General features: G+C 41.2%; 2 protein-coding genes across 15 annotated transcripts; one reads left to right on the top strand and one right to left on the bottom strand.

The window, feature by feature from the left end:
- The first annotated feature begins 103,052 nt into the window (after window positions 1-103,052).
- On the top strand, window positions 103,053-449,508 carry atxn1a (ataxin 1a). Of its 13 annotated transcripts, none has more exons than XM_059653487.1 (11): window positions 103,053-103,489; window positions 121,380-121,537; window positions 190,484-190,624; window positions 198,860-198,897; window positions 200,889-201,004; window positions 210,157-210,297; window positions 263,649-263,722; window positions 289,136-289,228; window positions 385,986-386,102; window positions 418,174-420,128; window positions 444,731-449,508. In XM_059653487.1, exons 10-11 carry the CDS (start codon window positions 418,320-418,322, stop codon window positions 445,259-445,261), a joined length of 2,340 nt encoding a protein of 779 aa, XP_059509470.1. In that variant the 5' UTR covers window positions 103,053-103,489; window positions 121,380-121,537; window positions 190,484-190,624; window positions 198,860-198,897; window positions 200,889-201,004; window positions 210,157-210,297; window positions 263,649-263,722; window positions 289,136-289,228; window positions 385,986-386,102; window positions 418,174-418,319; the 3' UTR covers window positions 445,262-449,508. The 13 variants fall into 13 exon arrangements, with proteins under 13 accessions (XP_059509470.1, XP_059509473.1, XP_059509486.1 ...); XM_059653490.1 differs by lacking the exon at window positions 385,986-386,102 and adding an exon at window positions 304,885-304,975; XM_059653503.1 differs by lacking the exon at window positions 385,986-386,102 and adding an exon at window positions 217,557-217,605.
- A 1,371-nt stretch (window positions 449,509-450,879) lies between these two features.
- On the bottom strand, window positions 450,880-564,373 carry LOC125448356 (GMP reductase 1). Of its 2 annotated transcripts, none has more exons than XM_048523637.2 (9): window positions 563,587-564,373; window positions 534,238-534,357; window positions 514,555-514,638; window positions 513,265-513,438; window positions 508,753-508,834; window positions 504,739-504,845; window positions 493,386-493,428; window positions 483,387-483,546; window positions 450,880-453,610 (listed from the first exon to the last, which is right to left on the bottom strand). In XM_048523637.2, the coding sequence occupies exons 1-9, from the start codon at window positions 563,671-563,673 to the stop codon at window positions 453,430-453,432; spliced, it is 1,038 nt and encodes a 345-aa protein (XP_048379594.1). In that variant the 5' UTR covers window positions 563,674-564,373; the 3' UTR covers window positions 450,880-453,429. The 2 variants fall into 2 exon arrangements, with proteins under 2 accessions (XP_048379594.1, XP_059509456.1); XM_059653473.1 differs by lacking the exon at window positions 563,587-564,373 and adding an exon at window positions 562,124-562,308.
- Between the last annotated feature and the right edge of the window lie 12,343 nt (window positions 564,374-576,716).

Genomic DNA, 576,716 nt, shown 5'->3' with positions numbered 1-576,716 from the left:
CCATTTCCAATTGTTCGGGGAAAAACCCATCCGGTTCACTAATGCCTTTCAGGGAAGGAAACTGCCATCCTTACCTGATCTGGGCTATATGTGACTCCAGACCCACAGCGATGTGTTGCTTCTTAGCTGCCCTCTGGACAATTAGGCATGCACAGTCAATGCTGCATAGCCAGCAAAGCCCAAACTCTGTGAATGAATAAAGGGAATAAAAACAAATCATTGGCCTCATTTCCTCTTGAGATCTTTCCAGAACAGTTTCCCAATTTTTCACCATTTGCTTCTACCTCATTGCCAAACAGTACTATCTTAGCAGACACATCATTTTAGCTTGTTATGGTCCACTAAATGGCTTTTGATTGCTTTTCTCTCCCCAGACCTAGTCTCATCCCACACACACAAGAAACTCTTCTGATTACCTCTGCCAATTTAACAACTTCCAGTTGCCTGGTCTCATTAGTCCTATTTTTATTGTGGGCATCAACTTCTTCTGTACCACCTTCCATACTATGCCTCATAGGAAGGCTGTCAACTTCTTACATGAACAAAAGCCCATTGAGACCACAACCATCCCCACTCTCTTCAACTGACTTGTTCTTGAATTGAATCCCTCCATTATTTCACACGTAGGTGGTGCCTTGGGCACCTGTAAGTTACATCTGCCTTTTTTGTTTTATATGTAACATTTTGTATTCCAGTCATACAACAATACAGGATTCAAAAACCATGAAATGGTTTGGATCAGTAGATGTGAAACAATGAAACTGGAACAACTGCAACAGAACTGTCGTTGGGAGAAGCTAATCATGGACATCTCAGTTGGCAGAGCTATACAAAGGCTTCTGAGTTAACCTTTCAGGCCAACTGTCTCATGCAACATTTTCTCCCCCGTACCACCAAATTTCTTTCCAATGTTTAGCCCTTTTTTATGATTACTTCCAAAGGTATATCAAGTTTACCATTGTGCAGACTTGGCTGAGTGGGTGTTCTGCTCATAGGAAGATGCTGAACGTTGACATCCGGAAAGAACTAGTACTCCGTGAGGAGCTAGTGAAGTGATTGCTGGGCTCCTTGCTGAGATATTTATATCAACGATAGCCACAGGTGATGCAACAGAAAACTGGAGGTTGGTTAATGTGGTGCCACAATTTAAGAAAGGCATTTGGAAAGGCAAGGACTGATTAGGGCTAGTCAACATGGCTTTGTGCATGGGAAGTCATGTCTCATAGTTTGATTGAGTTTTTTGAAGAGGTAATGAAGAGGATTGATGAGGGCAGAATGGTGAACGTGATGTATATGGGCTTCAGTAAGGCATTTGGTAAGGTTCCACATGGAAGATTGGTTAGCAAGGTTAGATCACATGGAATACATAGAGCACTAGCCATTTGGATACAGAACTGGCCTGAAGGTAGAACACAGAGAGTGGTTTGAAGGGTTGTTTTTCAGACTGGAGACCTGTGACCAATGGTGCTGGGTCCACCGCTTTTCGTCATTTATGTAAATGATTTGGATGTGAACATAGGAGGTATGGTTAGTAAGCTTGCAGATGACACCAAAATTGGAGGTGTAGTGCACAGCAAAGAAGGTTACTTTGGAGTACAACAGGGTCATGATCAGGTGGGCCAATGGGCTGAGAAATGGCAGATGAATTTTAAATTAGATAAATGTGAGGTGCCCAACTAGTTCTACAATATCTTCAGAAACTATTTTTAAAGTAGTCTGGAAATAAGACCTGAACACTTCACAGTTATAAAAAAGAGCAACTGTAAGTGGAACAGATATTGTCCAAACTCCATGGTGTAACACCAACATTGGAGGTGAAGTGGACAGCAAAGACTGTTACCTCAGAGTATAACGGGATTGTGATCAGATGGGCCAATGGGCTGAGGAATGGCAGATGGAGTTTAATTTAGATAAATGTGAGATGCTGCATTTCGGTAGGGCAAATCAGGGCAGGACTTATACACTTAATGATAAAGTCCTGGGGAGACTTGCTGATCAAAGAGACCTTGGACTACAGGTTCATTGTTCCTTGAAAGTGGAGTCACAGGTGGATAGAATAGTGAATATGGTATGCTTGCCTTTATTGGCCACTTTTGTAATACTGTGTGCAATTCTGATCACCCTGCTCCAGCAAGGATGTTATGAAACTTGAAAGGGTTCAGAAAAGACTTACAAGTTTGTTGCCAGGATTGGAAGAGTTAAGCTTTAGGGAGAAGCTGAGTAGGCGGGGCTATTTTCCCTGAAGCATTGGAGGCTGAGGGGTGACCTTATAGAGGTTTATAAAATCATGAGTGGCATGGGTAGGGTAAATAGACAAGGTCTTTTCCCTGGGCTGGGGAAGTTAAAAATTAGAGGGTATAGGCTTATGGTGAGGGGATAGATTTGAAAGGAACCTAAGGTGCAACTTCTTCACACAGAGGGTGGTGCATGTATGAAAGAGCTGCCAGAGAAAGTGGTGGATGCTGGTAAATTACAAGATTTAAAAAGCTTCTGGATTAGTATATGAATAGGAAGGGATTAGATGAATTTGGGCCAAATGTTGGCAAATGGGACTATATTTACCTAGGATATTTGGCTGGCATGGATAAGCTGGACTGAACAAACTGTTTCTGTGCTGTACATCTCTATGAATCTATGTTGCAAGATAGATCTTGGTGTGAATCTCCAAGCCTGTAATGTTGTCATTTGGTTGATGGGTTTTCCTAGTTTTTGACAGTTTCAGGAGCTAACGATTCTCTTACAATGGAAGTAAAGAGTCCTTTCAACCCTGTCAAGTCAATTATGCCTTCTTTATTGTGCATTGTAAAGAGAAGGCAAAAACAAACAGTGTTCATTTCAGCTGGTGTACACTTGTGCTTGGGTTCAGCAAACATTCTTGCAAGGCCTAATAAGCCTGTTTCTGGCTGTCATGTCGGTCAAACATTGAATTGTTTATGGATATAACCAGCATTGTTTCTGTTCTTGAAGCATTATTTCAGATTTTTGCACATGTTTTAAATATCTTCCACTTTTCTTGCACAAGTGACGTTGTAATAGAGCTGAACATTGCTTTTGTAATGTATACTTTTTCTCCACATATCTGAAAGAGATTCCTAGCATCGAAATATTTGCAAACTTTTAGTGATAATGGGAACTGCATTTGCTGGAGAATTCGAGGTAACAAAGTGTGGAGCTGGATGAACTTAGCAGGCCAAGCAGCATCTTAGGAGCACAAAGCTGACATCACAAAAGCTAAGATGCTGCTTCATCTGCTGTGTTCATCCAGCTCCACACTTTGTTATCTTGCAAACTTTTAGTGTGGTTTATCATGAGATTATTTGGAGTGTTTGTACCCATGAAGTTGATAAGTTCTGATGGTTTTCTGGCGCATATATTTGTCCTTCAGTGTCCCAGATTTTTCTGTGGCTTTTTCTCAGCTTCTAACACAATCGGCCTTTCCAGTGTGAAATCTTCAATTGCAAAGGATCTGAAAGAGTTGTACCAGAAATTTCAATGATAATTCTGTCTTTAATTAGTTCTGGTTGTAAGGCTCCATATTCACAAGGTTCCAACAACAGTTAAAATTCATTGTTGATACAGTTAATATGTTCTCCTGGAAACTGGGCTTTTACTATACAATAGGTTCTTAAACTAAAATAGTTGTAAAATAATTAGGATATAAAAGGCATCAGTATCTTCTTGAATGTTTTCTCTGTTGATAACAGTCTGCTAATCATGCCACAGAAGAAAGAAGTGAGTTATAATGTGTTCTGCTTGTGAATTGGTGTGTTGACATCAGTCAATTCTGTATCTCATTAATTTTTTTTGCAGGCTGACAATTTAATTCTCAATCTGAAACATCAGTAACCTTGAACCTGCCTGGAGATGTAATAACTTTCCCCATTTCTTTGTTTAAGTTGATTACTTTAAATTTTGAAAGCTCTTAAAGTTAATTAAATTTGACTGCATCATCAACTTTTCATCTTCTAAGTTTGAATTATGGTTTCAATTCAATTGCTATAAAGCTGCTCAGACAACACCCAGTTACAATAATTTTTTTGGAATTGTAATTACATTTTAATTATTGGAAGAGCAAGATAACGTGTTCTCAAAAAGATTTATACTGTAAAAATTTGTTTTTATAAAGATAAAGTCAACACACCACACGCCTTCTTTACACCCCTATCAACTTGGGTAGCAACTTTGAGGCATCTATGGACATAGGCCCTAAGATCTCTCTGTTCCTCCAAGAATCCTGTCATTAACCCTGTGTTGTGCATTCAAATTCGACCTTCCAAAATGAATCACTTCACACTTTTCTGCTTTGAATTCTATCTGCCACTTCTTCGCCCAGCTCTGCATCTTGTCAATGTCCCATTGCAACCGACAACACCCCTCCACGCTGTCCACAACTCCACGAAACTTCGTGTTATTGGCAAACTTAATAACCCATCCTTCCACTTCCTCATCCAAGTCATTTATAAAAAATCGCAAAGAACAGAGGTCCCAGAATAGATCCCTGCAGCACACCACTGATCACCGAGCTCCAGATTGAGTACTTTCCATCTACTCTCACCCTCTGTCTTCTATTAGACAGCCAGTTTTGTGTCCAGACTGCCAAATTTTCCTGAGTCCCATGCGTCCTTACTTTATGAATGAGTCTACCATGGGGAACTTTACCAAATGTCTTGCTAACATCCATATACACCATATCTACTGCTCCACCTTCATCAATGTTTGTTATCACATCCTCAAAGAATTCAATAAGGCTTGTGAGCATGCCCTGCCCCTCACAAGGCCATGCTGACTATTTCTAATCAAACTGTGCTTTTTCAAATAATCATAAAATACTATCTCTGAAAATCCTCTCCAATAATTTGATCACCACAGAAGTAAGACTGACATGTCTGTACTTCCCAGGATTATCTCTATTCCCTTTCTTGAACAAGGGAATGACATTTGCCACCCTCCAATCATCTGGTACTACTCCAGTGGACAGTGAGGATGCAAAGATCATCGCTAAAGGGGCAGCAATCTCTTTCCTCGCTTCCTGTATCAACCTTGGGTATATCCCATCTGGCCCAGGGGACTTACCTGTCCTCATGTTTTTCAAAATTTCTAGCACATCCTCCTTCCTAACATCAACCTGTTCGAGTATATCTGCCTGTTTCATGCTGTCCTCATAAACGTCAAGGTCCCTTACACTGGTGAAAACTGAAGCAAAGTATTCATTAAGGACCTCCCCTACCTCCTTTGACTGTGTGCACAAATTCCTGCAACTATCCCTGATTTACCTGAAGTTACCTGCAGTTTTTCTAAGCATGTAGTAATAAACTCCTTAAATCAGTCGTAAAAACTGAGAGAACTGCAGATGCTGTAAATCAGGAACAAAAACAGAAGTTGCTGGAAAAGCTCAGCAGGTCTGGCAGCATCTGTGAAGAAAAAATCAGAGTTAATGTTTCGGGTCCAGTGACCCTTCCTCAGAGGAGCCTAAGAAAGAGTCACTGGATCCGAAAAGTCAACTCTGATTTTTTTCTTCACAGATGCTGCCAGACCTGCTGAGCTTTTCCAGCAACTTTTGCTTTTGTTCCTTACATCAGTCTTCTTAGCAATATTTTTAAGCTCTTCGGATGAAGCCCATCAGGTCTGGAGACTCGCGTTCCTCTAGTTCCATCTGTTTGCTCGGTACTGCTGCTCTATTATAATTTCATCAAGTACCATTCTTCCTTCAAACTCCAAACGTACCCGAATTCCTGAAAATTTTTGTATCTTGTATACCCAAGACAGAAGCAAAATATTTATTCATGCTATTCTATTTCCCCTGTGTCTGTGTCTTCATTTAATCTAATCTGACTATGTGATTTGCAAAATCTGTGCTTATGATTCACGACCCTTTCTCTTCAACCAAGGATTCCTAGTAAACAAAGTTTGAAGCTGGATGAACACAGCAGGCCAAGCAGCATCTCAGAAGCACAAAAGCTGATGTTTCAGGCCTAGATCCTTCATCAGAGAGGTTTATCTCTGATCAAGGATTCCTAGTAGTCTGGTTAATAGACTGCTTAGAGGTATCTGTTTCATTCTCTCTTTTATACCGTCACTCCTACTTCTTCCCATACAAACTGAGATAGACCTCTCCTGTCTTTGCTGTTTACCCATCAATATTCAAATTCAAATAGTCATCCTTCACTAGTTCCAGCAACAACAAATTATTTTTCCCTTTCACTCCCATTTCAGAACTCCATTCTGAAGGAAACAATTCCTCCTGATACCCTGCTCAATTTTACAAATAATTTTAAATAATTCCTCCCTTTCTTTTGGCATCATCTGAAGCAATGAATGAATTATGTGCCCTTTAACCTTTTCCCTGCTCATCAAGCAGTTGAGACAGCCACATTGTGGTGACCAAATGCAAGCTGGAGAAATTGTTTTGCAAATGCCTGCATTCTATTTCCAGGACCCTGAGGTTCTGATCATCTATCACTTTAATTTTGTGCTCCACTCCCACCTGACCCTTTCCCTGCCCTGTGCTTTCCACATTGATTTAATAAAGCTCAATGGAAGCTTGAGGAACAGCACCTTATCTCTCAATAAGGTCAGAAATCACATGTCACCAGGTTATAGTCCAACAGGTTTATCTTTCAATAAGGCACATTACAGTCTTTCATATTCATTAGAGTCCAACATTTTCCAAATAACTACTACTTTAATTGTTTTCTCCATACAGTAGCTGTTTGTAATGTATTTACTATTCTCATTTACACCACCTCCAGGCATTTTTTAAACTTGTTCCATTGCAAGTTCTTTTGTGGCGTGTAATCATTCTTTTTGCCATTTAATCTCTCCTACCTTCCACCATATTGCCGAATTTTCCTTTTATTCTTTCCTTCCCCACACCCTCTTACCTGTCTCTTTGCCTGGTAAGAACTTATTACATTGCTAACTTTTTACATTCTAGTGACATGCCACTGATAGTCAGAATACAGTGGGACTCCAACAGGTAGCATTAAGTGTATTCTAGATCCTAATCAACATATGAACAATGCCACAGGGATGCCAGTAAGCCCTTACTTAAAGTTTTAGTTTCATTCATGAAAACCACAACTTTAACTGCAACTATTTTAAGTGATTATAAAGTGCTGGAGAAACTCAACAGGTTTGGTATCATCTGTGTAATGAGAAAGTTATTGTTTCCAGAATGACTGTTTACTGGCTAAAGAAGAAAAGTTCTTCAGCACTTTTTCTTTTTATTTCAGATGTCTAGCATCTCTAGTTTTTACTTTAAAATGAATTATTTGTCTCCATAGGAATAAAGTGTAATAACTGGAGTTCTTTTTAGTCATTTCTCTCTCCCAAACATCAAGCTGAAAAACTGAATCATACATGTGCAGCGTCATAAAATCCTAGCCAAAAGATCTTGCAAATTAAAATAAATCAAATGTATAAGAGCTAAAGGACAGCTTCTGTGGCACAGTAGTAATGTCCCCATCACTGAGTCAGTAGGCCTGGTCTCTAGTCCCACCTGCTCCAGATGTGTCTAATAATATCTCTGACGAAGTCACTTAGGAAAATAACTAATACAGAAACAATGACATAACATGCCCCAATTGGTCAATCAAAATAACTAGATAAGGAATCCAAAGGCCCTCATGTACAGTAATAGAGACCCTACTCCTGAGCCAGGAGGTCTGGATGCAAGTCCCACCTGCTCCAGAGGTGAGTAATAACCTCTTTGTACAGGGTCAGTAAAAATCTCAGAGATATTGTTGTTACCACTTTGTCTTTTCTCAGCTGATTGAAAACTTAAAATATTATAAGTTGAAATTCTGTTAATTGTTAAATGTCTACATTACTTTATAGTATTAAAATATGACATACAGTAGAAATACAAATAAATTACATGGCCCATCTTTCTGCTTTTGGATTGACCACAGTGGTAGAATTTGGTTGGTGCATGGAGCAGTTGGTGAATGCCTGGAAATTTGGGTGTTGGTTGTGAGTGGGAAGGGGAGCAACAAGAAGTCCTTGTAGTAACGGCACCAGACATTGTGGACTTCAAGATAAGAACTGAGACAGGAACTGGAGGTTGTAGCAAGAGGGGGCTTAAGGCTTGGAGGTGTGTACATCAGCAGGAATATGAGGCAGGACTTGGAAGAAGAGGAGCCAATTGAAGACATCCTTGGTAATGGCAACAAAGCCTTAAAGGTAAGAACAGAGGTTGGTGGGAACTGTTCCAGTGATGAAAACTTTACGCTGATGTATGAATCCTTCTTTATGAACAACATTAAAGTGAAACAGGGACTAGTGTGATTAACTTTGATATCATTTGTAATTGAAAGCAATGGTGTAAATTTCTGTAACCTGTGTTATAATAATTTTATTAGAGCACTTTCATTTGACAAAAAAAATTTAGCACTAAATTGTATAGCAAGACACATCCCCAGCTTTATTTTATGAATACAATTAGTAAGGGAAAACCAATTATTGTAAATCTTAAAACTTAAATAGATGTGGGGAAATCTCCGGTGTCATTGCTTTCAGTGAGTCAGAATAGACAGTTTTTAAACAGCAGCAATTGTAAATGATTTCATAGATTATGATCATTTTCAAAGGCACTTAGCATTTTCTCAGTGGTACTTCTTAATCACTTGCCTAGCTCCTGATTTGCATGATCTACAACCCTTTCACTTCAAGCAAATAGGCAGTATATGATAACTTAAGTGAAGATGATGGAATGTGATATGATAGTCCTGGTGTAACAAACCACATCTTTTGTTCAAAAAAAAGCTGTTTGCAGAGGAATAACTTATGGACTTGAGAGGCTTTATAAATTCAGATGTCAGTGTAACCATGTTTGAAGGAACAAGGTTCCGAACCAAAAAAAAAAGCTGGTTCCAATACAGAAGAGCAGGTGGTAAAGAGTTGATACAACCTTGTGCATCTCAATTAAGCAGATTAATTCTCAGATGATCATTTCTTTCAGTGCTTTCACCAACTCTTAATTCTAATGTTAAGGTAAATACGAATGTGGCAAACTATTTGTCCTTCTGAATCCATTATACAAATCCCATAGGGACTGTTCCAAAGACTATAGAGTTTTGAAAGAAGACCATCAATGTGCCCACTATTACTGTGCCATTTCCTCAAATACTCTGGAATGTAAATATTTGGGCCCTTTTAATGGGCAATTAATCCCATCAATTTTCTTATCATCATTTCCCCACTAATACTGATTTTCTTCTATTCTCCCTTTTCACTACACTGTGTTCCCCAACATTTTTGGCAGGTTATTAGTGCCCTTCCTTGTGAATACAAGCCAAAATATATATTTAATTGGTCTGCAATCTCTTTGTTCCCCATATAACATACCCTGTTTCTGACTGAAGTGAACTGACATTTGTACTCTCTAAATCTGCTGAAGTAAGTAAAACATTAATTGCCATTAAGAAACTTATTTATTGTGGCTTTAACTTGCTATGAGTCTCCCAGACAGCAAGATCATATGACATTGCAATTATCATCATTGGAAGTGATACAATGACTACTTGCATATCACACAGATTTAACCACTCATGCTGCAATTCTAATGAGCTGTGTAAAGTGGATCAGGATAAGGGCTAATACATGCAATTTTCTATACTGCAAATTTCCAGTTTTCATTTGGCAGCCTTGGAGATGATTTTTTAGCTTATTCAAGAGGGTTACTTCATAGTATATTCAATAAATATTTTAAGATGATTCATTTACCATCTTGATTTGTGCAGCTGGTTTAAATCTTTTCAGTTAAATTGGAACATGTTACTGCAATTAAAAATTGATTCCTCTGGTATTGGTTCACTGCTGCAGCTTCACATGTTACAAATGAAGTTTGTTAGACTGCAATATTTTGGACTGTCTTTCTAATTTAGATTGAAATGGAGGAATGAAGGGCTCACACAAAATGTTGTTAATTTCTGCCTGACAATAAGCTTGGGTGATTCAGTTGTTGTTAAAGGGGGGGCCCAAATTTTCTTAATAAAAGTTAATCATCTAAACTGAGATACTGACAGTAATTGTTTGCTTCCAAATCCTAAGGAAGTTATTAGAATAAAGTTTGTGTAGTGTAGAGGTAACTAATTAACAATTCTGTCAGGATACAAAGGCCTGTGTGGTTCATCTTGTCATGCAGATAGGCTGAGTTGAAGAGCTTTAGGAACCAATTAAAAGATTAGGTTCCAGAATCTCCTAGAACTTGATGAGCTCACAGATACTCTCAGTCTTTGAGAATCAGAGAGAATAGAGGCAGTAGGCTTTTATTGTTCACCCAGCAAGAGGTAGGTGAGAGCTCATAGTTGGTTTAGACAGAGATTGACCATTTTATTTTTAATTGTTAACAGTATGAGGGCATTGCTGGCTAGGCAGCATTTATTACCATCCTTGGTTGTACAGCGGGCAGTTCAGAGTCAATCACATTGTTGTGGCTCTGTCGTTCTGTGTCAGCCAGACCAGGTAAGGATGGCAGTTTCTTTCCTTTTAGTATGTTAGTGAACCAAATGGGTTTTTCCTTCACAACCAATTCATGGTCACCACTAGATTTTTGGTTTCCAAGCAGTTTAGTGAATTCAGTCTGCTGTGATGGAATTTGAGTCTGGGTCCCCAGAAAGTTATCTGGGTTTCTAGATTATAAGTCCAGTGATAGTACCACTAGGCCACTGCCTCCCCTTTACCTATCTTTTGATTAGAGTGAGGGATCTCCAATTTGTCCCAAAGTCAGTTTGAGGAGTAGAAATTATTAGACGGAAAAGGAAAGGAGCTGAGGATAGTTTTTGGATTTGATCCTGGCAAATGATTTACTTGACAGATGAGTAAAATATAAACCATAGTAGGATTTCAAATCTTAAATACAAGCTACAGAAAAGATCACCCAGTTATAGAGCAAAAGTTGCTGACTGAAATAATATTTATTCAGTGTTGTGTGTAGTTTTTATTACAATAAAAATATTAAAACCTGAAATCTTGTGTGGTCAACCTGTCAGTCATTCATTGGAAAGTCATATTGCTTCGCACAAGTTAATGATCTCCATGGGGATCGTGACATGCTGTAATTTGAGAAAGAAAGTTGTATTTACATGGAACTTATTACAATCACAGGATTTTCCAAACTGCTTTACGGTTAATTTAGTATGATTTGAAGTATAGTGACAGTTACAATGTAGGAAACTTTTGCATGACAAGCTCTTGTAATTGCAATATGATAATAACCATAATGACCATATAGCCTCATTATTTTCTAATTGATATTGGTTGAGGGCTAAACATTGGCAAGGTCACTGCACAGTACTCCAGTGCCCCTTGTCTAAGTGTCACGATCTGTTACTCCCACCATTGAGAACTGACAGTGTCAGTTTAACTTTCCATTTGAAAAGTGATGTGTTTCCTCAGTACAGCATTGACATGGCAGGTTGGATCACGTGCTTAGGTCTCTGGAATGTAACTTGAACATACCACCTTCACTTTCTGAACAAGAGCTATATCAAACTTAAAACACTAACTCTGTTGTTTCTTCCCTACTTAGGCTACGAGACGGATTGTGTTTCTTGAGCATTTGTTTCAGATTTTCAGCATCTGCAGTATTTTACTTTCATTGAGCTTACAATCTACTAGTTGGGAGGTGAAAGTGCTGGCAACTGAGCTACCATTAACACCATTGCATTAATTAAACTGTGCCCCTCACTCTGAGGACCACAGGGATATAACAAACCACTCCAGCCCAATTTTATTTCCACCCCATTAAAGTTTAACTTCTGTAAATCACATCACTAATGCAGTTTGTGTAAAGGAAGGCTGGACTATAACTTAACATTCTGGAGTTGAGCCTTGAAATTGTCAGCTGTGATACAACTTAGGTTTTTCACCTCACTCCTTTTGATATTTAAGCCTCTAATTGCTCCAACATAGGAGGGAGATATTGACTGGCCAAGGCAATGCTTGAGGCCTGCTACATTAGAATGCTTTACAATCCAGGAGTGTCTCCTCAGGCCTTGTGTAGAAACCTTCAACCTCAGTCACTCTCCAAAACAAATCTCTGCTAATAAAAGATAACAAAGTGTGAAGCTGGGTGAAGACAGCAGGCCAAGCAGCTGCTGTGTTCACCCAGCTTCACACTTTGTTATCTTGGATTCTCCAGCATCTGCAGTTCCCAATTTCTCTTCTAATAAAATACCTCTCCCACTCCACCACTGTCTCAAAACACTAATCTTCCCAACCACCCCATTTATTATTGATGCTCTCTTCTGAGTACTAGGGACCACTCAACAATTAGTTAACTGTGCCATCCAATTGTTATTCATTTTTAAAAAATGAAAATAAAGTCACTGATTCAACACTTTTAAGTTAGAAAAAGGAAAAAGATGATCAGAGGCTTGGTCTATTAGGAAGTTTTGAAAACAAAATAGAGCAGGAACATTGCAAACATGTGCCAGTCATTCAGTCTCTTGGGTATTAAACTGGGTTGTAGTTAATCCTCACTTCAGTTCTATTTAACCTCTTTCTATCACCAGTCTCCTCCCTTCCCCCTGCAAGCTCCATGTTTCTCGATACTCTGAATCATTAGATTTTGATCAGCAATTCTTCAAATTTAGGGAGGTAGAGGACATTCTGGAGTTCAACAGATGTGACAATATCACTGTAGTTGATGTAATTATGTTGATAGTTACTAAATAAGTTTGGACACAGGAATGAATAAAAAAGCCAATTAAATTATTGATCAGCAAAATTTGGAGCTGGATGAACACAGCAGGCCAAGCAGCATCTTAGGAGCACAAAAGCTGACGTTTCAGGCCTAGACCCTTCATCAGAAAAGGGGAGTTCCCATTATCTCTTAAACCATTGATCAATTTCTTTCTAAAGCCATCCTTAAGTAGAAATACAAATTTAAATGTCATATGCAAAACTAAAAATTAAATATTTCTGTACAATATTGACTTTTGCTCAAAGTTTCAAGAATATGGAAATTGGCACTGCCTGGGGTAGAGGAGGAAAAATTGCATAGATACATTTAGAAGGTAGACTGAGAAGTACATGGGAAAGGAAGAATCAAAGAATATTTTTTAAAAACTAAGATGAGGTATATGTATGAAGCATAAACACCAGTATGAAATCACTTGAGCAAAATGTCCAGTTTCTGTGCTGTAAATTCCATGGAATATTCTGAGAATCATTCTCCAAAGCACCACCAGCAGGAATGTTGTGGTACAGCTGCTACTTGTGCTTTCTATTTATATAAGGAGAAAAGTGAGCGGTTTACCTGTCTCTGAGGCTAAGTGTGTCCCAGGACTTGGTGATCAAAGAAGGTTTGTTCATGATGCAGCAAATCTTTCTAATGTGCACCAAGAGCAAGTGAGAAAATCAATGTCAGCCATGTGATGGGAATAAAATTGGTGCCTCTACCATCTCCATTGATAGCTCAGACTACATACAGAGATGCAGGCTGCCCGAGACTCCTGAGGGAGCTGGCTGGCAAGATGGCCAGTGTGGATCTGATTTGGTTCCAACAGGGCAAATACTGAGATTAATGCTTTAGAGGTCCTGCATTTCAGTCGCATACGTGGCTCCCTGAAATCTGCTTTAAGGGCTCTTCTCTCTCTCTCTCTCTCTCTCTCTCTGGAAGAGACCATTTCACATAGAGTTCACACTGTTTCCTAGAACCCCATACTCTCCTATAACTTTGCATTTTCACCTTTTCAATTGTTTCTTCCCTTCTAAGTTAAATTTAAGTTTTAGCCTTGTTGTGAATGATTTTACAATCTTATAGTCTATCATAAGATATCAGAGCAGAAGTATGCCATTCAGTCCACTGAGTCTGTTCCTCCGTTCAGTGAGATCATGTCTGATCTGATTGTCCTAAACTCTAATTTCATGCCTTTTCCAAATAACCTTTAATTCTCTTGCTGATTAAAAATCTGCCTGTTTTCAGCCTTTGAATATATTTGCTCTTTGTCTCTACAGGTGTGCTGAAAATAATTCTATATCACTGTCTTTAAAATTGGTGATCACTTACTTGATTATGCCATCTAGTTTTTGATTTTTTCCATACAGGAAAATAACCTTTCTGGATATGAACCATGTCAAGCTCCAGGAATTTTGTGTGTTTCAATAAGGTCACCTCATACTTTTTACAAACAGAGTACTGGCCCAGCCTCCTCAATCTCTCCCCATAACACAGGCCTGGGATGTAGGCTTTTATACCCACTTTCCCTACTCTACCAGGTTTATTCTGAATATCAAAAACCCAAGGCAGTCCTAACAATGGGATATGCAGAGTGGGTACTTATTAAAGCAAAGTACTGCAAAATAGTAATACATCACAACTTGACCCTTTATAATGGCTACCGTTGCAAATGAACTGGTTTGTGTGGACTTGTCTGAGAATCACCCCAAAATAGGCATTCAGCCTGCTCCATCTCAACCTCCTGTCTTTGATCAGATGACTCCTCCTGAGCTAATTAACAAATGTTCTGAGACGAGCTTTCTTATACCCTTTTTTATCAACCAGACAAGCTACATAGTCAAATTTTGACACTGTTCAGTGTCCAGCAATTTAATCAGTTTGACTGCTGGTAAACATCACAAGTATGTCATGTTTTTTCACAAATGGTTTAATCAATCACTCATTAAGATTTGCTTGTTTTTCCTAGGATTGGAACCAGTCAGCCTTAAGATATTTACACAGCACAATTCTGTGATCTAGCACTCTTCATTTAGCCAAGGGGAGGTAATGGTCCAGTGGTATTATTGCTGGACTATTAACCCAGAACACCAGAAAATGTTCTGGGGACCTGGGTTCAAATCCCACCATGGCAGATGGTGGAATTTGAATTCCGTTTTACAAAAGAAAATCTGGAATTAAGAGTCTAATGATGACCATGAATCCTTTGCTGATTGTTGGAGGAACCCATCTGGTTCACTAATGTCCTTTAGGGAAGGAAACTGTCATCTTTACCTGGTCTAGCCTAAATGTGACTCCAGACCCACAGTAACGTGGTTGACTTTTAACTTCCCTCTGCGCAATTAGAGATAGGTAATAAAATGCTGCCTAGTCAGTAATGTCCTTATCCTGTTAATGAATAAAAACAAAATAGTGAGAATACATATCTGATGTTCTGGTCTATTTTGAGTAGAACTTCACTCAGATACTCTGTAATAGATGAATTTGCAGCACTTAATTAAAAACATGGATAATCCATCAGACACAGAAATATTAAAACTAAGATCAAAAAAGATCCTTTCTAGCCATTGTTATCACCTAACTATTGACTTTTCAATAGAGCAGACTTCATGTATTTTTTTTCCTCATTTTATTTCATGTTGATTAATGCAGCAAATCTGCCTTCTGAAGAAGGGTCTAGGCCCAAAACGTCAAGCTTTCCTGTTTCTGTGATGCTGCTTAGCCTGCTGTGTTCACACCTGTTATCTCCTATGCCAGCACGTTGTTCCTTAGATAAAGAGACCAAACTGTTCAGTGTTCTAGGTATGGTCCAAGTCATGTTTTGTAGGGTTTTATTAAGTCTTCCTTCCTTTATCCTTTAGTGTAGGTTAGATGGGCTTGAGATCGGTATGACAGGTCGGCACAACATCAAGGGCCAAAGGGCCTGTACTGTGCTGTAATGTTCTTTCTTTCCCTTTGAAACAACATTCCATTTGCCTTCTCTCTCATTTGCTGACAACTTGTGTGCAATGTGTTTGTGATTTTATGTTTAAGTACTCTCAAATTGCTTTGTGCTGTAGCTTTCTACCATCTTTCTCCATTTAAATATTATTCAGGTCCTCTATTCTTCATGCCCAAGTTCATGACCTCACATTTTTCCACATTATAATCAATTTGCCAACTTGTTTTGCTCATGTGCTTAACCCCTCCATATCTTTTAACAGACTCTGTCATCTGCATGACTTGCCATTCCACCTATTTTTGTGTCATCTGCAAACTTGACTATCATACATTGAAGTTCCTCATCCAGGTTATTAATATATATTGTAAATAATTGTGGTCCCAGCACTGATCCCTGTGGCACACCAGTAGGTAGAAGTTGCCACCCTAAAAAATCCCCATTATCACCAACTCTTTGTCTTCAATTAGTTAGTCAATTTTCTATCCATGATCATATGTACTACCTCCAACATCACATTAATTAGTTTAATTTGTGGTATCCTTTCAAATGCCTTTTGGAAATCTAAATATATTACATCAACTGTTTCTCCCTTAACTGTCCTGCTTGGTGCCTCCTCTAAAGAATTCTAATGGCATTTTCAGGCATGATTCCTTCTTTGAAGCTATGCTGACAAGGTTTGATCACATTATATATTTCTAAATGCTTTGCTATTAAATCCTTAGATTCTAACAGTTTCCCAACAATTTTAAACAATTTGGTTTTAGCTACCAGTTTCTTTTGTCTCCTACCTTGTTTTAAATAAATATATTACACTGATGGGTTTTCTAGTCCTCTGCAACTTCTTTCAGAATCTAAGAATTCCTAGAAGATTACTACCAGTGCCTCCACTATATATTTGTAGACACTTCCTAGGATACATCTCAAGGTTGGGGGGATTTATCAGTTTTTAGCCCCATTAGTTTCCCTGGTACTTTATCCCTAGTGATAGTTATTGCAATTATTTCCTTTTTTGCCCCTTTTGATTATTTAGTAATTTTAGAATTCTTTCAAGGATCTTTTCTATTGTCCTTGCTTCCTCCTGTGATTGTTCTTAGTTTCCATTCTATAGTTCTGTATAGGCCAATTTGTGAAAATGTTCCTCCACTATTTATACAAAATAAGGTCCTCAGGGGTCCCCATTATTGACAGCTCCTCTACTGGTATTGAACCCATTCACTGCATTGCCCTTGTTGCTCCCAGCTCTGCAGAATTTTCTGCAATCTTCTTATTTCTGCCCTACCTACTTGAGGTCCAATCTTCCAAGCACACTCTTCCTCAATCCCACATCTCCTGACTGCACATTCAATCTTTTAATGACTTGCTGTACCCCCATTTCTCAACCTTCATTTCTCCTCTCATCCTCCAGCACTCTTTGCGGTCCCATTCTCTGCTTTTCCAAAATTTCAGTCTCTTCTTCAGCTCTAATTCTCATTCTTGATTTCCTCTCAAAATTTCTAAAGTTAAACCCATAGATTCCTAAATTCTCCCTCCCCTAACTGTGATTAAATTATAGTTGTGGTACATAGTGAGATGGTATTGTACTAGATTACAAATCACTTGGTGAGTTTAAGATGCTATAGGAGTCTTACACATTGTGGTCTGGAGCTATGAATAGTGGTAGAGGCTGCAATTTCCTTTCCATCACAGGGTTGATCAGGATTCTGTCTCAGTCTTGCCATTTGGTATTAGAATGATGCAATGGCTTGTCAGTTGATAATCTACCTATTCGACCATTTAATGAATGCAGCGCCTTGGTTACCAAGTCTTGTTTGATTCAAACACAGACATTTTGGCTGACAGGTATGGTAATTACCTAATATGCTACAAGACTACCTCAGAGGGTGATATAAAGGCCTTGGAATAATTTCAAAGGGAAGCTAGAAGAATGATTCTCAGCTTAAACTCAGTTACTCAAAGATCTTGATTTATTTGTGCTAGAGCAGCATAGATATAAAGCTGAGTTGATAGAAATCTATAGAATAATTCAAGAGCTGGATAGTGTTTCCATTGATTAATTGATTATTCCAGTTTTATAGACTAGAGAGGACCGTGGAATGAGAATTTAAATTGAGAGGAGAAATAGACTGGATGTTAACTGCTTAACCCTCGACAGCTGTAACACTCTGGGATGTAATGCCAGCTGATGTGATGGGAACAGACTCGGCAAACTTCAAGGGGGAACTCGGTTAAAATAGATACTGTTATACTGAAGTTTGTTGGATAAACAAATAACAATTGATCCATGTGATCTGCACTGATGTTGATTATCTCGGGGATGGGGAGGAATTTTACAGCATACGTTTTTCTCTTTTTTTTTCCTTTTGTTTTTTAGGAAAGGAGAGACAATGAAATGTTCAAGTGTATTGCTTTGGCTATCATGCGTTTGGGCCAAGTTACTTGGGTTAAATGATAATTTCCTGTTTTACAATTCTGTCAGCTCCTCTTTGGGAGAGCCCCAGATGATGCTGGCATTGGTCCTGTTACGAGATGGGAGAATCTGAGTCATTGTATGATGCAAATGTAAGAAACTACTGCCCAACAGTAGAATTAGAATTAGATTTAACTGTCACATGTACTCCAGAACAGTGAAAAGTGTACAAGGTCACTATTCTACAGCTACATCTTAAATTCTGGTTTTGTATTTTGCAATTTTAAAAAGAACGAGAAGTAATAAAAGAAATAGAACTAAAAGAAAAACATCCAGATATAAAGTCCTTGCACAAAAGAAAAGGGAAAAAGTCCAGATTTTAAAGTCTCTTCTCCTGGCCTAGCCCTGGTCTGGGATTTTGGTCTGATTCATCTTGGGACATGCTTCACTGATTTGCCGGAACAAGTTGCCTCTGTTGCTGCTGCCTCCAATCACCTGCTTATCTTGCAGTGATTCATAATTACAATATTGAACACTTCCTAGATGTAACTTAAACAGATAACAGACAGCTCTTGCAATCTGTGTGCACAGTGCAGTTTGAAAAAAATTCTCATGCACAGTTTCCACTGGTCCTGGGATGGTTAAATTTGTGATCAGTGAGTCACTTGTGGAATTCTTTCCAACATATGGTCTGCAGTGTGGCTATGGAGCAGTCGAAAGAGGTCAATAGAAAAATTTTCCAAACATTCAGGAGACTGCAGAAGAGAAGTTGGCATTCATAAATCAGGCTTGGGACAGCAGAGGGTGAGGGCCACCCATTTTGAAGGAGTCTGTGCCAGCTAAGGAGTGAATGTTTGGATTCTTTTTAATCGTTTTCTTTGAAGCTTTGGATGGAATGTTGCATAACATGGTAAAGGAAATGGTCTAGAATCAATGACCTGGACTGTTACTGTGGCTGTACATTCTGTTTGGCTCAGTGGATCCAACCATATTTATGCTTCTAAATAGCCTTCTCTCATCCTCTCTTATATCACTTAACAGCATGATTCTTCTATTCCTTTCTTTCCTGGTTTCCTCATTGATTGCATATAAACCTCACACTTTGCATGGAAACTTTTTCAGGTCCATCTGGAGCTTTTAGGACGCCAGGCAGTGGGGCTTAATTGGATGGGAGGGAAAAATCCAGTTTCCTGATGTCAGGTTTAAGTTTCTGGAACTTTTTCAGGTGTGTCAGCTTTCCTGGCCTTGGTGTTTGGAATCATCTTTTGCATTTGTCAGTATTGCAAGAATACTCATTAATACTTCATCCAACTGGAATTATGATCAGAAGCACAATCGTGGAAGACAGAAATTGGAAACACTAACTTTAGTATCTTAACACTTATATTTTCTCCAATCTCCTTTGGCTGCTTTGCAACCAAGCTATTTCTTTGTTATCATTTAAAGTGTAAGGGTGAAGCCCTGCCGAAGACAGCATCACCAGCCAGCAGCACCAGCCTAACTGCGAAAGATAATTGGGGAGTAACTTGAAGGAGGCTTGCCTCAAAGTTTAAAAAAAAAAGTAGGGTTATGAAGAAATGAATTTAGGGAATGAAACTTAAAGGGTGTGGTAGGATCCTGTGGATTGGAGGAAGGGAACTGGGATGCAGTGGTGTTGACCATGTTAATAGGAACAAAGCATTCAAGGAAGGGTGGGAACTGCTTGTTAGAGGTTGGAAATGTAATAAGTATGTGCTGTGAAGGAGAAAGAGCAGATAAATGTTTGGCTTTTTAGGACAAAAGAAATTTCATTACCCAGGGAGTGGTTAACCTGTGGAATTCTCTACCAGAGGAAACTGCTGAGGCCAAAACATTTAAGACTTTCAAGAAAGATATACATTTTAGTTATTAGAACTGAAGGGATCCGAGGAAATGGGAACAAAGTAGAACAGGATACTGAGTTGTAGAATCAGCCATGATCATATTAAATGTTGGGGCAGGCTCGAAGGGTCAAATGATCTAGACCTGTTGTTCTATATTTCAAATGAGGAAAGATAGATACGTCTTCTAAACCAATTTGCTACCAGAAGGTGTGATAATGGGAACTGCAGATGCTGGAGAATACAAGATAACAAAATGTGGAGCTGGATGAACACAGCAGGCCAAGCAGCATCTCAGGAGCACAAAAGCTGACGTTTCGGGCCTAGATCCTTCATCAGAGAGGGGGGATGGGGAGAGGGAACTGGAATAAATAGGGAGAGATGGGGAGGTAGACCGAAGATGGAGAGAAAACAAGATAGGTAGGGAGGAGATGGACAGGTCAAGGAGGCAGGATGATGTGGTAGGTAGGAAATGGAAGTGCGGCTTGAGGTGGGAGGAAGGGATGGGTGAGAGGAAGAACAGGTTAGGGAAGCAGAGATAGGCTGGGCTGGTTTTGGGATCCAGTGGGGGAAGGGGAGATTTTGAAGCTTGTGAAGTCCACATTGATACCATTGGGCTGCAGGGTTCCCAAGCGGAATATGAGTTGCTGTTCCTGCAACCTTCGGGTGGCATCATTGTGGTACTGCAGGAGGCCCAAGATGGACATGTCATCTGAGGAATGGGAGGGGGCGTTGAAATGGTTTGCGACTGGGAGGTGCAGTTGTTTGTTGCAAACCGAGCAGAGGTGTTCTGCAAAGCGGTCCCCAAGCCTCCGCTTGGTTTCCCCAATGTAGAGGAGCCACACCAGGTGCAATGGATACAATATACAACATTGGCAGATGTACAGGTGAACATCTGCTTGATATGGAAGGTCATCTTAGGGCCTGGGATGGGGGTGAAGGCGGAGGTGTGGGGGCAAGTGTAGCACTTCCTGCAGTGGCACGGGAAGGTGCCGGGTGTGGTGGGGTTGGAGGGGAGTGTGGAGCGAACAAGGAAGTCGTGGAGAGAGTGGTCTCTCTGGAAGGCAGACAAGGGTGGGGATGGAAAAATAGCTTGGGTGGTGGGGTCGGATTGTAGATGGCGGAAGTGCCGGAGGATGATGCGTTGTATCCGGAGGTTGGTGGGGTAGTATGTAAGAACGAGGGGGATCCTCTGGGGGGAGGTTGTGGTGGGGGCAGGGTGTGAGGGATGTGTTGCGGGAAATGCGGGAGACGCGGTCAAGGGCGTTCTCAACCACTGCGGGGGGAAGTTGCGGTCCTTGAAGAACATGGACATCTAGGATGTGCAGGAGTGGAATGCCTCATCGTGGGAGCAGATGCGGCAGAGGTGGAGGAATTGGGAATAGGGGATGGAATTTTTGCAGGAGGGTGGGTGGGAGGAGGTGTATTCTAGGTAGCTGTGGGAGTCAGTGGGCTTGAAATGGACATCAGTTTCTAGCTGGTTACCTGAGATGGAGACTGAGAGGTCCAGGAAAGGTGAGGGATGTGTTGGACATGGCCCAGGTGAACTTGAGGTTGGGGTGGAAGGTGTTGGTAAAGTGGATGAACTGTTCGAGCTCCTCTGGGGAGCAAGAGGTGGCGCCGATACAGTCATCAATGTAACGGAGGAAGAGGTAGGGTTTGGGGCCTGTGTAGGTGCGGAAGAGGGACTGTTCCACGTAACCTACAAAGAGACAGGCATAGCTTGGACCCATGCGGGTACCCATGGCCTCCCCCTTTGTCTGTAGGAAGTGGGAGGAAAAGGGCGTGGCCATGGGTACCCGTATGGGTCCAAGCTATGCCTGTCTCTTTGTAGGTTACGTGGAACAGTCCCTCTTCCGCATCTACACAGGCCCCAAACCCTACCTCTTCCTCCGTTACATTCATGACTGTATCGGCGCCACCTCTTGCTCCCCAGAGGAGCTCGAACAGTTCATCCACTTTACCAACACCTTCCACCCCAACCTCAAGTTCACCTGGGCCATGTCCAACACATCCCTCACCTTTCCTCGATCTCTCAGGTAACCAGCTAGAAACTGATGTCCATTTCAAGCCCACTGACTCCCACAGCTACCTAGAATACACCTCCTCCCACCCACCCTCCTGCAAAAATTCCATCCCCTATTCCCAATTCCTCCGCATCTGCTCCCACGATGAGGCATTCCACTCCTGCACATCCCAGATGTCCATGTTCTTCAAGGACCGCAACTTCCCCCCGCAGTGGTTGAGAACACACTTGACCGCATCTCCTGCATTTCCCGCAACAATCCCTCACACCCCGCCACCCCCACAACCATCCCCAGAGGATCCCCATCATTCTCACATACCACCCCACCAACTTCTGGATACAACGCATCATCCTCCGGCACTTCCGCCGTCTACAATCCGACCCCACCGCCCAAGCTCTTTTTCCATCCCCACCCTTCTCTGCCTTCCGGAGAGACCACTCTCTCTCCGCGACTCCCTTGTCTGCTCCACACTCCCCTCCAACCCCTCCAACCCCACCACACCCGGCACCTTCCCCTGCATCCGCAGGAAGTGCTACACTTGCCCCCACACCTCCTCCCTCACCCCCATCCCAGGCCCCAAGATGACCTTCCAAATCAAGCAGATGTTCACCCGCACATCTGCGAATGTGATATATTGTATCCATTGCACCCGGTGTGGCTTCCACTACATTGGGGAAACCAAGCGGAGGCTTGGGGACGGCTTTGCCGAATACCACCGCTCGGTTTGCAACAAACAACAACACCTCCCAGTCGCGAACCATTTCAACTCCCCCACCCATTCCTCAGATGACATGTCCATCATGGGCCTCCTGCAGTGCCACTGATGCCGCCTGAAGGTTGCAGGAACAGCAACTCATATTCCGCTTGGGAACCCTGCAGCCCAATGGTATCAATGTGGACTTCACAAGCTTCAAAATCTCCCCTTCCCCCACTGCATCCCAAAACCAGCCCAGCCTATCTCTGCTTCCCTAACCTGTTCTTCCTCTCACCCATCCCTTCCTCCCACCTCCAAGCTGCACGTTCATTTCCTACCTACCACTTCATCCTGCCTCCTTGACCTGTCCATCTTTCCTGGACTGACCTATCTCCTCCCTACCTCCTCACCTATACTCTCCTCTCTACCTATCTTCTTTTCTCTCCATCTTCAGTCCTCCTCCCCTTCTCTCCCTATTTATTCCAGTTCCCTCTCCCCATCCCCCTCTCTGTTGAAGGGTCTAGGCCTGAAACGTTAGCTTTTGTGCTCCTAAGATGCTGCTTGGCCTGCTGTGTTCATCCAGCTCCACACTTTGTTATCTTGCTAACAGAAGGATTCTGGCAGAATGTGCAGCATAAGTGAGATGGGCCATGATATCTATTTGCACATGTTACTGCACAGTACAAACACACACAAATGAGGGAGTCAAAACAGAAACTGAAACGTGCACACTGAAGTTAAGGGTTTGGCAACAAAGAAAAGAACTCCCTGCATAATAACAGCGTTAACTCCTAACAGCAGCATCCTAGTCATGTCACATGATTTATTTAACTTTGAAACTTAGGTTTCCTTTTTCTCCACAAAGTAACGATGGTGTTGTTGGGGTGTTATTCTACATGCAGCCGTGCAGGAGCATTCACAGCTCCTATGAATGATGAAACTATTATATGGGCTGTGGTTTCCATGGTTTCTAAGATGTTCAAGATTGGATATGCAGCAATCGCTGATTTGCTCAGATACAAGGAAAAAGACATGTGAGACTCAGTTCTATATCATCATCCACACAGATTCCTGAAGAGGTTTTCATTCTGTCAATGTCAAGGTGGTTTGAGACCAAGGAAAAATAACAACTTCTGCAGGTGTGCACTCATTATTCAGGGAGCTGTCAAGAAATTTATATTCTGCACAACTTCCAACTTTCTCAAATGTTTACTCCTCTACTGATTGTCCACAATCAGAACTCTGAGCCAATCGTGGGGCGGAGGATTTCCTGTCCTTGAGGGAATGCTTGTTTTGTAGCTTTTTAAAATGTCATTAAATTGTCATTTAATAGTAAGTTGAATTGTTCTGTTTAGCCAATAACCTATTATTCAGTTTCCTGCTCACTGCATCTGTTCGGAGCCATAGCCGGTTACATGAGGACTGTGCTTATGTGGCTTAAGCTTCAATTTGTAAAGGACATTGCTCTATTATAGAGATGCAGAGATGTCAATTATGTCAATTGATTCTTGAAACCCATACACCTAACTTAGGTTCCTTCTTTTTTCTTTTTTCGGTGGTTATGTTCCTCCTGGAAGGCAACAAAAAAAAAGGCAGCCTTGGTACTGTTTGCACTGCTCCACGTGATCGGCCTGTGATCAGTGACCCTCAAGATAGTCTATAAGGGAAATATAAATAGAAATCTGAACAAATTGGCAAATTGAAAGAGACTATAGGACTGAGGTTCACATGGCTATAATTACATCATGTTGTACAGAAGGTTGGTAGCAATATAACCACAGTGACTTGAATATTCTTAATCTGTCTTTTCTTACCACTATATCTTGGTGCTAGCTTGGATGCCACAGCTGAGCTTGAAGAATCCTGTTGATGTCTTTGCCATCTTGCCTCAGTTGGCTTTGGTGGATGTCTTCTGTTGGACCTGGGCCTAGACAGCTCTACCTTGCTAGGGGTGTCTGGCACAGGTGCAGGTGCAAACTCCTCAGTCTGACCTGATTGACTTTGACTTTGTAGGGGAGAAATGGTGTGGCAATGCACTTCTGGAGTGTTCTGAGATGACAATCCTGGGATATCCGTCAATCACTTTTTTTCACCGTTCACATGCAATGGCACCTTTTTCACCTTTGAGTCACCTGCTGGGGGTAGGTAAGTGACATGGGGGTAGAGCATCAAGATCCTTCAGCCCCCTTTCACCCTCTCTCCAGGTGATGTGGCTGTGCTGGTGTTAGACCGGGGTGGACAAAGTCAGAAGTCACATGTCACCAGGTTATAGTCCAAGTTTATTTGAAATCACACGCTTTTTGGAATGCTGCTTCATTAGGTGAAGCGACTCTTTTTCCAAGCGAATGAAAGCATCCATGGATCAAATACTGGAGTAAAGGTCCCTGCACAGTACAATGGTTACGTTTCAGTTATACAGGACACTGGTAAAAACATAAGGCTGGACATGGCTAGGGTTGTATTGTTGGTGTTTAGAAGATTAAAAGCTGACTTGATTGAAACTTTTACAATCCTGAGAACTGCTAGGAATCTAGAACTAGGAGTCATCTCTTCAAAATAATTCGCTGCCCATTTAAGACAGGTCATGGAACATAAGAATATAAGAACATAAGCACTAGGAGCAGGAGTAGGCCATCCGGTCCCTCAAGCTTGCCCCACCATTCAATATGATTATGGCTGATCTTTTTGAGACTCAGATCCACTTACCCACCCACTCGCCGTAACCCTTAATTCCTTTAACGTTCAAAAATTTATCTAGCCTTGCCTTAAAAACATTCAGCGAGGTAGCTTCAACAACGTCACTGGGCAGGGAATTCCACAGATTCACAACCCTTTGGGTGAAGAAGTTCCTCCTGACCTCAGTCCTCCATCTGCTTCCCTTTATTTTGAGGCTATGCCCCCGAGTCCTAGTTTCAACTGCTCGTGGAAACAACTTCCCTGCCTCCACCTTATCTGTTCCCTTCATAATCTTATTTCTATAAGATCTCCCCTCATTCTTCTGAATTCCAATGAGTATAATCCCAGGCTACTCAGTCTTTCCTCATAATCCAACTGTCTCAACTCTGGAATCAACTGAGAGAATCTCCTCTGCACCCCCTCCAGTGCTAGTATATCCTTTCTCAAGTAAGGAGACCAAAACTGCATACAGTACTCCAGCTGTGGCCTCACCATGAATGTCAGCTCATGAATGGCTGAGTCTAGAGGTTCATTATCCGGTCTGGGGTCAGGAAAGGTCTGTTCTCTAACAGTCCTCGGACAGTCAGAGGCTCTTCCTCCTTCCTTCTCTAGCTGTAGGTGAGTGTCAGTGCTGCACTCACCAGGATGTTATCCTGAGCCTATTCTAGTTTTTTTGCTCACTGAGGTGAATGCCTGCCTGTGCTGGTGTAGAGTGAGGAAGAAGGTCCTTTAATGGTGCAAACTGTGAGGGTCCTGACTGTTTCTCCTCAGAAACGTAATTGAAGGGCGGATAGACATGACCCTGAGGCATCGGAGCTCTTTCTTTTCTGTTCTGGGCTGCTAGTGGGATTCAGAAGGTGCAGGGGAAAAACAGTTGTTTGTGTTGCAAGCCAACATCCTTGCCTAAGGTTTCATTAAAATAGAATTCTACAACATGGAAATAAATCCTTCAGTCCAACTCATCCATGCCAACCAACTGTCCTAAACTAAACTAGTCCCCCTTGTTTGCGTTTGGCCCATATCCCTCTAAACCTTTCCTAATGATGTACCTGCCCAATATCTTTTAAATGTCAAGGTCTATGAACTTACTAAATTTACAGGGAAAAGAAAAAAGGTGTCTCTATAAATGACTGACATTTCAGGCACAGTCAGAAAATGATTGGAAGTGATACTGATAATTTTATCAGTACCCTTGAGAGAACAATCTTAAATTGGATCAGAGATAATAGGAACTGGAGAATCCGAGATAACAAGGTGTGGACTGGATGAACGTAGTAGGCCAAGCAGCATCTTAGGATCGTGAAAGCTGATGTTTCGGGGGTTCTAGGCCTGAAATGTTGGCTTTCCTGCTCCTAAGATGCTGCTTGGCCTGCTGTGTTCATCCAGCATCACACCTTGTAATCTTAAATTGGACCCAGGTAGCCAATCTGAGATGGATCATGTGCTGTCCATGCATTAGCAAGTCAATTGGACACCAATTTTGGGATGAGTGATTTGCCTCCTCACTCCCCAATGCTGTCCACCATCTGCAGGGCATAAGTCAAGGATGTGATGGAATATTTTCCACTTGCCTGGATAATTGCAGCTCGAACAACACCAAGAATCTTGACACCATCTGCCCTGTTTTGTCCTAAAGCCACTCATATGATTGGCATCACACCTACAAATATCCACTCCCTGCACCTGCTGACCCTCAGTAATAGCAATATGTACTGTTTACAAGATGCACTGCAAAAATTCATGGAGGCTATATGCTGGAGGTTGATGCACTAGAGGAGTAGCAGATTGGTGGCTTTCTCGCTTGATGGAATGGATAACTAATCTCCCATTCAGCACACAAATGTTACTTTTGCTATCCTGCCAACTAGGTGGCTTTCTCCTTTTAAAGGGAGTCAGGAGATATCCGTAAGGCATTCCCTCATCCTAATCTGGGCATGTTCCTACTTATTATGCTCATTTATTGTGTTCCTGCAGCAGTGTTAAGAGACACCAGCATGTGTGTGTTTGAAGTACTTATGGGATGTTAACTTCAAAGCTATCTTTTGTGATTTGACCACATTGCATGCAAGCCTTTCATAAAAAGATATCAATGTGCAGTTTTCCAAGTTGTTGTGAAGAAAAGTTAGTGAGTTGCTGATATGTGAACTGTTAAGTACTATAGATAACAAAGTGTGGAGCTGGATGGGCACAGCAGGCCCAGCAGCATCTTAGGAGCACAAAAGCTGACATTTTGGGCCTAGACCCTCATCAGAGGGTCTAGGCCCAAAACGTCAGCCTTTGTGCTCCTGAGATGCTGCTGGGCCTGCTGTGTTCATCCAGCCTCACAGTTTATTATCTTGGATTCTCCAGCATCTGCAGTTCCCATTATGACTAAAACTATGACACCTCGTGTTAGCCATTTCTGCCCTGGGAAATAGTCTCTGGCTATCCACTCTATCTATGCCTCTCATTATCTTGTATACCTCAATTAGGTCCCCTCCTCCTCCTTTTCTCCAATGAAAAAAGTCCGAGCTCAGTCAACCTCCCTTCATAAGATAAGCCCTCCAGTCCAGGCAGCAGCCTAGTAAACCTCCTCTCCAAAGCATCCACATCTTTCCTATAATAGGGCGACCAGAACTGGATGCAGTATTCCAAGTGCGGTCTAACTAAAGTTTTTTTTTATAGAGCTGCAACAAGATCTCACGACTCTTAAACTCAATCCCCCTGCTAATGAAAGCCAAAACACCATATGCTTTCTTAACAACCCTGTCCACTTGGGTGGCCATTTTAAGGGATCTATGTATCTGCACACCAAGATCCCTCTGTTCCTCCACACTGCCAAGAATCCTATCCTTAATCTTGTACTCAGCTGTCAAATTCGACCTTCCAAAATGCATCACCTCGCATTTATCCAGGTTGAACTCCATCTGCCACCTCTCAGCTCATCTCTGCATCCTGTCAATGTCCCGCTGCAGCCTACAACAGCCCTCTATACTGTCAACGACACCTCCAACCTTCGTGTCGTCTGCAAACTTGCTGACCCATCCTTCAATCCCCTCATCCAAGTCATTAATAAAAATTACAAACAGTAGACGCCCAAGGACAAAGCCCCGTGGAACACCACTCACCACTGACCACTGACTTCCAGGCAGAATATTTTCATTCTACTACCACTCGCTGTCTTCTGTTGGCCAGCCAATTCTGTATCCAGACAGCTAAGTTCCCCTGTATCCCATTCCTCCTGACCTCCTGAATGAGCCTACCATGGCGAACCTTATCAAATGCCTTGCTGAAGTCCATATACGCCACATCCACAGCTCGACCCTCATCAACTTTTCTAGTCACATCCTCAAAGAAATCTAAAGTTTGTGAGGCATGACCTGCCCCTCTCAAAGCTGTGTTGATTGCATTTAATCAAGCCATGCTCTTCCAGATGGTCATAAATCCTATCCCTCAGAATCCTTTCTAACACCTTGCAGACGACAGACGTGAGACTTACTGGTCTGTAATTGCTGGGGATTTCCCTATTTCCTTTCTTGAAGAGAGGAATTACATTTGCCTCTCTCTAGTCCTCAGGTACGACTCCAATGGAGAGCGAGGATGCAAAGATCTTCGCAAGTGGCGAAGCAATTGCATTTCTCGCTTCCCAAAGCAGCCGAGGACAAATCTGGTCCGGGCCTGGCGACTTGTCAATCTTAATGTTTGACAAAATTTTCAGCACATCAGCTTCCTCTATCTCTATCCATTCCAGCATGCACACCTGCTCTTCAAAGGTTTCATTCACTACAAAGTTTGTTTCTTTCGTAAAGACAAGAGCAAAAAACTCATTTAGGGCTTCCCCTACCTCCTCAGACTCCACACACAAGTTCCCTATGCTATCCCTGATCGGCCCTACTCTTTCTTTGACCATTCTCTTATTCCTCACATAAGTATAAAATGCCTTTGTGTTCTCCCTAATCCTTTCTGCCAAGCCTTTCTCGTGCCTCCTCCTGGCTCTCCTCAGACCATTTTTGAGCTCTTTCCTCGCCTGCCTGTAATTCTCTAGAGCTGAGCTTGACCCTAGCTTCCTCCACCTTTTATGTAAGCTACCTTCTTCCTTTTGACGAGAAGCTCCACCGCTCTCGTCATCCAAGGTTCCTTTATCTGTCTTTGTTGACTTCTGTCTTTGTTGCCTTTGTTGTCACGATGGCCTCATGTTACTGTCTCCAGGAAAAAGAAGTTACTTCTCTCCAGGACAGATTTCAAGAGAGACTCTAGGGTGACTTCTCTAAAGTGTGGCATCTTTTTTAATTTGCCTAGTATTGAACATCTCCAGGGGTGGTGGAAATGATGAGTAGTGATTTCAAGGTACTTTTTAAATATGACAACTAGAACTTGAAGACTAAAAGATATCAGAAGAGGGGCAGAATTTCATGCTTCACAACAGCTTGTTCAAAACTAATCCTGATTGGGGTTTATGGTACGTCCTGTCTACATTCGTCACTAACTAGAAAGTTAGTTCTGGTCCCTGTGAGCCAAATTCCATTTTAACTGTTCCTTCAAATAATCTGGGCACAGTGAACAATTTAAATTTAGATGTTATGTTTGGCCTTGAGTATATGAAGTTAAAATAATACAAAAATACGTGGCTATAATAGAATTGAAGTCTTTTTTTATTCATCTTGGGCCATTGCAGTTAGGAAGTGGGCCTACTTGGCAACAATCTGTGCTATCACTGATATTTTACATTTTACCACCTGGAAAAATTCTGATCCCTTCTTGCCACAAGGAGAGTGATAAACATGTTAGCTCACTCTGTAATCAGCTGTCACTGGCATGATGGATTTATGAAGAAACAGACTAAGTAGTTTGAAAAATCTTTCCAATAGTGGTTTGGGAAGACTTGCTGACAAACGTTTAATGCTGGAAATTATGTTGTCTGTAGTTCCATCTCCAGAGAATGGCATAGATCTATGTCTGCCTCAAGCAGAAATGGCAAAGTCAGGTCTCTTCTGATCTGTGCAGGAAGAACTTATGGTGTCAATAAGAGTCTGTGGTGGGCTTCTCAGCATTTTACTTAGTCCCTGACATGCAATCAAGTTTGGCACTACCACATCAACTTCAAGTAGGCTAGAATCATTAAACTATTTTTATAAAAACTTAAAGACTGCAGATGCTGTAAATCGGGAACAAAAACAAAATTGCTGGAAAAGCTCAGGCAGCATCTGTGAAGGAATAAGCAGACTTAACATTTTGGGTCCAGTGACCATTCCTCAGAATTGTTTTCTAGTCTCATTTTAGAATCTCCATTTCCTTGAAAGCTTTGAACATTATCAGCTTTGTATCTTTATAAAGAAAACCCTCATCAAAACTCCTTACCAGAAAGTTCTCAAAAGATGTGGCTATTCACTCAAAGCTAGGCACTTTTTGCAATGTGTTGATTTTAGTGGACCCAATCAAGGATGTTTTCGGCACGCTATTTTACATCTCTTTATTGCAAAAAGACTTTCTTATTGGCACCTTGTGAGCACACGTGGGCAAGAGAAGTATTAACCTTCCATGACCTGTTGCAGGGAATTCATGTTGACTTGTTAATTTTTATTTTCACAAGTCTGGTTTCTGGTCAAGCTGCTACAAGGAATGAATACTATCTCAGCTTTGTGCTGCCAATTTAAACATGGCAAGATCCAATAAACGTAAATTCATGGTGCTGGTGAAGGTGGCATGTTGGCTAGGAGACCACAAATTCTCTACCTGTTTTCAAATAATGGCACACAACCTGTAATTTATGAAGTGCAGTTTTAACGTTTTGTCCTCTGGACAGAACCCCCAAAAAAAACAACATTCCTGTGGTTCTAAGAAGAGTCATTTGGACTCGACATGTTGACTCTCTTTTTCTCTCTCCTCAAATATTGCCAGACCTGCTGTGTTTCTTCCGTATTTTCTCTTTTCATTCCTGTAATACCATTTTGAAATATCAGTACATTCAATCTCTGGAGGGAATCTTTGAATCCACAACTTCTGATACAGTTGTAGAAAATTCTAGCAATTGAGCTATGTACACAGTATGTGTCTAACCTTCTGGCTATGAAGTTGTTGCATGTCTCATGAGCTGTTTACTGACGTTTGGAATTTCCATTTTAAGATAAGAATTTGGCTAATGAAAGAATAGTTTGCTTTCAAAGAATGAATTGCATGTAGCAGCCATAATGGAGATTATTGTTTTGCTGTAGCATGCATAGGGATCGATTGTTATGATTGACAATATTTCACTTCATTTTGTAGCTAATGTGATACCTTTACAAAATTGTTTCAGAGATAGTAGGAACTGCAGATGCTGGGGAATCTGAGATAACAAGGTGTAGAACTGGATGAACAGCAGGACAAGCAGCATTAGAGGAGAAAATTTTCTGCAGAAGGGTCTAGGCCCAAAATGTCAGCCTTCCTGCTCCCCTGATGCTGCTTGGCCTGCTGTGTTCATCCAGCTTTAAACCTTGTTATCTCTACCTTTACAAAATGGTGTTCTTATGTAAATTCAAATTTGCATTTATCTAGCGCCACGCATGGCCTCGGGAATACCAGAAGCAGTTTCTAGCTACTGAAATACTGTTGTATTGTGGTCACCTTTGTAATGCAGTAACCACCAATTTGCAGGCAACAATCTCCCAGGAAGACACAAATGAACAGATATTTTGCTCTTTTTTGGGATAAAGGTGCTTCCGATTAATGTTAGCATTTGTTTCCCCAACCTTAATTGCTGTTGAAATGAGTGGATTGCCATGCTAGTTGAGAGCACAGTTGGGTCAGAAGGCAAGTGGTGAGAATGACACCGTCTGCTTAGAGATATGGGCAGACTGAATGTGCAAAAACTTGACAGATGGAATATAATGTGGAGAAATGTAACATTTATGCACTTTGGCAAGAAAAATAGGGTAAATGAATATTTGTTAAATGGAAAACGGCTGCAGGAAACTAGGGAACCAGGGGGATTTTGGAGTCTTCATGCATGATAGAACATAGAACATAGAACATAGAACAGTACAGCACAGAACAGGCCCTTCAGCCCACAATGTTGTGCCGACCATTGATCCTCATGGATGCACCCTCAAATTTCTGTGACCATATGCATGTCCAGCAGTCTCTTAAATGACCCCAATGACCTTGCTTCCACAACTGCTGCTGGCAACGCATTCCATGCTCTCACAACTCTCTGCGTAAAGAACCTGCCTCTGACATCCCCTCTATACTTTCCACCAACCAGCTTAAAACTATGACCCCTCGTGCTAGCCATTTCTGCCCTGGGAAATAGTCTCTGGCTATCAACTCTATCTATGCCTCTCATTATCTTGTATACCTCAATTAGGTCCCCTCTCCTCCTCCTTTTCTCCAATGAAAAGAGACCGAGCTCAGTCAACCTCTCTTCATAAGATAAGCCCTCCAGTCCAGGCAGCATCCTGGTAAACCTCCTCTGAACCCTCTCCAAAGCATCCACATCTTTCCTATAATAGGGCGCCCAGAACTGGACGCAGTATTCCAAGTGCGATGTACAAAAAAAACCTAGCATCCCAGTTCAGCAGGTAATAGGAAGGCAAATGGACTGTTGACCTTTAGTTTTTTTAAAGACCTGACAGACAGATGGAATATTGCACAGAAAATTGAGACATTTATCCACCTCCAGTAGGAGAAAAAGATTTGTGGACTATTTTTGAATTGGTAAGAGATTGGATACTGTAGATGTACAAAGGGGCCTTGGGATCCTTATTGATAAATCACAGAAGGTTAACACGCAGATGCAGTAAGTTGGGCAATTTGAGAATATTCCATCACAATCTTGCCTTGTGCCTTGTAGATGGTGAAAGCACATTGGGTTGTTAGGAGGTGAGTTATTTACTGCAGAATTCCAAGTCTGTGATTTTCTCTTGCAGTCAAAACACGTACATGGTTAGTCCAAAGCAATGTCTAATCGATAGTGACTCCTCAGAATGTTAATGATGGGGTATTCAGCAGTGGTAATGCCATTGAACATTAAGGGATGATCATTAGATTCTCTTTGCTTAGAGGTGGTTATTATCTGGCACTTGTATGGTGTGCATATTACTTGCTACTTGTCAGGCCAAGCCTGGAAGTATCTGAGGACTCATGACAGATGCTGGAATATGCAATCATCAGTGGATATCACCAATTCTAACATTATAATGGAAGAAAAGGCAATAATGAAACAACTGAAGATAATTGGTCTGAGGACAATACCCTGAGGTACCTAGGCAGTGAGGTTCTGAAACTGACTGGTCAGTGTATTGAGTATAGAAGTTGAGAGGTCATGTTGTGGCTGTTCGGGACATTGGTTAGGCCACTTTTGGAATATTGTGTGCAGTTCTGGTCTCACTGCTGTAGGAGTGATGTTGTAAAACTTGAATGGGTTCAGAAAAGACTTCCAATCCTGGCAATATTCTTGTAAGAGTCAAGCTATAGGAAGAGGCTGAATTGGCTGGGGCTATTTTCTCTGGGACATCTGAGACTGAGGGGTAACCTTGTAGAAGTTCATGAGGGGCATGGATAGGGGGAATATCCCAGGATAGGGGAGTGCAAACCTAGAGGGCATAGGCTTAAAGTGAGAGGAGAAAGATTTAAAAAGGATGACTTTTTCATGCAGAGAGTGGTGTGTGTTTTGAATGAGCTGCCAGAGGAAGTGGTGGACGCTGGTACGATTACAATGCGTGAAAGCCATCTGGGTGGGTACGTGACTAGGAAGGGTTTAGAGGGATATGGGCCAAATACTGGCGAATGGGGCTAGAGTAATTTATGATAGTTCGGCATGGATAGGTCGGACCAAAGGGTCTGTTCCCATGCAGTACAACTCTGTCTCTATTTCCAGCACAAACACACAAATTGCTGGGAAAACTCAGCAGGTGTGGCAATATCTGTGGAGAAAATGCAGTTTTGTGTCCACTAACCCTTCACAGCTATAGCTAGAAAAGTGTTGGTATATATTCTGAAGATGGAGTTAGGGGCTGGAGTAAATAATAGGTGGAGATGAAGCCCAGAAAGAGCGCGAGAACAACGGTTGGACAAAAAAAGGAACAGGTAAAGGTCAACTTGGGAGAACGTCAACTAGTAATGTTTCCATTAGCAGCTACTGAATGGGATTGTTGTAGTAGCAGCTAATGTGATGACAAGGTCTGGTGTGTGGGGGTTAGGGTAAGGACATTTGAAGAAAGTGCTCAGACTCTAAACATATTGAACTTAATATTGAGACTGGAAGGCTGCAGGGCCATCAAGCAAAAACTAATAGCATGTTCAATAAAATTAAGGAGGTTTTTCTCAAACTGTACAAGACTATAGTCAGACCGTAGCTGAAATACTGTGAACAGTTACAGGCTCCTTATCTGAAAAATTATATTGACGTTTGATGTAGTCGAAAGCAGGTTCACTAGGCTCATACCAGGTATGGAGGCACTGTCTTACAAGAAGCAGTCGAGCAGTTTGGACCTATTCCCATTGGAATATAGAAGAATAAGGGGCAATGTTTTTGAACCATACAAAATTCTTCAGGTATTTGATAAGGTAGATGCAGAAGGGTCGTTTCCCCTTGTGGGAGAGTCTGGGACCAGACAGCATAATGTCAGAAGAAGGGGTAATCTTTTTTCTTTCAGAGACTAGTGAATCTATGGAATTCTTTACTGTGGATCGCTCTTGAGGCTGGGCCATCAACTATGTCCATGGTTAAGATACAGATTTTTAATCAGTAAGTGATTCAAAGGTTATGGGCAAAAGACATGAAATTTGAGTTGAGTTACCAGATCAGCTATGAGTTCAATGAAAAGTGAAGCAGACTTTATGGGCTGAATTGCCTACTTGTACATCTAATGATCTTAACAGTTAACCATATTGAGGTCATTCTGAAGTCACATGGGCCAGAGTTGTTAAGGATGGCAAATTTTGGTTCAAAGATAAATATTTGTTCGGATATTGGTATGGCAGAGGGCCTGTGTTTAAAGCTTTTTGTCTAAAAGAAAGAATCTCAGAGTGCAGCACTTAAGGCTGAAGTGTCCATCTAGATTAGGTCCCTGGAATGGACTTTCAATATACAACATTCTAACGCAAGGTGCATTCTAACGGAACCAAAGCTGTGCATGATCCAGAATAATTTGTCTGGACCACATGGTAGGTATATTGGTCATATTCTGGCGGGGAAGCTGTCGGAAGAGCACACTCAAATTCTGATGATTTTGTCCTGGGTTGCCTGACTGTTTTGTTTCCGCTCTCGCTCTCTCGCTTTCGCTCTCGCACTCTCTCTCTCTCCACAGGTATGGGGGGGTGGGGGGGATCTCGATCTTCTGCAATGTTCTGCTAGCTGTAACAATGGTTGAAGTTTGAACATTAATGGTAGCTGCAAGGTAATATTTACTCAAACTGCCTGCTCACAAGTTTGTATATCAAGAGTATGACTCTCTTACATTTATATTTTATTACGTGTGAACAAACAGAAGGTTAGACCTAACACAGCTAAGCTAACCAAAAACGAACAAAATGTTGGAGAAGATCATTGGTCTGGCAGCATCTGTGAAGACAGAAAGAATGAATGTTTCCAGTCTGATATGACTTTTCTTCACAACTGAAGGGTCTTGGAACACTTTTTTTTATATACTTTTGAAAAGGTGGAGGAGGAGCAAGGAGGCAAATTTGTATAGTGGTCCAAAGCAGAAGTTAAGCTGTTGTTAATGGTGGTAAAAGAGATGTAAAATGGGAGAATGGGTTGCCTCAACTGAGAGGAAAGGAAACAAAACACAAACAAAACAAGAGATAGTAAGAACTGCCATGCTGGAGTCAGAGATAACAGTGTGGAGCTGTATGAACACAGGCAAGAAGGGTCCCGACCCGAAATGTAAACTTTCTTACACATCTGCTGCCTGTCCTGCTGTGTTCCTGCAGCTCCACACTATTATCACAAAAAAACCAAGACTGTGAGAAGGGAATGCAAGAAAAATGAAGAACAGACATTGTGCAGTTAGTTTCTGAAGTTATGGTATTCAATGTAGAACACTCAAGACTGTAATGTGACTAAGCAGAAAATGAGGCACTGATCTTCAAGCTCGTGTTGTGCTGCTTTGGATCATCATACCAAGCCTAGTACAGAAATCTGAGCACAACAGCAAGACGGTTTTGCTGCCAACCCAGGTGTAGTCTAATGAAAACTAAATCTGGATGCTGGAAATCAGAAACAAAACAGAAATTGCTGGAAAAGCTCAGCAGGTCTGGTAGCATCCATGGAGGGAAATCAGAGTTACCGTTTTGGGTCCAGTGACCCTTCTTCAGAACTGAAAACCCAGTTCAGAACAACCCAGGTTTGAGAATGGTCACTGGACCCAAAACATTATCTCTGATTTTCTCTCCACGGATGCTGCTAGGCCTGCTGAGCCTTCTCAGCAATTTCTAAGCCTAATATACTTTTGCTGTACAGCCTCCAAGTATATTCCTCCAGTTTGGGGATGAAACCGTACACAATATTCCAGGTGTGATCTTACCAAAGTCCTGCAATTATAGCAAGGCTAGATCCAACCCCCATATTCAAATCCCACCATTATGGAGTCCAATTTACATTCGCCTCTGTGCACCTACATGTCAATGTTCTGTGTACTTTTGTATGAACACAATTCAGCCCCACTGTACATTACCATTTACAGATTACCCAGTTTCTAAGAAAAAACCCCTTTTCTAGACTTGCAACTTGTGGGGCCCTCTAATTACATAAATTTTCTAGTTAATAAGATTAATGCAAATTTGTAAAAGTAAAGAATTAGGAACGCATATCTAGATCATCAGTAAGAGAGGTATTCTGTTCTAAAATGTCTGAAGCTAACTAATTTTAAAATAAAGTTAGGGTCGTCATGATCTTGTTCATTCATCTGTTGAATAGTCATTGATTTGTATAGCCTGGAAACGGGCCCTTCAGTCCACCTTGTCCATGCTGACCAGATATCCTAAATAAATCTAGTCCCATTTCGCCCATATCCCTCTAAACCCTTCCTATTCATATGCCTACCCTGATGCTTTTTAAAATGCTATAATTGCACCAGCCTCCATCACTTCCTCTGGCAACTCATTCCATATACCTAGCAGCTGTTCATGAAAAAGTTTACCCTTTTTTGTCACTTTTTTAAATATTTCCCTTCTCGTCTTAACCTATGCCCTCTAGAAATGGACTCCCTTACCCTGAGGAAAAGACCTTGGCTATTCACCCTATCCATCTCCCTCATGATTTTATAAAGCTCTGTAAGGTCACGCCTCTTCCTCAGATGCTCCAGAGAAGATGGCCTCAGCCTATTCAGTCACTCCCTATAGCTCAAATCTTCCAATCATGGCAACATCCTTGTCAATCTTTTTTGAAACAAGTTTTGCAACACCTTCACTAGGGCAAGGAGAATAGATTTGCACGCTGTATTCCAAAAGCAGCCTAACCAATGTCCTGAGATAACAAGTTGTAGAGCTGGATGAACACAGCAGGCCAAATAGCATCAGAGGAGAAGGAAGGCTGACATTTTGGGTCTGGACCCTTCAGAAATGGGGGAGGGGAAGGGGATTCTGAAATAAATAGAGAGATGGGGAGGCCGATGGAAGATGGATAAAGGATCAGATGGGTGGAGAGGAGATAGATAGGTCAAAGAGGCAGGGATGGAGCCAGTAAATGTGTGAGTAGGTGGGGAGTTAGGGTTGGAGTTGGTCAGCCCAGAGAAGATGGACAAGTCAAGGAGGAGCAGATAGTTGGGAGAAAGGATGAACAGGTTAGGGACATGGGGACGAGTTGGGCTAGTTTGGGGGATGTGGTGGGGGAAGGGGAGTTCTTGAAGCTTGTGAAGTCCACGTTGACGCCATTGGGCTGCAGGGTTCCAAACCAATGTCCTGTAAGGCCGCAATATGACCTCCTATACTCAATGCACTGACCAATAAAGGCAAACATACCAAATGCCGCTTTCACTATCCTATCTTCCTGCGACTCTGCTTTCAAGGAACTGTGAACCTGTACTCCAAGGTCTCGTTGTTCAGCAACACTGTTCAGAATCTTACCATCATATATATATCCTGCACTAATTTACCTTTCCAAAACGCAGCACCTCACATTTATCTAAGTCAAACTTCTTCTTCCATTCCTCGGTCCACTGGCCATCTGATCAAGATCCCATTGTACTCCAACGTAGCTTTCTTTGCTGTCCACTACACCTCCAATGTTGGTGTTGCACCATGGAGTTTGGACAATAGCTGTTCCACTTAACGGTTGCTCTTTTTTATAACTGTGAAGTGTTCAGGTTTTATTTCCAGACTACTTTAAAAATAGTTTCTGAAAATATTGTAGATCTAGTTGGGCAAGGGGTCACAGGCAGGACAATAGTAAGAGACTAATTTAACAAGTGTTCCTACTTTTCAAAGAGATTTCTCAGATTACTTTCAAAAAGTTGAAGGCACGCAAGAAAGGGTATGTACAAAAGATGAAATGCTGTATGTCAAGGGAGATTATATTGCTAAAGCCTGATGTGATAGTGGTAAAACATGGAATCTGTATCAACCCCAGTATGCATGGACTGTAGAATTTGCTTGTTTGGGAATCTAACAACTCTGAATTCAAGAAAACCCATCATTTACAATGGTATTTCAAACTACTTGAAGTGACAAGCTGTGGCTTTAGAGCTGCACTACTTTGTGAGAAAGCCAAGTTACAGCAATGCAATTTTCTTGTGCAGTAATCTTCTGTTATAATACCAAGAAAGTGATGATTTGATGTTAACCATGGCTTAGTTGGTAGTACAGTCACCTCCAAGTAACAAGGCTTCAGGCTGATTCAACACTGCCATTCCAGTGAACAGCAAGGGAATGCTGTGCTGTCAGGGGTGCTGTCTTCCAGATGGTTGGTGTCATTCATATTTTTGCAGTTTATTAGCTGAAAATGGAATGGTTCTGGTAGCAGCCCATTTGCTGGTAAGGCCTGGTGTGTGGAGTGGAGTAAGGATGTAGGAGAAGATGCTCAGGCCATATAATTATTGAACACCCTATTATTTTCTGATTGGGGGCTCTGCAGCCTTTGAGACTCAAATTTGAGTTCAATAATTTGAGGGCCTGCATATCATCTTCTCTGACCTACTCCAACCCCTACATACCAAATCTGTCATCCCATTATCAGCTCCTAATGGTTCCTAATTAGCAGCTATTCATTCTCCTAGCCTGGACTTTAACCAATCCTGTCTCTGTCTCTGTCTCTGTCTGCTTCATCTCCACCAATCCTACCCTCCTACAGCACCATCTTCAGTGTATATATTCCACCTTTTTCCTAGCTACAAGAAGGGTCACTCGACTTAACATTAACTCTGCTTTCTCTCCACAGATGCTACCAGACCTGAGTGTTTCCAAGAATTTCTGTTTGTGTTGGAGATGTTCATGTGTCAAATATTTTAAAAATTAAAATCATGTAAGGGTTAAGTGTAAGCATTTGGAAATCAAATGATCAAAGATCCAGGATCGCCTGTAATTCTTTGAGAATAAGACGTAGTAGGGGAAATGGCCTTAGTAGGAGTTAGGATACATGCAGCTGAGGTTTTGATTACATCATATTTACAAACTGTCTAATGCAGAAGATTAGTGAGATTGAAGTGGGAGTCAGATTGGAACAGAGAATTCTAGAGGTAATGAAGGAATGGATGAAAGTTTCAGCAGCAGTTGATCTGAGAACAAGCTAAAATTAGGTGATGTTACAGAGATGGAAATAGATGATTGTCATGCAAATATGAGGTCAGAAACTTGTGAATGAAATGTGACAGCATGGTTGCGAAAAGCCTGGTTTAATCTCCAGACTGTTGCCATGGACAAGGATGGAATTTTTTAGAATAGAATCCCTAGTGTGGAAGCAGGCCATTCAGCCCAATAAGTCCACACTGCCCCTCCAAACAGCATCCCTCTCAGACCCACTCCCCTGTCTAACCCACCCAACCCAAACATCCCCAGGCATTATGGGCAATTTAGCATGGCTAATCCACCTACCCTGCACGTCTTTGGACTGTGGGAGGAAACCTTTGCACACACGGGGAGAACGTGCAAACTCCACACAGACAGTTGCTTGAGGCTGGAATTGAACCCAGGTCCCCGGTGCTGTGAGGCAGCAGCGCTAACCACTGAGCCACCATGCCGCCCATCCATTCCTGGGCAATTGATTTATGGAGTGGGGACTGAAATCATTGGTTTCAATCTTCCTAGTATTTAGTTGATGACATTTCTGTTCATCTGGCTATCAGTCTAATTTAGTATCGCTGGGGGAGTTAAGGTAGAGCTGGGAGTCAATACACATATGCAAACTAATACTGTGCTTTCAGATGTTGTCACTGAGGGGCCAGCATGTAGGTGAGAAGTAGGAAGGAGCCAAATTTAACCCTTGTGTTGCCCAAAGGCAACAATGTAGGAGCAGGAAGAGAAATCATTTGAAGTGCAATTCTGCTACAATTAAATAGGTGAGTGTTGTCCTGCAGCTGGACAATAGTGGAGTGGCATTGGAGGAGAATGGCGTGGTCAACTTTGTCAATGGCTGCAGGCTGGTTTAGAAGTACGAGAAGTGAAAGCTTGGGTAGAATTTTCCCAGCCCTCAGCAATGTGGACAATAGCAAGAAATTTGGAGAATGCAGTGAGAAGGAAAATATTGGACTATAAATATTGAGGGAAAGAAAAGTCTAATTTTTCAAACACTGCAGAGGGTGATGGTTAAAGGTATTTTTCTAACTGGATGCCCACAGGGATCAGTGTTGGGGCCCTTAGTGTTTGTGATTTTATATAAATGATTTAGATTTGATCAATAAATTCACAGGCAATGTAAAGATTGATGACATTGGTAACACTGTGGATGTTAGCCTTAAACTGCAAGAGAATATAGATGGGTTGATCAGTGACAATGGAATTCAACCCAGTTAAATGTGGGATGATGCACATGGGAAGGACAAACAATACAATGGAATATATGATGAACAGTAGGACCCTGGAAAGCACTGAGGATCAAAGTGACCTTGATGTGCATGCACACCGGTTCCTTAAGGTGTCAGGACAGAGGAATAAGATGGTCAAGAAAGCAATGTAGTTTACCTGCCTTTATTAGGTGAGGCGAAGAGTTTAACAGCTGGGACGTCATACTGGAACTGTATGAAACATTGGTTAGGCTACAGCTAGAGTATTGTAAGCAGTTCTGGAATCCGCATTATAGGAGGATGCATAATAACACCAGAGGGTGTAGAGGAGATTTACCAGGATATTGCCTGGGCTGGAGAGTTTCAGTAATGAAGATAGATTGGGCAGACTGCAGTTGATTTCCTTAGAGCAGAGGAGACTAAGAGGGTCATGGTTTGAGATGTATAAAATTTGTCAGGGAAATAGAAAGGGCAGGCAAGAAAACCTTTTCCTCTGAGGAAGGGTCACTGGAACCAAAACGTTAACTCTGCTTCTTTTTCCTTCACAGATGCTGCCAGACCTGCTGAGCTTTTTCAACAATTTCTGTTTTGTTTCCTCGCTTACAGCTTCCGCAGTTCTTTTGTTTGTTTTTTTATTTAAACCTTTTACTCTGGAGTGCTCAATGGCCAGGAGCATAGACCAAAGGGCAGAAGGTTTATAAGGAGGTGTGAGGAAAATCATTGTCACCCAGAGGATGCTGGGAATCTGGAAGTCCCTGCCCATAATGGTGGTAGAGTCAGAAACACTTTTTTTAGTTGGCATTTAAGAAGTATTTACACAGGCACACGTGATGCCAAGGATTGCAAAACTTTGGGCCAAGTGCTAGAAGATGGAATTAGAATAGTTAACTAGATAGTTTTTGACTGGTACGGGCGTAATAGGCCAAAGGGCTTCTTACTGTGTTGTAGATCTCTATGTCTATAATACAGTTGAGCACCACGCTTTGAAGGGCAGTTTCTGGTTTGCAGCATTTGAACTGGCTTTAGGCTGGGACTTGATTTTGGTGCCCACTGAGTGAACACTGGAAGAGGCCAACAGCAGCAAACACTTCATTGTTACTGCCAAGCAATTTGAATGAGGAAAGACATTGTAGTGCCCAGATGCATTATTAATGAAACAAAAACAGGAAGTGCTGGAGAAACTCAGCAGGTGTGGCAGCATCTGTGGAGAGAGAAACAGAGTTAATGCTTCAAGTGCAGTGACCTTCTACTGAAGACGGGGCACTGGACTTGAAAAGTTTACTTAGTTAATTCCCTCCCATAGATTTGCCAGAGGAACTAGGTTTTTTATTAGCATTTTGTATTTTTTTTGTTTCAGATTGCCTGCATCCCTGGTTCTTTGTTTTATTTTAATGCATAATCACTGAAGCGAGCAGTGTGAGAGTACGTGGCAAAAGTTGTCACGGGCCGTTGGAAAACCAACACGAAAGTAGCTGAAAGCATCATTCAGACAATAAATGGGGAAAGCTCCAACTTTTGTTATGGTCACATGGGGTATAATTTCTGACTTTTATACAAGATGTTTTGCTACTGTGGCAGGGGCAAATACCTGAGTGGAGAGAATCAGATGTGAAGTCTGGGAAAGACTGGAATGAGTTTGGGAGGTGACAAAGACTTTTTTCAGAGGAAAATAGCTTTGGAGGTGGGATGGTAGTTTGCAAAAGATGTTGAAGTCAATTGATTTTTCTTTGAGGAGGCTGTGATTTAGGGCAGAGAGGAACAACACCTGAAGAGGAACCATTAACAGTACCGGTTAAGATTGGGGGATAGGAAGGCAAGTTGAATAGTCAGTAGTTGAGTGCAAGTATGCCTGAGAGAACAAAAGTAAATCTAATGGGATGAGGTGAAATCAGATGGCGTGAAGGGAATTAGAAGAGAAATTAGGGAAAGTCGTTGGCAAATACTTTTGTCCTGTGGTAAGTAGTTTCCAGGAGATTTGGTAACTCTGTTACTGGTAGTGAGTGTTTTTTTAGTTTTACCACATAGATCCAGTACAAATCTATTCCATTTATTCTGTAATCATTCTCTGTAAAAGCAGTGCAAGATTTTTTTAAGCAATGTTACCAATAGCAACTATACACCACTCCACTGTCAGGAGTTGAGCGCATCAAATTTGCAGAGGAAATATTATAATTCCACAGAACACTTGGTTTCCATTACCAGAAAGTCCTGAGTATATGTAAAGGACATGTCAAAATATTCCTTGGCATCAATATGAGTGTTATGAGTAACCAATCCAACTTTATCTTCAATTAAGTCTTCACTTAGAATTAAATCTTAGATGGAAGCACATATTGGAAAATCAGCTGCCATGGTTCCCAGTTTGCATTACTAATTATTAAAATTAATTACTGCAAGTAATTAATTTACCAGATGTTTTAACATGTTGGTTATGTTACTGGATGAGTACAGAGATGAGTTCAAATCCCACCAGAGCACTGGGGGTATTTGAATTATGTTAATTAAATAAATCTGGAATTAGAAATGGTGACCATTAAAACTCCTGGATTGCTGTAAAAAGAAATATGGTTTGCTAATGACATTCTTGGAATGTCCTGACTCAGTCTGGCATATATGCAGCAAATGTTTTTTGGCAAAGATCTGTAGCTCAGATTGTGTGTGAGGTCGTTGACTTGCTCACCGAGCTGGCTTGCTCTCATTCAGATGTTTCGACATCATGCTCGGTGACATCATCAGGGATTCCTCTGATGAGGCAATTCTCTTCTACTCAGCTTGAAATTTTATATTGTCTGGTCCGTTATAGTGAATGGCATAACGGTACTCACCATAACAGACCAGACAGGAGAAATTCCAAATGGAGTAGAATAAAATTGCTTCATTGGAGAGTCCACTGAAGATGTCACCTAGCATGGTGATGAAATGTCTGAACGAAAACAAGCCAGCTCGGTGAGCCAGTCAACAGCCATACATGGAGCAATATAGTTGACTGTTGACTGCCCTCCAAAGTTGCTTAGCAAGTTAGGAAGCTGTTCAGTTATATCAGACTGCAACCAAAAAACCTAGGTAGACTGAAGGAACAGCCTGACAGTAACACAACACTGAGCCTAACAAAGGCACAAAAGCAAAATACCGAAGATGTTGGAAATTTGAATAGCAGAAAATATTGAAGATGCTGAACAAATCTGTCAGCATCCATAGAGAATGACAGTAAACACACAGACAGCTAATATGAAATATCTCAGCTCCAATCAACTTAGCTGACCCCACAAATTCTCCCCTCTAGTATCTGGGAATGCGACCTAAGTTTAAGGCAAAAGGTAATAAGTTTAAAGGGAGTATCAAAGGCAGGTTTTTCGTACAAAGTGCCTGGAATGCAGTGCCAGAGGAGTTGGTAGAAGTGGGCACAATAACAAAATTTAAGAGATATCTTGACAGATATGAGTAGGCAGGGTATAGAGGAATATGGACAGTGTAGAGGCAAAAGGTTTTTCTTTTAGAAAGGCATCATGTATTGTGCAGTCTTGATGGACCAAAAGGCCTGTTCCTGAGCTGTACTATTCTTTATGCTTGTGTCAAAATTGAGAGAGATTTCCCACAATCTAGTCAAACATCAGTCTGACAGTCATACTCTCAGATGTAAACTTTTAGCCAATGCTTTAGATTTCTCTATCAGCATTTTTGGGTGTATCCTCTCTAATCCACAGGACAGGACCTCCACAGAAGATGGTACAGTGGTAATCAGTTGAGAGGGAGTGAGAGTCTGGGAGCCTTCAATTGATCTGGACTCGGGAGTCAAAATCTTGTGGCCTCTGAACCAATGTGGGGAAAGGACACTTCCTGCTGGTTATTGTCAACCACCATCCCTCTGCTTATGAAACATGTTGAACACCACTTGGAAGAAACACAGGTTAGCTAAGGAACAGCAGATACTTTGGGGAATTTCAATATCTGTGACCAAAAAGTGATTTTATACCCCCACTACTGACCCAACCTTGGGCAAATGGTGGGAGAATCAACATGAAAGACAAATGTATTTGACATTTATTCTCAACTGCATCCCCAATCTCATTGATGATGGACCTCAGCATATGAATGCAAAATACAAGACTCTCTGGAGTATTTGCAGCCATTTTCAAATAGTAATGTTCAGTGGATACTCTTTTTGATCTCCACCATCACAGATTCACTTCATAAATATCAAACAGCTGACTGTACAAGATATGGCAAAGGATGTAGGCTTGTCAACAACTCAATTGTAGTACAGAAGACAATGCTACAGAACTATCTGCATGTCTAACTAAACTGTACTAGTTCAGCTGCCACAATGGCTTTTATCTAAAAAGTATGTCCTGTCCATAAATAGCTGAATAAATCCAATCTCCAGTAAGATACTGTCAAGCTACTTTTAATCATAGCACTGTCAACAGCATCTATCAACAATAACCTGCTCATCAACATTCAGTTTGAGTTCAGTCAGAAGTCACATGACACCAGGTTATTGTCCAACAGGTTTATTTGAAATCACAAGCTTTGTGAGTGTAGCTCCTTTGTCAGGTGAAGTGAGAGAGAAGCACACAGAACACAATTTATGGACAGAGATCAAGGGCAGAGAGATCAAAAGATCATAAAAATGGTGTGAATGGGATGTCAAATAAGAAGTCTCGGCGAGCAATCAAAAGTATTAGACAGTGTGAGCAAAGTGTCAACAGCTGAATAATAAGCAAAGGGATGAATTATGACCAAAGGGATGATTAAATGATGCAGAGATAATTACAGAAAAATTAAAAATAAGATGGCGCTGGAAACGAACCAAATGACTGGAGTAATATGATAGGTATAAGAGTTGCCTGCCGAGAGTCTAACCAAAATAAAACGTTTATCCAAAACTGTACAAACTAATTAAGGTAGAGAGATCGTAACAATTATTCAAGGTGACGATGTCAAAACAGGACATTAAGGAAGATTTTACACATACAGAGCAGTGTGGAGGGGTCACATGTAGCACGACTTGAACACAAGATTACAGTTGAAACCACCTTTGTGGGTACGGAACTTGGATTCCGTAGACCTTTGTTACAGATTTGGTTCCAATATGGCCAAAAGATGAATTCCAGAGGTGAAGTGAGAATGGCTACATTTGTTGTCCAGGCAAAATTTGATCAAGTGTGACATCGGGGAACTGTAGCAAAACTGAAGTCATTGGACATTGGGGAGAAATTTTTCATTGGCTGGAGTCAAAGTAGCACAAACGAAGATGATTGTGGTTGCTGGAGACTAATCATTGCAGGTTCAGGACATCACCATAGGAGATTCTCAGGTAATGACTGTTTTCTCAACAACATTTGTTAAAAATTGTTACTGGGCACAAGGAGGCCATTCAACCCATTCTCTCTGAACTGGCTGTCTTAAATGAGCACTGATGTTGTGTCATTCTTCTGAATTTTCCTCCTAACTCTGAATATTGTGACTGTTTAAATAACCTCTTTATGCTCTTTTGAATGTCTTAGTTGAATCTGCCAGTATGTAGGAAGATGGAAAACCAAATAGCTACAACTGATCCTTACTCCTCACCATTCCTTAAAACTGCCATGAGGAGCAAGAAAGAATCTTCAATTCCTGAGGATTTAATTGACGCTGGACAGAAAGAAAAAACAAGTAAAGCAATAAATAACTATATAGGGATCCCTGAGAGGGGGTGTAAGTAGGAGGCGCCATGCAGCAGTAGGTGACTGTTTACTGTTGAAGCAGAGTCTTCCTTTATTTACTGAGCTCAGGAATTAACCGCAAAAAAGCCTGTTCTGAGTACCAATGCTTCAGCCGTTGATTAAGTTATGTTGGCAATAGGCAAGTTCTCGGTGTCTGCGGAGTCATCCATCCCCACAGAATCATTTTATAGAACTGCAGTTCATGACTGATTGCATGACAAATGCATGCTGTAGCTATCCTCTGTAGACCACCCAGGTTTTGGCCACCCTAAATTCAATTTTAGGTTCTCAAAACGTATGATTTCTCATGCTTTACTAATGCTGTAGGATCTTGCCTGAATTAAGTGTGTGGGGATATTGGATTGAAGACTCCTTGGGGTCGGCTTCATCACCCTTTTATTGTTGTACAGCAGTCTGCTCTCACTTTGATCACTGGATAGTCGAGTGGTAAGGGTGGGAATTGACCTGGATGAAAATGAAGTATCTCCCACCAGCAATGCTACGTGCTGCCACCCAAACACCTTCCTTGCATAAATCCAGAAGTACCTGCAAAGGTACAGGGCCAGAAAATCTCAAAGTTACATAGTGATTGTAACAGGTTCAGCCAGATGGACATTGTAGAATGAGATTCCTTATCAGATCAGGTTAACATCCCCAATTATGGAGCCGTGGCTGACGGATGTAAACAAGAGTGTTGGAGGCTCTGTTCACTGACAGCTGGCCCTGAGGCATTTGTGTCAATGTCAAGGATGGTCCACATGTGTATAAAAGGTGATTTGGTAATCAGATACCAGCCTCAGTGGAGTTATTTCAGTTACCAATAACATTTGCAGAGCCATCTTGTGATCCAGTACAAAGAGATGCAAAGCCATCAATGACCCAGGAAGCACCAATAACTAGCCACTGTGCTCGCTTTGCCCACTATGAAAGGATAGTAAAAGTTATAATGCTGAAAATATTCAGTAGATTATGACATTGTGGAGAGAATTGGAGGTAACAGTTTTGGGTCTGTGACCTATCATCTGAACTGAGAAAATTTAAAGATGAATTAGACATTAAGGAAGGAATGGGTGGGACAAGGACATAAGGAAGGTCTGTGATAAAATGGATGATAGGAGAGATTGAAACTAGAGTTAGTCTTCCAGTGCCAAGGAAAATGGCCTGATTTGTTTTCCTTTCTTTGCTTGTTTTTTGTTTTCAAGCCTGTTCAATGCCCCTCTTTTGTTTCTTGCTCCATCTCTCTTGCAAGTCTTCAGGCATTCAGTCTGCCTTGTCTTTCACCCATTCTAAGGTTTTACTCTCTTCCTTGGTCCATCTACTGCATGCTCAAAGCCTAACACAACTTTAACTTCCGCCTCTAGTAAGTCTGCAGACATAGTAAGGTAGTGTTTGAGTTCCTAGCCTGTCCGCTCCCTTTCGGCTGACTGACTGCATCCCTTTTTTTTAATCACTTCTTAATTTTGTCTTTTGTATCAAATTCATCTTTCTGCGGCCAAATGAGATTCAGGACTTGAAGCAAGTTGGTAAGAATAAAGGACTAAGAAGGAAAATTTTGTTTGTGTAGAATCAGTTCTATGAACATGACCCTGGGGCAGGAAGTAGCTGAAGGCATTGCCTATGTGTCCTACATGTGCTGCTTCTTCAAACAGGAAACACAAGCTGCTTGTACAAGTAGTGGCTAGTGGCATTTCCTGCCCAAAAGGAATTGAATTGAGTTTATATAGAACTACATCAAATGAACAGGTCTTTTTTTACCCTGAAGGTGGATTGGACAAAAAGAAATAGCAAACCCTATTTTAACTTTGCAATGCAATGAAGCCAGGTGTCAGGGAGAAGCTGAGGTATTCAAGTCAAATACAAACATCTGGCACTTTAACATAATAATTTAATTAATTGCATATCTATTAGAGCTCAAATTATGAAACCTGTATTTTAATATGCAAACAGAATTCCACCAATTTAAGGTGGGTAAGTGCTTTATTATATCATTGCTGACACCTGAGATAGCAGACATAAGTTTGTTGGTAGCTATAACTGTTCTTTTTAAGGCTGTAAAGGTCTGAAAGGGTTAATGCTGAAGAGTGTATTAAGTACTGCCCAAAATGGTGTGTCACATTGACTTGAGCCGGGAGCAGCTTTTGTTCCCAAAAGACCACAGACTTGGATCAAGACCTCACTTGTAATTTCAGTAACACTGGGCTGAATTTTGTCTGCCCTTGAATGATGAGCAATGGGAACAGACGGCTAAAGAGGAAACAATAGATTCTTGATGTCAAAGACCTTTACCCAGATTTTGAACAGCGAGATGAAAATCCTAACAGTGAACAGCAAAAGAGCTATTTGCATCAATTTATATCTCATTAGTAGCTAATCTAACAGAACGACTCCTTACATCATAATGTTGCTGTTAGGACAGGCACCATCTTACACATTGGAGTGGGGGACAACTTGTGGCTCTTTGCTTTCTCTCAGCACTCATTCACTTTGTCTATTTGGAGACTCACAGCATCTCTTTTGGGCGGCACGCTGGCTCAGTGGTTAGTACTGCAGCCTGACAGCTGCAGGGACCCGGGTTCGATTCCAGCCTTGGGCGATGTTCTGAATGGAGTTTGCATGTTCTCCCTATGTCTGTGTGGGTTTCCTCTGGATGCTCTGGTTTCCTCCCACAGTCCAAAGATGTGCAGGCTAGGTGGATTGGCCTTGCTAAATTGCCCATAGTGTTCAGGGGTGTGTGGGTTATAGGGGGACGGGTCTGAGTGGGATTCTTCAAGGGGCAGTGTGGACCTGTTGGGCCAAATGGCCTGTTTCCACACTGTAGGGAATCTAATCTAATCTATCATGCCTTGCCTTTTAGCACAAACAAAGAGCCAGCCAGCTTGTCATGACTATCAACAGTGATCAGTCTAGGGGTGGATATATTGCTGTACAGCTCTGTTCTATGTCAATTTCACACCTGCAGCTTGTAAAGCAGCTTATGCAGCAAATGCCCGGCATATGCTTCAACTAAATGGTCATGTCTCAAAATCAAAGGAAGGAATCTTTCCTCAAGTCAGGGAGGGGCAGTCATCAGCCAGAGGGTGTTACTATAGTCAGTCGAGGACAGTTTCTAACCTCAGTCCAGCGACTTGGGCATGATCAGTTGGCCACTTCAAGCAGTCTCAATCAGGGTTCTTATTCCCTGCAGTAGTCCACAGTCAGTCCTGCTGATCTGGTACAATCAGTCCAGGGATTCAGGTTATCTTAGTTGGAGAGGCACACATGTCAGTGAGGACTCCAGTCGCTCATCAGTCAGGTCTGTCCTTTCAAGTTGGCTACGGCGAGGGGGTGGGCCATGATCAGTCCTGGGAGTCTGCTCATTGAAAGTCAAGAGGTATTATCAGGGACCACTGCTAATAGCAGAATTCATCTGAAGTATGGAGTGGCTGTCTTACAAGGAGATTTTGAGTAGGTTGCCCCTGTACTCATTGGAATTTAGAAGAATGAGAGAAAACCTCATTGAAACATACCACATTCTTATTGAATTTGACATGGAGGATTGAAGACTTTTTTTTCCCCTTGTGGGACAGTCTAAGACCAGAAGATATAGTATCAGAATAAGGTATTGCCCATTTAAGACAGTGAGGAGGAGGGATTTCTCCCTTTAGAGGGAAGTGAATATGTAGAGTGCTATAATACAGAGGTTGGATTATTGAGTATATTCAAGGCAAATTTTTTATCAGTAGGGGAATTGAGGCTTATAGAGAAAAGATTATTGGATCAACCATGATCTCATTAAATGGTGGAGCAAATTTAGTGTGATTGAATGGCCCACTTCTGCTCCTAGTCTTATGGTCTTAAGTCCCAGCTGAAAAACACTTTAGGCTTTGGAATGATGTGTAGGAGGCCTGGGGACTATTACAACAAAGGCCCCTATTGCCAGTATGCTGGTCTGACATCTGCCAGATGCCATCTGGGGTTGTTTGCAATGATTGCCATTATCTTTTAAGCCATCTGTGTTGATCCTATCCAAAGGTGAAATAGCAAGAGATGCTTAAAGTATTGTCTGTCCTCTCTCTTGATGTGTAGCTGACAAAGACAGTTTGTTTATGAAGATTTGAGCATGAAGTTATGAGTTGTTGAGTTGCAGACTACCTGACTCAAGTAAGTACAGACAAGACTTTCAACACCCTCTTTGTCTTCCTATTTAAATAAGCAGGGAAAAAGGAATATCCAGAGGAATTTCTAGCAACTAAAATTACAGGTCTCCAAAAAATCACAGTTGGAAAATTCAGAGGTGAATGTTTTGCATTATTTTTCACAGTAGAAGCACAGGTGAAATGAAATTTGATTCTGGTGAGCTGTTGAGATGTTGCTTCTTGCTGTGCCACATAACCCACAGGAAAAAATATATTTGGACAGTATTAGCCACTGCACCATGGCTCTTGTATGTTACATTTTAAAATTCTTAGTCGAGTTGTCAACAAATAACCATCAAAAGAACAATCATGCAGATTTCCAATGCTAAGTCACAATATCAGAAACGGTTTTGTGGAATGTTAAGGTGATGATGGAATCTATAGCTTAGTTGTTTTCAAGCAAACCAAATTGACGTTGCCAACATATAAACGTAAAGCAGATGCATTTATGTGTGACAGCAATGTAATAAGAAAAGATATAAATCAAATGGATGAAAATCAAAGCAGTTGTGAAAAAAAATGGGATCCACTCTGTCAGCATACCACCCCCGGGTAAAGTTGTGAATTGCACTGCCAGCAACTGCACTCCTGCTTGTCCTTCAACTCTGTCACAGCCTACGGTTCCAGTTAATGCCAATCAGCTGTGACTTGTTTATTCATGGCTTAGGTGAGATACACGTTTAGATGCTTAGATGAAATTTTGAAGGGCTACGTACAATTATAGAACCTGACAGAAGGAGGCCATTCAGCCCATCAAGCTGCATTGTTGCCTGAGAAAAACTATCCTGTTAGATTACCTAGATAACAAAGTGTGAAGCTGGATGAACACAGCAGGCCAAGCAGCATCTCAGGAGCACCTGTGCTCCTGAGATGCTGCTTGGCCTGCTGTGTTCATCCAGCTTCACACTTTGTTATCTTGGATTCTCCAGCATCTGCAGTTCCCATTATCTCTGTTAGATTATCTAGCCTGAGTTCTGAGGAAGGGTCACCAGGAAGTGAAATGTTAACTCCGTTTTTTTCCTTCACAGGTGCTGCCAGAGCTGCTGAGCTTTACCAGCAACTTTGTTTATGTTACTTAGATTACCTAGCCTGTTCCTTCCAAAGTTCGTCTCTCCAGATGAAATCCATTTTGAATGTAATGATTGAATTTGCCAGTAACACCCTTATCAGGCGCTGCACTCCTGATCAGAACAACTTGCTGCATGAATTGTTTGTTTCTAAGCAGCTCCTTTGAAGCTCTGCAATGGGAGTTTGCATCCATAAAGTTTCCCTTCTTAGAATAGATCAGAAGAGAAGGGGAAAAAATTGGAGAAAAAAAAATTTCTAATGAAAGAAACAATGCAAAATCAATAAAGATGCCAAGTCTTCATTTCAGATGCTACTTGTTTGATGTACGCAGCTAGTGCTTCAATAAGCACAGATATTTGCAAGTACAGCAGGGTATGTAATAATGAGCCTTACACCTCATGTCGCATATTGTGAAATCCTATGTCTCCTGTTTTATTTGCTTGTAACCGGGATTTACATAAAGTCTGTTGCAAAAAATGAAATCAATAATTATAGCAAAAACATAAGGCTGGAAATGTTTTCCTGTTTTTGTTTTCTTTCTGGATGTAAGTGGAACAAGCAAGTCAGGCATTTTTCTCATCCTCAATTGGTATGAAGAAACAGTAGGAGCCTGTTACTTCAACTGGAGAAGTCCAATACTACTTTAGAGACAAATCCAGAATCAAGTGTGTTGGTGTGGCATTGGAGTCACCTATTTGCTCGGAAGCATCCTTTTATGTGCATATGAGTAGCTGTTCTTAAGTGTATAGTTAACCCTTCACTCCACAATCACCCCACCTCTTCCAGCTGATTTTGTTTTTCCCACAAAGGGTTAAACTGATGCACTGTTTAAAATTTTCATCCACCTCCTACACGTTTCACTTCCAAGTCACTTATCACTTGAACCATTAATCTCCAACAGTGTTTTGCAGTTCTGGGCCCACCCTTCTCACCCTCTACCTGCATGTAAAATTCAATCACATTATATTTGCTGCTATCTAAGGCTGCCTTTGCTATGGGATCATTAATCAATTTTACCTACATGCACTGTAACAAGTTTAGTATAGCTGTTCAATGAGCTCCTCATCTAGGCTACTTTTACAAGTCTATATGAAAATTAAAATTTCCTGATTATCACTATGCCTTTCTGATTAGCCTGTATTATTTCTTCCTGTATGATCCATCCTACTATGTGGTCACTCTTGGGTCTGAATAGTACTCTTGCAAGTGACATTTTGCCTTTTATCATTTTTCACTTCTACTCATTACCATTTCTGCATCCTGTTTTCCTGAGCTTATGTCACCTCTTTCTGTTGTACAAATACCTAACACAGCCAATTCTCCACCTTTTTTCCTAGCCCCCTGATGTTGCTAAATAGTCCTAAACCTTCACTATTCAGGTACCAGTTCATGTCATCCTGCATTCTGTAATTCTGTGTAAATGATTTTGGGAAAAGGCTATTTTGTATACCTTTATAAAGCAGCTGTCAGAAATGTACAGCTAGTGGATTTTTAAAGGCTGCAAGAGAGTCAGCAGGTACAAAACCAGCACAGGATAATTGAATATATGATATAAAAAAGTTGTAAAAGACATTCATGATTGGGTGAGTCTTGTGGTTTTGAATAATCCAGTACCTGTTCTAATGTAAGTGAAGGGAGATCTGAGAGGGATTTGGTTAAGACTTAAGTCTCAATAGCAGAATTATGAGGCTGCTGCAAAAAAATCTTGGACAAATAAAAGTGGGAACTCTGATATCAGTGAAGGAGTGCTACAAACCTGTTTGGGAGTGGAGAATAGAAAAGGGCTTTTGACGTTGGATAGAGAAGTATGAGTGGCACTGAATTGACATGGAAAGTATGAGGGGTCATTGGGAAAGGATGAGGGTGAGGGGTCAGTGTCTTCAGAATTTCAAAAGTTGTAGACCAAGGTCAAGACAGCAAAGTGGGTTTACAGTAAATTTTAAGTTTCCCCAAAGTGAGGAGGCATTTTGGACTTGTGAAATATGTCTCTCTTACTACTAACAGTAATGAAAAAGCTGTGCAGAATTGATCAGCAATAATCAGTTCAGAATATTATCATAACAGAGTCAATTCAATGGTATGATATATTTAGCAATCCTGGAAGAAGGCGTTACTGACACTATGACAATGTCCGTATTGGTTAACATGGCATTGCATGACAAACTAGATTACTGGTATTTTGTCCCCATTTTGATTTATGCAGCTCAATTGTCTTCTGTCAGTAGCTGAACAGGCAATGTGTTGAAGAAATGTATGCTTTTAGCAGTACAGACTCAAAGGATTGTCAATGTTAGACAATATGTGAGTGATCCATTGTAGGTAGCATAATTATCTTTTTCTTGATGTCAGGGAATGCAATGAAACCAGAACTACTTAGAAGACATTTACTATCCCTGTGAATATTTGGCTTCTCTCACACCCCCACACGTTCAAAAGTGGCCAGATGGCAGTGAAGAAAGGGGGGAAAAGATTAGAAAAATGGAGCAAAGGAATAGAAGATTTAAAGATGCATACATAATCCCCTAGCTATTCAACGTGGATCTGTTTTGCAAATCAGAATTTCATATCTGTTTGATTTTGGTGCAAAGTAGGTTTCAGGTAACTGAATATAATTGCAAATCTAACCGTAGTAACTTACCCAACATTGATAACGCTTTGAGTCTCTAAACAATATGAGGTAAATTTATTGTATATTTATTGTATAACTATCAGTCTGCCAGTCACCTGGCAAGCAGAGAGCAAAATATCTGATGAAATTTCAGTATCTTGAGTCTGAAGTATGAATACTTCTAACATAGAGGAACTAGATGATGCAACATGGTGGCACTAGGATTCTGTAAGTAAAGAAAGCCCACATGGTTTAAATAAATTTAATATTGAATTAGATTTGCAATAAACCTGAATTAGCAATAGGAAGAAAGAGAAACTGAGTGAAACATATAAAAATTAAATGGCCACTAAAGCAAATGCACAGCTTGAAACCATAATAAATTGACAGGCTGGTGATTTCTGCAGGTATTTGAATAATAGTGTAGACTGATATTTAGAAGTTATCTGGAAGACTAGTGAAGAGGGCTGTTCCTTTTATGGGCTGATTGAAAATGACAGCCAACACCCGGACAAATGTTTTGAAAATATATAGGGGCAGTCAAAACACCAGTGCTACCAAATGAATTCAAGGCCTGAAGCAGAAGTCAGGTAAGCCTGTTGACAATTTTATAACAAGATAGAAAAACTGCTGACAGAAAATGTAAATTTAAAAATACAGATGAAAGACTGCCAGATCAGCACATTTGGGGTTCTGCACAACCCTGTTGTAAAGATTTAATAAGGAAGGATATGCTTATGTTACAGGCTGTTGACACTGCCAGAATACGTGAAGGTACTGACTACTCAAGCCTCTAACTTTCTGTTAAGACGAGAGACAGCAGAGTTGATTTAAGTGAACTAGCCTCAAAATAATACACATCAGACAGGAGAAGGTGAGTGGGAGCTGTTGATGATCACATGAAGTCACAGATAGAAATGTCCCACTCTGTGCAGGGAAGCAACAAGGTTTCGCAGTCTAAAATCAACAGTGCTATCATGCATCCCTTGGACAAACTGTTTTAGTGAACCTGTACCCAGGTTGACTGGACTTTAGGAACAGAAATGTAAACTTTAACACACAGCGCTTGACACTTGACACTTGCCAGGCAAACACAACTATCTATTAGTGATAATGGGAACTGCAGATGCTGGAGAATCCAAGATAACAAAGTGTGGAGCTGGATGAACACAGCAGGCCAAGCAGCATCTCAGGAGCACAAAAGCTGATGTTTCGGGCCTAGACCCTTCATCAGAGAGGGGAATGGGGAGAGGGAACTGGAATAAATAGGGAGCGAGGGGGAGGCGGACTGAAGATGGAGAGAAAAGAAGACAGGTAGAGAGGAGAATATAGGTAGGGAGGGGATAGGTCAGCCCAGGGAAGATGGACAGGTCAAGGAGGCGGGATGAGGTGGTAGGTAGGAAATGGAGGTGCGGCTTGAGGTGGGAGGAAGGGATTGGTGAGAGGAAGAACAGGTTAGGAAAGCAGAGACAGACTGGGCTGGTTTTGGGATGCAGTGGGGGGAGGGGACGAGCTGGGCTGGTTTTTATGATGTAGTGGGGGGAGGGGAGATTTTGAAGCTTCTGAAGTCCACATTGATAACATTAGGCTCCAGGGTTCCCAAGCAGAATATGAGTTGTTGTTCTTGCACCCTTCGGGTGGCATCATTGTGGCACTGCAGGAGGCCCATGATGGACATGTCATCTGAGGAATGGGAGGGGGAATTGAAATGGTTCGTGACTGGGAGGTGCAGTTGTTTGACGCGAACCGAGCGGAGGTATTCTAAAAAGCAGTCCCCAAGCCTCTGCTTGGTTTCCCCAATGTACAATGTACAGGTGGAACAGTTCCTCTTCCGCACCTACAGAGGCCCCAAACCCCACCTCTTCCTCTGTTACATTGATGACTATATCGGTGCCCCCTCTTGCTCCCCAGAGGAGCTCGAACAGTTCATCCACTTTACCAACACCTTCCACCCCAACCTCAAGTTCACCTGGGCCATGTCCAACACATCCCTCACCTTTCCTGGATCTCTCAGTCTCCATCTCAGGTAACCAGCTAGAAACTGATGTCCATTTCAAGCCCACTGACTCCCACAGCTACCTAGAATACACCTCCTCCCACCCACCCTCCTGCAAAAATTCCATCCCCTATTCCCAATTCCTCCGCCTCTGCCGCATCTGCTCCCAGGATGCGGCATTCCACTCCCACACATCTCAGATGTCCACGTTCTTCAAGGACCGCAAGTTTCCCCCCGCAGTAGTCGAACGCCCTTGACCGCGTCTCCTGCATTTCCTGCAACACATCCCTCACACCCTGTCCCCGCCACAACTGCCCCAAGAGGATCCCCTTCATTCTCACATACCACCCCACCAACCTCCCCGGATACAACGTATGATCCTCCGACACCTACATTCCGACCCCACCACCCAAGCTATTTTTCCATCCCCACCCTTGTCTGCCTTCCGGAGAGACCACTCTCTCCACGACTCGCTTGTCCACTCCACACTCCCCTCCAACCCCACCATATCCGGCACCTTCCCCTGCAACCGCAGGAAGTGCTACACTTGCCCCCACACCTCCTCCCTCACCCCCATCCCAGGCCCCAAGATGACCTTCCATATCAAGCAGATGTTCACCTGCACATCTGCCAATGTGGTATATTGTATCCATTGTACCCAGTGTGGCTTCCTCTACATTGGGGAAACCAAGCGGAGGCTTGGGGACCGCTTTGCAGAACACCTCCGCTCAGTTCGCAACAAACAACTGCATCTCCCAGTCGCGAACCATTTCAACTCCCCCTCCCATTCCTCAGACGACATGTTCATCATGGGCCTCCTGCAGTGCCACAATGATGCCACCCGAAGGGTAAAAGAACAGCAACTCATATTCCGCTTGGGAACCCTGGAGCCCAATGGTATCAATGTGGACTTCACAAGCTTCAAAATCTCCCCTTCCCCCACTGCATCCCAAAACCAGCCCAGCCTGTCTCTGCTTCCCTCTGCTTCTCCTCTGTTCTTCCTCTCACCCATCCCTTCCTCCCACCTCAAGCCACACCTCCATTTCCTACCTACCACCTCATCCCGCCTCCTTGACCTGTCTGTCTTCCCTGGACTGACCTATCCCCTCCCTACCTCCTCACCTATACACTCCTCTCTACCTATCTTCTTTTCTCTCCATCTTCAGTCCACCTCCCCCTCGCTCCCTATTTATTCCAGTTCCCTCTCCCCATCCCCCTCTCTGAAGGGTCTAGGCCCGAAACGTCAGCTTTTGTGCTCCTGAGATGCTGCTTGGCCTGCTGTGTTCATCCAGCTCCACACTTTGTTATCACAACTATCTATTAGTTTCTTTTAAAAGGTAGCTTGCTTTTGAGGTGACAGGTCAACCCACCTATGCTGGCTCCCTAACACAGCTTTTCTGATGAAGGGTCCAGGCCCGAAACATCAGCTTTCCTGCTCCTAAGATGCTGCTTGGTCTGCTGTGTTCATCCAGCTCCACACCTTGTTATCTCCGGATTTTCTAGCATCTGCAGTTCCTATTATCTCTGATACACTTAGTTCTGCTCTGGTGAATTAAAATATTAAGTATCTTAGACTTCTTTGGCCCTACTTCGCCTTAACTTTCTTTAATGTGTATGAATTTATATGCATAAGATAAGTGACCCTTTCTTCTACGTTGATATTCCATAAATACATGAAATAAATGTACCATCTCACTTATTACAGTGTAGTGTCATTTCAAAAAAAAAAATTCCTGTGTGTAACCTATGGGAAAGTCTCATGAGAATCGATTGCTGGCTCTTGAGGAAAAGGCTCATTAAATTGAAGTGATCATCCTTTCGTGGTTTGGAAAGAACTAACTGAGCTGCATCTCTTGAGTGAGCAGCTTAGTCTGGTCTATACACTTAACTGCAACAGATACAAAAGCCAACAGTCCAGTATGTGCTGCTTAGGATGATCAGGTAGCTTCTTCTTTTCACTTGCCCAACCTGCATCTAACATCATCACAGTGCAGTGTCTTTCCAGCTAAATGGAGTGTCAGTGTTTCATTGCCCATAGGATGAATCTTGACTTTGGAAGACAAATCACCCAATACTTTCATAAAGAACCAATGGCTGTGTTGAAAGAAAATAAAAATATTATTAATGCTTCTTGTTTGCAGCAATGTTCCAGAGATTAATCATGAAATCTGGAAACTACAGGACAATCCTTGGATGTTGGTTTTACTCATGGTGACATTTTGAGGAACTGTGCATTTATTCAGGCTACCTTCATTCCGTGTCATCTAGATATGTTTTACGCTGGTCAAGGATATTGCTGGACTAATGATCTTGGACAATTCTGAGTGGGATCCTCGCCCCAAAAGCCTAAAAACCAGTATGTGGCGTTATCTCTAATCTATCCCCACTGCCACCAAGGATCAAATCTGCACTGTCAGGGATGAGGAAACTTTTGGAGCAGGAAACTACTGTTGATTCCAACGAAGCTCTTTCATGTTGTAGGTCTGTCAACACCAAGAAGAAACCGTACAGCATGCTCACACAGATGAGGGGTACACCTTTCTGGTTTAAACTTGTCAGTTGTTGGGAGACTAGAGGGTCTGCAGATCAGTGAGATTTTTCTCAAAGGTCTTTTTTTCACTCTGAAGCAAATTGCAGTCTTGACCTATGCCTCCTCATGTAAGTACATCCTGACCGAAATCCCCCCCATCTCTAGCTCTGTTGTGCTCTGTGCATCACATAATGCTATGTGTACACTAACAGTATATTTTCTTGTTCTGCACATCACTGTCCTCTGCCACAACCCTGGTGCCTGACAATGAGAAAGCTAGTAATGTAGGGGATATTTCTTGTTCTCTTCTTCATTTTGTTCTCACCAAGATTGTTGTAGATCACCAGAGAAATTTTTCTTCTCTGTGCCTTTTTCTCCTGCACCAATTTCTTACTTTTCCTAACCATTACACCCTTTGCTCAGATGTATTTTTATAAATTAAGGACAGTTGAATGTAGCATTTTGAGGTGAGGGAAATACTGAATGGTAAGTAGTTTTCGGTTCTACTTTTGGATCCTCTTTGGATTTCTCTCTTAGTAATTGTGACCTGACCTCTACTTCAGACTATAACCTGACTCTGGTAGGTTTCAGCAAAACTTCCTTTATTCACACTGTAGTACCTGCTAGACCAAGGTAGTACAACCTTTTTTCTGCCATTGACTGATCCTTCTGTCTTTCCAAAATGTAGCACTTAACTGCTGATATCACTATTGCATCATCATGTGTCATTACTCCACAGAATGGAACTCTTATTGAATGCACTATAGTCTTCCTGTGAAGCAATTGTGAAGTCTAGGTTTTCATTCATGAACCTGTTGCTTGCACTGATTCATTAATTTTTCCATTTCTACAGCTAAAGCAGAGTACTTTCCATTAGCTTCATGACCTGTTACTCAGAGTAGTCAGCTTTATATCACACTCTTACGCATCCTTGACTGTGAATCACTTATTTCTGCAAAATTGAGTGAATTATATTAAAGCAGGCATTGGATGAAATAAAAACAAAAATTGCTGGAAATACTCAACAGTCAGCATTAGCTATAAAGAAATGATAAAATTAATGCTTCAGGTTTGTGACCTCACATTAGAACTCCTTTTCTTTATTTAGGCAATGTATTCATTAGAAGCTTGCTGAGCTCTTGTAAGTGTATCTTCAAGTTTTCATGACCATGTTCTCCATGTGTGTATTACACAGGGGGATCTTAAGGTTAGGGTTATGAACATCCAACATACAAAAACTTCTAATTATGAATGAGAGGCCACAGTATTATTGATTTTAAGTATATGACATGCAAACATTCACTCATAACCTAAGAACAAATATTTTATGTTATACTATTTTGTGTTCCAATTTGCATACAAATTAATTTATAAGTGTACTCAGGAATGGAACCTGTTCATTACCCAGAGATTTCCTTTTTGAATGTTCTAACTACACCCAAATCGTGGTATTTATGCCCAATGATATACAATCCCTTGATATCACCACAAGGTTGTTCTAGGGTCCTAATTCACTACACAACAAGAATCATTATTAAACAATGTTCTGATATGATAAAAGTCTGGAAACTTGGACTCTGGACTCAATATCGAGTTCAATAATTTTAAGGCCTAAACTCTCCCATGAAAGGTTGCAACAGAGGCTTTGCACCCAAGGACAGGCACCCAGCTCAAGGATTGGACCATGCTGCATCTCAGGGCTGCTAGCACGTGTGCACTTAGTGCCTATCTGCATGCTCACAGCATCCTTGCTTTGTCTTGCAATGCTATGCCATTGGCACATTGGTGCTTCAACCAGAGTCAAAAGCTATTGGTACTACTGTATTGATGTTCTTCTATATGCAGATACACAGGCAGGCTGCTTGTCATGATTGTCAGTGTGGATCTGTTCTGGATGACGGGAGACATCTTGATGTACAGTATTCTGAGACATTGATCTAACAACTACAGTATGTGCCTGCTGTCTGCATTCCAAACTATTGGTCATATTGGACACTGTTGGGGACTAATCCTCAGTCCAGTGAGGGGTGGGGATGAAGGCAATGTCTGTTCTCTTTCTCAGGAGGTCCCAGTACTGTCAGTCATGGGTAAAGGTCCTGGGACACTAATAGTCAGAAGATTTGTCTTTCTACAGCTGTGCCATGTCAGTCTTGTGGGGGAACCACGTATTGTCAGCTGGGAGCTATAATCACAGTGGTCAGTAGACTGAACAGCCATGTCTAGGGGCTGCACAGCCAGAGGTTCACTTGAACATAAGAAATAGGAGTAGGCTATTCAGACCCTTGAGCCTATCCTGCTATTCTATAAGTTCATAGTTGATCCACCTCAGGCTTCAACTCCTTTTTCATGCCAACATTTCATAGCGTTAAACTCCCCCAATATTTCAAAAGTCTATCTAACTCCTTTTAAAATACTTTCAATGATCTAGCTTCCTCAACACTTTTAGGGAAGAGAATTTCAGTGATTGCCTACCCTGTGGGAGAAGAAATACCTTCTCATCTCAGTTTTAAATTATGTGTTCCCTTATTCTGGAACTGTGTGCCATAGTTCAAGATTTCCCTATAAATTGAAACCTCATATCATATTAGTACCACAAGTTAGTAAACCCCTTCACCCCTGAACCACAGTGCATTGGGATAGCTGCCTGTGCAGCTATGTTTAGATGAGAACAGTGACCTGGTACTGATTGTGCTAAATAAGAATGACTTTTCTTTTAACCATGCCTAACATTGTCAGTAATTGATTTTTCCCCCCCTCTAACTCTCATCTGTGGTTCTAGAAATAGTGGGAACTGCTGATGCTGAAGAATCTGAGATAACAAGGTGTAGAGCTGGATGAACACAGCAGGCCAAGCAGCATCAGAGGAGCAGGAAAGCCAATGTTTCTGAAGAAGAGTCCAGACTTGAAACATGGTTCTAGGAATGTTTTTACTAGAAAGGGAAAATTTGAACTGTGGGAAAGTATTAGATTGGCTGGGGTTGTTTTCTTTGAAGCACACAAAACAGAATAGTGATTTAATTGAGGTGTATGAAGTGGGGTTTCATTAGCAGAGAGGTCAATAATGTCCACAATGACTCTTACCAATCATTATGACGCACCACAAAGCATCCTATTTGGATGCATCACAGCATGGTCTGGCAACTACTTTTCCCAAGACCGCAAGAAACTGCACGCACAGTGAACGCAGCCCAGACCCTCACACAAATCAGCCTTCCATCCATTGACTTTATCTCTTCTTTCTGTTGCCTTGGGAAAGCAATGAACATATTCAAAGATGCCTCCCATTCTAGTTGTATTGTCTTCCACCCTCTTCTGTGGGGTAGAAGATATAAGAGTTTGAATGCATGCACGAGTAGATTCAAAAACAGCTTCTACCCTGCTGTTAAAAAGCTTGTTAATGTTAATTCTAATCTTTCTCTCTCTGCACCTACTTTGCCTCTGCAACACTATATTTTGCACTGTTCTGCTATCTGATTTACTTTGTGTGGTATGATCTGCCTGTGCAGCATGCAAAACAACACTTTTCACCATATCTCAGTACATAGATCCCTTAAAATGGCCACCCAAGTGGACAGGGTTGTTAAGAAAGCATATGGTGTTTTGGCTTTCATTAACAGGGGGATTGAGTTTAAGAGTCGTGAGATCTTGTTGCAGCTCTATAAAACTTTGGTTAGACCGCACTTGGAATACTGCGTCCAGTTCTGGGCGCCCTATTATAGGAAAGATGTGGATGCTTTGGAGAGGGTTCAGAGGAGGTTTACCAGGATGCTGCCTGGACTGGAGGGCTTATCTTATGAAGAGAGGTTGACTGAGCTCGGTCTCTTTTCATTGGAGAAAAGGAGGAGGAGAGGGGACCTAATTGAGGTATACAAGATAATGAGAGGCATAGATAGAGTCGATAGCCAGAGACTATTTCCCAGGGCAGAAATGGCTAGCACGAGGGGTCATAGTTTTAAGCTGGTTGGTGGAAAGTATAGAGGGGATGTCAGAGGCAGGTTCTTTACGCAGAGAGTTGTGAGAGCATGGAATGCGTTGCCAGCAGCAGTTGTGGAAGCAAGGTCATTGGGGTCATTTAAGAGACTGCTGGACATGCATATGGTCACAGAAATTTGAGGGTGCATCCATGAGGATCAATGGTCGGCACAACATTGTGGGCTGAAGGGCCTGTTCTGTGCTGTACTGTTCTATGTTCTATAAGACAACAATAAATCAATCAATCAATAGCCAATCAAATGCCAATCAATATCCATAGCATGGATTTACAGCAATTGATAGAATGATTAGAGGGGAGTTGTGGAGTAACATTTTTAACCTCTCATTGCATTTAATAACACATAGTTATGCAATTGAGGACTACGAACTGGGAGCTGGAATTAGACTGGATAAATGATTTTCAGTTTGCATAAATATGAAGGACTGAATGGCCTTTTTCAAAATGGGAAGTGTTTCTATATTTCTGTGTCACTTGGATACCAAAGGCTTCCTGCTTTTGCCTTTTGAATCAATAGGCTGCAAGTTATGGGCCCATTGGAAGCAAGAGGACTAGATGTATGATGAAGGTTGGTGTCAGGAGCACTCCTGATGTCATGGTACCTTGGCAGCACAAATGGGGGAGGGGGGTGGTGGTTTCTGACTCCATGAGCATTTTGCCTACACCAGGAGGGCCTGCCGTCATATGGGGAATCTGCCTGATAAACTGTGATGGCCTCCTTAATGGGCGCTCAATGGGCAGCTAGTGTTCCACAATTATCTATTTCCCCAAACTATTTTTACTTATATTCTGTCACTGATAAATTATGTTTGTTATATAACAATCTGACTAGTGTTATTAAAAATAATCCTTTGAATATATCATGGATTACTACATAATAGCATTGCGTAATATTAGGTGATCTTAATATGTTGTTTTTCTTACCACTTTCAATTTTAAAAAAATAGTCTTCAAAAGACCATGAGCACAGGTTTTACATAAAGCAGGATCACATTTTCCATATAGTTTAATGTTTAAGCAGTGCTAGCAACACATCTGTTAGTGCATTCAGTGCTTGCACTGCTATAAATGGTTGGGTAAAGGTTTGATTATGTCCAAACTGGTGTCTCAGCTGTTTGAACAAAGCAGGAACTACACTGCAACTTGTTTGTAGAATGCAGTTTCATGACACTGTACTCTCAATTTCCCTTGGCCTTGTGATTGGTTACTCCTGCAATCCTCATTGCAGCTTTTGGTGACTGTTGCTGATGGTGTATTCCTGACTAAGCTGTGTGTGACCTACTTAAAACACTATGAACTGTGGTTTAAAAATTATTCCTGGAATGAAGCCACAGTGTATTGTAAAAGCATGCTTAGCCTTGGTGGCTTATATTGCGTTGAATAAAATGTCTTTGTCTACATTTAATCACTAGGACTTTGCCCTTTCTTGTTCCTGTTGTCAATTATACAATGTATCTTTTGTGCAGTGATGTACATATATTGATTTGCAATGCTAGTTTGTTAAGTCAATTAAGTCCCTGACCAATCAGAGTCCTTGCCAATACGTCCTTGCATTGGCAAAACAGCTGAAGTTGTAATAATGAGGAATCTGTGGTTAAAAGCTGAGCTGACAGCTGCAGCCTATAGTAGAACTGATATCACAGGTCAAAGTCAATGCTAAGTATTTGATGATAGAATTGATATTTATACAGTGATAATTGGTCACAAACACTTGTAGCTTTGGGAGGAAAAAGGCTGATGATCATTAAAGTATATGATATTTTTACATAATGACAGCTTTTGAGTTTGACTAAGTTCAACAACTATTTTAACAATTATGTTGTAATACAATGTAATAAAGAAAGCATTAATCTACATGACCTCAGGACATCCCCAGGCAGTTTAGAACCTGTGAAGTATTTTGAAATGTATTTGTCATAACGTGTGAAACAGGCAGCCAGTTTGAGCATGGTAAGGTCCCACAAACAGCAATGTGACAATGACTAACTAATCTATTTTAGTGATATTGGCTGAGAGATGAATATTGACCAGGACACAAGGGAGTATTCTCTGAGTCTTCATCAAATACTGACACGAGGTCATTCATATTCATCTAAGGAAACGGGTCTCAGTTTAACACTGCAACCAAAAGATGGCACCTCAGGCTGTGCAGAACTTGTTCAGTACTACACTGGAGTGTGCAGTATGCACTTTATAGAACATAGAACATTACAGCACAGTACAGGCCCTTCGGCCCTCGATGTTGCGCCGACCTGTCATACCAATCTCAAGCCCGTCTAACCTACACTATTCCATGTACGTCCATATGCTTATCCAATGATGACTTAAATCTACCTAAAGTTGGCGAATCTACGACCGTTGCAGGCAAAGCGTTCCATTCCCTGACTACTCTCTGAGTAAAGAAACTACCTCTGACATCTGTCCTATATCTTTCACTCCTCAATTTAAAGCTCGTGCTCGCCGTCACCATACTAGGAAAACGGCTCTCCCTATCCACCCTATCTAACCCTCTGATTATTTTATATGTTTCAATTAAGTCACCTCTCAACCTTCTTCTCTCCAATGAAAACAGCCTCAAGTCCCTCAGTCTTTCCTCGTAAGACCTTCCCTCCATACCAGACAACATCCTAGTAAATCTTCTCTGCACCCTTTCCAAAGCTTCCACATCCTTCTTATAATGCGGTGACCAGAACTGTACACAATACTCCAAGTGCGGCTGCACCAGAGTTTTGTACAGCTTCACCATGACCTCTTGGTTCCGGAACTCGATCCCTCTATTAATAAAAGCTAAAACCCTATGCCTTCTTAACAGCCCTGTGGACCTGGGTGGCAACTTTCAAGGATCTGTGTACATGGACACCGAGATCTCTCTGCTCATCTACACTACTAAGAATCTTACCATTAGCCCAGTACTTTGCCTTCCAGTTATTCCTACCAAAATGCATCTCCTCACACTTGTCCGCATTAAACTCCATTTGCCACCTCTCAGCCCAGCTCTGCAGCTTATCTATGTCTCTCTGCAACCCACAGCATCCTTCATCACTATCCACAACTCCACCGACCTTAGTGTCGTCTGCAAATTTACTAACACATCCTTCTACGCCCTCATCCAGGTCATTTATAAAAATGACAAACAGCAGTGGACCCAACACCGACCCTTGCGGCACACCACTAGTAACTGGTCTCCGGGATGAATATTTCCCATCAACTACCACCCTCTGTCTTCTTTCAGTAAGCCAATTTCCGATCCAAGCTGCTATATCTCCCCACAATTCCATTCCTCCGCATTTTGTACAATAGCCTACTGTGGGGAACCTTAGCGAACTCCTTGCTGAAATCCATATACACCACATCAACCGGTTTACTCTCATCTACCTGTTTGGTCACCTTCTCAAAGAACTCAATGAGGTTTGTGAGGCACGACCGTCCCTTCACAAAACCGTGCTGACTATCACTAATCAATTTATTCTTTTCTAGATGATTATAAATCCTATCCCTTATAACTTTTCCCAACACTTTACCAACAACTGAGGTAAGGCTCACTGGTCTATAATTACCAGGGTTGTCTCTACTCCCCTTCTTGAACAGGGGAACCACATTTGCTATCCTCCCGTCATCTGGCACTATTCCTGTAGACAATGTCAAGTTAAAGATCAATGCCAAAGGCTCAGCAATCTCCTCCCTGGCTTCCCAGAGGATCCGAGGATAAATCCCATCCGGCCCAGGGGACTTAATATCTTCACCCTCTGTAGGATTTCTAATACCTCTTCCTTGTGAACCTCAATCCCACCTAGTCTCGTGGCCTGTATCTCAGTATTCTCCACGACAATGTTGTCATTTTCTAGAGTGAATACTGTTGAAAAATATTCATTTAGCGCTTGCCCTATCTCATCTGACTCCACACACAACTTACCACTACTATCCTTAATTGGGCCTAATCTTACTTTCATCATTCTTTTATTCCTTAAATACCTGTAGAAAGCCTTAGGGTTTACCCTGATCCTATCCACCAACAACTTCTCATGTCTCCTCCTGGCTCTTCTGAGCTCTCTCTTTAGGTCTTTCCTGGCTACCTTGTAGCCCTCAAGCGCCCTAACTGAGCCTTCACATCTCATCCTAACATAAGCCTTTTTCTTCCTCTTGACCAGAGATTCCACCTCCTTCGTAAACCACGGCTCCCGCGCTCTACAGCTTCCTCCCTGCCTGACAGGTACATACTTATCTAGGACACACAGGAGCTTTTCCTTGAATAAGCTCCACATTTCTAATGTGCCATCCCCTGCAGTTTCCTTCCCCATCCTATGCTCCCTAAATCTTGCCTAATCTCATCATAATTGCCTTTCCCCCAGCTATAACTCTTGCCCAGTGGTATACACCTATCCCTTTCCATCACTAAAGTAAACATAACAGAATTGTGATCGCTATCACCAAAGTGCTCACCTACTTCCAAATCTAACACCTGGCCGGGCTCATTACCCAGTACCAAATCTAAAGTGGCTTCGCACCTTGTTGGCCTATCTACATACTGTGTCAGGAAGCCCTCTTGCACACACTGATCAAAAACTGACCCATCTATAGTACTCAAACTATAGTGTTCCCAGTCAATATTTGGAAAGTTGAAGTCCCCCATGACAACTACCCTGTCTCTCTCACTCCTATTGAGAATCATCTTTGCTATCCTTTCCTCTACATGTCTGGACCTATTCGGAGGCCTATAGAAAACTCCAAACAGGGTGACCTCTCCTTTCCTGTTTCTAACCTCAGCCCATACTACCTCAGTTGACGAGTCCCCAAACATCCTTTCTGCAACTGTAATACTGTCCTTGACCAACAATGCCACACCTCCCCACCTTTTACCAACTTCTCTATTCTTACTGAAACATCTAAATCCCAGAACCTGCAACAACCATTCCTGTCCCTGTTCTATCCAAGTCTCCGAAATGGCCACAACATCGAAGTCCCAGGTACCAACCCATGCTGCAAGATCACCCACCTTATTCTGGACGCTCCTGGCATTGAAGTAGACACACTTCAAACCAACTTCTTGCTTGCCGGTGCCATCTTGCGTCCCTGAAACTTTATTTTGGACCACCTTACTCTCAACCTTTTCTATACTCAAACGACAATTTTGGTTCCCATTCCCCTGCTGAATTAGTTTAAACCCACCCGAATAGCCTTGGCAAATTTCCCCCCCAGGATATTGGTACCCCTCTGGTTCAGGTGAAGACCATCTTGCTTGTAGAGGTCCCACCTACCCCAGAAAGAGCCCCAATTATCCAAGAATCCAAAACCCTCCCTCCTGCACCATCCCTGTAGCCACGTGTTCAACTCCTCTCTCTCCCTATTCTTCGCCTCACTAGCACGTGGCATGGGCAACAAACCGGAGACAACAACTCTGTTCGTCCTAGCTCTCAGCTTCCATCCTAGCTCCCTGAATTTCTGCCTTAAATCCCCATCTCTCTTCCTACCTATGTCATTGGTGCCAATGTGGACCACGACTTGGGACTGCTCCCCCTTCTCCTTAAGGATCCAAAAAACACGATCAGAGACATCACGCACCTGGCACCTGGGAGGCAACACACCAACCGTGAGTCTCTCTCGTTCCCACAGAACCTCCTATCTGTCCCCCTAACTATGGAGTCCCCAATGACTAATGCTCTGCTCCTCTTCCCCCTTCCCTTCTGAGCAGCAGGGACAGACTCTGTGCCAGAGACCTGTGCCCCACTGCTTTCCCCTGGTAAGTCGTCCCCCCCAACAGTATCCAAAATGGTATACTTATTGTTGAGGGGAATGGCCACAGGCGATCCCTGCACTGCCTGCCGGTTCCCTTTCCATCCCCTGACCGTAACCCTTCTGCCTTTTTCTTGTAGCTGAGGAGTGACTACCTCCCTGTAACTCCTCTCAATAACCCCCTCTGCCTCCCAAATGATCCGAAGTCCATCCAGCTCCAGTTCCCTAGCGCGGTTTTCAAGGAGCTGGAGTTGGGTGCACTTCCCGCAGATGTAGTCAGCAGGGACACTAGTGGTGACCCTTACCTCCCACATTCTGCAGGAGGAACATTCAACTGCCCTGACCTCCGTTCCCATTATTTTAAATTCCCAAGACTGTTAAAAAATAAAGAATAAAAAATAAACTAGTTACCTTACCAATCAGGCACACAGAACCTTTTTATTTGGTTAGAGGAGGAGGATGGGTGGGAGACACTACCCGGGTAGTGTTTCGGGTAATGCAACCCCACAAATATATTACCTCACTTACTCAGCAGTCCCGTGTCCGCTCCTGCTCAGCATACCTCCGCCTATTCACGAGGTAAGCTTTTTGTAGATTCAAAAACAGTGACTCACCGGCTTCCCGACAGGCCCCTGCTCCAAGCTCCCGCTCGCGCTGCTGCTCAAGTGCTTATAGCACAACTTACCTTATGACTCAGAGCCGAGCATGCTTTCAGCTGAACAACAACTAATACCTGAGAAGTTCTTGGGATCTACAACTTCAGGCATATTTGAACAGGGCACCCATCTTTTAATTCTTAATCAATGAATAAAAAATGTGAGTCCAGAAGGGTGAATTGTTGGGGGTATTTTCTAGGTTGGTAAAGCGAGTACTGTAGGCTGGTGGCTCAGAACGATATGTTGGATATATAGACTGCAAAAGAGTTCAAAAGCAGAAAGTTACTTCTTTTGAGTAGGTTGGGAATCCAGAGTTCTGATCAAATGGCACACTTCGTATTTGCCAGGACTCTGTGAAGACAACTTTGCACCGTTTCCTGAAATTGGTCTTTTGTAATCACAGCAGATTCCTAGCCAGATGTAACCGTGCTGGCAGGAACTCAAGATAATAAAATGTGAGGCTGGATGAACACAGCAGGCCAAGCAGCATCTCGGGAGCACAAAAGCTGACGTTTCGGGCCTAGACCCTTCATCAGAGAGGGGGATGGGGGGAGGGAACTGGAATAAATAGGGAGAGAGGGGGAGGCGGACCGAAGATGGAGAGTAAAGAAGATAGGTGGAGAGAGTGTAGGTGGGGAGGTAGGGAGGGGATAGGTCAGTCCAGGGAAGACGGACAGGTCAAGGAGGTGGGATGAGGTTAGTAGGTGGTGGGGGGTGCAGCTTGGGGTGGGAGGAAGGGATGGGTGAGAGGAAGAACCGGTTAGGGAGGCAGAGACAGGTTGGACTGGTTTTGGGATGCAGTGGGTGGGGGGGAAGAGCTGGGCTGGTTTTGTGGTGCAGTGGGGGGAGGGGACGAACTGGGCTGGTTGAGGGATGCAGTAGGGGAAGGGGAGATTTTGAAACTGGTGAAGTCCACATTGATACCATATGGCTGCAGGGTTCCCAGGCGGAATATGAGTTGCTGTTCCTGCAACCTTCGGGTGGCATCCCAGGCGGAATATGAGTTGCTGTTCCTGCAACCTTCGGGTGGCAAATGTGGTATACTGCATCCACTGTACCCGGTGCGGCTTCCTCTACATTGGGGAAACCAAGCGGAGGCTTGGGGACCGCTTTGCAGAACACCTCCGCTCAGTTCGCAAAAAACAACTGCACCTCCCAGTCGCAAACCATTTCCACTCCCCCTCCCATTCTCTTGATGACATGTCCATCATGGGCCTCCTGCACTGCCACAATCCCACACAACCAGCCCAGCTCTTCCCCTCCACCCACTGCATCCCAAAACCAGTCCAACCTGTCTCTGCCTCCCTAACCGGTTCTTCCTCTCACCCATCCCTTCCTCCCACCCCAAGCTGCACCCCCCGCCACCTACTAACCTCATCCCACCTCCTTGACCTGTCCGTCTTCCCTGGACTGACCTATCCCCTCCCTACCTCCCCACCTACACTCTCTCCACCTATCTTCTTTACTCTCCATCTTCGGTCCGCCTCCCCCTCTCTCCCTATTTATTCCAGTTCCCTCCCCCCATCCCCCTCTCTGATGAAGGGTCTAGGCCCGAAACGTCAGCTTTTGTGCTCCTGAGATGCTGCTTGGCCTGCTGTGTTCATCCAGCCTCACATTTTATTATCTTGGAATCTCCAGCATCTGCAGTTCCCATTATCTCTGGCAGGAACTCAATGTCAGTTGGAAATTACCACAAGTGGAAGCCTATCTGAAAGCACACTTTACAGAGATGATGGAATCTGCATGTTGGGCATAATGGTGGCTTGAATGATACATTAAATGATACACAATGAAAGTTGAAGTTAAGGGAATGAAACTGTTCTTTGATCTTTCTTCCCTCTGTAGGAGCAGAATTTCCTCAGTCATTTTGCTAGATTCCTGCCAGAATCTTGGCAGGCATCCACCCAAACAACATGGGAAAAGGCTGACACCTAAATTTGGAGATAGTAAGAACTGCCGATGCTGGAGTCAGAGGATAACACAGTGTGGAGCTGGAGGAACAGAAGGCAGGCAGCATCAGAGGAGCAGGAAAATTGACTTTGCGAGTTGGGACCCTTTTTCAGAAAAAAGGTCCCAACCGGAAATGTGAACTTTCCTGCTCCTCTAATGCTGCCTATTTTACATCCTCCATTGGTAATGGGATAGGAATACTGCCCATGAACCTTCCTGCCCTAGATTTATTGGACTGAGGCAAGAAGGTAGTGAGTCTCCACCTAACAACCTCCCTTCCAGTTTCATGCTCTTGCCTCCAAATGCACCTCAGGAGCAGACTGTAAATTCCATCAGTTTTAATGCTTCCAGCCATGATAAATTTTATTGCAATGCATTCGCTGTGGTAGTTCTGTAGTAAAATTCAAAGGATTAAGATAAGTTCTGGCTTGGCACACCATAGTCACAAAGACAGCCACCTGCACTTTATATATCCAACACATCATTCTGTGTCACCAGCCTGCAGTACTTGCTTTACCAACCTCCAAGAGTCATTTTGCCATTCATGCTATATTTGAAACTTCAACCACATCATGAGCAGGTTAGCTGTTAGTTTAGCCATGATGTACAAAATTAATTGAATCATAAAGTAATACAACACAGAAGGCAGCCATTCAGCAATTGTGCCTGTACTGATCTCTATAAATTTGTGTAGGGGTTAGTGACCCATTCTGCCCTCATACATGCTCTACCAGCTGCACCCTGTGGAATTTACTTTGAGGATGAAGGGTCACAGGATGAATCGCAGACTATGACTGAGCGCATAGTGGAAGCAAAAAGGAAGCAAAGCCAGATTAGATTATGCTCGCTGTTTCTCAGACAGCATGATATTGATTCACCCTGCTCAAAATACATCTGATACACCAGCACTACTCAGATTGAAACCAGTAAAACTGGTAAATGAAACTTGGAGGAACACAACAGGCCAGCCAGCATCAGAGGAGCAGGAAAGCTGACATTTCTTCTGAAACATCAGCTTTCCTGCTGCTCTGATGCTGCCTGGCCTGCCGTGTTCCTCCAGACCCACACCTTGTTATCTCAGACTCCAGCATTGGCAGTTCCTACTATCTCTGGTAAATGAGACCTACTGATCTGATTTGTCTTGTATGCCACCAATAGGTACATGTCCAATTATTGTTTAAACCGGTTTTCTTTCTGGGCAGGCAGCCACCACAGCAGCAGATTTGTGGAAATTACTTCCTGTGCCATATCTTGGCATAGCACAAAAATGTAGAAAGCCACCTCAGAGTTTTCCCACTGGTGCACAGTATTCAATTACTTTAATTAGGCCACGGGAGCACCAATAAGGACCATGCCAGCATAGAATCATAGAACCCCTACAGTGTGAAAGCAGGTTATTTGGTCCATTGAGTTCACACCGATGCCCCTCCTCCCCGAAGACCATCCCACACAGATCCATTCCATACCCCTCCTCCCCCCAAATGCTGCATTTCCCATGGCTAATCCACCTAACCTACTCCTCATCCCTAGACACGGAGGGCAATTTAGCATGGCCAATCCAACGAACTTTCACTTCTTTGGACTGTGGGAGTAAACCTGTATCATCAAAGTGAAGGAGAGATAATGGGACCTGCAGATGCTGGAGAATTCCAAGATAATAAAATGTGAGGCTGGATGAACACAGCAGGCCAAGCAGCATCTCAGGAGCACAAAAGCTGACGTTTCGGGCCTAGACCCCGAAGGTCTAGGCCCGAAACGTCAGCTTTTGTGCTCCTGAGATGCTGCTTGGCCTGCTGTGTTCATCCAGCCTCACATTTTATTATCATCAAAGTGAAGTTTTGGGATAAGCAATGCTAAGAAATGCATAAAAATTACTTAGTATGCCCAGAGGTAATGGTAAATCAGAGAAATGAAACCCATGGTGGATTGTTTTTGGTCAATGAAGTATGCAATTATGGAAAAAGGACATGATGCATTGAGTGGATCATGAATTTGTGTGATCGGCTTATATTGACATCCTAATGAATTGCTCTTTGTCCTTTGTTCAACTTATTTTAATGGATTTAAGGTGACAGGATAGGGCTGGAATTTACTGCCCTGAGAAGGTGATCATGGAATATTTTCATGAACTGTTACAACCTTTATGAGGATGGTGACCCCCAGGTTGGTGGTATATGGGCAATTCCAAGATTTTGACAAGGGAATAATGAGGGTACAGTAACATATGTCCAAGTCAGAAGGCGACATTGTATAGGGAAACCTGGGAGTGATGGTGTTCCTATAATACTGCTAAGCTTTTCTTGGCTAACAGGTGTGGAAAATTCTGTAAAAGTTTGTTGGGGCCTTCAGGTGATGGGTGGATATTACAAACTTCAGCCACTGGAAAATTTTCTGAGACCAGTGGCAGAATTGCTGATCACAAACTGCTTTGTCTTAAATGGAGCTGAGCTTCTCACATGTTGCTTCCAACTAAAGTCATAAGCTAGTACTATGTATTCAACTGAATGGATCCTTTTAGATAAAGCTGCAGCATTGAGGAATCAAGATATGAGGCACTCTTCATCTTTCTCTAGTTTTGGGTGCGCGTGGTTGTTTTCCTCAACCTTTGCAATTCTTACGTATTTTGGTCTTTGAAAGTTGCAAATTATGCACAAACTACAACAATTTTTGGAAACAGAGAAATAAGAACGGGAGGAGGCCTTCGAGCCGACCCCACTATTCATTATAATCATGGCTGATCCTTTCCCTGCTTTCTCCCCCAACCCTTTGATAACTTTAGTCCTAAAAACTATATTAACTCCTGAGGACAAAACATTTACTGGTTTGGCCACAACCGCGTTCTGTGGCAGAGAACTGCACAGGCTCAGTACTCTGGATATGAAGAAATTTCCCCTCATCTCAGTTCTGAACTGCCTAGCCCATTTCGTTTGACTGTAGTCCCTGCTCTGGGCTCCAATTATCAAAGCTTTCTACATTTAGCCCTTAACAACCAGAACATCCTTCCTTAGATAAGGAGACCAAAACAGCACACTGTATTTCAGGTCTGGTCTCACCAATGCACTATGCAATTGCGGCAAGATATATGTGCACCTATACTTGAATCCTGTTATGAAGGCCAATGACATCATTAGCCTTCGTCACCACTAACTGCACCTGCATGCTCATTTTCAGTGACTGGCATGCAAGGACACCCAGGTTTTGTTGCATCTCTCCCTTCCCAATCTAGCACCATTCAAATAATAATTTACTTTCTTATTTTTGTTACTGAAGTGGATAAACTCACATTTATCCACATTATCCTTCATCTGTCATGCATGTGCCCTCTCACTCATTTTGTTTAAATAACACTTGAGCAACTCTATGATCTCCTCATATTTCACTCTCCCACCCAGCTTTGTATCATCTGTGAACTTGGAGATACATATTTAGTTCACTTATCTAAATCATTGCTATATATCGTAATTAGCTGGGGCACAAGGACTGACCTCTGCAGTACCCCACTAGTTACTGCCTGCCACTCAGAAAAACGCTTGTTTATTCCTACTGTTTGTTTTCTGTCTGCCAGTTTGTCAGTACACTACCCTCATTCCCACATGCCTTAATTTTACATGCCAACCTTGTCGAAAGCCTTCTGAAAATCCAAGTAAACCACATCAACTGCCTCCACCTTATCAACTTTAATTGTTACATGCTTCAAAAATAGATTTGCCAACAATGATTTCCCTCCTAAATGTATGCTGACTTTGTCCAATCTTCTCATTGTTTTCTAAGCATTCTGCTATTAAATACTTTATAGGGGATTCTGTCATTTCTCCCACTACTGGTGTCATGCTAACTGGGCTATAGGTCCCTGTTTTCTTGCAACGTCCTTTAAGATAATAGGGTTAGATTAATTATTCTTTATAGGAACCATTCCAGAGTCTATATAATTTTGAAATACGACCACCAATACATTGCTATTTCAAGGGCCACTTCCTTAAGTACTTAGGAATGCAGAGTATAGGGCCCTGAGGGTTTATCAGTCTTTAGTACCTTTAGTTACCCCAACACCATTTCCCTACAGATAAATAATTCCTTTAGTTCTCACCACTCTTACGTTCCCCAACATTTTTTGGGATATTATTAATGTCCTTTGTAAAAACAGAACAAAAATATGTATTTAATTGATCTTTGTTCTCCATTATAACTTCCCTGGTTACAGTCTGTTAGGGACCTAATTTACCTTAACTAATATATTTTCTCTTCACATACCTATAGAAGCTGTTATAATCTGTTTGCATGTTCCCTGCAAATGTACCCTCTTTCTCCACTTTACCCTCTTAATTAACCCCTTTCTCCTCCCTTGAAATCTAAACTGCTCCCAATTCTCAGGTTTGCTGCTGTGTTTTTGTCAATTTATATGTCCCTTCCTTGGAGGTAACACTATCTAATTTCCCTGGGGAGGGGTGGTTATAATCTGAAATATTAATTTGACTAACTCATCAATTGTAATAATTGATAAGGTGTAAAACTAGCATTCCATTCAATTGCATGTGTTTTCTGTCCAGCAACTTATTACAAGTATACCAGTAAGAACCTGATGGCAAGTCCCTGCTTTTTTTATTCAAACTGGTGTTCCTAGCTATCTCAATGATGCCTTGATTCAATGCAGAAGAGAAGGGCAACGGTTTCCAAGAAACTGGCTTTGCACTTTGCATTTTCTTTCAATTTATCCTGACATCGCCTTAAAATAAATCAGCGATATTGGTGTTTATAATCTTATTTTAATAGTTGCAGATATGCTGCACCTTTACTGATTGCAAGCTGTTAGGATTCATGAAGGGAAAGAAATTCCGTTGCAGTCCTTACAGTGACAACAATGGTATCCTGACGGAACTTACCTTCAAAAACTGTTTGTTGAACCTTTCAGTTTGCTCCAGACTATCCATGTGAAGAGTTATGGAATTATTTTCTTAATCAACATTTGTCTGCTTGATACATTTGTAAATTATGAATTAATTTATTTCACTGGAATCCCTGAGAACAAATTTGAGATGAGTGAAAATAAATGTAGGGCCCTGCTAATATTGACTTCCATGACAAGTTTCATTCCTCTGTGGAAATTGACCAAAAAAATCAGAATCTAGGGATGAGCTTTGCTTTGTCTCTATTTACCAAGTGAACCAGATATTGCAAACTGAAACAACCACAACAATAATTTGAATTCATATCACACCTTTATTACAGTAAAATCTGAGTCTTGATAGTAGCGTCATCAGACAAAATTTGAGATGAAGTGATATTAGGACAGCACACAAAACATTTAGTCAATATTAAAGGTTATGGTGAGTGGGCAAGTAAGTGGAGCTAAGTCCATGAAAAGATCAGTCATGATCTTATTGAATGGCAATAGAGGCTTGATAGGGCAGATGGCCTACTCCAGCTCCTATTTCTTGTGCTCTTACATTCTTTAGAGGAAGAAAAGGGAGGTAGACAGGTTTAAGGAATGAGTTCAAGACCTTAGGGCTGCGGGAAGGTGAAGGTATGATCATTAGTTCTGAAGCGAAGGAAATCTGGAAGGCGTCGCAAGTTTTCTTCCATTCTTCCAAGGTTTATTTTATTCCTTTGAGGTATCTATGAAACTGATACACATCTAGCCCAGATCTAATGCAACATGATTATCTTTGCATTGCTTTTCATCCATTTCATGCTATAAATAGAAAACAGAAAAAAAAACTTCAAAAAGAAATTCTCAGCAATAGTAAGTATATAAAGATATGATGTACTTGCAATTATTTTTATTCAACATAACCAGGACCTTCCCCTTTTAAATACTGATTTCATGTCTGTACCCATGGTCTGCTTTGCAAAGCAAATTCAAGGCATAGTGCAGTCCCAATAACAGTCTCAAAAATTATGCATATAAATCTTCTGGCAGAATTGCATTGAAGTAACACACTTCCCAATTCTCAGTGATAGCTTTAAGGCCTGCCTAAAAGTTTTGGCATGGTGCAGCATCAGACTTTTAGGACAGAATTGTTTGCTCTTCCTAGTGAAGAGCTTATAAGTGGAAAGAGTGTGTAATTAGGTGGGATTGTGCCATACCCAAATCTGCCTCCACTGGAATTAAGTTCTGTGTGAGAATGCACACCTTCTCACCCTGCCATCGATTTATGGCCCTCAAGTGGCCAATTACTGAGCAGAAGGACTTTATCCTGCAACTGCTGTATTAATCCAGCAACAGATGGGCCTGTCAGCATACGGTATACACAACTCCTAAAACTTTACAACTGGCTTGTCACCTCTGGGGAAGGGTTCCTTAATCAAAAGGCATAGTGCCTGATTAGTGTACGTGGCATTAGAAATGCACCCCCTACCCTTGCCACTCACAACACTGTGCCCCTTTTGACATGACTACCACCTCATGAAATGTCTCCTCCTGCAGTTTTACTTACCTGTGGCCTGGATAGCAGAATGGGGTCTTGGGACACCTGTAGGATCCGTTGTCCCAGAATCTCAAGCAAAGCAGAGACAGGTACGGTAGTTCCTAGAAGGGAGATAATGGGAACTGCAGATGCTGGAGAATCCAAAATAACAAAGTGTGTAGCTGGATGAACACAGCAGGCCAAGCAGCATCTCAGGAGCATAAAAGCTGATGTTTCGGGCCTAGACCCTTCATCAGTCTAGGCCCGAAACATCAGCTTTTGTACTCCTGAGATGCTGCTTGGCCTGCTGTGTTCATCCAGCTACACACTTGGTTATCTGGGAGTTCCTAGAAGCCTGGTACTCCATGAAGAAAGTCATCAACAAACACATAGAACTCTACCTCATAAACGCTTCAGTGAAGGAAAACCAGAAGTGAGGTAATTCAGCTCAACAGACTTCAGAGTTTAAAAACCAGGCGGGAAAACATAACGGCACTTCATCGGAGGCTACATTGATGATGTTACCTTGCAGAGTAATGAAACGCCTGTGGAACAACAATGAACTAGCTCGGCGAGCCAACAAACCACAACACCCACAACCCAAGCTACAAATCTACTCCAAAACCTTATAAATGCTCATTTTAGTCTTGGGATGAGAGGATTGTTCTCTGATCAGAGGCTGTGAAAAGTGGGCCTATAATTTGTGGAGGTTTGGAAAAATGAGTATGGATTGCATTGAAACGTACAAAATTCTGATGGGGGTTAACTGGATAGATGTTGTTACTGCTGGATGGGGAAACTAGAACAAGGGGCACAGCAAACGATAAGGTGTCAATCATTTAGGATTGAGATGAGAGAAATTCCTTCACTGGGACAGTTGTGAATCTTTAGATTTCTATCTTAGATGGTTATGGGCGCTCCATTATTTTATCTGTCTAGAGCTAGGCTTTGATCCCTCAGGATTATGGGCAGTGGGTGGGAAAGAGGAAACAAGAAGCAATCACGATCACTTTGAACAAGCAGATTAACATACATTGAGAGCAGAAATAGACGCTGACCTCTTAAGCATGCTCTCCCATTTAATGAGATCATGGTTGATCTGATTACTCCAACTTTTTGCCTACATCTCACCTCTTTGCTTATCAAGAATCTATCTATCTCGGTCATAAAAGTAATCAAAATTCTCTTCTGCAAAGATGGTGTAAGCAGAGGTTCAGAGACTCACCACCCATTGAATGGTAGAACATATTCAACACCTACTCTTGGGTGGCTTCTGCTACTTGTTGTCATGTTCTTAAATCAGCTATTGTTGATTAGAAGTATTTATTATCTACAAGATAGCATATACTTTCACAAGCTGGATGTTCATCTCCTCTCAAATTTGAAATGCTAGTGACCAATTATCACTGTAGAGGCATTAGTACCTGTTCTGTTGCACTTTTTCTGTGTAATTTGGTCAAGATTGGGGTAACTACACAAAAGATTGCTAGATTTAAGAGTACAAATTGTGGGCAGGGTGATGCAAATTTATGCTACTTTCAGTAAAATCACTGTGTCCGATGTTCACCCCAAAAAACTTAGGAGCATTTAATCACTGTGACTTTCTGCCAATTGGTCTTGTTTACGGATGTTTATAGAAGTTCTAAACACTAAGCTGGTACTTTTGAACACAATAAAAAAACTTAAATGAGGCTTTGGATTTTATTTTTAAATCATTTACTCTATGTTAGTATAAATAAGAAATGATTCTGTATAGTTTCTAAGTGATTTTCAGCCATTAAAATTGGGTTACCCACAGATGGTGGATTAAAACATTCAAAATGCTTACTTCTTTCAGTTAAGTGCACTGTTAGCTGCATTTAATCAAGCTGTACCACGATGCCACTCTTAAGTATATTAGCAAATATTTTTCATGTAAAATTTTTGTAACACAATTAGTATAAAATGCTGTTCAATGTGTTGGTTCATGGCAGAATTCATATGAGATAAGTTTGAATATGAAAGAAAACAGTCCTCAAAGCTTCCACAAATTTGAGCGTAATTTGTATAATTTTGCTGATTGCACCTATAGTGGAAACACAATTCCTTAATGCTTAGACTTGACTTTGACCTATAATATCAACTCAGCTGCAGGTTGCTGCTGTGAACTCAGCTTTAAACCATAGATTCATCATCATTACAATTTTAATTGCTTTGTCAATGTAAAAAGAATGATTAAATAACTAATCAAGCATTAAAGGACAAATTCTGGCTCCAAACGTTATATCATCAACACTCCAAATAATGTCTCAAACAATAACCTTTCTGTAATAAAAACCAAAAGAACTGTGGATGCTGTGAATCAGAAACAAAAACAAAGTTGCTGGAAAAGCTTAGCAGGCCTGGCAGCAATCGGTGAAGGAAAATATAACGTTTCGAGTCCGGTGACCCTTCCTCAGAACTAATCCTCATCCAAAAAAGCCATCTATTATATTCTAAATCCCCAATAGCAATGTCGGATGTTGCCATCCAATTTACTTCACTCTCAAGTATGACAATAATACAACTGTGAACAAGAAATGATAACAGTCCAAGCATTGATTTCTGGGAAATTTGGCTCAATGCCAGCCTCACCTGTATGATAAACTGTAAGTTACCAGCATCTCTTTCTTGACTTTTGACCTGCGAGTCAGACATCAGTTGTGGGTAAATTGTTGGAGGTGATTATAAAAGAGAGGATTTATGGGCATTTAGAGATGCACAAATTGATTAGGGATAGTCAGCTTGGATTTGTGTGAGGAAAATAACATCTCACAAACTTGTTTGAGTTTTTTGCAGAAGCTACCAAAAACATTAATGAAGGCAGAACAGACAATGTTTACCTTGACTTTAGTAAAGCCTTTGACAAGGTTCTGCTTGGTAGAATAATTAATCAAGTTAGGCCACATGGGATTCAGGGTGAGTTTATCTACTGGATACATAATTGGCTTAATGGCAGGAGACAGAGAGTGGTGGTGGTGGTTGCAGTTGCTTTTCACACTGGAGGCCTGTGACGGCGGTGTTCTGCAGAGATCAGTTCTGGGTCCTCTTTTGTTTGTCATTTATATAAATGATTTGGAATGAGAATAGAGAAGGCATGGTTAGTAAGTTTGCAGATGACACCAAAAATTGGTGGCATAGTAGACAGGACAGAAGATTACACCAGGATCTTGACCAGATGGGTCAATGGGCTGAAAAATGGCAGATGGAGTTCAATCTGGATAAATGTGAAGGTATTGCATTTTGGCACAACAATCAAGGGTAGGGCTTACACAGTTAATGTTCGGGCCTTGAATAGTGTTATAGAACAAAGGGACCTAGGCGTGCAGGTACATAATTCTTTGAATTTTGAGTCATATGTAGGCAGGATGGTTAAAAAGTGTTTGGCACACTTGCCTTCACTGATCAGCCCTTTGAGTATAGGAGTTGAGAAGTCATGTTAGGGTTGTGCAGGATATTAGTGAGCCTCTTCTGTAAAACTATGTCCAGTTCTGGTTACCCAGTTATGAAAGGATATTATTAAGCTGAAGAGGGCTCAGATGAGATTTACCAGGATGTTGCCAGGTAGAGAAGGTTTGAGCTATAAAGAAAGGCTGGATAGGCTGGGACTTTTTTCACTGGAGTGTGGAAGGTCAAGCAGCGACCTTTATAGAAGATTTTAAAATAATGAGGGGTAAAGATAGCATTAATGGTAGTTGTCTTTTCCCTAGGATGGGGGATTTCAAGACTAAGCAACACATTTTAAGTTGAGAAGAGAAAGATTTAAGAAGAGACATGAGGACACATTTTACACAGAGGTGGTTCATGTGTGGAATGAACTTCCTGAGCAAGTGGTGGATGTGGGTATAATTACAACATTTAAAAGGCATTTGAACAAATACATGAATAGGAAACGTTTGGAGGGATATGGGCCTGGACAGGCCAGTGGGACTAGTTTATATTGGGATTATGTTTGGCACGGGCTGGTTGGACCATAGGCTTTGTTTCCATGCTGTATGACTCTATAACTCTATGACTCTATGTCCAGTCCCCTGTGTTATTCCAGATTCCCACAGTTTTCACTTTAATTTGGAGTTTTTCATGCACAACTAAGCTTAATTAACTTGTACATCTAGTGAATCTTTCAAGCAAAAGTATGATTACAACTTGGTAATAATTTCAATTTTCCTGTCTCTTCTATATTTTTGTGTTTTTCTTTTTGAATAGCTTGGGTGAGTGGACCCTTATCATGCTAATTGATTAATACATAGAACAAGAACATAGAACAGTACAGCACGGTACAGGCCCTTCAGCCCACCATGTTGTGCTGACCTATTATCTTACTACCCTGTATCAAACTACCTTGCATACCCTACATTTTACTATCCTCCATGTACATATCCAAGAGTTGCTTAAAAGTCTCTAAATATCTGACTGCACTACCACTGCCATCAAGGCATTCCACATGCCCATCACTCTGTGTAAAGAACCGACTTGTGACATCTCCCCTTTACCTTCCTCCATTCACCTTAAAATTATGTTCCCTTATAATAATTATTTCTGCCCTCGGAAAAAGGCTCTGGCTATCCACTCTATCTATGCCTCTCATCATCTTGTACACCTCTATCAAGTCAGCTCTTATCCTTCTTCACTCCAATGAAAAAAGCCCTAGCTCCCTCAACTTTTCCTCATGTGACCTGCCCTCCAGCCCAGGCAGCATCCTGGTAAATCTCCTCAGCACCATCTCTAAGGCTTCCACATCCTTCTTATAATAAGGCAACCAGAACAGAAAACAATATTCCAGGGTTTTACAGAGCTGCAGCATAACCTCGTGGCTCTTAATTCCCATGCCAATGAAAGCCAACACACCATACATCTTCTTTACAATGCTATCAACTTGGGCAGCAACTTTTAGGGATCTATGGACATAGATCCCAAGATTCCTCTGTTCCTCCACACTGCCAAGAATCTTGCCATTAAACCTGTATTCTGCATTCATGTTTGACCTTCCAAAATGAATGACTTCACACTTTTCTGGGTTGATTTCCTTCTACCACTTCTTTGCCCAGCTCTGCATCCTATCAATGTCTCGTTGCAACCTACAGTAGCCCTTCATGCTGTCTACAACTCCACCATACCTGCAGTGTGGAAATCTGTTTACAAATAGAAAATGCTGCAGACACACAGGAAATGCACAAAGGGAAAAGATGGTCAACATTTCAGGCCAACCCCTTTTGTCAGACCAGGAGCAAGAGCCCTTTCATAGAACTAAATATATGAAGCTATGTGCCTGAAATACATTAACAATTTTTACAAAAATGTAGCTGATGGGTTAGATAGACTGGCACAAGATAGTAAATCAGACAGACATTTTAGAAGATGATGTCATGTTCCCAGGTGGGGAGTGTTAACCACATGAAAGGTATGTTAGGAAATGGTGGATAGGCAGCCCAGCACTTTTCCGTTAATTAAATAAGCAGTGTGGTCATGGTTTCCCATCTGTGCTCCCTGAGTGCTGCTCCGCAGTGGGAGCACCAGAACATTGGAATACCTCCATTAAGTGCTGAAGGCTATAGCAATGTTATATCAGATAGACATATGAAAAATCTTTGAAAAGACAGGAGGTGAGTTAACAACAAAATGAATGGGAAAGAGGAGAACATGATGGAGGGAATTGAGAAGTATTAACTGGCTACTATAGCTAATGGAAGTTAGCTTCATGCTGACTGAGGTAAGTTTGGGAATTTGGTCATCTCAGGGCATATTTGTTTCAGGCTAGAGGCATATTCTGGGTGACTACTGTCCAATGGTTCAGCATTTTTTGGAATGTCTAGGACTGCCTTCAGCATTCAAGGAAATAACTTGGGACATGATCTCCTGCTGAAATAACAGGAATTACTGGCGTTCACCATTATTTATCTACAAATGGCACAGTAACTGTGTATTTAAAAATCACTGGCTAAGTTTCACTGTTCAATAGATATCTTTGTGAAATTATATCACTGTCTGGCTCACTATTAAAATGCATTAAATTACAGGAAACTGGGGTCTTTGTGTGATAGATACAAGCCAAACAACATTCAGTCTGGTCCATTTTTGCTTAAATACTCAATGAAAATACAACATATTAATTACTGTCATTCAACTTCTATTACACTGTAAAGAAACTATTACAAGTTTAATTTCTTCAGTTTTAATTACTGAAAATTATAAAAGATTTAAAATGTATTTTAAGAATTATTTTTCTTTCTCTTAATCCAATCAATCTTTCACACCTTTTATTTCTGTACTTGAATTGACATTTAATCCATCAGCTTTCTAGTATAATTCCTTCTCTCTCCTTAATATTTATTTCACAATTCTTAATCTGATTGGTTAAGGAAATACACAGTGTGCCCAGTTTCACTCACTGTGATCTTACTGGTTCACACTTTCAGCAACTTGCAACACAAAGTATTTTAAATCTTAAACACACTTAGATTCCCTACCATAGCAAATTATAACACATTAAGCCTAATAGCTTTTGTTTACTTACTTGTACAATTATTTGAATGGTTGCAATAACCTTCCTTCTATATGGGCCGTCAACAATCATTGTAAATGTCTGAAAAATATACCTACTGAATGAGACTCACAACTTGTCACTGTGTTTGGAGGAAAACAAAATTGATGCAGCCATAAATCAGTGCCAACAGTGAGAATCACGTCAAGCCAGTCAAAGAAGCATTTACATGTCAATACTGACATAGGAATGGAAACTGGTCATGGCTCGTAGGTTAAAGAGACTTATAATGGAAGATTCTAGAAGAGGACACAGGGGAAAATATATAAAATATGGAAGTCTTTTTAATCACAAAAGTTTACATGAGCTAATGCTGTATTTTCTATAAAGATTGCAGCATTACTTCTAATCTTAATTTGCTGAAAACATAAACATCCACTCCAGATCAGTGTTCATATTAATTCCTCATCCCAATGATCATAGAGGTGGCATGTACTAAGCAGACTGAGTATTTTTAACAAGCACCTAACAGCAAGCTTCTGTGCTGAAGGCTAGGAAAACAAATGTCTGATGAGAATTAGTAAATAACTGACCTAGAATACGTGGACTCACATTTCTTGCTGGAGCTCATTAGTCAGTCTCTGTGAGCCAATCATAACCTAATGCCATCTCTATTTTGTAAGCAAATTGTTAGAAATCGATTGTATATAAAAACTATTCTTCAGATATAAAAAATGTCTCTGTTAACTGCTTGCAGTACAGTAATTGTGTGACGATGCAAATAATGTTACTGGGGTGTGACTGAAACCTGAATGAATTATCCTACATTAATCCAGCGGCCAAATAGCCATTCGGCTTTGAGTTTAATGCCTCCAGATCAGTGACTACAGCTCAGAAACTCTCAGTCATTAAAATGGGCTCTGTCAGGATCCCACAGGAGCCAGTCTGATTTAAGTGTTTAAGAGCAGCCCCACGCTATTAGGGTGGTAAACTATTAATGGTATTTAATTATCCAGCGTGATCTCATTTGCATAATTCACAGTTTCAAGTGTAGAATTGAATAGTTCTAGCGTTCACATAAAGTGATGGAAGTGGATTTTGCACAAAAATTGCATTTAAACTGATAAGGCCAATTTGAAGGAAAAAATCACAACTGAAGGGTCAAAAATTCTGATGACCTCTGTAGAGGGTGAAAAGCCATCATAACCATTAAAAATATTTTACCAGACATTAAGACTAAGCAACATCACAGAAATGAAGGAAAAGGGAATACTTCGTGTGAACATTGTTTACAGATTAATGGAGTAAACTCTCATTGGTTACTGAAATCAAAGCGATGCTGAGTGAGTTGGCTGAGAGGACAGTGGTTGTCTTCTTACTCTGTAATTGTATCTGTTTAGTTGCCTAAAACTGTAATTTTGATCTAATAATAATTACAGTCATTGCATGTGTTAAGATCACATTACATGTTAACTGCAGGTGTCTGTCTATTACTGGTTCCAGTCTGCTGGATGACTCGAGGACTGCTACAGTTGTGTTCTCATCCAATAGGGATGAGGGGATAACCTGACTAATTAAAGGCAGATAGCACAAACTTGGTGGTGATAAAATTTATTTTTAAAACTTCTCACTGTATTAATCATCATTTAGTATAAATTTGTTCAGCAAGGCAATGTCAATTCTGAGTGTACAAGGATCTTTACTAAATTTGTGAAATGCATCTTTTAGATACTATACACTGCTGCTACAGAGTAGCTGTGGTAGAGTAACTGAATGTTTGTCTGTGGATATAGTGCTAATTGTGTGACCTGCTTTGTTTTAGATAGTGTCAAGCCTTTTGAGTGTTGTTGGTGCTGCTCTTAATCAGTGAAGTGGGGAACATTCCATCATACTCTTGTAGATGGTGAGCAGGCTTGGGGAGTTAAGAAGTGGTTTACTCATTGTAGTACTCCCAGCCTTTGAACTGCTTCTGTAGCCACTGTATTTATATTGGCAAGTCCAGTTCAGTTTCTCATCAATGGTAACCCCAAAAATGTTGATGGTGGGGACTGAGTGATGGTTATGCTATTGAAATATCAAGGGCCGGTGGTTAGATCGTCTCTTATAGGAGATTGTCTAGTATTTGTGTGGCATGAATGTTACTTGCTGCTTTTAAGCCCAAGCCTGGATATTGTCTAGGTTTTATTGTATTTGGACAGGGGCTGCTTTAGTATCTGAGGCATTGAGGATGGTGCTCAACATTGTGCAATCATCAACAAACATGTGGAATTAGACCCCATACACAAACCCACGCAAAACAGAACTGGAAATTACACTACCCAACTTAATGTACTAGATTATATAAATACCAAGCAGAGTAGAACAACATCGCTTCATTGGAGGCCACTCTGATGATGTTGCCTAGCATGGTAATGAAACATCTGTATGACAACCAGCTCAGCGAGCAAGCCAACAGCCTTTGCTAGAATGTTTGGATGCCACATTTGGTCAATAATGTGGCCTTGATGTCAAGGGCTGTCACTCTCACCTCACTGCTACAAATCAGCTCTTTTGTCCCTATTTGAACCAAGGCTATGATGAGGTCAGGAGCTGAGTGGCCCAGGTAGAACCCAAACTGGGCATAACTGAGCAGGTTATTGCTGAGCAGGTGCTGCTTGATTGCACTATTGATGACACCTTCCATCACTTTACTAATGATCGAGAGTGAACTGATGAGGTGGTAATTTGCTGGGTTGGATTTGCATTGCCTTTTTGTGTACAAGACATACCTGGACAATTTTCAACATTGGCAGATAGATGCCACTGTTGTAACTGCACTGGAACAGCAGGGTTAGGCAAATTAAGGAGCCCAGGTTTTATTACTGGAATGTTGTCAGGGGCCACAGCCTTTGCAATATCTGGAACTTCCAACCATTTTTTGATATTGCATGGAATTGATCGAATTGGCTGAAGACTGATATTTGTGATGCTGGGCACCTCGGGACGAGGCTGAGCTGGATGATCCATTTGGCAATTTTAAGTGAAGAATGAAGAATAGCCTTTATTGTTGCTCTTTCTACTCACTGCTCTGGGCTGCAGCCTACGACTTGCTTCCAGGACTCAGCCCATGCTCGCTCTGCTCCTCACCCCAGCACTGACCCCACGCTCACTCTGCTCCTTGCTCCGGGACTTGGCCTGCGCTCGCTTTGCTCCTCATTCCGGGCTGTGGCTGCAATTTGGTTTCCAGCTCCACCACACAGCCCACACTTGCTCTACTCCCTGCTCCAGGACTCAGTCCATGCTCATTCTGTTGCCTGTTCTGGGCTCCGGCCACGACTTGCCTCCCTTCGCATTGTCTCCGTTCACCAGGTAGGGTCATTTAAGAAGTTAAAATTTGGCGCTGGAGGGGAAGAGAAACTGCTGCATAGAGTGAAAAAAAAAGAAAGAGGCAAAGGAAGTTTGAAGACTGTTACGAATGCTTCAGCCATATCTGGTTCCTGAAGAATAAAATGTTCACTCGAGGGACATCATAAAATATGCCCATGCTTGGAGATTTTTGGCAACACTTCTGTGTAGTTTAGAATATTAATTGCCTCCAAGAATACTGTTCAATATTGCTTTAGTTTCTCTTTACAATAAGGTCTTAAAATATGAAATTTTGACCCTTTCAGTTATTCACTGAAATTAAAATGTCTTTTAAAAGGTATTTGGCCTTCTGAATGTAGTAGTTTTAACAATTCATTTGTTGCTTATGGTACAAGATATGCAGCTTTCTTCTAAGCATCTTTCTTCATAGCCCTGCTCTCACTGTTTTGGAGACTGTTACTAACAGCAGTTCTGCTCTTGTAGGCATCTTCTTTCTGAATGAGTGATAATGGGAACTGCAGATGCTGGAGAATCCAAGATAATAAAATGTGAGGCTGGGTGAACACAGCAGGCCCAGCAGCATCTCAGGAGCACAAAAGCTGACGTTTCGGGCCTGGATCCTTCATCAGAGAAGGGGATGGGGTGAGGGTTCTGGAATAAATAGGGAGAGGGGGGAGGCGGGCTGAAGATGGAGAGAAAAGAAGATAGGTGGAGAGGAGAGTATAGGTGGGGAGGTAGGGAGGGGATAGGTCAGTCCAGGGAGGACGGACAGGTCAAGGAGGTGGGATGAGGTTAGTAGGTAGGAGATGGAGGTGCGGCTTGGGGTGGGAGGAAGGGATGGGTGAGAGGAAGAACAGGTTAAGGAGGCAGAGACAGGTTGGACTGGTTTTGGGATGCAGTGGGTGGAGGGGAAGAGCTGGGCTGGTTGTGTGGTGCAGTGGGGGGAAGGGACGAACTGGGCTGGTTTTGGGATGCGGTGGGGGAAGGGGAGATTTTGAAGCTGGTGAAGTCCGCATTGATACCATTAGGCTGCAGGGTTCCCAAGCGGAATAGGAGTTGCTGTTCCTGCAACCTTCGGGTGGAATCATTGTGGCACTGCAGGAGGCCCATGATGGACATGTCATCTAAAGAATGGGAGGGGGAATGGAAATGGTTTGCGACTGGGAGGTGTAGTTGTTTATTGCGAACCGAGCAGAGGTGTTCTGCAAAGCGGTCCCCAATGTAGAGGTAGCCACACTGGGTACAATGGATGCAGTATACCACATTGGCAGATGTGCAGGTGAACCTCTGCTTAATATGGAAAGTCATCTTGGGGCCTGGGATGGGGGTGAGGGAGGAGTTGTGGGGGCAAGTGTAGCATTTCCTGCGGTTGCAGGGCAAGGTGCCAGGTGTGGTGGGGTTGGAGGGCAGTGTGGAGCGAACAAGGGAGTCACGGAGAGAGTGGTCTCTCTGGAAAGCAGACAAGGGTGGGGATGGAAAAATGTCTTGGATGGTGGGGTCGGATTGTAGATGGTGGAAGTGTCGGAGGATGATGCGTTGTATCCAGAGGTTGGTGGGGTGGTGTGTGAGAACGAGGGGGATCCTCTTAGGGCGGTTGTGGCGGGGGCGGGGTGTGAGGGATGTGTTGCGGGAAATGCGGGAGACGCGGTCAAGGGCGTTCTCGACCACAGTGGGGGGGAAGTTGTGGTCTTTAAAGTACTTGGACATCTGGGATGTGCGGGAGTGGAATGCCTCATCGTGGGAGCAGATGCAGCAGAGGCGGAGGAATTGGGAATAGTGGATGGAATTTTTGCAGGAGGGTGGGTGGGAGGAGGTGTATTCTAGGTAGCTGTGGGAGTCAGTGGTCTTGAAATGGACATCAGTTACAAGCTGGTTGCCTGAGATGGAGACTGAGAGGTCCAGGAAGGTGAGAGATGTGCTGGAGATGGCCCAGGTGAACTGAAGGTTGGGGTGGAAGGTGTTGGTGAAGTGGATAAACTGTTCGAGCTCCTCTGTGGAGCAAGAGGTGGCACCAATACAGTCATCAATGTAAAGGAGGAAGAGGTGGGGTTTGGGGCCTGTGTAGGTGTGGAAGAGGGACTGTTCCACGTAACCTACAAAGAGGCAGGCATAGCTGGGGCCCATGCGGGTGCCCATGGCCACCCCCTTTGTCTGTAGGAAGTGGGAGGAATCGAAAGAGAAGTTGTTGAGGGTGAGGACGAGTTCGGCTAGGCGGATGAGGGTGTTGGTGGAGGGGGACTGGTCGGGCCTGCGGGACAAGAAGAAGCGGAGGGCCTTGAGGCCATCTGCATGCGGAATACAGGTGTATAGGGACTGGAAGTCCATGGTGAAAATGAGGTGTTGGGGGCCAGGGAATTGGAAGTCCTGGAGGAGGTGGAGGACGTGGGTGGTGTCACGGATGTAGGTAGGGAGTTCCTGGACCAAAGGGGAGAAAATGGAGTCCAGATAGGTGGAGATGAGTTCAGTGGGGCAGGAACAGGCTGAGACAATGGGTCGACCAGGGCAGGCAGGTTTGTGGATTTTGGGAAGGAGATAGAAACAGGCCGTGCGGGGTTGGGGAACAATGAGGTTGGAGGCGGTGGGTGGGAGGTCCCCTGAGGTGATGAAGTCTTTCTGAATGAACTGGTTCCTGTCCCCCTCTCTCCCACTCTCCATTTCTCTCTCTCTCTCTCTCTCTTTCTGGGCTGTAAAAAACATAGTTTGGAAAACATCTTAGTACAAGTTTTCTTGGAAATGTTGTCTTTAGCTCACTGCTAAACATTACTTTAACTTTTTAGAAAAGAAGACAGATCTTCACAGAACTGATAATTAAAAGGCTGCAAATGGTTAAAAGCCACTACTTGGTGATACAAAGAATGTGTATGTGCAAAAAGGTAGCCAATGACATTTGGAAGCTATGGAAAACAGCAGTCAGGTTTAAAGATGGTGCTGCAGCAAATGTCTATGTAGCCAGGAAGACAAAGCAACAGAACACCATTTAGCACCTAAGTCCTTTCTCTGTCTGCTGGACAAGATGCAGAGTGAAGTTTAGATGCTTTCTTGTAAAGACGCACGCGCAAACCAATTAACTTCTCATTCCTAAATTGCCCTCATGCCAGTGAAAGTAATTTGGATAACACAGCTATTTGGAAGAGAAGTGTTAAGTGATTAATTTTAGTGGATTAATGATACAAAATAAGTGGCAGAATGCTAAAGGTGGGTCAGCAACAAACAGACTGAGGGTGTACAAGTTCCCGAGGGAGGAAGGACAAATAAAAGGTGGCTGTTAAACGGTGGCATTATGTAATATGCTATTCAAGTTCAACACTATTTTGCCCTTACTGAACTACTGCACCAGGCTGGATCTGTTACCCTCCACTAGTAATTGTAACTAGCGATTCATTCTATATTTTTTAGTCTATGATACTATATGTGAAAGACAACTATTTGATATCTGTCATACTGGTGGATTGTATATATTGATATCACAATGCATGCATTTATGTATTCTAAAGCCAGTCTTGGTAGGCTGACGTCACTGCCTCCGTCTATGAATAGAGAAGGCCCAGCAACTATTTTATCAACCTTTTTATTGTTTGGAGTAATTACTCAAATTAAAATCAACTTTCTCCACTTCTAGAAGTTTCCAAATAATAATAAATTTTATGCAAATATATTGTGATAATATATAATATATTCAAAATATAATCCTCAGAATATAGAAAACTCTGTTGTAATTAAGGATAAGTAGTTAGAGTTCAAGACTTTAGGGAACAGGAAGCCAGTCATTGTCAACAGGAAGAAGCATGAGGAATAATTACTTCTAATACAGATAAATATTTCACAATTTGAAATTGCAGGAATTTGGAAAAAGAGCAAGTAGAGCAATAAGTTGGATTGTTCTTCAAAAGAACCACACAGAGCTAATACACTGAGTGCCTCCTTCTGAACTGTATTATTCAATGGGTCTAAGTGAGACAGGAAACAGGCAACAGAGTTTTGTACACTTGGAATTTGTCCAGGGTGGAGCAAGGAATGCCAGGGAAAATTTATTGCATTACAAATTATGTTACGGCTGAACTATTATAAAAGCCATCTCCTGAAATGGTCAACAGTCTGTTTCATTCCTTTCCTTGTTATTCAAGACCTTAACAGCACTATAACCTAATAAAAGAAGTCAATGCATTGTCTAAATTTTATAACATTTAGAAGTGAAAAATAAGGACATTCCCAAAGAGATACTTCACCTCTACCTCCATATTTAGGCATTTTAACCGTCTTCCATACTATAGTAATGTTTCCCTGATTTAAAATTTATTCCAAACCTCCACCCAAGTCTTCATAATGCCAAGCTCCCAACTGACCCATTTGACACCATGCTTCCAAATTCCTACAGGCCCACACATGTATATCAACCATTATGCTGTTTAACATTTTCCCTATCACAGAAAAACGTACAACTGCAGCCAAAAGGGGATATGTGGCCATATATTAGCATGGTGACAACAGAAATTCAATTTTGCTGCAATTCTAATGATGTAGGTCCATTCTATGCTCAATAATGTGGGATCAGGTTCAATGATAACCGAGATTGTTGAGTGGTGAAAATAGCCTCTTTATTGAGCATCCACACGGTTCGAGGTGGTGATGGAATCCAAAGTACAGTTTTACAGTAGCACCTTTTATACATAGTTTTTACAAACATTAAACTTTTTGTACAATAGTGTCACATAGTTGTATCTATTGTGCACAGGTTTGCATAGGGAAGCATGAAATAATTTAATAACTTGCTAAATGCTGGCTATTTCTCCTGATGACATTAGAATATCTGTACAGTCTGAGCTTGCATAATTAAGAGGTATTAGTGCTTTTGTCTTTAAAGTTTGTAATATTAATAGAAATACTAGACCTTTGTGATCTCAGTAAGTGAGAAATTATATGTATACTAAATAAGAGCGTAGAGGATATTAAACTGATCTCCCACATCTGGGTTGTGAAATTTCATCTACTATTGCTAGTTTTTGATAATCCCTACACGTTCATTCATGCAATTTCATGGAAGTACTGTTTTGATAGTAAGTTTCTTAAAGGGGGTAGGGGCCCTATTTAATATGTATTTAAAGAGTAGAAATCCCTATGTTAGTACAAGATGGTCGTCCTAAATTAAAGTTAAAAATAGGTAGTACAACATTACGGAAATAGGTAGTGTATAAGGAAATTTCAAGAGATAGAACACGGCAGACCTGTAGGGACATACTGGTGGAGGACACTGTTTGTTGTCCTGCAGCCTATTCAGGTACCAAGAGTCAGTTAAGGGCTAATTAATATCATATTCTTTCCATAGTTTCAAGTGAGTTATGGAGACATGATGGTGGGATGGCATTATTCTGAGTAGGTTACAGTATTATCACTTATTCAGGGGTAGCCTTTGATACAGAAACAGGTGTAAACACTAAAACAGTAATGGATTGTCAGCCTAGGAAAGGATGCTTAATTTATTTTATCTTGTAAGAGTAAAATATACTTCAAAAACACGGTTTACCAATGAACAAATGGAAATGCGGTATAGTAAACATAGAGAGCTTGTCAGTGAGTTAGCAAAGTGAATCATAATAAAATATCTCACAATGATAGATTGTTGTTGCTTCTCAACAATGCATTGTAGGTGTGATTGTAAGTTTAAAGTTGAATATATGTTGTTAATTTTCTCATTATAAAATACATTTCAAAATATTATTCGATATTGTTAACATTATATGAAATATGAAAAGAGACTTTCTGATGTCCTGATGATCAGGCTTTAAAAATATTACAGACCTCTTTAACACCAGATGCTGCTACTATCTCACTTGTTTCAAATATGTGTTTGAAGTGCAGTTGGCAGGACAATTCAATGAAAAGTTGATTTATGGCAGGGAATTGTGGGAGTCTGTGAATTTGTTTTGGCATCATGCCACAGGGAGAGCCCTTATCTCAAAACAAAATACAGCAAAATTATGAATATACCTGATTCTACTGTATTAAAATCAGCTTGCGAGGCAGTCTTTGCTTCATTTTGGGGGAACAAAAGACTACAAAACAGGATCATAAAAACTAGTCAACCTTCTGTGTTCAAATACTTTGTTGAGGCTGGTTTTTGTGAACCAGGGTTTCTGGTGTTGCATGGCTGTACTTCTGAACACGTCAAGGCAAGCTATTGATTAACCCTTAACATGCATCATCTCTCCTTGTAGCATTGTCCAAGGCACAATGATTATAGAACATAGAAAAATACAGCGCAGAGCAGGCCCTTCAGCCCTCGATGTTGCGCCAACCTGTGCACTAATCTAAGCCCCTCCCCCTACACTATCTAATCATTATCCATATGCTTGTCCAAGAACTGTTTAAATGCCCCTGATGTAGCTGAGTTAACTACATTCACAGGCAGGGCGTTCCAAGCCCTTACCACTCTTTGAGTAAAGAACCTGCCTCTGACATCTGTCTTAAATCTATCATCCCTCAATTTGTAGCTATGCCCACTTGTACAAGCTGAAGTCATCATCCTTAGGGTGGACAGTGAGAGTCTTTTTCTATCTAATCCTCTGATCATTCACACACTGACAACAGGGAACAGGGGAGGCGATGGCCCAATGGCATTATTGCTGGACTGTTAATCCGGAGGCCCAGATAATATTCTGGGGATCTGGGTTTGAATCCCACTACGGAAGATGGTGGAATTTGAGTTTAATAAAACATCTGGAATTAAGAATCGAATGATAACCACGAGTTGATTGTCAGGAAAAACCCATCTGGTTCACTAATGTCCTCAGAGGAAGGAAACTGCCATCCTTACCTGGTCTGGCCTACATGTGACTCCAGATTGACAGCAATGTGGTTGACACTAAACTCCCTCTGGGCAATAAATGCTGTCTAGCCAGTGACACCCTCATCCCATTAATGAATTTTAGAAAAAAAACACAGTAACTCCATTTCAGAGTACAAATTGTGAGAGCGTGAGCCAGGGGTAAGTTTGTGATTATGAATCATAATTGTTAAGATCTAGTAATAAGGGAATTATAACATATACATTATAGGTGACATATTAGGTGCATGTAAAAATGTATACGCAAGTGTAAATGCAGTATATTGTCATGGAGAAAAGGTAAGTGCAATGATCTGTATCCTAAGGCCAGCCACTTGTATGGGGTCTGATCAAAGCACAGGCTTAGTGATCACAGGGGTCAAGGATTAAAGGTGGTGTGTGTGGAAGAGGTAGCAAATGGTGACATCTCAGGGGAAACCTAACAAGTTCAAACCCCCTCCCAGCCCCATATCCCAAACTATCCAAGTCCCCTGTGAAAACAATCATGAGAAAAATGGGATTAGAGAGGGGCAAGGTGCTATAATATCCAGTTCTAGCAAGCTAACAAATCTCAATACCTAATCCAGAGCACCCCAAAGACAAAATATGTGGAAGAGGGACCAGCAGCATAACTAAAGAGTGGCAGGTAATTTGAAGGAAAATTGGCAAGAGAAACATTTGAGATGTCGCCTGTACTGAAACGAATAGCAAAAAGACATTTTGTCTCAGGTAGATGGTGTATTTTTTAAGAAAAGCCACCCTCATCTCCAAAATAAACAGCAACATACCAAAGACGAAACAGGACAGAAAGTCAAATGTGCATGTGCACACACACACCGGACTACCAGAAGATGATCAACATACCTGAGTTGGGGAAGACCAGGCGAACTGAGATGCGTAGAACACCTGAGCTCTAGAGCAGTGATACAGAGAGTATCAACTCCAGGAAACTAGGAGCAGCATGATCACAGATGAGAAATGGAAAGAACTAGCACTGGCTAGGGACCACCTTTCAGAGATACGAACAAGGAACTCATTGGCTTAGTGAACAAGCACCACTGAAGAAAGCCACATAGGCAATGCTGGGCCTTGCACTACCTTTCTCCTGGTATTAGAGTTATGCTCAGCAATACAATGGGAACAAATAGGTTTTGTGACTTATTGAGTCCTGAAGAAGGGTATTCCCTACGGTGTGGAAACAGGCCCTTCGGTCCAACAAGTCCACGCTGCCCCTGAGGCATCCCACCCAGACCCATCCCCCTATAACCCACACACCCCTGAACACTACGGGCAATTTAGCATGGCCAATCCACCTAACCTGCACATCTTTGGACTGCGGGAGGAAACCGGAGCACCCAGAGGAAACCCACGCAGACACGGGGAGAACGGGCGACTGTCTGAGTGGAGTTTGCACAAAGTGGGAATCGAACCCGGGTCTCTGGCACTGTGAGGCTGCAGTGCTAACCACTGAGCCACCGTGCTGCCCCAACCACTGAGCTACCGTGCCACCCAAAGTAGTACTCGAAACGTTGACTGCTCCTTTCCTCCTGATGCTGCCTGGCCTGCTGTTTGTCTCCTTTGGATTCCAGCATCTGCAGTTTTTTTGTCTCTAACTAGGTTTTGACTTCAGCCTGGCATTTGCTTAGCAAATCTCTCAGACCCCAGGTTAAAGGTACAGACTCACAGACTAGAACCAGCATGAATAAAAAGACTGGTGTGTTTTTGTTGGACTACACTTCTTTCAAAAAATAGGTTTTCAGATGACATTCATTAATGTGCATGGCATTACAACGACTACGCAATTTGTTTTGACTTTAGAGTAGCTCACGAAGATCATTCTTGGAGGAATGCAGACTACCACATTGTAGCACTTACTAACAATTTTTGCTCTGGTGCCTCCAACAGCCATCAATATATTTGGGGTAACCAAAATCTCTGCCTGGGTTGGTTGGTTTGCCTGCTGTGGGAAGGCAAATTCACTACCATCAAAGAACTGGTGAATAGCTGCCTCCTTGTAGCAGATGTAATGGACAAAAAATGCTTTGCTCATGCCAATTAATATAAATAATTGGTCAACTTTCAGCCATTCATTTCATCCATTTCTGACTCTCTGTACAGGGACTTCAAAATCACAATCTATGCAGCCTTGCAATCTAAGAGAATGATCAGCAAAGCATCCAGAATTTTGACAGAAGCATGAAAAGACACCAGGCTGTGTGTTGCATTCAACACCCCTGCAGATACAGCACCACCAAGGTATACCTAATCAAGACCAGGTGTCCCCAACTGTTCCAGGGTAGATTTCCTTAAGTGTCCAAAACATTCAATCTAATATCCACTAATACTGTGCCAGTGTTCTTATTTGACACTGCCTCATACTGGCTGACTGTTAGTCACAGGAATATCAGAGAATTGATGGTGGGCTATGGATCTGAACAGGAAATTGCTAACCCTAGAAAACAGAAAGGCTGATAAAAATGATTATAAGGGTTGAGAAATGTGAAATCCCTTTTTGATTTCTTGATGCGTTGGTGGAAATTGTAAAGATAAGGATCAAGAGGTTCTTTATTCTGAAAGATGTTCATAATACAAAATAATAAGAATGAAAGACAGGATGTTGCAATATTCCAGTAAAGCAAGGAGATTCTGCTGCTATTAGAGTTGATGGCATGCATTTGAGAATGTCTGAGATGAAGAGGAGCAGGGCTCACTCTTTGCCTCAGTTCTCCAAGATCATCCGGTATTCAATCCATGGAGCACGATGGGCCACATTTGTGGTTTTTCTAAGAGTTGCACAGGCAGCATTGTGATCAGCAGCCTAAACAAAGAAAAGAACATTGAGGATCAGAAAATTCTTTCACGCTGAGTTGTGTGAAATGTAACTTCCAGACTGCGCAACATGTCTTCATTAGAAATTTTATGTAGCAACTAGTGGGAGATTCTGATCAAACCACAAAAAAATTGGATGAGCTAATCTTCCATATTTGATATGACTAAAACCCCTAGAAACAACAGTTTCCTAGCGAAGCTGTACTCAACTCTGTGAAATTAAACTGATCTAAATTTATTGGAAGTATATGAGAGCATGCTTCTGGCTGGCAGCATGTCAAAGTCCAGTAGAAAATGCATCATCACTGTCACTTACAAAGAGAAGGGAAGCATAGAAGAAATAAGAATTTGGCTGTCCATTTCACTGCTTGGTACTAGCTACAATCTTGAACAGAGTATGTCAATGATTTCAAGCATGGTCTGGAGCTGGCGTTCCACCCAGTTCAGATCTAGGTCATTACCGACAGGAAGATATTTGACGATCTCACACTATACAATGTTATAATTGCCATGTACAAGAGACTAGGCTGAATGCCCTATCAATGACTTGGGATCATGAAAAAGAATATCTGATGGAAAATCAAACTTGTACATAATGGATACACTTTACAGCATGGGGCTTGAGGAAAGAAATCTGCAATTGGAGCTAGCTACTCTATGCAAACAACAGTGCCACAGTTTACTCAATGAGTAAGTTGGGTGTGGAGACATTTTTCCAGTCTCTAGAGTTGCTCAAGACTGTTGGCTTTCTTTTGTCTAGTACACGTCATATATCCAGTCTTCTGATGAATCAGCTGGGAAGGATGCAGGCACAAGACCAGTGATGAGCCCAGGTAATTGAGGTATTTGGGCAATCTTGTTGACTTCTGTTCAGAAACAATGTTGGACTGCAGGCTGATGAACAGCTGCAAACAGTTCAAACCAACCACGGAAACCTAGTTAAATCACGATGAAAGTTAGGCCACAATATTTGAAAATTGAACAGACTGATTCTTTATCCTCTTCACCTTTAGGTCATATTATGTGAGGATCTGGGGTTATGGAGGACTTGGGGCATACCCAAAGAACTGGAAAAATTATAAAGAAAGCAAGAAATTTAGAAGCTTCCTGATGTTTGTGGTTAAGAGCCTGGTCATCGGGTGTGAGATTGTCTTGCTGTTTATGGATGTGGCACAGGTCTGACTCACATTCAGGTCCTGCACCATCACACTCATTTGAACCATTTTTGTTTTATCTGGAGATCAAACCTGGACCATGTCCACATGACCACAATTTACAAATCTCCGGTAAAGGGAAAAATGCTTTCAACATCCCCCTCATCCTAATGGCCATCTTTATGTATGGCTCCAAAAAGCTATACTTGGACCCTGTGCAGAAAGACCGAAATGTCAATCTATGCTCCAGTTCTATCTGTCCTCATTTAGTCACATTGGTTCAGAATGCTCATCAGTTAGCTTGTGCTGCACCAGCTGGCCATGCAGAAATGTTTCTGCAGAAAAACAACTTTGACCACAAGTTAATCATGCACCGAACTGGAAATCAACCTACTTGAGATCCTGCTGGAAAGGAGATAGTGGATCTATTAGATGATTCCTGCACCAACATTTTCAAACAAGTGCCAGGACTTGGCTTGGCTGCTGAAGAAAAGGGCACTCTGTGTCAGATCCTGAACACATACCTAATAACTCCATGCCAGTATACACTGTCCCTGTGACAGCTGAGCTGGGGAAGAGACTATCACCCCTATACTTCCAGAATGTGCATTGCATCTGGAAAGTAATGTAAGATTTTTGTTTAAGTTTACCTTGAACAATTCCTTATCACAGGACTCTGCTCCACGGATAGTTCTCAACAGTGCACACCAAGTAAATATTAACTGCTGCTTGATCCATAAACTTGCTGAATGACAAAGAGCTGAATACGACTGATTGTTGCAGACTGCCAAATTCCAAGGTGCAGGATGACATATAGTGGGATGCTGTTAACCTGAATGCAGCCACTTGAAAGGATTATTGGTAAGGCTACAGTACAGAGCTTTGCTACCCTTGAACACAGAAGGGCTAGAGCCAATATAAGACCCCTCAAGATTTATATGTGTATCTGAAATTAAGCGCAGAAAATATACAATTGTTGTAACACAAAATGAGGTTATTGAGCCTTTGCTAGCACTGTGCAAGACCAAATTAGCTAGTTCCACACAAACAGAAACAGAAACAGAAGTGGCTGGAGAAACTCAGCAGGTCTGGCAGCATCTGTGGAGATAAAACAGAATTAACATTTTGAGTCCAGTGACCTTTCTTCAGATCTCCAGCATCTGTGATTCTTGAATTTATTTTAGCTAATCCCATGATCTAACCTTTCTCCATAGTCCTGCAATTTATTCTGTTCAGATGCTAATCAATTCCCTTTTTAAATCCATGATTAAAACTACTTTCACCACTCTCCTCATAGTATATTCCAGAATCTAACCACTCACAACATTGTATATTGTCCTTATATTGCATTTAGTTCTTCTTGTCTTTCATCACAATCAGTATCTTCTGTTTCTCAACCCTTCTGCCAAAGGGAACTTTCTCTTCGTCCAGTCTGCAATAACACCATTAATGCTTTTATCACCTTTATCAAATCCCCTTTCAATCTTCTCTCTTCTAAGAATAATCCCAGTTTGTCTAATCTTACCATGTAACTGAAGTTCCTCATTCACAGAATCACTGTTGCAAATCCTTTCTGCATCCTGTCTAAAGCTTCACATATTATAAATAGATTATATCCAACAACTCAGAGTAGTAAGGGTATGGAACGCTTTGCCTGCAACGGTAGTGGATTTGCCAACTTTAGTACATTTAAATCATCATTGGACAAGCATATGGATGTACATGGAATAGTGTAGGTTAGATGGGCTGCAGATTGGTACGGCAGGTCGGCACAACATCGAGGGCTGAAGGGCCTGTACTGTGCTGTAATGTTCTATGTTCTATATAGTACTTTTAATAGAATAAAATGATACAGAGCACTGCATAGGAGCATTATAAAACCAAATTTGGCATGAAGTCAAGTAAGGAGATACCCACAGGTGACCAAAATTGTGTTTAAAGAGAGATGTTTTAAGCAAATTTCAAAGGACAAAGGAAAGGTTTTAAAGGAGGAAGTTTCTGGCAGTTGAAGACACCAGTACTGCAGCAATTAACAACAAGATGCTTAAGAGACTAGAATTGGATATCTGTAGATGACTTAGAGGGTTGGCGGGCTGGAGATGAATTCAAAAATAGGGAGGATTGAACCATGGGTGAGATTTCAAAACAGGTATGGGAATTTTAAAATCAAGGCATTGCTTAACTGGAAGCCGTTATAGGCAAGCAAAGCAGAAAGATGAAATGAGCAGGACTTGGGGCAAATAAAGGCAGAGGTAGCAGAATTTTGGATGGCATCAAGTTTACAGAACAGAAGAATGGGAAATAAGAAGATATGAAAATGGGAATTGATGGTCATAGTGATGTGCAGACTGCGGGCAGAATCTCCATTCTGGCTGGAAGTTTTGTACCGTCTGGCTCAGATTTAAACAGGCAGAAGATGCAGTCAATGGCAAAGAAAATGAATGTATAACGTGGGTTAAAGAAGATTGGTTCAATTTTCCCAAAGCTTAATTGGAGAAAAATAATGTTATGTAAGTGCAATATTATTTTTGTGCAGTCTGTATGTTCCATGGAGTAAGGGATCCTTGAGTGCATGAATTATATTTATTTAAATTGATCTGTATTCAATGTATACTGAATTATACTGTAATTTTATAATTTATCAATATATAATTCTGGGACAAACAGGCTCTTCTAGATCTAAGAACCAAAGTTTAAGACTTTCCAACATGTGTTTGATTTACTGAAGAGCCAGGGTCCAATCTATCCTGTTGGTATTCCCCATCCCGATCATCACCCCTTAACTATCTTAGGGTGGGATAATGCCAGGTGCATGCAGGCAAAACTAAGGAATGACCTTCACATTACAGAGGTCAAGGTGATTTGCAGGGCACCTTTTACTGATTCCTATTCCCCATTTAAGATTGTGTTTTTAAATATGTTAAATATGCTAGTTAATGCTATGAGAGTTAGCCTAAAGCTAAATACCATATGTTGCCATTGTAGAGTGCTGTACAGTCCCAGTAAACCATGACTAAGCTAATTCATCGCTCTGTATCAGTTCATAAACCAGCTGGCATTTTAGAATTACGTCAGAAATGAACAGTACAGTCAGTAATCTTATGAGTTTCCATATGTTAGTGCTTTAAGTGTGCATTTAATGGGAGCAGTTGATTACAGGGAACTACCACAGTCAATTCTATTTGTGTTTTATGTTGCATGTACATTTATTAAAAATATTGTGCAGCATCCTATGTATAAAACATTTTCTTTAAAAAATGATAAAACCCAGAACTACATAAATAGGTATATATCTCAACTGCCACTTAGTTTTTTCAAATGCATTTATCAGGACTTGACGGCTCTTTGAATCCTTAAGTTTTACAACTCTGAGTACATTCAGTTTCCAAAAATACATGTATTACGTTGAAAATTATTATACTATAATTGGAACACTGAACGTCAGACAATTCCAAGCAATTGCAGCTTAGAGTACTAAATTGACGCATTGTAATTTCTGGGAAACAAAAAGCTTTAATTTCATCCATGTAAATAAGGTGTTGGAACAGGATCCACTGACATTTCCACTAGGAAAACAACAGTAAGACTGTGTCCAGCACTTGGTGTTGTAAAGGACAAACACACTGCAGCAACCCTAGTGTGTGAAGTCTGCACTGCATTGAAACATTACATCATCCCTGACCAATCAGAAGTGAATGAGTGACTGGGAGCGATTCCAGCTGTTTATGTTGCTCTCAGGAAAGAGTGAGCGCGGCCCTTCAGCTGGATGGGATATTCCTGCAGCGTGTTTCTGTTTAAAGGAACCTTTCCAAAACTGCTCCACTAACGCCCTTTTTAAAGGGATATTCCGCAGTTCACTTCAGCAGACAGCGCATTTCGAAATCAAGGATCACATCGATGACGAAGGCAAAGTTTTAACTGCAGACGTTGGAAAGATGAGTGGGAAAGGCAATCTCATACTCGAAATCAAACCTTGAAGGGTTCGGCTTTGAAGTATAAATTGGGTTCAAGTGAAAATGCATGGGTGTCATTGGAGTAGAGCGAGTGGAATCCAAAACGCACATGCATCACACACTTACACCAGTCGTTTGCACTTGGGACAGTTTGAATTTGAGCATTTCCTCCATTCAATAAAATCCATACTTCAGAATGACAAAAGCTTGTTAAAAGCTGAAAAAAGTTCTACTTACATAAATTGGTTCATACATATGTTGATATATTTATCGTCTATTCAGATTCATTTTACCTTTCTATTCGGCCCCATTTCTTCCACTTCAGCACAGTAAGTTCCTGCATCGGACGAGTTAAATTAGTTGGCAGCTTGCAATCTGCACTGTTGCAACAAACACGTTCTATTGTACTGCCCTAGGCAAGTTACTCGACTGGCTTTTAAAGGACTTCTTGGTTGTACTGTACACGTGACTTTTACAAGTTTAACTTTACTTTCAAAATTTATCGCACTCCTGCGCTGACGCGTAGATGTATATACCATGCCCGTACATAACACACTGCAATATGTTGACTGTGTTCTGTTGCAATTAGGACTTCTTTACGTAGTTTTCTTCTAGCCCTCTCAACGCGCTCACATTAATCTCTGGATCTGTTGGCAGCCGGCCAGTATGTGTGTTGTCTTGCATCCTTTGCATATAGTAGAATCCTTAAGCTATCAGCAGACGCAGCCAAGTGCTCCATATTTGGCTTATGTTACACACACGCAGTGAGAGCGAGCGCTGGAGGAGAGAAGCAGAGCAGGAGTGGTGTCTGCAAGACAGACATTACTACAGAGCTACAAGCTCGGCTTCCTTCATCGCGGAGCGCCACGTCTTGGGCATCACCGCCTTTTTGATGTTGTAAGTGTTTTATATAAAGAAATATATATTTTACGGTTCTTCTCCAGCGACATTGGCTATTTGCTTTCATTTCCTTGCTCTGTGTATGTGTAGGTTGTTATGAAATGGCTAGGCTCCCTCTTATAGTACAAACACAGCCTTGCTCAGAAATCTGATTGAGAAAACTGTGTGTGTATTTTGTGTGGTCTGTGTGTGATTATGAAGTGCTGCCCTGAGTATGTGCTGTGATGTTTTCGTCCGGGTTGTGTGTGAGTGGGGAGCGTTAGGATTGGGGTTGGGGGGACGGCAGGTAATGCTTGGGGGATGATGTTTTGCTGGGGAGGAGGCGGATGGGGGTGGGGGGTTGGGTGCTGGTAGGGGTGGAGACTGAGGGGATGCCGCGGCAGGGCTCGGGAAACGGCGGCTCGTCAGGGAGCTGACCGCTTGTTTAATCGGGTCATGTAGGAGACGGGCTCGCCAGAGCGTTGCGTAATCGGGTAGATAGGGCTGGTCTGCAGAAGGGAACATTTTTATCTTGTTTACAACGCTGCCGATACATTGTAGTGCGATATCTATGCGGTCAGACCATCCAAGCAGACAGTGGCACCACGCAAGTCTCTTTATTGTTACTACCTCGGTGACTCATCGGCAAATCTTATTCCTCCATCTGCTTTTTTCTACAACATTATTGCAGGCTGTTGGTTTTGAGTGTGTGTTGAACTAGGTCGTTATCGATGGCCAATAAGCATATAAAAATTGTTGGACTTGATAAATCTCAGCACATTTGTCCAAAGGACCTATTGGCTCCAGAATTTATCTGTAGCCCTTATCCCACAAACACGTCAAGAATTTTGTGTTTAAAATGAGTACAGTTTGTGTCAAATGAAAGAGCAACAAAGGGCGGCGAGATCAGTTTTTGTCCACTAGCATTATGCGTCTGACACTTTGACTATCCACCCTCCCGTCATTCAAATGCAGAAATTCAAGGCAACACCACATTAAACAAACACTTAAAACAAAACGTGGACATTGTTTTCTGGTGAGTCAGTAACTCCTCTTTCTGAGGCAGAGCTGCTGCGTAAAAAGATCATGAATGAGACTGGGAATACTATAATTATTTCCAAGCCATTGCATCAGTGTTGACAATAAGCAGTTAAAAATACATTAACTGTGTGTTAACATGTTCAATGCATTGGATAATGAAAGTCTCAGAAATGATTTCCATGTGTGGAAGTTCTTGGAGAAGCTGTCGTGTGCACTACACGTACAAAGATGTTGGTGTAGGATTTCATTGCGCTACCCCTGGACCTGATCAATCATGTAATTAGATCAGGTTGCCCTGGTAACTGACGTTATTTATCTCTTCAATGAGGTGCGCATGCTTATCTTGTAAAAGAGCTTGTGTCCTTCGGCATATTTCATACTGTAAGTGCCGGGTGGTCACATATTTATCCATTATTTTAAAATGGATTGAATCCGGTATTTATTTCAGCAGTAAATAAACATATTTGTTCGAAGTATTTCAAGATAAAAGGCCTTGTAACGTGTATACATAAAATACTAGCTGATAGCCAATCAAGGCCGTGTGATGGCAAGATGCTGCTGTGAACACCGCTTGAAGGCTTGCTGTTAAAGACCTAACTTGGAGGTGGAGTGTGGGTTATGTGAATCTGGCTCATTGTAACTGTTTAGAAACTGTTGAGGTCAGTCAAAGGGCAGTTGTAACTAAGTTTTAGGTGCCAGATCAGCGACTGCATTTACTGTCCGTTTAAAAAAATGTATCCAGTAGCATGGTGTGACGTAGTGTCTGGAATGTAATACATGCACCACACTGGATGCAAGTTTTTTTTTATACTTTTGTGTTTTCGGATGTAATAGTTATGCATGTTAGAATAAGCCACCTAGGTGTCTAAAAAATTATGTTGTATCTGTGGAACACTTGAGAATGTAGTATTTATTGTGCTGGAGATTTTCAAATATGATCTAATTTCTATTAAGTGGTAGAGATGTACATAGAAGGATATGATAGCCACATTTTCAATTTTGCTTTCTTAACAGAATCAATATAGATACACAATATATGGTGTTGTACAAAGTATCCACATTAAGTCTTCATGGAGATATTTAACATAATCTAGTGTCAATATCATAATTTGTGTTGAGTACGTTTTGGCTGAGGACCATTGGTGATCAGCAGTGAATTTTGAAAAATAGCTGTGTTTTGGCATGCATCAAAATCAGTACATCTTTTAGTATGAGCTGAAAGTAGGTGAGGCTAAAATAGTATCAGAGATAATGGGAACTGCAGATGCTGGAGATTCCAAGATAATAAAATGTGAGGCTGGATGAACACAGCAGGCCAAGCAGCATCTCAGGAGCACAAAAGCCGACGTTTCGGGCCTAGAGGTGAGGCTTGTTGTTGCTGGCACATACTTGAATGATTAATCTTTGTATTCATTTGAGTGATTAAAAAGAATCAATTACCTATACCTACGGGTATCAATCTCAGTATTCTATAATCAGGGAGATCATTCGGATACAAAGGAGACAGCTGAGTTGAGTCACAGTAGGTATTCATGTTTTTTATGTTGCCCTTACATTTCTGGAAATAAAATGCCAATAAGATAGGAGTGTCTTCAGTTGGCTGGATATATATTGGCCAGGTGTCCGTGTAGAGGAACATCGAAAGACATTGGTTGTACTTTAGTACCACGTAGTTCCCAAGCCACAACATTTCAGCCAGCAGCCAGAATATGGTGGCCAATCCTGGTGACTGGGTTTTTCACTTCTGATTTTGGAGGCAGGCCGTAGCTAAGGGTTGAACCCAGAATTGGAGAACATCAGGGCTATCTCTGAAGAAAATTCAGGTCATGTCAGATGTTCATTCGTTCGGTGCATTCCCAGCTGGCGGAGTGGTGGGAGGAATTTCAGGCCTTGTTTTTCCTTTTGATGTTAACTTGGACGAAGATTTGTGTGGTGAGAGTATGGTACAAGGTTAGTTGGAAACCACATTGGTCGCTTATTGCTACTTCGCTGACTGAGTCTTACTCAGTGCCTGAAACTTTGAGGAAATGAAAACAGCATTGGTTAAAAGCTTTGTTAAATTCTTAGCTTAAGGAAAAGGGAAGTAATGAAGGAAGGCTGCTAATCTTTCATTCAGATCAGGGATTCACACTACACAGGAAATTCTAGGTTTTAAAAATATCTGAATATGGCAGATGAATGTTTCATTTGTATTACCATGGAAATGTAGCTGAGGCTTTGATGCAACTCTGACAGAATAGTGCAAACACTCTCAGAAGCTAGTACACATTTACATGGAGATAATTTGTTTTGAGCTATTGACTCCATGTAGCCAACTACATACTAGCCCTCTCACATTTCCCTCTCCAAGGCTTTCTAATTTAGTTTCCATATTTTCCATAAGCCTGAGTCAAAGTTATTAATGGCATATGTTATCACCATAACTGGACTCATTAATCTTATTTCTTCCTACTTCTACCTACAGTATAACTAGTGAATCCATTCTGTCACTCCATTTCATATGTGTTTAACAGTGATGGGTCTTCTGGCCATTGAGTCATGGTCGTTTGGAACACTCTCAAAATCTGTTTGCCTTTCACAAATCTTCAAGAATACAAAAACAATCTGTTACTTGATAGGGCTGCCACTTCATCACCTTACCTCCACCTTGAACCATCTTGGTGTTTGGCACCCTTTCCTATCTCCTGAAGTGTGATGGAACATCTTGTTTTGCAAGGAGTGTTGTAGAAGTGGAGACACATGTGGCGGCTGATGTTACAATTTTCAGCTACTGCAGTTGGATTGTTAAAACTAAGAAACAAGGATTCGAAGTATCAGCACAGCATTGTTTGAAGTGAACACTGCAGAACAGTGCTGCTGATATTGCCTGCTATCTCATAATGCAGTGGGAGCAGGAGAGTGGCTGAGGACAGCAGAGGGCATAGGAGGTGCAACTCACCATAAACATTGTGATCATTGCAATGGACTGAGTGGTTGTTCATTTGACTTTGAGACATTTGATGTTGTATTTAAAGAATAACAGACTTCAAGTTTTTTCAAGATAAACAGCTTCATTGCCTTTTGGTACATGTATTGTCTATATGTACATGCTGCTGTTGCTTTTTTTTCAGGTATATTTGCATTTTGAGCTGTGAAGTTTTTTTATTGTTTTTTAAACCCACTGCTTCCTAAACATTTTCCTGCAGTCCCTATTTTCCCCTATTTTGAGGCCTATTGTGACCCAAGTGAAAGGCGATAGGAAGTGGTGAGAAACACTCAAGAGAGCAAGTGTAAGACCTGTGAGAGTAGGATAAATGGCAGAGGTACATAGTGTCCATTGTTGTTTCTGAGCTTGTCACCCCAAAATTTCAGTTAGCAACCCATTTTGGTGCCCTGTCCCCACATTAGAAGGCTCTGATCAGAAGTGTTCCTTAGCTGAGAGACATGTGGTGATTAGGGCTGTTAATACAATTAGCAAGTTGTGTGGGACGTATTGTCCCACTACAGTCTACAGATAATTCAAAGTTACTTTTTCATCAAAAATTGGAATCACCTGATAATTTGAATGAAGAAATATTAATGACCAAATTGTGAGCTTAGCACTAAATATTTTTATAAGTAACTCTAATTTAAGAAGAACAACTTGTTCTTATGTCTTCAGCTTTCTGACTGCATCCATGCTGCAAGGGTTCCTTGCTTACATCATTGTGACTTGGATGCTTTCCCTGAAGGCACTTCCTTAGGTCTATGATATTGTACGGGCCTGGGGCCGATGTGGGTGTCAAATGGCTGCCTGTGTTCTGCAGCCATATCAGTAATGATTGACACTGCCCTGTGATGTCCCTGATTTTTTGAAATGTTGAACTCTTTGGTTATTGTCTCCTTGAACGTCACTGTGCACATCAAACTATAACTGCCTAACTAAAATAAAAACAGAAAGCACTGGAGGAACTCAGCAGGTCTGGCAGCATCTGTGGAGCGAGAAACATTGTTAATGTTTCAAATTTAGAGGCTTAAAGATCCGTACTGTTTTGCTTTTCATTAAACTGCTGAACTAACTTTTTTGTACTAACCTCCCCAGGGAAACACATTGAGGAAATAAAAGACTTACAGCTATATGGCATGCTTTGTTAATTGTGATAAACTAATTTAAAATGAAGTTATTATATATAGATGAATGCAGCAGCCATTTTGTCTGCAGTAAATAGCAACAACGTGAAATGTTTCAGAGATAGTAGGAACTGCAGATGCTGTAGAATCTGAGATAACAAGATGCAGAACTGGATGAACACAGCAGGCCAAGCGGCATCAGAGGAACAGGAAGAATTTCTGAAGGTTCTAGGCCCAGAATGTCAGCCTTCCTGCTCTTCTGATGCTGCTTGGCCTGCTGTGTTCATCCAGTTCTGCATCTTGTTATAACAAAGTGAATGGTTAGTCTTTTTCTTAAAGGAACCAACACTTTAACTTTTCACTGTGATATCCAGCACTACCTCCAAAGTAAGCATCTACATTTTAATAATAGTCTGATTAAATATATTTGCGTTCTTCAGAAAACTCCACCTTTTTAATTACCCATTGTGTAGTTAAGTTTGTTTTCTAGTTTAAATTTTAAATGTGTAGTTCACATTTTAAGCTTCCTTAGGAAATATATAATGAAAGGAAAAGGTATCACACATGCATTTGTTAATTTCTTTCATTTCACGTATTACATCCTTGTTGTCTTTACTAATATGGTGTGTGGATGTTGAACCAGATTATTTCTAGGAGTCTTGTTTTATGCCTGGCAAACAGATGCACATTGTTCAACTTCCCTTCTTGCTACATTTACTTTTCTCCACTTCTACAAAATACATGATGGGAAATTTTGGGTGTACAATCCTGATTTTAAGTTTAAAAATGTGTTTCCAGCAGGTGTGAAATTGTGCTCAATATTCAAATGTCTAACCAGCACTCATTAAAGGTAGTGGCATGTTTTTCAAATTCCAGAAGTTTTGAAGATGAAGCTCTGTATCTTATTAAACTTTTTGATTTATTATTTACATGAAGAACTAGCTTTATTTGGTTTACAGGCTCTTAAAATTATTTTCATCCATTTCTCTGGTGCTTCTAAAATATTTCTATAAACTAGAAGTTTTTAACATTTTTTATTTAAACTATTTTTGTAATAAACCTATTCAGAGATGTTACTATGTACCTCTGGAGCAGTGGGTCTTGAACCAGGGATAGAGTCACTACCAACGAATGTTCTCAGGAAGGGTCACCGGACTTGAAATGCTAACTGTATTTTCTCCATCACAGATGCTGCCAGACCTGCTGAGCTTTTCCAGAAACTTTGCTTCTGTCCCTGATTTATAGCATCCATAGTTCTTTCGGGTTTTTTTTATACAGTTGCTACCACTGTGCCACAAGTGGGCCCCTATTTCTGTCAACAATTGCTATTACTTGTGGTAACCTTTGACCCAGAAGAAGTAAAGTAAGGACAGTTCATAATTTCTATAAAAGGTCTGTGCAATCTTTATTGTTTCTAAGAATGTTTGAAAAGAACTTTTAAAAGTTTGCTTCTATTGTAAATGGATCAAATGCATTTTCTAAGATCTTAACAAATGTTAATCCATGGGGCTTGATGACCCTTGACTTGGAAGTGGTACCAGTAGAAAGAAAGGTTAAAAAATAAGCCATGTGGTTGGCAGACACAAAGGAGAGCTGCAGAAAAAATGAGCTTCAGTGAGAGGAGCCAAAGGCTGAAGTGCACAGATGCAGGCACAAAGAGAAAGTAGATAGAGATAGAAAGAGGAATACACTGAATTCTTGTTAGAAGATGAAGCGGATCACTCTCAAGAGGCAATCAGGTTTTCTTTTAGCAGAATGATAAGATTTCTTGGAACTGCTCATTGAACTGACGAAAGATGTCCAAAAACTGGGAAGCTATATGAATAGCTCAAAGTGCTAAAGAGCTGGTAGTTTTCCCAGAAATGGACAGATCATAATCTAGGAAAAGATTTGTACAAAGTGCTATGCTGATGATAAAGTACCCACGAAACCCAAAGTTAAGAGCTGTTGTCAAATAAGACTTATGGTCTATCCTTTGTAAATGAAGAACAACATATTGTGGAATTGTGTAGCAATGTAGTGTCACATCCGTGCAGGAGTGATGAAAATTTGCGTGCTTGTGTAGGAGGGATCATTGCTGTAATGACTATTTAAAATGATTTTTAAAAATTTGAAACATCATTTGTTAATTTACATGTAATTTGATTTAATTCTGATTTATGTTAAAGGAAAAGCTACAAAGGTTGGAATCTTGTTGGTAATTTCTTTATTTTGAAGTCATTGAGTAATTTTGATTATTTTGGTTTATGTTTCATCTATGGGGATCATAACAATTTAAAGTGTATTGATCATCACTTGTTACATAAAATTGTGCCTGTACCCTGTTTATCTAGCTCACCATTTTTTTTGCTTTGTCATATTTCACTGTACTTAGCAATCTTGCATCAGACACAAACCTAAATATGCTTCGAGATAATGGGAACTGCAGATGCTGGAGATTCCAAGATAATAAAATGTGAGGCTGGATGAACACAGCAGGCCAAGCAGCATCTCAGGAGCACAAAAGCTGACGTTTCGGGCCTAGACCCTTCATCAGAGAGGGGGATGGGGGGAGGGAACTGGAATAAATAGGGAGAGAGGGGGAGGCGGACCGAAGATGGAGAGTAAAGAAGATAGGTGGAGAGGGTGTAGGTGGGGAGGTAGGGAGGGGATAGGTCAGTCCAGGGAAGACGGACAGGTCAAGGAGGTGGGATGAGGTTAGTAGGTAGCTGGGGGTGCGGCTTGGGGTGGGAGGAAGGGATGGGTGAGAGGAAGAACCGGTTAGGGAGGCAGAGACAGGTTGGACTGGTTTTGGGATGCAGTGGGTGGGGGGGAAGAGCTGGGCTGGTTGTGTGGTGCAGTGGGGGGAGGGGATGAACTGGGCTGGTTTAGGGATGCAGTGGGGGAAGGGGAGATTTTGAAACTGGTGAAGTCCACATTGATACCATATGGCTGCAGGGTTCCCAGGCGGAATATGAGTTGCTGTACCTGCAACCTTCGGGTGGCATCATTGTGGCAGTGCAGGAGGCCCATGATGGACATGTCATCAAGAGAATGGGAGGGGGAGTGGAAATGGTTTGCGACTGGGAGGTGCAGTTGTTTGTTACGAACTGAGCGGAGGTGTTCTGCAAAGCGGTCCCCAAGCCTCCGCTTGGTTTCCCCAATGTAGAGGAAGCCGCACCGGGTACAGTGGATGCAGTATACCACATTGGCAGATGTGCAGGTGAACCTCTGCTTAATGTGGAATGTCATCTTGGGGCCTGGGATGGGGGTGAGGGAGGAGGTGTGGGGACAAGTGTAGCATTTCCTGCGGTTGCAGGGGAAGGTGCCGGGTATGGTGGGGTTGGAGGGCAGTGTGGAGCGAACAAGGGAGTCACGGAGAGAGTGGTCTCTCCGGAAAGCAGACAGGGGAGGGGATGGAAAAATGTCTTGGGTGGTGGGGTCGGATTGTAAATGGCGGAAGTGTCGGAGGATGATGCGTTGTATCCGGAGGTTGGTAGGGTGGTGTGTGAGAACGAGGGGGATCCTCTTTGGGCGGTTGTGGCGGGGGCGGGGTGTGAGGGATGTGTCGCGGGAGATGCGGGAGACTCGGTCAAGGGCGTTCTCAATCACCGTGGGGGGGAAGTTGCGGTCCTGAAAGAACTTGGATATCTGGGATGTGCGGGAGTGGAATGTCTTATCGTGGGAGCAGATGCGGCGGAGGCGGAGGAATTGGGAATAGGGGATGGAATTTTTGCAGGAGGGTGGGTGGGAGGAGGTGTATTCTAGGTAGCTGTGGGAGTCGGTGGGCTTGAAATGGACATCAGTTACAAGCTGGTTGCCTGAGATGGAGACTGAGAGGTCCATGAAGGTGAGGGATGTGCTGGAGATGGCCCAGGTGAACTGAAGGTTGGGGTGGAAGGTGTTGGTGAAGTGGATGAACTGTTCGAGCTCCTCTGGGGAGCAAGAGGCGGCGCCGATACAGTCATCAATGTACCGGAGGAAGAGGTGGGGTTTGGGGCCTGTGGGGAGTGGATGAACTGGGCTGGTTTAGGGATGCAGTGGGGGAAGGGGAGATTGTCCCCTTGTCCCCACACCTCCTCCCTCACCCCCATCCCAGGCCCCAAGATGACATTCCACATTAAGCAGAGGTTCACCTGCACATCTGCCAATGTGGTATACTGCATCCACTGTACCCGGTGCGGCTTCCTCTACATTGGGGAAACCAAGCGGAGGCTTGGGGACCGCTTTGCAGAACACCTCCGCTCAGTTCGTAACAAACAACTGCACCTCCCAGTCGCAAACCATTTCCACTCCCCCTCCCATTCTCTTGATGACATGTCCATCATGGGCCTCCTGCACTGCCACAATGATGCCACCCGAAGGTTGCAGGAACAGCAACTCATATTCCGCCTGGGAACCCTGCAGCCATATGGTATCAATGTGGACTTCACCAGTTTCAAAATCTCCCCTTCCCCCACTGCATCCCTAAACCAGCCCAGTTCATCCCCTCCCCCCACTGCACCACACAACCAGCCCAGCTCTTCCCCCCCACCCACTGCATCCCAAAACCAGTCCAACCTGTCTCTGCCTCCCTAACCGGTTCTTCCTCTCACCCATCCCTTCCTCCCACCCCAAGCCGCACCCCCAGCTACCTACTAACCTCATCCCACCTCCTTGACCTGTCCGTCTTCCCTGGACTGACCTATCCCCTCCCTACCTCCCCACCTACACCCTCTCCACCTATCTTCTTTACTCTCCATCTTCGGTCCGCCTCCCCCTCTCTCCCTATTTATTCCAGTTCCCTCCCCCCATCCCCCTCTCTGATGAAGGGTCTAGGCCCGAAACGTCAGCTTTTGTGCTCCTGAGATGCTGCTTGGCCTGCTGTGTTCATCCAGCCTCACATTTTATTATCCTAAATATGCTTCGCTCTATTTTGTTATGATAACATAGAAAAAGGCTATCACTTTTCATTGCCCAGCGATATACTTTTTTTTGTTTTTATTTTACTTTTTCCTTATTTTCTGCTTTGCAAATAATTTTCCATCCATGCCACTAAGTCTCCTCAATTTAAATTGGCTATTAATGTTCTAAGTGTCCATACTTTTGGCATTTACTGATCATCCTGCACCACATCAGTAAATCGGTCTAAGAGTTCTATTACGTTATTTAGGCATGACCTCCTTTCACTGTATTGTACAGATTTCTCCAATTAGCTTATATTTTTGTATCTGTTCATTTTCTCTGTCCTGATAATGAATTCTAGCCATTTCTGCATAATGCCTTTAACTTCATTGGTCTGCAGTTCTCCAGTATTTCCCTTCATTGTATCAGTGCACGTATTTTTAAAGGATTTAGTATTTTAATGATGCACATAGATAAGCTATTTACAAGGGGATGTAAGATGGTGTGTAACAGAATATGATATCGAAGTTATTGTTTAAGTAGAGAGTACAAGATAGCCTATTTTACATGTGTATGAGTTATAAGGCAAATGATATGGTATGTGGTATATGCAGAATCTTAAATTGTATACAAATGTTATGTATATATTATGTGCTGGATCACGGTATAAGAAAGTTTACTTAGTATCTGGAAGAGAATGCTTGGGAGCTCCTGTTAACTGCATTATGTTTGCAGAGTATAAAATGGCATTAGTTGTCAACATCATGATCTAGAGTAAATTTTTGAACTTCAGAAACCGAAGTTAAGGGCCCTGGAAAAAAATGCCATCATTAAAATGACGGATAGTTAGGGAAGATCTGTAAAATTGTGCCTTATGTATTTATGTTTTGGAGAGTAGGCAGAGTGATAGATCAGAGTGTACATCAAATGTTTATTTTTGGTTAGGAACTTCATCCACTGGCAGAGGTATCCGGACATCTGGCTTGGTTCCTGATATATTGACCTGGCCAATACTAACATCCAGTATTTTCCTACAAAGACAGTAGCAGTGTCCTTGTCCAAGTATCTTCAGCTGCTGTTTAATCTTTCCCCCATCATAATACCAAAATAAAATTGTTAATTGAGAGCGTATCTAGACAACATCAATTCCTCAGACAGTGAAACAATGCTTGAGTGTGCGAAGCAAAAGGGGGACCACATGTATTATCAATTCGAGAGAAAGTCTGATCACCTCCCCATGACAATCAATTGTATTGACATTGCTAAATCCCCTGCCATCAACATCCCAGGAGTTATCATTGATCAGAAACCTAACTGGACTAGTCAGATAAGTGCATTGGTTCGAGAGAAGTGGGAAGCTGAATATGTCAATTAAGATTTCCAACATTTCTGCATCACCTACTAATTTTTGATAGCCGCCATCTGGAAAATACAAGGGTAGTAAGATCATCTCCAGGTAACACAGTATTCTGATGTGGGCAGATATCACCATTCCCTCATCACAGCTGGGTCAAAATCAGGGAACTTTTTACCTAACTGCACTGTGGGAGAACCTAGCACCTTCACCATATGGAGTTCAATAAAAAGGCTCATGGGCAACTCTGAACAACATTGAATACTGACTTTGTTAGGAATGCCTACACCTTCATAATAAAGGGTGGATAGCATGCTACTTCTGTTACTGCATAGTGATCAGAATGCTTGGTGCAGTGTTAGCTGATAAGTAAGTGTTTTAAAGAAATTAGCATAGTTGTCTCTAAGAATGTAAAACTATTTGTACAAGCCAAAACATAGGAAAATGTAGAATTTATAGCCTTGCGGTTATCATTACGAATTGCTTTTAATAAAGTATATTTGCATAATTTTGAGTAAATGATCTCTTTTTGCTAGATCACAAGAGGAAAACTTTATGGGAGCTTTGTGACCAGAGAGTGAGAGGAAGGATGTCAGGACTAGGAACAGTAGAAATCAGCATTTCCCCATGGATTTTTTATTTTGTTTATGTATTTTAGCACCAACTTACCAAATAAATTCCTGATTTGTAAAGATCTGAGCAGAAGCAGAGATTAATGTCTTATGCCTTGGTTTTTAAAGCACAAAATAGCATGACCTTAGTTTTTAAAGCACAAAATAGCTTCTAATTATCCAATTGATTTGCTAGCCATATTGGATCAAGTAGCATCATAAACATCTGAGTGTACACTAGAACTTTAAACTTGCTGATGTATAATATTTAAAGTAGTATCCTTGAGTTATCATTCAGGCTCAGCATCTGGCTTATCAAATCTGACAAATTTGTCCAGCAACCTGTAGCACTAATCAGGAAGGACCCACAACAGCATCATTTTATTTATTTATTTATTTATTATCATAAGTATTCTGTTACAAAATGCAGTGAAAAGTGTTGTGTAATGTCGCCACTCTCCAGCGCCATCTTAAAACACAGAAAATAAACCAAACGTCGAAATTGAAGGCACAAAAATCTAAAAAAAGTGTTCAATTTTACAGACCTTATTGTTACGTGCTCTGCCATGGCCCTGGTGGCCAGGCATGAGTTCACTTTGCTGTGTTGCTACCACTGGAATCAAAGTTGCCACCCGTTGGCGCCATCTTGCCTCCATTAATGCCCTAGCCACTATGTATCCTCCTGGATCTTATCAGTACAGAAGCCACCAATGTTGCCAGGCACTGCACTGGCCCAAACTCTATTCCATCACTGCCATATGCCTGCTTCAGGCCCACTTTGCTAATGCAGCCACTGCCAATGTTGCCAAGTGTCGTACTGGACCTAAACTCTTGTCCACCCCCATGAATCTACATGGGACACAGATGCTCCCAGGAACACAAACCTCAACCCTACTGTAGTAGCCATGAGTCAACACTAGGACTGCCTTGTTGATGCCGAAGCTACTGGAAACCCAAACTCGCCTCTGCTGCTGTGTTGAGTCTGGGCTAGGCTCGTTCATTGTTGCCGCGATCGAGCTGTTCAACAAGAGGTAAGTAAAATAAAAAGGGGAAAAAATAGAGAGAAAAAGAAGAAAAGAAACAAAAGGAAAAGCTCAGAAGCCCTACTCCATCACCATCTTACTGTAAAAGCCTAATATGTGCCCATTTATCATTAGTGCTTAATGGGCACATATTGGCGGTCTTAATGCGTTTTGAAAAGGTACCTCAGTTGTGTGAATAGTGGGTATGCTTTGTGTTAGAAGTGATGTGTTGAAGGTTGTGAAAATGATTTGTGAGTAACTCTGAGTGGTATGGTGTGAAGTGGGAAAATGGAATATCGAAATACTACTGGAGATTTCAGTAGAAAGGAAATAACAGTTTTGCTGATGGCACTGAATCTATTCTGGCGTTGCAGCCACATTCCAGGAGATTAGTTCCTGACATTAGCCCCCACTGTTACCACTTCCTGCTTCCAGTGGAGGTGTTACCTGGAAGACTTTTAGCTGATGGGCCTGAAGCATAAGGTGCAGTGGGAATCTGCTCCATCCTGTTTCACAACAAAGGTCAACAAAGCAGCATTGGAGAATCCAAGGGGCAGATATGCAGATCCTGTAACAATTTCTGCCTTTGTGAGTGTACTCTGTAGAAGAATTGACTTTCCCCTTTTAAGAGGTGCTTATTGCTTTGATGCACTATTTCTGTGTGCTTCCCCCTACCCCAATCCTCAATAGTGAGTGACCAGTGTGGGGGTAGCATAGTGCTGTCTACACAACTGAGTCACTAAGCACCATTGGTGTAACACAGTCTGTGAGTCTGCAGTGTGCCCCCCAACCTCTGGCCATTTTCCAACTGCAGTCAGGTTGCTAGACCACAGAATTAGCTCGCTCTGGTTGCTTGAATCTTAATAATGAGTAAAAATTAAATAAGTTAAATAGATCAAAACCCAATCCAGTCTGAAACATTATTCCATTTGAATTTGAGAGTAAGATTTACAACTTATCATGGAATTTGAGATTATGCAATGTGTGCATGAGTTAGGCTACTTGTAAAATGAAAGTAGTGATATCACAAGGCTGAGGGTATACAGGTTGGCACTTCTTAAAGGGGAATCATCTTTGGGACTGCTTACAAGTGTGAACTTGTCTAAAGTAGGGCTCAACTGATCCCAAGCAATCTGTTTATTAAAAGCAAACTGGAAAAGTTGTGACTTATTGTTAATATTGTAGCTCATCTTGATGTTTCTGGGTCTTCTGCTGTGTCAGTTTTGTTTTTGCAGCAAGAAGAAACTGCTGGATGAGTCTGATTGCCTACTGAGTGTATTTAATAAAGACGGAATTTTATTTGAGTTTGCTTTCCTTGCCACCATCTTCTTGCTGCATTTAAAATCGTGAGGTTACTACAGATCTAAGGAAACTTGTAAAAATCATGGAGTGCAGCATAGGAAACCATTCAGCTTATGCACGCTCTTTGAAATTGTTATCTGGTTAATCCCATCCTTTCCTTGCAGTCATGCAATTTTTTGCCCTTCAAATAATTTGTTCAATTCCCTTTTGAAAGTAATTTTGGGACTTGTATCCTAAAAAGAAAATGAGGCAAAAAATAGGTAATTGCAGGCCAGTTGGCTTAACATTGTTATTGTGAAAATGTTAGCATCAACTATAAAGTATGTAATGGCAGAGCGTTTAGAAATTCATAATATGGCCAAGCAAGGTTTTGTGATGGGAAAATCATGCCTGACAAATTTACGATAATTTTTTTGAGGAGGATACAAGCAGCACAGATAAAGGGGAAGCAGTAGATGTAATGTATTTGGGTTCTCTGAAGACATTTGATAAGGTATAACATATTAAAATCCTTACTAAGATGAGTCCCTGGTGTTGAAGGTAGTATACTAGATACTACTATGGATAAATAATTGGCTAACCAATGGAAGACAGAGAGTTGGCAGAAGGGGGTATTTTCAGATGACAACCTGTAATTAGCGGACTGCCACATGGATTGGTGTTGGGGCCAAAATTATTTGCGAGATATATTAATGACTTTGAGAAAAGTGAATGTGTACCATAGTCAATTTTACATGTTACACAAGGAACTGACTTTTATGCCTTCCGCATAACTATAAGAGCTCTTGATTAAAGTAAGTAAAAATAAGTTGTTTCCAAGGCAAGGCTGACATAGAATCACCAGAGGGATATAGACAGGTTAAGTGAGTGGGTAAAAACTTGGCAGATGGAATATACTGTGGAAAAATGTGAGGTTATGCACTGTGGCAGAAGAAGAGAGGAGCTGAATAAAATTTAAATGAATAAAGACTCCAGAAAGCTACAGATTGTGAGATTTAGGAGCCCTTGTTCATTAATCACAATAGGCTGATAGCCTAGTTCAGCATGCAGTAAGAAAGGCAAATGAAATATTGGCCAATATTTCATACGGAATGGAATATAAAAGCAGAGACATTTTGCTCAAACCACATTAAGGCACTGGTCAGACTACAGCTGGAATATTATGAACAGTTTTGGTCCCCTTATCTTAGGAAGATATACTGGCATTGGAGGCAGTTCTGAGAATGTTCTCTAGGCTATTACCAGGTAGGGAGATCTATCTTATGGGGAAAGGTTGAATAGGATGGGGTTGGACTCTTTGGAATTTAGAAGAAATTTGGGGGACATAGCAGGGTAGATGGAGATAGATAGATTGTTTTCCTTTGTGGGAAAGCCTAAGGTCAGAGAACATAGAATCATAGAATCCCTTCATTGTGGGAGCAGACCATTTGGCTCATTGAATCTACACCAATCCTTCGATGAGCATCCCACCCACACCCACCCCCTAGCTTATCTCTGTAACCACGGCAAATCCACCTAACCTACACATCCCTAGACACTATGGCAATTTGGCATGGCCAGTCTGCCAAACCTCCACACAGACAGTTGCCTGAGGGTGAATCAAATCCAGACCCTTGGTGCGTGAGACAGCGGTGCTAGCCACTGAGCCATTGTGCCACTCCGTTGACATAATTTAAGAATAAGGAAGTCTTCTTTTAAGTCAGAGGTGAAGAGGAATTGCTTCCTTCATGGTAGTGAATCTGCTGAAATCTTAACGCAGACAGTTGTCAAGATTGGGTGGCTAAGTATATTCAAGGCTGAGAGACAGATTTTTAATCATTAAGGGGACCAAGGATTCTAGGGAAAAGGCAGAAAAGGAGAGTTGAGGGTAATCAGATCAGCAATGATCTCAATGACAGGTGAAGCAGACTCGATGGGCTGATTGGCCGACTGCTGCCCCAATTATTATGGTATTATGGTTTCCATTGCTATTTTTCTGGCAGTGTCTTCCAGAAGACAACTCTCTGTGCTAGAAAGATGGATTCCCCTCTTCTGCTCTTTGTTCCTTTGCTAATTACTAAAACTGTGCCCTCTAGGTACTGGCCTTTTTGCCAACGGAAACAACTTATTTTTATTTACTTTAGTCAAGAGCTCTTATAGTTATGTGGAAGGCAGAAAGGTCAGTTCCTTGTGTATAGTCTATGACAAATTCATAGCCTGAATGTGGAAGTGGACTACACAGAATTTTTCCAGGTTTAAATAACTGTAGATGTTGCTAATCCTGAAGCCTTGAATTCCCTCTATGTTCTCCTGAGGAAAGGCAGGGGAGTTTCAATGTTATGTGTGAAAATGAGTAAAATTACCCCCATTAAACGTCATTGGGGATTTGTTACTTTTTTGTTATCCATATGCCTGCAATGTCACTAATTATAATTGGCCAATTGTTCATAATGAAGGTCAGGTGTACAAACACTCCAGTTTCTTTGTCAGCTTTTACAAGTTATTGACTGTAGTAACTATCCATTAGCGTCATCATCACTTCATGTAGCAGAATGTGGGTGCTGTGATGGCTCAGTGGTTAGCACTGCTACCTCACAGTGCCAGGGACCTAGATCCAATTCCACTGTTGGGTGACTATGTGGAATTTGCACGTTCTCCCCATATCTGCCTGGGTTTTGCTGGGTACTCCAGTTTCCTACCACAGTCCAAAGATTTGCAGGTTAGGTGGATTGGCCATGCTAAATTGCCCAGAGTAAGCAGAGATGTGCACTTTAGGTGGGTTATCCATGATGAATGCAGGGATATAGGGATGCAGTAGGGGGCTGGGTCTGGGTTGGATACTCTTTTGGAGGGTCGGTGCATACTCACTGATCCAAATGGCCTGCTCTGCACTGTAGGTATTCTATGATCCTATGAACATCTGTAGAATTATTGTTCTCACTGGATAACCAGGGATGGTATTAAAGAATGTTGTGAAGAAATAGTGTAATCACAAAAGGCAGTTAACTTTGATTTTGAATGATTACGATAAAATGTATATTGATTCAGTTGCCTGTTATACTTAAGAAGAAATTAAAGTTTGGAAAGTTATAGCTCACCCACAAAGAGTTTTGACTCTTTGCTCAGCTAAGCTTTTTCAGCTCCATATTTTGGTGGACTTGATTTGTTGGGTTACATCAGTCACAGATATTATCAGATAAATAAAAGCAACTGTTAAGTGTGTGAAAACAGCGAAGAGCTGTCCCCCCCGCCAATAACTGAAATTGAGAGTAGGTGGAACAGTTGGTGCCCTTTACTTTGCCAGTCCTATATATCCCTTGTTCCTTATGAATTCCTCATTTAGTTCACTTGATTCTGCAATTAGTGGCTTTTCTTTCAGTTGTCATAACTATATTATCCTGGACTTCTGTCTGCTGTCTCCGTGCACTCCATCTTTTTTTCCATTCTCAAAGGCTTTTCTTAGTTTTCTCAACTTAATCCTCTACTCCACACTTCCCCTTCACCTATTGTCCATTTTTTCTTCTGTACCTTGTGAAGCATTGACATGTCTTTGCAACATGAAGAACATTTACAAATGCAAGTTGTGGTTTATATTGAGCTCTAAAACTCTGCTTACTAACTGTTAAGGTGACTGTCTTTGGTTGCAGGTTTATGGACAACAAAACATCTTGATGTGAAGCCTATCTGTGATTGGAAAATTGAACAGAGTCCAGAAGTTAAAGCACTCCATCATACAGACCTGATGTAAGACCAGAGAACTGCGCAAATAAAGAAGAATTTTCATTAATATCCAGCAAGAGAAAAGGTGTGTTATTGTTTCAGGCCAGCATACATGCCTGGCTTTGTAAATTTATGTTGCTGGCAGCCACCACTCTCATATTGAGAAATTGATGGTATGCTCCGCAAGAATTGATTGTCACGTGAACTAGTGGGCAGAGGCCCTGTGGTACCTGATGCACAATGTTGATGGATGTAGTATGTGTTGGCAACACTTACAGAATCTACCAAGATATATTAATTTGGGTGCTACTTTGCATAGGCACAAGTGTTTTTAATTTATTGCATCATTGATATTGGATATGAAAGCTGAAGTATACTCAGGCATTTAAAGGCAAATTCTCTGATGACTCACCTGTGTCAAGGTACTTTTCCTGTGATCCACGTGAATTTCTGATCTGCACTGGCATGGGTGGGGCATCTTATCATGGGTTCGGACTCTGAACAGAGGGTTAGAGGGTTGTTTTGGTTATTCTTTTTATTGGTAGCTGTGTTACTTTTGCAGGTGATAAAAATGTAACAGTTTATGAACTGTGATAATGTGGCTAGTAGGAAATTATGCCCAGCTAGTTCAAAGCTCAATTTAATTCTGTTTTTCTCCAGTGGGAATAATAACATGAAGGGAATTGATAATGTGGATGTGAATCTGTGTGATGTGAGAAATTGATTGCAAAATCAAAATATTACATTAACAATTATGAGAGAAAGCCTCCAAGTACAACAAATGCAGACATGGTAAAAGCATTTGAGAAAGTACTGAATAGATTCCATATAAAACTGAGTAGAGGCATAAGAACTGTGTATGAGTGTGAGAGAGAGAGATGAAGATGGCCATTGCAGGCTCAGTACATGATACAAAAGATGCGTTAACTGGAGGGCAAGAATGCTTTTCCTCTGCTTCAGCTTTCTATGGTTGATCCTCAATCACCAGAAAATTTCTTCTACCTTTTACAAGAAATGAAACTTAGATGACAGATCCTGAGGAGAGAAACTTGATTCTCCCACTTATGAACATTATTTAAAAATAATACAAAACAGGTAGACTAGAGAAACGACTCATTGATCTATCAATGTTTCATCTGTTTAGTGTTTGTCAAAGGTCATCCATGAATGATGGCTCTGGAAATATGGTTCAGTAAAAGGAATATAAATTTCAATAATAACTTTCTTGTTTAATTACATGGATCAGAGTTACAAAAGAACATAGATGGTGCATTTACAAGACCTTCTTGGGATCAACTGGATGTTGCAAATCCTGGTGGAGTTTGAGCAAGTTAAAGAGGTGTAAACTATGGCATTCTCATCTTTGATGGTTCAGCTCCCACGCAAGAGACTTAGGTGCATAGACTAGATTTCACTTAAGCATAGCAACATGGAAAATGGGAACAGGAGTAGGCCATTCTGTTCCCACTTTCTCCCAAAACCCTTTGATCCCTTTAGCCCGAGGAATTATATCTAACTTTTTCTTGAAAACTTTCAATATTCCGGATTCAGTAGCTTTCTGTGGCAAATAATTCCATAGGCTTCCATCCACTTTCTGGATGAAGAGATTCTCCTTATCTCAATCCTAAGTGGTCTAACCCCTGTCCTTAAACTGTGACTTCTGTCTTGTCTTTTACAATTTTATACAATTTTATGAGATCACCCCTCATTCTTCTAAACCCAAGTAAATATGATGCTAGTTGATGCAGCCTGTCATCATACATCAGTCCTGCCATCTCAGGTATCAGTCTAGTAAACCTTCATAGCCAGAATATCTTTCCTCAAGTAAGGAAATAAAAGTTGCACTGCGATCTCACCAAGGTTCTATGCAATTTCAGTAAGTTATTCCTGATTATGTACTTGAATCCTCTCGCATGAAGGTCGACACATCATTTGTCTTCTTCACTGCCTGCTGCACCTGTATGTTTACTTTCAGTGATTGGTGTACAAGAACAACCAGATCTCATTGTACCTCCCCCTTTCCCAATCTGTCACATTTCAGATAATAATCTGTCTTCTTGCTTTTATTACCAAAGTGAATAGTCTTACATTTATCCACATTATATTTCATCTGCCATGCACTTGCCAATTCATTCAACTTATGAAAATCACACTGAAACATCTCTGCATCCTCCTCATAGCTCATCCTCCCATCCAGATTTGTATCTCCAAGACTTGGCAATATTATGTTTACTCCATTATCTAAATCATTAATATATAATGCGAATAGCTGCAGTAACCCACTACTCACTGTTTTCCACTTGAAAAATATACCTTTCTGTTCCTACTTATTTTTTCCTGTTCTGTATTCACATCTGCACAGAATTCCTGATCCTATGTGCTTTAATTTTACATGCTAATTCATTATGCGGCACTTTGTCTAAAGCCTTCTGAAAGTCTAAGTAAACCACATCTACTGGTTCCCCTTTAACAATTCTGTGAGTTAAGTCCTCAAAAAATTCAAGTACATTTCCCTTTTGTAAATCATGCTGATTCTAATCCCGTCACTCTTTTCCAAGTTCTCTGTTATTAAATCTTTGATCATGGACTCTAGTGTTTTCACACAATTGATGCCAGACTAACTAGTATATAATTCCTTGTTTACTCTCTACCTCCTTTTAAAATTGTAAGGTTACGTTAGCAATGCTCCAATCCATAGGAACTGTGCCAGAGACCATAGAATTTTGAAAGGCAATAATTACTCTGGGATGTAGATTATTGGACCCTGGGATTTGTCTGCCTTTAATTCCATCAATACCCTTAACACCATTTCCAAACAACATTGATTTCCTTCAGTTCCTCTGCTCACTAGACCTTGGAATGTTTCATACTCTACTGTGGTACTGAAGAGTTGCCTGTTTTGGATAGGATGTTAAACTAGTCTCCTATAAACACATCTGATGAATGTAAGCATTCCAAATGCACTATTGCATTGCAACAGCAGGGAAATTCTCTTTGGTGTCTTAACTATTGTCAATTCCTCAACTAACTCTGCCAGATTATTTGGTCATTATCACATTACTGTTTATGGGGGTACTGGCCCTTATTTTATTTCCAGCAATAACTATACTTCATTGACTTTAAAATGCTTTTGAACATCATGTGGTCTTGGTGCTTCAGTATATAAGTACAAATTTTGTTTTAATTGACTGAGTTTGTGCTTGGTTGAGGTATTGTTGAGCAATTTCAAAATGACAAACACAATTTTACATTATTTTTAATGACAGTGTGCCTTTACATCATAGTTTAGCACTGGAAATAATAAAAAGGCCAATTTTATGACTTAATTTACACCTGCCTTTTAAGATCTTGGAGAAACAACTGTCTGGTCTTATGACATTCCCTTTGCTATTACTACTTTGTAATAGTTCTATTTTTTCTGGCTGGAGGTGAAATGCTTATTCTGTTCCATGCTCTCCCTGGGCTTTGTATTCACTGTGACTACTCTGGGTTGACCACAATGAGGTATGCAAGAGAAGCTCGAGGATGGCTGATAATTTAATGTTCAATTTCACATAAGGAGATACCTGACTTCCACATTAGAAGGAAAATCTTGACTCATACAAGCGGATTCTGGTGTGATTTTATTGATATGTTCAATACAACACATTTTTAATGAACTTCCATCACGAATTGCAGAAGGAGGTCTTAAATTGTTATTATGTTTTGTGTTAATTTAAAACAGAAATGAAAGAAAAATACAATTAAAACTGCCACAGTAGCCAGACAGGTAGTCACTATGCTACTGTATGTATCACTCAACAAAAGCTTTAATTTTATAATAATTTCAGTGTTTGTGCTCCTATATGCTGTATGTAGTAATTGGTTGGAAAAGTTGCAGCATTGAAATTGGGGGTTGAATCCACTGCCGTGTGGTGGTTGAAAATCGCTACAATGATTGGGGTTTTTAATTGAAGTGGATCTACCACAATCACTTACACTATAAGACCAAATTCCCTGCTGTTTATTCTTTGACCTCCATTCACCGTAACACTTCTGCATCACCAGCTCTTCTTCACAAGTACTTGCTTATTTGTAATCGCCATGCATACTTTGAGAAATAGAAAATAATTGAGGCTGCACCCAGATTCCTCATTGTTGCCTTTGTCAGGTTGTAAACCATTGCTCTCTCTTAATCTGCTGTTTTTCCAAGTACGGTACTCCTCTCCACTTTCATAAGTCCAAAGAATACAGATGCGTAAGTTTATGGAAGATCACAGGTTTAACAATTCCTACTTCTGGTTCACTGTTGGATCCTGATCTCACTTGCTAAAACTGCATGTATTTCAGGATGATGCAACTATGTAAAGAGAATGCCAATTGCTGTTCAATGCAAGACTTATTTTTTAATAAGTCTTTCCTTGCCCCTTCCACACTCACATCAAACAACAATTGTTATGAGCTCATGGACATCAATGTGACAAATAATTTGTATTAGATTTTTATTGAGGGATAAAAGTTGGTCAGAAAGAGTTTACCTGCTCAGTTTGAAAACATTTCCTTGGGATCTTTTACCTCCGCTAAGAATTGGGGTATTGGTTTACCATCTCATAGGAGAAGTAGCACCTTTGACAGTGTAGCACTCCTCCCTATCAGATTGGAGTGTCAGCCCAGTTTTTGTACTCCAGTTTCTGGAGTGAAACTGGACGTTTTTCGGAATCAATCGTGAGAGTAATACCCACCGAACCCAACTAAAGCTGGCCTTTGTTAATTTTCAAATATTAAATTTACCAATTGTTTTCTTACCACTGGTAAATTTTTCTTGTCAGTGAGAAAAAGTCGATTTTTAATTCCGTTGCTATGAACACCCAAATTTCAAATTGCATGTAATTTGTAGGATTAATGGAGAGAATGACGCCAGCTCAGTGATTCTTTTTTTAATCGCACTGCAGGTGTCTGTGGAGCAGTGATGGTAATGCTAGAAATTAAATTACAGTGGGCTGTTGGAGGAATGATGTTTCACACAGTGAAAGGTATAAAATTAGATAAGTTTTCCATAGAAACAGTACAGTTGAAGCCCCACTGTTACTTCAGTTTTTATTTATTGAGAGAATATATACATGAATAAAATTATGTGCCAAAATAAAATAAATTTAACGTGCATAAATGTATTTAAAAATTTAAGACGTGTGGGCAGTGTGTTATAAAAAAAATTAAACCTTTCTGCATACATTGTCAGTGAAACCTACAAGGACCACAATGTGCCTTAGAAGACAGAACTTCTATTTATTTCAGTTATTGTCCTTGCTGGATGTTCGACTTTGAACCTACATTCTAAAAAAAAAACCAGGACCTAGTGGCTCTAGGAGAGCGCAGATTGGGTTTGGAAGTCTCAGTTTAGTTCCTAATAAGGAATGGCTTGTAGTCCAAAATCACATTTGATTTGGAACATGAATTGTGTTGTTTTAAGGGAGATTTTGGTTCAGAAAATCAAAATATCATTGAAAGACAGTCAGGAGTGTTTTATTTTTAGGTTCTGCCAAGGTGGAGGAAGTTGTACCTTGGCTCTGGCCCTTAATAATGTGATATCTGACCTTTGAATACTTAATATGGATATTAGGGACAAAGAAGGAATTAAATAATTTACATTGATCAATGCGTACAGAAGTCTTAACTCCAAAAGTGAAACAATGTTATTCTGTCTAAACATTTAGGGCTTGTGGTTGCTCTTGTTATGAGAAGGCTGATGCGATTTGTCGGTCCTAAGATGCACAAACCCTTAGTATGTAGACGTGCATGTTACCCACTTGTAAAGCAATTCACAGTTCCAAAATACTGAGAGAATGTGGCATGCTACTTTACTGAAGATGTGCATTAAACTCATTAAGCTAATTATTGTGGGCATATACAATGTAGTGGGTAGTGTACCTTAGGGTTTGAACACCATTGCTGTTAATGGTTGCAGTGTAGTCATTCTGTTTGCATTATTTTATATGTAGTTAGTTTTAACGTGAATGTAGGGGTTTAACATATTAGAAGTTTCATTCTCTTGTTGTGAGTTTTGCTAGCAAAACCAGGATTTATTACCCTCATTGGAGGTTTGAAAGGAGTTCCTTGTTGGACTATATCAGAGGCCATTGAAGTGTTAACTGTGTGGAGTCTGAAATTTCAACAATGCTTATCAGACCAGATAGAATGGCCAGTTTCCTTCCCTAAAGGATAGTAGTGAGTCAGTTGATTTTACCTTAATATTAGAGCATTACAGTCACTTTTGCTGATTTTTTTTGTTTTTAAAGTTTTGCCGTGGAATTCATATTCTTAAAATGCCATGGTAGGATTTGAAGTCAGCACGCCAAATCTTCCAGTGTCTGGATTACAGGAAGATTCACTCCAGGACCCTGTGGATGTCCTGGTGTGGGCCATACATCTATTTCTTTATTTGTTGAAAATGCCAACGATTTATAAAGACAGGATGCTGGAGAAATTGACCAAGCTGTAAAAGCCCAGTCCTTTTTATTGGGTCTCAGTTGCAGTAAGTCTGTGTGCCTCTCCAAACGACATTGATAATTGAAATACATAACAAGGTGTAGCACTCTATGAACACAGCAGGCCAGGCAGCATCAGAGGAGCAGGATGCTGCCTAGCCTGCTGTGTTCATCCACTGCTAAAACCTTGTTATCTCAGACTCCAGCATCAGCAGTTTCTACTATCTCTCATTGATAATGGAAATCCTGCTTATAAGTGGGGTGTGGGGGCTCCAAAGTTATGCAAGTGTTTACATTTTTCTCCTTCTCTTCCAGTGGTTGTGTGAATGGTATTAATGTGATTTGTAATGCAGTTGTACTTTTGATATCAGAATGTTCTCTAGAGGTCAGAAAGTTAGGTAATATTTGGTTACATTTACAGATAACAAAATGTGCAGTAACTGTACAGCACTTATTAACCAGACAGCGTGTCAACTCTTATCACAGACAATGTTTCTTACAAATGAATACCATGCTATGTGGAAAAGACCAGGTCGATTAGCATGTACGGCCATTTTGACTTTAAACTCTGCTACCCCATTTTGTGTGTGTGTGTGTGTGTGTGTGTGTGTGTGTGTGTCTTCCTTTGAATTCTTACTGGTTTGGTATTTATACAACTTTTCTTTATGGCTGTGGATGTTTGTACCAGGTGTGGGAGGAATAGATTTGTGATTAGATTCCTCGGAGGAGAAGACATGCCCAACACTTTGTCAAGAATGTGTAACTTAATCTTTCCAGTCTGGTGTAGAGTAATTGAAGTCCTTTGTAATGTGTAACTTGATCCGGTCACTGTTATACCAGTGGGCTACAGGGTAAATGCAAAATATTGCCATGCTGGAACTGTCTGTTTTTATTCTAGGCAGGTTAGAGTTCAAACGTGGCATGATGCTAACACTACTGTGTTCAAAGAACAAAAACCACTTGCATTCCTGCCTTAAGAACACAATTTTGTTCATATTGTCACGACGTTAGAATGCATGGCACTCACACTGTTGACTTCAGATGGTGAGGATAAGGTCAGTGAGGGATTTTAGTGTAGGATGAAAATGGTGAGTTAAGATACATACAACATATCCACTCTGGAATCAGATAAATAATATGTCATTATATTGCCATAAGAGATAACAACGTGTAGAGCTGGATGAACGCAGCAGGCCAAGCAGCGTCAGAGGAGCAGGAAAGCTGATGTTTTGGGTCTGGACCCTTCTTCAGAAAATTTTATATGTCATGTGTGTGGGCAAAACAACATAAAATATACTTTCACCTTTAAAAACGTATTTATCCATTCATAGAGAAAGTAGTAGTGAGTTGCCACCGCTGAAGTTTGATGAAGATAACTTTCACAACACAGGCAATAGGGAGTTCCAGAATTTTTCAGTGATGGAGGAATTGCAATATAGTGTGTGACTTGCAACAAATTTTGAGGGAACAGTGATAATGGGAACTGCATATGCTGGAGAATTCCAAGATAGTAAAATGTGAGGCTGGATGAACACAGCAGGCCAAGCGGCATCTCGGGAGCACAAAAGCTGACGTTTCGGGCCTAGACCCTTCATCAGAGGGGGGGATGGGGAGAGGGAACTGGAATAAATAGGGAGAGAGGGGGAGGCGGACCGAAGATGGAGAGTAAAGAAGATAGGTGGAGAGAGTATAGGTGGGGAGGTAGGGAGGGGATAGGTCAGTCCAGGGAAGACGGACAGGTCAAGGAGGTGGGATGAGGTTAGTAGGTAGATGGGGGTGCGGCTTGGGGTGGGAGGAAGGGATGGGTGAGAGGAAGAACCGGTTAGGGAGGCAGAGACAGGTTGGACTGGTTTTGGGATGCAGTGGGTGGAGGGGGAAGAGCTGGGCTGGTTGTGTGGTGCAGTGGGGGGAGGGGACGAACTGGGCTGGTTTAGGGATGCAGTAGGGGAAGGGGAGATTTTGAAACTGGTGAAGTCCACATTGATACCATTAGACTGCAGGGTTCCCAGGCGGAATATGAGTTGCTGTACCTGCAACCTTCGGGTGGCATGATTGTGGCACTGCAGGAGGCCCATGATGGACATGTCATCTAGAGAATGGGAGGGGGAGTGGAAATGGTTTGCGACTGGGAGGTGCAGTTGTTTGTTGCGAACTGAGCGGAGGTGTTCTGCAAAGCGGTCCCCAAGCCTCCGCTTGGTTTCCCCAATGTAGAGGAAGCCACACCGGGTACAGTGGATGCAGTATGCCACATTGGCAGACGTGCAGGTGAACCTCTGCTTAATGTGGAATGTCATCTTGGGGCCTGGGATAGGGGTGAGGGAGGAGGTGTGGGGACAAGTGTAGCATTTCCTGCGGTTGCAGGGGAAGGTGCCGGATGTGGTGGGGTTGGAGGGCAGTGTGGGGCGAACAGGGGAGTCACGGAGAGAGTGGTCTCCGGAAAGCAGACAGGGGTGGGGATGGAAAAATGTCTTGGGTGGTGGGGTCGGATTGTAGATGGCGGAAGTGTCGGAGGATGATGCGTTGTATCCGGAGGTTGGTAGGGTGGTGTGTGAGAACGAGGGGGATCCTCTTAGGGCGGTTGTGGCGGGGGCGGGGTGTGAGGGATGTGTTGCGGGAAATACGGGAGACGTGGTCAAGGGCGTTCTCGATCACTGTGGGGGGAAAAGTTGCGGTCCTTAAAGAACTTGGACATCTGGGATGTGCGGGAGTGGAATGTCTTATCGTGGGAGCAGATGCGGCAGAGGCGGAGGAATTGGGAATAGGGGATGGAATTTTTGCAGGAGGGTGGGTGAGAGGAGGTGTATTCTAGGTAGCTGTGGGAGTCGGTGGGCTTGAAATGGACATCAGTTACAAGCTGGTTGCCTGAGATGGAGACTGAGAGGTCCAGGAAGGTGAGGGATCTGCTGGAGATGCCAGGACCACCTCCTACCGCCTCCTCGATCATGACCCCACACCCGAGCACCAAACCATCATCTCCAACACCATTCACGACTTCATCACCTCAGGGGACCTCCCACCCACAGCCTCCAACCTCATTGTTCCCCAACCCCGCACGGCCCGTTTCTGTCTCCTTCCCAAAATCCACAAACCTGCCTGCTCTGGTCGACCCATCGTCTCAGCCTGCTCCTGCCCCACTGAACTCATCTCCACCTATCTGGACTCCATTTTCTCCCCTTTGGTCCAGGAACTCCCCACCTACGTCCGTGACACCACCCACGCCCTTCACCTCCTCCAGGACTTCCAATTCCCTGGCCCCCAACACCTCATATTCACCATGGACGTCCAGCCCCTGTACACCTGCATTCCGCATGGAGATGGCCTCAAGGCCTTCCGCTTCTTCCTGTCCCGCAGGCCCGACCAGTCCCCCTCCACCGACACTCTCATCCGCCTAGCTGAACTCGTCCTCACACTCAACAACTTCTCTTTTGACTCCTCCCACTTCCCACAGACTAAGGGGGTGGCCATGGGAACCCGCATGGGCCCCAGCTATGCCTGCCTCTTTGTAGGTTACGTGGAACAGTCCCTCTTCCGCACCTACACAGGCCCCAAACCCCACCTCTTCCTCCGGTACATTGATGACTGTATCGGCGCTGCCTCTTGCTCCCCAGAGGAGCTCGAACAGTTCATCCACTTAACCAACACCTTCCACCCCAACCTTCAGTTCACCTGGGCCATCTCCAGCAGATCCCTTATCTTCCTGGACCTCTCAGTCTCCATCTCAGGCAACCAGCTTGTAACTGATGTCCATTTCAAGCCCACCGACTCGCACAGCTACCTAGAATACACCTCCTCCCACCCACCCTCCTGCAAAAATTCCATCCCCTATTCCCAATTCCTCCGCCTCTGCCACATCTGCTCCCACGATAAGACAGTCCACTCCCGCACATCCCAGATGTCCAAGTTCTTTAAGGACCGCAACTTTTCCCCCCACAGTGATCGAGAACGCCCTTGACCGCGTCTCCCGTATTTCCCGCAACACATCCCTCACACCCCGCCCCCGCCACAACCGCCCTAAGAGGATCCCCCTCGTTCTCACACACCAGCCTACCAACCTCCGGATACAACGCATCATCCTCCGACACTTCCGCCATTTACAATCCGACCCCACCACCCAAGACATTTTTCCATCCCCACCCCTGTCTGCTTTCCGGAGAGACCACTCTCTCCGTGACTCCCTTGTTCGCTCCACACTGCCCTCCAACCCCACCACACCCGGCACATTCCCCTGCAACCGCAGGAAATGCTACACTTGTCCCCACACCTCCTCCCTCACCCCTATCCCAGGCCCCAAGATGACATTCCACATTAAGCAGAGGTTCACCTGCACATCTGCCAATGTGGTATCCTGCATCCACTGTACCCGGTGTGGCTTCCTCTACATTGGGGAAACCAAGCGGAGGCTTGGGGACCGCTTTGCAGAACACCTCCGCTCAGTTCGCAACAAACAACTGCACCTCCCAGTCGCAAACCATTTCCACTCCCCCTCCCATTCTCTAGATGACATGTCCATCATGGGCCTCCTGCAGTGCCACAATGATGCCACCCGAAGGTTGCAGGTACAGCAACTCATATTCCGCCTGGGAACCCTGCAGCCATATGGTATCAATGTGGACTTCACCAGTTTCAAAATCTCCCCTTCCCCTACTGCATCCCTAAACCAGCCCAGTTCGTCCCCTCCCCCCACTGCACCACACAACCAGCCCAGCTCTTCCCCCCCACCCACTGCATCCCAAAACCAGTCCAACCTGTCTCTGCCTCCCTAACCGGTTCTTCCTCTCACCCATCCCTTCCTCCCACCCCAAGCCGCACCCCCATCTACCTACTAACCTCATCCCACCTCCTTGACCTGTCCGTCTTCCCTGGACTGACCTATCCCCTCCCTACCTCCCCACCTATACTCTCTCCACCTATCTTCTTTACTCTCCATCTTCGGTCCGCCTCCCCCTCTCTCCCTATTTATTCCAGTTCCCTCTCCCCATCCCCCTCTCTGATGAAGGGTCTAGGCCTGAAACGTCAGCTTTTGTGCTCCTGAGATGCTGCTTGGCTTGCTGTGTTCATCCAGCCTCACATTTTATTATCTTTGAGGGAACAGTGTTCTTTCATGCCTGCCTCCTTTATTCTTCTGGATGGCAAGGATCACGTGATCAGGAGGTGCTGTTGATGCAATCTTAATGAGTTGCTGAAGTGCATCTTGTAGTTGGTACAATATCTCAATGCCTTAGAGGTGAAATGCTGATGATGGAATGCAGTATGCTCTATCTTTCATTTCCCACATAGCAGAAAGGCCAAAGAAGGGCTCATGCAGCTGTATCCCTTGTGTACAACTGAACACAACATGGAAAGATTTGGCAATTTCCACAATTACACTGCAACCTTTAAGATCAAATTACACTTGGACAAAAATTTCCTACAATTAATTATTGGGAAGACTGAAGCCATCGCCTTCAGTCCCTGTCACAAATTCCATCCTTTTCATTATCAATTCCATCCTCTTCCTCACAACTGAGGCTGTACCAGGATATTCACAGTCTTGATGCGACATCTGATCCTGATTGAAGTTCAGACCATATCCACACCATCACTAAGACTATTTTTGTTTCTACCTCCTTAATGATCTCAATGTGGCATCTGCCTTGGCTCTTCAGGTATTCATGCCTTCGTTAACTCTGGACTCAACTATTCCTGTCAACCTCTGTTAGCCTCCCATATTCTACCTTCAGTAAACTTCATTGTATCTAAAGCTCTGCTGGCCTCTAAGCTCACCAAATCCTTTTCAAGCAGCACTGTTCTGCTAATTTACATTAGCTCCTGTTAAGCAGCATTCCCTCTAATTTTCTTCCTGGCTGAACAGGCCTTTGAGGCACATGTGCAGCAGCAACTTCTGGAATGAGAAGTCAGTGCCAGGATCAGTGAGCTTATGGTGATCACTGTACATGGAACCTTGGAGAGCAGCCGCATACTTTAGAGAGAATTCTGCTCTCTTTGCAGTTCTAATTTAAATTTTAAAAATGGGCTTCCCAATGGGTTTTCTTTTTTTCTAGCTTGTTTTTGCCAACGAAGAATGGAATATAATGAAGCACAAGACAGAGGAATATTTACAGCTGAGGCAGACTGCCTGAAACTAACCAGAGTGTTTATAGTCTATATCATGCCGATTAGAACTGTCTAATGAGATATGACTTCACTGCCTAATCACTGGAAAGGCAGATGGCGGGAGGTTCCAGTTGGAACTACCGACGTTTAGAGTCAGGTTGTGACCAGGAACTGCATGGCAGGGGCTGAATGTGCAGGCCATGTCCTACAGCGACAGCAGATTGAGTGTGGGCCGGAGCAACAGCTGCAGTTGAAGAGTCTGCTGGTTTGACAGTGAGAGTGGGCTGGTGAGGTAACGGTGGTAAAAGCGGCCTGGTGAGGCAGCAGCAGCGAGAGTTGGCTTTTGGCATGATTGTGGTGACAGCGGTTTCCTGGTGTCCTAAAGATTGAAGTGGTGCCTGCACCATTCTGGATATGGGACTTGAGATCCTGAGGTCTGGACTTTTTTTTAATCTTGCTTACATCTGGCTCTGTTAAAATCTTTTAATTCTGGTTTTTTTTAACCAAGTGTGCGCCAGTGAATGGCAACTTTGTGCACTTTTCATTGCACTTATGTATTCCTATACTAAGCACATGTGACAAATAAATAAATAAATCTAAATCAGATAAATCTATGAGTCTCATACGTATGAGCATATTAGGAATATCGAGTTTTGAGAATAGGAATATGTACCCAACCTTTCACTTAAGAGTGGATTGAGAAACTCCACTTTGACTACAAACAGCATCGCTTGTTAAAGCAGGATATGCTGTTCTTGTTTGTCTGAAAAACGTTTTCCTCTGAAAATCTGCTACCTTTCTCATTTAACAGGTGATGATCTATTAGAGATTCATAAAATCCTTTAGAGAATGGTGAAAATAAATTTGGGTCTTTAAATAATGAAAAATTGCAAGAATCACACAAGGAGATACAAGTTCAAATTAGTTAAAGGTCTGTTTATTTTGATATTGGGAAGGTTTTGCACAATACACAGTGATTCGGAAATGGAATAGACTTCCAGACAGAATAATGAAGACAAACTTCTGGAGACAAATGATGTTTGCATTTGAGAGAAGAGCTTTAGAAGTTTTATTGAGGGTCTACTGGCCTTTCTTATCAATAAGTTTCTTGTTAACATGCAAGTGTTTCTAAATGGGACATTCTTACAGCAGAATCTTGCGTAAGGCTTATTTCACAAGTGGGTCTCTAACACAATGTACAAAACCACACTGAGTCTAAAGCAGAATAAGTTCTTATGCTGTTTTTGTTGAAACGTTCCAACACTATGTTGGATGTATTTGTTGTTTTTTTTCCAAAGATGTGCTTTATTCATAGAATAGCTATAAGTAAATACAAATTTGTTTGTAGCCCACATTGTAGAAAATACAATAAAATAATACATTGCTCAGTTGAGTATTTTTCACTCTTTGCTGTCTCATTCTAAATGCAGACTTGGGACATTAACTAAATGTGACAAGAATCATCCACATTCCAATACAAACGATAGGAGGTTCTATAATTTAAAGCCGTTTAGTAGATAATGGCATTAGAAGGGGCCCTTGCCCCATTGCTGTTGGTTCTGGCTACCCTAACATTCTCCAGCACATAGTTCTAGACCTTGGAATGTGCTGGGAAAGGAAAATCCTTTGCACTGGAAGACTAACATGTTTTGGGCAGACCAAAGAGCGCCTTTCACCAAGTTGGTAGCCCTCTGGCACAGTTGATATTTGCCCCGCCAGTCCTGCCTGACTTCAGAATGGATTGGGAAGATTTCTGATTTCCACACATTGTTAGAGACTGATGTTTGTGTCTATCTGTGTCTAGTTGTGTCTATTTACACAGTTCCTCATCACATTCTGTCAAAGGCCTTCTAATCCAAGCAGATGAGGAATTAGGGGCGGCATGGTGGCTCAGTGGTTAGCACTGCAGCCTCACAGCGCCAGGGACCCGGGTTCAGTTCCAGCCTCGGGCAACTGTCTGTGTGGAGTTTGCACATTCTCTCCATGTCTGCGTGGGTTTCCTTCGGGTGCTCCGGTTTCCTCCCACAGTCCAAAGATGTGCAGGCTAGGTGGATTGGCTGTGCTAAATCGCCCATAGTGTTCAGGTTTGTATGGGTTTTGGGGGATGGGTCTGGGTGGGATACTCCAAGGGGCGGTGTGGACTTGTTGGGCCGAAGGGCCTGTTTCCACACTGTAGGGAATCTAATCTAATCTATTCACCTCCCTGTCCTGCGCGTCCCTGTATAATGTGAGACTTGAAGATCTTCTTACCTGATGCAGTGCGGGTCTGGTTAGAGTGAATCACTGACCCCAAACAGACCTGATCTGTTTGATGATCTTGGATTAGATTATGTAGTTTACACTTTGCAGCGAGAGCGGTTGAGAATTCTTTATTTCCTCCCTCTCCTGATACCTTCCCCCATGGATTCACATGTGCTACCAGCCAGAAATATTCTCTTGTACACCATCAGCAAGACCTGGCCAATTGAGCACAACAGAGTTTTGAATATTACCTGGCTGGTAAACCGTTACTACCAGGAGTTTAATTGTTTTCAAAGGACTTGAAGCCCTTAGTCAGCTTGTCCAGAGGTAGTGTACTGTCATCTGAGAACTCCATGGTGGAGGACAGGAATGAGTAGGTAGCTGAGCTGTCTGTGGGCTTCAAATCGTACAGTCTCACATAAAGGATTTTCAGATCTCCCAGAAGTCCCATTTAGATGGTGCTACTGTTCCATCATTATCCTTTGGGCTGCTCATCACAGAGCTCTGCCTGTTTACTTTCTGGAAGAAGAAATGTGAGCACATCTTACCCTGCTCCACGGAATGGATGATGAGAGTGAGACTTGCTGGTCCCTCACGTCTTGGAGATTCTTTATGTCAGTCCCTATCTGCGTGCTTTTCTGGAACTGGGTCAGTTCCACCTTTTACTTTCTGTCCTCCTGAACACCTTTTAAGGATGAAGATGTTTGCCTTGACTGCTTTCCACCAGTCCATTGGAACTACTGGATTTACAAAGTCTGCCTGTGGTATGAAGGGTCTCTTCAAAGCATTGAGAATGTCTTGTATCTCAACTCTAATAAAGGGTGGGAGAAAGTGAACTGAATATAGGTGCAAACAAATGGCTCACAGAATGCACTGTTGTGAAACACAGGCTGATTGACAGTGTAAAAAGGTGATAACAACAACAATAGTGCGTACAAGGCATTAAAGGCGTGCCTGTCGGTACAGATTATGTGTGAGAAGATTTTACATTTATTCTGGGCTATGAAGTTGATGAAAACTGCATACTTCTACAACTGTTTATATTTAAATGACATCACAGATTGTAATTTTTAATGCCAGATATGATACTTTTTTGTTACTACAAATGAAGGTGAGGGGATATTACTGTCAAAGACTTAAAATTTTTTCATCTTGGTCTCTTGGATAGAAATGTTCTCAAGAACCCATGCCTTCATTGCCACATGAAAGATCAAGCACACTTATTGTAAAAACGCAAGTAACTTTGTCTGCATTCTCTGATTCCTCCAGGCCAACAAATATTCCCACAAGCTGTCTGCTGCAGTGAGGCCATGTCTATGAGATGGAGTACTGGGAAATTTTGCTCCCAAAATGAACATCAGACACATAGTGTGTCCAGCCAAGAATTGTTGTACAGATTATAAGGGTACCTTGCCAAACTGTGACCCTGCTCTCAGTCTCAATAATTTTTCCAGAAGAGCAGTTTCCATTTCCCACACTTGCATTATTTGAAAAGAGATGCCAATTTATTGTCAGTTGAAGAGAAATTATATGTTATTGGGCCCACATTATTTGGAACTTGGGATTTAAATGCCAATAGTGGGAGAAGATGTCTAACCCATCGCAACTTGCGGGCACCAGCCTGATGAAACACCAATGAAGAGGTAAATTTATTCCTTTGTATAACTCAGTTCCTGGTTAAACCAATGCATTGTCTTCTGCAGGTTGGAAAATTCAAGAAATCTGGGAAGTCCGAAACAGTTGGTATCTTGGATCAGTTAGAAGCAGGGACAAGTATGGAGACCATAGCGCAGCGGTAATAGCAAGCGGGAGACAGAGAACTAGAACTTTCAAGACTCCAATACAGTTTATGCAATTTAAAGTCAGTTAATAAAGTCTGGAATTTTTTTTTAAAGCTAGTCTTGGTAATGGTGACCATGGGAACCCTAATAAATTATTACAAAAAATCTTATCTATTTGAATTTGGTCTGAATGGTCTAGCAGTCCAGTCAGATCAAGGGCAGTTAAGGTTTGGTGACAGATACAGTGACAGTGACACTATTATTGCATCATAATATCAATTAAAGTAATAGTAACACTCCAGTGTTTGTCTACTTTGATCAGCTTAAGAGGTTGGTGATGTCTGGTATGTGTGGAGAATGAGAGGACATGTTGTATGTATGGTTGTCAATGGTTGGTGGCACCGGAGAGGTGTGAGGTGGTGAGGTTGGGGGATTTTGTGGAGAACAAAATCAAAGAGAAGAAAGGAGACCCCAACATAAACTTAACCTGTCTGGAGAGAGTGTTTCCAGGAGTGCTGGATGTAGTGGGATTGGGGTTGGTATGGAAAGGGTGGATGAGATGATAGAGTTGGTTAAGTGTAGCAAAATGGTAGGGATGTCTATACGGTACAACTAATTAGTGGAAAGCTATTCTTTGTACGCACACTTAACCTTCTTTAGTTTTGATTAAAGAATTAAAGAAATTCTTCACGTGAATTAAAACATGACATTTGATGCTGATTCTATAGGTAAAGAAGATGATAACAGTCTGTAGCATCCAGGATTTCTACGTGGTCTAACTTGATTGGGCATGCATGACTCAAATCTAGTCTCAGGAATAGAGCAGTTATAATGAAATGCAAATACTAAACAAGGACTTTGTCATGGAAAAAATTGGCAGTTAGGAAGCTGTTTTCTTTTGATGATAGATGCTGAATTTGAACAGGCTGTTTTAATGAAATAGAGCATAGTGTTTAATGTCATAAATACATTATATTTGAAATAATGTTGATCTCAGCAGATGTAAATCTGTCTTTTCAATTTGGGAGAAAATGTTTCCCAGTTAGACTTCCATATTCCATGACTAAAAACAAATCACAAAGCAAGACTGTGGACAAGATTTGTACTTATAGTCATAGGCCTGTGTTTACACAGAGACATGAGCATTCCCTCCAAGCTATCTGGCTGCACAGCTGGACCGAGGATCTGCACACAACCGATTGCCTTTTGCAGCATTGACTTCCATTTCCAGAAGTCGCTGCTCTGCATGGACCTTGGATGTCTGCACAGACAAAAACAAAATTAGTGGGAACTCTGGATGGCTTTACATCTTTTTTCAGCTCCATGACGTCTCTGCAGGAGGTTCCTCAGGGAACTTGGCTGTTGGCCCAAGCATCTTTAGCTGCCTCATCAATGATCTTCATCTAATGATGGAGGGAAAAATCATTGTTTGTTGATGATCATACAATTTTCAGCAGCGTTTATGACTTCTTAGACTCCAAAGTAGACCATGCCAAAATTCAGTGAGACCTCGGCAATATCCATGTTTGGGCTAACAAGTGGCCAGTAACATTTGCACCATACAAGGGCCAGGCAATGACCAACTTCAATAAGGCAGAATCTAACTATCACCCCTTCATATTCAATGGCATTACCTTCAATAAATTCCCCCACTATCAAAATTCTGGGGATACAATTGACCAAAAACTGAAAAGATCAGCCAAATAAATATCGTCACCACAAAAGCAGGTTAGAGGTTAGGAATCCTGCAGTGAGTAACTCATACCTCCTGACTCCCCAGAGCCTGTTTATCATCTACAAGGTACGAGTCAGAAGTGTGATGGAATACTCACCACTTGTCTGGATGGCTATACTTCCAACCACACTCAAGAAGCTTGACACCATCCAGGACAAAGCAGCCCACTTGATTGACAGCACATCCAAAAACATTCACTCCTTCCAGCACTGTGCAGTGGCAGCAATGAGTACCATCTACAAGATGCACTGCAACAATTCACCAAGACTCTTCTTTTTAAAATTTATTCAAGGATTGAGGTATTGCTGGCCATGCCATCATTTATTGCACAGAGTTGCTCAGAGGGCAGTTAAGAGTCAACCACATTGCTGTGGGTTTGGAGTCACATGCAAGCCAGACCAGGTAAGGATGGCAGTTTCCTTCCCTAAAGGACCGATGGGGTTTTTCCTGACAATCAACAGTGAGTGGTTTCACAGTCATCATTAGACTCTTAATTCCAGATATACATTGAATACAAATTTTGCCATCTGCAGTGGCAGGATTTGAACCGGGTTCCCCAGAACAGTACATGGGTATTTGAATTAATAGTCCAGCAATAATACTACTAGGCCATTGCCTCCTCCTTATACAGCACCTTCAAACCCACAACCACTTCCATCTAGAAGAACAAGGGCAGCAGGCATGTGGGAATGCCACACGTATCTCTTTTAAACCGTCCTAACCACCCGTGCCTTGAACCTGTGTCCCTAGTAATTGTCCCCTCCACCTTGGGAAAAACACTCATACTTTCCACTCTTCCGATGCCAATCACAATCTTGTTAGCTTCCGTCATGTTACCCCTCAACCTCTTGCATTCCAGTGAAAATAAATCCAGTCTATCCAACCTTTCTTCATAGCTAAAATCCACCATACCAGGTAACATCCTGGTAAACCTTTTCTGTATTCTCTTGAGAGCATCCACATCCTCTGGTAGTGTGGTGACCAGAGCAGTATGTAATATTCCAAGTGTGGCCTAACTAAAGTTCTATAAAGCTGCAGCATAGCTTGCCTATCCTTATACTCAATGCCCCTTCCAATGAAGGCAAGCATGTCATAGGCCTTTTTTACTACCTTATCCACCTTCATATCAATATTCCTAAGAGTTCTGCCATGCATCGTTTAATTTATACCTGTACTTGATTGTCCAAAATGCATCACATCACATTTGCCTGGATTAAACTCCATCTGCCATTTTGCTGCCCGTGCCTCTACTGATCTATTCATTGCTGTACCCTCTGCCAATCCTCCTCACTATCCGCAACTTCACCAATCTTTGTATTGTCTGCAGACTTACTAAATTGATCAGCTACTTTTTTTTTCAAATCATTTACGTAGGCCACGAACAGCAGAGGTCCCAGCACTGATCAATAGTCACAACCCTCTATTCTGAAAAACATCCTTCCACCACTATCCTTTATCTTCCAGACTAAGCCATTTTACCAGCTCATCCCTGATACGATGTACCAGTCTGCCATGAGGGACCTCGTCAAAGGCTTTACAGAATTCCACGTAGACAACTATTTTAGGTTGAAATCCTACAGAGGATTTGAACTGGCCTTCAAAAGAGAGCAAGGTACTTAAGGATTGACCCCAGTTGGACACCAGGGCTGAAGCAGCACTGGAAACAGAGCTGGAATGGTGAGACCTTTGATTGGTTAAGAATCTTGATAAAGGAGGGAAGAGGCACCAGAGATAGGGAATAGACTCACTAGACTGAGGAAAGGGTAGGAAGGAGATATGACATCAACCTTGACCAGGGATTTTGATTAACTGAGGACCGTAGCTAGACCTGCGATTGCACTGACATTGAAACTTTGATCTTACATGCTGTCCTGATGGCAGAAATGCCACAGACAAGGCAGTTGTCAGTAATATTCCAGTTCAGGATAGCCAGTAAATATCAGAGGAAAGAAAAAAAGCTGTGTAATACTCAAGCCATATTGTAAGTAGGCATGCTGTTGAGTTTTGTCTTTTATTATGATTAAAGGGAGATATAAATGCATGTTTTGGTTGATGAAATACTGCAGTGATCACAACAGAATCAGCTTAATAAAAACAGAAAGGTATTGTACAGTGAAGTATTCAAGCATGTTGTTGAACTTACACTGTTATCTTTTGGCTGAAAGGAAGATAAAAGATTTTCATGTCACCAGGCACATCCATTCACAATATATAAGACGACCCTGACGATCTTTTTAAACAGGCCATCAATGAATTATTGAAAAAAATGAAAGAACTGTGGATACTGTAAATCAGAAACAAAAACAAAATTGCTGAAAAAGCTCAGCGGGTCTGGCAGCATCTGTGAAGGATAAAACAGAGTTCTGAGGAAGAGTCACCGGACTCTCAACATTAACTCTGTTTTCTTCGTTCGCAGATGCTGCCAGACCTGCTAAGCTTTTCCAGCAACATTGTTTTTGTATGAATGAATTATATATTTGCAAATATCCGTGAAAAAAGTATTTAATAGTATTATAAACTTTGATGGATAAAGGAATGGATCCATGGTTACTAAAGCATTCAAAAAGCAGTTCTTGAAGTTTGAGAACCACTGACTTATTTGGTAGAATGTTTCTGGTCCGTGGGGGTGGGTTAGAATATGGTTGGGATTGGAAAGACCTGAAAATTGATGTTGATTAAGATTGTGGCATGATCATGCCCTCTTCAAGTTTCCCCCTTGGTAGCATTACATCTTTAATTACGTAATTGTTGAGAATGCTTAGATTCATGCTAGGGTATCAGTGAAGAGGGAGCTTCTGGTGTTCATTGCCACAACAGAGACCTTTAGAGACTGGTGGGCATCTCAGGGGGTGGAGTGCATTATCATGCAGAGAAACTTTGCTTTATTAAGCTTCTGTTCCCTTCTCTAAGTTTCTTCTAATTATTAGTCTGCAGTTTTGTTACAGTGCCCCTCAGGTTAGTTTAGTCTAATTTTTGTCATTTTAAACGAGTGTAAATCATTTATGAAGTACTTCACCCTTGAATCAGTTATGGAACCTCTTTTTAGAACTATCAGCAACTTGCTAGTGTCACCAGGCAAATGCATGGTGGCAAACACTTCTCTGTGATACTAGAGTCTCTGACTCCCACCAGGTTGTATGCTCCCTTCTGCAAGGAGGGAAAGTGGGGAATTGTGGATGGGCGGGAAGGCCTTAATTTGTGCAAGATGACAGGGCGGCATGAATCCAGGGTCGGGGCAATAGACTGAGGGGGAGTGTGCATTTTGGCTGCTTAGACTGCTAAGTAGGGAAGATTGAGTGAAAGTCAGTTTTTTTCTGAGTATACTGTGTTGGGGAATGCTGGAAACATGAGTGCATGGAGATTGGCACCGAAAAGTGCTGTGCTACTCACCTGTCCTGACCTCCTGAGATCCTGGATCGTCTTGGAGTATGGTCATCAGGTCAGAGAGTGTATATTTCTGGTACTAACTTCATTGACCAGTTCCATTACTTTGTTCGCTGCTTGATTGGAGATGCTTGGTGGGGTCCCTTCCTTTAACAGAATGGACACATAATTCAGTCTCCTCTCTCTGGTTGTTTGAAAGCCCAGAGGCAAGAGTGCAATTGCTTTCTTGTGCAAAAGAGTAAATGCAGATGAAGTGTGCAGAAAGTCATGTTCCAAACCCCAAAATGGTCTGGTGGTAATTGGCATTAATTGAAATACAAAGCTATGCAGCCCTTTAATTGATAATTCTGTTGTTTTTATTTATGATTTTGTTAATCAGATGGTGAGAGCAACAAGTTTTAAGCAATAACGGCATTTCATTATCAGGATGTGAACATGTCGGGACTATAATTAATTAATTGGCAATTTCTACATACTATCACAAGGTAGTGATGTTATATTCCTTGAATTACTACTGTATTTGTGTGGTGATGGTGCTCTCACAAGTGTAAGGTAGGGAATTCCATTAAATTGGCTGAGTGACACTTAAAAAAAATCATAATTTAATGTCTGAACCGGCAGTGTGTGTCACTTGAAGCAAAATTTGATCGTTTTTGCATTTCCATGACATTGCAGGCTTCATGAGCTAACATTGACTGCTTCATCAAAGGAGTTATGAATGAAATTGAAAACTGAATAAGCAGCAAAGATCTCTGCTTCTGACTTTATGGCAGCAGGAAGGACATTGAGATCATGGAGATTTGACATTGAACAAAAACGTTGTAGGGGGAAGTATTGGAGAGCATGTCATCTGTTTCTCAGACCTAAGTTGGATGAACAATTACAAATTCTGCATTGTGACATTGCATGATGAGTGTCACAGGCACATTTAATGCTAATTTTGATTAGGCTTTAATATCACCCAAACAACAAGAAAGCAGAACACCAAGGAAGGCAGCCTCAAACTGCAGAGCCCATTAGAAGATGGCAGAGGAGGGGAGAACCCAGGAGGACATTCAGCATCTTTATATTCAAAAATGGAATATCTGAGCTGAAAACAGAGGAGCGGTATGTGTAATGGGTACGCTTCATCAGGAGGACTGTGACTGGGCTCTGTAGGTTTTGAACTGAGAATTGGATCCCAGCCCAGATGATGGCTATCAAAGTCACAGCAGCTAAATATCATTCTGGGTGACATAAATGATGGATCTAATCTGGTAGATCTCAAAGCATACACCCATTAGTTGCACCCCCTAGTTCAAAAGTATTTATGGTGTACCTTGCTTGATGAACACATTAATAATGGAATACTAACAGCAGTGAGGCATCCAGGACTTCAGTGAGTGATTGGACCAACTGCAGATCTCTGTAGTAAATGGATTTAAAGATGCAGGAATAAATCCAATGGAAAATTAACTTGTGAATGAAGACTTTAAAGAAATGGACTGAGGTATGTTGCTAACTCCAGGTTGATCACTTGCACTTGTTAGACATAGGCCATCATGCCACAGAGCTGTGATGGAGCCTTCTGGCCAGCCATGGTCACTGTCCCAATGCTTGCAGTTGGACACAACATTGCTGCACACTTTACTCTCTTGGCAGCGAGGCCCCTTTCCGAACATGCCGGTGGATCAAAGGTTTTGTAGTAATTTCAGTGGCATGTTTTGCATGGATGCTTTGACATTGCAGTCCTGGAAGTTTAATGAAACCACACGCTGATAAGTCATTTATGTGACATCCATTGATTTTAGTGAGCCGACACTCAGAGTTCAACTGCAAAGCTGTTCTTGCGCATGCGCAGTCACTGTATCACTTGTGATATTGGCAATAAATGCAGCGTTCAAGATAGAGAGGCTGAGGATGGGATGCCATTTATATAAAATAACCAATAGCTTCTGGAGTTTCACACACTTTGTTAGCTAGTTTGGACATTAACAATTGTGTTTGTTGTAGTAAATCGTCTGATTGGGCCTAATATTCCTTGATGCACATTTGCAATGGGCAGGCGACAGTTGCAGTCTTCAAAGCTCCAGAAATTTATCTCTTTACCCAATGATTTGCCATAACCCATTTGCCAAAAAAATGAAACGTTGAGGGATTTGATGTAATTGCTGGATTTTATGAATGGACAGGGCATTGTAAATTGACCCCACATTGCCCACTGTACTCCCCATTCAAAACCAGCAATGCTTAACAACAGGAAAAGTTGCTGTTATTTCAGTGGACAGTTTATTGAAAATATTCTTTTGTTTGAGGGTGATACTGGCAAGGTCACTATTTGTCTCACATCCCGAATTGCCTTGTAACTGAGGTTTGCTACGTGTTTCAGAGGGCAGGTAACAGTCAACAACGATGCTTTGGGTTGAGAGTCACATGTGGACAGACTGGTTAAGGATAAAAACTGAAAGAACAGTGGATGCTGTAAAGCAGGAACAAAAGCAAATTTGCTGGAAAAGCTCAGCAGGTCTGGCAGCATCTGTGCAGAAAAAGACAGAGTTAACATTTTGGGTCAAGTGATCCTGCCTCAGAACTGGGTAAGGATGGTAATTTTTTGGGCCCTAAAGGACATTAATGAACCAGGTGGCATTTACAATAATCCCTTGTAGTTTTGAGTCCCTGTTACCAAGGTTGCTTTCAATTCCAGATTTTACTAATTGAACTTAAATTTCGTAAGACCCAACTTCCAAAAGCATTAGCTTGGGCCTCTGCATTACTTGTCAATGATATTGCCACTACCTCCCCTAAAATGTCTGAAACATTCTACTTAGTGAATCATTTGGTGAACTGGCAGTCATTATTGAGACTGCAAAGAAAGTCCACCTATTTAATCCCAATGAGGCACATAGACCCAGTTTGTGTTGCAACAACACCCCAGATAATTAGAGTGTGTGCCTTGTGCACCAATTATTTTAAGACAGGAAACTGGGTGACCACCTGGAGAAGGTGAAGCGTTTAGAGCCTAGAGTGGCATGATATGAGAAAGCACAAAGTTTTCTTTCTTGAATAGATGGAAAGATGCTGGCAATGTGCTTGTTTTCTGAGTGGCAGTCATGATGTTTCATCCATTGCCAATTTTTAATAGCCCTCTCTCTTCCACTCAGACTGCTGGAATGCAGGCTGGCTGCTTGATGGCCATTTACCTTCTGATTGAAGTCTAATGATGGAAAGCTAGACACATATTAATATCACATGTACCACTCAAGAAGTAGACCTCTCCGGAACAGGTGGTTGATAATTTAAAGTAAAAGTTCCATCATTTGGTGTATTTTGCAGGATTTGTTTAGGTCAGAGCAAGTTTCAAGGATTGTGATCAATTGCAGCATGATATGTAGCATAGCACTCAAAAGAGTGGAAACATTATAACTGCCAGAAGAAGAAAAGCGAATGATGGAACTGGAGAAGGGAAATGGTTGTGACTTCAGGGACTATAGGTCCTGCAGGGCTTAATAGGGGGGAATGTAAGAGATAAGTTAGGAATCTTGCTTTTGCATGTCATGTGAACCAATAAAAATGTTTCTGCATTGTAACCTTTTCCTTAGTGCAGTGCTTCTGGTGTTTGCCCACTCTACCCACATACCTGACAGCTTAGCTGGAGATCTTCCACCTTCTAGATGGTAAAAGGGCATTGATCCTTGCTGATTTTCCCATGAATACAAAGATTAAACTGACCCTGAACATACCACCATTAAAATTAATCTACACAATAGCTCCAGGACAATGTTTTTAAAATAGATGGGTGTTGCAGATTTTCCTTTCACCAGCCAATTTCAGAAATCTTGAATTCTAGTTGCCTGCAACCAAAGTGCACATTCCCATTAAGAGGTTCAGGGATGCCTAATGTTTCTTCCCTTTGTGAGATGAGCTGGCAGTCATTGTTGAGACTAGCAATGGCAGTGCACCGTTTTAATTCAGGTGAGGCACATAAACCATTTTGTGCCTCAGCAATACTCCAGATGACTAGAGTGTGTGCATCATACACCAGTAATTTTAACACAGAAAACTGGTTGATCACCCAGAGAAGAAGGTGGTGTTTGAAGCCTTGAGCTGCATGATATGAGAAAGCACAAAGGTAAGACAACAGTATTAATATATTACCACAATATTTAATCAAACATGAAAAACGATAGGTATTACAGTGATAGGGATAAAAGAGCAATGGAGCAAGACAAATAGAAGGGAAATTACAGATATTTCCCAAATGGATTTATGGCAAAGTGAATGTTGCAAGAATGGACTTGCAAAGAAATTGTGCTGGCAAGAGGTAGTATAGTTTCTCAAGGGATGTAGCAGGATTGAAGGGAGATGGACTGGCCCTTCGATGTGCTTGCCAGGATTCAACACAGAGATAGTGGCCCTATTACATCAGCTAGAAAATTGGAGATGTAGGATCTCTGCAGGTCCTGGAAGCCACATTGCTATTTTAAGTTGTTCAGGGAATTGTGCAGGTTCCACTTGTTGCTGGTGGTGGGTGGGCATCAGGAATCAGGAATATTGTCTGGGCTGACCCCAGACTTGCAGGGAGACTATCAGATTTTACGAGATAGCTTCCTTACCACACCCTGCTCCTGTAAACCTTCCTCCCCAAGTACTTCACCATAGGAACCACTAAACAGGTCTCAACTGACCACCAAATGCTTGGGCACTAACTGAAACAGCTAATATTTAGCTAAGCAAAACTTAATGCTGAAAATATTTTTGCCCCTCTCTTATCGAGAGACCTAGACACTGAAATGTGCAACTCACATGAGGTGTTTACGTGGGACTCATCAAGGTTTAGTAGATCTAGATCCTGGCCTCGATCCTCCATCAAAATACCCAATATATGACTGTTTTTGGTTCCTTTTTTTATAAAGTTATTAAATATGCAAGAACGTCAATCTGTGTGGCTTTCCTTGCTTTCAACTCTTTTCCTGCGTGACCTCCTTTGACTTGGTGCCCAACACACTTGCATATTAAGGTAACCACAAGCAATTCCACTCACAGAGCACAAAGAGGATTTTCAGCTCTCTCCCTTTCTTACTGCACAAGGCTTTTATAGTTTAGTTAAAGTTAAAACTAATCTGAGGACGTGTTGATGAAAGAGTTATGACAAAACAGAGAAAGTTATTAGTTTATTTAGGAGAGTTTCAAAGGCATGAAATTAGTAGGTTGGAGTGTGGACTAAAAGTAGATTTTGTTCATGTAATTCGGTGATTTCTCCAGTTTGTTATTTACTGTCTCCATGTGCAAGTATGTCATTCTGCAACTTATAACAATTTAGTACCAGAACTGATAAATGTGCAATGTGTTCAACATATCCCACTAGCTCTATTCACAGAACAATGAGAAACAAGTGAACGTTAAATGCATCCGAACAGAAAGAGTTGCCAAAAGAACAACAACTTATTAAATTTGTATTTTGCCTTCCATGTATAATAAACATTACCAAATATTTTATAAGAGATTAGTGTTGGTATTTGGGTTTGTTCCAGCTTATGGTTATTTTTAAAGTCAGCCCCCATAGGCAACCTGACAAACGTAAACTTGAGTGACAATTTTTATTATCTGATTTCTGCAAAGAGAAAAGGAGAACAATTAAAAGGGAATGGCTCTAGTTTTTATTCCTGCCAGGAATCCCATCATGGCAGGTGATGAAATTTAAATCAACAGAAACTTGGAGTTTAAATGAAAACGTAACAAGGCTAACAGTGACCATGTAAGCACCATTAACTGTTGTAAAACCTCATCTGGTTTACTGACATTCCTTAAGGAAGGAAATCTGCCACCCTTAACTGGTCTGGCCTATATCCCAGAGTCCTGAAGGAAGTGGCCCCAGAAATAATGGATGCATTGATGGCTACCTTTCAAGATTGTTTCAACTCTGGAACAGCTCCTATTGATTGTAGGGTAGCCAATATAACTCCACGATGAAACACCAGAGTTAGTATGACGGGGTACCGCAGGGATCAGTGCTTGGACACCAGCTATTTACAATGTGCATTAATGATTTAGATGAAGCGACGAAATATATTCAGCTGGGTACCTTTAGGAAATTCTAACCCTTTGGTCCCTAGGCTTCCTGTTCTCCATCAATGAGACCTTTGCAGCCTGCAACACTCCCTCCCCACTGGCCATGTACACATGCACACTGCACCATCTGGCAACTTGACTTGATATCAGCATTCTTTCAGTCACCTGACTGCACTTTGCTCACAATCAATGAGAAACTGACCAGCAAAATTCAAATGAGGCCAATATGAATATTTAAGTGAGTAATAAGTGATGCATGGTATCAGCACTACCATCTTGGTAGCAGTCTTGTTCCTGGAATGATTATTTTGTTTTCAAGCCCTGCTCTATATCTTGAGCTCTAAAATCTAGCCTGATACTCCAGTCTAATACTGAGGTCATCCTACACTTTTGCAAGTGTTACTTTAATTGAGATGTTGAACCTCTTTGCGATCTTAAGTGGAAATAAAATATTAAGATATAACTTCAACGAAGATCTTGTGAGTTAACTGTGATGCCCTGGCCAATGTTTATCCTGCAATGCACATTATAAGCCAGATTTTCTGTTTGTTACCAGGTTATTATTTGAGTGAGAGAGAGATAATGGGAACTGCAGATTCTGGAGAATCCAAGATAACAAAGTGTGAAGCTGAATGAACACAGCAGGCCAAGCAGCATCTCAGGAGCACAAAAGCTGACGTTTCGGGCCTGGACCCTTCATCAGAGAGGGGACTGGGGAGAGGATTCTGAAAAAAATAGGAGGAGAGGGGGAGGCGGACCGAAGACGGATAGAGGAGAAGATAGGTGGAGAGGAGAGTATAGTTGGGGAGGTGGGGAGGGGATAGGTCAGTCCGGGGAGGACGGACAGGTCAAGGAGGCAGGATGAGGTTAGTTGGTGGGAAATGGAGATGCGGCTTGAGGTGGGAAGAGGGGATAGGTGAGAGGAAGAACAGGTTAGGGAGGCAGGGACGAGCTGGGCTGGTTTTGGGATGCAGTGGGGGTAGGGGACGAGCTGGGCTGGTTTTGGGATGCAGTGGGGGGAGGGGACGAGCTGGGCTGATTTTGGGATGCAGTGGGGGAAGGGGAGATTTTTTGAAGCTTGTGAAGCCCACATTGATACCATTGGGCTGCAGGATTCCCAAGCAGAATATGAGTTGCTGTTCCTGCAACCTTCAGTTGGCATCATTGTGGCACTGCAGGAGGCCCAGGATGGACATGTCATCTAAGGAATGGGAGGGGGAGTTAAAATGGTTCGCGACTGGGAGGTGCAGTTGTTTATTGCGAATTGAGCGGATGTGTTCTGCAAAGCGGTCCCCAAGCCTCCGCTTGGTTTCCCCAATGTAGAGGAAGCCACACCAGGTACATTGGATACAGTATACTACATTGGCAGATGTGCAGGTGAACATCTGCTTAATATGGAAAGTCATCTTGGGGCCTGGGATGGGGGTGAGGGAGGAGGTGTGGGGACAAGTGTAGCACTTCCTGCGGTGGTGGGGTGGAGGGGAATGTGGAGCGGACAAGGGAGTCATGGAGAGAGTGGTCTCTCCGGAAGGCAGACAAGGGTGGGGATGGAAAAATGTCTTGGGTGGTGGGGTCGGATTGTAGATGGCGGAAGTGTCGGAGGATGTTGCGAGGTATCCGGAGCTTGGTGGGGTGGTATGTGAGGATGAGGGGGATCCTCTGGGGGCAGTTATTGCAGGGGTGGGGTGTGAGGGATGTGTTGCGGGAAATGCGGGAGACACGGTCAAGGGCGTTCTCGACCACCGGTGGGGGGGAAGTTGCGGTCCTTGAAGAACGCGACCACCTGGGATGTGCGGGAGTGGAATGCCTCATCATGGGAGCAGATGCGGCGGAGGCGAAGGAATTGGTAATAGGGGATGGAATTTTTGCAGGGTGGTGGGTGGGAGGAGGTATATTCTAGGTAGGTGTGGGAACAATGATGCCAACCGAAGGTTGCAGGAACAGCAACTCATATTCCGCTTGGGAATCCTGCAGACCAATGGTATCAATGTGGGCTTCACAAGCCCTACTGGTTTGCCACTAAGTTAAAATCAGCACTTGACTTTATGTGGAAAGTATTTGTAATACATTCACCCAGCGGCAACACTTTCTTGCATAGGGGTTTGCACTAAGGAGATTCTGTTTCCAAACATATAAGCAAAAGGAGGAGTAACATTTTATTCCAACTTCACTGTTGGACCTTTTTTTGTACTCTGACAACAGATAGTGAACAGAAAGCTTTTGTAGAAAGCAGTCATCCTGAAAGCAATATTATACTATGCCACAGGTTACGACTGCAAATGCCTGAAAAAAACGTGTAGATTCTATGATTGTCGGTAGATCTTAGTGTCTGTTACAGCCCTAGACTAATAAGCAGGATAAAAAGGTATTGTTAATTCAAGTATTTAAAGAATTGATCCAAGAGCAAATGATTGAACATAGAATAAAAGCAAAATATTGTGGATGCTGGAAACTTGAAATAACAGAAAATGCTGGAGAAACCGAGCAGATCCAGCAGCATCTGAAGATAGAGAAACAGTTAAACATTTGAGTCCAAAAACTCTTCTTTGGAACTGGCAGAACTCTAAACCTGTTGGTTCTAACTAGGTAGCATGTGCTAGTATGTGCTAGATAGTACATACTATCATTTTACCTAGATTGACTTTTGAGGTTTCAAGCTAATCCTGTGACCAAAAGTAAAGTCACTATAGTCCCAGTGGTCTGGTTTCCCTAGAGAGGTGATGATTTTAATCTGACAGTCTCCATCACTCGGGGGAGCAACAAGGTTGAAAAGACGGGACCTTTATGGTAACCTCAACCAGTGCAGTAATTGAACCCACACTGTTGGCCTCATTCTGCATCATAAACCAGCTGTCCAAGCTAACCTATGCACTGATTGGGGCAACATTTTGTACTTTCCTAAGCTCACGTGAAGTGAGCAGCTGAAGTGGGGGTGGAATAGGCATCTGAGAGATTCAGTTCTTTTGTGGGACCCAAGCAGCATGGATTCGGTTTTATTACTGTTAAGGACGTTTTGGCTTTTCCTGATCTCGATGTCTGACAGGCAGTGACATGCCTCCAGAGTGGTGTGTGTGAGAAACTGCAGGAATGGCTAAATGCCATTTGTGTCAGTCGTGGTTCTATAATATTAAATAATTCTACACAAGTGCCTGTACAATCCATCTTGAAAAGTTCACAATGACTCTGAACTGATGCTGATGTACCAGTTGTGTAGTTGGTAGTGATGGTAATAGCATTTGTTGGGTATGATCAGCATACATTGTGAAGTTCTTTACACTGCTAAACAACAGTTTTTGGGTACAAAATGAGGGGCTCAGAGTGTGAATCTGAGGTGACTGTGCAGAAGGAGAAACCTGTACCTTGTGTGAGGTTATGTTATCACAAAAGTTGGATAAGTGTCAGCTCACAAAACTAATAAAATAACAATGAAATAGAGGGTAATGGTAACAATGAAACACAGGAAATGGTAATGAATGGGGTGCCAGTAGCAAAAGACTAAGAGGAACAGTGCAAACATCAGCCATACTCCAGAATTGTCTGCAGAGTGAAAAAGGTATATTTTCTCATGAAAGAGGTTCAAAAATATGGGCCAGAAATTTCCTAGTCAATTAGAGGTGCCTTTTAGTGCTTCTGTAGGGGATAAGTCCTGGGAAATGACATTGACTGAGTATCCGTGACATCTCTCTGGCTCTCACTGTGGTGAGTTCAAGTCCTATATGGAGCCCGTGTGGGTTTGATGAGCAAGTAATTGAGATGAGCTGAAAAGGCAGTGAAAGGTTTTTTTTATCATTAACTCCTTCACAATCGCGCAGGGGTTCCACAAAGGGCCACTGAGACAAGTACATGGCGAGTAAAGGTTCTTGAATAGAACTCTCAAACTTGGCAAGGTTTCGCCAGTTACTCTAAAGAGGTCCACTCATGATCTTGAGGAACTACTGTCCGACACACTTCTTCTGTGAGAGTGCTTTTACTGTTTGACAGCTGATTGCTAACTTGTTCAAAAGTTTTTTTTACCTGTTCTCGCACTCCTATTCACCTCTGCTTGTCTTTGCCAGCAGCTTATACAGTGCTACCTGCCTCCTCTGCTGAGGGGAATCACAATGGTCAGCTCCGGCTGCAGCGACAGCAACAGTAGCACCATTGCCATGCCCCTGCACAGAATAGGGGTGGACAGTGACAACATCAACGTCCTTTGGCCATGTCCTCCTTTCACCAGATCAAAGATGTGCACATTAGTTAGACTGGACTCATTAAATCACCCATATTGTCCAGGGATATTCAGGCTAGGCAGATTAGCCATGGGGAATGCAGGTTTATGGGGATAGGGTAGGGATGGGTATGAGTGGAATGCTGTTTGGACAGTTGGTGTGGGCTTGATGGGCTGAGTGGCCTTCTTCCACACTGTAGGATTGTATGATTTTTTACTGTGTGGTAGGTAGATAAATATCATCACTGGCCTTTCAAAGAGGGCCACCATTCTGCAGCCCCATCCCCCACTGCCTCCCACCTTTTCTAGATACGTGCCTATTACAAGTTCTGTGGTCTCTTCTGCAAGGAGAGAAAGCAGAGAAATACATGGCTTGTTTGTAGAGGAAAAGGCACCATTTGAAAAGAATCACTGTGAGCTAAGGGTGCAAAAACGTGAGAGAAAAACGGTGAGGGAACTTGTAGCTATTCAGATGAGGATGCAATGCCTTTCAAGATGGAAATGAGTGGAACAGTAAGGAGTTGTCTGGAGGAGCAGTGTGGAGGAAAATGTTGGAAAAGCCACAGTGTGAAGATTTGCAGTTAGAGTTTTGCCACTCAGTTGATCTACCTTCCTGATTCCTGGATGAAGGGGACATGATTGAACGAAGATATTATTAAGCTTTGGGAAGGGATTGATGTGCTTGAGGATTTAAAGATTGAATCCATTTGGCTACAGTTTAAAAAAAAACAGAGGCTAGGTATATATACTATATCGACCACCAAATAGTAAGAAGGAAGTGGAGAATCATATCTAAAAAGCAGTTTTTTGAACAATTTAGAGCAATCGAATCACAACGGTGAGGTTTTCAATTGCCCTCATCTAGATTGGGATAAACACAGTCAGGGCAAGATAGGAGGAATTCCTTGATTGAGTATGAATTCCTTGACACAGCAATCTGGTTCTGAGGAAAGAAGGAGGCCAAGTGGAGCTTGCGTCAGTGGAGGAGCAAGCATTAGAAAACAGTAATCGTAACATCATGAAATTTAGAGTAGTTTTGGAACGGGAAACTTAATAGCGTAGGGTGGATGAGGAATCACATGAATGGAGATGTAATAGGCATAGAGAAAGGACGAAGCAATAAAGCAGGGTAGAGGTCTGGGTAATGACAACCAGAGTATGGTAGGACAGGTTAAGACAAATATTTAACAATATCGGACATTTGGTTGGGCAGGAAGCTTCAGAAAAGAAGGTGGAATAGCTTTCTAAATTAAGGATGATATTTGTATACTAGTGAGACAAGATCTTAGTTCAGAAGATCAAGATGTAGAATCAGTTTGGATAGAGAAGAGACATGGTAAAGGTAAGACGCTACTTTGTGTAAGTTTATACATCTCTAAATGGTCTCCTCAAGTAGTTGTGTAATTGAACCAAAAAGGTCAGAGGGAAATAATGAGCTTGTGAGAAAGGGATTGCATTACTTATGAGTGATTATAATCTTCATATCAATTGGATGAATTAAATTGGCAAAGGTAACCTCGAACGCCCTTGACCGCGTCTCCCGTATTTCCCGCAAACGCCCTTGACCGCGTCTCCCGTATTTCCCGCATACGCCCTTGACCGCGTCTCCCGTATTTCCCGCAACGCCGTTGACCGCGTCTCCCGTATTTCCCGCAAACGCCCTTGACCGCGTCTCCTGTATTTCCCACAACACATCCCTCACACCCCGCCCCCGCCACAACCGCCCAAAGAGGATCCCCCTCGTTCTCACACACCACCCTACCAACCTCCGGATACAACGCATCATCCTCCGACACTTCCGCCATTTACAATCCGACCCCACCACCCAAGACATTTTTCCATCCCCACCCCTGTCTGCTTTCTGGAGAGACCACTCTCTCCGTGACTCCCTTGCTCGCCCCACACTGCCCTCCAACCCCACCACACCCGGCACCTTCCCCTGCAACCGCAGGAAATGCTACACTTGCCCCCACACCACCTCCCTCACCCCTATCCCAGGCCCCAAGATGACATTCCACATTAAGCAGAGGTTCACCTGCACATCTGCCAATGTGGTATACTGCATCCACTGTACCCGGTGTGGCTTCCTCTACATTGGGGAAACCAAGCGGAGGCTCGGAGACCGCTTTGCAGAACACCTCCGCTCAGTTCGCAACAAAAAACTGCACCTCCCAGTCGCAAACCATTTCCACTCCCCCTCCCATTCTTTAGATGACATATCCATCATGGGCCTCCTGCACTGCCACAATGATGCCACCCGAAGGTTGCAGGTACAGCAACTCATATTCCGCCTGGGAACCCTGCAGTCTAATGGTATCAATGTGGACTTCACCAGTTTCAAAATCTCCCCTTCCCCCACTGCATCCCTAAACCAGCCCAGTTCATCCCCTCCCTCCACTGCACCACACAACCAGCCCAGCTCTTCCCCCTCCACCCACTGCATCCCAAAACCAGTCCAACCTGTCTCTGCCTCCCTAACCTGTTCTTCCTCTCACCCATCCCTTCCTCCCACCCCAAGCTACACCCCCATCTACCTACTAACCTCATCCCACCTCCTTGACCTGTCCGTCTTCCCTGGACTGACCTATCCCCTCCCTACCTCCCCACCTATACTCTCTCCACCTATCTTCTTTACTCTCCATCTTCGGTCCGCCTCCCCCTCTCTCCCTATTTATTCCAGTTCCCTCTCCCCATCCCCCTCTCTGATGAAGGGTCTAGGCCCGAAACGTCAGCTTTTGTGCTCCTGAGATGCTGCTTGGCCTGCTGTGTTCATCCAGCCTCACATTTTATTATCAAGGTAACCTCGAAGATGAGTTCATAAGAGTATGTTCGGGTTAGTTTGTATGTTCATGTGCCAACAATGGAGCAAGCTATTTTAGACCTGGAAATGTGCAATGAGAAGGGATTATTTACTGTTGTCATATTAAAGGGGCTTCTAGATAACAGTGACACTAACATAGTAGAATTTCAGATTTTGTTTGAGGATGAGCATTGTGGGTCTAAGACTAGTGTCTAAAAATTAAATAAAGGCAAATACAAGTCTATGAGGACAGAGTTGGCTAAAGTGAATTGTGAAAGTAAGTTAAAGGTAGGACAACAGAGAAGAAATGAGGACATTTAGGGGATGTTAGGGGATATAACTCCCAGCAGTGTTTAGGGAAGGCAGAGGCATAGTAGAATTGTCATTAGGTTAGTAATCCAGAACCCTAGGCTGATATTCTGTGGTTACAAGTTTGAGTCCTCCCATCATAGATATTGCAATTTGATATCAACAAAAATCTGGACCAAAAAAGCTAACTCACTGGTGACAATATATTCAATGTATATTGTAATAAAATCCCATCTGGTTCACTAATGCCCTTGAGCATCTGCCATCCTTACTGGGTCTGGCCTACTGTGATTCCAGATCCACAGCAATGTGGTTCAGTCTCAGCTGCTGTCTGGGTCATTAAGGATGGGCAATAAATACCAAGTCAGTGACGTTTAAATCCCATGAACAAATGAAAAATGGAGATATGTTCCATTGAGAAAGAAATACTCAATGTAAAGAACATTTGATTCATTGCTAACTGAACAAATTAAGGATTCTATGAAAATGAAATAAAATGTATACATTACTGAGAAGATCAGTGCTGGTTGGAAGATTGGACAAATTTGGTAACCCAGCAAGAAGTAAATAATAAAGGAGGAGGAATTATAGCATAATAGAAAGCTAGTATGACCACCATCTACAAGGCACAGATCAGGAGTGTGGTGGATAATTCTTCTCTTGCCTGGATGAGCGTAGCTCCAACAACATTCAAGCTCAATACCATTCTGGACAAAGTAGCCCACTTAATTGACTCATTATCCACCACTTGAAGCATTCATTTCCCCCACCATTGGCATAGAATGGCAACAGTGCGAACCACTTAGAAGATGCATTGCAGCAGCTTGCCAAGCTTTCTTTGATCTGTGACCTCTACCACCTAGAAGGAAGAGAGCAATAGATAGAAGAGAGCACTACAGTTTGCAAATTCTCCTCCAAGCCACACAGCGTCCTGATTTGAAAGTACACCACTGCTCCTTCACTGTCACAGGGCATAGGGTCAAAATTCTGGAACTCTGTTCCCAATGATGTTGTACATACACCTGTAAAAAGTGGACTACAGCAATTCAAGAGGCTACTGACCACTGCCTTCTCGAGTTATTAGAGTTGGACATTGAATGTCTGTCTTATCACCAATACCCACATCTCATGAGAGAATTAAAGAAAATCTCTGTCAGTGAAATCCATCAAGAGGGGAAGGTAGAAGGGAAGTGCATACACAGTATTGTTAGTTATGCAGTTTAAATGGAAAGACACTCTGCTATTGAAACAATTTTGCAACAATAATTAATTGTTAGATAACAAGGTGTAGAAATGGATGAACACAGCAGGCCAAGCAGCATCAGAGGAGCAGGAAAGCTGACGTTTTGGGTCTGGACCCAATTTTATGAAGAAGGGTCCAGACACGAAACGTCAGCTTTCCTGCTCCTCTGATGCTACTTGGCCCGCTGTGTTCACCCAGCTCTACACTTTGCTATCTCAGATTCTTCAGCATTGGCAATTCCTACTATCTCTGAAACAATTAATTATGCGTTTTTTAAACACTTCTCATCTCTCATTAGATTCTGTTGCAGTGATTAGCAGTCTGCAATGACAGTAATGTTTCCTGTGACTGTTAGCAGGTACATGAGATTCTGGTGTTTAACATCTTTGAGGGATCTCAGCAGTACCCTTGTTCCAGTGTGCTGAAGAACATGTGAAATTTCAAATCTCCAACAGAATTAGAAAGTGTAACTTGGCATCTGGCTGACAAGCTGACAGGAGTGTGGTGTGCTCCACAGCGTCCCCTTCACATGTCCAAATATAACCAGCACTCCTCTGCTTGTAATGCAAGACATTGACCATCTGGAAGTGCTTTTGATACTGCATTTCAGAAATACATTTGGAAAAAAAATGCTGGAGAGAAGATATTAAGCAAACAGAAATAGGTGAGCATTCCCTGAAAGCTTTGTAAAAGTTGTGCAAGACAGTGGTCGGGGTTCCACTTTCAACCACTTAGGATGACAGTTTAGTATTATACCAGTTGGGTAGCTGATCCACTCTGTCACGTGACCACCTGTAGAGTTAAGAGATGAAATGATCCCATTGTTCTTTGTTTGAGCTTAGTGAATCCTTTTGGCAGAATATATGAAATGCTTATTGACACTTACGCTGCAAGGATTTGAGTCATCATAAAGTGTTTAGCAAAATCAGCAAAAATAGAGATATTTCTTGTGATTTAGATGGGTACATCATAAAATTAACTTTGGGGAACTGCAAGTTTAATTTGCATCTTGTACGATTTTGTTGTTGAAGGACAAAATGTAGTGCTGCTGTGTGTTGGGTACAGTGACTTCTGCTCCTGAATTTGTTGCCCCAAATCCCTTTCTATTGTCTGACTGTTGTAGGCAAAAATGCTAAATCATTACAATTTCCCCTAAAGCAAATATATTACAATTAAAACTGCCCCTAGCATCATTTTGTGAGAAAGGAATTGTGTTGTCCCTTAAAATCGTATATCATTGCCTACTTTGCTCATGTTGTGCACCTTCCACTAAGTTCAATATAGCCAAACACAATAGAAAAAGTCTTACTTGATGACATAATTGGCAGTGAGATAAAGGAAAAGATTAGCATTTATGTATTATCTTAATATGGCCTCAGGATGTTCCAAAGTGTTTGTAATCAATGAGATTGAAGTGCAACCACTGTTGCTTTATGGGCAAATGCAAAGACACTACAAATTTCTACAAAAGGCAGAGGCAATCTTCTGATGAAGAAGGGTCTTTTCTGAAGAAGGGTCTAGGCCCAATACATCAGCTTTCCTGCTCCTCTGATGCTGCTTGGCTGCTGTGTTCATCAAACTCTACACCTTGTTATCTCAGGATCTCAGATGAACATTTCTTCAGTGACACTAGAAGTGTTCCCTTGTGGCCCGGAATGAAGTGTCACATGGGATTAGCAAATCAAATTCTGCAGTGGGGTCTTCAACTTGCATTGTTTAACTCAGAGATAACCCTCCTACTGCTGAGCAACGCTGTCATGTCTAAGGCTGAATTTCTATCTTGGTGTTCTCTAAACATTTCTAAATTACTCAAGCTTTATTTGTGCAGCTTGATCTTTTCAGCACAGTGTGAAATCCTGTCCATTATAACCCATTAGCACCCATGTTTAATCACATGGAGCTCTCACAGCCTCACCACTATTGAGGAAATAAACTTTCTCCTGATTTTTTTAGTAGGATTTATTAGTGACGATTTTACATTTATGATGCCCAGTTTTGAACTCCTTGCAATCAAAAGCAGTTTTGCTTTGTCTGCCCTTCATAAATTTAAAAGCATCTATCACCTCACCTCTTCAATCGTCCCTTTTCTGGAGATAAAAACACCACGATTGTGTCTTCTGGATAATTGTACTCATTCAGGTGATACTCTTGTCGTTATTTTTTGGCATTTTCTCCAGTGCTTCTGTATCATTTTCTAAAATGGAGATCGGCTAAAAATATAGTCATAACAATCTGAGAGAATAATACAACACGAGTCACATCTAACTACTGCGCAACCAATTTACATTCCTTTGTTATAAGTTTGTTAACAACATCTTCTTGTATTCATTTGTAGCTGTGGCACCCAGTTGTGAATGTAATTTCAGTTCCTAAATTCATATCATTTACTTTTTATTCTTGCATGGGGATTTTGAAGTGGCTGGCAAGATCTCTTGCCCATCCCTAATTTTGGTTCACTTCTTAGAAAGGATACATTGGTTTTGTAAGGAGGATTACAAAGGTTTACAAGAATGATTCCTCATCTTCAGGGGTTGTTATGAAGAGAGATTATACAAATTAGGCCTGTTTACTCTCGAATTTTGAAGTTTAAGGGAAGATCTGGTCAAAGTCTTCAAGATATTAACAGGAAAAGACAGTTTAGATAAAGATAAACTATTTCCACTGATTGGGAATTTTAGAAGCAAGGTCTAGCCTGAGATTTAGAGCCACACAGTTCAAGATAGATTTTAAGAAGCATTTCTATATAGAAAAGGTGATAACGATTTGGAACTCTATTCCACAAACAGCACCTACACCCACAGTACTGTTAGGAAGGTAGTTTCAGGATTTTGACCCCATGTCAATGATGGATGAGAATATAGTTGCAAGTCAGAATGGCGCGTGGTGTGGAGATATACTTGCAGGTGATGGTCTCAAGAGCCTGTTACCCTTACCCCTTTTAGTGGTTCAGATTGCAGCTTTGAAAGATGCTGTCAAAGGAACCTGGGTGAATTTCTCCAATGCACATTTGTAGATTACTCACATTTGACATTACGTATTGATGGGGAAAGACAGAAGTCTTTAAGGTTGTGGATGGGGTAGTAATTTAGTGAGCTGCTTTAATCTGCCTGGTGTTGAATTTCTTGAGGGTTTTTGGAACTGCAGTCATCAAGGAAAATGGGGAGTATTCAGTCACACTCTTGGCTTGTACCAGGATTATGACTCTGATTGAGGACGTTTGACTAACATCTGTTGGGGAGTGGGGACATGCAGAGAGAGGAATAGGGAGAGAGGGTGCACTGGAGGACAGAAGCCAGAATAGGGGATACCTTTCAGCAGCCTGTCTTTGTCTGCCTCATTAACAGCCTGCCCATGCTAGTTTATTGGCAAAGTGAACTAACCCTTACATCCCACAAGGAGCTGAAATAGTCATAGACCAGTTGGGAATAGGTGCTGGGAAGGGTTTAACAGCTTCTATTGTCAGGGTTTTATGGTGGACCCTGGGCCTTCCCATTCTTCTCTTGATTCAGGTGGGGTTCTGCTGTGATACCCTCACCTTATTAAGTTTCCTTTCCACCTCCTTATATGGCCTACCAGGCTAACTGGCAAGTGCTGGAAAATGAGATTAGAATAGCTGGGTCAGTTCATCCCAAAGAAAAGAAAGATTATCCGGCGTGGGATTAGACAGCCATTGCTGACAAAGGAAGTCAGGAAATGTATCAAAGAAAAAGAGACAGCCTATAAAGTGGCCAAGAGCATTGGGAAATCAGAAGATTGGGAAGGCTACAAAAACAAACAGAGTATAACAAAGTGAGAAATAAGGAAGGAGAGGATCAAATATGAAGGTAGGCTAGCTAGTAATATTAGAAATGATAGTAAAAGTTTCTTTCAATACATAAGAAACAAACGAGAGGCAAAAGTAGACATTGGGCCACTCCAAATTGATGCTGGAAGGCTAGTGATGGGAGATAAGGAAATAGCTGAAGAATTTAATAAGTACTTTGCGTCGGTCTTCACAGTGGAAGACATGAGTAGTATGCCAACAATTAGGGAGAGCCAGGGGCCAGAGTTGAATGTAGTAGGCATTACAAAAGAAAAAGTGCTAGAAAAGCCAAAAGGTCTAAAAATTGATAAATCTCCTCGCCCTGATGGGCTACATCCTAGAGTTCTGAGGAAGGTGGCTGAGGAAATAGCGGAGGCTTTGGTTGTGATCTTTCAAAAGTCACTGGAGTCTGGGGAAAGTCCCAGATGATTGGAAAATGGTATTGTTTAAGAAAGGATCAAGGCAAAAGATGGAACATTCTAGGCTGATTAGCCTAACCTCGGTTGTTGGTAAAATTCTAGAATCCATTGTTAGGGATGAGATTTCTAAATTCCTGGAAGTGCAGGGTCAGATTAGAACAAGTCAGCATGGATTTAGTAAGGGGAGGTCGTGCCTGACAAACCTGTTAGAATTCTTTGAAGAGCTAACAAGCAGGTTAGACCAGGGAAACCCAGTGGATGTTATCTATTTAGACTTCCAAAAGGCCTTTGATAAGGTGCCTCACGGGAGGCTGCTGAGTAAGGTGAGGGCCCATGGTGTTCAAGGTGAGCTTCTGGCTTGGATTGAGGATTGGCTGTCTGACAGAAGGCAGACAGTTGGGATAAAAGGCTCTTTTTCGGAATGGCAACTGGTGACAAGTGGTGTCCCGCAGGGCTCAGTGTTGGGGCTGCAGCTGTTCAATTTATAGATAATGATCTGGATGAAGGGACTGGGGACATTCTGGTGAAGTTTGCCGATGATACAAAAATAGGTGGACAGGCAGGTAGTACTGGGGAGGTGGGGAGGCTGCAGAAAGATTTAGATAGTTTAGGAGAATGGTCCAGGAAATGGCTGATGAAATTCAATGTGAGTAAATGTGAGTTTTTGCACTTTGGAAAAAAGAATACAAGCATGGATATTTTCTAAATGTGAGAAAATTCGTAATGCAGAAGTATAAAGGGATCTGGGAGTTTTGGTCCAGGATTATAGAACATAGAACAATACAGCGCAGAACAGGCCCTTTGGCCCTCGATGTTGCGCCGACCTGTGAACTAATCTAAGCCCCTTCCCCTACAGATTTTCTGAAGGTTAACTTGCAGGTAGAGTCTGTGATTAAGAAAGTGAATGTAGTGTTGTCGTTTATCTCAAGAGGGTTGGAATATAAAAGCAGCGATGTGCTTCTGAGACTTTATAAAGCTCTAGTTAGGCCCCATTTAGAATACTGTGTCCAATTTTGGGGCCCACACCTCAGGAAGGACATACTGGCCCTGGAGCGTGTCCAGCGGAGATTCACACGGATGATCCCTGGAATGGTAGATTTAACATACGATGAACGGCTAAGGATCCTGGGATTGTATTCATTGGAGTTTAGAAGGTTGAGGGGAGATCTAATAGAAACTTACAAGATAATGCATGGCTTAGAAAGGGTGGATGCTGGGAAGTTGTTTCCGTTAGGCGGGGAGACTAGGACCCGTGGGCACAGCCTTAGAATTAGAGTGGGTAAATTTAAAACAGAAATGAAGAGACATTTTTTCAGCCAGAGAGTGGTTGGCTTGTGGAATTCATTGCCACGGAGTGCAGTGGAGGCCAGGACGTTAGACGCCTTCAAGGCAGAGATCGATAAATTCTTGATCTCTCACGGAATCAAGGGCTATGGGGAGAGTGCAGGGAAGTGGAGTTGAGATGCCCATCAGCCATGATTTAAATGGCGGAGTGGACTCGATGGGTTGAATGGCCTTACTTCCACTCCTGTGTCTAATGGTCTTATAGTAGGAACTGCCGATTCTGGAGAATCTGACATAACAAGGTGAAGAACTGGATGAACACAGCAGGCCAAGCAGCATCAGAGGAGCAAGAAAGCTGACACTTCAGGTCTAGACCCTTCTTCAAAAATTTGGGAAGGGAAGGCGTTTCTGAAATAAATAGGGAGAGAGGGGGATAGAAGATGGATAAAGGAGAAGATAGGTGGAGTGTAAAGGTGAGTATAGGTGAGGCGTTAGGTGGGGCGTTACCTATCCCCTGCCTAACTCCCCACCTACACCTGTCTTTATTGGCTCCATCCCTGCCTCTTTGACCTGTCTATCCCCTCTTCACCTATCTTTTCCTTTATCCATCTTCCATCCGCCTCCTCCTCTTTCCCTATTTATTTCAGAATCCCCTTCCCTTCTCCCATTTCTGAAGAAGGATCTAGACCCGAAATGTCAGCTTTCCTGCTCCTCCGATGCTACTTGGCCAACTGTGTTCATCCAGCTCGACACCTTGTTATCTTACAATAGCTGTTTGTTTGTTTTTGTCTGGCTCAGGTCTCCTGGGCTAAAATGGCCTTTTTCTGTGTTATAGATCTCTATGACTACAGGTCCACCATCTCTGGCCATGAAGATTTTATCCGTAGTGAGGAACATTCTGTGCTGTGAGATAATAACTCTTTCTGCCCTTGACCCACAGTACCTCTTTATACCCAATTTTGAGTTGGCTGATTTGTTCTGAATGCTTTTAATTTGGTATGGTGGTGTGCCACATACATGATGCAGGGCATTCTGGGTCTGAATGTTGTCTCAACAAAAACAATGTAGATGGTCTCCTACCAATATAGTCATGAACACATGCTAATGACTGGTAAATTGACAAAGACTTGGTCAAATAGGTTTTTCCTCTTGTTGCTTCTCTCATCACTTGTTACAGGCCAGTTTTGTAGATGTAGTCTTCAGGACTCAGCAAGCTTAGTCAGTAGCGGTGCTGTCAAATTACTTTTGGTGATGGACATTGAAATTCCCCAAAAAGAGCACCTCATGTGCTATTGTTATTAGCAACACCAGGGACCCATGTTTGATTCCAACCTTGGGAATGTGTGGAGTTTGCACATTCTCCCTATGTTTACGTGGGTTTCCTCCAGGTGCTGTGGTTTCCTCCCACAGTCCAAAGATGTGAAGGTTATGTGGATTGGCCATGCTAAATTGCCCATAGCATCCAGGGTTGTACAGGTTAAATGGATTGGCTATGGGAAATGCAGGGTGACAGGGTGTGGATCTGGGAGGGCTGCTCTTCGGAGGGCTGATGTGGACTCGGTAGGCTGAATGGCCGTCTTCCACACTGTAGGGATTCAATGATTCTAATTTAAATTTCCCCAGCTGTCGTGGGAGGATATTAACATGCGTCCTCAGAGCATTAGATTGTACCTCTATTTCCATGATATATTCATGGCTTCTTTACCAGTATCTCTGCCAGTAAATTGTAAACAACAGTAGCCATTGTATCAACTCCTGAATACAGGTCTGTTTGCTTAGCTACCTGTTAACTCCTCATTTTATTATGTTGTTCATATGGAGTTTGTAAATTGGCAACGGCAAATGGAATTTTCAAATTTTTCACAGAAAAACAGCAATTCTTATCTGCTAAACATATTTTTATTTCTGGAATAAAGGTAATAAAATATTACTTTCTAAACGTACAAACAAAAAACAAATAAGTTAATACAATGTTGTGTCTTTGTGCCTATATTGCCATTTCTTCACTGTTGGTGCATAAAAATCATGTAACTCCCTTCCACCAGTACTGTGGGTGTACCTACACCACTTGGACAACAGCATTGGAGGGAGGCAGCTCACTACCACCCTCTCAAGAGCAATCAATACAGGCAATAAACACTGGTTTAGCCAACAACACCCACATCCTGTGAATGAATAAACTAAAAAAAAAGATGCGGGCAAGTCCAAAGAGTTTTAAAATGCAATATTTTCCAAAGACCGCCAAAATACAACCACAAACTTTAAAGGGTAACTATCAGCTATTGGATAAATTCTTTCACCTCAAGGGAGTTCATTCTGTTTTCTTCTTATCTCCATTCTCTATCTACCACTGCTGACTCATGTGGGTGCAATCCGCAAGTGTCAGCAAATGTCATGCTAGTCTCATTTCTGTACTAATCACCTTCAGCAGGGTTCTCAATCTAGGACCGATGGCATAATGCAGCATGAAAGAGACTGGGTTTTGCATATCGTTTTGGAATGACTGTGTTTCCAATATAATTTCTTTCTTCACGTTCTCGTGACCTGGTGCTTCATCAAAAAAACCTTAATTATCCTTTTGGCTGCATGAATACCCAAAAGTATGTTGTTTTTGTTTGCATTGCAAGATATATTCAGAGATGTAGGAAGATGAGTTTAGCATGATAAGGCCTTGAAATTGTATTGCTTTGACATTATGGATTTTCTCATTTCTTAAAGTGCCAAATGTAACCTGGATTTTATCTGATGGCCTGGGAGGTGGGAGGCCTGGGAAAATCATTGTGGAAGGTATCCAGGCAGGGAGCCTGATGTGTTCTTGTCACCACAGTATACAACAAATGGCAGGGACCTCAGCAACACATAAAGACCAGTCAAATAAGTGCCCAGGTTAAATCTACTTCCTACCACCCACCAGTGTGTTAGGACATGCCCGGTGGGATGGCCACTAGGTAAACCCTGTTGACCTCCCGAGAGGGTGCTTCTTTATGACGGTTGCATGGCCCAACGACCATTGAATTTTGCCTCTTTCTCCCACATTTTGTAATGGATAAACAGTGGCATAATAGTAATGTCATTGGATTAATAATCCAGAACATCAGACTAAAGTGTGGGGACATAAACTTGAATCTCATCATGGCAAATGGTGAAATTTGAATTCAGTAAAAATCTGGAATAACAAGCCAACCTAATGGTGACAAGTAAATACTGTTGATTGCTATAAAGACACATCTGGTTCACTAATGTTCTTTAGGGAAGGAAATCTGCCAGCTTTACCTGGTTTGACCTATATGTGACTCTGGATGCCCAGCAATGTGATTGACTCTTAACTGCCCTCTGGGCAACCACAGATGGGTAGTAAATGCTGGCTTAGCCTGTGATACCCACATTCCATGAACAAATATGAAGAACCTCCTTAATCATTTTAGTCTGCATTAAAAAAACTTCTCACCTTCAAAGGAGCCTCATCAAAGCTCTTTTGTTCCTCCTGCAGCCTCGGCTCCAGCCAACTCTAACAGTGGTGCTGCTGAGATTGTTGAGCTGCCAACCTCACAGCTACTCTGGGGGGTAGGCTACTGTCCTCTGTTTCATGAGAAATCCAGTGTCCTCCACAGAATTGTGGGTTTGCCCCAGAAATTGACCACGTGAGAGTTTCTAAATTGCTGGTTCATTAACATCTCTCAGGAAAGGCAGTCTGACACTTTAGCCACATAAAAATATGGAAAATGAGAGCAGTAGGCAATTCAGGCTTTCAGGCCTGCCCTGGAATTCAGTATGATCATGGTCGATCAATAAACTTTCAAATTCACCCAGAGTCCTGCCATTCACCCATTTTTGGTCTTGCTTTTGAACCCGCCACAAGGAAATTTGTCTGATAAAGAAAATTTAGCTTGTCTGATGTTGTCTGATTTTCAAAGTTATAGCAAGGGAAAAAAAAGAGAAGAGTTATGAGAAGTATAGATGCCAAGATGTGCATTGAACTAGTACCAGTCGTTTATCTGGTGCCAAATGTACTCTATTTCTGAAAACAATGCACTGATAATAAGGTTTTGTTCTTAGAAGGAATATAAACTAACTTTTGAATGGAAGTGGGCAAATGGTCACTTGACATCATGCATCATTGTCCCATGGCCATTGGCAAAAAGGGTTCAGATGATTGGTTGACACAGAGACAAGAACCAGTTCTTAGAAATACGATATAACATTAAAAATTTGGGACAGGAGCAGTTCTTTTTGGGGATATCTCATCAAGTAGACCTCATTAGGTTGTCCCCAGAGAGTAGTCCTTATTAAGTTCTCCTCATCAGGCAGATGAAAGATGAATCGGAAGAAGTGGAGAAAGACCCAGGGAGGAGTTCCTTAGCACCTTGTCTAGAGAACAGGATGCTGTCGTTACCTCCTTAAAGAAACCAACATATTCCATGCACATAACCTGTTTGACCCGTGATAGTAGTGAACCTTCCTGAAATGTTGCAGTCGTAAACTTCTATTTTTCAATTAGCTAATTAATTTTTAAAAATTAACTAATGTTTCATATCTAAGCTACTGCTTCATTACAAACTGTTAATGGCCTATATTAAGTTCCTGTGATCACAAACCCCCTAAAATCAACAAAATGACTGGAAAATCCTGGGCTTTCAACCATGAAGTGGATAATCCAAGTGGGAGTAAGAGATTTGGTTGGGTAAATTAGGTAAGATTATTTCAAATTAAATGGCAAAAGCAAAGCAAAATACCACCAATTCAAATTAGTAAAAGGCAAACCTTTGACTCATATTAGGAAGTTCTAGGTAATTATGACACTAATAATAAAGAAAAGTTCAAATTTGCATTCATAAAACCTAGTAATTTCTGGGCTTGCCCCAGAAATTGACCATGTGAGTTTCTAAATTGCTGGTTCATTAACATCTCTAAGGGAAGGCAGCTGATGCTTTAGCCACATAAAAACGTGGAAAATAAGAGCAGAAGTAGGCAATTCAGGCCTGCTTTGCCATTCAGTATGGTCATAATTGATCAACAAACTCAATCCTTTGTTCCCACTTTCTCCCTATACACTTTGATTACTTTCACTGTAAGAACTATATCTAACCCCTTGAAAAATTTCAGTGTTGTGGTTTTAACTACTTTCTATTGCAGAGAATTCTCCAGGCTCTCCACTCTGTAGGTGAAGAAATTTCTCCTCATATCCTGTATCCTTAAACTCTGACCCCTGGTTCTGGACTCCCTGGCCATAGGGAATATATTTCTTACATTTATATTGTCCAGTCCTGTTAGAACTTTATAGGTTTCACAAGATCCCCCCCCCGCAAACCTTCTAAACTCCAATGAATACAGTCCTAACTGATTCAGTATCTTTTCGTATGTTAGTCCTGCCATTCCAAGAATCATTCTGGTTTTGATTCCATAACATTTACTTGATGCGATATGTCAGACAGCGAGGGGATGGCAATACATACAGCCTTGTGAGTAGCGCCCACGCCCAAACTGAATAAAAATAAACATGCAAACGAAGTAATCTAAACAGAATTAAAGCCATTAAAGAAGATGTAATAACCAGTTGGGATCTGCAGTGAGAAGGAAAAATGGGCAGATGAATGAAATTTGATTGAATGGCCTTCATCTCTGGTGTGGTGATATAAATACAGGCCCAGGTCTTCTGGTCTCCAGATAGGCGGGACAGGACACACAGCCAGAGATGTGTGCTGAAACCCCTCAGAAGTTCTTGATGCATGGAATTCATGGGAATTACCTCAGAAGTGTAAACTTCCAACAGTAAATTCCTCTAATCCCTGGATCTTTAAAAAGAGTCACTGACTCAGTTAATATTGGAGCTTTCAGACAGTTTTGACTTCCTTACCCAGCTACCCAGGAAATGTTAGTCAGAAAAATGCTAGTCTAACTCTTGGACATACAATTATATATATTATACAACTATGCAATTGACCTCACAACCTTCCCAACCTGACAACTTCTTCCATCTGACCAGCCAAGTCACACAGCTGTCACCTGACCCCACCTGCACCTGCGCACTTATCTCACCCAACCAATCCTCTCACAGACCTAAACACTCACCCCCATGCATTTGCTGTAACAAGGAAGCATGGCTTGTCTTCCCCCAACCAATTTGCAATATGAAGAAAGACTTTGCAATTCTAAAAAATACTAGGATCTGATGTCCCAGCCAGTAATGCTAAGCTCTGATGGTGTGCTGGGTGAGGACAAGCAATGTAAGAACAAAGCAGAAATCCAACAGTTCCGAAAATTCGGGCATGTAATTATCTTCTGTACATCTAGATAATGGATACCTAGAATTATAACCAAGTAATGTTTTTATAAAGCCAAATCACAGGGCTTATTTTTTTAAAAGTGAAGTCAGGAACATGCCTACTTATTCCTTGTGCTCTATTTCACAGCAAATGTGATAGGGACTGACATCCAAATTAGATAATGAAAGTTGGAGATGCCTTTAGCTTGTCCCGTTTTTCACTCAGCAATAATAATCCTCAGATGCAGGTCTGTTCTTGTTTTTGGATTCCGTTTTGACTACTTTCCGGACACAGACTTAACTGACATTACTGACAGGATAATTGATTGTAAATTTAATTGTAGTGTGAAGATTACAAGAACTTCATACGTTCATAATGAAAGACTTCAATTACAATATTGCAACTAACATCATTTGAAGTCATTCAGAAACATAAATTCAGATGAGGGGTTTTTTTAAACAAAAACACATCAAAATTACAATTAACTTGTAAAAATAATGTTAAAATGGACTTTTCAAGGGTTAATGATATAATCAAATAATTGCAGAACTATCCAACCGCATTTGTTCTGTATGTTTTTCGGCCAGAATAATAAGATCATAATGAATAGGAGCGGGGTGAGGCCGTTTGGCCCATCAAGAATACAGCTGATCTGATTGTGGCTCAGAATCCATAAAAAAACTTACATGTACATGTTGCTCATATATCCTAAGGGATTTAACTGGAGGAGCGTCAAATTGATTGTAAGCCATGTTAGGGAGTTATGATGACACGACTAAAAACATGTTCAAACAAGTAGGCTTTAAGGAATACCGTGAAGGAATAAAGACAAATAGAGAACAGGAATGTTTAGGATGAAATTTCCACAGTTTAGGGCTTAGACTCCTTCATGGTGGGGCAATTTAAAGTCAGAGTTGCATAGAAATCTCAGGCAATTAAAATGACGGTAAAGAAATAGGAAGGTATGTGGCCATAAAGACCACTGAAAACAAGAATGAAAAGTTCTGAACTTTAGACATTGCCAGAGCTGACACATGAATGTCCTGGCCTATTTAAAACTACTCTGAGTTCTAAATCCAGCTTTAAAAATTCAACTATAATTTACTAATGTATAGGAATTTGACAGTTTTACAAACTGTGTGAATATTCCATTTTGTTGCTCTATGCACATCCTTTACTTACAGTGTAATTTATACTTTTGGAAAGTACACCTTGTCAACACTGATTGGAAATAAAAATACAATGTTATATCATTAGTTCTCTGAACCCCACTCCCTTCCAATACAGATTTGCTGCTTTCTTTCTTGCTTTACCATGAGTTTGAAACTGGCAAATATTTGCTTTGAAGGTCTGCCTTATTTATCTTGCAGTTTGAAGTTAGAACTCGAGATAAATGGATTTAACTGCTTTGGAGCATGCATACTTTCTTCAATATCAAAAAGAAAACCTTTTCTCTTATAGAAGGGATTATCTTGCAAAATAATCTGTAAATATCTAATGATTCATTGAATTTGAAATAGCTAGGCCTATCTACGACATGCACTGAAATCCGCAGAGATTACAGCATGGTAGAATGCTGTTCAGTTGACTATGCCTATAACTCATGCTGGGAGGTCTTGCGGTGCACTGAATGGTGTTCCCACGTCTCAACTAGAAACTGCAGTTCAACTCCTGACTTACAACTCGATGTTCATGGCAAGTGTGTCAGAGTACATTCAGACAACTAACCTGTGTGTACTTCAAATACACCTATAACAAGTTGTAAGAGTGGGAAAGTTTCCTGGTCAGCTCAAAGTATATGATAATTACAATGTGAAACTCCTTCCAAAAAGACTCAAAGCAGGCTGTTGCCATGCGCAAGTCTCATCCTAGTTCTGAGTGACTACTGCACACGATGAACGCACGTACAATCTTGAATTGGTTGTTGTGTAATTCTTAGTGTATTCAGAATGACTTAACAAATGTTTTCCAATCATGAATCACAGCTACTGTGCACTAAATTTAGAATTTTGCAAGCATAGTTGGTTGGGTATGGTCAAAACCTTGCCTGTTGCAAACAGCTGATGGGCATGTTGTTTGATACTTTCTGTCAGTGCTTGGGAGGTATGGCCTACACACCTAGTATCACATCATCATTGAAATTTGTATACCACATTACTCATTTGCATGATAAGCAGAACATTTTTATGCTGACAACCAATTTAAAATTGTCAGTTAGGCTTGTATTATGACTCATCTCTCCATGCTGGATGCTTCATATATTCATAAACAGAGCCTGTTCTTTGACAGAAAGAATATGTACATAAATTGTGCTTAATTAAATTGAAGACAATAGATGAGAGCCATTTCCTAGTTCATTCTTCAAGTTAATAGCTAGATAACGGAGAGTCAAGTTGCATGATTTGAATTTAAAGAAAGCTTGGCCGTTAACTGCCATGTAAGCCATCACCTAACTAGTGCATTCTCAATGACAATACTCCATCAATTGGAGTCCACTTGCCAGGCAATCAGCACTGTCGTCTCAGACAGGATAAGAGGTTGTTTCCACCTTACATTGGTATTCTTGCATAAGTGCAAGATGAAAAACATTTGAAAAATATGTCTTTTTTCAGCAGTACTGAAGTAATGTTATTTGAATCTGCTTTTTCTCTCAGATAAAGTTGACTTCATCAACAATTTAAAAAGTATTGTCCGTTGACATAAATGAGGTGGCAAGTTGATGAAAATTACCGCACAAGTACTTTAGCTCCCTCCCTTGGTTTGTCGCCACATTAATACCAGTTGGACTTCGCATGCCAAGTATGCTCGCCACTGCTGGCAGACAGGAAACATTGTCCCCTTTACCCATGTCTGCCTCTGCAAATATGGCCTGAGGCTAGGCTGAAACTGGTGAATCAGTATGGCAGCCTTCACCAGCATTTTTCTCCCTCAGATTCTGTTTCCAGCCTTGGCAAGACAGAAAAATCATGCCCATCACCTCCATCATAACATCATGGCAGCTGCTAATGTGCAAATTAACGACAAAGAAATCTGAAGAATTCAAGACCCCATGAAACTACGATATAAATGATACCACTAAAGGAAAACCGCAATATCATGGTCCAGAAGAAGCAATCCAATGTAGGGTCATTTGTTGCTGACAGTTTCTTGTTTGGGGCCTTCTGTAAATTCCACTGAAGCAGCAAAGGTCCTGTAATGTTTCTGAAAATTCAAGATTCCACATTAACCTCAAAATCTCACATAGTAATGGCATTGGAAGTAAAAGGTAGTGGCTGAACCAATATGATTCATATTATACTAACATCCTATGTCAAATGACCACCTTCACTGTAAAGCCCAATGGACTGTGTAAGTTCATTACTCCATTGTAGTACTTATTCTGCATTGATTTTGTGAAATGACAGAAATACTCGTGCGATGCAAGCAGCTAGATGTGTATCAGGGAGCTGTGTGCTGTTCTGAAAACAGATTGCAACAGGTTACAAAACCCAGAATGAAACATGGAGAATCACTTACATAAGTTACTAGACATTGAGCTAGACATAGCAAAATTCAAAAGTCAATACTACAGAATGTGCCATTTTCTCCCACTCTACTATAAACAATTTAGGTTTGCTAACAGGCAAAAATTTACTGGGCTAGTTCTGACATGGTCATACAGCGTGGAAACAGGCCCTTTGGCCCACTGTGTCTATTCCAATAACAAACGCCAAGCCATGCTAATCCCATTTACTTGCACTCGGTCCGTAGCTGACAATGCACTGACATTATAAGTGCTCGTCCAAGTGCTTCTTAAATGTTGGGAGAGTACTTGCCTCCACCACCCTCTTAGGTAGTGTGTTTCACATTTTAACCACACCTTTTCTCAGATATCCTCTAAATCACCCATTCCTCACCGTGCGCTTATTTTGTCTGGTTCGGCAGACACATCTGCCACGGTAAAAAGATTTTCGCAATCTACCCTGCCGATGGTTCGTATAATTTTGTATGCCTCAATCAGATCTCCCCTCAGCCTCTTTTGCTTCAGGGAAAACAAACCCAGTCTACCCTGATAACTGAGACTTTCCATCCCAGGAAACATCCAAATGAATTTCTTCTGTGCCCTGTCCAGTGCACTCACGTCCCTCTGAAATTATGATGACCAGAACTGTGCGCACAGTATGCCATCAGTGGCCTAACCAATGTTTTATAAAGTTGTTAAAAGACTTTCTTGCTCCTATAAAAAATAAACGAAAGAACTGCGGATGCTGTAAATCAGGAACCAAAACAAAGTTGTTAGAAACGCTCAGCAGGTCTGACAGCATCTGTGAAAGAAAACACAGAGTTAACGTTTCGGGTCCGGTTACCCTACCTCAGTTCCAAACTGTTATCCTTGTTTTTTCTTCCACAGATGCTGCTAGACCTGCTGAACTTTTCCAGCAACTTTGTTTTTGTTTCTTGCTCCTACATTCTATTTCCTGGCTAATGTAAGCAAGCATCCTGTATTGCCTTCTTAATCACCATATCTATTTGTGCTGATACTTTCAGGGACCTATAGACTTGTACACTGAGGTCCCTTTGTTCCTCAGTACTCCCCAGGAACCAAACATTCATTGTGTATATCCTTCTCTTATTAGATTTCCCAAAATGTATCATCTCACACTTATTAGAGTTAAATTCCATCGGCCATTGCCCAAACCTGTTTGCCAGCTGATCAATGTCAGCCTAAGAATATCATCCTCACCATCATTAACACCACCAATTTTCATGCCATGTGGAAACTTACTATACTTTCTACATTCACATCCAAGTCATTAATGTACATAACAAACAGCAAAGATCCCAGTACTGATGTCTGTGGTACACTACTGGTCACAGGCTTCCAATCACAAATATAACTTCTATTATCACACTTTGCCGCATATTTGCAAGCCAACTTTGAATCCAGTTCACCAACTTTCATTGGATCCCATGGCCCCTTACCTCTTGAACCAGCTTTCCACGTGTGATGTTGTCAAAGGCTTGACTGAAGGCCATGCAATCCATATCAACTGCACTAGCCTCATCAATATATTTAGTTACCTTTATAAAAAAAATTAACTTAATCAGACAGGAACTCTGTGAAACAAATCAGTGCCGATTATCCTTGCCTTTCCAAGTGTTGGTTGATCCTGCCCGGCAGAATTTTTTCTCGTACTTCCTCACTTCCTTATGTACTTCCTTATGTACTTCCTAAATAAAAACCAAAAGAACTGTGGATGCTGTAAATCAGGAACAAAAACAAAGTTGCTGGAAAATCTCAGCAGTTCTGAGGAAGAGACACGAGACCCGAAACGTTAACTCTGTTTTTTCCTTCACAGGTGGTGCCAGACCTGCTGAGGTCTTCCAGCAACTTTGTTTTTATAACAGTTGTTTAGTTCCTGGCCTATTGCTGCTGCCCTCCTTGAACAAAGGAAACACATTAGCTACCTTCCAGTCATCTGGTACTTCACCTGCAGCCAGTGAAGTATTAACTTTATCTGCCAGGGCCCTAGCTAATTTGTCCCTTGCCTTCCACAGCAGCCTGGAAGACATCTCATCGGGCCCTGGGATTTATGCACTTTTATGCCCTCCAGACCGTCCAGTACCTCCTCCTTATTAACCTTAACGTGCTCTTGAACTTCACCATCTCAACTAAAATTTCCAGTGGTGATGTTTTTCTCCTTTGTGAACGTAGATGAGAAATATTAATTTAAGATCATGGCCTCTTGCTCCATGCACAGATAACCCTTTCGGTATCTAATAGGTTCTGTTGTTTCCCAGGTAATTCTCTTGCTCTTAATGTACTTACAGAATGCCTTGGGGTTTTCCTTAATCCTATCTGCCGAAGATATTTTGTGACCCCCTCATAATTTCTTTTTTAATCAGCCCCTTACACTCTCCGTACTTTGAAGGGCCTCCCCTGTTTGTAATGCTCTGTACCTAACATGTGCTTCCTTCTTTTTCTTTATCAAGATCTTGATATCTCTTGACATCCAGGATTTCCTGGACTTGCCATCATTGCCCTTCACTCTGAGAGGAATGCACTGACCCTGTAATTTTACCATACTATTTTGAAAATACTCCTGCTTTCTAAATGTAGATACGCCTGTAAATAACTGCTCCAAGTCTACATTTGCTAGATCCAGACCCGAAACATCAGCCTTCCTGCTCCTCTGATACTGCTTGGCCTGCTTTGTTCATCCAGCTATACACCTTGTTATCTATAATGATATTGTAATTGGCTTTCCACCAGTTTAGACACTTAACTTGTGCACTTTCCTTATCCCCTTTCATAATGACTTTGAAACTTAGAGTTATGGTTACTATCCCCAAAATATTCACTCACTGACACTTTAACGACTTGACTGGCTTTATTCCCTATGATTAGGTCTAACACTACCCCACCTCTAGTTGAACTATCTACTTGCTGATTCAACAAGCTCCACGCCATTTAATTCTTTCATAGTAAGACTGATCCCAGTTAATGTTAGCAAAATTGGAATCCCCTATTACGAGAATCGTACTCCTTAGAATCCTGACAGTGTGGAAACAGGCTGTTTGGCCCAACAAGCCACACTGACCCTCAGAGCATCCCACCCAGACCCATCCGCCTAAATCTACACGTCCATGAACACTATGGGCAATTTAGCATGGCCAGTTCACCTAGCCTGCACATTTTTGGACTGTGGGTGGAAATCACAGCACCCAGAGGAAATCTTTGCAGACAAGGAGAGAATGTCCAAACTCCACACAGATGGTTGCCCAAGGGTGAAATTGAACCTGGGTTCCTGGCGCTGTGAGGCAGCAGTGCTAACCACTGAGCCACCATATTGCCCTCTCAAAACTTTTTGTGATTTGCCTACAAATTTGCTCCTGTATCTCCCTCCGACTGTTATGTGGCCTGTAGTATAATCTCAAAAAAGTGATCACCCCTTTTTATTTCAAAACTTTACCCAGGTTGCCTCATTTGAAGAGCCTTTAAGACATCCTCCTTCATTTCTCTAGTGATAGTTTCCTATAACAATGATGCAAGGTCCATCTCTCTTACATTCCCACTCACATCATGTCTGAAGCTTCTATACCCTGGAATGGTCAGCTACCATTCCTGCGCTTCCTTCATCCATGTCTCCGTGATTGCAACAATATCATATTTCCACGTGCTGGCAAATGCTCCACCTTATCCAGCTTACCAGACAGGCTCCTTGCATTAAAATAGATACAGTTTAACTTTCTGATCTTCTCAAGTCCCTGGTCATGACGTTGTCTTCTCCACCTTCCTCATCAAGTCATTAATGTACATTGTGAGTAGGTTGTGACCCCAGCCATAGTCTCTGTGTGGTCCTGTGGTTATATATTGCCCCCCTTAAAAAGCCCCCTTTCTCCAACTCTAAATTTTCCATTAGTGAGCCAATCCTGTACCCTTGCTAAACTCTTCCAGTGCCATGGGTTCATCGTATTAAGTAGCCTAACCTGTGACACCTTACCAACACCTTCTGAAAATCAAAGAATACAATATCTACTGCTTCCCCTTTATCTGTAATGCTTTTATCCTTCTCAGAGATTTGTAATAAACTTGTCAGACTTGATTTTTCCTTAGTGGAGCCATTTTGACTCAGCTTGATCATATTATGCATGTCTGACTGCTCTGCAATTACGTCCTTTAAAATGCAAATGTAAAGCCACCATAGTTCTACCCTCGCTTTAGAAAGGGGTGACAAGTAGTGTTTTAACCTCAGGAACAAGATCAAGGTGTTGGGGCCTTTGTGGTAATCTCAGCTGATTCGGGAATTGAACTGACTCTGCAGGCATGACTCTGCATTACAAACCAGCCATCTAGCCAACTAAGCTAACTGACTCTATCTTTTATAATAGACTCATAACATATTGTCAGTCACATATTTTAGGCTAACTGGCCCATAGCTTTTTTTGTCTCCTCTTTATTTATGAAGGTGTTTCATTTAGATTTTTTCCAATACACTTGGACTTATCTGGAATCTAAGGATTCCTGAAAGGCAACTCTATCTCTGTAGCTACTTTTAATATCCAGGATGAATCTTGTTAGGTACAGAGGAGTTATTGATCTTCAGCCCCATTAGTTTTTCTGGCATTTTTTGTCTGGTGATAATCATTGTATTCATTTCTTCATCATTTTTGTTCTGTGACAATTTAGTAATTTTTGAATGCTATTAGTGCCTTCTACTGTGAAGTTTGATGCAAAGAATTGTTATAAGGTGGAGGTTGAAACCCCCTCTGATAACTAAAACCGAAATATCCAAAAAGGAGCACCTCACCCTATTCAGCAACTTCTAGTGATTAAATAAAATAAACCCCTTTCTAATTACCCTTATTTAAGCGCAGCACATATGCTTCCGACCCGATTTTCTCTGTCTCAGACTGAATGCTAAAATCTAACATTTTATGGTCATTGTTTCCTGGAGTATATTTTACTCCACCATCATTTAATAAACCTACTTCATTACACATCACTAGATTCAAAATGCTTGATCCCTGGTTATACCCACAATTGTGCAAGGAAATTGTTCTGAAACACGTTCCATGAATTCCTTCTTGTGGCTACTTTTGCCACTGTAACTATCCAAATCTATGTTAAGATTGAAGTCACCCATGATTAATGTACTGCCTTTTTCACATACCCTCATTGTCTCCTAATTTAATTTCTGTCCCACTGTTAGGGGCCTATATACTATTCCTACTAGTGCCTTCTTCCCTGTCTGTTTCTTGCCTCCATCCATATTGATTTTCTATCTTCCAATACAAGATCATTTCTTGCTATTGGACTTATTCCATCCCAAAATAATAATGTGATTTGACATCATCTGATATCAGTGATGAAATACTCCAGCTATTAGCAGCAAACACTTTGTGCAATGCGGTCCAAATTTGATTGGAAAATTGTGGAACTGAGAGCAGGATTGGAAGACTTTTGCCTGTACCAAAATTGTAAATGGATTGATTTCAAATGAATCAATCATTTTCTTGAATGTGTAATACATGTATTTGAATAAATCTCACATTTATATTGGGACCAAAAGACTTAACTTCTCCCTAAAGTGGACTGTTTGGCAGTAACTAATCAGTGAAACATTGTATAAAGTTAAGCCGGGACATGAATTCTGTGACTGTAGTTTGTCTGTAAGTACCATGACAAAATTAAAGAATCAAAGTCATGCCAAATCTTTGATGAAACGACTTAATTTTTGATGCTTGTTTAAACAGTGAGCTACTGCAGGATAAAGCTTTTGCTCATTTCACCATCTTGCATGTTCCTCTTAGTTGCTGGTAAGAATACTAATTTGCAGTTTCAGTCAGCCATATTAATAAGGGAAAAGAATACTCAAAATGTTTTCCCATTAGCTTTCTTCTGTGTGTTTAAAGAAAACATAAATCTGCTTCCTGAGAGATCCTCAGCGTTCTAATTCTTCCACCATTAGCAGTTGCTTATAATGGGACCTTTACCTGGACCTTGGGTAATTAGTGAAAGGGCAAAGATGGCCACTGCCCTCAGGTCTCAAATGCCTCTGCCACCCTATTTTGTCATTCAGAGATCTAATATTTATTATCAAAACTGAATTTCAAATTCATTTACAACCTATTTCCATGTTACAAAATTGAAGCTTAGTGATGATAAGGTAAAAATGTTGGATTATTGATTTTAATGTTGTTAAGCAAATGAATGTATGCATGTGTGTCCTTCAAACACTCTAGTATTTTAAGATAAAATTTACACTGTCTTGTGTTTTTACAGATGTTAGGGAAACCATTTTCAGATAACATTTACAATAAACACAGGAAATGTGAATAAAGCTATGGGATATGTTCTAGGTTGCAATATGCATTTGGGCGACCCTGCACACCTTTTTTTGTTCTTGCGTTTTGACATTATTTAAATTTAAAGTCTTCTTTAACCTTGTAGAGAACAGATAATGAGCAATAATAACTGAACAATCATCACTGGCAACACTATATGTCCAATATATATCATGTCTGGTTTTATATCAAATAATTGTGATTTAACACCGACCATTCTTCAAGAATATATTTAATGAAACTGTTCACCATTGTTTACTCACAAAATGTTAATTCTGAGGAGCTTTTTATATGGCTGTCCATTATTTCTGACATAAATGTGTCTGCGTATTCCAGCCATTGGTATACATCGTTATGCACCACTAACTGAGGGTTACTTTATCCCTTAGTAATATTTTTTGATACTGATTTATTGGATGTGGGCACCGCTGGTGGGCTAATATTTATTGCCCATTCCAAGTAGCCCTTGAGATGTTGGTGTCGAGCTGCCTTCTTGAACTGCCACAGTCCATTTGGTGTGGACATACCCACAATGCTGTAAATGAAAGAGTTACAAATGTTTCAACAATTTAATTGAAAAAGTAATCAAATGAAGTTATTGCACAAATTCTAACATGAAGGAAGCCCACTCTAGAACACAAATTTGGGGACACTTTCTCCCATGTCAATTTGCAGAGCCAATATATAATTTCCCACAATTACACTGACAACATCTAACTCAATCTCATCACAAAATCCTGTATCTATTCTGTGGACTACAGCCAATGAAAATACAGTTTGACTTTATTTTGAAAAGCCTACTAATTCTATCAGGCCCACTAACCCAGATGATACGATTATGCTTAAGAATTATGTAGAATTTGGGGTAAATTCTAATGTTCATTTTTGATAAGGGATTAAAGGAAGTTAAATGTCATGAATGATTCATTTATAAATGAGATTTTTAAACATAAATTCTTGAACAAGCACTTAAGAATATTACTTTATCCCATCTAGTATGGGCTCTGAAGTCTGCATGTGATGGATACTTGGTGAATTAGTATGGTAGATGTAAGGGCAGAAGGTGGTAAGTGAGGGGAATGTATTGGCACAGACTTGGCATAGGGGCATTGAAATCATGCTGGATGTCATAGCTTTGCATGGAGATTATGGAGATCAATTTGAGTGGGTGCAGGATCATGTGGCATCAGCTGGCACAGATGGAGCACTGGAATGTTTGGGGATTTGAGGTTGTATGAAGGTTTGAGGTCATTTAAAAGAACTTTGTTGAAGTGCCGTTGCACTGGTAGGCCTTCTGTTCAGCCCACCACTGTACTTGACTGTTGACACCCTTTTTCCAGATTCACCTGCCATTATTCCTGTAAAGCCAGCTATTGTTTCTGTATTCCAGAAGTATTCATTTCCTTAGACAAACTATTCCAGTACAGTATTGCCATCTATCCGGACAATGGAAAATTGCCTGGGTAGGTTTTGACCACAAAGAGGAGGGCAATTCCAAGCTGGCCAATTACTGCCTTATCAGTTTACTCTTGATCATCAGTGGAGCATACGAAAAAGTTGTCAACAGGACGATGAAGCAGACATTGCAAAGGGTAACCTGTTCACTTGCCCTCATTTCAGATTCTGCTGGTGCCACTTGGCTCCTGATCTTATTACAGACATAAGCAAAGAACTGAACTGCAAAGGTGTGAGTGTCTGGTGTTGAATCAAGGTAGCATTCGACTAAATATGGCATAAAGGAAGCCAGACAAAATCCAAATCAGTGGAAATCAGAAAAAAAGTTCTCCTTTGCTTGGATTATCCGAACACAAAGGATAGAGACTGTGGTTATTTGAAGTCAATCAAGTCAGTCCCAGGAAATCACTACAGGAGTTCTTCAGGATAGTAGTGTTCGAAGCAAAACAATCTTCAATGCTTCATGAGTGATCTTCCCTCCACCACAAGGTCAGAAGTGGAAGTGATGATTGCATGATGTTCTGATGTGTTAATGATGTTCATGACTCCTCATATGCCAAAATAGCCCATGCCCATATTCACCAAGACCTGGGCCAGACCATTGACCAGAAACTGAACTAGAGAAGCCATACAAATGTTAGACCAAATTCTATCACATGTAACTCACCTAAGTCCTCAATGTGTAACTACAATAAACAGGTAGGGTAAGAATACTGTTCATTTTCCTGGATGGGTACAGCTTCAACAACATTCAAGAAGCTTGACACCAATCAGGATGAAGCAACTGCTGGATTGGCACCCATCCACAAACACCAGTGGTCAGTTGCAGCAGTGTGTACTGTCTACAAGATGCACTGCAGAAGTTCATCAAAGATCCTTAGCACCCTCCAAACCCAAGACCACTTTCATCAGGAAGAATATGGGCAGCAGATACATGGGAACGCCTCCATCTGCAATTTCTCCTCCAAGCCACCTACCATCTGACTTGGAAAAATATCACTGTTCTAACACCCTTACTGGGTTAAAATTCTAGAATTTCCTAATAGCATAGTGGGCCTATCTGCATACATGGACTGCAGCTGTGCAAGAAGGCAGCTCATCACCACTGTGTCAAGTTTAACTAGAGATAGGCAATAAAAAATGTTGGTCCTGCCAGCGATGCCACCCTTGCATGAGTGAATAAAAAAGGGAAATCTTGAACATCATTCCCTTCATCAGCCATGCAGACTGGCAGCAATGTGTACCATCTATGAGATTCACTGCAGTAACATATCATGATTCCTTTGACAGCACCTTCCAAATTGCAGTCTCTAAAACCTAGAAGGAAAAAGGCAGCAGAAACATGGGAACACCGCCACCTTCGATTCCAAATTCATACCACACACCACCTCGACTTGGATTTTACCCTTCCCTCACTGTCACTGGGTCAAAATCCTAGAACTTCCTTCCAAACAACATTTGAAAGCCCCTACACCCTGGGGGCTGCAGCAGTTCAAGAAGGCATCAACATGTTGTTCTCCAGGACAATTAGTGATAGAGAAATCCCACACCCTATGAATGCAAAAAGCTATAGAGTTCATACTCTAATCTTCTGTAACACTCCGTCTTCCTTAAAGACATTTCTTGAAATGCATTTCTTTGACCACTTCTTTGTTTGACAATATTCTAGTAAAGGACTTTGGAATGTTTTACAACATTAAAGATTATATAAAAACAAGTTATAGTTGTTGTTATAGCCTGAACTTGGTTCCACCTAGAAATGAAAATAATTTAGATCTGAAATTGACAACTAAAGCATTTGGAAAGGACACATTCAGATTTAAAGATTAGCTTTTTGGATATCAGATCAAAGATTTGATCAAAGGTTCATCTGTTAATAAGAAAGCTTTGCTTATACTCTGACAGTTAAGTGGTTGTTGAATGGTTCTGAAGCTTTAATAATTGCAAAGGAGCACTCAGTCATAAACTGTGATAAGTTATGCTTAGTTCTGCTTTGTACAATTCTACACATTTCAAGAAGAAAGTCTATCACTTTGATTTTAATTTTGTTGTGAGCACATGAGGCTATTTATTTATTTCAGCATTTTCATTTGATGGCAAGATTTTGCACAATGAGTCTCACCAGTTCAGACAGTAAAAATTAAACTATTAGTCATTATAATTAATTCCTTTCTACTGCATTGATAGTACTCAAGGATTAAGTTCACATTTTCCCCATACACTATATGTGTCAAGGAGAGGGAGGATTGGTCATGGGATGAGGCCGGGGGTGGGGAGATTTTGAAACGGTAAAGTCCATATTGATACCATTGGGTTGTAGGCTCCCAAGGCAGACTTTACCAGTTTCATATCTCCCCACCCCGGCCTCATCCCATGACCAACCCTCCCTCTCATCCCCGCCTTCTTGACCTGACACAACCTGTCCATCGTCTCTCCCACTTATCTGCTCCTCCCACCCCACTGACCAATCCCCACCTCTGCCTACCTGCACTCAGCTATCACCATCCCACCTACCTTCCCCAGCCCCACCCCTCCTCTCTATTTGTTTTGGAGCTCCCTTCCCCCTCCCTCATTTCTGAAGAAGTGTTCCAACCCAAAACGTAAACATTCCTGCTCCTCTGATACAGCCTGGCCTGCTGTGTTCCTTCAGCTCCATATTGTATTCTCTGACTCCACATCGGCTGTTCTCACTACCTTGAAATCCACTCAGAGATAATGTTTTTAGGACTGAAGCTTTAAAAGGCCCCTTGAAATTTAAAGAATGCCCTGTGGCTACATCACTTGGGCCATGGGTCCAGGCGTCCTGGCCACATGAAGTTGGGGTGTGGAATTTCAGCCTCCAATGGCCACCCTGGAGCCCATATTTATGGTGGCCACTTCATGCAGGAAAGATTGCTCCAGCAGTGGTAAAATATCAGCGAGGCTGCAGAACCAGACCAGTTGGACTCATAAATGGCTAACTTAGCCAACTGCCTCTGTGATGCACACAGCCAATTCAAGTCATTTCCCACCTTAAGAAACTTCTCTGGTAAAAGGAATAAATCAAGAAGAGGTCTAATGGTACAGTATTAGTGTCTCTACTTTGGAGCCAAATCTATGGGTTTATGTACCACCTCAGGACTCCATGGCCATGCAAGCTGATTATCAATTTGTAATTTTTTCTGATACACCAATGGCAACAGTTGGAGAATTTCTGGTCAGCCAGAACCATGAGGTAGCTGCAGCTCTACTCCTCAGGTTAAAAGATCTACATGCATGATCTTACCACGGGCAAGCCTCATCCTTGTTGTGAAGGACTGCCATGCACAGATTAAAGTGCCTATTTCAAATAAGTGAACACGAGTTTCCAAAAGACATAACCAGCATACTGCCATTCACAATTTCGAACCATTAACCTTTTTAAGACTCAGAAACTATTTAATTGGTGACAGGGGTGATAATGTCTCTGGTAGGAGCCCTGTCTAGTCTTCTTTACTTCTGATGCAGGGAAACTGAAGCCAGTTTCAGCATTTCAAAACCATCTTGGATGACAACATAGACCAATAACTGAACCATAAGCCTTCTGATTACTAAAAAATTTAACAGCTGACTTAGTCTAAATCTTGAAATGAACATTCACTGCTTCCACTGGATTAGAAGCAAGTCAATTATTTGATTTACAGGCTACCAATTTATTATGAACTTCAGCTACTGGTTCAAATTAAAATGTTAAAGCGATCTGAAAGTCTGAGAAATACTACACATAGATCAATATTTTCAGATTACATTTTTCTTTGCATTTTAGCAGCAGCAGTCGAAAGGTGTTATTACACATAGTTTGAACAAGTTTGTGTGTGAATGAGTGGTGCACATCATGCTTGCTACAAGTTACTACTTGCAAACGTGCTTGCCTGTCACACAAACCACAAATTCAAAATGTCAGGAACTAAGAATATTGACTACTTAAACTATGCTGAGGCCACAGAGTAACTTAAAAGGTTGCAAAATTTGTGCATTAATTTCCCCTCATACTCAGTGTTTGCAATGAAATACTTCACTCGAGATCATCTGCAGCCGATGATGAGATGCAAATTTATTAAGAAAAATTAAGAAAACATCACCAGCACTTAGCAAAATTGGAGGATTGATATAAAACCCCAACAGTCATTAAAATAAGGACAAAACGCAGTAAGGAGTCCATACAGTTGGATTTCTGACCTGGTTTGGACACTAGGAGCACTGTGTAAAAAGATACTATCACTTTAAAAGAACAGACTTACCCATTGGTACAATATTCTGTGTTGTTCTTATCAGGAAAATACATCTTTCAAAGGAAGATAATTGTCAGTGTTCTGTCTGAGTAATACAATGCACCCGTGTAACATGTTAACCAAAAAATATGCTTGCACATAACATATATTTGAATTTGTCCTGTTCCTTGGTACCGTTTCTCTTAGCTTACTTGTTTGTCAGTAAATTCAGATTTCAGATTGGCTGCTGAGAAGTGGTTTCAACTACGCTCAACTTGTGGGTCCCAATTTTCAGGCTATTCACTTACTTGTTCCAGGCATAATTTTGAGATGCTGTACCCTATGATTTTCGCAGTTGAGGTGCAGAGATAAAGTTGGTCCTCGTGATGATTGCTCGCCTTCAGTCTTGACAATGTCAGAGGCGGAAGCCTGCAGATTAGCCCTGACAATGAATGGCAGGAAAAATCAATCTAGCAATGGCTTATGTTTTCGTGGAACCAAGAACAATAAGGGTTGAGCAGATCCAGGACAAACAGCACCAGAAGAGACTAGATCCAGGAGTAACTGGCATCCTCAGTGCCAACAAACTGAAGTATTACATCTGAGGGCAGAAAATTGTTCTATTGCAGGTGAGTATACAGGACTGCTTGGATGCAAGACAATGATACAAAGCAGGCAGGGCAAGGATCTGGAGATAAAATATCTGTCATAATAATCTCAGAGATAGTTGGAACTGCAGATGCTGGAGAATCTGAGATAACAAGGTGTAGATCTGGATGAACACAGCAGGCCAAGCAGCATCAGAGGAGGAATGCTGACGTCTTAGGCCTAGACCCTTCTTCAGATATGGGGAAGGGGAAGGGGGTTCTGAAATAAACAGGGAGAGAGGGGGAGGCAGATAGAAGATGGATAGAGGAGAAGATAGGTGGAGAGGGGACAGACAGGTCAAAGAGGTGGGGATGGAGCCAGTGAAGGTGAGTGTAGGTAGGGAGTTAGGGAGGAGATATGTCAATCCAGGGAGGACAGACAGGTCAAAGGGGTGGGATGAGGTTAGTAGGTAAGAGATGGGGTTGGGGCTTGAAATGGGAGAAGGGGATAGGTGGGAGGAAGGACAAGGTAGGGTGGCGGGGACGAGCTGGGCTGGTTTTGGGATACATTAGTGGGGCGGGGAGATTTTGAAGCTTTTGAAGTCCACATTGATACTATTGTGTTGCAAGGTTCCCAAGCGGAATATGAGGCGCTGTTCTTATAACCTTCGTGTCATCGTTGTGGCACTGCAGGAGGCTGAGGATGGACATGCCATCTGAGGAATGATAGGGGAGTTGAAATAGTTTGTGACTGGGAGGTGCAGTTGTTTAGTGTGAACTGAGCGTAGGTGTTCTGCAAAGCGGTCCCCAATCCTCCGCTTGGTTTCCCCGATGTAGAGGAGGCCACATTGGGAACAGCAGATGCAGTATACCACATTAGCAGATGTGCAGGTGAACATCTGCTTGATGTGGAAAGCCTTCTTGATGGCTGGGATGGGGATGGGGGTGAAGGGGGAGGTGTAGCACTTCTTCCAGCCCCACCACCCCTGCACTTTTCCCTGCAACCGCAGGAAGAGCTATGCCTGCTCCTACACCTCCCTCCTCACCCCCATCCCAGGCCCCAAGAAAACCTTCCACATCAAGCAGATGTTCACCTGCACATCTGCTAATGTGGAATACTGTATCCGCTATTCCAGATGTGGCCTCCTCTACATCGAGGAAACCAAATGGAGACTTGGGGACTGCTTTGCAGAACACCTATGCTCGGCTCGCACTAACTAACTGCACCTTCCAGTAGCGAACCATTTCAACTCCCCCTACCATTCCTCAGATGACATGTCCATCCTGGGCCTCCTGCAGTGCCACAACGATGCCACCCAAAGATTGTAGGAACAGCACGTCATTTTCCTCTTGGGAACCCTGAAGCCCAATGGTATCAATGTGGACTTCACAAGTTGGTGTAAAGTGTAGTTGAAGGATGAAGTTTAATCCCCTGCACTCAAAAGAGTTCTGAGCCATTATGTCACTGGACAGGATGGACAAATTCTTATTAGGCTGAAAGAACAAATTGAAGTGTATATAATGCTTTTGCACACTTCCTTTATTAGAGATAAAAGGGAAGCTGTTGTTTCATGTGACACTGTGAAAGAAGTCCAGGGGTGCTGACAAGTTGGTAACTCTGTTTTACATCATCCTACATTTTAATTCCATTTGAAACTGCAGTTTAGTGTAAGTTGTCTTTGGTAGGATCTAAATTTGGTTCAGAAAAACTAAGAAACTTTGGGAATTAAATTAGATTTCATATTCTAATGAAGTGATCTTGTGTAATGATGACCATCATTACAAAACTTTATCAAAAATTTTAAAGAATTCAGACCCTAGTTGTCTTTTATTTTGCTTTGAATATCTCTGCTCCACCTTTGTCTCACCAGATTAAACTCTGAGGGACCTAAAATTCTAACATACAGTCTGCCCTCTGTCAGGCTTTGAGGATATTGTGAAGCTTAAAATGCACAACTCTTCAAATATATTTTTACAGCAGTTTTGTAGCATTCTATAGATAAACAACTACGTATTCTTTAATATTGACAATATTACAGTATAACCTGCCCAGTCAGTCGAAACTGATGGAAAAGTCACAGTGCCTTCCTCACAATAAGCTTCGGGACCCGTGCCAGCTACTTGCAACTAAACTTAAATAACTTGAGAAATGGCAGCAAGCTGGTTAGGAGTGCTGTGGCCTTACTTGGTTATCTGAGAGAGGATGACTAACTTTATGAGAGGCCCTTATGACATTTATTGATTGAATAAATGATGAACATTTTATTAAAAAAAAATTAATGAACAAGAAAGTTAATAACTTCAGCATTTTTCTAGTTTGTAAGATAGTTCTGGAGTTTGTCCTTTTGTGTCGGCTGTAACAATTGTTTTCTTAAGCAAATGAAGGGAGGAAGTGAGACTCAGGCATGTAACTGAGGCATAGTTCTGTGGGCATCATATTACTACTGCTGTTTTGGTTCACATCCTGCTAAAAACATCTCTGGTTTAAAAACAGGCGTTTTAGCTAGATCAGGGATTTCCCCAAGACCAATCCCCAACCACTTAGTTTAGCCTGACATTCTGTGTTTTGATTGTATCTCTTCTGAGTAAGTTCAATAGTGAAAATGACTCTTTGAGTGCTGCCTAGCAGGTATTGACATAGCAACACTACTCTGGCTAAGTGATATTCATATAAGGTTTACTGAAGCCGGATGAACCTACCAATGTGCTATTAAATGAATAGGTTTGACATTGTATATGAAGTGTCTGCCAGTGAATCCTATAATTAGTAAATATTCTTAGTAAGTACATTTTTGTGTAGTTGTAGTGATATTGAAGACATATTTGAAATGAATGCAAGTGGGTCATATGGTATACTGTGCTTACCACACGTTCTGCTTACAAAGATGCATGGATCTTCCTGTTGTAACCAATACATTCATAACGGTTCAGAAAAGATTTACCAGGATGTTGCTGGGAATGGAGATTTTTGAGTTGTAAAACTAAACTGGATACAATGGGACATTTTTCATTGGAGCGTAGGAGGTTGAAGATTGATGTTATAGAGATTTATGAAATCACGAGAGCACAGATAAGGGGAGTAGCCAAGGTTTTTTCCCCTGGGGAGATTGAGTTCACAAGTAGGTGGCATATGTTTTAAGTTGAGAGGAGAAAGTTTTAAAAAGCACATGAGGGGCAACATTTTTACACAAAGTGTTTCATATGTGTAATGAACTGCTGGAGGAATTGATGGATAAAGGTCCAGTTACAACATTTAAAACACAGTTGGATAATGCAGTGATTGGAACCAGGTGGATCTTGTTGACTATGAGATTCTTGATTGGAGATAATGGGAACTGCAGATGCTGGAGATTCCAAGATGATAAAATGTGAGGCTGGATGAACACAGCAGGCCAAGCAGCATCTCAGGAGCACAAAAGCTGACATTTCGGGCCTAGACCCTTCATCAGAGAGGGTCTGATTGGGTTTGTTTGCCTGGGCCAATGGGGAAAGCCCTGGATGACCAATAGAAACAGGAGATTTTAGAATTCCCTCAGCTCAGAGGACTGACTCTGAGCTAGCTGTCTACAGCCACTGTAAGTAAAGGGTGACCTGGTGATGGGATACTGGTGTCTGTTTAGTTATTTTAGATAAGTACATAAACAGGAAAGGTTTTGAGGAGAATGGGCCAAACATTGGCAAGTGAGTCTAATTTAGTTTGGGAGCATGGTTGGTGTGGACTAATTAGGCTGAATGTTCTGTTTCCATACTGTATAACTCTACATACAAATGTGGGTAATTCTGTGTCCCTGTCCAAATCTGTTTATGAGACAGTCTTATAACTTATCCCTGTTAAGTATGAAATGGCTATAAAGTATTTTCAGTTTTTGCTTGGAAAATTTTAAGCCCATTTGCCTGGCTAGAAGAGTTTGGATGCTTAATTTCTACCTTGTATAGAGTATCCATGTGGAGAATAAAATTGGACAGAGTGTAAGCAAGCGTATGACATAAATCTGCAATGTTCCCACTGGCCTGACTAAGTTAATTTTAGGACTTTGGAGTACAATCAGGGAGAGCAAATGTCCAGTATTCATTAACTCCTTACTAAGTAAGCATGCTTTTTAAGCTGTGATTTAATTCAGCTGTTTAGTAATGTTGTTTGCATTGTAATTGTAGCTGGACATGACAGATATATACAAATTTAAAAGTTGAATTGATAAGTGACTTTTATTTTTTCACAGGATAAGTGCATCTCTTACTAGGCCAGCAGTTATTACCCATCCCTAATTTCCCAGAGGGCAGTTAAGAGTAACCCACGTTACTGTGGGTCTGGAGTCACGTGTGGGCCAGACCACATAAGGATGACCGTTTCCCTCGCTAATGGGCATTAGTGAACCAAATGGGATTCTCTCACAATCAACAATGGTTACTTGGTCATCATTGGGCCCTTAATTCTAGATTCCCTTTTCTTTGAATTCAAATTCCATTGTATCCAATTTGAATATCAGATACTGAAGCCCAGATTTTCTTACTGGCGTAAGGTGAACATAAATGGTATTCTATTTTACTTGGGCATCAAAGTAATAGTGATAGTGAAATAGTGGTAATGGTAATGTCACTGACGTAACAATCAGAGGTCTAGGTTGAATTTACCTGAAAGTTTTATCTAAAGTTAGATTACACTGATCTTTGCATGTTCCTTGGTTCTAGTTCCAGAACTTGCCTTTTTAAAAAAATTGTTGACTTAGGTTCTGCCTCAATCTCTTTCTAGCCCCTACCACTCTTGCTAGTGGATTTCTGACATAAAGAGGGAAGCATCTGCAATGTTGCTTCACCAGAAATTGAGATTCTGGATTTTAATCACAATGTTTCAACTGCAGACTTAACAGGAACATCTTTCCACTGACTTTACATGCAGCCACAACTGAAACTACTCTTGAGAAGAATCTGTATTCTGCTGCATCAACCATCGTGACGGAGCTTCCCAAAGTCAGTGGTATGCTAAAAGAAGGGCACAATCAGTAAGTATGAAAATGAGGAAAATGTTACAAAGTAGACAATGACTTGCCCTGTCTGTCAATTTCTGTTGTTTGAGATTTTAAAAACTCAGTTAATTCAATCACCAAATTGGTTTATGGTAACTAATTTACTTGCAGTACCTGTGATTGTAGAGAGAATAAAATAGCCCTATTCGGAGGCTTATTTTCAATGAATAAGTGACTGATCTAATGTGTGCCTATTCCCCAGAGTAATTAGACAATGGTTCTTCCCCATGATTTGTTTAGCTATTGTCCCTAGCTCCTTTGGTTTGAGGTGCCTGGACACTGGGAACAACTTCCCTCATCATCTTTGAAATAGCATCATGGGATCTTTTACATCCATCATTGAGTAAACTGAGCCATAGTTTAACTGTTTGTCTGATGTATTAGACCACTTACTTATTACGTGTCCTCGGTTTTGAATCCATGCACAAACAATTTAAAAACTCCAACTTCAAAACACGTTTGTGTACTTTGAAGACCTAAGTTGTGATAAATAAATAATTGCCAGTGCTTCAAAACAGTTAAACAATTAAAATACTTTGTTTGGCTCAGGCATCTGGCATTTAAGGCCTGGGCTGGGAATTTCAAAGAGCCGTATGGTCAGGAACTGGTTCAGGTGGAGTTTGAAAGTGGTGTTTATAGAAATTGTGTTGGCATTCTGATGTCTCCAGGGTGACTTCAAATTTTCAAAGGGAATTCTCAGTGCCAAGAAGGCCCATTGGCAAATTAGACCATTTGAATTTGAAAATTGAGTCATGATCACCTTGTAGCTTTGGAGCAAGTTCAGGACGCCACATTGAAAATCTAGCCCCTGGACTTAAATCAGGCCAAGACTGAGGGGATGAAAGCCACTGCTGTCTAGTAGAGTAGAGTACTATGTTTTGAAAGCAGTGCTAAAAATTATTTCAGAGTACAGTTATATAGAATCAAGGGACTGACTTCAGCAATAAATGGCCTAAAAATTATTTAGACAATGACTGGAAAAATCAGTATTTCTTAACTCAAATTGTTCCTAGAGTTATAGTGTCATAGAGATGTACAGCACAGAAACTCATCCGTGTCAACAAGATATCCTAAAATAAATCTAGTCCATTTGTCAGCATTTGGCCCGTATCCCTATGACACCCTTCCTATTGATGTACCCATCCACATGTCCTCTAAAAGTCATTGTACCAGCCTCCACCACCTCTGCTGGCAGCTCATTTCATACACGTACCATCCTCTGCATGAAAGTGTTGTTCCTTAGGATCTTTTTCAATCATTCCATTCTCACCTTAAACCTATGCCCTCTAGTTTTGACCCTGCTACTCTGGGGAAAAGACCTTATCCATGCCCTCTTGATTTTATAAACTTATATAAGATCGCCCCTCAACCTCCAATGCTTGGGAAAATAGCCCGAGCCTACTCAGTCTCCGTCTACAACTCAACCCCTCCAACCCTGGCAACATCCTTATCTTTTCTGAACCCTCTAAAGTTCACAACTTCCTTCCTATAGGAAGGAGACCAGCGCTGAATGCAGTATTGCACAAGTGGCCTAACCAATGCCCTGTATACCCACAACATGACCTCCCAACTCCTATTCTTGGTGCACTGACCAATAAAAGTTAACATACCAAACACCTTCCTCGCTACCCTGTCTACCTGCAACTTTGCTTTCAAGGAACTTTGAACCTGCACTTCAAAGTCTGTTTGTTTGGCTACACACCCCAGGACTTTATCAGTAAGTGGATAAGTCCTGCACTGATTTGCCTTTCCAAAATGTAGCACCTCATATTTATCTAAATTAAACTTCATCTGCTACTCTTCAGTCCAGTGGCCCATCTGATCAAGGTCCCATTGTACTCTTGAGATAACCTTTTTGGCTGTCCATTTTGGTGTCATTTGTAAACTTACTAACCAATCCTCCTATATTTATATAAAATAACAAAAAGCAGTGGACCCAGTAGGGATCCCCGCAGCGCACAGCATTGTTTGTAAAGCCTATGCATTTTTAAGATTAGCATAAAACTGAGTCCTCCATTACTAAGTAGAATCGTGCAACATAGATGGACACTACTGAGCACAAAGTCAATATGAAAGCTATTTGTAAGAACTGTCTAGATGCTGGGTAGACCACATTCCCCTGCTTTGTTGTGAGCTGTATGCTGTTGGCATTCTTTAATTTATTTGCCAGATACTCTTCTAACAACAAAATTAGAACAAATTTCAACAAGTATGCTAAAGATATCTTGACTGAATAATTCGCCAGAAATAAATTTTGCATTGTAACTGACGAATATGCATCAGGGCTTGCCAAAATGGCTTCTGTTTTCTCAGATAGCCAGGATAGAATCATAAAATCACTACAGTGTGGAAACAGGCCATTCAGCCTAAAAGTCCATACTGCCCCTCTGAAGAGCATCCCTCCCAGAACCACTCTTTCCCTGTAGCCGGGCAGCTCCCATGTTTACTCCAATCTAATTTACACAACACTGCACACATGGGCAATTTAGCATGGTCAATCCACCTAGCCTGCACATCTTTGGACTGTGGGAAGAAACCGGAGCACGTGGAGGAAACCCACACAGGCACAGGTAGAATGTGCAAACTCGACACAGACAGTCACCCGTGAATGGAATTGAACCCAGGCCCCTGCCACTGTGAGGCAGCAGTACTAATCATTATGTGACCGTGCCACATAGACAAGACCAGGTGAAGATGGTAGATTTTTCTTTCCTAAAGGTCCTCAGTGAATCAGTTGTGTTTATAATAATCACCACTGATTGATGGGATTAAAGAGATGATTAAATTTATCAAAATAAATTGATTGATTGAATTTTTGAAAAAAAAATCACAAGTGTGATTTGAATTGATGTCTCAGAATACTAATCTGGGCTGGATTACAGGCCTTATGACGCTATCACTACATCACCATTTCCCTTTAATAGGAGCAAAACCAGTGCCATTTGTTAAGTTGATATGACATTGGGTACCCTTGGCTTAAACCATCTATCAGGACTTAACTTCCCTAGTGCAAAGCTCAGTATTCTAACAGTTCCACAGTTTTCCTAAGGGAATTGGATTCTATACAACCCAAACACAGTTGTTTGATCCATCTAACCAGACTGTACATTTGCTGATGTACTCAGGAGAGAGTCTAACAGTAGGCCTACAAAAACCTAAAACTGCATTTATAATGCATGAAATGGGCTTGAGCTGTTCCATTTTGTGGCTTGGAGAACCAATTTAGATTGGATTTCCCAAAATTTCATGGCCTTCAGTTGTTGTGGAGACTTCACATTATTGTTCATATGAGCATGTGAATTTGGAGTGGGAATGGATCAAGTGACCCCTTGAGTCAGCTCACCAATCAATAGGATCATGTCTGATCTGATTACCCTATGTTCCCATCTATCTCTGATAACCATTCACCCTTTTTTTTAAAATCAATAATCTATTTCTGTTTTAAAAATATTCAGAGACTCTGCTTCCACTGCATCTTTAGTGAGTGAGTTTAAAAATTCACGTTGATCTATGAGAAAAAGGATTCTCTCATATCGCTGTCTTTAATAGGCAGCCCATTATTACTGCATAGTGACCAGCCCTAGTTCCAGATTTTTCCACAAGATGAAGCGTTATCTCTCCGCTCTGTGAAGACTTCTCAAATCTTATATGTTTAATTTTACCAAGATGTTGATGCAATGTTCGTACAATATATGCTCATGCGATAACAATAGGTTTGTGAGAGTATCTTACGTTTTTCTGGTTATAACACTTAACCTCAGTAAATTTCCAGTAATGCAAATTACTCCATCTTGGAGCTTGGAACCTCAGAGACATAAATCTTGAAAATAACAGAAAATAAAACTGAAAGTTGGAAATACTCCACATCAGGCAGCATTTGTGGAGAGAAAAACTGCCTTAATGCTTCAAGTCTTTCATCAGAACTGCGCAAAGTTAAATGAGGTTTTGTGCAACAGGTGGATGGGGCTGTTATATGGTGGAAAATGAGAGGTTGTATGAAAGGAAAGTTAATCCTACAGGGCTGAACTAAATGAAGATGGGATCAAAAAGAAACAAAAGGTGGAATCTTAAAAGGGTGTAAGCAATGTAGGCTATGGTGAGATATGTAGCAGAATCAGGTAAAAAGTATTGTAAGGTACATCTCTACATTGAGATCATATATCTCAATGTTTTGTGCTGTTCACAAGCAATATGGCTAGACGGTGGTAAGATGCCAATTGACAGAAATAAATGCTTATTAAACATGCCTTGTTAACACTACAGTTTGCCTTTTATTATTCATACTCCTTATCTTCCTAAACTCTCCGAACAAGCTCTACATTAGGACAACTCAACAAGAAAATCAGATTGTGTACCTGGTGGATTTGTCTCACCACTTTTTCTGATCTACCTCCGTCAGCTGTAACCAAACCACAGCTCAGATTAAGAGACACTGGTACCAGCCACATTAAATCTTAATCCTTTTGGACATTGGCATCCAACAGCTATTGGCCCACCTTGACTATCTTGAACATTGGCTGTGTGATCTGTAAGCACATACTTGCAATGCAGGGTACATCAGCAACTGCATTTTGAAGCGGACATCATGGGGAGGCTTGCAGAAGTTACAAGTCAAAAGAGAGGAGGAGAGCACCGCCACCAGTGGTTTGACATGCCATTCAATGAATGATAGTGATCCTGGCATTAACGGGAGTGTGGCACTGCCATTAAGAGTGATCCTGAAGCATTTGGCAAGACATGGATGTTTCACCCTCTCTGCAGAAGCAATCCTGATTTTGCTTGTGAGGGCCAGCAGTCTCTTGTAAGGGCTGAGGAGCCTGATGTACAACACCCCTCCGCCCGTCCAACCTCTCCCTTCTTTGTTATGCTCTGTAGAAAAAGTGGGAGTGAAAGCGTGAGAAGGCATTGTGTGACATGGCTGCCGGTTCTGATGCATGAGGGAGAAAGATAAAAAGGATATACCAATAGACTGAGAAGGGAGCATGGAGAGCATGCAGCTTTAGTGTTATGGGCAACTGAGGAATGAGAGCAGGTGAGCAAAGATTTTGCAGGCCACAAAGACAGTGCATGAGCTTTGGTGGCAGGAAAGTGATAGTGAGTATGCAGTGGCTGAGACATGAGTGTGGCATTTACCTTGGAGTTGCTGAGCAGGCCATTCACCTTCTTGCAACACTGCTAGATGTTCCTCTGTGCCCTGGAGATGGCACTGACCTAAGCAGTGACCACAGGTCAGGCTGGCAGGGTCTAGTGTCATGGTCTCCTCTGCCAATTCTACAGGAGACGACAGTCTTATTTTACAACACCCCGTTAACCAGGATCTCCAGATCCTTGTTGAAGAATCATGGTGCCATCTTCCGCTTCTCTGACATCTTGTGGACACATCTTTCAATTAGCAATGCAGATTCCACATGCCAGTACTTATATGTATGTTGTGCAGTATTTTAAAAATAACAGAGGAGTGGGCACGGGAAATTAATTTGTCAAGTTTCGTAAGATAGGCCAAAAAGACTCAGTAGACCTTCTGGTGACAAATCATCAAATGCAATTTGGACTTACCCAAAAAATGTAAGATTTCAGCCCAAATGAACAAAAATGTGTATGCTGCAAAGTGTGAGAGAAAAAAAGAAAAAATCCAAAATAGACAAACGGAAACAAATGGAGCAGAGATTTTTTAGGTCATGGAATGTGGGTATTAGTTGCTAGCCCAACATTTGTTATCCATACCTATCTTGGCCTTTGTGAGCATCTTAAAGTCAACCACGTGCAAGGCCAGGTTAAGTAAGGATGGTAGATTTCCTTCCTTATAGGATAGAACAGCTAGTTTCATTGCTGAAATTAATCATACTAAGACTGACTTCTGTTTTCAAATTTTTAAATGTTGAATTTAAATTCCAACACCTGTTATGATTGAGATTTGAACCCATGTCCTCAGAGCATTACAGATGCTTCGGGATTACTAGTTGCTTGATGTTTTCACAATGCCACCCTCTCCTCCTGAATGGTCTGTAGATGCTGACCTCAATCTCTAAGTGACTGCAATATGCTAGCGAAATTCAGCACTACTTCAGTGCTGCTCCTTGAACCTATGCAGTATGTCACTAGCACATTGCAGTCATTTGAGGATAGAAGTGTTAGCATGAGAGCAAAGGGGAGGATTAAAAGAAAGTCCGCTGGAAGCTCAAAGACATACTCATGAATTGAGTGGACATGTCCTGCCAAGCAGTCACCACATTGTGAGCAGCAAATGCAGTAAGCCACATTGAAAGATGTGCACATAAATTGTTGTATCAGTTGAATGGATTGTTTGTGGCTGTAGATTGTGAAAAGAGAGGAAGTGAAAGGTCAGGTGTTACATCTCCTTTAGTCATATGTAAAGATGGTTTGGGAAGGAGATGTGGTATTGGTGGTGAGAAGCAGGTGACTAAGGAGTAGACCAGTATATATGTCATGCAGGAAAAAAGACTGGTGGACAAGTTCACAGTGACATTTCAAGTGTGTTTCCCCTCTGACCCAGGTCTCCGTTATACACTGAATCACGGTATAAAACCTGTAATACTGAAGCTGGTGTGTAGCCTATATAAAAACAATCTCCAGACATCAGGACATTTGAGGTCCATCCTTGAACTTTTTGCTGTAATCCCCTCCGAATTTATGAGAATCCTTGTGTTACTTCAACTCCGTCCACTTTTGCATTCTGATATAATTTGCTTAGCCATTGGCAGTGAATCTTCAGCTATTTTATGTCCTAAGCTCTGGAGTTTCCTACCTAAATGTCTCTTTAACACATTTCATAAAATTTTATCTCTTTTGTGATGCCTTTTGCTGCTGGTCCTAGTGACATCTTTGGTTCACTTTCTGCTTTGTCTGATCATACTCCTGTGATGTGCATTTAGACATTTTACTACATTAAAGGTGGTATATGACGCAAATTTTGGCCAATCCTTGCAAAGGAAAAAAATGTTTAGATTAGATTTCCTACAGAGTGGAGACAGGCCCTTTGGCCCAACAAGTCCACACCACCCCTTGAAGCACCATCCATCCCCCTATAACCCACACACCCCTAAACACTGCGGGCAATTTAGCATGGCCAATCCACCTAGCCTGCACATCTTTGGACTGTGGGAGGAAACTGGAACGCATGGGGAGAACGTGCAAACTCCACACACAGTCGCCCGAGGCGGGAATTGAACCTGGGTCCCTGGTGCTGTGAGGCTGCAGTGCTAACCACTGAGCCATCGTGCCAGCCACGTTTATGGTAAAGGTTAAGTTAGAAGGAAGAAAAGTTAAGGAAAAAGGTTTAATATTATGAATTTAATTATATTTGTTATTTATTTAAAAGCAAATTGAACATTTCACTGTTATATTGATGCACTTATGAAAGTATGGCTCACTGCAAACTCAGAATCCAAGGATAGATTACACATCAGTTCCTTTCCATGCCTATCAGGCATTTTTAAATAATGCACAATGGAGAGAACTCTGCTATTAAGTAGGAACTGACTCGAACAATGTAGCAAGACATTATTGGTGGCATGCTTCAATTTCCATCATCAGGTACTGTATAATTGAAAGAACTAGACATAGGATGAAAGAGAGAAAGCTGAACATTGATTGACTAACAGGCTCTGGTTTTGTTTCATAAATTGACACTCTACTAACCAGCATGCCTACGCATTCAGAATCCTTAGGGAGAAAGATCCATTCACCTTCAGCAAGACAGAGTAATAAATGTTTAGATGGCTTGTGGAAGAAAAATAATTGGATTAAACTCAGGGAGGCATCAAAACAGAGCTGAACATTTAGGTAGCTGATATACAGAAATTCCATAGGGGAGATTCTACAATCCACTGTTCCCAGTGGGTCACAGTTTCCACAGGTAATACATCTTGGGAAACCATTAATATGCAAGCCCATGATTTTTCCATCCATTATAATTAGTCATCGCGTCATTATGGCACGGGCACAAGCCACTTGGCCCATTAAGTCCATATAGGCTCTCTATAGAGTGTCAGTTCTACAGTCAGTTCCATTCCCCTGCTCTATTACCATAGTCCTGCAAATCTATTTCATTCAAGTACCTATCCAGTTTCCTTTAAACTGTTGATTGTCTTTGCTATTACCAAGGTATGTGGTGAGTTCAGGAAATTACAGCTGCTGACATAGCTGAGTCACTCCTTGTAAGACTCATTAAAACTCTTTTCTTCTTTGCAGGCTGCCAGTTGCAATTATCACTGTGTATTTCACAAGAGGTAAATTTCTTTGTAGTGTAAATGTTAATAACTAATTTAGTGATCTTGTGACTTGAATTAATAATCCAGAGATTGTGTGTTCAAATCTCACCGGGTCAATTGGAGAATTTGAGTTTTGATTTTTTTAAAAAATGTTTTGAAATAAAATGGTGGTCTCAGTAAGAATGACCATTAATCTGCCTCATTGTCCTAAGAGCCCAACTGGTTTATTGTTGCAGATCAGGGAAAGAAGCCTATCATCCTTCACCAGTCTGGCCTAACTGTGACTATAATCGCACACCAGCTGCCCTCTGAAATAGTCTTACATACCATTCATTGGGAAATACAATAAATTATGCCCTTACCAGTGATACCCGCATCTTAAGAATGAGAAATATGGAAACTTGGTCACTTTTTTTGCATGCATCTACTTCCACCTGATAGAGCTATTAGCTAACTGTATCAAAACTGTCAAGGTTGGAAAGTATACTGGTTCTGGAAGGACACAGATTCTGCAGTTATATTTTATAATATTTCTACCTGAAATTCTGCATTCAAGATTCACAGTCTGATTTTCTGGAATCAGTTTCACTTATACCAGACTGAAATGTGCTCGAGTTGAGTGCCCCTTTAGCATGCCTCATTGGTTAGTTTTTTACTCTTAATCTTCAGCTCAAGTTCTTTGTCCTACAAATTACTGAATGCGAAGTTCATAGGGGCCTGAATTTTCACTTCTCCAATTCTGGACCCGGCACATTTGACCAGGGAAGATGTGGCCCCAGATGTTGAGGTTTTTGTTTGAGTGAGGACAAGTGTTGTGAGTGCTGTACCTGGAAGGGTACAGAGGTAGTCACAGGGACTTAGGATGTGTGGAAGCACATTGGTACTTTGTCACAGATGTGAAAAGAAAGCAAAAACATCCACATCCCTTACCTTCCACACTCAACATACTCCCCATGCTAATCCACACCATTCCATGATAACTGTCCCTTCCTTGGTTCCTTCATTTACTCCATGCTAACCCCCTCCACCAGCAAACTCCCAAAACCCCTCATTCCATGCCAATCTATACCCTTATATCCACCCCATGGCCTTTATAGCCATGTGTCAATTTTTGCTCCTTTACTTATCACCCATGACCCTTCATAGCCTCGAAGAATACTTATGCCTCTCTAACCACCCCATAGCCCCTATGCCAGCTTTGTGTCAGCTCATGCTCACACCCAACATCATTTGTATACCTTCATGCCAACAGTATCCACTATTGGCAGACCTCAGAACCCATAGCAAGTGGCTATTGATAAACTTCTTGTTTAAACCAGATCATCTAAACATCCCACTCACTATATTTAACATTCCTTAATTCCGTATATGAAGAAGCATTTGTAATTGGATTTCCATTTCAAAGGCTTCATAATCTCTTGGAGCTGTCATTCATACTTCCAAGTGACTAACACCCTGCTGTGGTCGTGATTGGTTGTAAAATCTCTAAATCAGCAGTATTCCTATGATGACAATCCTCAGGTTTATGTTAACAAGCAGGGTAAGAGAGAGAGCATATTTTTTTAAACACAGTTTTAAAAAATATTTAAAGGGAAAGTGATTTAAATGTTTTAGTACCTTTGTTGGCTCTCTTAATGTTTGTAATGTACTTAAGTTCCTTTTCACACACAATCATGGCATTCTTAACACTCTTAAAGGACACTGGCCCTCTCCCAAGGATATTTTATAACCATATCCAAAAGGTTAACATATCTGTTTTAAAAAAATAAGAGTTTTTAGAACTTCTCCTAGTATGAATAAGTAGCTTTTCCCACTCATTGGGAAAATCAGCAGTGTGAAGGCGAAGGCCAAAGCCAGCAGTTTTACCCAAAGCCTGCTCCATCTGTGCTGCTCTCCATACCTCTCCTGCAGAAATGATGGAGACAGTTTTGGGGGAAGTATTACAGTTTAGATCCTTCATAGCCATTTCGGATAAATCAGTGACTCTCTCTGTCTGTGTAAAAATTCAGGTCACAAGTGAAAAAAGGAGAATGGAGAAACTGATATCTTGGTGATCAACAAGAGATTTAAGGATGAAGAAAAACAGAAGGAGGATAGGAATGGAGGTAGAAAGAGAAACAAAAAGGTAGTAAAATAAGAAAAAAAAATACATCTTAAAAATGATATTTTATAATAAAACCATGTAACAATTTACAAGAATGAGACCACAGTTTTATTTGTTCCTTTCTGGGTTTCAATGTTTCAGTGGCATTGTAGGAATGTAAATCTTTTAATTAAAATGATCTTTTCACCCTTAACTGTTGTGGCAAGTTTCATTCATGTTGACAGTGCAAATGCAGCAATTTTGTGAAACTCATAGGGAGGAAATGGTGGATTGATGCAAATTGTCCTACAATTTGAGGAGACTCCAGTCATAACTTCCTTGCCACAGATGCTGTTTATTGTTACCCTAATAAGAGTGCACACATTGAACGGGGTGTCATTTCTCGAGCAGATTCTGGATCATTGTGCAGTGGGTATCAGGGTACTGTTGACAGCAAAAAGTGCTTGTACACTGATCTTTGAAAGGTAGGATAGTGACACTCATTTTCAGGCTGCAGACCCTTCCTTATATTTGAGAAAGTCCATTCAGGCCAACGATTCAGAAACCAAATTCAAGAGCTTGACTGTGGCTAGAGCAAAACAGTGCCCAGTAGTTCTTCTACTCTTTTATAGAAAGAGCTGCTGTGCTGCTATAACGAGAGGAACTAGCACGTTCCTCTTTGCATTGCAAGGCTGTGGTTTGGGCCTACATCTAGCAGATGCACTATAAATATAAATTCAGCATGTAGTGACTTCCTCTTATTAATCATGGGTATGAGTGGACATGCTAGAAACCAAATACCCATCTACACTGACAAAGAACCTCAATGGTTTTAAGGACATTAAACTAGTACTAAGAGCTTACTGCATCTCAAGGGCTAACTTCTTAACTGGACAAGTTGGAAATTCCTCTGTGTACATACATAGATATACTACTAAATTCTGGTAGCAGAATTCATCTTAGCATTTGATGAATTTTTTTTTACACATAGGTTCATTTGGGTGTTGAAATAATCTTTCATAATTAGTTTACAATGTTGGTTATTCAACTGGCCCATTAAATGTTCATACTTCTATTAGTCAAAAAGTCAGCAAAATTTGAGGTGATGAATTAGTTATGAGTCCACTGTTTCCTCCCCATGAGTACAATAAAGTACATAAGAACTAGGAGCAGGAGTGGGCCATCTGGCCTTCGAGCCTGGCCTGCCATTGAATAAGATCATGGCTGATCTTTTTGAGACTCAGTTCCACTTACCCGCCCGCTCACCATAACCCTTAATTCCTTTACTGGTCAAAAATTTATCTAGCCTTGCCTTAAAAACATACAGCGAGGTAGCTTCAACCACTTCATTGGGCAGGGAATTCCATAGATTCACAACCCTTTGGGTGAAGAAGTTCCTCCTGACCTCAGTCCTACATCTGCTTCCCTTTATTTTGAGGCTATGCCCCCTAGTCGTAGTTTTACCTGCTAGTGGAAACAACCTCCCTGCCACCACCTTATCTATTCCCTTCACAATCTTATATGTTTCTATAAGATCTCCCCTCATTCTTCTGAATTCCAACGAATATAATCCCAGCCTACTGAGTCTCCCCTCATAATCCAACGTTCTCAACTCTAGAATCAACCGAGTCAATCTCCCCTGCATCCCCTCTAGATGCTAGTATATCCCTTCTCAAGTAAGGAGACCAAAACTGCACACAATACTCTAACCAGAAGAACACCATTTACCCCTACTCTTGGTTTTCTGCCAGACAACCAATCCTCTATCCATGCCGATACATTACCTGTAATACTGTGCAACTTTATCTTTTGTAGCAGCCTCTGGTGTGGCACCTTGTCAAATGCCTTCTGGAAATCCAGATACACCACATCCACAGGTTCCCTGTTGTCCACCATGCAAGTAATGTCCTCAAAGAATTCTACCAAATTAGTTAAACATGACCTACCCTTCATGAACCCATGCTAGGTGTTCCCAATGGGACAATTTATATCCAGATGTCTTGATATTTCTTCTGTAACGATAGATTCAAGCATTTTCCCCACTACCAAAGATAAGCTAACTGGCCTAAAGTTACTTGCTTTTGTCTACTTCCTTTTTTAAACAGCAGTGTTACATTGGCTGTTTCCAATCTGTGGGAACCACCCCAGAGTTCAATGAATTTTGGTATATAATTACTAGTGCATTTGCTACTTCCCCATCACCTCTTTTAGTACCCTGGGATACATTTCTTCAGGGCCAGGAGATTTGTCTACCTTCAGCCCCATTACCTTGCCCAGCACTGCCAGCACTGCCTTCTTAGTAATAATGTTAGTTTCTTGGTCCTCACCTGCTATAACCTCTTGCCATCAGTTTTCGGCATGTTATTTATGTCTTCCTCTGTGAAGACCGACACAAAATAAATGTTAAATGCCACAGCTATTTCCTCACTCCCATCCCAGTTATTAAATCGGCCTTCTCATCCTCTAAAGGACCGATGTTTACCTTGACCACTCTTTTACGATTTACATATTTATAGAAAATTTTGCTACCTGTTTTTATATTCTGAGCTAGTTTACTCTCATAAGCTATCTTACTTTTCTTTATAACTTTTTTCTGGCTTTCTGTTGGCCTTTAAAGATTTCCCAGTCTGCTCGTTTCCCACTACTCTGTGCTTTACTGTCTGTGGTTTTTTTTCAGTCTGATAGTTTCCTTTATTTCCTTAGACATCCATAGCTGACTATCTCTTTTCCTACAGTTCTTCCTTATCACTGGAATATACTTCTGCTGAACACTGTGAAAAATCATTTTGAAAGTCCTCCATTGTTCCTCAATTGACTCACCACAAAGTTTCTGCTCCCATTCTACCTTAACTAACTCCTGTGAGATTATTAATTATTCCTGTTTCATTACATAGGACTAGATCTAGGATAGCTTGCTCCCTCGTAGGTTCCATTACATATTGTTCAAGGAAATTATCGCGGATGCATTCTGAGTCCCTCCTCAAGGCTGCCATAACTGCCCTGGTTTGAACAATTGATACGTAGATTAAGATCCCCCACGATAATTGCTGTACCGTTTTCACATGTATTAGCTATTTCTATGTTTATTGCCCGCCCCACCACGATGTCATTATTTGGTGGCGTATAGACCACACCTATCAGTGACTTCTTCTCCCTCCTATTCCTAATTTCCACCCAAATGGATTCAACCTTTTTGTTCAGTAGAACCTATATCATCTCTCACTACCGCCCTGATATCATTCTTAAAAATCAGAGGGACACTACCTCTCTTACCTTCCTATCTGTTCTTCCGAACAGTTTGATATCCCTGGATATTTAACTCCCAGTCATGAACATCCTGCAACCATGTCTCTGTAATGGCCACTAAATCAAACCCATTTGCCATGATTTTTGCCGTCAACTCATCCACCTTGTTGCGAATGCTTCGAACATTCAGATAAAGCGCCCTTATGCCAGTTTTAGCACTTTCTTTTTGAGTCCTATCACCACCATTACTAACAGCTCTTGAGTTCTTCCCTTTAACCTTTTTCTTAATTTTCAATGGAGTTGAAGCTTCCTTGTTACCTGCTAACCTGCTGCTTTGCCTTCTATTAATTGTTATTCTCCCTGTATGCTCACTCCTCCCTTCCACCCTACTTACTAGTTTAAAGTCCTATTGACCATCCTATTTACCCTTTTCACCAGAACACTGGACCTGGCCCTGTTCAGGTGGAGTGTAGCCCAATGGTATGGATCCTTCCCTGTCCCAGAACTGATGTCAGTGCCCTATGGAAAGGAAACCCTCTTTCCCACACCACTCTTTTAGCCACGTGTTTACTTCTCTGATCCTCGCCTCCCTATGCCAATTTGCACATGGCTCGGGCAGCAATCTAGAGATTATAACCCTTGAAGACCTGTTTATAATTTTGTTCCTAGCTTTTCATAATCTCGAAACAAGTCTTTTTTTCCTAGCCCTGCCAATGTTGTTTGTACCTAAGTGGACGACAGTAACTGGATCCCTCCCCTCCCTCTCTAGCATCCTCTCAAGCTGATCAGAAATGTTGTGTGCCCTGGCACCGGACAGGTAACACACCATGTGGGACTCTCTGTCTTGCTTGCAAAGGATACTGTCTATCCCACTGATGATGGAATCCCCTACAACTACAATCTGTCCTTTAGTTCCCCCCTCTTGAATGGCTTCCTGAACCATGATGCCGTGGTCAGTTGACTCATCTTTCCTGCAACCCTGTTCCTTATCCACGCAGGGAGCAAGTGCCTCATACCTGTGGGAGAATGTCAAGGGCCGCGACGCCTGTGTTCCTGTCTGCAGGGTCCCTCTACCTGTCTCACTTGCAATCACATGCTGCTGTCCCTGGCCGCTGATTGAATTAACTTTAGTTAATCTACTAGATCTGACTGCCTCCTGGAACACAGCATCCAGGAATCTCTGTCCTTCCCAGATGTGCCGCAGTGTTTGGAGTTCGGATTCCAGCTCATCAATTTTGAGCTGGTGTCAACATGTCAGTGACAAATTGTAAAAATGCCAATAAAGCAGCACAGACTGGTCAGAACTAAAAGGTTGGCAATGTGGAATCTCAAAATTCTTACAATTGACACCAAAATGCAGAAAATATTTTAATATTACAGTGATTCCTGATTAATGGAGTACACAGACAAGCGACTCCCTGAATTTGTAAGTATCTGCAATCAACCATGAGATCGTGTGCAGAACAGTCACATCTAGTTTCCCTACCCATTCTTCCCACTTGCATTTTCACAGCTTCTAGAGAGAAAAAAATCAGCTGACACAACAATAACTACTTGCATGTCATGTGGTAAAATGTCCTAAGATATTCCACAAGAATGTAATCAGATAAAAATTGAGACAACTAGAGAATCATCTGTTGGGACAGATATCTAAATAATTAGTCAAAGAGATAGGTTTTAAGGAATTTCTCAAAGGAAGATGGAAAAGCAGAGACATTTAACAAAGCAATTCCAGAGCTTGAGGCCTAAATCGCTTGAGATTTGGGTGGTAATAATGGAGCAATAAAAAAGATAATTTGCGAGAACCCACAATTGAAGAAGCACTGTACTCATGGAGGTTAAAGGAAAGGTTAAAGGTTAAAGTATAGGGAGGGCCGAGGCCCTGGAGGGATTTGAAAGTAAGAATGAACATGTTAAGATTGAGAGAGTCAATGTAAATCAACGAGCACAAGGGCACTGTGTCAATGAAACATGAATACAAATTAGAATGTGGGCAACAGAGTTTGGATGAACCCAAGTTTGCAAAGGATACAAGGTGAGAAACCAGCCGGAAGTGTTTGAACAGTTAAATCTAGAGAGAATAAAAACGTGGGTGAGGTTTTCCACGTTAGATGAACTGAAGCAGGTCTGTGTACAGGTGACATGATGGAGAGGGCTGTAACTGTTCTTGGTGACACACAAACTATGGGATTGGAAGGTCAGTTCAGGGTCAGACAGGACAGGCAAGCAGTAATTGGTCTGATTCAGCCAGAAATGGTTGACAGAAAGCTGAACTCAAGTCAGAAGTGGAGTTTGTGATGGAAACTGATGTGACGGCCTTGGCTTCAGTGTCTCCTGTGCTTAATCGGAGATTTTGCACATCCAAAACTGGCAGTGAACAAGCAAACTGACAAAACAGAGGTAGAGAAGGGATCAAGAGAGATAATATTGAGGCAGTGCATTAACGTTGATGTGAAATTGGCCATCTATCGGAGTGATGTTGCTGCTTAGCAGCATGTAGTTGAAAAATAGGAAGTTAGTGGTGGAGCGGTGAGTGGATAATCTTGTGCAAGTCAATCTCTGGCTATGAATTGATAGGTAGAAACTAAATCTAGTGAGTGCAAGTCAACTCAGACAGACAATGAGGTATGTTCTTGGCAAGAGAATGCACACAGGTCGACAATGATGAGAAGGAATAGTTATTTATGGTTATTGCAACACTAGTGTCAGTTGTGACTGACAAAGCCTGTCTTGGTGAGGTGGCAGAACTGGGACCCTGGTGTCAGAGTTTCAAACATGAAATTATATGAAAGTAGAGCACAGCTGTGAGTAGCAACAGCACATTCAAGGACTTTTAAAGATGACAAGACGAATAGAAATGGGAAATTAGTTTGCAGGACAGAAGAGTCTATTGTGTTGTTTGTTGCAATGAATTGTGGTGCTGTGGTTTGAAATGGAAGGGTGCACTTCCTGAGAAGGTAGAACCTTTATTATATCAGTTATGATAGGGGTACAAGCTAGGTACTCAGCAGTTTAATGAACAAAGCGTTCAGCAGTTGGTAGTGCTTTTCATGGACAAAGTGAGCTTGGGAAGGCCATGAGGTGGGATAAAACAGAGTATGAAACAGAAAAAAAGTTCAGAGCTATAACAGGGAAATATTTTCCTTGTACTGTCCAGCCTATCCTGGAAATTCACAATGTTGTATTTGAAATCTGGAGTTAGCACTGTAACATGGTATTTCAGAATGTTATACCTACTGTCCACAAATTAACAATAATTCTTAAAATACATTAATTAATTATAAATATATTGCCTATTTCCTCCTTCCACTAAGCTAAGTGACATCTAGTTTCTACCTGTCAGATGACCACAGCTTGAATACAAGTTGCTATTGTATGTTTACTGAAGAAAATTATGAATTGTTTTAATAAAGGTATTATGAATAGTGAATTAAGACATGACACGTATCAGAATGAATCTGAGTGTACTGAAGAGTCAGTAAAACATATCAGTCCATGATATTATATTTCAGTAGCCCCTTTCTACAATTAGCTTTTTATTAGGCAACCTATAAACAAGCAGTCACACCTGGTGGGTGTGGTCCCAGAGAAGAGCAACTCAATTTATGCCTCACTAGGACTTGCAGAAATAATTTGACACCAACCTTTTATGGGCCTTTTTGGTTCCATTACTCCTTCTGACCTAACATGGTTAATTGGACCTCAACCTCCATATTCCAAGATACTGATAGCACAACAGATCTTTTGGACAGATTGATGCTGGTGCTTTTACTTCATATGAATCTCCTCCCACTGCACCTTTTGTCCAACACTATCGTTTGTTTATCCAGCTTCCCCTTAGAAGCATTTAAGTTAGTGACAGATCCTTATAGGATCCCAATTTCCATGTTTACTGCAGGGATATGAATATCTGGTGGCAGGCTCCTTCCATAATTGAGACTGCCATACCACTGGAGTTAATGAAGTAGTAAGGTTGCTGATGCCATTATTGAGGGCAACCAGAAATGTTTGCAGTGGTTTGGAAGCACCAAATTTAAAAAATTGGTTGTAAAATACAGAAAAAGAAAATCTTTTAGGCGCAAAAATCATAGGGTGAAACATAAAGATTAACCTTGAACCTTTCTGTGTTTACATATAGTTAATGATTAGTTGATCTCCAGTGACTCTGATTACAAGTAGTCTTGGACCATCAGTGTATTTTCCAATATTTACCAGGATCCAGCAACAGCATAAATGCAGGTGCAACTTGCCTATGACTATCATCAGCAAATATTAGTAAAGAAATATTTTTGAATTGAGATTTTATAATGTGCCTCATTCATATTGTATTGAACGGTACATGCTTCAGAATATTTGCGATGTTTTTATCTACTACTTTATAAAATTTTCATAAAATAAAATAAGACCTTATTCTTCTTTTCTCTTAATAGTGCTTTAGGTGATTATCAGCTCCCTTCCCCTTTCCTTACCATGGTTGATTTGTGGCTCCAGCTACTTTCTAGTATAACATCATAGACTTCCCATCCTTCATTCTCTTCATCCATAGATGCCAACTCTCCAGCATTGTTCTGGATTTCCCTGGAATTAAAATTAATCTTGTGCAAACATTTGCAAGCCCCAGGAGAAAATCATACAAATATTTAAGGAAAAGCTACCTTATCTTCCATTTTAAAAAAAATATTTGTTTAGCTATAGAAGCTCAAGAACATAAGAAACAGGAGCAGGAGTATCAGAGATAATGGGAACTGCAGATGCTGGAGAATTCCAAGATAATAAAATGTGAGGCTGGATGAACACAGCAGGCCAAGCAGCATCTCAGGAGCACAAAAGCTTAGGAGCAGGAGTAGGCTGTTCAGCTCATCAAGCTGCCCTGTCATTCTATAAGACCATGGCAGATCTGCTCAGGCCTTAACTCCCCTACTGTGCCAACTTCTCATAGCTCTCAACTTGTCTATATTTCAAAAATCTATCTACCTCCTCTTTAAATACCTGCAGTGACCTAGCCTCAATAACTCTCTAGGGTAGAGGATTCCAGACATTTACTACTCTCTGAGGGAAGAAATTGTTTCACATCTCAATTTTAGGAGTAGCCCTTTATTCTGTAATTATTGTAAACTTTGTTTTAACCAGCACCTTATGAACCATCACTCTTGATAAACTGGCAGAAATTGTAAACCTCAAATAACACGATTTACTGTGAAATCTGAATATTTATGCTATAAGTAAGGAATTACAGTGATGTGTATATCCCTGCATAACATTTCTATTACTTACTGTATGTTTTTGCATTGATTTTGGAAGGTATATTATTTTTACAGACATTGTTTGAAGGATGTTGATGTTTTGAAGCTTTGCTTGGTCAGGGTTTACTGCAGTTATGTGCACCTCTTGATTATCTAAAATATTTGACTAACCAGCATACTCCCTGAGGTGTTGGTTAATAAAATGTTTGCTGTAAGTCTCCTAGTTTGAGATTGTTCCACTAATGAAAACATATCCTCAACATCTACCTCAGAATATTGTATGTTTCAATTAGATCACCCTAATTCTTTGAAATACAGATGAATAAAGTTCTGATCAGAGATAATGGGGTGCTTGGCCTGCTGTGTTCATCCAGCTTCACACTTTGTTATCTTGAATAAAGTTCTAACCTGTTTAGCTATTGTCGAAAAGTCAATCCCTTCAGCCTAGTGAATCTCAAAATATTGGGATTCTGATTCTAATGTGACACAAACTAACATTGAAGAACTCTTCACTGTTGTAGATCCACAATGTGAAAGTAGAAACTCCTCTGCCACACCCCTGTATTTTCTCATCAGGATTGTCCACATAATCAGACTGTGAAGAATCACTTCCTGCCTGGATGTCAAATCTCATTTGTACACATAAGGACACTGTAGATGCATAAGTTAATGTCTCTTTTTTCTCTCTACATCTCTCTTTTTCAGAACCTGACCAGAAGAGCTGAAAACTTCCAAACTAAAAGTTATAACTTTGGGACTGAAGCAAAACCTGAATTCCAGGCCACAAAAGGAAGGTCAAGAATTTTCTTTGCAAGCGTTTCTAACATGAAATGATTACTTTTATGGGTGAGTTTATTAATAACGCATCAATTTTTTTTGTTTTTCGTAAAGCCAAACGTAAAACCCACATTGACAGCAGAAACCAATTAGTAGAGAATATGAATTGAACAAAAATTAATAAATCATGACCTTTGTTCTTTTTGCTATTAGTTTTAATCTACTAATTTAATGCACAATCTCCTGTAATTGGAGCTTTATATTATGTAGGCTCACAGTAGTTGAGCAAACATCTTTAAACTTGCAGACAATAAAGAGGGTACATAGGAACAAAGCAAGCAAAATTTTTAAATAAAGCTGGATTATTATTGTTAACAAAGTGTGAAGCTGGATGAACACAGCAGGCCAAGCAGCATCTTAGGAGCACAAAAGCTGACGTTTCTGGATTATTGTATTAGTTTTCTTTGAAATACCTTAGGTTATTTTTCTATGTTAGGCTTGTTATCTGAAGGTAAGTTATTGTTTGTTAATTGAGTCAATGAATTGCAGTTGCAGTTCAATCAAAATAAATAGAACATGAAAAGTAAGGAACAAGGAATAAAGAGAGAATATAGTTTAAATGAAATAGAGTGATGATGACAAAGAGATGAAGGTTTTGAAACTCATGGTAGGCATAAGAAGTGATATTCCTTTGCCTAAGTGCCACACTGAATTTTTCATTTGTATTCGTCAATGCAGGAATGTCACCAACGAAAGGTATAATGATTAAGTCTTTTTCTTGTGAATACAATGCTGAGCTTGTTCTCACTTTATTTCATTCTTGACTCTCCATTCTGAGGAACTGATTTTTCCTTGCCCTGTGCGTTTACATTCAAACTTATATTTTGCAATTGCGCAGTAATATCATGTTTCCTCTGAATCAGTAGCTTCTGCGTTAAGATCCACCCTGGAGACTTTACATCACCTAGGCATGCATTTCAATGCTGTGCTGATGGAGTACAGCACTGTTAGCAGTGCCTTTTTGAATGATATGACAGATGAAACCAAGGTGGCCTCTCTAGATGTAAAACAAAATTCCGTTGGGACTATTCCCAAAAGTAGGAGAATTCTTCATTTCTTGGACAACAACTATCCCTCAACCAACTTCAGAAAAACAAATGATTTGGTTATTATCACAGTGCTATTTGTGAGATGTTACTCAATGTAAATTTGTCCTTCAGAAGGTATGGAAATGAGCAAGATTTTAAGTTACAAGGAAGGGTTAAAACTTGATATATTCTCTTTGGAAAGGAGGAGACCTGACCTGACAGCACACATTATAGTTTACATTTTATTTTTGAAGTTATAAAAACTTAATTCAATATAGTAAATAATTTCTATGAATCGATTATGAGTGTTTTTAATATTGGGCAACAGTTTGGGCTGCACGAGGGCCACTCAGCTCCTGACTTCATGACAGCCTTGGATTAGATATGGACAAAAGAGCTAAACTCCAAATGTGAGGTGAGAGTGGTTACTAATGGCATCAAATCAGCATTTTGTGGCATTAATTGTGGCATCAAGGAAGTGAAGTCAATGGGACTCAGGAGGAAACCTCTCTACTGGTTGCAGTCATTCCAAGCACAAAGGAGGATGATTGCTGGGGGTCAATCATCCCAGTTACAGGGTATCACCACAAGGATTCCTCAGGGTCGAGTCCTAGGCCAAATCATCTTCAGCTGTTTCATCATTGACCTTTTCATCATGAAGTCAAAAACAGGGTGTTTGCTGATGATTGCATAATCTTAAGTGCTACTCAGAATTCCTCAGTTACTGAAATAGTCCATATTCATATGTGGCATAAACTAGACAACATCAATGCTGGGTTGATAGGTAGTTAATGGCATTTATACTACGCAAGTGCAAGTTGGTGAATTGACCATTTCCAACAAGAGAAAATCTAACCATCACCTCTTGATGTTCAATGGCATTATCACCGCTGGATTCCCTCATTATCTGTGTGTGTGTATGAGTGTGAGATGGGAAGGTGGTGATAGTGGGGGTACCATTCTCCAGAATGTGAGCCATGATAAATGTGATGGTGACAAAAGCATGTGAAAGAGTAGGAATCCTGCAGCAACTGACTTACCTCATGACTTCCCAAAGTATGTCCATATGTTAGATACTTTTCAAAAGCTTTGCAGAATAAGTGACTAAAACAGTTTTTTTTAAAAAATGCTTTAAGTATTCATCCTTTCTGATTGTGCATCGGCTCTGCGTCCTCTTTAAGGATGAGTAATTCCTTAAGGATCACTCCTTTAAGCATGAGTTTGGAGAGCGGTTGATGTGAGATGGAACAGGAGGAGGCTGAGGCCCTGCAGACTCCCAGGCAATTATGTCCATGAAGTCTTGCATCTTTCACCTCTGAACCTGCAAGTTCTGGCAACAATCATTTTACGAGGATGTTACCTGGTATGGAGGGAAGATCTTATGGGGAAAGGCTGAGGCTGTTTTCGTTAGAGAGAAGAAGGTTAAGAGGTGACTTAATAGAGACATACAAGATGATCAGAGGATAAGAAGGGTGGACAGTGAGAGCCTTTTTCCTCAGATGGTGATGGCTAGCACGAGGGGTCATAGCTTTAAATTGAGGGGTGATAGATGTAAGACAGATGTTAGAGGTAGGTTCTTTACTCAGAGGTAGTAAGGGCGTGGAATGTGCTGCCTGCAACAGTAGTAGACTCGCCAACTTTAAGGGCATTTAAATCTTCATTGGATAAACATATGGATGATAATGGAATAGTGTCGGTTAGATGGACAGTTCGGTGCAACATCGAGGGCTGAAGGGCGTGTACTGCACTGTAATGTTCTATGTTCTATTATCTACAAGGCCCAAGTCAGAAATGTGATAGAATACTCCCCACTCCAAAAATTCTTAAGAAGCTTGACACCATTCAGGCCAAAGTAGGCTACTTTATTGATACTGCATCCAAAATCATTTACTTCCTCTACCACCAATGCACATTGCTGGTGCTGTGTAACATCAAAAGATACACTGCAGCACCTCATCAAGACTCTTTCAACAGTACCTTCCATGGAGGACATTGGTAGAAACTACACAGGAGGACTGCCACCTGTGACTTGCCCTGCAAGCCACACACCATCCTGACTTGAAGCACGTCGCCACTTTTTTATTGTTGCTGAGTTGAAATTCTGGAACTTACTTCAGACAGCACTCTAAGTGTATCTATCCCCATATACAGCACTGTTTCAAGAAAGCAGCTTGCACTACCTTCTCATTATAAGTTAGGAATGACCAATAAATGCTTGCCAGCAATGCCTGCATGCCACGAATGAAAAAAATAAGTTGTTAAAATGTTGGGAACTGAGACGTGTGACATACATCGTTCTCACCCAAATATTAATAGAGGTAGTAATAAGTTTAGGGAAGACCATTAAAGCATAAGGTACGAATGGATGTCTTTTTCTGATAAAATTATGTAGAATATGGTAAGAGGGTTTATACAATTTGTGTCTAAATCCTTTAACTGATCCAAAGAAATTATGATGTTCATATCAATAAGTATAAATTGTTGTTTATGTAATTTCTATCATTGGATATTTTTGCCAATTTTGTAGGATTAATTGTTTTGTGATTCCAAATATCTGTTTTGGAGCTTCTTGATAGTTCATTGAATAGATTCATTTCCTGATATGCACTGATCATACAGTTTGGGAGATAATCAGATATGAATCCTCAGCTACATTATATTAATTGGTCCTAACTGGAGTGACAATACAGTTACAAAATCAGAAATTGCTGGAAAACTTCAGCAGGTCTGGTGGTATCTGTGGAAAGAAAGCAGAGTGAACATTTTGGTTTAGTGACCTTCCCCAGTGACAATAAAAATGCTTGCTTGGATTGCATGCCCTAAGGTTATTAAGTAGAATGTCAACTTAGCTTTGAATGTTCAACATCATCAGATGGTTTGCTGTTGGACGTGCAAGTACCAATGGCTGAATAATCAACTGACAATGAAATGTGGAGAATGTTCACCAGAGTGTGTGAGTTTGAGTGCCAGTGCTGGTATATTAATCAACCAGGTAATACTTCCAATGCATTAAACAAAATAATTGGTTTTTCCTTCAAGTAAAAATAATGCAATCCAGCCATTCATACAAATTTCTTAGACATATTCTACTGTCCTAATGCATCAGTCCTTGTTTCTGGGGAGACATACCATCATCCTTATGACATGCACAGTTAATCGAGTAAACAAATACTTTTTATAAAGCTTGAGGAACACAATACAGCATATGCTGCCATTGACCTCTCCTGAAATTAATTTGTGTGCTGGAAATAATGTGGGCAACTGTTTTATTGTACAATGTTCCAGGTCAAAATGAATTACACAGCTGCATATCGACATCACCGTTGATAAACACATACACCTGAATTTCAAGCAGCTTCCTTTTCAAACCTGGCTTTGAGCCTCAATAACTGCTTTTGCTTTACAATGCAGAATCATGGAAAATTTGATGTCTGTGACAAACCATAGCAGAACAGAACAATCCAACAAAAAATAGGTGTTTGATCATTTGCATTGACTGAACACCAATTGCTCACATTATGAGCATTGCAATGACTTTTAATAACAAAGTTTGATGTGAGGTTTAGCTACATAAACTCAAAGCAACAAAATAATAGTTCATTGCAAGACTAATAGCCTGCTAGGTTCATTTCAGTTATTAAACCATATGGTGCAAAAATTATACCCAAACAACTTACAAGTAGAATTATTTCAGACCTCCAGCATCCACAGTACTTTGTTTTTGCTCCTAATGAATATATTGATGACTGTTTTACTTTGTTTGATAATATTCGCAAGCCAGTTTCCTACTAAGAAAAAGTTGAACTTTTGGGGTTATCCTGCTGTGAAGGAAATTATTGCCTCAGAATGAACAACTCTAAGATATAAAGGGCTGTTTGGCATGAAAACTTTCTGAGAAAAATGGTACTGTTCATTGTCTTGAACTATGTGTTCATGTTACTGGATGAAACAGAACTCTATCCAACTTCTGGTGCCTAATAGTTAAATTGTTTCTGAAGAAGGACGCTTTGGAACTGATATTATGGAACTAGAAAGCTTCACGCATTGGACCTGAGTGTTTTTATTGTCAGGTATTGGGATCTACACTCTTTCTCTTTGGCACAATGCGTATATTATGGGTTCCAACATTAGAATCATACATGCAAGTTAGACACAGGTCTCAGTAGAATTTGGAATTTTATTTAGATTTGGGAAAAGTTCCAATATAACTAGAAAGCCTTGGTAGTGCTTGGCATCCATAATAGGTCCGTACACTGCAGACATGTAATGAAATTCCACTGCATAGCAAGTATGGGCTGCCTATGGAAGCTGCCTTCTGTGGTAAGCACAGGTAAAAGTTGTTGAGAAAAGGTCCACGTGACAATAGAAGGCTGTAGACTTCAGACATGCCATTTAAATATTTTCATTGTCTCGCAGTTTGTGATTTATATTTATTTTTAGAATCAATTGGATTGTGACTGACAAGATCTCAACAGTGTTTTTAAGGAAAAATAAACAATTATTTCGAAAAAGAAATTGAGGACTGCATGTTCTCATCAAATACAAAATTCTTAATGAATGAAGATTGTGTAGGAAATAACATACAAACGAGAAAATTCAATATTCACACTCCCAAAACATGATTTTCAGGGAGGAAAGTGGCAAGAAGAGCAGAAAATTGGATGGGTTAGTCCAGACTGAGAGTTGCCACCTTTCTACCATCTCACTAATGAAATGCTAGGCAAGAATGTCTGTTCTTGACTCATCACTAATTGAGGCCCTTAAATGTTAAATTAACAGCCACTTAATTGTGACAAGTTGTCACCAGCCCAATTACTTATTGTCCCAGCAGGCAATGACTATCCTCATGCCATATTCCCAACCTTGCAAGATCCAAAAGATCTGACTAATTGACAGTTTCTGGAAGAACAGGACTCTAGTATGGAGGCTTATGATTTACTGCGAAGCTTGCTGGTCAACTCTGTTGTGGCTGATAAAATCTTGGTGAGCTTTTTTGCTGAAAGGGGCAGGAAGTCAGTTTCACCTGATAACGCTGCCACCAAATGAGCAGGAAGAAAACATATGACCTGTTAAGTTTTCTGTACCGTTTAACATTTTAACTTGGTTGCACTTTGGCTTCTTCTCCATTTTCCAACCTGCTCCCCATATTCCTTGATTTCCTAAGTGATCAAAAACATGTTTATCCCAGCCTCAAATATATTCAACAGTGAAGTATCCGCACTGTCTGGTGTAGAAAATTCCATAGATTTACAACACTCTTATTGAAGTAATTTCTCCTTATCATAGTTCTAAATAATTACCCCATTCTCACAAGACTGTGTTCCTGTCAAGATTTTCTGAAGGAGGGTCCAGACCCAAAATGTTAGCTTTCCTGCTGCTCTGATGCTGCTTGGCCTGCTGTGTCCATCCAGCTCTACACCTTGTTATCCCTGTGCTCCTGTTGGTTAGTGTAATACAGCAGCAGAGATCCAAGAACCACTCTTCTTTGACAGTTTCCAAGGATATCCATCATTTGCAGGCATGTTCTAATTTGTGTGCATCTATCCAATCTTGTTCCTACAAAATCCCTGTAAAGATACTATATAGTCAATGTGCAGACAGACAATGTGACACATGAATTTGTGCATCTTTTCTATTAATGCCACTATCCCTAGATTACAATGGTTAATACATTCAGCAGCAGTTCATTGGTTTATGTTCCATGTCATTAGTTGATTCTGTAGATTCAGACTTACTTCTTTGACATGACTGATGACATCAGTTGGTATGGCAACAAGGCCCATGCCAAATCATTGACCTATTTAGAGTTAGAATTAGAATACCCTTTATTGTCACTCTATTTACAATCTATTTATGAAGTTTTGGAACAATTAATTCACTGCCTGGACCACTTAAGGATTCTAAAGAATAGACTTGAAGGAAACAGCAAGTCATCATGTGCTATATTTTCCATAATATCTCAATAAAGAGAGTCATCAGTGTACTAAACATAGCCAAGCGGCAGCCTTCAGACAATCATGAGATTGAAAGGGACCTTCAGGATGAGTGCTGAGGATAAAATGCTCGGCACTGGCACCATTAACAAGTCTCTGTTTTTTCTTTCAACTGAGTTGCAACACTGCCACTGTGGAATTATCCTGAAGGTAATGATAATTGATTTTTTTTCTCATCCTCCTTCTCCACCTCCTTGTCCTCCTCTTCCTCCTCCTTCTTCTTCTTCATCTTTTTCTTCTTCTTCAGGAATGGTTGCCAGCTCCTTATGAGGAAAGGAAGATACCTTGCTGGTGTGGTGAGTCTATTCTCACTGGAGGTGAAAGTCAACAATAACAGATTGGGCATTTAGTAGACAGTTTGCCCACTTTCCTTTCTACTGACTTAAAAATAATTTTTTTCAATAAAGTATAGCTTCCATTTAACTCGCATACCTACGATGATTATTTTGACTATCTTTGAGACATAGCACTGACAAGTTCTATCAACTACATCCAAAATCAAAGTCTATCCAGCTTGACTGATAACCAAGATTCAAAAATATACTTGATGCATAAACAAAAATCATTGAAGTCAATAAAACATACTTTTTATCAATTGTGGTTGCATATTCCTCTTTTTTTAAATCAACCTTTTCAGAAATGTTATTACACACCAACAAATGGAACTTGAACTGGGCCCTATAGGTCCGAAGATAGGGACTGTATCACTGCAACATGGGTGTCCTTCTAAAATGGCATTTTTACTGTACTTTTTATCCAACTTGTGCCTTTATCATCATGTAATTGTTGTAGATATTTTCATTATTAACCTATTCAGAGGTCTTATGACCTCTGGAGCAAGTGGAGCTTGAACCTGGGCTGCCTGGCTTAGAGCTAGGGACACAGCCATTGCACCATAAGAGCATCCAGTATTCCTCTGCTTGATATTTTATAATCAGTTTTGCTGAAAATTGACGTGCCTGTGGAGTTGGTAGTACCCAGGCCCCCTAGCTTACAAGCAGGGGTATCACCATTGTACCGTAGGAGCGCCCCCCACCCCCATTTCTCTGCTATCTGTTATTAGTCAAAATCACTTGCATCGATCTGTTCAGAGATGCTATTGCACACCTCTGCAGCAGGTGGGCCTTGAACCTGGGCTTCTTGGTCCAAGGGTTGGGGAAACTACCACTGTAGCAGAAGGGTGCTCTATCATCAAACACCTAAAAGGTTGGGAGGGTGCAGTGGAGAGCTAACAACCAATCTGCCAATGAGTTTACTTTTTAAGTACAGGAAAGTAATTGGACTGTAGTGAAAGCTACTAATTATTTGCCTTATGAATGGAATAGCACAACAATTGTAGACAGATCTGCATTATGGAAAGGTTAATATCTAGAATTGAGATTTCTATCAAATATTGCCTTGTTGAGAGGCAATCACTTGACATGCTCATGTAGTATGATTACAAATAAATTAGCATGAATAAATGTACTGAACAACTGAATGGTTCAGTTTTATTTGGAAAATGTACATCAGAATTTCTGTAGAAATTTGGATTACAGTGAACTCAAAAGTGTTTATTCAAAATGAACAAAATCCAGTCAGGTTCAAAACTGGCAAAAACCAAATAGTTCTGCTTTTGAATGTGACTCCAGACCCACACCAATGTGGTTGACTCTTAACTGCCCTCTGAGCAATTAGGGATAGGCAAATGCTGCCTGACCAGCAGCACCCTCATCCCATGAATGAAAAAATAACTGAGCTACCTTAATTTACACACTTAACCACCTTCTCAAAAAAATACTGTCAAACTCTTTAGATATTAAATCTCCCTGACAAAGCCATGCTAACGATCCTTGATTAACCCTTGCCTGTCCAGCACAAATGGCAACCTTATTGCCCATACACCCTCTCCCCTCCCAACTCAATCAAGCCACAGAACAAGTCGTGGTTCAGTGGATTGTGCAGGAGGGCCAAGTGCAGCACCAGGCATAGCTAAAAATGATGTGTCAAAAAGTTTTTGAGAAGATTTGTGGCTCAGGCTGTGGATGAGGTTGTTGGCGAGCAAGTCTACAACTTGAATGAGGTGTCAACATTGTGAAGCTACCAAACAGGACTACTTACATGCCAAACAGTATAAGCAGCAAGTGATAGGGCTAAGTAATGCCGCAACCAATGGATCAGATCGAAGCTCTGCAGTCCTGCCACATCCAATTGTGTATGGTCGTGAGCATTTAAACATCTCACTGGAGGAGGAGGCACCACAAATGTCCCAATCCTCAATGATGGAAGAGTCCAATGCATCAGTGCAAAAGGTAAGGCTGAAGCATTCGCAATAATGTTCAGCCAGGAGTTAATGGATGATCCATCTTAGCCTGCACCAGCATCACAGAAACCAGCCTTCAACCAATTTGATTCATTCAATGTGATATCAAGAAATGGTTGGAGGCATTGGATTCTACAAAAGCAATGGGCCCTGACAACATTCCGGCAATAGTACTGAAGACTTGTGCCCTGGAACTTGCTGCTCCCTTGGTTGCCCTGGTATGTTCTGAATACAAAAAGCAGAACAAATTCAACAAAGCCAATTACCACTCCATCAATCTTGACCATCACTGGAAAGTGTCACATCAACAGTGCTATTAAACAACACTTGTTTTGCAATACCCTGCTCGCTGATGCCCAGTTTGGGTTCATTCATTGAGCCATTCAGTGCCTGACCTCATTACAGTCTTGGTTCAAACATAGGCAAATGGTAGACAGAAGAGCTGAATTCCAAAGGTGGGTGAGGGTGCCTGCCCTTGACATAAAGGACACATTAGATTAAATATGGCATCAAGGAGCCCTAAAAAACTAGTCAGTGGGAATCTGGGAAATCTCTCCATTGGTTGGAGTGATACCTGGCACAAAGGAAGATGATTAAGGGTGTTGGAAGCAGTTATTTCAGTTCAAGGATATCTCTGCAGGAGTTCCTCAGGGTAATGTCCAAGGCCTAACCATTTTCAATTGCTTCAACATTGATAGTCCCTCTATCATAAGTTCACAAGTGGGAATGATGGCTGATTATCGCACAACGTTCAGCACCATTTGTGATTCCTCTGAAACTGAAGCAATCCCGTGTATAAATACAACAAGACCTAGAGAATAACAAGGTGTAGAGCTGGATGAACACAGCAGGCCAAGCAGCATCAGAGGAGCAGGAAGGCTGATGTTTCAGGCCTAGACCCTTCTTCAGAAATGGAGATATTGCTGGCTCGAATCTTCATTTCTGAAGAAGGGTCTTGGGCAGAAATGTCAGCCTTCCAGCTCCTCTGATGCTGCTTGGCCTACTGTGTTCATCCAGCTCTGCACCTTATTATTTCAGATTATTATTTCAGATTCTCCAGCATCTGCAGTTCCTACTATCTCTAAGACCTGGAGAATATCCTGGTTTGTGCTGAAAAGTGGCAACTAACATTTGTGCTATACCAATGCTAATCAATGACCATTTCCAACAAGAGGGAATCTAACTAGTGTCTCTTGGATCCTCCATTAACAAGATCCTGGTTGTTACCATTGACCAGAATCTGAACTGGACTCACCATATAATTACATTACCTAGTAGAGTAGGTCAGAGGCTAGGAATCTTGCAGTAAGTCACTTCCTTACTCCCCCAAAGCCTGTCCACCATCCAAAAGATGTAGGTCACTTTCCTAAATCACTTGCCTATATGAGTGCAGCTCCAACATTACTCACAAAGATTGATATTATCAACGAGCTTGATTTGTATCATTTTCGTAAACATTCAGTCACTGTCATTGATGCTCAATAGTAACAGTGTTTACCATATACAATATACTGTGCAAAAATTCACCAAGGCTCCTGAGACAGTACCTTCAAGACCCACAACCAGTCCCATCTAGAAGGGCAACAGCAGCAGATACATGGGAAATCCACCACTCGCAAGTTCCTCTCCAAGTCACTTCCCATCCTGACTTGGAAATACACATGCCTGCCTTGATGTCTACCTCCCTGGTGGCATTGAGCATCTACAGTCAACATGAACTACAGGAGTTCGAGAAGGCACTTCATCACTACCTTCTCCAGGGTAACAAGGGATGGACAATAAATGTTGGCCTTGCCAGCAATATCTTCATGCCACGAATGAAGTTTTTAAAAAAAAATTCCTGAGTTTCATCATCGCATTCCAGAATCTTTGTCAGACAGATGTGAATGTTCACTGCTTTAATATAGCCATTCTATCACCGAACAGGCTAATTGTGTGAGGTTACATGTCACATTTTATCTGATGTAGATGGTCACCTAACCAGCACTTTCTAAGCATTTAATTGATGCCAGTGATGCATTTTGCTACAAAAACTGACTTGTTTTGTCCAGTTTGTAATATGTGAGCCGTCAGCATGGCTTCATGGCCACATTTATTCTGTGAGTCATGTGAAATATGTAGTGGTACGCTACACTTTAGAAGAAGAGTGTACATTGTTAGCATGAACAATTGTGATATGGCAATGAGATCTAATCTGGTTAACTATGAAGTGCATATTTAGGGATGACCTCATTAACAGTTAATGGGATATATTACAATGTCTAGCAGGAGAGTGTGATCAGGGCAACAAATGCTACTTGCATTATTTCAACATGAATTCAGGTTAATTCAGTTCAGTTCTCCAGAAACCTGATATCATTCAACTGAGCACTGTATTGTTAGCTTTGGTTACACATTGTGATATTTTAAGAGGCATGCTGCTGCCATATCACTGCGTCATTCCAAGATATAGCTAACAAATCAGGTCTTCCTGATGTTTGGTCTTTGCAAATTCAGGAAGGTTACATTGGTGTTGTTATCTGTTGTGCAAGATTATGAGCCAGACACCAGCAAAATGCATGCCCTTCGAAGACTGGTGTACAAACCTTTTTTTTAATATATATTTTTGGCAGGTATGATGAGGGAAACAGAGATTCCAAGTGATTAATTTCATACAAGTTGGAGTATTGCCCTATTGAAAACAACGATATTCAGGTAGAAAACATTGAAAAGTGTAATCACATCTGACATTGTCTTTAGGTAATAGCATTGTGAAGAAACTGATAACGTATATAAATGTTATCAGAGATAATGGGAACTGCAGATGCTGGAGATTCCAAGATAATAAAATGTGAGGCTGGATGAACACAGCAGGCCAAGCAGCATCTCAGGAGCACAAAAGCTGACGTTTCGGGCCTAGACCCTTCATCAGAGAGGGGGATGGGGGGAGGGAACTGGAATAAATAGGGAGAGAGGGGGAGGCGGACCGAAGCTGGAGAGTAAAGAAGATAGGTGGAGAGAGTGTAGGTGGGGAGGTAGGGAGGGGATAGGTCAGTCCAGGGAAGACGGACAGGTCAAGGAGGTGGGATGAGGTTAGTAGGTAGCTGGGGGTGCGGCTTGGGGTGGGAGGAAGGGATGGGTGAAAGGAAGAACCGGTTAGGGAGGCAGAGACAGGTTGGACTGGTTTTGGGATGCAGTGGGTGGGGGGGAAGAGCTGGGCTGGTTGTGTGGTGCAGTGGGGGGAGGGGATGAACTGGGCTGGTTTAGGGATGCAGTAGGGGAAGGGGAGATTTTGAAACTGGTGAAGTCCACATTGATACCATATGGCTGCAGGGTTCCCAGGCGGAATATGAGTTGCTGTTCCTGCAACCTTCGGGTGGCATCATTGTGGCAGTGCAGGAGGCCCATGATGGACATGTCATCAAGAGAATGGGAGGGGGAGTGGAAATGGTTTGCGACTGGGAGGTGCAGTTGTTTGTTGCGAACTGAGCGGAGGTGTTCTGCAAAGCGGTCCCCAAGCCCAACGTATATAAATGTTATTTTATTTTCTATCGCTTTTCACAAGCTCAGTACTTCCCAAAGCACTTAAAATCATTTCAGTACTGTTGAAGTGAAAAAACTGAAAATTATTCAGTAATTTTGGCAACATTTTTGGTGAGAGAAAGGAACTGAGTGGTGTTAAAGGAGAAATTGTTCAATGTGAGAACGTATCTACTCAAATGAAGGAGACTGGTGGTAGTTGAGAACTAGTTGTCTTCTGTTAAAGGAAGAAGTGGAAAACCCTCAGATTGTCCAGATGAGGAATGAAAGTGTGAAGAAATTCAATGTCCATTGTGGAAAGGAAATGGTGAAGTTTAGGAAACTGCAAAAGTGGTGTATGAGTTGGAAGTGTCATTGACATGACAGGCCTGGTGGTCTGAGGTGTATTTGCTTTGATACGAGAAGTGTGACATATAAGGCAGATGAACTTATGAATTAATACTTATAACTATGGTGTTGTACCTATTACAGAGACCAGCTTGAGACGGCCATAAGATTGGCAACTTAACATTCCAGAATTTATTTGTTTCAGGTATGATAGAGAAGGATATAAAAGAGGTAGGGAGTTGTGTTACTGATACGGAAAAATATCACGGCTACACTGAAGGAGGGCACCTCAAAGGTCTCATCCACGAGGCCATGTAGATAGAGCTCTGGAATAAGAAGGATGCAATCACTTTGATGAGATTGTACTCCAGACTTCCCAACGGCCATTTGGATTATAAAGGAACAGATATGTGGACAGATTATGAAAAAACCTGAAAAAAGCATTGTGCTGGATGATTTCAACTTTCCCTTCATTCACTGGGACTTGCTTAGCACCAGTGCTTGGATGTCAGGTATGTCCAGGACAGTTTTTTGAAACAATATGTAAATAGTTCAATGAGAGAAGGGGCCATCTTAGAACTGGCATTGAAGAATGAACTCATCCAAGTGATTGAAGTTTCAGTGGGGGACCGTTTCAGGAACAAGACTATATATTTTATGTTAAATATGGATAAGGACAAGAGTAATCCTCGGGTGAAAGTATTAAGTTGGGCAAAGGCTAGATATCACAATATTAGGGAGGATTTAGGGAAGGTAAATTGGGGTCAGCTGTATGAAGGTGATCTACATCTGGCATATTGAATTCTTTTAAAGACAAGGTCAGAAATCAGACAACACCAGGTTATAATCCAACAGATTTATTTGAAATCACAAGCTTTCGAAGTATAGCCCCTTTGTCAGACAAAGTGAGAGAAAAGCACGCAGAACACAGAATTTATGAGCAGAGAGATCAAGGGCAAAGAGATTAAAAAATCATACAAATAATGTGACTGGACTGTAGAATCATAAGCCTCTGCAGGTGATCAAAAGTGTCAGATAGTGTGAGTAAAGTGTCAACAGCTGAATAACAAGTGAAGGAATGACCTATAACCCAATTAAGTGAAGCAGAGAGATAATTACAAAAATTAAAAATAAGGTGGTGCTAGAGACAAACCAAATGACTGGAATAATTTGATAAGCATATGAATCACATGCTGAGGGTCCAACTAAAGTAATAAGTAATCCAAAACTGTACAAACTAATTAAGGTAGAGAGATAACAATTTATCAAGGTGATGGTGTCAAAACAGGACAGCAAGGAAGATTTTACAGATACAAAACATTGTGGTAGGGTCACATGTCATGCGACATGAACCCAAGATCATGTTCAAGAGATTCATTAATGTCAGATTAATCAACCATGCTCACAAGATAGTGTAGAATATCATCCATGCACAATGCAATGCCATCCATGCTCTCAAGACCAATTGCAACATTGTCATTAAACCACCAGACAAAGTTGGAGTCATTGTCATACAGAATAGAATGGACTATTGCAAAGAAACGTACTGACAACTGAACAACCAGGAACATTATTGACAATGACCTGCCAATCTGACCAAAGGACACACCCGTCAACTCAATTGACTGATCAGACCTTTGATCCAGACCTTCAGAGTATTCTATGCACTTTTTTCCCATGTACTTCTCAGATAAGAGGCCTCTACTGACTTGTGAAGATACATAAAGCCAACACATCTGGATGTCCCATCGTATCAGGCAATGGGACCCTGTGTGAGAATCTCTCTGGCTATGTTGAGGGTATCTTGAAACCCATTGTAAAAGGAACCACCAGTTTCTGTCATGACACTACAGATTTCTCAGAGAAACTCAACACCCAAAGACCAGTCAAACCAGAAACATTCTTCATCACAATGGACGTTTTAGCCCTCTACACCAACATACCCCACATCACTCCAACTGCCTCAGTACTCAGTATCAACAACTGCCGATTTCTAGATGCATTCTACAACACATCCTCTTCATCCTCAACTATAATGTTTGACAACCGGTTCTTCATCTAGACTCATCAAACAGTCATAGGGACCAGATTTGCACCCCAATATGCCAGCATTTTCATGCACAAGTTTGAGCAAGACTTCTTTTGTGCAGGACCTTTGACCAACATTATATACCAGATACATCGACAACATTTTCTTCCTTTGGACTCATGGCAAGGAATCACTGAAGCAACTGCACTGCAATATCAACAAGTTTCATCCCACCATCATGGACTACTCTTAAGAATCAATCTCAATCTTGGACACACGCATCTCCATCAAGGACAGACACTTCAAAATCTCATTCTCCCGCAAGCCCATGGATGACCTCATGATGCTGCACTTCTCTGGCTTTTACCTTAAACATATTAAAGAAGCCATCGCATATGGACAAGCCCTGTGCATACAAAGGATCTGCTTAGATGAGGAGAAACACCCAAAGATTTTGAAGGATGCCCCCATTTGAGCGGGATACGATGCTCAATACATTGATCGCCAGTTCTACTGTGCCACAGTGAAAAACGCAACAAACTCCTCAGAAGACAGACATAGGATGCCACTGATTGTTGTCCAATACTTCACCGGAGCAGAGAGACTATGTCATGTTCTTTGCAGCCTTCAACATATCATTGATGATGACAAGCATCTCGCCAAGATCATCCCTAAGCCTCCACTTCTTGCCTTCAAACAATCACCAAGCCTTAAACAGACCATTGTTCACAAACTGCCCAGCCTTCAGGACAACATCAATCACAACACCACACAACCTTGCCATGGCAACCTCAGCAAGTTAGATCATTGGCATGGATACTACTATCACATGTGGGAACACAACCCACCACATACATGACAGATACTAATGGGACTCAGCCAATGTTGTCTGTCTCATATGCTGCAGGCAATAATGACCCGAGGCATGATATATTGACAAGACCATGCAGATGTTACGACGTGGATGAATGGACACTACCATAAATGGACATCAACAATCACCAAACAGGAATGTTCCCTCCCAGTCAGGAATACTTAAACGTGTTTGAAGTACACAAGAATGAAGAATTGACAAGCAGAAACTGGTAGCCAAGTTCTGTACCAATGAAGAAGGCTTCAGTCATGATCTTGGGGATCATGTCGTGCTACATGTGACCCCATCACACTGTTCTGTGTCTGTAAAATCTTCCTTACTGTCCTGTTTTCGCACCATCACCTTGATAAATTGTCATGATCTCTCTGCCTTAATTAGTTTGTATAGTTTTGGATTACTTATTACTTCGGTTATACCCTCAACATGTGACTCATACCTATCAAGTTATTCTAGTCATTTGGTTTGTCTCCAGCACCACCTTATCTTTATTTTTTTCCAGTTATCTCTCTGTCTCATTTAATTGGATTATAGGTCATTCCTTCGCTTGTTATTCAGTTGTTGACATTTTTTGCACACCATCTTAACACTTTTGATCACCTGCGGAGACTTATTATTTGATGCTCCACTCACAGCATTTGTATGATCTTTTGGTCTCTCTGCCTATAAATTCTGTCTCTGTGTGCTACTCTAATTTCTCCTGACAAAGGGGCTATACTTCAAAAGTTTGTGATTTCAAATAAACCTGGTGGATTATAACCTGGCGTTATCTCACTTCTGATATTGTCCATCCCAGCCCAACACTAGCACCTTCATATAATACAGGAAACCTAGCAGTCCAAAACACATGGCCAATGATCACAAACAGTATTGAGACTAGTTAACCTGTTCTAACACTGATGGTTCAGGGATAAATGCTTGTTAATACAAATGGGAGGATCCCCTGTCCTACTTCAAAATATTGCCATTGGATCTTTAACATGCATTGAATGGACCGATAAGGGTTTCATTTAATGTCATATCCAAAAGATGTTCCACGAGTTTTCATCTCTTTCTAGTGAATTGAAAACGTTTGTGTTGGCTGAGGAATCTAGTAAACTATCTCCTTTTAATCGGAAGTAGCATACAGGATTCTTGACATTTACACTTGTCCTCTTTGACCACTTCACAATGTTGTTTTATTTAATTTCTTGGAAGAGGTTGAGAGATTGCTTACCTTTCTGGATTCCAGCCCTGATGAGGATATGTTCATGATCAACATCTTTCCCCTTTTACAAAGAGATATTTCAGTTACATTCTCAGTTTTGAGTTAGAAGTTGTCCATTCAAATCTCCTAGAGACATAAAACTCAAAGGCTAGCTTGAGAACGCTGTATAAAACTCTGGGAGGTTTTCCAGTGTCAAGATGTGTCATCTTTCAGATGTTAAACTGAGGTTCCCATAGGTGAGCTTGTACAATCCATGGCAAAAAAAATTGGGAGTGAAAGGGAGGTAATTAGGCGAAAGCCAAGTGGAGGTAAACAATATTCTTTGGGGTATTACAACTCAGTAAGAAGTGGAAATTTTCTCCCATCTTTTTGACTCCTTTTCATTCAGTCACAGTACTTTTTTTTAACATGTAGGTATCACACTTCAATTAAAACTTAACTGACTAGATCACAATGAAGGAGCCAAATTACAAGGTTTTCTTGAGGAATTTTATTGCCTGCTAATCCTACAAAATAATAAAGATACTACATCAAACAGAAGGGTGAAGATGTCTCGTATAGATAGAAAAACAAAGGCAATTGTCATTTGCCTTTAGTTCTTAGTTCTTAGAATCTTTGAGTATGTGAATGACGTGTGTTCTGATTGTTTAACTGTTATTTTGTTTCTTCAGCAGTGACAATTTTTGAAAATATTCTTGAGCTCTTAGTAAATGGTATTTCTGAGGCTGAGAGACATAAAGTGAGAGCAGTTTCCAGCTTCTTGTTATCAATTCATATTTATTTTTCTCTCTTGTCTTGCTGCTCAAAAACTGTTGCCTGAAAAATAGTTCATTTATGCATTCCCGTATCTAGCATTTTGTCTTCAAGCTGGATGATCTTCAGGCAACTTTCATTCCAGTGACAAACTTCCAGAAAGGTTTGAATCAGTTAGGGGACACAGACCTAATTTTTATTGCTATTGTATATTTGAGTACAAGTTTGAGATCTGAGTGCTTAGATAGAGCCAAGTTGACACTGAGAAAATGAAGATCCAAGTTTGAAAATTCTGTTGAGGCAAGGGGAGGAATGTGACTTGAGAGAGGAACCAGAAAATATTCTGGAGGGAAAAAAATAGCTTCAGTAGCTTAAATTTGGTTTTGGAGCATTGAGTAAGTTTTCAACTGCTCTTGCTACTCACTTGGCCAAACTTTGTCAGGGTTAAAATCAGGACCGTAATGGAATTGATAACATTAATTACTCACCACACTACAAAAATGTTTCAGATTTACATGCTGCTTTGTTCTTTGCTTCCCAGATCCTCACATTCTCAGTATGTAAAGCATAGTTTTTGTCTAATTTTCATTGTGGTTTCAAAACGTATTTTAAGGTCCAAGTACTGAGTGTTATTTAATATTTTCTCAGCTCTTAATTGTGTGGTAAATCTTCTGTAAGCAACTTGTTATTCACTTTGAATCAATGGATTGAACATTACATTTCATGAGAAATTATTCTAACTGATTGTTTTATAGTGCTTTTTGTTTCATCTATTTTGTGAAATCATGAATTAACCGCATACCTAACACGTTAAAATACAGTGGAGCTGGTGGGAGGGGTTGGCGATACAGGCAGGTGCAGATTTTCTTTTTTACCCTTTAGTGATAGCTATTACCCAAAATCAGCCACAAGATTCTTACACTTCTTCATCCATTTATTTTTGATACAGCAGTCACTTTGTACCTAGCCCCAGAAATAATACGAGACAACAAAGGCTAGATGACCCTTTCTTGTGGTTTGGTCTCAAGGAAGAATATTGGCCAGAACACAAGGAGAAGTCCCTTTTCTTGTCTGAATAGGATTTTTTCATGTCCAGTTTGACAGAGGAATAAGTAGATAGGGCCTTGTTTAGGGCCACCTCACCAGATGGATAGCACTTCTGACAAAGTAGCATTTCTTCAACATTGCAATGGGTTATGAACCGAGTTTCAGGTGTTCAAGACATGGACGTGTGCATTAACCACTAAACCTTGTAACTCAAAAGAATGAATTGCAAACATCGAGCCCTGATTGAAATGAGAGAGCAAAAGACTCATTTTCTTTTGAAGTAACATTTGGAAATGGCCATATTTTTTCTGTATTAAAGAACAAAAAACAAAGAAAATTACAGCACCCTGTAACAGGAACAGGCCCTTCGTGCCTCCAAGCCTGCGCCGATCGAGATCCTCTATCTAACCTGTCATCTATTTTGGGTCTGTGTCCATTTGCTCCCTGGCCATCCATGTACCTGTCCAAATATATCTTAAAAGACGCTAACGTTTCTGCGTCTACCACCTCCGCTGGCAACGTGTTCCAGGCACCCACCGCCCTCTGTGTAAAGAACTTTGCACGCATATCTCCCTTAAATTTGCCTCCACTCACTTTGAACTGATGACCCCTAGTAATTGAGTCCCCAACTCTGGGAAAAAGCTTCTTGCTATCTGCCCTGTCTGTAACCCTCATGATTTTGTAGACCTCAATCAGGTCCCCCCTCAATCTCCATCTTTCTAATGAAAATAATCCTAATCTACTCAACCTCTCTTCATAGCTAGCACCCTCCATACCAGGCAACATCCTGGTGAACCTCCTCTGCACCCTCTCCAAAGCATCCACATCCTTTTGGTAATGTGGCAACCAGAACTGTACACAGTACTCCAAATGTGGCCGAACCAAAGTCCTATACAACTGCAACATGACCTGCCAGCTCTTGTACTCAATACCCCGTCCAATGAAGGAAAGCATGCCATATGCCTTCTTGACCACCCTATTGACCTGCGTTGTCACCTTCAGGGAACAATGGACCGGAACGCCCAGATCTCTCTGTTCATCAAAGCGGCCTGTGATCTGAAAATTCAGTGTGTGTGTCTACTCCCTTGATAGCTGTGTAAATGAAGATGACTGCAGGAGATCAACTACAAATGTCCAAAAATATTTAACAGTTGGATGAAACTCCTTTGAGAAAAGGGAGGGTTGGTTTTACTTCACATCAAATGCTCTGAGTGGCTTCTGGCAGTGAGTAGCTCAATTACTGGTGTTCCTGTAACCAGTTAATTTTATTGTGAACAGTTGCTAAATTACTTGTATTTTCCCTAATCTCGTGCTTCCAAAAGCAATCTCTAGTTTTTTTTTAGCAGACATGTTAATTTAAATGGTCAGAAATCTAGAAAATAAACAGTGACGTAGACTAAAATAAAATCAGCTATTATACATTGAATGGTGTGGAATTGGTGGGTCAATGGAGGGGAAATGGGAAGAGTTCTAGTTTTGAAAAGTATTAGAACAGGCATGTAACTCAGAAGGCATCGCTACTGTATATGCTGCTGTTCTACATTGTGAACCTCCGTACTGTTTGGTAAATATCTAAAATCCATGATTAATAGCTGCAGATCTAGTGAACTTATTGTGTTAATATAGCAAGACGTTAATCAGATAATTGGGATTAATTGACTGCGTAGATATAAAAAGGGAACAATAAAAATAAACACTACTGCTGAACAGCGGTATTGTGGAGAGATAAAAAATAAAGAGACAGACAAAAAAAAACAGGAGATTCAGAAGGTCTTCTCAGTCTACGGACTGGCTTAGAGCTCAAAAAATAAATAGGAGATTTAGAGAGTCTCCTAAAAAGGGAACAGGTAGGACTGGTGGATGGAAGGAGCTGTTAAACTGAGTAGGTTCCCTTCCAACTCCATTTTGATTTAGCCCTCTTTCCATCACCCTCTCTCCCTTCCTCTTCCTGCCTCCCTCCCCTGCCCTCCCCTCCTGCTTCCTCTCCCTTCCCCGCACACCCCTCCTTCTCCCTTCACCCCATACTCTCCCCCCTGCAAAAGTGTCTTGGTTTCTGACTCACCAGGTGGCTTGGACCCAGATTGACACTGGTAGCAGAGAATTATTGCCTAAAGGTAAGTATTGGAAGGCAGGGGTAATTTTCATACAGGTGATTGTACAGATTTACTTTGAAGAGGATGTTTGAAACTAAGTGCAAAGTATTAAGAAGGTGAAGTCCCACTGAAGTTTTGTGAAGCTGAACCTTACAATCAATGGGAAAAAGAAGTGGATATGTCGTCACAGGTTATGTTTTTATCAAAAGGGAAAAAAGCAAGGTATTGTCTTGGTACTGTTGCTTCCTTGTAGAAAAAACATCAGGTGTAAAGCATTCTCAGAGCAAGAAACTCAACAATTGGACACTGAGGAAGATTTGGAAATTCTATTCAAATATATAGGTAAAATTTATAAGAAAGATGACCTATAAAATTATTGTGAGGCTTGATCAGACATTGATAAAGTTAGAAAGGATAACCAATGTTGTATGGAAGTACATATGAAAACATTTAACAACACTAATGCAAGGTGGCTAACATTCTACTTGGAGATTCCTAATTCAGTGCTTATTTTTAAATTATTTAAATTATATTAAATTATGTGCTACAGTGCCAAACATGGATATACGTTATTAAGTGGAGTTAAATTTTCAGAAAGAAATACATGTTAGAAATAGATGTGACAAGCATTTATTAATACATTCCTGGAATGGCTTAATGGCGACTTTCAGCAGCTACACAAAGAATAGGGAATTCAATGTAGTGGCATTGATACATACAAGGCTAAAGCTAGACTAGTAACTCTGAGTTTCAAAGAAGACCTTGGTGGTCAGAATGTTAGGATGGATCCCCTTACTGCAGGAAAATTGATCTTAAAGATTTTCTCAGCTCTTTTAACAATATGCCCCCGGAAATATAAACCAATCGACAGAAACATCGAACTTTTACAAAGTGAAAAGCTTCATTAGCCAGCATTTTTGAAGCTATTGTAACAGTGTGTCCTACATCAATTGTATGGTAATATATGGTAAAAAATTGTGAGGAACAGAAATAACCTGCACTTGGGAGAAGCAAGGGTAATTAACACTAATCAGTTTAGTTTTGTCAGGGGGGATGACCATGTCTGACACTCTCACATGTGAGACTGATCAAGAAGGTAAGAACTCATGGGATCCAGGGTAGTTTGGCAAATGGGATCTAAAATTGTTTTAGTGGCAGAAAGCAGAGGGTGATGGTCAAAGGTTGATTTTAGGACTGGAAGTCTGTTTCAATGACATACTGCAGAATTTGATATTTGATCCCTTACCATTTGTAATGTAAATTAGTGATCTGCACACAAATGTGATAAGTCCGGTCAGTAAGTTTGCAGATGAATGGAGTTTGATGGTGTGATAAATAGCAAGGAAGAAAGTCTTAGACTGGTGGATGGACTAGTCAGATGGGCAGTATGGTGGCAGCCCAGACCATCACGGAAACCCATGGACTCTGTGTTTATATGGCTTGCTCCTGCAGAAAGGCAGCCATCATCAATAAAGATCCATCACACCCTGGTAATGATCTCCTACAACCTCTTCCGTCAGAGAGAAGATACAGAAGCCTGAATACATGCACAAGCAAATTCAGGAACAGCTTCTTTCTGGCCGTTAGCAGACTTTTGAATAGACTCTAGCCTCAAATAATGTAACTTGCAATATAATCGGTGTGCCTTGAAGTCTTTTTGATCTGTACGTCCTTTGCTTATTGTGGTCTGCCGGTACCGCTCATAAACAAAACTTTTCACTGTATTTCAGTACATGTGGCAATCAATCAATAACCAATCTTGTCAATGAATACAAAAATAAAAATATAAGTACCTTAGTGTCTGAAACAATGGTATTTTTAGGAGCACAAGTCACAATATTTACTTATAGGAAATTGTTTAGAAGAGGCGATTTGAGAAAAGTTTCCTCATTAAATATTATATAGATAACTGTTCTTGTTGTGATAATGCACATTCAACCAAGGGTGTTGCTGGAAATTGGAATCCAGACAAAATATTAGAAAGAAAAGACATTTCCAAAATAAAGCGGGTTGTTGAATCGTTAGTTAAGTCATTAGTTGTCAGATTTTTACAAATTGACATATTGTGGAACATGAAAAAAAAATTTTTTAGCTTTGTTCAAGGATTGTTTGCATATCTTCAAAAGATTTATTTAAAGAGACAAGGGGATTTTTTTATGATAAGCAAGTGAATGGGGATAACGGATTAATTAATTGACTTTGTAAATAAAGGGGAAATAGATGGGATTATTCTATCAAAGGAACCATACGATTGAGAAATGAATAAACTCTAACCACGAAGAAAGATGTCTTGATTTCAGTCTCACTGATAGACTGGGATCCAAATCAGCAGTCTTGTTGACAACAGATTGTATAACCTTGCAGTACGTGTGCCTGGATAATGTAGCATATATGCTTGGCTACATGTTAATTACAAACTTAATTCTGGGTCTTTTTATTTCAAAATGTAACTGCAAGGATTACAGTTGAATATATGGCAGTGCATAAATCCAAAGGGTGAAATTGTTAACTAATAGCACCTGGTGTCTTCTAAAAGCTCATTGACAATATACTACAATATCAAGCAAATAATAACTGCAGTATTCTATCACAATTTCATACTTGCTATTAACTACATATTGACAGCTTAGGTAATTCTGTTCTCAGCAAGAAATCAAAAATCCCTACCTTGTGCCAATGATGCATCTGCATCTGTGAGTCAGCAATTAACAACAAAAAAACTGTCATGCAATAGAATTTCATCCAATTATATTCAAGGTGATAGTTCAAGGATATACAATTATACATTACTGGTAATTTCAATGATCAGAGAGGAAATCTGAGTGTAAGTTCCTCAGATCTCAGTAACAGTTGCTGAGTACAGACAAATATACTGTATTTTGTTCTGAAGAAAGGCCACTGGACCCAAAATGTTAACTGTGATATCCCTCCATGCTGCCGGACCTCCTGAATTTTTTAAGCAATTTCTGTTTTTGTTTGTGATTTCCAGCATGTGCAGTTCTTTTGGTTTTTCACACTGTATTCAACCCAGATGAGAAAAATACCTCTTTTAAAATCAGAATCAATTTATTATGATAGCTAAAATTACAATCCTTTCAATAAGCATATTTCAATCCATTTTTGGTATTAGAGTGCATGCTTTAAAAGTGACTTCTTTAATTTAATTCACAAACGTTAAAGTTAAATATGAACCCTTATATGTGATTTTCACAGGTCAAAATGAACAGTCACACATTTTAAATGGGATTATTTAAGACGTAGAGATCTTTTATCCAGCTTTATCTGCGTTGTGATTTATGCTCCACTCAAATCTACTTCCATCTTCCCTCAGCTAAATCTACCATTGTAAACATCCATTATCTTCTCCTACATAAAATTGTCTAGCCTCTTCTCAAATGCATCTGTGCAACATGCTTCTGTCAATTCCTGTGATAGTAAGGCCCCTTCTCTCAACAGAACATTCTTCTGAATTCACTACTAAATGTCTAAACGTTGAATCTTGCATCTTTTTTGTCTAAATGCCAGCTGCATTGAGTTTTATAAAGGGTTTTATAGGCAACACCTAGTAAGATTTTTCACTGTATCTTACCAAACTTATCCCATTAACCACCTTGGTCCTATGGCATCCCTCTCACTCAATTCTAGCCGTGTCTTACCACATGTCATTCCCAGAACAACTTGCCACATTCCAGATATCAGCCAAAAGCAACATCCCTTGCATTCTCGCTATCTTTAAAAGGCTGCTGTGCACCAGGACAAGTGTTGGCTATCCAGCATTGCCCATTACTGGCAATGTAATGGAACAGCATGCTAATACACATGCACAGCTGACACTGCCCCACACATACAACCCCATTCTCTCACCGTAGCTACCGTTAACTATTAGACGACCATGTAAATAACCTACCTAAGTCATTGCTATTCTTTTTTGAATGCCCAGTGAGAAACCTACAGACTGTCATTGTTCAGTATCATATACAGGCAAGCAGTTGGACAATTCCATACATAAGCTTTTATTGACAGTCAGCAAAAGTGAGCACAAAATGAATCGAGGCTGCAGTTCGCCTCCAATATGCAAACTAAATGTTGGCATCCTGACCAGTGACTATTCTGCAGTCCATGATGGTCTGCTACACCTGCCTCTCATCTACTGGAACCAGGTGTCAATCAGGTCCTGTCTGGCTTGCAGCACCAAACGCAACTGAGGTTTGCCATGCATGAGGAGAGCTTCCTCCTCTGTGATGTCCTTGTCCCTTCCTTGGAAAACTGCTCCTATTCCAGTTCCTTAGCATCTATCATACTGCCTTGATTCCTCGTCCAATTGTGTAGAGCACAGCAAGTCAGAGTGATGCAACATAGTCTGCCAGTCTGTACTGAAGCATCCCCTCCTCTGACTGGTCAATGCAACAGAATCATAACCTTTGGCAATCCTATCATCTGCTCCATCATGGACTGGTCACAGCACATGCAGCAACTTGTTGAAAGTGAGTGATCATGCCTATTTCCACTCTTCCTGCCCATGAGGAGACCCACCACATTGAACTTTGCCTACAAATGTCCTCTCTGCCACCTGAGCCCTGACATTGTACCTTAATGATGCTGATCTTCGTCCTATTTGCTTCCTTTGCAGAGGCCACAGCAGTGGCCAATGTTAATAATTCTTTTACCTAGGGGTGGTAGAAATTTAGAATGTACTGCCAAAGAGAGTGATGGAGGTGAGTGCACTTGCAACATTTAGGAAACATCTGAATAAGTAGTCAAAATGCCAGGGCACAGTATGTTATGGACCAAATGTAGGTAAATGCGACTAGTGTAGTTCAGTATTTGTTAGTCGGCATAAACATGGTGGGTTGAAGGCCTCTTTCTATGCTGTATGACTCTATGACATGCTCCGCTTCTCCAACAAGCTAAACTGTCCAATTTCTTTTGATAATCTCCTTGCTGCTGCTACAACATCTCTTGCACCCTCCTCAATGATCAACATGTGGATGCCCAGGGATGTATTCGCCCCACACCGCTGCATGACTTTGATGAATAGGGAACAAAAACAATGTTGCTGGGAAAGCTCAGCAGGGTCCGGCAGCATCTGCGAAGGGAAAAACAGAGTTAACGTTTTGGGTCCAGTGACCCTTCCTCAGAACAGTTTTGATTTACAGCATCCACAGTTCTTTCAGTTTTTATTTGATGAATAGCCCATAGAAATGACTGACCAGACCGTTAATTGTGGTGTTTGCAGCTCCCTGACTGATGACATTCCATTCTCTTGACTGCTTGTGATGGCCCTGAAGGACTGACCTTTGTTACTCCCTGGACTATAGTCAGACATATCCCCTGACCATGCACAGCTGAGCAGATGAATGACTTTAGCCAAGCTGCTGGACTTTGTTTAGGTTGTGCCCATGACTGACAGAACTGGGACCACCTGGCTGACAGCAACAACCCCTCCCCCTTGTCTGGAGCACGGAATTGCTGCCACTCACTTTCTGACATTGCCATTTGGCTGAATACACATATAGTGTGCTTGCATGCAGGCAGCTGGGCACATGCTTTTGGTGTTAGATTGACACCTTGATCTGCTGTGCAGCAAGATTCCCCCTATACACATTGTTACTGACAAACACCTGTATGTTTGCACGAAAGAGCACATCACCAAGGCTGTACTGATACTTAATATGCATACAGGCAAAGTACAGCCTGGCAAGGCGACTTGGCTGCTCTGATAACCAGGTTGGTGCTAAGTCAGTGAGTGCTAAGAAAGCATGCGAACATCCCAGAGATGCAGCCTGGCCCAATCCATGATGTGGGTGCCTGCCCAACCCTCAGCAACCTTTTGATGCTACTTGCTGGTGTACCCAGAAATGCAGGTCTGTGCTTCCTAAACATCCTGCAGGTGGAACAGAGAGATGCCAAGAACATTGGCACACATCAGATCTAATATCTATGGATATGGGGTGTGTGTGACTTTTGCTCATAGATTGTGTCGGGTGACGGTGTTTGGTATTGAGCAATGCAGAGACTTTTCAAAGCAAATGAAGAGCTGAAGTCACCAGGTACTCACTCTGACTTCTGTGTTAAGAAATTTCAGCATCTTGGTTGTTTGGCCTGTTTGATAAGATAGAAAGCTGAAAATTAATATGGTGAATACTGCCATGAATAAGGCATTTAATGTTTGATAAGATAAGCTGAATATTAATATTAATCCCAGCGGTACCTATGTGTTATGTTGAAGGTGTCTTGTCAAAACTTCACAAAACTAGGCTTAGTTTGCTAATATTAGTGGATTGTTATTCCACTGCTCCCAATCTAGTTGCCTGTGCTTGACCCATCTGGCCATGCTGCATGAAGGGGCGACATGGTGACTCAGTGGTTAATACTGATGCCTCATAGCGCCAGGGACCCGGGTTCGATTCCCCTTCGGGCAACTGTGTGCAGTTTGCACATTCTCCCCGTGTCTGCGTGGGTTTCCTCCAGGTGTTCGTTTCCTCCCACAGTCCAAAGACGTGCAGGGTAGGTGGATTGGCCGTGCTAAATTGTCCATAGTTTTTAGGGATGTGTAGATTAGGTGGGTTATGGAGGATGGGTCTCAGTGGGATCCTGTCAGGGTCGATGTGGACTTGTTGGGCTGAATGGCCTGTTACCACACTGTAGGGAGTGTATGGTCTATGATCTAATGTGGTGAGATAGTAAGAACTGCAGATGCTGGAGTCAGAAATGACAAAACGTGGAGCTGGAGGAACAACTCGTGGAGGACTGTGCTTAGCTCCAGAGGTGAATTGCCTAGCCATAGACTTGTCTCATGTCCCAGCAGATGCTTGAAAGGTGCAGTGGTTGCTCCCTTAGGGCCTTGCCAACTTCTCCTGCAATTCTGTTGTAAATCTTGTCATGACTCATGCCATTGAAGTCCCACTAATATTCCACCCTTCATGACTATCTTGTATTGATGGCCTCTAGTTACGATTTTATACACAAAATGATTCTCTCAGTATCCACTCTATCAAGATCTTTCATAATTTGAAGGACATCCATGGGTCACAACGTAAGCTCTTTTGCAGGGAAAAGATGCCCAGACTGTCAATTCTTTCCTGTTTTGCGTATGTCTGCTGGTGTCATCCTTGTAAATCTTTTCTCCGCACTTGCTCCAATATCATTAGGTCCTTTATGTATTAGAACATTTAGAGCTAAATACTAACCTCCCGGTGTTAGTATGGCTATGTGAGGAGTGATAGCATGGCCTTCTCTCTGCCTGCCTCTCTTCTGATTGCAACAGGTACTTTTAAAAAAGGATTTGCTTACCAATTCACTTATTGTTTAAAATCTAAAAAACTGCGACTGCAAGACTGTAGATTTTCTTGTAAGCTTTAAAAGAATAGGGAATGGTTTTATGATATGTAAAAGTAATTAAAAAGCACTTCATTCATAATGCATTCAAGAGGTGTATAAATAAATTCACACATATGCATGCATTATCAATGACGCAGGTAGATTAAATAATTGCAAAAGAAAGTCAATCATAGACTGATCTGCAAATTGATAACTTGGAAGGTTTCTTACTAGGTTTGGTGATCTTCCCAGGTTCTGCATTGAGATGATTTAAAATCTTAACATAATATCTCTGCCTTTTCCTCTGGAGCCCATAGCTGTATGATTTAAGTTGAAGGCACTGCCTGGATTGTTTGGTTGGACACAGGCATGGTGGAATCTTGTGGAACAGCTGGGGAGAGAGAGAGAGAGACAAAGAGAGATTACGCATCTTTTTCTTGTTCCCGCCAAAGATCATTCTGGTCTCTCTTTCGCCCCTGGTAAAGCATTTTCTTAAAACGTAAAAAGCTAGTTTGCTGCCACATAACTTCCTTACACAAACTAGCCAGTTATCAAACCTGGTCAAATTGTACTCAGTTCGTGCTCATTGCTTAAAGTGACTAGATAAACATAGTTTCTGGTCCTCTTCTCAGTCTGGATTTATTGCCCAAAGTGATTGAGTTTAGCAGCTTAGTCCTAAGCCACCTGAATACTTAGATTATGTCTGAATGTCTGATTATTTTAGAAGATGGCAATTGATGCCTATTTTAGCATTTCTTTTGTGAGCTACATCCAGATAGCAAAACTCTGTTCTGATAGCTTTATAAATTGTCGGGTAAAGTTACACAAACAATCTGTTGTTTTGAGACTTGCTGTTTCGATCACTTGAGTCATTTTAAACCTTATTTTGTGGCTTGAGTTATTTCTTGACATACAAACATGGTTTTGTAACAGTTTGGTCAAACCAAAGTTTGGTACAGATTTATGATAACTTACATACTTTTCAATTTCATCCCTCCAGAAATAGAGCCTAGAGATTGGCTTGTGTTTTTTATGGCCATACCAACACAAGGAGCAAGGAGTAGTAATTGTACATTTATGTCTGAGATTCCAATTTAGACTTTGCAAGTAATGCAACCTCCTTATTCTTCCTACCAAAATATACCACATCACGTTTATCTTGTGTTGGTCATCATGATGATTGTTTGCCGGTACTCCAAATTTATTAATGTCCTCCTGTAATTTCTGACAATTCTCTGATTTGACTGTTTCCCCCATTTTGGTAATTTTCTTGTGTTGAAGAAGGTCTGAAATTGGGTCTGCAATCTAAATTTGACCAAACAATCCTGTTATCTCACATTGTTGGTGATGTGCTCAGCTTTCTTTTAAAGCAGTGCTCTAAATTTTGTCTCTCTGCGGGGTTTCTATTTCCAGATCACTTTCTTAGACTTGCAATGTGATGATGCAGATATCCACCAATCCTATTACAGGAAGAGAGAAGACAAGTGCACCCTAAACTCATTAATCTTTTAATATCAAAAAAGCCTAGTGGGGTGGGGGGTTGACTTGCTTTAAAAGAGCTAAACTGAGATAGCATGGTTACATGAGTGAAGAAGGGTGTTAAAGATATTGTGCTATTAGCTGTAGGCTTACACATTGACAAAAGGATAAATGCTTGTTAGCCTTTCATTATGGAAAAAAGTTGCCATAACCAGGGTTATCATTTGTATTGTCAGTTTGAGGTAGTGTATGGTTGTTTATGATAGTTGGATCCATTTTGGGATTTCAATTTCCCAGAAGTTGAATCAACACACGTTATGTGCCAAAGCAGTAATTAATTCAGAATGTATACATCTACTCCTGATTTCTTTCATTTCTTCAGTTGAAAGCTGACAGAGCAGATCTAGAATTGTTTTGGTGAACTGTGCAACATTAGTATTGCTTGAATTCTGTCTGCACTTGATAAGGTGGAATGGGAGGAAAAGAGGCAGTCACAGCAGGAGATAAAGGCCTGAGAGCCAGACTTTCAAAATTACAAAATTCAATATGAGTGCTGCAAACAAGTCCCCTACTAGGGTCTTGTTAAGGCACCATATTAGAAATGATTGCAGGCAAATAGGAGTGTCACTACTGACCTGTGTTAGCTTCTGCAAGTGGGCCTACAGCTGCGATGGAAGATCTAAATGGTGCTGTCATTGTTAGTGAGAGTGACCAACCCTTACCCACCTGAGACTTCTGTACACACTGCACTGCTGTCATTGAAGTAATAGATTACTCCTGATGCTTCGTTATGATAAACTTCGCATTCAACAACAGAATTAGTTGCGGAAGTGAAAGAAACATCACCTGTTGTGTGGCATTTCCAAAGTATGATATGGCATCAGAGTCAGAATCACAATGGCACCGAAGGTGATATTCAATTCATCATATCTATGACAGTTCACTATGGAGAAATCCAGGCAGTTAAACTCACATGCTCTAAACTGGTAGCCCTGAGGTTTATTTCACTTGTATAATTCCCCCGATCAAGAAAGAAGGGAGACAGAAAACTAGAGATAACAAAGCGTGGAGCTGGAAGAACACAGCAGTACAGGCAGCATCAGAGGCACAGGAAAGTTGATGTTTTGGGTTGGAACCCTTCTTTAGAAAACAATAGGGCCAGTTAGCCTAGTATCAGTCACAGGAAAAATACTTGAATTACCAAGAACCTTAAAGCAGGATACTTAGAAAATCATAATACAATGGCCCTGCCTACAGACATCTTGGATTAAAACTTCAGAAAAGATAATTTATTCAGTATCTTTGATGCATAGCCAGGATTCAGTAGATTTCTAGAAAATACATAGTGATTCCATGGAAAATCATATCATGAATTTTAACAGATTGTATAAAGGAAAATAGTATTAAATTTAGGGATCCTTGTTTCATGTGGACAGCCAACTGGTTCAAACTGGTTTTGGTGACATTGGATGTAGTGGGTCCTATTGTACCTTTCCCCATTACACTGAGCACAGTCTCCTCCAGAGGAGTCAGCTATGCTATTTGCCTGCTGTCCTGCACTGCTGCTTCTGGTTTCCTGCATGAGAAAAAGGAATGTAAATGATTGTGACAACACAGTGTGGAGCTGGAGGAACTCAGCAGGCCAGGCAGGAAAGTTGACGTTCTGGGTCAGTACCCTTCTTCAGAAATGGAGAGGGGATAGAAAGCTGGGCAATAAATAGAGAGGAGGGATGGGGCTGGGGAAAGTATGCGGGATGGTGATAGGTGAGTGCAGGTAGTGGGGTGGGGATTGGTAGATGGGATGGTTGGGGCAGCTGGGTGGGAGAGAAGATGGGCAGGTTATGTCAGGTCAAGGAGGTGTGGTTGAGAGGGAAGGTTGAACATGAGATGAGACTGGGGGGTGGGGACATTTTAAAGCTGGTAAATTCCATTTTTAGATCATCGGGCTGTCGGCTCATGAGGCACAATATGAGGTGATTCTCCTCCAGTTTGTGCATGATGTCATTGTGACACTGGAGGAGGCCCAGGATGGGAGTAGGAGGGGGAGTTAAAATGGTTGGAGATAGGAACAACAATGTTTAAATGAGGAGACAGTACAAAATTTATCAGCTGCCTCAATGAGACTGTACTGGGGTGATTGTGACTTGGGACTCTCCTGCCTGAAGGCAGGAGCAGTCAAAAATATGCCCCTTAGTTTCTGTTTCGTTGCCATGAAGATTCTTTTGAGTGGTGTCAGAATCAGCATCAGATAGCTCCTTTTCACCTCGTTTCCTTTCCAACCAATAATCATTGACTAACCCTGTGAAACCTGTTTTATATAGGATGGACTGAAGGGCTAAAGTTTTTGATGATATTTGACAGCTGCATGACTTTGAGTGAGTCCTGTGAACATTCTTGTACATGCAGAAGCTGGCACAATCAACGTGGTTTTGCATACTTGATTTCTCTGTACCTGGCTGCTTGTTACACCAGATAAGAGAGAGAGTTTAATTCCAAATCACTGGACTTCACCTCCGTCCAGGATTGCGAACGGTGCCAGGAACACCATCAGCCTCTGGACCAGCCGTTGATCGAGGAGACCCTGATGGGGAGAAGGGTATGAGGCTTTATTGGCTTTTTTTCATCTCTTTTTCATTCTTTTTGTTTACTTAATTAATATTCCTTCTTTTTGCCTTTTATTATTACTCAATAAACATTTGTAATTAAGCAAATTGCTGTTGTCGAACCTTCTCTTAACTATACTTAACCAAATCTGAAAAGAACTGCTTGGATGTGCTCTGTGATCCCAAACATGTGTGTATTTGACCTAGCATTTTTAAGATATGCAAGGGCGCAGGGTGCCATGTGTGCGTGACTGTCCTCGACACTTCCTTCGCTTAAGCATGCAGTGATTTTTTAAACGTAATTTGCAGGCTGAACACATGTCTTGTTCTACATTTAGCAGCAGCAGAGACTATATTTTTGAATACAAACATTGATTTGGATTTTCTGAAAGTGAAAATTGACATTCCAAAGAAAGTGAAAATCGTTGCATAACCCACAATCAGTGTAAGGCTTACAAACCTTGGTGCTGCCGACCTTAAGTTACCCGATCCCACATGTTCCATGAGGGCAGTTTGCTGATGTGAGAAATTTTGTGTGGCGTGCTGACATCAGTTCCTATGCAGCTGCACCTTTTGAAGCTATATCTGCAGAAGAACAATCAACAAGACTTGATTATGAACAGCAGCAAAGGCTCCACTCACAACAGAAATAATGAAACTTCTCTTCCCATCTGAAATGGAAATAGATTCAAAACTTCAACTTAGTCAACATGAAGGTAACTAGTGAAAACCTAACTTATCTTTGTGCTCTGCTTGCATCAAGGTGCTGCCAAATTTGGGTTAATGATAGTCTGAGAAATTATTTCAAGGAACCATGTCTCAGTGCTGCACCTTTCCTGGAATAACTGTTTCGATGATAATTATTTCTGTAAGCACACACAGAAGTGTTTATCATTGGCCAGTTAACCCGTATACAGTAGTGTCACTTAATCAACAGTGCTCTTCATTACTCATCGTCAGAAATCACATGACACCAGGTTATAGTCCAACAGGTTTCAAGCTTTTGGAGTCTCAGTCCTTCTCCAGGTTTATTCCTCATTTTTACTTATCACAGCATTTTTCTTTAAATTGAACAATTTTTGAACAATTGGAGCATCCTCCAATCACAGTTTGTTTTTTGCTTGCATGAATGCATAGCGTGAAGGTTCATTTGGCAGTTAGGAAGGCAAACGGAATGTTAGCACTCATTTCAAGACAGCTGGAATACAAGAGCAGTGGTGTACTGCTGAGGCTGTGGTCAGTCTTCATTTGAAATATTGTGAGCAGTCTTAGGCTCTGTATCTAAGAAAGGATGTGTTGATGTTGGAGGTGTTCTAGATGGGGTTTACAAGGATGATCCTGTGGATGAAGTGCCTGTTTCATGAAGTGTTGGTGAGGAGCCTGGATCTGGACCCGATGGAATTTATAAAAATGAGGGGTGATCTCATGTAAGCTTACAGAATACTAAGAGGCCAGAATAGGGTGGACATGGAGAGGATGTTTCCATTAGTTGAAGAGACTATGACCGAGGACAGAGCCTCAGAGTGAAGGGATGACACTTTTGAACTGAAGTGAGGAGGACTTTCTTCAGCCAAAGGATGGTTAATCTGTGGAACTCATTACGCAGAAGGCTATGGAGGCCAAGTCATTGATTGTATTAAAGATAGTGATAGATTCTCGATTAGTAGGGAAATCAAGCATTATGGGCAGAAGGTAAGAGAATGGCATTGAGAAACAGAGATAATGGGAACTGCAGATGCTAGGAAATTCCAAGATAACAAAGTGTGGAGCTGGATGAACACAGCAGGCCAAGCAGCATCTTAGGAGCACAAAGGCTGACGTTTTGGGCCTAGACCCTTCATCAGAAAAGGGGGAGGGGGAGAGGGTTCTGAAATAAATAGGGAGAGAGGGGGAAGCAGATTGAAGATGAATAGAGGAGAAGATAGGTGGCGAGGAGACAGACAATTTAAAGGGGCGGGGATGGATCCTGTAGAGGTGAGTGTAGGTGGGGAGGTTGGAAGGTGATAGGTCATTCCGGGGAGGATGGATAGGTCAAAGGGGTAGGATGAGGTTAGTAGGTAGGAAATGGAGGTGTGGCTTGAGGTGGGAGGAGGGGATAGGTGAGAGGAAGAACAGGTTTGGAAGGTGGGAACGAGCTGGGCTGGTTTTGGGATGCAGTAGGGGGAGGGGAGATTTTGAAGCTTGTGAAATCCACATTGATACCATTTTGCTGCAGGGTTCCCAAGCAGAATATGAGTTGCTGCAGGAGACCCAGGATGGACATGTCATCTGAGGAATGGGAGGGGGAGTTGACATGGTTCACGACTGGGAGGTGCAGTTGTTTATTGCGAACCAAGTGTAGGTGTTCTGCAAAGCAGTCCCCAAGCCTCCGCTTGGTTTCCTCGATATAGAGGAGGCCACAACGGGTACTGCGGATGCAGTATACCACATTGGCAGATGTGTAGGAGAACATCTGCTTGATGTGGAAAGTCATCTTGGGGCCTGGGATAGGGATGAGGGAGGAGGTATGGGGGCAGGTGTAGCAATTCCTGCGGTTGCAAGGGAAAGTGCTAGGTGTGGTGGGGTTGGAGGGGAGTATGGAGCGGACAAGGGAGTTATGGAGAGAGTGGTCCCTCCAGAAAGCCGACAAGGGTGGGGCTGGAAAAATATCTTTGGTGGTGGGATCGGATTGCAGATGGCAGAAGTGTTGGAGGATGATGCATTGGATCCGGAGGTTGGTGGGGTGGTATGTGAGGACGAGGGAGATTCTTTTTTGGTTGTTATTGCGGGGACAGGATGTGAGGGATGAGATGTGGGAAATGCGGGAGACATGGCCGAGGGCATTCTCGACCACTGCGGTGGGGGGGGCGATGTTGCGGTCCTTGAAGAACGAGGACATTTGTGATGTACAGGTGTGGAATGCCTCATCCTGGGAGCAGATGTGGCGGAGGCGAAGGAATTGGAAATAGGGGATGGAATTTTTGCAGGAAGGTGGGTGGAAGGAGGTATATTCCAGGTAGCTGTGGGAGTCGGTGGGCTTGAAATGGATATTGGTTTCTAGGTGGTTGCCTGAGATGGAGACAGAGAGGTCCAGGAGGGTGAGGGATATGTTGGGGATGGTCCAGGTGAGCTTGAGGTTGAGGTGGAAGGTGTTGGTGAAGTTGGATGAACTGTTCGAGCCTCTTGGGAGCGGGAGATGGCACCGATACAGTCATCAATGTAATGGAGGAGGAGGTGGGGTTTAGGGCCAGTGTAGGTGCGGAAGAGGGACTGCCCCACGTAACCTACAAAGAGGCAGGCATAGCTTGGGCCCATGCTGTTACCCAAAGCCACCCCCTTTGTCTGTAGGAAGTGGGAGGAATTGAAAGAGAAATTGTTGAGGTTGAGGACGAGTTCGGCTAGGCAGATGAGGGTGTCGGTCGAGGGGGACTGGTTGGGCCTACAGGATAGGAAGAAGTGGAGCGCCTTTAAGCTATCTGTGTGGGGAATGCAGGTGTATAGGGACTGGACGCCCATGGTGAAAATGAGGATTTGGGGACCAGGGAATTGGAAGTTCTGGAGGAATTTCACTCCAAGTAAAGTTAAAAATGCACTGCTCATCATCAAGTCAGAATGCAAATGCTGCAGGCACGAGGCGCAACTCTTTTGCTTCGCTTGAAACGACAGGAAGTAGACAAAATATTCACTTACATCTGGCCTAGGCTGTTAACTGTGGGACGGACATGGTCTTTAACAATTTTCAGCATGTTATTAGGTAAGGAAACGGCTTACTTTGGGTCTTACTAGGAACCAAACTTCAAATAATGTCAAAGAAAACTTTCCTTTTGAGAGAGAATTTGGTCATTAAATAGCATCTAACATGTTCGAAATTAACAACAAAATCAAGATGAATTCTATATCACTGCTTTTGAAAGCCAGCACTATCTTTGTAGTTTTGAATCTTGTCATCTGTGAAACTTTTGATAGTTCCATTTATTGGCACTATTTTCACATTTTCATTGTGTTTGGTTTTAATGGTTATTAAATATCAATACTTAATCAGCATGAAGAACACAACGACTTTAAAAGACTGCCTAACTATGAAGTGCTTTCTTTGCAGAATATTATTTCTCCTTCATATTTGAAACCACCATGTTCAAGTGTTCTTAGTGTGTATATGTAATTTTAAAACTGAATATTATTTTGCAGCAACAACATTTGTTTCTGTTGTATTATGCAATTTTGCAAACTAGATTTTTATTTGTCATTTTAATCATGCCCATAAAGCATCCTGTAAAATAATGTAGAATTTTAATTCAAATTAACTAGTGCAGTTTCTCTTTTGATTCAATGTGAAGACATTTACTGCATGCAATAATGTGTAAACAATTAAGTACCATAGCAAAAATAACAAGATTTATATGTGCAAAGGAAAATGAAATGTACCATTAAGCGTAGCATTGTTCAAACCTGCCATTTCAAACATGATGAGCTTCTGAGGTCAATTGAAAGGAGTGGAGAGGACATGACTATGATTCCAGTTCCTTAGAGGAAAGGAGAAATCAGGTGGACCAACCTGTATCATTTTTGTACCCAGCACTGAAAAGTCTTTGCAACTAATTGACTGACCATTCTTCTGTTTTGGGAAGTCAAAGTCTGCAAAGAAGAAGAAATCGAGAAGGTTTGATGAACTAAAAATATTCACTGCTATTCAACTGATCTGGTGATGAGGAGAGAAACACTATTAACATAGAATATTAGTAAAGAAAGGAATTTAATTCATACCTTAGAATATCCCAATCGATTCACAAATGATAAATTACTTTTGAAGTAATTTGCAATTGTGCATACGTCAGGTTTCCATAAACTAGTTAATCTGCTCTTGGTAGTGTTGGGTAAGAAATACATACCCTGTAGGGAGAAATCCATGTTCTCCAATCAACTGATATTTTACATTCAACTAAACAGACAGACAAGGCTTTGATTTAACATCTCAGACAAAATAATGGCTAACCTGACAATGTAGCACTTCCGTAGTACTAAAATAGACTCTGCTTTGATTTAAATGCTGGACTAGACCTTGAACCCATGATTTACTGACTTGAGATGAGAGCACTAATCAATTCAGATATACAAATCCATTGGGAATATATGTTGTGACATGAATTTAGTTTGATTTTTAGTATTCATCAGGCCCTGATTACATTTGGATCTTTAAAACAATTATGAACAAAATAATTTTTCCTTATGTTTGGCTCTTTGCTATATTTTTACAATTGATACGCTCCACTTTGAATAATCAGTCTCCAAGATCAAACCTTCATTCAAACTTACGAAGTTGACTGTCAGAATATTAGTATGCAAAACTTGATATACCTTCCAGCTCAACAGCATTGTAATTTTCATTCACAGTGAGTACAATGAGATCTTAAGGCATGTATGACCTATAATAATACAATGGTTGTTACAGTGCAAGTAATCCAGAGATCTGAATTTTTTGCTCTAGAGATATTATTTTAAATACCTGGACTAATGAGAGTGAGTGCAGGATCGGTGTCATGGGGTAAATAAGGGTATGGAGGCAAGGACAAGAATGTTGCTGGCAGTCCCTGCTCACATGCCGATGTTGTGTCCTTTATTTGGGGACTGAGTGCCTGATAAAGAGGGCAATTCCATGGTGAATCATTAGCAAATGTGATAGATTTGCTAGGTGGCCTTCCAATTAATCAATTAATCACTAAATTACCAGTAAATTCCAGTAGGCTCAGGGATGATCAATATCAAATAATCATTAATGACTCAAATTGAGATCCCACTATGAAGAGTCGAGTTTCTCTATTGACTGACCCCTGTCTGCCTCCGATTCAACTGTAGGAGGTTTTCCTATTGCTCGTGGACTGATGCCTGAGTCTCCAGCAAGAGGATTCTGTCCAATTAAGCTATCCCTGGCTGTGTGCAGCAAGGCCTGGATAGCATTCAGGTTTGAGTTAATTAGTAGCACGCAAGATTTGTGCCACAAAGTGCTGGGAAATAACAATCTCTGATAAGGTAAAACCTTACCTTCACATTTGACAGCATTACCTTTGCTGAATCCCCCAATAAGCTGGGGACCACCTTAGACAAAATCTTATTTGGACAAACAATGTAAATACCGAGGCTTCACATAGAGATAGACAACAAATCCTGGCATGCCATCAGCAAAAATAATCGGCTAATTTTTTTAAAAGTCAAATGTTTGGCTGTTAAACGATCTTCTGAAGACAACCAGCAATTGTCAGGTAATATCACTGGAGTTACTTATAATTATTTGCAGGAACTGTTATTAGCTGTTGCCTTTTTTTTATGATGATGCTCATTTGAACAGTCATTATTTAGTGGAGGATTATAATTTGCATAGAGAACAATAGACACCTAGGAGTCTTAAAATGGTAATCTCAATCCTGGATATAAATCACATCATAAATTGTGCAAATGAATCTTAAGTAGCTTCTTAACTCACCTCAAACAATCTCAAATCATTTCACGGTATTAGCTTGGTTTCTAATAGATATTATTTGACTGCTGTTTTCCAACATGCTTTTGTTTTTGGGACAGAGTTTTGCTGTTTAGTGGTCATTACTATTTTCAACTGTTCACATCATCAGATTTGCAGTTATAATGCGGTAGTTACAGATAATTATTTGTATCAGATTCCTGAGAATTTCTACGGCAAATCCAAATTATGAAGAACATTCAAAGTAGGATCCAATGGAATTGTTAAGATGATGAAAAGGGCACGTGTTTTGAACAATTGATAATGTCGGTTTCAGATTTAAACTTAACTCTTCTGAGAAGTTGGTACTTTCTGTCAGTGAGCATGCCATTACAATTCAGAAGAATATCTACAGTGTGGAAGCAGGCCGTTTGGCACATTGAATCCACACCAACCCTCTGAACCCAGACCCATCCCCTCTCCCTACTCTATCCCTCTAACCCTGCATTTCCCATTCACTGAACTACCGCATCCCTGGACACCATGGGCAACTTAGCATGGCAAATCTACCAAAACTGCGCATCTGTGGGAGGAAACCTCATGCAGATTGTTATTAGTTGTCACATTATTTTATATTGGGATGTGCAAACTCAGCACAGACAGTAACCCGAGGGTGGATCGAAGACAGGTCCATGGCACTGTGAGGTAGCAGTGCTAACCATTGAACTACCACGTTGCCCATTCTTTTGATGAGATTGTTATTAGTTGTCACGTTATAGTGGAAAGTTATACCATTTCTTTAATTATTGTGTTATGAGACTTTTCTGTAAGGCTACAAATGCTTCATTACGCTTTTGTTATATTTTCTGTTTAATTTATCACAATTATCCTAGTATAACCATTAGGTTCCTATTTACATTCTTAACTTTTGCTCCATTTAAAATCAAAATCTGAAGATGCCCTTTAGCACAGTAAACAGATCCAATTTAGGGAAATAGGTTATTGCATTACAGATCTCATGACATATATCCTATACCATCATGCTGGAATTAAATGTTTTAGAACATTTAAACTTCTTCAAATGCTGATAGGATAAAGGCGCCACCTAGTGTAACACTAAGCCAGATCAACCATTGTGCCTCAGATGCAATCTCTAAATTTGCACTAAGCTTCCTGATCCCTTTGGTGGAGGTACATTTGCTCCTCATGCTTCTGGATCATTGAAATGAAAAAGTAAACAATCTGCATTCTAAGTTATGATTACGTAAAGGTTACCTCTACCGAGAGTAGGGCCAATGAAGTATCTATTGCGGAACAATCAGAAACACAAACAGAAATTGCTGGAAAAAATCAATAGGTCTTGCAGCATCTGTGGAGAGTAAACAGAGTCAACATTTTGGGTCCAGTACCCTTCTGCAGAATTGATTGTAACAGGAAAAGGTTGGTATATGTGCTGAACATGGGTGGAGGAGGTGGCAGAAGGAATAAATGATGGGTGGAGATGGAATCCAGAAAGAGAGAACACGTTGAGCAGACAAAGGAATGGGTTAAGGTCAGCCTAGGAGAATTAATAGGTGTATATGTGTTCTGCAGAGCAGTTGTCCAGTCTGTGTTTCATCTTCCCAGTGTAGAGCTGACCTCATTGTGATTAGTGAATACAGTAGACGAGATTGACTAAAGTACAGGTAAATCACTGTTTCACCTGGAACTTGTGTCTGAGGCCTTGCATATTGAGGACGGAGGATGTAAACAAACAGATGTTACACCTTCTGTGATTGGCATGGGAAGGTGCCATAGGATTATGGGGAGATGTTCGGAGTGGAGCAAGGTGTCCCAGAGGGAACAGTCCCTGCAGAAGGCTGACGAGGGAGGTAAAGGAAACGCAGGCATCCCACTGCATTTGATGGGAATGGCAGCTAATGATCCTTTGGATGTGGATGCTGGTGGGGTGATAAGGGAGAACTAGGGAGACCCTGTTGTTGTTGTAGGAGGGAAGAGATGGGGTAAGGGCCGAAGTTTGGGAGATGGGTTGGACATGATTGAGGGTCCTGTGAACCACGGTGGTAGGAAAACTTTAGTTGAGGAAAAAGATGGACATTTTGAAAGCCCCTTGTAGAAGTTGGCATTATTGGAACAGATACAATGGAAACTTTGAAACTGGGAGAATGGAATAGAATCTTTACAGGAAGTAATTGTGAGGATGTATAATAAAGGTAATCTTAGGAATTGGTGAGTTTGTAGTGCATCTTGGTGGGCAGCCATCCCAAGAAATGGAAACAGAGATGTCAAGGAAGTGAAGAGAGAAATGAGAGATATAGAACATAGAACATAGAACATTACAGGCCCTTCGGCCCTCGATGTCGTGCCGACCTGTCATACTGATCTGAAGCCCATCTAACCTACACTATTCTATGTACGTTCATATGCTTGTCCAATGAATCAGGTGAAGGTGAGAGCAGGGTGGAAATTGGAAGTGAAATTGATAAATTTTTCCAATTCTGGAAAGAGGGAAGCAGCACTGATGATGTCATTGATGTACCAGAGAAAGAGTTGTAGATGGGTGATAAGTAGATTCGAGGTCTGAGCCACTACTCTTTCTCTGGTATATCGATGATATCATTGGTGCTGTTTACCTCTCTGTTCTAGATTTTGGAAAGTTTACCAATTACAAATAAATTGGGTGACTCATATGTGGTTGTGATGGCAAAAGCTATCCCCTGGTCTCAGTGACTCCTGTTGCTGAATCAAATTCTTGTGAAGTCTCGCTCAACAGTAGGATTTCATTGCCTGCTCTGCCATTGTATCAGATCATGGGTGATCTGTTTGTGTTCCAAATTTCACACTCTCATCTGCCCCCCAATAGCACTTGTTTCCCCTGCCTAACAGAATCAATCCACCTCTGCTTAAAAATATTTAATAACCTCCATCTCCACTGTCTTCTAAAGCAATAATTTCCAAAATTGAACAACGCTGTTAGGAGAAAAAGTTCTCCTCCTCTCTATCATGAAAGGGTTGAAGCTAATTTTGAAATGGTGCCGCCTACTTCTGGATTGATCACGAGAGGAAACATCCTTTCCGTGTCAATCTTGTCAAGACCATAAAGGATGTAATAAACATCAACGAAGTCACTTCTTACTCTGCTAAACTCCAATGGAAACAAGCCTGGTCAGTACAACCTGTTCTCTTGAGACAGCCTACTCATTCAATATATCAGTCCAGTAAACCTCCTTTGAACTATCTGTGATCCATTCTTACGATGAGGGACAACAACTTGGATTTCTACTTTTAATATAGCAAGTGCACCAAGCATAAGGGAGGAAAAAGAAAACCATATTCATGTGGAATTTAGAATATTTGATCGCTTGAAATCACTGCATGGCTGGACCATTGATGCTCAGCATCACAAGGTAAGGCAAGATGGCGCGAAGGATCTTGAACTCACTGTGGGTACCCTACCTCTCAGGGAGATGGTATCAGGACAGAAGGACTAAGGGGAAGAGGCGCCACACAAAGGACTGCCCAAACCTTGTCTCAGGATGCTCCACATCGCTAGTTCTCCCCTGTTTGTGAAGCTAAAGCCTGCTGAATTTCTAACTGAGGATATGAGCCTGCAACTGGGCTGGACATTCTCAACAATCTTGGGCCGTCTTGGTGCAAAGCCCCAAGGGATGACCAGCCATGTCTTTCAGGCCACTAAAGAGCAGGGTCCCAATACCCTCAGTTGCGAATTTTGGGACTGTATGTAGTAATTGTAGGAGGAAAAGGAAGAAAAAAGCCTTTTGAGGGCTGAGAGCTCATGCAAGTAACACATCGTTGAAAGGTTTCTTGCAGTATTCTGAAAATATTTCCCCTTGCACTCATAAAAAGCCTGTGATAGTATCTGCATTGCTGTTGGATTTGGTGAAATTGGAGAGATCAATGGCCTCTTCAGGCATTTCAGGAATGAAAGCAACTGTAATGGCCAAGCATTGCACATCCTTCATAATCGTATGAACTGCTTGACTCAAATGCCAACAGACATCATGGATCCTGGAACTATGATGTTGATGACTAGAACTAAGGTTTCCATTTTAGCACAGGCAACACTGAGACTAAACACAATGTGCAATAACCGTGGTAGGGATTGGCCTGTAAACATCATTCCACACTTGCATCATTGTAACTTGACGGTATTGAATCAGCAGAGATACATGCAATCACTAGAGGTGAAAGTTCATTCTGCCAAGCGAGCTTACTGCCATTCAAGGCTGGAAGATGTACAATGGGCAGTTCACATATCCAGTCTTCCTCATAGGACAGTGGTCTGTCAAGAAAAACTGTACAAAGTGCTGTTCTTTCAAATGAAACACTATCTTCAACATGCTCAAGCATTGCAGGGTAATTTAATGATTTTTGTAAACTCTGAAATATTGAAGATTAATTGACCGTGCAATGGTCAAAGGAGATGATCAGAAACAGCTGGCTATGATGAGAAACTTCATTGCACAACACCTGGATATCTCACACTAACTGAAGCCTTTAAAAACTACCTGGCCATGCAATGTTAGCGTCATGCATCCCTGACTGTTGATTTCTCCCGAACAAGTAGGACCTGTGTAGATATTTGAAAGTGGGATCAACTGATGACACCAAGCATGCAGTCAGATGGATAATTAAACATCTGTCCAGAAAGTGTGTTTTTGTTTGGTTTTTGCGTGAATTATATTTTGTTGTTTTCTCATTGAAATAAAATGTCTTAATCACAAAACACACCTTTGGCTCACAGTTCTCTTTTTAAAATCAGAAGCTGTACCCTGTGTCACAGTTACTTTCTTGTGATCTTGGCAGCAGTAGCAGATTCTTCATTGACGATGCTGAGGACAGTGATCTCTGTCTCCTCACTGCCGTTGTAACATTTGCAGAAAAAGCTAGATCCATATGTACTTTGCCTTAACTAGGGCCTGCTTGTCATATAACCGTCAGAAAGCTGTACAATTAAAGGAAGTCCAAACTGTGCTCGTCATAGAGAAAAGATACTGTCGATGTGAATCAGAATCTGAAGAGTCAAGAACCAAGCGATCAAATATTCTAAATTCCACCTGAATAGGGTTTTCTTTTTCCTCCCTTATGCTTGGTGCACTTGCTATGTTAAAAGTAGAAATCCAAGTTGTTGTCCCTCATCTGAAGAGCCATGGGGTTTGAAATCTCAACATTTTGCCTCACTGCACATATACTACCAGATCCGCTTAGTTTAACTAGTACTTTTTGTTCTCTTTCATTCATCCTGGAAGCACGTTTTAATTAGGTTTTCTCTGACTTCTCGTTCTCAGTGATGTATTGCTTTGTATTTCCTGTTTTGGATTCTCTCTCAAGGGCACAATATGTCACAATGATGTGGAAACCCTTTTCTAGCTATACTACAGGACTCTGCTGGACAAGTCCAGGCAACAAAACTTCTTCTTAAGGAAACCTATGGCCCTGATGGAAGCATGTGCAGTGTTATATCTGTTTCGGACCAAGAATTTCAAATAGGTGTTATCAGCTATATTTGGAGAGGTAGCCCTTGTCTCCCAGCGGCCATCCCTATATGGCCTGAGGACCTTTAGGGAAATGGGAATCAGTGAGTTCTCAGGTACATACATATCATTGAAGCTACCTGGATAGCTGGTACAAAATCTAGCCTTGATAGTAACAAATCGTTTGAAAATTGATGAAGTAGAAATACTTTTTGTTGGTAAACTCAGAGGGTTGGTGTGAACTTGTTGGGCCAAATGGCCTGTTTCCACATTGTAGGGATTTTGTGATTCTGTGACACTCTCAAAGCAATTTAGGTATAACCTGCACCTAGAGGAAGCCAGCGATGGTGGAGAATTCCTGTACCCATTTGCTTTGAAGCTCAGTAGCTAACACAATTCTGTACTGATGGTGCTGGACGTCCTCAGTGTACACCTGTATTATGTTTGCAAGAACTGTAGAAAAATGACAGCCAGTCCTTAGATGTTGGAAACACATTATGTTTGTTGACCTTCATGGGGGCTCTGCACCTACTACTTTTTCCAGAAGCTATGTGGCAAGTACTTAAGATTACTGTTGTTGCTGGGTTTGCTAACCATGTTTGCGATTGCTTCGTGTTAGCCTGAGAAGCAATGCCACCAGGACTCCAACAGCTATGGTGTCCATATCAGGCTTGCAAGTTTACTAGTGGAATTTTGAAAAGAGAACACAATATCCGTACCAGTACTTCTAAGCTCTCACAGTAATCATAATGCAGTTTCATGTTATGTGTGGAAATGATGTTCAATGGCCTCCTTGCCAAAGCCTCTAATTACATGTCTCAGTAAGACATGCAGAATGAAAATGCTCATGCTACATTGGAAGGAGTGAATTTCTGGTGTAAATCTACCTTGATAACACTGGCTCCCAAAAGAAACCAGTCTTGACCATCACAGACCATGTCCTTACCTGCTTACAGTACAGTGAGTAAGTGTGACAGCACTGAAGGGTTGTCTTCAAGTGTCAGGTATGAAATGTGGTTTATAAACGGCAACCCAGGTGAAACTTTTATGTTAACCTCTGATTATATTTGCTTATCTGACATGACCAACTGGCAATTTGTGCAAACAGTGTAATTGTCATGATTGCTGAGGCAATAAAATTTAATGTTCATTCTTAGAAAACAAAACAACCTACCAATGATTTGCAGTTTGATGCCAAATGACTATTCAGTATTACTGAATCAGTGATAAATGATTAATGCAATTCCTCCCAGCCAGGCTTTAAATTCAAAGAGCAAAATTTTTTAAGGGTCTGAGTGATGTGGGCTGTGGCAAGATGCATGGCATCTGAATCTGACTAGAAGTACAGTAAGGTTAATCTTGATGCAACATCATCTTGCTCGATCTTTTACATTTACTCATGCAACATAGCAAGATTCCTGCCAGGCAGCAGCAAGTTGCCAGTTGATGGGGCCGAATGCATGATTCCCTCCTTGTTGACAATCCAACTCACCTCATTAATATACAAGGTCCAATCTTATCAAACTTCTCCAACAAATTACAAAACATGAAACCTCAGCATGGAAATCAGACCAAGTACTTATCAGATTCAGCTCACCGCTTGCTCTAATGATCTCCATGTTGAAAACCAGGCATCAACCTTTTGGAGCAAGTTGGATGAACATTGGCCACTCACACCCCACATCCACAGACATTGATATCCAATATATGCCAGCCTTTAACAACAATCATGGCACACCTCCAATCCACTTAAAGGATGCTTCAGTACTTCACTGATACACCTTGGGCTACACCAGGAATTATCATTTTCACGCTGTCACAAAGGCAATTAATACTTAGGGTCGTGCATCCAGCTCAAGACTGGACCAGTCTGTATCTCTGGCCTGTTTGTTCAGTCTCAAAACAGACACTCACTTTGAACATCTTGGACACTCATAGCCTCCTTGTCTGGTATTGCATTCCCCTGCCTTTTTGCACTTTGCCCCCTCAGGCACAGAGATCAGGCTCAGACTACTTCTATCTTGCTGTGCCATTTCGCACAAACACAAAGATAGGAAGCTTATTATTGTTGTTAGTAGGCATCAGTCATCAAGGGGAATATCCTTTTGCTCTGGTGTCCCTGGCACAGTAAAGAAAGGGCAGTCTCCTTTACCAGTCCAGATCCTGCTTGGGCTGCTCAGAGTCAGGATGCTTGCATCATAAAAGGTACGGAGCTGAATGATAGCACACAACTTTCTTGCATTTTTGCCCTATTATGGGTAGTTTTCCTCCTTGAATAAGAGAGAGTCACATATTTCAGGAGATGAAAGCAGGTGGCACTGCTATTTGTGTAGGTGCAGAAATGTCCTGAGTGAGTATAGAGCACAGAGGACATGCAGGTGTCAGGAGGTGGGTTGACTGAGAACGAGTGGGGCAGATGTTGCAGGCAATAGTGAGGTGTAGAGTGTGAGCCTTGATGGGAGATGGACACAGCAGCACAGAGAATGAGTGGGAGTTATCAGAGAGATATTGGAATTTACCTGGCAGAACACAGAGGACATTAACCTTCTTCTTACAGTGGTAGGCATTCCTTCACACAGCTAAGAATGTTTTAACCTGGATGGCAATCTTGGAACGGGCTGATCTGATCTGGCTGTGGTCTCCATTGCTGGTCTTGTAGAAGGAGGAAGTTGCAAGTCATCACCATCCTATTCAGCAGGACCTCCAGGACTCTGCCCACTAAGTGGTGTGCCAGTGTATTCCTGTCTGCCATGTCCAAGGCACATGTCAGGAACCATGCAGTCTAGCTCTGTATTGACAGTGCTTATTAGTATACTTAACAGCTGTTTATGAGGGGGTCAATGCAAAGGATGCCAGTCTGTTCCAGAATATACAACAATGTTTTGCGTGACAAAATAGGCCAGACATCGGATGTTAGACATGTCAATGGAGCATGGTAGGTAAATGTACTTGAAATTTTGAGGGGCTAAAGTGCAGTAAAAGTTGGTCCAAAGTCAACCTTGACACTGTGATTTGATTTGCTTTGATTTATTATTGTTACGTGTTTTGTGTCCTGGTGAGACAAATTATACCTTACATAAGTACATCATGGAAATAGAACAGAAAGCAGAATATAGTGCTGCAGCAATAGAGAAGGTGCAAAGATCAACTCTCATATGAGAAGTTTTTCCATAAGTATGATAACAGCAGGGAAGAAAGTATTCTTGAATCTGTTGAAACATGTTTCAAACTTTTGCATCTTCTGACTAATGGAAGGTGGAAGAGAGTGTGACCAGAGTGGGAGGAGTCTTTGATTATGTTGGTTGCTTTCTCGAAGCAGCGGGAAGTGTAGATGGAGTCAGTGGAAGGAAGGCTGGTTTGCATGATGTACTGGGCCGCGTTCACCACTCTAATTTCTTGAGATCTTGGGCAGAGTAGTTGCTATACCAAGTTGTGATGCATTGAGATAGAATGCTTTCTATGGTGCACCTATAAAAATTTGTAAGTTATTGTGGACATGCCAAATTTCCTGAGACTTCTGAGGAAGTAGAGGTGTTGGTGTGCTTTCTTGACTGTAGCATTGGGGTGTTGAGGCTGATGGCTCTGCATAGGTGAAAATTGAAAGAGGGCGATGTCCACACGTGCAAAGAAATCATTGTGATGATGGAATTGGATGAAAATCTGGAGAAGCAAGCTGTGAATTGCTGTTGCCAAATAACTGCTCTGACTTTCATGTTGGCACCATTTAGTTTCTTGGGAAAGGAGAATTAGGAGCTGCATAGAAATGAAGTTGACTAGTAATAAGATGCAAATGCATGGAAACAAGATTACTGCTGCTTAATAGCTAGATTGTGAACTTGCTGTTTAAACCTTAAGGGGAAAATTGGAAATTTTTTTTGACTTGGAGATTCCAATTTTTAAAATTCTCACTGTTCTTTTCCATCTTTTCATTGCCTAAGTGCATAAGTGAGGGAAAACTCTGCCAATCGTTACAATGTGATCATGTTTAGGAAGAAATATTTCAAGGTTCTTAACATTTTAAAAAGACAAAATGGAGAAGGAGGAGAATTAACCTTCATGGCAAAGGATGACATAAGGACCATATTCAGAAAGAATCTTAGTTCAGAAATCAGGAAATAGAATCGATATGGAGAGAGGTTAAGAATAAGTCATAGAGTCACACAGCATGGAAACAGGTCCCGGTGCAACTTACCATGCCAACCAGGTTTCCTAAACAGAACGGTCAAAAAATGACATGACAGTCATTTATAGACTCTATATCAGTAGATATACAGTTGGACAGATCATTAGCAAGGAATACTGTAGTTGAAGCTTATAACAAAGACAGTATAAGAATTGATATAGTTTAATTTTCATTCACACTGGTCAAATCAAATTGGTGAAGATTGATGGGAAAGTAATTTGTAGAATGTTTCTGTGAGCTTCATGGAATATTTCAATCTTTTAGAGAACAACTAGAGATAAAACTATTTAAATATAATATTGTGCAATGAGACAGATTTAATTAGAAATCCCATAGTAAAAGATACACTGTGATAAAGTTTGAATGTGACAATAGCCTTGCAATTAAGCAAAGCCAATTAGAAAGTTTAAAGTGGGAGAACTGGCTACTGTCGATTGGGTAAAGAAAGTGAGAAACATTTAAAAAATATATAAAGTGCTCAACAAAAACACATGCCATTAAAAAAATTCATTTTACTTGGAAATATAGTAAAAGACTAAAAGAAAAGCCTTATAATGTTGCAAACATTAGACATCAGCATGGGAACTCTCAACCAATGGAAATAGAGTAGATAATGATAAACTATCTTTTCCTATTATCTTGAAGAGTTTGATCAAATTATGGCTTAACCTTGTAAATTCTAGAGGAAACAAGTCTAATTTGTATAATTTCTCCTGAAACTCTTAAAATCCAAGTATAATTCTTGTAGACCTATGTTCTACTCCCTCCAAGGCCAATACGTCCTTCCCATTTTATGGTGTCCAGATGTGCTCATAGTTCTCCAAGTGGGGTCTAATCTGGGCTTTGTGTAGCTGCAGCATAACTCCTGTGTCTGAATACTGCAGTCCTCTAGATATAAAGACCAGAATTTCATTAGCCTTTTGACTACTTTCTGTACCTGTCTGTGGCATTTGAAAGGTCATTATACCTTAACCCCTTAGTCGCTTTAGAAATCCATTGTATCTAATTTCATACTATCTAGAAAGTACCCTTACCTATGCTGAATTGGTCCAAAATGGATGACTGCAAACTTGTTTACATTTGAATTCAATTGCCACAATTTTCCTCATTCACTTAGTCTTTCAATATCTCATTTTAATTTTATGCAGTTGTTCACAGTTTACAATGCCACCTAACTGTATCATCAAAAAATTGGAGATATGACTTTTAATGCCATTATCCAAGTTGTTAATAAATGTGCATAATTGAGGCCCTAACACAAAAATTTGTGGGACCCCACTGATCACATTGTGCTAAATTGAGTACCTAGCCATTATCCTTACTTTCCGTCACCCGCCATTCAACCAGTTTCCCAGCCATGTCAATAATTTGCCCTCAATGTCCATGGACTTGAAAGTTAGTTAACAGTCTCTTATGTAGGACTTTATCAAATGCCTTCTGGATAACAACATTCATAGACATTTCCCTGCCAACTATTTTAGTCACCTCTTCAAAAAAATTCAATGCATTTTGTTAAGTGTGACCTACTTGTCATGAATCATAACTGCATTGAGGTAGCCAAGACAAAAACTTCAATTTTATTGCCATTTTCTGTTATTTTCCAAGTGAAAAGGTTTTGTACTATTTAGATGTACACTTGTGATGTCAAGGCATACATGGCTATGGGAAGAAGTGCGGGAAAATAGGATTAGAATAATTAGGTGAGATAAGAAGGTGTAGAGCTAGATAATCACAGCAGGCCAAGCAGCATCAGAGGAGCAGGAAAGCTGACGTTTCAGGTCTTGACCCTTCTTCAGAAGGTTGTTTTTGACTGATGCACGTTCCACAGGCTGAAGGACCTTTTTCGGTGTTGTAGACCTTTTTGATCCTATAATGTACTTTTACACAAACATTAATAAAGAATATTTTTGAAAAAAGAATTTGTAGGAAAATTGCTGGAATCCATTATGAAGGAAACCTTAATCATACACTTCAAAAATCATAGTTCAGTCACACAATTTATGAAAGGGAAATGGTGATTGGCAAATTTAAGACATCTTCAGGAAGTAATTAGTAATACAGATAAAGAAGCATCAATACATGCAATATTTTACAGTTTCCAGAATTCAAAGTGCACAGGCATTGAGTTGAGGTCATATATTAGCTGTAATAGATGCTTGGTTAGTGAGAGGAAATAGAGAATTGTATAAGGATATTTTAAGTTGACAGGCTGTGACTAGTGATGTTCAGGGATATCAGCTTCTTGCAGTCTACATTAAATACTTCGACAAGGACACTGAGAGTAATATCTTTAAGCTATTGACAGTATAAAACTAAGTGGAAATAGAAGTATGGAGGAGGACATAAAGAGGCTGCAAAGATTAAACGTATAGGTAATAATGTAGCAGTTGGAGTATGACGTAGAGATGTGTGAGCTATTCACTTTGGTAATAAGTTCTGTAAGTATTTTTTAAAATACGTAAAATTTCAAATTTTGATTTTGTAACACTTGGGTACAAGACTATATGAAATAGGAACAGGAATAGGTCTTTCATCCCTCATACCTACTGTACCATTCAATAGGATCATAGCTGATTTGATATTCCCCACATCGACTTCCTTACTCTTTCCCCATAACCTTTGATTCCCTTACTGATCAGGATCCTATCTATCTCAGCCTAAATACACTCAAGAACTCTGCTCCTCCAGCTCTCTGTGGCTAAGAGTTCCAAAGACTGGCAACCCTTTGAGAGAAGAGATTCCTTCTCATTTCAGCCTTAAATTGGCAACTCTTTATTTTGAGACAATGCACTCTGCTCCTAGACATTGCCGTAAGGGGAAACATTCTTTCTGCATTTCCCTTGTCAAGCCCTGAGGAATGGTATATGTTTCAATGAGATCACCTCTCACTCTTCTAAACTCCAGTGAGTAGACTCCTTACCTGTTTATCTTTTACTCATATGACAATCCCTCCACACCAGGGATCATCCTAGTGAACCTTCTCTAAACTGCTAACAATTAGATGTTATCATTCCTTAAATGAGGGGACCAAAACTACTGACAGTACTCTAAATGTAGTCTCACCAATATCTCGTCCAGTTGCAGTAAGATCTCCCTACTCTTATACTCCAGCCCCCTTAAAATAAGGGCTAACATTCTATGAGCCTTTCTAATTACCTGTTGCATCTGTGTAATTCTTTACTACAGGTGGTTGTTGAGGAACAGTCACTAAGGCGAGGATAGACACATTTGTAATTCGTAAGGGAATCAAGGTTTATGGGGAAAAAGCAAAAGTTGAGGGCATCAGATAAGCCATGATCTCATTGATGGGTTGAATGGCCTTATCTTTTATTACATTTAGATTGGGTTCCTATATTTAAGGATAAACTTTCATTGGAGACAGTAAAGCAGATTCACTAGATTGATTTTTGTGATGAGAGAGTCCTGTGGAAAAGCTGACTAAATTGAGTAATATTCTCTGGAGTTCAGCAAAATGATGCGTGATGGTGCAAGATTTTTTTTAGGGGATTGACAGTGTAGACACTGAAAATGATGTTTTAGCTGATTGGGAATCCAGAACATTAGGTGGATAATCCACAACTCAGACGGAATTGTGAGTCTTTTGAACTCTGAACTCCGTACTCCAAAGGGCAGATGTTATAGTCAAAGTTTTGGCCTCTGGTGGTATCAAGGGATATGGCAACCGGACAGGAAAGCAGACTTGAGGCAGTAGATCAGCCATAATTTATATTTAATGGCAGAGCAGACTCATGAAACATTCTCCTGCTCCATATCGTACATTCGATCGGAGCCCGTTTTGTTATCAATTGGGCATCAGTTGAACATTTTGATTTTTGTTCTGTTATTCTACTTCTTGCCTTCAACCAGGCTATATTTTGCACTGAGATGTTTGCTGTCTTCTCCAGTCAGATTCCTTGCTTATTCTATCACGTTAATTCCCTGCATGATGCCGTTCTGATTCTTCTCTCTTGCTCCATGCCGTGGTTCCTTATATTCTGGTCAACTTCTTTTTTGTCGGGTTTGCTGCTCCATTCGGTCGGGGTTTGTTCTCTGCCGATATTCTGCTGCTTTTGTCCGAGTCCTCGGGCAGTGTGAACGGAGCAGGGCAGCCCGGGCCGCCATCTTCCCGCTCCCCAGATTCCGGCCGGACGGGATTGACCGGCGCACACAGGAAGATGGTGGCCCTCAGGGAAGTAGGAAGCAGAGGCCAAGGGACGAGGGAAAGATATACCAGGTTTCTAACTTTACAATTCCTCTCTCCCTCCTTACTGTTATCAGCTTTTTATCCTCCGCTCCCTGTCCCTTCCAGGGACTAAAGCTAGGTCATTGTCTCAGAAATGTAAATAAATTTCACGGTTTAAATCACTATCTACCCAGTGTGTCTGTCTAACGGATTTAGATTGAACCGCGTCAGATGCCCGTTTAGTGAAGGAAATCTGAGGGAGAAAGGAGCTCCCCGAGCAGCCTGAGGGACCGGCGTTGCTGCTGCTGTCCGACTGTCGTATCCATGGCTCCTGACTCCCCGTTATCCCGAGCCTGCCTGGCCCTCTCCATCCTTCACTCTTGCCCCCGGCCCCGGGAGGGGAGTTACTCTCTACAGCTGGAACATGGGAAGCTTTAGCGGAAGACGTAGATTTTTTTTGTTGTTGTTTTCTTCATTTGACTGCTTTTGTATTTGTAGGTTCCCGGTGATCGGCTGCTTCTTTCAAGAATTGAAGTGCTCAGATGACCGACAAGTGCGGAGAGTTCCGATTGGTAAGGGATATATCCAGACTGTCGATATTTATATTCTCTGAGCGCTTGTGTATTGGGGTTTACACGATATAACGGTTGTGAGGGGGTGAGTTATGGTCCTACGTTAGAATGTTAATGCGTCTTATAAATGTGTAAGCGTTGTGTAAAAATGAACATAACACCTTATTTTAGCTCCGTGACGTGTAGAGTAATTACTTTTTTGGGAAAAGTTAACTTTCTTTTGAGCTTGCATTGATTCGTGTGACTTAAATGGTATTTTTACAGCATACAAAATATTTGCACTTCTATTGTGCGGCTGTGTATCAATTTTTATTTACTCGACCATTACTTACTACTGTATTCTGTCACATACAATGACATTTATATTGTGATACTATTGCATTAAATCTTACTGCTTACTGCTATTTTGAATTGTGAAAACTTAATCTATTTTTAAGATTGACACTTGCATCTCAACGTAAATACACTGTTACTATTGAAATAGGTACAAACTGGTTTAAATTTAAATTTGGGAGATATAATTGTTTAAAGAAATGAAATATTTCCTCATTCCAGTGCAGTGTGTCATTGTAAAATGTTTGCAAGTTCTTTTATGCTAGTACTTTTTGACTCTAGCATACTTCCTACTTGTTCTGAACTAAATATCACCTAGAAAATAGGTCACACTGCAGGTGATCTGAAACATGAATTACAGTATTTTTGGTTTGCCTGAGCTTGATCATTTATACATTAACGATCTACATTAAAAGAGTGCCTCAGCATCATGACAATCTTTCTCTTCCGCCAATAACGCTAGAGTAGCCAGTAAATAATCCTCCCACCAGATTGTAGAGCTCCCATGATCTAAAGTGCCACAGTTATTTTTCCAGCTTCTTAAGCATATTAGATGGTAATGAAAATAGCTAAACAACTAGACTAACAGTCACTCTGAGCAGCATGGCAGAACAGAGATGTTTAGCTTGTCCTGTCTCCTCAATCAGCATGTACTGTCATTTAGATCTTTAATAAGACAAAATATGTAAAATGACATGTGCTGATGTTTTTCAGTATCTTGTACAGATTTTTTTGTTAATGCATAACTGATTGAAAGTGTGCCAACATGTCATCAAGGATCTGATGTTTACTGATCAAAACAATTTTTGTTTTCAAATACCATTGAATCTCCACAAGGTTAGTTTGTGCAATTTCTGCAGACAAAGTGTTCATGTATGGATGTTCCTTTCAAATTTCTGATTCTGGTTAGTTTAAGTAATTATAGATAAGGAAACTTGTCCAGATGTCTGCCTAAATTTTTAAGTACAATTTCCAGAGGTTTTTGTAATTTATAAACAAAGTTTGTTTTAAATGTCGCATGTGGACACTATTTCAGAAAGCATCATTACTGCAAGCTGAAGTGATGAACTCTATCAAGATACATTCATGCTTTGAGAGTTATATATTTCTTCAATGAAGCACTCAACAATAACCTGATTTGAGAAAAGCTGTATATTCTTTCTGCCATAAGAATTTGATCAAATTTTTATAAGGATTATTGTTCGTGCTTGCCTGTGCAAATAAGTAAAATTATGTGGTCCAATAAATTTAAAGGAAGGCTTGAATTTGTAAAGCAACTTTCACAACCTCTGAATTACCCAGATGGTGAAGTGCATTTGAACTACAATTACCATTGCACTGTAAGAAACAGGGTAGTTAATTTACACTGTGTAGGCAAGATCTTGTTCAATGTGTTTTAATGATGTTGGTTGGGAGACAAATATTAACAGCCACATTAGGGAGAACCCCCTTGTTTCTTTTTAAAATAATGCCATGTAAATGTGTGCACTGTAATTAAGGTGATCATTGAGGTGGTGAATGAGTGGAGTTCTTGTCCCAATTGGTAAAGAACAGTGCTGTACAAAACAGTCAATTACTTTTAACAGTAAAGCACCTTGTACAAATGGAACAAATTTGAATAACTTTGGCATTGCACATTACGATGTGTTTTTGTCATTTCCATTTTCAACCCACCTATTGGTTTTATGCTTCTTCATCTTTCAGTGCTTCATCAACTTTTAGTTAATTGATGTTGTGAATTTGCCTGCTCTCTGGTCTGCTTTCAGTTTGAATTTGGTTCAATAGGTGTCTCTCCCTGTGATTGTACACTTGCTTTAACCACAAAGTCAAGCCATATGAAAAATACTACGAAATGTGGAAAAGTTCTGTCAAACATGTTTCATCTGGCGAAGTTTATTTTTGTGGAGTTATTCCTGAATGGCAGCCTTGTGTCACTCCTGCCTATAATATTGTCAAAGTCTAATATATAACAATAAACTTAATTGGCTAAATTGAGAATAGATTAGAACTTTTTTTAGCTTTTCTGTAATTGTATTGCATTAATTGCATAATTGTTGAGAATGCACAGAGCCATTGCTATCCCAGTATTTAAGAAAGTTTCAATTTTCTAGTTCAAATTTCTTCATAGCAGGAAGGTAGCTTCTAAAACTTAAGTTTCAAGTTGTTGTGTTTTGGAGGAGGAGAAAAACTATTCACTGTGGTAAGTGGCTGTTGCTGCTTGTTACTACTCCTGCCAGGAGATCTACTGTCATGACCATCTTATGCCATCCTTGTGCATCCATTATTTGCTTCTCTGGGACCACTTTGATATGTCATTCCATCAATGAAAGATCATATATTTGATGTTAATTATTGTAAATTTAAAGGGCTGATGAGAGATTTTCATTGAGTTGACAGGACTTGGAGTGCCCCAGTGTAGTGGATCCTGACGTTATTAAACGTTTTAAAAGAAAGCCAGATGGACACTTGAAAGACTAAGAACTTGAAGGGTGACATATAAAAATAAGTGGTAGAAACAAGCACAGCTGGTCCTTCATAGAGTTTGCATAGGCTGAATGGACTGAATGACATTCTTCTATGTTGTAAGCTCCTTTGATTCTTATACCTATTAGTCTAATGTTTGTTGTAGGGGAACGTAGTACGGGCAGTGTGACTAAGCACTTGGACATCTGAACTGGATCTGAGGAGCCAGCATGGATGTGTAGATGATACGTCAAATGTAATGGACCAAATTGAATGTTTTTGAAGCAATCATTAACTGTTAGATAAGGGGCAGTTGATGGATGTTACCTCTTTAAAACAGCAATAAGATTCTAGATAAGGGCTTGCTCAGAAAAAAAAGGTAGGATGTATAATTGGAGGCAGCTAATTGGCATGTGTAAGAAAGTGGTTAGTGGTAGAAGACAGAGCAGGATTAATGTGTATATTTTCCAATTAACCACAATCAGTGGTGTTCTCTCAGGAATCTCTACTGGGGCATTGGCTGTTTAAATGACTTGGATGAAGGAATACAGTCATAAATCCAAGTTTGCCGATGACATTAAATTAGTTAATACAGTACAAAGTATAGGTGGAAACAGATAGTTGTAAAGCAGTTATCATGGCTGAAATTGAGGCAATTGCAGCCTCGTGCTTGGCACTAAGTGATCATCCTTTTTGATCCAAGATGGGTCAAACAAGTTTCTAAATGACAATTAGCCAGGAATTGAGACTAGTGGTTCGGGATCCAAATAAGAATCACTCAAGTTAATGTATAGCTTTGCGAAATAATTTAAAATGCTAGTGGAATCTGATCAGTACTGATGGAAATTGGCATAGTAAGTTTTTCTTTGATTAATTAAATTTCTGCCTGAACACCATTCAGTTTGGGCATCACCTCAGGAAAGAAATATTATTGGTGGAAGTGAGGTGCAGGTTCAACCGAATAATGTCAGGGGTAAAAGGGTTAAATCATGAGGATATGTTGCACAGACTTCTTTTTAATGCCCTTGGATATAGAGTATTAAGGAGTGATCTAATTAGGGTATTTAAGACAGTTATTTTTCTCTATCAAATCCTTTAACTATGTACTCTGGTGAGAGAATCCAAGATGAAGTGGCATACCTTAAAGTTAGAGCTAGGCCATTCAGGGTTTATATTATAAAGCATGTCTTGCATGCCAACCGTGGCTCAGTTGTACACTCACTTTGAAATCAGAATGTTGATAGTTCATATCTCACCTCGGAGACTTTGGAACAAAAATCTAGGCTTGTTCTCTAGTGTTCTGTTGGAGGTGGTATTTTGTGTATGCTGCACTAAGCGACATCCCATTCCCCCCCTGTCAGGTGCAGATCAGCAGACACTTTCACAGAAGAGCAGGGGATTATTCCAGGTGTACTGGCTAATATATTAATATTTCAACAAACATTACAAAAACATTGGTGATAATGGGAACTGCAGATGCTGGAGAATCCAAGATAATAAAATGTGAGGCTGGATGAACACAGCAGGCCAAGCAGCATCTCAGGAGCACAAAAGCTGACGTTTCGGGCCTAGACCCTTCAGCAGAGAGGGGGATGGTGTGAGGGTTCTGGAATAAATAGGGAGAGAGGGGGAGGCAGACCGAAGATGGAGAGAAAAGAAGATAGGTGGAGAGGAGAGTATAAGTGGGGAGGTAGGGAGGGGATAGGTCAGTCCAGGGAAGACGGACAGGTCAAGGAGGTGGGATGAGGTTAGTAGGTAGGAGATGGAGGTGCGGCTTGGGGTGGGAGGAAGGGATAGGTGAGAGGAAGAACAGGTTAGGGAAGCAGAGACAGGCTGGACTGGTTTTGGGATGCAGTGGGTGGAGGGGAAGAGCTGGGCTGGTTGTGTGGTACAGTGGGGGGAGGGGACGAACTGGGCTGGTTTTGGGATGCGGTGGGGGAAGGGGAGATTTTGAAGCTGGTGAAGTCCGCATTGAAACCGTTGGGCTGCAGGGTTCCCAAGCGGAATATGAGTTGCTGTTCCTGCAACCTTCGGGTGGCATCATTGTGGCACTGCAGGAGGCCCATGATGGACATGTCATCTAAAGAATGGGAGGAGGAGTGGAAATGGTTCGTGTGTGTCTGTGTGTGTGTCAGAGTCTGTGTGTGTGTGTGTGTCTCTTACCCACTAACCTCATCCCACCTTCTTGACCCGTCTGTCTTCCCTGGACTGACCTATCCGCTCCCTACCTCCCCACCTATACTCTCCTCTCCACCTATCTTCTTTTCTCTCCATCTTCGGTCCGCCTCCCCCTCTCTCCCTATTTATTCCAGAACCCTCACCCCATCCCCCTCTCTGATGAAGGGTCTAGGCCCGAAACGTCGGGCCTGCTGTGTTCATCCAGCCTCACAGTTTATTATCACAAAAACATTGTCTGGATTTATGCATTACAGTTTGTGGAAACTTGTTGAAAATTGCCTGTTTCATACACTATATCGGAGATTTCACATTGCAAGAACTTTGAGACATTCCTCGTTGCTGAAAGATGCTACTGTAAATGTAGCCTGCCTTCACACAGTTGGCAGTGGAAATCTGAAACTCCCATCCCCAAATACTATTGAGGTAAAATGATTGAAAATTACAAAGCTGGTTTACTCCAACTGAAAAGCAGATTTAGTTTGAGAAGTTGCGTGGATATTTCTGTTCATATGTTTACTGTGCTGTGTTATATCAGTGCAATTGATAGAAATATATTAGTAATCCACTTGTGTCAATTCAGCATTAAGTCAATGTCACCTGAATATATACTCCATTTTAAGTATTTTGTCATTTGTTCTTGATATTTCATGGTCACCATTTCTCCCACATTTTACAATAAGCACTTTTATGTTTAAATTTTGTGAAGTTTCAGATGTCATGATCATTCACCGTTCACCTCCACTGGAAAGCTTTTGTAATATCCTTCACTATCTGAAACATGGTTTTAATCAAGTTGTTTACCCACTTCAGTATTAACCTCCACATTTTCCAGATTTGTTAATGATATTTACCTAGCAACAATAAAAATGTTAGTTTCAACTTAAGTTTCTTGCATTTGCCCACATCATGTCATGAGATCTTCTGGAACTTGACAAGAGCTTTACATCATAAGAACAAAAAGCTCCACTTCTGATGGAGCTGTATCTTAGGAAAATATACAGTTTGTAGCATGGAAGCAGGCTATTTGACCGAAATGATACATGCTCACACAAGTCCTCTTCCTTTTTTTATTTCATCCAACTCTTTTAACATTGCCGTTTTGTTTCTTTCTCCTTCAGTTAAGGCTGAGAAGCATGCCGGTGCAGTTGAGGGAGCATTGCACTTTTGGAAGGGCCACTATTTAGTTAAGATATAAACTAGGTGCTACCTCCTTGCTCAAGTGCCTCCAATGCACACCAGGCATGACTTCAGTTAGAGTCATGGAAATATTTCCCACAGAAACAGGCCTTTTGTTCTTACTTTACTATGCTGACCAGATCTCCAATATAGATCTAGTCCCATTTGCCAACATTTGTCCCGTATCCCTCTAAACCCTTCCTATTCGTATAACCATCCAGATGCCTTTTAAATGTTGTAATCGCACCAACCTCCTCCACTTCTTCCTCCAGCAGCTCATTCCATACATGCTTCACTCTTTGTGTGAAAATAGGTCCCTTTTATACCTTTCTCCTCTCCTTTTAAATGTATGCTTTAAATCTCTAGTTTTGGACTGTCCTGCTCCGGGGAAAATTGTCCAAATTTGTCAAAAAGCAGCCCTCCACCATCACCCCATGTTTTCTACTTTTGAGCCAGTTCTCTATCCATAATGCTAGTTCTGTCTGTTTTCCGTTTGATGTAACCTTGTTACCCAGTCTACCACGAGAAACCTTTCGAATGCCTTACTGAAGTCCCTATAGGTCACGTCCATTGCTCTACCCTCATCGATCCTATTTGTTACTTTTTCAAAAAACCCCATGAAGTTAGTGCAACATGATTTCGCCCACAGAAAGCCATGTAAACTATCCCTAATCAGCCCTTATCTTTCCAAATACATGTAAATCCTGTCCATCAGGATTCCCTCTATCAACTTGCCCACTACCAATGTAAGGCTTACCAGTCTACAGTTCCCTGGCTTTTCCTCACCAACTTTCTCAAACGCGGGAACAATGTTAGCCAATCTTTAGTTTTCTGGCACCTCATCTGTGGCTGTTGATGATACAATTGTCTCAGCAAGGGACCCAGTAATCTCTTTCCCTAGCTTCCCACAGAGTTCTAGGGTACACCTGATCAGGTCCTGGGGATTTAACAGTTGTTTGTGGATTACAGGTTTGTGGCTCATTTAGGCAATTTGTACGTTTTGCAGATTTTATTATAAATAACACAGAAGAAGTTGTAAATGCACAAGAATAAATGAGGTTTTTAAACAGTAAAGGTGACATCAGTTTGCAACTCATTACAAGCGTGTAAGTTGATTGAAAAATTCTCTTTCTGAAATAAAGGTGTTGAAAGCTTGGAAGTCAGAATGCATCAGCTATGATAGTTTCTGTAGTAAAATACTTGGTTGTTGCCTGTACACATGGACTCAACAGGTCAGTAGGATTTGGAGAGGACAGATGGAAGGTTTCTTCTTCCTCACAAACTCTATGGTCATGGAACTTACAGATTGCCTGGACTAGTTCATCAGAATGGTGGTTGATTCCTGACTGTTCCCTGTGACTGCGAATCCACTCCATTGTCTTTCACATCTGCCCAGTGGTAATGTCACTTGACTCGTAATCCTGAAACTCAGGGTCTAATATGCTGAGAACATGGATTGACATCCTATCATGGCAGGTGGTTAAAGTTGATTTCAGCAAAAATCTGGAATTGAGAAAGCTAGCCTAAAGGCAAAATGTAATCACTGATTGTCGTAAAAATTCAACTGATAGTCTAATGCCCTTTTAGGAAAATCTATCTCTGTTGCTTAGCCTGGCCTACATGTGACTCCATACCATCATTAATGTGGTTGACTCTCAACTGCTTTCTAAAATGGTCAAGCATGTTACTCAGCTTCAGGGTAATTAGGGACCCCGGCTGTGTTCATATCTTAGAAGCAAACAAAAAAAGTTGCTTGTAGCCTGTTTTTGGAAATCAAAATTGCAATTCCAAAGCTGTTGAATTGTTTTACTAATTGGGTATTTAGGTGCTGAGGGCAGGGGTACAGACCCAATCTGCTGCCTTTTAGTTAAGGTATTATTAACTTAGCCATTAGTCATGGCATGTTGTGGTGAACTAGGAAGTGCTATTCAAGGCCCCAGAGAATGCATTGTCAAAGAGTTTTCTGTTTTTGTGGTGACAGTAATAGAATTTAAAAGATTTCTAGTGATTTCTTCCTGAGCTAAGTAGCGTTTGTTTCCAATACAAGCTGATAAACTTGAAGAGTAGTCATGTGATATCTGGGAACCATTTTTGTATGAATTCGTATCTGTTTTGAAGATATGTATTTTATGAGGAAAGATAATCTAACAATTTGACAGATGATGACGGATGTAAAAGATTCATTGGCACTATTTTAAAGAAGAACAGGGAGGTCTCCCTGGTGTCCTGGCTCATATTTATCTTTCGGTGCTACAAAAATTGATTATCTGGTCGTTATCGCATTTTGTATTCATAATATCATGTTCCCTGCACTTCAGAAAGTATCTCATTGAGCCTTAAAGCTCTTTAAGATGCTCAGTATTTGTGAAATGCGTGTGTAAATTTGCATTTTTTTCAAACTTTGTGTACTTATTTAGCCTAGCCTTAATTTTACCTTTGCAATTAGCTTTCCCTATCATCCACATTCACACCATTTAACAAAGTCATTTCTCCTCATTTGTTTGGATTTATTAGTGACTGTCAGTTTTTAAACTCTAAAATATGTGCAGTTCACATTGACAACTTCAGGAGATACTTTCTTCTATAAGGCCAAAAGTTTTAAAGTAAAAAAAGAACTTGCTTGTATCTTCTTGACATCCCAGAGTTCTTCACCGTCAGCTTAATGTTTTTGAACTGCAAGTCATTACTGTTGCCTGGAGAAATAGGCAGGAAGTCTGCACATAGCAAGGCTCCAAAAAAAGTGACCAAGTAATCATTTTATTAATCTATTTTTCTAATCAGCCTTTTTGGAGATTTATCATAGGTCTTTGAAGTATAGAGTCATAAAGCCATAGAGCTGTAGAACATATATATGGTCCACCTCATCCATGCCGACTAGATATCCTAAATAAATCAAGTTCCATTTGCCAGCATTTGACCATATCCTTCCAGATCCTGTTCATATATCCATCCAGGTGCCTTTTAAATGTTCCAATTGTACCAGCCTCCTCCACTTCCTCTGGCAGCTCATTCCATGTGCACACCATCCTGTGCATGGAAATCTTGCCCCCTAGGTTCCTTTTAAATCTTCCCCCTTCACTTTAAACCTTCGCTGTCTAGTTTTGGACTCCCCTACCTGGGAAGAAAAAAACGTGGCTATTCACCTTATCCATTCCCCTTCTGATTTTATACATGTCTGTAAGATCACTCCTCAGCCTCTGGCGCTCCAGGGAAAATAGCACCAGCCTATTCATCAGACTGTCCGTATAGGCCAAACGCTCCGATCCCAGCAACAACCTTGTAAGTCTTTTCTGAATCCTTTCAAGTTTCACCCCATCCTTCCAAAGCAAGGAAACCAGAATTGCAAGATAATAAAATGTGAGGCTGGATGAACACAGCAGGCCAAGCAGCATCTCAGGAGCACAAAAGCTGACGTTTCAGGCCTAGACCCTTCATCAGAGAGGGGGATGGGGAGAGGGAACTGGAATAAATAGGGAGAGAGGGGGAGGCGGACCGAAGATGGAGAGTAAAGAAGATAGGTGGAGGGAGTATAGGTGGGGAGGTAGGGAGGAGATAGGTCAGTCCAGGGAAGACGGACAGGTCAGTCCAGGGAAGACGGACAGGTCAGGGAGGTGGGATGAGGCTAGTAGGTAGCTGGGGGTGCGGCTTGGGGTGAGAGGAAGGGATGGGTGAGAGGAAGAACCGGTTAGGGAGGCAGAGACAGATTGGACTGGTTTTGGGATGCAGTGGGTGGGGTGGGGGGGGGGGGGGGGAAGAGCTGGGCTGGTTGTGTGGTGCAGTGGAGGGAGGGGATGAACTGGGCTGGTTTAGGGATGCAGTAGGGGAAGGGGAGATTTTGAAACTGGTGAAGTCCACATTGATACCATATGGCTGCAGGGTTCCCAGGCGGAATATGAGTTGCTGTTCCTGCAACCTTCGGGTGGCATCATTGTGGCAGTGCAGGAGGCCCATGATGGACATGTCATCTAGAGAATGGGAGGGGGAGTGGAAATGGTTTGCGACTGGAAGGTGCAGTTGTTTGTTGCGAACTGAGCGGAGGTGTTCTGCAAAGCGGTCCCCAAGCCTCCGCTTGGTTTCCCCAATGTAGAGGAAGCCGCACCGGGTACAGTGGATGCAGTATACCACATTGGCAGATGTGCAGGTGAACCTCTGCTTAATGTGGAATGTCATCTCGGGGCCTGGGATAGGGGTGAGGGAGGAGGTGTGGGGGCAAGTGTAGCATTTCCTGCGGTTGCAGGGGAAGGTGCCGGGTGTGGTGGGGTTGGAGGGCAGTGTGGAGCGAACAAGGGAGTCACAGAGAAAGCGGTCTCTCCGGAAATCTCTCCAGCATCTGCAGTTCCCATTATCTCTGAAACCAGAATTGCATGCAGCATTCCAAAAGTGGCTTAACCAATGGCCTGTACAGCTGCAACATGACCTTCCAACTCCAATGTTTGATGCACTGCCCAATAAAAGCAAACAGACTAAATGCCTTTTTCACTATCTTTCTACCTGTGACTCCACTTTTCAAAGAACCGTGAACATGCACTCCAAGGTTTCTTTGTTCAGCAACACTCTCCATGACATTACCGTTAAGTGTACAAGTCCTGCCCTGATTTGCCTTTCCAAAATGCAGCAGCTCACATTTATTTCAATTAAACTCCATTTGTCAATGCTAGGCCCATTGGTTTGTCTAATCAAGGTCCCATTGTACTTTGAGGTAGCCTTCTTTGCTGTCCAGTTCACCAATGGGACTTGAACCTAGGCTCTTGGTCCAGGGGCAGGGACACTACCATTGCATCTGAAGATGGTCCCAAATAGTCTGTTTTCTTTTAATTTAACTTTTTTCTAATCATCCTGTTGAGAGATATTATGATACACCTCTGGAGCAGGTGGGACTTGAACCTAGGTCGCTCGGTTCAGAGGCAGGGACACTACCGTTGCACCTCAAAATGGCTTCAAGTAGTTTATTGAGTGACAAGTTTCAGTCAGAACACCTGAACAACACATTTATAAACTCCAAATAATGATGTGGATCATTTGCTCCTTGAATAAATGGACTTGGATTGATATCTCATTTGAAAGACAGCAACTCTGACAGGTCAGCATACACTTAGTATGACCAGAACTGTGCAGTTAGATTAAATGCAGAAGTGAGTGGAATGAGACTTGATCCCACTACCTTCTAACTCTCAAGTAAAGTTGGTAACAGTGAGCCAAGGCTGTGCCAAAACATAATGCACTGATTTTAGATCAGACTTTTTTGCCAACATTTTTCAATGTAATGGCAAAGTCAATTCCTCAATCAGTTTTGTTGTCCCATTTTGCATTTGTAGACTTTGGCGCTGCAAGGTTCTGTGGAGTGTGCTTGTGCCTCTGTCTGCCAAATCTGTTGCCATTTTGTTTTCAAATAATTTATTCACTCTCTGGCAGAGGACAGTATCACAGTTGAATTTTGTATTGTTACATCTACTGAAGGGTATTGCAAAGCTATCAAAGTTCTGGGGTGGGCATTCAATGCAAGTTGCTTATTTTTCTCTTGCTTTCCCTTGATGTTTTGTTCTGCAGCAGTTATAGATCAGATTAACTTTTCCTTAAGCGTAGGTGTAAGCCATCTCCTATAGCAAAAATGATTCTGTCATCTCCTGCTCCACAAATTGAATGCAACGGTCAAATATACTTAATTTTGGAGAAGAGGGATGTAATTTAACTGTAAACTCCTTCATGTTTGATTTGTCAACCCATGGAGAGCGCAGACCATTCAGACAATCTTTTGAATCTTGCTGCCACCCTTAAAGCTTTGTTCCTGTCCATACACACCTCTGTTAAGCTTTTCAAAATGTGAAGAATAATGTCGTGTTGCACTGATGGATGTGAACATTTTGCATTAGATTCCAGTACAATAGTGTCATTTAATTTTAAAAAGCTTAACAGTTAGTAATCAAATAAGGAAATATTCTTGAATATCATGAACTTTACGTGCACTTGATAACAGAATCTAAGTACCCAGGGACTTTTTTTTAAACACTTGGATATTCCCCTTCTACCCTGCAGTAACTACTGAAATGAGGGTTAAACTGGTGAAGGGCAGAATCCATAAAATTGCTGGATAAGAAATAGACACCTGTCTTTCATTGCATGAAATAAAATCATAACAGTTATAAGCAGCAAAAAAGATCTGTGCACAAGCTCAAAGTATTCAAGAGCATGAAGTTTGTCTTTCTGAAGACAGAGGAGTAAGATGATGGAGCAAGTGGTATGAATGTTCTTTGTAGAATCGCAGAATTGTTATAGCATGGGAAAAGACCATTCAATTCTCAAGTCTGCATGAGTTAAATTTGACCAGCTAGTGAGGTCTGAACCCATGCTCCCGTAGCATTAGCCTTCTGGATTACTAGTCCACTGTTCTTATCATAATATAATTATCTCTCTTTGCTTATTTATTGTCACATTTTCAGGATAAAGTTAATATTTCTATTTAGTCGAGATCTAGGGTATAATATGCTTCATAACATAATTATGATCATTATGATACAATACAAATGGAATGTATGCTCCTCTGCTGAGGGAAACCAGGGTGGAAGTTGACTAAACTGTAAGACATTCTTTTGCAACTCTCATCGACAAAGACACAGAATCATCAGTAACTTTTCTAGTTAGACAATGATAGCTGCCTTGTTTTGGACCTGCAACCTGATGATCTATAGCACTTACTAATCAAATCAGCTAAAGTGGGATATCTAAATTTGTGTATGATACTGAAAAGTGAACAATCCCAAGCATGAGGAGATGGTTGAATTTGCTGAAGTCTGAGATAACAAGGTATAGAGCTAGATGAACACAGCAGGCCAGGAGGGATCAGAGGAGCAGTAAAGCTGACGTTTCGGGTCTGGACCTTTCTTCAGAAATTTTCTGAGCATAAACCTATCATATAAATGCAATGAATGTGGTTGAACATTACACTCTCAATGAGAGAAAAATTATAATGTACACTTATGCTATATATTGCTTCTTATTTTAGTTATTTTGTATGAATCAGTTAAGAGCAAGCAGCTAAGACTGAAGTTTTCACACAGTTGTTTACAGTGTAATCTCCTGTTTGTCACTGATTATGAAAAGATTAAGCTGGTGCCCTTAGTTCAGAGGGCAGTGAGGTGAGAAATACGATGGCAGGCAGAAAATGGAGTTAGAGGAAGTAAGCAAAATGATGAAAGAAGAAAGAACTCAAAGTCATGAAGTACCTTTTAATCTAATATATCATTTAGCCGACACGTCTTGATGCTGTTGCTCAGAGATAGCATTATGACACATTGTGGGGGAAGGAACTGTTTCAACAAAGTGAAGTGGCAGTTTAGAGACTAAAAAGACAAGTATAGGTAGCTGGGGAAGCATTCTTATTAAACATCAATATCAGTTTTATATGCACCTGAAAGAAAATGTGCTTTGAAAAACTTCAGATGTACTATTGTTTCTAGACTTTGAATTATACCTCCAAATGTCTGTGTACACAGGAAAGATGTGATCATGATCTGGTAAAAATGAATACAATGGAACCATTTTGCACAATCTGATAAAAGGAAGAGTAATGTTTTTTATGCATCATTATTTTGCAGTTGCTTGTACTACAGCAACAACTATTGCTTCAAAAATTTGCATTAAAATTTGTTACTTTTGCTGTTGCACTGGCATGAGAAGGTAAAGATTTTGTACTTAAATTGGGCCCATTTACAAGTTGATTTGTAGTCAAAAGCGGCCATCCTAAGCACAAGAAATGTTTGGATGTTGTGTCTTTAAAATTATACCCCTGCATGGGAATGCATTCATAAGTCAGATGTTTGTAAATCAGGACACACTGTAGTATGGGTGTTTGATAATGTTTTTTGAAATCAGCTTTGTAACTTCTGTAAAGTGATTGCCAAGCGATATCATGTTGTTGATCTGTCATGGAGCAACAAAGTGGCAAAATGTTTATATTTACATTGTCCTGAGAAATTCTAAATCACTTTTATTTTGAATAAATTGTGCCTAAAAGACATGGAGGGTGTGTTTAGGTTGTAGACCATGTTGTTACTATGTCTTAGAGTTCTAGTTGGTTGGAGGTCATTCTTTGGAAGGGAGCAGTATATTCATAATTAGTATTTTAAACCACTAATCATATGGTCCACCCAATTTCATTTCCAAAAATGTTGTAAATCTATTTCAGTAGATTGCAAGGTACATTTTGACAAGAATTGTGAGAAGAGACAAGAAAGAAGTAATGAAAGGGAAAAAGTAAACTTTGAGGGTAAACTTTCAAAAAGTAGTATCAAGACAGACAACAAGAACTTCTTTAAATTTACAAGAAAAAGAGAAATGCAGGTGAATATCAGACCTTCAGAAATTGAGATGGGGAAATAATAAGAATGAACTGGGAAATGACAGAGGAGTTGGATAAATACTTTGCATCAGTCTTCACCGTAGAAATAACTGAATATTTTGGGATGAAATTAAAGGGCAAAAGAGGGTGAAGGAAATAAATACAATAGCTATCAATAAAGTGCTAGGGAAGCTAATGGGGATAAAGACCAATCAGCCCCCATTGCAGGATATGAAAGGAAGTAGTTAGAGATGGTGGATGCTTTGGTAGTAATCTTTGTGGAAGCTTTTGATATTGGAATTGGAAAGTCCCAGAGGATGGGAAAACTGTTAGTGTAATATCTTTATTTAAACAGACAAAATGAAAAAATGGATAGCTGTAGTCTGGTTAGGCTAATGTCTGTTATTGGGAAAATGGTGGTGTCTATTTGGTTGCAATAACAGAGCTTTTAAGAATACATGATACGAACTATTTGACAGCCTAGTCAAGCGACACCCTGAATGGTCATTGTTATGAAATCAAAACTTCCAGATGATGTACTAGACACCACCATTAGAATTCCTGGATATGTCTGGTACAACAGGCAGGATAAGGCCAGTAGAGGTGGCGGCACTGTGACATACAGTCAGGAGTCCTTACAAGTCCTTAATATTGATTCTGGACATCAGATAATCTTACGGCGTCAGGTCACTTGTGGACAGCGAAACATCCTGCTGATTACCATGTGACATCCTGTATCAGCTGATGAATTAGTATTCCTCCATGTAGTACAACACTTGGAGGAAGCACTTCGGGTGGCAAGATCGCAGAATTACTCTGGGTGAGGGATTTCAATATTCACCACCAAGAATTGGTTGGCATTAGCAATGCTGGTCAGGTCCTAAAGGATGTGGCTATGGTCTGTGGGGAAAATATACTTGTCCTCATCTTCACCAGTCAACCTGAAGTAAGTGCCATGAGAGTACTGGGAAGAGACTGTCGCAGTTGGCGTGGACGTGAAGTCCCACCTTCGTATTGACAACACGTCACATGTTGTGAGGCACTAAACAATACTAAATGGGACAGACGTCAAACAGATTTGCAGCTCATATTTGGCATCGATTAGGCACTGTGGGCCATTACAGGCAACATAATCATGGTCCAATGCAATCTGCAACTTCATGGCCCTGTGTACCCTGCAGTACCACTATCATCAATCCAGTTGTTCAACTCTGCTTCAATGCAGAGTATGGGAGGGTGTGCCAGGAGCAGCACCAAACATACCTAAAAACAAGGTGTCAACCTTGTAAGCTGCCAAATAGCATAAGCAGAAGTGACAGAGTTAACAGTCTCACAGCCAAGAGATCAGATCTAATCTCTGCAGTCCTGGAACATCCAGTTGTGAATGGTGGTGGATCATTAAACATCTCACTGGAAGTGGAGGCTCCACATATGATCCCAATCCTCAATAACGGAACAACTCACAAAACTTAAGATTGATGCATTCACAACAATCCTGATCTGTAGGAGTTCAGTTCTGCTATCCTGACAGTAGCCTACATCTCAACCAATGTGGAAATAAGAGTGCACTTGATGAAAGCTGCACTGCCACTAATAGCCTTGAGATGATATCCTGTGACCTTGCTTATGGTGGCCAGTGGTTTCAACCAGGCCAACTTCAAAAGTGTGCTACCAAGATACCATCAACACGTCTCCTGTCCCACCAGAGGCCCAACACTCTTGACCATTGCTGTGCAGTCATCAAAGTTGCGTACTGCTCTATCCCCTGCCTGCATTTTGACGAATCAGACCATAAGGCTGTGCTCCTTCTCCTGGCTTACAGAAACTGAAGCTTGAGCTTTCAGTGCAGAAAGTTGTACAAAGTTGGTCTGAGGTGACAGGTGACCTCCTATGTGACTGCTTGGAATCAATGGACTAGGCCATATTCAAGAGTTCAGCAGCCAACCTAAATGAGTATGCCACTGCTGTTACAAATTTGACCAGTAAGTTTGTTGAGGACTGCATGTCCATGAAGTAAGCAGATGCTGTTTCTGCCACCTCCAGACACGTGTTCTCTTCCCCTCCGAGATAGTAGGAACTCCTGATGCTGGAGAATCTGAGATAACAAGGTGTAGAGCTTTCTAGCAGGCCAGGCAGCATCACAGAAACAGGAAAGCTGATATTTCGGGTCTGCACCCTTCTTCTGAACAAGGGTCCAGACCCGAAACTTCAGCTCCCCATCCCCTCCCCTATCCGCCTTCCCCAGGGACCGTTCCCTGCGGGGCACCCTAGTCCACACCACCTTCACCCCCAACACCACCCCACAACCCTACGGCACCTTCCCCTGTCACCGGCGAAGATGCAAAACCTGCCCACTTACCTATTCCCTCCCCAGTAACCAAGGGCCCAAATGTACCTTCCAGGTGAAGCAACACTTCAGCTGCATTTCCCAGAATCTAGTCTCTTGAATTCACTGCCCACAATGTGGTCTCCTTTACAATGGGGAAACAAAGCATAGACTTGGCGACGGCTTCGCAGAGCACCTACAATCTGCCTGCAAGAAAGACCCTGAACGACCTGACGCCTGCCACTTTAATGCACCACTCAGCTCCCTGGCCAACACCTCTGCCCCTGGCTTGCAGCAGTGTTCCAGCGAAGCCCAATGCAAGCTGGAGGAACAAGACTTCATTTTCTGCTTGGGAACCCTACAGCCCTCTGGACTCAATGTTGAGTTCAGTAATCTTAGGGCCTAAACTTTCCCATGTCCCATCCCCCTACCTCCACACAGGCCTTGTTACCACATAGCTGCCATTAAACATCCACTGTTGTTCATCACTAATAGTCCCCATTAACAACTATTCACCCTCCCAGCCTGATCGTTAGCAGCTCCTTTGTCTGTCCAACTGTGTTACTCTGTCTTTGGGCTCTATCCTATCGTTGACTCCCCACCCCACCCACCACCCTAGTTTCTGCATATAAACTGACATTTTCCCAGCCACCATCAGTTCTGAGGAAGGGTTACTGGACCCGAGATGTTAACTCTATTTTTACCTCACAGATGCTGCCAGACCTGCAGAGCCTTTCCAGCAACTTTGTTTTTGCTCCTGAAGTTAATCCCCAACAGGAAACTGGGAGGTCTACTCCCTACTGAGGGCCAGCTCTGAGGTGTTCAATCCAGGTGACCTTAACCTATACAGGATATCTAGGTACAACTTTCACAAAGCTATCAGGGACACCAAGGAACAGTATCAGACTAAACGAGAGACCCAATCTAACCATGCTAACAGATATAGATTGTGGCAAGGTTTACGTGATATAATGGGCTACAAAGTAAAGGCGAGTAGAATCGCTGGCAGTGATGCATCTCTCCCCGATGAGCTCAATGCATTCTATGCTCGTTTTGAACTGAAGGTCAGTGAAATTACGTCAACAGCTCAGACCGCCTTGGGTGCATCTGTACTCATACTCAACCCACGGATGTCAGGTCGGCCTTCTTGAGAGGGAACCCATGGAAAGTGACTGGCCTGGACGGAATCCGGCATGGATCTTGCATGGACCAGTTGGCAGGAGTATCCTTAGTCATTCTTAACCTTTCCTTTCTCCGATTTGAGCCTCTCACTTGCTTCAAGAAGACCACCATCATCCCACTGTGAATGAAAAATCCGGCAGCATGCCTTAATGACCACCGCTTAGTGGTTCTGACTTCCATCGCTACAGAAGTGCTTCAGGAAGTTAGTAATGGCACACATCAACTCCAGCCTCCCAGATTGCAGTGATCTATTGCAATTTGCCTACTGTTGCAACAGGTCCAGAGCAGATGCTATCTCCCTGCCCTTCCATGTATCCTTGGAGCATCTGGATCGCAAAGATACCTACATCAGACTCCTATTTTATTGACTTTAGATCCACCTTCAACACCATAATTCTGTCTCCAGTCTCCGAGACCTAGGACTCTGCTTGCCATCTGCAGCTGTATTCTCAACTTTCTGAACCGCAGACTGCAATCAGTACAGTTAGGCAAAAATATAATCAAAGACCCTTCCTACCCCAGTCATACTCTTCCATCAGGCAGAGGATACAAAAGTTTGAAGACGTACCATCATGTTCAAGAATAGCTTTTTCCCTGCTGTTATCAGACTTTTGAACGGACCTTTCATATCTTAAAGTCAGTCCTTCTCTACTCTTCCTCTGTAGCTGCAACATGACATTCTGATATACTTTATTTGCCTTGACAGCACACAAAACAATAGTTTTCACTGTATCTTGGTGCATGTGACAAAAACAAAACAAATCAATTCAAAGGAGGCAACAGAACAGAGGGATTTGGCAGTCCTTGTGCAAGAATTACAAAAAGCCAGCATCAGTGAGTAGTTGGGAAGGCAGTTGGAATATTGGTGTTTGCTTCAAAGGGAATGGCATGCAAAAATATGGAACTTCTGCTAAAACTATTCCAGGTACTATTCAGAGCACATCTGGAATATTGTGAACAGTTTTGGGCATCTTATCTAAGGAAAGAACTATTGACAGTGGAGGCAGTTCTGTGAAGGTTTGCTGGAGTAATGTCAGGCATATAGGGGCTGTCTTGTGAGGAAGTGTCAAGTATATCGGGAACAAACAAGAATGGTTGCTGGAGAATCTCACCGGATCTGGCAGCATCTGTGGAGAGAAAACAGAGTTAACATTTTGAGTCGAATAACTCTTCCTCAAAATGTGTTTTTATTTGGGCCTGAGGGGGAAAAAGTATGCTGCTACGTTTGTCATATTAATGGTTTTCTGACATGATACCTTTCTCTGTGAATGGACACACATAATGGAATAATTTGCATCTAATGTGCTTTGGGACTGTTCATGGCTCATGTTAAGTGAAATCTTGAATTAAACACTGAGACTTGTTTCACATGATATTTATTCTGACACACTTATGTTGATTTTAAAAAGAAGTGTTCTTGAATCAGATTGAAATCGTAAATAGCATGTTCAGCAAATCTAGGATCTGCTTTACAATTATCAACTCAAGGAATGCTTGCTGACGTGAAACCAGCTGGTTAAGTACAAGTTGTTTGCAAACCTCATTTAATTTTACATGCAAAGCATTTTATGTTTAGTATACAGCAAAGCTTGGAGATTCATGACATAGGAAAAGTAAATTTGAGCTCCATATTTTGTCAGTGAATAATTTATTTTAAACAATTTAGTTGCGTTTAGATCAAGTTCATAGTTTAAAACTATATTTCACTTGTGACATAAGCATCTTTGTCTTAATGCTATGTCATTTATAGACTTTGATTACTTCCAGCATTGCTTGCATTAAAGATCATCCTGAATGCACATGTTCACTAGTAATGCTTGTTCTCTCCACCCCCCGCCACCCCACCTCAAATCAATGCAACCTAACAGAGATGGAATGCATGTTGATCCCAGCCTCAGTGAAGTTTTAAAGTATGAGTGAGACCATGAAAGTATTGCTGCTTAGGGGGAGGGTGTTGTATTTATGTTCGGATGTGACGATTTTCAGGAAGGCTTATTTCCTGTATTAACATACACTGATCACTGGCTGCGGGTGAAGAAAAACTGCATACATTGGCAAATATTTTCCAGCATCTTCCATTTCCTTTTTTGGCAAAGTACAGCTAATTCAGTTTTTGCACAAATCTTTAAGTTTCTCTTAATCTACTTAAAATATGTTATAAAGTTTGTTTTAATTTAGTTGTAAGACTTGGGTCAATTGCAATGCAGGCTCGTTTGGGAGAGTAGATCTAAAGGGAAATTTCAGCTCAGACTACCTCCAAAACTACATGAGTATGGCAATATTTTCATAAGCATCACATACTTCATTACGTTTTCTTGACTATGCGCAAGATCATGATTCTTAGAAAAGGGCAGTGGTCAGCTGTCATGTTCAAAACAGAATGGTCATCCTCAGCCTTCATTTTTCCAGGCATCTTGTCTTTTAATCGAAGTTTCCTCTGTTACCTTGTTGATGATGTTTAGCATCTTCCAAATCTTTATTTATTTATTTATTTCCCAGCATGGCTCTGTGCTGTATTAGGTAAAACCCTGTTTCAGTCCACCTGATCGGTTACCTTGTGACCCTTCCATGAGGGTACCTTATTTTAGGCCTTTCATGTTTAGGGAGGGGCTGCAGATTTATGTTTCCTTGCTGTTCATTCATCATCAGTGAACACTTAGTAAGATTAATATATGCTTGCAATAAAAACAGCAAGTGCCTGGGTAATTTAGCAGGCCTGGCAGCAATTATAGAGAGAAAAAGAGTTAATGTTTCAAATGTCACCAGACTCAACTCTGTTTTTCTCTCTACAGATACTGTCAGAGCGCAAAGTTTCACCAGCACTTTCTGTTTTTAATTCACATCTCCAATATCTGCAGTTCTTTGTCTTATGTTAACATGCACTTGTCTTGTTTCACAACTATTTAGCTGAACATGTTTACAGTCCTTACTGTTTAAAAGCTGACAACTTCCCTGGAGTTATCCATATTCTAACAAAGGATCTGCACATGGTTTGAATTTATGCTCTTTATCGCTTCGCAGCAAGTTGTTCTTGGCTTACTTACCATGTTTTGTATTCTGTTTAAAATGGTGGCAATTTTGACCAATATGTGACAAAATATGACAACCAAGTTCTACCAGTGCTATACTATAATAAAGTCAAGTCATGCAAGACGATATCTTAAGTATGGTATCAGTGCATTTTAACTCCATGTCTTTATGTTTGGAACATGTTGCAGTTTGTTTTCATTCTAATATTTGCTGAGGCCCTATTATTAAATGGCTGAGTTTAGCATGGAGTTCTCCAGTTAGCACATTGCCTTATCGTTCTAAGAAAGAAACACCCATCCTGGGTTTTACAAGGTCCAATAAAGAATTGCCAGTGCCAATTTAAACTATTGGGATCAAAGTTGGGTCTAAGCATCTGGATAAACAATTCAGTTTGTAGTGGGCAAACCTACAACATAAATAGCAACCGGGGATAATTTTATTAGCAATGTCATTGAGGGTCTTCAGCCACAGAAGCATATGTGAAGACTGGATGTGAAGATTTCACTACTGCCCAAGATTATCCTGCAGCAGGTCAGATGGCTTCATTCAGTGTTGTTAAACCATGATTCAAAGGATGAGATCTAACAGCAGAGCATACATGAATAACTGTATTGACTTTAGGTGTATAATCAGGAAGATTTTTTTTCATATTTATAATATAAATTGATAATCAAGGTATATACAAAATAAAATCTGAATAATGTAGAAATACAATGCAAGAAGAGTCATTGCCATTATTTTTTTTGTTTGGAATTCTAAACTTAGATCAAATATACAATTATCCAGTCAACTGTTGACTTGTAAGAAATAGCTGAAATTGAGAAAAAAAACTTCACTATAAAATCACTGCAATATTTTGGCAAGATTCCAAAAACAACTTGTATCATAATTAGAAGCAGATTTCTATGTGATCCTCTTCTTCAGATGACTTAGTATTTCTTCAAGTGAACAATGCAGACTCCCCACTTTCCCCAACTACCAGCACCCGCTCAAATCCTACTAACTTTGGCCAATATTTTAGATATGGTCAAAAAAAATCCTGCCTCCATTTTCAATGCTCTTTCTCATCCAGCCAATGATAATACAACTCTTGGAAGTTTTGGATCCTAACACGATTTAACTTCAACATGTCAAGCATGGAATCAATCTATTACAGTACGAAAGGAGGATATTCAGTTTCTTGGAGTCTGGTCTGGCTCCTTGTGAAGCAATCCACGCAATCCCATTCACCACTCTATTCTCATAGCCCTTCAAGCTTTTAAAATTATTCTTTGCCCCTGATTCCAGCACGCTTGTAGGCAGTGAGTTGTAAGTCACTGCCACTAAAAATAGTTCTCTATTGCATTCCTCTGGCATCTCTTGCCCAAAATCTTCAATCTATGTGCCTTCGTCATTGTACTATCAGCCAGATTTTCTTGTCTGTCCTATCTAAATCTGTTCTAATTTTGTACACTTCTATCAAATCACCACTTAGTTTGCTTGACCCCAAGGACGACAAACTCTAGCTGCTTCAACTGAACCTTGTGGCTACGATCCCCTATCCCTAGAAAGTTTATGGTAAATCTCCTGTGCAGTCTGTCCAGGACATACTCATCCTTTCTAAATTGTAAAATTTTCTGGCGATCAGAACTGTACATACTACTTTCATTAGGTCATGCCTGACCAGAGCTTTATAAAGCTTCAGAATAACCTCCCTGCTTTTGAACTCAATGTCTCTGTTTATGAAGCCCAAGATCCCATGTGCTTTGCTCAGCATTCTCTCAATATCTTGCCAATTTCAAAGATCCATGTGCATACAACCACATACCCCAGTTCCCCTGTACCTGTGCATTCTTTAAAGCTGTGTCCATGATGTATATACTGACTTCCATTTCCCTCTGTTAAAATACGTCTCCTCTCTCTTTGTATTAAGTAGATATGTATATTTCCACCACACTGAAGGTAGTCTGTGCTATTGACAAGTTTGATGTACATCCGGTGTGGAAAGTCTTTGCCCACTCTGCCCGTAGATGTATTGGCTTCTGCCCTGATCAGCACTGTATCACCATCCTGCTGGCCAACTTGTTCAGCAATGTAGTTGCCTCTGTGAATAAAGTAGATGCATTTACCATTCACTTATTCTCTAATACCTCTCTCTCTGTCGAGGGATGATTTCTAAGATAATGGCCAGCCCTTCCGCTGTCACCAGACCAATATCTTTCAGCAAGCTGAGTTGAAAATTGCTCACTTTAAGCATAGTTAATTTCTCCAGTATCGTCTGCCTTTCAATTTTCACCCCATCCAGGGGTGACATGGTGGCTCAGTGGTTATCACTCTTGCCTCTCAGCGCCAGGGAGCTGGGTTTGATTCCAGTTCTGGCGACTTTCTGTATGGAGTCTGCACATTCTCCCTGTGTCCGCATGGGATTCCTCTGGGCGCTCCGGTTTCCTCCCACAGTCCAAAGATGTACAGGGTAGGTGGATTGTCCATGCTAAATTATCCATAGTGCCCAGGACGTTTAAGTTAGCTGAATTAGACATGGGAAATCAGGTAGGATAATGGGTCTAGGTGGGATGCTCTTCGTATGGGTGGTGTGGACTTATTGGGCCAAATGGCCTGTTACCACACTAGCGATTCTATGATTTCAACTGTGATCTGTTCTTACTGATGTTGTCGGATTCCTTTTCTTTAATAAAACACCATTGTAAAAGTAGTCATGAAATACTTGACTATAGGTGCAAGACAAACCTCAAATATCATCCTCTTCATCACTAAGAAGACTTATTCCACTTCATTCTATCCACTAACTATTTATATGCTGATAGCAAATTTTTCGGTTCTCTTTTACATTAAGGGCAGTTCTGTTCTCATAGTTTTTGTTTGTTAGTCTTATTTTCCTCTGCAGTACTCAGTCTACTGGGTTTGACCTGGTTCCGTCTTGAATGTTTCACCTGACGTGCATCAAGCACCCTTTTTTTGGAAACATCATCCATCTGTACCACTATCACACCCCCAGTTTTATGCATTTGTCAACTTGAAGCTTGATTTTTCTAGTATTGTCTTTGCCAGCTCCATTAATTCTGCATGCTGCCACAAATTGAGAATTCTCATTGTGCACAAAGAATTCTTTTCTTAATCCCTTTCTGACTTGCTACTTTGCTCCCTTCTGTCAAAAACCTTTTCAAAACATGTCTCTTCAATCATCCTCCCTAACTCTCTTCTAAATTCCTGTTTAGTCTTAGATCCTATTCTCCTAAAAACAGCTCTGTGATAATTTGTGGAAGATATCAAACCAGTTGAGGGTCCTGTACTCTGTATTGGCCACTCTAGTTGATGTTGGCATCTACCCCACATTTTACTATTTGGTGTTCCCACAGTCACAGAGCCAAGAAATAGCCTTGTCAGTGGCGAGATTAGATTCCCTACAGTGTGGAAACAGGCCCTTCGGCCCAACAAGTCCACACCGCCCCTTGCAGCATCCCACCCAGACCCATCCCCCTATAACCCACACACCCCTGAACGCTATGGGCAATTTAGCATGTCAAATCCACCTAGCCTGCACATCTTTGGACTGTGGGAGGAAACCGGAGCACCTGGAAGAAACCCATGCAGACCTGGGGCGAACGTGCAAACTCTACACAGACAGTCACCAGAGGCTGGAATCGAACACAGGTCCCTGGCGCTGTGAGGCTGCAGTGCTAACCACTGAGCCACCCTGCCGCCAAGATGTAGTTATTTAAGCCTGCCTTCCAGTTTTGTCAGCAGATACTAGTTGATGTTGTGAGTCATTGTTCGGACCGCGCCATAGCTATATCAATGTTACGGTGTTGGGTTGCTTCGGAGGTCCCGACCTGTCTAAAGATGGCTTAAAAGGGCCCACTGTCAGAGTCTATGATGCAAAAGTTGTTTCTGTTTAATGTTTGGACTGCATCATAGGCCCCCAGCTGTTGCTCTTGATGTGGTGAACTTAAATCATATAAGGTAGTCAGAGGGAAGGGTACAGCTGGGTGTTTTCAAGTTATTGAGTATTGGCAAGCTTAGATTGTAGTTGATCTTCTCCAGTATCTTGCCTGTGGTAGTTACTCTGCTGCTTTGGGGACGTGGGGATGTGTGCATCAATATTGCTTAGAACTGGAGCCAGGGAAAGTGAATAGTTCAAATACTACCTAGTTATGTTTTGTTTTGTCGAGTTGAGTGTTGTAAATAAATTTGGTGTAGGCAGTTTGGTACCATACTTCAGAGCATTGTTCTGCATTTGTATATATGATGGCCAGAGAGCGATCTATCAGGTAATCAAGTAACCTGTAATCACTGTATTTCCCTCATGTACAGACGATCACATCCTCAAAGTGCAATAAAAACATTGCGATTGCAATATAATGATTGATGTTTTGTCTGTCTTGGGTTCCAGACGTTTAATGATTAAGACACGCAGAAGATCTGTGATCTAATGGACACACCTGAAAGCTCTGACTTTGATGATTGAAGAGCTACATTTCATATGGTATGTTATAATTTTCTGCTGACTGGAATTGTGTTCCTGCGGCAATTATTCACTAGTGTACCATTGTTCAATTGTTAGAATTTGCCTTGGTATTAGTAAAACTGTTTGAAACAATAGAAGGTCAGTGAGTTATGCTAAAACTGCAGCATTGTTGACTGTCTGGTTAACATCATAACAGTCTTGGGATACGGAGCAAAGATACATATGTGGAGCCTTCATTTGTAACCTGGAAACAATAAGTATTACTAATCTCATAGAATGTGAATTGATATTAAACTAAACCATGCACCATTTATTTGTTACTTTTTCATAAATGGAAATAGATTTTGCCATGAATGGAAAGCAAAATGCAAAATACTGCAGATGCTGTAACTCTGTTTTCTGTATTTTCAGTTTGTATTTCAGTTAGCAGAAAAGCCAGCAATTGTGAGAAAAATTAAAGTGGTTGGGTTAAGGTTTCAGGCCTATGACCCATCATCAAAACTGGAAAATGTTACAGACCTGAAAGATTGACCTAATCTTTCCCTTTGCTGACAGATGTGCTGAGTTTTTGTTTCCAACATGTGTGCATTGAGTAAGTTAGGTTAGAACCCACGACAGTCTCAAAATCATTTAAATGTTTTTTTTTCAGTTTTATTTTTACCCTCTTCTGGGTTGTCCAATAATTTTGACTGAGATTGGGAATCTAGGAATAAAGTCCCCTCTGATAGGTTTGCAATACGAATCATTATGTAACTATTTTAATATTTTGTTTTTGATGGTTACACTAATTAGAGTATTATTGACTGGGTATGGTCTGATGACTTGAGTTGCCTGAACTTAGATTTCCATCATGTGTAACTCATAGCATTGTTAATAGAATAATGTTATATTCTTTTTGCTCATTAAGCTCAGCACCACCTGAGAAGTGATGTAAGGTTAAGATAACCATGCAAAGGAAATGCTATATTGTTCTTTAATGTAGCAAATTCAAGAAGAGGTTTGGTCTGTTTAGGTAGTGGAAGCAGTTAAACCTGATCCCAGGCTGGAGGCGAAGCTAAGGATTTGGGTTTGATAAGTCTGAGGTATGAATCTCTTGAAGCAAGCAACTTTTTGTTCAGAATCATTCATGTGATGAACAGCTTTCTTAGTGGAAAGATTTTATTAGTGTTGTCTTAGTGTTTGTATCCAAAGGAGAATAAAAATTGATTGGGTTCCTGTTAACTTTTATGGAAAGACACAATACTGTAGAGTCTGCAAGAGCTTACTTAATTCAGTGGTCGGGTGGCTTGCTGATTCTTCTTGCCAAGGTGCATTGAAATTATCTATTTGATTGAGATATTTGATATCTGCTGGTGGCCATTTAATATTTTGACATTCGTTGGTCATTTTTTGGATAAAAAAATGGAGAAAATTATTACAAGGAATTGATTCCAGTCAGAAATCTTGTCTTGAATTGAAGGAACTTGTACTAAGGGAACAAAATCATTTTGTTCGTCAGTTCACGTCCTCATGATTTGCCACTTCTATCGTCATGCATAGTGGTTGATGTTCTGTGTAACTGTGTGGTAAACACTTCAAGTACACGAGTAAGATCTGTTTGGTCTTGCTTGAATATTCCACATGACCAAACTTGCACAGTTCTTTATCCAAAAAGCTAGGTCTCCCTGTATTCCATGTAATCTAGCCTTCCTAGCCAGTCTATGATAAGGAACCTTGTTTAACGCCTTATTGAAATCCATATAGATCACATCCACTGTTTTGCCATCAGCAATTCTCTGCTACTTCTAAACACTCAGTTGGTGAGGCATGATTCCTACACACAAAGCTATGTCGACTATCCGTAATCAGTCCCTGCTTTTGCAAGTACCAATAAATCCTGTGCCTCAGGATTCCCTCCATCAAATTGCTTACCACTGATGTCAGGCTCATCGATTTATATTTCCCTGGATTTTCCTTACCACCTTTTTTAAGTAGTGGCACAACATTAGCCAACCTCCAGATTTTTGATATCTCACCTGTGGCTATCGATGATACAAATGTCTCAGCAGGAACCCAGCAATCGTTTCCCTAGCTTCCCAAGGAGTTCTAGGGTACACCTGATCAGGTCCCAGGGATTTATCCGCGTTTATGCTTTTCAAGGTGTCTGGCACCACCACCTCTGTAGTATGGAAATTTTTCAAGATGTCACTATTTATTTCCCCCAGTTCGCTATCTTCCATATCCTTCTCCACAGTAAAAACTGATGCAAAATACTCATTTAGTATCTCCTCCATCTCCTCTGGTTCTAAGCATAGATGACCTTGCTGATCTTTCAGGGGTCCTGTTCTCTCCTGAATTAGTCTTTTTGTCCTTAACATATTTGTAGAATCCCTTTGGATTCTCCTTAACCTTGTTTACCAAAACTATTCCCTTTTTTGCATATTCCTTTTCTTCCCTCCTGATTTTCCTTTTAAGTATACGCCTACTGCCTTTTATATTCTTCTCTGGACAAATTAAAAAGGCCCATGAATGGAGAGTGAGTATCAGAAGGAATCTTAATTTAAAATGGTTTGTTTAGTATGGAGTTGGAGTTGATCCATTTTTTTAGAAGTACTGTCTGTGAAGTTAAAAGAATTTGTAGGAAAACAGTTAAAATCTGGACCTAAGAGTGTGAAAAATTCAGGATGCTCTTCAGAAGGTCAGTGTAGACGCTGGGCCAAATGGCCGGCTTCTACATTGTAGGGATTCAATGTTGTGCCCACTCCTCTGAAGGTGCTCTGCAATCCATGTCTTGGTTGGCCTCTATGGTTAGACCATCCTGTTGTGCAGGAAGCAGCATGCTGTCACACTCTCAAGAGCATAGACTGAACGGTATCTCCTGATTAATTCTGACAACGGAAAAACATCTTTCATGTGGTGATTGATAGATCGTTTGGATTTGGCTGTCAGAAGGGAACGGATGGATGGATGGGAGTACCTTGGAAGTGGGAAGACTGTAAGGGATGCAGAAAGAAATGGGAGAAGAGGATGAACACTCAGTCAGTTCCAAATCTGGTCATAGACGGAACATTTGAAATTCCTCAATTTCTGGACAGTTACAAAGGGAAAGCAGCAGAAAACTTCAGTCTGAAAGACACTTTAAGCCAAATTTGACCATAAAGAAGTATATAAGATATCTAATTTTTCCTATCAGCTTTCCCACTTTCTTTTTAGGAATTTGTCATTCCTGGTAACAACCTTTCATAATGATGAAAAGACCTGGAATATGGTCCTTGTAGGTACAAGCCCATCCCACACTGTTGTGACATTCCTGATAGCAACAACAATAACTTTGTAATTGTATGGCAGACCACTATCTATAAAGTGCTTGTTATCTCAAAAAAATTATATCACGTTTTGAGGAGGGATCAGTGGACCTGAAATGTTAACTCTGATTTCTCTTCACAGATGCTGCTGGGCTTGTTGAATTTTTCCAGCAACTTCTGTTTTTGTTTCTTTTGGTTTTTAAAATTTATATCCAGTTTTGTGACATTATAGACAGGTTATCATAAACTTGGCCAAATATATAGGTTTGAAAGGAGTCACGAGAGTTAGAAGTGGAAATGTTTATGAAGGAAATCAAGAATTTGAGACTTAAACAGCTGAAAGCGTAACTGTCAATTTGGAGCAAAGAAAATTAGAAATGAGTAAAAGGCCAGAATTAGAGGAGTATGGAAATCCAAAGGTTGTTGGGTTGGGGAAGTTATAGAGAATGGGAGGAAGCACTCTAGCATTATTGGAAATAGCTGTACACTTGCCTGTTTTGGCAGGGTAAGAAGTATTCACTTTGTCACTTCCCCTCACCCCGTCTCCTCTGCCGCGACTCCATTCCATCGTACCACCCTTTTGCTGCCATGTCCCCTTGCAAATCCACGCATCCCTTTGCCACTGCAACCCATCGTACCACCTAAATCATCCTTGCCACCCCACAGCTACCAATCCCTCTCACCAGCTCCACCCCCTTTGCCGCCCTTACCAGCTGCCAACTCATGAACCCCACACGTCTTGCCAGCCCCCATGATGCTTCCACACACCTTTGCCACTGCTACCCCTGTGTAGAATTTAAGTACATAGAAACATGCTCATTGTAGGAAAGACTCCATGCAGAGAGGGGAATTCTTTCCCACTTGCAATTCAAAAGCAGTTTTGACAAAGAATTGTTTTCCCTTTTGGTTGCTTTTGGTACATGAGGTCACAAAAACAATGCTGTGAGTGAAGGGAAAGGAAAGGGTGTTGTAGATGTAAAAAGAAGTGATTTCATAATTTAACTCTGTCACATACCAAGACTGGTGGAGAGTGAAATTGAAATATGTTTAGAAATTAGTACCAATTAATGTAGTCAGATGGCACGTTGTATAAGATACATAAGGGCACCATCATTAATTTGAGCTGTGCATGCAAAAATAAATGCAAAGCTTTGAACGTGCAGGAATTGTGCAGAACTGATGTTTCACATCAAACTTGCATCGCTTTTGATAAAATCCTGTCAATGTAAAGCTGATGTAGATGACTAGAAACGTATGCCATTGAAGAAAGGTGGCCAAGTTACTGATATCTATTATTGATAAATATTTGCAGTAGTTCCTTCCATTTTATTCCCCATCTCTTCTGATGGTGCTGATACTTGCAGTTGCTACGGTACTGTTTCACAGCCACAGTCTGAGTGTATTACCTCAATATGTGCTCCTGAGGGTGAGAATTAGAAAATAATTCATTCCATTGAGTGTATTACATCCAAACTTTTCCTGTCCTCACCTGATATACATGCATCCATTCTAGTCACTAACACTATCTAATGACCAACAGAACTCTGGATGATTTCTCCAGATCGTTGATGCCCACAGTTAATTGTTTTCCCAAACCAAAGTCCAGTATCACTGCATGAACTATTAATCGGACCTGAAAATTTCTGGCCTGCATTGTCAACTCCAGAGCCACAAAAGCTCTGAAAACTTAACCCAATTTTATTACAGGTGTATTCAGTAACAGACTTGTCAAGGATTTGTTGTACTCTATGCACAGCATTTTGTCTCGAAAAAAAAGTGCATTTTCATTTTCAGATAGTTTTAAGGTCTCAGATTTCAACCTACCTGCAATACTGAGCAAGTGTTAGCGTTGTTACAGTGCTTGCAATATTTGCAACAGTAGCTCAGCTGTACGAGAGAAGCTGGACTTAGTTTCTGACAGTTTCAAGACAGTTAAAAAACTGAGATCAACAATTTTATTTATCCACATAATGTAAAATGCAGCCAGATTAACAAAATAATTGGGATTAGGGATTTGACACAATTTGAATTCAACATGTGATATTCCTGTGCTAGACATTGGTTGCAGCACTATTTGCAATAAGTCAAAATAGAACAGATTTGAGATCTGATGAACAATAAAGTATGATGAGACCTGACAGCACCTATTAATATCATATATGAATGTAAAACTTAATTGTCATTTAATTCTGTAGTTTCTTTCTAGAGGTTTCTTGAATTATCATTGGTGAGTTGCAATGCTAACTCCAGCAGTTGGATTGCGTTCTTTTGCAGATACCAACATCAGTTGATATTCAATTCAATCAGTTCAATTTGCTAATAATAGCTGATTGACTTTGGAGGTGGGCTATAATTTCACCAGCGAAACATAAGCATTTCAGGAAAAGAATTCATTAAAAATGGTGTATGATTATTAGTTTTAAAATTGGACTCATTTTAAAAGACAAGGCACTTGATCTTGTTATGAAGCATTTTGCTTTCGATGTGGTAGTGGTGGATGCTATAATCAGTTGAATTGGTAATGGATCCATTCTGAAATTCATGTGTTTCTGTAGTAAACTGGTAGCCTCTGAGCAGCAGCAATAGCAGCAAATCATTTTTCATTCTTCTAGAACTTGCTTATATGGATTGCAGTGCCTGAGATTATTACTTTAACAATGAGTGTCTTCTGCACCTAATGTATTTTGATCCTTTTTCTTGCCACTCCCTTAATTTGCATAACTTTTCTTTGTTGAGTTTAGTCATCATCCAGCCACCATTCCTTGGCTCTGAAATCTGATCTTGCGTAACTGATTGCATGACAATATTTCAAATTGGCATGCCATCTTATTTTTCATCCCTCCCTGTAGGTAATGTTTAATTCCTTGGTTTAGAATCAGAATTTGCAGTGTAGTGAATTATGGACAGGAAGAGCATAATGTAGAAGCAAATTACTGTAGATGCTGAAATCTGTACAGAAAACAACAAATGCTGGAGATCACCGTGGATCAGACAGCATCTACAGAGAGAGAGCAAACTAACATTAGAAGTCTAGATGACCCATCATCAGAAATGAAGTATGGAGAGGCAATAATTATGCTGTAATTTAAGATGGGGGCCTGGCAGGTGTGGGAACATTATGGCGGTGTTGGAGGTGTAGAGTGCTGGTGGAGAAAAAATGTTGATAGTTCACGTTAAGTTCTCAGAATGTGAGACTGGCAGAACAGTTGTGTCTCTAACTGCCAGACTTGAAAGAGAATTCAGGCCCACAGGATGGGGGAAAAGGAGAATGGACACGGTGACAAAGAATGTAACAAGTAAGATAAAAGAAAGGGAATAAATGGGGAGTTGGTCCACAGTTTGAAGGTGTTGAACTTAATATTTAGTCCAGAAAGCTGTAAAGTGCCTTGTGTGAAGATGAAACGTTGTTCCTCCAATTTGTGCTGTCATTCATTGAAGCATTGCAGCATGCCAAGGACAGGCATGTGAGCAGGACGCTGTGTTGAAATGACTGGCTGCAAAAAGGTCAAGTTATGGTTACACACAGACAAGAGATGCTCTGTAAAGCGGTCACCCAGTCTGCGTTTGTTTTTTTCAATGTAGAGGAGACCACATTGGGTGCAATGAATATAATACACAAAATTGGAGGAGGTACATGTGAAATACTGCTTCACCTGGAAGACTGTTTGGGCCCTTGGATGGTGAGCAGAGAGGAGGTTAAGCAGCAGGTGTTGCACCTTCTGCGGTTACGTTAGAAGGTACCGTGAGAATGGGAGATGGTATTGGTGGTCATGGAATGGACTAGGGTGTCCTGGAGGGAACAATCTCTGAGAAATGCAGACATGGGGAAAGAAGCAAAGATGTATCTGTTGGTGCCGTCTGCTGGAGTTTGAAATGGTGGAGAATGACTCTGACCTTCCTGTAGCTGGTCATTTCAATTCAACGTCCTGCTAACATGCCCATTTACCTGGCCTTGGGATGCTGCAATGCTCCAGTGAATCACAGTATAAACTGGAGGAACAGCATCTCATCTCCGTAGGCATGATGTGGAGGTGCTGGTGTTGGACTGGGGTGGACAAAGTCAGAAGTTACATGACACCAGGTTATAGTCCAGCAGGTTTAATGGAAATCACAAGCTTTCAGAGTGCAGCCCCTTTGTCGGATGCAGTGAGATAGAAAAGCAAACAGACAGAGCTCGAGGACTGTGAGACTAAATGATCATATAGCTAGTGTGAGTGGAGCACCAGATAATAAGTCTCTGCGGGTAACCAAGAGTGCTGGACAGCAAGTGAATTCCAATGACGGATTAACTAACGAAGGGATGACCTATAATCCGATCATTGAGGCAGTGATAATTACAAAAAATTTAAAAATAAGGTGGTGCTGGAGACCAAATAAATGACTGGAAAACCTGGTGACATGTGACTTCACACTAGACACTTCAAATTGTGAACTAACTCCCATTTCTTACTGTCTTTAAACTTTAATTGTTTACAATCTCTCATTTCCTCCCTTTATCTTTGCTTCTTACATTCTTTGTCATGATGGCCCCTCTCCCCTCCCCTCACCCCAGTGGCCTGTCTTCTCTTTGAAGTCTGGCAGTTAGAGTCACCATTGTTCTGCTGTTCACAAATTCTGAAAGTTTAGTCTGAACTATCAACATCTTTTCTCCACCCGCCCTCTATACCTCCACTGCCACCAAAATGCTTCCACCCACTGCTCCCTGCTGCCTCAGCCCCCACTGTAGCATAAATGCGGGCCCCTTCATACTTCAGCTCTGAAGAGTCATCTAGACTCGAAATGTTAGCATGCTGTCTCTTCATGGATGCTGTCTGACCCACTATGATCTCCAGAAACTTCAGGTTTCTGCATGCTGATTGTAGTGCTGAAGTTGCCTCATGCATTAATGTCCATTCAACATTGCATGTCCAGATCTGAATTGGCATCTGGTGCACAGTTATCAGCAAACAGGAAACTGGTTAGTAAGTTGGCAAATGACACCAAAATTGATGGTATAGTGGACGGTAAAGAAGACTGCCTAAGAGTATGAAAAAATCTTGATCAGATGGGCCTATGGGCTGAGTAGTGACAGATGGAGTTTACTTTAGAGTCAGGCGGTGTTGCATTTTTGTAAGGCAAACTAGGCAGGATTTACAGTTAATGTTAGGGCCCTGGAGAGTATTTTGAACAGAGAGACTTAGGGCTGCAGGTTCATAGCTCCTGGACAGTGGCATTGCATGTTGACAGAGTGGTGAAGAAGGCATTTGGCATCCTTGCCTTCATTGGTCAGAGCATTGAGTATAGAATTGGTGAATGGCATGTTGCTGCTGTACAGGACATTGGTGAGACCACTTTTGAATACTGCATATAATTCTGGCCATCCTTTTATTGGAAGCATGTTAAACTTCAAAAGGTGCAGAAAAAATTTACAAGGATGTTGCAAGTACTGGACAGTTTGAATTATAAGGAGAGGGAGGATAGGCTGAGTCTTTTTCCCTGGAACTTCGGGGCTGAGGGGCGACCTTAGCGGTTTATAAAGTCATGAGGGGTGTAGATAAAATGAACAGTCAAGATTATTTCTGTAGGATTGAGGAGTTGAAAACTAGAGGGAGTAATTTTAAGGTGAAATGGGAAAGATTTAAAAGGGACCTGAAACCAACCTTTTTAAACAGAGAGTAGTTTGTATGTGGAACGAACTGCCAGAGGAAGTGGTAGATGCAGCTGCACTTAGAACATTTAAAAGACATTTGGTCAGGTACATGAATATGAAAGGTTTAGAGAGATATGGACAAAACACAGGCAAATGGGAATAGTTAAGTTTGGGATACCTGGTTGGCATGTATGAGTTGGACTGAAGGGTCTGTTTCCATGCTACGTGACTCCATAACTCTATTACTTGGTTGCCTGAATGAGAGAAACTTATTGTATGAATCATATCTAATTTCAATGCTCGGATCACCAACATGAAAGGTATGGTGAAGAGAATTGGTGTTAATACAAAGCCCTGTTAAACTTCATTAGTGATTTGATAATTGGTCAGAAGACCCAGGACATGTACTAGCATTCCATTATGGCATTATCAAACTGTTGTAGTTTTCTAATGATAGCTAAACATTTCCATTCCTAAATAAATGCCCTCATGATTACCTGTGTCAGAGGTTTACTCAGGTCAGCACTTGGAGTAGAGGCCCACTTTCTTCTCTGGCATCTTTTCTGGAACTATCTAACTACAAATTACAAACACCAATATTGTTGGTCCCTCTACATTTTCCAAAATTGCACTGACTCTTGTGTCAATATATTATACTAAGCAGTTCAGAAGGGTTCTGAGAAAAATTTTCCCTGTAATAGTGAGGAGTGAAACCCAGAGTTGATCAGCTCCTTTCAGCTTGTACAAGTGGACAATTGAATGTCTTTGTATTCTTGTAATGATGATTCCTTACTCTGACACTCTGCTTTTTGACCAGACTTCCAACCTTGTAGAGCTCAGCCGGGATAGCATCAGCTCCTGGAGCTTTGCTACTAGATAAACATTCAGTAGTTTTCTCCTTGTTTCTAATAGTGTAAAGGACCGTCACCTGTTGATGGCAACCTGTGGCAATTGACACTCTCTTCATTATGGATAAAGGCCGATTGGGGGTATAGTTGAAGTGGTGTGCCCATTTTTCATAAAACAGCTGGCTATTGAAGTACTAAGCTAACTCCTTGGAATTCCTCCCAAAATGATCTATACTGATTATTGCAAAATGAGCAATTTTGGCATGCATTTGGATGAAAACAGTTTTTTTTTAAGTGAAATACTTTGAACATGATTGTCCAGGCAGAGCCAAAAATTGAAATTGGTTTAATGTGGAACTGGTTCTGATTATGGAATTATTGGTTTTGGTTATTACATATGACTCCTTTTGAAGTTGCTAAATATGGTCCTGAAACAGGGTACTGACATAGTTTAGTTTGTAATTCATGGTACACAGTGCACATTGCAAAGGTGGGTGGTGAATCAGGCATTCTTTAGTAGGTGTAATCAATGGTGCTTGCTTCCTGTAACCACCTCCCAGTGAGTAGTGGTTACTTTTTGATTTGCTGTTATTAGTGCAGATTTGGACATAAGCCAGCCATGTTTTGGCCTCTGGTGGGTTTTGTTAGTTTCTCATGCTTTAAAACAATTGGATTCATGAGAGTGTTGATGCAATTAAAGAAAGAGATTAAAAATTCTAGCCCTCCCTCCTCTTGTACCACCACCCTCACTAGTGTAAAAATAACAGAATATTTTAAGTTGTGAGCCATTACTGGTTTGCCTTAAAATTGATTTAACTGTGAAGAAATCGCAGAGGACGTTTGAGTCCCTTCAGAACTTTGGAATTTGTATTCGGTATTTGGAAAGAAAAACAAAGTTGTTGAAGCAAAGAAAGGCTTGCATTTATGTGGTACCTTTAATGGATAATGGACATCTTAATACGCTTTACAATCAATGAAATACTTTTAAGATGTACTTATTCTATAAATGTAGGAAACACAGCAGCCAATCCAAACATACAACTGCCGCAAGTGTGAAAATGACCAGTTAAACTGTTGTGCATTGATAATTGAGGTGTTGTTAAGTATAAGCCTGGCCATCAGGGAGAATGTTTATGCATGTCTTTATAATGTATTCATTCAAAGATACCACCTCCTGACAGTGCTGCACACCCTCATTACTGAAACTAGTTCGTCAGCCTTGATATTTATGGTCAAACCTTGCAGTGGGGCTTGAATCTGGCAGAACCCTGTGATTCAGAGAGTGAGAGTGCTACCAACTAAACTACAGCTGATTAGAAAATGCTCCACTGAGGTGGTAATACTTGCAATTTTGATGAGAGACTCTTAACGTTAGAATTCTGTTGTCTTTGTGCTAAATATCTGCCCTCTGGCTATTGTTACACACAGGTTAGGAGGGGTAGGCCTTCATTCTCATTGTTCATTTGACTGTAACAGTTTGTTTAAAAAGATGTGTGCACCAATTTGGTGCCTAACTGTTTATGTGCTTTGACTACAAAAATCCCAGAGATAGGTTTCCTTGAGTGTTCCAGAAGAAACGAGAATAGTGTTTATTCTACATAACGTGGTTGAAGAAAAGAAATGAAAATGCTCAACTTACGCACCCACACACTTGAAGTTCTCGCATGTACTCACAAATAGATCACAGAGCCGGAGCTAGAGTAGGAAATTTAAAATCCAGTAAAATTTAAAGGGTATGCAGCTCGAGGATTAGTGACTTCGCAGGCTTCAAGCCAAGTTTATGATTCATCTGGATTTGATGTTGAGATGGTTTAAACATGTAAATGTACAATTTATCTGTTCTTCTGGAGACAACAGCCACTAGATTGAGTTTTTATAAAGTTTTCTGCTCATGAATTGTCAAAATCAGCAAACAGAGGTCAATATTTGCAAATTGGATACAGAGAGAGAGAGAGAGAGAGAGAGAGAGAGATTCACACAGCATTCTTGCTGCTTCACCATCTTAGTTACATGTGCAGGCCCACAGTGAAAACACATGCTTAAGCATACAAAAGATTAGCTGGCTTGTCACACCCTTTATTCCTTTATTTGTTCACAGAATTAGGGCATCGCTGGCTAGGTAGCATTTATTGCTCATCCCTAATTGCCTAGAGGGCGGTTCAGAGTCAACCACATTGCTGTGTGTCTGGAGGCACATGTAGGCCAGACCAAGTAAAGATGGCAGTTTCCTTCCCTAAAGGACATTAGTGAATGGATGTGTTTTTTTTTCGACAATCGGCAGTGGATTCATAGTCATTAGCATCTTAATTCCAGGTATTTTACTGAATTCAAATTCCACCATCTGCTGTGGCAGAATTTGAACTCTGGTCCCTAGAATGTTATAGGAGTCTCTAGATTAACAGTCCAGTGATAATACCACTAGGCCTTCACCTCCCCCGTCTCTCCAACTGACCAGTAACCTCTATAACTGACATGATTGGCTTTGAAAAAAGTTTGTCCTTGCAACATCTCAAGTCCCATTCTTCAATTATATCTAATGGTTTGCCTCCACTCATTTGAGTACCCAGGTAATTGGATGCTTTGCTAATGAGAGAAAAGAAAGTCACACTCCTTTAAGCTCTATGAGGTTTAGCAACAGCTAAGCTCCATTCCAGTGGCTTTGGGCATAGACAGTACAGTAATGCCAATGTTCAGCCATCTTTGACTGATTTCACATCACTGGAATGTGCCTTTAGTTTTTTTTTACAGCTTCAATTAGTTGCATCCAACCAGTAAGAGTACAGTCATTTTCCATAAAGTATAGCTTCGTGAAACCAAGCATTGTCCTCTACCTAGGCTATCGGTAAATTAAAGGAATTTGTGCTCTTTACTTATAGATCGAGCAGTCCAGGTGTGTAGCATTTTTGCATTGAAAATACCTTTTTCTTAAATGCCATCAACCTCAGAGCTGTTTGCAATACTATAAGGACCCAGTCTTGTAGTTATCTCCGAAATGCCCTTGATGTATGGTAGGGTGATTAGTGAGTCTGGTTGTGTTGTGTCTTCCTGTTGTGGTCTGTCTTGGAGGTAATGGCAGATTCTAAGTAACAAGTGGGACAGAACACCAGTGCTTCACTGGAGGCGCACTGACGATTTTACCTAGCAGGGTGACAAAACATTTGCAACTAAATCCACCAGCTCGGCATGTCCACAAAGTGCCACAGCTATTTTTGGGCAAACACAAGAAATAGCAATGAGGTTGAGGACTTCTTGTTTTTCATGGTGTTAGTTGAGGCACCCCTAATTTTCATTGCTGCAGTATTGTCAACCATGACTTCAGTTATTTAGGTCTTTAAATTCTGTAATTTCTTCACTAAACCTCTCTGTCTCTATACCTGCTTTTAAGATTTTTCCTAAGTTGTATCACCTTGATTAAGCTTTTGGTCATCTGTTCAAATGTTTGTCTGTGTCACCCAATGTCAGTGCTTGTTAATGTTAGACTGAACTGCCTTGTGTGATGCTAAAAGCTCTGTATAAACACAAAGGTGTTGTTGCCCAGGACAGTGCCAGGGTCTCCTTATTCTTTAAGTAGTGCCACAAAATCTTAAATGCACCTGAATAGTTGATGGGTGCATGGCTTAATTTCTCATCGAAAAAGGGGCATCTATAAGAATGCAGCAGTGAGCTGGGCTTGCCTGATTTCCTAGATTGACTGTTCAAATTTGCTTCGTATAATAGCAGTTGCCTCTGGAATCTGAGATGCAATTTCTAATGGTTACTGGAGTTTTGTTCCATCTAAACATTTGCCATTGAACCTGGCTGATTGAATCAAGACAATGAAACAGCATACCATGTGAGAGGCATGAAAATGAGTAAACTGTTACCAATGCAGAAATGTTTTTAGTTATGATTGCATTTGCTTCCATTTACAAAACTTGATCAAAGTGGAACACTTGATTTTAAACTCCAAGGATGGAAAATATAGTACTTCTTGATCTGATGTGATAGTGGGCAAACACAAACGCTTATCAACATAAGTTGGGACTGGGCAAATGGAGAAGAAGAAAAAAAATACAATAAACGTCACTAGAGACAAAGTACTGAGGAAGCTAAAAGGTCTGAAGACTGGTAAGTCATCAAGACCTGATGCGATACTTCCAAGGACATTAAGGGAAGTAGCTATAGAGATAATGAATGTACTGCTAGTAACGGGGAAGTGATGGCCTGATGGTATTATTGCTGGATTGTGAATCCAGAAACTCAAGATAATGTGCTAGAGACCTGGGATCAAATCCTGACATCGCAAATGAGGGAATTTGAATTTTTAAGAAATCTAGAATTAAGACAGTATTTTTGATTATTGGAAAAACTCACCCGGTTCACGAACCCCTTTCCAGGAAGGAAACTGCTATCCTTATCTGGTGTGGCCGACATGGGATTCCAGACGCGCAGCAATGTGGTTGATTCTTAACTGCCCTCTGGGCAATTAGAGATGAGCAATCAATGCTGCCTAGCCAGTGACTCCCTCTTTCCAAGAGAAAATAGAAAAAAAATCAGGAATCTTTAGACTCTGGAAAATTGCCAATGTGACACCTTTATTTAGAAAGGCAAGAAGACAAAAAACAATAACTGGTTCAGGATGCTTAGTATCTGTTTTTGGGGATATGTTAGAGTCTCTCATAAAGTATGTAATACAACATTTAGAAATATTTAATATGATGGAGCAGTCACTATGGCTTCATAAAGGGTGCAAGCCATACCTGACAAACTTACTAGAATTCTTTGAAGAAGTAACAAGCAGATTAGATAAAGGGGGAGCAGAGGATGAATATAAGATAATGAAGTGTGCAGCTCGATGATCACAGCACGCCAAGCAGCATCTCAGGACCACAAAAGCCGACGTTTCGGGCCTAGACCCTTCTTCGTCTAGGCCCGAAACGTCAGCTTTTGTGCTCCTGAGATGCTGCTTGGCCTGCTGTGTTCATCCAGCTTCACACTTTATTATCTTGGATTCTCCAGCATCTGCAGTTCCCATTATCACAGAGGATGAATATATTTGGCTTTTCAGGTGTTTGGTAAGGAACTGCAAATGAAGCCACTTAGTAAGGGCTTGTTGTGATGAAGACAGTATATTAGCAAGGATAGAGGACTGGCTAACTAAGAGAAAGTGGACACCTTGGGTAAGGGGGCATTTTCAGTGTGGCAGTATATGTTAATGACTTGGGTGAAGAAAATTAATGTACTGTGGATAAGATAGAAGTTTCTGCTCCTACATCTTATGGTTGTACCCTCTGTATTTGCTTTGTCCTTGTTTGTAATTGTTTCACCCTTTCTGCATCATCTTCCATGCTGTCATAATAATGGACTGCAAGTTTATCGGTCAGTTACCGGAATAACTGTCTTTATGTCTGATACAAATTGCGAGCACAAACTCCAAAACTTAGGCACTGGCTTCAATATGGACTACCATATTCTCACGGTGTTTCTTAAGCCTTCACTATAAATTTTATTGCACACTCAGCTGAATTTGGGAATTTCCACAAAACTTGCAAATCTCTCTGCTTTTAATCTTATCATTTGACTGACAAATTTGTGAAAAAAAAAGTAAACTACATGTGCCTATACAACTTACCCAGTTGCTTGTTGATTCTAACAACTAACTTGTCTTTGTCCAGACGTTGTTGAATTGGTTTGCTCAGGAAAAGGTGCTGCTGTATGTTTACTAATGCTTTATTAGTGATTGACACCATGTCAGCTTGAAAATTTGTAACTGGTAAATTAGCTGATGAAAGAATTGGAAATTGTAGATCATTTTAAGAGATGTGCCCCAATTTTGCTATAAGTGGAGGAAATTGATCACCTCATTCTGGGCTGTGCTTGAATGCCATGCACATACATGTCGTTAAGATGTTCTGTGATATTTCTCATTTGTAGATGTGCTTAGACATTTTTAATCAACCTGGTCGGAAATGTTATTACACACTGCTGGAGGAAGTGGGAATTGGACCCAGGACTTCTAGATCAGGTGGGGTCACTACTGCTGCATCACAAGAGCACCTGTACATGTCCTTACTGTCATACTTGAAGTGTTGAAAGATAAATGTGATTATGACAGGAAATAACCAATCCATTTAAGGGTTTGTAATAAATCATTAATCTTTACCTGAGGGCATGTATTGTGGAATTTATCCTGAGTTGACTTGAATACGTTGATTTCTCCACCACCAGCTGTTTAGTTTTTTTAAAAATCTGTTTTTTTGTAACATATCTGTTCTTGCCCTTTACTTGTATTTGGAAATCTGTTTGCATGTATTTGAATATGTTGTGCCAGAACATTTAGAGGAGTAAATTTGATGCTGCAGTGCTGTGGACACCAACTGAATAGCTCATATTGCATTCTTCATTGATATTGGAGAAGAACTTATGAATCATTGTGACCTCTGGCATTCCCTGCCGCACTCAATTGGTGGAAATCTGCGTAGTGCAACTGGAAACAATGCCATGTGTATATAAATGGGTCCCTTAAATGTTCTTTTGGATTCCTCAGTATCTCGCTCTCTCTCAGGACTCATAAGGAACTTCGTGAAGTCCCACAATTATGTTTTGGGTTTTAGTTTTTCTTGTGTAATTTGCAGTTCGTAATGATGCAGGTGACAAATTCAGTTGACTTTGTAAAATATGAAAGGAGTGTGTACCACTACCTTGCTGTTGCTTTAAGTAGTCTCAGAAGATTAAGTCTTTAAAAAAACAATTTCACCCCAAGTACTGTTCAGATTGTATGACGACTGGGAACTTGAAGTCCAAAGAAGTTTGATATTTATGAACGCAGCCAAAAAAAATCACTGGCCGGGTCCAAACCAACTATCACGCCAAAAGAAACTGGTTTCGTTCTCTATGAAAGTTTAGCAGCTGACATTTCTGGTTGATTCTCTGCATGAGTGAAAACTAGGTCAGCAAATTTTGTCATTTTAGGATTATGTAGAAGTAACCTGCTGTGATTATAATTGCAGGTACCTTTTTAATGGCATTATAATAGGTACTATTCCAAAGATGTATTTAACTATTTTCCTAACACATGCATATAAACTGAAAACTGCACACCTATTTAATAATCTTCTGAACATAGCACAGCATAAACTACAGAGGGTTAGTATATTAATGAAATGTCTGAGAAGATTCAGTTTTCATTTGAATTTAACCTGTGCGAAAAATAGGAGTTTTATCAATTGCTTGTTCTAGAGTCAAGATTTTTCTCTTGGAAACTGGGATTATGTCAGATGTTGGTGGCGTCACAAATATTTATGGTGAACTTCAAATCTTTAGTGCAAGCATCCTTCACCACATATGTGTCTCACTCCATGACCCTCCATGTTTATGCCATCCTTGTCATTGCCAACCCCATTCCACTGTTGTCCATCCCTTACCATCTCATCAATTCCACTCCACCCTCACAGAAACAGTCTTTCCAGCGAAGGTTACTGTAAACTGGAACTCAAGATGGCTATAAAAATTATACCAACATTTTTCTAGGATGCAAACATAGACTCCAATGGGTACATAAAAGTTTCACTACTTGTGTAGTGAAATTTCACTGACTGTACAACTAGAAGTAATAACTTAAGGTGTAATTGAAACACAGTATGTAAATACATTGGGTTCTGTGCACTTTCGACAAGATTACTTTGATCTCCGTATGTTAAATTGGTCTACAGACAATAGCATCCCACATCATATCCTTAACCTTAACTTTTTAATTTTTCCTGCTGCCTCCACTAAATGTTGGCAATCACATATGCTTCTCACACTCACATATTGACATGCATCTCTATGTGCCAAGCTTGGCCCACAAAATGAACCTATTGACCATTCAGATATGGTAGGAACTGCCGATGGTGGAGAATCTGAGATAACATGGTGTGAAGCTGGATGAACACAGCAGGCCAAGCAGCATCAGAGGAGCAGGAAAGCTTGACATTTCGGGTCGGGACCCTTCTTTAGAAATCAGACCAGTCCCCACAGATAAAACCTAAGTTTTATCGTTGGTTATACAAGGCAATTTTCTCACCATTGCTTCAGCAGAAAAAGTGCAAAGCGATTAAATGCTTTTAAAGTGTAGTCACCATTGTAGTGTAGGGAAAAGACATGAAATTGTTCAAAATGTACGACAGATCAGCTGCCAAAAAGTCTAAGGACCTGAAACAGTTACACTGTGTTCTACATGTTTATTTTGAATTGAATTTCCATGAATGCTTGAGACATTATGCTGGTGTAAACTTCAAACAAACCCAGCAAATCTCCCTAACTCTGTTCATCACAATATGATTGCAGTGTACTTTTTCTCCCCTCCATCATTCAGCTGATGTTAGGGATAGATTTCTGTGGCAAGTCCATTTGTGACAGCAGCTGGCTTGACAGTACCTAAGTACCTTCATAGAGGGTCCATTTTACCTAAGGCAGGATTTTTTCCATCCAATCGGAGGAAAAAATATAATTTTCAACCTCAGTAGCAGTGAAAGATGGAGTTTCTGAAGTGACAGTGCGGATAACTGTTGAATTTTTATTTGTCGTCTACCCAGAGTTGTTCACAACAAATTTAATGTAATATGATTGCAGAAACTTGATTTATATTATTTTATTTTAAATAAAAATTTCCACTCTAGCAGTTTCCCAATAAACATTTTTGATATGTTAGTCTGAGAATGGTCTCACTTATTTTTAATTCCTCCACAAGATGTGAGCGTTGCTGACTAGGCCAGCATTTTGTTTCCAGCTGTAATTTTTGTTAAGGTGGTGGTAAGTTGCTGTCTTGAACCACTGACACTAGGTGTTTCATAGTGCCTACAGTATAATTAGGAAGACGGCTCCAGGATTTTGAACCAGTGACTGAAGGAATGGCAATATAGTTTAAAATCAGAATGATAATAGGCATGGAAGCTAACTTGCAGATGGTAGTGCAACCATTGCTCTTGGAGTATGCTAATGAAAATTTGATTCAAAATGGCAATTTGGTGCAAAGATGGGACAGAGATGCTTGAACTCGGGTTTATTGCAAAATGTAAACTCTGCACAGTGAATGCTGATTGGAGGAGGATAGATGTCATGAATCAAGAGGCTGATTTGCAGTGAGACTAACGGCAGAATGACATCACAAACCATAGCATGACATGAGTGCCAGTGAAGAAGTTAGTGAATAGGATTGTTGAATATTCCTAAGCTTTGAAGTGAAAGTAATGTCTTCAGTTTGTGTTTCGGTCTCCAGTGCTTTCTTCTCTCTTTAATACCTAAGCAGTTTTTTTCAGATTAACAGTGGTGATTTTTGATTTTTTTTTTGGTTTTATTAAAACAAAATGTCATTATATTGAAGACTAAAGTGGTTCCAGTACAGCTACAACACTGGCATCCACCCAACAATGTGACAAGTTGCCTAGGTATGTCCTATACACACAATGCAGGTCGAATCCAACCTGGCCAATTATTGGCTGATCATTCTGCTCTGGATCATCTGTAAAGTGATGTAAGGTGTCAACAGTGCTATCAAGCATCATCTGCTCGATAATAGCCTGCTAAACTGACACCCCATTTGGTGTCACCAAGGACGCTCAACTCCTGACGTCATAATAACCTTAGTTCAAACATGGGCAAAAGAGCTAAATTCTAGAGGTGATGTGAGAGAAACCGCCCTTGACATCAAGGTTGCATTCAACTGAGTTTGTCATCAAGACCCCTAGTAAAAGTAAAATTAATGGCTATCAGGGGTAAACTCTCATTCGGTTGGAGTCGTACCTGGCACATAGGAAGATGGCTATGGTTGTTGGAGGTCTGTGATCATAGCTCCAGGACAAACCTTTAGGAGTTCCTCAGACTAGTGTCCTTTGGCCCAACTATCTTCAGCTGCTTTATCAATGACCTCCCTTCAATCATAAGGTTAGGAGTGGGAATGTTCACCAATAATTCCAAAATGTTCATACCATTTGTGACTCCTCATACTGATGCAGTACATGTTCAAATGCAATAAGATTTGGACATTCATGCTTGGGCTGATAAGTGTCGGGTAACATTTTGTGCCACACAAATACCAGGCAAAAAACATCTCTAATAAGAAACGGTCTAATCACCACCCCTTAACATTCAGTGGTGGAACCATCACAAAATCCCCCACTGTCAATATCCTGGGGTTACCATTGATTGGAAACTCAACTGCACTCACCATTTAAACACAGTAACTATAGGAACAGGTCAGGGGCTAGGAATACTGCAGCAAGTAACTCAACACCTGACTCGCCAAAGCGCGTTCACTATCTATAGGGCACAAATCAGGAGTTTGATAGAATACTCCCTGCTTGCCTGGATGGGTACAGTGTTCCATGAACACTGAAGAAGCTTGACACCATCCAGGACAAAGCAGCCTGCTCGATTGGCACAATGTTCACAAGCATGCACTCCCTCCACCACTGACAGTACATTCTGCAGCTACTATCTACAAGTAACACTGCAGAAATTCACTAAACATCTTTAAACAGTATCTTCCAAACCCATGGTCAGTTCCGTCTTGGAGAACAAGGGTAGAAGACACGTGGCAGCACCACCACCTGCAAGTTTGTCTCCAAGCCGCGCATCTTCCTAACTTGCAAATATATTGCCATGCCTTCACTGACACTGTTTCACAAACCTGGAATGTGCTTCCTGAGGGCATTGTAGGTCATCCTACAATGAAGCAATTTAAGCATGAACTGCAGCAGTTCAAGAAGGCAGCTCACCATTACCTTCTGAAGGGTAACTAGGGACAGGCAGCAAATGCTGGCCAGCCAGTGATGCCCAAGTCCCAGGAGTGAAACAAAAAGAAAGGGAATCATGAATAATTAATTAACAAATTAAACAAAAACAATAATGACGACAGGATGGATCTGGAGTTGCTTCTGCAACATGTAGAAGCTGCTAGACCCAGCATGATCCACAGAGAGTACATCTGTGGTATTTGTAGATTGAGAAACTTCAGGACAAAGTTGAGGAACTCAAGTTTGAACTGCAGTCATTGAGCCACGTCAGGGAAAGGTACTTGTACACTGCTGCAGAACATGGCCTCACAATTCAAAATTGGTTTGTGATCAGTGACAAGAAAGTGTGACTGGTGAGTTAGTTATGAAACAAAGAAACAAACAAAGAAACCTACAGCACAGGAACAGGCCCTTCGGCCCTTCAAGCCTGCGCCGATCAAGATCCTCTGTCTAACCTGTCATCTATTTTCTAACGGTCTGTGTCCATTTGCTCCCTGCCCATCCATGTACCTGTCCAAATATATCTTAAAAGACGCTAACGTGTCTGTGTCTACCACCTCTGCTGGCAATGCGTTCCAGGCGCCCACCACCCTCTGTGTAAAGAACTTTCCATGCATATCTCCCTTAAACTTTTCTCCTCTCACTTTGAACTCATGACCCCTAGTAATTGAGTCCCCCACTCTGGGGGGGAAAAAGCTATTTGTTATCCACCCTGTCTATACCCCTCATGATTTTGTAGACCTCAATCAGGTTCCCCCCTCAATCTCCGTCTTTCTAATGAAAATAATCCTAATCTATTCAAACTCTCTTCATAGCTAGCACCCTCCATACCAGGCAACATCCTGGTGAGAGATAATGGGAACTGCAGATGCTGGAGATTCCAAGATAATAAAATGTGAGGCTGGATGAACACAGCAGGCCAAGCAGCATCTCAGGAGCACAAAAGCTGACGTTTCGGGCCTAGACCCTTCATCAGAGATGAAGGGTCTAGGCCCGAAACGTCAGCTTTTGTGCTCCTGAGATGCTGCTTGGCCTGCTGTGTTCATCCAGCCTCACATTTTATTATCTTAACATCCTGGTGAACCTCCTCTGCACCCTCTCCAAAGCATCCACATCCTTTTGGTCATGTGGTGACCAGAATTGCACACAGTACTCCAAATGTGGCCGAACCAAAGTCCTGTACAACTGCAACATGACCTGCCAACTCGTGTACTCAATACGCCGCTCAATGAAGGAAAGCATACTATTTGCCTTCTTGACTACCCTATTGACCTGCGTTGTCACGTTCAGGGAACAATGGACCTGAACACCCAGATCTTTCTGTTCATCAATTTTCCCTAGGACTTTTCCATTTACTGTATAGTTCGCCCTTGAATTTGATCTTCCAAAATGCATCACCTCGCATTTGCCCGGATTGAACTCCATCTGCCATTTATCTGTCCAACTCTCCAGTCTATCTATTATTCTGCTGTAATTTCTGACAGCCCCCTTCACTATCAGCTACTCCACCAATCTTAGTGTCATCAGCAAACTTGCTGATCAGACCACCTACACCTTCTCAGATTCTCCAGCATCTGCAGTTCCTACTATCTCTGCTGCCATATCCTCTTGCTTTGTAAGCCTACATTTTCCTTATGGCAAACCCTCCCCATCACCTCATTTGTTTAAAGCCCACTGCACAGTCCTAGTTATTCAATTCACCAGGAGACTGGGGGTTACAGTTGAGCTTCCTCCGCCCCTACAACTGTCCAACTGTTGGAGGTGGCAGGAACTGCAGATGCTGGAAGCCAAAGCCAGTGTGGAGCTGGAGGAATGCAACAGGTCAGGCAGCATCAGAAGAGCAGGAAAGTCGACATTTCACGTCAGGATCCTTCATCAGGACTGTTAGTGAGGTTTTTGCTTATGTAAGGACAAGTGCACGGAGGATGGGTAAACTGACCATGGCACTTGAGTGATAACAAGGTGTAGAGCTGGATGAACACAGCAGGCCAAGCAGCATCAGAGGAATAGGAAAGCAGACGTTTCGGGCCTAGACCCTCCTTCAGAATTTCGGGAAAAAAGTTCTAGGCTCAAAATGCCAGCTTTCCTGCTCATCTGATGCTGCTTGGCCTGCTGAGTTCATCCAGCTCTACACCTTGTTATCTCAGATTCTCTAGCATCTGCACTTCCTACTATCTATGACATTTCAGTATAGGGAGCCATTTCAAGTGGATGAAGAAATACTAATGTTGGTAGTAGGAGGCAGTATAATTAGGGACTGTTCTTTGTAGCCACGAGGGTCAGTCTTGAAGGCTGTATTGCTTGCTTAGGGTCATGGTTAAGGCCATGACCTAGGGACTGATGAGGAAGGGTGAGACCTAGTAGCTGCTGTTCGTGTGGTGCCAGCAACATTGGTGAGATGAGAATGGAGGTTCTGCTGAAAGGTATTGAACAGCTGCAACTTAAATGAAAAAGCAGAGCTCCATGGTAATAACATTTGGATTACTAACTGAGCCACAGACAGTGACATGGAGTAAATGACAGTCACATGCATGGCTTAAAGATTGCGTAGGTGGAATGGGTTTCAGTTTGACACCAATACCAGTGCAAAGGAAATTTTCTAATGGGGTAAGCTTCACTTGAACTGTGCTGAGATCAGTCTCCTGGTGAATTGAATAACTAGGATTGTACAGTGGGCTTTAAACAAATGAGGTGATGGGGAGGGTTTGCCATAAGGAAAATGTAGGCTTACAAAGCAAGAAGATATGGGAGCAGAGATAGTAGGAACTGCAGATGCTGGAGAATCTGAGATAACAAGGTGTAGAGCTGGATGAATACAGCAGGCCGAGCAGCATCAGAGGAACAGGAAGGCAGATGTTTCAGGCCTAGACCCTTCTTCAGAAATAGGTGAGGGGAAGGGGATTCTGAAATAAATAGGGAGAGAGGGGGAGGCAGATAGAAGATAGGTGGAGAGGAGACAGACAGGCCAAAGAGGCGTGGATGGAGCTAGTAAAGGTGAGTGTAGGTAGGGAGGATGGACAGGTCAAGGGGACGGGATGAGGTTAGTACATAGGAGATGGGGGTGGGGCTTGAGGTGGGAGGAAGGACAGGTTAGGGAGGCGGGGACGAGCGGGGCTAGTTTTGGGATGCGGTAGTGGGAGGGGAGATTTTGAAGTTTGTGAAGTCCACGTTGATACCATTGGGCTGCAGGGTTCCCAAGCAGAATATGAGCTGCTGTTCCTGCAACCTTCAGGTAGCATCGTTGTGGCACTGCAGGAGGCCCAGGATGGACATGTCATCTGAGGAATGGGAGAGGGAGTTGAAATGGTTTGTGACTGGGAGGTGCAGTTGTTTAGTGCGAACTGAGCGTAGGTGTTCTGCAAAGTGGTCCCCAAGCCTCCAGGGACCACTGCGGGTCAGCTATTTGGATAATGATACCCAGGTTGGACCGAGAAGGGACAGAGTGTACAAATGTAGTAAGTAGGAGAAAATTGGTAAAATGGCAAACTTAATGGCTCTTTATTGGAATCCATGTAATTGTCGGTACAAAATAAATGAATTAACAGCATGAAGACAGATTAATGAATATGATTTTATAGCCATTACAGATACATAGTTACAAGACGATCAGAACTGGGAACCATATATTTGCGGAACATTTGGACCAAAGGATCTGTTTCCATCTGTATGACTGTATGGCAGGCAGGAAGGAAAGATGGTCAAGTAGCATTGTTGTTACAGGATGGAATTGGTATGAAAGCAGGAAATGATCTTCGTTTGGAAGATTTAGAATATATATGGATTGGAGGAAAGAAATAAAAAGAGTAATACTGCACCAATAAGTGTAGTCTGTATGCCTAGCAGCAGCTGTGTAATGGGACATTGAATACATCAGGAGATAATGGGAGCGTATGATAGAGACAGTACATGTTTACACTCGGGTGTCTTTAATCTTCTTGTGAATTGACGTAGTAAAATTAGTTGAGGTAGCCATGAGGAAGCATTCATAGCCTGTATTTGGGACAGTTTCCTAGTCCAATATCTTGTGGACCCAACTGAGGATCAGGCAGTTTTGGATCTGGTGATCTGTAATGAGGCAGGCTTGATAAATTATGTCAGCATAAGAGAATCTCTAGGAAACAATGATCATACCATGTTAGAATTTTTAGCATTGTTTGAAAGGGAGGAATTTGGATGAGAAGCAATTATGCTAAGCTTAAGTAAGGATAATCGCAAAGCGAAATGAAGACAGTGCAAGTGGGAGTGGACTTGGAAAAGAATTTAGCAGCAAAGACAGTTGAGGAACAGTGGCAGGTGTTTAAGAAAATAGTTCATCGCTCACAGCAAAGGTATAACCCAGTGAGAAAGAGGATTCCAGGAAGAGGATAAGCCAACCACAGTGAATGAAGAAATGTAAGAAGGCAGATTAAATATTGACCTTTATTGCTGGAGGGATGGAGTTTAAAACTAGGGAGATCATCCTGCAGCTGGAAAGGATGCTAGTAAAGCCACACGTAGAACACTGTGTACAATTTTGGTCTCCCTTCTTGAGAAAGGCTGTATTGGCACTGGAGGGGGTGCAGAGGAAGTTCACTCATTTGATTCCGGAATTGAGAGGGTTGAAGGGGTAATTATGTCTGACAGTTTTGAGAATTTTTAAAAGAAGTGACAAGCAGTATGGATAATGGGAAAGCAGTGGTTGGACTTTATTTTGATTATTAGAAATCTGTTGATAAAGTACCACACATTAGGCTACTTAACAAGATAAGAGCTTAGAGGTATTGTATTAGCGTTGGTGGTGGATTGCGAACTAGTAGAAGATAGACAGTTGGAATAAGGGGAGCAGCGTGTTGAGGATGGCAACCTGTAATTACAGGTGTCGGTGCTAGGGCCGCAATTATTTATATATCTAGTAATGTCTGAGATCAGGAAAGTGTACATACTATGGCCAGGTTTGGGAAGGCAGGTGGTGAGAATGATGCAAGGAGTCAGCAGAGGGATATAGATAGGTTAAGTGAGCGTACTAAACTTGGTAGATGGAATATAATGTGAGAAATTGTAAAATTCTGCAGGAACAGCAAGAAAAATAGAGGATTTGAATTTTATTTAAATGGAGAAAGACTTGGAAAAAGCTAGAGAACAGACGGATTTGGAAGTCAAGACAACACAGTATGGAGCTGGAGGAACACAGCAAGCCAGGCAGCATCAGACAAGCAGGAAAGTGGACGTTTTTGGTTGGGAGCCTGAAGAAGGGTCCCAACCCGCAACATCAACACTCCTGCCCCTCTAAAGCTGCCTGGCCTGCTGTGCTCCTCCAGCTCCATACTGTGTTGTCTGTGACTCCAGCACCTGCCATTCTTGCTATCTCCTGGGCTTTGGAAGTCCTTGTGCATGAATCACAAAAAGCTAGCATTCAAGTTCAGCAGGTAATAGGGAAGACTAATAGAATATTTGTCTTTATTTCAATGGGAATGAAATATAAAAGTAAAGAGGTACTCAGCAGGTCTGGCAGCATCTGCGGAGCGAAAACAAAGTTAATGTTTCAAGTCCAATGACCCTTCTTCTGAACAGTTCTCATAGAAGTAGGGATGTCTTGCTAAAACTCTACAAGAGACCAGTCAGGCTATAGCTGAAACAGTACAAACAGTTTTCTTATTTAAAGAAAGATACACTGGCATCAGAGGCAATCCAGAGAAGGTGCACTAGGTTTGTACTGGGAATGGAGGGACTCCCTTATGAGGAAAGGTTGAAAAGGTTGGGCCTGTACTCACTGAAATTTAGTAAAATGAGGGGTGACCTTATTGGATCATACAAGATTCTGAGGGAACTTGGAAGAGTAGATGTGAAGAAGTTGTTTCCCCATGTGGGACCACGGTCAAGAGTCTCAAGAGTAAGTGGTCACATATTTAACACAGTGAGTGCAGTATCTGTGTAATTCTTTACACCAAAGAACTACCAAGGTTGAATCATAAAGTATATTCAGGGCTGAGATAGACTGATTTAAAATCAATAAGGGAATCAAGGGTTATGTGGAAAACGCGAGCAAGTAGAGTTGAGGATCATCACTTTGGCTGTGATCTTATTGAATGCTGGAGCAGACTCGATGAGCTGAATAGCCTATTCCTTCACCTGTCTTCTGGTAGAGGTTGTGGGCTCGGAAGATGCTACTGGAGAAGTTTGAGTGAATTGCTGCATTGCTTCTTAAATATGTGTACAGTGTGCCAATGTACAACCCTGGTGAAGGGAACAAATGTCAAAGATAGTGGGAAGGGTACTAAGTGTGTCAAGCTTCTTTAGTATTGTTGGAGCTGCTTCCATTCAAGTAAATAGAGAGTTTTCCATCGCACCATTGGCCATAAAAGCTGCATGGAATGTTTGTAAGCTGGTGCATGATACTTCTGCCTGCAAATTGGTGGCAGTGTTATATTGACATACCATACAATCTGTTTATCACATTTGCAGAATTAGCAACACTGAGGCAGGGTTGCATGTTACTTCCTGGCAGGCCGCATTTTCTAGGGTTCTGTTGGGTGGGATATCTGTTTTAAAATTTCAAATGCTGTATTTAGGCAACAATTTATAATCTGTATTGTCAAAAGCAGCTGGAAAGCTATCATAAAATTTCAGAAGTGTTTGCCGTCTTTAGGGACCGAGGGCACGCTGAAATGACAGTGTACCAGCGTAAAATTGGCATTACTCCAGCAATGGTAAATGGCTCGGTTTAGCTGGAAATTGCCCCCAAAATATTCAAGTGAATCTGTAATTTGTGCTTCAGCCAGGTAGGCTGACATTGAGTGGACTTAACTTAACTTAATCTAGTCCTTGTACTCTACCAGTCAGCCACCCAAGGCCTCCCAGCAGTCGTAGAGTCAGGTATATTGAATCCTCACCTTTGCAGAGAGTGCATGGGTTTCTAGTTAACAGTTGAAAGTTGTTCCCAGCAAGTTGAAACAGCTTGTGGCCTACTCTGTTAGATCCTGACATATAAATAGAAAAGCTGTTAGTGTTATCATTCATTGTAAGGGGAATTGAACACAAAAATAAGGAGGTTACGCTTCATTTGTACGGGACAATGGTGAGATACTTCTGGAGTACTGGGCACGGTATTGGTCATCATATTTCAGTAAGGATGTAAATATATTGGGAGCAGCTGAGAGAAGGCTTACCAGATTAGTTCCTGAAATGAGTAGGTTTTCTTTAAGGAAAGTTTGGACAGACTAGGCTTGCATTTAGAAGAGTAAAAGTTGACTTGATTGGAACATACACAATCCTGAGGTTCTTGATCAGGTAGACGTGGAGAGATTGTTTCCTCTTTTGGGAGAATCTAGAACTAAGGGTCACTGTTTATAGGTCAGGGTTCAACCAAATTTAAAACCAGAATTAGGCACAATCTTTTTTCAGTTTTTAGATCTTCCTGAAATAGTGGTGGAAATATAGTTTTTAAATACTTTAGGAGCAAGTTAGATTCTTGTTAAATGAATGGTTGAAAGGTTATTGGTGGTAGAAATGTAGATTTGAAGTTACAGTCAAATCAGCAATGATCTTATTGATTAGTGGAGTAAGCCTGAGGAGCTGAATTGTTTTCCTGATCGTACGGTGAAGTTTATCCTTGTCCCTTGTCATTTGTTCCATACTCGGGTGATCGTGACAAAGAATGATCAGAAGTTCAACATAGAACAGAGATTAGCCTGTTTGAAAAAAAATGTTTTGGATTTTGTTTTGTTTTTTGGCTTGCTGCAGCTTTCCCTGAACAGCACCTGATGAGTTTGAAACTGGTGTTTGTAGTCTGAATTATTTTTGAATTTTTGTGTACATGAGAAAGAGAAGGCTCTGCCATGCACCCTTGCCGTTTTAGTCCAATACTTTGTGCAGGGAATTATGCAAACTTTTTTCGACTGATATTAGCTCTGAAGTCAAAAGCAAGCATGTAAATTGCATGTTCCTGAGGCGACAGTGTCTCTGGCTTGTGTAGAATGCTGCAATGAATGAATGGATGAACACAACTACAAACTCTACGCCTTTTGAATATTTTAGCTTTGGTGTTTGTTCATTACTTTTTATTCAAACCAAACAATTTTGTCCTAGAGCAGTTGACTACCAAATTGAGAATTTCTGAATAACTAACAGAAATCACCCAAAATATTGCACTTGGTAATTCCCTCATCATTCCCCTCTCCCACAACCCTCTGGGGGATGAATGAAAAGAAAGGTGCTTCATGTTCTGGTTGTGTGAAAACTAGTTTGTGATCTGAACCTGAAATGTTTTGCTAGGTTTTATCCTAACTTCATGGTGGCTCAGTGGTTAGCACTGTAGCCTCACTGCACCAGGGACCCAGGTTCGATTCTAGCCTTGGGTGACTGTCTGTGTGGAACATAGAACATAGAACTTAGAACAATACAGCGCAGAACAGGCCCTTCGGCCCTCGATGTTGTGCTGACCTGTGAACTAATCCAAGCCCCTCCCCCTATACTATACAATCATCATCCATATGCTTATCCAAGGACTTTTTAAATGCCCCTAATGTGGCGGATCTTTATCAAATACCTTCTTAAGTCCTTATAAAGAATATCCACAGACATGTCCCTGTTCACTACCTTATACTCGAGGTGATAGCAAAACATTTGGAAAGCATTAACATGGTTGGACATACCAGCATAGATTTATGAAATGCAAATCATGTTTAATAAATCTGCTGGAGTTTTTTGAGGATGTAACTGGAGGAACAGATAAGGGATAACTAGTGGATGTGGTATGCTTGGATTTTCAGAAGGCTTTTAATGAAGTCCTACATAAGAGGTTAATGGACAAAATGAAGGCACACGGGAAAAGGGTAAGATATTGGCATGGATTGAGAATTGATTGACATATAGAAAACAAAGAGTGGGAATAAATGTATCAGAGATAATGGGAACTGCAGATGCTGGAGATTCCAAGATAATAAAATGTGAGGCTGGATGAACACAGCAGGCCAAGCAGCATCTCAGGAGCACAAAAGCTGACGTTTCGGGCCTAGACCGATGATCTGATGAAGGGTCTAGGCCCGAAACGTCAGCTTTTGTGCTCCTGAGATGCTGCTTGGCCTGCTGTGTTCATCCAGCCTCACATTTTATTATAGTGGGAATAAATGGGTCCTTTTCTGGGTGGCAGGCAGTGACTAATCATGTACCACAAGGATCGGCGCTTGGGCCCCAGCTATTCACGATATTTAGAAGTGACGGAAACCAAATGCAACATTTCCAATTTTGCTGCCATCACAAAACTCGGTGGGATTGTGAGTCATGAGAAGACTGCAAGGGGGCTTCAAGGTGACTCAGACAAGTTCAGTGAGTGCAGATGCAGTTCAATGTGGCTAAATATGAGGTTATACACTTCAGTGTGACAAACAGAAAGATAGAGTTCCATTTAAATTACTGTGTATTGGGAAATGTGGATGTATAAAGGAATCTGGGTGTTCCTGGACACCAATGAAAGTAGACATGCAGACACAGCAAGCAATCAGAAAGGTAAACGGTATTCATTGCAAGAGGATCAGAGTTCAGAAGTGGGAGGAGTCTGACTGCAGTTATACAGGGCCTTGAAGAGAACACACCTGGAATTATTGCATGCAGTCTTGGTCTCTCCATGTAAGAAAGGATATACTTGTCACAGAAGGAGTGCAGCTAAGGTTCACTCAGCTGATACCAGGAATGGCAGAACTGGCATATGGGGAGAGATTGGTTTGACTAGACCTGTGTTCAATACAGTTTAGGACAATGAGAGAGGACCTGATTGAAACATATAAAATTATAACAGGGCTGGACAGACCAGATGCGGGGAGGATTTTATTCACGAGGTGTGGGCATTGCTGACAGGGCCAGCAATTATTGTCCATTCCTAGCAGAAGGTGCTGATGAGCTGCCTTCTCAACACAGTTGGCAGTTTATTTCATGTAGGTACAGCCACCATTAGGGATGGAGGTTCAAGATTTTGACCCATTGACAGTGAACAAATGATGGTATATTTCTAAGTCAGATGGTGAGTGGCTTGGAGAACTTGCAGGTGGAGGTGTTCCCATCAATCTGTGTTCCCAGGTTGAGGAGTCTAGGCCAGGGTGCGCAGGCTCAGGATGTAGGGTGAATGTTCATAGTGGCCTGTCTTGCTTGCCTTGCCCTTCCCCCTCAGCCAGACAGATCAGCTTCATATTACAAGTTATTGTCATGTCATTTAGCACAGATACAGAGCCAGGAAGCACATTTATCAACAAGACTCAGTCAAGGGAATAGTCTTCACTCGAGGCAGAGTCAGGATTCTTTGTCATGACGAGCTGAAAGAGGGACAGCCCACCACTTGCCTGGACTCCTTCTACCTGACTGTCAGAAACTTTCCTGCTGGAATGAGACAGCGGCTGGTATTCAGGGAGATCAAAGTGGGTGGCATAGCTGTTGTGGAGTTTGCACATTCTCCCTGTGCCTGCGTGGGTTTCCTCCCACAGTCCAAAAATGTGCAGGTTAGGTGGATTTACCATGCTAAATTGCCCATAGTGTTCAGGGGTTTGTGGGTTATAGGGGAATGGGCCTGGGTGGGATGCTTCAAAGGGCTTTGTGGACTTGTTGGGCCAAAGGGCCTGTTTCCACACTGTAGAGAATCTAATCTAATCTAATGTTCTGCAGTCCATCCCAGGAATGTCTGTATATTGCACAATTTCAATCAAAGACAGAGGGTTAAGCCCTGACTTGGAAGCCATGATATGCTGTAGATGTGCACCTCAAAACCTGTTTTGAAATTTCAATCAATTAAACTAAATCTACAAAGTGAATGAATGCACTTGAATGTATGTTAGACAGGACTTCCCTCCTCCTCTTCCAAGATTTGCCTTGGGTGCTTTATATCCATGTGACATAGCAGGTAAGAGCTAGTTTAATGCCTTATTCCTATGATAGCAGAATGGAGAACTCCCTCAGTTCTGTGCTGGAGTGTTAGTCAGGATTTCCTTTTTCATCAGTCTCTGAAATGGAATTTGGAATGTTCAAAGATGGGAGTGCCAAGCTCATAGCTGCAGTTTAGGGCAATGAAGAATATGTTTCTATTTTATCTTCTATGTTATAGAAAAATTGTTTTTCAACTGTGAAATGAATTTGGAGCAAGCTTGTATTATTTTTGTGTGTCTTAATATTCCCATAGATATGGAAACTTACAATAAAATCCTTCACCTCGCCCAAGAAAACTTAGATAAAGCTTGCCAAAATTTACTTCTGATCTGAAAACATACTCACTTCAGTTTTGATGTTGAAAAGTAATTAACTAAGATTTTAGAGTAATTGACTAAACAGCTGGAACACTTTGTAGAATCTGTAGTGAGTAGGAGAAATGGTGGTTTGGCATTTACATTATCACCTGTGTTATGAGTTGGATCTCTCACTTCCTGTTGAATGCATAGGTTCTAGACTTCATTCAGTGGGGTAGGTGTCAATAGTGTTACACATTAGTCATACAATAAAAATATTTCACAGCCCAGTTTTGCTGAGAATATTTGTTCCAAATTCAAGTCTGTAGGAGAAATGTTGCTTTTATATACAATTCAATTTCTCAAGTATTGTTGCATAATTTATTTCTCTAACATGTTTACTTAAAAATTTTATTTTCTGCCGTTCTGGAAGAAAGGAATGGGGAAGGTTTATACAAGAGCACAAAGTGAATGAAAGTCTTTATTAAGAAGCTATTGCACAAAACAGTTATTCCATAGAGAGGGGAAATGCCCTCTGATATCACAGGCTCTGAACAATTTGATGGCAAAGATACTAGTGCTAATTTTGACAACTTACTTCTGGCTGTGAACAGGTCTTCGAACTGCCAGTGCTGAGCTTTGATTAATCATTGGGTCCACCTCTCAATTTGGATTGGTTGCTATTCCAGAGGAGCAGAGGTATTGAAATGATCTGCAGTGTGAGCCCAAGGTTCATCGGCGATTAAGACCTTAAATGAAAAATTTCTAAGCCGCATGTTGGCAAGTGGATGCTGGTTTATATCATATTGTACCATTTGATAGGCTGAGAATCGTTGCAGTAAAAGTGATTCCACCTTTTTATCAATTTTTTCTCTTTAGATTATATTTTGAAAGAAAAGGTGTTTTGGTCCATCACTCTTCAAAACGAACATGGGCAGCAGTTCATTACTGAGCCATTTAAGACTGAGAATGTAGGCAAAAAAGAAATAGAACATTGGAAATGTAAATTTCACCCCTTTGAACTGGCTGTGTCATTCTTGATCATGGCGTATTTCCACACCATTGCCAAACCTGTTGATGCCATTCATATCTATATTGTATCAAAGTCTGTCTTACACTTAATGACTCAGCTTCCACAGTTCTCTGGAACAGAAAATTTAAAACATTTGCAACCTCTGAGTGAAGAAGTCTTCCACTTCTTAGTTCTGAATGACTTGTCTTTTTACTCTGAGAATTTTATTCTGTTTCTTGATCCCACAGCCAGGAAAAAAAATCCTTTTTGTATCTACTCTGTCTACCCCTTTAAAAATCCTATCAATTTCTATGAAATTGCCTTATTCTTCTAAACTCCAGAGAATACGGAATGATCCATGTTGACTCTGCCTGATCTGCTATTTTTGAAATATACAGTAAGAAATTTCTGTATAATGAATTCTAGTATTTCCCTTTACTGTTATAAGGCTAATAAATCTGTAGTTTTGTTTTCTCTCTCCCTCCTTCCTCAAACAGTTGCCACCTTCCAATCTGCTGGCACCTTTTCAGGATAAATAGAATTTTGAAAGATGATGACCAAAACATCCACTATTTCTGTAGCCATCCTTTTCGGCATTTGAGCGGAAAGTTGCTCGGGATTTGTCAACTTTCAGTTCCATGAATTTTTGTAATGTTGCCATTTTATTTGCTAATACAATTTCTGTCAGCTCCACATCCTCATTAGATCCTTGGATCTTAATTTTTTCAGGGATACTTCTTATGCCTTCTTTTGTGAAGACAGACACAAAGTGCTTTTTGAGCTTCTCTACCATTTCTCCATCTCCCAGTATAAATTCACCTGTCTCAACCTGTAATGGGCCCCCCTTGTCTTTGCTAATCTTTTCCTTTCCACACATCCCTTATAATTCATGTTTATTCCTTGATATTTCATGTTCATATTCTATTGTCATGATGCAAAGGTTCTTTTACAATATATTTATTAATTACCCCTTTCTCGTTACTTAATACTAGATCCAAAATAGCCAGTGCCATCGTTCGTTCTTCAAAATATTATTCCAGACAACTATCTCGAACACATTGCAAGATTTTTTCCTCTACAGCTTTGGTACTCAATTGGATTTATCTAGATTATATGTAAATATAAGTCACCCATGATTACTGCATTCCCTATGTGACATGCACCTCTAATGTCCTGATTTATACTGTGCCCTTCATTACCACTACTGGTTATTGGCCTACAAACCACTCCTATCAATGTTTCCTGTCCTGACTCTTTCTTAGCTGCACCCAAATAGATTCTACATACTGTTTTAATGATTGGAGAACCTCCCTTCCTAATGTATTGGCCCCGTCCCTTATCAGCACTTCTACCATTTCCTTTTTGTCTATCCCTCCTAAATGTTGAATATGCTTTAATATTCCATTCTCAGTCTTGACTTTCATGCAACTGGTACTGTATGATGGCAGTGAAGTGTACCCCCAAGAGAGGAGATGGAAAGTTTAAAAACAACTCTGAGAGCAGGGAATGGTCTCATTCTGAGTACAGCATTGCAAGGAGGAGACAATTTTTAAAAAAAACACAGCAAGTGGTGAGTAGCTTCATTCTGAGCACAGTGCTAAGAGTAAGCAATAAGTTTAAAAAGAGTGCAGAGAGTGAGGAATGATTTAATTCTGAACGTAGCACCGAGAAGCTGAATGTGAAAAAATCCAAGAGTGATGTCACAAGAAATCTAAAAGATTTTTGTTTTCTCAGAAGCTGTTAGGTTAAGAGTCAGAATGGCTTAAATCTAAGAAAAAGTGTAATTTACAAAGAAAAGCACCTAGTTTGATTTCCAGAAGAGGTATGAGCAAAAGTAAGGTATAGTAACATTAAAACATCAAAGTATAATGATAAAATAAAACTGAAGGAAAATGAAGTTTTTATTACTGATTTTTTTTGACCACAAGGTTATATTTATTCTGAGGGTAACTTACAGCATCTGCAGTTCATTAGGTTTTTTGTGGTAGTTTTTTGAGTTAGAAGATGGCAATTCAGGGGGGAACAACTGGACTGAACGTCGTGCAGCATATGTGAAGTCAAGATGTACAGCATGTCACAGACGAACATGTCTGCAACAAGAGTCGCCAGCAACAGGTTGAGCTCCTTGAAACTTAAGCAGTGGCTGGAGTTACAGTCGTGTATCCACAAGCAGCAGACTACATAGGTGACATAAATGGGGAGTTAGTGGGCACGACAGATTAGAATTGTACAGACGGAGAGGAATGGGTGACTACCCGGCAGTCAAAAAATACCAGGCAGGTAGTGCAGGGGTTGCCCTGAATACATCATGCCAAACAAAATTCCATTTCGGGAACTAATGAAGGCAATAGCTCCTCAGAGAAGTAGGGCCAGAGACGGTTCTGTGGCACCAAAGTGTCTCAGCTGTACGGTGGGGCCAGAAGGGAGAAAAGGAAGGACAGTAATGGTAGGGGATTGCACATAGTCACAGAAGCATGCAGACGTTTCTGCGCCAAGGAGCGTATCTCTGGGATGTGGTGTTGCCTCCCTGGTGCCAGGGCCAAGGATATCATGGAGCACCTGCAGGTCATCCTTCTAGGGGAAGGAGAATTAGGTCAAAATTATGGTCCAAATTGATACCAACTGCTTAGGTCGGAAGAGGGATAAGGTCCTGAAAGCATAATTCAGGGAGTTAGGAAGAAATCTAAAAAGCAGAACCCCAAGAGCAGTAATCTCAGGATTACTCCCAGTGCCATGTGCTAGTGTGTTTAAGAACAGGAGGATTGATTAATTGAGCATGCGGCTGAAGAACTGAGGTACAAGGAAAGGCGTCAGACTTATTTGTTGGGACCAGTTCTAGGGCAGGGGATACCTGTCCAAGCTAGATGGGTTACGTCTTAACAGGACTGTTTACCTTACAGGGAGATTTGGTATAGCTTTTGTGGTTGGTTTCAAATTGTCTTGTTAGGGGGATGGGAACATGAGGGTTAATCCAGATTGGCAGGGCATTAGGCTGGTAACGGGAAGTAAAAGAAAAGATGCAAAGGAACTAGAAGACAGGACAAATAAAGTTGGGCATCGCATATGCCTCATACGTAGAAAGACAAAATTAAGAGCACTGTCTGAATGTATGCAACATTTGGAACAAGATAGATGATCTAAAGGCACAAATAGAGTAAATGGTCATGGTACAACTACTATTACAGAAACATGGCTGCATGTTGACCAGGAATGGGAACTGAATATTCAAGAATATTTGATGTTTAGGAAAGACAGAAAATAAGGAAAAGAAATTGAGTTGTGCTAATAATGAGATTGGATCCGTTAATCAGTAAGGGAGGATCGCAGATCAAAAGAAGCTGCCAAGGGCAGCAGACATTGATTGGAGTTATGTTGCGGTTGTATGGAGCATGGCATAAATCGGGAGATGAGAGATGTTTGTAGCATGTGGAACATAATCACCACGAATGACTTATGTATATAGACTGGATGAACCAATTAAGCACTAAAGCTATGAAGGACAAGTTTCTGCAGTGTCATATGGATGATTTTCTAGAGTAGCATGCTGAAGGGCTGACTAGAGAATACGTTCATCATAAATCATAAAATCCCTACAATGTGGAAACAGGCCCTTTGGCCCAACAAGTCCACACCAACTCTTTAAGCATCCCACCCAGACCCATCCCCCTATAACCCACCTAAACTACACATCCCTGAACACTACAGGCAATCCACCTAGCCTGCACATCTTTGGACTGTGAAAGGAAACCCAAAGCACCCGGAGAAATCCCTCGCAGGCACAGGTAGAACATGCACACTCCACTCAGACAGTTGCTTGAGGGTGGAATCAAACCTGGGTCCCTGCGCTGTGAGGCAGCAGTGCTAACCACTGAACCATTGATATACAACAGGGGTGGCATGGTGGCACAACACGTTATTTTAGATTAGATTCCCTACAGTGTGGAAACAGGCCCTTCAGCCCAACAACCCACACCGACCCTGGCAGCATCCCACTGAGACCCATCCCCCTATAACCCACACACCCCTGAACACTACGGGAAATTTAGCATGGCCGATCCACCTAGCCTTCCCTCCTTTGGTCTGTGGGAGGAAACCAGAGCACCCGCGGGAAACCGACGTACACACGGGGAGAACATGCAAACTCCGCACAGACAGTTACCCGAGGCTGGAGTCAAACCTGGGTCCCTGGCGCTGTGAGGCTGCAGTGCTAACCACTGAGCTACCATGCCGCCCAAGTCTAGTATTTTGTAATGAAAAAGGGCTAATTAATCTTGTTGTGAAATAACCTGTCAGGATGAGTGATATGGCAGAATTCTACATCAAATTTAAAAGTGAGGATGTTAATTCTGAAGCAGAGCTGTTAAGTTTGAATAAAAGAAACTGTGAAATCATGAAGCACAAGTTGCCTGAGCTGGATTAGCAAAACATGTTAAAATGCACGACTACACCAATAGCAGGCCTATGCCGTTATTTGTTGTGGACCTCACAATGGATCGCTAGATAGTGTTTTATCTTTCTTAGTTCATAGACACATTCATAGAATCCCTACAGTGTGGAAACAGGCCCTTTGGCTCAACAAATCCACACCAACCCTCAGAGCATTCCACCCAGACCCATCCCTTGAGAAACCACCTAATCTACACTTCCCGAAACACTGTGGGCAATTTAGCGTGGCTAGTCCACTTAGCCTGCACATCTTTGGACTGTGGGAGGAAACCGGAGCACCCAGAGGAAACCCACGCAGACATGCGAACTCCACACAGACAGTGGCCCAAGGGTGAATTTGAACCAGGTTTACTGGCACTGTGAGACAGCAGTGCTAGCCACCGTGCCACTCGCCCCACTTCTTTGCCGTCAAACATTAGCTGCTACTGGTGCTTTCTAATATTGTTATTCAATTACCTATTAAGTGCTGAAGACCAGGATTCTTGTGCCTCGGAGGGCCATTAATAGCTTTAAGTGTACTCCCCCAAACTCCTTAGAATTCGCTACTAGCCACCACACAACAACTGCCTTAAAACAACAGTATAAGGAATTTCAGTACTACATCTTGTGTTTGAGTAAATAATTTGGCTTTTGTAATCATATTACTATAATTGCATGTTTTAAATTCCAAACGCCATTTTTAAATTTCATATAGTTATCAAAAACCAAAACAAAAGTTGCCTAGATAAATTAGTCAAAAGAGTTGAAACAGATTGTATTTTAATCTATACCCATTGAAGCACTGTGATAAGCAGTGAGTTACAATTTCCATTTATATTGCCAGAAAATACGCATTTTTGTTTAATCGTTCAATATCTTCTGAGCTGTAAGTGTTTAGATAACTGCAATTGCAAAACCTTTTATTTTCTGTCCTATTTAATGTCTGGCAAGATTATTTTAGATGCTAAAAGCTTTTAAGTTAATTGTTATACATTAATTCATGCAGGGTTAAAAAGCCTCTAACTGACTATTTGCAAAAATAACAAACAAGATCTTATGTTGGTCATGAAGCATCTTATGACGGGAGAAATTTCAACCCTGTGGTATGTGGAGTTACCAGGTGTTCAGAATCTATGAAGTATTATTTTAATCTGATTTCATTTTACTGTTCAGGTGGGGCCAGCAGGTTTCTGATATTCATTCCAGTTTTTTAATTTTTGTTTTTTTTTCACCCCCCCCCCCCCACTTTCTCAGACCCCCCACCTGACTAAGTCAGTATTCCCTATTATTATCAACATTTTCACATTAATTTGTTGCATTCTTTCACTCCGAATGTGGAACAGGAGGCTGCAGATTTATTTATATCTGTTTAGTTAATGAACAGTGGAAGGGCAAACAGAAGATAGTTGGATGGTTGTATTCTTTCCTTTTTCCAATTTTACTACTTCTTTTACTACCACAATCCCTCACCAATGGAGCCAATGGCCTTGTGGATTGAAGTATTAACTTCTATTTGATTCAATCACAATGTCCACTTTTTCAGTCATGTTTTGACTTCAGCTGTTTCACAGCTTGTTGAAACAAGAAGCAGATATGACCATCTGAAAGAAGAAAATTCAAGATTCTGTATAAACATTTTATGTACATAGGCAATGGAAGACCTTTAACTATCCCATGATTTAACAGCAACAATACATTGTGTAAAGGTGTGAAAGCTCTCAAGACTAGTCAATTGCAGCTGACAAAGGAAGTGAGAGATGGTATAATATTAAAAGAAAGGTTTGATGAGGTGGCCAGAAATAGTAAAGGGAGGTTTTTGGAAAATAGCAAAGGCGAATGAAGGAACTGATAAAGTAGAATTGATTACTAATGTAATCCAGCACAAAAGTATGAATAGATTGTAAATGCTTCAGCATATATAGAACAAGGAAACATTTGGGTGAGACCATAAGATATAGGAGCAGAATTAGGGCATTCGGCCTGTCGAGCCTGTTCCACTATTTGATCATGGCTGATGTTTTACAACCCCATTCTCCTGACTTCTTCACTTAGCCCTTGATCCTGTTTCTCATTAGGAACCTATCTTTCTCTGCCTTAAAGCATATGGAATAGGAAGTGATGTACTGGTCTTATAGTTTTATGGCATTGATTAATGGTTGGCTAACATGCAAACAACAGAGTAGGAATAAATGGGTCATTCTCCCGTTGGCAGATTGTAACCCATGGGAACTGTAAAGATCAGCACTTAGCTCCCAGATGTTCAGAATATATCTCAATAATTTGGACATGGGGACCAAATGTAATATTTCCAAAGTTGCAGATGATACAAAGCTAAGCAGAAATATGTCTGTAAGAAGATGTAAACTGTGTTCAGGTAGATTTAGACATGCCTATGGCGTGGTCAAGAACATTGCAGATGAAATATAATGTGGAAAAACATGTGCTTATCCACTTTGGTGAGAAGAACAAATGTATAGAGTATTTCTTATCTGGTAAGTGTTTGGAAAATGTAGATATGTAAAAGGACTTGGATGACCATGTCATTTAGTCACTGAAGACTACTGTGCAAATGGAGCAAGCTGTTGGGAAGGTGAACGGAATGTTGACCTTTATTGCAAGAGGATAAGTACAGGAGTAATGTAGTTGTGCTTCAATTGTCTAAGAACTTGTTTAGATTGCACCTGCAATATTGTGTGTTGTTTTGATCTCCTCTTGGAAATGATGATATTGCCACAGAGGGAATGCAATAACATTTCATCAGACTTGTCCTCAGGATGACGTGACTGTCCTTTGAAGACAGTGAGGAAACTGGGCCTGTGTTCTTTAGATGGATAAGAGGTGATCATATTAAAATGTACAAAACACCTGGGTATAAGCAGGGTAGATGAAGGGTAAGATAGTTTCCCCTGGATGTGGAGTCGAGGGCCGGGGTGCAGCTTAAAAATAAAAGAAATGCCGTTTAGCACCAAGAACGGTAGAAATATTTTTCCTTGGAGCATGGTGAAACTTTGGAATTCTCTAGCCTGAGCGCTATGGAAGCTCAGCCTTTGAATAGATTTATAGTAAAAGTGACGATGAAAGGCATTGATCAGCCATAATTGTGTTAAATGGCAGAGCAGGCTTGACAGATTGGCCTCCTCCTGTTTCTGTGCTTCTAATGCTATCTTTTGAACATACTTTTGTAGTTTGACCCTAGTTGCTTATAAGATTTGCCTCTAATGATTTTAACTTTCAAAAGGTAAGGCTGAAGCATTCGCATCAACCTTCACCCAGAAAGTGGATCATTCAATTCTGCCTCCAAGGGTCCTTAACATCATAGATGCCAGATCACTGCAAATTTCATTCAGTCCTTGTGATATCAATAAATGGATAAGGTCAGTGAGTGAATGCCGCAGTCTGTTGACCCTGACAACATTGTTGCAATTGTGTTGAAGACCTGTGTTCCATATTGTGCTGCATCCCTAACTAAGCTTTATCAAGGACAGCTACAATACTGGCAATTTAACCAACAATGGGGAGTCTCAGGTATGTTCCATATTATGACCCACTGGGGAGGGCTAAATTGAACTCGCTATCCCTGGAGTCAGAATAAACATTTAAAAACCTTTGTTTAAGGTGAGCACAGTACCCATTTTAACTGATTTTCAGACCAGGATTGATGGAAATCTAGGCTAGGTTTCTGTACTAAACAAGAATTAGTATTTATGATAAGTAGTTAGATTGTTGTAATGAGTAAGTCAATCTGAACTGTTGGCATGTAACATTAGTGTAATCCCATTTTTTAAACACCTCTTATACCATTAGCCCGCCCATCACCCTGTTCAGTCCTCTCTCTTGTTTGTGCTTTCTCTGGAATCATCACTGGTGTGTATAAAGTACAATGTGGCTGACTTCCCTGGAACATCTGCTTGATTTATCAATTCAAAAGTCACAATTTCAAAGCAATTACTGCAAGAAAGATAACTGACTTGCTTCACGGTTTTACTATACAAAGCAAACAGTTTTGCTGGGGACAGCAACAGGCCATGCCTGTCATAGACATGGAATCCCTACAGTGTAGAAATAGGCCATTCAACCCAACAAATGCTCACTGACTCTCCAAAGAACATCTCACCCAGACCCACCCCCGACTCTATCCCTGTAACCCAGCATACCCCATAGCTAATCCACCTAACCTACACGCCCTGGACACTCAAGGCAATTTAGCATGGCCAGTCCACCTAACCTGCGCATCTTTGGACAGTGTGAGGAAATCCACAGAGACACAAAGAGATTGTGCAGACTCCACACAGACAGTTGCCTAAGGCTGGAATTGAACCAGTGCCACTGTAATGTGAAATACCTGAAAGTCGCGAGTTAGAATTGAACGTCGTATCGTGTGGTTTACAGCGACAGTACTCAAACCGCTGATCTGTCCATCCTTCTGTGTCTATGTTTTGACATGTATTTCCAGTTGCAACCTGCCCAATCAGCTGAGAACCAAACAGCTTCATTTGTAAACAACTCCTTGGCTCCTGATTGCCTGCAACTGCAGGAAGTTATAGCCACAAAACAGAGTTCACAATAGGTATCAAATTGCTTGCTATGTGACCATTCCAGTAAATTCCTAGTTTTAAAGCAGTTCTTTTCCTCATTGCAATCCACAGTATTTAAATTCAAAGAAATAAAGTCACAGTTCTTATACCTGTCCAACCCAGCTAATTACCATGCTATCAATCTACTCTTTGTCATTGGTAAACTGATGGAAGGCATCAACAATAGTGCTTTCAGCAGCACTCGCTAGCAATAACCTGCTACGCAGGCTCATTTTGCGTTCTGCCATGGCCACTAACCTCTGAATTCACTACAGCATTAGTTCAAACATGGATAAAAAATATTCAGTTCCAGAACTGAGGTGAGAGTGACTGCCTTTGCCATCATCACTGCATTTGGCTGAGCTTAGCTTCAAGGAACCATAGCAAAACTGGAGTCAATGGGAATCGGGGGCAAACCTGGACAGTATTCTAGTTGGGGCTGGCAAGTGACACTTGCACTTGCACTTGCACTACACAAGTGCCAGACAATGATCTAACAAGTGAGAACCTAACTATTGCCTCCGCCTCCTGACATTCAATGATGTTACCATTGCTGAATCTCGTGCTGTCATCGTTCTTGGGTTACTGTTGATCAGAAACTGAACTGGAGTGATCTATATCGTGTGACTGCAAGAGCAAATCAGACACTAGGAATCCTACAGTGAGTATCTCACACCAGCTGACTTTCCAAAGCCTATCCACCTTATACAGTGCACAAGGCAGAGGTGTGATGGAATATTCCCTACTTGCCTGGACGAGTGCAGCTCCAACATGATTGGTACCACATCCACAACCATTCATTTCATCCACCACCAGGGCTCCTTAGGCTGCACTTTCAAAACCGCTGACTACTATCAACTAGAAGGTCAAGGGCAACAGATGTATGGGGATACGACTGCCTGCCTGTTCCTTCTTCAGAACTAATTGTAACTAGTTAAGATTGACATATATTCTGAAGATGTGATTGGGGGAAAAAGGGAGAATACTAAATTATAGGTGGAGTTGGAGCCCAGAGAGACAACGGCTTTTGAACAGGCAAAAGAAAGCATAATTCCCAGCCTGAACGGTCATTGCTGACAATAGGTTCATTGTGATCATAGCCCATTTGATGACAGGGGCTGGTGTATGTGAGTTGGAGTAATGACATGGAAGAAGATGCTCAGGCAGTAAAATTGTTGAACTCAATATTGGGTCTTGAAGGCTGCAGGGACCCGAAGCAGAAAGAGATGCTGTTCTTCTAGCTCATGCTGAGCTCCTCCCTAATGGCATCTGGCTTTATCCAAACCAAACAGATTTTAATGCCTCAAGAAAACAGATCATTACCTTCTCAAGGGCATTTGGGGATGCCCCATTCAGCAACAACCTCTTTCGATGAATTAATAAAATACAAAAGCCACAAGAAAACTTGTTCTAAAAAATTTCCGAGATTTCCAGGATTCTCCAGTTTATCAATCTCCAAGTCTCCCAGACAGCATGTCTATGGTGAACTCTCCTTGATGTCTTTTGAAACAAAGCATTCGAGGATTTCCACAAAACTTGCATTACATCAATTTTCCACAATCCTCCCAAACAATATTAAATACAAAGTGTCTTTGTGACAACACTCCTAATCAATATACAGCAATGACCATCCAGAGTAGGATTGGCAACTGTACTTAAATGAATTCCTTGAGGTTCCATCACGCATTTACTCTTGTGCTCCCGCTGTTAATTGACCAATACATCCGTCTTACACTAAAATGGAAAGCCAAAAGTCCAACTGGATCAGTCTTAACTGTCAGCCAATTTGCCCTTTTCTCCTATTTTAAATATTTTTACATTCTTAAAGAGGAACATTCAAAGAAAACTTTTTTTAAAATGTCCCAATGATTCTTCAATTCTTAGAGAATCTAGACCAATCCTGCAGGGCTCTACCACCTTGAAGAATAAGGGTGATAAATTCAAGGAGGCACCATCTGAAAGTTCCTCACCAAACCATTCACCATTGTGACAGGGAACTGTATCACTTTTACCTCACTCTCACTCGTCCAAAATCTGGAACCTTTCTCTAACAGTATTGTGGGTGTCCCTACACCCGAAGGACTGCAACTGTTTATGAAGTAGCTCACTACGACCACTTCCAGGGAAATTAAGGATCGGCAATAAGTACTGATGTTGTTAGCAAAGCCTTCATTCTGTGAACGAACAAAAGAAAAAGATACGGCAAACAATGTTAGCCTTTATGCCAAGAGTATTTTAGTACAAGCAAATAAGCCATTCTGTAGTTATATAGAACACTGGTGAGATCAGATGTGGAATATTGAAATTCTGGTACCTTTTCTCAAGGAATGATATATTTACCATAGAGGGAATATAGTGGACGGTCACCAAACTGATTCTTGAGATGGTGGGTCTGACCTATGAGGAGAAATTGAGGTGATTTGGTCTATATTCTCTGGAACTTGGAAGAATAAGGGGTGTTCTCATTGAAATTGACAAAATTTTTACAGGGATGAATGGAACAGGTGCAGGAATGATGATTATCCTGTCTCTGAGGCCTAGAATAGGGGTGCACACACTCAACAAAATGCAATCCTTTTGAGATGTGGAGGGACTGCTTCATTCAGAGGGTATGTTGTTTTGGAATTCTACCCAAAGGGGCTGTGGAAGCTAAGTTGTAAAGGAAGTTCAAGACAGAGATCTAGAGTTTCTATTTACAAATGATATCGGGGGATGTGGGGAGAGTTTTGGGAACATGGTGTTTGAGGTAGATCATCAGCCATGATCCAGAATGGTAGAACAGGATCAAGGGGCTGAGTGGCCTACGTCTTCTGTGTTCCCAAGTAACACATGCTACAATGTCTATTAGTAGTCATTTTTGCTTAGTAGAGTAAGACATTATTGAGAATAAGCTGAATATCCAAGTGATATACATTATGATCTAATTACCTTGGTTCCTCTTCTCTGCCTACTACATTATCTCAAATATTTTAACAATGACAGAGGTCAGTAGAAGGGCAGAAGTCTGTGTGAGCTGAGATGTGCAATGTTGTGCTTGGGCCTAGGAGCGGGAGAAGAGTCTGAGTTGGGCATCTTGGCAAAATCTGCCCCGTTTTGCATAGATGACAGTGTTAAATTGAGTGGAGGTTAGAGGATTACCAATTTTTCCGAACATCTTGTCTGCATCTTCTGTCATTGGGTTGCCTTAATTGCTTTAAGCCTGCTCTTCTGGCATCCCTATTCTCTGAAATTTCCAGGATTCTCAACTTTGCCCATCTCCAAGTCTCCTGAACAACAGAACAGCTCAGGCTTCTTGTGGTCTTTGGGTAATGCAGATCTGAATTGTCCACCCTTGGTAATGCAGATCTGAATTGCCCACCCTTGGTAACAGAAAAGAGAAGTGAGATCTGGCTGTACAGCGAGGTGCATTTTAATTTGGTTTAATTGTAGTGGAATGCTCTTTCAGATGTATTGTGTTAGCGCCTGGCACAACAGTCACAAAAGTACTGTGTGCAGATATCATTCTGGCACTTCGTTGTTGTACCAGGAGTTTCTTTTGGTGTTTGTATACTGTAACATGCCCTGTGCATCAGGGAGCCTGTATTAATTCATTTATATGCAGAAGATATTATCTTACAGAGAACAAAACTTTACCAGCGTATGAATGTAAGCAAACCCAAGGGGTTTCAATACTGCAGTAACATTCAGAATTTTGTTTTTGTTATATGAAGCAGTTTTTTTTATTTTCACCTGTCATTGTACGCTGGAAGGCGAAAGTAGTACAGCCAATTTAATCTAATGATAGTTTTGACAAAAAATTAAGTGAAACAATGCAGGATTGAAAATGAACTGTAAGTTTGTTTTTCTAAACAGCATATAATTGGGAAATGGCCTGGATTTGCTCATCTTGCTGTTATGTTCTGCAGGCAGCTACTGGAATATAGTAATTCAAATGCTAGTGGCATTTTACCGCTTTGACGAGTGTCGAGACATTGGTTATTTTTGTTTCTTTTTAAAATCATTTTTGGTTTGAAGCTGAGAACTGAAGGTGACCTTTGGACTGTGAGCAGGAGCTTGTTTTTGGGGGAGTTCAAAACTGATTTTTGCTAGAGGTCAGGCCTAGAAATTAATTACAGATTGATTCTTGCTCAGGAAACATTCTAGACATTTTGGTTCTGGAGATGCATTATGCTGAAATAGATAGCAGGTGTTGAATGTTAACTGGAGCAGTGGTAGTGTCCCTGTCCCTGGATGGGGAGGCCTGGGTTCAAGTTCATAAAGTACTAACATCTCTGAACAGGTTGATTAGGAAAAAAAGTGAGACTCTAACCAAGACAAATCAAGGTTTGAACTTGTTTTGAGCATTATTTAAGTCAGAATGATTGTGGCTATGAAAGCTAAGGATTGAGGTTAGATTGCTGCCTTGTTATCCTCTCATCAATTTATTGAATGCTTGGAGAATAGAATCTGTTGTAAAAATTAAGTAAGTATACTTTAGAGCCTACATGATGCCATTGCACACAGTGATGATGGATTCTGGAATCTGCTGAAGTGTATGAGCCAGTTACTTTGCATTTTTTCTTTTGATTTATCCCTTAATTGTATCTGTTTGTCTTCATGTGATGGCGTATAGAATCGTATAAAACTGTGTTTAAATCAGACATTAATGAAATTACCTTGTTGCTTCACCTCACTCTACTAAAGTTATTGTACTATTAGTTATTTAGCTAAGCCATAAACTTAGTGTCTGGCACTGATGTTCAGAATGTTTGATTAGGAATTATTGGAATCATTTTGAGGGTCATTGAATGTTTTAGTGCTACTGTGTTGCAAATACAGGGATAGGGTGACTGATTTGATTTGGTTGTCTGTCTCCACGTCATAACAGTGTTGTAATTCTTCGTGTACAAGTCCGAACAATGAGTGTAGGCAAAATAATCTTTCATGAGAAGCATCACAGCCCAGCTGAGTCTGGCTGTTGTCTATTGTGGACACATCAACCTTTCTGTCAGGGGTTACAATCAATTAATTCAAGTTCTTATTGCCCCTGCCACCCCTTCCTCTTTTTTTTCCTTAGCCCAATGATATTCTGAACAGAATGAAAGACTGGAAGTTCATCCAAATAGGCATAAGTATTTTTACAATATCTTACGCTTGAGCATCTTAAAGTACATTGAGAACCAAGTTTAATAATTTTGTTAGGTATATCGACGCTGGAGTCAGTTTACAAGATTGCAAGCAAAGGAAATGAATTAGAAATCCTTAGGATAATAAAGTGCAGACTGGGGAGTCACATTTCTGCCTTGATCTGATACTGAAGTTTCTGCACTCCCCTGAACTGTTACAATGAACTCAATGCAAGCTGAAGAACAACACTTCATGTTTTGACTGGGCACTTTTGTAGTCTTTTGGGTATTGAATTCAGCTGTTCCAAGTCATTACCTCTGACCCCTTTTGTTCTTGGATATTATCTATTGGTGATGGTTCTGTTGTTCAAATTTATAGTACCTCTAGGAACATAGGAATATGACCAGACCATTCACTGCGTTGAATCTGCCCCATCATTCTAGACAATAGCTGATCAACTCCTGAATGCCACTTTGGCACCGTTTATTTATATCCCTTGAAGTCATTAGTCTCTAGAAATCTTCTGATTTCTGAATTTAATCCGCTCAGTGTTTAAGCTTTCATAGCTCTCTGTGCAAAGAATTTCAAGCATTCTACCTGATTTCCATCTTTGATGGAACGTCTTTGGTTTATAATTCCCAATTGAAACTTACTTGATAGATATATTTTGTTTTGTTTTGTCAGGTAATATGGTTAGGCAGAGGCATGTTCACATGAAACCGCAGACTTCATTTAACAACAGAAATTTATTACACCAAAAAAGAAATTATTAAAAGCCATAAAGACATAGTTGATGATTGGAAAGATCCCAAAACGAAGCAAAATAAATTTTCAACTGGTTTCCCAACACTATCCATTGCAGAGATTCAAATTCTGAAAAATTACATCTTTATTTCAACTCTTTATAGTTCCATTTACCTCAGTCCTTACAGTTTCTTTGCTGTGGCTATAGACATAATTTGAAGAGATCTTTTCAAATTAATTGTCATGAACATTTTCACAAATCTGAGTCCCTAAGCTGTCACAGCTCTAATAATGTGCAGATTTCTAACCAAACTCACTTGGATTGCAAGTTTTGTGAACTAAACTTTTTTGCTGTGGTGACTTGTACCCTGAACTTCTGGGACAAAAACTGAAATTGTTTCCAAACTCTGTTCCAAATGCTGGTGTCTTCTGGAATGACACACAGACTTGCACAACAATGGATTCTTATGAACTGGATGCAAAATCAATGGACTTGCATGTTTACCCTGCCTGTAGAAAACCCAACAGTATCAGCATCTTACTTTAAAACCTCAGGAATCTGGAGTCATCTGCTTTCTGACATATGCTGGATTTAACACTGTTCCAAATGGCATTCTGACCTCAAAAAGGTGCAGATTCTTCACAGAAGTAACTAAAAGCCATCTGCCTCCCTATTTGAAATCCAAATTTATAAAGTGACATCGATTTTAGAGTCATCTCCCCCTCACGCAGCGACAACGCCCTATCCATATTCATCATGTCATGCCCTGTAAGAATTTTATTAGTTTCAATTAGATCATTTCTAATTCTTTGAAACTCTGTACAATATAGATCCAATTTCCTGGATTTCTTCGCAATAGGTAGTCCCTTTTCCAGTGAATAATCTGGTGAACTTCAGATATGCTCACTCTGTGGCAGTATATTCTTCCTTGGATAAAGACTAAAACTGAGCACAGTACTCCAGTTGAGGTCTCACTAAGCCTGAATACAGGTGGCATAGTTCAGTGGTTAGCACTGCTGCCTCGCAGCACCAGGCACTTGCTTTCGATTCCACCCTCAGGTGACTCTGTGGAGTTTCCACATTCTCCCTGTGTCTGTATGGGTTTCCTCCAGATGCACTGGCTTTGTCCCACACTGTATAGATATGCAGGTTAGGTGGATTGGCCATGGGAAATGCAGGGTTACAGGGATGGGATGGGTCTTGGTGGTTTGCTCTTGAGGGCTGTTGTGACTCAATGGGTCAGATGGTCTGCTTCCACACTGTAGGGATTTTATTCTACTCTGTTCCAAAACTACCGCAAGATACCTTTACTCCTGTGCTCAAATCTCCTTGAATGTCAACATTTCCCCACCCAGAGTATATTCTGTGTCCTTGCCACCCTCAGTGCATCCTCCAAGTACTATTAACAAGGAGGAGTACTGATTCATGAAAGGGGGTGTACGTGATTATTAATGTGAAACTTCATGGGGTTGAGTGTCAACGTTGTGGATGCTTAGGACAAATTCGTCTGGACTGTTGGACTGCTGCATCTACTGCTGGTGCGATTGTGGGAGTGAGCCCTGGTATAGTGTGATGGCTGAGAGCCCTGGAACAGCACATGGGGAAACAGGAAGTCCTGGGTGGAGACTGGTGCAGGGAAGGCAGTCCTGGAACTTAGCTTCCAGCAGCTGAGTGCCAGTGTGGAATGGGGATGGCTTTTGGACTGGGGTCTGGCATGGCCAATCAGACCATGAGCAGAGGCTCGCTGCTGAACTGCTGCAGAGTAATGTCTATTTGAAATTACCTACCTTACTTTAATGTTAACCCTCTAACAATGCCCTATTTTAACTTATTTTTAAACTCTGTAAAATTATGCAATTACTTTTATTTCACTGTTGTATCCTAGAATTGCAATTTGGTACTTGTACCTATGATGTCACCATAAGAAGGCAAACATTGTAGAAGCTTTTGACTGTATCCCTATAATGGAGAATGTGTGAAAGTAAAAGGATATTCTATCCTATGTTGTCTGGAATATTGTCTGTAAAGTGTGATTCTGTGAGCAAGGCTGTTGTTAACTGTTTGCTGTAGACCCCTGTTAGGGCTGTTTCAAACAGTCAGTAAATTGAAGAGATTCCTGTTTTAATGAGATCATCCCACGTTTTATGAAAATCTTGGGAATACAGACCCCTTCTCTTTGATCTCTCCCCATAAAACAATCTTTACATCTGAGGAATTGATCCTGTATCAGATGCTCATCGGATATCTAGGGAAATAAATTGGTTCTGAGGAAATCAGGCCAGTACTCTCTGCATAATTCCCCGGGCCTGTCTCACCAAGGTTCTGTGCAGCTACAGAAAGACGTTTTACTCCTTTAGTTAAATCCATTTCCAATGAACAACGACATATAATTTGTCTTCTTGACTGCTTAATTGCCCTTGCATGCTAACTTTTAGTGACTCATGAACAAGAACAGTCAGCAAGGCCCTCCGCTTCTTCCTGTCCCGCAGGCCCGACCAGGCCCCCTCCACCAACACTCTCATCCGCCTAGCTGAACTCGTCCTCACACTCAACAACTTCTCTTTTGACTCCTCCCACTTCCTACAGACTAAAGGGGTGGCCATGGGAACCCGCATGGGCCCCAGCTATGCCTGCCTCTTTGTAGGTTACGTGGAACAGTCCCTCTTCCGCACCTACACAGGTCCCAAACCCCACCTCTTCCTCCGGTACATTGATGACTGTATCGGCGCCGCCTCTTGCTCCCCAGAGGAGCTCGAACAGTTCATCCACTTCACCAACACCTTCCACCCCAACCTTCAGTTCACCTGGGCCATCTCCAGCACATCCCTCACCTTCCTGGACCTCTTAGTCTCCATCTCAGGCAACCAGCTTGTAACTGATGTCCATTTCAAGCCCACCGACTCCCACAGCTACCTAGAATACACCTCCTCCCACCCACCCTCCTGCAAAAATTCCATCCCCTATTCCCAATTCCTCCGCTTCCGCCGCATCTGCTCCCACGATAAGACATTCCACTCCCGCACATCCCAGATGTCCAAGTTCTTTAAGGACCGCAACTTTCCCCCCACGGTGATCGAAGACGCCCTTGACCGCGTCTCCCGCATTTCCCGCGACACATCCCTCACACCCCGCCCCCGCCACAACCGCCCCAAGAGGATCCCCCTCGTTCTCACACACCACCCTACCAACCTCCGGGTACAACGCATTATCCTCCGACACTTCCGCCATTTACAATCCGACCCCACCACCCATGACATTTTTCCATCCCCTCCCCTGTCTGCTTTCCGGAGAGACCACTCTCTCCGTGACTCCCTTGTTCGCTCCACACTGCCCTCCAACCCCACCACACCCGGCACCTTCCCCTGCAACCGCAGGAAATGCTACACTTGTCCCCACACCTCCTCCCTCACCCCCATCCCAGGCCCCAAGATGACATTCCACATTAAGCAGAGGTTCACCTGCACATCTGCCAATGCGGTATACTGCATCCACTGTACCCGGTGCGGCTCCCTCTACATTGGAGAAACCAAGCGGAGGCTTGGGGACCGCTTTGCAGAACACCTCCGCTCAGTTCGCAACAAACAACTGCACCTCCCAGCCGCAAACCATTTCCACTCCCCCTCCCATTCTCTTGATGACATGTCCATCATGGGCCTCCTGCACTGCCACAATGATGCCACCTGAAGGTTGCAGGAACAGCAACTCATATTCCGCCTGGGAACCCTGCAGCCATATGGTATCAATGTGGATTTCACCAGTTTCAAAATCTCCCCTTCCCCCACTGCACCACACAACCAGCCCAGCTCTTCCCCCCCACCCACTGCATCCCAAAACCAGTCCAACCTGTCTCTGCCTCCCTAACCGGTTCTTCCTCTCACCCATCCCTTCCTCCCACCCCAAGCCGCACCCCCAGCTACCTACTAACCTCATCCCACCTCCTTGACCTGTCCGTCTTCCCTGGACTGACCTATCCCCTCCCTACCTCCCCACCTACACTCTCTCCACCTATCTTCTTTACTCTCCATCTTCAGTCCGCCTCCCCCTCTCTCCCTATTTATTCCAGTTCCCTCCCCCCATCCCCCTCTCTGATGAAGGGTCTAGGCCCGAAACGTCAGCTTTTGTGCTCCTGAGATGCTGCTTGGCCTGCTGTGTTCATCCAGCCTCACATCTTATTATCTTGGAATCTCCAGCATCTGCAGTTCCCATTATCTCAGGTCCCTTTGGACAATTGCATTTCTCATGCTTTCACCATTTAGCTAATAGTCTGCCCTTCTGTTTTGGTTATACATTAAATTCTATATACCATGTTTTAGCCCATTCACAAATCTTTCTTGCACCATTCTGTCAACTTAGGTGTTCATCTAGTTTAATGTCATCAGCAAATTTGGAAATGTTACAGTTGGTCTCCACATCCAAATTATTTGTTGAGTTTGTGAACTGCTGTAGATCTAGCACTGACCCTTGTGGTACCCTGCTAATAATTACCTAATATTCTGAGAATGATCCATTCATTCATATCTTTAAAGTTCTCAGTCTCCTAAATGTTCAGCGAAAACATCTTTTGACACTCCATTGAAATTTACAGAGTATTGAGAGGCCTGGATAGAGTGGAGGTGGAAAAGCGCTTCCACGAGTTAGAGAGACTAGGACGCGAGGGCACAGCCTCAAAGTAAAGACACAGCCCTTTAGAACTAAGATGAAGAGAAATTTCTTCAGCCAGAGAATGGTGAATATGTGGGCTCATTTCCACCAAAGGCTGTGGAGGTCAAGTCACTGAACATATTCAAGACAGAAAGAGGTTCTTGATTTTCAGTAGGTTCAAAGGTTACAGGGAGAACACAGGATTGAATAGTGGAGCAGACTCAGTGGGCTGAATGGCCTAATTGTGCTCCTATATCTTATGGTCTTATGATAGATTCTAGCATTTTCTCTGCTACAGAGTCATGTTAACAGATCTGTAATTCTCTGCTGTTCCCCTTCCTCTCTGCTTAAGTACAGCAGAACACGAGAACTAAGAGCAGGAGTAGGCCATCTGGCCCCTTGGAGCCGACTCCATCATTTAATAAGATCGGGGCTGATCTTTTTGTAGCCTCAGCTCCACTTACCCACTCTCTCAACATAACCCTTAATTCCTTTACTGTTCAAAAAATTTACTTATCATAGCTTTAAAAACATTCAGTGAGGAAGCCTCAACTACTTCACTGGGCAGGGAATTCCACAGATTCATAGCCTTTTGGGTGAAGGCATTCCTCCTCAATTCACGCCAAAATCTGCTTCAACTGCTTTTGAGGCTGTGCCCTCTTGTATTTTCACCTGTCAGTGAAAACATCCTCCTTGCTTTTATCTTATCTATTCCCTTCATTATTTAATACACCAAATCCTTGTTAATATGGGGGGTGTAGGGCAACAGATCTCACATGGACAACACAAAAAAGCTGATTATTTTAGAAGTAAAATCCCTTGTCTACTGCAAAGGACCATATGATCTGTCAGGACTTGTAATTAGGGGAAAAGGATTGGACCTGGGGCTGACCCCTTGAGTATACAGGTAGCAAATCACTGTATAACAAGAAGGGACTCTAATGGGGTTACATCTATTGCTTTACAATCAACACAACATTTTGAAATCTGTAGAGTTAAGAAATATTGCCATCAATGAAACCACTATCACGATTGCTACTTCCTTCTGCACACTTGGGGTGAAGCTTATCTAGTCCAGGACATTTGTCAATTCCAAATTCAACTAATTTTTGAAGTCCTACCTCTTCCCTAAAACTAGTTTCTTTTAGCTTCAGATTCCCAAGTTCTTTTGAGTGCAAGGTATTTCTGAGAGATTTTCTATATTTTTTTCTGCTGTGGAATCAAACACAAAGTAACTGCTTACTTTCTCCACCATTTCCCTGTTATCCACTATAAATTCTCTTGTCTCTCGCTGTAATGAACATGTTTCTTTACTTGTGTTCTTTGCCTTGTACCACTATCCATTTTTCCATTAATCTTTTTTGCCTTTACACCCTCTCATAGATCCTTGACGCCATCCGAGACCTTGCCTTTTGTTTTCTTTAATTTGACCTTGCTTAAAAACTGTTGTATATTTAACTTCCCTGTTCTGAAAAGAGTTATGAGCTTAAAATGCCATCTCTGGTTTATCCCGATACAGAAGCTACCAGATCTGCAGAATTTTTTGTTCTTATTAAATAATTGAATGTTAATCTGCTTTTAGTGGTGCTAGATTGAGCGAGAATATTAGCAAGTTTTAATACAACTGATACTGCAATTGGATTCAGAAATCATAGGTTCAACCTTCGATACAAGTTGATTTGATTCACTAGGCAGTACTTTTATATTCTGATAAAATGGTTGCAATACAGAAAGAAGCCATTCTTTCCATTGTATCGGTACCAGAGCTCTGTCAGTGGGACTTACTTAGCTAATCCTACCCTGCTACCTTTTCCACAAAACCCTTCAGTTGATTATGCAGCCAAGGAAAGTAGGAAGGCAAGCTGAGAGAGAGCATAAGGAGACTGCCAAAAGACATGTGATAATGGAAACTGCAGATGCTGGAGAATCCAAGACAACAAAGTGTGAAGCTGGATGAACACAACAGGCCAAGCAGCATCTCAGCAGCACAAAAGCTGACATTTTGGGCCTAGATCCTTCATCAGAGAAAGGGTCTGATGAAGGGTCTAGGCCCGAAACGTCAGGTTTTGTGCTCCTGAGATGCTGCTTGGCCTGCTGTGTTTATCCAGCCTCACACTTTGTTGTCTTGCCAAAAGACATGGATGGGTTAATTGAGTGGGCAACGATCGAGCAAATGGTAATGTGGGAATTTGTGAAATTATCCTGTTTGGAAGAAAGAATAAAATAGAAACATTATCCAAATTGCGGGGATTTTCATAGCTCTGAAATCCAAAGGAATTTGCGTGTCTCTAAGTGTTTTAATGATAAAAGGTTTGTACACAAGTTGAGTAAGTAATTAGGAAAGCAAATAGAATATTTTTGTTTCCAGGGGAATTGAATATAAAAGTAGGGAGGCTATGCCTCAGTTTTATGGGGCAACAGTGAAATTGCATAATGTGTATAACATCAGTATTGTTTTTAACGAAAGATTGTCAAATGCATTGGAAGCAGTTTGAGGAAGTTTACCCCCACCTCCCCCAGTGTCTGCAATGGGCAGGTTATCTTATGGGGAAAAGTTGGAGAAGCTCTGCTTGGAGTTTAGAAGAAGAAGCTTTTACTTATTTCTCTCAGGGCCTATTTCTTTCCTCAGAACTTGCAACTAGTCAATAACTGGAGAATAACTAGAAGGAGAGAGAAGCCAAAAATGACTATCCATTTCCGCAGTTTCTAAAATAAAACTGCCTTTTCTCCAATGCCAGTTCACCTTTTGCCTTGTTTCATTTTCGGCTTTTTAAGTAGTTGGAGGCCAGCATCGGTCCTCCCTTGATTTACCAATTCAAATCCAATGGCTCTTAGTCCCTGAGCATAACAACATCTTGGTGCCAAATTGTCTAGTGTTCTTGGAGTAGGCATATTCTGCATTATTTTTTTAGGCCAGTTTTCAAAAGCAGACCTCAGTCTTTTGTTCTTACCTTGTTTTTAGAAACAAGTTGTGGTTCATTGTTTGTGTTCTCAACTGCAACTGTCCATTCCAAGCCAAAAATAAGAAAAAAAGAAGAAAAATAGTGATGATCGCAATGACAGGTTAATCAAGTGGGCAAAACTTGGAATAAGATGCGGGAAAATGTGAAGTTATGTACTTTAGCAGGAAAAGTAGAGGAGGTGAATATTATTTAAAAGGAAAAACGACTGCAGAAAACTATGGAACATGGATTTGATAGTCCTCATCCATGAGTCACAAAAAGCTAGCATCTAAGATTAATGTGTCATATGAAAGCAAAAGGAATGTTGATCATTATTTCAAAGGGAATTGAATATAAAAATAGGGAAGTTTTGCTAAAACTGTACAAGGCTGTAGGCAGATCACAGCGTAGAGAGAACAATTTGGGCCCCTTATCTAGGGAAAGTCAGTACAGGAAAGGTTCACTAGGTGATGCCAGGAATGGAGACCCTGCCTTATGAGGAGAAGTTGAATAGTAGATCTTGTACTCGTTGGAATTGAAAAGAATGAGAGACAATCTTATTCGAACACGTAAGATGGTTAGGTGACTAGACAGAGTAGATGTGAAAAGATTGTATCCAGTGTGGAGAAGTCTGACCGGAGGGAATAATCTCAGAATAAGAGATGGTACATTTAAGACAAAGATAAAGAGAAATTTCTTCTGTCAGAGTAGTGAGCCTGTGGCATTTTTTTACTTCAGAGGACTATCGAGGCTGAGATAGACAGATTTCTAATCCATAAAGGAGTTGAGGCTTATGGGGGAAAAAGACAGAAAAGTTGAGCTGAATCAACTCTCACATCAACTATGCTGTCAATGAATGATAGTGCAGATTCAATGGGCTGAATGTCATATATTTGTTCATCTGTCTTATGGTTGTAAAATGTGGTTGTGAAAAAGAATGTTTCCTTGAGTGGAAGAATGTGAAACTACAGGTCACTGTGTTTAAAACTAAAGGGCTGCTTGTTTAAGTCAGATAAGAAAAATGTTTTTCTCAAATAGTTGTGAGTTTCCTTGGCACATAGATGCTTAATCAGCATGCAGGTGAAAGGTTATCAAATATAGGTGCCACTGTGGAGTAATCAGGTCAGCCGTGAACTTATTGAATCATGGATCAGGCATGAGGGACTCTCCTAATTTGTATGCTCATATAATGAGGTTTTCCTTCACCACACTCTCAGGCAGTGCATTACAGTTCTGAGGAAGGGTCACCGGACCCGAAACGTTAATTCTGTTTCCTCCTCCACAGTTGCTGCCAGACCTCCTGAGCTTTTCCAGCAACTTTGTTTTGATTACAGCTTCCAGTCAGTGTTGCATAAGAATTTTTTCTTGTGTCATTTTTAATTCTTTTGCTGTGCACGTTAAGTTGCGATGTTCTAATATGATCATTTTGGCAATGGGGATGGTTTCTCCTAGACCTTACGTAAGATGTAGGAGCAATATTAGGCCATTTGGCTCGTTGAGTCTGCTCCATCATTTGAATATTACTGATGTGTTTCTGAACCACATTTTCCTACCTTCTTCCATAACCTTTCATCCCTTTGCTAATCAAGAACCTAGCTATCTCTGTTTTACATGTACTCTGTGACTTGCCTTCAGCAGCAATGAGTTCCACAGATTAACCATAACTCTGGCTGAGGAAATTTGTCCTCACCTCAGATCCAAAGGGTCACCCCTTCACTCTGCAGTTGTGCCCTCAGTTCCTAGTCTCTCCTACTAGTGGAAACATCTTCACCATGTCCACTGTATCCAGACCTCGGTATTCTATAAGTTTCAATCATATCTGCCTGTACTCTAAGTACTGACCCAGAGTCCTCAACCACTATTCACAAAACAAGCCCTTCAATCCTGGGATCATTCTCGTAAACATGCTGTGAGCCCCCTCTAAGGCAAGCACACCCTTCCTTACATACAGGGACCAAAACTGCTCTGAACATTCAAAATACAGTCTGACCAGAGCTTTATTTAGCCTCTGCTGTTATGTTCTAGTGCTCTTGAAATGAATGCTTACATTGCATTTGTTTTCCTAACTGCCAACTGAACCTGCATGTTAACCTTAACCAAATCTGAGCGAGAACTTCTAAGCCCCTTTGTGCTTTTGATTTCCAAAGCCTTTCCCCATTTGGAAATAGTCTACACCTCTATTCTTCCTACCAAAGTGCATAGCCTCACACTTTCCCACATTGTATTCTATTCACCACTTCTCTGGCCACTCTCCTAGCCTGTCCAAATCCTTATGCAGCCTCCTCACTTCCTCAACACTACCTGTCGCTCCACCATCTGCAAACTTGACAACATTGCCGTCGGTTCCTTTGTCTAGATCATTAATTTATAATGTGCGTAGTCGTTCCAAACAGACCCCTTTGGAACTCCACTAGATCGCCATCCTGATAAAGACCCGTTATCGACGCGCTCTGCCCTCTGCCAGTTATGCCAAATTTTATCCATTCCAATATCTTGTGCCTGATACCATGTGCTGTTATCTTATTTAGCAGCCTCTTCTCCATCACTTTGTCATATGCCTTCTGGAAATCCAAATAAATCATGTCCACCAGCTCTCCTTTTATATAACTTGCTCTTTGCTTCAAAGAATTCTGACAGATTTGTCAGGCATGACCTCCCCTTGTTGAAACCATGCTCACTTAGTCCTATTTTACCATGAACTTCCAAGTGCTCTGCAATCTTATCCTTAATGGTGGACTCTAAAATCTTACCAACAACCAAGGTTAGATAAAATGGCCTATAATTTCCTGTATTCTACCTCCACCACTTCATGCACGGGTGCTTACGTTAGCCATTTTCCAGTGTTCTGAGAACCTCTCTGACTCCAATGAGTTCTGAAGTGTCACCAGCAATGCTTTCACAGTCTCCTCAGCTATATCCTTCAGAACTCTGGGTGTAGTCTGTCTGGTCGAGGTGATTTATCTACCTTCAGATGCTTTAGCTTCCCCAGCACCGTCTCCTTATTATTGGTCGTGACATTATAAACCTAACTCTCTTGAAGTTCTGGAATTCCACTGGTATCTTCCAATATGAAAGCTGATGCAAAGTACCTCTTTAGTTCCTTCACCACTTCCTTTGTTCCCCATTGCTGCTACTTCACCTTCATTCTCCAGCGGCCTAATGTCCACTGTTGTCTCATTTGCTGCTCTTTTATACATCCAAACAAAACAGTTGTAATCTTTTCTTGCATTCATGATTCTGAATACCTCTGTAACATCTCCTGTCACTGTTTACTAAGGAGAGTAACACAGCTTTTCTAACCTGTTCTTCCAATTGATGTCACTCATTCCTGGAGCTATTCTCCTAAATCCTTTCTGTGCCATCTCCAGTGTCTTCATGTTCTTCCCAGAATGAGATTCCCACAAATGAATGCAGCACTTCACTTGAGATGGACACATTTTGTAAAAGGTTTGTCATAACTTCCTTGCTTTTATACCCGTCTTTATTTTTATATCTAGGTGCCACTTGCTGCATTAACTGCATTTTCATCTAACCTGTCATCTTCATTGATTTGTGTGCATAAATCCCAAGATTATTTTTGTCCTTGCAAGTGCTTTAATATTCTGTCTTTTTATTGCCCTTCCTGATTATTCCTACCAAAGTGAATAACATCACATATCTTTGCATCAAGTCTAATCATTCATGTATATGCCCATTTCATCAGCCTGCCAGTGCCCTCTTGAGTTCTGTGTCTATTTTCTTGTACTGTTCTCAATGCTTCCGATTTTTTTGTTAACCTCTGCAAGTGCTGAAATTGTATCCTGAACACCAAAACATAGGTATTAATCGTTCAAAAGCAGCAGGAGTCCTAATAATGATGTCTAGAGAACCCCACTATGTACTGTACACCAATCTGAAAAACAACCATTCCCCCCTACAAGATAGCAAGAACTGCAGATGCTGGAGTCAGAGACAACACAGTGTGGAACTGAAGGAATACAGCAGGCCAGGCGCATCAGAGGAACAGGAAAAGTGATGTTTCGGATCAGGACCCTTCTTCAGAAAACTCCCCCCTATATTCTCATAGGTTCATAGAATCCCTACAGTGTGGAAACAGGCCCTTAGGCCCAATAAAAACAGAAAATGCTGGAAAAATTCAGCATGCCTGGCAGTGCCTGTGGGGAGAAAAGCAGAAATAATGTTGCAGATTGTTGACCTTGCATAAGAACCAGCTCTCATTTGGCCATTGAACGTTCTGATTGATACAAAATGAGAAAAAAAATGAAATTTGTGATTATAACTCTATTACATGAGCAGAATATAACTTTTCTTCAAAACAATGTTGGATGTATTAGATTTCCTTAAATGGTCATTTCAATTCTACATTTTGAGCTATGAACAAGAAAATAGTTTAGTTCTGCGCAGTGCTTTTCAAGGTTTTCGATCTTTGATTTGGAGTCTGTTATGTCTGTGCTGAAGCATAGAATGCACAGTACATACTGCAGATTGTTAATTCTACTTACTTACAGACTTCATAGAATCCCTAGTGTGGAAGCAAGCCATTCGGCCCAACAAGTCCACACCTACTCGAGGAGCATCCCACCCTGACCAATCCCCCTATAACCTATGTAAGCTACACATCCCTGAGCACTATGGACAATTTTAGCATGGCCAATCCACCTCGCTTTGGAAGAGGGCATGCTCCAAAGCTACACTGGCCCTATCCCCCACCTCTTCCTCCGTTACATTGGTGACTGTTTTGGCGCCGCCTCCTGTTCCCACAAGGAGCTCGAACAGCTCATCCACTTTACTATCACATTCCACCCCCAACTTAAGTTTACCTGGACCATCTCTGACACCTCTCTCTCCTTCCTAGGCCCCTCTGTCTCCATTGCTGGCATCCACCTAGAAACCGATATCCATTTTAAGCCTACTGACTCCCATGACTACCTAGCATATTCCTCCTCTTACCCAGCTTCCTGTAGAAAGAACATCCCCTATTCCCAATTCCTTCGCCTGCGCAGCATCTGGTCCCAAGATGAGGCATTCCACTCCCGAACATCCCAGATGTCCTCTTTTTTTCAAGAACCGCAACTTCCCCTCCACAGTGATTGAAAATGCCCTCGACTGTGTCTCCCGCATTTCCCGCAACTCATCCCTCACATTCCCTCCCTGCCATAACAAGCAAAACAGAATCTCCTTCGTCCTCACGTACCACCCCACCAATCTCCAAATCCAACGCACCATCCTCCAACATTTTCTGTGATCTGCAATCTGACCCCACCACCAAAGACATTTTTCCCTCCCTACCCATATGTGCTTTCCGGAGGGATCACTCTCTCCGTAACTCCCTTGTCTGCTCCACACTCCCCTCCAGCCCCACCATCCCCAGCAATTTTCCCTGCAACCGAAGCAAGTGTTACATCTGCCCCTATACCTCACCCCCATCCCAGGCCCTAAGAAGACTTTTCACATTAACAGATGTTCACCTGCACATCTGTTAATGTGATACACTGTATCCGCTGTTCCTGTTGTGGCCTCCTCTACATCGGGGAAACCAAGCGGAGGCTTGGGGACCGCTTTGCGGAACACCTATGCTCAGTTTGCACTAAACAACTGCACCTCTCAGTCGCGAACCATTTCAAATCCCCCTCCCATTCCTTAGACGACATGTCCATCCTGGGCCTCCCGCATAGCCACAATGACGCCACCCAAAAGATGCAGGAACAGCATCTCATATTTCGCTTGGGAACCCTGCAGCCCAAGGGTATTAATGTGGACTTCACAAGCTTCAAAATCTCCCCTCCCCCGATCACATCCCAAAACCAGCCCAACTAGTCTCCGCCTCCCTAACCATTCCTCCCACCTCTAGCCCCACCTCCATCTCCTACCCACTAACCTCATCCTGCCTCCTCAACCTGTCCGTCCTCCCTGAACTGACCTATCCCTACCCTAACTCTCCACCTACATTCACCTTCACTGGCTCTAACCCCGCGTCTTTGACCTGTCTGTCTCCTCTCACCCTATCTTCTCCTTTATCCATCTTCTATCTGCCTCTCCCTGACTCCCTATTTATTTCAGAATCCCCTTCCCCTCCCCCATTTCTGAAGAAGGATCTCAACCCGAAACGTCAAACTTTCCTGCTCTTCTGCTGCTTGGCCTGCTTTGTTCATCCAGCTTTTCACCGTGTTATCTCAGATTCTCCAGCATCGGCAGTTCCTGCTATCTCTGGCATATCTTTATGTTGCCTGAAAGCCACGAGCAGCAGAGAGAATACACATGTATCAGTGTTTAGCCTGAAAATGGAGCTAAGACATGACCCTGATGAGGAGGCTAGTCATCAAATGGTATTTTCTAAACTTGCAAGTTTGATTTCATGCAGGCATTTATTTTAATATATGCTGAAGAGTGTGGTGTTGTAATGTTTGGTCCTTTAATGCGCTGAATCTTGATCTGTACGTAAGCTATTTTGTTAATTATCCATTTAATATAGTCTTTTCATTTGTTGAGTTTTCTTGATTGGTGACATCCACATATTTTAGAAGGACTGTTGATTTTGCACAAAACAGTGATGTTTAAGTTTTTTTTGTTCCAGTTGAACTGCTGAATTAATGGCTTTTGGTCCAAAGATCTGCTTGGTAGCTATTATTAGCTGCTAGTTTTGAAAAATCTTCATCTAACTATAATCCTGACTCAATTATAGTTATTCTTGGCAATCTAGGACCAGAATTCAACTGCATTCTGCTACAGACTGATGATTTGAGATGGCTCTGTGGCCAATTAATTCTCTACTGTAAGAATTTTCATGATGCAGGCCAGTTTTTTTTTGTTGATCCTGTTGTGTTGGTACTGTTACTAGTCAGGCAGTTTTAATAACATACTGGTAAATTGTCCATGATGTTACTGAAAGATTAGTTGACACATGAGTGGCTTTCTTTTAAAATGCAAAATATGTTGACTGTAATTGGGAACACATTTCAGAAACTTAATTCTGAGTAGTCATAGCCTGCAGATATTTTGTGATAGTTGCTAAGTTGAACAGGCTTATTTACATAAAAACTTATGTAAGTTTTTATGGTGGCAAATGTTGACTGAAAAGATGCAGCCAAAAAATTGTAATATCAGCAAGTAATGTTTATGGAAATGCCAAATGAGAGATTTTAATAAAGTATAAAAAATGCCCCAGGAGTAATATATGATATAATTTAGTCAATTGAATTTCCTGTTACTCTGCCACTAACTTTGAAAAATGGTGTCTTTGTTTTTCAGTTGTGGTTTAGTGAGTAGCACTCTTGCGTCTGAGTAAGTCAGAAACTTGTGGAATCAAGTTCCAATCTAGATTTGAGAGTGAAAGTGTCATTCCAATGCAGTAGTGGTGGAATGCTGACTTGTCCAATGTTGTCACAGATGAGTTATTAAACTGAGGCCTCATCTGCCGCCTTGAATGAACATAAAAGATTCCACGACACTATTTCGAAGTAGAGCACAGAAATTTTCCCTGGTCTACTGACCGATATTTATTCCCTGAACAGTATCACTTACACAAATTACCAGGTTATTTTTACATTGCTGTTTGTGAAACCTTGCTGTGTACAAATTAGCTGCTATATTTCTTACATTACACCAGTTCAGGTACTTAATCAACAGAAAAGTGCTTTGAGATGTCCTGAGGTTATGCAAGCTGCCAAATAAATGCCGTATCTTTTTCTTCTACAGTAAATCGTTTTGACGGTGTACTTAATCTGAATTTTACCTCTGTATTGACCCTATGATGATAACTGAAGAAGTAGGCGATAAATGTCAACTTCATGACTTACGTGTCAGTGGTCATTCCCTTGGACTCGTAATCTATTACCCCAGGTTAGTGTCCTGGAGGTGTTAGTCCAAATCTGACCATGGGATGATGGAATTTGAATTCAGTAAAGATTTGGAATAAAATGCTGGACTAGTGGTGACCGTGTACCCACTGTTAATTGTTGTAAAAACCCATCTAGTTCACTAAGTCTTTTAGGGAAGGAGATCTGCCACTTTTACATGGTCTGGCCCACATGTGACTCCAGACCAAATGTAGGCTATTGGCTGCCTTCTGGACAGTTGGGGATTGGCAAAACCAGTGATGCCCACAAAGCATGAACAAGTAAAAACTGATTTTATCTGAAATTTTCTGAAGACTATCAACAAGATGTTCAGAAGCTTGATTTGTAGAAATTTTACTTTTATGTGGTTCAACAACAACTTGCATTGATATAGAACTTCTGGCAGAGATCTTGAGAAATTACCAAAACACTGATTTTTTTTAAAAAATAGACTCTTAAAAGCAGGAAGAAAAACCTTTTAAAAAATAGACTCTTAAAAGCAGGAAGAAAAACCTTCAAAGAGAAATTAAACTTTTTGCAGCTTGATCCTAAGTGTATTTATCAAGTTACCTTCTATATACGTGAAAGCCTTCATTGATACTTTCATGTGATGTCTCAGCCTTTCGAAAAAACCTAGATTAGAAATTGATATTTACAACTTGGCCTTTGATTATGTTTGTATTTCAGACAACCTAGAGTCCTTAAACTGAATTTGGAATGTGCCGCCCAATCATATACATATTTTTTCCCAGGGTGCATGCCTAGGAACATCAGCCAACCCTTAAAAATGTGATAATTTTCTTCCAACTGTAGCTCCTTAAATTATTTTTAGATAAAAAATGAATTAATTTCACAAATTTAAAAGAAATTTTGTATTTGGGAAAAATGGCATGTGTAGTTTCTCTTCCACGATATGTGGGCACTAATGGCACAATCAGTGTTTATTGCTCATTAGAAGGTTAGCCGCCGCCTTTCACTGCTGCAGTCCATGTAATTACAAACGCATAATGTGGTAAGGTAGGGAGTTCCAGGATATTTGACCTAGCGGCTATTGAAGAACATTAGGATAGTTCCAACTCTGGATGATGCAAAACTAGGGTTTTTTTTATGTATTCATAGGATGAAGGTGTAGCTGGCCAGGCCAGTATTTATTGCCGACACCTAAAGGCCCAGAGGGCTGATAAGAGTCAACCACATTGCTGTGCGTCTGGAGTCATGTGTAGGCCAGACCGGGAAAGGATGGCCATTTCATTCCCCGAAGGACATAAGTGAACCAGATGGGCTTTTCTGACAATCAACAATGGACCCTTAAAGTCCAGATTTTTATTGAATACAAATTCCACCTTCTGCCATGGTGGGATTTGAACCCAGGTCCCCAGAGCATTAGTGGATTATTAGTCCAGTGGTAATACCAATAGGCCATTGCCTGCCCAGTGGTGGTGTTTCTTTGCATCTGTGACCATTGCCTTTTTAGAGATCCTGGTGAAGGTTATGGGTTTTGCAGGTGTTGTTGAAGAAATTTTGGTGAGTTGCTGCAATACATCTAAAGACATTTTACACTGCATCTAATTTGCACTGGCATTGGAGATTTCTCGAGTAGAGGTTTGTTCAACCAGGCAAACTGAGAATAATGCATCAGACTCTTGATTTGTGCATTGTAGTAGTTTAAGGGAGTGACTTAGTTACTGTAGAATAGTGTTTCTTTCTTGTTCTTTTGCTTAGACTATTCATGTGACCAGAGTATTTACTTTTATAGTGACCCTTGAACTATTGATGAGATATTCAGTGATGACAGTTCTTTCAAATTTAGTAGCAAGTAACATGTGCAGCATATAATAGTCCAAGCCTGGATATTAGCCAGGCTTCTGAACACTACATGATCGTCAACAAAAACTTTCTCTTCTCACTTTATGATGGAAGAAAAGTCATTGATTAAGTAGCTAAAGATGTTTTGGCCTGGAGTAATGCCCTACAGAACTATAGCAGCAATCGCCTCTGGCTGAAATGATTGGCTTCAAAAAAACAAGTATTTTTAATCAGAGATAACACGGTGTAGAGCTGGATGAACACAGCAGGCCAAGCAGCATCAGAGGAACAGGAAGGCAGATGTTTCGGGCCAAGGGCTGAAACATCAGCCTTCATGCTCCTTTGATGCTGCTTGGCCTGCTGTGTTTATCCAGCTCTAGACCTTGTTATCTCAGTTTCTCTAGCATCTGCAGTTCCTGCTATCTCTGAAAGTATTTTTAATCAACCTGAGTTGCTGTCTCACATGCCTGGTGGAGGTGGGACTTGAACGGAGACGTCTCGTTTCAGGGCAGGGATGCTACCACTCCGTTACAAGAGGGCCCCAAAGAGAAGAATCAAGGAAGATATGAAATGCAGCTGGTAGGTTTTCAACCAAAGCAGGCAAACCCCAGTGGATTTCAGATGCCATTGCCTTAACAAGTCAGCTGCAACTCTTCCTTTTTGCTCTAAATGACTTCAGATTTTCTTTTGTTCCATTGTCTTTAACTTTACTGGGGCTTGTTGCTGCTACATTGAGACAAAAGCTTGCCAAGGGCTGTTACAATCACCTTACCTTCAGAACCCAAAATATTTCAATATTTTCTGACACTGGCAGATAAGTGACCTACTTATTAGCTGACATAGGTTAGTATTGACATGGGTGATTTTAAAAAACACGTTTAAATTGAAACAGGAGAATTAGTATTCTATATTGTACTTCTACCAGAATTGTTTGGCTTTAAACAATCTTGATTAATTCTCAACGTCAAAATATTGCTGTCTCTAAAAAATCAGACTCCCTGTAAATTTAATAAATCACTGTGGTATGAGTAATTGGGAGCTTGATTGCAGCTGCGAGATTGAGATGGTGGATTTACAATCTTTTGGGATGACCTTTCTTGGGAGCTTTTGTGATGCACTAATACTGAGTCCAGCTATTCCAGAGGCATGTCATCGCACGTCTGAACAGCTTGATTAAAAATCTGCGTAATTGTTGCATGCATATCACATATGCAAGAAAGTGCACTGATTGAAGTTGTTTGTATAAAAGGAGCTTTCAGCAATATTTCTTTAAATTTTCACAACAGAATATTAACATTGCTTAATCAGATCTTCCTGATTGATTAAGTCTCCTTATTTACTAGCTTCAGTTTTTCGCTAATCTACACTGTATAAAAGATTCCTTATTTTTAAAGGAGGTTCTTGCTCCTGAAAATGAATTAGTCACATCTCTACACCTGGACAGAGTTGGCATGAACTAGAGTAAGTGACACAGATATTGCCACAAGTTTATTCAGAATCGTTGAGAAAAGATGTGTGGAGTGAAATAATTCTTTTTTGGATGTATCTTTGGGTTTTTACTCTGGTTAAATTTGGCATCAACGGCCAACCTCGCATGTAAACCGTTGCTCGGAATCTTTGTATGTCTAATGCTAGGTAATCACAGTCAGCCCATGGATTGAATGGAAAACCTTTGTCATTGTATTTGTCCCACTGTATGTATCAACATGTTTCTGTGTGGTTTCCTTGACTTTGGACACAGAAGAATAAATAACCTATCAAACTGTGGCCTAGGCTGCAAACTCTTACCCTGAATTATTCAACCATGAACAGATAAATGAGCAAGGCAAGCAATAGAATTAATTACAGACTTTGCTGTTCTTGCTCAGGATATAAAAATAGCAGTCATTTTTCCTGTGCCTACACTGAATGTAAGCTGGGCTTGTAATAGAATTCTGATTGATCTTGTATGGTGATTTGAGTGCTGTTGTACCATGGAGGCTGAGGTTTCCTCTTGTTCTGATGTCTTCACTGAATGCCAGTTTGGAGCAAGCGAGTCTGCAGTTCTTTTGTGTAGACAGGAATGAAGAAGACTTTAAGTCTCTTTCTGGCTTGTAGAACAGCTAATTGAATAATTAGTATCAAAATGTGCATTGGATACAGATGAATGGACCCCCTAAATTAATCTGTCCCATCTGATTGTGTTGGAATAATCCAATTGTTGAAACAATGAGTTGGGCAACAAAGTACACTGTTACAATTGACATTTCTGCATGCCCCACTTATGCCGAAGTAGGCCACTCGACCCATCAAGCCTGTCCCGCCATTCACTAACATTATGACCAATTGGTTTGTGCTTTGGATTTCACATTAGCATCTATTCCTGGTTACCTTCAATTTTATTGAATAATATAAAATCTATCTTCCTGTGCCTTGAAAATATTAACGGATCCTGCTTTTCTTATATTCTGAGACAAGGTTCTCAAGTTACTCTGCTCGAAAAGGGGAAACTTCTCAACGCTGTTCGAAAAGGATAATTCCTAATTTTTAAACCATGTTCCCGGTTATGGACTCATCCATAGCAACAACATCTTTTCTGCATCCACCTTGTCAAGACTGTTTAGGATCTTGCATCCATAAATGATGTCACCAGGTTCTTCTAAACTCAAGTCTAACCACTCCAACCTCTCATAAAATAACTTGCTCATTCCAGATATCAATCTAGTAAACCTCTGAAATTTCAATTTCAAGATTATCAGCAAGATAGCTAGGGGTGAGATGAGAATTGCTTTATTCAGAGTGTTGTTAGAATTTGGAATGCACTACCTGGTGGGAGAGTGGTGGAGGCAGATTCCGTAGGAGGTTTTAAAAGAGAGATGACTATATATTTGAAAGTGATGAATTTAGAGGGTTAAAGCGATAGGCTGGAGAATGAACTAGCTTGTTAGCTCTTTAGGGAGCAGGTACAGACTTGATAGGCTGAATGGCCTCACTCTGTACTGTAAAACTCTATAATCTATCCTCCCTTAAATAAGGAGACCAAAACTGCATGCAGTGATTGAGATGTGATCTCACTAATGTTCTATATAAATTGAGCATATTATTGTTACTTTCATGGTTAATAACTTTCCTAATAAAGCGTAACATTCCTTTCACTTTCAAAATTACATATATATCTGTCCATTGTAAACCTGGTTTGCATGTGTTCTAAAAGTCTGGCTTTCTTTTTGTTAATCTGAATCTAATATTAACCTATATGTAATGGGGGCTACAAGAGTGTGATGTGATTCATTTTGGAAGGTCGAATTTGAATGCAGAATACAGGGTTAATGGCAGGATTCCCAGCAGTGTGGAGGAACCGAGGGATCTTGGGATCCGTGTCCATAGAGCCCTCAAAATTGCTACCCAAGTTGGTAGGGTTGTTAAGATGGTGCATGGTGTGTTGGCTTTCATTGGCAGGGGAATTGAGTTTAAGAGCTATGAGGTAATGCTGCAGCTCTATAAAACCCTGGTTAGACCACATTTGGAATATTGAGTTCAGTCGTGGTCACCTCATTATAAGAAGGATGTGGAAGCTTTGGAGAGGATGTAGAGGAGATTTATCCGGATGCTGCCAGGACAGAAGGGTACAGGTCTTATGAGGAAAAGTTGAGGGAGCTAGGGCTTTTTTCATTGGAACGAAGAGGGATGAGAGGTGACGATAGAAGTGTACAAGATGATGAGAGCCATAGATAGAGTGGATAGCCTGAGACTTTTTTCCCCAGGGCGGAAATGACTATTACGAGGGGGCATAATTTTAAGGTGATTGGAGAAAGGTATAGGGGAGATGTCAGAAATAGGTTCATTATGCAGAGCGTGGTGGGTGTGTGGAATGTGCTGCTGGCAGTGGTAGTGGACTTGGATACATTAGGGACATTTAAGCGACTCTTGGATAGGCACATGGTTGATAGTGAAATGTAGGGTATGCAGGGTAGTTTGACCCTAGAGTGGGATAATAGGTTAGCACAACATCATGGGCTGAAGGGCCTGTACTGTGTACTGTTCTATGTTCTAAGAAAAAGCCAGTGTCATTTATTACAGATGAAAAGGTTTAATTTTTCTTTCAGCAGTCCTATAACCTAACTATGTTAAACTTTTTGGTTTAGTTTGAAAGATCCTTACAAAGATAATTGCTTTTTACAGCTGCAGAAGTGTTGACCACACTTGCAAACATAGACCTTCAGAGTAGAATTAGAGGCCTGCATTGTATCACAATTATCATGACTGCTATAAAAAGTGATCAAAACTTAATTGTTGCAATTTAACAGTACAGTGTTCTGCGGAAATGAGATGAAGTAGGCCACCTGCTATTTGAGCAAGGGTGTCCCATACCCTTTGTAACCTATTACTAAGTCAGTTTCTGATCCATCACACCAAGTTTCCTTCAATTCTATGTGCTTTTAGAGTTTGCTGAGTTTTTCAAGTTGCCAGTCAGGTGTGAAACATTTTGGAGTTCTGAAATATTCTGAAATATTTCTCAGGCCTCAGTCTAGGTGCTTTATTTTTATAGAAATTAATTTACTGGTTGCATTGTATCTTCTACAGTACTATAAGCCAAGATCATGATGATTGAATCCCTAAATGATCTGGACATTCATGCTTTTGGAATGATTTTTTCCCCCTCTGCTTCTTTAGAAGCAGATTAAACCATACATCTCTCACATCAGAGACTAGCTTGCTCTGGATTTGAAACAAAGTTCCCTCTCCCTTCTAACCTCCACATAGCTTCATCTGACATTCTCCTGCACAGCTTTGCTTCAAAGATCTGCATGCCTTCAGATAATATGATTCAAAAATCTTCCCTGACTGTATGTCTTTGTGTTATCTATATTTGTAACTAGAAGGAGGGGCAGACTCCTAACAACGGATCTGGGGTGTACTTTAATTGCAGAGACATGCTAACAGATTGTTTACTATTGATGAAACAGTGCTGCTCTCATAAATAAAAATAGAAAGTGTTGGAGAAACTCAGCAGATCTGGCAGGATCTATGGAACGAGAAATAGAGTTAACATGATGAAATCAGTGTTGCCTCTGTATATTGTAAGAAAAACCTTGACAGTGCCTTCAAAAATACCCAGAAAAACACAGCTTTAACCTCAGCTATCCCTGGATATTTATCTCATTTCCGTGGCTATATTATGTGACTTATCCGTAATATTACGAAGTAATCCATGTTGCTTTTAGAACAGTGTTGTGGGGACAATGAAAAGTTACTACTACGTTTTTACATCTTGTGAAAAAATCTACATGAATATAGCATGTCAGTAATTCAATGAGTTAATTTAGTTTCAAACCAAAATAGTGATGACCACATGGGCATGTGCATGCACTGAACCTTGGCACCAAAACCAATGACAATAGCATTCTGTGCATCTTCAGCATGATCTCCTTAAGATGGGAACAAATTTAGTCAACTGCGATTGTGAAGAAAAATAACAAAACCTAACGTTGCGATTTGTTCCAAGTTAAACAAAAAATATATGTATGAGGGTTATGTGAGGGAAAACCTAGATTTTAGTAGGAAAATCTAGAAACATAGGGCCAAAAAAAAATTTTTTAAAAGTAGATCCAGGTGGAAAAACATAAGACTAACAACATTGTTTGAAACCAAATGACTGTACTTGCGGAACTGCAGATCCTTGATTGAAGACATTTCGGAAGTGCCATCAGGGAAGGTTGCATCATTAGAACAAATACAAACTTGTTCACATTTTGACCTTTCTCCTGTTCTGAAGAAGGGCCATTTTGCACTTGAAGCACTTAACCCTGTTTCTCTCTCCACAGATGTTGTATAGCTTGATGAGTTTCTCCAGCACTTTGTTTTATTTTCCGATTTCCAGGATCATGAAAGTTCCAGCTCCCTAACATGTCAGATCCCTTTTTGACAAATAGGAAGATTCCAAAATACAACCATAGTGTCAGACCTGAAATATACCTAACAGTTATTGATCCATACTATTAGTAGAGAATGCACATCTGGATGATATCGAAAACAAATTGCAGGAGTGCATCAGGGTTTTTTTTAAAGAGCAGTATGTTGCAAACCTACTGAGAACAAGCAGTTTTAGTACTTGTAATATGTAATAATGTAGGATAAATAAGAGGAAGGATCCTCTGGGGATAGAGATCATACCTTAATATAACTCCCAATTCTGTGTTAGGGAGAACAACTTGGCTCTCAAATCAGTCTTCAACATAAAATTATGGAAATTTCAGAGATGTGACGAAAGTATGGTCTAAAACGGGCTGAGATAATAAATGAAGTGGAAAGTCATTGAATGATGAGTGGCAGTCATTGAAGCATATATTTCACAAGGCTCAGTAAAAGAATGTTTTGGTCAAAAAGGAGGACTGGATGAAAAAGATTAATCCCTGTGGTTAGTAGAGGCAGTTGTGGAGAGTATTCAATCAGAAAATAAAGCACTGAAAGCACCAAAAACAGTTAATGGCCAAGGGATTGGGAATTTTTCAGGAACCATAATCAAATGAGGGAGAACATGGATTATGAAAGTAAATTTGATAAGAAATATAAAAACCTACCAGAAAAGCATCTACAGGTATATTAAGAGAGTTACCAAAGTAGTCACGGGACCCTTGGAGGATTGATAATGGGAAGCAGAGAAATGGCAGATGATTTAAACTAATATATTGCATCTGTTTTCACAGTGGAGGACTGTATAAACATTTGAAAGGTAACAGATGAGCTTCGTGCTAATGGGAAGAAAGAGCTTGTAACAGTCATGAGAGATATAGCATTTGACAAACTAATGGGATCAAAGACAGACAAGTTGCCAGGATGGCCAACATCCAAGGGTTTTAAAGGAAGTGGCTGAGGAGATAGTAGAAGTATTGGTGGAAATGTTCCAGAATCCACTGGGCTCCAGGAGATCTAACAGATTGGAAAACTGCTAATGTGACACCCTTCAAGAAGGAAGAGATGCAGAAAGCAGAAAAGTATAGGCCAGTTAGCCTAATATTTGTCATTTTGAAAATGCTAGAGTTTATTATTAAGAAAAAATAACAGGGCATTTAGAAAATCTTAATGCAATCAAATACAGCTGACATGGACTTGTGAAAGGGCAGTTGGGGTCAGTATTTATTACCTGCCCCTAAATGCCCTTGAGAAGATGGTGGTGATCTGCTGCCTTGAACTACTGTAGTCCACATCCTGTAGTAAACCCAGAATGCAGTTAGTGGGCTAATTCCAGGACTTTGACCCTACAATGCTGAAGGAGTAGTGACATATTTTTAAGTCAGGATAATGAATGGTTTTGAGGTGACCTTGAAGCTAGTGGTGTTGCCATATATCTGCTGCCTATGTCATTCTAGATAGAAATGGATGTGAGTTTGGAACGTGCTGTTTAAGAAGCTTTGGTGACTTTCTGCCGTGTATCTTCTAGATAATACGTATTGCTGCGACTGGGCCTGATGGTGGAGGGAATAGATGTTTGTGCAGTGATGCCAATCAAGCTGGCTGCTTTGTCCGAAATGATGTCAAGTTTTTTTTTATTATTGTTGGAGCTTCCCTCATCTCGTCAGGTGGGGAGTATTCCTTCACAATCCTGACTTGTGCCTTGTAGATAGTGGACAACCTTTGGGGTGTCCAGAGATTTGTTACTCACTGCAGTATTCATAGCCTTGGACCTACTCTTTTAGCCATCATATTTATGTGGTTTGTAGAGTTAAGTTTCTGGTCAATGGCAACTCCCAGATTGTTGGTAATCAATGGTAGCTAGTCTCTTTTCGGAGATTGTCATTCCCTGGCATTTTGTATGACATGAATGCTTCATGTCAACTCAAACCTGGATATTGTCCTGGTCTTTCTGCATTGGAAATGGACTACTTCAGTATGTGAGGAGTTGTGAATATTCTGCAGTTACTGGCCACCTTAAGACATAGGGAAGATCATTGAAGCAGCTGAAGATGGTGCCGCCTAGGAACCTACTTTGATGAATTCCTGCAGAGATATCCTGGAGCTGGGATGACTGGCCTCCAATAACCACAGACCTTTTCCTTTGTGCTAGATATGACTCCAACTGCGGGGAGTTTTTCCTGATTCCCATTGACTCCAGTTTTGCTATGGCTCCTTGATGTCACGTTTCAGTCTCATCTCACTTCTTTTTTGGAATTTAGCTCTTTTCTCTATGTTTGAATGAAGGCTGTAATGAGGTCAGGAAGTGAGTAGCCCTGGCAGAACCCAAACTGAGCATCTGTGAACAGGTTATTGCACAGCAGGTGCTACTTGATAACACTATTGATACTTCCCATCACTTTACTGATACGAGGATATAAATGAGGATATGAAGCGGAGTTTGTGAAGGAAAACTGGTAAATGTAGTGTATTAGGATTTTCAGCAGGCATTCAATAAGGTGTCATATAAAATGGGGCAGCACGGTGGCACACTGGTTAGCACTGCTGCCTCGCAGCACTAGGGACCCAGTTTCGATTCTGGCCTTGGGTGTCTGTCTGTGTGGAGTTTGCACATCTCCCCGTGTCTGCGTGGGTTTTCTCCAGGTGTTTCGTTTTCCTCCCACATTCCAAAGATGTACAGGTTAGGTAGATTGGCCATGCTAAAATGCCTGTAGTGTTCAGGACGTGAGCTTAGGTGGGTTATAGGGGAATGGGTCTGAGTGGGATGCACTGAGGTTCAGTGTGGACTTGTTGGGCCGAAGGGCCTGTTTCCACACTGTAGAGATTCTGTGATACCTTCTGTGATTCTATGCTCAAGATAGGAGCTCATAGTATTGGAGTAATCTATTACTGTGGGATGAAGATTGCCTGACATCCAGAAGATAGAGTTGGGATTAATGGATCTTTGTGGCAAGTTTTAACTAGTGGCGTGCCAGAAGTGCCTAGATCCTTATCTGAGTTAATGACTTGGAAGTGATGGTAGTGTGTAATGTATCCAGATTTATTGATAACATAAAAATAGATGCGAGAGCACATTGTTACAGAATCACAAAGAATCTGCAAGGAGATACAGATAGGTAGTAGACAAAAAGGTGGCAGATGGAGTTTGCTGGAGGAAAATGCAGGGTCACGCACTTTGGTGTGAAAAATTTGAAGACAGGCTATATTTGAATGAAGAGAGACTCCAAAAATGTGCAGCACAGAAGAGCCTTGAAAGTCAAAATGTTAGCATGCAGGTGAGGCAAAAAGTTAAGGAGACAAAAGGAAATTTGGCTCTTAATGCCAGGGTATTGGAATATAAAAGTAGGGAGGTTTTGCTGCAACTGTATAAGTTTTTGATGAAGATCATCTGAAGTAAAGTGTACTGTTCTGGTCCCTGAATCTTTTTAAAAATGAAGGATTTACTGGAATTGGCAACTGTTCAAAGGAGATTCACTATGCTGGTTCCTGGGATGAAGATATTGATTTACCATTAGAGTTTAGAAGTGGTGATCTTATTAAAACATACAAGATTCTGAGGGTGAAGCTGGATGAACACAGCAGGCCAAGCAGCATCTCAGGAGCACAAAAGCTGATGTTTCGGGCCTAGACCCTTCATCACAGAGGGGAATGAAGAGAGGATTCTGAAATAAATAGGGAACGGGGGGAGGCGGACTGAAGATGGACAGAGGAGAAGATGGGTGGAGAGGAGAGTATAGGTGGGGAGGGGATAGGTCTGTCCGGGGAGGACGGACAGGTCAAGGAGGCTAGATGAGGTTAGTAGATGGGAAATGGAGGTGCAGCTTGAGGTGGGAGGAGGGGATAGGTGAGAGGAAGAACAGGTTAGGGAGGCGGGGACAAGCTGGGCTGGTTTTGGGATGCAGTGTAGGGAGGGGACGAGCTGGGCTGGTTTTGGGATGCAGGGGGAGAAGGGGAGATTTTGAAGTTTGTAAGGTCCACATTGATACCATTGGGCTGCAGGGTTCGCAAGTGGAATATGAGTTGCTGCTCCTGCATCCTTCGGGCGGCATCATTGTGGCACTGCAGGAGGCCCAGAATGGACATGTCGTCTAAGGAATGAGAGGGGGAGTTAAAATGTTTCGCGACTGGGAGGTGCAGTAGCTTATAGTGAACTGAGCGGAGGTGTTCTGCAAAGCGGTCCCCAAGCCTCTGCTTGGTTTCCCCAATGTAGAGGAAGCCACAATGGGTACAGTGGATACAGTATACCACATTGGCAGATGTGCAGGAGAACATCTGCTTAATATGGAAAGTCGTCTTGGGGCCTGGGATGGGGGTGAGGGAGGAGGTGAAGGGGCAAGTGTAGCACTTCCTGCGGTTGCAGGTTCGCGAACGCCCTTGACCGTGTCTCCCACATTTCCGCAGCACATCCCTCACACCCTGCCCCCGCAATATCCGCCCTCAGAGGATCCCCCTCGTCCTCACATACCACCCCACCAACCTCCGGATACAACGCATCATCCTCCGACACTTCCGCCATCTACAATCCAACCCCACCACCCAAGACATTTTTCCATCCCCACCCTTGTCTGCCTTCCGGGGAGACCACTCTCTCCGCAACTCCCTTGTCCGCTCCACATTCCCCTCTAACCCCACCACACCCGGCACCTTCCCCTGCAACCGCACGAAGTGCTACACTTGCCCCCTGGGTGACCACTTTGTAGAACATCTACGTTCTACTTGCAAAAATGACTCTGAGCCTCCAATTGCTTATCACTTTAACACACCACCCTGTTCCCTGGCCAACACCTCTATGGCTGGCTGCAATGTTCCAGCGAAGCTCAACACAAGCTGGAAGAACAACACCTGGGACTCTGCAGCCCTCCGGACTCAATATCAAGTTCAATAATTTTAGGGCCTAAACTGTCCCATGTCCAAGCCCCCTACCCTACACATAGCCTGCCATTGCACACTACCTATTGTTAGTCACTAATAGCTCCCATTAACAGCTGTTCACCCTCATAGCCAGGTCGTTATCAACTCCTTTGTCTATCCAACTGCTCTTCTCTCTCTTCGAGCTCTATCCTTTATCCTATCTTTTACTCCGTACCCCATCCCACTCCATATTTGCTGCATATAAATCGACGATTTCCCAGTTACCATAAGTTCTGAGGAACGTCTCCAGGCTCGAAATGTTAATTCTGAATTTTTTTTTCTTCAGAAATACTGCCAAACCTGCTGATATTTTCCATTAATTTCTGTTTTTGTAGAGCTATGGGGACCTGGCATGAAAGGGAATTTGAGGCCTGGATTGAAGAACCAAAATATTTATGTTCTTAATTGTTCTATGACTGACCAGGATCCTTTTGGAACTATCTAAGTACCATATTTTATTGCAGTGCTGAACTGGCTGAAAGAGGAATTGAGGCCTTTGGCAGATGAGACATGATCTTGTTGAATGCCAGGGCAGGCTTGAAGGGCTGGATTGCCTACTCCTGCTTTTTATGCTGTTATGAAAGCGTTATGTTCCATCTAATAGTCGAGACAGTCAGCATTTGGAGACCATTGTCCACTTGTTTATTTTTGCAGATGAAAATCAGTGCCGCTTGCAAATTCTACTATGGTTCCATGGAATGTTATGGGTAGAATTTTCGAGATAGTTTTGTGAGATCAGGAATTCCTGACTACAGTGCAGCTCCAACCCTCCAGAACACAATCAAATCAAAACCAGAAGTAGCAGTAATTTAATAGACAGAGAGCTCTTTATTGTAGCATTTCCCCCAGAGAAATAGATGTATGAATTAATGAAGGAGGCGAGAAATCAGTAAGCAAATCAACATACATCAATCTGCTGTACCGAAGGAATGAGAATAGCATCAGTGTGAATTTTGAGGTAGGTGGAAGACGGGCCCTGAGGCATGAGCATATGCAAAGGCTTGTTAACGGTGGGTCAAAGGGTAGGAAGGAGCAGCACTGGGGCTAGTGATTTCTCCTCTTTTCTTTGGGTGGAGGATAGGAGGATAGTGTTAAATGGTAAATTAAGATGGGGGGAAAGAAGAGAAGAAAGGTGTTAGTGTGAACTAATGAAAATGATTGATAAAGAGGATACAAACATGAACCAAGACGGTAAATAGTTATGAAGTTGGAAACGGAAAGGCCAGTAAAAATGCTAGAGAGAGCCAAGAAAGGAAGAACATTTTAGTTTCAACTGAGAAGATAAAAGATGTTTCTGAGCACCTGGGACTAGGGTTAAGAGAAGTGTACTTCTGTCTCATTGCTGCCCATTTATCTCATCCAGATTTCACTGCAAAGAGTGCTGGTACACACCCACAACACTCTAGAATTCCTCAGTAAGGATAAGGGAAAATTTCTGGACTGGTTACAGTAGATAGCGAATGTTTGGTACATCTAGAACTTGGATTTTGACAAACTAGCAGCTCACTGCACTTTCAGTTCAACTACATAATCAAACTTTAATTAATGAGCTTTTTAAATTGTTTCTTAGCTCTTGTAAACTTTCTAACTTGGCATGCATGTATGAGATGTAAGAAATTTATTGCATGGTTCCTACTCATGCGCCATCATGCACATGGAACAGTGGTGGTGTTAGTGAAGTGGGAGCTGAACTTCAGACTCCAGTGTCGCCAGCGGTAAGAGGAAGTTGGGCAGTGGAGTTGAGATATGATCATATCACCCATCTGCAAGCTGTGTCTTATTTACAAGACGTCTGTAATTCATTTTGTCTGTAGGCAACAAACAGACTGGATAAAGCTAGTTGCCCCTTTGGGAAGCCTGCTATCATTCCTTTACCTCGCTGCCGTTACCTAGCTTGATACTAGGATGGATGCAAACAAGCTACCCATCCCCCTCTCTGATGAAGGGTCTAGGCCCGAAACGTCAGCTTTTGTGCTCCTGAGATGCTGCTGGGCCTGCTCTGTTCATCCAGCCTCACATTTTATTATATTAAAAAAAAACCTTTGGTTTATAGAATAATTGAATTATTTTAATCACAGGCTGTGAAAAAATTCAGACTTGAAGCTGTTGCCTTCAAGAACCAAAATGCATGGATCAAAGAACTGTTGATTATACCTTAATGCTTGGACCAAACTGGTTGTCTGAGAGTTGATACATCGCTTTTTTGGATATGATTTCAGTCAGTCCTCATGCATAAAAATTCTCCTATCAATTGACTGCCAAGTAAAATGTATTATAATAATTCAAGTGAAGGCAGTTTGGCAATGGCCCCGTTTTATAGGTAAATAATCCAACTAGACTACAGTTGTGGATTTTCTCCTCCCAACAAGGCACATAATGATTAAAGTGATAATGAATCAAACACAGACACATCATTTTGGCTCACTTGGTAAGACAATTGTCTCTAAGTTAGAAGATCTTTGTTGGAGCCATTCAAGTAGACTTGGTCATCTAAAGTCGGCTGGTATTTCAGTTTAGGACTGAAACTGGTTTCAGTGATGAATTACTGAAGCCCAGTCTGCTTTCTTGAGTGATATAAAAGAAATAGTGACACTGTACAAAGAACAGGATGACGCCTGACTAGTATTCTATCACAGCTAACACAATTTTTAAAAATGCTGTTTGAGAGATCTTGCTGAGCTGTTCCAGTTTTTCCATGTATAATATTCTGACCTATGAAGGCACTGGCATGTTGGGAGACAGTTCACAAATGTTGGCTGCTTGTTGGTAACAACCTAAAAGGGTGTTTCATTAGTTAATATTTGTAGGTCATTTGGAGGACGTTATGACTGAAATAATACAAAGAGAAAGATTAAAAATAGAACATACAACACGAGTACTTTACGTTTACTATCAAGAAGAACTTTGCTATTCGTTCTAATTGCTGCTGTAGCAAGACATGTGAACAGATTGATTTTCTTTTTTTTGAGCAAACTTTAATGGTGTAACTGTTGCTATGATTTGTGTGTTTGTAACACAAAGCCAATGTATAACAAATAGGAGAGATATATTTGCTGTGTGCTTTTTTTCCAAATATTGATGTAGGCTTTGGAAAAAGCACTGTAATTGTGGACAGCAATGGTGTTTAAACTGTGTGGCTTGCGGCCCTGGCAGTCCATTCCACTACACTTTAGCCAACTCCATCCTGTTTATGATTACATTTTTATTTGCTTGGTTTGTTGTGTTTTTTAAGGATTGAAAAAGTGCTGTTACGACACTGTTTGATAAATCCTGAATCAGAGCACAAGGTATGTTAACGGCAGCATTTTGAGCTGTGTGCAACCTATGGGGCAGTAGATTTCAACCATCCGTGACTCCTCACGCTGATGTTACACACCTTTATGACATATGGGCATAAAAAATTGGACTCCCTTGCTTGTATGATACTAGGCAAGGCATAGTAGCTTGTGCAAACTAATGAGTTACTCAACTTGTTTGGATAACTTTAAGTAACTTCAAAGAATCAAATTTTGGAAAATACACGCATTTTTTTGGACATGTATACAAGTGGATAAATATTGGTTTGCTGCATATTTATTCCATATATTCCAAACTGTGAGAGTTGTCTAAGAGTAGGTTTGTTGGCCTTGATTTTTGTAATATTTGCCAAACTTTTCCCCTTTGTATAAACAGAGAAGAGCAGATCTTGCGATCCAGTTGTTTTACTCTTGTTATGGTTTAATGATCCCATATACCTTTCAGTCTGAGAACAAAAATTCCTATACTCTGCCTGCATATTTCCAGTAAGATGTGTCTGTCCAGTCACAGTTGGAGACTTTTATGGACCAATGCTGCTGTCAAATTAAGGTCAATTTGGCAAATTTTTCACTGTGCAGAGCTTGACTGGGCAGGGTTTATGTATATTGTAAAACTAAAATGAAATTTGGATATTGTCTGTCTTGACCACAAACTTTTAAATAACTCAGTACATTTGATAGTTATCAATGCTCTATTAATTTTGCATTTTTGTTTCTAATCAGTTACTTGGATTTAGGAATCAAATTATGAATGTGTTTCCTAGCCTTAATGACAGCAAAGTGTATTGAAATAGTGTTGAAAGGCTATGCTGTTTTCCATTGCAGGTAGTAGCAGAGGTCCCACAATAGGTACCCAAGAAAGGTGTGGTGCAGTTTTTAGTAGATAAATTAATTGGGCCAACCTTCAGAAGAAAATTTGATCTCATGGTTGTATATTGTATGTTTTTAATTAGATTATTTACATTTTGCTTTTTAAAAATATTTTAGAAAATGTATAAGCTCAGCAGCTCCTTTTCTCAATCTGATGGGATAGAACACCTACAATTAGTTGTAGTTATTGCAAGGAAGTCAGTCCAATTGAATGTCATAAAATATGAGCTCCCTAATGAGGGCTGTGAATCTGGCCCAATCAGTGAGCCCTGGTTGATAGATAAAAACAGGACTGTCAGCTGGCTTTATCATTGTAAAACGTGTCAAGTGGACCATGTGAGTTACAGGGTATTCAATGGAAGTAGATAACCTTACCATTCTGACTGAGCTTGGGGAACAGCACTTGAGTAAAGGCAATTGTATAGCCTCACTCAGGGTATATCTCAAAACGAAGGACTCTGGGTCTGTCCACAGCAGAACCTCAAAACAAGACCAAGCTTTGGCCAAATGGTTCTTCACACCCTGAAAAGTCCACCCACATCTGGTTTGGAACAGTTAAATTGCTTAGTAACATCCCAATCGAAACCAGTCAAGTAAACGTCTGGTTAAATGGGCACCCAGTTCTAATGGAGGTCAACACCACTACAGCCATTTCAGTGATTGCAGAACCAGCCTTTAACAAAATTTGCTCTGGACTGCAACCCTTAAGTTTGCATAAGACCTCAGCTTGACTGAGAACCTATACCAGGGAGCCTTTACAGATTAAGAGTACAACTTCAGTTCCGGTCTCTTGTGAGGAACAGCTGGTTCAGTTACCATTGATTGCAGTAAAAGGCTCAGGCCCAAGCTTGATGGAGCAAAATTGGTTGAGCAAGATTCGCCTAGACTAGCCCAACATGTTTTTGATTAGAAAGTGGCTGTCTGAGTGAAGCCCTAATTTAGTACCCAGAAGTTTTTCAGGAAGGTTTAGGGGTTGTCAACAGAACCAAGGCCACCTTGCATGTTGACCAGGAAGCAATTCCACGATTCTGCAAGGTCCACCCAGTGCCATTTGTTTTACAGCTAAGAGTCGAGGTGGAAGTCAGAAGGCTAGAAAGCGAAGGAATTGTCAAACCAGTCCAGTTTGGGTGGAATGGGTGGCACCAGTTATACCGATTGTGAAACTCGGTGCCTTTGTAGGGATTCTAAACAAATAGTAAACCACTTTTTGCGGCTGGATTAAAGACCCAATCATTTGCATGGAAGATTTACATGTAATGCTGGACATGATCCATATGTACTTACCAATGTAGTTGGATGAGGATTCCCAGAGATGTGCTACAATTAATACCCATAAGGGTTTGTACCAATATACAAGGCTGCAGTTTGGGATATCATCAACCTGTGCAATTTTTCAGCAGATGATGGAGAACATTTTACAAGATCTCCCTCAGGTTCCCATTTACCTCGATGGCATGCTAGTAACAGGGAAGACCAACTGGAAGAGTCCATAATGGTTTTAAGTTTTCTGGACACATGCTTCTGGTTGCAACTGACAATATCAGACTTCGGACTCAGAGAAATCCAGTGCTGGCAAAACTGAAACAGCTAGTGATGATAGGGAGGAACCAAAGGGCCAACAACCAGAATTGAAGTCTTTTTGGACCCAGAGAGACTAGATCACAGTAAAAGACGGCACATTATTATAGGGAGCAAGAATAATTGCCCTGAGCAAAGGCCACTGTCAGATACTGGCTGAACTCCTCCAGGGTCATCCTGGGGTACCAAAATGAAGATGTTGGCGAGAAGTTATGTCTAGTGGCTAGGATTGAACACAGACATAACTGAGTTGGTGGGACAATGCCAGAATACCAACAAGGATAACAATTACCACCTTCAGCTCCCCCATGTTTGTGAAAATGGCCAGTTAAACCCTGGACTTGGTTATACGTTGACTATGCATTCATGGGCTCGCTGTCCTTAGTCATTGAGGACACCCACTGAAAGTGGCTAGATGTGCATAGACATAGTAGGAACTGCAGATGCTGAAGAATCTGAGATAGCAGGGTGTAGAGCTGGATGAACACAGCAGGCCAAGCAGCATCAGAGGAGCAGGAAGGCTGAAGTTTCGGGCCTAGACCCTTCTTCAGAAGGACCAAAACGTCAGCCTTCCTGCTCCTCTGATGCTGCTTGGCAAGATGTGAAGAGTTCATTTGTCAAAACACAGGGATGACAATAGAAAATCTGTGCATATCTTTTGCAATATATGGATTCCCGGAAGTGTTGGTCTCAGATAACAGAACATTGTTTACCAGCAGAGAATTTGAGAATTTCCTAAAGTTGAATGGCATTTGAAATACAAGAACAGCTTCATATCGTCCATCATCCAATGGTTTGGCAGAAAATGCAAAACTTGCTTAAAGAAACAGCCTACAGCTTCACAACATAACAAACTCTCCTGGATCCTGTTTGATTATATGATCATGCCTTGTGCAGCCACAGGGATTGGTGTAGCAGAGTTGTCAATGGGGAGAAGATTCTGCACCAAGTTAAATCAGATCATCCAGGACCAGGTAGGGGTTGAAACAACATCAGGAACGCCAAAACAGGGTCTTGCATCTGGCAAAGCAAGAGAGGCCATTTACTTTAGGGGACGATGCTTGGTGTAGGAACCACAGGAATGGCCCTGCTTAAGTAAGAGGCATGGCCAACACAAGGTCAGGTCTAGTGATGTATGAGATTCAGGTAGGATGCTGGTCTTTACCTAGTCATGTGAGCCATATGAAACCTGAAAATTCGCAAATGGTGTGGGAGCAAAAAGTATCTGGATCCTTGACAGCCATTCTGACTGTTTTGGAACCCATGGGTTCTCTTTTTCTGTCAAGCATTGAAGATACCTCGGAATCTGAGATAGACATGGTAGTTGTCGCTGCCTTGATAAATTTGCTGCCTGAAGAGGAGAATGAATTTCTTTTGAGATGCTCTGCACATGAGGTGAGCTACCGTGCATCAGACGCAACCCATTTCAGAGGCAGAGCTGGACCAATGTCAAGGACTGTCCACATGCAGATAAAGGGTGACTTAGTGATGGAATACCGGCCTCTCTGGAGTTATTTCATTAGCCCTTTTTTCGTTGAATGTCCAGTTGCTGTGATCCTTATCATTCGACAAAGGCATCCATGATAGTATAGAAATCATTGGGACTAGGATATTATCACAGTGCCAAGCCACTACAACTTCCCAAATTCAGAGCATAGTGAATCTCCTGGAATTGTTTTATTGTTTGCATAAAGCTCTGTGGGATATGCTTGAGGCCTTGTATAATAGGAAGTCTGCGCATGAAGACATATATTTTCTGGAAGATTTCTGAGGGAAAGCAGAGTTTGTTTGGGTGTAGAGTTCATTCCAAATGTTATTTGGAACTTGGGGATATGGTATATGATGTTTGCAAGAAATGATTAGTGTGGTTTTATAACCCAGCAGAAACAGGTTTCATCCCAATTCTCACATCCTTTAAGAATGCCTGTTTCCATCTCAAGCAACAGATCCTCAAAGCTCCACAATGTTTTTAGAACTCTTTGCTGTATATTGTTTGAGAGGAGGGTACTGATCAAAAAAGAACGAATTGTAACTCCGCTAATTGATATCTGGTCTCTACTTATTTTTCCATCATTCATTCTTGTTTAGTGCACTGTGAATTGTTGGACATCTGTGTAACTGAACTTGGCAAAGAATTTTGGTAAAAAGCAAAAACTATGTCAGATTTACCTCTGAATTTAAAATTCTGACGGAAATTTTAGTTTCATAGAATCCTTGTAGTAAGGAAAGAGGCCATTCGGCCTATCAAGTCCACATTACCTAACCCCTATACCTGTAAGCCCACATTTACCATAGCTAATCCACTTAGCCTGTGCAACCCTGGACAATTTAGCAAGGCCAGTTCACCTGACCTGCACATCTTTGAACTGTGGGAGAACACCGGACCATCCATTAGAAACCAATCCAGACATGTAGAGAATGTCCAAACTCCAGTCAGACAACCAGCCAAGGCTGGAATTGAACCTGAGCCCCTGGCATTGAGGCAATAGTGCTGACAACTGGTTCAATAAGTGGTGTAATAAAAACTGCAGAGCATGTGATTTGAGAGACGCTTAAGTGTCGTGGGTGGGATGGAAATCTGGCTGGAGGATTCAAGCATGGAAAAATGGGCATTTGCAAAGTGACTGCACATCCAAGTACTTTGAAGAGGAGAGGGTAGCTGAAGATGGTGTGTTAGTTTAGAAGGATGGAAAAGTTACAGGTTGGTTTGATTTGTGAACAGCGAAGAATATCAGTTATCATGGAACAAAAACAGAATGTTGGATGCACAGTTTAGTGGGAATAAGATTGAGAGAAAGCAGGAGATAGGAGTTGCAATTGGAACATGTTTGGTGGCCAAATTATTTCTGGTTTAAAAATCACCTGTAACTACAGCCTATTTAATATCCTGGAACTAGCAAATCAGCTTGGTTTGTTTAAAAAGCTGATCATGTGAGTACGATAAATTAAAATTAGAATTTTGATTGAACTTATCAATCTCCTGTGAATTTGCATGCACGAAAGCCATAAAGAATCCACTAACAAAGTACTGACCAGTGAGGGCAGAGAACAGAAGGGAGATTGAAGGCCCATTCTAAGAAAAGATCTAAAGTGAGTTAACATTGTGTTGACACAAAAAAATGCAAAGTATGGGGAAGTCACAACTGCATAGATCATTCCTGCACAGAGCCTCAGACTGAAAAAATGCTGGGTATAGATAACAGTAGACTGAAAGCAGGGTGGTATTTTAATTGACGGGAAATGCCATGGGATTGTTTGCATGGGCTCCAGAAAGACTAATTTATCTGGCATTGCCTCCAGATTTATTGTGGACTCAGCACACAAGCAAGAGAGACCTGGTTTAATTCCTTACTGTATCCAGGGTATTTTTTTTGCAGGGTAGCTTTACTTCCAAGGCAGATTCACTTCAGGCTAACTCTACCCTTAATACCTGGAATTTTGAAGCAGAATGTCAGCACCTACATGTAGTAATATTGCTGAAACTAAATCTTTAGCCCAAGTGATCCATAAACTGGGGGAAAAATAGTGGATATATATATACACTTGTCAGTCTCTTGCTGGCAAGTTCTAATCCTGTAAATTGATGCTCATTACAGCTGAAAACCTGTGTAGAGTACCATAGAACTTTGAAAAAGGAGAAAATAAATATACATTCTCAAGGGAATACCATCTGAATCCCCTAAATCTGTATAATATCAAGCAGACCATAGTGTGTGACTGCCCCTTGTAATTAGCGCAAAGAGGTTATGTTGTATCCCAGAACTCCTTTTAAATGTTAAAACAAAAATGGGTGTGTGCCCATTTTAAAAATGTTTTTTTTCCGATACACTGTGCAAATTGGAACAGTTTCTTCCAGAGAAGGAATAACCACAGAAATGTACAACAGATTATCAAATATTTACCCTGTGAGCTGCTCAGAAAAGAATGCAGTGTATCACTGCATAGAAATCGTATCTGTCCAGTTAATTCCAAACGAAAAAGCACATTCTGTGGTGGAGGTGTCAATGCCGTCCTTCCCAGCCATTCCTGTATGGAGAGATTTGCATATCACATGTAAAATTGAACACTAACTTTGGCCTTTATCATCTGATTTTGAAGATTTGTTCCTCAAAACAGAATGCCCAGACCCACAGAATTCATGCAGAAGAGTACAAAATAGAAGCTCTGGTAGAACTTAATTGCTGGATTTTAAGACTTGGATTGTCACGTTTTTGTGGGCCAGGTTCTGATGGTTGGGGTTGATTGTTTTGTTTGGAAGTCTGTGATCTGCATCTTATATTTAAAAGAAAGTCATAAAGGCTATAATTTTAAAATATGTCAGACAAAGTAATAACCTGACTTACAACAAAAAGTATTTCAGAGGCTGTCTTGCTAATTAGTCTTAATTTGTCAAAATACTAGATCTTAATTTAGCTTCTGTTCTTTTTAGCTGTATGACAGAATCCGTTAAAAGCAAATATGTAAACCACCACTAAATGTAATATTTGATTTATCTAAACTCTAATAGAATTCCCCAATTACTTTGAATCTGAATTTTATTGTATTTCCACTGGGAAAGTGCATGATTAGCCAGCATTCTTAACATTTTTCCCAGGCTCTTTGACTTGGAACTTATATATTGTTTTAAATCTATTCCTACAGCCATAGTTTGGTGCTTATTTAATGATTCTTCATAAACCTCTGTGAAGTTCTATTTCAACTTTAGACTCATAACATCTCTTTATAAAAGGAATTATAAAGAAAGGAATCTGTATTAAGATATTTTTTGCATCAGATTTACAAGTAGTTGTTCTAGGGCAGGGTCACCAGACAGAAACATTTATCTGTTTTTTCCTTCACAGATGCTGCCAGACTTGCTGAGCTTTTCCAGCAACTTTGTTTTTGTTCCTGATTTACAGCATCCACAATTCTTTCGGTTTTTACAAATAGTTTTTATTTTAAAAGATTCATTGGAGTTGCAAACAACTCTGACAATGGGACATTTTAAAATATATCTGAATAAGTTCCCTAGCCACATTAGGGGGCATTGTTGACCAATAACATTTGTGAGAGCCTGAGTTACATACAGGTTAAACTGGAAAAGAGTAGTTGGTTCTGCATTCTGAAAGACAGAGCAAGTTCCTTTCTCATCCATCCTGCCACCCCCATCTAATTGCAAGTCCAGAGGTAACAGTCATATTCAATTTCACATCTACTTACTCAGGCATTGATTTGTTAATCTAGTACGTGTCCGATATTCCGCCATAATTTAATGCTTGTATATCAGGCGTAATTATGTACTCTTCCCTATCGTTGCTTGGTAATTAAATTATGGTTATCAAATCATATACTCTAAAATTTGTTGTCTCATGAAATTGTGAATTAAACTGGAAAATGTTAACGAGGGAGGAGAGGAATGGGCTGTTGGTTGCATTCAGTTACCACAGCTGGCCTCTGTTTTCTTGGCTTGGGGAAGAGAAGACTTACTCCACTCTTGTGCAGAAAATGTTCCATTTGAAATGTGAAAGTTAAGACCAGATTGGTGCTTAAATCATTCATGGTTTCAAAAAGTAAATAAAAAACTGTTTCCATCTCAAACAGACCAGTAATTGGTAGATGCAGATTTAACTTGATTGCCTTTGGCTCTGTAGCCAATATGAGGAATTCCTTTTGTGCGTCATGTTGTGAACTAGAATGCACTAACTTGAAAGTGGAACCCCAGGTAGACAGGATAGTGAAGAAGGCCTTTGGGATGCTTCCCTTCTTTGGTCAGTGCATTGAGTATAGGAGTTGAGAGGTCTTGTGACTGCAGAAGATATTGGTGAGGCCCCTTTTTGGAATACTGCGTTCACATCTGGTCTCCTTGCTATTATAGGAAGGATGTTGTGAAACTTGAAAGGGTTCAAAAAAAATTTCAAGGATGTTGCCAGGATTGGAGGATTTAAGCTATGTGGAGAGACTGAATAGGGTGGGGCTATTTTCCCTGGAGCATTGGAGACTGAGGAGTGACCTTATTGAAGTTTGTAAAATTGTGAGGAGCATGATCTAAGGGCAAGGCATGGTCTTTTCCCTTAGAAAATATAGGTTTAAGGTGAGAGGGGAAAGATTTAAAATGGACCTGAGGGGCAACATTTTCTTGCAGAGAGATGGTGCATGTATAGAATGAGCTACCAGAAGAAGTGGTGAAGGCTGGTACAATTACAACATGTAAAAGGCATCTGGATGGGAATATGAATAGAAAGGATTTAGAGGGATATGGGCTAAATGCTTGCAAACGGGACTAGATTTATTTAGGATATCTGATTGGCATGGATGAGTTGGGCCAAAGGGTTTGTTTCCATGCTGTACAGGTTTATGATCTGAAAGAGAGGTGCAAGGAGATTCAATAGCAACATTCAAAACAAGAATTGAATAAACATTAAAATACAACAAGAATTATAATGCAATGGGGAGAGATATTAATTGAATAGCTCTACCATTAGAACTGGTACTGGCAGCTATAATTGTGTTATTTAAGTTGACTTCCAGAAAACAAGATTACACAACAATTTGCTAACAAATTGTTAGCGCTTGGAATTTTAGGCAAGCTATTTGCTGGAGAGAGGGTGAGGGATAGGGGTTACAAGACAAAGAGTATGAAATGGCCAAATGAGACTTAGTGATGTTCTCTCAGAATTTATAATGGGGCTTCAGTCTTTTTATATTAATAAATATCTTGGATGAAGGATGAAAGTACTATGTCTCTGCTTAAGCTGATGGGGGAGACAGTGCAGAGAGCAGAAAAGACATTGTGATTGGGGAAAAAACTGACAAATGGACTTCAATGTGGGATAGTTTGAACCTAAGCAAAATAGATTGGACAATTCTGTAAACGGTGAGAAGCCGCAAAGTTTGTGCATCCCAGTATAGAAATCATAAAAGCTCATGAACTGGCACAAAAAAATCTTTTAAGAATCTAATGGAATGTGAACATTTATTCTGAGACTAGAATATGCAGGATGTAAGTTACTTCATTTGTACAGAACTCTTGGCGTGGGATCTCATCTGGAGTAACATGGCCGCCACATTTTAGGACCATTATTGGTCTTGCAGTTCCCAGTGCTGATTCATCAGAGTAATATGGTCAAGGAAATGATCAATTTGATGAAGAAATTAAGGTGTTAATTAAATTTAAGGGAATTAATGGAAATAAAATGCACTATGCAGCATTTGAATAAGGGCGAAAAGCTAGTGAGAAAGCACTGTGCGGTAGTGTGGGGCTTCTATAAACCTTGAAGAGCTTACTGTTGAAAGATAACCACCAATTACAAAAAACAGATAAGAGATCAACGTACCTCAAGCATCAATAAAAAGACTATTGTTTACAAAAAAAGTCTTTTTTAAAAAAATTGCTCTCTATGGATGTATAATAAACTGTGAAAACCAGATTAATGTGAACAGAGAGCAACTTTACATCTTAAAAAGCCAGCATGCATACATGTGAAGGTATAGGTCAGCTATTTGTGGATATAAAAGGGTCGAGTACCACCAACTCTCCTTGAAGGTTGAGGTAAAGATACCCTAAAGAAATTACCCTGGATTATACCATCATTTTCTTCAAATCCTATTTGTTTGAATATCCAGAAGTGTTTTTAAGGTGAATTTAAATAATGTGTATAAATTTAGTATGATGGTGTATAACAGTCATTCATAACTATCTGACTATGTTGTTAAGATTCATTATAAAGTGAATGCAGCCATCCACTTTTACTTTCCCTAGAGTCATCACTATATGTATAAGTGATTAACTTCAAGCATTATATATTCTACGATACTACCATCGTTGTTGATTCTTTCAATAATTCATCAACAATTATAAAAAATTGTAACTATAATACTTAATCTCAGAACCTCAAATTGAGATACTATCCTAGAATTCTGAGTGCTGGTATTGGCAAATGTAAAAAAAAGTTGTGTCTAATGTAATATACCTGTAGATATATTCTAGCCTTAAGAAATTTTGTTTGTTTGCAAACATCTGCAAATGAAAACATTTCATATTGCATCAAAGTTGACTAAGTTCCATGATGATCTGAAATTCCTGTTAATTGAAGATTAAGCTGACAGTAAGCTTGACTGAGTAGATTTACCTTACTGCAGGTGGGGACTTTTCACGATATCACCAATAGAAAAGTTAACTTCTGAAGATAGATTGTGTAGATTCCCTTTAAGGGCTAATTTGAGGTGTTTGAGGATTACAGAATTTAACTTTCTTCTGCAAGGCTATCCAGAACAGAAGGGTATACCTTTAAAGTTAGAACTAGGCTTTTTGGGCTTAGTGATTAGCACCACTGCCTCACAGCGTCAGGAACCTGGGTTTGATTCCACCCTTTGTGCTGAGATTCTCCTTGTGTCTGTGTGGGGCCTCCTCTGGGTGCTCTGGTCTCTTCCCACAGTGCGAAGATGTGCAGGCTAGGTGGATTGGCTATGCTTAGTTGTCCATAGTGTTCAGGGATATGTAGATTAGATGGGTTATGGGGGATGGGTCTGGGTGGGATGCTGTTGGGGTTGATGTGGACTTGTTGGGTCAAACGACCTGTTTCCACACAATAGCGATTTTATGATTCTGTGATTTTCAATGTTGACTTCAGGAAGCACTCCTTCATTAAAAAGGTCATGGAAATCTGGAAACATTTTGCCAAAGAGTTAATGAAAAGCTTCAAAATTGAAATGGCTTAACAAATATGTTACTGATATTAAGGATTACAGGTGCAAGGCAGCTTGATAGAGTTAAGATACATATCAACTATGATCTGATCGAATGGTGGGCCTGGCTTACGAGGCTGAATGCCTATGTTCCTACCCTCTTTAACTATACTGCTCAGAATAACCAGTTGAATTTGAGATACGTAAAGTTGGTTTCACTGTTAATAATTACACGACAAATGTTACATAATTATGGGCATTTATATAAATGTTGTTGGAAAACAAAACTGGCTACAGTTTTGCTACCAAATATAAGGGCCAAACTAATTATTTAAACACTTGGAACCAATTTGAGTAAATTGATCTCCAAGAATCTTACGATACAGCAGCAATAAAAGAAAAGCACAATTGGGATTTTGACTAGATTGTAACAAGAAAGGAAACAACCTTGGACCTTAATTTTAACCCTATGTATCGATTGAAAATGGCATAGAAGTGAGCCACCTAAACAAAATCTGTTTTTTGTCAAAAAACCTAGCTGAATTCTGTTTTCCTGACCCCTCCCTCACACCAACTCATAATCATTTGATATTCCTCTCGTATCATCAAAGGAAATTATGATCTTTGCTTCAGCAGTGGCCTTGTCAAAGGCATTCTAATTGTACAACTTTGAACATATAAAAGTTATTTTTAAAGACATCCCCTTTTAAACATTGCAGGGTTAATTAATTTCCAAGAAGTTTGTTTTGGTACGTCTATTGGCCATTGCTGAATTTACTCTATGTACTTAATTTAAACTAGAATCAGGATCAAAATTGAATTTCAAATCATTGCTGATTTTACATTACTGTGTATTTCAGGCTGTGATGTGAGCTTTTGTTGATATGTGATCTAAAGGGTTTGTGGTCATTGCTTTTCCTGTCAATCTCAGATCTGTGGAATACTCTGCAGTCACTATGTGTTACAGTCGAGCTTCTGTTGCCTTGGTTTTGTAGACCAAATAAAATGAGTAATACTGGGCACAAGTTTTATCCTGATATCTGAGGGAGAACTGCAAACTGAGTAGGCGTGGGAGAAAGCAAGCTGTCGGCCACTGATTTTAAAACAGGAAGGGGAATGGTAAAAGCTGAAGATGGAGTTCATTTCTGATTCTTAAGACGTAAGTCATCAGACCAGTAGATTTCTTTTGCAGTACCATGCAAAAATATTTTTTCAGTTTGTAGATGACTTTTCCTTATCTCCGTAAATGTTTCCTTTCAGCCTTGTATTGTGTTCCGAACTCTGCTTGAAGAGTAAGCCTTCAGAGAATTTCCATGAGTAGCGTTCACAAAGTAGTTGTTTCATGTAAATAATATAAAAATAATAAAACAGAAAAAGAAACAGGCGCACACATCCTTAGTTTGCCATGTCTGCTTGGAAATATTAAACACCAGCTAACTTGCAGTGCTATCATGCACCATTAAGGAAAAGCTATCAACCAAGTCACTATTCCTAACTCTGGAGACATCCAAAAAAAACAGCCACTTTGCCACCCTGCCAACATTCTTTGGATCGTCTATAAATTTTTGTTTTATTTTGGGAATACTATTTCAATGACTTGTATTATGAATGATTGGATCTGTCATGTGGGTTCAGAGAGGTAGAACTTTGGTCTGTTGCAAAACTCAGAATGTTGGACTGAGGGTGTTGGGGAGCGGAGTCCCGTGTCTATCTAATTTTTAATTTTGTAAACTTCTATATTCATATATTTCTTTCCTGGAGTGCTGCACTCCCTAGTGAGTTTTGGGTGAGTGAAATTGAAGTACCGTGTATCCAGGAGTAAATGTGGTTAACATTAACCTACTGCTCTAATAGCTTTTCTAAGCTACATAAAATCAGCAGGAAAGTGTGCAATTTGTAGCTGCTTTCAGTGATCATGATAGCAGATGGTCATTAACGATGCATGCACCAAGTCATAGGATAAAACCTTTTACTCTTACATAATTATGCACTGACATAAGAAGCTCATGCCATGACAGCTTTAAATTTTCCTGAAGGGAGCTCTTCCTGATAATTCTTGATTTATCTATTTGTTCTTTGATAGTATTTTCACAAGGGAAAAACAAAATAGTTGACGATATTAAAATGGGACAGAAAATGTGAATAGAGAACAGATATACGCAGAAGGCAGCCCTCGGCCCATCATGTCTATGTTGGCTGTCTGCGAGGGCAACTCATTTAGCCCTACTTCTCTCCTGCCCCTGTTCAAAGTACTGCGTCATTTTTCCTTTCAGATGTTCATCCAATTCCCTTTTGAAAAGCATATTTGAATCAGCCATCAGCATATTACCACTTGCTGTATTTTTTTCATGAAAAATCTTTGCTGCCGTTCATTCTTCTGCCACTTACCTTAAAACTGTAATCTCTTCTTTTTGGTGAAAGGATCAAGACCCAGTTTCCCATTATCTACAACACCAGACCCTTCTTTTTCGTAGCTCTAATAAATCTCCTTAAGTGAGCCCAGCACAGATCTCATGGCAGCGGCAAGTGAGCCCTTACTTTCCTGGGGCAAGCGCAGGACCTGGCATCGAAATCAGTGGCTGCTACGTTGATGGAAATGTCATCGGCAAGGTGGCACCTAAGATTGGTGACTTTGTCATTGGGTGGGTCTGGCCCTGGCAGCAGTGAATAACATCACAGCAGTGTTGAAGTGGACCCAGTTGCGAGAGATGCAGCTCTGACAGTCTTTCTAGCATAGGTGGCAGAGAGGCAGTGCAGAAGGAGAATTGGCCTAGTCGTGAAAGATGGTATCTGAAGAGTGGCCACTTCAACGTTGAATGGGTCTGGCGTAGACAGTGGCAAAGGTATCATTGATGATGTGCTGGCTCAGAACTAATGGACTCTCTTTAAGCTATATCTTCCTTTTTTTTTTCTTAACCAATCAAAATAGCACCAGATCCATAGAACCTGTATCATGTGGAAAGTCCACACTGTCCCTCTGAAGAGCATCCCACCCAGACCCAAACCCCCCACCCCCATTTCCCATGGCTAACCTGCCTAACCTACACATCCCTGAACACTGGGTAATTCACCTAACTTGCACATTGTTGGACTGTGGGAGGAAACCAGAGTAACCGGCGAAACTAATGCAGACACATGGAGAATGCCAGGTGACAGTTGAAAAGGCTTTCAGTGTATTTTACTGTTTTTCTCACTGTAAAATACATAAGACAGTGGAATCATTCAGTCATTAATAGAGAAGGTTATAGAGTCATATGGCACAGAAGCAGCCTATTGAGTCAGCATGGACCTAGCTACGCTAATCCCACTTGGCAGCACTTTACCTATAGCCTCGAATGTAGTGACATTTCAAGTGCACAGATGTGTACTTTTTAAACGCTGAAGTTCCTCACTACTACTACCATCCCAGGGAATGGATTCCAGATTCCCACCACTTTTTGGGCAAAAAGGATTTCCCTCCAGTCCCTTCTGAACCTTCAGGAGCAGTTGCTTCCTATTTACCCTTTCCATGCCCTTCACAATCCTATGGCAGTGCATGTACATGGCTGCAGACCTTCTCTGTAAATACAACATATGCAAAGTCCATACTGCCCATGCTCATAGAGTAGTTTCTGATTGAAGCAGGAATCAGACGTGTTTGTGGTGGGGAAGGTGAAGAGGAAAGATAGGGGGAGAACAGAAGTGTTTGAAAGCTAAACCTGTGCGCTTTTACCCTCCTGATGAACTCCTTTTGGAATTGTATCCTACTTCATATTGCCTGTCCTTGTTCTTCCTATGAAAATGTATCACTTCACATTTATCTGCCATGTGTCTCCTGATTCCACTATTGGTTTATGTTTTGTTGAAAGCTTCCACTATTCTCACAACCTCCAACTTGTATGTCATCTCCAAATCATTAAATACAGCACTGCAAGTCTAGCTTATTAATGTGTATAAAGAAAAATAGTGGTCCTAGGAACAATTCTTGGGTAACCCTACAGTATGCCTGAGAAACTGTTCACTAATACACTCTGCTTCGTATCACTTGGCCAATTGTATTCATGCTGCTATGTCTCATTTATTCCATAAGCTTTGACTTTGCTAGCAGATATGTTATGTGGTGTTGTAATATTTCCATTTTAGAAGTCCACGTACGCCATAGCAACATCCTTGTGAACTGCCTGTCTTGCCCTATCAAAAAAAGCTCAAAATCAAGTTATTTAGAAATATGTTGCCATTAACAAATCTCTGCTAGTTTCCCTCAATTAAGACACACTTTTCCAATTAGCTTGATCTGATTCCAGATAATGTCTAAATGTTCCCAATCAGTAGAGTTAAACTGGCAGGCTGGCACTAATTGGTTTAATTATTAATCTTATTGTGCAGAATTGATGGGGGAAGAATAGCCATAGTTATTTATTAATATAAAGAGTGAGAAGTTGAGTCTGAAACTAGGGTCCAGAATCTAAATAAAGGGAACAATTGAGGATATATGGTGTGAATTGGCAAGGATAGATTGGAGAACCTTCCTAAAAAGGTTGACTGTGAGTAGGCAATAGCTGATATTTAAAGAATGTGTGTATAATTTACAGCCTTTATTCATTTTTTCTGACAGAAAAATAAGAGGAAAGCTGGCTCAATCATGGCTTATAAAAGAAATTGGAATTAATATTAAATCAATTAGAAGCTATATAATAGTGCTAGAAAAAACAGCAAGCCTGAGAGCTGGGAGCATTTTAGAATTCAGCAAGAAGGGACAACGAGTTTGATCAGGAGTGGAGTTTACAGAGTGGGAGTAAATTTGCAGTGAACGTAGGAATTGACGATATATGGCAGAGGAAGCCAAGTGCAACATTTCCAAGTTAGCTGATGACACAAAACAGGGTGTGGTTATTAGGAGGATGTAAGTAGGTTTCAAGGTGATTTAGACAAGTTGAGCGAGTAGGCAAACGCATGTTAGATGTAGTACAATTTGGCTAAATGTGAAGTTAGACACTGGTGCGTAAAGTAGAAAGGAAGAATATGTTTTAAATGGTGATATCTTGGGAAACGTGGATGAACAAAGGGATCTGGGTATCCTTTTTACCGGTCAATGAAAATAAATAGACATGTGCAGGAAGTAATTTGGATGACAGATGGTATTTTAATCTTATTGGAAGAAGATTGGAGTTCAGAAGTAGGCATATCTTACCGCAGTGTGACCACCCTGAAGCATTGGGTGCAGTTTTGGTCTAAGAAAAGGATATACTTGCCATAGAAGTAGTGCAGTATAGGGTTCTTTAGCTCATAGGGGATGGCAGGACTATTGTATGAGTGCTGGTTGGTTTGACTGGGCTTGTATTCACAAAAATACAGAAAAATGAAAGTGGATCTGATTGAAACGAATAACGTTCTAATGAGGCTGAACAGAATAGATCTCCGTTCTGAGGAATGGTCACCGGACCCGAAACGTTAGCTCTGTTTTCTCCTCCGCAGATGCTGCCAGACCTGCTGAGCTTTTTTACCAGCTTTGTTTTTGTTCCTGATTTACAGCATCCGCAGTTCTTTTGGTTTTTATTTAAACAGATTACATGCTGGGAAGATGTTTTTTTCCTGGTTGAAGAGTCAAGATCCAGGGGTCTCAGGATATGGGACAGGCTATTTATGACTAAAATGAGGAAACATTTCTCAAATGGTAGTGAGCCTGTGGATTTTTTACCGCAGAATAGAAGCTAGAAAGAGGTCATTTTTAGGTGCTAAAGGCATCAAAGTTCGGGGGAGAAATCGGAAGTATAATATTGACGTAAAGGATCAGTTATCATCATAGCAAATGACAGGTCAGCCTCAAAAGGCCAAATGGCCAACTCCTGCTCCTAGTTTCTATGCTTCTATCGCTGCTATGTATGTTCAAATGAGGATGTACCACTTGTAGTACTCTGGCATTTCCCCACATATCAGTGGAGAATTGAACATTGAACAGCAAATTGAGGAAGCAAATACAATGAAGGAAACATTAAATGCTGTGTACAGCAACCCGAAACAGCGTTAAGGATAAACAATGAAAGGCATTAAATAATTTCATTGACGAAATGCAAGGATTTGATTTTTTGCTTAGTTTGAATAAAATTAGCTGCCACTCTTTGTTTCTGCTTATTTCTCAACTAAATTGGTCAGCAGTATATGTTATTGATGTTATGGAAAGCTTCTTCATCATTGCTTGCTGGTGAAATGCCAGAAAAGAATTTGCATAGTAGAAATAAACCATGCAGACTTGTAAATCTGCTCCCCTATTCAATTAGATTATGGCTTAAGTTCCACCTTCACTCCGTTTCCCTCCCTGTTTCCCTAAGAGAGATCAAAAATCTGTTGATTTAAACATTGAAAGTACTCCGGCTATGCATCCAAAACCCCCTAAGGTAGAGAATTACAAAATTTCAAAGCTTCTGTGTAAAGAACTTGCCCCTCATTTAAGTCTTAAATACCATCTGCTTATCCTGAGACTGTGCTCACCAATTTAATCTCCAAACCCTCTCAAACATTTTAATGAGATTGTCTTTGGCATCCACCAACTAGGTAAGATGGTCATGCATAAATCTGTTGGAGATGAGGTAATTTTATGTATACTCCTGATAGCTGAAGAGACTAATCCATTAAAGACAGTTTCTGCCGCAAGTGTCACTTACAAAATCATTATCTGAGGTGTTATTGTCGATTGTTGTATTCTGTGTTACTCCTGTTACCAAGTCAATATATCCACTAACCATCTTTGTGGCACATGCTGGGTCTCAGGTCATATCACCAATTTTCTCTGATGTCTTTCAGGGCTAAAAGTCAATGCTTGAGGCATTCATGTCATTCTTTCAAGAATTCTTGAAATGCACTTTGGGTGGCCTACTGATCTTCTGGCTTTAACAACCTTGCCATTTGGAAACTCTTTGGGTATGTTTTCTTCTTCCAGGCTTTTAATGTGCCTGAACTAGTTAAGTTGTCTTCTCTTAATTCCAACATGTTTGAGAAATTTTCCTCTGAGAGGATTGTCACATTTGTAAATTAGTCTTCAATGAAATGAGCTGCAAACAGTGCAATCAAAAGTTCTTGACCTTCCTTTCTTGATAGCAGTGTGTCAACAACTTTCACAGTCATACAGCAAGTTGATGAGTACACATGCCTTGTAAGCCAGCATCTTGGTTCTGAGAAGCAGGTTGATGTCATTCCATGAATGTAATGTCAACCAACATTGGTTATTCATGAATCTTTTATCACTGAGTTTCTATGTGAATGACTAATATTATATTGTCAGTGTAGAAGAGTGCCAGCATTGTAGTGAATATTCTTTTTATGTATTTTAGTTTGGGCTCAGTGAATCCATTCTGATTACTCCAATGCTACAGTTCCTTTGCACTCTGCGTTTAATCCAGACCTAGTTCAGTCTCTTCACCGATACCCATAGACAACTACGTTTGCAGATTGTGGGCATTTTTCCTCTCTGAAGTGTTTTCAGTTAATGTGACATCTGATGGCCAGGATTAGGAGTTAGCTGCTATGCTCTATATATCCTCTGACTAGAGAGAGGTAGTAGTGAGCTTCTTGCTCCTCATCCCTCACCATTCCGCTTGTCAGGAGATTCAGGATTGGTTCTGAAATTTTCCAGAATGAGTAATAGGACAGAGAGTATGGAAAGAGTCAAATCTAAGTTAAGGCTTAGCAGACAGGGGGACAACTATGAGAAGGTCAAGGATATTGTACTTAAATGTGCGTAGCATGCAAAACAAAGTAAATGAGCTTGTGCAGAGGGGCAGGGATTGCCTTGTGAGTAAGAAATGAAAGTAAATGGATATCTGGGGTGGGTTGAGGATCTGCAAAGACCTTGTGTCGGGAGTTGTGTACTGGTCACCTAGAAGCAGCCAGGATGTGGGGCAGCCAATAAATCAGGATATAGAATATACATGTAAGACAGGCACTATTACAATGATTATGGGGGATTTCAAGATGCAGGTGGACTGCGTTGGTAGTAGATCCTAAGAAAAGGAATTTGTGGAATGTTGATGAGACTTTTTTGGAGCAGCTTGTGCTAGAGCTCACTATGGAACAGGCAATTCTGAATTTTGAGGTATGTAATCAGAAAGACTTGATTATGGAGCTGAAGGTAAAGAAACCCGTAGGAGGGCAGTGACTGCAATATGATAGAATTCACCCTACAGTTTAAGTCACGCTACAGTTTGATTTGGTAATTTATAATCAGATTTAATGGAATTGCAATTTGAGTAAAGGTAACAATCTAACAAAGACATGAGGCAAGAGCTGGCCGTAGTTGATTAGAAGGAAAGCCTAGCAGAAAGCATGGCAGGGGTTTCTGGGGGTAATTCAGGAGGCCCAGCAGAAGGAAGAAGAAACATACTAAAGGATGAGGCAAACATAGCTCACACAAAGTCAGGGACAGCATAAAAGTAAAACAAAACATACAATGTGGTGAAGATTAGTAGGAAGGCTTTAAAAGCCAGCAAAGGACGACTGATAAAAAGCAATAAGGGAAAAAGAAGATGAAATATAAGACTAAGCTAGCTAGTAATATAGAAGAAAATTGCAGGGGATTTAAAGAGCTAAAAAAGTAAGAGAGACACATTGGACTGCTGGGAAAGTGGTAATAGGGAACAAAGAAATGGTGCACGAACTAAATCAGTAATTTGCATCAGTATTCCCAGTGGAAATTGCCAGTAGTATATCTGAACTTCAAGTGAGTCAGGGCAGAGGAGTATAGTGACCACCTACCACTACAGAAGAAGTTGCTGGCGAAGTTGGCACATCTGAAGGTGGATAAATCACCAAGACCAGGTGGACTACACCCCAGGGTTCTGAAGGAGATAGCAGAAGCACTTGTGATCTTTCAGGAATCACTGGAGTCAAGGAGAGTTCTAGAGGACTGGAAAATAGCTAATCTAACACCCCTATTTTAAGAAGGGAAGGAAGCAGAAGACAGGAAATTGTAGGCCAGTTAGTCTGACCTTGGTTGTTGGTAACATTTTAAAGCTCACTATTAACGGCAAAATTGCAGAGTGCTTGTGGTGGATGGCAAAATGGGGCAGAGTAAACACAGCTTCGTCAAGGAGAGGTCATTTGCCAGACAAATCTGTTAGAATTAATTGAGGAAGTAACAAGCAAGTTTGACAAAGGAACGCTGGTGGAGGGCTCAAAAATTGAAGAGCAAGCTACTGGCATAGATAGAGGATTGGCTGACTGCAAAAAAAAACTAAGAGTGTGGATTAAGGAGACTCTTTTAGATTGGCAGCTGGTGATTTCTGAGTTCCACAGGAGCCGAGTGTTGGGACCACAACTATTCACATTTTACATTAATGCTGTGGACAAAGGAACTGAGGGCAATGTTGCTAAGTCTGTAGATAACACAAAGATAGTTGGAGAGATGGATATCGTTGAGGAAGCAGAGAAACTGCAGAAGGACTTGGACGATTAGGAGAGTGGGCAAAGAAATGTCGGATGGAATACAGTGTAGGACAGTGTGAGGTTTTTGGGTGGAAGGGTAGAGGCACAGATTATTTTCTAAATGGGGAGAGGCTTCGGAAAATCTGAAGCTTAAGGAGACTTAGGAAAATCCTAAACTAAGACTCCTCAGGGTAACATGTTGACACTTGGAAAGGTAAGCGCAATGTTAGCAATCATTGTGAGACCCTTAGGAAATGAGAGCAGGGATGTACTGCTGAAGCTGTATAAGGCAGGGATGTACTGCTGAAGCTGTATAACTGCATTTGGGATATTATGAGCAGATTTGTGACCCGTATCTAAGGAAGGATGTGCTCGTGTTGGAGGGGGTCCAAAGAAGGTTCACGAGAATGATCCCAGGGATGAACGACTTGTCATATGAGGAGTTTTTGAGGACTCTTGGTCTGTATTCAGAGTTTTGAATGATGTGTGAGGGGATCTCATTGAAACTTACAGAATATGGAGAAGGCTGGAAAGTGTGGACATGGAGATTTTTCAAGTAGTAATCGAGACTAGGTAGATGTATGGGTAGAGGCTCAGAATGACGGGTGATGCTGTAGAATTAAGTTGAGGAGGAATCTCTTCAGCCAGAGGTGATGTTTCAGTGGAACGCACTGCTGGGTATTTGTAATGTTTTTCACAGAATTGTTTTACTCTGATTTGCTGCAAAAGTCTGGTTAAAATATAGTTAATTTGTCCCAGGCCTGAAACGTGCATCTCAAACAACTCTGTACTTCCTGTGCTTGTTTAGTGTCCTACTTTACTATCAGTGTATTACTCTGATGAGATTCATTGCTTGTGGGCAAAGTAGCATCTGCTGTGTTACTACTATACTATGCTCTACAAATAAAAGGGTGCTTACTTGCTTGTGAAGTCTCTGTATCAGGAATATTTTGATTTAATAAAAATATATTTACAATACCAGAAGGAGGTAATTTGATCAGTTCTGTCTGTGCTGCCCCTTTAAAGGACTTTTTGATTAGCCATGCTGTTTCCTCACAGTTGTTTTTTCCTTTCTTGTAAATGATCAATTTCCTTTGTAAAGTTTTTAGTTCTTCGTCCATTACCATTTCAAGCAGTGCTTTCCTGATTATTACAACCAACTGTTTTGTTTTTGAAATTGGTTTCATAGCGAGAGCTTAAATAACCCAGACCCAGTTGTTTTTAATTGATGCTTCCATCTGCCAATATTCCTACTATAATGAAGTTTAATTTGCTGATGCACTTTTGACCGGAATATTCTCCAAGGATCCAAAACCAAATTCTCATCGGGAATACTCAGTAACTTTTTACCCACATGGTTTCTAGCTTCAACTAAAAGGCAGAGTAGCAACAGTGACTGTTGTCTTCGTTTTACATGAACGTCCTGCTATTTACTTGCAGGAGGTAAATATAAATCTAAGCACTCGTCAGGACTTAAGTTTGGGATTAAGGTCTGTTTTCGAGGTTTATTTCCAAAGCTGTGGGAACACCCATAATTGTCTATTCATATAAAGCTGTTAGTTCTAATACCTGATGTTTGCCATTGCTTGTAATTATCAATGATTATCAATATATTTTTTAGAGAAGTAGCTCCCTTGACATGCCCTGAAACGTGTTGGTTGATAGAATTTACTGACTGCTAGAGCGTTTGGGCTCGAACACTAGTTTCCATGCAAACAGTATGTATATGTGCGCATATGCATGTTTGTGTGTGATTGAATGTCCTATAATTATTAATGACATACAAAGAAATTAACAGCCTCATTAGCTTTTGGATGTTGAATGCCATTGTCCAAAATTGCTCTTTCAAATCATAGAGTATAGAAAGAGGAATTATAAAGGTTACATGAAAGCTTTATCAGTTTATTCTGCTGTTTACGAACATACGTGTCAATGCTGAACTTGTCGCAGTTGTGTGAATGTTATATTGTGCAATTCATGGTTGTTCAGTGCTTATGGCAGCCAGCACAGACGCAGTTTAGTGATATGTTGCCTTCTGGCGCTGTAAATGTTATTTCTATTTTAATATAGATTTTTGGGAGTGCACTTATATATCTAAATCTGGCTCCTTAATCCAGTAATAAACTCAGTTCTTAATGGGTCTGTGATTCTGCCAAAATAAAAGATCCCAAATTTAGCATTGTATGCACTGAGTGCCAATGAATGGACACCAGTCTCCTAGAATCTCAATGAAAGGAAGTCTTTTAAACTTGCAGCAGTGCTTGCCAACTGTGCTTTGACACTGGATTCTTATTTATAATGTTACAACTCTGCATCGAGAATCCTGCTGTGTGTTTCTTGAGGCATAGGATGCCATCTCATGAGTTAGTTTTGATCCCTACTTGCCCTAGAGGCAAATAAACAATTCCTGCAAGTGCAGTTGGCTACAAAAAGCTATGTTTTTTGTCTTGGGTCAATTTACAAAAGCATTGTGTTCTCTTATTGCTCACTGTGAGAACCTTATCCAAAGTGGGTCACTCTAAGCAGCATGGTGTGGGCTAGGAAGCCCGGTGTGGGCTAGGAAGCCCAGAGTGGGGCAGTCATGATGGCATGGCATGGGCTGAAAAGCCTGGAATGGGACACTGGTGGCAGCATGCTGTAGTAGTGGAGAAGAAAATGTTGGACTGTTTTTAAGTCATCTTTTCTAACTTTATTCCACGTTAATGTGAATGGCAGCTATGTACGAGCGACGGTATGTACTTTTTACTGTATTTTACGTTGAACAACCATGACGATAAAGGATAAAGATGTCAGCTCAAAAGTTACACACAGATTTTGGTTTTGGGCATGTGCAAATTTGACGCATATATAGGATTGTTCTGAATCCACCGATATTGTAAATCCTAATTGTCGAGCATTGACAAAACTTTCATAAATCTCTGGAATTCATGACATCTGAATGCACCTGTTAGGTTCATCTCTGATAAAACGGTAATGAAACTTATTGGTCTTCATAGGCAAAATACATAATCCAAGAAAATTCTGAATAAGACCAAAGCAACATCTTTTTCAGACACGTTATGGCACGTCTCCAAAGCATGTGGGATTTGAAACCAGACCTTCTGGCCCTGTCTACTATCACCGCACCGCAAGAGTTCTTTAGACAGCAAGATATACTTTTTAAGATACAACACAGTAATATTAATTACATGGTTCCAGATGGATGTTTGTGTACACATATTCCTTATCAAATCACCAATTTCAACTCAACGCAGTTGAATGTGCTAGCTACTTTCCTGTGTTGACCCTTATAGACAATTTCTTCAGTAATTGTTTGATTCCCATATTGCCCCTGTCCTTAAATCATTTTTTTGTCCCCTCTACCTTTCAAATTTTTTGTTTCCTCCTTTTTGTTTGTATATTTCTTACACATTTTGTCAGCTCTGCATCTCACTGGTTCTTTTACAGCTTTGTCATCGGCAAAGTGGCCTGTTACTTTAACTTACTTTCTCCTTGCTGCCTTTTTCTGTCACCTAGAACTGGGCTTGGCATGCTAAACCTCATCTTCCTCCAAACAATATGGTACTGGACCATATTAAGTTACATTTACTTGCACAATAGACTGCAAAACACCTAACTATGCCCAGTAGCTCAGCTAGACCGCCTGTTTCTTATTGGAAGAATGCTATGGAGAGAAAAACCTGTCTGCAATTACATAAACAGCCATTACAAAGTTCCACTATTCAATCAGTTTGGAGGAAGAGTGGGTAGAGCTTCGAGAGGTGCGATGTGTTTTTTCTCTGAGACAGAAGGGAGCCAAGTAGAGTAGATAATGTGTTCAGAAACCACAGCAGCAGCTATGAGTTTGTTGGTTTATAGCTCTCATTTGTGTAAAACTTTTCCAGAAGTGCTATAACAGCTCATTTTAACAGTGGCTGAGTCTCTCTTTAAATATTATGCCAAGTAACTGCCTCCAAATTTGTACCAGGCATGGCTAATGGTAGCTAGGCAATAATTGACAAAGATGGCACTGGGTTTTAAATGACATGAGATTTCCACCTGTTTCCAACTGGAGCTTTGGCTGCCAAGATTCATGTCTGCCTGAAAATTGAAACAGACGTCAAAGCATCAGGAAGACATTAATAAATTTGCAGTGCAAGTGTCTAATTGCCGAATTAACTTCAGTATAGTTTAAGTGGTGCATTTTGATAATGGAAATAAGTAGGTCTCATATTGCTTGAATAATAAAGTCTAAATTGTGTAGAGGAGAAAAAAGTATAGATGAAAAGGTACACAAATCACTGAAAGTAGTGATGCAAGTTAATAAAATCAAAAGAAAAATTTCTGAATCACAATGTTACGTTGCAGTTCAGCCCATCATGTCTGCACTGGCTGTTTGTGCATTTAATTTGATGCAAATTTCATGCTTTCCCCCCGTAGCCGTACACCTTGTTTCTATTTTTAAAACTTATGCAGTCCCCTTCATAGCTGAATATGAGTTAGCGTTATATTTTTTTTAAGAGTGAAATAATTCTAAAGCACAGAAGTTTAATTAAAGCTTGCATTGAACCTTCATTAGACCACATTCAGGGTATGTGCATGGTTTTACTGACCATGTCATGGAAGCACCGGAGAAGATGCAACAAAGATTTGCAAAGGTGATACCAGAATCTATACATGTCAGGAAATGTTGAGTAGGTTGGATTTCTTTTCTGGAGAAGCAAGGGATCTCAAGTGGAACCAGACTGAAAAGGATTAATAAGTTTAATATAAACAAAATGCGGGAGAAACTCAACAGGCCGGAGAAGCAGTCAGTGTTTCAAGTCCATATGCCACTTTTTTGAAACTTTTTGAGTTGGTCAGGCTAGTGGGGTTTAAGTAGAGAGTGTGTTTCAACATGCATGTGCAGGCACATTTGTGTATCTGGGACCTCCAGAAGTAGATGTCATAAGTGCAGTGATTGCTAATTAATCCAACAGGAATTTGGCGCAAATTTTATCCAGAATGGTAAGAATATGGTACTCATGACCACAAGGACTAATTAAGGCAAATAACATAGGGAAGCTGGATGAACATAAGGTGGAGAAAGGAGTTGGATATACTGTTAGGTTTGAATGAAGTGACGCAGTAGGAGTTTCATATAGAGCAAAACCTTTGGCAGAAATAAGTTGAACCAAATGACCTGTTCTTTGCTTTTGACTCTTGTCACTTTGTAGGCAGGCAGGATCCTTGAATCAGCTTATGTTTGTATTTTTTTCCCTACAACACTTGAAATCAGCAGAGCAAATCTTGTCTTCATACTGGTGCTTTGCATGTAACTTTCAAAAGCTTTTTTAAGCACTTTTTCTTATTCATTCATGTGAGGTGGGCATTTCCGGTATTTATTGTCCATCCCTGGTTGCCCTTGAGAAAGTGGTGGTGAGCTGCCACTTTAAGCTGCTGCAGTCTGTTTGGTATAAGTACACCCAAAATGCTGTTCGAGAGGAAGTTCCGGGGTTTTGACAAATGGCACAAAGGGATGACAGTGTATTTCCAGGTCAGAACAGTGAGTGGCTTGGACAGGAACTTGCATGTGGTAGTGTTCCCACTTAACATGATACTTTTTAAAACAGGATCAGATTACAGCTCCCTGCTATTCAATAACTTCTGGTTTACTGACAGATTTGATGTGGCATTGTTAAGCTTGCATATTTACAAAAGAAATTCTCCCAGTGTGGAAATTCCAATAAATTGTCATGCTACAAACTGGGGCTTTTCATTCAGAGAGAGATCATCCACTGAATTTCATTCTCCAGATCAGTGCCTCCTAGCTTTCCCACATCTGGAAAATGCCTTAACAATAGTAACCTGAATGAGGAGTCAAGGTACATGCAGGTAAATTAGTTTCTAAAAGAGATGTGCAGTAATAATAGTTTGTATGCTGAAGAGGGGAGAATTCCAGAATCAACTAGTGGAAGAATTTTATTAGTTTACAGATCTGTTGTATTTTGAGGTAAGGGATAAAATGTGTTTTAATCTTAATTCGGTATACCTTTAATGATTGTTATGCCATTTATTCCCTTTCACTTGTTTTTATTTTACTGAATTGAAAATTTCTTTTAATCTCTAAATCTTTTTGTTATGGCAAATACAGAAGGAATTTTCGGTGTTAATAGCACTGAATAGGTTGAATCAAGCATGTTTTGAGGATTTGATGCTGTCTCTGGTTGATCCCTGGTTAAAAGTAAAGCTTCCTTTTAGCATGTCACAGGTTAAAAACCTTTGCAGCACAGTAAGATGACAATTTTTTTTTCTGTAGTAGAGCAACAGTTGAAAACAAAAGAAACAATGGAAATTATTAGCACAAAAGAACCTACACTAAAAAGTGTTGTTTTAGCAGATACAGCTGTATTAATAGAAACTGACAATGTAATAAATACAAAGTTCAGAAATTAATGAAATTTTCAGTATGCCCAATAAATGAGATTATTTCTTTTATTTGTACTTAAATCCATCATTGGTTTGCGGGCTTGTCGAAGTTATTTTGTTTTGCTCGCTGGATAAACAAGTCAAGCAGTCATCATCAGCAATCACTTGCTAACAAGTATGATTATCCATCTAAGAAATTCAGTGTAATAGGTCATGCGTTCCGTGGGTCCTTGCATGGCTGATGAACCCGGTCCTAAAGCTGCACCTCTGACCACAGATTTGGCAGGTGTTTCTTGGATCTTGATCACTGACATTCCTTTCTCTCGTTCCTTTTCCACACTTCCTCTTGCTGACAGATATTCTCCAAGAATTGCGTCCTTTCACAGAGGTGGTTCTTCCAGTTTCCTCTGAGTGAGTGTCTCCCAGGAAAGCCTGTTTTTGTTTTGAGGAGAGCCTTAAGGGAGTCTTTGAAAAGCTTCCTTTGACCTCCTCTCATTTGTGTACTTTCCTTGAACTGGGTGAAGAAGATTTGCTTCGGCAGTCAGAACTCAGGCTTCCTACACCCATTTTCAGCTCAGCGGAATCAGTTCTGGATGATCATGGTCTTGATGCCCGAGCTATTAGCTTTTTCAAGGATACTGATGTTAGTACGCGTGTCCTCATTGTTGATTTTTAAGGGATCCTGTTCTCTCCCTGGTTGCTCCATTGCTCTTAATGTACTTGTAGAATCTCTTTGGATTGTCCTAAACTTTATCTGCTAAGGCTAACTCATATCCCCTTTCTGCCCTCTTGATTTCCCTCTTAAGAAAGCCCTGTACTCCTTATACTCTTAGAGATTTGCTTGATCCCAGTTGTCTATACCTTATATGACTCCCCCTTATTCATGACCAGAGCCTCAATATCTTTATCCATTTATCCATTGTTTCCTGTTTTTATCAGCCCTACCCTTCACTCTAACAGGAACATATTGCCTATGAGCTCTCATTTTCTCCTGAAAGTCCTCCACTTGTTAGTAATATCCATTCTACTCCAGACAGTCTACTCCATTCAACTTTTGAAAGTTCCTGTCTCATACCATCAAAATTTGACTTACTTCAATTAAGAAATTTAAGTTCTTTGCAAGGTTTGTCCCTTTCCACAACTGCATAAAACTAGTAGAATTATGATTAGCGGTCCCAAAGTGTTCCCCCACCATCAATACTTCAGTCACTTGCCCTGCCTATTTCCCAGGGGAAGGTCAAATTTTGCTCCTTCTCCAGTAGGGACATGTACAAATTGATAAAGAAAATTTTGTTGAAAACATTTAACAAAAAGCCCTTAACACTATGACAGTGCCAGTCTTGTGCTTGGAAAGTTAAAATCCCCTAATATTACAAACCTATTATTCTTATATATATCCGAGATCTCTCTTCATATTTACACCTCAGTTTTCCTCAGATTATTGTGGGACCTATAGGTATAAAATTTTCACTTCAACCTGTGTAGACATAATTGTGCCCTGGACTTGGGGGAGGCCAACAATGTTGACAAAGCTTACTGGCTGGGTACAAGCATTGATCGCATTGCAGGAAAAGAGATAAAATGGTGTGATGTAGCAGGAATTTCATCGGTAATAGTTTTGATGTTTGTTGGTTGAAAGTTTTGAGATCCCACATATGTCCCTGGGAATACATTGAAATCGGCCAGTTCCACAAAAGTTCAGTGCATCTGTCACCTTGATGGCCATTGGGATAGGATGGCTAGCCATTCCTTCAGATCGCAGGCCCCACTGCTACAGTCGGCATAGCTCTCTGGTGGTGTCCCAGGTCATCCTCAGTCTGTGATGACACTAGTCCTTGTTCACTTGTTTCATTGAGATGAAAAATATTTTGATGTTGATGTTGCTGCAACATTTTCTGGTCCACTGCTGCATCTCTTTCTAATGCTGTCAGCTTAAATCAACCTGAGGGCTCTTGGCTCTTGTATGACTATGGTTAACTAAAAATGTTAAGTGCACTGAAACTCCAAAGACATGTGACTGCTGTGATACAAATGTTGTGACAGATATCTGTTTGAGAATAAGAAACTATGTCTGAATTTAAAATAGTGGGAACGTACCAAATCTGATGGTCCCGAAACCACATTTTGATTGATTTCCGTAAAAAAAACAAAAGTGCTGGAGAAATTCAGGTCTGGCAGCAAGTGAAGAGAGAAAGAGTTACCCTTTTGAGCCCAACATGGCTTAAACCATACTGGATTCAAAACCTTAATTGCTTTCTTTCTCCACAGATGCTGCCAGACCTGTTGAGTTTCTCCAGCACTTTTTGTTTTATTTCAAATTTCTCGGTCTGCAGTATTTTGTTTTTGTTTAACTGGGGCCTGGTATTTTTATGTCTTACTAGCAATCAGCTGGAAATAGACTGTTCGAAGCTGTGGTCACATTAGTGTGGATCTTGTTCTCTGTAAAACTAAATTGTCTGCTGTACTATTCGCTGTCTTTCTTTCTTATTATATTAACATGTAATTCAGCTCCTCTAAATCCATTTTGTTGCCCAGTTATGTACATTGTTCTATTGTGATGCAAGTGTAATAATCATTTTTCTAGTTGAGGTCACAAGGTTAACATTTAAAAAGCGCCAAAGTGTTTCACAGATATATTGGGGAAAGATCGTCACCAAACCAAAGGGAAGATGTTAATAGATGTGACCAAACAATTCTGACCCAATTCCGACCCCTCCTCCCTCCGGACCAACCTCAGGGAATCTCTACTCTCCATCTTCGGTCCGCCTCCCCCTCTCTCCCTATTTGTTCCAGTTCCCTCTCCCCATCCCCCTCTCTGATGAAGGGTCTAGGCCCGAAACGTCAGCTTTTGTGCTCCTGAGATGCTGCTTGGCCTGCTGTGTTCATCCAGCCTCACATTTTATTATCTTGGAATTCTGACCCAATCACATTTTGCTTGTGATGAACCATTAGCTATAATAGTTTTAGATGGCCCCTGGACAAGATAATTTCTTCAATGCATCTTTGAACAATTGTATGTCTTCCATTAAAGTACCCTAAAATTCTGACTAATAATTGACAATAAGCAGTGCTGCATTAAGAAGTACTTAATTAAGAAATACAGTGAATTATATAGGAAAATTGCATATTGCAGTTTCTTTCCATGCCAAAATGAAAGATCTAACGGTCACCAATGACTGCAGCTCTTCAGCAACTCTTTTGTTTGACAAAAAAAAGCCGAAAGAACCACGGATGCTGTAAATCAGGGACAAAAACAAAGTTGCTGGAAAGGCTCAGCAGGTTTGGCAGCATCTGTGGAGGAGAAAACAGAGCTAATGTTTGTTTGACATACTGATTGAAACCCCATATTTGGCAAGTTGCAAGATGAACATTAGTTGAGTTATTAATACTTTGTGGTAGTCTCCAGCACTCACGTGGTCAGAGAAAATTTTTAGTGAAGGGGCTGTAAGGACTTTGGTGCAAAATGGTAACTCAATTGCCCATGTTTGCATTGCAGAAATTGAGCTTGTTTTTCTGTTCAAGTAATAAAAACAAGCCACGTAGCAAAAGTGCCTAATTCTACTTTTACTTGTCATCTCATTTCCTGAATTGGTGCACTAATGACATTTTTGCTAAGATAAATTTCTGAATGGCTTTTTAAATTTAGTTTTTAGAAAAAATTCTCTCAGGCAGGGAGAGAGACTGATGAGTTTCACTGTAGATGAAGTTGTACTGTGTCTATACATTTTCAAATGAATCATTACCAGCAGTTATGGTGGTTTCCAAGGAGCAGGATGGAGATAGTTGTGAGGGAGGGGTGTTAAGTCGGTTGCAATTCACCGAGAGCATTCAAATAAACTAAATGAATACTTTCAAATTAAACAAAAAACTTGTATTCATGATGCATGAAGACGAAAAGATTACATCCAAAGAAGGAGATACTGTGAAGGTTAACCAAAGTATTTTAACCCAGTGTGATTTAATTTGTGAAGACTTTTTTCTTATAACAAGGTGGAAATACGCAGGCAGGTTTAGGATCTCACAAACTGAGGATGGGGATTCCAGTTGACATTTTGAGTGAAACTTTTGAAGTTGTAAACTCAGTGACTGTATTGACCGTCATGTATCTGCATCTCCTTCCCTTCCTTTCACAGATTCCCTCTCCATTGCCTCTGCTGTCATAAGTTCCCTTCTGCTTCCCTTACGGAAGTATCATAACAATTTTCATAATTTGAAGTGGTGTAGCAGTAGAAAATGTTTGGGAGACATTGGGATAGCACAAATAGATATTTTTAATCAACCTGTCCAGACATTTCTGGAGCAAGTGGGCCTTGAATGCAGGCCTCCTGAGCCTGAGCAAGGATGCTACCATTGCATCACATGAGCCCCCAAAATACCATTCGCCAGTATTTGGCGATAGTAGGAACTGCAGATGCTGGAGAATCTGAGATAACAAGATGCAGAGCTGGATGAACACAGCAGGCCAAGCAGCATCAGAGGAGCAGAAAGGCTGACACTTCGGGCCTAGACCCTTCTTCAGAAATGGGGGAGGGGAAGGGGTGATCTGAAATAAGTAGGGAGAGGTGGTTAGAAGATGGATTGAGGAGAAGATAGGTGGAGAGGAGAAAGACCAGTCAAGGAGGTGGGGTTGGAGCCAGTAAAGGTGAGTGTAGGTGGAGAGTTAGGAAGGAGATAGGTCAGTCCAGGGAGGATGGACAGGTCAAGGAGGCAGGATGAGGTTAATAGGTAGGAGATGGGGGTGGGGCTTGAGGGGGAGGAGGGAATAGGTGGGAGGAAGTATAGGTTCGGGAGGTGGGGACGAGCTGGGCTGGTTTTGGGATGCGGTAGGGAGAGGTGAGATTTTGAAGCTTGTGAAGTCCACATTGATACCATTGGGCTGCAGGGTTCCCATGCGGAATATAAGTTGCTGTTCCTGCAACCTTTGGGTAGCATCATTATGGCACTGCAGGAGGCCCAGGATGGACTCTCCATCCTTCCTGCTTCTCTGCTGTTTGGCCTGCTGTGTTCGTCCAGCTGTACACCTTATTCACCAGTATTTGTCTCCTGTCACTTCACTAATATTATAAACATTTCCTAATCAGCCTGTTCAGAAATGTTATTGCACATTTCGGGACCTGGTAGGACTTGAACCCAAGCTTCCTGGTTCAGAGGTGAAAACTACCATTGCCCCACCAGAGCCATCAGGATAATGCTTATAGCCCAATGTGACCTTACACTGAAATAAATTCGAGACTTTTTAAAAAAAAATGAGTTATTGAGTATTCTCTGTCTGAAAGTTGTGTACTTTTAATATACCATTTACTTGGCATCGCACTGTGTCTATCAGAAACACATTCCATAGAAATTGTGCCAGATTCATATTGAAAGCAAGCGTCATAGTGAGTAAAGACCAATCTACTATATTTTGTGAAGACTTGTGTGGCTATGAGTATTATTCAAACCATTGAAGCTCATTGAAATAACATCAGCTTAGTCACAGAGTGTAGGCAAGCAAAGGATAATTATTTGTTCACTTGCATAAATCAACTGCTAAATTAGTATCTTGCTTTACTCGCAGCTGGTTTGGACTTCAAGCACAACTAGATCCAAATCCAAAATAAGATGTAATTTGTCAAACACGTATGAGTTGATTATGTTTGAAGGGCAGTATTAAGAGAAATGAGAAAACATTTTTTGAAGGCTCCACACATTAAATTTAAGAACAGTGAAATGTGTTGTGATTAGCATAACTCTAGATTACTCAGGTTAGCATAATTATGCACTTAAGCACATCGAAATTTACAACCTAACCTTCAGTAAACTTAAAGTTCTCAGGACATTCTCTGACTATTTCTAGGTGAATCTTCAGAGTGTCCATTTTTAATATGTTTCATGTTCATACTAAAACTGTCTACGTGAGTACTGATTTTCAGGAAATTATGCCTAGTAATAACATAATGTAAAAGAACTACTTTGGCAGTGGATAATAACGTGTTTCTACAATAAAACGACGCTCTTTCTTTCTTCACTTGCTGATATATGCATACATCTGCAAGATTTTGACTTTTACTATTCAAAACCTGTTTGTTCTTGCAGCCCTTTTTGAAAGAGCTCCATGACTGCCCAGCTTGCCCTTGCTTGCCAGTGGATGGCGCAATTGGCCTGAGTGTGAAAACCATCCACCCTTCTGAACTCTGCAGTGCATTATGCATAGACTGTTGTAACTGTTTGACAGTTAAGGCAGTTAAGTTAATGAGGTCTTGAGCCACTGCTGCTGCTGTCAACAGAATAGTGCATCTATTGTTTACAAGCAGATTGATAGTAAGAAAGGTCTGTTTTAGAAAGAGAGAGGGAGCAGCATCTCAAAACAACAGCAGCAGATTTGGCTTTCAGTCTCTGCCAGTTGTGTGGGTCACAGTATCATTTCTAATGAAGGCTCACTCCACCTGAAACATTGACTCTGACTTTGCCTTTCCCCAAGGTGCTGCCAGACCTGCAGAGTTTCTTCAGCATTCTTTGTCCTTTTCTTGTAAAGGATTATTAATTTACTTATATGCGACTTAAGCTGCACCCTTTTAATACCTCAAATTCGTACAAATTCACAAGTAAGACGGATGAGCAGGAAATTTAACAGAAATATTCTTGTTGGAGGATATACATTAGGAAAACACATTCTCTAGATCAAAGTCAAAAGAGTTACTTCTCTCAGTTCTTTTGATTCCGGCAATAATTCAATTCGATAGCTAATTGAGTAGGTCTTTGAGTTCTCACTTTTCACACTCTTCAAGTTTTGACTATTTTCCCTCACAAAGAGAAATGATGAGAGATGCTTCTTGTTCGCAGGCTTCTGGATATCTCTAAGTGCACAGTCTGCTCTGTTGCAAAACCGGATTAAACCAAGAATCTTTAGATCTTCAAACTAACTCCTGCCCAACTGAACTAATTTGGCTGATCTTTCACTAGCCAATTAACTGATCACTCCCCCGGTTCAGATTACTGGTGGGATTTGAACCCAGGTCTCCAGAACGTTGTCTGGCAATAGTACCACTAGGCCTTCACCTCCCATCTGAATGTACTGCACTGACAAGTTTGTAACAAACAGCAGTTAAATCAAACTGAAGACTGTTGTTAGGCAAAGACTCCTACTGCCACTCTGCTGTATACAGGATTCACTGTATTTCTGAGTAGTTCTGAGGAAGGGTCACCGGACCTGAAACGTTAACTCTGTTTTCTCCTCCATAGATGCTGCCAGACCTGCTGAGCTTTTCCAGCAAGTTTGTTTTTGTTCCTTGATTTTGTTCCAGTATTCACGTAACTTCTCCAAAAAGAAGCATAATCCTATTTCGCCAATGTGTTCTCCACATTCCCACTTAATCTTTCACTTGCAAAAGTCTACTCCCTTTAGCTAATAATTTCCATTTTCCAGTTTATAGTCCAGAAGGAAAAGTACATGCTTCTTTACAAAGTCAGTCAATTTGTAGAATCCCTAAAGCTTAGAAACAGGACATTCGCCCTGTCAAATCCACAGCAAACATCCCATACAGATCCATCGCCCTAACCTATCCCTGAAACTCTGTATTTTCCATCTCTAACCAATCTACCCTGCACATGCCTGGACAATTTGGACAATTTAGCATGGCCAATCCACCTAACCTGCACATCTTTGGACTATGGGAGGAAATCAGCGCACCCAGAGGAAACCCATGCAGACAATTGCCCAAGGATGCAATTGAACCCAGGTCCCTGGTGCAGTGAGGCACCCCTGTCAACCACTGAGCCACTGCTGCCAAATGATTGATGCTGCTGGGCAAAATAGGGAACCACCAGCAGAGAGATTTGCTTATCATCCTGTTGAGAAATGTTATTACACACCTATCTCTGAGCTCTCGACCAAATATGGGGCAGTTAGTTGTGGTGCCCTCTACACCCACTACATCTGAGAATAGGTAAGTCAACCCAGTAATGTAAAATTTGACTGGTTTAAGAGGGGCTTGTTGGGTGAACTTAATGCATTTTGAATTGAATGTTTCTACCAAAAAGGATATAGTGCTTCTTTGTAATATATTGAAGATGTTTTACCTTAGGAAGTTTCTTCCCAGTTCAAATCTCCCAACTGTTCAGTCACTGAAAATGATTTGGGTAACATGTTGGTGAGTTTAAAAATAATTTGAAATTTAGTACAAGATCATCAGAGTCAACTGAAACGTTAAGATTTTTCTATCCTTTATAAATTTTGAACCTCTGTATAAGAATCACATACGCACCTTGTTATTGGTTCTTTAAAATGAATTTACTAAGATCTTGAAATCATGTTACCATCTCCTGAACATTTATGTACATCTACCAGCTTGTGATATCCCATGGTATTGTTTGTAGAAAAGTGAAATACTCTTTTTACTGTTGACAGTAATGCTGTCAAGCCCCAGTGTGACTGTATCATATCTGCTGGAAACGTGGTCATTTTGTTTTTGAATGCAGACCTGTCAGCACTCTCCTGTACTCACCCCGAATTGGCTGAAGCCCAGCTCTTGGCATCGACAATAAGAACAACCTAATATTCTGAGAAAGCGTTTACTTAGAGCCCCCATCCATACAGCTTTGTTCACCAAATTACAGACAGCATGATTCAGCTCCCAGACCTGGTTGCCTACAGTATAGTGACACAGCTTTTCTAGTGTCAGATATATACTCATTCACAGCCTGCAGTCATATCCTGCACATCATGCGTTTTAGGAAAGCCCATGCATTAAATTTCAAATCCAACCATTCTATGTTTGATCACTTGTTTTCCTATTCTTCCTTTTACTTATAGTCCTTCCGTATTGGAAAGGACTTGATGAAGAATCTCAGTATCAAAAGTGCTGGCGATGTCTAGACAGACCAAAGATTGTTTGATGTTCTTGCTGAAGCTGAAGTAGGAGTAAGGTGCAAGTCTGTTACATTTTGAGTATCTGCTAATGAAATGAACTGATTTTGTTGATATCATTTCATAAAGTATGTGATCCAGAAAGTGTAATTTAATCTCCACATAGGCTGGATATGTCTAGATTATAGATGTTATTGTGTATAAATACTGTTTTCAGATATTCTGCCTTATAAGCTGGCAGTCAGATACATTTCAAAGTACATCCCATACACTGACGTGAATTTGCTCCAACTATTATTATGGAATCAATTTTTTTTGCCAAGGTTTAGATTTAACATCAAATTGGAGTTGTTAGCACCCAGTAAAATTTATAATTCGTAGAATTTACTTCACAAAAATGATCAATTTGCATTGATTTTAGAATTCAAAATATTGATGTAACTTGCAATTGGAAGTTATCCAACCTTGTTCCTTGGGTCCAGTTTTCACTTCATACCAAATCTCAGCTTGGATTTATTCACTAACTTTCAACGTTAATTATTTCTATTTATATAACACCTTAACAAAGTAAACATCTCAAGGCACTTTATAAGATCAGATTTGTTTTTATTTTGTCAGTGTTATACTGAGCAACGTAAGGATAAATTAGAGGAAGTGACTGAAAACCATAAAATCTCAGCAAATTTCTCATCATTCTTAAGGTCCTCTGGCTTGCCATAGTTTTGAGCTTGATTTATGCCCTGTGCTGTAGAACTCTGTCTACTGGAGTAAACTAGGGTAGCTGGCCTCTGTCGTCATCTTTGGTTGGTGGGTTCTATACTATGGATATACAAAGCACAATGGGAAAGCCACTAAGAAATAAAATATGAACATGGTGTTCTAAAAATAAACTTGCGTGTTTTAAAGGAAGCATAATATTGAAGTATTTTTTCAAGAATTATTCCACTCATGCATGATCAGTTGAAATAGCAGTCTGAGTGGGGAAATGTACAAACTAGCAGTTGAGCTATCTTAATTAGTGCTTTTTGCTCTATTCAAAAAGCATGTGGTCAGACAGGTATATTTAAGTTGTCCATTAATTGTGATATAAACTATTAAAAATTTCCAGTACAATCAAGGAAAGTAACACGATAAAAGTTTCTTAGTCAAGAAATGTCTGTTATAAATTTGCCCATTCAAAAATAACCCAGAAACAAGCAATATAAATTAAGCTTTTTATGTTAGTGTTATATGCAAGACTCAGTCAATTGCAATGATAGATCCACATTTGTCCACATTACACTTCATCTGCAATGCATTTGCCCACTCACTTAACCTGTCCAAATAACACTGAAGCACCTGTGCATCCCCCTCACAGGTCATCCACCCACCTGGCACTGTGTCAACTGCAAATTTGGAGATATTATATGTAGTTGCTTCATTTAAATCATTAGTATGTGTTGTGAAAGGCTAGGGTCCAAGCAGTGATCCCTGTAGTACCCCACTAGCCACTGGCTGCCATTCAGAAATTGATTCCTTGACAAAAACGTTTAAGCATTTATATGAGCACGCCAAGTGCCTTTGCATAAAAAGCAATGGGCCAAATGCTGGGAAATGGCATTAAACTAGCTAGGTGCTTGATGACCAGCATGGATATAACGAGTTGAAAGATCTCTTTTTCCGTACTGAAATACTCTATGACTCAGTTGACAGAGACAATTTAACAGTTTGCTAGTCCTGATTAGTTGCAGAACCCATTCCAGGTACGAGTACGTTACACAAACTTTACAAAAATTGAGTTGATCATGGCAAATGTAGAAGAAATTGTAGTAAATGAAAGCAGTAGTTTTCATTTGGTCAACAAGTTTGCAGACGACACAAAGGTCGGAGGTGTCATTGACAGTGTAGAGGGCTGTTGTAGGCTGCAGCGGGACATTGACAGGATGCAGAGATGGGCTGAGAGGTGGCAGATCGAGTTCAACCTGGATAAATGCGAGGTGATGCATTTTGGAAGGTCGAATTTGAAAGCTGAGTACAGGATTAAGGATAGGATTCTTGGCAGCGTGGAGGAACAGAGGGATCTTGGTGTGCAGATACATAGATCCCTTAAAATGGCCACCCAAGTGGACAGGGTTGTTAAGAAAGCATATGGTGTTTTGGCTTTCATTAACAGGGTTTAAGAGTTGTGAGATCTTGTTGCAGCTCTATAAAACTTTGGTTAGACCGCACTTGGAATACTGCGTCCAGTTCTGGGCGCCCTATTATAGGAAAGATGTGGATGCTTTGGAGAGGGTTCAGAGGAGGTTTACCAGGATGCTGCCTGGACTGGAGGGCTTATCTTATGAAGAGAGGTTGACTGAGCTCGGTCTCTTTTCATTGGAGAAAAGGAGGAGGAGAGGGGACCTAATTGAGGTATACAAGATAATGAGAGGCATAGATAGAGTTGATAGCCAGAGACTATTTCCCAGGGCAGAAATGGCTAGCACGAGGGGTCATAGTTTTAAGCTGGTTGGAGGAAAGTATAGAGGGGATGTCAGAGGCAGGTTCTTTACGCAGAGAGTTGTGAGAGCATGGAATGCGTTGCCAGCAGCAGTTGTGGAAGCAAGGTCATTGGGGTCATTTAAGAGACTGCTGGACATGTATATGGTCACAGAAATTTGAGGGTGCATACATGAGGATCAATGGTCGGCACAACATTGTGGGCTGAAGGGCCTGTTCTGTGCTGTACTGTTCTATGTTCTGTGTTCTAACTTTGGGGCACCAGCTCCTATTTCTGGCTTCACCGGCAGATGTCTTTTGTTCTGTTGACTAAGGTTGTTCTTCTGTCTTTGGTCTTCTGACACACTAAGAATTAAGGTACATTAACGTTTGCCAGTGACAACTACCGTACATTATTAGACGCACCTGAACTTCTTGCAAATTTGTGAACAACACGTGATCAATCTCGGATTGGCTAAACAGGTCATGTCCAATTTCTAATAGGTTTCTTAAAAATTGATGATCTACAGATCACATTTACTACTATCCTCTGATTTGTTCCATAAAATGTCAGCCACATTTTTTTTATTTGTTGTGCCTCTAACTTACTTCATAATCTCTACAAAGATAATATGGCACTGGTTTGGCAGTTTGTGCATTGGCTTGAGTATGTAGCATCAAGTGATTAACTGTCATTGCAAATGTCCCGATTGACACATCCAAGTACTCTCCAAAGCCTGTTAATATACTTTGATAGCAGAACCATGTGTGATTCTACAACAACTGTTGATGACTAAAACAAGTTAAAACTCATCGTGGCCATGCAAACTACTATACATAGGTCTGTTCCATACTTTAAATTACGTATTTTGTCATTTGTTAGCCTAGTCTATAAAACCAACCAAAAGACCATTAACCCAGAACCTTATTTCTGACTTGGGACATATTCTTCCTGACAGAAAATGCTTTATAAACAACCAAAATCCAACAATGTAATTAATTTTTCATTTGCTTGATAACGTCAATATTATTGAAAACTAATTCAATCCTGATAAATTCATTCAGACAAAAAAGAGGCTTTTCATTTTTTCCCTCTCCCAATAACCACCTTATAAATAATGTTGACAATTGACCAATCGACCTATTATTATCTCAAAAATATGTTCCTGTTAACTGTTGTACACTGGTTTAAGGTTTTTTTTGTTTAAATTTGACTTCACAAGTTAAAATTATCTTATGTTGTCAGTTGATTGTTTCTAACAGAGTCTTATTAGGTTGCTTTTTAATCTCCATTTAGACAAATTAATGTTTATGGCGCTCTTCCTCAAGCATCTCAATGTAACAGTAGTTTTTAAGTTGAATACATAATCTTTTTACTGTAGACAGTGTCAAAACTCTAATTGAATTTTAAGGGTGGAATTCAGCTGAGAGTTTAGCCTGTTAGCTTTAAAATTACATTTATTGGCATTTAAAATGTTTCAGTGCAACAATTAAACAAGCATACATCTGGGTAGAGAGTGCATGAAACTTAATTTCCGTAAGTTGAATCAGTAAGAGCTACTCATAAGCATCATTGCAGTCATGGTGAGTGCTGCAGTTTGACAATGTGTCTGCTCAGAGATATTAGAAGTGAAGGTGGCCTTTGCTAGTAGTGGACACTGGATTAGCGACCTCTTTTCCACTGCACATAATTTTCTGATCCATTGAAAATGAAGTAAAGGTAATTGAGCAGTGTGCAAAACTGGCTACTGAGTTGCTATGAGCTTGTTCTTCGCTACTAGTGAAGACCAGTTTCACCTGTTACCAATTAAATTTTGACTTGCTTTTTTTTAAACATTAGTTCATTACTTGTCTTTGTTTCTACTTGAGAGTGAAGGGACAGACAGTATTTGCTGATGATAGTGATAAGGAGGTGATTGTAAGGAGTGTACAAAAGTTTGCAAAAAGAATCATTAGATTATGAGTCAGCAAAAATTTGATAGGAGGAGTATAATGTGGGAAAACGCAAGATTGTCCACTTCTGCAGGAAGCATAGAAAACATAATGTTATCTCACTAGTGGGAGAGTTCAGAATGCTGCAACACAAAGGGATCTTGGGTGTCCTCATCCATGAATCACAGGAAAGCTGCATGCTGTCCCAGCATGAAATTAGGAAAGTAAGTGGACTGTTAGCACATGTTGCAGTGAGGTTGGTGTGTTAATGGTAGGAGTGAATGTTTAAGATGGTGCATGGAGTGATAGTGTTGTTGGAGTCACGTTTATCCAGGTAACTGAAGAGTATTTTATCAACATCCGACATGTGCTTTGTTGATGGTGGGCAGCCTTTGGGGATTCCAGAACTTAGTTTCTGCAGAATTCTCAGTCTCTGACTTGCTCTTTTGTTATATGGACAGTTGTGGACGTGGACAGTTGTTTCTGGTCAATGGTAATTCTTAGGGTTTTGATAGTGAGGGTTTCTGCAGTGGTAATGCTATTGAATGTCATGGGGAAATACTTGGGATGTTAATTGCCTGATACGTGTGTGATGCGTATGTCATTTGCCCGTTCTCAATCCGTTACTAAATTTTGTCAAGATTTACTGCAATCATGGAGGAGGTGCCAGAGAACAGGAGATTGGCTAATGTGGTGCCATTATTTAAGAAAGGTGGTAAGGAATAGCCAGGGAACTATAGAATAGAGAGCCTGATGTCAGTAGCAGGTAAGTTGTTGAGACGGATTCTGAGGGACAGGAATTTCATGTATTTGGAAAGAGGCAAGGACTGATCGGGATAGTCAACATGGCTTTGTGCATAAGAAATTGTATCTCACTAACTTTATTGAGTTTTTTGAAGAAGTAACAAAGAGTATTGAGGAGTGGGCGTTGTTTATATGGACTTGAGCAAGATGTTCAGTAAGGTTCCTCATGGTGGACTGGTTAGAAGGATTCGATCATATGAAATCCAGGGAGAAAGTCGTGTACGTAGGGAATGATCTGCATGTAGAAGAGGTTGAGGCTGATGCAATTACAACATTTAAAACACATCTGAATGGATATATGAATAGCAAGGATTTAGAGGGATATGAGCCAAATGTTGGCAAATAGGACTAGATTAATTCAGGATATCTAGTCGGCATGAACGAGTTGGACCAAAGGGTCGGTTTCTAAGCTGTACAACTCTATAACTGTATATGAGTGCTCCAGTATCTGAGGAGAGCTGAATGTAGTGCAGTTATGAGTGGACATATCCACTCCTGACTTCATGATGGCGGTAAAATTGTTGATGAAATAACAGAAAATGGTTGGTGCTAGAACTATCTCCAGTGATGTCCTGATACTGAGAAGATTGGCCTTCATTAATCACAAACATTTTATCTAATCTAATCTTGCTTGATGCTAGGTATGATTCCAGCCAGTGGAGAGTTTTCTTCCTGATTCCTATTGACTTACACTGCAAGAATTCCTTGATGCCAAATTTCAGATGCTACCTTAAGGTCAAGGGCTGTCACTCTCCTGTCTGATCTTGAGTTCAGCTATTTCCATATTTGGACCAAGGACATAATCAGATCTAGAGCTGAGCAACCGTGGTGGAACCAAAATTGTACATCTGCAAGCAGTTCGTTGTGCAAATAGTGTTTGATAGTATTGTTGAAGTCCCATTGCATCACTGATGATTGACAGTAACTGTTAGACTAGTAATTGGCTCGGTTGGATTTGCCTTTTTTGTTGTGAGCACTTGTCCTGGTTTTGCTATGTAACATTCAAGTAGTCTTGAGTTCTTTCTTCTTCAGGTTGACAGTTCAATTTTTGGCAATTCTAGTTCTCTTCTGAAATTCTTCATTGAACTTGGATTGATCCCCCAGCTTGATGGTAATGGTAGACTGGGGATATCCAGGATTTTGGTTGAAATCAATTTTGCTCTGATGGAAAGCAACACTGTAGATTCCTAGTTTTATATGAAACAAAATTATTGAAATCTATCACATTTAATACAAAACCAGTGCCACACAGTACAAAAGCAGGACTTTAACTCCAATGGGTCTACAATAGTCACTTTTATATTTTCACAAACAATGAATCTCTGACAGGTAGATCGGTAAGGATAGGGTTAAGAAGGTTTTGTCCTCTTGTCTGTTCCATCACTATCTATTGCAGATGCAGTCTATCAACTACGTCTTTTAGAACCCAGCTCTGTTAGTATTAGTTACTGAGTCACTATTGGGGATGGTTGGTCTGGTTAAATTCTGCTCAATGGTGATTCGCAAGATGTTAATGGTGGGACGTTCAGCAATGGTAGTGCCATCTGATGTCAAGGGGTGATGGTTCAATGCTCTGTTTTGTTGGAGCTGGCCTTTGCCTGGCACTTGTATGGTGCAAATGTAAAAACTTATGATTTGTCAGCCTAAACCTGGATGTTGTCCAGGTCTTGCTGCATTTGGACATGGGTTGCTGAGATCACTTATTAGCTAATGAATGCTGAGATTTCTTATAGTACAGAGAACTAATTGTGCATAATCTTCTCTTTATGACTGTGATCAATAATGAGTTTGAGTGTTATTGGTGCTTCATTCCTTCCCAAACCATGCCAACTTTAATCCCTTTCCACTTTCCTCAGAGTAACATAATATGGTTTTCAGATGTAATGGTGCGTTTTACGACTCTGGTCTTGTGTTTATTGTTAGGTTAGCTGATCTCAATTGGGAAAGCTGTGAAATGAATCTCAGTTATCCTCGGTACACTTGGAGGAATATAAGAGAAAATTCCTGAGAGAGCTTGAGATGCTTCTCTTAATTGTGATTCCATGTCCCTCACTGAAGAACACAGATAGAATCCATTTTGGCTCTGATAGCTGCTTCGTATGTAAAGTTTGTCAACAGTTATTTGCACATGAAACAAGTTAGTAGAGGACTGCAAATTTTCAAGAGATCTATGTACTAATATATGGTGCCATTTTCAGGAGATGAGTGGAGAAGGTAGGTTTGTAATTGCTGACTTTAACGTCTATTTTTGTTTGTTGCTTTTATTGTAACAGTTACACAAGCTCACCTTCATTGTTACCATATGCCATGTTTCAAATCTCACAAGTACTGTACCAGCAAATATGTACTTCCATTGGTTTCTATTGACTATGCAGTGTTGTTAAAAGTTTCCAGTAGTACATAGTAATGAATTTCACTCTGAATTATCCGTGGTGTCAGTCACACGATAGAATTTCTGCTTTGGTGAATGAGTCATGAGTTCTACTGCTGTAATTATTGAATGCCCATCCGTTGTGTGACCTTCGTGAAATGATGACATATCCTCACAATAAATGTTCTCTTATGTTTCACAGCAGCTGGCTTGGCATGCATTACAACAAACTAAACAATTAGGAATTGTCAGTGATATCCTATATCATGCAAGCAAAGTCTTGACAGTTTATGTAGTCACCAGAGCCCTCAAGATTGTGGTACAAACAATGACACACACCACAATCTATGATATAAAGCATCAGCTTGTATTTGTGGTAACAATTGAATGACTTGCCAATTCCCTTTGAATTCTCTACCAACAGCTTTTTTCATTGACATTTCTAAATTCTTTGAATTAAGATTATGGTTTCCCTCATATTTGTAATTTTGACAGGGCTTTACAACACATTTTCAGTATTTGTTCTAACACAAGTTTGGCCATAATGAGAATAAGGAAGCAGTTGCAGGCTGCAGTGCGCTATGCATATTAACTGTCCACAGATTGAACAGAAAAATGATCCGTCTTTATTATCAGAACCATCCGCACCACTCACTTGATTGATATTGAAACAAAACTTTATAATAAATACATTATATGTAAGAAAAATTACAACACAACAAGAGGCCACATGATCTATCACATCTGTGATAGGCAACAAAGAGTTTTCCAGCATAATTCTACAATCCAGCTCTTAGAATCCCTGCAGTGTGGAAACAGGCCCTTTGGCCCAACGAGTCCACACCGAACCTCGGAGCATCCCACCCAGACCCCTATAACCCACCTAATCTACACATCCCTAAACACAATGGGCAATTAAGCAAGGCCAATCCACCTAACCTGCACATCTTTGGACTGTAGGAGGAAACCGGAGTACCCGGAGGAAACCCACGCAGACACGGGGAGAATGTGCAAACTCCACGCAGACAGTTGCCCGAAGCTGGAATCAAACCCGGGTCCCTGGCGCTGTGTGGCAGCACTGCTAACCACTGTGCCACCGTGCCACCTCTTGATCATCAGTCTATGGGTTTCTGCTGTTCACATATTTATTTTTTTTAATAATGCTAAGGATTTCGGTTTCTATAGCCTTTCTTTTAATGAGTCCCAGACCCCATCACCTTCTGCATAAAAAGAACATCTCTGACTTCTCTTTAATCCTTCTGCCAATTATTTTAAAGCTGTGGCCACAGTTAGCAACATTTGTACAAATGGACATAGGCTGTTCATATCTGGCATATCTAGGCCCTTTATAATTTAGTCCACCTCAAATAATTCTTCTTCTAAACTTCTAACATTTAGTCTTATAGCTAAAATTCACTTCCTAAAAAAAAATTCTCATGTCTGTCTTCTGTACGGTAATGTGTTTACCAGATCTAGTCAATCTAGTATTTTATACATTTCTAGTTTAATCTCCTCATCTTAGAATCTGTGTAATGAAATTGTTTTCACTACTAAGTGTGTATGACTGACTTCACAATGTTTAGTGGGCATCATCAGCTGCATTCTCAGTACCTCTTGATCTGAGAAGCTTCTTTTGTCTATCAGTGTGTGATGCAGGGGACAATATGGGTGACTTTCCAACATTATGCTGCAGGCAACAATAATGTAATTTGTATTTAATTTTGGATTTTTTTCTAAGACACCAGTAGGCAGCTTGAATTCTGAAAAATTACTCTATATGTTAATCGTGCTCATGGGTGCACCAAGATGAAGGATGACTTGCATGAAACAGGAACCTGGGTGCACCATAAGTGCAGTTGGCCAATGTTTTCATTTCCAGTGATTCTCTTGGATTATCCAGGTTGAAGACTTTTGGGTTTAATTCTTAAACTCAAATATCACAACAGAACACAGTTTTTCTAACAGCATTTTCAAGCTGCAGCAGATTACACTTGAGTTTAGAAGGATGAGAGGGGATCTGATTGAGGCATATAAGATTATTAAGGGATTGGACACTGTGGAGGCAGGAAGCATGTTTCCACTGATGGGTGAGTCCAGAACCAGAGGACACAGTTTAAAAATAAGGGGTAGGCCATTTAGAACAGAGTTGAGGAAAAACTTCTTCACCCAGAAAGTGGTGGATATATGGAATGCTCTGCCCCAGAAGGCAGTGGAGGCCAACTCTCTGGATACTTTCAAGAAAGAGATGGATAGAGCTCTTAAAGATAGTAGAATCAAGGGTTATGGGGATAAGGCAGGAACAGGATACTGATTGTGGATGATCAGCCATGATCATAATGAATGGTGGTGCTGGCTCGAAGGGCCGAATGGCCTACTCCAGCACCTATTTTCTATTGTCTATTTGTCATGCTTTTATTTAAATTTTTGTTTATGCATATATTAGTGTAACTTTGACTTAGAGGGCTTTTAGTTCCTCTCAGTATAGCTTGAACTAAACTTATTGTACAAAGAAACAAAGAAACCTACAGCACAGGAACAGGCCCTTCGGCCCTCCAAGCCTGCGCTGATCAAGATCCACTGTCTAACCTGTCATCTATTTTCTAACGGTCTGTGTCCATTTGCTCCCTGCCCATCCATGTACCTGTCCAGATATATCTTAAAAGACGCTTACGTGTCTGCGTCTACCACCTCCACTGGCAACGCGTTTCAGGCGCCCACCACCCTTTGTGTAAAGAACTTTCCACGCATATCTTCCTTAAACTTTCCTCCTCACACTTTGAACTCATGACCCCCAGTAGTTGAGTCCCCCACTCTGGGAAAAAGCTTTTTGCTATCCACCCTGTCTATACCCCTCATGATTTTGTAGACCTCAATCAGGTCCCCCCTCAATCTCTGCCTTTCTAATGAAAATAATCCTAATCTATTCAACCTCTGTTCATAGCTAGCACCCTCTATACCAGGCAACATCCTGGTGAACCTCCTCTGCACCCTCTCCAAAGCATCCACATCCTTTTGGTCATGTGGCGACCAGAACTATGCACAGTACTCCAAATGTGGCCGAACCAAAGTCCTATACAACTGCAACATGACCTGCCAACTCTTGTACTCAGTACCCCGCCCAATGAAGGAAAGCTTGCCATATGCCTTCTTAACCACCCTATTGACCTGCATTGTCACCTTCAGGGAACAATGGACCTGAACACCCAGATCTCTCTGTTCATCATTTTTCCCTAGGACTTTTCCATTTACTGTATAGTTCGCCTTTGAACTTGATTTTCCAAAATGCATCACCTTGCATTTGCCCGGATTGAACTCCATCTGCCATTTATCTGCCCAACTTTCCAGTCTATCTATATTCTGCTGTAATCTCTGACAGGCCCCTTCACTATCAGCTACTCCACCAATCTTAGTGTCACCAGCAAACTTGCTGATCAGACCACCTACACCTTCCTCCAGATCATTTACATATATCACAAACAACAGTGGTCCCAGCACAGATCCCTGTGGAACACCACTGGTTACAGGTCTCCTATTTGAGAAACTCCCTTCTACTACTACCCTCTGTCTCCTGCTGCCCAGCCAGTTTTTTATCCATCTAGCTAGCACACCCAGTTTCCCATGTGACTTCACTTACCCCATGGCAGGCTGATGGAGAATGTTACGCCTGTATCTAATTCATTTTTGTAAAACATAAATCCTGTTTGTGAGCACACAGTGTCATTTTGATGTAAATATTCAGGAAGGAAAACATTTCGGTTACTTGAAATGATAAGTTTAGACTGGGCTTTGTAAATATTATTGACAAATATTTACAGCCTCTATTTTTGTGTTATCACTGGCCTCAGCATGAAAGGACTTTATCTGGTGCTAAATTTAGCTAAGTATCAGTTTGTAATAATTACAGAAGTTCTATTAATTTTACAGCACCAGTTAAAACCATCTGTATTTTGTTAGAATTGTTTTATTTAGTCCATATTGGTGCAATTCATGTCTTCCTCTTATTCATCATTCGTATTGAGCAAATGGACATTAGTGAGTTTGGAAAATATCAAGTCTCTGATTTTCCTGAGTGCTGAAACTCTGCTTTAAATTTAATTGAAATAAGCTGAAAATGTCAGTGCTTTATTGAAGTGACAATTTGTATACTGCTTCATTATCGCGCAAACAATTCCAAACTGCAATTTGGAAATGATTATGATGTTGGGATTTAAAATGCGAGAATGGGCACATTAGAAATGTGGAGCTTATTCAAGGAAAAGCTCCTGTGTGTCCTAGATAAGTATGCACCTGTCAGGCAGGGAAGAAGGTGTAGAGAGCAGGAGCCGTAGTTTACGAAGGCGGTGGAATCTCTGGTCAAGGGGAAGAAGAAGGCTTATGTTAGGATGAGATGTGAAGGCTCAGTTAGGGCGCTTGAGGGCTACGAGGTAGCCAGGAAAGACCTAAAGAGAGAGCTCAGAAGAGCCAGGAGGAGACATGAGAAGTTGTTGGCGGATAGGATCAGGGTAAACCCTAAGGCTTTATATAGGTATTTAAGGAATAAAAGAATGACGAAAGTAAGATTAGGCCCAGTCAAGGATAGTAGTGGTAAATTGTGTGTGGAGTCAGATGAGATAGGGGAAGTGCTAAATGAATATTTTTCAACAGTATTCACTCTAGAAAACGACAATGTTGTTGAAGAGAATACTGAGATACAGGCTACTAGACTAGGTGGGATTGAGGTTCACAAGGAAGAGGTATTAGAAATCCTACAGAGGGTGAAGATAGATAAGTCCCCTGGGCCGGATGGGATTTATCCTCGGATCCTCTGGGAAGCCAGGGAGGAGATTGCCGAGTCTTTGGCATTGATCTTTAACTCGTCATTGTCTACAGGAATAGTGCCAGATGACTGGAGGATAGCAAATGTGGTTCCCCTGTTCAAGAAGGGGAGTAGAGACAACCCTGGTAATTATAGACCAGTGAGCCTTACCTCAGTTGTTGATAAAGTGTTGGAAAAGGTTATAAGGGATAGGATTTATAATCGTCTAGAAAAGAATAAATTGATTAGGGGTAGTCAGCACGGTTTTGTGAAGGGAAGGTCGTGCCTCACAAACCTTATTGAGTTCTTTGAGAAGGTGACCAAACAGGTAGATGAGAGTAAACCGGTTGATGTGGTGTATATGGGTTTCAGCAAGGCATTCGATAAGGTTCCCCACAGTAGGCTTTTGTACAAAATGTGGAGGAATGGAATTGTGGGAGATGTAGCAGTTTTGATCGGAAATTGGCTTGCTGAAAGAAGACAGAGGGTGGTCGTTGATGGCAAATGTTCATCCTGGAGACCAGTTACTAGTGGAGTACTACAAGGGTTGGTGTTGGGTCCATTGCTGTTTGTCATTTTTATAAATGACCTGGATGAGGGCATAGAAGGACGGGTTAGTAAATTTGCAGACGACACTAAGGTCGGTGGAGTTGTGGATAGTGATGAAGAATGCTGTAGGTTGCAAAGAGACATAGATAAGCTGCAGAGCTGAGCTGAGAGGTGGCAAGTGGAGTTTAATGCAGACAAGTGTAAGGTGATGCACTTTGGTAGGAGTAACCGGAAGGCAAAGTACTGGGCTAATGGTAAGATTCTTAGCAGTGTAGATGAGCAGAGAGATCTCAGTGTCCATGTACACAGATCCTTGAAAGTTGCCACCCAGGTTGACAGGGCTGTTAAGAAGGCATACTGTGTTTTAACTTTTATTAATAGAGGGATCGAGTTCCAGAACCAAGAGGTTATGGTGAAGCTGTACAAAACTCTGGTGCGGCCGCACTTGGAGTATTGTGTATTGTTCTGGTCACTGCATTATAAGAAGGATGTGGAAGCTTTGGAAAGGGTGCAGAGGAGATTTACTAGGATGTTGCCTGGTATGGAGGGAAGGTCTTACGAGGAAAGGCTGAGGGACTTAAGGCTGTTTTCATTAGAGAGAAGAAGGTTGAGAGGTGACTTAATTGAGACATATAAAATAATCAGAGGGTTAGATAGGGTGGATAGGGAGAGCCTTTTTCCTAGGATGGTGACGGCGAGCACGAGGGGGCATAGCTTTAAATTGAGGGGTGAAAGATATAGGACAGATGTCAGAGGTAGTTTCTTTACTCAGAGAGTAGTAAGGGAATGGAACGCTTTGCCTGCAACGGTAGTAGATTTACCAACTTTAGGTGCATTTAAGTCGTCATTGGATAAGCATATGGACGTACATGGAATAGTGTAGGTTAGATGGGCTTGAGATCAGTATGACAGGTCGGCACAACATCGAGGGCCGAAGGGCCTGTACTGTGCTGTTACGTTCTATGTTCAATATTGATGCATGTTCAGTCTCTGTTTTAGGCAGGCTGTAAATGATTTTATACAGTTCTGCACAATCATGTCTGTATCTTCAAACAACCTAATATTTAATAGACAACATTTGATTTTTGTGAATAAGTGGTATGAAATATTCCAGAGAGGAGTAAACATAATGTACTGTGACACTTTAACTGTGGGTCTGTTGTATTTATCTGCCTCAAATATTGCCGGTAGCATTTTGGGGGAGGGAGAGGAAATTGAAGGAAGAGGGAAGAGATGGAAGTGGAAATAGTGGTTTAATTTTAGCTGAGCTGGCTTAAACTTTAAAATACTTCTGATTAGGGTGCAAAGTGTAATCAGGATATTTGTGCTATTCATGTCACAAGGATTTTAATTTGTATATTTTCTAGTAAGTTAGGATTGTTTTGTTTGGTAAATGTGATGTTTTGAACCTTTCTTTACATTTCTGTTCCAGAGTGGTTGAGAAGAATTCGAGCTGGAGGAAATGGTGCCTCATGCCGTTCTTGGATCATTTTGGGATGTACTGTCAGAAAATAAATGTGACATCCAAGTTATCAAATTAGAATCAAAGCCTAAAAGACGCTAAACAAGTCTTTAGAAATGAAATCAAACCAGGAACGCAACAATGAATGCTTACCACCCAAAAAGCGGGAGTTTCCTGTTAACCACCTGCCCTTGCCAGAGAAGGCAGGTGCAGCAGCTACCGTGAGTGAGAGCAGTCGCGGTGAAAACTTGGCATGGCTTGCCAATGTGACTAGCAGCCAAAGCAGTGTCGGAATGAGGTATGGACAAGGCAAAGTTGCAGCAGAAACCCCAGTGGAAACTGGCTTACCGCTCTATAAACCACTAGCAGCTGCAGTGGACTATTCATCACCTGGAAGTGTTAGATCAGCTCCAGGGGTGACACATCTTCGTGCTGTTTGTTCATCTTCAGCACTGGCTCAGCCAGGACCTTCTGCATCGCCAGTAGAATACGCCCCACTACAGCATGCTGCTTTCCAATTTGTTGGGCCACCTTATAGTGGACCATATGCTGGCCCTGCTGCATTCGTCCCTTCCCCATTAATCTCCCCAACAGCTTCAAATGCTTCTGCCACTCCACCTCAGTATTCCCATCTAGAACCCTACTCTACAATCTTTGGCAGTATGGGGAGCCCATCCCAGCATAAGGTTGAACAGCAGGTAGTTCGGCCTCACAGAATGATAACTCCTCCTCAACCTACCGTTCAAAACCAGTATGTGCAAATTTCAAGTTCATCTCCAAATGTGACGAGACCCCTGTCCCCTTCAACAGTTCCCCTACATTTGCACGCTCACTCTTCTCTGATTCCACATACACTTTCAGTCAGTACCCCATCACAGGTCGTTCTTCAGTACGCAGATACTGGATACCATGTTGCATCAAGGGAATCCATCAGAAAAGCTGAAGACATCAGGCCACATTTAATCCCGAGAAGAGAAGTATCAAATGGTGAAGTTGAGAAAAGCAGGAAATACGACCTCTCGCCCAGCGCAGAAATGAACATGGAGAAAGCAGCAAACAAACCGGTTTCTCACCATTATGAAATAAGGCATGGGACCCATAGGGTTGTTCACCCAAGTCCTGCTGACTATAATGCACAAGAATCTTTAGGTCCTAGAGCCTCAGTAATGATTATATCCAACAGCCACACGTCTACGACGGATCTGGAGGTTCAACAGGCCATTGACAGGGACAGCTCTCCTATGGCACTGTATGATAAGTCTAACTTAAATCATGGGAAAGCTGCCTTTTCTCCACATTCTGTAATTCAAACTACCCACAATCCCACTGAGCACCTCTCCATTGGACTACCTGCTAGTGCTGTGTTTCCCAACTCTCAACAGCCACTTATTGGTTACATAAGCAGTCAGCAGCAAGCACTTAGTTACCATGGGAACTTGCAACAACATCTTGTAATCCCAGGCACTCAGCCCCTTCTAATTCCTGTGTGCAGTACAGCAGTTGAAGCATCAGGGATAACATCTACAATAGCAACAACTACTTCTCAGTTTGCTGCATTGCCTCATTCATTTGTCAGTACAGCCAGTCCCAAAAGTGAGAATTATCATCCTGACTCACTTGTTACTCAGCCAGCATATCACCCGACAGTTGTACAGGCACAAGTACACCTACCATTAGTGCAGTCAGTGAACTCTCCTGTTGCAGCTTCTAATCAACTGCCTCCATACTTCATGAAAGGTTCAATCATACAGCTAGCTAATGGAGAACTTAAAAGAGTTGAAGACTTGAAAACAGAGGACTTCATACAAAGTGCTGAAATCAGCAGTGACCTGAAGATTGACTCCAGTACTGTGGAGCGTGTTGAAGGCAGTCACAACTCCAGCTTCGCTCTCCTGCAGTTTGCAGTTGGAGAACACAGAACACAGGTAGGAATGACCAGATCAACTGAAGCATTTGTATGTTTCTTTGCAGAGAGTAAAGGTGAACAGCAGTTCACCTTTGTGAGTGTCCATCCACTGTTTCTTGGTGATGAGTCAGCAAAACTAAATACCATCTAGATTTGAGAAAAGAAAGCTTTGAAATTTCTCCATTAATTCAATTGGACATCAAGTCCAGAGATGCATGTACACATTAACAAGGATGTCACTGCGCAAGTTGTGCAATGGCTGCCTGGTCGCACTGATGTGATCACTCAGAAATTGGTTTTGCAGAAGGAAAATTTGTGTGGTTTAAATTTTAAGGGCCATTGATCATTAGGTATTACTATCCTGTGAATACAATGTCTTTCCTTTTTAGTTAGGTACAAAGTGGAAGCAAATGTTCACAGATGCAGTTACCACACTAGTGATTCCAAGAAGACTGAGATTTTGATCCAAAGGCTACCACAGATTACGTACCACAGCACTTGACGTCTTAAGGCAAGATCAAAAATATTCCCCATTGACATAATTGACACCTGTTTTGTGGTCCTGTATTTGGGACGGCAGTAAAGCAATAATGTAGGTTCTATTATTATGTAGTTGAAGAAAACATGGGGTTAAATAGTGAGCTCCTTGACATGGTACCTGTGTACTGTGTAAATAACTACAGGCTCTCATTTGGCCTCACTAGCTAATTGCTTGTCTTTTCTGTAGCAAGGGCTTGAGATGTTCAAAATGAATTATTTTTGGACTGATTTTGCACTCAATTTATGTAGATATTTTGAGCTAGTGCTCCCTACCCTTTCCCTATTTTTGAAACAAATCATAAAACTCCAGATTGGCAACAAAAGTTGAGTTGAACGATTCCTGAGCATAGTAAATACAATGACTGATACTGTAAAAATTAGTTGGCACAGAAGTCGCTCCTTCTGTAGGAGTTGATAATTGGGCTTTCATTTGTCGCACATAAGTTCCAATTCCAACTTTGACTCATTGGGCTTCACTAGCTATTTACTGAACCTTTACATGGAACAATTGTAGGAACTAAAGGGCATTATAGTAAATATAGTTGAAAATAAATAAGGTTGGTTAGCATCATAATTGAAAGTTCAGGTGAAGAGTCATTATTACACTCAATATTAACTCTGTTCCTGTCTCCACAAATGTGCCAGACGTGTGTTTCTTCAGCACTTTGTTTTTATTTCGGAGCCGCTGCATTTGCAGTGCTTGTTTAAAATTATATAGTATAATGTTTGACAGATTTTGAAACTGTTTAACACAGAAGTTCTGGTGCTGAGTAAACAGAGATGAAATTTTGACAACTTATTTTAGGTATGAATGTAGTCTTGGCATAAAATGCAACTTTAACAAGGTTTTCAACAGCATTTACCCTCATAACACCATTTGCCCTTCAATAAAAGGGAAACGGCCAGAATGTCATTTTGCGTACTTCATCAGTGAGCTCTTTGATGACTAAAACCTGATTTTACTCAGAATTAATCGCTGCAGATCGAATACCGAATTCCAAATACCCCAGGATTTTTTTAAAATGCTAGATCTGCTGTATTTCTCAGGTTGTTCTCAATACTTTTTTGTCTTTTCTGCTTGCACTTGTGGCTCCAAACAGCTGCTTGTGGCAGGCTACAACAACTGTCCAGGAATGAGGATTGTAGATTATGTGAAGAGTTGTGAACCTAAAGGTCAGCAGAAAGCACAGGCTTACCATGTCAATTAAGCGCAGTATATTTTACGATGCAATATTATTACAACCAGTTTAATTCATTTAAGATTACAGACAGCTACAAACTTAGGAGGATTGCAAAATGTCTGTGATTGGGTAAATCATAAGCCAGTTGGGGAAGAGGTGGTAGTGGGGTTGGGAGTTCAGAGCATGATTGCAGATCTGTGCAGTCATTCACATCAATCTACTTCATCCATCAAACCTCAAACTAGTTTTCATATCTAAAAATATGATAGTATGTTAGTTGAGGGTTCTTCATGAAAAATGTTATAACATTGGAAATGCTACAGATTTGTGGACAAATACATGCGAAACCTTTTTGCATGTGTCTTTATACAGATAGGAGAATGATATGGACTGGAGAGCTTGAATTTGTCTAGTAATTTGTGCTTCTCAGTAGGCTGATACTATTATAATTCATCTAGAATTTGGATGCGCTGATGCCTTTACAGTAGACACAATTGATTTGCTAAGATGTGCTGATATTCAGACAATTGTTATTGTTCAACTTAGTGTATTTTCATTACATTGAAAAGTTTCAAACACATGCTCACTTTCACTTTGCCTGCATTATTTCCCAATAAAATTATTAATCTCTCATTCGCTGACTAATACCCTGGTGAAGCTTTCATCTTTGCTTCTTTAAGTTCAAAGAACTCAGCCTTGAATATTATAATAGTCTGGCAATTGCCACATTTGGCTGGACCACATAAAGCATTGTTTCCTGCTGCTTGTGTCTTACACCAATTAAGATAATACTTCAACAATCTTGTCAGAGGTAGACTTGTGTCCCTTACTATTTTCCACTCTCAGTTATCCAAAGAGAGAGATGATGCCTGAACTCCAGTGGCTAAATTACAAAGAGAGATTATACAAACTTGAGTTATATTCCCTGAAGTTTAAAACTCCAATCCTAAAAACAACCCTCCACCACCACCCTCCATCTTCTACCTTCTAGCCAATTTTGCATCCAAATGGCTAGCTCTCCCTGGATTCCATGTGATCTAACCTTGGTTATCATTCTCTCCAAGTCTGCTCTGCCATTCAGTGAGATAATGGTTGACCCGTTAATTCTCAACACTAATTTCCTGTCCTATCCCCATAATTTTCAATTCCATTATTGATTAAAAATCATTGTCTCAGCTTTGATATAGAACATAGAACATTACAGCACAGTGCAGGCCTTTCGGCCCTCGATGTTGTGCCGACCTGTCATACCGATCTCAAGCCCATCTAACCTACACTATTCCATGTACGTCCATATGCTTGTCCAATGACGACTTAAATGTACTTAAAGTTGGCGAATCTACTACTGTTGCAGGCAAAGCATTCCATTCCCTTACTACTCTCTGAGTAAAGGAACTACCTCTGACATCTGTCCTATATCTTTCACCCCTCAATTTAAAGCTATGCCCCCTCGTGCTCGCCATCACCATCCTAGGAAAAAGGCTCTCCCTATCCACCCTATCTAACCCTCTGATTATCTTATATGTCTCAATTAAGTCACCTCTCAGCCTTCTTCTCTCAAATGAAAACAGCCTCAAGTCCCTCAGCCATTCCTCATAAGACCTTCCTTCCATACCAGGCAACATCCTAGTAAAGTGTGAGGCTGGATGAACACAGCAGGCCCAGCAGCATCTCATTTTATTATCTTGGATTCTCCAGCGTCTGCAGTTCCCATTATCACTCACCAACATCCTAGTAAATCTTCTCTGCACCCTTTCCAAAGCTTCCACATCCTTCTTATAATGCGGTGACCAGAACTGTATGCAATACTCCAAGTGCGGCCACACCAGAGTTTTGTACAGCTGCAGCGTAACCTCATGGTTCCGGAACTTGATCCCTCTAATAATAAAAGCTAAAACACTGTATGCCTTCATAACAGCCCTGTCAACCTGGGTGGCAACTTTCAAGGATCTGTGCACATGGACACCGAGATCTCTCTGCTCATCTACACTACCAAGAATCTTACCATGAGCCCCGTACTTTGCCTTCCGGTTACTCCTACCAAAGTGCATCACCTCACACTTGTCCGCATTAAACTCCATTTGCCACCTCTCAGCCCAGCTCTGCAGCTTATCTATGTCTCTCTGTAACCTACAACATCCTTCTTCACTATCCACAACTCCACTGACCTTGGTGTCATCTGCAAATTTACTAACCCATCCTTCTACGCCCTCATCCAGGTCATTTATAAAAATGACAAACAGCAGTGGACCCAACACCGACCCTTGCGGTACTCCACTAGTAACTGGTCTCCAGGATGAACATTTCCCATCAACCACCACTTTCTTTCAGAAAGCCAATTTCTGATCCAAACTGCTATATCTCCCACAATCTCATTCCTCCACATTTTGTACAATAGCCTACTGTGGGGAACCTTATCGAACGCCTTGCTGAAATCCATATACACCACATCAACCGGTTTACTCTCATCTACCTGTTTGGTCACCTTCTCAAAGAACTCAATAAGATTTGTGAGGCACGACCGTCCCTTCACAATACCGTGCTGACTATCCCTAATCAATTTATTCTTTTCTAGATGATTATAAATCCTATCCCTTATAACCTTTTCCAACACTTTATCAACAACTGAGGTAAGGCTCACTGGCCTATAATTACCAGGGTTGTCTCTACTCCCCTTCTTGAACAGGGGAACCACATTTGCTATCCTCCAGTCATCTGGCACTATTCCTGTAGACAATGACGAGTTAAAGATCAATGCCAAAGGCTCGGCAATCTCCTCCGTGGCTTCTCAGAGGATCCGAGGATAAATCCCATCCGGCCCAGGGGACTTATCTATCTTCACCCTCTGTAGGATTTCTAATACCTCTTCCTTGTGAACCTCAATCCCACCTAGTCTAGTAGCCTGTATCTCAGTACTCTCCTCGACAACATTGTCGTTTTTTAGAGTGAATACTGTTGAAAAATATCCATTTAGCGCTTCCCCTATCTCATCTGACTGCACATACAACTTACCACTTTTATCCTTGATTGGGCCTAATCTTACTTTCGTCATTCTTTTATTCCTTAAATACCTAAAGCCTTAGGGTTTACCCTGATCCTATCCGCCAACAAATTCTCATGTCTCCCCCTGGCTCCTCTGAGTTCTTTCTTTAGGTCTTTCCTGGCTACCTCGTAGCCCTCAAGCGCCCTAACTGAGCCTTCACATCTCATCCTAACATAAGCCGCCTTCTTCACCTTGACTAGAGATTCCACCTCCTTCGTAAACCACGGCTCCCACACTCTACAGCTTCTTCCCTGCCTGACAGGTGCATACTTATCTAGGACACACAGGAGCTTTTCCTTGAATAAGCTCCACATTTCTACTGTGCCCATCTCCTGCAGTTTCCTTCCCCATCCTATGCTCCCTAAATCTTGCCTAATCGCATCGTAATTGCCTTTCCCCCAGCTATAACTCTTGCCCAGTGGTATACACCTATGCCTTTACATCACTAAAGTAAACATAACAGAATTGTGATCGCTATCACCAAAGTACTCACCTACTTCCAAATCTAACACCTGGCCAGACTCGTTACCCAGTACCAAATCTAATGTGGCTTCGCCCCTTGTTGGCCTATCTACATACTGTGTCAGGAAGCCCTCCTGCACACACTGGACAAAAACTGACCCATCTATAGTACTCGAACTATAGTGTTCCCAGTCAATATTTGGAAAGTTGAAGTCCCCCATGACAACTACCCTGTCTCTCTCACTCCTTTCGAGAATCATCTTTGCTATCCTTTCCTCTACATCTCTGGAACTATTCAGAGGCCTATAGAAAACTGCCAACAGGGTGACCTCTCCTTTCCTGTTTCTAACTTCAGCCCATACTACCTCAGTTGACGAGTCTCCAAACCTCCTTTCTGCAAATGACTATAAAGACAATTGAATGATACCCACATTTGAAAGCCCAACTTAGTTAATTGTATGATGGCAAGGCCCATGAAATACTGCAGCTGCAGCATGTAGAGCTGGTCGACTGTCACTGTGGTCCAAAAGAACCACATCCATAATTAATACCTGCAACTCAAGGAACTTTGTTTCAGAAATCATGTCTCACTAACTTGATTGAGTTTTTTGAAGAAGAAGATTGATGAAGGCCGAGTGGTGAACGTGTCCATATGGACTTCAGCAAGGCATTCGACAAGCTTCCAAATGGATAGACTGATTACCAAGGTTAGATCACATGGAATCCAGGGAGAGCTAGCCATTTAGATGCAAAGTTGGCTAGAAGGTTGGAGGAGAGGGTGGTGGTGGAGGGTTGTTTTTGGGACTGGAGGCCTGTGACTGGCGGGGTACCACAAGGATTGATGCTTGGTTCACTGCTTTTTGTCATTGATATAAATCATTTGGATGTGAATATAATAAATTTGTGGATGACACCAAAATTGGTGGTTTAGTGGACAGTGAAAAAGGTTATGTCAGAGTGCAATGGGACATTGATCAGATGGCCCAATGAGCCAAGGTATGGCAGATGGAGTTTAATTTAGATAAATGTGAGGTGTTTTATTTTAATAAGGCAAATCAGGGCAAGGCTTAGACACGTAATGATAACAAGATGTGAAGCTCGATGAACACAGCAGGCCAGGCAGCATCAAAGGAGCAGGAAAGTTGAAGTTTCAGATCTGGACCCTCCTTCAGAAATGGGGGAGGGGAAGCGGTCTCTGAAATAGAGACAGGGGTAGGCAGTGATAGAAGGTGGATAGTGGAGCAAATAGGTAGAGAGAGGATGGACAGGTTAGGGAGGTGGGGATGAATCTAGTAAAGGTAAGTGTAAGTAGGGAGTTGGGATAGGGATTGGTCAGTGAGAAGAGAGGGTCGGGTAGGTGGGAGTGAAGACAGACAGGTCAAGGAGGCCGGGATGAAGCGAGTAGATGAATGTAAGTAGGAAGTGGGGGTTGGTCAGTGAGTTGGGAGGACCAGGTAGATGGGAGCGAAGACGGATAGGTAAAGGAGGCAAGGGTCTCTCAACCTGCCTTGCAACCATCCTGCAGGCTATAAGAGAATATGACATTGAGAAAGGAGATCAGCTGTGATCTGGTTGAATGGCAGAGCAGGCTGGAGGGCTGAAATGACTGGCTTCTGCTCCTATTTCTGATGTGCTTGATCATTCATCGCTATTCTTTATTTGCTGTAAATTAGAAAATTTTGTGTTTATACTGCTACTGTCCCAATTTTTCCATGAGCTTCAACTTTGTGCATATACCTGTTGTGACATTTCAGCACATGCTTTGTAGAAGTCCTTGTTCACCACATCAGCTGCATAACCTCCATTCATTTTCTGTACCTCATCAAAAAGCTTAAATACATTAGAAAAGTACTAAATCCATACATCACTTAATTAATCTGCACTTGCCTATGTCTATTCACTATTAATTCTGTTCTAAATTATACTTCCTGAAAGCTTTCCCAGCTGCGAGGATCTATAGTTACTGTGGTTATTTTGCTGCAAGAAGACTGTAAACGTTTGCAATTCTTCAGTCTTCTGGCACCAATGCTGATTCTAAGGAAGACTAGGAAATGATATCCAGTGCCTCCACAATTTCCTACCTCAGTATTCTTGGAAACATCTCATCCAATCCTGGTGACTGATCACCTTTAAGTGAAGCCAACTTATTGAATATCTCAGTTTTATCCAATTTTAGTCCATGATGTATCTCAATAATTTCCTCTTTTGCTATCACTTGAGCAGCATATTCTTTCTTGGTAAAACCAGAGCAGAGAAGTCATTTAGAACTTCAGCTATGCCTCCTGTTTCTTTGGGTAATTCCCTTTTGGATCCAAAATCAACCCCACTCCTATTTTACCATGCTTTTTCTATTTAAATATATATATGCCTATAGCTGCTTCTACATTCCACTTTCTAGCTGCCAGTTTCTTCATACCCTTGCTCCTCTTATTTGTTTTTTCACTGCCCGCTCTGAACCTTGCATCTTGAATCTGGATCTGAATTGTATTATCCCTTGGCATCATCTATGCATTCTTTTTCTGATTCAGCTTGTCTTATATCTCATCTGTCACCCAGAAATGTGTGCAGTCTTAGCAGAACACTTTAACTTTGAAATTTTTTGTAACAGTGAAAATAAATAATTTGAATGGTATTTAATTATTTTGCAGCCATGAAAATAGCTCATTAAATTATAGGCTATTTAGTTGATAGCTTATATTAACTAAATATAGTTAAACTGAGCTCTGAACCTCTGGATTTGTTTCCTCAACCTATTCCTTTCATGGTAATGTACCTTGACTCTACACAAGCCAATATATTATTCTTGCAGTATAATTGTTTCTGCAATTTTACTCAAATTATCTAAACATTGTAATGTGTAATTCTATAATTACTGTCCCTAAATCTTCACTACTAACGCTTAATCCACTTAATTACCTAGGCCTAGCAATTCTTTCCTCGTGACTGACGTTTGATAATATGCTACTTAAAAGCTTACTATGAAAGGTAAGGACTCATGGTTGGGCATAATATTTTAGCATGGATTGGCTACCTAACACAAAACAGAGTTGAAATAAAGGGTATTTTTGAGGTTCAGAAAGTGTAGCTAATAGAGTGCCACAGGTACCATTGTTTGAGCCTCAACTATTTGCAATCTTGGAATAAGGGACTCCGTGAATGCTGGCCACATTTACTGATGATACAAAGATAGTTTGGAAAGTAAGTTGTGAGGCATCTATAAAGCAATATAAATAGGTTATATGAAGTACAAGGTATTCTAGACCGTCTAGTAATAGTGCATGAACAGTTCAATGCCTGTAGAAATGTGAAAAGATATACATATAGGCATTGCCCTCAATTTAGGAATTCAGTGAATAGTCGAATTTGGTGTGTAAGCTGGTGCTACACTGGACCTGATTTTGTCTGAGTGATACATTGATGTGGATGTGAAAAGCAGTCAGCAATTTATGACAAGGGGGTTATATGCAGTGACTATGGAAATATAAGAATTAAGTGGATTAAAGTAGTCCGATGTGTTCCTAACAATGTAAATCAATCATCAAAGGCAGTGTTAACACAGCTACTTTTCATAGCATTCCCTTTGAAAACATCTGCTGTATATGAACTTCGTGCTAATTCATTGTAAACTGATTGAAGGTGAATTTATTTTTGATTCATGATATTTGGTCATTGCTGGCAAAGTGAGTTTTTAATGCCGATCTCCAATTGCTCTTGAGAATCTGGTAGTGAGCTGCTTTTTTGAATTACTGATTGAATTTGTTGGAGCTGCACTCACACTACAGTTAATGGGGAGCTTCAGGATTCTGACTTAGCAACAGTAAAGGAATGACAATATAATTGCAAGTCAGAATGTGTGTGGCTTGAAATGTATGTTAGAGATGGTAGTGTCCGCATGTGACCTCTTGTGATTCAAAATTGGAAAAGTTGTAGGTTTGAAAGATGCTGCAATTCAAAAGAAAATGCTTACTTGTCATCCTGTGATACTATTGAGACTCTGGAAGACGTTGCCCTTTATTTTAAAAGAAAAAGTGCAATCACTGTGGCAATTTCTGCTTTCATAGTTTCTGCGCTCTTTAAGGCATCCCTCGCAATCTCAAATTTTGGGATTGACATCAAGTCCAAAATGTCTTTTTAGTTTCCTCATCTGTTAAGTCTGAATGAAATTCCTGCAGGATATAAATTTATGTTTCAAAATTTCCGCAAATTTTTACAAATTGAAGATGGTCATTGATTAGCTCTTAAAGGTGAGTAGCATTCACACCACACATCATCCTGAGCTTGAACGTTGTCCAGGTTTTGCTACAGATAGGTACGGACTACTTCTGTATCTAGGAAGTTGTCATTGATGAACGTTGTACAGTTATCAGCTGATCTTATGATGAAGAGAATTGATGAATTAGTTAGGATATTAAGTTGAAGAACCCTGCAATGATACTCTTGCTTGGAATGAGATGAATGAAGAACTCTCTGGTAAAATTCCACGCACGATTATTGATCTGTAGTCTTACAATACTTCAAGTGGATATCCAAATTTTGTTTAAATGCAGTGAGGATTCATACCTCTATTTTTTTTTACTTTGTTACCTGCAGACCCCTTTTCTGGGTAGAAAATTTTCTTTTTAATTCCCTGCTAGTCCCTATGCCATTTATGTTAAAATATGCCCCCAGTTATTGACCATTGCTAAGAGAAATGGGATGCTCAATGTTGTATTACTCAATAAAATTTTCCCTCATCCTTTTCCTGTTCCAAAGCAAACAACCTCAGCCTATCCAATTGTTACTAATTGTTAAAATTACCATTTCTGATAACATCCTGACAGATCTCCTCTTTATCTTCTGCAGTCCACTCCAATACTTCTTACAATGTTGCGACCAAACCTGACTTCAGTACTTTAGCTGTGGCCTAACTAGTAGTTTAAACATTTCTAGGATTACCTTCACAATTTTATATTTTGCCTAAGCTAATAAAAGAAAGTATCCTGCATGCTGTTTACCTATTCTGTTGGATCTATGGACTGACATGCTTAGCTGGCTCTGTTCTCTTTATTTCTCAGTATCTTACCGTATATTGTGCATTCTTTTGCATTGTTATCAGCACCATTCACTAAATCTCAAAATACTAAAGCAGTCCATGCCCATTTGCAGTGCTGCAAAGAGGGAAGTAACATTTGCACCACACAAGTGCCAGGGAGTGACCATTACCTCTTGACATTCAGTGGCATTTACCAACGCTGATTCCCCCACTATCAACATCAACCTGGAGGTTATCATCCAGAACCAGAACTGGACTAGCCACATAATCCTGTAGCTACAAAAGCAGATCAGAAGCTGGGAATTCTCCACCTCCCTCCTGTCTCCCCAGTGTAGTTGTACGCTATCTACAAGGCTCAAGAGTGTAATGGAATACTCCTCACTTGCCTGGATGGATGCAGTTCCAACAAAACTAAAGAAAACTGACATTATTCAGGACAAAGGAGCCCATTTCATTGGCACTCCAGACTCCACCTTTGCCACAGATACATAGTGGGTACAGTTTGTACAGGCTAGGTGCAGCACTGCAGCAACTCATTCAGGCTCCTTCAAAAGCACCTTACAAACCACAACTTTACCACATGAAGGACAAGTGCAGCCACCTGCAGGTTCCCTTCAAAGTTCATACTTTTTAACTTCTGACATTTTCCCTAGTCTTTCATTGTTGCTGGGTCAAAATCCTGGAATACTCTGCCTTGAGGACTGTAGTAGTCCAAGAGGGCATCTCGTCACCATCTTCTGCAGGGCAGTTAGGGCTGGATGATCTAATGCTGGCCTAATCAGTAAAACCCTCACCCCATGATCAAATAAATCAAAAGCCATTTTGTATTGTCTGTATACTTCTTGAAGATGACTCCTACATTGAAGCTTAAAACATGAATAAATATGATTTATACGTTTCACTTAATTTGAAGAATTGTTTTCTTTAAAGTGATGCATCCCACAGGACATGGTATCTAGTCTGAAAGGATGATGAATTATCCTTCATGCTATCAAAATAGTGATTTCCCCAAGTTATACTGCTTCACTATTAGTTATTTTGGCAATATAGTTGTTTAAAACTGAAGAATCTTCTCAATATCATCATGGCAAGTTCTACAGTGTAGAGTTTGAGATTGCAAAGTGAAATTAAGTAACTAAAGGATAGCCATGGATTGGTAACAATGAAACAGATTCATCTTTGTGATTTTTAACATTGCTTGAAATCCATTTGGACAGATGCGGTTAGTTAAATCCAAGCTCTCATTATAATCTTTACCCACACCATAGATAAAAATTATAGAGAACAAAAACCATACAAATAAAGTGAAAAAGATGAAAAAAATGTCAGTAACTGGCTGGGCTCAGAAGATATTGTTATCAATAACAAATCCCTGTTAATCACTATAATTCTGATATAATATTGAATTAGGGTCTGCAGTTTCCTTACAGCACAAGCTGTAAATTGTCTCTGTTTTATTGACATAAAGTTTTGTCCGCGTTTTGTATTCTATCTCAATGCGTAAAAGGTCATTAATGCAATCAATTGATGTTATTGATTGTAGTTGACTGTTAACAATGGATGACCAGTATTTCAGGAATTAATTCATGATTGCAAAATTTAATTTAGAGATTTGTTAAAATGCTTGGCTGTTTCTTTAGCTGTAATAATTGTGGTTTAAGGTGACTGTTATCATGGGTCTTGTTCTCCAAGGTCAAATCAATTGACTGAATTTTGAACTTATTGAATTTAAAGTAATTGTAACATCAGTATGAGAAACATACCAGAGACTTCAGTGGACAGCTAGTTACTTCAGCTGCAAGTTATTAATAATAAATTAATCTGACCATAGTTGCTATATGCCTGAAATTCTGAACGTAATTTAGTAATAAACCCACTTGAAGGAACAGAGGCAATGGAAACTTGACATATTGACCTGGAAGCATGACCAGCTTCGTGGGCATAGACTGTGTCAAAAGAGTTGAACTTTAAAGCAACTATTGCTATTTCTTGTAAATACTTTTATTGTAATTAAACATCCCGGCACATCTCATAAAAGTGTTATCAAACAAAATATGATAGTAAGCCTCAAGGCCGATATTAAAGCAGATGACTAAGAAGTTACCAAAATAGGCTTCAGGGAGTATCTGAAAGAGGAAAGAGGGGTGGAGGGAAAGGTGTTTAGGGAGGGAATTCCAGAGTTTGGAACTTCAGTATTGATGGTGTGTTTAAAATTAGTGAAGGGTCAAGATGTCAAAGTTAGAAATCTCTCTGTGGGTTTTTTGAACTAGAGGATAACAGTGATAGTGAGGAATGAAGCCTGGGTGGAAATTGAAACCGATTATGTGAATTTTAAGACTAGAGCCAATGCTTGACTGGGAGCTAATCAAGGTCATCATGCAGAGGGGAGTGATTGGTGAACCGTACTTGATGCAAGTTAGGATAGAAGGATGGCCATAAGTGTACAATAATATTAAAGTCTGTAGATAATAAAGGCATGGATGAGGGCTTCAGCAGGTAGGGTAAGGTGGAGAAATGTTATGCTTTGTTACAGTGGTGAAAATGAGCAACCTTAATGATGGCAAAGATATGTAGTAAGAAGCTCAATCCTGGATTGAATGTGGCATCCACGATTGCAAAACAGTTCAACCTAAGATAGTTGCCAGGGAGAGCGATGGAGTCTGAGCTAGGACAAGGCTTTAATTTTCTCAGTATTCGGTTGAAGTATTCTCGTCCAGTACATGATGTTTGACAAGTAGCAATACAGTTTGGAGACATTGGAGTGGTCAAGAGAGGTGGTGGGGCCACGGAGTTCAGTATAAAGATTCATAGAAATTATAGAAACCTTACAGTGTGGAAACAGGCCATTAAGTCACAGCCCAACAAGTCCACACTGCCGCCGCCCCCCCCCCCCCCCCCCCCAAAAAAAGACCCCACACCCATTCCCCTACTCCTGCATTTCCCTTGTCTGACCCACCTAACCTAAGCATCCCTGGGCACTGTGGGCAATATAGCATAGCCAATATACCTGCTCTGCGCATCTTCAAACTGTGGGAGGAAACCGGACTACCCCAGAGGAAATCCATACAGGTACAGTGAGAACGTGCAAACTCCACGCAGGCAGTCACCTGAGGCTGGAAACAAACCCGGGTCCCTGGTGCTTTGAGGCAGCAGGGCTAACCACTGTGCTACCGTGCCACCCTATGGAACTCTAATGTAAATCTTCATGGACATAATTCACATTTAAATGTCTTATGCTATTTTTGTCACTTCCACTCCAAATGTACCTCTAGGTAGGCAGCAGCATTGAGAAAATTCTAAACCGATCTGTGTTGCAAGTTGCAACAAAATGGAATGGTCACTTAAACCAAGAAACACACTAATCTGCTGATTCTTGTTAGAAGAATAGAATTTTCTCCTCCCAAAGACACACAAAGCACTATTAATATTCAGGTCTGGATTTTGCATTTACGTACTGTTTCTATTGTGTCATTAGTAATATCTTTACTGTTCATGATATACTACTTAGTTTTATTTTCAGCTAATAGTTTGAAGCTCTAAGTAGAATGTATTTAAAAGCTTTTCTGTAGTTTTGTACTCAGAAGTAAAGAAGGTATGGTTCAAGAAATGTGAATTGTACTAAAGGTTTGGTGCAACCATATGTCTGTTCACCTCTGGGTTCAGGGTGTTGCATACATAAGCACAGCTAAAAATGCAGGGTGATGCAGATGGTGGGAATTAAGTGTTCTTGATGTGGTGAAGCGTGCTACATGTTATTGTATCTTTGTGTTTCTTCATCCTCTCTGTCTGTAATTTTCTTACTTCAGTTCCTAAAGGCCTTGACTCCTAGCTAGGACATAGTTCCACTGTTGACAGTTAGCATTTTATTCCTCATCCAAGTACCCATTGTGTCACCAAACCAAAAGCTGCTTCCACTTAACATGTAAGTATATAATTCCAGCAAAAAATTGCGGGAAACATTACAGGTGCTGAGTGGCTGGTTCTTACTTCCACTCAACATACGCTGAAGATAGATGAGGAGATTTTTCTTGAGTACTGGATGAGTTGCTGAATCCATGCAAGTATCTTTAGAACATTGCTGTATTAATCATAATTGCACTAAAAGTATGTTCATTACTGTTTTATTTATCTCACTACTCTTGCCACAAAGATTGACCCTGCGGTTGGTAGCCAGCTATTCGTGAGGGCAATATATCATTGACCCAACCTTTATCAATCATTCTCTACAAGCATCTGTTCAGACGTATACAAGTATGTAGTCCAGACTTAATTTTACAGCTGGAGTCTGATCTTTTGAAATCCCTGTGCTTGATTTGAAAGGAGTAAGACTATTACTTTATAAGCTAACCTGGTCCATAAAATGCTGCTTACAACACTACCTTTTTTTATTTATTCATTGGATGGGGATATCATTTATTGACCATCATTAGTTACCCTTGAGAAGGTGGTGGTAAACTGCTGTCTTGAGCCACTGTAGACCAACCTACAGTATTGGTGGAGAGGGACATTCTGCATTCGAACCTAGTGATACTGGAAAGAATGGCTATATATTTCCAAGTCTGAATGATGAGAGGTTTGGAGGCGAATTTGTATTTGATGGAGTTCTTATATCCCCGTTGCATTTATCCTTCCTTGTGGTACTGGTTGTGGGTTTGAAAGGTGGTGGCTAAGGGGCTTTGGTGATTTTCTGCATTGCATCTTGAAGACGTTACATACAGCTGCTACTGAGCATCGGTGGTGGAGGGACTGAACATTTGCAAACATATTGCCAAGCAAGTGGGTTGCTTTGACTGTATGGTGTAAAGCATCTTGAGTGTTGTTGAAGCTGTACTCATCCAGTCAAGTGAGGAGTATTCCATCACATTTCTGATTTATATTTTGTGGATGGTTGACATGCTTTGGGGAATCAGGAGCTGAGATACTTGGTGCAGTAGTCCTCACCCCTCTGACCTGTTCTTTTAGCCTCAGTACTTATATGGCTAGTCCAGTTCAGTTTCTGGTCAGTGGTAACCACTAAGATGTTGATAGTGGTGGATTCATTAATGGTCATGCATTGATTAGCAAAGTGAAATGTTGGATTCACTGTTTTTGGAGATGGCCATTGTCTGACACTTGTGCAGCACAAATATTACTTGCCACTTTTCAGCTCAAATCTCTATTGTTTAAGTCTTAATGCATTTGGACATGGACTGCTTCAGTATTCTGGGACTGAGATGAATGACCTCGAAAGACCACAGCCTTTTGTGCCAGGTTTGACTCCAACCAGTGGATAGTTTTCCCTGATTCCCATGGCTCCAGTTTTGCTAGAGTGCCTTGACGCCACACTCTATCACATGCGGCCTTGATGTCACTTGATACATCACTTCTGGAATTCAGCTGTCTTGTCCATGTTTGAATGAAGACTGTAATGAGGACATGAGCTACAGGATCCTGGCAGAACCTGAACGGGCATCACAGAGCAGGTTATTGCTGATGACACCTTCCATCACTTTACTGATGGCCGGGAGTAGACTGATGGGTCTGTTAATTGGTCAAGTTGGATTTCTCCTGCATTTTGTGTACAGGACATGCCTTGGAAATTTTCTACATTTTTTGAATAGATGGTAGTGTTGTAGCTGTGCTGGAACAGCTTGGCTGAGGATGCAGCAGGTCCTGGGGTACAAATCTTTAGTACTGTTGCTGGAATGTTGTCAGGGCCCATAGCCTTTTGCATTGTGCAGTGTCTCCAGCTTTTTCTTGATATCACATGAAGTGAATCAAATTGACTGAAGTTTGGTGGAGGCCAAGATAGACTTTCCACTTAGTCCTTCTGGCTGAACATTGTTGTGAATGCTTCAGCTTTGTTTTTACGCTAATGTGCTGGGCTCCCTTTTATAGTGATTGGGGATGTTTGTGGATCCTTCTCTTCCAGTGAATTGTTTAGCAGTCCACCCCCATTCACAACTAGGTGTAGTAGATTGTAGAATTACTTAACCCTGTCTGTCACTTGCTGCTTATGATATTTGGCATGTAAATAGGTTGGCACCTCCTTTTTGCATATGTTTGGTACTACTCCTTTAATCTTCATTCAGCCAGGATGGTCTCAACACATCAGCTGGTGGAATTTGAATTCAATTAATAAATCTCCAATATAAATCCAGTCTCAGTAATGGTGTTCATTCAGCTGTCATTAATTATTATAAAAGCCCGTCTGGTGCATGAATGCCCATTACGAAAGTAAATCTGCAATCCTTACTTGTCTGGTTTACATATGAACACTGTACTATGAACCAGCAGAAGTTTTTGGGTGGTTGCACAATCGTTAGGGCATGACCTTGGTCACGATAAATTAAACTTTGGCTGGCAGTAGGATCGATGTGGAGGAGCTCTGCCTTCCCATCAGGACCACTATCAGAAGGAAGGTGGAGAAGTGCTCAATCATTATGTTGAAAACCCAGGATAAGTGGTAAAATGGGCAAAGAAACCAACAGACAGGAAACAATTAGCAAAAAAGACATCAGTTAAAAAATAAGTAGTTGGAAATGCAAAAGCTGAAGCCAAAAGCATTTTTTAGGGCCACCATATCTCTCTGATCTGAGCTGAACCTACAGTAAAAATTATTTTCCTTCCTGTAGGCAGGCTCACTCTCAATGGAGATCGTTTCAGTTTAATATAGTAGCAGTACAGTATTTTAGACACTGAATTTTATTTGAATGTAACATTCGTTAAATTCCAGTTTTCTATCATGCTAAAAACGACGAGTAAGCATTTCACTTGACCACTTTGCGCCACCTGGAGGTGATGTTTATTCAACTCTCAGTAATGAGAGATTGCAGAATTGGACAGTACCCTGGTGGTTATGGTACTGTACTACCAAACCACCGCTCATGATTTCAATTTTGAAATTGAAATAGTTCAATACTTTCTTGTCTAGTGTCATAAAACTAACTATGAAAATGCACAGATTGTTACAAAATTCCGTTTTGTTTGGACTGACAGTCTTCAGAAAAGGAATGTGTTACTGTTACTTGCTTTGGTCTATAGATGATTACAGCCTCTCACTATTTGGTGGCTGCTTCGACATTTTTATTTTTTTTTAAATTTAACCTATTTTTCGAATCAACCTGTTCAGTGATATCATTGCACACGTCTGGAGCAGGTAGAATTTGAACTCTGATTTGCTGGTCCAGGGGTAGGAGCACTAACACTACAAAACAACTGTTGTTTTGTATTACAAGTGGCCCAACTAACTAGCAATTGCTTAAATTTAACAAGAAGTCGAATGTGTTATGTAAACTAACACATGGAAATCATTCCAGTATTTTAAAAGCAGATATGCTGGTTAGCTTTATCTTGAAGCATACAAACTAATTTATCATATCTTCATAGTTCTTTCTTACAATGCAACAAATAAATTCTAGAGTTCATCCAAAAAATACAAAATATACAACTAATCTTTAATTGAAAGTATTTTTATGGCTGCGTTTTCTTTTTTGAATTATGAAGTCATTAGGAAGAATGATCAACGCTGTCCAACAGTTATAATCCCAGCTGATAGTACTACTGACTAAGTCGGAAAGGGGGAACTTTAAAGAAGATGTGCAAGACCAGTTTTTTCTTTAAACAGAGGGTGATAGATGTTTAGAACATGCTGCCAGGGGAGGTAACAGAAGTGATATGACTGCTGTTTAAGAGGCACGTAGACAGCCACATAAACAGGCAGGGATTTGAGGATTATAGACCATGTGCAGTTATATGTGATTAATTTAGAGTTAGATTAGATCATGGTCAGCGCAAACATGGTGGGCTAAAGGGCCTGCTCCTGTGCATTATAGTTCTGTGTTCATCCACTCTTTGTAAACTACCACAGTCAAACCAATTTTTGGTTAACATTCAGGGAGGGGCTGGGGTTCTCTGCTCTCTGGAATGTACTGAATTAGGCGACTGTTTTGTGTAGCCTAGTTATTATTTCAAAACCACTGCACAGAAGTAACCACTACCCATATGGCACCATTTTAAAATCCAAATTCTAAAAATGATATGTAGAATCATAAAATCTTACGGGGCAGGAGGAGGCAATTGTGTCTGAACTGGCTTCCAATAGAGCTATCCAGGTAGTACCATTCTGCAACCCTATCTCCGTAGCCCTCTAAATTTATCACTTTCAAATACATATCCAGTCTATTTTTGACACAACCTATGGAATCCACCTCCAGTGCTGTCCCAAGCAGTGCAATCCAATTCCTAACACTGTGTCAAGAAATTTCTCCTCATCTCATTCTCAGCTCTCTTGTTGACAGTCTTGAAGTTATGACCCCTAGTTACTGACTTGCCTACTAATGGAAATAGATTATCTTCGATTACCCTGTCAAAGTTGTTTATATTTTTGAGGCCTTCAATACAGTCACCTCTTAATCTTCTGTGCTGCAAAGAGATAAAGCCTGATTTGTCTAATCTTGCCATGTATTTAAAATCCCTCATTCCTGATATCACTAGTAAATTTCCATTGCACTCTCTCCAAAGCTTCAGCAACCTGCCTTAAATGAGGTATCCAGAACTGAACACAATACTCCAAATTAGGTCTGACCAATGATTCGTACAGATGTCACATCACGCCCTTCCTTTTGTATTCAGTGCCATTCTTTATAAACCCAAAGATCCTATGAACCTTCTTAGTAACTGTTACAACTTGCCTGGCCACCTTCAGAGGACTCATGCACATGAGCCTTGGGATCCCTCTGCTCTTGTACTCCCCTCAATTCTATACCATTGTGCCCATGTTGTCTCCTAATGTTTCTTCTACCAAAATGTATTACCTCACATTCCTCTACATTGAATTTTATCTGCCAGATACAAAAACTCAGCATCTGGGGAAAGAAAGCAAGGTTAACGTTTTGAGTCCAGTGACCCTTCAGAACTTGTTCATCTACCAGCTGTCTGCCATTGGCCAACTTGTCCCCCTGAAGTCGCTCAGCTTCATCCTCACAATTCATTATTCTCCCTAGCTTAGTATCGTCTGCAAATACCTCCATCTCCAAATCAGAAAGACCAAGAATCCCAACACTGTACCCTGGAGAATACCACTTCCAACTCATCTCCAATCTATGAAAAGCCCATCTGTATCTTTTAATCAACTTCTAATCTAAGGAGCCAGCAATCCCAAACATTTCTAGTTTGTTAACCATGTGGTACTATATCAAAGGCTTCCTGAAAGTCCAAATATACAACATCCACACACCACCCTCATTCCATTGCCTGTTTCACCTTGTCAAATAACACAATCAAACTTATCAGACATGATCTGCCCTTGATAAAGTCACATTGGCTGTGTACTATTAACTTATTTTTCTCAAAGTGTGCATTTACCTTATCCTGTATTATGCCCGCCATCAATCTTCCCAATATTGACATTAAGCTGCCAGTCAGTTATTTCCTGGGTTATCCCTTGCCTTTTCTTAAACAATAGTGTCACATTTGCAATCCGCCAACCCCCTGGGACAAATCCTGCGTTCATAGGGAGCCTGGAAAATTCCTGTGAATGGCTCTACAGTATGCTTCCTTACCTCTTGGAGCAGTCTAGGATGCATTCCATCACGCCTGGTAATTTCTCTACCTGGATTGTTGTGACCCTTTTTAGCACCTGTTCTATTTCAATCACTGTGCTGCTCAGATGCTCAGCATGCACATTTTCGACTGGGCCATTGTCATCCTTTTCTAATTTTGTTAAGACGGACTGAAAGTATTAAATTAGTACTTCTGCCATACCCCTTGTTTTAGTGAGCAATTTACTCTGCTTGCTCCTAATGGGCCCCACTCTACCTTTCACTCATGCTATTAATATGTTTGAAGAACAGTTTACTATTTGTTTTAGCACAGCCTGTCAATTTTTCCTCCTGTTTCCTCTTAACTTTGCTTACTCATTTGTCTCAGCCTTCCTCTGGCATTTAAGCCACTCTTCCTGACTTCTAATCCTGTTATTATTCCAGTATGCACCATATGCTTCCTTTCCTCTTCCTTATTTTCTCATCAATATCCTTAGGCATCCAGAGTACTTTACGTTTGGAATTTCTGTATTTATTTCTCATGGATATGTACTTGCATCCTATTCCTTTTTCTTTTGAAATTCTCCCATTTTTCACCCGCTATTTTATCCACCAAAAAGTGATTTCAATCAACCTGCTCCAGTTCAACTTTTAAAACCGTAAAATCTGCCCTTTTCCAGTCTGAGACCTTGATCAATGACTGATTTATATCCTTTCCACATATATGTGCAATGTATATATGGTGAAAGGTGTGAGTTTTTATATATTGTATTGTAGGAGTGACCTTTTGAAAGCAATAAATTTCAGGAGACAAGCAGAGTCCAGGCACATGGTAATTTATTCAAGCATTCACCAGTACAGTGCAGGGAGAGGTCAAAGACCACCTCGAATCTGGCCTCGATATGAGGCTCAATTTCTGTGTTAATCTTTGACTGTTCTTCTGATCTGAGTTGATGACGCTGTAATCCGAAATACCAGCAAACTTCCTTTTATACATTCTCTTGTTATACCATGGCGGCACATACTCCCTCCCCCTGTATACTATTGGTTAATTAGTGCTGGGTTGTCTAACTATAGTCGAGTTTTTAGTACATCACTCTGTATTAGTGTATAGCTTGTTGTTGTGATCTGATTGGGTAATTTTAGTATGTGAGAAGTTGAACTCTCCACCGTCACTTGTGACCTGTATCTCTGAATTATGATGTCTGTGTCTGCTTATCTTGCACAAGGCTGTAACAGAGGCTTCTTTGAGATTTCCCACCATTCCAACTCTCTTAGCCACCGTCCTCAATAAGAGATAGGGAGGCCCCTCTTCCATAATTTGTAATTAGTTTTTAAAATTTTCTTTCTAATGCTTTGTTTAGTGATTTTTTTATGCACATATAATGTGTGTGTTAAATCTGTGACTTTTTTGGAAACCATATCTATGATTATCTTGAAGAATCTTAATTAAAACTTACTTGTAGTATAAGTGATTAGGAAAAAATTTAAGAGAAATAACTAATTAGCATGAAATGTTCTTATCTAGGAAGGCAGCATATACAATCTTTCTTAAACAGTCAGCGATTGTTTTAAGTGCTGAGAACACAAGTCTTTCTCTCACACACACTAATTTCTGTTAAGTATGTACTGCAAAGTTTGTTGGGGTTTTCATAGGCCCTTTTATGCTGTTCTGTTTTGGGCAGCCCGAACACACACACGTATAAAAACTCATGCCTTTCACCATACTGATTATAGCATCAAATTTCTTTCACTTTTATTGTTTAACAGTGTGACTTCTCATGCTCTCTGTGGCGGACCTCACTCATACTGATTTGAAAAAGAGTGCAAGAAATTTAGAGAATAAAAACAAAGAACTGCGGATGCTGGAAATCTGAAATACAAACAGAGTGCTGGAGAAACTCAGCAGTTTTGGCAGCATCTGTGAGAGAGACCCAGAGTTAATGTTTCAAGTCTAGTGATCCTTTGTGGCGAAAATGTGTATCAAGAAGGAGTGTACACAATAAATGCCAAGGAGGCTGCAAAGATGAGAGTAGGAGGCTGAGGGGTGATCTTGTAAGGATTTTTAAACTCATGAGGGATATGGATATGGTGAATAGCCAAGGTCTTTTTCCCAGGGTAGGGAAGTCCAAAACTAGAGGGCACAAGTTTAAGGTGAGAGGAAAAACATTTAAAGCACTTGAGGAGCAACTTTTTCGCACAGGTCGTGATGCATATATGGAACAAGCTGCCAGAGGAAATGGTAAAGTTACAACATTTAAAAGACATTTGGACAAGTACATGGATAGGAAAGGTTTAGATGAATATGGACTAAATGCAAGCACATGGGACTAACTCAGTTTTGGAAACCTGGTTAGCATGGACAAGTTGGGCTGACGGGTCTGTTTCTGTGCTGTACGTCTCTATGACTCCATGGACATCACCCACTAAGCATTCGCTGAAAACACCAATGATTCATGGTGCTTGCTGATTCCACCTGTGCATTTAAACAGGAAGCTGTTTGTTGCGATCCCCGGAGCACATCCTTAGCTGTGATAAATTAAGCTTTGAGTGGCAGCAGGGTCTATGTGGAGAAGACCTGGTCCCAGATCATATTCAGTATCAGCAGAAAAATTCAAAATAAAAGGCACAAAATCATTCAGTTGGAAACTCAGGGTCAGTGGTGAAGCAGGTACAAGCAGCCAAGAAATAAACACTTAATAGGTCAAAAGTTCTTTTACAACCACCATATTTCTGTGATCTGAGCTAACCATACAATAAAATAATTCCAAAGGGTCTCTGGACCAGAAGCACCAGAAGCTTCTTTCTACAGATACTACCAGACATGCTGAATTTCTGCAGTACTTACTGTTTGTATTCAAGTCAGAAGACAGACAACTTTTCCAAAGAAGTGATTTTATGACCATGTCTTTTCTCTGTTAGGAGTGGTCATTTAACAATGATAAAACATAATTTTGATTACTAAGTTGCTTCATTCGTTTTTTTCCTACCCCTAACATGAATTATTTCTGCAGTAAGGGTCTCAAAGTTTAAGTTTAGAACTTTAGTGTTGCATCACTAAGGGAATCTATTCAGCCTATCTGAACATGTGGAATGAAATGAGACAGAAGCTATCTTTTTCCCATTCCATATATTATTGCAAGACTTGTATTGCCATTTAATACTGAGTTTACTCTTTTGTCACTCATCCGTTTTTTTTGGGCATTACATGATTAGTCACTCATTTTTCCATTTGTTAATATATTTTGCTGATATGTTTTTGAATAGCTTGGTGCCCAGTTCTTCACTCCCACTAGTTGTGTCCCCTTGCTTATATTATCCCTGCTCCCTCTGTTGTTTATTCTATAGAATCATCTGACTCTGAGGAATGTAAATGATGAATGAATACAAGATACAATTTCAACACCAGATTGTTGAAACTTCTGCATCTGTTTATTCAACTCACTTCTGTCTTTTGATATTGCATAAATGTGAATATATGTAGTTATATACAACTTATAATTTGTTACTTATGTATATGATGTAATTTTCACTGAATTTGTGTTCATTGATATCTGAATGTGTTTGACGTCTGAATGTTTTCTTGCACCTTTCAGCTGTCTTTTGTTTGTCCTTTATTTTGCAACTTTTTGACACAAAATATCATGACTGAAAGAAGTAATTCTCTGCACTAAGCCTAGTTTTTGCTGTGACCAAAGTGTTTGTGACAGAGTCCAGAAATTCATTTGAATTTGAGAGACACCCCCTTCCATCCTTTACCCCACCACTGGATAAACCTCCCTGCTCTATCTCCCTCCCTCTTCATTTTCTGCTTTACTTCTAAATTCTTTAGCAAAACTCATCTCTTCAGTTGATTTTATAGACTATCCTATCTTAGCTTTATACCTTTGAGCCTGTTCCTATTCTTCTATTTTAGCACGCAATTTCATGTTTCAGTTAAGTGCCTCAGGATGTTTTCCATTTTGAAGGTGGTAAATAAAAGTTGCTGTAATTATTATTTGATTACATGTAATTATGATTACATGCTAGCATCCTAAATACCTTAGAATTTGTAGCATAGTTGAGATCGTGTGAAACATATTTATTGCTAACTCTCCTCATGAACCATATGAGGGACTTACAAACTGGACTAAACCATGATTGGTGATTTTGATTTTGGCAGAGCAGCAGTAAATTTGCAGTTGTAACAATCAAACTTGCATTTGAACAATGCTTAACAGTAATAACGATGAGAAGTTTTGAACATTATACCATTGCCAGGAGAGAGCGGCAATATGTTTCAAGCATATTTTTAATCTAGTATTGCCTTATTTTACCTTCAACTGCATTGTGACCTGAATGATATTACAAGTAGGTAAAAGGTTCTAATGGGTCTGTTTGTTTTCAGATTAAATAGTTTTGATGTAGCTGTGTGCTGATATATTTAAAGTGTTCCTTCACCTGGTCTGGGTTTTTTGTTTTGGTCTTATTGCTATGATTTCAATGAATGCTTCAGCTTTCAGAGCAATGGATGATTTTACTTTTTAAAAATCTCATTATTCGCTTTACAGTCATGAAGCCTTCAAAGGCATTTGAGATGGGGCTGTGTCATTAAGAAAGCAATCTTCATTAGCACTCCAACCCTGTGTGCAGGTTTCATTTACTTATGAGAGAGATGGGTAATTTTATTCCAGCTGGCCACTTGCATTTATATCTAAATCTATAACAAGTGATTGTCATTTTTGCTCTTGTATTTTTTTCTGTCAACTGCTAATAGTGACTAAGTTTGTGTAATTAATAAAGCTAATGTTTTGTATGCATTGAAACAGCTGAAAGACTTACTGTGTTGAATTTAATTTCCAGGTCAGTGTTGAAGTTCTGATGGAACACCCGTTTTTTGTTTTCGGAAAAGGCTGGTCATCATGTTGTCCGGACAGAACATCTCAACTGTTTGGTTTGCCATGTTCCAAACTTTCTGTTGGCGATGTTTGCATATCTCTTACACTGAAAAATCTAAAAAATGGCTCTATAAAGAAAGGACAGGCTGGTGACTCAACTGGTGTTTTGTTGAAGCACCCAAAAAATTATAGTATATCTGAGAACAGGCCCCAGCACTTGGAGCGAGAAAACGGGGTTGTGCAGGGAAGTGTACCTGTTATCTCAGAAAATTGCAAACTGAAGTTTTCTGAAACCATTACGATACAGTCTGCACGGTCTTGGCTCAATAAGACAGAGGTCGGGCGACCTCCAACAAGGAAAAGGAGGTGGTCTGCTCCTGAAACGCGAAAAGTAGAGAAAACAGATGAAGAGCAGCCATTGAATCTTCCCAAGCCTTCCTTCATTCCTCAGGAGGTTAAGATTTGCATTGAAGGACGGTCCAATGTAGGCAAGTGAAGGCACTTTGGGGAGCAGTGGGAGTTCAGAAATTAAAAATCTATAATACTGTACTGTAGACTTAAAGCTAGAAAAAAACCCAGTATTTACATGTTATCTGCTTGTTATTTTAGTTTTTTTGTTAATAACATGTTGTAATATCTTCAAATGATGTTAAGGAGGAGACTGGTAACTGTTCTTTCCACAAAGCTCTGACTGTTCACTGTTTAGTGAATGCTCTTAATGAAAATTCTCACCAGGATTATTCCTATCATGATTTTAGAATCCATTTATGTCTTCTCTGGTACTGTTTTTAAGTTTTTAAAATTCAATTCGTATTTAGTAATGATTGGTGCCACTTTTTTTTTCCCTAGGTTCACTTGAATGTTGTGCAACACAACAGAGTGGCAGGATGGTCTTTAAGCACTTGCAATTCAGTAATATTTATTTACTGGGTGTCTTGGTCTGAATGCTCAAAGTCATACCAAAATGACAAGTTTAGTATTATCTGTAAACACTGTTATCCATGTAGAGCTAGATACTGAACTTTAAAGGAAAAGGGAACTGAAAAATGATGTTGTCTAGAATGAATTGTAGATTCAAAGTGTTTGGAAGAATGAGAATCATTTATCTTGATTCTTGTGTGAATGATTATGAATGGTAGTAGTAGTCCACTGATGACTGCTTGTTCAGAAAGCACTTTTTAAATGTAATGCTTCAAAAATGGGAAAAGATCCCAGAGAGTTAAAACAAAGTCTGGAAGAGAAATTTAGGGTTATCCAGTGTTTAACTGTTGTACTTTTAAAGCATTTGGCAATTTGCACACTTTGAGAGTCAACAATCATGCAGTGAATCTGTCAATTGTTGTGTTTTTCTCTCTACCTTTTTTTTTAAAAAGGGGAAATTTAAAAAAAAGACGTAGCGATCATTGTTTGGCCTGCCTTAGCATTGGGACCTTCCCACAGTGTTTCTTCGGACATCAAGTTGAGTGGTTGACTCAAGTCTGTCATATCTATAAAATTAATCTCTCTTAGGACAGCTCAAATGATACCAGTAAATGTTTTTAGTAACTTGCCATTTTAAAAAAAATATCAAGCTCCTCAATAAACAGATTTTTGAAAAATTAAAGATGGGTTCAAATAGCATAATAAAAAGGTTTCTTATCTGCTTAATTATATGTTACACAGGAATGTCAGTGTACACCAGTGATATATTATGATTCAAAAAATTTGTATAGAATTTTACTCATTCAAATCTTTGTTTTCCATCATCTTCAAGTAGAATTTAAATTAAATTCTTTTTAGTTTGACATACACTCTGCTTTTCCAAGCACCACGCAACACTTAAAATGTAATTCATCAAAAATGCAGTATTTAAAATGAACAAAGCTTCCTTTGAAAATGCAGTTTTTTTCCTTTCATAACAGGTTCTCAACCAAAACTGAAAACTGTTGGAAGTGAACAGGGAATGATAGCTTTTTTAATTTGTGCAAGTGACTTGAAATCTAGCTAGCATTGGAAACTCTAATTTCTTGGCTTGTAGCTGGCACTTGCATCTTCAAAATTGTGTTCCAAAGCAGTTTCAAGATCTTAATGGGGAGGGAAAATGTTGAGACAAAAGGCTTGGGTATCGTAGAAGCTCACTATAATTAAACCTCTCAGCTATGCACCAAAATAGCTGGGCAGGTTTTCAATATATTGCACATTCGCATTGCTTGGTTAGTGCTGGGTTCCTAATGATAACATGTTAGTTCTGCTCCGTAAATGCATCAGCCCTTTCATTAACTTGCTCAGGGCAGTCACGTTCTTTTATTTTTCTTAGCGTCAGATGGTAAGAGGTAATTGAAATGGAGAAACAATGGAGTACAGAGATACATATGAGATTTTAGCCAAAATAATCCAGTACCACTATACATTTAAACAGGTGATTTTCTTTTCCCCCAGCATGGAAGCAGGGACTCATTTAACTGACTGGTTTTGCTGAAGAAACACTACAGGAAATAGTCAGGCACAATGCGAAAAATATAGTTACTTGTTTTATATTGATTTGTAAGTAGGAATTCCAAATCTAGAATCATGTCAGTCCTATTCAATCCAACTGCCTGTTGCTCTGAATTTATTTGCTTGTACAAGAATGTTTTGTTAAAAGTGCCAAGTTTAGTCTGAAAGTTCACATCTTTTATCTTACATTTGAGAGGCTGTTATTAGTTCATTGTACTGCTACCTTTTTTTCAACTGAGTCCCTGGCCTCCTGTTTTCTTAAGCTGGATCAGAATACAAGGAAAACTTTTCATTTATAATCAGATCAGCCATGTGCCTCTTTACAAAATCTGATTTGCAATAGTTAACTGACAGCAGGCTATTTTTTAAAAATTTGTAGTGGACAAAATTAAACAAGAACTCGCACAAAGGTAGTCAGGGTAAACCCACCTGTAAGTAGACAGTTACAAATATTTACTGACTGTTCCTATAGTAATAGAAATTTCCACCTACAACACCTTTTAAATTTGTCTGGACAGGATGATTGGAGAGACCTGAAGAACCCTTTCACACCTCTTACTCAGGGATGGGGCTGGTGTGCATGTGGAACACTGATGTAACCGGAAGCAGCACTTTCACTAACTCTGAAGCCTAATTTCTTTTTAACAAACCTAGCCTCAAATATTGTTACCTTACTGATCAGATTGTCATAGTGCTGTATCTGGTTGGGACCTTTGTAAACAAACTGCTTTCAAAAGGTTTAACAGTGAAGGCTCACTCATTGATTAGTATAGGTAACATGAACCTATTGCACATGGAGACTTGAATGTTGGTGGAAGGTTACTCAGTTTTTGAAAGGCTCGGATGCTGTTTAAACTAGCTTTGACTTTCATATCTTGTAATATATTTGAGGGGGGATCTATTAAATAAGTTGAAGGTTAAATTTAGTTGTATATTTTAATTTGTAATGTCCAGGAGATTGATCTGTTCAGGCTGTGGCGAGGATGAAGTACTGTACAAAGAGACTTTTAGATGTGCAGCCGGTTTATGAATAGTCCCAGATATGAACTGCTGCTCCTGAGTTTGCTATGTTTTTGGTTGTTAGTACCTATTGAAAGTTCTAAGTCTTCCATTGAGAATCAATTAGAGGCGGTAATTGTCTTTTTTGTTTTCTTCATGGACTGACTAAGCTGTGGTCACCTAATGGCAATGGCCAGTAGATGCAGGAAAATGGGGGTGGGAAAAATGTTTTGCACCTTACTGATGAGGAGAGAGATTTTTCAGTGCATAAATACGTAGTTAAGAGCTTTCATTGTGAAAGGGGGATGTTTTCCGTACACGTGCGTATTCTATGTAATTCCAGTGTACAATATTGTACTTGCACTAGCTTTTTTTAAACAATTATACAAATGGAAGAATTCATATTCTATTTTCTAATCGTGGTGTGTCTATTTGTAGGATACACTCGGGTCTGTTGAATTTTATGGTCCCTTTCTTTGATGGTGCTTGCAAGTTTTCTAGTTAGAAGTTATTTCATTATTATGATAATATTTGATCCAGACTTTGAACAAATTTTGTTTTAAAGAAATTGTCTGTATACCAGTACAAGTTTATTGTTTCAGTATACTCGTACTAATAAAATAACAGTGCCAACCGCAACTGTTTCCTCTAGTTGCTTGTTTCCAGTTCTTTTTATTCTGCACTTTGTATCAATCACTCAACTTCAAATAGCCTCATCAAGCAACTAAGCAGTTTGGATGCAAAGCACACGGTGGGTCTATCTCCAAGTTTTGCATGCACTAAAGATGGTGATTCAAATTTGTTACTATCAAATTTCTGTAATGTTTTGTTCTTGTTAAGAAATTGGTGAAATAAAGAATGAAAAACGAAAGACAGGTATATAGGGTATAATTTGTGATTGTATAAGGAACAAGTTTTAAAAAAAAGTAAGAATGCATTGCAGTGCCATTGTGCAAACTTCAGATATAAATTGTATTTTCTCTTGTAAGTATAAAAGTTACACAAAGACTTTACAGTGCACTGGCAAAATACTTTTCAGATCACAATGTCGCAAATGAGAGGCAGATCACCAATGGAAAGAATAACTCAGGAATTATTAGAGATGATTAGAAGATGAGAAATGAAGAGGCCAAGTAAGGGAGTTGATTTCACTAAAGTATGCAAGATATTGAACATGTCTAAATAAACTCAGTTTATGTTTAATATTTAAGAAAAGTTGCTTCATCTTGGAAGATTTCACAAATGTAGGCAAGACTGCTGTGGTTATAGCAGCAATTCTCTGGAGAGATGGAAGGATGTCACCTTGCAATTTAAGCAAAATTTGAAAATGACAGAATTTCTTGCAGTTTTCTGTATTGTAACCTCAGTTTCAACTGGTGCTAAAAGCTGAAGCAGTCACTCCAAGTTAATGGTGGCTGACTGTTATATATGTCACTTTGGAACTACATTAAATTTTGACTCGGAAAATTAACTTCTGTCATGGGCTAATTTTTTAAAAAAATTGTTTTAATACATTTTCTGTTAACCAAGGCAAAGTTTTGAACAGGGTTTGGAAGAATGTTGACGTGAGATGCGAAGCAATACAGTACACTTACAGTTGGTTATGATGTTTTTAATTATATACTGCTTGGGTTGTTTGAAATATAGATATTTTATTCTGGGAGATTTTCATTTACTGCATTATCCAAACAAGCTAATAGTAACATGGTTGATACATTAAAGGAGGTTTTATGTAAAAAAAAATGACGATTTGTTCAAAATCATGATCTATTTTTCAGTGAATGGAATTCTGCACAGTTTTCAGTAAGCTATAAAAATACTACTTTGTATTTTGTGTTAATGTAGTTTACTTTCCGTGATGCAATTTACCCTGCAACCCCTACAACTACCCACAGTACATTGACTGTAGTAGAACTGCACCTTGGTATTCTGTTGAAACTATTTGGACCAGGGCTTAATGCCACTGAACAAAATATGTACTTTACAGGAACAAAAACAGAAGTTGCTGGAAAAGCTCAGCAGGTCTTGCATCATCTGTGAAGAAAAAATCAGAGTTGACCTGCTGAGCTTTTCCAGCAACTTCTGTTTTTGTTCCTGGTTTACAACATCTGCAGTTCTTTCAGTTTTTATTATGTACTTTACAGGTTACTCCAGTGGCTGCCATCTTACTACATGACTGATGATTTTCTTTTTTTGTATTTTCAGTTGTTTTGGAAATATAGAATTAAGGTGAACGGAGGGTGTGCCTGGAACCAGTAGAGAAATGTGTATTTCCTAGAAATTTGCCAATTTTTGCTAAGTCTAAAACAGGATCTGGGGACGGGTGGTAACAAATTATTTCAGAGAAAGGCGGAACTGCAGATGCTGGAGAAGCTGAGATAACAAGGTGTAGAGCTGGATGAATACAGCAGGCCAAGCAGCATCAGAGGAGCGGGAAAGCTGATGTTTCGGGCCTAGATCCTTCTTCAGAAATGGGGGTAAACGTGGAAGCATCTTTTCTCAAAGCTGTGCCTAGACAAATGTCATGGCTCTGTTGGTAACACCTTGGAGTCATAATTTGTAGGTTCAAGTCCCACTTGAGCAAATCCAGTAGACTACTGAGGAAGTACTGCATGTAATTAAAAGGAAATACTGTTGGGATTCGAGTTGCACAAGTCAAGGCCAGCATTTATTGATCATCACTCATTGCCTCAAGAAAGTAGTGGTGACCCATACTTTTGAACTGCTGCAGCTCATATGTTGTATTCACACTGCTTTAGTTCTGTAGTGGTTCAGTACACCCAAGAGGCATTTAAAACTCTACTATTGTTGTGGAATCAAATGTAGGTCAATAGAGTAAAGATTTCTTCCTCTCAAGGACATTAGTGAATGAGACAGATTTTTATGATAATCTTCTGGTTTTGTGATTATTAACGAGACTAGCATTTCATTCCAGAATTATTTGATTTTAAATTTCACCAGCTGCCATGTGGATATTTGAATTCCCATTTTGCTACATTGGTCCAGGCCTCCCAATTATTAGACAAGTAACACCACCACTATACTACTGGCAAAGGAGGTGACATCAGCGATTTCAGTTGTAACATTAAACTAAAGCCCAGAAGCTCTTTTGGGGGAGGGGAAAATAAGTGATCACATGATATTATTCAAAGAAAAGCCGTGGACAAACAACATCCTGAATTCTTATCTGGTCATTATTACACTGCTCTTCTGGAGGATTCACCAAGTGCATATTGCTGCTGTGTTTAATTACAGTAACTTCATTTCAAAAGTATTTAATTAGCTGTAAAGCTCTTTGGGATATCCCAAGATTGTGAAAGGCACTACATTTTTTGTGTGGGAACCAATGCAGAATGACAACATAGCCTTTAAAGGGCAAAGTTCCCAGTTAATTTCAGTAGTATCAATTTATAAAATACCCACATTATCCTTGCTATTTCTTCCCCCTGTAGACTCCCAAATTGAAAGAATTGAAAGCAGTAGCTGTATACCGCATTGTGATTCATAACTTCTTGGTGAAACAGTTGGGGAAATGGCAAGTTGCACAATACTAATAACATTGACATATCCTTCAAGTGTCATGGGATTTTCAGACAGAGTAGACATCTGTAGGATAAACTCAATGTTAGCACATCAATTTTGTTTATATGATTTGTCTCAAAAGAAGCCATAATTTGTTACCAGAGATAAGAAAGTGTGGAGCTGGATGAACACAGTAGGCCAAGCAGCATCAGAAGAGCAGGAAAGCTGACGTTTCTGGCCTAGACCCTTCTTCAGAAATGGAGGGGGAGGGTGTTCTGAAATAAATAGGGAGAGAGGGGGAGGCAGATAGAAGATAGATAGCGGAGAGGAAACAGACAGGTCAAAGAGGCGGGGGTGGAGCCAGTGAAGGTGGGGAGTTAGGGAGGGGATAGATCAGTCTAGGGAGCACGGACAGGTCATGGGAGTGGGATGAGGCTAGTAGGTAGGAGATGGGGGAGGGGCTTGAGGTGGGAGGAAGGACAGGTTAGGGAGGTGGGGTCAAGCTGGGCTGGTTTTGGGTTGCAGTCGGGGGAGTGGAGATTTTGAAGCTTGTGAAGTCCACGTTGATACCATTGGGCTGCAGGGTTCCCAAGCGAAATATGAGGTGCTGTTCCTGCAACCTTTGGGTGGCATCATTGTAGCACTGCAGGAGGCCCAGGATGGACATGTCATCTAAGGAATGGGAGGGGGAGTTGAAATGGTTAGCGACTGGGAGGTGCGGTTGTTTAGTGCGAACCGAGCGTAGGTGTTCCACAAAACAGTCCCCAAGCCTCCGCTTGGTTTCCCCGATGTAGAAGAGGCCACATCTGGAACAGCAGATACAGTATGCCACATTAGCAGATGTGCAGGTGAACATCTGCTTGATGTGGAAGGTTTTCTTGCGGCCTGGGATGGGGGTGAGGGGGGAGGTGTAGCACTTACTGCAGTTGCAGGGCAAAGTGCCGGGTGTGGTGGGGCTGGAGGGGAGTGTGGAGCAGACAAGGAAGTCATGGGAGAGAGTGGACCCTCCGGAAAGCAGATAAGGGTGGGGAGGGGAAACTGTCTTTGGTGGTGGGATCGGATTACAGATGGCGGAAGTGTCGGAGGATGATGTGTTGGATCCGCAGGTTGGTGGGGTGGTACGAGAGGACGAGGGGGATTCTGTTTTGGTTGTTATTGCGAATGAAGGAACTACAGGTTTTTGAAGTGAACGATTTGCTTTAGGTATTTAATTTTTCATTCCACATTTGCAGACAATATACACAGCTTTTTAAGCAGTATTGTATAATTAAATTAATTCCTCAAATAAATTCTATTGTTTCACAACATTAAAAATTGAATATGCCTGAGCAGTGCATACAAAACCGAGTTTTGTTCTATAAGAGGCAATAATGCCTCAATTTTAATAACTTAAGATATTTTGTTTGAAGTCGTTATTGATTTTTCATCTTGAGCTGTCACTTTCAGCAAAGAATTGTTTCACGATACAGAAAAGAAAGTGCAAACCTAGCTGTAAGTTTAGATCCTAGAGGCCATGGGTCCATTTTTTTTATGAGCTTCAAACCAGGGAAACAGCAAACTATTATTATACTATCAAAAGTGAAAATTATATTGAACTGCACCAAAGCTTTTGAATGAGACACCTCTGCAGGAGTGGAACTCTTCAGTTTTTTTCCATCGTAAAAGCCCCTAGGAAAACATTTGGTTAAACTGCTGTGTTACTCGGATGAATGTTGTTCTCCGGCTCAGTTCCTTCAGTTTAGCAGCTCCCACATAGGTGCAGGTGGAGCGTAATCCCCCTAAAATATCGAGGATTGTACTCTCCACATCTCCTTTGTAAGGAACCTCCACTGTTCTGCCTTCTGAAGCTCTGAATAGAAAAGACATAAAAGAGGTAATCCACATTGTTAGATGAGAGCCTGTATGTGAACAAGAAGATGGAAACATGACCCCACCCTTTCCTTTCTCCATCTGTTGAGTAGTGTAATTGCCTGCATTGATCTCTTGAGCTACTAATAATGCTAATTTCTGAGGTAAAACATAGAATTAAACAGAAAAATCTAAAATCACTCTAAGGCAAGTTGTAAAAGCCCATCACTCAATTGAAAACAAGCAAATTCTAGAAGCAAAAAAAAACAAAAACTGCGAATGTTGGAAATCAGAAACAAAAACAAATTTCTGGAAAAAAATCAGTAGATCCGGGTGCATTGGTGGAGAAAAATCAAACTTAACATTTCAGGTCCAGTGACCGTTCTTCAGAATTTGCAGAACCTTTTTACTGCTTAGCAGATTGTACAACCTCTGCATCAGGTGAACACTATGGAATATTTCTGTTTAGTTTGTTGATTAACAAGCTACTTGCCTCTCAGTTTAATTTTTGCACCTGCTATGATCTCTTCTCAGCCTTCATTGTTTCAATAAAGCTCAAAGTAAATTCAAGCAATAGCAACTCATCTTTCAATTATACTTTGCAGCCTTCCAGACTTAACAATTTCTGCCGTTTTCTTGTGTAGTAGCTGTTGATGATTCCACTATTTCCTCTCAACCTATCTTTTATTTCTTTACTTGTCCCATTACCATCTCATTATCTTGCACAATCATTCTTTTAATCACTTACTTTGATTTGCCTTTCGTCCAGTCACAACTATTTCCTTTGTTCTCCCTGCCCCTTTTCCTGTCTTTGTATTTGTTTAAAACTTGTGACTTGTCCAGCCAGTTCTGGTGAAGGGTTAGTGACCTGAAACACTGGTCAGAATTTAATGTGGGAACAGTAGTTGGAGTACCGGTGCAAATCCCCTCTCATTCCCATGGGGGAGGGCATTATCAAATGAAGCACCTTTCAGCTATTTAAATGACCAGTGTCTGGCCTTTCTCAACATCTGAGATTCCAGGGGGCAGCCATAGCTTCATGGAAGCTGCCAACAAATTGGACGCCAGTTGGTCCAAATTGCCATAGCAGTACTCCCAGAAACGTTACTCCTTCCAGTAATGCTGCAAGGACTCTCTGAAGAAGGGTCTAGGCCCAAAACGCCAGCCTTTCTGCTCCTCTGATGCTGCTTGGCCTGCTGTGTTCATCTAGCTCCACACTTTGTTATCTCAAAACTTTACCAAAGGTTGTTTCCAGACCTATGGGTGTGGGTGAGTTGGCGGGAGTAGGGGGGTGTGGTTAGGAAGCAGGTTGAGGGTGAAAGACAAAAGGCAAGGTGGTAGCTTTCAGTAGAACACTCTTACCTGATGCCAAGTGATGTGAATAGGGCTTTAAACTGAAGGGGTGGGGCGTTCTGGTTGTATGTAGAATTACAGAAAAAGTTAAAGGGAGAGAGTGCTCAGCAGAGACTATTAAAGTTTCCAGAACAAGTAATAGGACAGCTAACATGGAAAGGGCCAGGAATCTAACTTCAGCAACAACAGCTGAGGGAACAACTATGAGAAAAAGGGCAGTCAGTGCAGGACTAAGGGTGTTGTACTTCATTGCACAAATTATATGAAACAAGGTAACTGAGCTGGATTTCAGACTGAAATTGTCAGCTATCGTGTGTAGCACAGAGATGTGGCTGTAGGGGATCAGAGCTAGGAATTAAACATCTGAGGATACATAGCCTATGGAAAGGATGGGCAAAATTTAGTAAGACCTTCAGGGTTCCTTGTGGTAGACCAGTTAATAAGGTTTGATCACTTAGAATCTAGGGACAGCTAACCAATTGGATACAAAATTGGCTTGACGGTAGAAGACATAGGATGGCAACACAAGGTTATTGTTCAGACTGGCAGGTTGTGACCAGCAGTGTGCCACAAGAATTGTTGCGGAGTCTGCTGTTGTTCATTATTTACGTAAACAATTGGGATGAAAATATAGGAGGCATCGTAAGTTTTTGGATGACATCAAAGTTGGTGGTATCATGGACAGTGTGTAGAAGATTGTTTAAGAGTACAAAAAGATCTTCATTGACTAGGCCACTGGGCGGAGGAATGGCAGATCAAGTTAAATTCAGATAAAACGAGGTATTGCATTTTGGTAAGACAAAACCGGGCAAGACATACACAGTTAATAGTAGGGATATGAGAAGTGTTTTCAAACAGAGACACTTTGGGGTTCAGGTACACAGTTCCTTGAAAGTGATATCACAGGTAGACAAGATGAAGGTGGTGTTCGGCAGTTGCCTTCATTGGTCAGACTACTGAATACAGGACTTGGGATGTCATGTTATAGCTGTACAAGACATTGGTAAGACCACATTTGGAGTACTATATACAATTTAGTTGCCATGCTGTAGGAAGGATGTTAATAAACTGGAAAAGTGCAAAAAAGATTTAGTAGGATATCAGCAAGACTGAAACATTCTAGTTATAAGGAGAGTTTGGATAGACTGGGACTGGTTTCCCTGGAGTGTTAGACATGAAAGGGTAATGTTGGAGAGGTTTATGACATCGTGAGGGGCGTAGATAATGTGAATAGCCAAGGTCTTTTCCTTATGTTTGGGGAGTCCAAAACTAGATGGCATTAAATTGTACGATTCATTCTTGCCTATATCCCTCTAAACTCTTCCTATTCATATGCCCATCCAGATGCCTTTAAAATGTTATAATTGTACCAGCCTCCACCGCTTCCTCTGGCAGTTCATTCCATATACATGCACCAATCTGTGTGAAAATGTTGGCCCTCAGATCCTTTTAAAGCTATGGAGTTCAATCCGGGCAAATGCGAGGTGATGCATTTTGGAAGATCAAATTCAAGGGCAAACTATACAGGAAAGTGAAAACTCCTAGGGAAAATTGATGAACTGAGACATCTGGGTGTTCAGGTCCATTGTTCCCTGAAGGTGGCAATGCAGGTCAATAGGGTGGTCAAAAAGGCATATGGCATGCTTTCCTTCATTGGGCAGGGTATTGAGTACAAGAGTTGGCAGGTCATGTTGCAGTTGTATAGGACTTTGGTTCGGCCGCATTTGGAGCACTGTGTGCAGTTCTGGTCGCCACGTTACCAAAAGGATGTGGATGCTTTGGAGAGGGTGCAGAGGCGGTTCACTAGGATGTTGCTTGGTATGGAGGGTACTAGCTATGAAGAGAGGTTGAGTACATTAGGATTATTTTCATTAGAAAGACGGAGATTGAGGGGGGACCTGATTGATGTCTACAAAATCATGAGGGGTATAGACAGGGTGGATAGCAAAAAGCTTTTTCCTAGAGTGGGGGACTCAATTACTAGGGGTCATGAGTTCAAAGTGAGAGGAGGAAAGTTTAAGGGAGATATGCGTGGAAAGTTCTTTACACAGAGGGTGGTGGGTGCTTGGAATGTGTTGCCAGGGGAGGTGGTAGACGCAGACACATTAGCGTCTTTTAAGATATATTTGGACAGGTACAAGGATGGGCAGGGAGCAAATGGACACAGACCGTTAGAAAATAGATGACAGGTTAGACAGAGGATCTTGATCGGCGCAGGCTTGAAGGGCTGAAGGGCCTGTTCCTGTGCTGTTGGTTTCTTTGTTCTTTGTTTGTTCTTTGTTCTATCCCCTCTCACCTTAAACATATGCCCTCCAGTTTTGGACCATGGAGAAAAGACCTTAACTATTCACCCTGTCCGTGCCCCTCATGATTTCAATAACTCCTATGAGGCTATCCCTCAGCCTCTGTTGCTCCAGCAAAAATAGCCTCAGCCTTCAGTTTCTCCCTATAGTTCAAACCCTCCAACCCTGGCAACATCCTTCTAGATCTTTTCTGAACCCTTTCAAGTTTCACAACATCTTTCCTATAGCAAGGAGACCAGATTTAAATGCAGTATTCCAAAAGTGGCCTAACCAGCATCCTGTACAGCCACAACATGACCCCCCAACTCCTCTCCTCAATGCGGTGACCAATAAAGGCAAGCATACCAAACACTGCCTTCACTACCCTGTCTACTATGAACCTGCACTCCAAGGTCTCATGTTCAGCAATACTCCCCAGGACCATATCATTAAATTTACAAGTTCTGCCCTGATTTTCTCTACCAAAATGTAGCACCTCACGTTTATCTAGATTAAACTCCATCTGTCACTTCTGAGCCCATCAACCCATCTGATCAACGTCCCGTTGTACTTGCTGTCCATTACACTGCCAATTTTGGGATCATCTGCAAGTTTACTAACCATACCTCCTATGTTCACATCCAAATTGTTTATATAAACAACGATTAGCAGTGGACCTAGCACTGATCCCTGCAACACACACCCCCAGTCACAGGTCTCCAGTCTGAAAGCAACCCTCCACTACCACCCTCAATGTCCTATCTTCTAGCCAATTGTGTGTCCAACCGCCTAGTTCTTCCTGTATTTCTATTATCTATTATTGTTAACTTGTCTACCTTGTGGAACCGTGTCGAACATCACATTGAATTCTACTTTGACAACCAATTTGCCTTCGTCAATCCGCTTTGTCACTTCAAAATAAAATTCAATCAAGTTTCTGAGATACGATTTTCCACGCACAAAGCCATGTTGACTGTCCCTAATCAGTCCTTGCCTTTCTAAACAGATGTAAATCCTGTACCTCAGAATCACTTCCAACAACTTGCCCACCGCTGATATCAGGCTCATTGGTCTATAGTTCCCTAGCTTTTCCTTACCACTTTTCTTAAATAGTGGCACCATGTTAGCCAACCTCCAGTCATCCGGCACCTCACCTGTATTTATGATACAAATATCTCAGCAATGGGCCAGCAATCACTTCCATAACTTCCAACAAAGTTCTAGGGTACACTGTATCTGGTCCAGGATTTATTCACCTTGATACAAAGAACAATACAGCACAGGAACAGGACCTACCGCCCTCCAGGTCTGTACCGTCACATTTTCCCTTTCCATGCCAGAACAGCCTTGACTTACAGGATCCATATCCATCTATTTCCTTCCTATTCATGTATTCATCCAGGTGCTTCTTGCATGCTGCCAATGTGTCTGCTTCCACTTTCTGGCAGCATGTCCCAAATGCCAACAACCGTTTGAGTGGAAAAATCTGCCTCGCATATTTGTTTTAACCCCGCCAACCACACCTTGAACCTGTGTGCCCTCGTATTGTCCCCTCCACCCTGGATAAAAGTCTCATATTTCCCACTCTATCTATGCCATTCACAATCTTATAAACTTCTTTCAGGTCAAGTCTCAAACTCTTGCGTCCCAGTGAAAACAAACCCAGTCTTTCCAAGCTTTCTTTGTAACTAAAATACACTATACCAAGCAACACACTGGTAAACATTTTTTCATACCCTCAAAAAAAGCAGCCACATCCTTCTGGTAGTTTAGTGACCGGAACTGTATGCAATATCCCAAGTGTAGGCCTAACTAAAGTTCTATAAAGCTGCAAATAACTTGCCTATTCTTAAACTCAATACCCCTTCCGATGAAAGCAAGCATGCCATAGACCTTTCCTACTACACTATCTGTGCTGCCACCTTCAGTGAACTATGGACCTGCAAACTTTGCATATTAATAGTGCTAAGGGTTCTGCCATTCACTATAATTTCCACCCATACTTACTTTCCAAAATGCCATCACCTCACGTTTGCCTGGATTAAATTCATTCTGCCATTTTTCTGCCCATGACTCCAATTGATCTATATCCTGATGTATCTTCTGACAATCCTCCTCATTATTTGCAACTCCACCAATCCTTGTATCGTCTGCAAACTTACTACGTAGACCAGCTATGTTTTCCTCCAAATCATTTACATAGACCACAAACTGTAGAGGCCCCAGCACTGAGCCCTATGGGACACAACTAGTCACAACCCTCCGTTCCGAAAAACATCCTTCCACCGCTACTGTCTGTCTCCTAATGACAAAGCCACATCTGTATCCACTTTTCCAGTTCATCCCTAATACTTTGTGACTTCATCTTTTGTACAGACTGCCATGAGGGACTTTGACAAAGGCTTTACTGAAGTCTACGTATACAACATCAATCACTTTTTCCTCAATCATCATCTTTGTCACCTTCTCAAAAAACTCGATCAAGTTAGTGAGGCGCGACCTCCCCAACACAAAACCACACTGTCTATTGCTGATAAGTCTATTTATTTCTAAATGCATATAGCTCTTGTCCCGAAAACCTTTTTCAATAATTTCCCACTACCAGTGTGAGGCTCACGGGTCTGTAATTTCCAGGATTACACCTGCTACCTTTCTTAAACAACAATGTTGGCAATTCTCCAGTCCCCAGGAACCTCACCTGTGGCCAAAGAGGAGACAAAGGTATTTGTCAATCCTCCAGCAATCTATTCTCTTGCTTTCCTCAATATTCTAGGATAGATCCTGTCAGAACTCAAAGACTTATCTACCTTAATACATTTTAAGACGCACAACACCTCTTCCTTTTTAATAGCAATTTGGCTTAGAAATTCGACACTCCCTTCCTGGAGATCATCCTCCACTAATTCCTTCACTTTGGTGATACTGACACAAAGTATTCATTTAGGACCTCACCTACCTCTTCTGCCTCCACACACAGATTTCCTCCTTTGTCCTTGATTGGGCCAACCCTTTCCCTGGCTACCCTCTTGCTTTTTATATATGCATAAAAAGTGCTGGGATTCTCCTTAATCCCATTTGCTAACAACTTTTCCTGAATCCTTTTAGCCCTTCTAATTGCTTGTTTAAGTTCTTTCCTACTTTCGTTATTTACTTCAAAGGTTCTGTCAGTTCCCTCCTAAACCTTACGTATGCTTCCTTTCTCTTTTTAACCAAAGTCATAACATCCCTGGTCATCCAAGATTTGAGTAACTTGCCATACCTATGCTTCATTCTGGCAGGAATGTGCTGCTCCAGAACTCTTATCAAGTGCCGTTTGAAATACTCCTACATGTCTGATGTGGACTTACCCTCAAACAGCCACTTCCAGTCCCTGCCTAATATTGTTGTAATTCACCTTTCCCCAGTTTAACACCTTCACCTGAGGACTGCTGTTATCCGTTTCCATGAGTATCTGAAAACTCATGATATTGTGGTCACTACTCCTGAAGTGCTCTCCCTCACTGAAACTTCACTCACCTGACTGGGTTCATTTCCCAGACTCAGGTCCAGTATAACTCCTTCCCTGGCTGGACTGTTGACAAAGTGTGTCAAGAAACCCTCCAAAATGGTCCTCACAAATTCTACCCCGTCCAAGCCCATAGCAAGAGCTGAGCCCGACTCAATATAAGGGAAGGTAAAGTCACCCACCACAATAACCTGCTGTTTTCACATCTTTCCAAAATTTTCATCATCATAGAATCCCTACAGTGTGGAAACAGGCCCTTCGGCCCAATAAGTCCACACCGACTCTGAGCACCCCAACCAGACCCATCCCCCGATAAACCACCTAATCTACACATCCCTGAACAGTATTGGTAATTTAGCATAGCCAATCCACCTAACCTGCACATCTTTGGACTGTGGGAGGAAACTGGGGCACCCAGAGGAAAGCCACGCAGACATGGGGAGAATGTACAAACTCCACACAGACAGTAGCCCAAGGGTCGAATTGAACCTGGGTCCCTGATGCTGTGAGGCAGCACTGCTAACCACTGAGCCATTGTGCCACCCTGTCTGTCTACATATTCTCTCTTCTTTCTCCCACTAGCTGTTGGGAGGCCTGTAGTATACTCCTTGCATTGTGCTTCCACCTGAGTTCCACCCATATTGCCTTGTTGCCCGAGTCCTCTGATTTATCCTTCCTCAGTACAGCTGTGAGATATTCCTTTACTACTAATGTAACTCCTCCACCCCTTTCAACATCCCTTTTTATCTCACCTGAAGCAGCTGAATCCTGGGACATTCAGCTGCCAGTCCTGTCCGTCTTTCACCCAAGTCTTGGTAATTGCAATAATGTTATAGTTCTGAGTACTATCCAAAGCTGTACATTCATTTACCTTGCCCATTATACTTCTCACATTGAAATGCATGCATTTCAGACCACCTCCCCTGCTCTTTTCAGCAGTGTTTCCCTGCCTGTTCTTGTTCAGAGTCATGTTTGCTCTGTTTTCTACCTCTCCCTCAATTTCTGCATCTACTGACCTACTCCTCTGGTTCCCATCCCCCTACCACACTAGTTTAAATCCTCCCCAAGTACCCCTCCAAGGTTTTTAGACCTGCTCAGGTGTCAACTGCCTTTTTGGTATTCGTCCCAGCTCCCCTGAACGAGTCCCAGTACCCCATGAATCTGTAAATTCCACCCTCCACCGCAGCACCATCTTTTGAGCCACATGTTCATCTTGTATATCCTGCTGTTTTTGATTTAGCTCGTGGCACTGGTAGTAATCCTGACAGAACTACCTTTGAGGTTCGACATTTCAACATTCTTCCTAGTTCTCTACATTCTGGTTTTAAAACCTCATCCCTATTTTTTCAAACCTATGTTGTTAGTACCAACATGTACCATGGCTACTTGCTGTTCGCCCAACCCCCCAACTCCCCAGCAGAATATCCTACAACCGCTCTGAGACATCCCAAACCCCTAGCACCAGGAAGGCAACACAGCATCCTGGGATCTCATTTGCAGCCACAGAAATGCTATCTAGTCCGCTTACAATCCCCTACAACTATAGCATTTCTATGCCTATTTCTCTTTCTGCAGCAGAGCCAACTATGGTGCCGTGAATTTGGCTGCTGCTCTTTCACCCGAGAGGCCATTCCCCTCAACAGTATCCAAAATGGTATATCTGTTTTGCAGTGGAACAGCCTCAGGAGATTCCTGCACTGCCTGTTTACCCCTCATGCTCTGCCTGATGGTCACCCATTCCCTTCCTGCCTACCGAGTCTGAGTTTGCAGTGTGATCACCTATCTATAGGTGCTATGCACAATAGTCTCCACCTTGCAAATGCTCCACAGTGTCCTAGGAGACTGCTCCAACTCCAAAACTCAGGCTTCCAAGAGTTGCAGCTGGAGACAAGTTTTGCATCCTTAATGCATTTTAGATCATACAGCACCTCCTTCTTTGTAATATGGATGCTCAAGATATTGCTATTTATTTACCCAAGTTCTCTAGCTTCCAAATCCTTCTCCACAGTAAACACAGATGGAAAATACTCATTTAGTATCTCCCCCATTTTCTGTGGTTTCCATACATTGATCACCTACTCTCTCCTGAGTTACTTTCTAATTCTTAAATGTATTTGTATAAATTCTTTGAATTCTCCTTAACCCTATTTGCCAAAGCTCTCCCATATCCCCCTTATGCCTCTTGAGTTCCCTCCTAAGTATACTCCTACTGACCTCAATTCCTGCTGACTATACCTGACACGTTTCTTTTTTTCTTGACCAGAACCTCAATTTCTCTAGTCGACTTATTATTCTTACATAAAACTGAGCCCTCCTTACAAATTTGCTTCTCAATTTCCTGCTGACTATTGGGGCGACTATAGTACAATCCCAGAAAGGTGATCATCCTTTTCTTATTTCTGTTCCATCCAAATAATTTCAGCTGACAATACTCCCTGCAATATCCTCCCTAAGTACAACAGTAATGTAATTCCTGAGCAAAAACACCATTCTGCCTCCTCTCTTGCCCTTTTTACTAACCTTCCTGTAGCATGTATACCCTGAAAAATTAAATCGCCAGTCCTGTCCAACCTTGAACTATGTCTCTGTAATAGAGATGATAGGGTTAGGGTGACAGAAAAAAGATCCAAAAAGGACCTGAAGAGCAACTTTTTCTATCAGAATGGTGTGTTTATGAAATGAGCTGCCAGAGGAAGTGGTAGAGGTGGGCACAATTACAACATTTAAAAGACATTTGGATAGGTATATGAAATAGGGAAAGTTTCAAGGGATATGGACCAAATACAGGGAAATGGGACAAGTTCAATTTAGGAAACCTGATAGGCATGGATGAGTTGGGGCAAAGAGCTGTTTCTGTATTTTGTGACTTTATGATTCTACATGAAATTAAATTTATAGCAAGAAGTGACATAGAATCAGAAGGTGTAGAATCTGTATAGGTAGAGTTGAGGAACTGCAAGGGAAAAAGGACTCTGATGAGATTGTATACAGGCCTCCTAGCAGTAGTCAGGAATATAGGGAAGGAAATAAATCAGGAGATAGTGTCTTTCTTACATGATTTTTCTATTACAATAATCATGAGGGACTTCAATACGCAGGTGGACGAGGAAAAGCAGATTGGTAGCATATCACAAGAAAAGGAATTCATGGAATATCTATGACATATTTTTGTTGGAGTAGCTTGTACTAGAGCCCACGAGATCACAGGCAATTCTGGATTGTCTATTGTGATGTCTGGTGTTGTGTAGTGAAACAGACTTGATTAGGGACCTTGAAGTGAAGGAACCCCCCAGGGAGACAGTGATCATAGTCTGATAAAACTCTCACATACAGTTTGAAAGGGAGAAGTAATGGTATTATAGTCGAGTAAAGGTAACTACAAAAACGTGGGAGGAGCTAGCTAGAGTTGACTGGAAGGACAGCATCGCAGGAAATACTGTGAAGCAGCAACACAGGAGTTTCTGGGTGTAATTCGGGAGGCACAACAGAAATTTATTGCAAGGAAGAAGAAACTACTAAGGGGAAGGCAAGGTAACCACAACTGACAGGTGAAGTCAGGATGGCATAAAAGCATAAAACGTGGGGAGCCTTTATAAAATCATCAGAGGATAACCTGACAAGCAATAAGGGGGAATAAGATGAAACATGAGAGCAAGCTAGCTAGTAATATAAAAGAAAATTGCAAAAATTCTTTTTGGTCACTTACTTAAAGGTAAGAGAGAGGTAAGAGTGAACTCTTGACCACTGCAAAACAAGGCTGGAGACATAGTAATGGGGAACAAAGAAATGGTAACAGAACTAAATAGTTACTTTGCATCAGTTTTAACAGTGAAAGACAGCAGCAGCATACCAAAACTTCAAGAGAGTCAGAAGATAGAGATGAGTGTGTAGAATCCCTAAGTATGGAAACAGGCCATTTGGCCCAACAAGTCCACACTGACCCTCCAAACAGCATCTCACCCAGACTCAATCCCTATCCTATACCTGTAACTCTGCATTTCCCATGGCCTACACATCCGTGAACACTATGGGCAATTTGGCACGTCCAGTTCACCTAACTGGCACATCTTTAGATTGTGACCATCACTAAGGAGAAGGTGCTAGGAAACTGAAATATCTGACAGTGGATAAATCACCTCGACCAGATGGACTACACCCCATTGTTCTGAAGGAGACAGCTGAGGAGATTGATCATTCAGGAATCACTGAAGTCAGGGAGGGTCCCAGAGGACTGAAAAATGGCTCATGTAGCACCTTAGTTTAAGAAGGGAGGGAGGTAAAAGACAGGATATTATAGGTTTGTTAGCCTAACTCGATCAATGATAAAATTTTAGTGTCCGTTATTAAGGACGAAATTACGGAGTACTTGGATGGTCCATGCTAAAATTGTGCTGAGTCAGCACAACTTTGTCAAGAGGAAATCATACCAGATAGATCTATTTGAATTCTTTTGAAGAAGTAACACATAAGTTAAGCAAAGTGGGACCAGTTGCCATGATCTGTTTGGATTTCCAGAACGCCTCTACTAAGGTGTCGCACAGGAGGCTGCTAATTAAGATGAGAGCCCATGATGTAACAGGCAAGGTACTGGGATGGATAGAGCATTAGCTGACTGGTAGAAGACACAATATGGGATTAATGAGTCTTCTTCAGTTGAATCGTGGAGTTCCACAAGCATCTCATGGTGACTTTATGCTGGATCTAGTAGAAAGTTTTTCTTTAGAAAAACTTACCTCGTGAGTCAGCGGCCTACTTGATTTGAGCGATTATATTTGGGCATTGGCTAAACCCAAAACACTACACGTGTAGTGTCTCCCACCCATCCTCCTCTAACCAAAAAAAAGACTGTGTGGAGGGTTGGAAAGATAAGGTAAAGGAAGGCTTTCTTTTCCTTTACTTTTTTGGCAATCCAGAGTAGAGGGAATGGAAGCTAGGGCAGTTGCATGTTCCTCTTGTAGGATGTGGGAGGTAAAGGTCACTTCTCGTGCCCCTTCTGACTTCACCTGCGAGAACTGCACCCAACTCCAGCTCCTCATAGACCTTGTTAGGGAACTGGATGAACTCCGAATCATTCAGGAGTTTGAGGGGGTGATAGATAGGAGTTTTAAGGAGGTGGTCACACTCAAATTACAGGACAAAGGTAGCTGGGTGACTATCAAGAGGGGGAAAGGGAACAAGCAGACAATGCAGGGATCCCTTGTGGCTGTTCCCCTCAAATATAAGTATACCGCTTTGGATGCTGTTGTGGGGCGGTGGCGGGGGGACTACCAGGGGAAAGCCAGAGTGGCCAAGGCACGGATCCTGGCTCTGTGGCTCAGATGGGACAGGGGAGAATAAGACAGCAATAGTGATAGGAGATTTAATGGGGAATAGACAGGAGATTCTGTGGTACTGAACGAGACTTCTGGATCGTGTGTTGCCTCCCAGGTGCCAGGGTCAGGGATGTCTCTGATCGAGTCTTCCGGATTCTTAGGGGGAAGGAGAGCAGCCAGAAGTCATGGTACACATCGGTACCAATGACTTAGCTAGAAAACGGGATGAGGATCTGAAAAGAGAATACAGGGAGTTAGGATGGAAGATGAAAGCCAGGACAAGCAGAGTAGTAATCTCAGGATTACCACCAGTGCCACAGGCTCGTGAGGCCAGGAAGTGAGAGCGACTGCAGCTGAAGATGTGGCTGCAGAGCTGGTGTAGGAGCAAGGGCTTCAGGTTTGTGGATCATTGGGATACCTTCTAGGGAAGGTGGGACCTGTACAGGAAGGAGGGGTTGCACCTGAACTGGAGTAGCACAAATATCCTGGGCGGGAGGTTTGCTAGAGCACTTTGGGAGGGTTTAAACTAGTTTGGCAGGGGGTTCGGATCCGGAGCTACAATCAGAGGATGGGGTAGCCGGTGTACAGGCAGATAGAGCAAGCACAGAATCTATGAGGAAGGATAAGCAATTGATAGGGCAAAGTGGCAGTCAGTGTGATGGGTTGAGGTGTGTCTACTTCAATGCAAGAAGTGTCAGAAATAAGCAGTGATGAACTTAGGGCATAGATCAGTACTTGGAATTATGATGTTGTGGCCATTATGGGCACTTGGATAACACAGGGACAGGGATGGTTGTTAGATGTTCCAGGATATATATGTTTCAAATAAAATAGCGAGGGAGATAAAAGATGTGGGGGAGTGGCATTGCTAATCAGGGATGGTATCACAGCTGCAGAAAGGGAGGTCATGGAGGAGGGTTTGTCCACTGAGTTAGTATGGATGGAAGTCAGAAACAAGAAAGGAACAGTCATTTTATTGGGAGTTGTCTATAGACCTTCCCATTAGCAGCAGAGACACTATGGAACAGATTGGGAGACAGATTTTGGAAAGGTACAGAAGTAATAGGGTTGTTGTCATGGATGACTTCAACTTCCCGAATATAGATTGGAACCTCATAAGTGTAAATAGTTTAGATGGAGCAGATTTTGTCAGGTGTGTCCAGGACTGATTTCTGACTCAATATGTAGATAGGCCGACTACAGGGGAGGCCGTATTGGATTTGGTGCTTGGCAACGAACCAGGCTGGCTGTCAGATCTCTCGGTGGGAGAGCATTTCGGTGATGGTGATCACAACTCTCTGATCTTTAATATAGTCATGGAGAGGGATAGCAGCAGAGAGTGTGGGAAAGTATTTAATTGGAGAAGGGGGAATTACAATGCTATTAGGCAAGAACTACGGAGCACCAATTGGGATCAGATGTTTTCCGGGAAATGCAAGACAGAAATGTGGAGGTTGTTTAGGGAGCGGTTGCTACAAGTACTGGATAGGTCTGTCCCACTGAGGTAAGGCAGGGATGGTAAGGTGAAGGAACCTTGGATGACAAGACATGTGGAACATCTAGTCAAGAGGAAGAAGGAAGTTACTTAAGATTGAGGAAGCAAGAATTGGACAGGGATCTAGACATCTACAAGGTAGCAAGGAAGGAACTGAAGAATGGACTTAGGAGAGCTAGAAGGGGTATTGAGAAACCTTGGTGGGTAGGATCAAGGAAAACCCCAAGGCGTTCTATGCTTGCGAGAGAAGCAAGACGATGGCCAGAGTGAGGGTAGGGCCAATCAGGGATAGTGGAAGAAACTTGTGTACGGAGTCAGAGGAGGTGGGGGAGGTCCTTAATGAAAACTTTGTTTCAGTTTTCACCAGTGATAGGGACCTTGATGTTTGTGAGGACGGCATGAAACAGACGGATATGCTGAAAAAATGTTGATGTTTGGAAGGAAGATGTGCTAGAAATTTTGAAAAACTTGAGGATAGATAAGTCCCCTGGGCCAGACAGGATGTACCCAAGGTTCTGAGGAAGCAAGGGAAGAGATTGCTGCCCTTTTGTCAATGATCTTTGCGTCCTCATTGTCCACTGTAGTACCAGAAGTTTGGAGGGTGGCAAATGTCATTCCTTTGTTTAAGAGCAGGAATGGGGTAATCCTGGAAACTACAGACTGGTCAATCTTACTTCTGTGGTGGGCAAATTATTGGAGAGGATTTTGAGAGATAGTATTTATGATTATTTGGAAAAAGCACAGTTTGATTAGAAATAGTCAATGGCTTTGTGAGGGGCAGGTCATGCCTCACAAGCCTTATTGAATTCTTTGAGGATGTGACCAAATACATCGATGAGGGTAGAGCAGTGGATGAAGTGTACATGGATTTTAGCAAGGCATTTGATAAGATTCCACATGGTAGGCTCATTCAGAAAGTAAGAAGGCATGGGATTCAGGGAAATTTGGCTGTCTGGATACAAAACTGGCTGTCCAATAGAAGACAGAAGGTAATAGTAGATGGAAAGTTTTCAGCCTGGAGCTCAGTGACTAGTGGTGTTCCTCAGGGATCTGTTCTTGGGCCTCTGCTCTTTGTGATAACCTGGATGAGGAAGTGGAAGGATGGGTTAGTAAGTTTGCCAATGACACAAAGGTTGGTGGTGTTGTGGACAGCATGGGAGGCTGTTTTAGGTTGCAACGGGACATTGACAAGATGCAGAGCTAGGCAAAGAAGTGGCAGATGGAATTCAACCCAGAAAAATCTGAAGTGATTCATGCTGGAAGGTCGAATTTGAATGCAGAATACAGGGTTAATGGCAGGATTGTTGTCAGTGTGGAGGAACAGTGGGATCTTGGGGTCCACATCCATAGACCCCTCAAAGTTGCTACCCAAGTTGACAGGGTTGTAAAGAAGGCTATGGTGCGTTGACATTCATTGGTAGGGGAATTGCGTTTAAGAGCCGTGAGGTCATGCTGCAGCTCTATAAAACTCCAGTTAGACTATGCTTGGAATATTTTGTTCAGCTCTGGTCATTCCATTATAGGAAAAATGTGCACCCTTTAGAGAGGGTGCACAGGCAATTTACCAGGATGCTACCTGAACTGGAGGGCCAGTCTTATAAGGAAAGGTTAAGGGAGCTAGGGCTTTTCACATTGACACTTGATAGAAGTGTACAAAATGATGGGAGGCATAGATAGAGTGGATAGTCAGAGACTTTTTCCCAGGGCAGAAATGACTATTACGAGGGGGCATAATTTTAAGGTGATTGGAGGAAGGTATAGGGGAGATGTCAGAGGTAGGATTTTTACGCAGAGAGTGGTGGGCGTGTGGAATGCACTGCTCGCAGTGGTAGTGGAGTCGGATACATTAGGGACATTTAAGTGACTCTTGGATAGGCACATGGATGATAGTGTAATGTAGGATATGCAGTTTGATCTGAGTAGGATAATAGATCAGCACAACATTATGGGCCAAAGGGTCTGTACTGTCTGTTCTTAAATGTCCAAGGAATTTCTGACAGGACGGAATTGGATGATTGGAAAATGAGAATAAGGAAACATTATTATGATTTTGGGTGGGAGGAGAAGTGGTGATTGCAGAGGGTGTCCTGAGTGGAACCTCAGTAAGACCTATTGGAAATGCTTCTATGAAAAGTTGTGTTTTTACAATTGATATGACTAAATGAGCTGGGAGAATGGAATGGAATCCCCACAGGATGTAATGTGCAAGGAAGGGCAATTGAAATTACTGTGAGAGTGAGTGAGGTTATAATGATTATTGGTTGATAACCAATCACCAGAAACAAAGACAAGGACGCCAATAAAAGGAAGAATCAGAGATGGACCATGAGTAGGTAAAACTTGGATCAAAATTTGAGGCAAAGTTGATGAAACTTTCTAGTTCAGACACAGCCAGGAAATGTAACCAATGCAATCACTATTGCGCTAGAGAAAAAGGTGAGGAACACTTTAACAAAAAACTATTTTGCCTTTAAGGTTTGAAAGATCAAATGATTCAGCAACTGATGTATTTCAAAATTCTGCTAGATCCTCCTCCTTTCTGCTCCCATTCCTTCTAATTGCATTTTTTCCCATATGCATATATTTTACTTTTTGACCTACTTCCCTCTGGCCCTGAACAGTCTGCACTTAGTAAAGGCTTCAGGTCCATTCCCTCACATTTCCACTTCAAAGAATTTAGAAATTCAAAGTCCTGAACTTACCTCCCAATGCCTCTGCTGACTTCTTTTGGCCAAGAGTCTTACTCCCACACAGAAGAACCCTTCATCTGGCTCCAATATTATTACTCACCCTCAACAACTCCCTCTAGCTTCTTGTGATCAGTTCTCTTTCGGTCACACCCTCAACAACTTCTCTTTCGGTCACACCTTCCACAACTTCCCTTTCGTTCACACCCTCCACAACTTCTCTTTCAATTCCTCCCACTTCCTACAGACAAAGGGCGTGGCCATGGGTACCCGCATGGGCCCAAGCTATGCCTGCCTCTTTGTAGGTTACGTGGAACAGTGCCTCTTCCACACCTACACTGGCCCCAAACCCCACCTCTTCCTCTGTTACATTGATGACTGTATTGGCACCACCTCTTGCTCCTAAGAGGAGCCTGAACAGTTCGTCCACTTCACCAACACCTTCCACCCCAACCTCATGTTCATCTGGGCCATCTCCAACACATCCCTCACCTTCCTGGACCTCTCTGTCTCCATCTCAGGCAACCAACTAGAAACCGATGTCCATTTCAAGCCCATCGACTCCCACAGCTACCTAGAATAGACCTCCTCCCACCCACCCTCCTGCAAAAATTCCATCCCCTATTCCCAATTCCTTCGCCTCTGCCGCATCTGCTCCCAGCATCAGGCATTCCACTCCCACACGTCCCAGAGGTCCGCGTTCTTCAAGGACCGCAACTTTCCCCCCGCAGTGGTCGAGAACGCCCTTGACTGTGTCTTCCACATTTCCCGCAACACATCCCTCACACCCCGTCCCTGCAATAACCGCCCTAAGAGAATCCCGGTCATCCTCACATACCACCCCACCAACCTCTGGATACAATGCATCATCATCCGACACTTCCACCATCTACAATCCGACCCCACCACCCAAGACATTTTTCCATCCCCACCCTTGTCTGCCTTCCGGAGAGACCACTCTCTTGTGACTCCCTTGTCCGCTCCACACTCCCCTCCAACCCCATCACTCCTGGCACCTTCCCCTGCTACAGTCATCAATGTAATGGAGGAAGAGGTGGGGTTTGGGGCCAGTGTAGGTGTGGAAGAGGGACTGTTCCACGTAACCTACAAAGAGGCAGGCATAGCTTGGGCCCATGCGGGTACCCATGGCTACACTTGCCCCCAGACTTCCTCCCTCACCCTCATCCCAGGCCCCAAGATGACTTTCCATATTAAGCAGATGTTCACCTGCACATCTGCCAATGTGGTATACTACATCCACTTTACCCATTGTGGCTTCCTCTACATCTGGGAAACCAAGCAGAGGCTTGGGGACCACTTTGCAGAACACCTCCGCTCGGTTCGTAATAAACAACGGCACCTCCCAGTCACGAACCATTTTAACTACCCCTCCCATTCCTTAAACGACATGCCCATCCTGGGCCTCCTGCAGTGCCATAATGATGCCACCCGAAGGTTGCAGGAACAGAACTCATATTCCATTTGGGAACCCTGCAGCCCAATAGTATCAATGTGGACTTCACAAGCTTCAAAATCTCCCCTTCCCCATCCAAAAAACCATCCCAAAACCAGCCCAACTTGTCCTCTTCCCCCACTGCAGCCCAGCTCGTTCCCGCCTCCCTAACCTGTTCTTCCTCTCACCTATCCCCTCCTCTCACCTCAAGCCACACTTCCACTTCCCACCTACTTACCTCATCCCGCCTCCTTGACCTGTCCGTCTTCCCTGGACTGACCTATCCCCTCCCTACCTCCCTACCTCCCCACCTATACTCTCTTCTCCACCTATCTTTTTTTCTCTCCATCTTCGGTCTGCCTCCCCCCCTCCCTATTTATTTCAGAACCCTCTCCCCATCCCCATCTCTTATGAAGGGTCTAGGCCCGAAACGTCACCTTTTGTGCTCCTGAGATGCTGCTGGGCCTGCTGTATTCATCCAGCTCCACACTTTGTTATCCCGCTAGCTTCTTTCTTACTTTTGATCTTTGAAGTTAGAACTGGTGTGACATAAGCTCATTGTTTTACTTTTCCCTCAATCAGAATAATCTATCTCGTCTGAATTTCCATTATTCTATTCTCTCAGGTCCAATCCCAACATTGCCAACAAACCTGCTGACAAGTGCAATGTTGTAACTATCTGGTGTTCCAACCCTGAACAGCAACAGCTGAAGTTCAACTGTCTGACATTTTCTCCTGTCTTCTCAGATAGACACCATCATTGTTTCCTGGATTGTTACTGACCCCATCGCCTCAGGAAATCCTGTCTTCATGGCTTCCAATCTCATTTCTCCCGACCTCCAAGCTCTTACTTCTACCTCTATTTTTCTCTACTTTGACAAAAGTTTAACTAGGCCTCCTCTGGAAGTCTTTTTTTACTTTATTTACCTGCAGACCAATTTATTCTGATATTTTATCCTCTGTCATTTAAACTCTGTTGCCCTCAGTGCTATAACAAACCTTCCATATTGCTCTTTTCTACATGCTGCATTTGTTCAAAAATTTCGAACTTTTCCCAGTTCTTATGTTTCTGATTTCATTTTAGCAAGAGAATTTTATCGCCTCTAAATACAGAAAACACCTTCTAAAGCTGTGAATGAAAGATCTGTTCTGTGGCTAAGAGCATTTTTCCAATTAAATGTATTGCCATTATATATGCTAAATGCTGGAGACTTTATCATATTCAAGGTTTCTCAAGAAGGTTCATGAATCTTCTCATTGTTGCAATTCACACTGTAACTCAGTGTTGTTTGTGTACTGTGATGCCTGAAGGCACACTTCCTGAAGATTGAAAAAAAACTGCTTTAATCACCAAAGATCCTTTGCAATTTTTTTTAAAAAGGAAAGCTGGAAGTCTGAAATGCAGAGCAAGTCAGTTTGTCTATGTGTTTGTCATATGCTATTTTCTTCCTTGTGGTGTCCCATTAAAAATGAAATGTGTTGGGAAGTGTTTGGTAGGTGGTGAACGAGTTTCATTAGGTTTGAAGAAATGCCCATGTGACCTGTGGTTGCTGTAGGGATGAAAAAGTTAATTGCAGCGTTTCAGCGGTTTTTTCTGTTTTGGTGGTTCAGAAGACTGGGAATTTCTGCAAATGACACACTTTTCTTTTTGGCAAACTCTGCAGATTCTGGTGTTGAAGCCAGTCTCTGAGAATGGGGCAGAGGCTGCGTTCTCTGTGTTCTGTAGTTGAAAATGTGAGGACATGGAAGACTGTTAGAGAGATAATAAAATGTGAGGCTGGATGAACACAGCAGGCCCAGCAGCATCTCAGGAGCACAAAAGCTGACGTTTCGGGCCTAGACCCTTCATCAGAGAGGGGGATGGGGTGAGGGTTCTGGAATAAATAGGGAGAGGGGGGAGGTGGACCGAAGATGGAGAGAAAAGAAGATAGGTGGGGAAGAGAGTATAGGTGGGGAGGTAGGGAGGGGATAGGTCAGTCCAGGGAAGACGGACAGGTCAAGGAGGTGGGATGAGGTTAGTAGGTAAGAGATGGAGGTGTCGCTTGGGGTGGGAGGAAGGGATGGGTGAGAGGAAGAACAGGTTAGGGAGGCAGAGACTGGTTGGACTGGTTTTGGGATGCAGTGGGTGGAGGGGAAGAGCTGGGCTGGTTGTGTGGTGCAGTGGGGGGAGGGGACGCACTGGGCTGGTTTTGGGATGCGGTGGGGGAAGGGGAGATTTTGAAGCTGGTGAAGTCCACATTGATACCATTGGGCTGCAGGGTTCCCAAGCGGAATATGAGTTGCTGTTCCTGCAACCTTCGGGTGGCATCATTGTGGCACTGTAGGAGGCCCATGATGGACATGTCATCTAAAGAATGGGAGGGGGAGTGGAAATGTTTTGCGACTGGGAGGTGCAGTTGTTTATTGCAAACCGAGCGGAGGTGTTCTGCAAAGCGGTCCCCAAGCCTCCGCTTGGTTTCCCCAATGTAGAGGAAGCCACACCGGGTACAGTGGATGCAGTATACCACATTGGCAGATGTGCAGGTGAACCTCTGCTTAATGTGGAAAGTCGTCTTGGGGCCTGGGATAGGGGTGAGGGAGGAGGTGTGGGGGCAAGTGCAGCATTTCCTGCGGTTGCAGGGGAAGGTGCCGGGTGTGGTGGGGTTGGAGGGCAGTGTGGAGCGAACAAGGGAGTCACGGAGAGAGTGGTCTCTCCGGAAAGCAGACAGGGGTGGGGATGGGAAAATGTCTTGGGTGGTGGGGTCGGATTGTAGATGGCGGAAGTGTCTGAGGATGATGCGTTGTATCCAGAGGTCCAAGTATCCGGACATCCCAGATGTCCAAGTTCTTCAAGGACCGCAACTTTCCCCCCACAGTGGTCGAGAACGCCCTTGACCGCGTCTCCCGCATTTCCCGCAACACATCCCTCGCACCCCACCCCCGCCACAACCGCCCAAAGAGGATCCCCCTCGTTCTCACACACCACCCCACCAACCTCCGGATACAACGCATCATCCTCCGACACTTCCGCCATCTACAATCCGACCCCACCACCCAAGACATTTTCCCATCCCCACCCCTGTCTGCTTTCCGGAGAGACCACTCTCTCCGTGACTCCCTTGTTCGCTCCACACTGCCCTCCAACCCCACCACACCCGGCACCTTCCCCTGCAACCGCAGGAATGGCTACACTTGCCCCCACACCTCCTCCCTCACCCCTATCCCAGGCCCCAAGACGACTTTCCACATTAAGCAGAGGTTCACCTGCACATCTGCCAATGTGGTATTCTGCATCCACTGTACCCGGTGTGGCTTCCTCTACATTGGGGAAACCAAGCGGAGGCTTGGGGACCGCTTTGCAGAACACCTCCGCTCGGTTTGCAATAAACAACTGCACCTCCCAGTCGCAAACCATTTCCACTCCCCCTCCCATTCTTTGGATGACATGTCCATCATCGGCCTCCTACAGTGCCACAATGATGCCACCCGAAGGTTGCAGGAACAGCAACTCATATTCCGCTTGGGAACCCTGCAGCCATATGGTATCAGTGTGGACTTCACCAGCTTCAAAATCTCCCCTTCCCCCACCGCATCCCAAAACCAGCCCAGTTCGTCCCCTCCCCCCACTGCACCACACAACCAGCCCAGCTCTTCCCCTTCACCCACTGCATCCCAAAACCAGTCCAACCAGTCTCTGCCTCCCTAACCTGTTCTTCCTCTCACCCATCCTTTCCTCCCACCCCAAGCCACACCTCCATCTCCTACCTACTAACCTCATCCCACCTCCTTGACCTGTCCGTCTTCCCTGGACTGACCTATCCCCTCCCTACCTCCCCACTTATACTCTCCTCCCCACCTATCTTCTTTTCTCTCCATCTTCGGTCCGCCTCCCCCCTCTCCCTATTTATTCCAGAACCCTCACCCCATCCCCCTCTCTGATGAAGGGTCTAGGCCCGAAACGTCAGCTTTGTGCTCCTGAGATGCTGCTGGGCCTGCTGTGTTCATCCAGCCTCACATTTTATTATCTTGGATTCTCCAGCATCTGCACTTCCCATTAAGACTGTTAGAGAGAACTTGGTGGAATTGAGAAAGACTCATTCCTACTGTTTCAGTGTCATCAGAGCCCAGCAGACAATGTAAAGGCGTTGGAATAGGGAATCTCTGTAGATTCTGTGCCATCAGGATTGTCATGAGCTGACTTTGTAAATGGGCACCTTGTTGATGAAAAATTTGTCCATGGACTTTAGATGGAATATGCTGATGTTCCTTGAGGTTCCTTGAAATGGTTGCATGAGAAATGAGAGATTCTACAAAATGAAGGCCAAATTGGAAAAACTAAGAGATCACAGATCTACTTGGGAAGTAACAAGAATGCCTGTCATTCTGTGAGGCATCTTTGTTGTTCTATCTAAAGTGAGATTTATCTTTAGGAAATATTTGACGTATCCTTCGTCTTATATCATTAATATTTTAAATATATTGATTTTAGTTGGTTTGTGGTAGTACAGTTTTTAAAGTAAGTTGAATCTTTCTCAGTGGTTTTGCTTGCCACTGACATTGTGGATATTCATTTTCTTTAAAGAAAATGGATTTCTACAGTGATAATGATTGATATTCTATTCTTCTACAATCTGTATCTGTAATTTCATTCAGTTCTGCTGAAATGTGCACAGAACAGCAAAGTCTGTCTGACATGGGAAAAAGAATGGTGGGCTTGCTCAGCAGAAAGAAGCTGATCCAGGATTCGGCAAGGTTGAAGTTAGTAATGTCAAAACTGCACAGGGTGCACTCCTGGTATGTGCAGTTGCAGTGCCTTTGATGCTAATAATGCCCAGGTAACTGTCTGTTACAAGGATGGTGCACACTTAAATTCAGCTGAAACTAGTTGCTCCTTGAACTGGAAAACTGAATCAAGACTACGTATTCTTCTGGGGAATAAAAGCCTATGCTTTGTTTATGGTAATGTTTAAGTAAATTTAGTATCTAAATGATTTTTACATGTAATAACTTCCGAGATGGCCACTGAAAGGTGCCCTGGAAATTAAAGCTTTTCTGAACTCGTGGAGACTGACAGATATTTAATTTAAATGGACAGTGTGCTGCTCTGCTGTGTATCTAAAGAGCACTGTATCTTTCCTGAGGAGTATACAATGGGACTATGTGCAAGGTATGTTTTTCAGCATCTAACCAGTGTTGTAATTGTAGGACAGGGACATTGAAGGCACAAGCTTGGGTCAGGCAGAGTGGCCTAAGTATGATGCAGTACTGCCGTCAGCTGACAAATGCATATGAACCCAGTGGAAGTGGTGGGTGCCTAATGTGCATGTACAACTAATCCTATTTGGTGTCAGGAGTTAGTGTTTGGAGAATCTTCTTCACTTCCTCAGTCTGAAGGCCTGGCCACAAACTGGACAAATATCATGGCCATCAGAGATAATGGGAACTGCAGATGCTGGAGAATTCCAAGATAATAAAATGTGAGGCTGGATGAACACAGCAGGCCAAGCAGCATCTCAGGAGCACAAAAGCTGACGTTTCAGGCCTAGACCCTTCATCAGAGAGGGGGATGGGGAGAGGGAACTGGAATAAATAGGGAGAGAGGGGGAGGCGGACCGAAGATGGAGAGTAAAGAAGATAGGTGGAGAGAGTATAGGTGGGGAGGTAGGGAGGGGATAGGTCAGTCCAGGGAAGTCGGACAGGTCAAGGAGATGGGATGAGGTTAGTAGGCTAGTAGAATATCATGGCCATTCCTCATTCAGCAAAATTGCAGGGAGCAAAATGCAGATGGTCTTTCTGATCAAAATAATTGAGGAAATTGGATCATGGTCCCTCACTACCATAATCTTTTCTGCACAGCTATTAACTGATCTCCTGTGATTCTCAGCATTTCTTCATATTTGTTGTTTTCTATTTTAAGCATCTAAGAATTAACATACCAATGTTCACATCAAGGGAGATATTGATCAATTTCTTGCGAGAATGTTGCAAATGAAGTGTTTTCTGACTCTGTGGGCACTTGGCCAGTTTGACAATGTTGATTTTTAGAATTTGAAGAGAAAAAGGACTGAAAATGCTTAAAATCACAGTCTGTCATTACACACTATCTATTGTTAACCACTAACAGTCCCTATTAACAGCTGAGATAACAAGGTATAGAGCTGGATGAACACAGCAGGCCAAGCAGCATCAGAGGAGCAGGAAGGCTGATGTTTTGGGCCTAGACCCTTCTTCAGAAATGCCCATTGGGACCCAGCACCATTTGGTGTGGTACGCCGTTGGACACCACGTTACACAAACAGCCTTCCAGTACCTCTGTCTCCTATCACGAAGTCGGTCAAGTTACCCTGGATCCCATGTGCTTTTCTCTTCTTTACAAGGCTCTATTTGGGACCTTGTTAAAAATTTTGCTGAAATCCAAATAAACTACAGAAGCCACACTACCCTTATCCACATACCTGGCTACCTCCTCAAAAGAGTCAATCAAATTTATTATGCATGTCCTCCTGCAGATAAAACCATGTTTACATTCCCTGATGAAATTTTGCTTCTCCTAGTGAAGATTAATTCTCACCTTCAGAATTTTCTCCACCACTGATGTAAGAGTGCTGCTCTGTAATTCCATGGTTTACCCCATCATCCTTCTTGAAAAGTGAAGAATTTCCTCCAGTGTTTTAGTACCTACTCTGTAGCCAGAAACATTTGAAGATTTGGATCAGAGCGCCTGTAATTTTCATCCATCCGTCCCACGACAGCCTGGGATACACCTCATCTGGACTTTGGGTTCGTCCGCTTTTAAGCCTGCCCAAAGCCTCCAATATCTCCTCACTCCCCTTGTCAATCACTCAAGAACCTCACAATCCTTCTCCCTCAATTCTGTGCCTACATCCTCCTTGCCCAAGTGAAGCCAGAAGTGAAATACATAGAGTCATAGCCATACAAGATGTACAGCATGGAAACAGACCCTTCGTTCCAACTGGTCGGTGCCAAACAGATATCCTTACTAAAGTTTGTTCCATTTAGCCCATATCCCTCTTAATCTTCCTTATTATACACCCATCCAGATACCTTTTAAATACTGAAATTGTACCAGCCTCCACCACTTCCTCTGGCAGTTCATTCCACACATGCTCCACCCTCTGCATGAAAAAGTTGCCCATTAGGTCCTTTTTAAATCTTTCTCCTCTCACCTTAAACCTATGCCCTTAGTTTTGGATTCCCCTACCCATGGGAAAAAACCTTGACTATGCACCCTAACCATGCTCCTCATGATTTTATAGATGTCTATGAGGTCACCCCTCAGCCTCTGACACTCCAGAGAAAGTATTCCCAGCCTATTCGGTCTCCCTATAGCTCAAACCCTCCAACCCTGGCAACATCCTTGTAAATTTTTTCTGAACCCTTTCAAGTTTTACAACAACCTTCCTGTAGCAGGCAGATCAGAATTGAACACAGTATTCCAAAAGTGATCCACTTTTTCCTGGGTTATCATCTTTCCCTGGTAGAATATCTTAAGAGTTTCCCTAATTTTACCTGCCAGTGTTCTTCTTGTGCCCTCTTTGCTTTTCAAATCGCTTTATTAAGATGCTTTCTGTACTCCCCTAAGGCCTCTGTTGATTTGCTCCCCTGGAGATCTGCTAAAAGCCTCTCTTCTTCTTCTGATCAGTCCTGAATATTCTTATTCAGTGTTTTCTATGGTAATATGTAGGAGCACAAGTCCAAAAGAAACATATTGGGCCTGTATTGTCCCCAGTTCCCCTTTGAGCACCACCATCCCACCCCTCAATGTTGTGCTGTAAATTTCCCCCAAGTAGCTGTTCCCTGTCTACTTTAGCCAGAACCTGCCTTTTTAAATAAAATCTGCATTCTCACAATTCAAGACCCTTTTTCACAGACCATCTATTTCCTTTTCCATTAAAAACTTAATGTAATTAATAATCCTGACATACTTGCCCCATTATGACTATTATTATTATTATTATTATTATTATTATTATTACCACCAGTACTACATGCCTTACTGGCTGTTTTATTGCTTGCTGACTATTTGGGGGCTTCATAATAAATTCTCAACAATTTGACTGCTTATTTTTTATTCCTAAGCTTGCCTACAGTCTCATTTGAGGACCCAAGATATTGTCCCTTCTTCCTGCAGTAACAGACTGCTTAATTAATAATGCAACACCACCACTCTCACCTGAAAATCCTATATCCTGGAAAGTTGTGTTGCCAGACATGTCCCTCCCTTAACCAAATCTCTGTGATGGCAACATTGTGACTCCACATGTCAATCCATGTCCTTAACTCATTTGTCTTACCTCTAATATTCCTGGCATTAAAATACAAGCCATCTTGCCTTGTCGTACTCCCTGAACCACAACATGGCAGAATCTCAAAGTCCTGGTTCCTTTACTATATTATGCTGTTTCTCCATTGCGCTAATGCTCTATACCTCCTCCCAACAGGACTAGCAAATCCACCCACAAGGATATTGGTCCAGACAGGAATTAACAATTTTTCCAGTTCATCAATGTGCAATTTAAATGTTTGCCATTGCCTATGTACTGTCATCGCTTGAAACAATGTTCTTTAATTTATCATAGCCAGCGTGTGCCTCATACTATCATTATTTCCTTTATTCAATTTCAAGCCCATAGTCTCAGAATTGACTAAAGACTCTCCCCTTAATTTAAGAATTCTATTTTGTTGACTTTTTCTTAGGGGGTCCCACACAGCTAGATTGCTAATTATTCATTTCTCATTACACAATACCCACTCGAGGACAGCCGGTTCTCTAAACTGGTTCCTCTATATATTGATCCAGAAAACTAACCTGTACACACTCCAGGAATTCCTCCTCCACAGTATTGTTACTGATTTGATTTGTCCAATCCATTTGAAGGTTAAAGTCACCTATAATTACCTTTACTGAACCTTTACTGCATGCATCTCTAATTTTCTGTTTAATGCCTTCCCTAACATTACCACTACAGATTGTATTTATATACGAACTCCATTATTATTTTCTACGCCTTAGTGTTTCTAAGATTCCACTAACTGGAGCTAATATCTTCCTAACTATTTTGTTAACTTTCTCTTTAACCCACAATGTTACTGCACCTCCTCCTCTTTTTATCAGTCCTTCTGAAAAACTGAATATCCCATAGTCTCACTGTATCACAAATGCTGAGTGCATTAAGACATAAGACCTTAAGACTTTTTAATATTTTTAATCTCATTTACATTAATTTGCATTGTGATTTCAATTCTCTATCAATCACTTCTTTTTCCTGTTGTGTTTTTTGTTTTTCCCCTTGTTTCTCTCTCTTCTGTCTCCTCGAAAGGTTCCCAGCCCCCTGCTAGTTTAGTTTAAACTTTCTCCAACCACACTAGGAAAATCTCTGACTAGGCATCAGCTCCAGTCCTGTCCAGGTGTTATTTTTACTCTGACTAGTACATGGCACCGGTGGCAATTCTGAGATCACTATCTTTGAGGTCCTACTTTTTAATTTGCTTCCTAACTCCCTACATTCTACTTTTAGGAATGCATCCTTTTTTTAAAAAAAACTATGTAGTTGTTTTATGTGTATGACAACCATTGTCCCCCTTCAGAATGTTCTGTTGCCACTCCAGGACATCCCTGACGCTAGCAACTGTGAGGCAATGTATCACCCTGTTCAGGAAACATGAAGTGATTATGCTCTAATGCATTTTCTTAAGGAATTGCATTTATCTGGAGTGCAAACCTAGAGAAATCAGGCAGCAATATTTCTGGGATAGTAGGAACTGCCGATGCTGGAGAATCTGAGATAACACGGTGTGAGGCTGGATGAGCACAGCAAGCCAAGCAGCATCAGAGGAGCAGGAAAGCTTGACGTTCTTCGGGTCCTGACCCGAAACGTCAAGCTTTCCTGCTCCTCTGATGCTGCTTGGCCCGCTGTGCTCATCCAGCCTCACACAGCAATATTTCTGCCCTTTTTCAATCTGCTCACCCTCTGAGCAACCTTGCTTCTGTTACTGTCATGTACATCCTTAAGCTGTCACTTCAGAATGAGTTGGCAGATATTCATAAGAATGTGTCTCGTTGCAAGGAATGGACATCTGATGAAAATAAAGTTGACATAGATGAGGCTGAAGAACTAATAGTGTTGGAAGACTGCAATCCAACTGAGAGAATCTGCTAGGAACCAGTTTCTATACACTGGTCTCCTGTTATACCAGCGCCGTGTCCACTAGAAACAACTAAGCAAACAAATTTGTCAAGGATACTTGTTGGAAAATCCTTTACAAAGAACAAAGAAAATTACAGCACAGGACCAGGCCCTTCAGCCCTCCGAGTCTGCACTGATCCAGATCCCCTATCTAAACCTGTCACCTATTTTCCAAGGATCTGTATCCCTCTGCTCCCTGCCCATTCATGTATATGTCTAGATGCATCTTAAATGACGTTATCGTGCCCGCCTCTACCACCTCCACTGGCAATGCATTCCAAGCACCCACCACCCTCTGCATAAAGAACTTGCAACACAGATCTCCCTTAAATTTTTCCCTCTCACCTTGAAATCGTGACCCCTAGTAAATGAGTCCCCCACTCTGGGGAAAAAAGCTTCTTGCTATCCACCCTGTCTATACCTCTTGTGATTTTGTAGACCTCAATCACGTTCCCCCTCAACCTCCATTTTTCTAATGAAAATAATCCTAATCTACTCAACCTCTCTTCATAGCTAGCCCCCTCCATACTAGGCAACATCCTGGTGAACCTCCTCTGCACCCTCTCCAAAGCATCCACATCCCTTTGGTAATGTGGCGACCAGAACAGTGCACAATATTCCAAATGTCGAACCAAAGTCCTATTCAGCTGTAACATGACCTGCCAACTCTTGTACTCAATACCCCGTCTGATGAATGAAAGCATGCCATATGCCTTCCTGACCACTCTATTGACCTGCGTTGCCACCTTCAGGGTACAATGGAACTGAACACCAGGATCTCTGTGTATCAAAATTTACAAAATTTGCAATGAACTAAGTCAACCCAATGATCAGCCCTGAAGATTTGTATATCAGATAATAGTGACCACAAAGTAAGTTTCTGTAAGTAGCCTTACAGAAATATATAACTGCAGCAATTTATTTTCTCCTTACTCTTTTCTGCCATGTTGGGAGTTTGCAGGTAAGGCCAGCATTTGTTGACCATTCCCAATTATCTCAATATTGTCAGTTGTGACACAGGTCTCGGTAAATCTTTTTTTTCAAGAACTGTATTACTTAAGGTTAGAGTTTATTCTATAAGTTTTGTGTTAAATGTATACATGCACAAGTGTACATCTTATTAATGTGCTGTAAGTTGAATGCTATGTCATAAAGACTAGTCCAAACTTAATGTTTGACAGTTACATTTAAAATAAATTATTTAACTTTGGATCGAAAGGAGTGTCATAATTTCACAACTACAACGTGTAATAGTAGAGGTGTCCCTCTCGCAGACATCATCGAAGAGACGATGATTCATGTGTCCTGACTGAGATAAATGTAGGCGGTATAAATGAACAATGAGTGGTTTCTCCCAAAACAGAACTCAATTTCCAGCAAAGTTGTTCTGTATTAAGTTATGAGCACTGGTGTTGCATAAATAAAATAATTCAAGACGATCCCTCTCCTTTTATAAGGAATGGCAATGGTTTATGAAAACTGATGGAAACATAGTTCCATTACCTGTATTCAGCCACACTTCCAACATGCTTCTTCATGGCTGTATCAGAGCTCATTCCGTAGAACAGTTTCATCTTTTTACCATTCCTCTCTATGATTTCTCCAGCACACTGATCGTGTCCTGCGAACATTCCTCCTAGCATTACAAAATCAGCTCCAGCACCTGAAATCATCACAGGAGAGTGGCTCAGTAACACAGTGACTTTTAATACCAGTTGAAATCCTGGAATTCCCCATCTACCCAACTGTGGGAGGACCATTACCACAATGACTACACACCTCTGGAAAATTAGGGATGGCAATAAATGTGGCCTTGCCAATGCTGCCCACATTCTGAGAGCAAATAGATAAAATTACACTCCTCTGCAGCTTCCAGTCTCTTTCTGTTTGCTTTCTGTTATTAGAAGTAAATAAAACCAGATGAGTGACTGGCCAAGAGCCCTTGCTGAATATTGAATTCTCTGCTAACCTTAGAAATGTTCTTTCAAAACATATTATATTGTTCATTTTTCTAGGTCTCTGGACAGAATTGTCAATCTGTTGACATCCTTATTGAAATTTCTCCTTCCACTGGTGTTTCACCAGCCTCCTCCAATGCCCTCACTGATAATGAGAGCCCTGGGCACATTAATTTATTTGTCTTTCTGTGGTACAGAATGAAGAGTAGACTTTTTATATTTTCTTTGGAGCCTCTTGTTACACTCTTATTCAGATGCTAATCAGAATGGTTTGTTTCATTTGCAACATGCATGTTAACAATGGAAAAATAGCTCTCCTGAGTCCTGAGGTTTAAACTACAGCACCCTCCAGTGGCAACAGAAACTAAGCATCTTCACGCATCAGAATTCAAGCATTTGGCTATCAACAAATAATCTTTAACTTTACTACTTTATAATTCACTGTGGCAATGAATAATCAGACTTGAACATTAATTATCTGGTCCTTATGATTCTTAAAATGCATTAATTTAACTTCAAATTCTTGCAAGCAAAGAGTAGTTATGTTGTTCCTTTATCATATTGAGATGTCAAGAGACAATAGACAATAGGTGCTGGAGTAGGCCATTCGGCCCTTCGAGCCAGCACCACCATTCATTATGATCATGGCTGATCATCCACAATCAGTATCCTGTTCCTGCCTTATCCCCATAACCCTTGATTCCACTATCTTTAAGAGCTCTGTCTATCTCTTTCTTGAAAGCATCCAGAGAATTGGCCTCCACTGCCTTCTGGGGCAGAGCATTCCATATATCCACCACTCTCTGGGTGAAGAAGTTTTTCCTCAATTCTGTTCTAAATGGCCTACCCCTTATTTTTAAACTGTGTCCTCTGGTTCTGGACTCACCCATCAGCGGAAACACGCTTACTGCCTCCAGAGTGTCCAATCCCTTAATAATCTTATACGCCTCAATCAGATCCCCTCTCATTCTCCTAAACTCAAGCATATACAAGCCCAGTCGCTCCAATCTTTCAACATATGATAGTCCCGCCATTCCCGGAATTGACCTTGTGAACCTACGCTGCACTCCCTCAATAGCAAGAAAGTCCTTCCTCAAGTTTGGAGACCAAAACTGCACACAATACTCCAGGTGCGGTCTCAACAGGGCCCTGTACAGCTGCAGAAGGACCTCTTTGCTCATATACTCAATTCCTCTTGTTATGAAGGCCAGCATGCTATTAGCTTTCTTCACTGCCTACTGTACTTGCATGTTTGCTTTCATTGACTGATGTGCAAGAACACCTAGATCTCATTGTGCTTCCCCTTTATCTAACTTGACTTCATTAAGATAGTAATATGCCTTGCTGTTCTTGCCCCCAAAGTGGATAACCACACATTTATCCATATTAAACTGCATCTGCCATGCATTCGTCGACTCACCTAGCCTGTCCAAGTCACCCTGTATTCTCATAACATCCTCCTCACATTTCACACTGCCACCCAACTTTGTGTCATCAGCAAATTTGCTAATATTACTTTTAATGCCTTCATCTATATCATTAATATATATCGTAAACAGCTGCGGTCCCAGCACTGAACCTTGTGGTACCCCACTGGTCACTGCCTGCCATTCCGAAAGGGACCCGTTTATCACTACTCTTTGCTTCCTGTCAGTCAGCCAATTTTCAATCCAACTCAGTATTTTGCCCCCAGTTCCATGTGCCCTACTCTTGTTCACCAATCTCCTATGCGGGACTTTATCAAAGGCTTTCTGGAAGTCCAGGTACACCACATCCACTGGTTCTCCCTTATCCATCTTCATAGATACATCCTCAAAAAATTCCAGAAGACTAGTCAAGCACGATTTCCCCTTCGTAAATCCATGCTGACTCTGACCTATTCTGTTACTGCTATCCAAATGAGTCCCAAGGTGTTTCACAATCAATACCAGTTTAAAATAATATTGACATTGTTGAACCATAGAAGGCAATATCAGGACAGATGACCACTTGCTTGGTCTAGCATTTGCGGAATAATTGTGTCAGTGGCACAGCTATCTCTAATTGATGGTTAGCTACCTTCTTGAATCATTACAGACCAAAAGGTATCATAAAGATACGCCTACGGTATTTAGGAATGGAGTTTACAGATTTTGAGGCAGTGAAGGAACGGTGACAGATTTAGAGGTCAGATTGGTATGTAACCTGGAGGCAATGTTGTAAGAGTTGATGGATCCATGTATTTGGTGCCCTCAGTTGTACATCTAGGGTTAGAGTTCATTTGTTTGGAAACAGCTACGGAATGAGATTTGGCAAAATTCTGCAGTTTGCATTTTGGTGGTAGCCAGTAAACACTGCTGGCACTGTGGATTGGTGGTGGAGTGAGCCAGTGTTTAGGGAATAATTGTGTCAGTGGCACAGCTATCTCTAATTGATGGTTAGCTACCTTCTTGAATCATTACAGACCAAAAGGTATCATAAAGATACGCCTACGGTATTTAGGAATGGAGTTTACAGATTTTGAGGCAGTGAAGGAACGGTGACAGATTTAGAGGTCAGATTGGTATGTAACCTGGAGGCAATGTTGTAAGAGTTGATGGATCCATGTATTTGGTGCCCTCAGTTGTACATCTAGGGTTAGAGTTCATTTGTTTGGAAACAGCTACGGAATGAGATTTGGCAAAATTCTGCAGTTTGCATTTTGGTGGTAGCCAGTAAACACTGCTGGCACTGTGGATTGGTGGTGGAGTGAGCCAGTGTTTAGGGTTATGGACAAGATACTGAAAAAGTGGCGTACTTTTTCCTCCAAATAGTGTTGAACCACTTGAGTGTTGCTGAAGCTAGATTCATCAATCTGGAAGGAGGAAAGAGACAGAGACAGAGCCAAGAGGTTGATGGAGATAATTCTAGAGTTTAGAGCCGAGGGGATTGAAACCAATTATCGCACAATTAGAATGAATGGTACGGAAGAGGTCAGGTTTACAGAAGCACAGATATCTCAAAGGGGGTTACAGAGATAGGGAGGTGTGAAACCACAAAGGAATTAGAAAATAAGTAGATGGTGTTAAGCTTAAGGAGTTGTCAGACTGAGAACTAATGTAGATAAACAAGTAGAGTGGTGATGGCTTAACAGGACTAGGAGCGATTAAGATATAGATGACAGAGATTTGCAAGAGTAGTCTAAAATAGGGTTTTTAAATTGCCATTCAGGAGTGAATTGGAACAGAACACGGGAATGCAAGAAATGGGAACAGGAAGAGCTCATAAAACCTGTTAACCCTGCCCTGCCATTCAACTGGATCATGGTGATCTCAGGCATCAGCCCCATTTACTCCACACACCTGTTGATTCCCTGAGACCAAACATCTCTCTATCTAGCTTTAAGTAAATTCAACAATGGAATATTCACAACCCAATGGATAGAAAATTCAAATAATTCACCATTCTTAGAGTGAAAAAAATTTCTCCTCATCGCTGTCCTAAATGATTGGCCCTTATCCTGACACTGTTCCAATCTCTCTAGATTCTGCAACCAGGAAGAAACAAATTTCGTCATCTACCATGTCAGATTCCATAAGGATTTTCCATCTTTCAATGAGATTACCTTTCATTTCTCTAAACTCAAATGACAGAGGTTCAAATTACTCGGCCTTTCATCATAAGTTAACTACCTCATCTCATGAACCAATCCAGTGAATATGGACGGTGGTGCTTTCAATGCAGGTATATCCTTCCTTAAAGTTAAAGACCAAAACTGCACACAGTACTCAAACTTCAAGGTAATTAGTGCATGGATGATGGTAATAGATAACAAGGGGTAGACCTGGATGAACACAACAGGCCAAGCAGCATCATAGGAGCAGTGTCAGCAGCAGATGAGCTGTGTCAAAATCTGGACTGACACAGTAAAACAAAAGGCTGCAAATGCTGGAGATCTGAAACAAAAACAGAAATTGCTGGCAAATTTCAGCCAGTTTGGCAGCATCTGTGGGGACAAAGCCGAGTTAATGTTTCAAGACCTGTGATTGTTCTTCAGAGGAAGAAATCTGAAGAAGAGTCACTGGACTCAAAATGTTAACTCTGCCTTCTCCCTGCAGATACTGCCAGACTTGCTGAGTTTCATCAGCAATTTCTGTTTTTGCTTCATGATTGACATGGCTGGGAAAATGGTTGAATGGCAGCCAAAAAATGTAGGGATAATGGGTAGGTTTTCAAATTGGCAAAATGTGACCAGTGGAGTCACACAAGAATCTGTGTTTAGGTCCTCGATTATTCACACATTTTTTTAACTATTTGGATAATGGCATAGAAAGCCACTTTGCTGTTGATACAAAGTTATGTATTATGATAGACAATGTAGATGATAGCACAAAATTATGAAGGGATATTGATAGAGTAGCTGAATGGCCAAAACTTTGGCTGACAGAGTTCAATGTAAGCACGTGTGAGGTTATCCATTAGGAGCAAGAAATGATAGATCAGGAAATTTTCTAGTTGGTATGAAGGTAAATACATTGAATGTCCACAGAGACCATGGGATTTGGGTGCATGGATTTTTAAAATGTCATAAGCAGGTGCAGAAAGTAATGAAGAAGCTAACGGAATACCGGTATTTATATCTAGATGACTGGAATAGAAGAAAGCGGAGGTTATGTTGCAGTTAAGCAAAACCCTGGCTGGACCCCACTCAGAATATTGTGAGTAGATATAGGCACCACAACTTAGCAAGTGTATACTGATCTTGAAGGGGGTACAAGATAGGTTTACAAGATTGATACCCAGACTTCAGGAGTTAAATTTATTAGAAGAAATTGTACAAATTAGGCATATTTTCTCTATAAGGCTATGGAATGATCTGATCAAGTCTTCAACATATCAACAGGAAAAAAACAGGGTAAATAACAACAAGCTTTTTCCATTGGTTGGGGATTCTAGAATTAGGGGGCATAGCCTGAGAACTAGAGCTGACAGTTCAAGACATATGTTAGGAAACACTTCCATACAACTGTTGATAGATGTTTGGAACTCTCTTCCACAAATGGCAGTGGATGCTGGATCAGTTGTTAATTTTAAATCTGGACAGATTTTTTTTGTTAAGCAAAAGTATTAAGGGATGTGAACCAACGGCAGGTATGTGTTATTAGGCCACAGATCAGCCATAATCTCACTGGTGGAACAGGTTCAAGGAGCTCAATGGCTTACTCCTGTTCCTATGTTCCAATGAATTGGAGATGGCCAATGTTGCAAAAGTATTTGATGGAGAGGACATGTAGTAAGGAGCTCATCTTGTGATCATACATCAAGGTTGAAACAGTGTGACTCAGCTTCAGAATACTGCCAGGAATGGAAATGGTAGCCAAGCAAGGGTATTGACTGTAGATTCATTTTTATTTCAGCATCAAAATAGACTATTCAGTCCACCATGTCAATGCCTGTATTTGTGCTGGTGCCACCTAGGTTCCATCTACTCTAACTCTGACTTTGTTTTCCTTATTTTCTTCCAATCTGTTTCCTTTACATGTTTTCAATTCCCATGATTGGCTTCAAGGACTAGTTCCAGGAATATTTTTTCCGCCCTATTTAACTAAATCAATGACTGGAAATAGCTTTTTACTATTACCCCATGAAAGCACTTTTAATACTTCTTTTAGAGTGCTCATTAACCTTCACTGCTAATGTTTACTGTCTCATTATAATTATTGCTTTATCCTAGGTACCATATTGAATCAACACTGGACCTTTTATACATCTATGATACACTTTTCGTATTAAAGGACGCAAAGCAGCATATCATAGTCCAACTGTAATCTAATTAGTAATCTAAGGAGAAGTGATATCACTTTTTTATTCTTGTATTTTGTCTACCTGCAATTTTTTTCACTCATCTGTAGGACATGGGCGTCACTGGCTGGCCAGCATTTATTTCCTGTCCCTTGTTGCCGCTGAGAAAGTGGTAGTGGTGCGCTGTTTTCTTGAATCATTGCAGTCCACATGCAGTAGGTTGACCCACAATGCCCTTTAGGCAGGGAATTCCAGTGCTTTGATCCAGTGAGGCTGAATGAACAGTGGTATGGTTTGAAGTCAGGATGGTGAGTGGCTTGGAGGGGAACTTGTTCCCATGTATCTCCTTCCCTTGTCCTCCTAGATGGAAGTGGTCAGTGATTTGGTAGGTACTGTCTAAGGATCTTAGGTGAATTTCTACACTATTCCTATAAATAGTACATATTTCTGCTGCTGAGCATTAGGGGTGGAGGGAACAGATACTTGTGGTGCCAATCAAACTGGCTGCTTTGTGCTGGTTGGTGTCAAGTTTCTTGAAAGTTGTTGGACCTGCACCCATCCAGACAAGTGGGGTGTATTCCATCACAGACCTAATCTGTGCCTTATTGACGGAGGATAGGCTTTGAGGGGGTGAGAAGTTGAGTTATTTGCTGTAGTATTCCTAGCCTCTGACCTGCTTTTGTAGCCACTATGTTTACGTGGCAAGTCCAGTTGAGTTTCTGGTCAATGGTAACTGTCAGGATGATGATAGTGGGTGTTCAGTAATGGTAATACCGTTAAATGTCAAGGGGCAGAAGTTAGATAGTCCCTTATGAGAGCTGGTCATTGCCTGGCATTTGTGTGGCGTGAATGCTACTTGCCACTTGTCAGCCCAAGCCTGAGTATTGTCCAGATCTGGTTGCATTTGAACTTGAATTACTTCTGTATCTGAGGAGTTGGGAATGGTGCTGAACATCGTGCAATCATTAGCAAACATCCCACTTCTAACCTTATGGTAGAAAGAAGGTCGTTGATGAAACAGTTGAAGATGTTTGGACCGAGGACACCACTCTGCAGAGATGTCCTACAGCTGAGATGGCTGACCTCCAACAACTACAATGATCTTCCTGTGCGCCAGGTATGACACCAATCAGCAGTTTGTCCCTGTTACCCGTTGATTACAGTTTTGATAGTGCTATTTGATGCTACATTCATTCGAATGTGGCCTTGATGTCACTCTCACCTCGTCTCTGGAATTCAGTTCTATTGTTCATGTTTGAACCAAGGCTGAAATGAGATCAGGAGCCAAAATGGCCCTGGTGGAACCCAAACTGGGCATCACCGAGTAGGTCATTGCTGAGCAGATGCTGCTTGTCAGCACTGTTAATGACACCTTCCATCACTTTACTGATGAACACGAGTGGACTGATGGGAGGTTAATTGGCCAGGTTAGATTTGTCATGCTTTTTGTGTAGAGGATAATTTTTCACATTGTCTGGTAGATGCCAATGTTATAGCTGTACTGGAAAAGCTTGGCTAGGGGAGTGACAAGTTCTGGAGCACAGTCTTCAGTACTATTGCCGAATGTTGTCAGGCCCATAGCCTTTGTAGTATCCAGCAGCTCCAGCCGTTTGAATCAATTCACTGAAGACTGGTATCTGTAGTGCTGGGGACCACCGGAAGAGGCCAAGGTGGATCAGCCACTTGGCATTTCTGGCTGAAGATTGCTGCGAATGCTTTAGCCTTACTTTTTGGCAATGATGTGTTGGGCTCTCTATCATTGGGAATATTTGTGGAGTTCCCTCCTCCGGTGAGTTGTTTAATTGTCCACCATCATTCTTGACCAGATGTGGCAGGACTAGAGAGCTTAGATCTGATCCATTGATCGTGGGGTTGCTTAGCTCTATCTATCACTTGCTGCATATGCTGTTTGGCACATAAGTAGTCTTTTTTGGTAGCTTCAGCAGGTTGATACCTCATTTTAAGATATCCCTGATGCTGCTTCTGGCATGCCCTCCTGCACTCTCTATTCACCCAGGGTTCATCCTCTGGTTCTTTTAGTGATGGTTGAATGGGGGATATGCCGGGCCATGAGATTGTAGATTGTATTGGAATACAATTCTGTTGCTGTTTATGATCCTTAGTACCTCATGGATGCCAAGTCTTAAGGTGCTAGATCTATTCGAAGTCTGTCCCATTTCGTACAGTAATAGTGCCACATTCCACAATAGAGGTTATTCTCAATATGAAGGTGCGACTCATCTCCATGAAGACTGTTCTGTCACTTTTACTGATACTGCCATGGACGGATGCAGATTGGTAAGGATGAAGTCAAGTGTGTCTTTCTCTCTTGTTGGTTCCCTCACCACTTGCTGCAAACCCAGTCTAGCACCTATGTCTTTCAGGACCCAATCAGCTTGACCATGATTGCTGCTGCTGAGCCACTCGTGGTGGTGGACATTGTAACCAAGATAACATTTTGACACCCTCAGTGCTTCCTCCAAGTGTTGTGCAACATGGAGGAATACTGATTTATCAGCCAAGGAAGGATGATATGTGGTAACCAGCAGGTTTCCTTGGCCATGTTTAACCTGAATCCGTAAGACTTCATGGAGTCTGGTGTCAATGTTGAAGACTCCCGGGGAAATTCCCTCCTGACTATGTACTGCTACAATATAGTACCTACCACCACCACCTCTGCTGGATCTGTCCTACCAATGGGATAGGAAATATCCAGGGATGGTTATTGTGGTATCTGGGACATAATCACACTCATGGAATCATACCCACAATGTCATACTGTTGCTTAATTAATCTGTGAGACAGCCCTCCCAATTCTAGCGCTAGCCACCAGATGTTAGTGAGGAGAACTTTGCCCAGTCAACAGGGTTGTTTCTGTAAAACCCATTTAGTTTATTGTGTACCACATACTGCAATATAGTTTTTAAAGATCTGAGAATCTGCAATAAAGGTATATTTTTATTCTGAAGTTCTTTCTAAAATGCATTCATAATACTAAGTCATTTTTGTCATGAATCCACCCAATCTCCTCACCTGTTCTCTTGCACTCTTCCTTAATTTGTCATGCTGTTCTAATCTGAATTCTTGCATGAATTGATAGTGCCTATATCCAAATTATTCAGACATATGAGGAACAAAGAGAAGACCCAACATTGAAATAGAGACTTCTATCTAATCTGTCAATTATTAACCTTACAGCCACTCTTGTGACCTCAACACTACATTTAATAGCATGGGCCTTGATCTTCCCGCTAAAATTTAAACGTTGTATTTTATCAATATTTTCTTGAAATTATAAACTTATTTTGAGTTTTCTTTTTTGACAACAGTTTCTGTTCTATCAGTCAACAGATGTTAAAGGGTCCAGTTTTCCAGCCTCACCCCTATCAGTTTTCTTTTTATGGAGAGAAGAAAGTGAAGAAAGGGAAAGGCAGATCATTACATGAAAGGAGAAAGAAAAAGTTATACTGATAGAGTTAAATGAATTGGTGAGGTAGGATCCCTGTATGATGGATATAAATATCTATCTTGAATAGTTGAGCCAAATAGCCTATATTTCTATGCCAAATTATTATGTTTTCCAATGTAACAAACTTGTTTTGTTTTCCCATTATTGGAACGAATTAACTGGCCATTGGAACCTGCCAAATAATCAAGATTGATAGTACAATCTCCTTTATGTTCCTATCTATTCACTTACTATTAAAAAAATACAACAGACAGAACAATTCCTCATGCAAATATATTCTTGTAATTATGCTAAAGACATGATCTGAAAACTTACCAAAGGCTTTGGCAACATCACCTGGACAACTGCAACCACCATCCTTCAGAAAATGGGAAAAAATGTCATATCAGAATTTGCAAGAAAAAATATCTGAACATCATTGAAGATGCAGAGTCATTTATCACAGACAAATCTGTAAGTTTTTTTGCCAAAATTGTGAATTCAGACTGAACAGAAAATAATATTTCGGTTCCTGAAAATGCAGAATTATTAGTAGTATTTCATGTTTTAATTAATTATCTTGAGTTCCAAGTAGATATTTAGTTGGTTAAGTGTGTGTTGTGTACAGTCTTATGGTGTTATATAACATAGACATTGGTGATCCGATCAGTCGCAGTGACTTGTGTTCTAAACAGATAGAAGTTATTTTTATAAACGACCTGGATGAGGGCGTAGAAGGATGGGTTAGTAAATTTGCAGACGACACTAAGGTCGGTGGAGTTGTGGATAGTGACAAAGGATGTTGTAGGTTACAGAGAGACATACAGAAGCTGCAGAGCTGGACTGAGAGGTGGCAAATGGAGTTAAATGAGGACAAGTGTGAAGTGATGCACTTTGGTGTACTGGGCTAATGGTAAGATTCTTGGCAGTGTAGATGAGCAGAGAGATCTCAGTGACCATGTACGCAGATCCTTGAAAGTTGCCACCCAGGTTGACAGGGCTGTTAAGAAGGCATACAGTGTTTTAGCTTTTATTAACAGAGGGATTGAGTTCCGGAACCAAGAGGTTATGCTGCAGCTGTACAAAACTCTGGTGCGGCCGCACTTGGAGTATTGCGTACAGTTCTGGTCACCTCATTATAAGAAGGATGTGGAAGCTTTGGAAAGGGTGCAGAGGAGATTTACTAGGATGTTGCCTGGTATGGAGGGAAGGTCTTATGAGGAAAGGCTGAGGGACTTAAGGCTGTTTTCATTAGAGAGAAGAAGGTTGAGAGGTGACTTAATTGAGACATATAAAATAATCAGAGGGTTAGATAGGGTGGATAGGGAGAGCCTTTTTCCTAGGATGGTGACGGCGAGCACGAGGGGGCAGAAGCTTTAAATTGAGGGCTGAAAGATATAGGACAGATGTCAGACGTAGTTTCTTTACTCAGAGAGTAGTAAGGGAATGGAACGCTTTGCCTGCAACGGTAGTAGATTCGCCAACTTTAGGTACATTTAAGTCATCGTTGGACAAGCATATGGACGTACATGGAATAGTGTAGGTTAGATGGGCTTGAGATCGGTATGACAGGTCAGCACAACATCGAGGGCTGAAGGGCCTGTACTGTGCTGTAATGTTCTATGTTCTATGTTCTAAGTCCAGAATCTGCAAACATCCCTGCCTATATGTTTCAGATGATTGTTTTCAGTGGCTTTACTTGCACCATATGAATCAGAATGACTGCTGAACTAGACATTAAGACTTCTTTTTAAAATATATTGCACTCAATTTATTATAAATTAATGAACAGATGTGTTTTGACATTGCCCAGCATTACACTATAGGCTGAAAAGTTGTGATGCACAATCCAAGTAAGTAGAAGGAGGCAGAGCAAGATCATAATTTTTTTTCCCTGTCCTCACCCAGGCAAATGGGGAGTATTCCATCACATTCCTGACTTGTGTTTTGTAGATGGTAGATGGGCTTTCTGGAATCAGGTGAATGACTTGTTGCAGGATTCCTAGCCTCTGGCCTGCTCCTGTAATTATAGTACTTATACTAGCCTAGTTCAGTTTCTGAGCAATGGTAACTCCCAGGATGCTGATAGCGGGGGATTCAGTAATGGTAATGCCATTAAATATCAAGGGCTGCTGGTTAGACTCTATTCTTAAATATAGTTATTGCCTGACATCTGTGCAGCATAAATGTTATCTGCCACCTATCAGTCCAAAATTGCACACTGTCCAGGTTCTGCTGCATTTGGGTATTACTCATTCAGTATCTGAGGAGTTGAGAATATTGCTGAATATTGTGCAGTCATCAGGAAACATTCCCACTTTTGGTCTTGTAGTAGAGGGAAGGTCATTGATGAAGCAGGTAAAGATAATTGGACCTAGGATTCTAACCTGAGGAACTCTTGCAGAAATGTCTTGGACTTGAGATGACTGACATGCAACAACCACATTCATTTTGCTTTGTGCCCAGTGGAGTGTTCCCCTGATTCCCATTAATATCAGATTTGCTAGGGCTCCTTGGTGCCGCAGTCAGTCAAATATGGCCTTTACGTCAAGGGCCGTCACTCACATCTCATTTCTGAAATTCAGCTTTTTTATCCATGTTTGAACCAAAGCTGTAATAAGGTCAGGAACTAAGTGGTCCTGGAAAAAGCAAACTGAGCATCAGTGAGCAGATTATTGCTAGCAATGGCTGTTTGATGGCACCTTCATCACTTTATTGATGATTGAGAGTAGATGGATGGGACAATAATTCTCTGGGCTTGATTTTTCATTTTCATTTGGGTACAGGGCATGCTGGGCAATTTTACACATTGTTGGATAGATTCCAGTGTTGTTGCTGCACAGGAACAGCTTGGCTAGGGATGCATCAAGTTCTGGAGCACATGTCTTTAGTTCTATCACTGGAATGTTGCCAGGGCCCATAGCCTTCAGCTGTTCCTTAATATCACATGGAGTGAACTGAATTTGTTGAAGACTTGCACCTGTGATTCTGAGGATCTCTGGAGGAGGCTGAAAAGAATCATCCACTTGACGCTTCTGGCTAAAGATTATTAGGAATGATCAGCCTTATCTTTTTCACTGATGTGCTGGGCTCCCCCATTATAGAGAAGGGTCATGTTTATGGAGCCACCTCCTCTGCTGAGTTATAGAATCATACAGTACAGAGGAGGCCCTATTGCCCCTCGCGTCTCTCTCCAAAATATATAATACTACCTACACTAATCCCATTGTCTTGCACTAGGCCCATAGCCTTGATTATTATGACACTTAAAGAGCTCATTCAAATATTTATTAAAAGTTGAGGGATCCTGCCTCAACTACACTCCCAGGCAGAGCATTCCTGGCTCCACCAACCTAAGGGTGTAAAGATTTTTCCTCAAATCCCTTCTAAACAACCTGCGTATCACTTTAAAAGTATGCCCCCTTATTACTGACCCTTCAAATAAGAGAAACAGCTGCTTTCTATTTACCCTGTCCGTGCACCTCATACTCTTATGCAGCTCCATCAGGAATGCCCCCTAACCCTCTCTTCTTCAAAGAAAACAACCTAAGTTTATCCAGTCTCTCTTCATATCTGAAATGTTCCATCCAGGCAATTCTGGTGAATCTCCTTTACAACCCCTCCAGTGCAATCACATCCTTTCTATACTGTGGTGTTCAAAACTGCAGACTGCACTCCAGCTGTAGCCTAAACAAAGTTCTGCACAACTCCAAATGACCTCCTGCTCCTTTAATCTATGCCAGACTGATAAAGCAAGTATCCGGTATGCCTTCTAAACTACACTATTGACCTGTGCTGCCATCATGAGGGATCTGTGGACAAGCACCTCAAGATCCCTCTGTTCCTCTGAGTTCCTACGGTCTTGCCATTCATTGAGTATTCTCTTGTCTTGATCATTCATCGTACATTTATCAGAGTTAAATTCTAGCTGCCACTGACCTGCCAATCTGACTGATCAGCTTATATTCCACTTTAATCTTAAAAGTTTCCTTCTGTCAACTAGCTAGCCGATCTTTGTGTCATCTGTAACTTACTTATCAATGCTGTCCCTGCACAGTCTCAGCTACATCATTTATATCACAGGTTATAAGAGACCCACATTGATCTCTGTGGTATACCGCTGCATTAGGGAAGGCAACAGCCCAGTATATTATCACTGGACTGTTATTCCAGAGACTCAGGTAACATTCTGGGGACCCGGGTTCAAATCTTGCTATGGCAGATGGTAGAATTTAAATTCAATGAAAAAAAAAGTCTGGAGTTAAGAATCTAATGATCACCATGAATCTTTTGTTGATTGTCAGAAAAACTCACCTGGTGCACTAATGTCCTTTACGGAAGGCAACTGCCACCTTACCTGGTCTGGCCTACATGTGACTCCAGGTCCACAATGTGAATGACTCTTAATTACCCTTAATTTCCCAGCAATCAGCAAAAAAATGGCTCCAGCCACATAAAAAGCCTGCTGCTGCTACCTGTCGCTTATCACTAAGCCATTTTTAGATCCAACTTGCCAAGATGCCCTGGATCCCATGAGTGTTTACCTTCTTTATCAGTTTCCCGTATGGGTCCTTGCCAAAGGCCTTGCCGAAATCCAAATAAACTACATCAACAGCCCTACCCTCATTCAAACACTTATTCACCACCTCAAAAAAAATCCATCAGATTTGTTAGGAATGACAAAGTGATGCTGACTATCTTGATCCAATCTTGCCTTTTTAAATGGAGATTCATTTTCTCCTACACTGTTTTGTCCAATAGTTTCCCTACCACTGATGTTAGACTCACTGGTCTATAGTTTCCTGCTCCATCTCTACTACCTTTCTTGTAAAGTGGAATCACATTAACTGTCCTCAGGTCCTCTGGCATTGCCATGTGGCCAGAGATCACTTGAAAATTTTGGTCAGTCTGCTGTAATTTCCTCCCTCATCTCCCATAGCAGCCTGGGATACAACATATTTGGACATGTGAATTTGTCCACTTTTAAATGTGCCAAAGCCCTCCAATAACTCCTCGCTACTATTATATCAATCTGTTCAAGAACTGTGGTCGGGATAAACCAGGGAATTATAACTCTGTGGATGTAACATCAGTGGTGGGGAATCTAGTGTAAAAAATGTATCAGGAATAGGATTAATCTTTACTTAGAGAGGCTGGGGTAGTTAGCATAATTTTGTTTGATTTGATTTGATTTATTACTGTCATGTCTATCGAGGTATAGTGAAAAGTGCTATCTTAAATGCTTTACAGGCAGATTGTACAGGACAAGTGCATCAGGGTAACAGAACAGAGTGCAGGATACAATTTACAGCTGCCAAAAAGACACAAAGAGAGATTAGTGTAGAGAGATTAGTAGATCAGTATTAGTGTTAAAGAGGTCCACTCAGAAGTCTGATAACAGCAAGGGAAATCATGTCTCTCAGGTTTGATTGAGTTTTTCAAGGAGCTGATTAGGGGAATTGATGAGGGTTGTGCAATGAATGTAGTCGAAACGGACTTCAGTTAAGCTTTTGACAAGGTCTCATATGGGAGACTGGCTAAGAAGCTAAAAGCCCATGGGATGCAAGGAAACTTGGTAAATTGGATCCAAAATTGGCTTAGTGGCCTAAGACAGAATAATGGTTGAAGGTTGTTTTTGTGACTTGAAGCATGTGTCTGTGACATACTACATGATTTGAGGCTGGGTCCGGTGGTGCTTAAAGTGTACATTAATGACCAAGTTCACAGATGGCACAAAGATTGATGGTGTGGTAAATAGTGAAGATAAAAGTCTTAGATTACAGGATGATATTAGGAGGGCTGGTAAAATAGACAGAACAATGGCAAATTTAACTTAATCCTGAAAAATGTGCATCTTGAAAGGATTTACAAGCTAGGCTATACACAATGCATGGTAGGACTCTAAGAAGCACAGAGGATCAGAGGCACCTGGCCATACATGTTCATAAATCCTTGAAGGCAATAGGACTATTAGATAAGGTGGTTCATAAGGCATGTGGGATATTTAACTTTATTAATGCAGGCACTGGACATAAAGGCAGTGAAATTATGATGGAGTTGTAAAAGACATTATTTAGGCAACAGCTGGAGTACTCTGCGCAGTTCTGTTTGCTACACTCCAGGAAGGATGAGATTGCACGAGCGAAGGTGCAAGATGAGATTCACCAGCACATATGCTGGAACAATTCATTTATAACAAGAGACTAGTTAGGCTGAGTCTAGTTCTGTTCTGTAAATGTTCTGAAGTTTTGAAGAAGAGTCTTTGAACATGTTGCTGCCAGACCTGCTGAGTTTCTCCAGCATTTTATACTTTTATTTCAGATTTCCAGTATCTGCAGTATTTTGTTTGTATTTTAGGCGGAGAGTAAGTTGAGGCAGAGAAAGATGATAATACAAGTGGAAACCAAGTTGAATATAGGAAGTGGAATAAAAAGGAAGAATACAAGAAGAGCCCAGCAGAAAATAAATAAACTAACTATATATCTCTTATAAGAAAATGGGGGTTGATTAGGGCCTAAAAGGGGATTTATACAGAGAAGCAATGGGTATGATTGATAGAATACATGAGTACTTTGCAGCTGTCTTCACCAAATGGTATGATTCAAGATCATAGTCATATAGGACAAGTCAGATGACAGAGTGAAATCTGGCTCGATGGACAATAAGTTTTATTTTTCTTTTCAATTTATCTGGAGATAAGCTACTGAACATGTTCACAAAGAGGATGCCCATGTAGTTTTAACTGAATGATATCAATGTTTATAAATCAAAAGAAAACCACAAACTATGTTACAGTTTACAGAACTTGTTTGAATCACTCTTACTCCATTGGTTCTGCCATTTTTGGAATATTGCATACAATTCTGGTCTCCCTGGAGGATGTTATGAACTTTGAAGGCGCTCAGTAAAGATTTACAAGAATATTGCTAGGAATGGAGAGTTTGAGCTACAGGGAGAGGAAAACAGGCTGGGGCTATTTTTGCTGGAACTTCAGGGTCTGAAGGGTGACGTTATGGAGGTTTATAAAATCATGAGGGGCATGTTTAGGGTAAATAGACAAGATGGGATAGTCCAAAACTAGAGGGCATAGGTTTAAGGTGAGGGGGAAAGATTTAAAAGGGACCACAGGGACAACATTTAGGCAGAGGGTGAGCCAAATTTGGATAGCATCACTTAGAACTTACAAGCTCACTGTATAGAGATAGTAGGATTGCAGATGCTGGAGAATCTGAGATAACAAGGTGTACAGCTAGATGAACACAACAGACCAACCAGCATCAGAGGAGCAGGAAGGCTGGTGTTTCGGGCCTAGACCCTCCTTCAGAAATCGGGGAGGGGAAGGGGGTTCTGAAACAAATAGGGAGACAGCAGGAGGTGGATAGCAGATGTATAGTGGAGAAGAAAGGCAGGCAGAGAGGAGACAAATAAGTCAAAGAGGCAAGGATGGAGCCTGTAAAGGTGAGTGTAGGTGGGGAGGTATGGAGGAGATAGGTCAGTCCAGGGAGGACGGGCAGGTCAAGGGGGCAGGATGAGGTAGGAGATGGGGGTGGGGCTTAAGGTGGGAGGAGGGGATAGGTTGGATGAAGGACAGGTTAGGGAGGCAGGGGCAATCTGGGCTGGTTTTGGGATGCGGTAGGGAGAGGGGAGATTTTGAAGCTTGTGAAGTCCACATTGATACCATTGGGCTGCAGGGTTCCCAAGCAGAATATGAGTTGTAGTTCCTGCAACCTTCAGGTAGCATCGTTGTGGCACTGCAGGAGGCCCGGGATGGACATGTCGTCTGAGGAATGGGAGGGGGAGTTGAAATCGTTCGCGACTGAGAGGTGCAGTTGTTTAGTGTGAACCAAGCGTAGGTGTTCTGCAAAGCGGTCCCCAAGCCTCCGCTTAATTTCCCCAATGTAGAGGAGACCACAGCAGGAACAGTGGATGCAGTATACCACACTAGCAGATGTGCAGGTGAACATCTGCTTGATGTGGAAAGTCTTCTTGGGGCCTGGGATGGGGGTGAGGAGGGAGGTGTAGGGGCCGGTGCAGCACTTCCTGCTGTCGCAGGGAAAAGTGCTGGGTGTGGTGGGGCTCGAGGAAAGTGTGGAGCGGACAAGGGAATCATTGAGAGAGTGGTCTCTCCAGAAAGCAGATAAGGGTGGGGAGGGAAAAATATCTTTGGTGGTGGGGTCAGATTGCAGATGACGGAGGATGATGCGTTGGATCTGGAGGTTGGTGGGGTGGTACGTGAAGACGAGGGGATTCTGCTTTGGTTGTTATTGGGGGAGGACAACCAAGGCAGAATCCCCCTCATCCTCACATGCCAGCCCACCAACCTCCAGATACAACGTATCATCCTCTAACACTTCCGCTATCTACAATCCGACCCCACTAACAAAGACATTTTTCCCTCCCTACCCTTATCTGCTTTCCGGAGGGACCACTCTCTCTGTGACTCCCTTGTCCACTCCATATTCCCCTCCAGCCCGATCACACCCAGCACGTTCCCTGCAACCGTAGGAAGTGCTATACCTGCCCCTACACCTCCCTCCTCACCCCCATCCCAGGCCCCCAAGAAGACTTTCCACATTAAGCAGATGTTCACCTGCACATCTGCTAATTTTGGTATACTGCATCCACTGTTCCCGTTGTGGCGTCTTCTACATCGGGGAACCAAGTGGAGTCTTGGGGACCGCTTTGCAGAGCACCTACGCTTGGTTTGCACTGAACAACTGCACCTCCCAGACTGGAACCATTTCAACTCCCCCTCCTATTCCTCAGATGACATGTCCATCCTGGGCCTCCTGCAGCGCCACAACGATGCTACCCAAAGGTTGCAGGAAAAGCAACTCATTATTCTGCTTGGGAACCCTGTAGCCCAATGGTATCAATGTGGACTTCACAAGTTTCAAAATCTCCTCTGTCCCTACTGCATCCCAAAACCAGCCCAGCTTGTCCCCGCCTCCCTAACCAGTCCTTCCTCCCACCTATCCCCTCCTCCGACCTCGAGCCCCACCCCCACATCCTACCTACTATCCTCATCCTGCCCCCTTGACCTGCCCGTCCTCTCTGGACTGACCTATCTCCTCCCTACCTCCCCACCTACACTCACCTTTACAGGCTCCATCCCCGCCCCTTTGACCTATCTGTCTCCTCTCTGCCTATCTTCTCCTCTAACTATCTTCTAGCTGCCTCCCCCCCGCTCCTATTTATTTCAGAACCCCCTTCCCCTCCCCCATTTCTGAAGAAGGGTCTAGGCCCGAAACGTCAGCCTTTGCTCCTCTGATGCTGCTTGGCCTGCTGTGTTCATCAAGCTCACTGTATTGTTTTGCCTCTAAGTGCAAACAAAAAGCAAAGCAGCAATCAATCCAGTACCATCATTATTTGCATACATTCTGTCTCGGTGGCAGGACAGAACCTGCAGAGGCAGTAACACAGCAGCATCCAGTTGCCCTGGAACCTCTTAACATTGACTGTGGACCCCATGAACTCTCACGCCTCCTGAAACAGCTGCACTGAGGCCAGTATCCCTTCACCAAGTCACCCTTTATTTACTTATATACTGTAGACTGGCTGTGGCCAGTCAGCTCAGAAGTCAGTCCCTGAACTGAGGAGATTCTAAATCTCCTCGTTATATTAGTCAGCCAGGACTTTCCTGTTTGGTCACGGTTAACAACCCCAATCAAGGATCTCATAGTCAACAAGATCCAGCTGGTTCTAATCATGAGAGTGCCCCATCCCCTCTCCAGTTATTGATTCCTCCACTACGAGAAAGGTTTCTTTCAATCTATCCCATCCGTGTCCATCATAATTTGGTACACCTCAGTCTGGGTCCCAACTTAGCCTTCTCAGTTTTACAGGAAATAAATCAATTATGTTAACAGTGAGGTGACTATTTATAATTGTTGATTGCACAGTGAGACTGGACTTGGAATATTAGTTCTGTTTCTCTCCGCAAATTCTGTCAGCTGAATTTCTCCACCATTTTGCTTTTATTACTATCTCTTTTAACATCCAGAGGGCTCTGGCTTTTTTTGCATTACTTTGCCTTTTGTAGGAATGTACTATGGGCTATGGCCAGCAAAGATTTGGCCATGGACACAGTATGCTTCATTTGTAGATGGGATTATTTTCCATCTATTAATTTTAATGGATGTTACTTTGTATAATGAGCCCTTTTATTGTTGCATTCCCTGATTGAGAGCTCCTCAGCATTTATCGCAAGAGAAGAAACACTGGAGACTCCGATGATAATTTTCAGAAATTCTCTGTACTTCAAGGCAGTGATAGACAGACTTCAGACTCCATGCGGATCTTTACAAAGTGGTAATTATCTCAACACACTAATGTAAGTTTCCCTATGTCACGTTATTCTGTATCTTGTATCTTATCTGGACAATAATGAGGTTTAGTTGATGACGAACTGCTTTATTGCAGGCTTTAATATAATCTTGATTACATAGAACATAGAACATAGAACATTACAGCACAGTACAGGCCCTTCGGCCCTCGATGTTGTGCCGACCTGTCATACCGATCTCAAGCCCATCTAACCTACACTATTCCATGTATGTCCATATGCTTATCCAATGACGACTTAAATGTGCTTAAAGTTGGCGAATCTACTACCGTTGCAGGCAAAGAGTTCCATTCCCTTACTACTCTCTGAGTAAAGAAACTACCTCTGACACCTGTCCTATATCTTTCACCCCTCAATTTAAAGCAATGCCCCCTCGTGCTCGCTGTCACCATCCTAGGAAAAAGGCTCTCCCTATCCACCCTATCTAACCCTCTGATTATTTTATATGTTTCAATTAAGTTACCTCTCAACCTTCTTCTCTCTAATAAAAACAGCCTCAAGTCCCTCGGCCTTTCCTTGTAAGACCTTCCCTCCATACCAGGCAACATCCTAGTAAATCTCCTCTGCACCCTTTCCAAAGCGTCCACATCCTTCTTATAATGTGGTGACCAGAACTGTACATAATACTCCAAGTGCGGCCGCACCAGAGTTTTGTACAGCTTCACCATAACCTCTTGGTTCCGGTACCTGATTCCTCTATTAATAAAAGCTAAAACACTGTATGCCTTCTTAACAGCCCTGTCAACCTGGGTGGCAACTTTCAAGGATCTGTGTACATGGACACCGAGATCTCTCTGCTCTCTACATTGGGTCTGGTAACTTTCATCATGTGTTCTCACTGTGTAATCAACAATAGTTAATAGTTACCTCACTGTTAACATAATGTATTCCAGTCCATACTTTAAACATCACAGTTACTCTAATGAGAGGGCGTAATGTGGGTTCTAAACAGGCATTATCAATGTATCAAACAAAAAGTAATTCATTAACAGGAAATAGCAGTAAAGTTGTGCAGAATTACCACAAACAAGTCTAAAAAGCATGTCCTTCTAAAACGGCCTAAATGATCAAACTATGATTTTTAAAACTTCTTTATTCATAGAATGTATGTGTCACTGGTGAGGCCAACATTTATTGACCATCCCTAATTATCCTTAAGATGGTGATGGGAAGCCATCCCCTTAAACTCTATAATCTATTTTTGTATATTTGAATATGTCCCCCAAACACGTCTCTTGAATACAAGATATCCAACCAAATAAAGTTCTGTTAATAAAGAAAATCATTTATCAAGTCCACTCCCTAAAGTTAACTAGTTTAACTGATATTAAGTGTGTCACTCACAGAGATGATGTGTCCTTTAAGGCCATGAGCAGAGTCGGCACACTCAATTACTGCACTCAGCTGAGGGTAGCCAACTCCTGTTTTAATCCGAGTTGTGCACACAGAACCTAGAAAGATTTAAAAATAGTTTACACCAATAAAGAACAAAAACGTGACTTTATATGTTCTTTTATGATATTTTCAGGAATTCGCAAAGTAATTAATAACTTGTTGTCACAAATGTTAAATGTACAAAAAGGGTGGCCAATTGCGCCCAAGATCCCAAAAATGACAGGTAAACATATAGCCAATTGATTATTTTTGTGTTCTGGATGAGGGAGGACATTGAGAATTTTCCACATGTGCTTTGTATACTGCAATGGGATTTTCACATCCGTTTCACTTGGCAAAAAAACTTTGATTTAAAAAGGATATACTTCCTGGGGTGGGGGTGGTTTTATAAGGGTAGTTTATATTTCCAGTCCTGGGCTTAGGCTTGAACCAGCAACTGTCTGATTTCTCAAAGAAAAAGCCAAGTCTGACAGGAGTAGGTGAATCACAATATTGATTCATTGAATACTATTCAGGCATAAACAGCAGGATAGAATACATAGAATGCCTACAGTTCAAAGGGAAGCCAAAATGGCTCTCTGCAAGAACTACTCAGCTTGTCCTATGTGTCTGTCCTTTCCACATAGCTTACAGCCCTAAGAATTTTTTCACTTCAAGTACATACCAAATTTCTTTTAAAAGGCACAATTCTTCAGCTTCTTCAATCTATCCACATAACTGAAGTTTTGCAATTTAGAACCATTCTCATAAATCATTTTCATAATCTCTCAAAATCAGCCCTGACCCTCATTGTGTGTTCTTTTACTACATACTGCTACTACTTACAGAAGACTTTTGGATTCTTTTTTGTGATACCTGTCAGTCTCTTCTCAAAACCTCTCTCAGCAAAGTCACAGGGAAATGAGAGATAAGTGTGCCAATTACTGAGTAGTCAAAATTGGGGATGTTCATATCCCATATTGTTTAAAAAGCTAATTGTGTAAAGGGAAGTGAGGTGAAAAACCTCATGACTTTGGGCTTTCTATATTCAACATGGCCCTCATATGTATTATTATCCTGAACATATGATATACAGCCTATTTCTGTTTCATCCTACTTTCTATCTCATTCAACTTCAATCAAACTCTGATTCTGGGTGACTGCTCATGGAATGTACCTCAACAATATCCAAACTATCCCACCCTTAAGGGGAGCTCATTGTTCCATTACAAATTTGCCTACCAATCTTCCTTTCCATTCTGCCTATACCAGATCTGTTATCAAACTGAAAATGACCCTCATCCAATTAAATAGTTTTTAAAGTCTGCACTGCTCCTTGTCCTTTCTCATGATATTGTAAGGGTTAAATTAGCAATGACCACTGTTCCACGACTGATACTCCACTTGACCTACCACAATTCCAAAACAAAATCTAGCAATGCTTCTTTCCATGCTCATCCAAAAATGTGCTGAATAATAAAAACCTCCCAAACACAATTTGGGAACTCTTCCCCCATCAAAAGATTCACAATCTGTTGACTGAAAAAAAATGCTCCATATCTCACTCCTAAATGATCAACCCCTTGCTCTATGTTCCAGATTTCCCAGCCCGAAAAAACAAATACTCACTTGTCTCAATGCCTATCCTATCAAATAGTTCAGAATATTATATGTTCCACTGAGATCATGTCACATCTTTTAAATGTGAGTGCACTTGGGCCTATGTATTCAGCCTCTCAACATAGGACAACCCTCTCATCTCCCAGAGCCAATCTAGTGAACTTTCACCTTATCATCTTCAATGGAAGTATATCCTTCTTTATGTATGGAAAACAAAACAGCATGCAGTTCTTCAGGGGAGGCAATGGCCAAGTGGTATTATCACTAGACTTATTAATCCAGGAAACTCAGCTAATGTTCTGAAGACCGAGGTTCGAATCCTGCCATAGCAGATGGTGAAATTTGAGCTCAATAAAGAATCTGGAATTAAGAGTCTAACAAAGATCTTCTTCCAAACTCCATTGTCAATTGTCAGGAAAAACCCATCTGGTTCACAAATGTCCTTCTGGGAAGGCAAGTGCCATCCTTACCTGGTCAGGCCTACATGTGACTCTGACCCACAGCAATGTGGTTGACTCTTAACTGCCCTCTGGGCAATTAAGATGAGCAATAAATGCTGGCCTAGCCAGCAACACCCACATCCCATGAATGAATAAAAGAAAAGGAGGTATGGTCTCAATATAGATTATGCATGTGTAGCAAAGCTTCCAACGCTGAAGCCCCAGCGTTGATCCTTATGTTATTCCATCAGTTACAGATTTCAAATTTGAAAATGCCCTGTTTATCTTTAGTCTTTCCTTCTTGTCCATTAACTCATCACTAAATAGAGTCCATGGATGGAAAGTTGGCTTCCGGGATGGTCTGGGCTGTGCATGCCACTTTCTGTAGTTTTTTTACGGTCCTGGGCACAGCAGTTGCCATACCAGGCCATTATGTACCTAGACAGTTTGCTTTCAATGGTGCATCTGTAGAAGTTGGTGAGGGACCTTATGGACATGCCAAATGTCCTGAGCCACCTGAGGAAGAAGAGGCATAGTTGCGCCTTCTTAACTGTCACATTTATGTGGGAAGTCCTGGACAGGTCGTCAGTCTTTGTCATTCCGAGGAACTTGATGCCCTTCGCTCTCTCAACCTCAGTTCTGTCAATGTAGATGGGGCGTGTTCTCCCTTCCTTCTGAAGACAATGATCCATTCTTTAGTTTTGCTGACATTGGGAGACAGATTGTTTTCATTGCACCATGTCACCAAGCCTTCTATCTCCCTTCTGTATTTTGACTCATTGTCACATGACTTGATAGAGGTGCACAAAATGATCAGAGGTATAGATAGAGTGGACAACCAGAGAATCAGGTAGCTATTACAAGGGGTCACAGTTACAAAGTGAATCTAGTTAGATATAGGGGAGACGTCAGAGGTAGGTTCTTTACTCAGAGAGTGGTAGGGGCATGGAATGCATTGCCAGAGACGGTAGTGGAGTCACCCTCATTGGGGGCATTTAAACGGCTATTAGATAGGCATATGGATGATAGTGTAAGGTAAGGTTGGAGGTTAGACAGACTTTAGGTTTAGGGTAAAAGTTCAGCACAACATCGAGGGCCGAAGGGTCTGTACTGTGCTGTACTGTTCTATGTTCTATGTACATATGCACTCCACTACTGTGTGTCATCAGCAAGCTTGTAGGTGGCCTTCATTCGGAATTTAGCAACATAGGTACACAGGAGTACAGTATGGGACTGAGGATACATCCTTCGCGGGCTCCAGTGTTGAGTGTTATTGTGGAGGAGACACAGTTACCTATCCTCTCTGTGGCCTATAGGTAAGAAAGCTGAGGATCCATTTGCAGAGGGTGGAACTGAGGCTAAGGTCACACAGTTTTAAGATCAGCTTGTGATTTCAAATAAACCTGTTGGGCTGTAACCTGGTGTTATGTGACTTTGGTGTTCTGACTTATGATTATCAAATTAACAATGTTACAACACCAAGTACAACAAATAAAGAATACATACATAAATGTGATTGAATTGTCAGGATTCGAGTGCCTGATGGTCAGGGCTCAGGGACTACGTTTAGCTTTAGCTGTGAGGGTTAAACACACATATGGATTAGCGATCAAATTCTGGGCATTCATGGTCCATGCAGCTTTGTCTGTACAACACTTCTCAATTCATTTACACAAAAATGCACACAAAAGCACTTTGAAGGGATTTTTGTAGAAAACGTACATGTTTCAAAACTGCTTAATGTTTCTGGTACAGACTACTGGACAGCTACTGAACTAATCGTGGATATGTCATTTGTCCAGCCTCAAAGAATCAAAACACAAAACTAACTGCATTTTTTAATGAATGTTTACAAATGGAAATCAGCCCAAGTAACACTTCAGAGCATTTTGTTCCCTCATTACCTACTGTATTATTCAATTACCTGGTCCAATGCCCACTTTGATGATATCAGCTCCTGATAAAATAAGCTCTTCAACCATCTCCCCTGTCACCACATTACCAGCCTTTAGTTTAAAAAGACAAAAATGACCAGACATAATAAAATAAAACTCAAAAGCAGAAAAGCAGGCACATTATCTTAAAAGAACATAGATTTGCGTGCCAAGAAGATGATTGTCATCAAAATTAATGCAAGGAAAATTCATCAGAAAATGATAGGCTATTTCAGCACTTAACACATCAGCTACATTTGGAAAGGCAAGGACTGATTTTGTCACCTTGACTTTGTGTGTGGGAAATCATGTCTCACTGACTTAATTGAGTTTTTTGAAGTAGTTAAGAAGAGGATTGATGAGCCAGAGCAGTGGACGTGAACTATATGGATTTCACTAAGGTGTTTGGATACAGAACTGGCTTGAAGGTAGAAGATAGAAGGTTGTGGTGGAGGGTTGCTTTTCAGACCGGAAGCCTATTACCAGCGGTGTGCCACAAAGGTGTTGCGTCTCCTGCATTTTATCATTTATATAAATGATTTGGATGTGAACATAAGTGGTATGGTTAGTAAATTTGCAGATGACACCAAAATTGGAGGTGCAGTGGACAGCGAAGGTTACCTAAGTACAATGGGAATCTTGACCAGATGAGCCAATGGGCTGGGGAGTGACAGATAGAGTTCAATTTAGATAAATGTGAGGTGCTGCATTTTGGAAAGGCAAATCAAGGCAGGACTTATACACGCAATGGTAAGGTCCTGGGAAGTGCTGATTTACAAAAAGACCTTGGAGTGTAAGTTTGTAGCTCCTTGAAAGTAGAGTCACAGGGAGATAGGATAGTGAAATAGGCATTTGGCTAGAAAAAAAAATGGTTACGACTAAAATTGGGCCTTGAAGTCAGAAACGGGTGAATTTATTATGGGGAACAAGGAAATGGCAGATGAGTTGAATAGGTACTTTGGATCTGTCTTCACTAGGGAAGACACAAGCAATCTCCCAGATGAAGCAGTGGCTGAAGGACCGAGGGTAATGGACGAACTGAAGGGTATTTATATTAGGCAGGAAATGGTGTTGGATAGACTGTTAGGTCTGAAGGCTGATAAGTCCCTGGGACCTGATGGTCTGCATCCCAGGGTACTTAAGGAGGTGGCTCTAGAAATTGTGGACGCGTTGGTAATTATTTTCCAAGGTTCTATAGATTCAGGATCAGTTCCTGCGGATTGGAGGGTGGCAAATGTTGTCCCACTTTTCAAGAATGGAGGGAGAGAGAAAACAGGAAATTACAGACCGGTTAGCCTGACGTCTGTGGTGGGAAAGATGCTGGAGTCAATTTTAAAATATGAAATTACGACTCATTTGGATAGCAGTAACAGAATAGGTCAGAGTCAGCATGGATTTACGAAGGGGAAATCGTACTTGAATAATCTTCTGGAATTTTTTGACGATGTGTCTATGAAGATGGATAAGGGAGAGCCAGTGGATGTAGTGTACCTGGACTTTCAGAAAACCTTTAATAAAGTCCCGCATAGGAGATTGGTGAACAAAATTAGAGCACATGGTATTGGGGGCAAAATACTGAGTTGGATTGAAAATTGGCTGGCTGACAGAAAGCAAAGAGTAGTGATAAACGGGTCCCTTGCGGAATGGCAGGCAGTGACCAGTGGGGTACCACAAGGTTCGGTGCTGGGATCGCAGCTGTTTACGATATATATTAATGATATAGACAAAGGCATTAGAAGTAATATTAGCAAATTTGCTGATGACACAAAGTTGGGTGGCAATGTGAATTGTGAGGAGGATGTTATTAGAATACAGAGTGACTTGGACAGGCTAGGTGAGTGGCAGATGAAGTTTAATGTGGATAAATGTGTGGTTATACACTTTGGTGGCAAGAACAGCAAGGCAGATTACTATCTCAATAGAGTCAAGTTAGGTAAAGGGGAAGCACAACGAGATCTAGATGTTCTTGTACATCAGTCAATGAAAGCAAGCATGCAGGTACAGCAGGTTGTGAAGAAAGCTAATAGCATGCTGGCCTTCATCACAAGAGGAATTGAGTATTGGAGCAAAGAGGTCCTTCTGCAGCTGTACAGGGCCCTGGTGAGAGCACCTGGAGTATTATATGCAGTTTTGGTCTCCCAATTTGAGGAAGGTCATTCTTGCTATTGAGGGAGTGCAGCGTAGGTTCACAAGGTCAATTCCCGGGATGGCGGGACTATCATATGTTGAAAGATTGGAGCGACTGGGCTTCTATACTCTTGAGTTTAGAAGGATAAGATGGGATCCGATTGAGACGTATAAGATTATTAAGGGATTGGACACTGTGGAGGCAGGAAGCATGTTTCTGCTGACGGGTGAGTCCAGGACCAGTGGACACAGTTTAAAAATAAGGGGTAGGCCATTTAGAACAGAGTTGAGGAAAAACTTCTTCACCCAGAGAGTGGTGGACATAAGGAATGCTCAGCCCCAGAAGGCAGTGGAGGCCAATTCTCTGGATGCTTTCAAGAAAGAGATAGACAGAGCTCTTAAAGATAGTGGAATCAAGGGTTATGGGGATAAGGCAGGAACAGGATACTGATTGTGGATGATCAGCCATGATCATAATGAATGGTGGTGCTGGCTCGAAGGGCCGAATGGCCTACTCCAGCACCTTCTGTCTATTGTCTATTGTCAGTGCATTGAGTATAGGAATTGGGAACTCATGTTGCAGCTGTACAGGACGTTAGTTAGGCTACTTTTGAAATATCACATGCAATTCCGGTCTCCTTGTTCAAGGAACAATGTTGTGAAACTTGGAAGGGTTCAAAAGGGATTTACAAGGATGTTCCCAGGGTTGGAGGATTTCACCTATAGGGAGAAGTGGCTGGGGCTATTTTTCCTGGATCATCAGAGGCTGAGGGGTAAACTTGTAAAGGTTTATAAAATAATGAGGGGCATGGATTGGATGAATAGCCAAGGTCTTTTCCCTAGGATGGGGGAGTCTAAAATAGAAGGCATAGGTTTAAGGCGAGAGGGGCAAAATTTAGAAGGGATTTAAGTGGCAACTTTTTCACGCAGAGGGTGGTGCATGTATAGAATGACCTGCCAGAGGAAGTGCTGGAGGCTGGTACAATAACAACACTTAAAAGGCAAATGGATAAGTGGAAGAATTGGAAGGGTTCAGAGTGGTATGGGCTAGATTTATATAGGGCATCTGGTCTGCATGGACAAGTTAGACCAAAGGATCTGTTTCAGTGCCGTACAACTCTTCGACTCTAAATGACAGCTGAACCATGGTTTTAATTTATCAGCCAGCAGAATCCTAAGACGTAGGGGATGTAGGGCGGCACGGTGGCTCAGTGGTTAGCACTGCAGCCTCACAGCACCAGGCACCCGGGTTCAACTCCAGCCTCGGGTAACCGTCTGTGCAGAGTTTGCACATTCTCCCTGTGTCTGTATGGGTTTCCTCCCACAGTCCAAAGATGTGCAGGCTAGGTGGATTGGCCATGCTAAATTTCCCATAGTGTTCAGGGGTGTGTGGGTTATAGGGGGATGGGTCTGGGTGGGATGCTTCAAGGGGCGGTGTGGACTTGTGGGGCTGAAGGGCCTGTTTCCACACTGTAGGGAATCTAATCTAATCTAATCGAATCTCATCTATCAGCTGGACTCTCACACCACCTCTTTTCATGATGACCTGTTGAATCACATGCCAAACAGGTAATTTCATACCCACTAAGGGTCCTTCCTCTGGAATGAAGTCCCCATGTGTGAAACCCCACTTGGTGAGCCAATCAAAGGCAGAAGTTTTTTTTTGCTTGGCAGCACTGATACAGAGGCTTTGATTGCTGTTTGAAGGTCATCCTTCCCTCTGGATTTCCATAATTATTGAGGACTCAAGTCTCAGGTACATAAATTAAATTTGGGGATAGTTGGGAAAGGAGACAAAGTGGATGTAAGCAAAGGCAGGAAGGCCAGCACCTTGATCAGACACTGATTGCTGCCTCAAGCCCAATAATGCAGGCCCATTATCTGCATTAATCCCACAAAGAACTACAATTAGCTACAAGATACTCTGATCAATGTTCTTCACTGGAGGTGCTGCCTGGCAAAATTCTCCACCACATTCTGTTTTAATTTCTGATCAACGGCATTTGTAGTACTTTGTTTCTGTTATAGCAACAGCTGGTTAGTTTTCTTTACTGTTGCCATGTGATCTTAATGACAGATGTCTTTTTCCTAACCCTCATTATTTGGAAATACATGCTGCAATTTCAGAAATATCAAATTGAATCACATGACTTGTACTGGGTTAGCAATTTTGATTTTCATCAATGCCTCCTTCCTTTTGGCAACCACTGTCAACCACAAAGTATTTAATAGCTTTTCAACTTAACTGTATTGGAATTGTGTCAAGAATGAGTGTGGAACCATATTCAAGCACTCTATGTTGGATTACCCAGTGACTGTCTGCTGCAATAATTTAATATGTTTCACCAATTGTTTTGTGTGGATGTAATACTCACCATAATTGTGTGTTTCGGAAACTTAGCCCGGACAGTTTTAACCGATTCAACAAAGTATTCTGAGTAACCATTGGCAACATCCAGACAGATGAATTTGATGGCTGGGATTGTTTCCAAAATTGTGTAAAGTTTGTCCAAGTCTTTCTGGCCAGTGCCTGAGCTAACAGCTATGTGCTGAAGGGAGATATCACAAAAAGAAAGAGAATGAAAGAACGATTAATCAAGGTGCTGCTTCAAACTGCTATACTCAAAGTTCAAAGGGTATTTTGTGTATCTTAAATTCACAATTGGCCTGGAATTCTTTCCAGAGAAAATGCATTTCAGAAATTTAGGTTTCAAGGTCAGCAGGCTTCAAATATTTTTCTGTTCCTTTTCAACCTTTCAGGTCTCACAGATCTCCATACTCATGTACTAATCATAACAATAAACGTAGAGCTGGACAAACACAGTAGGATCACACAGCGATAATGGGAACTGCAGATGCTGGAGAATCCAAGATAACAAAATGTGAGGCTGGATGAACACAGCAGGCCAAGCAGCATCTCAGGAGCACAAAAGCTGACGTTTCGGGCCTAGACCCTTCATCAGAGAGGGGGATGGGGTGAGGGTTCTGGAATAAATAGGGAGAGAGGGGGAGGCGGACCGAAGATGGAGAGAAAAGAAGATAGGTGGAGAGAGTATAGGTGGGGAGGTAGGGAGGGGATAGGTCAGTCCAGGGAAGTCGGACAGGTCAAGGCATCTGGATGAAAGGTTTCGGCCTGAAATGTTGACTTTCCTGCTCACCTGATGCTGTCTGACTTGCTGTGTTTTTCCAGCTCCACATTTATTGACTGTGGCTTTCAGCATCTGCAGTCCTTACTATCTCCTACTAATTACAGCAACCCCAGCTGATGGGAACAGTTTGTGTCAAAAGCTACATTTGTAATATTTATGGTCATGTGCTGCTGAGGCATTAAAAAGCAGAGATGTAAGGTCCAACTATATTTTGGGGTGGTTTCAGACATGAAAGTAAGCCTCAATGCTCACAAAAGCAATAGCTTTCCATTCCATCCATTCTGAGGACAAAGATTACATTTTAGCACCATCCATTCCCTACTAAAGAAAGAATTATCTCCTCTTTAATCCCCACCCAAACACAAATCACCAGAAGAGCGTAAGTGAAATATGCAGAGCACCCCATCACTGACCTAACTGTAAACATAAACAGCAACAGACAGATAACAGAGTTTGAACAGAGTAAAGATAACATTATTATTCCATTTTATCTCAAAAAAGAGAGTTTTCAAATACCTCAAGACATTCAGGATGTAATGTTGCAAACTTCTTCCAATCTTCTAGAATGTAGTGTTTATGAATGGCAGTAAACATCCCAAACTACAAAATAAACCAAAATAGTATTTCAGAAAATGGATTGAACACAAATTAAAAGAAATCAGTGGATCTAGTGTTCTTGGAAAACACTTCGTGCCTCAAATGTATACAGCACGAGGAGCACTGACCTGCCATGATCAAGCCATTTTCACTGACACAGCTATTTCAACCTTGTCCAAGGTAGTGCATGGTTTTCACACTCAGATGTTGTAAGACTGACAGCCCTTGACAACAAAGCTGCATTCAACTGAGTGTGGCATCAAGGAGCCCTGGTAAAACTGGAATCAATGGAAATCTGGGGGCAAAGTCTCCAGTGGTTAGATTCATACCTGCCCCATAGGAACATGGTTGTGGTTGTCGGAGGTCAGTCAACTCAGCTCCAGGACATTGCTGCAGGAGTTTCTTAGGGTAGTGTCCTAGATCCAACCATCTTCAACTGTTTCATCAATAACCTTCTATCCATCATAAGGACAGACGTGGGGATGTTTGCTAATGATTGCACAACATTCAGCATCATTCATGACTCAGATACTGAAGCAGTCCATGTCCAAATGTAACAAGATCTGGCCAATATTCAGGCTTGGGCTGACAAGTGGAGAGTAACATTCATGCCACACGAATACCATGCTATAACTTTCACCAATAAGAGACAATCTAACCACTGCCCCTTGATATTCAATGGCATTACCATCATTGAATTTCCCACTGCCAACATCCTGGGGGTCATCATTGACTCGAAACTCAAATAGACTCACCACATGAACACAGTGGCTACAAGAGCAGGTCACAGGCTATGAATACTGTGGCATGTAATACACCTCCTGACTCCCCAGAACCTGTTAACCATCTATAAGGCACAAGTCGGTATGTGATAGAATACTCCTCATTTGCCTGGATGAGTGCAGTCCCAACAACACTCAAGATACTTGACACCATCCAGAACAAGGCAGCCTGCTTTATCGACACCACGTCCACAAGCATCCAACCCCTCCATCACCAATGCTCAGTAGCAGCATTGTGTACTCTCTACAAGATGCACTGCAGAAATTCACCAAAGATCCTCAGACAGCACCTTCCAAACCCACGACAACTTCCATCTAAAAGGTCATGGACAGAAGATACGTGGGAACACAACTACCTTCAAGTTCCCCTCCAAGCCACTCACCATCCTGACTTGGAAATATATCACCATTCCTTCACTGTCATTGGATCAAAATCATGGAATTCCCTCCTTAACGGCATAGTGGATCAACCCACAGCAGACGGACTACAGTGGTTCAAGAAGGCAGCTCACCACTACTTTCTCAAGGGCAAGTAGGGATGGGCAATAAATGCTGGTCACATCCCACAAGTGAGTAATTTTTTTAAAAAACTCAACACCCAATCCAGGGCATATTATCAAATAACTTTCAGTTTAATAAAATAATCTCTCACCTGTATAGGTCAGCATGGATCATAATCTATGGCTTAGTTGGAAATGGCTTTAGTTTCATAGAGTTAGAGCAAGGATCAAGCCCTTTATTACAGCTCATTCCTCATAACCATATAAGTAAAGCAATCAAGTGAAGGATTTCAATAGGAAAATAAACATTTTAAAACTAGTTTTGAAAGAATGCTATAAATTATGAAAGCTTGTGCTTACGTACTTTCTCCAAAATTAATTCACAATATTCAGCACTGAGTTGGTTCTCACGATTAAGGACTAGAATAATCTAAATCCCTGGTATTCAAATGAGGGCAGGGTTCATGTGCAGGTGGTGAACATAACTGGCTCCTAATGTTCTAATGGTGTCTGTAGGAAGTGTGTAAATAATGTTATATTAAATTAAGTTTTCATACTACTTATAGTGAAGGGCCTGGGTGTTGTGAATGAAGGACATTGAGGAGATGATTAAGTAGGATTACCTGTGTTATAAAATACAGAACCAGACCAATTCACACCAACCAGTTCATGTGCCACTCCAGCTTCCTCACGATTTTCATAGAAACATAGAAAATAGAAGCAGGAGTCATCCATTCAGCCCATTATTCCTGCTTTACTATTCAACATGATTACCGTTGATCTTTTATCTCAACGTTATATTCCTGCTTCCCCAAATACTCCTTGTTACCTTTAATTTCTAGTAATATATTTATTCTTCCTCAACTATATTCAGTGACCTGGGTGCCACAGCTTTCTATTGTTGAGAATGCCACACATTCAACACCCTTTGAGAGAAGAAATCTTGCCTCACCTCAGTCAGTAAAGGCCTACCCGGTATCCCGAGACTATGACCCCTCATTCTGCAACCACCTCCGCCTACCAAATTATGGTGCAAGCCTGGGAAACCCAATATCTGCATTCTAGTCTGTCAAGCCTTATCAGGATTTTATGTTGCAATGAGATCCCCTTTCATTCTTCAAAACACCAGTGAATACAAGACCAGTTAATTCAAACTGTCCCGATACAACAAACCTGTCACCCAAGAATCAGTCTAGTTCTTCTGTACTAAATTAACTTTGTTAACTTTCTATTCCTTTCCCTCTCAAATATTTGTTATTTTCCCCTGAAATGCATCTAAACTATTCATTTTAACCACTTCCTGAGGTAGTGAGTTTTACATTCTCATCACTCTCTCGGCAACGAAGTTTCTTCTGAACTCATTTCTAGATTTCTTGGTGACTATCTTATATTGACGAATTCTGGTTATGCTCTTCCCCACAAACAGAAACATTCTCTCTGGATCTACATTATCAAAATATTCATAATTTTAAAGACTTCTACTGCACAGCCTCCTTTATATTTTAGCAGCAAACAGAACCAGCCTGTCTGTTCTTTCCCAATAGGTAAACTCAGATATTCCTGGTGTAATCCTTATAAATCTCTTTTTTTCTTTTCTCTGTTTTTCTCTTGTTAGGGATTAACACTAGCTAGCATTCATATGGTATGGACATAACCAGTTAGTTTTCAACTCAAGCCTCAATATTGTCCAAGCCTTGTTGTAGCCTGGTATGAGTTGTTTCATTGTTGGAGTAGTTGCAAATAGAGATTGTCATTGTGCAATCATCAATAAACACCCCTAACTTTATGACAGTTCATAGGTTATTAAAGAAGACGATGATGAATGGTGATTAGTGAAAATGTTTGGGATGAGGATGCTCCCCACAGGAATACTTATACAGATGTGATGATGTTGCAATTATCAACATCATTTTCTTGTGTCAGATATGAACATAGAACATAGAACATTACAGCACAGAACAGGCCCTTCGGCCCTCGATGTTGTGCCGACCTGTCATACCGATCTCAAGCCCGTACATTCCATGTACGTCCATATGCTTGTCCAATGATGACTTAAATGTACTTAAAGTTGGCGAATCTACTACCGTTGCAGGCAAAGCATTCCATTCCCTTACTACTCTCTGAATAAAGAAAGCGCCTTTGACATCTGTCCTATATCTTTCACCCCTCAATTTAAAGCTATGCCCCCTCGTGCTCGCTGTCACCATCCTAGGAAAAAGGCTCTCCCTATCCACCTTATCTAACCCTCTGATTATTTTATATGTCTCAATTAAGTCACCTCTCAACCTTCTTCTCTTTAACGAAAACAGCCTCAAATCCCTCAGCCTTTCCTCGTAAGACCTTCCCTCCATACCAGGCAACATCCTAGTAAATCTCCTCTGCACCCTTTCCAAAGCTTCCACATCCTTCTTATAATGCGGTGACCAGAACTGTACGCAATACTCCAAGTGCGGCCGCACCAGAGTTTTGTACAGCTGCAGCATAACCTCTTGGTTCCGGAACTCGATCCCTCTATTAATAAAAGCTAAAACACTGTATGCCTTCTTAACAGCCCTGGCAACTTTCAAGGATCTGTGTACATGGACACCGAGATCTCTCTGCTCATCTACACTACCAAGAATCTTACCGTTAGCCCAGTACTTTGCATTCCGGTTAGTCCTACCAAAGTGCATCACCTCACACTTGTCCACATTAAACTCCATTTGCCATCTCTCAGACCAGCTCTGCAGCTTATCTATGTCTCTCTGCAACCTACAGCATCCTTCGTCACTATCCACAACTCCACCGACCTTAGTGTCGTCTGCAAATTTACTAACCCATCCTTCTATGCCCTCATCCAGGTCATTTATAAAAATGACAAACAGCAGTGGACCCAACACCGACCCATTCAGCCATTCGAAAATTTCCCTTATTTCCCCCATTGTTAGCTATACCATGTGCCACTACTTTATCAAAGATCACCTGACTAATTGAATCTTTGAAACTTATGACACACAAGAAAGCCATTCAAACCACGGTGCTCATACTGGTTCTTTAAAACAACAGTTGTGCTTAACTTCACAACTCAATTTTAGCCATAACTGGATAAATTCATCAATTACCTGTTCAGTTCCCTTTTAAAATTAGTTATCAAATCAACTTCAATCATTTTTTCAGGCAGGGTGTTCTAAATCCCAGCAACATTTGTCCTCTTTGGTCTAGATATTTTAGCAATTATTTTAAATTTGTAACTTCTGGTTATTGATCCACTCATCAGAAGGATTAATTTTTTTCCCTCCATCAAGGGAATGAATGTCTCATATTGTAAAAACCTCTGTTAGGCGCCTTTTAACTTTCTACATCCCAAAGTTACAACAATTCTAACCTTTCCAACTTCTCTTCATCACCAAAATCCCTCATCCTTGCTTGAATCTTGGTACTTTTTCACCGCATACTTTCATAGATCTATATCTTCCCTGAAAAGTGGTGCCAGAATTATCCATAACACTTCAAATGAGGTCTAAGCAATGATTTATAAAGTTCCTATATTATATCTATACTAAATTGAGGGCAACTGCTCTCACTTTTTTGGCATTGAGCTCTTACATTGTTGCCTGAGTCAAGGCTACAATAAGTTTGAGCCTGCACAGTTTTGAATAAGCTCACATTCATGAGTGCACAATTCAGGAATTTGAGCATGGAGTTCAGTTAGTTTCCTGCAGCCATCTGTTCATTAACAGAACAGCTGCTCGTTAACAACTGCTGTGCAGATGCAACTTTAATTCAAAGTCACTGTTCTAAGGAAAGTAATTTGAGCCCTAACTCTAAATTCACACTTCAAATATTAATGATCAGTGTGAACAATGCATTACTTTTAATTATATTAAGAAATTACCAATAAATTTCAAAGTTTAGCTACCTGAAGTCAGACTATCTACAGAATTGACTTTTTTTGGAAAGGGAAACAAAGGACAATGAAATTAAATTCTGGAATCAGCATGGAGACTTTGATTTGAGTGAAACCTACACAAGCCTGTGGCACCAAGGAAATCTCTGAAATACCTTTAAGTTCATCATCTGAAATGAGGACAGTATCACTACTATCTCTAGCACTCAAGTAGAATAAACCATCATTCTATGAAGAAAAACCTCTGAATAATGTACCTAAAAGCTGCTTTGGATTGGGATCTAACAAATCAGTGACAGGATGCTGCAAATACACTGCAAGGCTTGCCATGGTGCACCAGAGTGAACTGACACAAACAACATCCAGAGAACAGTCAGCTCTGGTCCCTTCATCCCTGCCACAACTAACTTAAAGAAATTTTCAACATTATTTCATAGCCAGAGTTGATTAGTCACAAGGCAGCTTATAACGCAAGGATGAATCAAGTCATTGGATAAGAGCCAATAGTCCAGAGGGTTGTGAAAATGGCTGAATAAACATGTGGGGAAATCATCAAGCTACTTGATAAAAGTTACCATCATTGAGCCATGATCCACTTTCCTTTGCTTGTACTTGTTGAGAAACTAAATGGTATGTATGTTAGAAACACCAATGGGAGTTGAACACAAGTGTGAACCTTCATTCACTTCCTATCGAAGGTTGTTCGTTAGGTCTACAACACTTAGGCACAATCGGCATACTATATAAGGATTTTGACAGTGCTGACAGAAGTAGCAAGGAGAAATTTGCTGGGACAGGTTAAGTACTTAGATGATGATATCCCACAAATGAAAGTTTTTTGGAATCCTAGATACTGAGGGTGCAAATGCAAGTGGATCCTGAACTGCATCAACTCAACATTCATGGAGAAGTGTAACCCAGAATAGGAAAGTAATTTGACTGGCTTTGTGCACGTGGAGTGAACATCACCTTTACAAAGCTGCCTTATGAGATGTCTAAATAGAATTCACTGGATGGTGCATTAATTTGAACCTGTTGCCAATGTTCATAAAGAGACAACAACTTCACAGAGACATTGATGGTTTCTTGACATCATATTCATCATTGTACAGAAAGTCATCCAAATCTATTCAGGAACTTTGTAAAATGGCTGAGTTGTTGGTGGAAATGGTCCTTCGACCAACATAATTAGAGGGAACTCATTTGTTGATCACAGGCATTGGTAAAAGTGGAGAGGCATCTTCCAACTACTGTCGACCATCTAAATTACCTAAGTGAGCAGCAGGCAGTAGTCAATAAAGAAGATACTTCTAAAGCAAGATGAATTATAAAGAAGTGATAATGGGAACTGCAGATGCTGGAGAATCCAAGATAACAAAGTATGGAGCTGGATGAACACAGCAGGCCAAGCAGCATCTCAGGAGCACAAATGCTGATGTTTCGGGCCTAGACCCTTCATCAGAGAGGTATGATTAAGGGTCTAGGCCTGAAACGTCAGCTTTTGTGCTCCTGAGATGCTGCTTGGCCTGCTGTGTTCATCCAGTTCCATACTTTGTTATCTTGAATTATAAAGAAGTTCACCTCCTACAAATTCCTTGATAAATGTGAGGTGCTGCATTTTGAAAAAGGCAAATCAGCGCAGGACTTATACATTTAATTGTAAGGTCCTGGGAAGTGTTGCTGAACAAGGAGACCTTGGAGTGCAGGTTCATAGTTCCTTGAATGTTATAGACAATAGACAATAGACAATAGACAATAGGTGCTGGAGTAGGCCATTCGGCCCTTCGAGCCAGCACCACCATTCATTATGATCATGGCTGATCATCCACAATCAGTATCCTGTTCCTGCCTTATCCCCATAATCCTTGATTCCACTATCATTAAGAGCTCTGTCTATCTCTTTCTTGAAAGCATCCAGAGAGTTGGCCTCCACTGCCTTCTGGGACAGAGCATTCCATATGCCCACCACTCTCTGGGTGAAGAAGTTTTTCCTCAACTCTGTTCTAAATGGCCTCATCCTTCTAAACTCAAGAGTATACAAGCCCAGTCGCTCCAATCTTTCAACATATGATAGTCCCGCCATTCCGGGAATTGACCTTGTGAACCTACGCTGCACTCCCTCAATAGCAAGAATATCCTTCCTCAAATTGGGAGACCAAAACTGCACACAATACTCCAGGTGCGGTCTCACCAGGGCCCTGTACAGCTGCAGAAGGACCTCTTTGCTCCAATACTCAATTCCTCTTGTTATGAAGGCCAGCATGCTATTAGCTTTCTTCACAACCTGCTGTACCTGCATGCTTGCTTTCATTGACTGATGTACAAGAACACCTAGATCTCGTTGTGCTTCCCCTTTACCTAACTTGACTCCATTGAGATAGTAATCTGCCTTGCTGTTCTTGCCACCAAAGTGTATAACCACACATTTATCCACATTAAACTTCATCTGCCACTCACCTAGCCTGTCCAAGTCACTCTGTATTCTAATAACATCCTCCTCACATTTCACATTGCCACCCAACTTTGTGTCATCAGCAAATTTGCTAATATTACTTCTAATGCCTTTGTCTATATCATTAATATATATCATAAACAGCTGCGGTCCCAGCACCGAACCTTGTGGTACCCCACTGGTCACTGCCTGCCATTCTGCAAGGGACCCGTTTATCACTACTCTTTGCTTCCTGTCAGCCAGCCAATTTTCAATCCAACTCAGTATTTTGCCCCCAATACCATGTGCCCTAATTTTGTTCACCAATCTCCTATGCGGGACTTTATCAAAGGCTTTCTGAAAGTCCAGGTGCACTACATCCACTGGTTCTCCCTTATCCATCTTCATAGATACATCGTCAAAAAATTCCAGAAGATTAGTCAAGCGCGATTTCCCCTTCGTAAATCCGTGCTGACTCTGACCTATTCTGTTACTGCTATCCAAATGAGTCGTAATTTCATCTTTTAAAATTGACTCCAGCATCTTTCCCACCACTGATGTCAGGCTAACCAGTCTGTAATTTCCTGTTTTCTCTCTCCCTCCTTTCTTGAAAAGTGGGACAACATTTGCCACCCTCCAATCCGCAGGAACTGATCCTGAATCTATAGAACCTTGGAAAATAATTACCAACGCGTCCACAATTTCTAGAGCCACCTCCTTAAGTACCCTGGGATGCAGACCATCAGGTCCCAGGGACTTATCAGCCTTCAGACCTAACAGTCATATGTTGAGTCATAGGTAGGCAGGATAGCAAAGAAGGCATTTGGTATGCTTGCCTTTATTGGTCAGTGCATTGAGTATAGGAGTTGGGAGGTCTTGCTGAGGCTTTAAAGACCATTGGTTGGGCCGCTTTTGGAATAGCGCATGCAATTTTGGTCTCACTGCTACAGGAAGGATGTTGTGAAACTTGAAAGGATTCAGAGAAGATTTACAAGATGTTGCCAGGGTTGGAGGGTTTGAGCAATAGGGAAAGGCTGAATAGGGTGGGGCTATTTTCTCTGCAGTGTCATAGGCTGAGGGGTCGCCTTACAGAGGTTTATAAAATCATGAGGGGTGTGGATAGGGTGAATGGGCAAGGTCTTTTCCCCTGTACGGGAGAGTCCAAAACTAGACGGCATAGGTTTAAGGTGAGAGGGGAAATATTTAAAAGCGACCTAAGGGGCAACATTTTCACACAGAGGATAGTGCATGTTTGGAATGAGCAGCCAGAGGAAGCGATGGAGGCTGGAACAATTACAACATTTAAAATGCATCTGGATGAGTAAATGAATAAGAAGGGTTTAGACGAAAATGGGCCAAATGCTGGCAAATGGGACTAGATTAATTTAGGATATCTGGTCAGCATGGAGGAGTTAGACCAAAGGGTCTGTTTCCATGCTGTACAGTGCTATGTCTCTATGACGTGGCACTGTGTATGGATGTTTCGAGTAGTCATTGCATCCGTCTCTTTTTTTCCGGAGGGACAATATTAGAATACCAGAAGTGAATGACAGTGTTATCACAATCAAGAGGTCCTGCATGACAATGACAGGCATGCAATGGCTCCATACTAAGATCCATTGAAGAAAAGCACTGTGAAGGGACCTGAATTGAAAGGGCTTATGGAAGGTGAAGCTGATATCTTAATCTTACAAAAACCATCATGAGGCATAGGTCCACTGCCTCTGAAAGCAATTTGGTTCATTGTCAATTAACCAAGATTCCTGGAGCTGTGACAATACTTCATCAGAAAAATTGTCAACAGGAACCAAAAGACTATGGAAGATGCCAATGTGCAATTACTACTGGTACACTCCAAAGACATCCTTGCAGCTCATGGATTAAAAGTTAACAGGTTAGTTAAGTTAAAGCTATGCTCGTGTGCATCTCACTAAAGAAGACAGTCCAAAAATTACAGTGTAATACCATGACACACTTTATGAAGTTGACACTTTAAAGAGAGGCAAGAGGAATTCTATAACTTTTTCCATTAAATGGAAATCGTAGAAATAATATCATTGGCTATGAGTAAAGGGATGAAAGTCTTCTCCTTCTTGAACAATATCAAAAATAATTGGTGAGTCAATCTTAAGAACCAAACCAAAGGAGAACAAATTGAATATTTGTAGGAACTTAGAATATTTGCTAATTTTGTTTATAATGGACATATTCATTCAATCAAAATAGCTGACACCCTTGTTTCATGTGTTTTCCTGTTCTGGTGCGGTTTGACACTGAACACACTGCTTGTGCAGTAAAGAGTTGCTTTGCAAAATAAGTTTTTTAATCTAGCACATGGTTAATATACTATTTTGATCTGATTAGTTGTTGGCTTTTGATTGAAGTATTATATATTATGCAATCTTCCAGTCTGTTGTTTTGTGCTACCTCATCTGTCAAAAGAATAATATCCTGACACACAATCAACAGAAGTACAAGTACACGGGCTAGTGAAAATGAAAAAGGAACAGTTGAAAATCAAAACATTTCCTGAAACAGAATCTTAGACGGAGCTCTCACTGGGGTTATGGGGTATATTTTGACCCATAACACGCTTCAATAGATTACCTCTCATTTTTCTAAACTCCAGATAAATAAGGCCCAGTCTATTCAATTTCTTCATCTCCCCTCAGCCCAGAAATCTGTCTAGTAAACCGATTTTGCTATCCTGTTTTTTTTCCTACTAAAATAGAAAACTACATCTTTCTCCTTTCACATTACATTCTATTTGCAACAGTCTTGCCCAGTCACTGAACCTGTCCAAATTCTTTTGCGGCTTCCTGCAACATTGTCAAGATGAGGGAACAGGACCTGTTTGGGGATTATCAGGAACTAGGAGCTAGGAACTAAAGAATAGGTCCTCAAGGGTTATATTTTCCGTATTACTACCTCAGCCAAATGCAAATTGGCATAGAGATGTGAGAATAAGTGAAGTAGACACGTGGTTAAAAGACTGGAGTGGAAAAGATGGGTTCCATTTCATGGGGCACTGCCATCAGCATTGTAACAGGAGGGATCTGTGCCGTTGGAACAGTTGTCACCTGAACCAAGTTGAGACCAATGTTCCAGCAAAAAGATTAAATAGGGTGGTCAAAGAACTTTAAATTAGAAAGTAGAGGGTCAGGGGAAGAGAAGGGAATATAAAAGCAGCGATGTGCTTCTGAGGCTTTATAAAGCTCTAGTTAGGCCCCATTTAGAATACTGTGTCCAATTTGGGCCCCACACCTCAGGAAGGACATACTATCCCTGGAGGGTGTCCAGGGGAGATTCACACAGATGATCCCTGGAATGATAGCTTTAACGTATGATGAACAGCTAAGGATCCTGGGATTGTACTCATTAGAGTTTAGAAGGTTGAGGAGAGATCTAATAGAAACTTACAAGATAATGTATCGCTTAGAAGAGGTGGAAGCTAGGAAGTTGTTTCCATTAGGCGGAGAGACTAGGACCCGTGGGCACAGCCTTAAAATTAGACGGGGTAGATTTAAAACTGAAATGAGACGACATTTCTTCAGCCAGAGAGTGGTGGGCTTGTGGAATTCATTGCCACGGAGAGCAGTGGAGGCCGGGTTGTTAGATGCCTTCAAGGCAGAGATCAACAAATTCTTGATCTCACAAGGAATCAAGGGCTACGGGGGAGAGTGCAGGGAAGTGGAGTTGAAATGCCCATCAGCCACGATTTAAATGGCAGAGTGGACTTGATGGGCCGAATGGCCTTACTTCCACTCCTATGTCTTATGGTCTTATGGTCAAAGGGTAAAACTCTAAGTAGTATAACGGCTAATGGGAAACAAAGTGGCAAGCTAACATCTGTGGGGATGCATTCAACTGCATGGAAAAGCATGAAAGAAATGAAAAGTAAGGAGAACTGAGGAGAGGTTATTAAAGTCTCCAGAACACAAAATAGAACAGCATGTTTGGAAAGAGTTAGGAATCAAACTACCATCACACCGGTTAACCGAATGACAATGAGAAGAGGGACAGTAAATACAGGACTGAAAGTGTTGTTATCCAAATGCAAGCAATATAGAAAATAAGATAAATGAACTTGTGGCACATATTGAAATTGGCAGGTATGATGTCTTGGACATCATGGTGACGTGTCTGCAAGGGGATGAGGACTGTGAGCTAAATATCCAAGGATGTATATCCTATCAAAAAGACAGGCAGGTGGGCAGAGAGGGTGAGGTTGCCTAATTAGTAGGAAATGAAATTAAGTCAATAGCAAGAAATGGCAAAGGGTCAAATGATGTAGAATCTATGTGGGTCGCATTAAAGAACTTAAAAGGTGAAAAACTCATAATGGGAGTCATATACAGGCCTCCAAACAGTAGTCAAGATGTGGGGCACAAAATATACCACAAAATACACAGGAGACAGAAAAGGCATGAAAGAAAGGCAAGGTTATAATGATTGTGGGGGATTTCAATATGAAGGTGGATTGGAAAAATCAGGTTAGTAGTGGATTGCAAGAATTTGCGGCATGTTGATGAGATGGTTTTTTGGAACAGCTTGTGGTGGAGCCGACTAGGGAACAGGCAATTCTGGGTTTAGTGATGTGCAATGAGGCAAACTTGTTAAAGGAGCTTTAGGTGAAGGAACTCTTAGGAGACAATGACCATAACATGACAGAATTTACTCTGCAATTTGAGATACAGAAGCTGGAATAAGATGTAAAGGTATTACAGTTGAATAAAGGCAACTGTAGAGGCATGAGGGAGGAGCTGAGCAGAATTGACTGGGAGAGGAGCCTAGCCGGAAAGACAGTGGAATAGCAATGGTAGGAGTTTCTGGGAGTAATTCAGGAGACATAACAAAAATTCATCTTTTGGAAAAAGGGAGGATGAGGCAACCATGGCTGACTAGGGAAATTAGGGACAGCATAAAAGCAAAAGAGAAAGCATATAATGTGGCAAAGGGCATTGAGAAACCAGAGGATTAGGAAGTCTATAATGACCAACAGAGGGCAACTATAAAAGAAATATGGACGAAGAAGATGAAATAACAGGGTAACCTAACCAGTAATATAAAAGAAGACTGCAAGAGTTTCCTTAGATATATAAAGGGCAAAAGAGAGGCAAAAGTGGACATTAGGCCGCTGGAAAATGATGCTGGAGCAGTAGTAATGGGGAACAAAGAAATGGCGGAGGAACTGAACAAGCACTTTGCATCAGTCTTCAGAGTAGAAGACAAAAGAAACATCCTAAAAATTCAAGAGTTGGGTGGGGGTGGGGGAACGTGGTGGTAGAAGTGAGTACGGTAGCCATCAGCAAGGAGAAGGCACTAGAAAAAGTGAAAGGTCTGAAGGTGATAAATAACCTGGAGTAGATGGACTACATGGCAGAGTTCTGAAGGAGATAGCTGAAGATAAAGTACAGGCTTTAGTGGTGATCTTTCCAGGAATCACTGGAGTCAGGAAGATTTCTGGAGAACTGTAAAATCATTACCGTAACCACATTTAAGAATGGAGTAAGGCAGAAAACAGGAAATTACAGGTTAATTAGCCTGACCTCTGTTGTTGGTAAGATTTTGGAGTCCATTGTGAAGGATGAGATTTCTAAATACTTGAAAGTGCATGATAAAATAGGGCAAAATCAGCATAGTTTCATCAAGAGGAGGTCATGTCTAACAAATCTGTTAGTATTCTTTAGGAGGTAACGAACAGGTTAGATCAAGTAGAGCCAATGTATGTTATCTACTTGGACTTCCAGAAAACCTTTGACAAGGTGCCTTGGAGGCTGTTGAGTAAGATAAGAGCCCTTACTGTTAGAGGCAAGGTACTAGCATGAATAGAAGACTGGCTGCCTGGCAGAAAGCAGACAGGGGGATAAAAAGATCCTTTTCAGGATGGCAGCTGGTGACTTCTCCTGAAGGGGTCAGTGTTGGGAGCACACCTTTTCACTTTATACATTAATAATCTAGATGAAGGAACTCAGGGTACTCTGGCTATGTTTGCAGATAATACAAAGACAGGTGGAGGGACAGGTAGTATTGAGGAGGCAGGAAGGCTGCAGAAGGATTTAGACAGGTTGGGAGAGTAGGCAAAGAAGTGGCAGATGGAATATTACATGGGAAAGTGTGAGGTCATGCACTTTGGTATAAACTATTTTCTAATTGGGAATAAAATTCAGAAATCTGAAGTGCAAAGGAACTTGGGAGTCCTAGTCCAGGATTCTGTTAAGGTATACATGCATGTTGAGTCAGTAGTTAGGAAGGTAAATACAATGTTGGCAATTACAGGACTAGAATATAAAAGCAGGAAAGTACTTCTGAAGCTTTATAATGCTCTGGTCATACCACATTTAGAATAGTGTGAGCAATTTTGGGCACCATACCTCAGGAAGGATATATTGGCCCTGGAGTGGGTCCAGAGGAGGTTCACAGGAATGGAAGGCTTAACATATGAGGAATGTTTGAGGACTCTGGATCTACACTGGATGAAGTTTAGAAGGATGAGGGGGAATCTAATTGAAACTTACACAATACTGAACAGTCTGGACAGAGTGGACGACGGGAAGATGTTTCAATTAGCAGGAGATGTTTCCATTAGTAGGACCTGAGGGCCTTGGAGTAAAGGGAAAGCCCTTTAGAACAGAGACGCGGAGAAACCTCTTCAGCCAGAGAGTGGTGAATCTATGGAACTCATTGCCACAGAAGGTTGTGGAGACCATATCATTGAGTATGTTTAAGACAGAGACTCAATGGGCTGAATGGGTTAATTTCTGCTTCTATGTCTTATGGTCTTATATAGAGTCATAGCCATAGCCACAGAGTCATACAGCCATACCACAAGGAAACAGACCCTTCAGTCCAACTAGTCTATGCCAAATATGTTCCCAATCTAAACTAGTCCCACCTGCCTTTGCTTGGTCCATATCCTTCCAAATCTTTCCTATTCATGAACTTGTCCAAATGTCTTTTAAATGTTGCAACTATATCTGCATCCACCACTTCCTCTGGCAGTTCATTCCATATATGAACCACTCTGTGTAAAGACCTTGCTCCTCATGTCCTTTCTAAATCTTTTTCCTCTCCCTTTAAAAATATGCCCCCAAATTTTGAATTCCCTCAACCAAGAGAAAAGACTTGCTATTCACCTTCTCTGTGCCCCTCACGAATTTATAAACTTCCAATTTAGTAATATTCTTCCTATAGCAGGGCAAACAGCACTGTGCAAAGTACTCCAGAAGAGGCCTCACCAACTTCTTGTACAACCTCAGCATGACATTCCAACTCCTACACTCAAAGGTCTGAGCAATGAAGGCAAGCATGCTAAACGCCTTCTTAACCACCCTATCTATATGTGACAAAAATTTCAAAGAATTATGTACAACATGCGGAAACCTGTTTTAGAACTCATTTGAGTTCTGTCCTGAATATTTGGACAAAACAAGGAGGCTGGTATGTATTTTTACACACGGTTTTAATGTAAGTTAATCAGCTGGAATGAAAGTCTGGAATTATATCACACAAATGTATAGTATTAGGTATTGAGTGCATTAGGAATCTTACAGTCTGATTTAAACTCAGTATTCCCAAACAAGCCTCAGGTACTTTTAAAATAAAACTTAACTTTCATGTTGCTTCATGCAGTCTAACTAAACTTAAAGTTGTCACACAGGTTTAAACAACATATCCTCTAACTCACCAGAAACATCGATGATACAAAAACATTACATTCACTCAAATTTAATGCATTGCAGCCTTCAGAAAACATCAACCCACATTCACCTTAAACACAATAAACATTGCATGAAGGCACTTAAAATCCAACAGCGAGGCAGCCACATAAGGAGATGTTGAGACAGGTGATCAATAGCTTGGTAAGAGAAGTAGATTTAAGGCCAGTCTTAAAAGAGGAGCAGTTTGGAGAAATTTATAAAGCAGGGCCCTTAGACCAGCATCATTCATTATAAACAGTTTAAAGTCAGGAAAGTAGAAGAGACTAGAATTGGAGAAGTGCAGATATGTAGGTGGTCTGTAGGTTTGGTGACACTAACACAGAGAGAGAGAGAGAGAGAGACGAAGAGCAGGGATGTTTGAAAACAGGGAGGAGAATTTTAAAGTTCAGCTTTAACCGTTTCCAATGGAATGAAAACCAGGTAGGTTTGATAAGCTGCAGATGATATGCTATGCTTGAAATGTTTCCAGACAGGAGAGGTGAAAATTCACTGAAAGTTCTCCAGGGATAGCATCTGGAAATTACTCATTCCAAAGTGAATTGAATTAAATTGAAGAGAGTGTTTTGCATTCACTATGTTCCATTTTGAATTTCAGCTTCAGCAAAATTTACGAGGCTGTTCATTTTAATCTAAACTACAAGTGAAAGATTCAGCAGACAGAAATGTTTTCAGTAAACATAGAAAACATGAAGCATATAGCTTATCCTTGGGAAAAGTGGAAAGGATTAACTTTGTCAGTATATAATCAGTCATTCTTAAGAATTAGAACTGTGATCACATAAGTAACTTCAACTAAGAGTTTAGAAAGGATCAGGGTTCATAATCCCAAGTTCTGTAAAGCATAAACTATGACAGATATGATTCCCCCATCCCCAACGCCATAGAAAATTGGGACCTTGGAAAAGGCTTTTGTCTAAAATTATGACTCACTAAGTTCCTTTAACTGAGAGTGGGGTCTATTTCTTGCTAGGATGTAATTCTTTTACATTTGAATAATTACAATATAATTATAATTATATTAATGCTCTCTGATAATTAACCAAACCACAGTTGATGCAAATGTATTGCCCTGAAGCCCAAGTCCTCATTTTATGTCATACTGTAACCTCTTCTATGGTAACTTATAGAATGCATTTGGGAAATCCAAATACTCTACATCTACCAACTCCATCTGACACACTAGGTTAGCTACAAAGAATTTAAATAAAGTTGTCAAATGAAATTTAACTTTCATAAGTCTGTCTTAACTCTGAACGACTTGCATTTGTTTTCTTTCTCATTTCTCAAATGGCGAGATTGCGTTTGCTACCTCCCAATCTAGAATCTAGGAAAATGTCAGAAGCAATTTGAAGCTGATTTCAATGTCAATGAAATTTTGGCCTCTATGCCATGTTCAGCACTGTCTAATGATTGTGTATATACATGTGCGTGCGTGTGTGCGCGTGTCCTTGAACCGGCAGCAGTTATGAGTTCAATACTTGACCATAGTGTTTACTTTTTTCTCTTCCATATTTTGTTTTTAGGATTTGGATACACATTTCTGAGAAGATGCTCCGGAAAAGGCCTAAACAACACATACTTCACCAATTACAAATCTGCTTTGCATACATTTGTGAATATCACAAAATCTGACCCAAATTTAAGAAGGGATGACAAGTTTTTATGATTTAATGAGTTTGGAAGGTTCACTCAACTCATTCCTGGGGTAAAGGGAATATTTTAAGAAGAAAGGTTGAACAAGTTTGGCATTCACATTAAAGTTTAAAAGAATGGGCAATGATCTTATTGGAACATGTAAGATCCTGCAGGAATCTAATAATGTGCATATGAGGAGTAGGCTTCCTGCTATGGTGGTCTCAAGAACAAGGGGACACAGCTCAAGAATAAGAAGATTTCTCTTAACATGGAAATTAGGAGTTTTTTTACTCCTCTGGTTATGGATAGTCTGTAGAATTGTTTTCCCCAGGAAACGGCGGAGGCTGGGTCAGAGATAATAGGAACTGCAGATGCTGGAGAATCCAAGATAATAAAATGTGAGGCTGGATGAACACAGCAGGCCAAGCAGCATCTCAGGAGCACAAAAGCTGACGTTTCGGGCCTAGACCCTTCAGAGAGGGGGATGGGGTGAGGGTTCTGGAATAAATAGGGAGAGAGGGGGAGGCGGACCGAAGATGGAGAGAAAAGAAGATAGGTGGAGAGAGTATAGGTGGGGAGGTAGGGAGGGGATAGGTCAGTCCAGGGAAGACGGACAGGTCAAGGAGGTGGGATGAGGTTAGTAGGTAGATGGGGGTGCGGCTTGGGGTGGGAGGAAGGGATGGGTGAGAGGAAGAACCGGTTAGGGAGGCAGAGACAGGTTGGACTGGTTTTGGGATGCAGTGGGTGGAGGGGTAGAGCTGGGCTGGTTGTGTGGTGCAGTGGGGGGAGGGCACGAACTGGGCTGGTTTAGGGATGCAGTTGGGGAAGGGGAGATGTTGAAACTGGTGAAGTCCACATTGATACCATTGGGCTGCAGGGTTCCCAGGCGGAATATGAGTTGCTGTTCCTGCAACCTTCGGGTGGCATCATTGTGGCACTGCAGGAGGCCCATGATAGACATGTCATCTAAAGAATGGGAGGGGGAGTGGAAATGGTTTGCGACTGGGAGGTGCAGTTGTTTGTTGTGAACTGAGCGGAGGTGTTCTGCAAAGCGGTCTCCAAGCCTCCGCTTGGTTTCCCCAATGTAGAGGAAGCCACACCGGGTACAGTGGATGCAGTATACCACATTGGCAGATGTGCAGGTGAACCTCTGCTTAATGTGGAATGTCATCTTGGGGCCTGGGATAGGGGTGAGGGAGGAGGTGTGGGGGCAAGTGTAGGAATTTCCTGCGGTTGCAGGGGAAGGTGTCGGGTGTGGTGAGGTTGGAGGACAATGCAGAGCGAACAAGGGAGTCATGGAGAGAGTGGTCTCTCCGGAAAGCAGACAGGGGTGGGGATGGAAAAATGTCTTGGGTGGTGGGGTCGGATTGTAGATGGCGGAAGTGTCGGAGGATGATGCGTTGTATCCGGAGGTTGGTGGGGTGGTGTGTAAGAACGAGGGGGATCCTCTTTGGGCGGTTGTGGCGGGGGCGGGGTGTGAGGGATGTGTTGCAGGAAATGCGGGAGATGCGGTCAAGGGCGTTCTCGATAGCTGTGGGGGGCAAGTTGCGGTCCTTGAAGAACTTGCACATCTGGGATGTGCGGGAGTGAAATGTCTTATCGTGGGAGCAGATGCGGCGGAGGCGGAGGAATTGGGAATAGGCTGGGTCATTGATTTTATCCAAGTCAGAGTTAGGCAGATAGGATAGAATAGAATCCCTACAGTATGGAAACAGGCCATTCGGCCCAACAAGTCCACAACACTCCTCCGAAGAGCATCCCACCCAGACTCATTTCCCTACTCCTGTATTTCCTTGTCTAGCCCACCTAACCTAAATATCCCTGGGCACTATGGGCAATTTAGCATGGCCAATCCACCTACCCTGCACATCTTTGGACGAATGGGAGGCAACCGGAGCACCTGGAGGAAACCCACACAGACATGGGGAGAATGTGAAAACTTCACACAGACAGTCGCCCGTGGTAGGAATCGAACCCTGGTCCCTGGTGCTTTGAAGCAGCAGAGCTAATCCAAATAGACATGAGAGTCAAAGGTAATGGGGGAAGTCAGGGAAGTGGACAGCCATGATCTATTGAATAACAGAGCAGGCACCTGACTCCTATGTTCCTTAATTCTAGGTGTGAAATTCAATTTGGTAGCAGTAGCAAAGGGGCTCTTGTTTCTTTCTATTTGTTGCTCCCCATAGTGTCAAATAACAGTAATTCTGCAAGATTGATCTGAACAGACATTCATTTTGATGGACACAGCAACTTCTACACAACAAAGCTATGGTTAACTCATACTTAATGGTTTATCCCACAAATGTAAGCAGTTCAGCTCAAATTTATCTTAACTAATGGAGTGCTTGGTGATTCAGTGCAGTAAGGAAACAGGTTGCCTTTCTCAAACCAAGAGAAGAAATACAAGTTTATTTTTTTCCTGAGTACACTGTAAAGGTTAAAATAAAATAACAGGTGCTGCTTTATTTCAAGTCTCCAGAACGCAATTCATCATCAACTGACAGAAAAGGAGGATTATTTCACCATCATCTGATAGGAAGATTGCTGATTATAGCTCATCAAGCACAGACAATTTGACAGTCACACAGCCAGTAGTTAAACATATGCTTATTAACAAAAATGTATCCTAAAATAAAAGGTGACCCACCTTACTTAAAACTTCAGCCATTTCAAATGTACCAACTGTATCCATGTTAGTTGCTATAAGTGGGATTCCAATGTAGGTCTGTTTGGAGTTGCGGAACGTAAAGGTTCTTTTGAGGTCCACCTACAGAAGTGAAAAAGATGCTGTGAAACAGGCCCCCTATTCCACTCACTTGAACTTTTTTTTAAATTGTTCCTGTCTGATTTACAAAACTTGTCAACATCTATTTATTAATGGGACTTATTATTATTTTCCCATTAAGTATTATTTCCCCATTTCCTTTTATTTCCATTTGTCTACCAAATTAGTTTCTTAAATTTTTTGGTCAATAGTTCTGAATAGTCACAATTGTTAATATTTGCAATTATATTGCAAGCTTATTAACCATTGACGATGAGAAGAATGCACTCTCTTTAGCTTTATTTTCCTTCACCCTCTTACTGATAACTTGGCTACTTTTTCTTTGAGATCATCATTCAAACTCATGACCATTAACTAGCAGGACGTGAGTGTGTAAGAATACCACTGCCTTCAGATTTCTTCATAAATCACACACCATCCGGACTTAGACACATATCACCATTTCGTTATTGTCACTGGGACAAGATCCTGAAATTTTCTCTCTAAGTGTACCATCAGAATAGCTTCACCACAAAAACTGAAGCAGCTCGAGGCAGCAGCCTACTTCTACCTTACAGAAATTAAAGAACTAGGGATAGACAATAAAAGCCCAACTTACTAGTGATGCCCACATCCGAACAATAAATTAAACAAAAATTTCATAGCCTCAGATGGATGTACAAATGTCAACGAGTTAATATGTCAGAATTTTTAGATCAACATGTCAATGTTTCAATGACTTTACTTCACTCACAAATGTTGCTTACTTGAACTCAGAAATCTGTAGATACTACAGTTTCTGCAGGGCTTTTTTGTCTCCTCATTGTTGATAATAATGGCCATACAAACACTTACACTTATGCCAATTATCACATAGCCTCCCTTCGTCATTAGTTTATTCACATGCCATCTGTCTGACTTGAAGCACACACAAGGAATTTCTTAGGTGGGAGGAATTATTTTTGGTAGTCACTACGGCAATTGCTACTTAGAGGGCCATTGCCTCGACTATGATAATAGCACAATTACGTGTGGCAAATGAATTTACACACATTTGTTGCACAGTAGAAAGATGATATCTGTTCCCAAGTAACATCTAACAAAGCATTAATCCTTTTGCTTTTTTGGCTGGAACCCAAATTCAACTGTGCAGAATGATGTGAAACAGTCATGTCAGATGAAAAGAAAACAATCGGAACACATGTAATATCTCTGTCACAGCCAGTTAAAGACATGGCACTAACAGTCAAAACAAATTGCCTACCAGGCTGAAAAACATTCAAGTAATTCACTGAAAAGAAACAGGTTCGTGCTAGTTTCCCAAGCAAACCTAAAGTTGGGCTTCTTTTATGAGTATATGAATAGAAAAGGTTTCAAGGTATATGGGTCAAAAACAAGCAAATGCGACTAGTTTAGTTTGGGAACATGGTCGGTATGGACTAGTTGATCTGAAGGGTCTGTTTCCATGCTGTATGAATCTTATGAGAGGCATCCACAAAGAAAAATTGATCGCTTTTTTTAAAAGCTACTATTTTAATTGCTTTCATTCTTTCCTTAAGAGCACCCACAATTAAATTAATCTTGCTGCTAGAAACAACGCTCATTCCTGTCTCTTGGGATGGCGTGATGCCTTACTTTAATGAAACAAACTGTAGCAACTGACATCAACAAAGTTGCATAGTTGCGATGCAGGTCACCTACACTTTCTATATCAGGGGAATACCTACATTTCTTTTCACTGGATAGACAAAGCAAGGTTAGAGGGTTTATTTTACATGCATTCACAGAACGTAGACATCACTGGTCAACCCAGGATTTATTTCCCATCCTTAATTGCCCAGAGGGCAGTTGAGAATCAACCACATTGTTTTGGGTCTGGAGTCACATGTTGGCTAGACTGAAGAAGAATGGCAGATTTCCTTCCCTTAAGGGCATTAATGAACGAGATGAGTTTTTCTGACAATTGACAGTAGTTTCATGATTATCATTAGACTATTAACGCCAGATTTCTTTTATTGAATTTAAATTCCGCCAGAGTCCTGGACCTTGTCCACACTGCAGGTTTCCACAGGACAAAATTTGCCATAGACTGCATCCACATTGCTTTATGTGCCAACAATTACCTACCCTATCACTTCATCAACTAAAAAGGATTCTCCTTGTTCAATTTATAGCAAGTTTACAACGACAACCAATGCATTACTCATCTGTGCTAGATTTCATTGCAGTAATCATAGCTTTGATCCTGCCCAGCCCTCAGCTAGCATTGTCGTTTAGTAGATAACCTGTTATTTGACAACCTGATGGAATAAATGTGACACCAATGGCTAGCCCCTTACATTAAAAGCTCTGAAGAATTATGGGCATTTGAGATCTTAGTGGATGTGCAGTGCACTGGGCCATGGTTACCTGGAGTTGGGGGCTGACTTCCTCCTGCAAGAAACCCAGATGCCCTTTGTGAACAAAGGGCAACTCTCAAACTTTCTATCTCCTTCTCCAAGGGCACCAGTGGAACATACAGCTACTTTGAAGCCGAATGTTTTCCAAGTTGTGCCGTTCGGCAATGTTTCATATCTGGAAATGACTTAGATCATGTTTTGAACTTGTGTCCCCTGGTTCCAGACCCTGCAGCCAAGTGGATCATCTTTAAAAATCTGGGTTGATTTCCTTAAGAATTTACATTGTTCAATTAAATCATCTCTCATTCTTCTAAACTCTAAAGACTACAGTCCCAGTCTCCTTAATTTCCAACATAGGACAGTCCTGTCATTCTCAGGATCAATTTGGTGAACCTTGTTACACTTCCTCTTTGGCAAGTATATTCTTCCTTCTATAACAATCAGTTTCAAAGGAAAATAATAAGAGCCCACGGAGTTGAAGGGTGTACATTAGCATGATTAGGGGATTGGCTAACTAATAAAAGATTCAGAATTGGGATAAAGGAGGCATTTTCAGGATGGCAACCCGTAACTAGTGGCGTGCCGGGGGATCACTGGTGGGGGCATAATTATTTGTGATATATATTAATGTCTTGGTTGGGGAGAGTGAATGTACTATCACCAAGTTTACTGCTGACATAAATTTAGGCGGAAAGCAAGTATTTAGGATGACATAGAGGGGCATAGGCAGTTAAGTGAGTGGGCAAAAAGTCATTGGGAATATAATGTGGGGAAAATGCAAGATTATGCACTTTGGCAGGAACAGTAGAAGAGATGAAAAATATTCAAACAAAAAGAGCTTGCAGAAACCTGCAGCACAGAGGGATTTGAGATTCTTATGCATGAATCACAAAGGCCTGGTATCAAAGTCCAGTAGATAATAGAAAATAGGATTGTTGGCCTTATTTCAAAGGAAATGGAGTACACAAAATGAGGAAGTCTTGCTAAAATTATACATTATTCTAGTCAGACAGACTACCGTGAACAGTTTGGTCCCTTCATGTAAGGAAAGATGTCATGGCATTGAAGGCAGACAGAAAATTCAGTAGATTGATCCCAGGCTAGATAATTCTCTATCCATATTAATGTACCGTGGGTTTTTATCTTATTAAGTAATGAGGACAGTGAATCTATGGAATTCTTTACTCCAGAAAGATGTCAAGACTGGGTCATTTAATATATTCAGGCTCAAACAACAGATGTTTAATCAGCGAGGTTATGTGGAAAAGCCAGGAAAGTGCAGTTGAGGATTATCAGATCAGCATGATTTGATTGAAAGACAGAACAGACTTGATGGATTGAATGACCCACTTCTACTCCTATGTCTTATGGGGCAAGGGAAATCAACTATAACTTTTTTTTTGGAGTTCCTTAAAGGAGTAACATACAAAGTAGGCATGTTATATTTGTATTTCCAGAAGGCATTTGATAAGGTGCTATATTAAAAATTACCGCAGAAAGTAAAAGTTAAGTGGATACTATCTCAATATGATAGAAGATTAGTTGGCTGACAGAAAATAGCGAAAACATTAATCAGCATTTGTCTGATTTGCAGGGTGTAATGAGTTGAGTCCCAGAGGGGTCTGTACTTAGTCTTCAAGTTTTAACCATTTAGATCAATGACTGAGGTGAGCAGAGCAAAGGCGTGGTAGCTAAATGTGCATACCTTTCCACTTATCTTGGTATTTCATGTTTTGAAGAAGACACAAGTAAGTTGCAGATGGAAAATAGATAGGTTAAGTGAATGGGTAAAATTTGACAGATGGAATATGTGGAAAAACATGAAGTAGCACACTTTGGCAGGAAGAATAACAAAGCAGAGTCAAAACAACTGTTTACTTCCAAGGTGCAGAGGGATTTAGGTGTTTGAATCACACAGTCACACAATATCGAGGAGGTCCTTCAGCCCATCGACTCTGTAGCACCAAAAATACACTATGATCTATTCCCAATTCCCTGCATTATGCCCACAGCCTTGAATGTTGTGGTATATCACATACTCATCCAAGTACTTTTTAAGCATTGTGAAGTTATCTATCCCAACTAAATTCCCAGGCAGTGTACTCCAAATCCCCTTCACCCTCTAAGTGGAAAAGCTTTTTTCTCAAATCCCCTCTAAACCTCCCGCCTTTCAGTTTAGAAGTGTGTCCCATTGTTCATAATCCTTTGATAGTTGCTTTCCATCCACACTGTCCATGCCCCTCATAATCTTATACACCTTTACCACACACCCACCCCCCTCCCCAAAGCCTTCTCTACTCCAAAGTGAAAAACCTGAGCTTATCTAGCCTCTCTTCATTGCATATTCTGGTGCATGTGTTACAAAATGATAGAATGCAGGTATTGCACATAATCAAAAAGGCTAATGTGGTTACAAGGAGAACTGAACATAAAAGTAAGGATGTTATTCTTCTACACACAGTATTAATGCTACCACATCTCAAATACTGTGCATAATTTGGTTTCCTTATTTAAAGAAGGACGTAAATATATTTGAGGTGATTCAGTGGAGGTTTACTAAATTGATACCTGGAATGGGTGGTCTCTTATGAGAGGGGAAAGGTGAGAGGAGAAAAATTTAAGAAGGTCCTGAGAGGCAACTTCTCCACTTCTCTGTATGTGGGGTGGACTGTCAGAGAAAGTGGTTGAGGCAGGTACAATAGCAACATTTAAAAAACATTTGGATAGGAACACGGATGGGAAGAGGGTTTAGAAGAATAAGGGCCAAATGCAGGCAATTGGAACTAGCTGAGTGGGCACAATGGTCAACATGGAACAATTTAGGCCAAAGGGCCTGTTTCCATGCTGTGTTACTCTATGACAGGTTGTGCTTGTTTCCACTGGCATTTAGAAGAGTGAAGGGTGACATAAGTGCGAAGGATGACCAAAGTGCATAAGATCTTGAATGGTCCAGAAAAGGTGAACATGGAAAGGATATTTTCTCTTGTAGGTCAGCATTGAACTAAGAGACACTGTTTCGAAATTAAGGGTTGCTCTTTCAGAATAGAGATGAGAAGTCTTTCTCTCACAGCATTGTGTGACTTAAGATGTCTGCCACAGGAGGTGATGGAGGAGGGATCATTGAATATTTTTAAGACAGAGGTGATAGGGTCTTGTTAGGCAGGGGATCAAGGGTTATTGGGATAGGTAAGAATGCAGAATTTGAAAAACAAACATATCAGCTTTATTGAATGGCAGAGCAAACTCAAGGAGCTAACTTTACTTCTGCTCCAATATTGTATGTTTGTGTGCTCCTTGGAAGCACTTCATATTACACAGACTTTAGAAACATAGAAAATATTGAAAGTTGGAAAATAGGTACAGGAGTAAGCCATTTGGGCCTTTGAACCTGCACCACCATTCAATGATCGTGGCTGATCATGCAATCTCAGTATCCCATTCTTGCTTTCTCCCCAGACCCCTTGATCCTTTTAGTCACAAGGACCACTTCCAGCTTCCTCTTGAACATATTCAGTGAACTAGCCCCAACAGTTTCCTGTAGGAGAGAATTCTACAGATTCACAAATCTCTAAGTAAAGAAATTTTTGTCATGTCAGTCCTGAATGGTTTACCCCTTATTCTTAGACTATGACCCCAAGTTTTGAACATTCCCGGCAATCTTCCCACATCTAGCCTGTCTAGTCCCATCAGGATTTTATATGCTTCCATGAGATCCCCTCATTCTTCTAAATTCAAGTTCAGTCAATCCAGTCTTTCCTCATGTGCCATTCCAGGAATCGGACTGGTGAAGCTTCGCTGGACTCCCTCAATAGCAAAAATGTCCTTCCACAGACTAGAAAACCAAAACTTCACAATACTCAAGGTGTGGCTTCACCAAGGCCCTGTATAACTGCAGCAAGACATCCTTACTCTGATACTCAAATGCCATTAGCTTTCGTCACCACCTGCTGCAGCTGCAATGCCAACCTTTAGCAAACGTTCCACGATGTCACCGAAGTCTCGTTGCACCTCACCTTTTCCTAAACTGCCACCATTCAGATAATCTGCCTTCGTGTTTTTGTCACCAAAGTAGATAACCTCACAGTTATCTACATTACATTGCAGTTGTCAAGTATTTGCCCACTCACCAAGCTTGTCCAAGACACCCCTGCAACCTCTTAGCATCCTCCTTAAAGCACACACTGTCACCTAGCCTAGCGTCATCTGCAGATTTGGAGATATTGCATTTAATTCCTTCATCCAAATCATTAACGTATATTGTGAACAGCTGGGGTCTGAGCACTGAACCCTGCAGCACTTGTCAAATTCCAGAAGATTTGTCAAGCATGATTTCTCTTTAGTGAATCCATGCTGACTAGGTTTGATTCTGTTGCTGCTTTCCAACACTCAGTTATTACAGCTTTAATAATTGACTCCAGCAATTTTCCTACCACCGATGTCAGGCTGATTGGCCTATAATTTCTCATTTTCTATCTCTATTCTTTTTTTAAAGAGTGGGGTTACATTAACTATCCTCCAGACAATCGGAACTCTTCCAGACTCTACAGAATGCTGGAAAATGGTCACCGATGCATCTGCTCTTTCTGGGCCTTTTCCATAAACACTCTGGAATGATGAGATTCAGGCCCTGGAGATTTATCGGGTTTTAATTCCATCAATTTCCTCAATACCATTTCCCAACTAATAAAGATTTCCTTCATGCTTCACCCTCTTTCCCATAGCATTTCCTGAAAGTTATTTGTGTCCTCCTTAGTGAAGAAAGATTCAAAGTATTTGTTCAAATGTTCTGCCATCTCTTTGTTGTCCGTTATGAATTTAGCTGATTCTAACTGCAAGGGACCAACATTTGGCTTCACCAGTCTTTTTCTCTTCAAATATCTATAGAACCTTTGCAGTGAGTTTTAGTTTTCTGAAAGTTCACTTTCATGTTCTATTTTGCCCTTCCAATTTTCCGTTTGGTCCAATCCCCAAGGTCACAACTACTGTTTGGAGATGTGTATACAATTCCCACCAACATCTTCTTCCCTTTGGTGATCCATAGTTCCAACTATACAAATTCCATATTATCTAGGCTAATGTTCTCTCTTACGATTATGTTAATCTCCTTGTTTACCAGCAACGCTATCCCACCTCCCTTTCCTTTCTGTCTGTCTTTCCTGAAAATTGAATAAACCTGGACATTGAGTTCCAATCCTTGGTCACTCTGGAGCCAGGTCTCCATGATCCCAATTACATCATATCTATTAATAACAGTCTGCACAATTAATTCATCCATACAAATGCTACTCACATTGAGACACTGAACCTGCAGGCATTTTTTTGACATTTATTGCCCTGTTAGAATTGTGGTGTAATGTGGCCCTCTTTGATTCTTGTCTTTCATTTTTCTGCCTTTGACTGCCACTTTCCCCTTATTGTCATTTGCTCAGGCCCCACTTTACTTCCTTCCAACTTTCTGCATTGGTTCCCATCCCCTCACCTTATTAATTTAAACCCTCCTCAACAGCACAAGCAAACACTCCCCCTAGGAAAATGGTTCCAGTCCCGTCCTGGTACAGACTGTCCAGTTTGTGCTGGTTCCACCTCCCCCAGAACCGGTTGCAATGTCCAAGTAATTTGATTCCCTCCCTCTTGCACCATCCTTCAAGTCACATATTTATCTTAGCTACCCTGCCATTCTCATTCCTACTAGCACATGGTGCCGGTAGCTATCCGCAGATTACTTCCTTTGAGGTCCTACTTTTTAGTTCACCTTCTAACTCTCTAACTTTGAAAAGGAAACTTTTGTACAAAAGTTTTTAAATGTGAAGACTGCTTAAATTTCCCAACAGTGTAATAATAGGAAACCTGACAAAATTGCATTAGCAATTGACTTCAGACATTGACATAACAAGTTATATAAATATAAGATGTCAGTTTCAATGTTGATGTTAGACATAGTCAGTTCCAATCTCACAAGACAATTCTCTACCTGGCACAGCTCCTTGCACTTAGCAATAATTGAGTTTTTGTGTAGTAATGAGTCAAATTACCTGCTCTGTCATCAAGTTATTTTAGTCCTGTTGAAGTCTGTTTAGTACAGATCTGCTGATGAAGTTGCCGGCATATCCGTTTATAACGAGGATTCTGTATAGGTGCTCTTCCTCTTTCTTGCATAGTTCCGAGGTGTTGCAGCACGTTGCAGGATAGGAAGGGCGCCTATACAAAATCCTTGCTATAAACAGATAGCCCCACAATTTCATCCACAGATCCCTACTAAACAGACAACAGGAGGAAACAGTACACCCTAACACACTGGTTACACCGCCCGATATCAAGAACATATCGGAACTGACAACAAGACTCCTTAGACCGCTAGGAATCGTGGTGGCCCACAAGCCCACAGCCACACTGAAATAAAACAAGCCAGCTCGGCAAACAAATCAGCAACCTCACCCTCAACCCGAGCTACAGATCTTTGTAAAACTTTATTGTTCAAAGTATTTACCACCTTTGTTGCCTTATTAAGGTGCTTTGCTCTAGAAACTGACGTAACCACACATTCAATAATCAAAAAGAATGATGGTATGTTAGCCTTCATATGCCAAGGATTAGAATACAAGGGGCAGTAAGTATACTTCAATTATAAAGCCATTTTCAGACAAACCTGGCACACTGTGAGCAGTTTCAGATGCTACATCTTAGGTAGCATGTATTGGCCTTGGAGAGACTGAAGTTTAGATTTATCATAATGATTCATAGGTTAAATTACAAAGTGAAATTATATAAACTAGAACTAATTTCCTTGAATTTAGAAGGCTCAGGAGTGATCTCATCAAAATTTTCAGTATTAAGAGGGCTGGATAGGGTTGGGAGAGAGAATCTAACAATTGGGAGCACAGATTAAAATTTAGAGCCAGACCTTGCCAAAGTGAAATTAAGAAACATGCAAAAAATGTCAGAAGTTTAGAAAGCTCTTCTGCAAATGGCAACTGATGCTAAACCAATTGTTAAGTAAACAGAGATGGTTAGACTTCCGTAAACCAAAGGCATTAAGGTTTTGCATGGCAATGGAAAGTATATTGGTTAAATTTTGAAATCCGATTCAAGAACAGAACCAGTTGTGTGAACAATTGCAAGACCAGCTTTTTAATAGGTATAAGAACTTATAGCTGATTTGTTCAGTTTTGTTACCAGATCTACTTACAGTTATTAGAACAAAAGTAAGTAGGGGGAAATAGAAGACTTAGCAATCTGTCCACTCTATAAAACTAAGGATTTTCAGTTACCTCAAATGTCTATCCAGTCTCCCATAAGTGTTTCTACACTATTGGAACAATATTAACATTAGCCAAAGGTGTAAACTGGGCATCGTATTGGTCATGTTTTGGAGATCTTACCTTATTTCCCTCATAAATGAAGAAGAAAATTAGATTTGGAGCATAACACAAAACTAATTTGGCTACAGCCATTTTACAACATCGACTGCCTCCCCGGCCCATCCATTCCTCACTGTCAATTTGGATCCAAGCTAGGTGCTGGGACAAAAACCAGGACAGTTCCCTATGTGGATAGAATTTATTAACTATGCAGTCTTTTATCTCTTTTAGTTTTGAAGGCCCTGGCTCCAGATATCCTCCCAGCAGGAGACTGGGGTGCTGGGCAACTCCATCCCTGCTCCATCTTGGGTAATGCATTGGAAGACCTTGGGTTAACTTGGAGCCAGGATTTGTCAGCCGTCTCAAAGCCGCATCCAAGGAGGTGTGAGACCCACTCATTTTGACTGTCTCCAGCTCAGAGGTGGAGGACTTGGAGGTGACAGCAAGGGAGGCTGTGGCGGTGGCAGTGCCAGTGGCAGCACAGAAGGAGCAAATCGCCAGGGCCCTGGGGACAATGTAAGATAGTGGTGACTGGAGGAGCTGCGACAGTGAAGTTTATGGAGATGGAAAGATGAACTGCTGAAGCTGTTTCAGTAATATCAATTTAATACCAATTTATGCAGTACTTTATAATTAATACAATTTATTCAGTAATTAATCGAAGACAGCGCCGGAATGTGGCGATATTATGCATTTTTCACTATACCTAGGTGCAAGTGACAATATTAAATAAATCTAATCAATCTAAATCTGACCTTGCAGCTCCTTCCACCTATGAGTCCAACTTATTCCCCCTTGGCATCTATGACGTCAATTTTTAAAAATTGACCTATTTTTCTCATCAACCTGTTCAGAGATGTTATTACACACTTCTGGAGCAGGTGAGACTTGAACCCAGGGCTCCTGGTTCCAGGAGTAGAGACAGTACCACTGCATCACAACAGGGCCCTATATGAGTCAATTAAATCATCAATCTAAATCTAATTGCTGTATATAAGATAAATTTATTTTTCCCTTCTCTTATACTTTCAAACCCATTGTTACAACTTTGTTAAAGTCTCATGCTCATGGAAATCTCACAATGTGTAATGATGTTGTCCTAATTACATATCTTTTAAAATAGATTTGGCACTTATCAGTCCTTATTCCTGCATCCTTTAATAGGATTTTTAATTTGTGAGAAGTTGGATGATTTCCTTTAAATTCCTATCTCCTGATGTCAAGTAGAAAAGTTAGGCCTAGTTAAAGGAATATAATGATGTCTAGATGGAATAAATTGTAAATCCACAGACTTCCAAAAGTAATTGCCTTGTTACATTGCATGTCCAATTTCATTTGAACCTTCTTCATGGATGGCCTACATCTGTGGTAAGAGGAATGGTAAGGGAATTTTACTTTCTATGTTAACATCACCTCTACGTTAATAAAGTGACTTACACTAGGTATTTTACAAAATAATAATCACTCCTTTTAGTGATTTTAATCATCTGAACCAGCTGGAACTCTCAAATTGCCTAACGTTACTTTGGACCTTATTATTTAAGGAAGTAGGCAACATTATAATCAATGCACTCCACACATGGTGGACACAGTCCGCAACAGCAAAATTGAATGAAGTGAACTGAACAAAACATTGAATTAGGAATCTTCAAGTAGAATTTTGAATTTAATAGACAATATTCTGCAGAGTATCAATCCTGATTTCTAAATTTATCAAAGTCTGACCATATTTCATACGCAATTAATAGGTCATCTTTCCTGTAAACTTTGTCCATAAATTTTACAGGTTTGCCCAAACCTTTCTCAAAATTCAATCGTTGACCCTCTAGCTCAGAATACTTTACACCTGATTTCACATCTTGTGGGAAGCTTGCTTTTCTTTTGGTAAAGATGGAACCTGTGTCAATATATTCACATCATTTGTTCAATGATTGTAAGATTTAGCTTCTCAAGCCATCAGTAGAAACACATTTCAACATTTTATTTCAGCAATGCTTCTCCAAAGCAATTCCAATTACAACCTTCTGTCTTAAAAGAGCTCTTAGTTTCCAATCTTCACCTTCAGATCATCATGCTTTACTGTTAGTGTCAATCTAGATCCAAGCCAGTCCATGAAACAATAAACGAAGACACCTTTCTGTATTTATTAACCATTCAGTTGGACAGATGTCACATTTTTCACACTGAACTCTACCTGAAAGGTCTGACTCCTTTAGACCCCAATATATCATCTCCTTTTATAACTTTCTGCTGTCTCATACATTATTTGAGAGCTTAGTTTAATGTCATCAGCAGCATTGCATAAAACTACAGAAATAATTGGCCTTCAATTGCTGGAGCTTTAATTTTAGTGAAATAATTTCCGTGAAACTTTGTGAAATTTCAGAAGATATTTAGTAAATTACATTCATGGGCCCAGTCTACACATTAATTGCTTCCTCAAAACAATCAGGTTGATTAAATACAACCTGTGCTTTACAAATCCATTTTGGCTCTTTCTAATCAGTTCAGATTTCCTTAGGCAATACATTATGGTGTCCTTAATCAACATATTTCTAATAGCTCCACTGTAACTGCCGTTGGTTTAGCTGGTCTATAACTTCCTGTTTTCCTTTCTCACAGCTTTCCTGCACATTAGCAATATTTCAATTTAAACAAGCAATTACTGAATCAACAAAGCTTTGGAGATTCTGATTACGGTATGGTTAGACTAAAATGGCCAATGACGCCATCACAACCTCATGCGATCAGGCTTTTAAAGTGACAGTTTGCCATATTTTCCACGTACACAACATTCTTCCCAATTTATAATCAGAGGTTCATGAAAACATTAATAATATTCTCTTGTAGCTATCTATGCACCTCAAGCATCTATTTATTTTTCTTATTGGCTTTAACTTCTGGTGTTTTAGATATACTAGGATCATCATCTAGCATTGTCTTTTCCAGTAATGGCTGCATGTTCGGAGGCTCACACAATGTTGTGGCATTCTTCATTAATGTACTGTCTACCCCAAATGCTCCAGTTACTGTGTTGTCCTTTGGTTTATCCAGGTCATATATTTGGCATAGCTATTTGTGGCTCTTCATTTGTTCTGGTTGCCAAGAGTTGATCTGCATGTCTTCTCCATAAAACATAATCTCTCATCTGCATGGCATAGACGCCGTTCCAGTATGTACCACAATGATGGCTGATACTCAGTTCTCACAAATATTATAATTCCTCGCCAACACTTCTTAACCTTTTTGGGCAACATGGCTTTTGGCCTTGTTCTCACATCGGAAACAATGTCTATGTCACAGGTGGTTTTAACAAATCAAATGCCTTGTGAAACTGACACTTTACCAGGAGCAATGCTGGAAAACATTGACTTGTTGAATGAAATGCATTCTGGTATATTAATAAAAATTGGCTCAGTATTTTAGCCAGTGATCCTTGTTCTTGAGTTACCCTTAAAACAATGTTTCAGTGTCTGAACGACCTTTTCTGCCATATCATTTGTGGCTTGGTGACAAGGAGTTGAATGGATATGTTGAAGTCTGTTTTGTTTTATTTGTCTGTAAACTCTTGTGATATAGACTGTAGACTGTTATCACTGACAAGTTGTTCTGGACAACCAAGTCTCACAACTGTCTCCTCTAATCTTCCAATGGCTTTCTCTAAAAATGTCATCTTCATGATGGCAACTTCAAGCCATTTAGTTTATGCATCAGCCACTATGTAAAACGTTTGATCTTCAAAAGGCACTCAATATTACTAGAGCCTTTCTGGGCATGGGTGTAATGGTGCTAATGGCGGAAGGTTGCACATGGTTGTACAAGCCGCTCAGTATTTCCATGTAAACTGGACTGCCGATACTTAATTGCATAAGTATGAGTTTATAGCAACAACACCCACCTTTGCGAATTCCCAGCCATACAGAACGTCTTCCTCTATCTGTGCATAATTCATTTTTGCATTATTTAAGGATCTTGATGCAAAAGCTATTGGTTTCTCTTCATCATTGGGTATTACATGAAAAAAACTGCTCCCACTCTGTGCCCTAATGTATCATATTCAAATTTAAATGCAGCTTCCCATCAAAATGACTTTAATAAAGCCCTCTGGCTGGTATAAAGTCTTCTTCATATTGATCTTTCCATTTCTATTTTGTTATCGTAATAAATTGTGCAACAGCTTGAGAATGGTTGCAAGATTTGGGACAATAGTAATTTAGCAAGCCCAAAACTGTTCTTCAATGGTTTACACTTTTAGATGCTGATGCCTCTGTTTTGCTTTTACTTTTGAAGGTGACTTGTATGGTCCCTGAGCATCAATGACATGGCCTAAATATTTGATGGAAGATTTTAAAAAATTCACATTTGTCTTTCTTCACTCTTAAGCCATAAACTTCCAGATCTCTGCACAGTAGCACCTAAGATAATCTTTTTCATTTCTTTACATGATCTTGGTAACACTGGACTTCTTCTAATCCACTTAAAATCGGATCCATGTCACATCAGAAAAACACAGCTGCAGTTGAGATTCCAAATGAAATGCACTGAATTTGCATATCTTTTATGTGCTACAATTGTCAAGTACTTCCAAGTCTCAGGCTTGACTAAATTCAAATTTTACTGAAAAGTTGACCTCGAGCTATTCCAGCAAATAGGTCATCAATTAAAGGCAAAGTATACTGCTCAGCGCACAATACTGGATTAATAGTGACCTTAAAATCACTGCAGATGTGTATGGGTCCATCTTTTTTCATCACTGGTATCATAGGCATGACCTAATCATTCACATTTATAAGTTCAAAGACTTCCATCTTGTTCAGCCTCGCTAATTATGCCTCAGCCTTTGATATGATTGTATAAAGGTACCGATCTAGCCTTGTTACATTTTACTTGACTCTCATCCTGTAGTTTCAATTTGTCAGAGATCTTTTCTACGCTCTTGAGATCCCATTGTAAACATTGATTTTGAATTTTAGATATAGCAGTTTCAAAATCTGACAATATATTTATTTCTGCCAGTTGATTCTGGTTTTCTCCAACTACATTCTCCCCAAAAAAACTAGAAAATTTCCTTTGGTAACATGAAAGGGAAAGTATTAAGACTGACTACATAACTGAACATTCACATTGATACTAATATGTGAGGCTGGATGAACACAGCAGGCCCAGCAGTATCTCAGGAGCACAAAAGCTGACATTTCGGGCCTAGACCCTTCATCAGAGAGGGGGATGGGGTGAGGGAACTAGAATAAATAGGGAGAGAGGGGGAGGCAGACCAAAGATGGAGAGAAAAGAAGATAGGTGGAGAGGAGAGTATAGGTGGGGAGGTAGGGAGGGGATAGGTCAGTCCAGGGAAGACGGACAGGTCAAGGAGGTGGGATGAGGTTAGTAGGTAGGAGATGGAGGTGCGGCTTGGGATGGGAGGAAGGGATGGGTGAGAGGAAGAACAGTTTAGGGAAGCAGAGACAGGTTGGACTGGTTTTGGGATGCAGTGGGTGGAGGGGACGAACTGGGCTGGTTTTGGGATGCGGTGGGAGAAGGGGAGATTTTGAAGCTTGAGAAGTCCACATTGATACCATTGGGCTGCAGGGTTCCCAAGCGGAATATGAGTTGCTGTTTCTGCAACCTTCGGGTGGCATCATTGTGGCACTGCAGGAGGCCTATGGTGGACATGTAATGGTGCCACCGAAAGGTTGCAGGAACAGCAACTCATATTCCGCTTGGGAACCCTGCAGCCCAATGGTATCAACGTGGACTTCACAAGCTTCAAAATCTCCCCTTCCCCCACCGCATCCCAAAACCAGCCCAGTTCGTCCCCTCCACCCACTGCATCCCAAAACCAGTCCAACCTGTCTCTGCTTCCCTAACCTGTTCTTCCTCTCACCCATCCCTTTCTCCCAACCCAAGCCGCACCTCCATCTCCTACCTACTAACCTCATCCCACCTCCTTGACATGTCCGTCTTCCCTGAACTGACCTATCCCCCCCCTACCTCCCCACCTATACTCTCCTCTCCACCTATCTTCTTTTCTCTCCATCTTCGGTCTGCCTCCCCCTCTCTCCCTATTTATTCCAGTTCCCTCACCCCATCCCCCTCTCTGATGAAGGGTCTAGGCCCGAAACGTCAGCTTTTGTGCTCCTGAGATGCTGCTGGGCCTGCTGTGTTCATCCAACCTCACATTTTATTATCTTGGATTCTCCAGCATCTGCAGTTCCCATTATCACTCATTCACATTGAAACAACCACTTAAAGACACCGATTTTCCTGCATATGTTCCTAAGTACAATTTTTGAGGATTGCAATACAAAATGACTCAGCTACTTTTGATATACTCTTTCAGGTATCAAAGAAACTGTTGCTCCAATGTCCAACTTCATTTTTATTGATTTGTCCTTCAGTAATCCAGTAATCTAGTGATCCAGCATCAATTGATGTTGTCAGCCATAGCCAGTTTGTTTAATAACAGCCCCTCTTCAGATTGGGAGTCTGGACTTTTCTCATACCCTTTTATATTGTGTAGATTTTCTTGATACTCTTTGGTTTCTGTACTTTTGCTGTATGTTGCTCATGTTTCTTCCTCAAACATCCAATTCAATGTGCCCCACTTTGCCACAGTTTCTGTATAAAGCCTCTTTGAACCAGCAATTTGCTACTGCATGACCTTCTTTCACACCGATGGCAGTTTTGAGCAAGCTTTGAAACTTGGCTTTCAGTTGCTATTTTGTGAACTCTCATGCTCCACCATACTTCTTTGGCTGCTAGTTCCACAGAGACTGCTATTTCCAGTGTTTTTTTTAAAATCTAGGTTCCCTTCTATCAGTAATCTCTTTCAGACTGCTTCACACCTAAAATCACACATCAATCTATCACTGATAGCATCATTTATGTTGACTCCAGATTTCCAAAGTTCTGCTACCTTCTTTAAAATTGCTACGAATTGGGAGATAGATTCACCATCATGCTAGTTCTGCTGTAGAGGGATCTGAACATTCAATAAGCACCAATGGCTTTGGTGAAAAATGGTTCTGTAGGATTTAGAGTCATAGAGACGTACAGCGTGGAAACAGACTCTTCAGTCCACTTAGTCCAAGCCAACCATGTTCCCAAACTAAACTACTCCCAATTGCCTGCATTTGGCCCATATCCTTCCAAACCTTTCCTATTCATGTACTTATCTAAATGTCTAATAACTATTGTAACTGTACCTACACCCACCACTTCCTCTGGCACTTCATTCCACGCAGAATCCACTCTGTGTAAAAAACGTCGCCCCTCATGTCCTGTTTAAAACTTTATCCTCACCTTAAAAATATCCCTTAGTTTTGAACTTCCCCCATCCTCGGGAAAAGACCCTTGCTATTCACCTAATCTTTGCCCCTTATGATTTTATAAACCTCTATAAAGGTCACAGGGTTGGAGCAGATTAAAGAGATAATGGTAAGACCATGGAAGGATTTGACATGTTATAAAAACAATTATAGGGTATTGTGTGCTCAGTCTCCTACTGTACTCCCTGTACACCTACAATTTGGTGTTCCCAAATTTCAAATGAACGCCATCTACAAGTTTGCTGATAACACCATCACAATGGACAGATATCTAACGAGTCAAGATATATAAGGGACATAGAGGGCTTGGTGACGTGGTGCAATGAAAGCAATCTGTGTCTCAGTTCAGCAAACTTAACGAACTGATCATCGACTTCAGAAAGAAAGGAGGAGAACATGCCCCCATCTACATCAACAGAACTGAGGATGAGAGGGTGGAGAGCATCAAGTTTCTCGTAATGCCGATAACCGACAACCTGTCCTGGACTTCCTGTATTAATGTGACAATCAAGAAAGCACAACATCTCTTCTTCCTCAGGTGGCTCAGGAAATTTGGCATGTCCATAAGGTCCTTCATCAACTTCTATGGATGCACCATTGAAAGCATACTGTCTGGGTGCATAACAGCCTGTTATGGCAACTGTTCTGCCCAGGACCGTAAGAAACTACAGAAGGTGGTATGTACGGCCAGACCATCACAGAAGCCAAACCTTCCATCCACGAACTCTAATTACACAGCTCATTGCCGCGGAAAGGCGGCCAATATCATCAAAGACCCATTGCACCCTGGTAATGACTTCCCACAAGGTCTTTCGTCAGGCAGAAGATACAGAAGCCTGAACACACACACAAGCAGGTTCAGGAACAGCTTCTTTCCTGTCATTATCAGACTGTTAAATGGACTCTAGCCTCAAATAATGTAACCTGCAATGTAACCTGGATGTCTCCAAGTCTTTTTGATCTGTACGTCCATTGCTTGCTGTGATCTGCCTGTACCACTCGTAAACAAAACTTTTCATTGTATGTCAGTACACGTGACAATAAATCAATCAGAATGTTACAAAATGTTGCACTAAATTCACATTTCCCAATTTAAAGGATTAGTATTCCTCTATCTAGAAAATAGTAAGACAAAGGGTAATAACTGTGGCATAACTCCACTAACTAACTAATTAACCTCCATGCCATCAACTCTTGGGTATCATTATGGTAGGGAAAGGACCTGGTGACAGTAGCATGATTCAAACGGATGGGGATGTGTCAGATCTTGGGACACAGTTGCCAGACTTCGGAGAAGGGATGTCCAGTCCTTGGACATGGTTGTCAGGTTCTGGCAGCTGTCAGGTCATGGCGGTATAAGTGATTGAGAGAAGGCATCGTTGGGGGTTTGTGAAGTAAGTATGAGGTCAATTTAATATTTAATCAAGAGTTCAGCCTTGTATTTAATTGTCTAACATTTCCTGAGTAACTATTTTGATTAATTTTGTTGGTACTTTAATACCCAGATGAAGATTAAATTTGATGGGCAATTCCTTTGGAGTGGTAACAATGGGGACTCTGCATGATGCCCATGTGCAACTTGTATTTACACTAGCATAACGACTATTTGGCCAGTATAAAATCTGCAGTTATGTTTTGCAGCACAGATAGTAGGAACTGCAGATGCTGGAGAATTTGAGATAACAAGGTCTGGATGAACACAGCAGGCCAAGCAGCATCAGGGGAGCAGGAAAACTGATGTTTCGGGCCTAGACCTTTCTTCAGAAAATTTAATTAAAATAAAAAGAAGGGTCTAGGCCCGAAATGTCAGCCTTCCTGCTCCTCTGATGGTGCTTGGCCTGCTGTGTTCATCCAGCTCTACACCTTGTTATCTCTATGTTTTGGAGCTGTACCCTTAACTTGGAATAAAATGAAGGAGGTCAGGTGGCATGTTTTGAAATATATCTGACAACAGGCATGGGGGATGTGGTTGTTAAAGATTGAAGGCAGGCCCAAACAGTTTTGCTGGGAGAAGATGAAGGGTGTTCACACTTGAAGTGAATTGCAGTAGCAACTGTGTTTATAGTGGTAAGACTGATGCTCTCCAAAGTCATAGAAGGTACTGAAGATAATTGATTATTGTAATAATTGTTTAAATGTTCAAGATAAAGGAGAAATTAAGTCTCAAAGATAGCTAATCAGCATTGTTTCCTGAAATAAAGAAAATGTACAGACATTTAAGAAAAATCTACTCTTTGCTAAACAATTTACATAGAATTCAATATAGTTTTACATTTGGACCCATACTCACTCACACCTGGGCTGCATGTTAAGCTCACTTCCTGAACAATGGGGAAACCAGCTACAACATACAGCTATCGTACTTCAGTCAAAATGCAGTTTGTGAAAAAATTGAAGGAACAAGCTACCACCAACTTCTTCCTGGATATGAGGTCTATATGATTCACATTGTCATGAAGATGGGCTTTAAGAGGGGACTGGCTTCTAAGATACCCCTGGAAACTCACAAATAATTTAGCCTGCTAGGATCTGGTAAGACATAGCAGCTAGAAACCAAAAGTATTTTTTGGTTCATTGTCCAGAAATATGAGTAGGAGCTCACACTTGGATTGAAAATATCAAACTTGTGAGGACCTGAAATGAGGATGGAAAACCTGTTTAGTTTACACCAGAAGGGGAGCCTCCAGGAGAGAAAAAAAATTCACACTGCAATGGTTCTAGAATTAAAAGTTACCAGGCTGGGTAAGGAATAGAAACACATTGGACTAGCTCCAGGAAAATTTGTGGAATTGAGTTTTTGGTTGTGTTAAAAGTGAAAAACGAAAGTCCTGTTCTGTAGTTTGAAACATAAGATGGTTACAAAAATAGTGTTTTGTCAACAGTACTTTTAGTCTGTCCCAGTGAAAAGCTTAAATCATGAAATCTTGTCCTCTTTTCAGCTCACAACTCTGGAAGTTCTAATTTATTTTTCTTAGTCACTGGTGTCCCTAAGCATGATAACAATAAATTTGAACACTTTAGGAAGAAATGTTTATGAAGTTATTTTTAATCAACCCATTCAAACATTATGGCATACATCCAGGGTACATGGGATTTGAACTCAGGCTTTCTGGCTGACAGGTAGGGACACTACCACTACACCACAAGACCTGTTAAGATTAACAAATTTTCTGATACAGGTTAAGCACTCAGCACAAAGCACATTGAAATTCTAATTGTTGTAAAAATACAGCCTTATGTGTGTAATAAACTTTGATTTTGTTATTAAAAAAACATTGGCAGCCTCTCATGTTCAGTAACTACCAGGGTCATCTATCAATCAGGTGTCACTCTGGGATCTGACTTGTTCAGTACACTATCAGCAGGTATCATAAAAAAAAGTGTAATAGGACTTAATGCTAGTATCCCTCAAACAACATTGACAAAATATATTAGTTGATTATTTGATTACAGTTTGTGAAATCTTACTGTGCACAAATTGATTGTTGCATTTTCCCATATTACAAAGATAACTGTAAATTATTCAAAAGTAATTAATTAGCTGTGAAACATCCTGAAATTGTGAAGGGAATTATACAAATGCATTTTTTCTTAGAATTTGATGTATATGCAATTTTATGTATATCTTACATCTAACAAAAATATGGTAATCTGACAATCTGTCAAGTCTCCCTGGTTGCAAGGATCTCAAATTCAGATTTCATTTAGACTTAGAAATCCAAAGGAACAAACCTATGATAGGTAACCTAATTAGTTTGAGTGACTGAAAGAAATAGTACTGTTTCATAGCCAAGGAGTTGACTTCATTGCCAAGAAGTCATTTTCATTGGACACCCCAAGTTTCCCAACACAACTATACAGCACTGTGTAATTATTAGATTAAATGTTGTCAAACCAAGTGTCTATCTGACAAAACAAAATGCTGAAATTTTCCCAAGGCCAGTCAGATTCAGAAAGGGAGAAGACAAAATAAAGTTGATCATGGATTAACGTCTATTTTGTTTTTGACCCTCACTGCTATTTTGTTCAAGAATATTTCCTGAACAGGAATATTTAGACCTTAGTCCTTCTTTCTTCATTCCGGGTCCGGATTATCACTATCACATCATATTTCCAGTGGTTATTTGTAGCTGCAACTCACCATCCATATTTAGCACACTCCATGCTTTTACATACATGTACAGTAAATTTAATTTTGACATTATTACATTGTTTTAATCTGTCCCCACCTAATAGCCTATTCTCTACTCTAGTATTATCTACCTTTCTCAATTATCTTTCACCTTTGTTTACTTCTCCGATATTAATTACCTAATGGTTCCAACACCTCTGCCAAGTTAGTCAAAAAACATCCTTTACACAAGCAAAGTCCTCTAAAAGGACATTGATCCCAGTTCTATTCAGGTGCAACTCTCTGACCTAACTGTAGTGTCCCATCTTCCCCAAAACCAGTCTTAAAGTCTCAAAACCTTTCTTCTTGCACCATCTCTCCAGCCACACATTCATCAGCCCGATATCTATACTCACATGTAATGCAAAGACTAACCTAGACACTACTATTTTTGAGATTTGCTACGTGCTTGTTAGCTTTGTTTTCTTAACTCCCTAAATTCAGCCTACAGAATTTCATCCCTGCTTTTTATTATGTTTTGGTATGTATGTTGACCACAACTATTGGCTGTTCACCCTTGCTCACTTACATGACCTTATTACCAGGGAAGCAGCACACCTTCCTGGACTCATGACTGTGGTGTACAGGACTTCCCCTTTAAATGGGAGACTGTTTGGAAAAAAGGGAGTTTGAGGATTTGCAAGAAAGCAGCAGGAATTTCATCACTGTTACTTTAGCCTCACTCCCAGTTCATATGCAAATCTAAGATAACAAAGTGTGGAGCTGGATGAACACAGCAGGCCAAGCAGCATCTCAGGAGCACAAAAGCTGATGTTTCAGGCCTAGATCCTTCATCAGAGAGGGGGATGGGGAGTGGGAACTGGAATAAATAGGGAGAGAGGGGGAGGCGGACCGAAGATGGAGAGAAAACAAGATAGGTAGAGAGGAGAGTATAGGTGAGGAGTTAGGGAGGAGATAGGTCAGTCCAGGGAATATGGACAGGTCAAGGAGGCGGGATGAGGTGGTAGGTAGGAGATGGAGGTGCGGCTTGAGGTGGGAGGAAGGGATGGGTGAGAGGAAGTTCAGGTTAGGGAAGCAGAGGCAGGCTGGGATGGTTTTGGGATGCAGTGGGGGGAGGGGATGAGCTGGGCTGGTTTTGTGACGTAGTGGGGGAAGGGGAGATTTTGAAGCTTGTGAAGTCCACATTGATACTATTGGGCTGCAGGGTTCCCAAGCGGAATATGAGTTGCTGTTCCTGCAACCTTCGGGTGGCATCATTGTGGCACTGCAGGAGGCCCATGATGGACATGTCATCTGAGGAATGGGAGGGGGAGTTGAAATGGTTCGCGACTGGGAGGTGCAGTTGTTTGTTGATACGTTGTATCCGGAGGTTGGTGGGGTGGTATGTCAGAATGGAGGGGGATCCTCTGGTGGCGGTTGTGGCGGGGGCGGGGTGTGAGGGATGTGTTGCGGGAAATGCGGGAGACGCGGTCAAGGGCGTTCTCGACCACTGCGGGGGGAAAGTTGCGGTCCTTGAAGAACATGGACATACTCCCGCACATCCCAGATGTCCACGTTCTTCAAGGACCGCAACTTTCCCCCCACAGTGGTCCAGAACGCCCTTGACCGCGTCTCCCGCAACACATCCCTTACACCCCGCCCCCGCCACAACCGCCCCCAGAGGATCCCCCTCGTTCTCACGTACCACCCCACCAACCTCTGGATACAGCGTATCAACAAACAACTGCACCTCCCAGTCGTGAACCATTTCAACTCCCCCTCCCATTCCTCAGACGACATGTCCATCATGGGCTTCCTGCAGTGCCACAATGATGCCACCCGAAGGTTGCAGGAACAGCAATTCATATTCCGCTTGGGAACCCTGCAGCCCAATAGTATCAATGTGGACTTCACAAGCTTCAAAATCTCCCCTTCCCCCACCGCATCCCAAAACCAGCCCAGTTCTTCCCCTCTCCCCACTACATCACAAAACCAGCCCAGCCTGTCTCTGCTTCCCTAACCTGTTCTTCCTCTCACCCATCCCTTCCTCCCACCTCAAGCCGCACCTCCATTTCCTACCTACCACCACATCCCGCCTCCTTGACCTGTCCATCTTCCCTGGACTGACCTATCCCCTCCCTACCTCCCCACCTATACTCTCATCTCTACCTATCTTGTTTTCTCTCCATCTTCGGTCCGCCTCCCCCTCTCTCCCTATTTATTCCAGTTCCCTCTCCCCATGCCCCTCTCTGATGAAGGGTCTAGGCCCGAAACGTCAGCTTTTGTACTCCTGAGATGCTGCTTGGCCTGCTGTGTTCATCCAGCTCCACACTTTGTTATCTTGGATTCTCCAGCATCTGCAGTTCCCATTATCACTCATATGCAAATCTATCTTGATGACCTCTCAACAATCCTTTCTACCAACCCTGCATGTTCCTACAGTCACTGGGTGTTGATGTGAGATAAGTACAAAAATAATTCATCATAAGACTTGCTCATTACTTTGGTGTACTTTTCTGTATTATTCTGGCAGAGTTGTTTTGGACTGACTGTTTTCCAATGGCCAAAAGTGTGATTTTTAAAATAGAAAACTATTTTTAAAAAATTATTGCTAACTTATGATGCAACATGTATTATTTTTGTTAAAAAAATTATTTTTAACTTTATCAACTAAACAAATATTAGGCATTGAGCCAAAACGTCACCTCCTGCCCTACCTTCCCCTTCGTTGTCCCACCCATGGTCTGGTTTGCCATTGATAAAAGGTAACACCCTGCACTGTAGGGGACTTATACTGAAGCAGCAATAATGGTCTTATTTATTTGGAAGTAAAGTTATTTTCCTCTTTCAAGGTGAGGATTGTTTTATTTTAATGTTGAAGGAATTGTTGTCATGAGGAAAAGCATTTGGGAAGGAATGTCACTACGCAGAAATGTATAACATTTTGGCTATATTGTTATGTGAAGAGAGTATTTCCAAACAGAACAAAGCATTACTTGACATAAAATAAACAAAATCTAAAATGCTATCGGAGATAATGGGAACTGCAGGTGCTGGAGAATTCCAAGATAATAAAATGTGAGGCTGGATGAACACAGCAGGCCAAGCAGCATCTCAGGAGCATCCTGAGATGCTGCTTGGCCTGCTGTGTTCATCCAGCCTCACATTTTAAAATCTAAAATGCTGTCATTGTTCACAGGGTACAAGTTCAAATTAAAACAGGAAACAAAAGTATTTCATTTTTGCTGTCTTTAGGATGATGCCTCATCTTCCATCTCAAAAGTGAAAACCTACAACACTGTTCAAAAAAAGTACAGGGGACTTTCCTCTAATGTCTTAGCCAATATTTATTCTTCATCCACACCAATGAAACCAATTATCTGGTCTTTCACAGCTGCATGTGGGACCTTGGTGCACAAATTGCCTATCATGGTTCCTAAATTAAAACTGTTTGGTTCAAGAGTATGTCACTGATTGTGAAGTGGTTTTGAATTGCCCAAAGTTGTGAAAGGCACTACAGAAATACAATGCTTTGTTTTGTTTTTATGGGCCATGTACACTTGAAGTTGACAGTCAAATAGACCTGTCAGCATCAAGATCATTCTAACAAAACTTAAATCATGCCGCAGTTCTGACATCACATTTTGGCACTGCAGCCTTTTAAATATTTTTCAGACCTCATTTGGAGTAGGTAAGTTAGCCAAGCATTGGTGATATTAGTGTTCTGGATCTACGATGATCCTTTGGGTAATTTTTCCTTATTTGACAAAAGGTATTGAATGGAAAGCTCAGATGATCAATTTTAAAAGTGATACTGAAAGAAGTTTCCTTTTGTCTGTACAACAGAAGGCACATTACTTTCCTTGTGATGCAACAGATTGAAAGTTCTTCAATTTTAGACAGCTGCAGAGCCTGGAATTTTCCAGGAACTCATCCCACTCCCTCACGGTAATAAGTCCAAAGTGGGACAAAAATCCCATATACCAACACAAATAGTGTTTCTGCCACTTTTCCACTAAAACAACAACACTGGGTAAAGATCAGTCCAAAGGAAATTAACAGCTGTGTGTTAAAATTTTCCTCCACCATTTGAATTTTTGGCTTACGTCCATTCAGACATTACACATGTTTATTCTTTCATGGTATGTGATTGTTGCTGACTGGGCCTGTGTTTGTTTGCCTCTTCGTAACTAGCCTTGAAGAGGTAGTGGTGAGCCACCTTTATCACATTTGGTTTTTGTAGATCTACAGCACTATGAGGAAAGGATTTCCAGTATTTTAACCCAAACAAGCTGACCAGACAGTGAATACTATCAAGTCAGGATGATGTGTGGCTTGGAGGGTTACTCACAGATGGTAGTGGTAGCATCTGCTGCCCTTCTATTCTAACCTTGGAAAGTTGTTTCAATGCTCATATATGGTACACACTGCTGTCACTCTGTATTGGTGCTGGAGGGAGTGAATGTTTAAGGTGGTGAATAAAGCACTGATTAGTAAACTGCTTTGACTTGGATGGTGTTGATGGTGGTGCTGGCAAGGTAGGTTGCATTTAGGCTCCTGGGCATGTCCGCTCTACACTGGCCACTTCCTTCCTTCTTTCATTACCCTTTTTTTGTCTTTTTTTTTTCTTCATCTTCCTGTCAAGGGTAGCAGAGGATGCGATATTGCAAAGGAGGGCAGCTAGAGCGGGACTGTTGTGGGACAGAGACCTGGCCTGACAGTGGAACCAGGGAACTCTTTGTTATGGTAGGCCTGGAACAGGGACTCCAGGTGTTGGCGAGGGGGTGGCAGTGTGGTATATCTTAGAGTGGTGACTCCAGATGACCAAGACAGCATAGCCAGGGATTACCTCGTTGCAGTAGCCCGGGGGCGGAGACTTCTAGTTTTTCTCAAACTGTACTGTTTCAGTGCTGCAATAGTGTCTTTTGATTTATTTTCTTCTATTTATTGAAGTGTCTCTGAGATCTACAACTAGGGTTTATGACTGTTTGCTGTGCTCACCGAAATAGTGGATTCACCCAGGGGTTCTTGAAACAGTTTCTTCTGCTACATTTCAAGAAGAGCCAAGAGACTGAAGTATTTAACAAGTGCAAACTGATTGAGTTTTTTTGAGGAATTAATGAAGAGAAGTGATGAAGGAAGAGCAGTAGACATGATCTCTCTGGACTTCAGTAAGGCATTTCACAAGGTTCCTCATGGTAGACTAGTTAGCAAGATTAGATCACATGGAATACAAGAACAACTAGCCATTTGAATACAGAATGGCTTGAATGTAGAAGACAGAATGTGGTGGTGGAGGATTGCTTTTCAGACTGGAGGCCTGTGACTTGTGGAGTGCCACAAGGTGTGCTGGGTCCACTCGTTTTCATCATTTATAAAAGTGATTTGGATGTGAACATTGGAGGTATGGTTAGTAAGTTTGCAGATTATAACCAAAATTGGAGGTGCGGTGGACAGTGAGGAAGGTTACTTCGGGGTACAAAGGGATCTTGATCAGATGGGACAATGGGCCAAGGAGTGGCAGATGGTGTTTAATTTAGATAAATGTAACATGCTGCATTTTGGAAAGAAAAATCAGAGCAGGACTTATACACTTAACGGTAAGGTCCTGAGGACTGTTGCTGAGGACTGCCTTGGAGTGCAGGTTCATAGCTCCTTGAAAGTGAAGTCACAGGTAGACAGGATAGTGAAGAAGGCATTTGGCATGCTTGCCTCTAGTAGTCAGTGCAGTGAGTGTAGGAGTTGGGAGGTCATGTTGCAGCTGTACAGCCCACTTATCAGGTCACTTTTGGAATACTGCATGCAATTCTGGTCTCCCTGCTACAGGATGGATGTTGTGAAACTAGAATGGTTTCAGAAAAGGTTTTCAAAGATGTTGCTAGGGCTGGAGTGTTTGAATGGCAGGCAGAGGCTGAATAGGCTGGGGCCATTTTCCCTGGAGCATCGATGGCTGAGGGGTGACCCTATACATGTTCATAAAATCATGAGGGGCATGGATAGGGTAAATTTACACAATCTTTTCCACAGAGTGGGCGAATCCTAAACTAACGGGCATAGATTTAAGGTGAGAGAGGAAATATTTAAAAGGGACCACTTTTTCCTGCCAGAGGAAGTGGTGAATGCTGATGCAATTACAACATTTAACAGGTATCTGTTAAATAGGGTGGGTATATGGATAGGAAGGGTTTAGAGGGATATGGGCCAAATGCTGGCAAATGGGACTAGATTAATTTGAGATATCTGGTCAGCAGGGATGAGTTAGACTGGACGGTTTGGTTGCATGTAGAGCTGGATGAACACAGCAGCATCAGAGGAGCAGGAAAGCTGACGTGTCTGGACCCGTCTTCGGAAATGGGGGAGGGGAAGGGGATTCTGAATTAAACAGAGAGAGGGGGAGGCGGATGGAAGCTGGCTAAAAGAGCAGATAGGTGGGGAGGAGGCGCTCTGAGAGATTTATTTACGTGGTGCTCACTCGGCAAGCAACAAGGTTAGACTAAGCTATATCCCACCAAAAGGGCAGGCGAAATGATCATGTCACGTGATCGTACTCTTAAAGTGACATTTCACCGTACTTACCAAGTTCAGAAGATTGCAGAGATAATGGGAACTGCAGATGCTGGAGAATCCAAGACAACAGTGTGGGGCTGGATGAACACAGCAGGCCAAGCAGCATCTTAGGAGCACAAAAGCTGAAGTTTCGGGCCTAGACCCTTCATCAGAAAAAAACCCTTCCGAGTCCGGACCCGTGTTCGGAAATGGGGGAGGGGAAGCGGATTCTGAATTAAACAGAGAGAGGGGGAGGCGGATGGAAGCTGGATAAAAGAGCTGTGTTCATTCAGCCCCACACTTTGTTATCTCAAACTACGGCAGACTTTCTTTCGGGATACTGGTCTAGAAACTAAGTGGTCTTGGGAAATCTGTGCTACTTGGTGCCGTTGTCTTTTGTAATAACGATTTTATTGCTCCTTACATTAGAGTCATAAGCAACTCAATTATCTGCCCCAACGAGATACAGGGCCCATTACAGAACTGGGTATATAAATAATTATGCGCTGTCAACATGATCAGTTGGAGGGGGCTCTTGTGCCACAGCAGGTGTCCCTATCTCTGGGCCAGGGGATCTGAGTTCAAGTCCCACTAGCAAGATCACGACTTCAATTTACCACATATCTGATCCTATAATTTTTTGCATATCCAATTCTACAATGGGTCTACAGAACTATTTTACGACCAGTGAAAGGATCCGTTATAGAAACAGTTATTTTAGTGGCTTTGGAACCGTTTGAGTAGCGAGTTATACGGCCAGCTTTGGCTTTAAATCTTGGTCCAAACACATAACCGCTGCTTTCATACATCCGAAATTTTGCTCCTTCTAATGCAGGGGGTTATATGGAAGAGTACTCCCACACACCCTACCGTATGTCTCTTCTTCCAATGAAAGTCTATGAAATATTTTACATTTTTACTCCGGTGAGTGTTTCTTGCGATCCTGTTATCGTAACAAGTATGGGACAGACGCTGTGTGAATATGGTTGGATTCCAGGAGAGAGTAAAACTATCATTTTGCTCTCAGAGCTGGGATTTCGTCCGCATGTTCCCATGAGAACAATTTCTTTTTGAGACGCAGGAGTGAATGCAGCAATGTCAATAGTGACTGCGGACTGCACTCCACATTGGGTTATGGGGTTGGGTCATCTTTGGATAAAGCATTTGTAAACCAAGTATTGGCCTCGCAACAAATAACAGTAAACCGTTTCTGTGCCTGGTATTTGGTTTCAAGTGGTAATGTGAAGGGTTACTTTGTTACAGTTCTTCACTTGACCTTCTGTTAGTTGTGTAGACTCATTCCCAAGCTAAACGCTCAATGCAAAACTTGTAGCGTTAACTTTTTACAGTGACATTTCAAAAGATTTAATAGAAGTTTTGGATTGCTCCAAATTAGATTCAGAGGCAAGTTAAAAATAGTCGAAGTGGCTGACTTATTTTCTGATAATACTCGAAAATAATTCCCTTGGGTGCGGAGGTTCTCTTTCTCTCACCTCCGATCTGCTCTTCAAGCTGCTCCTTTTCGGTCGCACCAGAACATCCTTGAAGTCGAGTTTGAGATCGGCGTCTATCCGAGGCATGTTGAGCGATGCTGCTGTCCGGAGTCAACTCCTATCCGGCAAAAGCCTGCTGTTCGTCAGCGTTGTGAATTTATAGTCTGCCCGCCCTACTGGTTACAACCAGGCCCTGGCACTTAATTTGGAAAGATCACTTTTCCGTGCTGCATAGCTCAGATCGTTTGGCCCGCTCTCAGCTTTCCGCTCACTCCGCAGAGAGAGAGAAAAAATCTGCAGAGCAAAACATCTCCTTGCATCCTGGGACACTGCAGTACGTATAGTTAACGAGTGACTAGCATTCCCATTGAAAGTAATACACCCAACGACCTGTTTACGGAAAGCTCAGTGGATAGTGCTGCATTCTGCAGCGTTTGGGGACACGGCATAAATCTGCATTCTAATTGAAATCGAGGTGGATGGGGCGCGCACGGCATTCCCTATACACGGAGAGAGCAGGGAAGATTAAGCATCTTCCTAGCTTCTAGGGGTTTACCAAATCCTGCAGACTCCGGACTTTCTGCTCAATATCGCCTTGGGGCCAATCCTGGCGATAAGCTGAGCTAAGATCGGGAAAGGTGAAACCTTCAATACTGAGCAATAACGTAAGTAAAATCCGTGTGGTTATCATCCTGGCTGAATTACTCAGTGAAACTAATATTCATTAATATAAAGCTGTTGGTGCAGTTACAAGTCAGGCTGTTACGAAACAACAAGAAGGAACCCGCATGCGCAAACAACCCGCTTTAGGGTTCATGGGCGTGAGCATGAGGACGTGCTGATCCGGTCCGCGTCTGCGCAGCAGCTAACATCCGCCGAAAGGTAATTTCGGAGATCGTAGGAACTGCAGATGCTGGAGAATCTGAGATAACAAGGCGTAGAGCTGGATGAACACAGCGGGCCAAGCAGGAATGCTGACGTTTCGGGCCCAGACCCTTCTTCAGAAATGGGGGTGGGGGGAGGGGATTCTGAAATAAATAGGGGGAGGCGAATAGAAGATGGATAGAGGAGACAGACAGGTCAAAGAGGCGGCTATGGAGCCAGTAAAGGTGAGTGTAGGTAGGTAGGTGATAGGTCAGTCCAGGGAGGACGGACAGCTCAAGGGGGCGGGATGAGGTTAGTAGGTAGGAAATGGAGGTGCGGCTTGAGGTGGGAGGAGGGGATAGGTGAGAGGAAGAACAGGTTAGGGAGGCGGGGACGAGCTGGGCTGGTTTTGGGATGCAGTGGGGTAGGGGAAATTTTGAAGCTTGTGAAATCCACATTGAGACCATTTGACTGCAGGGTTCCCAAGCAGAATGTGAGTTGCTGTTCCTGCAACCTTTGGGTGGCTTCGTTGTGGTACTGCAGGAGGCCCAGGATGGACGTATCGTCTAAGGAATGGGAGGGGGAGTTGAAATGGTTTGTGACTGAGACGTGCGGTTGTTTGTTGTGAACCGAGCATAGGTGTTCTGCAAAGTGGTCCCCAAGCCTCTGCTTGGTTTCCTCGATGTAGAGGAGGCCATATCTGGACAGCGGATATAGTAAATAAGGTCTGAGGGGTCACTCGGTCCAAAATGTTGACTTAGATTTTTCTTTCTCCTCAGTTGCTGCCAGACCTGCTGAGCTTTTCCAGTGATTCTGTTCTTATTCCTGATTTACAACATCTGCAGCCCTTTTGCATTTTATTGCATACAAGTGGAATGCTGCTTCACCTGGAAGGTGTGTTTGGGGACCTGGAGAATGAGAATGGAGGAGGTGAATCGGCAAGTGTTATATCTTCTACAATTGCAAGGGAAGGTGTTAAGTATGTTGAAGGAGTAGACCAGGGTGTCACAGAGGGAATGATGCCTGTGGGATGCTGACTGTGGAGGGAGGGGAGGATATGTTTGGTGCTGGCATCCTGCTGGAGATGGTAGAGGATGATCCTTTGAATGCAGAGACTACTGGGATAGAAAGTAAGGACAAGTGGGACCATAAAATTGTGTTGGTAAAGTGCGGGAGGGGTAAGGGCAGAAGTATGGCGATCGGTTGTATGCACATTAAGGCCCTGTCTACCCAAGGTAGGGGTGAACCTTTTTTCTGACGGGGGGGGTAAAGGTGGAAGCAACCTGCTGGATTGTGGGCTTATCGGAGCATTTGGAGATGGAGAAGCCAGAAGAATGTATTTGAATCTTTCCAGCAAGCAGGAAGTGAGGATGTGTCATTGAGGTAATTGTTAGAGTCCAAGGGCTTGTAATGGATTTTGTTGGACAGCCTATCCTCAGAAATAAAAACAATAAAGTCAGTGAAGAGAAGAGATGCACCAAATTAAAGTGAGAGATAGAAATTGGAAGCAAAACTGATTAATTTTTCTAATTCCGGATGAGAGCAGGAAACATCACCAAAGATATGGGGCAGAGATTAGGTGAAAAGCAGTGGCCTTTTCCCTAGTGTCGGGGGTTCAAAACTAGCAGGCATAATTTTATGGCAAGAGAAGAAAGATTTAAAAAGGACCTGAGGGGCCACTTTTTCACAAAGAAAGTGATCCATATGTGGAATGAACTGCCAGAGGAAGTGGTAGATGTAGGTACAGTTACTACATCTAAAAGATATTTGGACAGATATACAAATAGGAAAGATTTAGAAGGAAAAATGCAGGCAAATGGGATTAGTTTAGTTTGGGAAATTTGGTTGGCACGGACAAGTTGGACTGAAGAGTCTGTTTCTGTGCTATATGGCTCTATATCATCAATGTATCAGCAAAAGAGTTGTGGGTGGGGCCCTGATTAGCACTGGAACAAGGAATGTCCCAGATACCCCACAAAGATAGAGAGGCGTAGCTGGGATGCTTGCGGATACCCATGGTCACAGTTTCTGACTTGGAGAAAATGAACTGAGTTAAAGGAAGAGTTGCTCAAAATGAGAACAAGCTAAGCCAGCTGAAGGAGGGTAGTGATGAACACAGGTCTCTTTTCAAGGAATAATTGAAGATCCTTTGGACCATTATGATGGGGGATGGGTGTGTAGAGGACTTGCACATCCATAGTGAAGAGGAGACAGCAATGTCCAGAAAATTGGAAATTACGAAACCAGCGTTAATGTAAATAGGAAGAGATTGGACATGGGGGAGAAAAGAATAGAGTCAAGATAAGAAGTACTTTCACTGGAGTAGGAACAGGCTGAAATGATGACTGTGCCAGGGCAGTCATGTTTGTAGATTTTTGGGAAGGAGGCAGAAGTAGGCTGCAAAAGAGTCTCTCTTTTGGGAGCGTTACCATCTTGAGGTCGTGGAAATGGAATCTATCTCTAGGGTCTGTACCACATCCACCTCTATTCAGAGGTCGCTGTCAATCCCATGACTTGCAGTCTGAATCTGCAAAAAAGCATGGCAACAAATAGAAAAGGGAACTCAAAGTCCCCTGTAGGAATGTAAGTAGTAAAACAGGGTTAAAAGATAAGTCAGGGATCAAAAAGGGGATTTACACATGGAGACAGGAACATAGCTGAGACATTAAATGAATACTTAGAGTCTTCTTCCTTACAATAGGTGCAGCAGAGGCCACTATGAAAGAGGAGGTAATTAACGCACCAAAACAATTTAGAATAGATGAGGAATTATCAGCTAATTTGCTTTTACCTAGAGTTGATGAAGCACAAGGACGTGATGAAATGCATCCAAGGACGCTGATAGAAGGGTGAATGGAAATTGTTTTCGAGTGTTCCTTAGTCTCAAACCAGAGGAATGGTGAATTACGAATGTTATGCCCTTGTTCACACAAAATATAAACCCAAGTCTGTCAATTTAACTTCAGTGTTGGGAACACTTTGTTTGAAACAATTTGAAATTAAAAGCTACAGTCATATTGACAAAAGTGGGTTAATTAAGCAAAGCCAGCATGGTCTTGTTATGGGAAAATTATGTTTAACTAACTTGCTGGAATTTTTCAGAGATAGCATAGAGTTGCTGAGGAAAATGGTGTTGATATGGTATTCATGGATTTCTAGAAAACAATCGATATAAAGCCACACAACAGACTTGTAAGCAAAGTTCAGGTTCATTACCTAAAAAGAAGACTAGCAACGTGGATATGTGTTGAACATGGATATGAAACTGGCTTCATGACAAAAATTAGTAGCAGTCAATGGCTGGTTTCCAGATCGGAAGATGATTTTCCAGAATCCACATTGGGACCCTTACTGTTCCTGATATGTATTAAAGACCTAGACCTTAGTGTATGAAGTACCGTTTCAAAATTTGTGGATGGCATTAAATTTGGAAGCATTGTGATCTATGAGGTGGATTGTACAGGATTTCAAAAGGACATAGATAAGCTGGTGGAATGGGGAGACAAGTGACAGATGAAGTTCAGCATGGAGAAATAGGAAGTGATACATTTTAGTAGGTAGAAAAAGCAGGAACAATATAAGTACTTTTTTAAAAATGGTGCAGGAGCTTCAGGACTTGGGTTTTTATATGCCTAAGTATCGACTGTGGCAGTGGTTAATAAGGTGTACAGAATCCAAGGCTATATTAATGAGGGCATATGGCACTAGTGTATCCTAATGTGGGATCATGTGATGAAGCTCAGGTTGCAAGTTCCAAGGCTGTAACGCTCATCATTGAGCTCTGATTGAGCAAAAAACAGGTGTGTTTCTACTCAAAAAGTTTGTACTATACCCCTTGCCACCAGCTTTCACAGGTCTCTTTACCTCCCATACTACCACACCCCTTCCACTGAGTGGTCATGACAATTTTCAAGTTGCAGAATGAAGTCACAGTGGGAGAAGTTTGGGAAGCACTGTTTAGTGCTGTGTTGGAAAGGCTTTGTTGATCAAAATTGCTGCACTGACCAGTTAACTTATTTGGCAGCTAATGGGGCTCCTAATCCCAAAGTCATCTTTTTAATCCCACGTTGCATAATATTTCATTCATTATTCTTAATCGTCTTAATTTTTTTATTTAAAACACTGAAGGAAGATAAATCAGTAGATGCAGTGTCATTCTGTCTGTTGCTGAACCTGTGACTTTAAAGTGAGAGATGTTTTTAAATGCAGTTCTAGCTTTTGTTGCTGAATTGTAACTAAATGAAACAGTTATAAAACATCACCTTCAAAAAATTGTATAATTCAGTGATAGAAAGCACAGCTGCAATTAACTCCCTCTTGCTTTCAAGGTCACAAAACTCTAACACTGGGATTGATCTGCCCATTTGTAGCAAGTGTTTCATCAAATGTTGCGACACAAATAAAACACAGCCATCAAGAGTTTCTGCACTCTTGAGTGCTAATTTTAGTGGGTGGAAAATCACAAGCTGCTCTTGCACAATTTTTGATCAGAAATGCATGTCATGTACTCAATCATGTTAACTCTTTAATGACCACAGAGCAGACACATGTTTATAGGTAGGTATCCCCAAAAATAGATGTCACAATTTTGTCTGCAGGTTTATAATATTGAAAGCTGAAAGGTCTTTGATCTGAATTGTTAACTCTTCTTCAAACACCACAGAGACCATGAAACGAACAGCCTTTAACTTAATAGTTAAGCCACCAATATTGGTTTAGTTTCTTTCAAAGTTTTAGAATCCTTCTGGATAGTAAATACTGGACTGGACAGATGACAGGATAAAACCTGTGTTGTTCAACAATAAGTTTTATTCTTGTAAATTGATTATTGTGGTGGTCGGTCACGGAACAAAATAACATAAGGCTGTTAATTATACTTTTAACATTAACAAACATTAACCTCTGGGGCTTTTTCCTGTTACTTTGACTACTTTTTGGCTACTAAACAGCAAATCTAACATGGATCTCCTGAATGAAACCTGCTTCTGAAAGTACTACTAATGCTGGAAATCAAAAACAAAAACAGAAATAGTTGGAAAAACTCAGCAGGTTTAGCAGCAACTGTGGAGAGAAAACAATGACCTTTCCCAAAACGCTTCCAGACCTGCTGCATTTTTGTAGCCATTTCTGTCTTTGTTCCTGTTTCTGACCTTTTTAAGCATTCATAAAAGCTCAACATATTAACACTTCAGTTATCTAACCAGTTAACTCATCATTAGCTTAAGTTACATGATTTCTTGGAAACACTGCTTTGATCCACTTTAAAAAATAGAGTTTCTGACCCTAAGAATGAATGTCACATTTAATGTAATACCCAGGACACTCATTTATCTCCACTTTGGAACCTAAGTTCCCAAATAATAATATAGTCCAAACCTTCAACATATCTCCCCCAGAAAGATAAGTAATATTTCTTAGAAATATTTTCACTTTCTATTACACTTTCCTTTGAAAATGACTTGTATTTTACTTTAACAATAGTAATATATATGTATTAAACACATGTGAATTTTCATGACAATCATCTTCTGCACAAGTCCATGTTGATCACAACATTTGCTTTCTCTCCTATTTGCTTTTGACAATGTGTCCACAACAGTAATGTCTCCTTTTGCCCCGTGATTGTTAAATTGTATAGTTCTACCATTCAACTGTAATGAAACAGTCTCAAATTTTAATCAGTAAATAGTTTGAAGGTGGTTGAAAGATTATGGTTCATTTGAATAAAATGCTCTGCAGAAGTAGAGGATATATAGATATGAAAATGTTATAGGCCAAAATTAGATGCTGTGTCTCTTTCTCCATAGTTGAATATTTCTGTTGGCAGAAGTTCTATTTTCTGGAAGAAAATAATTGGTTGTTTGATCTCCATCTCATCCTCCTACAGTGACACTTTACCCACACTTATTGCTTTTTCACTTTTAAACATTCTTACATAATTTCGTGTTGCTAAACGTGGTTTGGTAGTAAAGCTTTCTAGTTGTCAAAGAAGCTCTGACATTCTTACGTCCATTCAAATTATTTGCCTTTAACAAGCTTGTCAAATTTAGAATAAACCTCCACTAAAATCCACTCATATCAATATATCAAAAAATTTAGTCTTCTGTTTCATTCACTAGAAAATCCAAAATAACCCTTTCTTTGTTTTTTTGGGTATGAGAGCCACAGTCATACAGCATGGAAACACACCGTTCGGTCCAATCAGCCACACTGACATAATCCCAAACTAAACTGGTCCAACCTGCCTGTGCTAGGCCTATATCTGTCCAAACATCTCTTATTCATGTACTTGTTCAAATGTCTTCTAAATGTTGTAACTGTACCCACATCCACCACTTTATCTGGAAGTTCATTCCACACATGCACCACTACTTGGCCTTGACCCACAGTGTAGCCATCAATAAGTCATTTATGTTTTGGCAAATTCACATTTCTAGCCAAATTCTCTCTTTGAAACTGATATCTCTTTGTGACTGGTGTAAATGTTCCTCCCAGGTATAGCTGAAATCAATTCTGTTTTCTACTTCAATTGCATTGTTGGTTCATTGTTGAAAAGTTGCTGGTACACTCTTCACAAAATGGCATAACTTCACATTGATAAAGTCCATTTGCTATTACTAAAGTTGATATTTCTCATCAATCAATGCAATGTGCCAATATCCTTTCAATGAGTCAATTTTTCTAACAAACCACACTTGGTGAATCCTTTCAAAACAATCCTTCAATCATGGAATCAGGTATGAATCTGACTTCGTTACTGCATTGACTATTATGTTCTGTTGTACTTGATCTTCGCACCATCACGAGATATGAGCTGGAGATACTGTAACTCGGTTCAATAATTGCATTGTCTGTCATGAATTTGACACCTCTCCTTGCTTCAGCTAATGTCCCCGGGTTCTATTCGTAAGAATGTAAACTGTTTTCCCTGACTATTTAATAGTTTCTGGGAGATAGCACAATATTTCATCAAACTTTTTAAACTCATCTGAATTTTCCATTCTGATTGTCGGAGGGCCACTTTTGAATTTTCACTCTGATTTGCTCTCAGATTGTTCTGAGTTAGATTTCGCCCCTATCAGTGTTCTGACTATCCTCCTGTAATACTGTCACTTAGATCTCACTACCTCATGGAACATATTGTACTGCGTGCCCAAAGATCTGTGGGATGAGAATCGTTTGCTCAATCACATTAAGCTCTGTGGCAGAAACTTGGAAACCTGAGTAATTGTCAATTTGAGGGACGGTTGATGACACTTGCTATTTTGACAGTTTATGCTAATACATTTCCCCCTGATATGTGTAGATAGTAATCAGTTATAGTAACTATTTTAAACTCACTCACTTTTGCCTCATTGTGCTCCAAGTTCATATTTGTATGCAGTAAAATCATAAATGGAATGGCAAGTAGCCCGCCCATAAATTTAAGTGGAGCTTTGAGATAGTGAAAAAGAGCCACTCTGTAGCCTGATGTGCCAACAAACAGGTACCACCATGCCCATGAGAAAATATGGAGACAGTAACACCTTCCAATGGCCTGCCCTTGTACAGGAAAAGGCATTGAAAAACATTGGGAGTTAGTTCTGCCAAAATTCAGTAATTTTTATTAACTTAACAATTAACTTTAACTGTGCTGATTTCAGATGGGTCCATCATGTTGTCAGTGTACTCAAATATGTTTTCTGTGATCATGTACTGTGATGCAAAATCCAATAGCATTTCTACGGACTTTGGGCATTTCAGCTGGCTCTTTGTCAAAAATGCCAGAGGTCTTCCATGTGGTTTTGTTAGCTTCATATTATGTGGGTGCTGTCTTGATATTTGCAAAGCAACATGACTTCTTGGGCTTTCCTGTTACAAGAAGCAGCAGCCGTCCATGTTGGTACAGACCACAACTGTGATATGTTCCTTGCTTCACTTTCTGCTACTACATGTTTCAATTTTAAACATTAAAGAACGTCCTGGTAAAAGTCACCAAGACAGTCTTTTTGGTCCATAAACATTCCAAAGGTAGGTAAGAATATTTCGCAGCCATTGCTGCAGGCTTCCCCATGATTTTATACACTTAATGTGGCTTAACTCCATTCCTGTTGATTGACATGGCGATATAACAAGTGTGCACGAGTTCAGCTAATCCAGAGCTACCTGTCCAGAATTTCATTTTATCACAGGCATCCTTCTGTTGGATTACCTATTTTGCTGGTGGGAACGGATGATAACGTGAAATTCTGATTGTGTTAAAGTTATCTGAATTTGGCTCATCGCGATTTCACTATGAATGTAAATATTTTAAAAGCAGAGAGCTGCTTCATCTTTCTTCGTCCAGGATTCATAAAATTCATTTCTCTTCATTTAATAATCCATTTTTTTGTTTCTTTATTTTGTCTAAGCGTAATTTCCCGAAGATTTATTTGTGATTTATTTTATCCAGAGCATAAATCCAACTTTTTTTTTTCCCCTGTGTCTTCGCTTCCGAAGAAGAATTGTATTTCTCCAGCAGTACTGTAATCTGCAATATTTTACTTTTGTACTTATGATACAAATCCTGTACAATGGAATTCTACTTGTGCTCACTGAAGTGTTGTTGAATAAGTCTTCCTGCTTACTTAAAGTTAACACTGGTCATCAGTTTTTTTTTGAATTGTTGAACTTTCTCATTCTGTGTTTTAGTTCCCTGAGACTTTCATTCAAGGGAAAGTCATGGTGGTATTAGTAGTATTATCACAGGACTGTTAATCAAGAGACCTGGGAATATTCTGGTGGATACAGGGAATCCTGCTGCAGCAGATGGTGGAAATTCGAATTCAATAAAAAAAATCTGAAGTCCAATATGAAAAGCTTTTAGTAGTTACTTATCATTCATGTAAATAAGATATCCACAGCTATGGGACCAAGAGTGTGCCGGTTGATCAAATATTCTGGATTCTAGAGGTACATATAACTGCCATAAACCCTGACCAAGCAAAGTTTTGAGACATCAACATCTGTCAAAATATCTATGTAAAAACATTAATACACCTAAAAACACACAAAGTAATAGGAACGTAATGCAGAGGGTACACACATCACTGTTATACTTTATTTACAACATAAATACTTGAACATCACCGGTATTTGTGACAGGTAATTGTTGAAGAGCAGCATACTGTCCCATCTGCTTTGGAAGGGAGAAGCCCTTTGCCAGTGTCCTGGAAAGTGGTGTAGTCCCTTTCTCTTTGAACATCTTCACCAACCGCTACTCCCCAGTTGATTGTCTGCTGATTTCATCTGCTACAAGAGTGGAAGGTTCCAGAGATGGTTCTGGCATTTGGTAGTGTGTTGCCTCTCTCTTCATCTGCTCCCTCCCTATGGTCTCTTTTGATTCATTCTGTATAGTGAAGGGCTTGGTGGGTGGAAATTTGCAGCACTCCTTGGTGTTAGTTACATTCACTGTTTTGTGCATGTGACAGTATTTTGGGCACCTTTTTATAAGGTAGTCTGCCTCACCACATAGGTTGCAGAATTTAGTTTGTTTGTACTCTGATGGCCTTACTGCTTACAGTTCTTACAAAAGACAGGTTTTTTATTTAATATTTCAAAAATATGCTTTAATCATAAAAAACTAAGTACATTCAAAGGCTTTCAATCGTATGTGTACAGTCTGTACAGAGTAAAACAAAACAAACAGAACATTGGAACTTTGACAATTCTCAGAGTTTCTCAACAGTTGGAAGAAATGGCATTTCCTATTTATGCAGGAAACTCCCTGTGTTCATTTCGAGGCACCAAGAGCACCTGAAAACTGAATAGACTCTCTTTTATACTTTTGGCAAAAAGACCTTAGACAGTGGTCTTTTCCCACAGTGCATTGGAGGCAGCTGCCTGAAGCTTTAGTGAGTTCCTTAGCATGTAATCCTGGACTTTGGAATGTGCCAGTTTGCAACACTAGGGCGAGGTCAACTATTTACACTGGAAGACAAACAAGTTTTAGGCATATCAAAAGAGTGTCTTTCACAGAGTCAATGTTGTCTCAGTATGCATCCTGGGGTACAACCCATAGAGCGCATCATGCAACTACTCAGGATGAACTTTGAAAACCACTGCATCTCTCTCCAGACCTCCTTTGCAAAGGCACATTCCAGAAGAAGATGAGTGACAATATCTTCTTCCCTGCAACTGCTTTGAGACCAGTGTGCAGTGGCTCACAGAGACTGGGCATGCATGAAGGATCTGACAGGCAGTATCCTCTTGCTACCAGCCAAGCTACATCTTGGTGCGTGTTTGAAAGTTCCTGTGCTGAGGCATTCTGCCAAATCACTTTAACAGTCAGCGGAGGGAGTCACGTAAGAGGAGCCATCCTTTGCTTTTCCTGCAGGGTCTTGAGGATGTTATGTGCTGACCACTTCTGGATAGACTTGTGGTCAACAATGATTTCTTTACAAATTTTTCAGTGAGGAACAGATGATAGGGAACAGTCCAACCAGGTAGAACCGCAGTATGTAGTGACACTCTGCTTGCATACAAAGAGTCCAAAGCACAGCTTGTCACAGATGCACACAAAGGTGGCTTTCAGAATGAGGGCAGCGTTGGGTATGTGTACCACCACCACTGACCCCCCCCCACCCCCCATCTGAAGCTTAGTACATCGTGTCACCGTCGACATGGTCCATCTTTTCACTCCAGTTGAGGTGGAAGATGGTTTAGGTGACTGCTAAGATGAAAATTTAGGGAATGAGCGAATCCTGTACTACATGTAGCAACACAGACACTACGTCACCTGATGACCAGGATTTTACCAGCAGTTGAGAGGGAGCAGTGCTTCCATAAGCCTAGTTTCTGCCTCACCTTGGCAATATGCTGCTCCCAAGTTTTTGTGCATGCACCTGCCCCTCTGAACCATATTCCCAACACCTTTAGATAGCCTGTTCTGATGGTGAAGTTTTATTAAAAAATTACAAATTTTTAATCTGATCCAAAGAACATGGCCTTGCTCTTGCCTTGATTTACCTTGGCTTACCTGAGGCCAGTTTGAACTGGACATAGATGCTCAGGAATCTACGCAGTGACAGTGAAAGCGAGAAGTAAACAGCAATGCCATCCATGTACAATCAGCCATGGCCTTGACCTGTAGGCCTCCACAGCATAGAATAGTCACCCCGCTCAGGCTCACATCCTCCCCGATGAGCTTGGCAAAAAGTTCTATGCAACACATAACAAGTCTGCAGAGATTGGACATTCTTGCCTGACTTTAGATCTATCGGGAAGCTTTCTGTTTCCCATCTGTTGATTAAGTCTGCAGTAATGGTGTTAGTGTATAGCAATTGCAGCCAATTATGGGTTCCCTCCCAAAGCCCATTTTGGAGAGCATATTCCTCATGTAGGTTTGCGATAGCAAAGGTTTTCTCCTGGTCCAGGCTGTTTAAGCAGGTGCCCCCCTCACCATATCGAACCGAACAGTATATATTCCAAGCCGAGTAGAAGAACACAGCTGCATGTAGGCACTTTACCCCTGAGGAGCATGAGACTCTTGGAGATCTTCCTGCCTGGTACAGTGCAGGTTTGGTCAGGTTGAACCACCAATCCCAGGGCAGACTGACTCAGTTCATGATGACTTTAGACGGGATTTTATAATCTTACTGCATCTTGGCCAGATTTGCCACAGAATGACAAGTTTTTGACTGCCCAGATTAGATTCAGGAAAGCACTTTAAATGAAAAACTTTGTTGAACATCAAGGTCATCAAATCACTTTTCACCCAAGTCACTTATTGGCATAAACAACCTGAGCACAAATTACATGACAAATCCATTACAGTGTACAGAATCAATCAACAGAATTTGTTCCTTGGAAAATAAATAAATATTCAGGACACATCAATAAACGTGTGAAAGGTAAGGACGCACCAAGTTCAAAATGAAGTTGGGTTTGTTCTCAATTTTTGCAAAACTTGTTGACCTTAACTTGACACAAATTGACAAACTTCTGATTCAGAAGAGCTAATGCTCTGTAAACAGATTGAAATCAATTTTAGGTCATGGCCGTTTTAGCTTCTGTTTACTGGCTGAGGTTCCTTCATCATAGATGGCCATGCAACAGGCCAAGAAAGCAAAATGCAGAGCTTTTCAACTCAATATTATTTTAAATAACATTGTTTGCTGTATTATGTTCAGAAGAGTCTGTTTCCTATGCAATGGCGAGAACACACCACCCTGTAAACTGTGGATCCAATATGTAGATGACACATTTGGTATTATTAAACACAACAAATTAGAAGTGACCCACCACCT

The sequence above is a fragment of the Stegostoma tigrinum genome, chromosome 2, assembly GCF_030684315.1.
Source record: "Stegostoma tigrinum isolate sSteTig4 chromosome 2, sSteTig4.hap1, whole genome shotgun sequence".
Lineage (NCBI taxonomy): Eukaryota > Metazoa > Chordata > Chondrichthyes > Orectolobiformes > Stegostomatidae > Stegostoma > Stegostoma tigrinum.
Note: the sequence above shows the minus strand (reverse complement) of the source record. Positions and strands in the feature narration are given on the sequence as shown.

What these genes read in the sequence shown, in the direction of transcription:
- atxn1a (XM_048555139.2), top strand. Translation starts at nt 418,320, where the DNA reads ATGAAATCAAACCAGGAACGCAACAATGAATGCTTACCACCCAAAAAG. An exon ending in TTGGAGAACACAGAACACAG is followed by an intron (nt 420,129 to 444,730) that starts GTAGGAATGACC and finishes TTTAATTTCCAG; the next exon opens with GTCAGTGTTGAAGTTCTGAT.
- LOC125448356 (XM_048523637.2), bottom strand. Translation starts at nt 563,673, where the DNA reads ATGCCTCGGATAGACGCCGATCTCAAACTCGACTTCAAGGATGTTCTG. An exon ending in TGGCTGAAGTTTTAAGTAAG is followed by an intron (nt 514,639 to 534,237) that starts GTGGGTCACCTT and finishes TTTATTTTGTAG; the next exon opens with TTTGGGATGTTTACTGCCAT. An exon ending in TACATCCTGAATGTCTTGAG is followed by an intron (nt 513,439 to 514,554) that starts GTATTTGAAAAC and finishes ATCTCCCTTCAG; the next exon opens with CACATAGCTGTTAGCTCAGG.